This window comes from Petromyzon marinus, chromosome 33 (assembly GCF_048934315.1).
Source record: "Petromyzon marinus isolate PM22_M1 ecotype Great Lakes invasive population chromosome 33, UKy_Petmar_22M1.pri1.0, whole genome shotgun sequence".
Lineage (NCBI taxonomy): Eukaryota > Metazoa > Chordata > Hyperoartia > Petromyzontiformes > Petromyzontidae > Petromyzon > Petromyzon marinus.
In genome coordinates this window covers 5,005,059-5,543,360 of record NC_133699.1, presented here as the reverse complement: position 1 = coordinate 5,543,360, position 538,302 = coordinate 5,005,059, and the positions used below count along the sequence as shown (strand labels likewise).

The 538,302-nt window shown below is 49.7% G+C and overlaps 13 protein-coding genes and 3 long non-coding RNA genes across 34 annotated transcripts; 10 read left to right on the top strand and 6 right to left on the bottom strand.

Moving 5' to 3' along the window:
- Positions 1–500: 500 nt before the first annotated feature.
- On the bottom strand, positions 501–28,836 carry LOC116948351 (potassium channel subfamily K member 13-like). Its single transcript, XM_032964953.2, has 2 exons — positions 28,161–28,836; positions 501–5,272 (listed from the first exon to the last, which is right to left on the bottom strand). The coding sequence occupies exons 1-2, from the start codon at positions 28,534–28,536 to the stop codon at positions 4,137–4,139; spliced, it is 1,512 nt and encodes a 503-aa protein (XP_032820844.2). The 5' UTR covers positions 28,537–28,836; the 3' UTR covers positions 501–4,136.
- A 36,846-nt stretch (positions 28,837–65,682) lies between these two features.
- On the bottom strand, positions 65,683–72,371 carry LOC142929720 (uncharacterized). Its single transcript, XR_012945877.1, has 3 exons — positions 72,269–72,371; positions 69,091–69,477; positions 65,683–67,358 (listed from the first exon to the last, which is right to left on the bottom strand). It is a non-coding gene; the product is annotated as an uncharacterized LOC142929720 (long non-coding RNA).
- Positions 72,372–72,572: 201 nt separating this feature from the next.
- LOC116948350 (uncharacterized) lies at positions 72,573–181,253 on the top strand. 2 transcript variants are annotated; one of them, XM_032964951.2, is made up of 17 exons: positions 72,573–72,707; positions 104,672–105,057; positions 130,485–130,585; positions 133,373–133,442; positions 134,320–134,366; positions 140,806–140,956; positions 142,538–142,669; positions 143,327–143,515; positions 143,762–143,851; positions 144,506–144,592; positions 147,010–147,043; positions 162,474–162,499; positions 165,103–165,405; positions 170,322–170,450; positions 171,144–173,432; positions 176,810–176,945; positions 177,506–181,253. In XM_032964951.2, the coding sequence occupies exons 2-17, from the start codon at positions 104,704–104,706 to the stop codon at positions 178,432–178,434; spliced, it is 5,067 nt and encodes a 1,688-aa protein (XP_032820842.2). In that variant the 5' UTR covers positions 72,573–72,707; positions 104,672–104,703; the 3' UTR covers positions 178,435–181,253. The 2 variants fall into 2 exon arrangements, with proteins under 2 accessions (XP_032820842.2, XP_032820843.2); XM_032964952.2 differs by lacking the exon at positions 72,573–72,707 and adding an exon at positions 100,579–101,322.
- Positions 181,254–186,104: 4,851 nt separating this feature from the next.
- Positions 186,105–249,664, top strand: LOC116948349 (neuroglobin-like). 2 transcript variants are annotated; one of them, XM_076071473.1, is made up of 6 exons: positions 186,105–186,199; positions 187,874–189,060; positions 212,079–212,186; positions 229,546–229,666; positions 234,337–234,417; positions 242,350–249,664. In XM_076071473.1, the coding sequence occupies exons 2-6, from the start codon at positions 188,795–188,797 to the stop codon at positions 242,533–242,535; spliced, it is 762 nt and encodes a 253-aa protein (XP_075927588.1). In that variant the 5' UTR covers positions 186,105–186,199; positions 187,874–188,794; the 3' UTR covers positions 242,536–249,664. The 2 variants fall into 2 exon arrangements, with proteins under 2 accessions (XP_075927588.1, XP_032820839.2); XM_032964948.2 differs by lacking the exon at positions 186,105–186,199 and adding an exon at positions 186,815–186,936.
- An 86-nt stretch (positions 249,665–249,750) lies between these two features.
- On the bottom strand, positions 249,751–257,012 carry TMEM160 (transmembrane protein 160). Of its 2 annotated transcripts, XM_032964942.2 has the most exons (5): positions 256,612–257,012; positions 256,082–256,290; positions 254,430–254,454; positions 254,010–254,102; positions 249,751–252,235 (listed from the first exon to the last, which is right to left on the bottom strand). In XM_032964942.2, the coding sequence occupies exons 1-5, from the start codon at positions 256,739–256,741 to the stop codon at positions 251,952–251,954; spliced, it is 741 nt and encodes a 246-aa protein (XP_032820833.1). In that variant the 5' UTR covers positions 256,742–257,012; the 3' UTR covers positions 249,751–251,951. The 2 variants fall into 2 exon arrangements, with proteins under 2 accessions (XP_032820833.1, XP_032820832.1); XM_032964941.2 differs by having other exon boundaries at positions 256,082–256,983.
- Positions 257,013–257,951: 939 nt separating this feature from the next.
- PYGL (glycogen phosphorylase L) lies at positions 257,952–309,332 on the top strand. Of its 5 annotated transcripts, none has more exons than XM_032964928.2 (22): positions 258,001–258,058; positions 258,395–258,518; positions 260,527–260,811; positions 269,696–269,797; positions 271,322–271,400; positions 274,036–274,139; positions 274,691–274,822; positions 286,934–287,045; positions 292,398–292,480; positions 293,619–293,750; positions 294,763–294,855; positions 296,427–296,573; positions 297,011–297,174; positions 297,638–297,752; positions 298,822–298,923; positions 299,233–299,380; positions 301,803–301,861; positions 303,100–303,241; positions 304,082–304,289; positions 305,415–305,549; positions 306,364–306,430; positions 307,352–309,332. In XM_032964928.2, exons 3-22 carry the CDS (start codon positions 260,569–260,571, stop codon positions 307,517–307,519), a joined length of 2,535 nt encoding a protein of 844 aa, XP_032820819.2. In that variant the 5' UTR covers positions 258,001–258,058; positions 258,395–258,518; positions 260,527–260,568; the 3' UTR covers positions 307,520–309,332. The 5 variants fall into 5 exon arrangements, with proteins under 5 accessions (XP_032820816.2, XP_032820817.2, XP_032820819.2 ...); XM_032964927.2 differs by having other exon boundaries at positions 258,395–258,523; XM_032964925.2 differs by lacking the exon at positions 258,395–258,518 and having other exon boundaries at positions 257,952–258,058.
- A 666-nt stretch (positions 309,333–309,998) lies between these two features.
- Positions 309,999–321,265, bottom strand: DMAC2L (distal membrane arm assembly component 2 like). Of its 5 annotated transcripts, none has more exons than XM_076071472.1 (5): positions 321,163–321,265; positions 314,637–314,834; positions 312,176–312,384; positions 311,440–311,611; positions 309,999–310,695 (listed from the first exon to the last, which is right to left on the bottom strand). In XM_076071472.1, exons 2-5 carry the CDS (start codon positions 314,669–314,671, stop codon positions 310,581–310,583), a joined length of 531 nt encoding a protein of 176 aa, XP_075927587.1. In that variant the 5' UTR covers positions 314,672–314,834; positions 321,163–321,265; the 3' UTR covers positions 309,999–310,580. The 5 variants fall into 5 exon arrangements, with proteins under 5 accessions (XP_075927587.1, XP_032820834.2, XP_032820835.2 ...); XM_032964943.2 differs by having other exon boundaries at positions 314,700–314,834; XM_032964944.2 differs by having other exon boundaries at positions 314,700–314,834; positions 320,806–321,224.
- LOC142929753 (uncharacterized) lies at positions 314,841–320,733 on the bottom strand. Its single transcript, XM_076071584.1, has 3 exons — positions 320,724–320,733; positions 318,255–318,796; positions 314,841–317,837 (listed from the first exon to the last, which is right to left on the bottom strand). Exons 1-3 carry the CDS (start codon positions 320,731–320,733, stop codon positions 315,543–315,545), a joined length of 2,847 nt encoding a protein of 948 aa, XP_075927699.1. The 3' UTR covers positions 314,841–315,542.
- A 165-nt stretch (positions 321,266–321,430) lies between the features above and the next one.
- On the top strand, positions 321,431–338,245 carry L2HGDH (L-2-hydroxyglutarate dehydrogenase). 6 transcript variants are annotated; one of them, XM_032964933.2, is made up of 11 exons: positions 321,470–321,578; positions 322,964–323,098; positions 325,913–326,067; positions 327,022–327,173; positions 329,808–329,939; positions 330,583–330,745; positions 331,480–331,514; positions 331,919–332,086; positions 332,870–333,027; positions 333,714–333,845; positions 335,194–338,245. In XM_032964933.2, the coding sequence occupies exons 2-11, from the start codon at positions 323,007–323,009 to the stop codon at positions 335,387–335,389; spliced, it is 1,383 nt and encodes a 460-aa protein (XP_032820824.2). In that variant the 5' UTR covers positions 321,470–321,578; positions 322,964–323,006; the 3' UTR covers positions 335,390–338,245. The 6 variants fall into 6 exon arrangements, with proteins under 6 accessions (XP_075927585.1, XP_075927586.1, XP_032820824.2 ...); XM_076071469.1 differs by having other exon boundaries at positions 321,510–321,590; XM_076071467.1 differs by having other exon boundaries at positions 321,529–321,625.
- Positions 338,246–353,172: 14,927 nt separating this feature from the next.
- LOC116948343 (SERTA domain-containing protein 2-like) lies at positions 353,173–374,804 on the top strand. 2 transcript variants are annotated; one of them, XR_012945876.1, is made up of 2 exons: positions 353,173–354,127; positions 358,633–359,059. XR_012945876.1 is itself a non-coding variant. In XM_032964924.2 (2 exons), the coding sequence occupies exon 2, from the start codon at positions 368,403–368,405 to the stop codon at positions 369,456–369,458; it is 1,056 nt and encodes a 351-aa protein (XP_032820815.2). In that variant the 5' UTR covers positions 353,173–354,127; positions 368,378–368,402; the 3' UTR covers positions 369,459–374,804. The 2 variants fall into 2 exon arrangements, 1 of the variants encoding a protein (XP_032820815.2); XM_032964924.2 differs by lacking the exon at positions 358,633–359,059 and adding an exon at positions 368,378–374,804.
- A 3,112-nt stretch (positions 374,805–377,916) lies between these two features.
- LOC142929719 (uncharacterized) lies at positions 377,917–413,189 on the top strand. Its single transcript, XR_012945875.1, has 2 exons — positions 377,917–378,271; positions 410,465–413,189. It is a non-coding gene; the product is annotated as an uncharacterized LOC142929719 (long non-coding RNA).
- A 27,142-nt stretch (positions 413,190–440,331) lies between these two features.
- Positions 440,332–452,043, bottom strand: LOC116948250 (uncharacterized). Its single transcript, XM_076071466.1, has 5 exons — positions 450,982–452,043; positions 447,309–447,517; positions 445,704–445,836; positions 444,585–444,716; positions 440,332–442,925 (listed from the first exon to the last, which is right to left on the bottom strand). Exons 1-5 carry the CDS (start codon positions 452,041–452,043, stop codon positions 442,821–442,823), a joined length of 1,641 nt encoding a protein of 546 aa, XP_075927581.1. The 3' UTR covers positions 440,332–442,820.
- LOC142929718 (uncharacterized) lies at positions 451,176–460,805 on the top strand. The gene is made up of 2 exons (XR_012945874.1): positions 451,176–451,274; positions 451,627–460,805. It is a non-coding gene; the product is annotated as an uncharacterized LOC142929718 (long non-coding RNA).
- Positions 460,806–463,998: 3,193 nt separating this feature from the next.
- Positions 463,999–469,769, top strand: LOC116948342 (galectin-3-like). Its single transcript, XM_032964923.2, has 4 exons — positions 463,999–464,129; positions 466,796–466,884; positions 468,503–468,674; positions 469,052–469,769. The coding sequence occupies exons 1-4, from the start codon at positions 464,118–464,120 to the stop codon at positions 469,199–469,201; spliced, it is 423 nt and encodes a 140-aa protein (XP_032820814.1). The 5' UTR covers positions 463,999–464,117; the 3' UTR covers positions 469,202–469,769.
- Positions 469,770–472,470: 2,701 nt separating this feature from the next.
- On the top strand, positions 472,471–475,565 carry C33H1orf56 (chromosome 33 C1orf56 homolog). Its single transcript, XM_032964922.2, has 3 exons — positions 472,471–472,514; positions 473,381–473,483; positions 474,417–475,565. Exon 3 carries the CDS (start codon positions 474,438–474,440, stop codon positions 474,975–474,977), a length of 540 nt encoding a protein of 179 aa, XP_032820813.2. The 5' UTR covers positions 472,471–472,514; positions 473,381–473,483; positions 474,417–474,437; the 3' UTR covers positions 474,978–475,565.
- Positions 475,566–482,614: 7,049 nt separating this feature from the next.
- Positions 482,615–513,911, top strand: VPS54 (VPS54 subunit of GARP complex). 2 transcript variants are annotated; one of them, XM_076071465.1, is made up of 24 exons: positions 482,615–482,722; positions 488,645–488,884; positions 489,849–490,090; positions 490,739–490,826; positions 491,174–491,208; positions 492,348–492,500; positions 493,215–493,600; positions 494,756–494,882; positions 496,273–496,380; positions 497,136–497,191; positions 497,320–497,416; positions 498,135–498,332; positions 498,609–498,739; positions 499,552–499,681; positions 500,525–500,706; positions 501,103–501,215; positions 501,421–501,484; positions 502,147–502,252; positions 502,776–502,863; positions 503,934–504,055; positions 504,924–505,004; positions 505,779–505,886; positions 506,291–506,385; positions 507,835–513,911. In XM_076071465.1, the coding sequence occupies exons 2-24, from the start codon at positions 488,689–488,691 to the stop codon at positions 507,938–507,940; spliced, it is 3,012 nt and encodes a 1,003-aa protein (XP_075927580.1). In that variant the 5' UTR covers positions 482,615–482,722; positions 488,645–488,688; the 3' UTR covers positions 507,941–513,911. The 2 variants fall into 2 exon arrangements, with proteins under 2 accessions (XP_075927580.1, XP_075927579.1); XM_076071464.1 differs by having other exon boundaries at positions 500,522–500,706.
- The last annotated feature ends 24,391 nt before the right edge of the window (positions 513,912–538,302 follow it).

The following is a 538,302-nucleotide window of genomic DNA, read 5'->3' as shown; positions in this document are numbered from 1 at the left end:
GGTTGTTTGACCATACTTCACCATGCCGGGTCAACGCGTGTTGCCGAAGAAGGGGATGGCGAAGACCAATTTTGACATCACCCGCCACTGATTTCAGCCATGGCATGGAATTCAACATGCCAACGACTGCACCACCGCTCTCTACATCACCGTCATATGATACCAATCCATTGAAATTAGTTCGATTAATGCTAAATAAAGTATTTGTTTACTTGTAAAACTTGCACGCGGCGGCACTCGGAGGGGAGGAGGGTGTAGATGGAGCAACGGCTGTGATTAAAAAACGATGTAAATCCACGTCCTCTATTTATAAACGCCCCCTAATCTCAACGCGGAACGTTCGCGACCCCACCCGATTGAGAGCACACCGTTTTGCCCCTTAGCCAGCGACGTTGGGAGCGGGGCGAAGCTGCGATTGGCGTAGGCGTGCTCGCCTACGTCAATCGCCCAGCGCGATTGCATATTCACGTACGTGAAATAAAGAACTTGGAGTAAAAAAATGTGAGTGCTTCTTTTTTTATTTTGCTGCAGTACACCATGTGCCACGAAGTGCAAGTGAAACGTGCTTCCGTGCGTACGTGTGCCACAGACACGTTGATTTTTTAAAATATATATATAACCGGCTCGCGACACCAGCTGCTACTTTGAGCAATGAAACTTTTTTTTTAAATTGGCTTCTCTTCCGGCCACGCGAGCGAGCGAGAGTGGCCCTGAAAAGAATTCATGAATTTCACAGCGACCGTGCGACTACGCTCGCGTCGCGTCTTGGATATCTTGTTCCCCCGTGTCGCGCGCGTAGGTCTCGTTCTTAAGCAGCCGGCTGATTTCGTTATTATGTCTTCTAAGGTTTTTTTCTTCCTCGCCGATATCATTACGAATATATAAATAAACCCATCTGTAGATGTGTCTCTAAGCTCCGACAGCATGGGCAGTAGCAGACCGCACTTGTTTTCCAACATCTTTTCCCATTATTCTGTTCCTGTCATTGGACTCCCAATTGTGAATTTGGCCAGCCACAGTGGGTGGGACGCTGGTAATTAATCATCCGCTCTTAAGAGCTACTGTACCTTGATATGACTTCAGTAAGTGATTTACCATTGACATTTGGGTTCAGTAATATCATTAGTGAGTTCATCCATTGCGTGGTCTTACCCAAAATCAAGTATGGCTGCGGAAACCTACGGTTGAATTGGCTTCGGTTGTCCATGCATGTGCTCATTCTCGGAATTGTCCAAACGTGGAGACATGAAGCTGAAGTTGCTTACTCATGCCAATGCTGGCGGGAGACGCTGTAGAGAGACTCTCTAGCAGGGCATTTTGGCCTCCTCTTCGATGCTGACCAGACTTTTTGGAAGAGGTGGAAGCATCCACGCGTTATCCCACCGCACGCGACCTGCCGATCAAATAACTGTGATCAACCCATTTACACTGCTGGGTGGTCAGAGACGTTGTGGGGGGGAAACTTGCACCATCGTTTCAACTACCGTACCGGAAGATGATGAAATGAAACCGGCGACCTCTGGGTTGCAAGACCGGTGCGCTGCATAACCACCGCTGTGGCAGCATCCGTGGAGTTCATGAGACGGGGTTAAACCATGGGCTCTGTGACATGACCCCAGCCCTGCCGCGTTCAAGGCCTTACCAATTTTCTCGGGGAAAATGCGACGATTTGAGAAAACTGTAAGGCAGTGTGCGAGGTCACTCCGCGGCCTATTTCCTTTGACCCTGTTTTTGAATGTATTCATAAAATTTTTTTGCCAAAATAAACAGTTGTGTAGCAAGAAAGTCGATAAATATGCATCTCAGTGGAAAAATATAACTAACCATCACACGGACTCTCCGGAGGGTGGTTGTTAGTCAAGCGTCACGTGAATATTTTAGGTTGCTACCTGTTCTGGTTTTCCCAGGATGTCCTCTTTTTTGAGGTGTAACCGTCCTGGGAATTTTGCTCAAGCTTTTTCGGGTCATCAAATACTCCCAGTGTTGTCAGTAGTGTCATTAATACACCACTCAGTAAAATGACCCTGTTCTTACCGTTTCGTAGAATATTCTTCCCATGATTCAACCCAGTTTTCGTTGCGCCACAAAGGTGGTGACACACCCAGAAAGTGCTCCATTATTATTTACCCTTCTCAACGACGGCACTTGGCAATTTACATGCGCCTGCTCCTTTGTGCTTATCATTACATGCTGTCTATGGCTTCATTTTCTACAATTATATTCTGTCCTACACGTTTCTTTTTTCGTATAAAAACGGTGACTTCTTATCGCCGCAACATCCTGAGTGATTTGCCTGCCTGTGGATTTGTTCAAATTCCACTTGCCTCTCGAACGCGGATAACAGGCACATTGCCTGGCAGATCCTCCTGAACGGCTAAAAAAAAAAGCCACTACCTTGGCTCCGCTTAATCTCAACACAATGTGCCAAGCGTCAGCGCAGCTCTCCCGGGCTGTCATGCGATCTTCGCGATTTAGCCCGGAATCGAAATCAAAAGCAGTGAGAGACGCATCCGACAGCTGTATTCCCGTCATGTTATTTGCACCATGATCTCTCTCGCTATTGGAACGCATCAAATGGTTTCTGTGTGCTGCTGCTGCTGCTGCACTGTGGTAAGCGGAGGGGGATGCGAGGGGCGGGGAGAGGGGGGGATGAGGGAACTGCAGAAATTTACAGCGTTCAGTTAAGTAGGCGTGCGTTAATGTGCAGGCTGAGACAAAGACAATATCCGATAAGGTGCGAGCGTAATTTAAATGCATTAACACCCTAAATAGGCCGTGCAGGATAAATGTTCTTAATTTTTGTACCACAAAGCACGGCAAAAACACACGTACATTGCATTCGTCTCTTTGTGATTGGCGAGTGGATTGTGGGTAGCACCCAGATTATTTCGAGGCCGAGGCCCCCTGCTTAGCGGAAGAGACGACGGAAAATTACTGCACCACGAAAAAAACATTCCTATTTTCAATTTCACCCACGTTATGGTCCCTTTTTCAACTTCTTTACAACTCTGATTCTGCAATTTCGTTTGCGAAATCTTTTGCGTTTAGTCCAAAGCAGAGCGTGTTAAAAAAATGTACAAATAAGCCTGCGGTGTCGATCATTATTTGAATGGAATATGAATCAGAAATGATGCCAAAAGTGTGCTTCCGGTCCGCACGAATGGCGCTTTAGTGGCCACCTGTACAATTTATGAATACGCGCTTTTATGGCCGCATATAATTGCAGCTTCGCACCGCGTGGCTTAGCTCATGCGCCACTTACCCGCGAGTCTCGCGACGAGACCAGACAAAGCACCGCGCAGGAGTGTCTCAAGAACGCGAGCGTACAAGCAGCGCTCCAAATGGCCTCGCTTCTTTCACCATAACTCTATTTTTGCCAAAGTGCCGCAAACTTCCCTGCGCTCGTGAAAATGTTGTTTGTCAGCAGTTGCCTTCCATGTCCCTGCCGGCATACCATCACGGCATGAAGGATAGTCTGCATCGCGTAACCACTGTGAACAGCAGTACACTTTTCAAAATTGCAGCTCACTTGGGCTACGCTTTAAAGCACTCAATGGATGCAAGTGAGAGGGTGCCGCATCTCGCCTTGTGCTGTAGTTAGATGGGGCAGCAAAGTCCATTCAAACTATTCAATGGCCTGTGATGTTCTCGTGCATGGTCTGGCATTGCCTTATCGACGGATGACTTCTGCCATCTAACGAACGTTCATGCCCTTTTTGATGGACCTATAAAGGAATGAAATTGTCACATTTTTAAAAAAATATATTCAGGTTCAATCATGAAAAAAACTTATGATCGAAAGAAAAAAGGTTATTTCTTTCGTGGTTCAACTCGTAGTGCAAACTCCGTGACCTTTACGCCGGTGGTCGTACTCCTTCGTTCGAAGCCGTGCACACACATTGCGTTTTTTTCGACGACGTGAGCCACCGCTCGCAAATCCTACCGCTCGTGTGCACCTTTGGCATCTCTCCGGCGAGACAGAATAGGAGGGTGGTCACGCAAACCTCTGCAAAAAAAGACACGCCCGTGCCTTTTCTCGCTTGGGGAGGGGGGGTGTTCATAAATCGGTCCTGCGCGAACCAAAGCGACCAAATGTGCCGCTAGACAACAACAAAAAAAGATTCAGCGGGGCTCCTTCAGTTCACGACGCTCGTCTCGGCCAAGCGATTGTTCATGATGGCCAGCGAGCCCACTCCGTACGAAAACCCGTTGTCCACTTTGACGGCGGCGGCGGGCGCGCTCGACGCCGACGCTGCCGTCATACCGTTGGCCGCTTCCGACAGCTGCTTCTGCATGATGGCCAGCGACACCTTGTTGGAGGCGAGGAAATCCTGCATCGAGATCATCTCCCCCGACATGCGGCGCCCGCCGTCCGTCTCGCTGTCCACGCCCAGGTCCGTCTCGATGGAGATGGTGCGCATCTTCTGGTGCTGCTGCTGCTGCTGTTGCTGCCTCCTCTGCCAATGCCGCTGATGCTGCTGACTGTGCTGTTGTTGCTGCTGCTGCTGTGTCCGAGGCTGCTGACGACCGTGCTGCTGCTGCTGCTGATGTTGCTGATGATGATTGTGCTCATGGTGCTGGTGAACGTTGCTGGGAACGACCGCGTTGTGTCCCCTCGGCCGAAACCCGCGCTGCCACAGGTATCGCCGCGCCTGCTCCACCTTCTTGAGCGTCCAGTTGAGCAGCTGCTTGATGACTATGGAGATGACGTTGAAGAGCGAGTAGATGCAACACACGCCCAGCAGGATGAAGGCGAAGTTGACGAAGCGGTAGGCGCTCTGGTCGACGTCCTTCGCCACGGCCGCCTGGCCGCTCACCAGGTCGCCGAAGCCGATGGTGCTGAACGCCACGAAGCAGAAGTAGAGCGAGTCCACGTAGCTCCAGTCCTCGACTGCGGAGTAAAGCGCCGACGCAGAGCACGCGATGGCGATGGCTGCAGCTCCCAGGATCAGCATGACGTGGTAGACCGACGGCTTCCACGCCTCGCGGGCCCCGCCGTCGTGCCGCGTTCCGCCGGGGCACGGGGCGGCCGCCGCGGCCGCGGCCGCCGCCGGCGCCGAGGGCCCTGCCTCTGAGACCCACGCGGCCGCCACCTGCCGGCCCTTACGCCAGAAGCGGCGCTGGCGGCAGGAGCGCATGACGCAGGCGAGCAGCGTGATGAGGCGCTCGAGGAAGAGGTTGAAGAAGAGGATGGTGGCCGAGCAGCCGAGCATGCCGTAGAAGATGAGGAACACCTTGCCCGGCACGGTCGCCGGCGTCGTCATCCCGAAGCCTGGCGACGACAGCGAGGGGGCCCGGGTGGCGGGGGGGGGATGGGAACAGCCCCCACCCCCCACACACAAGTCACTGATTTGCCCCGGTCACAAGGCAGTCAAGTCACCTCCGCGTCGCTCTCCTTTCGCTACTACCGTGGTTGCTGTTCCCACGAACCTCACCCGCTGATTCCTTCCACCGACAGTGGCGTGACCAGCGTGGGGGCAGGGGAGTGCCTTGGCCCCTCCTGGTGGGCAAAGCTACGAGTTGGGGCCCCCTTGACAACCACCATGAGATGTGTTTTCAACAACAGTGTAATAGAACAAACTTATTTGGTGAAGACGGAGCGCCCCTTACAGCGTTAAATGTTCGATACCGTGAGCGTAATTATGTGATATATAGCCTCGGTGCAACCGTGCGAGACAGATCAAATCCAATATTGGGGCCCCACTTGACGGAGTGCCGCACCAGCTGAGCTGATAATGTAGTTACGCCACTGTCCACCGATGTCGAGGACTCGGTCTGCCAGGACTGACCGTGTCGTCTCATCCACATTGTGTTCAACCGCCGCAATGCGGGAGTCCACAACAACGCTTCTCTTTCTGCTTCGTCCCTCGCACCGTGCCACTTTGGAATCCCATCGCATCGCGTTATATTCAAAGTTCTCATAACTTCGCTCAGTTACCATTTTTTTTTTAATTGAATCTTCACCACTACACATTTAAAATTGCCATTTGTTGTTGATGGTTTTGGTGTTTTTGGGCCTTTGCTTTGGAACTGGTTTTAAAGGAAAAGAAAAGCCATGGCCAGTCCACTGCTGGATAAAGGCCTCAGCAAACTGTCGCTAGTCCTCGTGATTCTACAATGTAACATTCCACCTGGCCCCTGCACACGATGCAATTTCTAGACAGCTGCGTTTTACAAAACAAAGATGAACCACTAACCTCCTCTATTGATACATGACAATCTTGCTGAGTCTTACGACTCTCTTTTTTCGGGAGAGTCCTGCATTGGGCTGCTTAACAAGTTCCACGAATGAGTGCTTGGCGTCACGCTGGATCAGACTGCCGTACCCAGGAGCGTTTCCCCTCCTTCGGCTGCCACGCCGTCGTTAGTCTCGACCACCGGCCACATCGCTCCTCTCTATGGGCGTGTTTCCGCCCAAGGGCACTTTTAGCGTTCTCCACCGTCAATAACGGTGCCGTTGACTCGCTCGCGCCTTCTCCGGCCATCGCGTTGCTGCTTGTGTGCACAACCTGCTGTGACATGAGCCAGAAACACGGCCATTGCTAACGAACGTGCGACAAAAGCTGAAAAGTGCACGTTCACTCTCGTGCCATTCAGCAATAATTATTGCACACAGTCAGGGTTGGCTTAGTTGGCAGACTATCAACTGCATAGCTCAAACCCCCCCCCCCCCAAACCACTGGCGGCGCGGCACCGCGCACTCACAGCAAACGCAGAGTCCCGACACCAGCAGAGACCCCCGGAGGACCCAAGTTCGGGAAAAAAAAAAAACACGTGACCGGGACAATGGATTGAAGCGCACCTTGTTATTAATGACGCGTATTTTTTTTTTACATTTTCGAAATAAAAGCTGCATGACGCCAAAGGTGTCACTCCGAGGACAGACGCTGTAGCCGGTGGGTAGTGAGTTTGGGACAAATGCAGGCGTTGTCTAGATTTTTTTTGTTTGTTTTCATTTTGCGGAGTGAATGTGTAAATGCAATTTGTGTTCAAGCCGCGCGCTGAGCGTGACGACAACTCAAGGTGGGGTGCCGACATTTGTGGTCACGTGGGCACCGAACCAATTGACCCTCAACGAGTTAGGAGCAGCCAATAACTGAACCAGCGCGCACGAGAAAATTAGTTTTTTCTTGTTTCACCCTCTCAAAAGCACGGTGAATACACGGCCCGGATAATCCGCCCATGGATAATTGAGAGGTGGATTGTGACTTCCTGCAGTTACCTTTGAATGACAAACCACACGTCACGTCTCCTGCGACGTGACCAGATATTCTCCTCGGCCATGACATTACACGAAACCAAACCAACGGTGGGGTGAGGAGGAGAAGGTGTTTATTAATAGATTTTTCTTGTCATATTTAAACAACGCCTAATTACAAAGCCAGAAAGGTCAGGTTAATCGTGGTCCCTGGCTGCCTGGAATGGGGCCACTCCGCTCTTGAATAATTAATAACAAAGAATGACAAAATAGCATTTGCATCGCTGTCAATCTAACACAGTTTTTTATTAAGCCGATCAGCAGCAGAACATTACGAAAGGGCAAGAGCCGTAAACTGACTGACGGATTACGGCAGCCTCGGCTGTGGTGGCGTCACTCGCAGGGACTTCTCGCGAGACAGCGCACGTCTGAGCCGAGTGGGGCTTCTAAAAAGTTATTGTTATTGTTGTGACGCTCGTTTTACCCACGAAAACTTCACGGAGTCTCAAGACTATCTTTTTAGGAGGGCCCTGCCAAGTTTTCGCAGTAGAAGGGCGATGTTGCTGTGTGTGTCGCGTCCCATTTTGATAATTTGCACGTAAATATTGTCGCCTTGGGATTGTTTTGGCCAATAGCTGTTACATTGTGCGTGGTTTTTATTTAGACATGGGAGGAAACCAAAGTACTTGAAGGGAACTCATGCAAAATAGGGGAATACAAAGTCCACACAGAGAGGTGTCTGAGTTGGGAATTGGAACCCAGACCTTCCTTGCTGTGAGACACAAGTGTTGCCACTCACATGGTGGGCGGGTGGCTGATTGGTCAATGCCACCTGTATTTGTGTATGGGTGTAGAGTTGGTCACCAACCTCGACATATGTTCAAGTCGAAGTTGGTAAGCCAGCAAAAAGCCCTGGTGAATATCTGCAATTCTTCCGGCGAATGATCTAAGTGGGTTACTGTAGCATGAGGTACAGACTAAAATGAAAATGCATTGACTTACACAGAGAGACCCACAGTCTTGCAGGAACACCGACAGACTCGCATTGAGGTCAACAGACTTAAGCAGACATTTGTTCTTTTATAAATGTGAATATCGATGTAGGCGCGTGAGCCAGTGGTTGGCTTCAGGCGTAGCCTGGTGAATATCTGAAATACCCGCACTGATATTGGGCGATCAAAGCTGTCAGTGGCGTTACTATGCGGGGTCAAAGGCCCCAAGTCGACACCACCGAGATCAAATGCAGGTTTCCGCCGCTCGTAGGGTTGCCACGTGTCCTGGTTTGTCCAGTGGTTGGCCTCTTTTTAAAGTTGCCATGCCCGGGGATTTTGTAAGTCTTCTCAGGACATCTGAAGGCCTGGGTTTTGTCAGTTGTGCCATAAGCACAAGTAGGTATCACCTAGAATTGAAGCTTTCGTGACTGCAGGAATTACTAAACTCATTGGTTATTTCGGTAAAGTCACGTATGTAGAAATTAAATTAAATTTAAATAAATCACAAAAAAAATAAAAAAAATAAATGACGATGCATCGCATTATGTTCATACGGTTTGTTGAATTTAGATTTAAAGCTTTCGTGACTGCAGGGATTCATATTCTTAGTTATTTCGGTAAAGTCACGTAGAAGGGAAACAATAAAATAATAAAAATATAAAACAATAAAATTCTCACGACGTTTCGACTGCAACACAAGCAATCATCATGGTTTTCACAGCTGTGGTTTTCACACCTGATGATTGCTTGTGTTGCAGTCGAAACGTCGTGAGAATATTATTGTTTTATATATTGTTTAATTATTTTATTGTATCCCTTCTACGTGACTTTACCGAAAGCACCAAGAATATAAGGTTTGTTGAATTCGCGTCTCCCATTTTCTTGCTGTATTTGCCTCCGTGCAGTTTGCCGTTCGTTCTCTGTGTGCCCTGTGTATGTGATGTCCCTCTGTGTGTTCCCTCGCTATGTGTTTTGCCCGATTTCCACCTGATGATGAACGCTTGTGTTGCGCTCGAAACGTCGTGATTTATTTTAATTGTTTTTTTTATTTGTGATTTATTTAAATTTCATTTTATTTCTACATACGTGACTTTACCGAAAGAACCAATGAGTAAAGTTATCGTCTCTTCTGGAATTGTGAAATATTCTTCTTTCCATGATATGTCTCGGTTTTTGCACCTCAGACGTGGCAACTCGAGCCACTCATACTCCGTCGGGTGCTCAGCTGTAGTGAGTTCACGGTCCTCAGTCCAGTCGCCAATGACTGCTCGAAAAAAATCACGCTAAGTTATCTTCACCTCTTCTCGTTTTTGCTATCATAGATCAATAATCCAAATCACTCTATTACTCTTTACTGCTATGTTTATTTCCCAGGTAAGGCCCACTGAGCTTTAGAGCTCTTTTTGAGAAGCGACCTGGCCACAAATGATAGCTCAACGAAGTGGCTCATCGCGTGGAAATGTAGACCAGACAAATACTTTAAACGCGCTTTTCTAAATGTGGAGGGAAAAACCGGCGCATCCCGAGCAAACTCCACATATACAGGCGTCAGGGTCGGGATCAAACCTGCAACCTCCTTTCTAGATTTTTTGTCAAGGCACCTTGTTTCCTCGCACACAGCTTAAAGGTCGCGGTCTGAGCTTGGCTGTGTTTCACTCCAGCGCTGTCCTCGAGACAGTCTGGTCCCTTCACCTGATGAAGGCCGCTTGTGTTGTGGCCGAAACGTCGTGATTTTTGTTGTTTTATTTTTTTACCTACGTGACTTTACCGAATAGAACCAAAGAGTCTGCAACCTCCTGTATACCAGGCGAGGTCGTTAACATCTCGCCACCGTGTCGCCCCAAACTCAACCACTTGATATAATTATTTCCTAAGAACAAACTCTTTCCCTCCCCTTGCAGAATATGGATGTGACTTGCGCAGCAACTAGAAGTCGATCTCCAAGTCGGAACCCCTGCTGCTGCTGCTGCCGCTGCTGCTGGCTTCAAGAGGACGGTGAGCGGATTCCGCCCTCGCCCTCGTCGAACGCCCACAGCAGACACGGACTCGGGATGTCCTCCACCGCTGGCCGAGGGATCGATCGAGGGACGAAGAAAAGTGCCCCCCCCCCTACGTAAGCGCGTCCACGTGGTCACGTGGTGACGTGGAAAAGCGACGCACGGGGTTTCCTTCGCCCGACGTCACGAATGGGGTGGGTGTTGGGGGGAGAGGGGGTGGGGTACTGTGACGTCTCTAGGGGGGTACGGGTGGTGCGGACCACACCGGGTGACACCATCAGAGTGAGGTGACACCAAAATGACTGTCTATACAATTTTTGTGCCGTGTTTCAGCAAAAAAAGTATTCTTTTTCATAAAAAAATACCCCTGTAGTTAGTTATAACAGCAAAAACATTTTTCGTAAGTCCCGCTTACATGTGCAGTATCAATATACCTACAAGGCTAAAACTCTATGCTAATTTACTTTTTGAACCTTCTAATGGTGCTCCGGTCTGAGCTGTCATTGTTACCCAACTGCAGTGACGCTTCGAGTCACGTGGTTTCGTCTGCACGCGCTACGAGCACGCGCTGTTGTGTGCGTCGCTGCTCAAATTTTCTGGTGTTTTAGCTACAACATTGTGGTAATTAGTATTTGTTAACCCCTATCAATAACTTTTTGGATGATTAAGCAATAATTAAAGGAAATATTTTAATTTAAAGGTGTAATTTAAATGTTGCCAGTTGTTTTATGTCACTACTATTGCCATTACATTCAGTGATGTACGGGAATTACGATTTACGAGTAACATTAGTACAAAAAAGCATTACTAAGGATTCTCTATGGTCTGGTACGGGCGGAGGTCCATGAGGGGCGACACCACGATCTCCCGCACTGGGTGACAGCAACCCTAGTGCCGCAACTGGTGGGGTAAATTATTTAGTTTCGACATTCAAATCTCAAATCTGAGCAACCAATCTAGGGCGAGTCGCAGCGAGTCTCGCGGTGCTTAATTATAATTAATAACCATTATTAAACGGCCTGCCTTCGAACGCAACGGCGGCGAGCAGGCACGGGGACTCTCTGCTTGCGACCCGGGGCTTGTGCCGTAGTGTTCCGACTGCTGCTGCTGCTGCTGCAGCAGCCACTTCTACCAGTGCCCCTGTGCCCGCTGCCCTGACTATCACCGCCGCTGCCGTAGCTTTCTTCAACAACAACCGCTCCTGCTGCTGCTACTTGCCCTGATGATGATGCTGCTGCAGCTGCTTGCCCTGATGCTGCTGCAGCTGCTACTTGCCCTGATGCTGCTGCTCCTGCTACAGCTGCTACTTGCCCTGATGCTGCTCCTGCTGCTGCTGCAGCTGCTACTTGCCCTGCTGCTGCTGCTACAGCTGCTACTTGCCCTGATGCTGCTACTGTTGCTGCTGCAGCTGCTACTTTCCCTGATGCTGCTGCAGCTGCTACTTGCCCTGCTGCTGCTCCTGTTGCTGCTGCAGCTGCTACTTTCCCTGATGCTGCTACAGCTGCTACTTGCCCTGATGCTGCTCCTGTTGCTGCTGCAGCTGCTACTTTCCCTGATGCTGCTGCAGCTGCTACTTGCCCTGATGCTGCTGCTCCTGCTGCTGCTACTTGCCCTGATGATGCTCCTGCTGCTGCTACTTGCCCTGGTGATGCTGTTGCTACTTGCCCTGATGCTGCTACTGCTGCAGCTGCTACTTGCCCTGATGATGCTACTGCTGCAGCTGCTACTTGCCCTGATGATGCTGCTGCAGCTGCTACTTGCCCTGATGCTGCTCCTGCTGCTGCTACAGCTGCTACTTGCCCTGCTGCTGCTGCAGCTGCTACTTGCCCTGATGCTGCTCCTGCTGCTTCTACAGCTGCTACTTGCCCTGATGCTGCTGCTCCTGCTGCTGCTACTTGCCCTGATGCTGCTGCAGCTGCTACTTGCCCTGATGCTGCTGCTCCTGCTGCTGCTACTTGCCCTGCTGCTGCTGCTACTGCTGCAGCTGCTACTTGCCCTGCTGCTGCTCCTGCTGCTGCAGCTGCTACTTGCCCTGCTGCCCGTCCTGCTGCTGCTACAGCTGCTACTTGCCCTGATGCTGCTGCTCCTGCTGCTGCTACTTGCCCTGATGCTGCTGCAGCTGCTGCTGCAGCTGCTACTTGCCCTGCTGCTGCTCCTGCTGCTGCTACAGCTGCTACTTGCCCTGCTGCTGTTGCTGCTGCTGCTACAGCTGCTACTTGCCCTGCTGCTCCTGCTGCTGATGCCGCGACCTGCACGGCGGTTGCCGGGCGACGCGGGGAGGAGGGTTTGGCTTCGTGCGTTCGGCCTCGTGCGGAGGGGTCGCCGCTCCAACGGGGCGCCGCCACTCCAGAGGCGCGTTAAGTACCCACCCGCCCATGATGCAGCTAATAAGGCGGCACAGCTGCCCTCTACAACGCCAGAGTGTTTGTTTGTTGTTTTGCCACGGTTCACCATAGTTCACTCAGCCCAGGGGGGCAGCACAGGGGGGGGCAGCACAGGGGGGCAGCCCAGGGGGGGGGGGCAGTCCAGGGGGGCAGCCCAGGGGGCAGCCCAGGGGGGCAGCCCAGGGGGGCAGCCCAGGGGGGGGGCAGCCCAGGGGGGCAGCCCAGGGGGGCAGCCCAGGGGGGCAGCCCAGGGGGGCAGCCCAGGGGGCAGCACAGGGGGGCAGTCCAGGGGGGCAGTCCAGGGGGGCAGCCCAGGGGGGCAGTCCAGGGGGGCAGCCCAGGGGGGCAGCCCAGGGGGCAGTCCAGGGGGCAGCCCAGGGGGGCAGCACAGGGGGGCAGCCCAGGGGGGCAGTCCAGGGGGGCAGCCAGGACTTCACGCACAGCACGATTGGATTCACAGAACGGTCCGATCACGCTGGACGCATCGTCTCAGAGTGGCGGCGGCGTGCGCGTAACTGCGTGGCGACGAGGAGGAGGAGGTGGTGTTGTCGTAACCGTCGTTAGGAGGCTGTGGTCTATTCACTGCTGGATGAAGGGCTCGTTTCGCGCAGTGTCTGTCAACTCAGCCCGGGCAGGGGCTTCAGAATACCATTTGAATGCAACTGCTTATGAAGACGCTGTGCAAATGTTGCGGGCGTGTGCGTCACTGGGTAACAAGGAGGCGTGTATTGTCATAATCGTTATAAGCCATTGTCTATCGACTGCTGGATGAAGGGCGCTACCAACATCATGTTAGCCAGCAGCGTTATATTTCACCACGTGGGTCATTGCGGATTGCTGAATAGAGTGGCCCGGATATCACTCGCCGTTGTCAGGACTCGAACTCTGGTGCCAGGTTCTTGCGATGCCACAATCCCTCTCCTCCTGTACGTGGATCCGGCCTCGTCGCTCCGTCTCCACGGTTCTCGTTCTCGCGGGCGTGACACTCGGTTCTCGACCACCGGACCATCAGCCCCTTCGCGCGTCGCGTTTTGCCCACGTCGGCGTGTATTTTTTTTTATTTCACAGTTAATATGCAGTCTCAAATTGCCATATATTTCCCGATCCATGTGTTCCGCTCTCTGTCTCTCAGCATGAATGCAAACGTCCATCACCCATTTCTTTCAAAAAAATATTTTTTGGGGGGTTTAGTTTGTTGTCCTTGAACCTCCACACCTCCGATGAGCACAGTTGGCCACGTAACGGTGCGAAAGAAGTTCAACATACGCGCATGGAACTTTTTTTTCTTATTGTCCCATTACGCGTGTCAATGTCCATTGGGTGGCACTCGGCAAAAGCAATCTCAGAAAATAGCGAAAGCCACAAATTGCTTGAGATGCCCTCGTTTTGTGAAAAACGACCAGGGAAGAACCAATTATCAACTCGAATTCAAATCGTAATCAGCATCGAAACGCGAATATTTGTCTCGTGTCCACATCTCTCTGATTTCAATGCGTCTGTCTTATATGTACCTCGCTTATCTTTAATCTCGCTGAATGCCCGTACAGTTTCTCTATCTGCTTGGCATCTCGTTGTGATTTTATAAATTTAATGTGGGGGGGGGGGGACGTAATTTCTGCCTTGAGCCCCCAATGGACCAGCACCCCCACTGTGCGCCTGTCCGTTTGTGGGCGAGCGGCGGCGTAGCGGTTAGCGCACTGCGCTACGTACGGACCCGGCGACCCGAGTTCCATTTCCCGGCCACGACCGATAGCTGTGACACCGTGGTCGACTCAGCCTTAAATGAGTACTTGGTGCGGTGTTTTAGACATCAGCACTGGGGGAGACAAAGGCTGCCGGGCGAGGTGCTGGACACCCATCGCCACCAACCCCCCTTTGTGTGCCGTCCTGACCTTCATCGGCGATGCCACTCGCTAACAGCACTTGCCCCCAACATTCGGTTAAGGGCGCTACACGGGGCATCTTTGTCTTTGTGTGAGCGGGCACGTGTTTGCTTGCCGCCAGCGTGTCATTACAGCCAATGTTGTCATTAGAGCGGAGCGGCTCCCAATCGGGACGTGGCCGTGGGTTCATATCTGCCTGTCGGACATCAGGCTTAGTCCGGTCTCTGTCTTTGCCTGCGGTCGATAATGTTATCGCCACACGGTGGGAAAGGGATGTTGAGGTCATTCTGTAGACGGATATCGCTGAGATTCATCGCCTCGGTTTCAACTTGCGTCCAACGGTTAGCACCTTCACCGCAGGTGATGCGAAGCCATCACCTTTGGTTCCTCGCGCGACTCGAATAGCGTAAAAAAGCGTACACTCGCTGTTCCATGCACCTATATAAGGTAAAGTCACGTAGGTAAAATAAAATAAAAGAAACAATTAAATCACGACGTTTCGGAGGCAACACAAGCTTCCGTCTTCAGGTGGAATAGTCACAGTAGAAAAGCTCTAACAGATAGGTGAAAGTCCTCCCCGTAGAGGTTATTAATTCTAGATTTGAAGCTTTCGTGACTGCAAGGATTCATAATCCTTGCAGTCACGAAAGCTTCAAATCTAGAACACCTATATAAGGTTTGAGATGAAAACGTTAGATGTGGGGCGACGATTGTGCTGGTATGTAAACGAATGATATTAATCAATGAGTCAACGACACGTCCTACCCCGATCATACACCATCCCAAGCAGGAGGCTCAGTGAGAGTTTCCCCTTGAATAAATAGTGACCATTAACGATTCCTTATTTGTTTTAGTTAGAGATTATGCGGGCTCCGGAAAGTAAGACACACCCCGCATTTACACCCGGTGTCCATAAAGTTATACAAATCTGATATCACACACGCACACTACACATCTACCAGATGGTAAGACGCACGGCGGGGGCGGCGGGGGTTGGTTGGGGGGGGGATGTGTGCGTCTTATGATCGAGAGAATTGCGGTCATTTATAAGTTAAGGGGTGCAGCAGCGGTGCAGTGGATCACACACGGTGCGCCACGTGTGTGATCCACTGCAGCAGCGGTGCAGTGGTTAACACACGATGCGCCATGTGTGTGATCCACTGCAGCAGCGGTGCAGTGGTTCACACACGGTGCGCCACGTGTGTGATCCACTGCAGCAGCAGTGCAGTGGATCACACACACGGTGCACCACGTGTGTGATCCACTGCAGCAGCAGTGCAGTGGATCACACACACGGTGCACCACGTGTGTGATCCACTGCAGCAGCAGTGCAGTGGATCACACACATGGTGCGCCACGTGTGTGAACCACTTCAACAGCAGTGGTTCACACACATGGTGCGCCACGTGTGTGAACCACTGCAGCAGCGGTGCAGTGGTTCACACACACGGTGCGCCACGTGTGTGAACCACTGCAGCAGCAGTGGATCACACACGATGCGCCACGTGTGTGAACCACTTCAGCAGCAGTGGTTCACACACATGGTGCGCCACGTGTGTGAACCACTTCAGCAGCAGTGGTTCACACACACGGTGCGCCACGTGTGTGAACCACTTCAGCAGCAGTGGTTCACACACATGGTGCGCCACGTGTGTGGACCACTGCAGCAGCGGTGCAGTGGTTCACACACACGGTGCGCCACGTGTGTGAACCACTGCAGCAGCAGTGCAGTGGTTCAGTGGTTCACACATGGTGCGCCACGTGTGTGAACCCAGAGCGCATTATTCCAACGACTCGAAAATGTCCCCGGTTACAATTTTGATGCTAAACAGCCGATTATTTATGCTAACTACACTTGCAATTGCGTTTCCCATCGTATGTTCTTGTCTGATGACAGAGTGCATAAATCACCGTCTGTCTGTTGAATGTTTCTGTAACTTAATTTTTGTAATTGTGCAATTATCAGTTAAAAAAAAAATAACCTGACAGAGCCAACTTCGGTTACTAGGGATTTTTTTCATTTTATTTCATTTTACATTGATGTTTTGTGCAATTCTTGCTCACGTAACGCCGTTTTGGTTATAATTTTTGTATTTTCTCCATCATCGCACTTTTTTGTATTTTTTGCTTTTATCATTTTGGTGACTCCGGTTAAATGCAAAATTCGACTCTATCATTGTCTCTCGAGTATCTCGCCTCGTTAAACAAAATAAACCTTGAAACTTGAACCCAGCCATCAGAGTTCTATTCCTGTCCACGGCTGACATCAGCAGCCAGCGATATCTGAACCGGTCCTGGGCTCCGCCCTTCACCAACCCGAACTGACCGGCATGGTGAAGTATGGTCAACAACCCCTAAAACCAACACGGCGTGGGGCGGTTTTCATACTGCAATGTATTGACAGGGGTCTTTGAATCATTATTATTGTTATGAATGCGACTGCATTTATTCTCTCCGAAACGCGACTCACAACCTCGTCTCTCCACCAAGGAAGCCCGCACCGTGGTCAATGCCGGACATAGTTTCGCCGCAGCAGCCCACGCCGTCTGGAACGCGGCCACCACCACCACAATAATCCTCCTCGTCCACACTGCTGCTGTACTTTCAAGGCAGCTGCAGGGGTTCAATTAACGCCGACGGTTTAAGAAGAGAACGATTAAAAGTCCCCACATATTCGCGCGGCCTTTGACCGCCTACGTGCCCCAGAGGGACGGTCAATTATGTCCGTGAAATATTGCACGTGATATACATTTATTCCGTTTTATTTATCAAGGCTTTGTTAATGACTGGGGTGGTTATATTTATTTATTTAAATCGCTGTGAAGCCTTGTGTGAATGGCGCCTCATAAAATAAAAGTTTGAGTTTGTAGTAGTAGTATTATTATGATGATGAACACCAACGGCGGACATACTTATGTTGTAGTCAAAGAGACCATCACAGATGATGCCTCTGAAGTCATCATTGTAATTATCATCGAACACATCCATCTATCAGAAATGAGTGGGGATAGGTACATCCATAGCCAGGATTTATAGGTACGAAATGCAAAACAAAACCCACGTTAAGCTTCCACCTGTCAGATGACTTATTTGGAATTAAACATAGTACTCAAGAATTGGGATCACAGAGCCGGTTTTTATTATTGTTAAGACGCTGCTGCACTAAATTGTTGCGTAAGCTTGAGGTTTAACCACAGCATCAAGGTATTATTCAGGCTCGATTCCATTTATTATATTTCATACACATTCCCCTATCCCTCCCCAATCACCCCAATCATCAAATTTTGACTCATCCAAACCAATCGAAATTCCATCACTTTCTCAGGGACACAAAAGAGATGAGCAGGATTACACTGAGCATGACAACTCGGTGACTCTGAAGGTATGTATGTTGAACTTCTTTCTCACCGTACGTAACCAACCGTGATAATCGGAGGTGCGGGGGAAGGACAACAAACTAAACACAAAAAAAAAACACTTCTAAAAAAATAAGCTTTCAATCTGAATGATTTAAAAGTGCATAGCTCCAGTGGCTTCCCAATATCGCAAGGAAGAGCGTTCCAGACGGCCGCAAAAGCGCATCTGAGAGCGCCCGTTGTGCAGTGACCGCTTCAATGCTGCACATGGTCAAAGAGTGATGGTAAAAGCGCAGCCCTGAAATTGCTTGACCATCCACTGCCGGCAGCAGGACGCCCACTCGAGAGGGCTTTTAGAGAGCCCATCTCGAGGATATACCTTGCCTACTTTTCCATGCCGGTCAGACGTCTTAGAAGAGATGAATGGAAGCACCCACACTTTACCCCGTCGCAAGCGGCCTGTCGATTTGACGAGCTACGGTGTACCCATTTTTACCGCTGGGCGGATAGAGGCAGGCAGGGAGGGATCACGGTAGAAGCCTACGCAGCGTCACTCAAAATCTGCTTCGGACACCGTGGTCTCGAACTGTCACAGACTCACGTCGGTTCGCTGCTGTCGCCCGATCGGCGTGAAACTCTATCCCTTTGCACATCCGCAACATCAAATGCACTTCTGACTTGTGAGAAACATCTAAAGGCCTCTCTATATCTGTGTCTGGCACAGGGCTTTCCAGCAGCCCTGAACTTTGTCTCCGCGTCTCTGAGTTGTTGACGTGTCTGCAAAAATCTGGCGCGTTATAAATATCTTTATTATATATATAAAAAAAAAACTTGCACGATTATTTCAACTTCCAAGCCTGTGGATTGAACCAGTCCAGTGTGCCAATCATTAACCACCATGGCAGCGTATCATGAAGGGCGTTGTGTATGATCCAATCATTCATCATTCCATGCTTGTTTATGCACTTTTTCAGTTGGGTTTTCCATTTTTTAATTGACCGTGTTTGTAAGCCGTGCCATAGAGGGTAGTATGCATTGATTGAAAACAACAAGGATCGGAGAACATACACAAGTTAGTGACATAAAACTGTGAAGAAGAGGGACCATCGAATGATGATGATGGCCGATGGTCAAAAATAATGACGGAGTGGAAGCCAAGGAATGAAACGCACCCAATAGGTCCAGCCACTGAGGAGATGGAGCAACGAAAAGGGCTCACGTGCAGACCGCTAAGCGGAATCGCTCCATCGTGGAACCACGAGAGAAGACTACAGCTTGGGGAGACCTTCGTCCAGCTGTGGATTGATCATGGCCGATGATGATGATGCATTGGATGTGCCTTGGCAGATGAATTCAAATGTTGCTGATATTTGTTTCCATGTGGATCGCTAATTTTTTTGTTGGGTCATTTAAATCGTGTTCTATTGTCCGTGACGTATAAGTGCCTCGCGGGAGAATACTTGGTAGAGTGAGAGTTAAATTAGATTTTTCGGGGAAAAAAACATCTAATTGACAAAACTGAGAAAATAAAATTATGCAATCCTGAGTAAAAATTGTGGAAATATATTTGAATAAAAACAAATATTTGCAGTGTACACACAAGACCATTTATTTTGATTGGGCGGTTCCTTAAATCACCACAATATTTGTTGAATTAGGAACCCGTACAATCCCAACTCCTATAATCCCCGAGTCCTCGCGCTCTCCTTCAGTGCAATCAAACCGGTTCAGTCAATGTCATGATCCCTTTTGTGATAGGGACCCACGGTGCCATCGTAGTTACACAGGTCACATCATTTTGGTTCACTGTTTCAGGGTATGGCGTTGGTTCACGATGGTCTACACGTCAAGACCCTCAATGGAGCCGCTAACGCCTACTGCCACCCTCTTGTCTCCCAAGGTTCTCGCCCACGCAGCTCTCTGCTTCCGGTCAACTATTGCGCAAAGGTAGGTCGCTCCTTCTCATATGCTGCCCCCACTGTCTGGACCCACCCCCTCCACCCTCCCAGACATCCGTGCTGTTGTTTCCCTGCTCCTGTACGAGACCAGGCTCTAAATCTCAACCTTTCTCTTCTTCCATGCCTGTGACTGACTGCTTCTTCTGTAAAAAAACAAAGTAACATATCTAGGCCTAGTTTCGACATAATATGCGCCATCCTCGTGTGCCCGGCGTCTTGAGATACGGTTGGCTTTCGCCATCATCATCATCATCATCTGCCACGATCTATTCACTGCTGGATGATGCCTCCCCATGCCGTCGCCATCTCTCACAACAACCTGCAGTGGAACAGTCCACCGAGCCACACAGAGGCGAGGCAGATTCGTCGCTTCAACGCCTCCCCTGTGTACATCCCCACAAAGGCATTCCGTTCCGTTGCTCGGGCTGGTGCTCTGGCTGAACAAATGGCTGTGTTCTTTTGTACGAAAAACTAATTTCTTCAGATTGAAAACTCGTTTCTTCAGATTGAAAACTCCTTTTTTAAGATTGAAAACGTATTACTTCGGATTGAAAACTAATTTCTTCAGATTGACAACTAATTTCTTCAGATTGAAAACTAATTTCTTCAGATTGAAAACAAATATTTTTCGGGAAAACTCATTTCTTTAGAACTGCTTGCTGTTGTGTTTAGCATTTGTTTAGAACGTGTTTTTGTGTTTAGTTTCTTGGCCTTTCCCTCGCACCTCCGATTAGCACGGTTAGCTATGTACCGTGCGAAAGAAGTTCACATACATATAATTTTTTTGCATCTTATTTTAAAACGACCAAACTTTTCAAATTTCACCGGTGCACCCTTTGCCGCTGCTGCTGCTGAGCAGCGTTTGATTTGATGAAAAAGAGGAATAGCGTTTACCCTGTCTGGCAATAAAATAGGTGTTGAAATGTTCAAACACAAACTACTGCATATACCTTTTGCAAGGCATCATGTCTGCATGGACCACACATACTTGTGACGAAACATGCAAACAGACGTGTCAGCAAGGGTCCTGGCAATAAGGTATCCAAAATATAAACAGTGTCTCATTTGTTGATGCCTTCACGATTTTCACCCTTCTTTCCCCGACTTGTCCCCCCCCATCCATACGCCAAAAAATATTTCTTCCCCTCGTCCATATCTCTTTCTTATTATCGCCTTTCCTTTATAATCATTCTCCGCTGTTTCGCTTTTCAGCGCTGCGGAGGGGGGGGGGGGGTACTGCCTACTCTGGCCATGATTATTTACGCCGATCATCGAGACTCCCAGAGGTTGCATAACCTGATGCCTTGCTATGGTTCTCCGTTGTTGTCGTTGAACAGAGAGAGAGAGAGAAAAAGCCAATTTGGAAAATCTGCTGGACACTGCGATGAATTTGTATTCTTAGTGGGAGACCAGTATCGTGATTCATGATTTAAAATTCGTAACAAGCCTGCACCCGTTGATAATGAGTAAGCACACATCGGAATGGAACTGCACCAGTTGGTAGTTTTGTCACGTGATCTTCCGCTTAAATGTGACGTGTGCTGACAGTGTGCACTAATTTCCAGGAGGTGATGTGCGGTGTGAACGCGCAGATGATGCATGTCTCGGGAATGAGGACATTTGGGTGCCACGGTGAAGAGGAGACGTTAACTACCTCGCCTGGTACACAGGAGGCCGTGGGTTCGATCCCAACCCTGGCGCCTGCTGCTGCTGGTGTATATTTGGAGTTTGCGTCTCTCTCTCTCTCCCCGTGGTGGCATGGATTTTTCTCCGGGTCCTCCGGTTTTCACGTCCATATTTAGAAAAAAGCGTTTAGAGCATTTGGCTGGTGTACATTTCCACATTGATAAGCCACTTCGTTGTGCTATCATTTGTGGCCAGGTCGTTTCTGGAAAAAGAGCTCTATATAGCTGTGAGTAGTAATAAATTGTCCAAACTGTCTTGCGTGGGAAGAAAATGACATCCACTAAGCATGGAAAGTGGATTCGGGGGAAAATGCTGACATGTTGAGCACATCCATAATAGAGGCTTTTTTGCGATTAGATTGCGTAAATAGATGAATGTGTCGTTAAAACCAGCCACCACCCGACACAGCCAACTAGTAAGGGTTGTCAAGTAAACAGGACGTGCCAATTCGTCACTAGTACAGCACACCGGTGTGTTGGATAGCAAAGCCACAACATTTACAATCTGAGCACGACGTTTCGCCAGTAATTACAACTAGCTTCATCAGGCAGCAGCCAGATATGTTGAGCACAAGTTAGCAACACACATTTTTGTTTTTGTACAGACAGCTGGGTGAAGTCTCTCCCCATGCCGCGTGTGTCACGGAGGTGAACTTCACTGCACTGGTCAAGTGCGGGCTGGTCAAGTAGGTGGGGAGGGGGGAGGGCAGGGCCCAGGACCAGTTCAGACTTCACTCGCCACTGACGGGTTAGTCCTTGGCCAGGAATCCAAGTCCGTGCAACGGGGCTCGGAAGCGCAGTGCGCCGACGGCTGTGCTACCGCTCCCCCCGAGTGAGCCACCTGGAGCCTTGCTGTTGCGATCAGGTGTGTGTTTCTGAAGGTGCAAACAGCACGTGCACCTCATTGTTTACAATCGTGGTGTATCCAGCCTCAAACGAGCGAGTATGTCCACGGCAATAAGCACTGCTTGGGTTGACCCCACCCACCCGCCCTCCCCCCCCCCCCCCCGCTTGTAGTATGACCTTTGCAACCTCACAACTGTCACTCATGCACTCTAAACCACGGGGTCATCCGACCAGACACCTCCAAAACAATCTCGGCACCGGGAAGGCTTCCTTCTGGCAAATGAGGCCCCCCGTATTGTCAGTCACGGCTCGGCTCAGGCTTGGCTCCGCCACCGAAAATGTTCTTTGAAAGGTGAAGCGAAGAACGAAACGGGAGGCGGATTCCTCCACAAATCTGGCTGTCGCCTCACGATGCTGATTGTAATTACTGGCGAAACGTCAGTGAAGGCAAATTTAAAGAAGTGAGTTTTCAGGACAGACTTAAATAGCCCCTAAACAACTCCGATTGCCTTATTGCCAATAGCGCAGCCTCCTGTCGTCTGGGAGCTGCACCGGCAAAGGGACTCATCAAACCGGAAGCACAGCCATGATCTCAGAGTAATAATAGGGGTTTTCCCCCTTTTTATGGCAACAGAACTGAAACCTTTTTACAAGGATTCATGACTGCATTAACCACAATACCTGCAGTCAAAATGCAAACAAAACACATACTATGATAATATATGCATTGTCCTTGAAACTGATTGGTCCACACCAAGGGACGGCTTTCTTGGTGTGTACCAATCAGTTTCAAGGACAATGCATATATTATCATAGTATCTGTGTCTTTTGTAGACCTGGGCAGGACGCGTCGCTCGAAAGGGGGTGACGGCCGCTGGTCGAGACTCATGAAGGAGTGGCAGCCAAAGGACGGAACGCACCGGGAAGGATGTCTCAATGTTCGGCTCGCGTGCAGGAGTATCGTCGCGGCATGGAATCGGGAGGAGGGGGGGGAGGCCTTCATCCAGCAGTGGATAGATCCTGGCTGCTGATGATGATCTCGTATGAGCAATTCATTTTCAGAGTGAACTACACACATTTTAGTTGAAGGCTTCATTTGGGTTGCTAGGGACTTTAATTGCCTACATGATATTGACACAGTGCTTAAATAATAGTAATAACGATGATGTATTTCATTGTGGCAGCGTATGATAACATTATTTTGGTTGGTTTATACTTAGACGGGTAGAGGACATTGTGAACAGACAAATGTTCTACTTGTGTTGTGTTTTTTTTTCCATCATGCAGCACATTTTGTCCCAAGTTAATATTGTGCGAGTGCAATGGACTCGCACAATGTAACCGAATTAGCAGAAGCGCGTGTTGCTAAAATGTTGTCGAACCCGAGTAACCTATGTTCACTTTGCAGCCACGGGCACGGCAGCAGCACGTTAGCTCGGTTTGCCTTGTGGGTCAGTCAGTGATGTCACGATGGACCAATTAGCAGCCAAGCAAGCCGTGTGAAGCCATCTCACTCGGGCGCATTGCTGCGTTGCTTATTGTTATCGAATCCAATAATTGTTTGCCGGCGGTGCTGCTGCTGTTGCTGCTGCTGGACTGGCAGTTGAGCAAAAGCAAAGAAACACGATAAAAACTCAACACTTTCGTCAATAACACTGTGGCATTCAAATGGGAATATATATATATATAAATAGGTGACATTGCACTTTTGAGTTGTTTTATTTTTTATTTTCAAATTCAGTTTTCCTAAAGCATTGCCTCCTTGCTTGTCTTGATAGCGGTCGACTTTCAGTAACTGCCCGTACTCTACACCCACGTGTTTAGCAGTTATGTCCCTCTGACAGACATTGCAGTTGATATATCATGGCTGCTGCTGCTGCTGTTGTTGCTGATGACGACGACAACGACGATGATGATGATGAAGTCATTGAAAGGAACTTCACAAATGTTCTGACTGTGCGGAGCATCAATTGCTAGCTGAAGGTCAAGGTCAAAAGACCATCACGGAAAATGATGTCGATTCCAAAACGGCGTGCCACGGCTTCATTCCTTCTTACCAGGTTTAAATTGGCAGCGATTATAAGCAACGTTGATCGTACGATAATGCACATTACAAGCATAATTTAATTAACGCCATGTTCTTAATATTTGTATGTATATATATTAAAAAAAAAACGGCTTCCTTTCGACAATGCTCGGTCAATGCATTCAGTACGACGTCACTCGCTCCGGAACATAAAATCCCGGCAGGAAATCACTGGGCAGCTTTAGTGACTTTTAAATCCCAGTGGGGATCGTGTTAAACACTTAACGGTGCACGCATGTCATTCGTGCACGTGCCTTTATTCTAATATACTCCATATGTGTCGCTCTGTGCATGTGTGAAACATGCCCGTGGAGTGTGTGTGTGTGGCTAATGGAAGCAGAGAGCATGGCGAAGAGGATAACCCCTTACGGAGACGGGGCAACAAGATCAGTTGGCGTGCGTGAGCGGGATGGATGTTTTCATCGCAGGACCATGAGGATTGTCGACGGCAAAGGGGAGCAGGCATTCATTCAGCGGTGGATAGACCAGGGATAATGATGATTGGAGATGTATTTTATCAAATACCACTGTGTTTTCAAATACATATCTCATAGAGATGCTTTCCCACCTGATGACGGACGCTTGTGTTGCGCCCGAAACGTCGTTGAATTATTTTATTTTATACCAACGTGACTTTACCGAAAGAACCAAAGAGTATGGATTCCTGCAGTCACGAAAGCTTCAAATCAAGATTCAAGTCAATATTATCCCAAATCGATGAAAACCCTAAATTGAGAAGGGAGAAGAAAAACGTGTGTTCAGGATGAAACAATATTAAATGTCACACGCCAAAAATGTATATTTTTACACTCAATCAGGTTGATTTTCAAAGCTGAGACAATAGGCTGAGCTGTGACGCAGTGGTTCGCACACTGCACAATCAACCTGGCCACTTGGAGTTCAATTCCCGGCCAAGGCTAACATCCGTGGGGCGAGCGATGATCCCACGTGGTTCCTGGACTCCCTGTTCTCTTAACCAAGCCGCGCTGGCCAAGCGTGGTGAAACAGGATTTAAGCAACTCTCACGAACGACACGGCATGACGTTGTTTGACCATACTTCACCACCAAAAATTGCGTGTGGAGAGGCCGTTATTCAGCAGTGGATTGGCATGGGGCTTCAAATTATACATCAATGATCAGTTTATTATGTATACATCAATTATGTTCATAATGTGGTTTCTCACCCAAGACTTCTCCCCAGCATCTCTTACAAGTGGAACCTGCTTAATAATAAATGAACGCATTTACTTACATGAATCGGTGCCATATTTAGAAAATGTAAAAAAAAACATGTTTTTAATGTGTGTCTACGCTCGTGTCCGGTTTTAATTCGGCCTTAACCGTGCCTCTAACACTTTATACGTAAGGTCGCCACCTGTTCAGGATTTACCTGGGACAGTCTGGGAATTGGAATCTGTGTTCGGGTGGCAGAAATTGATTCGCACTGAGATCTGGTCCGGGTTTTGTTGAACTAATATCACAGCATACTGCACAACTTTTTTTCAGACCCTGGCTGACTGAGAAATATGTGCGGGTTCGCTCTATGGAAAAGGTGGCAATCGTATGCATGTATGACAAATACGAATAGGTTTTACCCCTTAGATGTAACCATATTTACACTGCGTGCATAACCGGTGGGAGGCTTGACCCACTCTCCGTCGGCTTTAGCGTCTCACGCTCCACGGGAAGCGAATTACTCGGTTCACTGACAACGGGGATTTATTTAAGTGATAAGCACGAAAACTAAGGCAACGTAAAACTTTAGGCTGACCCTGCCATTTAAGTATAAAACAAAAAAACACAATAAGCCTTCAGAATATTCAGAGATTTACTTGTCTTGAACCAACGCTGCTGACGTGATGGCCTCCCAGAAGGCCGTGCAGCTGATGGGATGCGTAAGAAATGATTTTCTTATTTATTAACAAAGACGCGAAAGTTGATTCGGGGTCGACGTTTGGCGGACACAAAGTCGTAACATGTCGCGTGTCAGATGTTTATTCTGCACTTATAAAAGCACAGAACGTATGTGCGTTCCAAAGTTCAGCTTCTTGCGCTGGAACATCACGACAGTTTAAACTCACCCGGTTCACTGAGTCACGCCAACATGAATTAGCTACAAATTTAGGGCCCGTAACCCAAGATGAACCCAGTATGCGCCCAATCGCGTCACTATTCGGAAGCTAAGCAGGGCTCAGCCTGGATAAGTGCCTGGATGGGCGACCACCCCTCCAGTAAACGCGCCTTTATCGGTTGCTGCTGATGCTGGGCTACGTTATCAGCAAAGGGCAGTGCAGCAAAACCATTGTATTGCACTCATGCTCCCAACGTCTATGCTCCCCGCTTTCAACCCGCACTACTTTTACTGACCACCGTGGAGAAGATGACCACGTGAACCCCAACCCGCCGTGACCGATACCTCTTTGGGTAACTGTCTTTGTCCGGCCGTGTCTTTGTCCGGCAGTGTCTTTGTCTGGCCGTGTCTTTGTCCGGTCGTGTCTTTGTATGGCCGTGTCTTTGTCCGGCAGTGTCTTTGTCTGGCCGTGTCTTTGTCTGGCCGTGTTTTTGTCCGGCCGTGTCTTTGTCTGGCCGTGTCTTTGTCCGGCCGTGTCTTTGTCTGGCCGTGTTTTTGTCCGGCCGTGTTTTTGTCCGGCCGTGTCTTTGTCTGGCCGTGTCTTTGTCTGGCCGTGTCTTTGTCCGGCCGTGTCTTTGTCTGGCCGTGTCTTTGTCTGGCCGTGTCTTTGTCCGGCCGTGTCTTTGTCCGGCCGTGTCTTTGTCTGGCCGTGTCTTTGTCCGGCCGTGTCTTTGTCCGGCCGTGTCTTTGTACGGCAGTGTCTTTGTCTGGCCGTGTCTTTGTCTGGCCGTGTCTTTGTCTGGCCGTGTCTTTGTCTGGCCGTGTCTTTGTCTGGCCGTGTCTTTGTCCGGCCGTGTCTTTGTCTGGCCGTGTCTTTGTCCGGCCGTGTCTTTGTCTGGCCGTGTCTTTTTCTCGTTTCCCCCTCGCCCAGTGCCCACGGGTGGTCTCACGCCTCCACGAGGCAATCTCACGGCACGCGCTGGCCAGCAGCCAAACCCTAACTCCGTGGTTCCTTCACCTTGACTGCAGCCTTACTTGCAGCCCCTTTGTTTCTCAATAGTCACACATGAATAATGTGTAACTAATAGAACCAAAGAGTATGAATAATGTTCTTACATACATGGGTTTTATGAAACAAAGTATTTGTGACTACCTGCCCGTGCTTAGTTTGTGTGTGTCGATCATTTACCTTCTAAACAAAATAATAATCTGGCCACCCCCCAGGTCAAGAATCACCGCTCTAGCGTCTGACTCCTGACACTGACGGAGGAAATCGAACGCAAGGCTTACACGTGCACACAGCAGGACGTTGTCCAGATGCACGCTTGGAATTACGCGCGGATCAGGGAGAGACCAAACTCAAATCGGAGACATCCACATTTGGCGATCGTGACGCCTAACTGGGCTTTTTGTCTCCTCAATATGTTTCTGGAAGATCCCCGCTACGCTTGCTTGGAACCTGAATTATTGTCGTAAGGCGCTACCACTCGGACACAATGTACACGTATCCATAATAATCCTGTTGCTAGTATTGTGTCATATCTTCCTATTTAAGGTTTATCCAAAGTACGTGGCCAAAAATAGGACGAGATGGATGCGGCGTTGCAACCCTAACCATGCCGTGCCGCTCGTCCCGAACCGTCGGGCGCTGCAAACCGAATCGCCGCAAGACACCGCCGCGTGTAACATGGAGCGCAGCTCACCGATGGTGGACACCACGGTGCCTACAAAGTAGAAGGCTCCCGAAAAATCCCAGCGGGGCTTCAGCTCGTCGGCACCGACCGCGGCTTGCAGGCTGGCCGCCTCGTAGTCCCGGAGCAGCTCTTCCATGGCAACTGTGCTCACGCCGTGAGTCCTGGTGAAGTTGCTCAGCCTGCTGCACCAGCGTCGTCGAGCCTCCTCCTCGGCGGGTCGCTCCAGAGCCGAGAAGACCGCGGCTCCGAAGAGCATGTAGCACACGATGAGCAGCGCAAGGAGAGCGAAGCGTGCGTTGTCTTCACACACGGGGCTCCCACCACCACCTCCAGCGCAATCGCCTCCTCCACCACCTCCTCCTCCTCCGCCGCCGTGGGCGGGCATGTTACGTTGGACCCCGGCGAGCAGGCAACGTTCATGAGGATGAGGAGTCGGCAGGCTCGCTCACTATTGCTATCTCGCGGGTGCTCTCTCGCTCTCCCCCCGCGGGACACCTCTCCCAGCACGGTTGAGAGAGTGTGTATTATTAAGGGGGAGGCGCGCGAATGATACTGTCGAGCGACAACAGAGACTGGCAGTGAGACAGACAGGCAGAGAGGCTGCGCGCCCCCTCTCCACCCCCCCCCCCGACACACACTATTGTGGAAGTGCCCTGGGTGTAGTGCCGACAGACGATGCAGCCCTTCCCCCTCCCCACCCCACCGATGCAACAGGCGAGTACCGTACTGCGCGTGTGCCGTCGCCGCCACCGCCGCCGCCGCCGCTGCTGCTGCTGCTGTTGAAGCACGATGTCTACCCGTCGCCTTCAATCTCCACGGCCGCGGGTCTCTTTACAGGGAGCGCGCTGCGAGCCTCCATGATCCGGGGCGGCCGCGCTTGCTGCGATCTCTGAGTGTGGCCGGCCGTGGGCTGCGCTCATCGCACGCGGTGGGAGCCGAGGCGCTGTCCACTGCCGCGGTGGTGCTGAAAGTTGCTGCGCCTGTCAATCCACCACTCCCACCACTCCTCCTTCTCCCGCCCCATCACCACCACCACCACCGCCGCCGCCGCTCCAGACCACCACAGCCTTAGGGACGCCATCACCCCCCATCACTGACACGACCCCCACCACTACCAGGAGCAGCAGCAGCAGCTTATTTCGGCGGTGCCCACATATCTGACCTCACACGCGCTGTTTTGCTCGCGTGGTGCGGAGCTGCCGAATAGTCATGCTGTACTTATTTACTTACGTAGCAGGGGTTGGAATTAGCCTTTGCAAATGATGCTGGGGCTGGTCCTTCGCTATTCTCGAACCTGTACACAGACACCTAAGCACATACCCCTAACTTTAAAAAATGTACCCGACCCCACCAATGCAAAGTCTACCCCTGATCTTTACACCGACCGAACAGAGCGCCGTCCCCATTCCGCGATGTTAACGCGCAGCGACGTTCTTTTTCGAATGCTTTTGTCTATTAAGCAGTTTGAAGCAACTGAACGCACCGTTTACTGCTCGAAGGAGCTTTGATTGACCGCGAGGAGGTAACGCGGGTTCGTGAATGAGTGCAATCACACTGCCGCACGTGCGCCGTCACGTTCGGCCGTGGAATGGGTTAACTCGTGGATAGCGAATGAATAGCCTCCGTGTGTGTGCACGGCGCGCGATCACGCGAAGACAAAGGCCTCCCGTATAGCCTGTAACAGACTGTTGGGGCAAGTGCTGTTAGCGAACACCTATGAAGGCCAGAACGGCACACGAGGGGGTGGGTGGCCAGCACCACGCCCAGCCGCCTTTGTCTCCCCTGTCTTTATAGCCCCAATAGTCTGTTAAAGGCTATACGGCGTATCTCTGTCTTTGTGCGCGTCCACACACATGCACGCGCAGAAGTGAAACGTAATTTTAACATGCATCTGCAGTTTAGGGGCTGACAAGACATTGCATGGCTCGGTGGCCATCCATGCCTCTCCTGCGTGTTATCCAGTTACGTTGAATAAAATCTAAAACCCCTACCAAACTGACGGACTCCATCTCCATCGCTGCCATTTATTGAAGCCTATTATTGCCAATTTACGTCTTATTTGTGATAATCAAGGGCGTGTTAAAATATACTTGGAGTCCTTGGAGGAGTATAAAGTAATTCAATCTCCACATCAAGCAATGGCTCTTCACAATTCACTCTAATTTCTTTGGCTTTGTGTGCACGTACCTAAAGGGTTCATTGCATCGCTGATGAACCACCAAAGGCACGACTGATGTTCCCTAATCACATGCATTCACATTGCCGCCTGTCCTGTACATCAGCTGTTATTTGGCCAATGAACGCATCCTTAAATCCATACAAAACTTAGCCATAATTGATATTTGTTTTCAGGAAAAAAAATCGGTTGACGATTTATCCAATTAAAATTGCAATTTAAAACAACTCTTACCGTACGATTGCCAATGTTTTTTGGAAGGTCACTGTATACCGCGGGTGCATCAATGAAATGTCTGACATCATTGGTTGAGACTATGACAACCCACGCTCTCTGCATCAGAACAATTACGCTGACAATTGAATTTCATTTTGTATACATATTGCCAAAGCTGGATGGGTTTCAGAAGGCATTGTGTACTACGAACAAGGGACATGTGAGGAATCATTTGTAAGGTTAAGGGTGCACACGGTGCTGTGCATGACTGCACGCTGCTGTTGTTCATTAAATTCAGCATTCATTTTTCGTGGCTTTCGATACAGTGGTCATGAGCATTTAAAAACAAACAGAATCTCTAATTGTGGTCCAGGAATTAGCACTTGATAGCAATTGGCAAATGTGAATGTAATGCGTTGGTAACATCGCTTGCACGCTGCAGATACCTTGTTCACGGCTATAATCCTGCGCTGTTGAGGCCAGGGTTGGTGGATCACACAAATGTTGTGAAACTCCTTTCCCGTGGACATCGACGAGGTACAATATCTCGGCTCGGTGGGAGAAGACTGTACAGCAAGTGGAGCAATGACCATCCGTATCGAACTCTACTGGGATAGAGTGTTGCTCTCGTGCGTGTGTGGGTTTTCTATGGGTGCTCCGAGTTTCACCAGCACGTATGAAATGGTTTTAAAACAGCTTAAGATAAAATAAATAAACCTAATGCAGGACCCTCTTGAAAAATAGTCCTGCGAATCGGTGTGGTTCTCCTCGACAAATAAGAGAATTGCAACAATTACAAATGGAAAGTCAAAGCGCATGCCACAGCGTGAACGTGGTGAACAACTTTGAACAATGGGACTGCTCGTGAACCATGGGATTGCTCGTGAACCATGGGACTGCTCGTGAACCATGTGACTGCTCGTGAACCATGGGACTGCTCGTGAACCAAGGGACTGCTCGTGAACCATGGGACTGCTCGTGAACCATGTGACTGCTCGTGAACCATGGGACTGCTCGTGAACCATGGGACTGCTCGTGAACCATGTGACTGCTCGTGAACCATGGGACTGCTCGTGAACCATGTGACTGCTCGTGAACCATGTGACTACTCGTGAACCATGTGACTGCTCGTGAACCATGTGACTGCTCGTGAACCATGGGACTGCTCGTGAACCATGGGACTGCTCGTGAACCATGGGACTGCTCGTGAACCATGTGACTGCTCGTGAACCATGGGACTACTCGTGAACCATGGGACTGCTCGTGAACTATGGGACTGCTCGTGAACCATGTGACTGCTCGTGAACCATGTGACTACTCGTGAACCATGGGACTGCTCGTGAACCATGGGACTGCTCGTGAACCATGGGACTGCTCGTGAACCATGTGACTGCTCGTGAACCATGTGACTGCTCGTGAACCATGGGACTGCTCGTGAACCATGTGACTGCTCGTGAACCATGGGACTGCTTGTGAACCATGGGACTGCTCGTGAACCATGTGACTGCTCGTGAACCATGGGACTGCTCGTGAACCATGGGACTGCTCGTGAACCATGGGACTGCTCGTGAACCATGTGACTGCTCGTGAACCATGGGACTGCTCGTGAACCATGGGACTGCTCGTGAACCATGGGACTGCTCGTGAACCATGGGACTGCTCGTGAACCATGGGACTGCTCGTGAACCATGGGACTGCTCGTGAACCATGTGACTGCTCGTGAACCATGTGACTGTTCGTGAACCATGTGACTGCTCGTGAACCATGGGACTGCTCGTGAACCATGGGACTGCTCGTGAACCATGGGACTGCTCGTGAACCATGGGACTGCTCGTGAACTATGGGACTGCTCGTGAACCATGTGACTGTTCGTGAACCATGGGACTGCTCGTGAACCATGTGACTGCTCGTGAACCATGTGACTGCTCGTGAACCATGTGACTGCTCGTGAACCATGTGACTGCTCGTGAACCATGTGACTGCTCGTGAACCATGGGACTGCTCGTGAACCATGTGACTGCTCGTGAACCATGGGACTGCTCGTGAACCATGGGACTGCTCGTGAACCATGTGACTGCTCGTGAACCATGGGACTGCTCGTGAACCATGTGACTGCTCGTGAACCATGGGACTGCTCGTGAACCATGTGACTGCTCGTGAACCATGGGACTGCTCGTGACCCATGGGACTGCTCGTGAACCATGGGACTGCTCGTGAACCATGGGATTGCTCGTGAACCATGGGACTGCTCGTGAACCATGTGACTGCTCGTGAACCATGTGACTGCTCGTGAACCATGTGACTGCTCGTGAACCATGGGACTGCTCGTGAACCATGGGACTGCTCGTGAACCATGTGACTGCTCGTGAACCATGTGACTGCTCGTGAACCATGTGATTGCTCGTGAACCATGTGACTGCTCGTGAACCATGTGACTGCTCGTGAACCATGTGACTGCTCGTGAAGCATGTGACTGCTCGTGAACCATGTGACTGCTCGTGAACCATGTGACTGCTCGTGAACCATGGGACTGCTCGTGAACCATGTGACTGCTCGTGAACCATGGGACTGCTCGTGAACCATGTGACTGCTCGTGAACCAAGGGACTGCTCGTGAACCATGTGACTGCTTGTGAACCATGTGACTGCTCGTGAACCATGTGACTGCTCGTGAACCATGGGACTGCTCGTGAACCATGTGACTGCTTGTGAACCATGTGACTGCTCGTGAACCATGGGACTGCTCGTGAACCATGGGACTGCTCGTGAACCATGTGACTGCTTGTGAACTCTCCGCTGTTAGCAATCCCCCCATCCCCCACCGCCCCAGCAAGCGTCGTGTTCCAATGTCATACCACCTCGCCCTTATTAATGTAAAACAAGTCATGCGTGGATAAACTTCCAATTCCCGTGGCTGTCTAGAGGGACATTGGTGGAATGCAGGCTCTCAGAATTACACAATGGGCTGCGCACACGAGTGTCCACGGCCTTCCACCACCCCGCCTCATTTCAATCTTACCACCTTAAGCCGAGTGCGATTGTGGGGGAGAGGCAACAAACAAACATGTCACGTGGGATGACGGCTATAATCTCCTTGCTCGAGTTTAAAACATCTCGCCAAATCATTGGGGGTGTTTTTATTTAAAGGCCAGAGTGCGTGCGTGTGCGTGAGTGCCCTCAGCTTGTTGCCATGGGCATTCGTGGTCAACGCTAACGCGTGGAATTTGAGCGGCGCGAATGCCCCCTCCCACCCACCACCCTGCCCCCCTGACCCCCGGTGGCATCGTCGTCCAAGTCCTACGGACCGAGCAGATTCTTCATCGAGTTCACGGCGGAGAAGTTTCCGCGAACGAACCGTGGAGGCCGCTCGGCGGCTTGCGCCGGCCGCGCGTTTCCTTGGGATGCGGGCACCGGCAAAGCGCGGGCCGCACACCCGCGCCGTCAAAGCGCTCCTTGCACCCGCCGCCTCCGACGCGAGCGAGGAGCATTGACGGCGTGGATCTGCGGCCTCGCCGCGTCAATTTTATCCGCGGCCGGCTCGCCGTCGTTGCAGCAACAAGCCCACGCGGCCGTAGCGCGCGTGCGTCGGCACCGCGAGGCCGGGACAACGCGCGCACATCACCAAAGGCTGCGCGAGTGCTCGTCGCTGATTGCTGTACGCACTGGCGGAGCCAGTGGAGGGGGTGCGGTGGCACGTGCCCCCCAAATTTTCCGATGATAATCCCGAATTTAGATCGGATCATTGGGGTTTATTAGTAATAAATCGGCATTTTGCGACCCCAACTGCCACTGTGTAGCATATTATTACGTGCCACGGACTGTTTGAGATGATAGGACAATAGTCTAAATCCATAATTAGCAATAACGGCAAAGCAGTTATAAGTGACTCACATAATTGTGCGCAGTTGCGTATACAGTACACGACTTTCCTGAAGGCATCAACACCTTCAGCGAGCGCGATGCCGATCACACAACGCGGTTCGAATTCGACCCTCGTCGAATAAAAAGCAAGGGACAAGTCCTTACTTACTAACAACTCCTTACTTACTAACAAGTCCTTACTTACTAACAACTCCTCTATCATTTTTCATTGCTGGAGGGGTTGCCCCCCTACCTGAAAATCCTGGCTCCGCCATTGGCTGTAAGTACAACTTTTATTTTGCTTGTCATCACGTGCGAGTTGTTTTTTTTTCGGGATGACACAATAGGGTTGAACGCTTCGACGCTGTCGCTCGTAAAATTCCGCATTGGGAAAAGGCAGCGGGATTCGTTGCCGATGAGACCCGGAAGGTTGAAACCCGTGCAGAGATTTAGGGTGCTGAAAGTAATTCCGAGAGAAAGTAGTGGATCCACGACGCCCATTGGTTGATGGACAAATTTAATTTCAATTGTACGCGGCGGAACAAACGCTCACAGCGGAGGATGAGTAAAATCGATGGAGCAAAAGCTGGTTCAGAACTTTAACGTGGATTCTGAAAAGTGTTTTGCTGACCTTAAGGCGGCTGAAAAGAATGACGAATGACAAACGTATTTCAAGGAGTGGAAGAGCAAAATCGTCAACTTCATAAAGGTCGAAGCCACGAACAAGGGAACATTTTCTTTGGTTCTTTCGGTAAAGTCACGTAGAATGAGAATAAAATAATAAATTGATAAAATAAAATAACACAATAATATTCTCACGACGTTTCGGCCACAACACAAGCGGCCTTCATGCTTGTGTTGTGGCCGATACGTCGTGAGAATATTATTGTGTTATTTTATTTATTATTTATTATAATTTTATTCTCATTCTACGTGACTTTACCGAAAGAACCAAAGAAGATGAATCATTGCAGTCACGAAAGCTTTAAATCGAAAAGGGAACATTTTTTGGAACACGCAGTGAGACAAGAGGGTTTGGCGAGATTCCGTGCGACGCTCGTGAGATTGATTGAGGGCAAGAGACCAAAAGTGAGACGAAGGAGCGAAGGACTGATCAGCGAATTGGACGTGGTTTTGGTTTACAAGGTCATGCACAATGCAACCTGTTACAGGAGACCGGGGGGGGGGGCATAAATAGTTGCAGACGCAAGGCCGTCGAGCCCTGGATTTGGGATGACAGACGAGGATTACTCACGGTCATCCTGACTCACAGTCATCCTCGGAGGCGCATTGTGGGAGTCTCGTACTTTGTTGCTGCTTTGCAGTCGAATACGTCCCGCGGTGTGAGTCGAGGTCTCTCGGCATGGTGTCAAACAGGCCAGACACTGGCGAAAATTTTCTGATGGACTAAAATGTACGATTCTATATAACACCCGGGTCAATGGATTAAGGATGTATTCGGTTGCCTTTTATAACCGATGCCCTCATTGTGTGCGCGAACGTAGGAGCCAGGAAGACAGATGGCATTGTATTGGCGATGCGGAGAAGCTTTTCTGTGTAAACAAATGACCGTTTTAGAATAATCCCATAAATACAATCATTTGTCGATACTGCATTCACAACATGGCACAATCACGAATAATAGATACAGTATAAGAAAGACTCAACACATTCGTCAATAACACTGCCTTAAAACGAAAATGTATATAACAGGCGACGTTTCGCGCAATGGCCCTTCTTCAAAACACAACATGAGTCCAGAGAGGTATAGTCAATTAAGAATAGGTTGGTATATGATATCATCATCATCATCGTCACCGTGTACTGCTGCCTGAAGGCCTTCCCATGCCGTCGCCGTTCGTTACAGCCTTAGGACGCCGCGACCCACCTCGCCCCTGCTCGTGAGCTGATCTCATCGCTCCATCTCCACGGCGCACGTCCTTTACGCCGCGTTTTTTCGTGCCTCCTTTGGCTGCCATTCCGTCACCAGTCTCGTCCATCAGCCATCAATGCCTCGTAGCGACATGTTGTGTCCATGCCCCGCTTACTATTCTTAAACACTCGATGTAGGTGTCTGTGGTGTAGTATTCGTTCCCGAACCCATGTGTGCTCCTCTTGCTGTCTCAGTAAAACATTTTCAAGTGTGCACCTTTTTCCGGGCTTCTTTGCGCACCTTTCAGCTTTTGCCCACGTTTAATTTTTGCATAGCTGTGACGTGCATCGTGTACAGGGTGCTTCACAAATGTTTCAACACTTACATGGGACTATCGTTTTGAATGGAAAGGGCGGATAATAGACTGTAACGTGATAGCGAATGTAATGTTAATAGCTTCAAAAAGTCAAAGAGTCTCCCACTTGTTCGCTATCGATGTCGACGCGTGGTCTGGAATCTTCTCCAGGTGGTCTCCAGAGCCCGGAGGCAGCAGCAGCAGCACATGTCACGTGGTATTGTTGCAAATTCTCAGATGTGTTAAACATTTTGTTTGTTTTTAAGCACCCTGTGTATATACACCAAAAAATTGGTCTCAAGGGCTCTCACCGGCAGGGATTAATTTCGGCGTTGGTCTCTCTGGGTCGGCGATCCGGAAAAATGTCCACACCACACACACCACATCCAGTATAACTCCCGTTACGTCTGTGGTTACTACGATTCAACAGTCTCAGCCAGCGACCCAGAATGTAATCCGTGAGAAGTGAAGCCCTGCTCACAGGCTTATAAATAAATGACCGTTTGAATGGAAACGCTACGCGCAATATAATAACGAAGGTGGAGCCCAAAAGCGGCTAACGATTTAACCCCGTGTGCGCGTGTGCAGCGGCTGAATGTCAAATGTCAAAGGTGCGGCCCTGCAATTGCTTACTCACAGCAACTGCTGGCATAAGGGGAAAGCCTCTGCAGAGCCCCGTCTAGACAGCATTTGGTCTACTCTTACACGCTGGCCAAAGGTATCGGAGAGGTGCATTGTCCACATTTTACCAGCGTGATAATAACCGCGACACCGCGGTGTCCTGCCGCAGCGGCTTCGAGAGTTAACACGTGGGGGGAGAGAGCGCGAGCGTGGCTTCATAGCGCAGCGTTGTGTTTGTAGCCAGCGGCCCCTGGGATCCGTGCTCGGCGTGAATGATGATTTGATCCACGAGCTCAGAGCTGTACCGGTGCAGCTGAAGAGCGTTTGCAGCTCCACGGGATAATGCGATATTTTTTTTTTTGTAGCGGCATAACCGCACAGAGCAACCCTCTGGTGGCATCGCTCATCCCACTGAGTTGGGGTGTTCCGGCGAGCCTTGCTGCGCGGTTCTGCGATGTGCTTTCGGAGGTTGGAGAGCGTATCGAGTAGCGAATGTCCGACGTTTCGCCGCACGTGCTGTGGGAGCTTTTTTTTCTTTTTCTCGCGAACAGTTCTGGGAACAGAAGCTCCTCCGGGCACGTGTGGCGAAACGTCGGGGCGTCGTGCCGAGCAATACACGTGGCACGATCTGGAGACACGATCAGAGAGCTGAATTTCCAACACACCCTTCGGTGTAGTTTTTCTCACCCCAAGCAATGTGTGAGCGTGTTTTTTGACATTTGGTAAACGTAGGTTTAAAAAAAAAGATTTTAATGCTGTTGTAATTTGAAAATAAACTATATCCCGCTGCCTTATTTGTTTCAGCCAATAAGTCATGCTCACAGATAGCTACGTTGGTGTGTGTATAGATATGGACAAATGCATTTATTCAGCTTCTCCCGAGGTTGTGGTTTTGGCTCTCAGATCTGGACATGGAGCGATGGGGCCCTATTCAGAAGCCACTCGCGAGAGGGATAACAGATTATGCGAGCTAACGATAACACTACCGTTACATATAATAACAATGGTTTCCCACTTCATTGAGCTGTTTACAGCGCTGAGCCACGGGTGGAAATTCCACAATCCCATGGCGATACCAGTCTTTCCAAAGGACAACTGCTGTCAATTTAAATTGACTGGTGGTAGGCTGGGTCGTCCCGAGCCCTGGATGTGGAATGCCACCAGCTGCTGACTGTGTTTTATCTAAAAGTATTCAAGAGTGAACAAAAAACACAAATTTTCAAGAAGAAGAAAAAAACTTCGCGGTAATTTCATTTATTTTCCATTTGTTGCTTTCCCTCTCTTGTGCTTTTATATCCTGCATTAGGTGAAAAGCTCGGGGAGATTTCTGTCACAAAAGGTGCTTTGTTATGAGTTACATGTCGCCACTTTCTGATTGCGTGCCACGCTTTTCCAGGCTACCTGCTGTTATACTCCACCGATTCAATTAACTTCTTTAAAATGTTGACAATCTATTTTTCTCTCTCTCTCTCTGTAAACATTATATTTAAAGGGTCGTAATAAAAAAAAACCTGACAAGCTATAAAATAAAGTGCACCAAACACAAAAAAAGTTAGACTTTTAATTATCATCACTGTGTACTTTTAATGGGACATGCTTTCATTGCAGCGCTGCAGGGCATGGAATTGGTTAATGTAGAGCCGTAATAACTGTGAATTTGCACGCATAACCTACTATTTTGACTTCTCTCGTACCGTGCAAGCATTTTGACGGCTAGATATATAGCTTATAGTACAGAGTACATAATTTAGAAATTACCAGGAATAATCCCCTTCCCTATCTCACTGCCCTCTATAATATTATTACCCCCGAAGCCAGAACAGTCTCTCTGTGTGTCTCGAGACAGACCCGCTTTGAGAATGCTTCTACATTGGGGAGCGTGGCAAATTTGAATCCACGAGCGCTTGGCAAATGGGAAGGATAACTGATTCCCTGGAGAGAAATCAACGCACGTTTGGGAAAATAACGCAGGAAGCTCTGCACGGGCAGGGTTACATCTCTCTATTTATCCCTCTATTTAAGAAGGAAACAGGAGTATTTCTCCACAAATCTGGCGAAACGTCGTACTCGAATTGTAAATGTTGTGGGTTCACTCTCCAACACACCGGTGTGCTGTACTAGTAATGCATTGCCATGTTTTGTTTACGTGACAAACCTTACTCATTGGCTGTATCGGGTTGTGGCGGTTTTAACGACACATTTATATTGACGCGATCTAAACTACACAAACCGGCGATTATTAGGGTTACATCTATTGCAGTACTGCCATCTCGTGGCCACCTCCTCGCAGTCCAAGCCCACAACACCTCATTCCCTGGCAGTCTGCTGTGCAAAGTATTCACCAAGCGCCATCCTGTTCAGCTTCTGAGATCTGTATGTATGTTGAACTTCTTTCGCACCGTACGTAACCAACAGTGCTAATCGGAGGTGCGAACGGGGAGGGGGCGGACAACAAGCTAAACACAAAAAAGCAGTTCTAAAGGAATGAGATGTGACAAGATTAAGCTATTGATGGCACTATTTCCTTGCTGTCGTGGAAATATCTCACCTCATTAAATAAAAATAAAACATCTGCCGGACATAAACTTGTTGCAAATGAGCATTCACGTCCCAAGCTGCCTTCACAAATTCACATGCACGTGCTAATTACGAACATTCAACTTACGAACTTTCAGAGAGACGAGCAAACCAGTTGCCTGTTCGCACCGAGATTCGTAAGTTCAACTGCGGCACAATAGCTGGCGGTGGTGGCATCTACATCTGCAGAACGTGAAGAACCAGTGGCATCTACATCTACAGGAGGATATACAACTTTTAAAGTCATTCCCAGTGTTTAATGTACACGCCGTACAACGTGTTCGGAATAGACGGGAGTAAAGTTGGACTTACGAACATATCGACTTACGAACAGACCTCTGGAACCTAACTCGTCCGTGTATTCGCTTGGAACTTGCAGTGGACTTTCGATCGGCTTCATCGTCACACCCTTCAAATAAGCAACTTAATGGACGGAGTTATTCGAGCACTCTTCAGAACCTTTGACTTACAGACCTTTGTAGGCCTGAGCTCCTAAACACAAAAACGTTTCAAAAATGTTCAAAAATGTTCTCAACAATTGTTACGGGGTTCCACAAAAATAATGTTATGTTCACAGCATTAAATCTGATGATATATTTACATTGTGAAGGGCCCAAATTCAAAATGTTTGGTTTTCACTTTTTTCTAAGTATGAGCATACTGTACATTCAACCCATTTTGAGCAGAATATAAATATAAAATTGCCCCTTCTTATGAATCAATTTAGAATGTACGTAAAACTGGCTCATTCCACTCACTCACAAACATCCAGACGTATGACCTCATTGGACTGTTTAAACATCTGTCCTTGTGCCACCAGGAGTGGGTGGCGCGTGCATGATCACGCGCCTCGCGCGGGTGCTGTCCAAGGCTGTGAGCTCGCATGGGCGCTGAATGAGAGGCAGTGGACGCACAGATCGCGAATGGAAGCACGTGACTCAGTGCAGCTAATGCAATCGCCCACGCCAAGTCATGTCCACGTCGTACCACAGATGCATATCATATATTTTTTTAGTAGGGAACTGGATAATTTGTGTGCAGCGTTGCGGGATGCAATTGCATGAATTACTCTATATAAAATATTTTTTTTATTATTATATCGCTGGCTCAAGGGGCCTCTTCCTCGGTTATCCGCGTATCCATCCAACTCCATATCTGTGTTTCTATCCGGATGTCCATGTCTCAAGATGCGTGTCATTCCCATCAACCTATCTGTGAATACGATTCATTGTTTGCCGCTGCTGCTGCTGCTGTTGCTGCGTGGGCAGTGGTGCACAAGAGAAAAAACCAACAACAATAAAGCAACACATTTTTCAACAACAGCGCATCGTCTTAAAATAATATCTATCCGGAGACGTTTCCGGCAATGGGTCTTCTCCATGGCGCAAACACAGAGAGGCCAGAGCGATAGAGATGATGATAAGAGTTGGAGACTGAACTTTACACCGCTTTGACAATACAATAATATTAATTATCATTCACAGTACCCTGTGAATCTACTGCTGGATGAAGGCATCACCATACATTTCAACGATAGGGGTTGGGTGACCATATTTCACCATGCCGATCAGTGTGGTCTAGTGAAGGCGGGGTCCGGGGGCAGCACTTGTTCAGATTTCACTCGCCACTGATGTTAGCCATTCTTCGGGAATCAAACTCAGTTCACTTGGCTCAGAGTGCGCGAGTGTCCTAACCACTGCAGACCGTGACTCCATCGCAAGTAAATTATCATAAAACTCATAGCAAAAGGACAATAACATTCGGCGCTATGTTCTTAGAAATAAATTAATTGACAATAATGACTCTTGTCTTAAAGCTTTCGTGACTGCGGGAATTCACATTCGTGGGTCTTTTGGTAAAGTCACGTAGATCGGTTCAAATAAAATAACGAAATAACAAAAAAAACTACGACGTTTCGATCGCAACACAAGCAATCGTCATCAGCAGAAAAAATAGTGGTAAAGCTGCTGAGGCAGGCTGTTTTTAAATGTTTGAAATGGGTGTAGCCCAAGGGTCATGAACGAAGTGGGCGGGGCTTGTTATGTTAATGTGAGAAATTTGCATGTCAATGCAAGGTCGGAGAGCTACCTCCATGACGAAGGCATGGAGGTGGCCATTGTATTGTGAGAGATTATCATGTCAATGTAAGATCGCAGAGCCACCGCCACATCGAGGACACAAGCGACGGTGGCTGTGTTAGTGGGAGACATTTAACCTATTAACGTAAAACCAGAGAGTCGAAAATAACTACGAACATCGGAAGGTTGGATGGAAATATCACAGCCAGTTATGACTTAAACTGGTTAATCACATCCTTCCAGTGATTGCTCAGTTTGTACCCATCTTCTCGGTTGAAATTGTGTCTGTGTCTATATATATGGATGGCTTCATGAACGAATCTTTGTTGATAGCCAGTGGGCTTGCAAAGTACCTTTGTCTTAGAGAAATCAATTTCGTGTGAGTCCACCACATTAACACAATGATCAGCCACAGCTGAGGTATTGATCCTACCGTGTTTCAGATCTGCCTTATGTTCACGTACACGGTCCGAGACATATCGCTTAGTTTCCCCAATGAAACTACTGCCACAGACACAGCTAAGTTTGTAGACGCCGGGGTATTGCATGTCAGGGATCACATCCTTCACAGATGGGATCAGATCACGAATTTTGCGTACAGTATCCCAACGTTGTGGGATGTACAGTACAGTACGTAAAACTCGTGATCTGATCCCATCTGTGAAGTTAAACATTTTCGCGCACGATGTATTTATGCGGTCATCTCGCGATTGCCCAATCCGTTTGAACGCCGCGATGCGGAAAAGTGGCGAAAAATGTTTCGGGGCTGACAGCTGTAGCTTCCAAATGCGCAAATCGGCCGATTAATGCGGGCAACAAAAAAAAAACTAAAAATCTGCCTGCCCAAAACCTGCACAAAACCAGGGGATCGGCAATAACAAAATGACAGGATGAGGCTTTTAATTCGAATTCGGTAAAAAACAACAACAACAACAACAACTCAACATTTCAAGAGCCGCAATGCACTGCGTTGGTGAATACGAGACGGTGGTGGTCCTGAATAAACAGCGGTCACGAAGCGGTCGCTTAAAGAGCCGCACGCGGCTCCGGAGCCGTAGGCTGCCGACCCCCGCCCATGTCGGATGATGATGATGATTATGATGACGACGATTCGGAACAATCACAAACAATTCCTTTCGGAAGCTCAGCTCGATAGATAATACGCCATTGCTCATTAAAAAAAGAGGGTGACTCGAAATAGAATAGCATAGGAGGTCTCGTACTGTTGTACACAGCTAAACAAAATAGCAACACTCGTAATAATAATATTTTTTTAAAAACACAATGCTTCATATCGGTGTTGGCAAATTAAGCGTTGCATTTACGAAACATCCACGCAGCCTACTGCACGCACTTTCGTTCTTTCACACAGAGGCAACTTCCCTCCTCTTGAGCGCTGGGGCAAACTTCGTTCACGGACAACTCCACCGGATATCTCCCAGCTGCCGCCCACATCGGGCCCTCGTGTGTCAGAGTGACCGCGGCGCCCGACTCCCAACCGCGGGTCACCACCGTGGGGATGTCGCCTGCAACGGCGTCCAGACTCGAGAATTCCCCTGCCCTTGGACGTTCAGAATTTGGAGCCCAATCGAATTGTATTATTATTATTTACTGCGTACGTTTAACTTCTCTGGCACCGTACGTAGCTCGATTCCATTAAGTACATTTCATACAAATTCCCCTACCCCTCCCCAATCACCTCCATCATCACATTTTGACTCATCCAAACAAATCGGTTGTTTGTATTTAATGGGAAATTCCATCACTTTCTCAGGGCCAACATTCAGTGATTCTGAATGGATGTATGTTGAACTTCTTTTGCACCACACGTAGCCAACCGCGCTAATCGGAGGTGCGGCGGAAGGACAACAGACATCACAACAACAAGCAGTTCTAAAGAAATTAGTTTTCAATCGAGATTATTTAAAAGTACATAGCTCCCAGTAGCTTCTTAATATCGGAATTTAGGGCGTTCCGGACGGTTGCAGAAGGGCATCTGAAAGCACGCGATGCGGCGACGTTCGCCACGCACCCCTGTTCATAATAGAGGGTGACCCATTGATAGATAATACATGGTGACCCATTGATAGATAATACATGGTGACCCATTGATAGATAATACATGGTGACCCATTGATAGATAATACATGGTGACCCATTGATAGATAATACATGGTGACCCATTGATAGATAATACATGGTGACCCATTGATAGATAATACATGGTGACCCATTGATAGATAATACATGGTGACCCATTGATAGATAATACATGGTGACCCATTGATAGATAATACATGGTGACCCATTGATAGATAATACATGGTGACCCATTGATAGATAATACATGGTGACCCATTGATAGATAATACATGATGACCCATTGATAGATAATACATGATGACCCAATGATATATGATACATGGTGACCCAATGATAGATAAAACATGGTCACCCATTGATAGATAATACATGGTGACCCATTGATAGATAATAAATGGTGACCCATTGATAGATAATACATGGTGACCCATTGATAAATAATACATGGTGACTCATTGAGAGATAATACATGATGACCCATTGATAGATAATACATGGTGACCCATTGATAGATAATACATGATGACCCATTGATAGATAATACATGGTGACCCATTGATAGATAATACATGGTGACCCATTGATAGATAATACATGGTGACCCATTGATAGATAATACATGGTGACCCATTGATAGATAATACATGGTGACCCATTGATAGATAATACATGGTGACCCATTGATAGATAATACATGGTGACCCATTGATAGATAATACATGATGACCCATTGATAGATAATACATGATGACCCAATGATATATGATACATGGTGACCCAATGATAGATAAAACATGGTCACCCATTGATAGATAATACATGGTGACCCATTGATAGATAATAAATGGTGACCCATTGATAGATAATACATGGTGACCCATTGATAAATAATACATGGTGACTCATTGAGAGATAATACATGATGACCCATTGATAGATAATACATGGTGACCCATTGATAGATAATACATGATGACCCATTGATAGATAATACATGTTCACTATTTATTGGTGGTGATGTTACCGCTGCTGCCGCTGCTGCGTTGGCGGTGGTGCACAAATAACGACAAAAACGTAACGCATTCGACAAGAACACTGCGTAGCCTGAGAAGTAAAAATATATATAACAGCCTACGTTTCGGTCAATAGTCCCTATTCATTGCACATAAGTCATTTAGACTTGTTTTGAGATGTGTTAAGGCCCGTTGAGCTGAGCAGATTTTTATCATAGCACATACACCACTTGTGCTATAAAAAGGCCCGTTTCCTGGAATATCGCCGATGATATATTTCTTGCTTTCAAGGCCACGGTATTCTTGACAAATGCGTTGAATTTTTTCTTGTCATTCACAGCTACCTCCACCCACATAATAGGGATACATTTGTACATGTGTAAATTCTGATTGAAAGCTGCTTAGCGTGGCAACTCGCACATGCAACACATGCTCTGTTATCACAGTTGTTTTCTCTCCGTCTTTATTTCACGTGCGTCACGGGATTTGTGGTATAATTTGTAAATCGTTCTCCTACGTGGTGGCCCACACACAAGTGCCTCGTGGAATAGACAAGCTGTCCGTGTACGCGTGAGAGAGCGGTGGGTGTAAGCCGGTTATAGCGCCGTTGCGCGACGAACCTGGCCCTCCCGAGGTCGATTCCGGCTCACGGCCAACACCAGTGGCGATTATCTGAACCGGTTCTGGGCATCCCCCTAGGTCGACTCGGCCTTAAATAGGTACTGTACCTGGTGTGATGCACAAACACCGCCACTAGGTAGACAAAGGCGGTCTGGCGTGAGGATGGCCATTCACCCCCATCATGCGCCGTGCCGGCCTTCATAGGTGCTCGCTAACAGCACTTGCGCTAACATTAGGTTAAGGCTACACGAGGGATCTTTATTTTGTGTGTGAACAACATAGCTCAGGGAATCTTCATCTGTGCTAGCTATCACCTTCCTTCTCTGCTCTTGTGCGTGAGATACGAAGCCACAACTTACACACTCTTCAATCGTCTGTTGAGATCAAAGTAGGATAGTTATTATAAATCAGTGGGGTATTAATAAGTAAACCAAGCTTTTGATCTGCCTAAAGTGCACACCCGAATGATGGTTTATTGTGAGGTTTTTTGTGGGGGGGGGGTAGGATTTAAAATGTTAAATATTTCAGCGAGGCATTGTGTTAATATATTTTGTTATTTTGTATTTGAGTTTCCAACAGAGCTCATTTTAATTTCAGGACAATCAAACAAGGCACAAAATGTGAACATGAAACTGAAAAAAAATGTTAGTAAAAATGTAAATAATCGCAAACGATTTTAGCATCGTGCATTTGTCAGAAAAAAACAATTCACACGCAAACTGCTGTTTGTGTTACGGATTACGCAGCTGCACATTGAGCAAGGCGAGTGTAAAAAAAACATGTTGGGTGCCCACATGTAACAAACACGATTTAAATTCACGAAGCACATGGCAGTATAAGTTGAATTAACTTTGTGCGTGTGGATTTTGAAAAGTCACTGCGTTTAAGGTCTAAAGTGGGCCCTCTGCGTATGCTTGGGAAGTTATTTTTGCTCCTGGTGCAGTGATGCAAATTCAGCATTGCAAGGACCAATCTCTCCTACGGACAACAGCGCATGACTTCCCATTGATTGGTGCAGTTCAGAAGGAGGCGACTCTTTAATTAACCACAGTGGAATGAAGATGATCAGGATGATATGATGATTGGGTCAGTGTCAACCCTGGTTGGAATTTCAACTCAATATCTACCCATGATCAAATCGCCAGGAATGATCCGATATCATCAGATCTCCGATCTCACGCGTTGGCATTGCTTGCGTTGGCGACCACCGAACACAAACATTCTGCCGTATTATGGCTTACTAACCATTGGAAAGATGTTTTAAACCATTTCCGTTCTTAATTAATTGTATTTTACGATAACCTTCAGACCGCAGCTCTTTCGCTGGCATTGCCTCTTAATACCTCTCACACCACGGTTAATGGTATGGTTTACAACATGGAGTATAACAGCGCCTCGCAGCTGTCTCTCTCCCCCTCCTCTGTTCCGACCATGGATGAACTCGTCCGTCTGAACGTGGCCCGTAGCTATCCGTGTTGCTAAAGTTGAGGGTAAGAATCCACCCATTTTTTTCGCCATATAGCATTGTGATATATAACGACTTATTGTTTGTAGCTTAGCTGATTGGAGAATATATAGAGTCTATTGATAACATTGAGGTAATTTATATTTTAGTTTTTTATTGGTTCACTATGTAGTATTCATTATATATTGTAGTGTATACCCAGTTACTGTGAATAGCTCAGATGTGTAGGCGTTGACTTCAACATAGCCATTTCTGTGACCAGTCACAAGCTAATCACTCAGTTATTTCAATGCTAAATTCGCCTAGTTATTTCAATGCTAAATTCTCCTGTTTGATTTGTACTAGGTGCCTCTGTGAATGTGTATGCTCTGACTTTAACATAGCTATTTCTGTGACCAGTTACAAGCTAATCACTCAGCTATTTCAATGCTAAATTCTATGCTAATTCCTTTGTCAAGGGGTGCCTCTGCGGATGTGTATGATTTAACTTAGCTATTTCAATGCTAAATTCTATGCTAATTCCTTTGTAAAGGGGTGCCTCTGCGGATGTGTATGCTTTAACTTTAACATAGGCATTTCTGTGACCAGTCACAAGCTAATCACTCAGCCATTTCAATGCTAAATTCTATGCTAATTCCTTTGTCAAGGCGCTTTGTTTCTTCTCACACAGCTTAAAGGTCGCGATCTGAGCATGGCTTTTTCACTCCAGCGCTGTCCTCCAGACAGTCTCGTCCCTTCACCTGGTGAAGGCCGCTTGTGTTGTGGCCGAAACGTCGTGAGAATATTATTGTGTTATTTTATTTTATCAATTTATTATTTTATTCTCATTCTACGCGACTTTACCGAAAGAACCAAAGAAGATTCTGCCGTAGTTCTTGTTCTTGCGGGGCTTTGTAAGCCCCATATACTGTGCACAACATTACATCCTACGTCGCATAATTCAAGAAACACATTAACTCTTATCTATTACACATACAAGAGCGATGTGTTTTGCTGGCGGCTCGATGATTTTGGGATTTTTTAGGCTGTATTCAGTAACCGTGATTTAAAAATAATTTTTGCGGTGAACAGCAGAATGCAGTGCAGTAAAATCCATGGTCATGACAAAAAGTCAATCCGAATTAATCGTTGTTTTTGTATAGAAAAACAATAACAATACAGTTCCATACCTTTGTTGGATAAACTAGTGATCTTTAAAAACACAGATTCGGCTTATTTGCTACAGTAACCAGGGCGTTTGCTGTTCGGGGAATTAACCAAATTCTATGCTCCAACATGTACACTCCCCGCCTCCACCAACCCGCAGTGATGAGTGCGGGGCGACCTGTGTCCGAACGGCCCCTCCGCACGATCCGCACGGCGTTTTGCGGGGAGAGGCTCCCATCCAGCAGTGGATCGTGACGAGGAAGGGGCTGTGGAAGCGACACGCGCAACTCCAGGCGCGCGCGCGTTGCGTCGTTATTACTTTGCGTGGCCCCCATAAGGTCACCCGCACCTCCCTACCGCAAGCTGAAGGTGCGGGCGAGGCGAGACAGGGGGAGGGGGGATGGGGGAAACTCTTAAGCTGCCAAAAGAAAGTCATCAATATACTCCGCCAAACGGAGGCAGACGAAATTAAAGGCGATCGATCAACGCGCATCGAGCGGCTGTAGGGGCGCGGGAGCAACTCAGTGGGGGGGTGGGGGGCGGGGTGGATTGAATCCATGCGCACGTCGCCTCCCTGCTCTGCGCGTGCGTGGGGGGTCTATTACTGGGGAGCGGTTGTGTAGCAGTCAGCGCGCTGCCCTACGAACCCGGCGACCAGAGTTCGATTCCCGCTCACAGCCAACACCCATTGGCGATTATTCGAAACGGGTCCGGACCTCCCCTAGGTCGACTCAGCCTCAAATTAGGTGTTTTTAAAACATCACCACTGGGGCGCGATGCTGGCCACCCGTGTATCGTGCCGGCCTTTATAGGTGCTCGCTAACAGCACTTGCCCCAAAAGTCTATGAAGGCTCTACGGGAGATCTTTGTCTTTGTGGTCTATTACGAGGGACTCGTTACTGCAAGCATGCACGACAGCAATTGCGCGTGGCAACGTTATTTAGTAAGACCTATGAGCATATCGCCAGATTTGGGATACTACGTGGGTTTGAGCCTGGTAAGTTCATGCATGCATGCTTTAAGAATACCAGCGTACTATTACGATAACCGGTACAAATTTCACTCACCACTGATGGTTCGAAAAGCAAACCCACCAATGCCTGGGATTTCAAACCGCAGCGTGCAAGCGCGAATCGCTGTGCCACCATTCAATCCCAGTGTGGTGTTAATTCAATAATCAGGACGCATTCACTTCACTCAAAACCCACGCACGCACGAGCGCGCACGCGAAGTCGTGTGCCGTGCCGGCTCCCGTTGACGGCGTCTGCGATGGCAACGCGAAGGGAATGGCACTGCGTCGGTTTAACGTTGCCACGTGGTGCTCCACCGTGTCGTCCCCAACAAGCCCCTAAAAGGTGGAGCTGTTCTACCCATTAAAAAAAGAACTGTCCGCGGATCCTCTTATCAGACGGCGAGAAAGAGGGGAGGTTTGTTGGTGGCAGATGAGCGAGAGGCCCATTTAGAATCCGAACACGGATGAGTGCGGTGGTAATTTTGTTAATTCACAGAATAACAAAGCCCTAGTTATTGTAGTGGTTAATTTGTGTTTTTTTTAAAGATCACTAGTTTATCCAACAAGCTATGAAACTGTATTGTCATTTTATTTTAAAGCTTTCGTGACTGCAGGGATTCATATTCTTGGTTCTTTCGGTAAAGTCACTTAGAAGGGAAACAATAAAATAATAATTGGTGCTAGACCAGTTGACGCCAAAAGGCGTTCAGCTCAAAGACTATCAAAGTAATGAGGGCTCGGGGTAAGCATCTACATCATTGGACCTCCTTTGCCAGTACCAAAATATAATACGAGGATTTTTCCCCTCTTTTCTGGCAACAAAGCTGAAACCTTTTTTTAACAACGATTCATGTCTGCATTAACCACAATACTTGCAGTCAAAATGCAAACAAAAAACACACTCTTTGAGCTGAACGCTTTTTGGCGTCATCTGGTCTAACACCAATTGAGACCAGGCTCTAAAGAAAGCTGTCTCTGGTGTGGACCAATCAGTTTCAAGGACAATGCCGCATATATTATCAGAGTGTGTTTTTTGTTTGCATTTTGACTGCAAGTATTCTGGTTAATGCAGACATGAATCCTCGTAAAAAAAGGTTTCAGTTTTGTTGCCATAAAAGAGGGGAAAACCCTTCGTATTAAGATTCTATGATTCAATAATTCCATGGCGATTATCGAGATTTATTTAAAACAATACAAATAATAATAATTCCTTTTCCACGCAGTCTCCAGCCGTTGTCACACATTTGCCCTGGCCGTCGATGAGATTCCTGATGCTATCGGCATCGACCTCGTGTTTTTCGACCGTGACATCAAGACTTAGCCACACAGCAATGGCCTCATCACATCCACATATCTTTCCACGGAGATGGGGCTTCAAAGCGTCATCAGCCATCATCTATTCAATGCTGGACGAAGGCCGGGCCGTGGTGGCTATCCTGCACGTGGCTTGTAATCCAGCGCTCTGGACGCAGCAAGGGTTGGTGGATCGCACCGATGTAGTGAAACTCCCTTCCGGCGGGCGCCAGGGACGTTGCTATACCCTGGCTCACGAGGAGACGGTCGTAAATAGGGACGCCACCTCTTCCATCTGTACGGGAGAGAGTATTTCCACCACCCCCTCGCACACGCGGGGTTTTCTCCAGGTGCGCCTGTTCCCCCCCCCCCACATGTAATTTGATGAAAAGATCTTCATATATAGAGGACTGCAGAGCTCGGGCAATTGTTGGCGCCTGCTCTTCATTCCTCACCGCTGCCCTTGCTGCTTGTTTGTTGTTTCATCGTCCCTCGGAGTCATTCTCTCTCGTCGAGAGTGAGGGCGAATACCGTGTGAAGAGTTACAAGTTGTAATCATTATTAAACTATTATTGTTGTTGTTGGTATCACAAGGCCTTCCCAAGCTGACGCCGTCCGTCATGGCCTCGCGAAAATCTGGCCACTGTTCGCGAGGCGATATCATCGCTCCATCTCCGGGGGCGTGACATTTCCCCCCAGGCTTGGTTGCGCCTTTGGCTGCCACTCCGTCGATAACGCGGCACTTGTCGAATGCATTTTGAGCAAAGCGTTGGTGATATTGACGCAAACTTCCAATGCGATGCCCTTTTCCAAAAATATATATTTTTTTTAAATCTCTGCGTCATCCGGTGATTCACACGTTAATAGTCTGGCGGTCAGCGTGCTCGGCGCAGGGCTCAGGTTGGATAGCCGGAGTCGATGGATCTAGTTGCGCCGCAGACAACCGATACGTTACGCAGCGTCACCTGCAACGCGGACGTTGCAGACCGTACGACATCGTCACTTTGAAGTCGCATGGCATCCTGAGTCGCTGTGTCGTGACCTTTCATCACGAACATGAAAAATGAGCGTCGCTGCACGGTGGTTGCTGAACTTTGGCCCAAAAGCCCAACGCGCTTAGCGGCCAGCAAGAAAGGGCACCACCGACAATGTTAACGTTCTTTCATCAATCGACTTCCGGTTGAAGGCCTGCAAACACCGTAACGGTCATGGAGTTTGTGTGTCCATACTTCACCACACCGGTTAGTGTAGGTTGTTGAAAGGGGTGGAGTGTAGGACTGGCTCTGTTACAATTTGCCACTGATGTTAGCCCTGGTCGGGGAATCAGTGCATGCTGGTGAAGAGGGGCAAGCCCTTCGGACTCGTTAAACTATCACTCACCAATGCATGTATGTATGGTGAACTTCTTTCACGCCGTACGTAGCCAACCGTGCTAATCGGAGGTGTGACCTGTGATTGGGTATTGAACTCGGGTCACGGGGCTGATAGCACTGTGTGCAAAACCACTGCACCACCATCACCACCACCACCATCACCACCACCATCACCACCACCACCACAGCACCGGTCAGTGTGTTCGATGAAGGCAATAGAGAGCAACCCATGATCGGTTCAGATATCAGCTTGTACTATTAATCACGGTAAAATTAATCACAACAATGACAATTTAAATTTCGATTTAAAGCTTTCGTGACTGCAATGATTCATCTTCTTTGGTTCTTTCGGTAAAGTCACGTAGAATGAGAATAAAATAATAAATAGATAAAATAAAATAACACAATAATATTCTCACGACGTTTCGGCCACAACACAAGCGGCCTTCATCAGGTGAAGGGGCGAGACTGTCTGGTAGGACAGCGCTGGAGTGAAAGAGCCACGTTCAGATCACGGCCTTTAAGCTGTGTGAGAGGAACAAAGCGCCTTGACAAAGGAATTAGCATAGAATTTAGCATTGAAATGGCTGAGTGATTAGCTTGTGACTGGTCACAGAAATGGCTATGTTAAAAGTTAAAGCATACACATCCGCAGAGGCACCCATTGTTAAAGGAATTATATATCACAATGCTATATGGCGAAAAAATGGGTGGATTCTTACCACCCATTTTTTCGCCATATAGCATTGTGATATATAACGACTTATTGTTGGTAGCTTAGCTGATTGGAGAATATAGAGTTTATTGATAACATGAAGGTAATTTATATTTTAGTTTTTATTGGTTCACTATATAGTACTGTGAATAGCTCAGATGTGTAGTCATTTCTGTGACCAGTCACTAGCTAATCACTCAGTTATTTCAATGCTAAATTCGCCTAGTTATTTCAATGCTAAATTCTCCTGTTTGATTTGTACTAAGTGCCTCGGTGAATGCGTATGCTCTGACTTTAACGTAGCTATTTCTGTAGCAGTTACAAGCTAATCACTCAGCTATTTCAATGCTAAATTCTATGCTAATTCCATTGTCAAGGGGTGCCTCTGCGGATGTGTATGCCTTAACTTAGCTATTTCAATGCTAAATTCTATGCTAATTCCTTTAACAATGGGTGCCTCTGCGGATGTGTATGCTTTAACTTTTAACATAGCTATTTCTGTGACCAGTCACAAGCTAATCATTCAGCCATTTCAATGCTAAATTATATGCTAATTCCTTTGTCATGGCGCTTTGTTCCTCTCACACAGCTTAAAGGCCGTGATCTGAACGTGGCTCTTTCACTCCAGCGCTGTCCTACCAGACAGTCTCGCCCCTTCACCTGATGAAGGCCGCTTGTGTTGTGGCCGAAACGTCGTGAGAATATTATTGTGTTATTTTATTTTATCAATTTATTATTTTATTCTCATTCTACGTGACTTTACCGAAAGAACCAAAGAAAATGACAATTTAACCAACAACAACAACAAAAAACACTCGATCCCATTTTGGCATCAAACAAAATGAGGCTAAGCGGGGGTCAACGATTCTCTGTTGCGTGTCCATCACGTAACGGCGGTCACAACCCACCGCAGAAGCTAATGCCGCAATAAGAAGTAGGCGGAATTTCCCCAAATTATTCATGAATGTGACTCGCCGGCGACGCTCAAATGCCAAGGGCGGGCTGGTCGACCAGCAAACGTTGCGACGGTGGAACGCGCAGCGAACCGCATCCCCACGGCCAGCGCGCTCTACCGGCCCTGAGCTCCTCGCCGATCCACCTTCAATCGCGACTCTGCTCGGAGTCGTGACGAGTCGTCGTCTTGCGGCGACATCGCCTTCGGCCGCTGCGCGAATAACCGCGCCGCCGATGCGAGGGGAGTTGCAGGGCGAGAGCGCTTGAAGGTTGTGCGGTGATTGTCTCGCTCGTGCACACGGCCGCAGCGCCGTCCTTCGACGTTAAGTCCCGCCGATCTCAATCCAGCAACGGGCGGAACCACGTACGTAAATATAACACGAACTAAGAGTAATTGTTTAGATGTGAGTGTGCCAGTCCACTGCTACGTTGGGAACTCCCCACCATACTTCATCAACGCTGGTCAGGGCGGGTTGATGAGAGAGAGGGAGAGGCTAGGACCGGCTCTGATGTCATTTGCCACCGATGTCAGCCGTGGTGGGGAATCACCCGGTTCACAGAGCAGTGCGGCAACCGCTCTACCACCACTCAATTGCAACCCCCCTCCCCAAATAACGCACCCGCCTATAATTCAATGATGCCGATTATTCGATTATTTATCCAGCAAAGCCTCAATGAGCCTTGAGACTCTTCTCATTCGGAGGGTGCTGCTACACCGGGATGTTCGGTCCATTTTATCACCAACATTTTGGCTTTGTGTGGGAGGAGATCAGAGCACCCTGAGACAAAGCCACTTCGTGCGCATGAAGAGAAAACACCGAGAGCACCACACAGACAGATCCCCTCCAGAGACTCCGGCCACTGAGTATACCAAACACATCTGTCGACCGCACGCACCCTCTCCTGCCAATCTCTTGGCCACTTGGCAGCCCTCGCAAGCCCCATGCCTACAACACCTGGCAGGGCCGGTGGTCGCCCATCCAAGCGCTAACCAGGCTCAGCTGCTTAGCTTCCGAGATCCCATGAGATCGGGCGCATTCGGGGTGTGCAGGGATTGTTCGTGCTGAGAAATGCATTGCAGGTTCCCGCACCTAAGTGTTATGCATTCTTATGTTGGTTATAGAAAAGAAATGCCAATTGGGAAATGGATCGATAGCCAAAGCAATGTTCCAGCCACCAAGTCAAACACTGCAGCGAAGCGATATTTTGTCGGATTAATTCCCCCATTGGTGAACGAATGCTGGGATGTGTGAAATGGAAATAATGCCGGCATGAATGAATTAAGTCAAAAATTTATGCATCTCAGCATTAATTCACCAACGGAACATTAATCTCGCACCTCCGATTAGCACGGTTGGCTACGTACGGTGCGAAAGAAGTTCAACATACATACATCAGACGTGACGTATCAAAGCGTTCCTCGTCCGCCCGAGTGATTGGTCGGTATCAAACATCTCCGCTGGTGCTAGGGAGCCGGTGATGGAAACCTGACTCAGCACCAGTCGGTTGTGTTTTGATAAGTCATGCAACTTCTCACCGAACGGATAAATAACCGCGCGGCAGCACGCCACGGGGAGTTGAAGCGGAGCGTTCGTTCAAAACCGCCGCTGCGTGGTGATTGGGGCAGTGCTGACCTCCAGGTCACACAACGACCGGCCGGACCTGTCGGGGTTCAAATCCAATTGGATTTTTGCCATGGTCGCACGGGAATTAGAGATGCCGTGACATCACTATCAGCAGCAGTAGGCCACGGCATTTTCCAGTGTCACACTCAACGTGGGACTGGTACAAGACAAATAATGTTTTCCAATATTCCTATGGGAATAGAGAGAAGACAAATGAGATATTATTGTATGCATGCAGCCCCCTTTTGTCAATAATCCACTGCTGGATGAGAGTCTTCCCACGCCCGTGTGGGTCGCCGGTGGTTAATTGACCGCACTTCACCACGCTGGTCACTGAGGGTTGATGAAAGGCTGAGAAAGCGTAGAGCAGTGGTTCTTAACCTGGGGGCACACGCATCCTCTCGGGGTGCGAGATGCCCTTCCTGGGAGGTGCGAGACATGGGCAGATTTTCATTTTTAGAAGGTAAATCATCGAAAGACAAATTAAGCACGGGCACGTAAGTAAGAACTATGCATTTATTGACATTATAGAATGTTTTGATTTGAAGCTTTCGTGACTGCAGGGATTCATGTTCTTGGTTCTTTCGGTAAAGTCACGTAAGAAAGGGAAACATTAAAATAATAAAATATAAAACAATACAATTCTCACGACGTTTCGACTGCAACACAAGCAATCATCATCAGGTGTGAAAACCACAGCAAGAAGATTTTCAAATTTGCATAGCAAGAAAATGTTCAAATTTGCAATTTTTCACAGCAAGAAAACTTTCAAATGTTCTTGCTGTGGTTTTCACACCTGATAATGATTGCTTGTGTTGCAGTCGAAACGTCGTGAGAATTGTATTGTTTTATATTTTTATTATTTTATTGTTTCCCTTCTTACGTGACTTTACCGAAAGAACCAAAAATATTAAATAATGTTTACGGATTGCGAACCAAAGGGCTGCAGGGCGTAGATGGGGTGGTAGAAACGTCGTCGTGGGTACGACAATTGACAGCGCTGCACCGTCTCCATCACATCCGCCACCGTGGAGCGTCGTGGGCGTTCGCCCCTGACGCCCGCTTGGCACGGCGGGTACGAGCATCCCAGACACCTTCCACAGAGCTCTCGAAACCGCCGTGCCAAGCCGCCGAGATCTCGCGAGACGTGGGCACACTCCCAAGAGATTTTGTCGATAACTCATACAGCCGCGGCAGTCGTCGTCGTCGTCGTCATAATAATAACTCATTACTAATCATAACCATTGACTGATTACCAATCGATTATATAATTACAATACCCCCCCCCCCCCCCCCGCCTCAAATCACTGCATCTGAATGAGTTCAATTATTACGTCGCCCTGCTGCTCTATTTAATACCGGGAGTAAGTGAGGGCTTTACCATTCTGGCGAATTGCCCGATGATGCTGGATGTAATTACCAGCGAAACGTCGTACTACTTAAAAACTGTAAATGTTGTGGATTCACTCTTCAACACACCGGTGGGCTAAAGTAGTGAACTAATTTGTCTTTTGTCAACGTGACACTTTTTTGCTGATTTGGCCGTGTCGGGTGGTGGAGGGTTACGACACATTTATAAATAACGCGATCTAACCCAAAAACGTTCATTATAAATAACAATGAAGTTGAAGGCGTTCAAGCCATAATGACCGAGAGGAGGCGCAACTATGCAGACGTGTAGAGGGAAACTCGCACTGATTGCTGGAGGTGCCAATTATCGAGTCTCCGTACGTGATGCCAATTAGACTTTTTTTTTGTAAAATGCGTGCAGTCAAACGGGTTTCTATCATTATGATTAGTATTGTCGTCAGGGCACTGCATGTAATTAAATTAATTGTTAATTATTCATGCAATTCCCTTCCCCCCCCCCCCTCCAGAGCTATGTGTTCTTTAGGCTGTTTAATTTAACAAGTGAACGCGGAGATTTGTGAAATACCTTTGCACGAGGAACATTATTTAACAATTAGTTTCAAAATGATTAGTAATAAATAAATAAATAAAAATTACGCTCTGCGCTGTGAACCCAGCGACCCGGATTCCATTCCCGTTTGACGGTGAGCATTCGTGGCGGGCGATGTCAAAAATGTGGTCCTGAGTTGCGCCCTTCTCACCAAACAAGCGTGATGAAGTATGGTCAATAAACAATGTTGAAATTATAATTAGGCCCCATCAACGCAATGCCAGGGGGGGGGGGGTGTGCCGATTTTGCCCTTGCGACAACTAAACTTAACACAACGCATTGCCGCTGGCAACATTTAACGTTTTTACTTTGAATATAAGTTCGTTTATTTCGTGATACCTTTTTAATCGAAGGATTTGTCTGCTACTCAATAGCTACTTTTCGGCCACTATGTGTATGTGGATTTAAAATTTTGTGATCAGAAAACATTTATAAAATGTAATTCTCCTCAGGCCCAATGATGTTTAGTGCAGTTTCTAAACATTGTTAACCACATCTCTCTGGCTTCTCTGTGTTATGAAGAAGGTACATTGTCTGAAACGTCGCCGATTAGGGTTTATTTTATTTTATGTCAGTTTTGTTGAAAAAGTTTGATTTTTTTCCCCTATGATTGAAATGTGTGGGCAAGCCTTCATTCAATAGATGATTGTGAAAAGGCTTAAAATTATAATTTACTACCATATTTGCACGGCTATATCAGCAGTCTTTAAATAACATCGTAATTGAATTCGGTTTCTCTTTATGCTAGTGGGTGTAGATATAACTACTAAAATGTTGCATTCTCTAATTCTGACCATTCATCTATTTTATTCGGCCATGTGATCTGATTCAAGTGTGCGTGAGCGTCGCATTTTCTTTGGGGCCCATGAATTTTTATCAATTTATTTTAACTAAAATGTTTCCGTAAAGGATGCAACGGAGCACGCTTTTTTGTGTGTTTTCCCACTTGCCTTTCAATTCATTGTATTCACTCATCCGCTCAAAAATTATATATGAAATAAATGAAACAAATCACGCGGCAAAAGAAGAGCTTTGGCGACACAATGCAGGTAAACCTACGCATACGGCGAACACACTAATCCCCGTATCTTCAAAGGAGCTTTGGGGTTGTGGGGGATTCACTGAAGCTGGCCCAGTATTGTGTGTACCACGTGCTTGCTGTCCTTTGGTGGGCACATGGTGAGGGAGACAGAGAAACATTAAAAAACACCCTGATCCCGTGCTTTTACAAGTCTCGTGCGATGGAAATCAATATTGCCATTTGGCGGTGCGGAGGACACTGCCATAGCAATGCCTCTGTGATCCAGCGCGTGTGGACGCGAGGAAGGGTTGGTGGATGATACGCGTCGAGACTTGTGATGCTCGCCGTGCCGTAAAGTCAACAGGAGAAGGCAGTGCAGCAAGTGGATTTGAATGTATCCTTGGTGGAGCTTTCAAGTTGATAAACCGGGTGAGAACTCAGGAGACCGGAGTGCGTCTTAATTGCAAAATTGACTTGGGCCACGCAGACAAAAAAAAGACAAAAATGAAGCAAACGCAACAATCGGTGCAAAAACAACCTCATAGAAATCGGATTTAAAAAAAAAAATTTACAGTTATATTTCACACTGCATAATTAATACAAATGCATCTTGAAACGTTGTATGATATGTAAGCAAATTATGGCAATTAAGCAACGGCGTTTCGGGTGAAATCGAAAACAGTGCACACACATGAATCGCCAACAAAGACAATAAATGTAATTAATAATTCATTGTGACACATTTTCTTCCACATATTTCTGTTCGGACTGTGTCCGTGCACTGCGGCTTATTTTCTCGCCCCACTCATTGAAAAAAAATCGGCCAAGTAAAAGCCAACGCAGGCAGGGTAAGACTGAGTTATTCCTGCTTGCATAAAGGGCATCATTATTATGACTACTTTATATAATCGCATTAATGGCGAGAGCCATGTTAGTGCCCCCCCCCCCACCACCACCACCGAGTGTGAATTACTATCCAAGTTTCTTGTCGTTTGAGTTACCATGGAGGGATGATGACTAGCTATGGTCACTGTGACATTTGAATATGTAATTCCTTGGGCCCATTTTTGAATATTTAATGGCTTTGGCCCAATTTGACAACGGCCATGCCGTAATTCAGCAGCGTGGCAGTGTCGTCGGTAGGTCGTATACAGATAGGGCCATCGTGTTCGGGAGACATCGATCTGCATGGACAAAAAGGTAGTACAGCAAGTAGGCTGCAGAGCTATATAAGTGAAGTATCCTCCAGCACTTGAAATGGAATTGGAAACACGACATCCCAAGCAGGGATGTGGCGCAAACACAGTATTGAGACTCGGCGAGGATTTTCAGGATAAATGAACTTGACACGCTTGTTATTATAATTATAATTGCATTATTAAAATGCTTAATGAGGGACTGGTCAAACCGTTTCAGGCAAGTACATCCTCAAAACTCAGAGGCTTTACTGGTTTCATTATGCGGTTGTGCTGTATAAGCTTTCGAGACCAATATCATCCATAATACAGGTTTTTTTGGGGGGTTATATCGCGTAAATATATAAATGCTCTCCAACACACCCGTTTGCTGTACGAGCAACGACCTGGCATGTTCTGTTTACGTGACAAACCTTACTCATTGGCTGTGTCTGGTGGTGACGGGTTTGACGACACATTTATATATTTACGCGATGAAATCGGAGAAACCCTCATAGATGTATTTTGTCCTTCCCCCCCCCTCGGGCTTTTGTAGACATGGCCTTGGTCGCAGCGTTGTCATCTCTCGTCACAACGATCCCCGCGGGTCACATAAGAGAGGATGCGCGCCCCGCGCCAAGTAACCCGTTTAACCTTTGTATTTGACATGAGCGCGGCACTCAAGGGCCCATTTAGAGGGTACATCACATTAACGTGGGCTTCGTTTGATGCCACATAAATCGCGACCGGAGTGCAGCGAGGTGGGTTTTTTTAGCCGACGAACAAAGGCAAATATTATTACTACTATTTTTCAAAGCACTCAAGGCTTACGAAGAACGCGAAATATTAATTTAAAAAAATACAATAATGGCGAATATATATATGCATTCAGAACATGGCTCAAATTTTGATTTTATTTTTTTGCGCATGAAAATGCCTATTGCTTCTTGCAAACGCACTCTGAACAAAAAAATAAACCTTTGGCATCATCTGTCTCGTATATCTGTGCAGCTATGCGCTTGACTGTACCCTCATTTATGTCAGAGCATACACACACGTGCTAGGATCTAATCTTCATTAATGACCGAGATAGGCATAACGGCAACACAATCAGAAATTATTTTATATACATGAATTAACTGCCAGGACGCTACGTATGGGTCAAACCAATTTGCAACTGCAAAGTGATTTAGCGAATTGTTCCTAGGAGTGGAAGCGGCTATTCAGGAGCCCATTAGCGTGCCCTATTTTCGTGGCTGTAAAAAGCCGAAATTGCTTATCAACCACTTTGTGGAAATAATTTTGTCTCCCAATTCCTTCGACATCTTCAGCTCGCAAGATTTGTCCTCCGCTGAAATGCATTCGATGAACACAGAGAGAACTGCACGTCTGTATTTCTACCGGAACAGCTTTGGTGTATGTATTAATTATATTGTACGTATACGTTTTTAACATTTTATTACCATCAGCCGGAACATTTTCAACCGTGCAGAGCTCTGCGCTTCGGAGCCGCGGTGGGATTTCTGGAGATCTCCTCGTAAATCCACCCGCTTTAGCCTGGGCCTGTGAGGGATACCCGTCACTTGCAAGGTGTATGCCGTGATATGGGTGGTGTGGTGACCGGGATGCTGTCCCTCTGCCGCGGCGTGATGATCAAGAGCACGCTGGCTTCGCAATCCAGACGTCGTCGGTTCGATCCCACCTCCCGACGCAGCAGTTGAAACAATAGGGGCCATACTCTTTGGTTCTTTCGGTAAAGTCACGTAGGTATAAAATAAAATAAATCACGACGTTTCGGGCGCAACACAAGCGTCCATCATCAGGTGGGAAAAGCATGGTTTGCTGCTGAGGCAGACTGTTTTAAAAGAACCAAAGAGTATGGATTCCTGCAGTCACGAAAGCTTCAAATATGGGCCAGTTTCTTAGCTGCCCACTCCCCCCACCCGCCTCTTTCCCACCAAGCGGTTTAAATACAAAAATATAGATACGTAAATAGATCAATAATATTATCGTTTAATAGTTTAGTCGACTGTGGAGGGTTTAATAGTGGGTACTACCCAGCATGGAAGGGGAGGCCCAAATACCCTTCAGAGGGGACCTCCAATAGAGCTCGCTCCATTGGAGGGTCTTCAACCAGCAGTTGTGTGGCCGCGCACTTGCAGTGCCGCACCTTTACCTTTCTGTGGGTGGCGTGTTGTTGATTTTTTTTGGGGGGGGGGGGGTAATGGCCCAAAAGAACAAGATGACATTCGGCCAAATCGACCCTGAATTTGTGAATACGAATGGGAGATATGCCAACTCAAGACACCGGAACCACCATGTTATCTAATTGCAAATTCACGTAAAAATTTAGCATTAAATCAAAGAGCCAATAAGATGCATAATTTGCATTCAAACGATCCATGTATATTAAGTATTAAACACAGACATCTTTTATAAGCATGTGTTCATTCATTTTGAAATGAAAGGATATTTCCATATCCGCCATTCACGACGACGCGCCATCTGTCGGCTATACCCACACGTTAATAATTATTTATCCAATTAAATATTAACGAATGCGAGCATTGGAAGAGGCAGCCCTGGCCCCGTTAAAGGTCCCCTGCTTTCCTTGGACGAACCTTGACAAAGCCCCCCCCCCCTAATTACGCACCAAACGCACAGGTGGCATGCGACGGGAGGCCTTCAACACCGACCACATCCGTGGTCTGAATAGGCCCAATCAGGCTCGTGCCACTTAGTCACCCCGACAATCAGCAGCGGTGCGACCCGTGAATCTCTTCCAATCAACACTCCACCCCTGCTTTACTGTCTGCGTCGCCCGCACCCCCCCCCCCCCCCCACCGCCATAGAAACAAAATGTAGCGGCCCGAATTTCTGACATCACATGCGCGTGTGACGTGCTCGGCTCCCTCTTGAAGGGGGCATTCCATTGCCTATTGGGGCGGGAGAAGGGTCTGACTAGGGGGGGGGGGTGATGAGGGGTTGTTGTGTGCCCCCCAGTAGTTACAAACCTATGGGGAAAGCCCCCTACCCCCCCCCCCCCCCGCCTCGTTCTCCTCCTTGGGTGTTGGCAGGATTCTCGTGGCGCTCCGCAAAAGCTGAGATTACGGGGTCCAGACCCAGCGGCAGTGTTCCGTGGGCCGGGCGCCACGGTGGCTAGGAGATGTTAACTACCTCGCCTGATATACAGGAGGCCGTGGTCCTCCGGGTTTTCCCTCCATATTTAGAAACATGCATTTAGAGAATTTGGCTGCTATACATTTCCACGTGAAAAGCCACTTCATTAGGCTATCATTTGTGGCAAGGTCGCTTCTGAAAAAGAGCTATATAGCTCAGTAGCCATTACCTTTTTAGTTTATATAAAATAAAGGTTCAGAGGGTACAACATTGTTTCCGCCGTCATAACGTCACACAATTGAAAGAAAACGCAATTGATTGCATACGCCCGAAGTTTGCATTGCATGCTATTAAACGCAGTACATCTCAGCTAAAAGATGCACCAACACGTGGTCATTATTTCTAATGTTACCCTCGTGAAACATCTCACCAATGGTCTGTGATCCACAACTGCCATCTAAACATTTTGGGGAGGGGAGTAAATCCCGCCCCCCCCCCCCAATTACCCACCCCTGACACCCCCCTTCCCCAGGCATCTCTGGCCAGAGTGCGTCAGCACTTCAAGCCCCCCTCCCGCGCCTCTCCCCCTCCCCACTCCACCACCCCCCCCCCTGCCCCCCCCGTGATGATCCAACCTCCAATCAGAGGCATAATCATAAATACATCCTGCCACGTTAATGACTCATTCATCCTCTCTCTCGTGTAGAGGGGGCCTGCCGAGATGTTGAGAGGGAGCGGTGAGAGGTCCTCAAGTCCAGAAAAAAAAGCCCGCTGTCAGCCACTGGTGCTGTCCGCGGCGTTCCGTGGCGTATTCAGTGCAATCTCAGCAGGGTCAGCCCCGTCCTTGCAGCTTTGCTCAAGCCTCGCGGTGACTTTGCAAGCGCGCACGTCGGAGTTTTTGGAACGAGAGGCACGCATTTCCCCTAACTCCTCGTTTTGTTGTTGTTGTTGTTGCAAAATTTGCGGTGGCATCGTTGAAATGTATGGTTGTTTCTCCAACTCCCTTTGTCTCACCCCCTTAGAGATGAATGTACATTTCCACATTGTGGTGCGAAACATATAACTGCATCTAACAGCTACATCGGACAATTTATATTCGAGTGCCAAATATCGATGCGCAAATTTGCAAAGGGATGGAGCAGTGGATATTATCATCCTTCGGTAAGCCAGTAACCTCGGTTCGATTCCCAGCCATGGCTAATATCAGTGACAGGTAATATTTGAATTGTTCTTGGACTCATAGTCCTTTCACCAACCTGAACTGACCAGCGTGGTGAAGTATAGTAAACATAATAATCTACGACTAACACAAGCGGCTTCATGTAACATGGAATGGACAATGTTGTGCAACTTCTTGCAACCGCATTGCACAGATGCTTTGTGACGACATTATCATAGCTGGATGTATTTTGTAACTGTTGATGCTTGAGAGCAGGCCGAATACATTTCATCGTAAGTGACGTAACTTGGAGGGACAGATAGGTCGTGGGAGGTGATGTGAATGGTGTTTGACAGTCACTGGTCTGAAATGTTTTTTTTTATTGCTCCTCAATGTCAATATAAATCGATAATTTATGAACTACGCGAGACACTGGATAAGTGAGTCAACCAGCGGCCGCGCGCAGCAACAGATGGAAGATGTTGTACTGCATCCGCTATGGGCCACATGACCCAATGTGTATTCTACAGCACTTACTGCGTGTCTCATATGTATTGCTGTGGGGGGGGGGGGGGGGGGTAGAATACACATCATGCGAACCTGTCATGCCAATGATAATTGCATTGTTACAGTCATATTGAGCTTAAACTCAATCCTTGACCTAAATCACCGTAGTGTCCTGTTAATGTATTCGCTGAACGCCATCGAGACCTGCAGGGAAGGTGCCTGGCGTGACCTTATCACTCTCTCGCTTGCTTAATGACTCTGATTGTCATTTACAGATCCAGGCGTGCCAGCGTCGCCGGATGAAGGCCCTGTCAGGTACGCTGGCCAGTGTGGGTTGGCAGCATAGTACCGTACAACAATTCATTTGGTGCAACTGCCCTCCGTTAACGATTTATATCTATTATTTAGCCAGCAAAGCCTCACTAAGTCTCCAGACTTTTTTTTAGAAGGCTCCTGCCAGATTTTGGAGTAGCGGGTGATCTCTCAATTAATTTGCAGGTCACTTTTCAGAACTGGGAATTTTTTGGTCAATACCAGTTGCATTGCATGTTTCATTGTTTTTTTTAGCTATGGGGGGGGGGGGGACCCCCAGAAAAAAGCCGGAGGAACCCGATGCAAAACAGAGGGAGAGAATATACAAACTCCACACAGAAAGGTGTCTAAGGCAGGAATCGAACTCATGGTCATCTTGGCTGCGAGGCACGAGTGGTGTCAATCCTCCACCACCGTGCCGCCCAACATAGCCCTGCGGCAGACTGTAGACACATTTTGTATGCATGGCGGTCTCCCTACTGAGCACTAGGCAGGCTCAAGCCTGACGAGCCGATGAATCAGTCCTGAACACAGGTTCCCTTCATTCAGCATGGGCCAACTTTCCCATGGGCAGACACGGCGTTGGGATAGGCCTTGACACGTGAAGTAAATGATTCTTATTATTCACTTGAGCTGTGGGGAGCAGCAACTGAGCAGTCAAATTCAACACAAACCAACAATGCCTCCTTGGGACATCGGTTCAGATGTTAAGGTAGATGGGTTCGATGCCTGTCTCTTTGAGGCTCTGCTTAGAGACGTGCGGGTTTGAGGCTCGGATGAACCCACAGGTTGCAGTGAGTCTGTTCCATACCTGTCAACCCCTTATCAGTGCCCTATCTTATTACAGACCAATTCAGATCGTATTGGTCGCCCCGTGCTCTTATAAATGTAAACGTTCATACTACAAAGTCCCATCGCGAGGGGAAAACACAAACAAATAGACAACAAACACATTTCTTTGCCCGTATTGAAACGGCTGTACTCCGTATTGACCTGGAAACTCAATTTCCCTTTACAAGAATACGGGGTAAACCGTACGAGTTGACAGGTATGCTGTCCTGTGGTGCTTTGGACGAAAGTGAGAGGGCTTTCCTCGACCATCAGTGTTCCACTGTTACCATCTGCTGGTGTAATTGGGCACAGCAATGTTAACGCGACGCGGATGGAGTCGTTTCAAGAACACTCGGGCGGAGGCTCCGAATTGATGAAGGTAAAACAAACTCACCACATTCACAATTAACAATGCCTTGTAACAGGAGAAAAATATCGATAACAGACTGCCATTCGGGCAAATCATAGCAGAAAATTGTTCCTGGATATTTACATCAACGCGATGAAGGGTTTGTTGTGTTGTGTTGTTGTGTTGTTGTCACAAGCTGCGTGCATAGCCACCGGCAAAAACCTCCGTATGTTTATTCCGTTTGTTGTTGTTGTTGTTTATCGCCAAAATCAAATGTTCAGAATTATTTGTAAAAAAAATATATTCTCGAGACTTATTGAGATATTCCTTGACAAATGATGACGTTATAATGATCAACATCATCATCATCATCGATATACTGCATTGCTTAGAGTAAGCAATTCTGGCTTCATTGCGTGTGACAAACACGTTCAGCTGGAAAACACGCGAGACAATGAATCGGAAAATTGGGTGTTGCCTTGAAATTGCCCGTCTCTTCTAACCATTATCTGAAACGCGTTTGGTATAAAAATAAAAAAAAATCACTCCTACAGCAAAACACACGACCCACAAGCGAAGTCTGTTAGCCACACAGATAACAAGACAATTGGGTTGATTGTTCCTCGCTACAACATCGTGGACCTGATGGCGTGTGTTGACTACCACGTACATTTCAACGTGGAACCATCTCCCAGACGAGACGCAATAACACGTGCCACTATTACGATATTTAGTTGAAAACACACACGCACGACGCGCAACATGCGCGTCTGTTGCTGCTCAGCTACGTTCGCGGTGGCGAGATGTCTCCCTTACGGAGTGGGCTCGTGGGTTCGATCCCTGATCCCTGAACCCTGACGATGCCTGTAATTGTATATTTGGAGTTCACGCGTTTCTCTCTCTCTCTCTCTCACTCTCCCCGGTGGCCGCGTGGAATTGTGCTCCTGTTCCTCCAGGGTTTGCCCTCCACATTTAGATATAAAGCCACTTCAATCATCTATCGTGTGTGTGCGCAGGTTGCCTCTGAACCTTAGCTATCGGCTCAGTTGGCTTAATCTGGTAAATCAAATAGTTGACTTTAGTAAAAAAGTAACCAGTGGTAAGCAAAATTTAATTATTCTGCGTGTCATGCACACGGTATAAATGCACACTGTGTAAGTAATGGATGCTGCATGTACGTGCACCGGGATGCACTTGCTGGGTGTCAATCGACACCCTTACAAATAGAGGCGTTCCACCTCCATGGATTTTCCAGGTGAAATATTTTAATAAGAAACGATTCGTGTAATGTAGATCTCGTGTGTTGTTTTTTTTTCTTCTTCTGATTTATATGTTCTTAATTTCTGTACTTAAAGTTCTTCGTTTTTGCCTTTGTCAGGTTGATGACCCAGGTCACGCTTGCAAATGAGACACATTCCTCGTCTCTCGAGTCCTCACCACCTGGCGAGATGTTAACTACCTCGCCTGTATGGAGGAGGTTGTGGGTTCGATCCAGACCCTGACGCCTGCTGTTTATTTGGAGTTTGCGTGTTCTCTCTCCTCGTGGTCGCGTGGATTTTTCTCCGGGTCCTCCGGTTTTTCCCTCCACATTTAGACTCAACATCACGTGTTTAGAGTGTTTTGCTGCCACTTTACTGGGCTATCATTTGTGGCCAAGCCGCTTCTGAAAAAGAGCAATATAGCTCAGTGGGCATTACCTGGTAAAACAAAAAAAATAGTTTAGTTTACAAACAAAAAAACTTCCGAAATTAACTCTTCCAAGACGTCTGGTCAGTGCGGAAGAGTAGGCGAAAATAGCCTCAGGGGGGCGATCCATCGAGGTCTCACACAAGCAGAGGCACTTCTGGCAACAGTGGCATGAACAGGTAATTGCAGGGCCGCACCTATGGTCCATGGGCTGGATATGGCCCGCGAGCTTCTTTCGTGCGGCCAACGGCCGCTTTGAAAACGGAGTGAAAACGGCGTTGACCTGCCTGTCACCGCGAGCATCTTTGCCGGCACCACGTCACTTCTGTCACTACGAGGGTCCCTCTGCCAGAGTGACGGAAGTGACTCAGGTGCGTGTGTGTGCTCATTAGTTGGTTTCCTGCCAAAAGGGCTTTGTGAAAGACCTATTCGGCCCTCAGTTAAGAAAATAACGAGTACCACCCCCAGTAACTAAAATGAATAACTGTACCACTTTGCAGGGAAGCCAACGATGGTTGTCCTTTTAACACGCAGTAGGCTTTCGCGACCCATATTAGTCACTATAAAGGTTTTTTTTCAAAACTAGATCGGAACTATGTACTCGAATTGTAAATGTTGGGGGGTTACTCTCCAACACACCAGTGTGCTGAAGTAGTAATTGGCACGTTTTGTAATTGGCACGTTTTGTTTACGTGGTAAACCTTACTAATTGGCTGTGTCGGGTGGTGGTGAGTTAACGACACATTGATATTTACGCGACCTACCCCAAAACCCCTTTATTGTGAAAGGTCGTCCTCTATGATCTCCCCCCGCCATAGGAATGTGGAATTCCCATCACTGGCTCAGGGCTGTAAATTGGAGGTGAGCACTATCGCAATGTTCACTTGAGTTGGAAATCACTTTGGCTTGGGTCAGAAAAAAGGATTCCAAGACATGGATATCCTAGACTGGACTAGAATGGAACAGAAGCTCAGCTGATCAGCGGATCTAAGTGAAGAACTCGAGCCAGCAGGTGTCAGTAGAGACTCAGGTACAATCCTTGTCTCCCAATGAAAGCGTGCATCTCTTCTTGTCGAATACAAGCCGATCCATTGGCTTGAAGCTGTGAACGATTAACGTCGACTATTTAACTCACGGTGCATGGCATGAATCAGCGTGCACGTGAGCGTGCGTAAGAATCGAGGCTTTCTATTCGTTGATAGTAATAGCTCTTCAATCGAATCGTTAACCAACAACGCTTACGGTGGATGGGCGAAAATGACCCACGGGCCCTCCGCTAGAAAGAGCTCGTGTGGTAGGAGGTCCTTCCGCCAGCGGTGGCGTGAACAAACATTTGCAGGGTTGCGCCTTTACCTCTGCATGGCACGTGGACACAGTATACTGGTCCCAGCTAACTCGACTGGGGAACTCGTTCCGAGTCTGTTCCGTGTGGATGCAGCAGTGGTTTCCCGGCTCGAATCTATTTGAGTACCGCAGCCAGCATCATCATCGTCATCATAATACCAATTTGGTTTCCTTCCACAGAGCAAACATTCACGTATCTTAATAATGACAATACTCTCGTGTAATGTGTCTAGGAAAGTCGCACGGGAGTCGCAAGGCTATTGTAGGAGGGCCCTGCTACACGGGGATGTTTGTTCCAATTGCAGTTAAATTCGTGATTTTGCTTCGTGCGGGGGGGGGGGGGGGGAAATCGACCCGGAGAAACCCCCACCACGCAAACGTAACGGAATGGATACAAACCTCAAATCCCGCACACGCGTTTCGACGATGCCCCCTGGCCGTCCCGCCGTCTGCCCGCCGCACAGGCCAACGGGCTTTGACGTGCCGCACACATCTCTGCGTGATCCACCAACCCTTGCCTCCAAAGTTCTGCAACACAGGCGTGCAATGCGTGCCTCCACGCCCGACAACACGTAACGTCGTTTGTCAATGCACTGCTGGACGAGGTGGTGGGCGGGCGGTGTTGTTTGACCATACTTCACCACGTTGGTCCAGCACGGCTCGGCGAAGGCGGGGGGGAGCACTGCATGCGGGAGCGTGGTGCAGCACAAGCAATGGATGATGTCGCTGAGCCACTGCATGTTGACGCTTGCCCAAAGTCGAAAAAGGGCCCATCGACTCGGTGGCCTCCGGTAGAGGCAGTTGAAAGGAAAAACAAAGAAAACGGTTAAAGGTGCAGCCCTGCAATTTCTTGCTCGCGTAACTGCTAAATGGAGCTCCACGAACCACCACCCCCACCGGCCCGACCTTTTCCAGAAGCATTTATAAATGTCAGGAGCAGAATATTGATCTGTACTGGAGGAATCCGAAGAGCTATGCAGCTCTTTTTCACACACGTCCAGTAGGGGCGGGTGGTCAGAAAGTTACAACCACACAATGCTGTACGGTGGTGAAAGTTACAACAACACAATGGTGTAGGGTGGTGAAAGTTACAACAACACAATGGTGTAGGGTGGTGAAAGTTACAACAACACAATGGTGTAGGGTGGTGAAAGTTACAATAACACAATGGTGTATGATGGTGAAAGTTACAACAACACAATGGTGTAGGGTGGTGAAAGTTACAACAACATAATGGTGTAGGGTGGTGAAAGTTACAACAACACAATGGTGTAGGGTGGTGAAAGTTACAACAACACAATGGTGTGGGATGGTGAAAGTTACAACAACACATTGGTGTAGGGTGGTGAAAGTTACAATAACACAATGGTGTAGGGTGGTGAAAGTTACAATAACACAATGCTGTAGCATAGTGAAAGTTACAACAACACAATGGTGTAGGGTGGTGAAAGTTACAACCACACAATCCTGTAGGATGGTGAAAGTTACAAGAACACAATGTTGTAGGGTGGTGAAAGGACGTCTTGGGAGAGGCGTTAGCAACAACGGCACTGTAAATGAACGATAAGTAAAGACTGCTTAGCACGTATATGTTCAACAACCCCCCAATTACCGTATTTACCTCCCCCCCATTACCGTATATACCTCCCCCATTACCGTATATACCTCCCCCATTACCGTATATACCTCCCCCCCATTACCGTATTTACCTCCCCCCCATTACCGTATATACCTCCCCCCCCATTACCGTATATACCTCCCCCCCATTACCGTATTTACCTCCCCCCCCATTACCGTATATACCTCCCGCCCATTACCGTATTTACCTCCCCCCCATTACCGTATTTACCTCCCCCCCATTACCGTATATACCTCCCGCCCATTACCGTATTTACCTCCCCCCCATTACCGTATTTACCTCCCCCCCATTACCGTATATACCTCCCCCCATTACCGTATATACCTCCCCCCCATTACCGTATATACCTCCCCGCACTCCGTCCCCCCGGGGCTGCTGATGATGCGTGTGCGGGCACGACGATTGGTCCGGCCCCAACAAAGATGAATGAAGCTCGTTTCTGTCTGGCTGCGTCTGGCTCACTCCTCCTCCGGCTCACTCTCAGCTGTGTCTCTTTGTTTGCTCTCTCTCTTCCAGTGTCTACGGGTTTAGCAGTAGCAGCGGCAGCGACTACGAAGTTATCATTTTAACACGACTATCGAGCAGCAACGGGAGTAGGAAGCCAAGCACAAACTTATCGTTTTCGCAGTATCAGCAGTAACAGCAACACGTGCGCAAACAACAGAGATCCCCCGAATAGCCGAACACAGCCACATGGGGCAAGTACCGTGCTGCTTTACTTAGGTAGACGCTCGCAAACAGCACGCACGCTGGCTCTCACACACACTGACCCTTATACACACACACACACTGACCCTTACACACACACACTGACTCTCTCACACACACACACTGACCCTTACACACACACTGACCCTTACACACACACACTGACCCTTACACACACACACTGACTCTCTCACACACACACTGACCCTTACACACACACACACACTGACCCTCTCACACACACACTGACCCTTACACACACACTGACACTCTCACACACACTGACCCTCTCACACACACACTGACCCTTACACACACACACTGACTCTCTCACACACACACACTGACCCTTACACACACTGACTCTCACACACACACTGACACTCACACACACTGACTCTCACACACTTACACTCACACACACACTGACGCTCACACACACACTGACCCTCGCACACACACACGGACTCACACACACACACACTGACCCTCAAACACACACTGACTCTCACACACACACTGACCCTCACACACACACACCGACTCACACACACTCTCTCACACACACACTGACCCTCACGCACACACACCGACTCACACACACACACTGACTCACACACACACGCTGACCCTCACACACACACGCTGACCCTCACACACACACGCTGACTCTCACACACACACACTGACCCTCACACACACACACTGACCCTCACACACACACTGACACTCACACACGCTGACTCTCACACACGCTGACTCTCACACACACACACTGACACTCACACACACACACTGACTCTCACACGCACACACTGACCCTCACACACACGCTGACCCTCACACACACACACTGACTCACACACACACACTGACTCACACACACTGACTCACACACACTGACCCTCACACACACACTGACCCTCACACACACACTGACTCACACACACTGACACACACACACCGACTCACACACACACACGCCGACTCACACACACACGCACTGACCCTCACACACATACACCGACTCACATACACACACACACTGACTCACACATACACACAATGACCCTCACACACACACACTGACTCACACACACCGACTCACACACACACACACACTGACTCTCACACACACACACTGACTCACACACACACACCGACTCACACACACACACACACTGGCTCTCACACACACTGACACACACACACGCACGCTGACTCTCTTACAGGGGCTTCTTATCTGCGTCTTGGAGCGCGTGTGGCTCGTGCCGTCGTTTGAAATGAGAAGACCAACCCCACGTCGTCTCGCGATGTCCACCACTTCTGCTCCGTGGTGAAGATGCAAGTTTCACTCGAGGTGAGGTTGGTGGTGATGTAAGAGCGTTGTTGGGGTTGTTGGTGGTGGGGAGCGGTAGTGTAGCGGTTAACGCGCTGCGCTACGAACCCGGATTCACGAGGTTCCACTCCCGCTCACCGCTTCTCTGAACCGGTCCTGGGCCCGTCCCTTAGGTCGACGCAGCCTCAAGCGAGTACCTGGCGCATTCGGGCAACGTTGCCACTTCGGAGACAAAGGCGGCCGGGCGTGGTGCTGGCCACGCGCCGTAACCGGCCTTCAAGGGCGCTACTCGCGAACGGCAATCACTTGCCCCACTCCCAAAGCAGCCTGGTAAGTCTGTTGATTTGTTGCGGGTTGCACGCACGCACGGGCGGGCGGGCGGGGTGGACATGGAGTCGCGTTGTGGGCTTCGTCTTGCCAGACGTTCTGCGTCTTCCCTATCTCGGTTTTCCGTGAGCGACGATCGATCATCCCAGTTGCTCCGTCTCCACTCGGCCGCGCGTGTTAGTTAGGTCTCTTGTTGGGGGGGGGGGTGCAGGAGGAGTGCAGGGGGTGTGCTCAAGAAGAAGCACATTAAGGTCCTGGAGTGGCCTAGCCAGTCTCCAGACCTTAATCCCATAGAAAATCTGTGGAGGGAGCTGAAGGTTCGAGTTGCCAAACGTCAGCCTCGAAACCTTAATGACTTGGAGAAGATCTGCAAAGAGGAGTGGGACAAAATCCCTCCTGAGATGTGTGCAAACCTGGTGGTCAACTACAAGAAACGTCTGACCTCTGTGATTGCCAACAAGGGTTTTGCCACCAAGTACTAAGTCATGTTTTGCAGAGGGGTCAAATACTTATTTACCTCATTAAAATGAAAATCAATTTTGACATGCGTTTTTCTGGGTTTTGTTGTTGTTATTCGGTCTCTCACTGTTCAAATAAACCTACCATTAAAATTATAGACTGATCATTTCTTTGTCAGTGGGCAAACGTACAAAATCAGCAGGGGATCAAATCCTTTTTTCCCTCACTGTATGAAGGCCGGAACGGCACACGAGGTGGTGGATGGCCAGCACCACGCCCGACCGCCTTTGTCTCACTAGTGGCGTTGTTTACACTACTCATTTGAGGCTGAGTCGACCTAGGGGAGGCCCAGGACCGGTATCAGATTATCGTCACTGGTGTTGGCCGTGAGCGGGAATCGAACCCGTGTGGCCGGGTTCATAGCGCATCGCGCTAACCGCTACACCACCGCTCCCCACCCACACCACCGCTCCCCACCCACACAAGCAAACCGACACACCCCCCCCCGAACGAGCACATTCAGGATCTATTTACGTCTGCTGTAATGTTTTCCTTGGAACACGGCTCTGCGCTAAATGCGCCAGCGTCTGGCACAGAGCGAATTCCCAAAGAGCGAGGCAACACTTGCGGAGTTCATTAGGCCGACGTGATGATTTATTTCGCAATTGTAGTCATTTGTTGTTTAGTCGTGACCCCCGTGTTGTACGTTTGTCCCATTTCATTTCCCTTATTTGTGTAGTACGCTAGCGCGTTGCAAAAAACCGTCAGCGGTGCGGCGACGTTTTAATCCAGCAGTGGATTGATCACCAGCCAGAATCAATCCATTGGTGGATGAAGGCTTCCCCAGGTCGTTAAAGCTGACGGATAGCTCACTCCAGCTGATGTTGCCATGATCAATGCACGACTAAACCGGCAGAGAAGCTATCCATCAGCTTTTGTGTCACTTTACAGAAGAGGCAAATTACGTGGTTTTTTTCTCTCGTCTGATGGCCTCTTCTCACAAAGTTCCTCTGCCCAAGGGCCAGGTCAATGGCTCAAGTTCCCCCTCCGTCCAATGTGACTCGGAAAAGCTTGAGTTTGAATGCAGGTCATCGTCCAAAACGATCAACGGACACCAGCCCTCTGTACAATGACTAGTTGAGTGTTGCCTGCTCGACGTGCCACCATGTGCAAATGTGACTGCGCACTAGTTAGTGAAGAGTATTATTGGGCCCTGCGATGGCAATGTGCCATTTACACCACTCACCCCAAATATCCATTGGAGGCGAGTACTGCTAAATGTATGAAGTATCTTTAGCGAGAGTCGTATCATGGCAATTATCAGTGGTCAAAATGAAAATGATGGAGTCCAGCTGGGAAACCTAAACTAAACTTTCTATTTTACTACTGAACTATATAGCTCCTTTTCAGAAGCGACCTGGCCACAGATGAAAGCTCAACCAAGTGGCTTATCATCACGTGGAAATATAGAGCAGCCAAATACTCTAAATGCATGTTTCTACATGCGGAGGGAAACCCCAGAGGACCTGGAGAAAAATCCACGTGATCGTAGGAAAAGAGACATGCAAACTTCAAATATGAAGGCGTCAGGGTCGGGATCAAACCCACGACCTCCTGCATACCCGGCGAGATAGTTAACATTTCGCCACCACGGTACCCCCTGATCATGCAGCAGCCGCTCACGTTCACTCCCGTCGCTTCCCCTCTGCGTAAACATCGTAGCATAGGAATAGAAACCTCTCGGAACAGTGCACATGTTTGGTAATGTGGCATTTACACCACTCACAGAATATGGTTTACCGTTGTATTCCACCACTGAGAATGATTATAATGATGCCCTTCACAGTATAGTAATTACCCAGGAAAGCCATCACTGATTCTCAAAACTTGTTCAGGAGGGCCCTGAGTGAGGATGTTTTGGCCCATTCCATTCGTGACTTTAAACTACTAATAAACGTTTATTTTTATTTTACCAGTTAAGGCCCACTGAAGCGACCTGGCCACAAATGATAGCTCAAGGACGTGGCTTATCATGTGAACATTTATAGCAGTCAAATACTCTAAGCGCATGTTCCTAAATGTAGAGGGGGGAAAAACGACTTTGAACTGTGGGAGGAAACCAAAGTGCCCGGAGAAAATCCGCACATACGAGGAGACAACGCTCAAAGCTCAGACAGATCAAAGATTCATTTGCTGTGCTGCCATCTACTGGCATCCTCCACACCTACAACACCTGGCATTCCAAGGCAAGCTCCTTTCCAAGCAGGAACCAGGCTCAGCCTTGCTTATCTTCTGAGCGCCATCAAAGTCAGGGTGAACAGACAACTAACTCTATACACGCGTATATGTAACACAGACGGCACACTTCACGCGAGACAATAGACAGCCGTGATGTGGAGTCTACCTGCATGGGTGGCCTCTATGCAGCACTGAGGTGTCTTTAGAAAATTCCTTGGGCGTGTGATTTGACGCCAGAGATAGCCGGCGCTGATAAGGCTGAACAGCTGGCTTTGCAGTCGCGAAACTCGTTGTAACATCATGTCCCTTGATCTTGTTACAGTTGTATTTCAATGGGGCCGTTCCGAGTCAGAGCCGGCAGACTAAGCGCACCAGCATGGGAATCGTTGATAAGATTTTAAGTTTAAATATAATATTTCAGTTCTTCTCATTAATTGTATGTTTGATATTTCGTTTTGCTTTAACTTGCGCGTTCTTAAGTATATTTCATTGTCGTTATAGCGATAAGTCAAGAAACGTCTTGAGTCTGTGCTCTTCTTCTTAGGTTGCCCGGGTCGAAAGTTGGTCGATGTCCTTACCCAGTTCTGGCCGAGCCAGCTCAGAAACAAACAACAAACGAGGGGGGGCGCGGCCATCTGTACAACCTTTAAATTACGAGCGAACTCAGTCGTAACAACACACCGCATGCCTGCCATTGACAGGTCACGTGCTCGCAACCACGTCTCTCATCTTCCACACCCATCTTGCTCGTCCGTCCATTCCCATCGTCGTCGCGCGTTACTTTTGGCTGTCCGTCGAACGAAGACGGTCACCGCATCGCGCGCGACTTCATGATGCGCTTCTGCGGCCGTCTGGAACGCTCTTCCGATATTGGGAAGCCACTGGAGCTTTGCACGTTTAAATCTAGTTTGAAAACGCGTTTCTTTTAGAACGTCTTTTTGTGTTGAGTTTATTGTCCCTCGCCAGCACCCCCGATTAGCACGCTTGGTTATGTACGATGTGAAAGAAGTTCAACATACGTACGTACTGCACCGTTCGTCGCCAGTGGGTTTTCAGTGGTTGAGGCAACGTGTCTTGACGGTTCTCGATCCGCCCAGCTCGCATTGTTTTGCGTGAAATTTTTCGCAATCATGGATTTACGTCTGAAATGTGACTGACAGTTCAATTCCTGGTTGCTGTTTTACTCTGGTTGCTGTTTTACTCTGCTCCCATCGTTCTTGCGGGGAAAATAAAATGACTGCCGCTTTGTGGAAAGTTAACAGTAGCTGGTTGCAGTGGTGATGGGATAATGGGGGTAGAGAATACGTTGAATATTTGTGTTGTTATTGGACCGCCTTGTTGTATTTTTAAAAGCTTGAAATTTTGGGACCCCCTCCCTTACGATCTATAAACTAAACTAAAAATATGTTTTATTGTACTAGGTAAGGCCCACTGAGCGATATATCTCTTTTTTTCAGAAGCGACCTGGCCACAAACGATAGCTCAACGAAGTAGTTTCTCATTGCAGTCACGTCCTTTTAAACGCATGTTGCTAAATGTGGAGGAAAAAAAGCGGACGACCAGGAGAAAAATCCAAATGACCAACCCGGAGAGAAAACATGCAAACTCCAAATATATAGGCGTCGGGGTTGCTATTGAACCCACGACCTCCCGTACAGCAAGTGAGGTAGTTAACATCTCGTCACCGTAGCGTCCCTTTACGTTTGACCCCTTCCATAAGAATTTTGGAATTTGTCAACATGAGCTTTGGAGGTGACCCTTGCAAAGTGCCAGTGTGCGTTTAGCACATTTTGGATGTGGGGTTTTGTTTTACTTTGCTCCATAGATCAGTGCATTTGTACTAGACTGTTTAGCAAACACTGCCAGCTTGTGTGGAACATTACCTTCGTTTGCAATTGAAAGGTACAGTACCAGACTGCTAAGTTAGTTCAATAAAACCTGCGGTTTTTTGAGGTTGTAGGCCAATCGGAAAGCCTGTCTGGTGTAGGCCAATCAGCTTCAAGGACGGGGCATACATTTTTCAAAGCATGTTTGCATGTTTTATCGCAAATGTGTGGTTAATACAGACGTGATTCCTTGTAATAGGTGTCTATTTGGTGTTTGAATATCTTGACACCTCCTGTATATAATTAGGCATCGTCATTACTAATATAATAAGCCAAGAATGTGTGTGTGTGTCCCGCGCGAAACGTCACTCCACATGCCGCACCCCTCATTAATAATCATGAGCGGGTGACGTCACTCCACATGGGGCAACCACCCCCCTAATTAATAATGAGCGGATGACGTCACTGCACATGGAGCTCCCCCCCCCTCATCAATAATCATGAGCTGATGACGTCACTCATGTGGACCCCGCCCGCACCCCCTCATTAATAATCATGAGCGGGTCATTATTTTCGATTGAATATTTCAGAAAAACTCCGATATCCACGCGTCGTTGGGCGGGCTATAGGCGAGTTGGGCAATGATAAGCCGGGCATGTGATTAAGCATCATGGTTAAGCAAATTGACACGGTGGGTATACAATTATGCAATTACGTGATCGGGCTTATGACATATACTGGCACACGATTAGGCATAAGGGACCGTCCATAAATGACGTCACGCACCTAAGGGGGGTGGGTCAGACATTTGTGACGATGTGTGAAAAGGGGGGGGGGGCGTTGAGACATGTGACGTCACATCACAATGCGCAACTTTAAATAAATATAGTCAACACGTTCTACTTAATTAAATAGAATTTTTAATAAAAAAAATATCCAACAACATCAGACTGCAGCGACACATTAAATACGCACTACAATGACAATAGTTTAAAGCGATTTGAAGCAAGTAAAAAAAATTGGGTGGGGCATAGCTTTGTGACGTCATATTTGAGGGGGGGGGTCTGACTTTTTGTGACGCCGTGTGACGAGGGTGGGTCAAAAATCGTCCAAAATCGCGTGACGTCATTTATGGACGGCCCCTTATCCGTTACGATGAGGCACGTGATCCGTTTCCACGTTCAGCCCGGGCTCCACCTTAACCGCACATCCAGTTAGGGGGGGTGGGGAGGGGAGCGATAATCTCTCTGTCAAGCCTGGCGTAGGGCCGAACGGGCTTTGTTGCCTTGCCAACAGCATGGGCTGCAGCATGACTTCATGCGTGTTTGGGTTTTATGGCCAATGTTTTGTGTGGCTCCCAAGTCATCCGGACCGGGGGGGTCCCGTGTTTGATCAGTGGGTTGTTTACTGCTGTTTAATCAGCCTCCAGGTTGTTTGTTGTGTGACTCGACTCGCGATAAGAACGAGGGAATTACCGTAAATCCTGACTGCCTCCGAACGTTTCACAGATTCAGTACTTGAGTTCTCATGAGCGAAGAACGGTGGTCGAAAGGAGTCATTTGAATTATGGGCTGGAAAATGTTTGATGTACGTGATGTTTACGTATAATTGAGGAGACACTCAAATACATACAGTGAGGGAGAAAAGTATTTGATCCCCTGCTGATTTTGTACGTTTGCCCACTGACAAATAAATGATCAGTCTATAATTTTAATGGTAGGGTTATTTGAACAGTGAGAGACAGAATAACAACAACAAAATCCAGAAAAACGCATGTCAAAATTGTTATAAATTGATTTGCATTTTAATGAGGGAAATAAGTATTTGACCCCTCTGCAAAACATGACTTAGTACTTGGTGGCAAAACCCTTGTTGGCAATCACAGAGGTCAGACGTTTCTTGTAGTTGGCCACCAGGTTTGCACACATCTCAGGAGGGATTTTGTCCCACTGATCTTTGCAGATCTTCTCCAAGTCATTAAGGTTTCGAGGCTGATGTTTGGCAACTCGAACCTTCAGCTCCCTCCACAGATTTTCTATGGGATTAAGGTCTGGAGACTGGCTAGGCCACTCCAGGACCTTAATGTGCTTCTTCTTGAGCCACTCCTTTGTTGCTTTGGCCGTGTGTTTTGGGTCATTGTCATGCTGGAATACCCATCCACGACCCATTTTCAATGCCCTGGCTGAGGGAAGGAGGTTCTCACCCAAGATTTGACGGTACATGGCCCCGTCCATCGTCCCTTTGATGCGGTGAAATTGTCCTGTCCCCTTAGCAGAAAAACACCCCCAAAGCATAATGTTTCCACCTCCATGTTTGACGGTGGGGATGGTGTTCTTGGGGTCATAGGCAGTATTCCTCCTCCTCCAAACACGGCGAGTTGAGTTGATGCCAAAGAGCTCCATTTTGGTCTCATCTGACCACAACACTTTCACCCAGTTGTCCTCTGAATCATTCAGATGTTCATTGGCAAACTTCAGACGGGCATGTATATGTGCTTTCTTGAGCTGGGGCACCTTGCGGGCGCTGCAGGATTTCAGTCCTTCACGGCGTAGTGTTACCAATTTTTTCTTGGTGACTATGGTCCCAGCTGCCTTGAGATCATTGACAAGATCCTCCGGTGTAGTTCTGGGCTGATTCCTCACCGTTCTCATGATCATTGCAACTCTACGAGGTGAGATTTCGCATGGAGCCCCAGGCCCGAGGGAGATTGACAGTTCTTTTGTGTTTCTTTCATTTGCGAATAATCGCACCAACTGTTGTCACCTTCTCACCAAGCTGCTTGGCAATGGTCTTGTAGCCCATTCCAGCCTTGTGTAGGTCTACACTCTTGTCCCTGACATCCTTGGAGAGCTCTTTGGTCTTGGCCATGGTGGAGAGTTTGGAATCTGATTGATTGATTGCTTCTGTGGACAGGTGTCTTTTATACAAGTAACAAGCTGAGATTAGGAGCACTCCCTTTAAGAGTGTGCTCCTAATCTCAGCTCGTTACCTGTATAAAAGACACCTGGGAGCCAGAAATCTTCCTGATTGAGAGGGGGTCAAATACTTCTTTCCCTCATTAAAATGCAAATCAATTTATAACATTTTTGACATGCGTTTTTCTGGATTTTTGTTGTTGTTATTCTGTCTCTCACTGTTCAAATAAACCTACCATTAAAATTATAGACTGATCATTTCTTTGTCAGTGGGCAAACGTACAAAATCAGCAGGGGATCAAATACTTCTTCCCTCACTGTATATCACCAGCAGTAGCAATTGTCAACCCATTGCCTGATGAAAACCACCCCAAGCCGTCACCATCTCTCGTGCTCCTACTATGTAATAATCCACTTAGCTCCTCCACGCGAGCTGATTTCATCACTCCGTCTCCCTGCCGGTCGTGCTCCCAGATGCGTCACCTTCCTTGGCCGCCGCTATTCTTGATCTATCACTATTCTTGATCACGGGCCATTATCCCTTCCAGCAACATGTCCTGCCCGAGCCCATTTGATTTGCCGAACAGTTCGAATGATTTCATTGACCTCTGCATGTTCTCCACACCCTGCGTGAGCCCCATCCCATCGATGTGTATTGTTTTGCCGTAACATGGTCGCGTGGTACCAAAACAAATTGAAAGAGAGGCGAGGGGGGGGGGTCGTGTCGCCGCACAGGACAAGAGATTACTCCGCCACTCAGGGTAGCGACGGCTGGAAATGTAACTCGGGTCATCGGTTCATATTCCGACGTGGGGAAGACCGCGACGCCTCCCCCACACCCCGCACATTGCTTTCAGAGCACCAAGCCAAATATGTGGTAAAGGCACAGCCGTGCAAATTGCTCGCTCACACCACTGCCGGCAGATGAGCTCCATTTGTTTTCTACTGCCGGCGGTCTCTGGATTGCGAATCTTTCTGCCAGCCCCGTGGGGCAGCTCCACACCGCCCCCCCGTGCGTAATACGAATTAATTTTATCCATTTGTAAATAAGATCTGCGTAATCGCCTACATTTCTCTGAGCGTATTTAAATTCTGTCTGCAACTCTGCTATGTTTGCTATGCGTTCATATGTGCTGTCGCGCTCCATACACAAGGTGGCCCAAAAGTCAGGGCACGTAGGGTTGTTTAATTTGTTTTAACGCTGGGATTGTTTATTCATCAGGTTAATATTTTATCTATTATCATTAATATCTATTTTTCTCGTCTTCCCGTGGGGGTCACCTCAAATCCGTCGTTTAAAACTCGACCAAGAACCGTGAATGAATTAAGGTAAAATGTAAGATAATTCATGCATTAATGTGAATGGAAGTCGGTTCGAACATTTTCCAAAATGTATAAAATAACCCTATGTGATTTGTTCAAATAAATATATTAAATCTTGACTTAAAGCTTTCGTGACTGCAGGAATTCATATTTTTTGGGGGGTCTTTCGGTAAAGTCACGTAGATAGGTTCAAAGAAATATACCAAAAAAACTACGACGTTTCGATCGCAACACGAGCAGTCGTCCTGACATTTGGGCCGCCCTGTATTTTAATGCACAAAACCTGGACTCTTCTCATCAGCCAGAGTCCTAGGCCTCCATTACGTTTGAATTTACAGGTGGACATTTATGGCTCGATCCTCTCTCCTCGTTTGACCGTGTGACGATGGCTCCGCTCAGACGTGGCGCGTAGGCCTCGGCAAGGTAAGGTAATTTACCTTTTTTACCGGGTAAAAGGGTAAAGGTAAAAGGTAAAGGTGTCGACATGCCAAGGGGTAAGGTAAAGGGTAGGGTAAAGGTAGCTCGAAGTATTACCCGGTAAATACGGTGCCTTGTTTACCGCTAAAAGCTCCGTGGCGCAGTCCGTGGCCTACCATTTAATAAGTACTATTTTAAACAAAACTGTTTAAAAAACACGCTTTAATGAAATGTACCCTACTAGTAATGGCAGAACTCCACGAGTCCACGACTCCAGGAAGTGGCCCCGAAGCTTGCCATAACGTAAAGGGACCGTGGTCAATTAAGCCAACATCAGTTGACAGTGGACAATTAGACCCAAGCCGAAACATAACATGTAAAATAATGTTTAAAAATATTTTTTTCTTTTATTTTTAATGATAGAATATAGTATTGTCATCAGTATGACATAAGTATACCAAGTTTGCAGTCGAAACCACTTTGGGAAGTGGCTTAAAATTGAGTTACAAGATTTGAGGATACAACAACAACGACAACAACAGACAGAGTGAGTTAAAAGAAAGCGTGTAAAATTGGAATCATTGAGAGTATTCTATATGAATAAAGCGCTCTACCTAGCATTTATCTGTTATAAACCTTTTTCATGTGTAGTACCCCAGTAATTACCCTGTAATTTGTATGGGGTAAGGGTAAAAGGTAGGGTAAAGGTAGGCTCGTTGCTTTGAACCTTTTACCTTACCTGCTGAAGGGTAAAAGGTTGGGTAGAGTGATTGTACTGTGGTAATGCAAAAGGTAGGGTAAAGGTAGGCTCGTTGTTTTTACCTTTTACCTTGCCGAGGCCTCGTGGTGCGCTCGGCGGTAGCGCAAGGCGCAAGGCGCCCCCTCTGGAGGGAGTGGAGAATAATTTATCGTGGCTTTGTCGTTAACTTTCCACGCCACCTGAGACCCAGCACGTGCTAATTTGAAACGACAACCCGCCGGAATAATGTAACAGCGGCAACAGCCGATGTTGACTCTGCTGCATTCCACACGTGGACACACGGGGGACTTTGAAAAAAAGACCAAAGGTGGATTAATTTGTTTCCTGCCTGCTGCCTCCTCTTCGCAATCCTTCCAGACTGTCCAAAAGCTTCTTCTCCCCCTCCGCCTCCTCCTTGTCCTCCTCCTCTCATCTCCCCCACCACCCACCATTCCCCCCCACCACCACCGCCCCCCCTGCTTCTGTCTCCTGCCTGCAGGGCCATTTCCAGTTCAAGACGTAGGATGTAGTTTCCTGTGAAAGTCGCATGCACTGCGGTTTTGGGCTCATCGTAGCGGCGGCGGCGGCTCCGCTTATTCTGCCCAGATCTGCTCCTGTTTACCGAGCGATCGGTTGATGGTGGTGGCGAACGGGTTTTTGCAGACCTCTGTTTAAAGCAAAGGTGGCAACCCCGCGGTTTCTCATGCCGCTGCTGGGGGGATGGCCTCCGCTAGAGGGAGCTCTGGAGGGCCCCGCTAGTCCAGCAGTTGCCAACTTTTCCCAACTTTATAACCGTTAATAAAGAATTAAAGCTTTCGTGACTGCATAAATTACTCATTGTTTTTTTCGGTAAAGTCACGTATGTAGAAATACCCTAGAATTATATTAAAATAAATCAATCACGACGTTTCGACCGCAACACAAGCGATCTTCATCAGGTGTAAAAAACAAATAGCGAGGGAACACATAGGGCGACACCAACGCAACACATAGAGAGTGTTAGACTTACACGGAGGTAAATACAACACGAAGATGAGAGACGAGAATTCAACAAACCTAAGAAAAAATTACGTGATGCAAAACGAGTCAGGCCAACAACACAGTTAGACACTTGCCTGGCGGACCACGAATTTCAGAAGAGTGCTAAATTTCGTGTTCATCCTCTGGATTGAACATACCAGCATAGACAGAGTGAACATATACGAGGTACACTGGTTATGCTGGTATGTTCAATCTAGAGGATGAACACGAAATTTAACACTCTTCTGAAATTCGTGGTCCGCCAGGTAAGTGTCTAACTGTGTTGTTGGCCTGACTGGTTTTGCATCACGTAATTTTTTCTTAGGTTTGTTGAATTCTCGTCTCTTATCTTCTTGTTGTATTTACCTCCGTGCAGTTTGGCGCTCTCTATGTGTTGCGTTGGTGTCGCCCTATATGCTCCCTCGCTGTTTGTTTTTTACACCTGATGAAGATCGCTTGTGTTGCGGTCGAAACGTCGTGATTGATTTATTTTAATATAATTTTATGGTATTTCTACATACGTTACTTTACCGAAAAAACCAATGAGTAACGTATGACCGTTGTCAACGCAAAAACTAAATGCTGACTGCCATGCAGTGACATAAAGGTGTTTTAGATTGCGTCGTTCGTGCAAATTGCATCTCACCACAGACAAGCTGGCGGATGGCTAGGTGGTGAGCCGGTGACAACAATTGCCCAAGCTCTGTGGTTCTCTATAGATTAAGATGCTCTAAGCTTATTCGTCAGTGTTTATACATGCGAGAGGAAACTGAAGTAGCTCGGAGAAAACCCACACATGCGAGGGGACAACACTATCCCATACAGAGGAGGCAGATGATATCAGTCCACACTCTGCTGTACCACCTCGGGAGCTAGGGTATGGCACCTCATTGACGCCCACGGGAAGGGAGTTGCACATCCATGTGATCCACCAACCCTGCATCACAGGCGTGCGCCACCACCGCCCAGAAACAAAAATTGTGAAATAAATCTTATCGGCAATAGTTCCACGGACTACCGGTGCCCATTCGACCACGGGTTGGGAACCGCTGCTCTAGAGGGCAATTGGCCTCCTCTTCCACGAAGGCCAGGCGTCTCTTGTAAGCGGTTGGAGTACCCCACAATTTGCCCGACCTCACGTAAACTGCCCTGCCGATGGACGAACTGTGGTGTACCCGTTTATACTGCTTGGATGGACAGCGAATGGGGGTGGCCGGGGGGGGAGATTTTTTGAATTTTGCCCCCCCCCCTCGTTTCAACTGCCACGCCCGGAGATAGAATCGAACCGTCGACCTCCGGATTGTAAGTCCGGCGCTCCCGCGCCATTGCAGCCATGTCAGCAGCAGCAACAACAGCGTCGTTGCGGGTTCCAAGGAGTGAAAAGTAATTTCGAGCCCCGTCGTTCGGCTGATGGATTTGAAAAACACAGCACGGGAAGACTGAAGGGGAGGAGAACGGCTCTCTTGCGTTGCTAGTAAATACGCACAAAAATGCACACAGCACACTCGGGCGAATGTTGAAAGCAAACACGCTTTGTTTGAACCAGGTTTTTCTCGCTGCTAGAAGCACTGTACGGCTGCTGTGCAAAGTGTGGCTTTTCTTTTTTAGTTTATAGTTTGGGGGGGTGGGGGGGCGAATGAAGATTGCGTTTCAAGCACTGTGCGGGCAAAAATGGTCCTCCTCTGAAATTGATTCTGCTGCATTTGATTAGTCGCGGGGGCCCTAGATTTAGAACCGGTCGAGTTGAAGCTGTGCTTACATTTACGTAGTGTAAAAAAGAGAGACCGAGTTAAATAAATAAAGTCAGCCGATTCATTGGCTTGCCGCTCGGCACAAATTACTCGTTTTGGACACACGCGCCATTGTTGGAAGGGTTTTTTTTTATTTTTTTAACGCCGCGCTTTAATGTGGAGGAATGGGCCGGAGAGTTTTTCACTTTTTCAGAGAAAATAAGCCAGGCCCTTCGGGGCTTCTTGCGTGACATTGGCAGGGCTTCGTCTCACTGAATATTATTCCGGTTGCTGCTGGTGGACTGGAGCATGTGGCGCGTGACTAGTATCCATAGCCATAACGAGAAGTGTCCTGGATGTGGTGTGCCGGGCACAAACACGTTTTCTGCTTCGATGACCCAGACAGACCCAGCTGAAATGATGCCCTAAACATTGGCATGGAGAAGCCAGGCTATTGTAAAGTGGAGGAGCTCAGATGAAATTGTTTTAGGGTAATCATAGTGGCATGGTAAGTCAGAGTACATGGTGCCAAGGCAGCAAAGTTGAGACCCAGGATTATGAGTCTGGGTTCTATTCCCCCTGTGATTAAACCGGATTCTCAATTGCGGCAAATTGATGGCCAATAACAGTCACGAAATCCCCCCCCCCCCCTCCACAAAAAATGGGTTTGCGTTTAATTCAGCATATTCCAGCTCAAATAATTATACATATCGTTTTGAAGGTCATTTGATAGACAATCTCATAGGAGAGTGTGGGAAAGTGTTGGCCCTACTGTACAAAGGATACACATTGGCATTTGAGAGATTTATCTGAAGTGTTGAGAGGATGTCGTCTGCCGGCCCGTTCTCCGACACACACGGGGAGCACACTCTGCTGCAAGATTTCCAAATGAATGATTTTGCCTAATGACACCGCGTTGATAGCACTATTTGAACAAATATGTATTTAACGTTTCTATGAAATATTTGACCCCCCCCCCACCCCCCTTGAGATGAACACATCTCATTTGCAAAGTCGTCCGGGGTGCCAGTTGACACACAGCTAACACGTCATGACACGTATGCACACACGCACAATTTAATCATTGATGCAGTACACGTTCACGTTCCATCAAGATCCTTTTTTTCACTTCGGTCGGCGTCGACCGCAGTCATAACATTTACACGATGAATATCGCATCCAGTGAGTAAAATAAAATACACTTTTAAAAAAAAAAAAACTTGGCGCAGTGTGTCGGCACGACGGTTCAAACAACTGCTCAGAAAGTGGGGCCACGCTCTTGGATCGCCGCTCCGGTTAAGTCATTACCCCCATCCCCCCGTGTGCGGGATTCTGTCTGGAACCTGCGACCCCGATGGGGAGTGGGGGGGGTGACCTTGTAGCCGAGGTCGCCGGCCTCGCAAATAACCGCACGGGTTTAGTTTCATTTGCGCCGCCCGACGTTTGTTGATGTGTTCATGCACTGACTCGTAAGGGTGCTCATACTGGCAGCACAGGATATACAGTGAGATAAAGCCAATCGCGCGCTACACACAAAGACAAAGATCCCTTGTATAGCCTTCACAGGCTTTTGGAAGAGGGTGGGGAGCGCCGTTGGCGGGCAACTACGAAGGTCGACGCTTACGCACGAGGGGGTGTGTGGGCCAGCACCATGCCCGGCCGCCTTTGTCTCCCCGGCGCCAACGATCGGCATGCCCTCAACGGGTAGGGGCTGTTCGGGTAATCGCCACTGATGTGCGCCCGGCCGGGAATTGAACTCGGGCGGCCGGGTTCGTAGGGCAGCGCGCTAACCGCTGTCACCGCTCCCCGCCAACGATCGCGCACCACGCGTTCAAACCCTCGGCGCTGCCCGCCTACTGCTGCCTTCGGGACAGATGGAGCACGCAAGCGCAGCACGCCGGCACCGCAGTACGCGCGCGCGCGCGCGCGACCGCTCCGCCACGAGCGGTGGTGTGCAGCGGAGGGGGCGGGGGAGGTGCTCGGAGCGGCACAGGTCTCGGCAAGCCGGAGCACTCGCTCCTCGGAATGACCCAGAAAGGAACAGAAACTGGATTTCCTTACAGTCATCCCGCCCCACCTCCTCTCCCGCCCAAGGGAGACGAGGGAGAGGATTTGGGAATTTAAACGGCGCTCGCTCGCTCTTGGGGAGGGGGGTGGGTGGAAGGAAGCGGTGACACGGTGCGGTATTGTCAAACAAAAAAAAACATTGAAGCAACTTTGTTTAAATAACTCTCGGGGTGATGCAACGAACTCGCCTACCCCCCCCTCCTCATTCGCCTCCCGTGGGACGTTGCTCCCCCAGTCGCTGGACTCTTGCGTGCTCTCCTGCCAAAGCGTGAATCATCAACGTGGGGGGGGGGGGAATATATACCAGAAACCACATTACGAAAAATTATAAACCCGTCGCGAATACTTATCCATGGATTTTTTTTTCCACAGAGGTGTAACGGTTATGCCACTGGGCTTGCAATCCAGAGGTCGTCGGTTCGATCCTATCTCCTGGCGTGGCAGCTGAAACAATGGTCCAAGTTTCTTAAAAGCCACCTCGCCTCAATCCACCCGGCAGTTTAAATGGGCACAAGTGCAGTTGATCGACAGGTCGTCATGCATTGGGGTATCGTGTGGGTACTCCCACCTATTCCTAGATGGAAGAGTAGGCCAAATACCTAGAGTAGTAGGCGGGGGGGGGGGGGGCTGGCGTATTGCCAGCACTGGTGTGAATAAGCAGTTGCGGGGCTGCGCCTTTACCTCGGTCTCCATTGCGTCCGAGCTCATGAATCTCAATGGGTTCTCTCTCCTGATCAAATAAAGGACGCTCCAATTGATTTGTTTAATTCCGTAGGGGGGGGGGGGGGACTGGATGGTCTGTGAGCAGCAGCGTTCCCTCACCTCTGTCAGGCTCGGGTTGAACTTTGCCCCTCCCTGGCTGCCTTTCTTTTCTTTCGCAAGACTCTCATAATCATCGAGCCGGCCACTTGTGTCAGTTTCAGCATTCCCGGCGGGGAGGAGAGAGAGAGAGACACACACACACGGAGAGAGACCAATTCACCGCTGGCAAGTTCAAGCCTCAGACTTTGAAATAAAACCCCGGGAGACTGGAAAATATCGAGCAAGATGCCACTGTTCTGCCCCCGGCTCCCTCACCAAAAATATACAAAAGATCCCCCTGTAGCCTGAAAAAGACTTAAAAATATACATGCGTGTGCACGCACACACGCACGCACACACGCGCACGCACGCGCACCGCTGTGAACAAGGTGACTTTGAAGCCGCCGGGTTTTTTTTTGTATTTATTAGCGAGGACTTGAACTCTTTTGCGAACGCGCTTGGATTTTTTTTCTTGCTTTTTTGCAGTCGCCGCGCGCGCGCGAGCAGTTCTCTCGTGATGCGCGGAGGCTGATTTCGTTCTCGAGGTCGTCCGGAAAGAACCAGCCGGCAATCCGAACGCTCCGTGCGTGCACACAACACGTGCTGGTAGCGACCTGCCCAGTGGCGTAGCGTGTTTGGCATGCGCCCTGGCGCAGGTAATGAAATGATGCTCCCCCCCCGCCCCCCTATTCCACCCCACCCCACTCCCGCTGCCCCGTCAATTTTCCCTATTACGTTGCCTGGCGTTTGAGCCCATTCGGCCCGTGTGCCCCGTTGCAGTTGCACCGCCTGCGCACTTTGATAGCCGAGCCCACGGGAGCATGCCCAGCAACACTACAAAGCTTTGGACTTGTTGGAGGGCACGAAGGGAGCGAAAAGTCGGGAAGGAGGTAGGCGAACAGAGGGGTGGAAGAGCGAAGGCCGGAGGGAGTAAAGAGTAGCGGAAGAGACGAGAGGGAGGTCGCCTCACCTGGGGAAGGAAGACACAACGGACAGGTAGACAGACAGACAGACAGAGCGGGGAGGCGGGCAGCTGAGGGTGGGAGACGGAATGACCGATAGATAAGGAAGGGATGTTGGCGGAGTGGCGGCACTCGCGGGTAGATTCAGGTTCCCTGCGAGATTAGATTCTCAGCGCCGGCGGCGTGGACGTGCGTGCTCGCCCATCCCCGGCGCGCGTCGCACATTCCGCAAGGCCGGTGGCAGCGTGTGCGGGTCTGGGCCCCCCCCCGACGTGTCTGGGCCCTCTCTGCCGTTGCTGGGTTACCCCCTGCTCCCCGTGGGCTCCGTTTGCGCGATTTCGCGCTGTGCGTATATTTTCTACCCAAGACTCTCTTATTTATTCTTTGAATTCACTCTACATGCGGCCATGCGGTCGGCCGTTGGACAAAGTTTGTTTGTGTGTGCCGCGTGCGCTGCTCGGCAGGCGGCTGTCTGCCTCCCCGCGCGATCGTGGAGAATGATTATGGATTTAATAAACGTAGTTGGCCGCACTAATCGGGTACCAGAGGGCAGCGTATCCGACATTGGCAAGCACTGCGTGTCTAACGCGAGCGCTGTCGGTCATCTCAAGAGTCTCCCTAGCTGTGAAGGAAGTGACCGTGCGTCTGTTGATGTGTCGCCCGCCGCCAAAAAGGGACTTTGAAAGTCAAATTCATCCCTGAGAGGCGATGGGGCCCGAGCAGAAATTGGTACTGTAACCACCCAAGGTTATCAGAACATTCCTCTTTTACGTGGGTAAAAAACGAGTTAATTATTCGATAACTCACTAAATTTTTAAAACGACCGTCACCGAAGGATATTGGAACCACTGAAGTTATGTCACCTCAGGGGGTACCGATAGTTGAAAATATCTGGTCTGAACTCGTGGTCTATTAGTAGGGGAAAAGGTTCCACACCCCCTGTTTTAATAGGTGTCGGGGTCACAGGGGTTGAGCGTGAATTATGGGATGATGGTGGATGTAAGGGCACCCGAGTGTTGGCTGGGAATGCGTAGGGAGCCCCCAATTCGGGGAGGGGAGGGTGGTCACGTGTGCGGCCAGCCCTAATTTTAGTGGGGGCATAACCTCGCACCATCTCGAACAATAAACACTCGTCCCAGCATCGGTGGTGGCAGAGTGGTTAGAGAGAGAGTGGGGGGCGGTGGGTGGGGGGTGTTTTTTCAGCAGGGGTGAGGTAGTTTCTCCCCTCCTCCCTGCTTTCACAAAAAAACAGAGAACGCATCTGGGGCGATGACATCTGTGTAGCTTTGCAGTGCCGCGGGCCAGGTGAACGATGGTGACGACGACGACGACGACGCTCGCGATGATGTCGACGACGTTGACCGTGATTACGATGAGTTGAATTTATTGTGTGGATGAGCTCCGTGATTTTTGTTTTCGTCTCTCGGTCGCCGTCGATGGGTAAAGGAGACGGGAAGGAAGCCAACGCCAAGTGGCCGTTGGGGAGTGGACATGTACAAACGAGGAGGTGAAAACGCAAGCTCAAAACAAATCTCGTTTTTTTCTCTTCTTCTCCTAATCATCGTTGCGATTCCCACACCGTGGCAATTACGGAGTGATCAAATCACAGAAGTAATATGCCGTAAAAAATCATTACATGCTAGCGGGTAGCCGTGGGGGGCTTATACATCGTAGCTTAGGTGGCCAATGAGTGATTTCAATTTCCAGTTTTAGGGGCGACAGTATATTGCTTGCTCCCCCCCTCCCCCCCTATTAATGTATCCCCTATGGATGGTCCGACATGGCTACCCTCGCGATGCTGTGCGTGTGGTGGGTTTTATGCGCCATGAAGAAATGGGCCCATTGGCCGAAACGTCACCTTGCTATAACATTTGTTTTACATTCGAGGCCACAACAGTGCTGTGGATGCGGAACGTGTCGAGTTGTTTTTGTTGTCTGTGCTGGTGCATCAACGCCAACCCACCAGCAGCACCATCGAGAATTAATTACTGTGAAGGGGGAGATCGCATTACACGGTCTGGGCTGACTTTCGTTTCTCTCCCTTTGTTGGAGCTGCGCGCTCCCCGAGACACCCGCGAATTCATACGGGGGCTTACTTTCATTCGTCAAGTTAATTTTATTATTTGCTTAAATGCGTGACGCCTCTCTGGCACTGCCACTCAAAGCGCCATCGCATTCGTACTCAAAAACATAGACGTAGAAAATTTGACAGGACGAGAAAAAATTTAACTATATATTGTCTATAGTTGCTTTCAGAATAAGAATGTTTGTTTGGACTTGAGGATTCCGACAAGCTTTGAAGCTAATTTACACAGATGTCTAGTATTATTATTATTATATATTACAAAACAAATCCTTATTCAAATGACATTGGAAGGAATTCCCAGTGAAATTGTGAAGGGGCGCATCAAGCAATCGGCTCTGTTAATGTGACTGTGCAACATCCGCCATGTAGCCTTCAACAGACTCTGAGGGCAAGTGGTTTTAGCGATCCCCTACGAAGGCCGGCACGGTATACGAGGGGGTGGGTGTCCAGCACCATGCCCGACCACCTTCATCTCCCCAGTGGCTATGTTTTTTTACATACCGCACCAGGTACTCATTTGAGGCCGAGTCGACCTCGAGGAGGCCCAGCACTGCTTCCGATAATCGTCACTGTCGTTTTCCGTGAGCGGGAATCAAACCTGAGCCCACTGGGGTTCGTAGCGTGGCACAACGCCGCCACACCGCCGCAACCACCGCCGCAACCGCTGCCGCCATCGCCACTATCGCCGCCACCACCACCACCACCACCGCTGCCGCCACCACCACCACCACCACCGCCACCACCACCACCACCACCGCCACCGCCACCACCACCACCGCCACCGCCACCACCGCCACCACCACCACCACCGCTGCCGCCACCACCACCACCACCGCCACCACCACCACCACCGCCACCACCACCACCACCGCCACCACCACCGCCGCAACCTGGAGTAATGATTCTGCTTGAGGGCGACCTCAGCAAAGGCATTCATAAGGCGTGAGCAGTCGCTCCCTAAAGAAACATCGCTCCGCAAACCCAGGGATGGAAATGAAACGGCACCGCGAGGCAGCCTAGGCTGCTTGGGGAGGAGAGGACGTTACAGATGAGTTTAAGGAAACCGCGATTCGTCTTGGGAAAGGCGTTTAAGGCGAGCCATGGCTTCGTTTCAACTTCACGTCGGAGTGGAGCGGTGGCACTGAGGTTGGCGGGCTCTGCTGTAAACCTGGTGACCTGAGTTTGATTCCCGACCACTGCTAACGTGGTCATTGGCGAGCGAAGGCTACTAAACCAGTTTTGAGTGGCAGCGCCAACCCCCACTACCACCACCACTCCTCGCCTTAACCGGGACTCACCAGGATGGTGAAGTATGGTCAAAAACCTCCCCATAACCGGCATGACATCAGGAGACCTTCATCCAGCAGTTGTTCGACAGAGGGCTGTCAATGGATATCAAAGTAACTTATTCGACTTCACGTGGCCGATGCCGCTGGGTTAGGGTGATATTCCTTGACGTCAATGGCCTTTGTGGTGAGGGTTCCTTAGGCAGCGGTTGGGCAGCAGTAGGGAGCCGTTACCCACGCACCGGACAAAATTCCACTGCGCAATCCGGCCGAAGCCTCTCGCTTCATTTGGACGGGGAACAAAAAAAAAGGTGATGCCCCACCAACTATCAACTCACATTAGGACCGCTGCCCTCTCCATGGCGAGTCCCCCCCCCCACCACACAAAGTTACAATTGCTCAGAATTGCCGCTCGTTGGTGGCGGTGATGCAGTCGGCCTGGCTGCTGCTGCTGCTGCACGCGTCTGGAATGTCGGTATGACGAGTCCTCCGAGTGTTATTATCAGCCTGTGCTGTAATTGGAAAATAATATGCCCCCCCCCAACCCCGGCCCCGAACAACGGCCCGGGCCGGCTTAGTGGGAATCTCGACCGGTGGTGTATGGAGGTCGTTGCGTAATGCTTATGCACGCAGAACGAACCAGGCCCGGCGCACCCCCCTTGGGCACACGCAACGTGCAAATTGACGCACGCACGCGCACACCGGCACCGCGATCATGCACCTTGCCCTGCACCCGAATGCACAGATGAACTAGTAAAACTGAACTTTATTTTATTTTACCAGGTAAGGCCCACTGAGCCATGCAGCTTTTTTTCAGAAGCGATCTGGCCACAAATGATAGCTCAACGAAAGTGGCTTATCGTGTGGAAATTTACTAGAGCGAAATACACCGATCGCATATTTCTAAACGCAGAGGGAAAAAACAAGAGGACCCGGGGGAAAATTCACGCGACCGCGGGGAGAGAGAGAGAGAGACATGCAAACTCCAAATAGCAGGCGTCAGCGTCGGGGTGGAACCCACAACCGCCTGTATACCAGGCGAGGTAGTTAACATCTCGCCACCGCGGCGCCCCAAACGAAATGCATTGCGAGGGTAGAGTTGAACGCTCCTTGCTTGCTGTGAGCAGCTTCACCTCTGCCGCTCTACTTCCGCCGTAGATTTGGCAAGCTGCGGCAAAGCGGTCCCGTCGCTGTCGCAGAGGCGACGCGTGTGTGTGCAGCTCGGAGGGCACGGCGAGGCCGTGGCGTTGGGGCCGTTGCGTGTTCTCGTGCCACATGCGCATCCAGCACTGCCCGCGGTTGTGTGAGAGGGCCCCAGAGTGGGCCCCCCCTTGTCAGGGTGAGAAGGAGACGCCTTCGCGGGTGCCTGGTTTCACGGCGGCAGATTTTGACGGGCGCCAAAAAGTCGTTTGTGCGAAAACGAACTCCAAACAGTACCGAGCGTTTGTAACCGCCAGAATTAATCGTCAATACTTAATGATACTAATTAATGAAGTACGTGTGGAATTTGTTCCATGCTTGCTCTTGCAGCGCGAGGCTGTCACGAAGGTAGGTGGTGCTGTTATCTCTCGCGGACGCAGTCTGCAGTAGTTCCAGAGTAGGGGGGGGGGGCGCATTGTTGCCGTGTATATAATCCCAACCGAGTAATATGTATTATGTACGTAATATGAAATGTACGTTGGTCGTCGTCTTCTTCCACGCGTTTGTCCCACTCTTGCGGGGTCCGCTGTCCTTGCCGACCTTCTCCACGCTGCCCTGTCCTGCGCCATCTCTCTTTCCGCTCCTCGGCCCACCGCGGTCCGATCGCACCACAGGGCCCCAAATATTACCAACGTAATATGTACGGCAAGGCCGTAATTATAATATATATTGGAGGGGACGCATCCCCCTCCAATATATCCCCCCCAATATTAAAATATGCTCAAAATGTCCCCTCTAATATATTGCTATAAAATACATTTCTGTTTATATGATTGTGGTTATGGTTGTACTTTATTAATCCCTAATCTCTGCCGTTACTTGCAATGAAACAAGAACAGGTAAAAAAATGAAACCAGAGCAATGTAATACAATACACTATTAGACATTATTGTAAAAACTAAATAAAAACTCCATCCTATGTGTTAGTGAATTTTTTTTTTATATTTTAGGCAGGAAATTAGTTTTCAAAATTTTTTTCTGGGGGGGGGGGGGGTGGGGGGAGGACCCCCAGACACCCTGGAAGATTTGGTCCCCCCAATGTTGACTCCATGGATACGGCCTTGATGTACGGTGGTAATATTTCAAATTTGACGACTGTGACACCAGCTATTCACTAATTTGTTATTTTGTGATCGCAATGTATAGAGTACATTTCTTTATATAGCCGTGCAAATGGAAGAACTGTGTCCAAACATTTACTCGAATGATATATATTCCGGCATTTACCGCTTTGTTCTTTGTGGACCTCATTGGTTAATGTTTCTGCGTGGAGCTTTGATTGAAAGTGAATAGCTGAACAAATAAAAAAATATATTCCTCGCGTTTTAAAAATCGCTTGCGTCAGTCTATTTTTGGGGTCGAGCAATTTAAAAGTAGCTTTCTCTTTTGTCACGATCACGTAAATTGTTTATAGCTGGTCGAATGAAAGAGTCGTCTGCTGACACGTGGCCCCAAATTAGTCTCGCTGCAACATTTACCGCTCTGTTCATCGTGCACGCGATTCTGCTGGTCGCAGGTTTTAATTGGCCCCTAAAGTGCTTTTGTGTGGAAACGAATTAAAGAAAAAAAATCCGATCATTTGCAAAATGGCTCGTCTCGGCGTTTTGAAGGTCAAGCGAGACGCTAATTAAAATGTAGTTCTTATATCACGTTATCTACTTTTTAAACCCTCGCTAATGAAAGATCAATCTGTGCACGCATTTACTCAAATTAGATATGCCCACATTTGCCGCTTTGTTCAATAATTCAGCGCATTTTTACCCTCCCACCCTCCCCGTGAATTAACGCTGCGTGCTCTTTGGTCTAAATTAATGGCCAGGTTTGAAATAATTGTAATACACTTAAGCACACTTTGGATAATGCCCCGTGCGTTCCAGCCAGAGCCACCTCGTGAAAGGGCCCCCAGGCCCTTGAAGAGCCGTTAAGATTCGCGCTGTCATTATTGCCAATTGCTTAAGTGGCCGCGCGTGAGCGAGTGCACCGCGAGGCCTCGTACGCGTGCGACAAACATTCTGCTGGAACGAGCGGTCATTGGGCTCGATCGGGTGTCCGCCCAGAATTATAAAGAGGCGCGCAGCTTACTTGAGGATGGATGGGTGGTGTGAGGGAGGGGGGGGGGATCCCAAGTGATCGATGTGGATGAAACGTGTTTTACTTGGGACAAGTTACCGCCCCCCCCCCTCCTTGAATGTATAATTGTTACAGCCCTTTGCCAATCCGCTGCCGGGTTGAAGGCTTCCCCACACAGCGTCGGTTCACGTGGGTTGCTTGACCATGCTTCACCGAGCTGCTCGTTTGCAGGTTGGTAAAGAAGGGGGGGTGGTAAAGAAGGGGGGGTGGTAAAGAAGGGGGGGGGTGGTAAAGAAGGGGGGGGGTGGTAAAGAAGGGGGGGGGTGGTAAAGAAGGGGGGGGTGGTAAAGAAGGGGGGCGGTGGTAAAGAAGGGGGGCGGTGGTAAAGAAGGGGGGGGGGGGTGGTAAAGAAGGGGGGGCTGGTAAAGAAGGGGGGGCTGGTAAAGAAGGGGGGGCTGGTAAAGAAGGGGGGTGGTAAAGAAGGGGGGGGTGGTAAAGAAGGGGGGGGGGTGGTAAAGAAGGGGGAGTAGTAAAGAAGGGGGGGTGGTAAAGAAGGGGGGGTGGTAAAGAAGGGGGGGTGGTAAAGGAGGGGGGGGTGGTAAAGGAGGGGGGGGTTGGTAAAGAAGGGGGGGGTGGTAAAGAAGGGGGCGGGGTTGGTAAAGAAAGGGGGGGGGGACCAGAACCGATTGAGATATCAACTCGGCACCGATCTTGGCTCTGGTCGGGAATCGAACCTCGCCCGTGAGGCTCGGAGCGCGGTCCGCTCACTGCCGCTTCACCGGTGCCCCCCCCCCCCTCCACTCCAGCCACACACGACGGTCGGCAGTTTTTGTTGGCTTACTGTAACTGGCAAAACAAAGCGTTAACAAACACAGCGTACGCTTTAGACCCGGAGCGTTGGGTTTTGCGTAAAGACGACAAACCAGCGAACTCGACGTGCACGCGCTCCTGCGTCAGCTGCAAGAGCGTTCAGACCGCTCGTCACACGCAGACGATGCCACCGCCGTCCCCGCCGTCCCCGCCGGCCCTGCGTAGAGGCAGTGTGTGTTCATTTAGCCGATGGCGCGGCGCTGGCTCCTTTTCGGAAGCAGACAAATTTCGTCTGGAGATGTAATTCGAGATGCACGTCTTTCGCACAGTACGTAGGCAACCGTGCTAATAAGAGGTGGGGGGGGGGGGGGGGGGAGTGGCGGTGGAAGGACAGCAAACTAAACACAAAAAGCAGTTCGGAAGAAATTCGTTTTCGATCGACGTTTAAAAGTGCATAGCTCCCAGTGGCTTCCTAATATCGGTTGGGAAGAACGTTCCAGACGGCCGCAGAAGCGCATCTGGAAAGCCCGCGATGCGGTGACCGTCTTTGTTCGACGGTTCGCCGAAAGCCGCTGCAAGTGAGGATGGCCTGCGTTCGCGTGATGGTGGTTTATGCTAATTGACGAGATCGGCAAGGTATTGTGGTTCATTTGTGGCAAGCACTTTCGTGCGCGATGAGCGCGCAAACCGTATGCTGCTCAGCCACATGCCTGCTGCAGGCGCAGTCCACCCGTGTTCTCTTACACGGAGCTTTGCCCGCTCTCCGACGCGGCTTTTGGATTGTGCCGTGTGCTGTTCAGCACCGTGTCCGACGTTTTTGCGGGGTGCTTCTTCTTCAGCAACCGCAGTTGGAGGGCGACGTCGCTATGTGTGATCCCAATTGCACTTGGCGACATCGAACCGAGCTTCTGCAGGATCTGAGGCACCCAGCACATGGCGCAAACCGTCGGACGTCGTGCCAAACGATGCGCAGTTCAACGGAGAGCCGTACAGCGGCACCATCGTGAAGGCCAATGCACACTGCTCTCACTGTTTGCTTATTTGCACCTTTGTTAATTATACTTTTATTACCCACCATAATGAATCATTTGTTAGATGTATCTTTATTTGTCTAAACTAATGAGGTCATCTGTCCACGAAAGGACTATTGATTTTGGGTGTTTGGTTAACGTTTTGGAGAGGCGTCTTCCCCCCCTCCTCGCCATCAGTTTAGATTCAAAGCTTGTTTTACAACTTAGAACTATTCAAGCTTTCAAGGATGAGAGGGACCCGGGTTATTTAGCACAAGGCACCTCCCTCTTTCTCTCTCGCAGGAGGGCGTGACCTGCGGTCACAGGCAAGCTGCTAGAGAGTCGGGAGGGGGGATGTATTCACGGCACACGCAGGACCCTTCGGCCGCTCCGAACCTACGCAGCGCAAGAAAGATTCAGCACATCCGTCAACCACACTGTGGCCTTAACCCCCCTTTTCCCATTCCGATGATGTACGTCATCAAATAAAATTACTTTATTGGTAGCGAGGCTCCCCCAAGGCCATGCGGGAGGTGGCTCCGGCTGGAACGCACAGGGCATTACAGTTTGGCGCCAGCTATCGTAGAGTGTGGTCGTGCCGTTAGAGTTCTCTGCGGTGAATACGATGTGTTTACAAACGACGGCTCTACGCCCCTCTAAATACAATTAAACGCAAACCGCTTGCGCGTTCCGAGATGCAGCAGTGAACGGGACCCTGAAGCTGGCAGACGTCTCGAAACGGAAAAGTTTTAAAATGAAAAAAAAGTATAATCGGTGATGTTTTGGGCAATGACCCTTCGTAATGACACATCTATTTATTGATACGCCACTCGAATAATGGCGAGAAATAATGGGCCATGCCGACGGCAAGCTAAATCAAGGCGTCCGCGTGCCTTTCCCGCCAGTTTCAATCGCGCCCGTTAAAATATACTTTCACATTTTCCTTCGCTAAGATGCGTAATCAATCTCGCTTCGGCAACGAAGCGAGAGGGTCGTGAAAAACCAGTGAGGTATCCATAAATGGATCACCCTTGTATTATACAGTATACGCAAACGTCCTCCTACGTGCAAACACCGCTCGCCAACGCAACCTTCCCAAGCGTTTCTTTCATGTCTCGCATCCGCAGTTGTCCCCTCCCCCCGTTGAGCCCAGCCGTGCCTGACCTTCGAAGCCGGGGAGGAGTGCACGCCTGGCCAGCGTCTGCCATCGCCAGCTGCCACGAACGAGCACGTCGTCGCTTGCTCGCGAAGGCTAAAACTGACTCGTGCCAGACGTCTGGCCGGCGTGGGAGGCTCGGCCAAATACCCGTCGGGGAGGAGGGCTCTGTGAAGCGCCCCTACAAGTGGGAGAGACCCTTCCGCCCGCAGTGGCTCGAGCCAGCAATTGCAGGGCTGCACCTTTACCGCAACACACTCCTCTCTGGATGTATGCTGCGTAGCCAACCGTGCTAATCAGAGGTGCGGGATATTTAGAGCTGGAATTATTGCTTGATTAAGTTGATAGAAAAATCGGTTAAGACATTTTAGTAGACTTTACTCGGCCCCTTGAAAATTGATGGCCGACCCCACATTTTTCCTCCTGAAGGTGGGACCCGCCCCACGCCACCCCCCCCCCCCCCCACAAACCACGGCCAGCGTCACGCGCCTGATAATGTCGATGATGCCAAAGCCCCATCCATCACCTCCCGTCCAGCGGCACGTGTGAACAGAGGTGGAACTTTTTTTTTCTTCCAACTATAGCATATTCTTCTCCTCCTTAACCGGGGCTCTATTTGTCCAATTGTTTTAGCAATCAAACCGATAATCGACAGGGCCACGGATTACCTAAATAATTGGACAGCGTAGCTCTGCAGATATGACGCACGAACCCTTTTGGCCCAGGCATTCACATGCGTGTGACCATTTTGCTCGGAGACGAGGGGTGGAGGTCTATGGCGTTTGGCGACCTCAGTTAAAATTGGCCCTCGTCAATCGGTGAGCTCCGCATGGGCAGTTCCACAAGTTGGGCAACGGTCACGGATGCAATTTTTTTTAAATCGCCTTAAATAGGAATTATGGTTTTAGCGAACGTTGCGTATTCACGGGCGAAGTTGGTGGTTTCGACACGCGCGGTGCCGAATATGCACCATCGCCAGCCCAGCTTGGAAGAATGAGTCGGGTTCGTCGGAATGCATCCGGCATGACGGTGGTGCTTTGCGAGCTGTGTTCCGGTTCTAATCGGTTGCCAGACTGCGCCCAAGTAAACATCCACTTCACGATTGAAAGCGGACGAATGCTCTCGTCTTCAAAGCGTTCAAAACCGTGGAGCTAATTGTATGTAATAGACTGCATCGTAGTTGCATGTGGACAATACAAGAAGCAGATAAGGTCCAAAAATCACCAACATGCTGCCAAATTGTATTCACCCACTCATTGGCCCCTGAGTCAGCAGTGTTCAGCTTGATAAGATCTCCGGGGAATCCGAGCGTGCAAAGAGCCGACATCCGTCCAGCATGCGTGCACACTTCTCCACATCTAAGGGGCCGTCCATAAATGACGTCACGCGATTTTGGACGATTTTTGACCCCCCCCCCCACCTAGTCACACGGCGTCACAAAAAGTCAGACCCCCCCCCCTCAAATATGACGTCACAAAGCTCTGCCCCCCCCCTCCAAAAAATAAAACATGCTTCAATTCGCTTTAAACTATTGTCTTTGTAGTGCGTATTTAATGTGGCGCTGCACTCTGATGTTGTAGGAGAAAATATTTATTAAAAAGTCTATTTAATTAAGTAGAATGTGTTGTCTGTATTTATTTAAAGTTGCGCATTTTGATGTGACGTCACATTTCTCACCCCCCCCCCTTCTTCACACATCGTCACAAATGTCTGACCCCCCCCCCCCCAGGTGCGTGACGTCATTTATGGACGGCCCCTAAACTTAAAACGAATCTATATTTTATTTCACCAGGTGAGGCCAACTGAGCTATATAGCTGTTTTTCAGAAGCGACCTGGTTGCAAATGATAATTCGACGAAGTGGCTTATCGCGTGGAAGTTGATAGCAGGCTCCAAAGCACTCTAAAGCACATGCTGAGTCTAAATGTGGAGTGAAAAACCCGGAGGACTCGGAGAAAAAAAAAAATCCACGCCACCACGGGAGAGAGAGGAGAGAGAGAGAGCCACGCAAACTCCAAATATACAACAGGATCAAACCCACGACCTCCAGCATACCCGGCGAGGCAGCTAACATCTCGCCACCGCGGCCAACCGTTGACTTTAGCCGGCCGCAGAGAGGCGGTGCTGCACCTGGAGCATGACGCACGCTCGCCCAGCCACCCCTGCCCCACATCGCCCAGCCGCTCGCCACGCAACCCTCCGCCCTCTCCAGTGCACTTTAGTCACTTGCCGGATGCATGGATCGTGGCGTGGCGGCGTGGCGGGGGGGGGTTTTCCTGTGTTTTGTCACTGCTGGTTTCGCCGTGACGCGCCGAAGTTGAGAGACCCCCCCCACCACCACCACCCCCCCTGACCGTCACGGGACCCTCCGCCGTTTTAAACCGGAGAGCAGCGTTGTGCGTGCGCGCGCGCGCGCGAGACCGCCGCCGCGTTCGTGAAGCTGGAGTCGATCGCGCGCGGTGCCGATGTTTAGCGGATTTACTCGGGCGAGCGCTGCGCAGCAGGTAACGCGCCGCTCTCTCATCCGTCGTCTTTCCATTAGTTTGCCGCCGCCGCCGCCGCTGCCGCTGTGTAGATGCCTTTTTAAATTTGTCGCGGCTCTCGTCGTCTGTGGTCTGCAGTTGAGTTTTTGAGGTTTTTTTTTATCCCCCCCTCTTCTTCCGCTTGTTGTTATCCCCGCGTGCGGCACGGAGAAAAGTGAGCGGTTTGTTTCGCGGTGCCACGGAGCGATCGATCCATCTTGTGCCCCCTTGAGTTTGTCCTCCGCTTAGAAAACAAACCAACGAACGTTGTCGTTTAAAACAGGGCCGGGGCAATTATACGAGAGAGCAGTGGGGGGGTAGGGGGTTCGTTTCCACGTCCTGTTTATTTCTTTATTTTGATTTCTCCCTACGGATTTGGTCGTTTGGAGAATGCCGTGGCGGCGATTTTCGTCGCCACGGCGCTCGGGTCGCCTGGGAATTAATCGCTTCAGTTATTGCATGGCCACAGCGTGAGATTTGTATTCACCCGATTGTAGGTTTTTTTTAATGTTCGGATTCTGTGGACGTGAGCAGCTGGGAAAAGTGTGTGGGGGTGGGGGGGTTGCTGAGTTTGGGTGTTAGGGGGGTCGGATGCAATAATTCGGAGCGTGAAATGTCACGCCGCTGATTTTCAATGACACGTTGAAAGGGAGTTCATGCCTGTTCGAGTGCAGTTTGTTATCATCTGCTTGTTTGTAATTTAATACAAATTCCTCTTCAACTGGCTCTAGATCGACCTGTTTCCGCTATTTGTTTTTAGTGCCTTGAGATGCGCTTGTGAAGCACAAATTGTCGTGTTTCACGAGTGCAGTTGTTTTTTTTTTACGAAATAAAACTGTAGAGACACGCGACATCTGTGTTCGGGGACCGCGGCTGCCGATTTGCATGCGGGGTTATTAAAAGGACTGGGCAGGGTTTGGCTTCCGTGTTGGGCTCCCAGTGGCTCCTTGCCCTGCAACATTTTTTTCCTCGCTCACGAATGCTGCGAGTTAATATTTTGTCTCGAGAGCCAATCAGATTTTTTGCTTTTATGTGCATTTTATTTTTAATTTTATTTTCTTATTTTTATTTTCTATCTACGTGACTTTACCGAAAGAACCAAGAATATGTTATATATGATTTTACCCATGATGCTCCACAACATTGCGTCATGAGTTTTGTATACAACTGTCGTTTAGATGGGAGTGCTCGTATCAATAACGTCCAGTGACCCCACAGAAGGTCGAAACGAGGCCACAGGTTGTTTGCTTAAACAAATGGGGCTCAATAAGATTTTGGTCTGGAAAGCCAATTGGCTGATGGGCCTAAAACATATATCTATATATGTGGAGTTCTGCTCCACGATAAAACATCGTGAGTTGCCCACCAAACACCGACTGTACTATTCCACCCTTTTCGCCACTGCAACCAAACTTTATTTTTTTAAATTCATAACTATTGTTGTGCTTTTAATTTACTCTCGAACAGCGTGATCTATGGCCAAGTAAACGGTCATTGAAAACAGCACGCGACCCTGTGAAAGTGTGTGATAAAAAATAATAATAAAAGCACAAACATGTTACCAAGTGGCTTGAAATGCACTTGATCTCATTGTATCTCGGAAGATAAGGAAGAGCTGAGCATACCCAGATGCTTGAACGGCGGTGGCGAGATGTTACCTACCTCGCCTGGTACATAGCAGGTTCGTGGGTTCGATCCTGAACCCTGACATCTGCTGCTGTATATTTGGATTTTTCGTGTCTCTCTCCCCATGGTCGAGTGTGTTTTTCTCCGGGTCCTGCGGTTTTTCCTCCACATTTAAAATCAATGTGCCTTTCGGCTATTTGGCTGCTATAAATTTCAATGCGATCGTTTGTGGCCAGGTCATGAAAAAGAGCTATATCGCTCTGGGCCTTACCTGGTCAAATAAAAATTGTTTAGAAGTTTAGTTTTCATGGGTAACAACCGTGCTTAACAGGTGCTACATTGGGTGCAGCACAGCAACATAAATTGATGTACTCTACTCATATACCACCCACATGTATTGCTTCCCCCAATCACCAACCCGCACTGACCGGCGTGGCGAAGTATGGTCAAACGATCCCCGACGAGCAGACACGGCATGGGGGAGGGAGGCGATCATCCAGCAGTGGATTCACAAAAGGGCTGTGCGTGTAAAAACAATATATATAAAAAAAGCTTTGGTAAATTGGACTTCTTCAAAGCCCATGAGTGTAAGGGGCAAACACTGGGTGCTATGGGCACTTAACACCACCACACTGTAAACAGCGCGTGAATGACCACGTGATGCCTGTGACTGACACTGGGACTGGGTTGATGTTTAACATTCGGAAAACCAACTGAATTTCACAATCGCAGCGGTTAACCTCCAAAAGTACTAATTATTACTATTACAACTGCCCCTTTTCCCACCACTGTGGCACTGACTAAAGCCGGTGGCAGTTGTTGCGATGGTGGAGGTGGCGATTATGAGGATGTCTATGAGGATGTTGCAGACCGAAAGGTGACCCTTGACACCTGCGTCTGCCCTTTGACCTCCAGTCAGCCGGAATTTCACCACTCTGCATGGCGACAACGTGCAACATAGTCTGGCACATGCACCGCCATCGACACAGTGGCGGACGGCAGCCGGTGCTGCTTATGATGAAGGTCGTTGCATTTGGGTGGTGGTCATGTCAGAATCATGGTCGTGGAATTGCAGGTTATGGTGGCAGTGAATATGGTGATGGTGGTGGCGATGTTCATCATAGTGGTGGTGGTGGTGGTGACGGTGGCCACGTTCATTGACTCCAATGGTGGTGATCACGGTGAATATAGTTAAAGAATGTGCACGTGCAGCCCTTTTGTCAATCCACTGCTGGATGAGGGCTTCCCCATGTGGGTCCTAAGGGTTACTTGACGCTACTTCTCGCTGGTCTGGTCCGAGTGGGTTAGCAACTACCGGAAGCATAGAACTGGACCACGGCACAATCCAGGCTCAGATCTGCTTGGTGAATGGTAATTGCAGTAAATATGGCTGTCCCGGTTGTGAACACGTGACAATGGCGGTTGCGTGACGGCAGCGATAGCAATTGTCCCAATGCCGCCGGTGGTGTTGATTATGGCGATTGTGGCGGTGGTGCTTACGGTGGCGATAAGAAAATGATGACAAGCGGACGATAGTGGTCACGTGACGGTGGTGGTCACGCGATGCTACTGGCGGCGGTGGCGGCGATGGCGACGATTATCGTGACTTGGTGGTGGTGTGAAGATGGTGGTGGCTTCACCGCGTTGGCGACGATTGTGCTGATACCCCACCGCTGGTTGGCGGTTGCGATGTTTCCCGCCGTAGGATCTTCCACCGGCACGTTGACATCGCCTCCCATGACCATGATCCACCAGACGGAGGAGAGGGGGCCCGCCGTGGCTTTGCCCGTTTCCCCGTCGCTGAGGAACGGCGACCTGCCCTCCGCCAAGAAGCGCAGCCGGAGAAAGGTGATCATGAACCGACTGCAGGCGAAGGGCTCTAAAAGGCCCGGGTGTCCTGAGAGCATCGAGATCCAGCCGGTGAGAGATCGTGGCGGCGGCAGGAGGTCGAGCCTCGGGGGCGGAGGGACCGCCGCGTCCGCTGGGAGGGCAGCACCAATGTCTGCCAAGGAGCTGTACGTGAAGCACGTGGTGGACGAGTTGGTGGAGACGGAGAAGACCTACGTGGCCAACCTGCGCTCCATCATCGAGGTGCGTGTGTGTGTTGTGCGCGCCGCAGAGCGTGTGGAAGCTGCCTGCCCTACCGCTCCATACCAAGCTCCAGGTCTTCTCGGTCACAGTTATGCCCTCCTACAGGAACACGTGCGCCGGTTTGAAAAGTGAAGGCTGGCCAGCCTATGATACATCCTGGGTTAAACCGATTTTCTGGACACAGTCCTATCGGGGAGCTTCTCTGGCAAGCAAGGCTGCGTTGGTTGGGTTATGTAGGCCTCATGGCCAGCCACCGTTTGCCCAATCATCTTCTGTTTGGCACGGCACGGAATACAGAAGGGATGGGCTGATGCGGTGCAGGATGACTTGGAGCTGAACGGACTTTGGCCTCGATGGAGGAGGCTCGTGACGGACGAGTCTGGGCAGTTGGAGGCAGTCGCCCTCCAACAACAACATCGGATGGTACAAATCAATTTCTGTCGCCCAAACACAGGTGTCGATTCCCGGACTGTCCCGGGTCAAACCCGGACAGGAGTTAAACACGAATCCGTGGCAACCCAAGTAGCAGGGGACAATGCGTGACCCACTCGCACTCCAGCCATGCTCGCCTTAATAGGTGCTTGCCGACTGCGAACGCTCCCGGGCTGTGTAGTCAGATTGAAAACAAGGCCTCTGGGGGGTAGTTTGCGTGTGGGCAAGGTGCGGCGGCATTGTTCAGTAACCACACTTTATTGGAATCCAAGTTTGGTGGGCCAACTTCCTCTATTGCAGCCCCCCTCCCCCCACCGTCTGCCCCATAGCACAGCGATTAGAGCGGAGTGATCGTTCTGTGTTTACAAAGCACGATACAAATAGAGGCCCCCCCCCCACCCCAAGGGAGTGAGTCGATGAATTGTGGTGAATTCGGGTTCTTCATTGCGACCCACAAATGGATTGTTTACCTTTTCCACTCTCTTTAGTTGCACTTTTCTTCTCGCCATTGTTGTTTTGGTCAAGCCGTATTTTTGTGGTCAGGTCGGAATTTATTTCTGGTTGACACGTGGCCCCTTTCTGGCACAAATGGGCCACCCAGGAAGCGCCATAGGTCGAAACGTATCGTGAGTATATAAATCGAAATCAGAATCATGACCATACCCCGGCATGGGTTGTCGATGATGGGGAGCCGTGTACTTTGGAGCGTAGAAGTACAGTACAAGGATGGAATAGTTTAACACGTAGGCTTTCGCGACCAATATCATCCATAATACAGGTAGGTGTATTGGGTTCGATCGCGTAAATATATAAATGTGTTGTTAAACCCACCACCACCCGACACAGCCAACTAGTAAGGATTGTCAAGTAAACAGAACATGCCAATTCGTCACTAGTACAGCACACCGGTGTGTTGGAGAGCCAAGCCACAACAATTACAATCTGAGCACGACGTTTCGCCAGTAATACAACTAGCTTCACCAGGCGGCAGCCAGATCGATGGACTAGCTCGTAACAAAATTTGCAATAATCGCAAAATAATGGATTCTTGCAAACGACAATTCTGCCTGTGTGCGTCTCGAGCATAGGAATCGATGTCCCTCGCCGAATAGACGCTTGGTTACATATCGCCAATGCTGCTCACCGCGGCGGGCAGCGGCGGTGGCGACACAAAACAGCCGAACGGTGCTGAACGACAGATGCATTGTGCCATTCTCAGTTCCAGCGGGACAGGTGTATCCCATGGTTGTAAATAACAAGAGACGGGCCCACAGGGATGTATTTTGTGATGATTGCCAATTACGTGAGAAAAGGCGTGTCGTGCGGTGTGGTTTTCGGTTAGAGTATAAAGGCAGATGTGTCTTGCGACCGTCACCGTATTTTGTAGAACGTCATTCACAATAGAATGACAGATATATGTTGCAGTTGTCAGTGATGATAGATATAAGAATGTTGTGGCTATCATTTGCAACAAAAGTACACAGAATAACAGTAATAACCGGCACTAGTGCCATGCTAGGTGTACGGACAAAGACAAAGATCCCCCATATAGCCTTTAACAGACTCTTAGGGCAAGTGCTGTTAGCGAGCACCTACGTACAAAGGCCGGCATGGTGCATGAGGGGGTTGGTGGCCAGCACCACGCCCGACCACCTTTGTCTCCCCAGTGGCAATGTTTGTTCACACTGCTGAGTCGACCTAGAGGAGGCCCAGGACCAATTAAGATAACAGTCGCTGGTGTTGGCCACGAGCGGGAATCGAACTCGGGACGCAGGAGTTCTTAGCGCAGCGTAGCGGTCACCGCCGTACCTACGGACGCACGCTCGCTCGCACGCACAACTCAACGCAAAAACCTCGGGCAGCTGCGCAGCTCTCTGGTGTAGGCCGGGATTGGCTCCGTGGTGTGTGTTGGCCCGTCTTCGTTTTCGGGGTTTTTTTCCTTCCTCCATTTTTCCCGGAGGATTTCCACCGGGCGAGCGCTCTCCGAGGGTGCGGGTTTCTTCACGCTCGCCACGCTCCTTAGCCAGCAGCAGCAGTAGCTGCTGCGCTCGCGACGCAGATGTCGATTTATTGCTGCTGCTCAACCCGTAGCCATGCAAAAGAGAGAGAGAGAGAAAGAGACGCCAGAAACTCTTTTGTGAAAGGTGGCAGAGGAGCTGCCACCTGACGCGATGTGGAACATCGGCAGCTGCCCCTTCGTCATTCAGGTGCGGTGCGAAGGATTACATCGAGCGGTTGTTTTATTATTTCATTTTATTTCAAACATTTTTTTGAACCCGGATCATCCCTCGAGGTGGAAACAATCCCGGTTGCCCTGGGTGTCAAGTGACACACGCACGGCATGACATATATACACACGCACACACAAACATCTTTAACAATCTACAGCGTGTGCAGTATGTTCTTGGAACGAAATAATAACAAATATCATTATGGAACCTCAACAACGGGAACGTGAAGCTGTTGGGGCAAGTGCTGTTGGTAAGCACCTATGAAGGCCGGCAAGGCACACACGTGGGTGGGTGGCCAGCATCACGCCTGGCCGCCTTTGTCTCCTTAGTGGTGATGCTTACTTACGGCACTAGGTACTCATTTGAGGCTGAGTCGACCTAGGGGAGGCCCAGGACCGCTTCAGATAATCGTCACTGTTGTTGGCCATGAGCGGGGATCAAACTCGGGTTGCCTGGTTCGTAGCGCAGTGCGCTAACCACTACACCACCACTTCCTACGAAGTCAAACACACACACACCCACGTAGTGCACACCCCCATTGTGTTTTAATGATGATTGAAATTATTTGAAACAGCCGGCACATTTTTCTGTTTCTCGGCGGCGATTTTGATTGCGGAAATTCTGCGGTCATCCCGAGCCCCCCCCCCCTCTCTCAAATCATCAGTCAGTCTCCTCTCTATGGAAGATTGCTCATTCTCTGCTGCAGCGCGCCCCTGTCTGAACGTGACTGCGGCCCCGCTGTTCAGTAACAGCGGGGCATATTTATTTAATGGAGACTGAGAGAGGCAGAGGCAGACTTGTACATATATGTGTGTGTATGATTGAACTTCTTTCGCACCGTATGTAGCCAACCGTGCTAATCGGAGACTTGCGTCATCGGCAGAGGAAGGTTGCGAGTGAACCTGGTGCTGAGCAGAGGCCAGGGAGTCAAGAGCACGGACGGCTGGGGGAAGGGAATCTCAGACTACGACGGACGCTTACGTACACGGCACGATGCACGCGTCGCGAGCGCAAGAAGCTTATTCAAATGGACCAATCGGCGAATCGTTACGCGCCTTACTTTTGAAGTTGCCGCGCAACTTCAAAAATCATTCTCGCAGACACCTGACCCGGCGCGCCAATTGAGATCCAATTGAGTCTCATTTCTCTGGGGGCGCGCGGTGGGGGGTGGGGGGTACTCTCAAGGAGCACGACCCCCAGGACGAGTGCAGCAGCAGCAGCTGCAGCAGCAGCCTCGCTACACCCGCTGTGTCTCGCGGGCGCTGGGGACACCGATCCGTGACCCCGGCTCTCGCCGCGCAAAGTGGCTCATCGCCAGCTCTTGAGCGCGAGAGCTTTGAAACCGGCGTCTGGAAGCGGTGGCCCGTGCCAGCCTTTTGCAGGCACGGGCAAGCAGCTGGCCGATTTCGGCGCGGTGGGGGTGGTGTGCCCGTAACTCACCTGCCAGATGGTGTCTTCTTACACCGGCTATTGGTCGCGGCCGCGGCACGGCGCATCTTATTTGCTCTTCGCGGTTGTTGTTGTCGTCGTAGTTATTTTGTTTTGAAGTCTGCGTTCGAGGCAAAGAGCGATGCGGCGTGGGGGAGGCTTTTATCCACAAGCGGATTGACCAAGGGCTTAGTAATTCACTGCCAATATTGTTCACTCCAGTTTATGTCGATGGCTCTCGCTCCGGTTTTGTTCGGCGCTTCATTTCAGCCAGAGCCGCCGCCCGGAACGGAAATTATTCTGAAATGCCACTTTCATGTGGCCTGTGTTTAACGAATGCATTTATAGGATTATCGGCATAATATCAGGTGACGCAACATCGGGTAATACAATAATGTGGGGTAAAATAATCTATGAAACATTACGGGTAGGCATGTGCCTTATGCTCTGGTGGTTGTGTCTTATTGCCTTTTATGGCGAGCGTTCTGGAAAATATCGAGTGAGAAAATAAGCCCCTGCTGCTTATATTCCCTAACGTCACCGCCGCTGTTTGTGGCGAGAGCTTGCGCGGGATCTGTTGCACTGGCAGCATCCGTTACCACCCTCTCAAAAAAATACCTTTCCTCCTCTCCCTCCATCACCAGCTGGCTGACTGGAAATTTTCACGGCAACCTTATCCACTGCGAGAAAAGCGAAGCCGGATAACCTGCGCGGTCAAATTCGTTTTTTAGGCCGTGCTCATTTCTCTTTGGCGGTCTCCCCAAAAGCTGTTTTCATTTTTATTTTCAGGAGATGTTTGGCTCGAGATGCCTGGCCAGTCGCCAAGAATTTTAGGGCGGTGGATAAAATGTACGCGCAGATCGCACCCGATTATGTGACCTATCCAGTGGTCGCCGGATTCACCTCCCCACCACCACGGGAATTGAAAGATGGGCAAGTGTGTGAAATTCTCCCGCCTCTGTCCACTCAGCGGTAATAAACGGCTTCACCTCGGTCAGCCGATCGGAAGGTCGCGTGTGTGGTGGGGTAAGGTGTGGGCCACTCCCGCCTCTTTAACGACGTTATGGCTGCCTCTAGTGGAGGCTCCTTCTGGCAGCAGTGGGGTGAGCAAGCACTTGCAGGGCTTCCCCCCTTACCTCCTCCTTCACCTGGGTGGCCATTAAGGTTCACAAGTTCAGCTGTAAATCGTAAAGGGAAAGACGGGTCACTTCTGGGACCTTGTCGTGGGGGGCGCTGGCTCGTTGCGCTGGCGGCGGCCAGGGGCTGTGGAGGGGGGGGGGTCCCTGTTTGTGCGGTGGATATTCTCGTGAAAGAAAATTGTCAAAGAATCCGAAGCCTACAGAGTGTTGGCGCTGTACAGTTCGGGTGATGCGCGTCTCTTACAACTGAAGTCTGCTAGGGTGGCACAAAGGTGGGGGGGGCCCAAGGGTCCGTCTCGTTCGCTTAACTTCACCTGAACATTTTCTAAGACTAACCTTGGATTGCCCTCATGATTTAATTTAAACGAGGAAGTAAAAATCGTGCACACGCGCGGGTTCTGGAACGCTCCCCCCCCGCCATGCGTTTTTGCCCTCGCAGCGAGGTGAAGTCACTTCGAGGCGTCATCGCGAGGCAATGTTTAATTTACCTCTGGGTTTTCGATATCTAAACAACGATGGGTAAGGAGAGACCGTAGTAATCTCATTAGCTCCGCCCCCGGACGTTTTGACAGCCAATCACGAGACGTTTTCATCGCTGTCATTCCACGTGCCAGGGTGAACTGGTGACGCGGTCCCAGTGATGCACATGCGGTCCTATTCTGCAGTATAAACCAGTCCAGTTGCCACTGACCTTTGCACAAGGGTTAAAACCCCTCCACCCTCGGGCAACCCTTTTGTCAAGAGATCCAGTTTTCCACAGCGCAAGTCACAAAGATCATTGCAGCATTGTACAAAAATGAAATGTATTTTGGACCGTCTTTACAAGCGTTATCGTGACCCCCATGTTATAGACACACAGACTGACAGATGGACGGGGGGGACCAACGGAGCTTTTATGCATTAACGCTTTCACCCTTGATTGGAAAGTGCTACATTAAAATAAAAACACCCACATGGCCTTCAGGGGACGGAAATAAAACAAACTCACTTTACCCTCATTTACATGACGTGAAGGTGCCATTCAGAATGCGTTCCAGTCATAAATAATGCATCCAAAGTTCACGCGGAATAAATCTGCGGCGGAGCAGCCGGGACGCGGAGCGGTCCCCGGGGGCGCACACAACTGCGCGTACACGTACGCACGCACACAACTGCGCGTACACGTACGCACGCACACAACTGCGCGTACACATACACACGCACGCGACTGCGTGTACGTGCACGCACGCCCGGCGCTGTGAATTTAATTCTATCCTATTTGCACGACCGACACTCCCCCCCCTCCCCACGCTGCCGCCCAGTTGCTGCAGGCAGTCACATGGTAAGGGTTTGCCGTTTGAGCCTAGTGGGCTGCCCTGATTAATACTTTGTGAGTGTGGAATGGGATCTTAACAACGACGGTGGTGAGGGTGGTGAACGGTCGGGAGAGGGAGGTGCAGAGACCTCATGTCTGAACTAAACTTTTTTTTTACGTTTTATTTTAGCAGGTAAGGTCCGCTGAGCTACGTAGCTCTTTTTTCGAAGCGATCGGGCCACAATTGATAGCTGAATGGAGTAGCTTATCATGTGGAAATTTATATAAGTCAAATACTCTTAAACGGATGCTTATAAATATGGAGGGAAAACCCGGAGAACTTGGAGAAAAATCCACGCGACCACCGGTAGAGAGACACGCAAACTCGATCCCGACCCTGACGCCTGTTGTATATTTGGAGTTTGCGTGTGTCTCTCTCCGTGGTCGCGTGGATTTTTCTCCGGGTCCTCCGGTTTTCCCCTCCACATTTAGAATCCACTTGCGTTTAGAGTATTTGGTCGCTATACATTTTTTATACTCTTTGGTTCTATTCAGAATCGCTATACATTTTTTAAGTGATAAGCCACTTCGTTGAGCTATCATTTGTGGCCAGGTCGCTTTTGAAAGAGAGCTACATAGCTCAGTGGGCCTTACCTGTTAAAATAAAAAGCAGTTTATATTTTTGTAGTTTATAGATGTCCGATGTTTCTCTCTCTCTCTCCCTCGACCGTGCAGCGTTGCCCGCCACTGTTCGTGTTGCCAATTCTCGACGCTGCAGCTGCAAATTCTAAAGTAACCATCGAGTGATCCACTCGAATCGATTCCCGAAGAAGCTCCCGGCACGTGGTTGGCGAAACGTCGGGCATCGTGCCGAACGGCACGCGGTGCCGCGCGGGGACCGCGCCGGGAGCACTGCAGCGTGACGTCTTTATTGGCAACTGCGCATTTCCCGGATGAGACCTTCGGAGGCCAAAGTGCAGAATAAAGAAAATAACAAGCAAGCGCGCGTCCGTACGTAAGCAAACGTTCGCCAATTTGCTCGAGTGCTCCAGGCGCCGAGCAGCTACGATCGCAAACAACGGGAGCAACAACAACAAAACAGCAGCAGCTACAACGCACGTGTAGGTCAAGCGGTCGGTACTATATTAAATTTAAAGGCCATTTTGTACGCATACCCGCATGCGTTTGGCAAGACCTCAATATTTGCCTTTAACAAATGCTCTCGACAATCACAACATCAGCCGCCGTCTGAATTGAAAATGGGAGCTTGAAGTTGTTACAGCATATCTGGCCTGTCTTTCTCCACAATGTGGCGTTCTGGCGGGGACATGGGGGCGGTGGGGTGGGGCGGGCGGGTGGGCACGGACGAGGGGGGAGGGGAAGGAGAGACACTTCCCAACTCCGTTCTTTCTGCCCTTTTGTCTCCTTGTCAAAACAATGACGAAACCGTTTGCTGGCCGCGATAGCGGACCCTCGCGAACAGCGCCAGCCAACAAAGGACAGAACGGGCTGCCTGCAATACCACCCAGCTCACCGATGGTAACGCAGGCACCCACCGTCGTGACAATAGCAATTTGGTCCCCATACCCATGCCGTTCTTACCGCAGGGTTATCGCGGAGGCACCGTGATTCAAGGGATAGGTGCAGTCCGTCGATTTTACCACGTGGCTTTTACAAAAAAAACAAGCAGTCTGGTAAACAAACAATATTGTAACCGCGTGACGCTGGCATACGTGGCAAACCCTTTTGCGAATAACCTCAACGGAATGTTCAAGTCTGCCGCGAAGGGGGCGGCGCACGATTGCGATCAATCTCGGCCATCACCGTCGTCGGGTAAGCAGCATCGTGCGCGTTTATGCAGGAGCTGCGGGGGGCCACGGCGGCGAGGCGTTAACTACCTCGCCTGGTGTGCGGGAGGTCGTGGGTTCGATCCCGACCCTGACGCGTATACACTTGGGAGTTTGCTCGTGTGTGTCTCTCTCTCTCTCTCCCCTGTGTCGCGTGGACCTTTCTCAGCGTCCCCTGCAGGAGAATTATAACGGCGCGCAGGGTCGCACTTCACAGCCGGGCAATGTTTTCCATCGCGTTTGATTTCATGCAGGGATGAAAGAAACATCCTCGCCACAAATCGCACGGTGCTGAGACGATGTAAACCACCACCGCTGATTTACACGAAATAAATAATAAAGTGGGGACGTCTTTGATTTCAAGTGGAATATGACAGCAGTAATAATAAACAATCAAATATAAACCATAATAAACGTTTTTGGGTTAGATCGCGTTTTTGTAAATGTGTCGTAACCCTCCACCAGCCGACACAGCCAATCAGCAAAAAGTGTCACGTTGACAAAAGACAAATAGTTCACTACTTTAGCCCACCGGTGTGTTGAAGAGTGAATCCACAACATGTACAGTTTTTGAGTACGACGTTTCGCTGGTAATTACATCCAGCATCATCGGGCAATTCGCCAGAATGATGAAGCCCTCTCCACTTGCTCCCGCTCTCAAACAGAGCAGCAGCAGGGTGACGTCATCATTGAACTCATTCAGGTGCAGTGATTTGAGGCAGAGGGGGGCGGGTATTTTAATTATATAATAGATTGGTAATCAGTCAATTGTTACGATTAGTAATGAGTTGTAGATTAGTAATTAGTTGTAATTTGTGTTATTGTAATTATATGCTACGTTAGTAATCAGTTAATTAGTATTTGTTTCCCCTATAAAGGAATGGTAACATGTATTATTAATTATTTACGTGAGTAAATGCCTCGTGCGAGTTGTCATTCCAGGGAACGCGGTTTGTTGTTGAAACTTAAAACATTTATTCTAGATTTGAGTGTTTTCGTGACTGCAAGAATCCATACTCTTTGGTTTTATTCGGTAAAGTCACGTAGTTATAAAATAAAATAAAAAAACTAAATTAAATCACGACGTTTCGGAAGCAACACAAGCTTCCGTCGTCAGGCGTGATTTAATTTAGTTGTTTTTTTCATTTTTATTTCATTAAATTTTTTTACCTACGTGAGTTTATCGAATAAAACCAAAGAGTACTTAAACCATTTGTAGTGAATACTTTTCAGGAGCCCGGCGGCCGCCGAGCGGCGTGTTTTTTCTCGCGTCCATAAAATATTCACGATGCCGTTTGAGGTCCGGGGAAATATTCCAGTTAAGAGTGATGGCGGGAGCTGAGGGTCAACAGCGGTAGGCATAGGACAGGCGGTGGGTGGGAGAGGGAGCAGTGGTGTCGCCGCGCGCTGTGAACAACCGACATCACCGCGGCGTGCTGTGAAACCGGCGAACCGAGTTCGATTCCGGGCCACAGCTAGCATCGGTGATAGCTGAACCCGTCCTAGGCCTCACCCCCCTCCCAATACCTAACACCCACGCCTGGACCAGCATGGTGATGTATGGTCAAACAATTCTCATAACTGGTACGGCTTTGGGAGGCCTTTATCCGACGGTGAATTTTACTGTAAATTTTTATTTAAACTTGCGTGTATTCAGAGAAAATCAGGGTGGAACAATTCAGAATTTTTTTAAAAATATATATTTTTTAAATATAAGCACCTCTAGTGGCTGCAGGGGTAAACCCATTTCCACAACAACAAATGCTAATTGACAAACGTGGTTGTAAACAGTGGCGGACAATCGAACTTGGGTGGCCGGGCTCACAGTGCAGCGTGCTAACCATTGTGCCACCCCTCCTCCACCCCACGCGAGCCCCCATGGTCGACCAAACAAAACCTGCAGATTTTTGTTTTTTGTCCGTTCCTCTTTTGTTTCTGTTCACCGCACACTGGCCAGTTCGCCATACGGAGGCTTGCGTGAGACACTGGTGTACAAACTCCGTGTTCACATCTGCTCTCATCCACTAAGCCGCCGCTCGTCATTAATCACGACCGCGGCGCATGTGGAGAGGAGTCTTCGTGTGCGCGGGGGGCGGTAGGTGCGGCGGGGGGCGCGGGGGGGTTGTCTCTACGTGTGCGAAGTTGTGGCCGTTTTGTTAAGCGCCGCCGTGAGCTCCGAGTGTGTGCCCCCCCCCCCCCTCCCAAGCCATGAATAGCTCTGACTGCGTTGCCCCCTATTGCCGAATAATCTTTTGCCGAGTCTGACAGGAGCGTCGCTCGCGCTTCTGTGCACCGTGCGGCGCGCACTTGCACCGGCTTCGCTGCTGAAGAGCGGTCGCCTGCCCACGTGTTGCGCCGTACTCCGACGTTTCGTTGACCCCATGCACCATTGCACCCTTGCACCACCCCCCCCCCCCCCCCGAGGACCTGGGGACCTGGGTTCGATTGTGGGCAGCTGCGGACAGTATAGCAGCTTCAAAAACACACTGAAAATGAACTGCAATTTGGTTAATTTCTATTGTGGCTGCAGAAGGATGTACAGTGCTAGTCTCCCACACAGAGAGGGTCAAGTGCACGGCTACTACATTGTAACAGAAGCAGTGCATTGTGCTCCACACCGCGTGTTCTGCTGATGTACAAACAATAACGATGCGTTATTGAGCAGCACAATGGGAATAAAAGCTCTGTCGGGCATCATCAGCAAACAGTGATGCGCTGACGATGAACATGGTGATCTGTTCTCATGTTTGAATAACAAGCGTTGCATCCATCTATGGCTTTGATCTTTTTCGTCTTCTTCCGTACGGCTGATGTGGATGCAGAGCATCAACGACGATGTCACATTCAGCTGGTCAAGCCCAGACAACCGCGTCTGGAGCATGTGGACCGTATCATCGCTGCGACGTCTCGTTCGTGTTTGTGGATCGGGGCGTTGCGTGGTTATACGCTGTGTACGGTCTGTTCTGGATGACCACAGTCGCACACTGCTGGAGAGTTTTTAATTTTATTTTTAAATTTGTGCATCAGCTATCCCCCATCTGCTGCCATGGTTTGTGCACTGGATGCGGTTTAGGGTGGACCATGAGCTTCGTGGAAGGATCTTCTGCATTGGGCCTTTCACAACAAGGTGTTCGTTTGCGAGTTCTTTTGAACTCCATTCAGCTCTCAGAGTTTCATCGGGGTTGTGCTCGCATTGTTTAAGGTTAAGTGCATGGGTCCAAAAGGGCTTGGCGTCACTTCAAAACGATCACAAGGAATGTTAGTGAGGTCCTGATGAATGGCAAAATGGCTGTTTTCCTCGATTAGGTGCTATGTCAGCCTATGGGTCCCCTATGCTAGTCTATAGGTTATATGTTAGTCTATGGATTCTGTGCTAGTCTATAGGTTATATGTCAGCCTATGGGTCTCCCATTCTAGTCTATAGGTTATATGTTAGTCTATGGGTTCTGTGCTAGTCTATAGGTTCTATGTCAGCCTATGGGTCTCCTATTCTAGTCTATAGGTTATATGTTAGTCTATAGGTTCCGTGCTAGTCTATAAGTTCTATGTCAGCCTATGGGTCTCCTATTCTAGTCTATAGGTTATATGTTAGTCTATGGGTTCTGTGCTAGTCTATAGGTTCTATGTCAGCCTATGGGCCCTATGCCAGTCTGCCATTCTACGAGTCCTGCGCCACTCTATGGATCTAGGCGGTGTAGCATCTTCATAGCACGCTGCCCGGGCCCCAACTCCCCGTGTATCCTGGTGCAGCCTGCACATCAGATAGCGACGGCGCTGACGTCAGATTTTTTGCGACGATTCGGCTGCCAATTCGGTGCGTCGGTGCCGCGCATCTACGAGTGGCGCTGCGCCACGGGAGGCTTTGTCGGTTGAACACGTGGCAGGCTTTCGCGACCAAATATTATTCACAATAACGGTTTTTGTGTTAGATCGCGCACGTGTAAATGTGTCGTAACCCTCCACCACCCGACACAGCCAGTAAGGGATTTGTCACGTAAACAAAACGCGACAATTAGTTACTACTTCAGCCCACCGGTGTGTTAGAGAGTAAATCCACAGCATTTACATCCAGCATCATCGGGCGATTTTGGCAGAATAGTGGTCCGCGCGGCGGCTGCGGCGGCGGCGGCAGCGGCGCCGCGTGCCGCTCTGTGCCGAGACGAAATGAGGGACGCAGGGATTTGAGTGCCCCTCGGCGTGCGTTTGCCTGACGTGTGATGCAGGTTGCGTTGCACGTGGGTGGGTGGAGGGGGGGGAGTTTGATGTAGGATCGGTACCTCATTTTATGAACGTGGTTTTTTTTTCGAGTTCGTTCAAACGTATCTCCGAGGACGAGTGCAACTTTGCAGAGAGTCCACAGTGGGCATCTTATGGATAGACTGGTCCCTGTCATGGTGTCGTCGAATTTCCACCATTGGCTCTGAACCATCAATAAGTGCTCCATCACACTTTTGACTTTGAATTGACTTGCAGAATATTATTTTCCTTCTGATTAATAATAATAAATGTACATGTAATAAACTATTTCCGCATCCTTTCTAATCATTTTTAGATGTACATTTTTTTTATGAACTTGGCCTTCCCCATCGAACACACCGTATCCCAAATGCGCTCCCGGGCATCCCTTGCCACGAGACTAGAATCCATTCGTGAGCATCGCAGGGCGTCTGCAGCAGTGCTCGCGTTTTCCGATGAGCGTCCAAAAAAAAAAACAACCTTCCAATCGGCCTGTTTATCCTTCGCGCAGCGACGTCCACACTTTCCCACACGGCTCTCCGCTGTGCAACTGTTTCCCTCACGACAGTCAAAGGGATTTTTGTTTAAATTCTCAGATCTGGAATTGGGCCAAAGTCGAAAGCAAACCGAATTTAACGCGATGGATTTTTTTTTTCTTCCCGTGCGTGGCACGGCCGGGGCTGATCACCATCAACTCGATGCACTTTATATATAACCTGGTTTAAACATGGGTGACGGAAATCCGGATGCCAACCCATGACCTTGGTCGTGCTGACTCAGCACCCTGATCCCGTGCTTCCCGGCCACCTCTGCACAAATGGTCCTGTTTATAACATGAAGCCACAGTAACCATGCCCAGCAATCATGCGCCCCCCCCCTCCTTCCCGGCTACTCAACATGGCCTACTATGGCTACTTCCTTCCCCCGCCACCTTCCCAATCTTAGGGGCTTGGGTAGGGCACCGCGGCATGATGACTGATGGTTCAGAAGGGCAATGGAGCGGTAAGCCAATGAACGGACCGCACCCGAGCGGACGTCGAACGTGGGAGATGGAGCGATGAAACTGGCTCGTGCGTGGGTCCTTGCTGAATTGTTACACGCCGCAACACCACATGCGCACCTTGTTCGTGTGCAGTTTGAAATCCCAACAGGCGCCACCGCCATCATCATCGCCATCATCGCCATCATCATCACTCTCGCGCCTATTTATATGGCATGCATGCTTGGCGGTCAGCCAAACATCCACAGTTGTCTGCGGGCACAGTATTCTCACGTCTCGAAAGCCCTCGAAAATAATCGGCGGACGCGCGCTCGAGCCCCGGCGTTATCGAGAGCAACTGCAGGAACGCTCCCACGCGAGGTACGGCGCGAGGCACGCGGCAGCGTGCCAGCGAGAGCGCGAGCGTGCCGCAACACGGCGACTCACGGCTCGGGGAGCAAGCGGGCCCCGAGCTTTAGCCAAGGTGCAGCCCCCGGTGCCCCCGCCAATCCTCCCACGCCCTCCCTCGCTCGCGATCCCTGCTATCGTTATGTATTTATTTATTTTCATTCATTCCTGGAATCTGGCCCAGGCTTTTACAAAGGTAGAAAAAAAAAAATTGGACGCGATGGGGTTCGCCGTCGGACCTCCCCCTTGTCCACCGCGACCCTGGACGAGGTCACAGGTGCCGACCAGCCTGCCCCTCCCACTGACCCCGGGGGTTAATTTCACCCCGGTGTCGTCTGGGGCGGTGGCCGAGCAGTCAGCACAGCATTATTCTCCACTTGTTGAAGAGGTTCACGGTTCGAGCCCAGCGGTAGCCCTGGTTAATGCTAAATCTGCATCCCCGGCTTCAACGGTGGAACGTTTAAAAAGACCCCGTGGTGTTATTCGGAGGAGGGTGGGTAGGTAGGTCACATGTATTGCCGGCGTCACGGTCCAAGGTTGCCAAGATTGAAAAATGTACTCGGAATTTTTTTTGTATTTTCGTAAAATCACACCGCGGCATCGCCCCCCACTGGCAGAGACTGCACTTGTCGGTGAACCGTCGCCCGTCTTCCTGACGGACTTGCGCCCGTAGAATGGCCCGGATACCAAACGGACCAAAATATTCTTGTTTCCTCACCCAGCACACGACAACCAATATGCCGGTCGCTATTGCTGTGGCTACGAAATCGTGTGCCTACTCCTACAGTCTGAAGGGTGTGTGGCTGGCTGATGGTCGTATGTCGCTGATGGTCGTGTGTGTTGGTGGTGGTCGTGTGTGTGACTGGTGGTCGTGTGTGGCCGGTGGTCGTGTGTGTGTGTGGCTGGCTGGTGGTCGTGTGTGTGGTTGGCTGGTGGTCGTGTGTGTGTGTGTGGCTGGCTGGTGGTTGTGTGCGCGTGTATTTAACCGGCAGGATGTGAAGGCAGCCGACGTGCCAATGTAAATGTCACGATAATGCGCTTCACCCTGACGGAACCTATGTAATCTGAGTCCATCTCGTTCATCGCAAGGATCTGGTGACTAAAACGAACGCTGGCCTTCCCTCAAGGCTCCCATTCACGACAGAGCTTTGCTCCGTGGTGTTTTAATCAATCCCACCGGGTGTGGTTCGAGGGAGAGAGGAGGGGGAGGGTGGCTTCGTTTCTTTACATCAGAATTTAGCCGCATTTATTTATTTATCTAACGCGCATTTGTATTTAAAAAAATCGGGAGATTAACGTCTTGTACGCAAATCCGTTAAGACGCTTACCTTTGTGTGACGTGCTTTTGGGGTCAGCAAAAAAAATAACAAAAAGAGACATTTGTTTCGAATTCGGTGAAGAACTCGACATTTTAAGAACCGCAATGCACTGCATGGTGAATACCAGACGGCGGTCCTTAATAAACAACGTCACACAGCGGTCCCTAAAGAGCAACGGATTACCCGACCCCTGGTCGAACCGATGACTGAAACTATTTGGGAGGGAAGTGAATGGGTTTATGGCCGGGGGCGCGAAACGCCGCTCGCCTAAGTTTGAAAAATATATATATTTAAATATATCTTTTAAAAAAAAATTGGGCATCAAACTGCAGAGGACGAGAGAGAATTAATAATTACGCTTGGGCGTCTCCTTGATGCTCGTTTCATTCCACTCCCACAGAGCCATCTTTCACGTCTGTTCTGAGAAAACAAGAAAAGAAAGGGATTACGCAGCGGAGAGAGATTCGTCACGCAGCCAATTTAGATTTCTTCACTAAAAGCTGCCACGAAGGGATTTTATATATATAAATAAACAACAGTGGAGCTCGAGCGATGAACCGCCTGCGGGTCTGTGGTCGAGGAGCGGTGATGTGTGCACCTGTTTGGGCAAACCCGACGGCCTCTTCCTCCTCCTCCTCTGCGTCGTTTTTCACGAGATCGTTTTGGCCTCCCTTCCAAACACGACGATAAACCGTCCGGCAGCGTGTAACACGTTTGAAAGAACGCCAAACCTTCCGTGCCACGTACGTACGTTGAGCTTCTTCCGCCACTGTACGTAGCCAATCGCGCTAATCGGAGGTGCAGGGGGGGGGAAGGACAACAAACTAAGCACAAAAAACAGCTCTAAAGATATGCGTTTTCAATCGAGATTTAAAAGTGCATCCATACAGCCCCAGTGGCTTCCTAAAATCGGAAATAAGAGCGTTCCAGACGGCCGCAGAAGGGCATCTGAAAGTGCGCGATGCAACGACCGTCTGTGTTCAATGGCTCGCCAAGAGCCGCGTGCCCGGTAAGGTAGCGGCGCAGCCCCGCAATATCTGGTGCACGTCGCCGCCGCTGGCAGAATGTCCCCCGCTAGCACGGACTGTCGAGAGCTTCTCTAAGACGGCTATTTGGCCCGCTCTTCTCCCACGCTGGCCACACATCTTAGAAGAGGTGGGAGTAACCACCCCCCCCCCCCACCCCCCCCGCTAATTTACCCCACCCGGACGCACGCGACCTGCCGATCGACTAAATGTGGACGAACCCATTTATGATCCTGGGTGGACAGAGGCTGCGGGCTGGGGAGGTCGAAGGAACCTCCACCGTTATTTAAAGTTCCGCGCCGAGAGATCGAATCTGGATGGCAAGTCCAGTGTGCCAACCATCGGACAACTTTGTTTGATTGGCATTATAAACGGCGTCCCGTGCGCGTTATCCGAGGGGGTTATTATTCGCCTCCCGGGCGATTCAATGAGTATCTCGTCAGCCGTATCCCTCGGGGCACCCTCCCTCTCGCACGTTTCCCACTTTGCCAGCCTCCATCCCAATCGTGAACCCAACTTGCTCCCAAGTTAACCCTGGCTGTTGCCTCAGGCTCTTCTTTCACGTCTGATTACGTTTAGCATTAGGGTTGGGGAGCACGGGGGTGGGGGTCTCTGAGACCACGTGGGCGCAGTGTGTCAGGCTGCCACTCGACCTGTCGGGCCCGTTGAGTTTTCGCGCTACTTATATTTGCTTGCGTCTAATGTTCATATTCATCGCGATCGTACAATCCATATTTGTTGTTGGGTTAGGGTACGTGCTGGTAGTTTCATGCCAAAATTATTTAGCAGCCACGGTTACAAATATATTATTTATACGTGCCGATGTATTGATCTTGTCACCGGTGACTCAAGATGCTTTATTGCAATTAGTAGCCCTTTGTCAATTCGCTGCTGCTGAATTAAAACTTCACCATGATGTGTTAATCATCGCAGTTATTTTGACCGTGCTTCACCGTGCTGGTCAGCGTGAGTTGGTGAAGGGTGTGGTTGGTTAGTCCAGAACTGTTTCAGATATCACTCGCCACTGACATTCGCTTTGATCGTGAATCTGACTCGCCTCGCCAGGTTCATAACTTAGTGCGCTAATCACTGTGCCACCAATCCCCCCCTCCACTCTGTGGGTATGTCGTTTATATTTGTTTATATTTATTGATATTCATGCACTTGCTTTGTACGGAAATGTTCAAGTGACCTGGGGCTTTTGTGTGCCAGTTGGAGGTGAAGATTCCTGCTGTGTTTCATCCCAGTCGAGTCATTCGCAGGTAAATTGGACCCTTGGGAATTGCCGGACATCTGTGGAAAAGGGCCTTGATAGCTCATCAGACTCCTCCAGTATAAATAAATATTCAGAATCTGACTTCAAGGGATTTTTAACGTCCGCTGTGAAACAGACAGGACCGTGTTGTGTCATTATCGTTGTCATTACGTTTACTCCACACCGCACGATTAACCAGGGCGGCCGCTGGATTCGAACCGTGGTTCTACCACCGGGGCCGCAGCGTAGCCGCCCGGTGCGTCGCGGGATGTGCTCCCATATTTTGGCTCATTAATCCAACATCGCTTGTTATTTCTAATTATTCAAGGTCCATGTTTGGATTTAAGAATGAATGAAAACCAATTTTGGTTGCATATTTTCCATCCCATTAACCTCAGGGGTTGTACGGACGTACGATTTGCATACGCGCAAGTAAGCCGTGAATAATTGATTCCCGCGGCCGCACGATTCCGATGCGCGCATCGTGCCCGTAGAGGATTGTTTTTTAATCGCAGAATCACTCCCGCAACCACCCCGCGGAGATGGAGTGACGAGGTTAGTTCACGCGAAGGAGAGCGCCATGCATTGTAAACATCTCGGTGCCATGGGTGATGGGTCCCAGCTTTGGGAGACCTTCATCTAGCAGTAGATAGGCAGTATCTCACGGTGGTGATGATGATGATGATGATTCCAGGCATTCTGTGGAAACTTCTCCGCCATTCATTCTCCACCTCCCCAAGTCCTTGACTGGATTTCGAGACTTAACATCGAAAACATAATAATAATGATGATTATACCCAGTAAGGCCACACTGAGTACAAAATACTTGTTCGGGAGCATCCTGCATTGGAAAGTCTGGCCAACCCCGATTACAATAACTTTAAACGTAGGTTTTCATAGACAACACAACATCTATTTTAGGTTTTTATTCATGTTGGGTTCCATGAATCCGCAAACAGCAGAGGTGTCCTATTTTGTTACCGAACCCACAAACAAATATGGACCAATACCATTGTGTGTTTTTAACCAATGGGAGGAAACCGGAGAACCCGGAGGGAGCGCGTACAAACAGAGGGGATGCACGTACATACGGAGACGGAGTAGTACATATGGAGGGGGGAGCGCGTACATACGGAGACGGAGTAGTACATATGGAGGGGGGGGGGGAGCGCGTACATACGGATAGGGGAGCACGTACGTACGGAGGCAGAGTAGTACATACGGAGGGGGGGGCACGTACATACGGATAGGGGAGCACTACATACGGAGGCAGAGTAGTACATACGGAGGGGGGGCACGTACATACGGAGTGGGGGGCACGTACATACGGATAGGGGGGCACGTACATACGGAGGGGGGGGGGCACGTACACACTCCACGCAGAAAGGCGCCCGAGTCAGGAATCCAACCCAGGTGCTTCTTTGCCGTGAGGCCCGAGTATTACCACCATGGTAAAAATGTTACTTATTCGTCTATTCGGACATCATCGTCGTCATCGCTCTTTACGCGTTCTCTATATTCACGCCATCCAACCCAAAATAACCTTTACTATGAATGATATTGCTCGCGAAAGCCCACGTGTTAAATTAAATGGCACGGCCACGGGCGTTAACCAGCGGCCGGCTGGGTTTTACATTCGGCGTGGTGCTGGCCACCCACCCCCTCATTTTGCCGTGGTGGCCTTCATAGGTGCTCGCTAACAGCACTTGCTGCTACAGTCTGTTAAAGTTGTACGGGAAAATCTTGTTTTTGTTGTTATATTCTTCTGGAATGTTCCTTCTCCCTCCTCGGTTTAGTAAAAAGGTAAAGTTGCAGTCCTGCAATTTCTTGCTCGCATCGCTGCTAGTGGACAGGACTCCACTAGCAGTGATGCGAGCAGACCCCCTCTTGAGGGTATTTGGCCTACTCCTCCACACTGGCCAGACATAATGCAAGAGGCTGGAGTGCCCACACTTTACCGCACCACACGTGACGTGCCCGATCGCCTTACCGCGGTTGTTCCTATTTATACCGCTGGGTCGATGGGAGGTGGGTCGCTAGGAAGCTTGTGCCGGAATAGAGAACCAGCAACGTCTGGATTGTAAGTCTGGTCCGTCGCAACCCTCCACCCATCCACCCCTCCGCCCCCCTCTAGAGTTAATATTTTAAAAGAATAATAATAATAATCTCTGCTGCGAGTCGTGGCAACAGGAAGCGGCGCTGACCCGGCGCTGACCCCCGACGCAGGTGCTCGGAATGGGAGCCAAGGTGCACGGCACACTTGAGTCGCCCACAATGAGGGGCCGGCCGGCTGGCCTTGTGCTATTCCCGATTGTGTTGTCGCAGAGGAAGTGGCCACTCGGTTGCTGCTGCTGCTGCTGCTGCGACGACTGTGCGAGAATTCCCCTTCTGGCTTTCTTGACAATCGTATTATTATATTATTATTCACCGCAGCGCTTTTTTCGTTGACGCCATCTGCGTCACGTGGGGGGGGGGGGGTGAGGTGACGCGGTGGTTGGTGGCGCGTTGCTGGAACATGGCAGACGTCGACTTTGTTTGATTCTTTCCGAACCACCTCCCCGCCCGGCCCGTGGCTAACGTCGGTGGCGAGCGATGTTTGAATCGGTCCCAGGCCACTGCACCGCACTGCCCCCGCATCCACGATATTCACTGGCCCGCGGTGGATTGACCAGCGAGGTGCGTTATGGGCAAACAGCCCCAACGGCCAACTCCACGTGGGGACACCTTCATCCAGAAATGTATGGACCAAGGGCTGTAAATGATTGTTTTTGTGATTATGTTAACTCTATATATATTTTATAACGTCGGGGTGTAAAGTGCGTGCTTTGTGTCAACCATCTTGACGCTCATTTGTTTAGAACTGCTTTTTGTGTTTAGTTTGTTGTCCTTCCCCCTTAACTCTGATCAGCACAGTTGGTTATGTACGGTGCAAAAAAAGTACCACATACATACAGAAAGGAGGTTTCAAAGTTATTTCCTGTGCAATTGAGCATCCAGACGGTGCTAATTTCCCCTTTACAGCCCTGAGCCAGTGGGGTAATTCCACATTTCTATGGCGGAGTCGAGTCTATTCAACATGACAATCACTTTTTACTTCACCGCAAATTAGTATTCAATTATATCCGTAATTATTTTTTTTTCTGTTGGATTAGATCGTGTTTGTGTACCATGCCAACGTTTAATAATAAACCTTCCACCGGCCGACACAACCAATCAAATCAAGTTGTCACATGGGCAACTGCGCCAGTTGATGTGGTTTTACTTTGGAGCAAACCGGAGTCGAAATGATGTTGAAAAGCAACCGAAATTTAGTCAACAAAAATTTTCCAACGTTTCTCTGGGAGATGAATTACATCCAGCGTCGTCTCTCTCTCTCTCGCGCGCGGGAGAGAGAGACGTACCGGAGGCGTTGCGGATCGCGGCATGGACCTGGGAAATTGGGAACACGCCACCGGACAAAGCGAGGGTCGCTGAGGCTGCGTTCCTTCACGTTGATGTTTGGTGAGGGGGGAGGGCGGGGCCCGATCGCTGCTTTTGGAGACTTACGTCAGCCTGGCCCGGGGCTGCGCAGCTCGTGACCGTTGGGATTCAGTGGCGGGGGTGTGGAAGAGGTGAGAGGGGGGAGAGGCCGGCGCTGAGTGAGTGTGGGGCTGATTGATGAGCGTGGCCTCGTTAAGGAGAGATCCCTTTTGTGCCATGTACCCTTGGTCAGCGTCTCCCTGCGGAACCCTGAAGCCCCAAACAAGCAGCACCGAACCCGCATCCCCCGCCCCCTCCCGACCAGCCTCCGCTTCCTGCATCGCCGTTTCACCTCCCGCTAGGATGAACCAAACTCGGCCGGGATTTCAGGAAGCGTTATAAATAAATAAATAGATGCGCGCGGGACTGTTCTTTTGTCAATCTACTGCTGGATGGCGACTTCCCCCCGTGACCGTGCAGGGTCAGTTGACCAAACTTCAACCGCCGCCGGTCAATGCGTGAACGGTGGGCGGGAGGAGGGAGGGAGCGGTGGCGGTGGTGGTGCCCACGACTGGTTCACTCGCGTTGGCCGTGCCGGCCGGGAATTGAACTTGGGTTGATCCACTGATGGGTCGAGGGCTATCCCCGTGCCATGTGAGTTGTGGGGGGGGGGGGGGAGCGGGGGTTCAGTTGACAACGCTGGTGGTCAGTGCGGGGTTGGTGAATGCATTGCATTGTAACGTAAATAGTCGTTTAAGGAACGCACAATCATGCGGATAGCATCTCTAGTTACGCATTTGCCGTGTCGTCACGCGCGGTCTCCGTGCGTCTTTAGGCCAGCTTCGTGTGACGACGACGACGATGACGAAATCACCGTGAGCAGCAGCAGCAGTAGCAGCAGACCTGAGGTGTCGTCGTTCCCGATGGCAAGGAGCGCTCACGTGGGAGCGTAGAATCGCAGGGCGACATTGTCGCCCACAACGTAGCAGCGCCCTCGCAGCCACCTCTGGCCCCCTGTTAGTGCGGTAACACACGCAGGCGCCATCCAGATTCCGAGATGCGACGAGTTCAGGCACAATCCACACTTTTCGTCTGCTTGAATAAATACATATATGACTAGGCAAGGATTTTAACAGCAGCACATATATATTTTTTATATAAAATCCTTGCGCTAAATTAGGCTGCACGAAATCAGGAAGGTGGGAGAGGAGCGTGGTGGTGGTGGGGGTGGTGGTGGTTGGGGTGAAGGGGGCCGGAGGGTGCAGAGCAATGTGTGGTGGTGGTGGATGGAGTGGTGGGGGTGGTGGGGGTGGTGGTGGTGGTGGTTTGGAGGTTGGGGGGCGGCACCAGATTGTGGATGGTCGTGTGCGATGTCGTTTGCCTCTTCCGGGAAGTGATCCAACCTCCGTTAAAGCTGAGCAGCGGGATCCGGCAGGATGTGCAGAGCCACACGTGCGTCCGCGCGTCCGTGTGCCCGCGTGCAAGGGGGGGGGGGGCGTTCCGACACGGCTGTGTGAGCGGTGCTGGCCCTGCACGCGTTGTACCTGTGGCGTGCGTGCGCACGATTGAGTGGTTGAATGCGCGAGTGGGCGCAGGAGTGTTTTTTTTGCGAGGAGCGGCGGTGCAACGGTTTGCGCGCCGGGCCACTACCCCAAGGAGCCACGCGTCTCGCCGGCCGCATCGCCCCCTCTTGCGCCGTGTCCAACCCAAACGAGAACCGAACTCAACGAATGCGTTCTCCTGCGGTCTCGCGGTTGTCTCTGCTTTTCCCATTGCTTCGTTGCCGCTACGGCACTGAAACGTTTCTCCTCCTCGCGTCACTCTTGCGAGCGAGACGGCTCCGGACGCTCGATTCCTCACGTGGTTGAACAAATGCACTTGACTTCACGTGACCCCCTTGTCGATGAATACCCCTCCTTGCGAGACCCCCCTCCCCCCCCCCCCCGGGCTTTCCCACACGAGTTCCGATCCGAGCGTCGTTGAAGAGAGAATTGAATTACAAATAATGGTTCGGCAACTCTCTCCTCGTGTGCTTCAGTAACAGCGTGAATGCCTTTTTCCACGGTTGTTTGTCATCCCAGAGAATGAATGGTTTTAATGTTCACTGTAATTTCGTCCGCAAACAAGATTCATGTTTTTAATTTCAATAAACTATGATCCGTCTGCTTGTTTATGCTGTAACTGATGTTACACGTTCGTGGGTTTAACCGTAAATAAACAGTGGGCACTACTTCCCCGCAATCCATCCTGCAATGTAAATGTATACATGCAATCAATTGTTTGTTTATCATTTACTTAATCGTTTTTGGTGATGTATTTGCTTCAGGCTTTCACCCCACGGTAAGGCGTTCACTAAATGATTCACTGCTAGCAGGCTCTATTCACTATCGTTGTTGTTCCTGAGCCTATTAAAATTCCATATTCCTAAGACAGGTCCACACAACAAGGCCTCTGATTGCATGGACGCCGCACTCGGTGGTTCAGCCTCGCAAGGCAGTGCTTATTTTATCCACCCTGAAGGGGATCATGGGCTTAGTCAGATCTTCGCTGGATTTGAACCCACGGCCTCACTGGTTGAGCCTACTGCTTTACTCACCGACATACCCCTGCCTCTGTACCGCAGGAACAACAATGCATGTTTTTTTATTTCGTCACTTGTATGTATTTATCGAGGAGATGCCACGCTTGAGTCGAACGTCTCTGCATTGTTTTCACATCTATTGTAAGATGTTTTCAGACAATCAGTGGGTCTTTATTATAACGATTATTATAATACACGCGGAAAAACCGTGCAGTTCGAAACAGATCGCGACGGCTCAGCTCGCTGCGGCGCCTGCTCCTGGCGAGCCCAGAGGTACGGCAAACTTCCACGACGCCCGCGGGAAAGGGAGTTCCACCACAACTGTGCGGTGATCCACCGGCGGCCCCTCGTGTCAAATTGAACATATGGACCGACGTGCACTCCATGCCAGCGGGTGTGCTCGCAAAATGACGACGTTGCTGTTAATTCTCATTGGGTTTTTTTTCTTCACCCTGGTTAGAATGAGCACTTCTTTGATCATTGACGGCAGTGTTTTCTTTCCTCCTCCGCAACGTTTGTCGCGATTCAAACGTAACCACTTTTTCTTTTTTTAATACGTAAATGACAGATTTTCAAATTTTTAACGAAGTTACTCGTTAAAGCAACTCGCGCGGCAGTATTAATGCAAGTGCTCATTAGAGCGGCGCTACGGTTTACGGTTGCCGAACGAATACATTACAAGGTCGCGCTCATTACACACAAAGTGCTTGCGCACAAATGAACCGCCAGTACCTTGCTGATCTCGTCAAGGAGCATAAACCATGATCACGTGAACTCCGGTAATCCTGGCAGCAGCGCTCTTTGTTCTAGCCATCGAACAAAGACGACGGTCACCGCATCGCGCACATTCAGCTGCGCTTCGGCGGCCGTCTGGAATGCTCTTCCTTTCCGATATCAGACTTTACCGAAAGAACCAAAGAGTATGGATTCCTGCAGTCACGAAAGCTTCAAATCAACGCTGGGACTTAGTTTGTTGTCTTTCCACCGCACCTCCGAATAACACGGTTGGCTACGTACCGTGCGAAATTAATTTAGCATGCAACAAAGATAAAGACAAAGATCCCCTGTATAGCCTTAACAGACTGTAGGAGGCAAGTGCTGTTAGCGAGCACCTATGAAGGCCGGTAACGGTACACGAGGGGGTGGGTGGCCAGCCACCACGTCCGACCGCCTTTGTCTCCCCAGTGGCGATGTTTACACACTGCACCAGATACTCATTTGAGGCTGAGTCGACCTAGGGGAGGCCCGGGACCGGTTAAGATAATCGTCACTGGTGTTGGCCGTGAGCGGGAATCGAACCCAGGTCGCCGGGGTTCATAGCGCACACACACACACACGCGCGCGCGCACTTTCCCCAGTGGGGTGCTTGAGGAGGGGCCCTGGTGCGGGGAATGGGTGCGGTCCAATTTCCTCGCCTCTCCATAGGCCGGCGGCCAGGGCCCATTGCGGTTCGTAAGGCCCACAGTGCTAATGCGCCTCCTTCGCACTCGATAGCTACGTCGCTGACTTTTCTGCACAAGTGCTCGACGCGCGAATGGTCGGGGGAATGTTCGTCCCCGAGGAGAAACAACATGATTGGTTGATGGCAATACAGCAAAAGTATCGATTTTTGAAAAGGTGATAAAAAAATGGCATTGATTTTGTTCATTTTGACAATGATTTTTGTACAACTCTCTGAACCGTGTGGACCTCTCACCCCTCCCGCCTCCCCCTTTCTCTCCCTCTCTCCCTTCCCTCCCTGCCTGCCCTGCGCTGCCCGCCTGTTGCTGCCCTCCCGCCTGCCCCTTCTCATAGGACTACCTGTCAGTGATCATCGACAGGAAGGCACTCCCACTCACGCGCGGCCAAGTCTACACACTCTTTGGCAACATCGAATACATCTACCCCTTCAACAGGTGACCCATTCTCACATCATTTCTCCGCTGCCCCTATAAAAAGAAGAAGAAGAAGAACAAGTCACGATAGCTCACAGCCCCAAGTCGATCCGCACTTGTAATCCTTTCGGTCGCGCGAGGATTTGCTTGTTCGCACTCCGCTAGGCCGGTCAGTGCCGGTTGGCGAAGGTGGCGAGCCCAGCACCGATTCGGATGTCACTCGCCACCGATTGTTCAGCCGTGCCTGGGAATCGAACTCGACGGGTTCTGAGCGCAGCGTGCTCACCATTGTGCCACCGCTCCACCCCATTTACCGCCAGTATAGAATATACGTGGCGGAGTGGTTAGCGGACCGCACTATGAACCTGGTTACACCCCCGAGGCCAGTTGCCGGCCATGGGTAACCTCAGTGACGTACCGATCCTGGGCACTCCTTTACCAACCTGCACTGACCGACGCGGTGAAGTACGGTCAAACGACTCCCACAGCTAACGCAGCGTAGGGAGGCCTTCACCCAGCAGCGGGATCGACGGAAGGCTTTAAATTATCATTATGTTCTATGGCTGTCTACGTGAACGCCTTGCGCGCGCGGGTGCTTTTACAAATGAATGTCACTGCCGGCGCGCGGGATCCGTCGTGCGCGTCACGTGATGCTCGGTGGCGCCGCGGCCCCGGAACGCGGCTCACACCTCGGACCTTGCGCGATGAGCCGTGAGGATTTTTCGCGGCAACATTTTTCCCACGCACATGCGCACACACCTTCTAAAGCCCACTCAGGAACGGCCTCTCCGTGGCGTCGTGGCTTGAGATTATGCCCCTCCTCCCCCCCCCCCCCGTTTTTTTTCCCCCTGAATAAATCCCATCGTGAGAATCTTCCAACGCCTGCTGCAAATTGGGGGATAGCGGCAGTGGTGCTTGGGCACTCGGGCGCGGCGACGGATTTTACCCTCCGCCAGATTTGATCTTCGCCCGGGGCAGGCGCTCTCGGTTTTGCGGAAAGAGACCACGCTGGCACGCAGCCCTCCGCCAGACAAAAAAAAATAAAAACCCGTCACGTCATCCTACTGTCGTTGGGACGTCGCTCGTTACCTGCCACTTGCTGCCCGCCCCCACCGCCCTTTTATAATTCAATACGGTGCTGATCTACATCGAGCATTGCATGTTTGAACGTCTTTCGCACCGTACGTAGCCATGCCGCGCATACCGGAGGTGCGACCGCATCTCAAGGCAACGTGCAGACACGGTTGGCGTACTCTTACAGGGTTTTTTTGAGTGAGGCAGAGGGGGGGGGGAGAGTGGAGAAAAAGGGGAAAAGGTTTTGAGCCTCGACTTAAACAGGGGTGGGGAACCAGCAGCACGGACGGCTGGGGGAAAGGATTTCCAGACCCATGGGGAGGAGGAGCGGAGGAGGAGAATTAGCGCAGCCACCCACTGAGTGGAGGTGAACTTGAGGGATTTCTTGTCTGGAATTCTCCTGAGCGGAGGTGAACTTGAGGGATTTCTTGTCTGGAATTCTCCTGAGCGGAGGTGAACTTGAGGGATTCCTTGTCTGGAATTCTCCTGAGCGGAGGTGAACTTGAGGGATTTCTTGTCTGGAATTCTCCTGAGCGGAGGTGAACTTGAGGGATTTCTTGTCTGGAATTCTCCTGAGTGGAGGTGAACTTGAGGGATTCCTTGTCTGGAATTCTCCTGAGCGGAGGTGAACTTGAGGGATTTCTTGTCTGGAATTCTCCTGAGCGGAGGTGAACTTGAGGGATTTCTTGTCTGGAATTCTCCTGAGCGGAGGTGAACTTGAGGGATTTCTTTTCTGGAATTCTCCTGAGCGGAGGTGAACTTGAGGGATTTCTTGTCTGGAATTCTGCTGAGCGGAGGTGAACTTGAGGGATTTCTTGTCTGGAATTCTCCTGAGCGGAGGTGAACTTGAGGGATTTCTTGTTTGGAATTCTCCTGGACCTCTCTGCACTGTTGAGATCCCAGCCACTGCTCAAGTCCAGGCTTAAGTCTTCCCTCTTCTCTATTGACTAAGACTGAGACTCATCTCTCCTCCTCAAATAAAATTGTCTGTTACCCTCTTGGCCATAATTCAATTTCTGGCCTCTAGCATGCTACTCATCAATAGCATTGTTCCTCTCCTGGACAAATGCGAAAAATAGCTTTATAGCTCACTGGATTCCTCTATTATGAACATATATTCCGATTATGATATCCCATGCTCCCAGTGAAGCGTCAAGCTCTATAAGTGCGGTGACATTTAAAGCCGTTTACCAGTTTAAAACTCTGATTGTTATATTATAAGAATTAGCAAATATTACTCGCCGTGCCAGCTCAAGTTAGCCCTGGAGCGAATCCTCATCCTGGTGGGGATCAGCTGCAACGCGTTGAGATGCGATCGTATTGAGAGATATTTGTAACTCTGTAAACGACAGTCACTCGGAATTCGCTCGATCTCATCAGATCTTGCATGCTAAGCAGGCGTTGAGCCTGGATAACGGTGCTTGAACGGGCGACCGCCGCGCTTAACAGGTGTTCTATAGGTTACGGGGCTTTCTAACGAGCAGCAGAGGGCAGTGCGGCAAAATCCGTTGTTGTACTGCCCTTCTATGATCCCACATTTACGTTTCCGCCGCTTTCACCGAACCAAGGGCGGTGAAGTATCGTCTCGAATAATCTTGCACGACCCGGGCAGTGCGGGGGAGAGAAGGCCTCGTCCAGCAGCAGAGTGACACATGGTTTTATATGTACGTACGCGAATTGTGTTTGATGTAAAACATATTGCGAGCGATGCGTTCTGTGATCTCCGTGCGTCAGTGATCTGTTACAGAGCCTGGAGGCCTGCGCTGGAGATGTTGTGGCCATCGCCAATTGCTTTGTGCTCAAGGTACGCAACAACAACAATTATAATAATAGTAACCTGCAACAATTACAATAACTACAATAATAATGATAATGTTAACCATAGTGTAGCAATAACAGAGAGTTCGTCGGTTCGATCCGGTTTGACCTCCAGGAGCGACAGTTGAAACGACGGATTCTTAAATCCCTTCCGCCCCTTGTCCACCCAGTAATTAAAATGCAGTTAGTCGATTGGCAGGATGCATGTGCGGTGAGGTAAAGTGTGGGTCCTCTCACCGCCTCCACTACAGTTTGGCTGGCGTGGAAGAGTAGGCCAAATACCCTCTAGAGGGTGGCCGGGGGGAGGGGGGGGCTCTCTAGATGTCCCTCCGAGTGGAGGACCTTTGTATGTATGTTGAACTTCGTTCGCACTGTACGTGGCCAATGATGCTAATCGGAGGTGCAGCAACGGCGTGGGTGAGAAATCGCAGGACTGCGCCTCTATCTGTACAAAACCAGCATTGGCACAGCTTTGGAGTCATCTTCTTGGTTCTTTCGGTAAAGCCACGTAGAGTGGAAATAAAATAATAAAAATAAAGCTTTGGAGTCGCGTAGGCGTCAGAATTGTCGTGCTCCAGCGTGTGGGACATTAGTGCACTCATTTAGCATCGGTGTCTAATTTACCGGACAATAGCCCTGTACAAGTAGTCCATTATGCATAAGTGAATGAATGCGACGCTGGTGATTTGGGAAATAAAATCGACCAAATGTTTTTTTCATCTCTGCTTTCAACAATGGGCCGTGATTATATCTCGGTTGCTTGACGTGCTTGACGTGGCCGGCGATCCGAGTAATGTAATGAAGCCCGCGCCACTAAGTGCCACTCATCTTAATTACTGCAATTATGATCGTTTCGTTTATAGAGCGAAGACTTCAAGATCTACACTCAATACTGCACTAATTATCCCAGGTACGTATTGTTACGTTAAGGGGAACAATTAGACGATTCCCAGGAAGAGTTCCTGGCTTTAACGTCTGTTTTGTTTTCGTAAAAATAATAACAAGCTCATTATAACAATGATTGAAAATTAGATTTCGGTTTTTTTTACGATTTACCGCATTTTCCAAATCGTCTCGGTGCCGACGGCGCCAATTGTTGTCACGTTCTGACCTGCCGCCCCGACTGGACACTTGTGAATGAGAGCTTTATAGCTCATCGGATTCCTCTGGTTACAAATAAATATTCAGATTTTGATAGCTGATGGCCGGCACCAGCCTTAGCCGATCTCCCTCACCAAAGCCACGTTTCACAGTCACGGCCCCTCACCCCACCCCCCCGGGGTAGAACTCACGGGCAAAGGAATACGGCAGGCAGCAACGGCGTTATCGATTCATGTACAGCGTCGACAGGCAATCGCGTCTCAAGACGCCTTACGAACACGAAAACTGCATTAGGGGGGAAGTATGGTATCAGAGGGGGTGGCAGCGGGGGTGGCGGCGGTCAGGGTTAGGGGCACACGCGAGTACAGCCCAGCATGAAGCAACCGAACGAACCGGTGCCCAGCACCAACAACGAACTCAAGGAACAGCCAGAGCAGCTGGGACAGTCGGGACAGTCGGGGCAGCCGGAGAAACCATGGAAGCCAAGACATCCGCGGCAGTCGGGGCAGCCAGGCAAGCTAGGGCAGATGGGGCAGTCGGGGCAGCGAGGCCAGCCAGGGTAGCAGGGACAGCCAGGACAGCCAGGGCAGCCATGGAAGCCGGGGTGGCCTGGGCAGCACTAATTCCCAGGGCATCCTCGGGGGACCCAGCCAGGAAAGGGAGAGTGGTTATGCACACAACTATCTCGTTCTACATCTAAAACTTTAGAAGCTTTCGTCGTGTTTTGCTTTCACCAACCGAAACCTCCAATTGAAGATTGCTTTGCTCAGCTTTAATTAAAATGATGCTGGGGGTCTCTGAGTGAGCAGCAGAGGGCAGATGTGAACGTAGATTTCCCCTTTAATGAGACAAGAATCTAGATTTCTTTTTATTTTGGTTCGGTGAAACGCTTCGGGAAGATAGCGGCGGCTGGCGGGTATAATCATTTCCGCGACGGCGCTGTTTAAAATCGCTTGTGCGGAGAGAAGAAACATCTGGCCCAGGATTCGGCTGCACCGCGGAATGGAGTGCCGTTGGCTGTGCGCGTTGTTCGAGCGCCACGGTGGCGAGATGTTAACTCCCTCGCCTGGTATGCAAGAGGTTGTGTGTATTTTCCATGCTCTCCCCGTGGTAGCGTGGCTTTTTCTTTGGGTCCTCCAGTTTTTTCCCCTCCACATTTATAAACACGCGCTTCTAGTATTTGGCTGCTATACATTTCCACATGATAACCCACTTTGTTGAGCTATCATTTGTGGCAAGGTCCTTTTTTGAAAAAGAGCTTTATAGCTCAGTGGGCCTTACCTGGTAAAATAACAAAAAATAGAGTTGAGTTTTTTTGCTTTAGATGTCACCAGTGTTGTTAGCTCAGATATATATGTTAGATTTGAAATTCCATCCTCGCATTCGATTGGCAGCCCACGGGCTAATGGCAGTGGCGAGCCGTACCTTATCCCCCCTCCACCTTCGCCACAACCCGCATTCGTGAGTGTGATGAAGTATAGCCAAACAGCTCCCATGATCGACACCGATTGTTAAAAGCCGCGTGACTGGGGAGGCATTCATTCAGCAGTGACTTGACAAAGCGATGTTTGTGAGTAAGGAGAACGATTTTTTTTTTAAATCAAATCATCAGGTGGCATTGCTTGACCACGCGCAGTGTTACGCGGCACCTTGCTCAAGCCACGAAACACCCAAGCAAGCCTCCGCGATGAGCGCAATGGAAAAAAAACCCACTTTTACTGACGTCAATAAATCATTCTCTCGGGTGTGTGCGTCTTGCCGTTGCCTCTGAACTTTGGCAAGCGGGTGAATACGAAAAGGGCCTTAACCGGCGGTCATTCACACTTGGATTATTGTCCCCTCACCACCCCCGTCAGCGAGACAGGTTGACAGAAATATCCCCCTGGGCCCGTCTCCCCTCGCCTTGTTTTTACTTCTCTATTTCAGTTCAGAGTTGTTGTTTTGGCACCGAGGGGCACCGGTGCAAAAATGCGACCGTTAATCCTTTAGTGGGGGCGGTGGTGGGGGGGGGTGGGATCGGCAGCCGCGTCAGCCCAACCGTACAAGGAGGCCGCGCACGGCCAAAACAAGCCGGACGACCACCGAGCGCGCCGTTTACTCTGCGATGGGGGCCGCAGCTCAGTGGGTGGGGCAGCGCGTGGGAGTGTATTTACGCTTATTCAAATTGTGTACGTGTTTAAACTTGGAGGGCCCCCTTGAGGGCATTCTCATCATGACCATCATGGTCATGAGGCGTGAGCTAGCCACTGCTGGATGAAAGCCGCCGCCGCCGCCGCCATCTGTTAGTGGTTATTTGATGCGGTGGTCCTATGTGGTAGCAATCCGTCTAGCACCTACATGAGCTAATTTCGTCACTCCGTCTCCACGATGGATGTTCCATCGGATGCGTTCCTTCCTTTAGCTACCGCTTCTTCTCCCCAAACCCTGATTAATATCCTCAAGTAGCCCCACCCTACATTTCCACATTTATTGTCTGTCCGTCCATCCATATGTCTGTCTGTCCTCAAGCAGCCACACCGATCATGAGATCAGAGAAGAGAAGCAGGAAGTGCATTGCGGGCATTATGTTCCCGCTTTAAAAAAATCGAGATAAAAATATTACTTTTTCCTCCGGCCAGAGTAACGTAATGATTTCTCCAAGCTCCATCCTATTTTGGTCACGGCCAGATTTTCACCACCTCTAGTGTTTGCGTAGCCCCTGGCATTCCATTAAATTTTGCTGTGCTGAAGTCTGTCGCTCGTAATCATCGGAGCGGTTGGGTGAGTGGGTGCATGCGTGAGTGAGTGGGCACACCCGGGAGAAAGACGGAGCCGAGGGGACGCCCGTCACCACAAGGGAGCCGTGTGCAAGCTTTTATAACCCTTACACCACCTGATATACACACTCACCCCTGGGGGTTAAGGTCTCCGTTTGCAAGGTTCCAAAGTGTGTTTTTTTTAAGCGCATCTATTTTTTTCTGCCAGAAATTAGGTAGTCTATCCGCAATCTGTCTCTCTGTAAAGTTCAACCGTGCCCTTGAGCAGATAGAGGGAAAGCCACGGAGTTGGATGTCTGGACTGTTTTCAATTTTCATTTAAAATAAATAACGATAATTTATGGCCCTTTGCGGATCCCCTACTACATTTTGGTCACGGTGGTTTGTTTGACCATACTTCACGTGCTAATCAGTGCGGGTTGGTGAACGGGCGGTACTTTTGACCGGATTGGATATCACTCGTAACTGATGTTAGCCGCGGCCGGGAACAAAACTCGGGGGGTCGCCGGGTTCACAGCACAGCGTGAGCCTGCTAACCGCTGTACCACCACTTCCAAAATGGGCTTGGGGAGTCCTTAATCCCAGTGGTGGAATTCTGAAATGTTTGTTACTTTTATTTTAGTTTTACCTCTCTGCTAAGGACCCACAACTGGGCACTCTCCGTTAGTACCCAAAACATCGCGGCTCGCTGGTAAAATGATTAAGCCATGGGAACGGACGTCCTGGAATGGTGTGATTTATTGGAGCGTGCTCATGCAATTTATGTACCCAACGCATGCCTCCACGTTGACACGGACGGCTCCGCTAATCCAGACGCAGCCGGTTCGCGATGCTGGGCACCCCCCCCCCCCACTCGAAGCCGTCCGGCCGTGCAGAGTGTGAACACGGCGGGAAAGTTATACCACAGCGCACTTTTCGGCGACCGTCTTTGTCCGTGGTTGGCAGCTGTGGCTAGCTGTGAGGTCTGTTCCCGCATCTTCAAAGATGCCTGGCGGGACAACCGGGTGTGAATTACTTCGGCAGAGTTGGGGACGATTGATCGATTACGCCGATCGATGAATGGACATTTCTCATCGGCTGCTTTTTTGTGTGGTCGATTTCATACCTGTCAATGCCTCCTCAATGCCCTACCTTATTACAGACCAATTACAACCTTATTGGTCACCCCGTGCCCTTATAAATCTCAACGTTCACCTTACAAAGTCCCATCACAATGGAGAAACATAAACAAATACACGTTTTTTTGCTTTTTTATGCCCGTATTGAAACGGCTGTACGCCGTATGGACCTGAAAACTTAATTTCCCTGTACAGGAATACGGCTCAACTGTACGGGTTGTCCGGGATGCGATGACTCGGACCCCTTTTAAAAATGGCGGATTCTGCCTCCCGAAGGCAGGAAACCCCCCTACAAGTTACTCCCGGCGTGTCATGGCCGATGGCGCCGATGATGTCGTCGATGTTGGCATGCGTCACCCGTTACCTCCCTCCAGCGGCACGTAAAGGTGAAATGCGCAAGACATTTACCTTCGACCGTTTTCACTTTGTGCGATTAGTCGAGCATTCAAAGCACTTATCGGTTAGAATGGACGATTACTTGAATGATCAGATAGCCCAGTTTGTAACCTCGTGGAACAAGGTGAACTTATCCAGCAGAGAATGGGGATACAATGAGGACGCATCTGAGTTGGGGGGGGGGGGGGGGAGTTGGAACCTGCGAACTTTAATCAGGGGCGAGGTTGTCGCCACCCTGCTGCCCCATACATTCCAGAGATGTCTGATGGCTTTTTGTGACGATAGGGAAATCGTGCCTCATGACTTCACGTAGCTATAACCAAGGTCAAGAGGTCACCTTGGCCAAGGTTGATGGCACTCCACCCCTCGCAGCAATTCAACGGATTGCCGCATTTCTGAGCAGCGGTTATGGCGTTTAACTTGAATGTGGTGGCCTCTGGGGACCGAAGGGGTGACGCAAGCCCGTTACATACAGTCTTTACAAATAAAAAAGAAACATAAATTCTGACGTGCTTTCATGTGTGTGTGTGTGTGTATATATAGGAAGCAAAATGTGGGGAGCGGTAGTGTAGCGGTTAGCGCTACGCTGCACTACGAACCTGGCGACACGGGTTCGATTTCCGCTCAAGGACAACACCAGTGACGATTATCTGAACCGGTCCTGGGCCTCCTCTAGGTCGACTCAGCCTCAAATGAGTACCTGGTGCGATGTGTAAACATCGCCACTGGGGAGACAAAGGCGGTCGGGCGTGGTGCTGGCTACCCACCCCCTCGTGTACCGTTCCGGCCTTCATAGGTGCTCGCTAACAGCACTTGCTCCGACAGTCTGTTCAGGCTATACGGGGGGATCTTTGTCTTTTTTTATATAGGAAGCAAAAATACAAATTTGAATTGACGAGTGGCTGATTTCAACTTGCCCTCCTCCACCATGCACTCGAGCCTAAAACATCCCTTTCCAATTGCACCTGCAACACTTTCTTGCCACGTCCCTTTCAAAACTTCCATTTTGTTAACGCTTATCGTTTCGAGCACCTGATGAAGTACATCGGTGCCAGGCCATTTGCATTCCAACGGTCAAGTCATTATATATACGTTTACTTTAAAAAATGTAAGCTCGGCAGATCACCGTGACTTTCACAATAATGTCGACAAGCAACACTCACAGACCGCTCATCCTCCCCAATGGAGAATTCATCATCGGTGTGAGAGGAGCTTTTGAATTTCCCAGGGCTCTTGTCAACTGCCAGCCTGATCAGTCCACCTCGGTGAAAAGAGGAATGGTGGGGGGGAGAAGGGCGTGAGGGATGGCGGGGGGGGGGTGACATTTTTGTCTTCCCTGTGAATGCTGCTGAATATTCGTTGTGTGCCATTGATGAATAAAACCATGGGATTCTTGCTGGTTAACTTGGCCAGAAATTAGTACTTTATCCCCTCTGAATATGTGTCGACAACACACGCAAATGCGAGGGACAGATGAAGGCGGCCGCCCGTTGCACTTACCGCATTGCCTGCTGGTATTGCTGTGTCAAGCCAATAAATAGGCACTCGCTCACACCGACATTTTAATACAGCTTGAATAATTTAAAAAAAAAACCCTCTTTGCGTGTGCACATCAGTGTATGCGCATGTGTGTGTGTGTGCGGTGGCACGGTGGTTAGTGCACCGCCCTACAAATCCGAGTTTGGATTCCCAGCCACGGCTGACGTCAACAGCGAAGCGAGCGACATCTAAAGCGGGTGCTGTGCCTCGCTCCCGTTCGACCACAACCTCCAATGTGGCACCCGACGCGGCGTGTAAATGTCAGTACCAGGAAGATCAAAAAGCGGCCGCGCCGGCCGCGCCGGCCACGCCACCCTCCTTGTGGTGGCACGTCGGCCTCAATTGGTGCTCGCGATAACAACGCCTGCCCCAGCCGACGGTGTTGGTGGTGGGTGGGGGTATCTTTGTGTAATCGTGCGTATGTGTGGTGTCCGCGTAGCTCGATGGCCATCCTGAGCGACTGCATGAAGAACAAGACTTTGGTGGCGTTCTTCCGCGAGAGGCAGACGGCTCTCCGGCATTCGCTGCCGCTCGGCTCGTACCTGCTGAAGCCCGTGCAGCGAATCCTCAAGTACCACCTCTTCCTGAAGGTGGCCCACGCGCCCTCCTCTCCCGCACGCGATGTTTCATTGTCTCACGTTGCGAAAGGTGCGTTTTTGCCGATTGCATCCCTGATAAGTGCCAGCGACGTGGTGGTAAAGTGGGATGAATGAACTTTCGCTCGGGACGCTCACAGCGAGCGGTGCATCACCCTGTGTCGAAGACTGGCCCTGGATGGAAGTTGACATCACGGAACTAATTCTGAAGCCGCTTCAATCGAGCTATTTGTCTACAATGGTGACCACACCTTTGATGTGTCCTGGAAAGAATGGTCTACGCAAGCCCATAAAACCTGTATATATATTTTTTTTAATTCTCAGAAATGTTTCCAAGTTAAAAAAAAAAAACTAATTCAATATGACATTGGTAATTTGTGAACGGGCTGAGGCCATCGACTCACTACCCTTGAGAACCCGGTTTAATTGCAGGTGGCTGAATCCCAGATTCGAATCCAGGGTCTCAGCAGTTAATTGCTCAGTGCCTCTGACCCCTGTACCACCTGGCCACTGAATGGATAATGCGTCTCATAATAATAATGATAATAGTTTATTTTTAATCATAATTCATGCTAATTGCATCTCACGACGCTGTACAATAATTACATGCATAATCACATGAAGGGATACATTCTATTTATGTAGCAATTATTAGGTAAATAACTTCCTCAGACATTTTCTAATGAATTCACTCATCAAGAAATGGTATAAAAACAAAAGGCATATAAAACAAAATCTATCACAACAGAGGTACAGAAAATGACATCTTAAATATTGAACATTAATGGTTTAGATCTGCTCATCTCTGAACAAGCTCTCGGTGATTTCCATTTTATTAATGAAATGATAACAGTTATTTTCCCTTTTTTTAATGCGTTTATTTTACTGTTCGAAGTCGGCCGATAGAAAACAGTCATCTGCTCGCATCTCAATCCAATATCGTTCCTCCATCCAGCCGTCGTCTTCAGCACTCGCAATGTTTCCAAGGCACCGCGTTATAAAGTGTCATCTCAACTATAAAGCGAGTCAATGTTTGTGTCGCCGTTAAACCGGGGTCATTTTCATGAATGTTTGCCTACCCTCTGTTTATCTGCTACAAGGCAGTGCTTAGAGATGACGTCTTTGTTTGTCCTCAGTCATCCAGCGATGGATTTCCGTCAGGGATCCTGTACATGTAAGATAATGTGCCAGCCCTGCAATTGCTTTCTCGCGCTTCCGAGAGTGCCCTGGAGAGCCCCGCTTCTCGATTATTTTGGCCTACTCTTCCATACTGACCAGGTGGAAGTATCCACGCTGTACCCCACTACACGCGACCTGCCGATCGGCTTTCCGCGGTGAATCCACTCGTGCCGCTCGGTGGCCAAGGTGGGGGGGGGTCGACGATTTAAGAAAGCGCTCGCGCCGTCGTTTCAACCGCCGCGCCGGGCGATCCAAACGAACCGGCTGACCCCTCTCCGTCGCGAGTCCAGTGCGCCCACCGTCATAACCGGGGCGCACAAACGCGACGACGATGGAGCTTGGCCGCGAGTCAACCGCCGTAACCCCGCGGTGCCGCCTGCCGTCCGTCCGTCGCAGGACATCGCGAGCCGGCTGGACAATGGTGCGGAGGGTCGCGACGTGGTCAACAGGGCCCTGGCGGCGATGCACGGCGTGGCGCGGTCCATTAACGAGATGAAGCGCAAGCACGAACACGCCATACGCGCGCAGGTGGGCGCGACGGTAACACCACCCCCCCCCCCTTCCCGGCCTTTTTCTGCCTTAGAGAGGAGCAGCGGCCGATCTTGCCCGCCGGTTCACCGATCTCACCCGCCGGAGGCGCAACAGTCACTTGCTGGGCCAAACCCCTTCTGTACTGCCACCGGCGAATTTGTTTTCGATATAGGCTCCCTGCCGAGGGCTGCCACCTCTGAGATACAAAAATGTGGATGTCTCGCAACGCCATTAAACCGTACGTAGCCAACCTTGCGAATCGAAGGTGCGGGGAAAGAACAGCAAACTAGACACAAAAATCAGTTCTAGAGTAATGAGTTTTGAATCTAGATTTAAAAGTGGCTTTATAATATCAGAAGGAAGTGCATGTCAGACGGCCGCAGAAGCGCATCTGAAAGTGCGCGATGTGGTGACCGTCTGTGTTCGATGGCCAGCCTAAAGCCGCCACTAGATGACTGGTGATCCTGTGATACTCCCTGACGAGAGAAGCAAGGTATTTCGGTTCATTCGTAGCAAGCACTTTGTGTGTAATGAACGCGACCTTGTAATGCATTCCTTCGGCAACCGTAAGCTAATGCAGCTCACCTACAGAAATTTTGCTCAATAGCGGTTGTAGGGCTCGCACCAAACGCCGTTGTCGTGCGCGCGCCGCAGGAGATCCAGGGCCTGCTGGTGTGCGGCAAGGCTCGGCTGAACCTGGACGAGCTGGGCGAGCTGGTGCAGGAGGGGACCTTCCAGGTGAAGCACGGGCGCAAGGAGCGCACGCTGTTCCTCTTCGCCAAGGCGCTGCTCGTCACCAAGCGGCGTGAAGACGGCACCTTCACGCACAAGTCCTGCATCAACGTGAGTGTGGGAGGCGCGAGCGGGAGAACGGGCGGGCCGGCGCGGTGCTCGCCAAATGAGCGTGCGGGAGCTGGCGGGTGGGTGTGGGCGGCGCGGGCGAATGGGTTTTGGATAGAGCCAGCGATTGAGTGTCACGTGATTACGGGAGGCTCGAGCTGATTCAGATATACACGGATTATGATGATTCGCGTGTGTTTGTGTTTTGATTGCTTGCGGGCGCCGCTGTTTTGTGTTTGTGCTGCCCAGTGCGATAACCTGATGATGTCGGAGAATACCAAGGAGCGGACGTTCAGCGTGTGGAACCAGCGGGACCCAAAGACTCGTATCACCTTCCAGGTTTAGCATAATAATTACTTCAGTTTATTATTTTAAACGTTTGTAGTTTTTCCCCGGATTTGCTTTTTTCCCTCATTGTGCTCATTGACATCGACGTCACGAGACAATTTACCCCATTCGCAACGCTCGCACAGAAGTTGCAACCCTCCATGTTTAGAGAATGGCCCTCGGAAATGAATATCACAGAGCTACCGCTGAGGTCATCCTTCAAGTCACCTGTGGTCCACGCAGTAGGAGGCCTCACTTTCCGACCCGTTCTGCCGTGTGTGAATGTTGCATTTGTTGCATGACAGCTAAACTAATAATTTTAGATATCAGGGCTGGAATTTAGCCATATTAACTGAAGAACTAAATTCATTGTGATGATTTGCGACCAGGCTGAGGCAATGATGACCAAGCTGATACCATCAAAACACTACGCTTAAGAACCCATTTTAATAATTATACACATAATTCTGTCATCGTTATGATTTCTATCACACTTCCTAACATTGTTCTTATAACTGTTATCACCATTGCCGTCATTGCACTGATTATTTTTGTTCTAATTACTGTTAGAATTTTAAAAAATCAGTGTGGCCCCCTTTCCTGCCCTCCCATGAGCCTGCCCCCCATCTTCCTTGACATTGCCCTCCCCCGCCCCTGCCGCTTCAGACCAAATCACTGAATGAGCAGAGGCTGTGGACTTTACATCTGAAGAAGCTCATCCTGAAGAGTCACCCGACGGTCGTGCCAGAGCGGGTGCGTGTGTCCCTCGGTGTTGCGCCTCACCGGACCTACCTATCCCACACACACCGGGCCTACCTACCCCACACACACCAGGCCTACCCCACACACACCGGGCCTACCTACCCCACACACACCGGGCCTGCCTACTCCACACACACCGGGCCTGCCTACCCCACACACACCGGGCCTACCCCTCACACACCGGGCCTACCCCACACACACCGTGCCTACCCCACACACACCGGGCCTACCCCACACACACCGGGCCTACCCCACACACACCGGGCCTTCCCCACACACACCGGGCCTGCCTACTCCACACACACCGGGCCTGCCTACTCCACACACACCGGGCCTACCTACCCAATACACACCGGGCCTACCCCACACACACCGGGGCCTACCCCACACACACCGGGCCTACCCCTCACACACCGGGCCTACCTATCCCACACCCTCCGGGCCTACCCCACACACACCGGGGCCTACCCCACACACACCGGGCCTACCCCTCACACACCGGGCCTACCTATCCCACACACACCAGGCCTATCCCACACACACCGGGCCTATCCCACACACACCGGGCCTATCCCACACACACCGGGCCTACTCCACACACACCGGGCCTATCCCACACACACCGGGCCTACCCCACACACATCGGGGCCTACACCACACACACCGGGCCTACCCAACACACACCGGGGCCTACCCCACACACACCGAGCTATCACCTGTGGCCAGGTCGCCTCAGAAAAAGATCTCGTAGCTCAGCGGGTTTTACCTCGGGTCGTGAGGGAAGGGGCAGTGAATTGTTACTTTCCAAAATAAAAAGATACCATGATGCGCATGCGATTGAGTATTATCCACGGCTAAATTAGAAAGGAAAATGAATGCAAGTCCCTCGAGGAATTGATTGCGTGCGTAATTCACAAATGCAAAAAACCCACTAATCTCATTGGGTTTTCACTTTGTACAATAAATTAGATTGAAATCCACTAATCTCCTTTAACAAAACAATACTTTTGGTCTTCCGCATGGTTTTAAATAAAGGTCATCCGTCCATGACTTCCCATGAGTAATTTAGTTTGTTTTGATCAAATTTACTAAATTATTTTCAGGGACTGCATTCACCAGCCATTTAAAATAAAGACCGTGGCTTCTTTGTTCATTTGTATCTTTGGACCCTTTCCCACCGCGAGCACGCGTGCGATGCTACAGACGCGATTAGATAAATCCTCAAAGCGCTCCTTCCCTTCCAAATGCATTTCGCCTTGCGGACGTGAGGACGGAGTTAAAAAAAGAAGACGTTGATAACAACAAAAATACACCCGGCACAATGAATACAGCGAAGGCGGAGAAGAGAAACACATGTAGCCACCTCTGCCACCTGCTTGTGACAAATTGGGAGCAAAATCTTCCTTTTTAAACACAGACACCGTTCATCATCTGCAGCGTGTCACACCGGCGGGCCTAGCAATTAATCACAGTATCAACCAACCATCTTTTTTTTTCTTCCCCTCCCACCGTGGATTATATGGCCGGAACGTTTCGAAACGTAATTTTTTCTATATATAATATTTCCTCGTAGTTAATACCGTTGCAGCACATTACGGCTTTAATCGGTCAACTTGCACGGAATAAAGTTGGGGGGGTTGGGGAGTGTCTGCAGCTGGACGGCATCATTCCGACAGCTAAGAACTGAACTGCGGGCTTGGGGCAGTGTGACGTCTCCAGGAGGGATGACGGTGGCCAATGGCCTAGAAATATGACGCCTCCGAGAGGACGTCCGTCGAGGAGACGGATCGATGAAATGCCGTTCGTGCGCCGGGCGCTGGGCGGATTGTTGCGTCGCAGGTTCGTGGGAGATTGCCTTTTCGGAGGCCTTCATCCAGCAGTGGATTGATCTTGGCTGATGATGATGACGACGGCGGTGGGGTGTGGTGGGTCTTCTCCATTTACGTGGCCGAATCATGTCGTGAAAGACGCTGGATTTTGTTTAACATTCTTTGAGAGATCGGTTCTTGATATTTTTTGCCTCCTAGGTCAGTCACTCTTGCAAATGAGACTCATCCTGAACTCTCGTTCTCACCACCTGGTTAAAAAAAAACTTGACACTACCCAAATGTTGCTTACTTGAAATGAAGACTCGCACACATGCATCGTATAAAGACTTGCACACATGCGAGTCTTCATGCAAGCATAGTATGCATGTGGTTGCAACAGGTGTTGTGTGCTCTTTGGATCTCTGGACTGTTTTATGCTGTCCAGTGCCCTGCTGTTATGTGTACTGACTCTGTGCTTAATTTTGTAACCGGAAAACCATAATATAGTTTTGTATCACTTATATAACAATGATAATGATCGTATTAATGATAATGTTTATGGTGATGGTAATGGGTGTGTTTTTGTTGTTATTCTTGCAGGCAATGCAAGTTATTTTGGATGTGAACCTATTGGGTAAGTGCCCTCTCTCGATATTCCTGCAACTGTTCAAATGTTGTAGCTTCCGGGGAAAAGATGTATTCACCTTGTGCAATCCACGCGATGCTGCCAGGGTCGTGTTAATCTTTAGCACCACTGACTGGACTTGCAATCCAGAGGTAGCTGGTTCAATTCATTCTCCCGGTGTGGCAATCAAACCAACGGAGCTGCTTTATTAAATTCCTCACCACCTCTGTCCGCCCTATCAGTATAAATGGGTGTGCGCCGCAGTTAGTTATTCGGCAGGTCCGTGTGTGGTGGGGTAAAGTGTGGGTATTCCCTCCTCTTCCGAGACGTCTAGCCCGGCATGCAGGAGAGTACGGTAAGTGCTCGCTTCACGTGTTTTCACACGTCGCGTTTTCGCTACAACACAGTTCTTCTGTTGGGGAATGCGCTCCGTTATAGCGCGGTTTGTGAGCGGTCGATGGCGAACTACATTCTTGAGCTGCGCGGGCTGAGCGGTGTGGGAATTCTGGGTATACGCACAAGTACGATACGTCGCGTTACCCTGTCACACCTCCGATCAGCACGGTTGGCTACGTGCAGTGCGAAAGAAGTTCAACATACGTACGTACTTGTCAGTTCTTTATCCCGCCGCCTTAATGTGTGTGCGTACATCATACCTCGCAACCCCCACCTTTTTACGGGGGAAATTGTTGCTACCACCACGTTAAACGAGAAATTGCTACTCTCGACCAACTGTCCTCGATCAGGGGGCTCTCCAGAGCTCCATCCAGTGGAATGGAAGCGCTCTCATCAGCCGCGGCGTGAGCGAGCAGTCGCAGGGCAGCGCTTTTCCCCTTTGCGGTGCACGCATCCGAAGGATGGCAGGTGGGAAGAAATCACGAGCGTTCCGTACGATTGATCTCATTGGCATTTTGTACCCTTTAGATTGACAAGAGAGCCGACTGAACGGTAGAAGAACAAATGGCTGAAGCATATCTTTTAAAGAATACGTTTTTTTTTTACACGCATACGTGAAAAATAACATTTCCATCGCGGCTGGGAAGGAGCGTGATTGCGAGCGGCTTTATGAATCATCGTAGTCCCCGGGCTCTGTGGAGATAAACCTGAATTCATTCGTGCGTCTGTTTGCGTTTCACAGCGCGATTTGCTCGCAGTTTAATTTTCTTTGCCGTGCGGCTTGGCGGTTCATGGGCGTAGGCACTCTCCGAGAAACTCACGCCCGAGTCTAAGGACCTTTGTTAATCCACTGCTGGATGAAGGTCTCCCCACCCCCCCGTAATCGCCCAGGAGAGCTGTTTGACCATACTTCACCAGGCTTATCAGTATGGGTTGTTGAAGAGGGTGGGGGGGGGGGGGCGGTTGTTACTTGCCACTGATGTTAGCCGTGGCCAGAAGTCGAACTCAGATGGTCGACGTTGTAAGCGTAGTGCGCCAACTGCTGTGCCACCGCGATAGGAAGTGATTGAAGAGGTTATCAAAAGGAAGGCAGCAAAGTGGGGCCAAAGATAAATAGGATCAGCTGTGGTGGTGGTGGCGGCGGCATCTATAACACTTTAACTTTAATATCATCGAAGGACTCCCTTGCAGCAAGAAGACACTCGGTCTCATTGTGATGTCGCCTGGTTAAAAAAAAGTTATTGATTCATTCGTTGGGCCGGTTTTTTGGCCCGAGGCTATTTGGGAGCGACGCCATGCGCGGTATCGCAACGTTCGCCGATGCCGGGCAGAAACAGAGCACTCGATCTGCCATGTTGGCTTTTGAAACCGAAAGGGAAAAAAAACACCTCCATTATTATAATATATTTATTGACATTGTTATTTTGCACAATGTACTCAAGCAAATGCATGATTTAATTACCCCCTGCTATTAGATAATTGGGAACATTGATGTCACCAAACCTAACATTGTTTAAATAAAGCGAGAGACGGAGGGAAAAAGAAGTGCGATTAACATGACAAATGTCCGCCTCCGATTCACGTGTGTGGCCAGGTGGCCCAAGGTCTGATTGAGCTGCGGGGGCCGCAAACATGCGTTGGAGGTAAAGAGTGGCATTGCACGTCGAGTGGTTCGGGCACGAATGTAGAAACACGTGGTTCGACATGGGCAAAAATGTCACCGTTGTAATCTACTGACCGGTCTTCTAGCTACCGAGAGGTTATTTCGAGGGAGATGGCTGTCACTTTGTGGACGCGTGCCGCCCCGTCTTGATACGGAAAAACTCCAGCAAATTGCACTCGATACACCGGCGTATGGCAGCGCGAGCAGTTTGTGCGATTGCTGGCGCAACGGTCCTTCGCTGACTGTGCGTGATGAACGAATGAATGGAGAAACACGCGTGCACACAACAACAGCAGTAGCAGCAACTGCCGTTCGCCACCAAGTGGCGGCGACGTCACCACGTCGCCTGTGCCAGGCCACGGGACAGACCCAGGTGGCCTGGGTTGACTGACTAAGATGACTGGCAGATGCACCACCTGTGCGCTCACCAACTGTGCCGATCCGCTGCGCTTTAGCCGCCCCAGCGCTGCGCGCGGACACGCGGATCCACGCGTAGGCCGGCACGCACGCACGCACGCGAGTGCGGTGGTGAAAATATGCGCCGCCGCCGCCACTGCGGCTGCTACCGCTGTGAAATGATTTAATTTCTGAATGTTTTTTTAATCGCACATTTTCTTCTTCTAAGAAAATGCTCGATGGGGGGGGGGGGGGTATTTTACATCTCCGTCCAGACGTGGAGTCATTAACTCCGCGACGTGTTTCAATGGAGAAGCGTTCCCTTCGGGTGATTTTGTTGTAATTTTCCAGTTTGTTATACCGCTGCTTGGGCTTTGCGCGGTTGCTCTGCCGCGCGGCCCTCCGACGTGTTTTTTCAGGTTGTTCGGCAACGATGTCCGACGCTTCGCCCCACGTGCCGGGGAGCTGCTTCAGGAACTCAAATCAGTTCGTGAAGAAGCTCCCGGAACGCGGGACGAAACGTCGGACATCGGCCCGAACGCCACGGCGAACAAACCTGAAGGGCAATGCTGCATCAGGACTTTTGTCAAGCACCGAAGCAAATAGGCGTTTCACAATTCGCCAAGATGACGATACTTGCGTCAAATCACGCGTGCAAGGATCGGATATGATTTATGCTCATCGCGTGCTAATGTCAGCCCTGAGCTAATGGAACGAATGAGGCAGAACACACACAGATCAGAATGCAAATGAGGCAGGACATACATGACGAGCGATGCAAAAGAGGCAGTACAAACAAGATGGGGGACCGTACAAGACGGACGATACAAACGAGGCAACGTTAAGGAGGAAGAACGTGAGATGGAAGATACAAAATTGGGTGCATTGCAAACGAGAGACGCTCGGAGTAGGATAACAACAAAAAATACAATCGATTCTTAAATCGAGTCGTGACCCAGAATCGTCACAATTCATCCAATCACAGAGGGGGGGGGGGGATTACGAACCGTCATTTCTCCCTTGAGCAATAACTACTTCATTATGCACACCATTTATGAATGTTGCTTTTCATCACGGTAAATGGAACGGAATTGGGGCTTAAAGACGCATTATCCCTTGGCTTACACTTTGGCCCATCAAGATCTTTTTCCTGATGAGACGTAAAATTGGACAACACCGAGACATCAAAGCTGAGAACATTAAGTACGACCTCTTGACCTCTCGGACCTCCCCGAGGTCGCGCAGCGGCGGAAGCCCCCCCCCCCCCACCCCCTCCGCGTAATCTCGGCGTGTCCTCGTTTCTCGTTCCTGCTCGCTGCGTCGACCCCCCCCCCCCAAAGTCGGAGGTTATTGTTTCGTGTTTTTTTTATATCAAGAATCAATACGTCGGCCCTCATTTGCGTAATTATTGGGCCGGGGTTCAGGTTCGCCGTAGCCCGCACACGCTGCATGTTAATTCGGCCCCCGGCTTAGCGCCGTCCCGGGAGACCCGGGGGGACTGGACCTTGTGCGGTGGAATGCCTCCCCTCCCCCCGCTCCACCCACCCCCCCTGCTCCACCCCCCCGCCCCTCCCCCCCGCTCCACCCCCCCTCCCCCCCGCTCCACCCCCCGCTCCACCCCCCGCTCCACCCCCCTTCCCCCCCGCTCCACCCCCCGCCCCTCCCCCCCGCTCCACCCACTCGATCAGAGTGTTTCTCACCGCCGTAAAGGGCCCCCCCGGCTGGTGGGAGCTCAAGTGAGCAACCCCCTGTAGGCATGTTTATTCTACCGTTCCATGATGACCCACCAGACGCCTTGGAAGAGGCTTGAGGTACCCACACTTTACTCCACCGCGTGCGTGCGGCTTTCCAATTGGGCGTAAGATGGAGTTGAACCGGCAACCTCCGGACTGCAAGTCCCGTGTGATAACCCGGTACACCAGTGCAACATCCCTAGCAGGATCAGGTGCTCGCGGTTCCTAGGGCAGAGACTTGGACACTGAGCTCCGCATTGCAGATCCAACTTAAGTCCTTTGTTAATCGGTCTCAACCTGTAGCTTAGCATAGGGAACCATAGGATTCCATTGGACCCAGAGAATTACATGAGACCCATAAACCTCTGTATGACCAATGTACTTAATGAAGACCCGTAGAATAACACAATGCGCACAGGGTAAATATGCCCCTTGGGCTTACATAGGATGCATTAACTTGCATAGGCTCTATAGTGATACATATGTAGGTGTGTTGAACTTCTTTCGCACCGTATGTAGCCAACCGTGCTAATTGGAGGTGTGTGGGAAGAACAAACTAAACACAAAAAGCAGTCCTAATGAAATGAGTTTTTAATCTACATGTTGATTCAAAAATGCACAGCTCCCAGTAGCTTCCTATATTCGGAAGAAAAGAGCATTCCAGACGGCTGCAGAAGTGCGTCTGAATGCGCGTGATGTGATGACCGCCTTTGTTCAATGGCTAGCCCAAAACCGCTGCTGCGAGGATGACGGGAGACTTATATAGTGCCTTGAGAATTACACGGAATGACCTGGATGTGGTGAAGGCCTGTCTGGCTGCATCGTCAGGCCCGACGGCTGCTGTCGGGAGTTGAGAAGTGGGCCAAGGGAGCTCGCTTAGGGCCATCTTGGCTTGTCACTGCAGACGGGAAGGCATAGTTTGTAAACGATCGGCCTATGTTTGATCGGCAGCCCATGTAACTGCTCTCTTGTCGATGTCCTGTGCAATCCAAATTCACTGCTGCAGATGCTCCATCCGTTTTCACCGTTTGGTTCCAGCCAGAGCTTAATTTCTTCGAGACAAATTTCCATGGTCGACTGGCAGACGGGAGTAGGTGGCACGTGACCTTTGGCCACAGCCAAAGCAAGAGCCGTACTGGATGTGGTGTGCTGGTTGTGGAAATATTTTCTGCATTATATTTACTATGTTTTGTTTCTCATTCATTTGTACTTGATGATGGTTGCTTGTGTTGCAATCATAACGTCGTATTCTATTATTTAATTTAAGTTTTTTTCAACGTGACTTTACCGAAAGAACCAAAGAGTAATATTTTCTGGGTCATTGACCTAGACAGACCCGGACACAACCCGGCTGAAATTAATCTCTGGTTAGAGACCTTCAGTGATCAACCTTGTCTTTGTTTACCCATTTCATGGGACCGACATGAAGCCCTGCATCCAGCAGTGTATTGACACAAGGGCTGTACATGCAGTATAAAGCCCTGCTGTGGCCCCTTCCCTCCGATGCCCTTCCGTACGCGTGGCCCAGCCGGTTCAGTCGGCATCCTTTGATGACCGATCGCCACTGCCGTACTCTCCGGATTACAAGATGCACTTTTTCTCCCCCTGCATTTTCAAGAAAAAAAATTGGGGACTGCTTCCCACAACCCTTGTGCGTGACCTGATTTGTATAACTAGATTGACATCGGACACACGCTTTGGGGGGGGGGGGGCTGTGTGTTAATCACCGGAGCAACTTATCATCCAGAGAATACGGTCATATCAATCTTCATAGTCGCCATGATAATGATAATAATTATGGGGCTGTCTCTGCGCGCCCGGTCTGCCCCTCTCGCGTCCCAGTCCCACCGAGGCCTCAGTGCAGCCCTCGCAAAGGGGAGAGGGACGGCTCCGTCCAAGGCGGCGGTGGCGGCGGTGGCGGCGGCGGGATCGATGGCAGTGAGTTAGCGCCGATCCGTGCCCTCCTGTCCTCACCTCCCGTCGCGCGCCGTCGCGCACGTTAAACGGCTGTCTCCCCTGCCCTCGTGTCGACGCCTCGAGGAAAGCCTTAATCATTGTAATCATCCGTCATCACCCACCGGCCGTGATCAATCGGCGGAGTGACGTCGTCGCCGCCATCGTCGTCATCTTCGGCCATCCGTCACGGCGCGATAGTGCCGCGCTGACGGGCAAGGTCGGCGGTTGTTTGACCCCGGGTCAATGAGCAGCGACGCCTGCCGAGAGTTGGGCTATTCGTTGCTGTTGCGAGGCCTCGTCCTTGCGGCCCGACGCTCCATGCTCAAACGTATCTTGCCGTTAATAACACCTGACTTATTTTCGGACCTTCCCCAAAATTTTATCCCAGATAGTTCCATCAATGTCACGTTGTGATGAGACAAAGTATCGGTCTGGATCTCTCACTGCGCAGTGCCACCCTTCGTGCTAGAAAACGGCCCGCAGAAGCAGATATCGCAGAACTACTTCTGAGATGCCTTCAAGTGACCTCTCTTTCACAGAGTAGTAGTACTATTACGCTTGTTTACCCAGGAAAGCCTCACCGAGTCTCAAGTCTCTCTTCGGAAGGTCCTGAAAAGAGGCTGAGTTGACTCGGCCAAGCCCGATACCAGTCCAGATCCCTCGGCACTGATGTTAGCCATGGCCGTAAATCTAACGGAGGGCTTCAAGGTCATAACTCAGGACACTACGCTCTATGCCACCACTCCAAACGCAAAGATCCCCCTTGTAGCCTTAGCAGCCTTTTGGGGCAAGTGCTGTTCGCGAGCGCCTGTGAAGACCGGCACGGCACACGAGGGGGTGAGTGGCCAGCACCACGCCCAGCCGCCTTTGTCTCCACCGTGGCGTAGTTTACACACCACACCAGGTAATGGTTTGAGGCCGATTTGACCTCGGGGAGTTTTGGCCGTGAGCAGGAATTGAACAGCCGCAAATTCGCCACAGAGTGGCGGCGACGTCACCATGTTGCTTGTGGCAGGTTATATATGTTGAACTTCTTTCGCACCGTACATAGCCACCTGTGCTAATCGATTCCCGAGGTGCGGTTAGCTGCACTCTGAGGCCACGTGAAGGAGGTCACAGGAGACACACCCAGGTGCCATAGGGCGGTCCACTGCACACACATTCACCCACGTGAGCCGATCACCAGGGTGATTTAACTCTTGGGCGCGTTGCTTCCTTCATCTGCCATTCTGTCACCAATCTCATCCATCGACGACTGTCATCCCTTGCGGCGCTGCTCCGCTCAAGCCCCCTTACGTTCCTGAGCAGCCAATGTGACGTCTCTAATTGGTGTGTGTTCCCATATCCATGAGCTGCTATTTCTATCATCGCATAATTGTTGCCATTGTCAACAAGTTAAATGGCTGTAATTGAGGGGGGAAAGGACATCTCTGCAAATTATTTTAATTCGATTCATGTGTGCAATAATGAAAGGTTTATTCGTGAAACAAACAGGATAAATTTGCTCCGCATTTTTTGTCTTACAAATACAAATGAGCGCCGTGTTTATTTACCCTTTCTTATTCACTGCGGCCTAAATGTGTTTGTTCGGAGAGAGAGAGAGGAAAAAAAAGTGGTCGTGTAAATATTTGTCATGGTGCCGAGAACCGTGCCTTTTTTCACAAAGGAAGTAGAGTCATAATAAATATATTTTTATCCATCAGTTCTATTTTTCATGAACCCCTATTGACGCAAATGCACAGAACTTATTTGACAGTCGTGACAAAACGTTGCGGCTCACCGGCCGAGGTTTGAATAATTTGAGATGTTTCGACGGCAGTATAGAGAATGTGTGTACGTACGTTGAACTTCTTTCGCGCCGTACGTAGCCAACCGTGCATCAGCGCCCTCTGAGACGACACGTCGGCTTCCCAGTAGCGGGGTGCAACTTCCGCGCTCGGCATTCGTAACGTCCGCGCTCGGCGCGACCGCGACCGGACATTTGAGAACCTCCTCCACCCCCCCCAACCCTTCCGCGCCCCACGGGGTAGCCCCGCTCGTCTTAATTGGCTGCTTTGGCCGCATTGGATTACGCGTCCAGTTCAATTACGCCCACGCACGGAGGATCATTACGGCTCACCTGGCACACCACGCATCCCCGCGCGGCCCGGAGGCTCCAGATAAACTGCCCGTAACTCATGCGGCCTTTTAAACAAAACAGCCGATTGAAACGATCGCTGTCCCCCTCCCCCACATACTGTATATTAAAAATGTAATTAACTTTGCTGGCAGGGTGGCGCAGCGGTAACGCTTCGTGCCGTGCAGCAGGAAGAGCCTGGATTCGATACCCGACCCGGGCGCCTATCTGTGTGGAGTTTGTACGTTCTCACCCAGTTCTGCGTGGGTTTCCTCCGGGTTCTCGGCTTTCTTCCCGCATCTCGACGGACGCACATGGCCAAACCCCACATCCCAATGCCGGAAAAGTGACCCGCAAATTACTCTCTTCAATTCGATCAGAATCAGATACTTTACTCAGACTAGAGGAACCCGATGAGCTATGAAGCTCTTTTGTCACAGATGTTCAGCAGGGGCGATGTTGGCGCACAGCGGGGATCCCCTTGAGAAGCAAATCTAGAGACTCAGTGAGACTTTCCTGGGCGAAAACCCCCCCCCACCCTCACGAAATTCCATATCGTGCGGTGCAATTCACCCGGCCAATTACGACGGTCGCCATCGCAGCTCCGATGCCGTCACTCCACGGCTCCGCGAGCCCTCCGGGTGCGGGAGGTGTGCGGCTCGTTGCCAGGTGCCCGGTTCTTATTCACACGCGTGCGCCTCTGTGTGTCTACTGCGTGCACTCGTTAGCGTGCGCCTCTGGGTGTTTTTATGTTCGCTCGTGCGCGCGCTTTTATATACGCGTAGTTTTACGTGCATCTGTGCGCATGTTCGTGCGTTTACGTGCATCTGTGTTAATGCGCATTCGTACGTGTACCGCAAAGTCTGAGCGAGCGAACGATCGTCACACCGGGAAGGTCACATCCCCAGTAAGCGTGCCCAACGTTGGGCCGACGTTGGCGCGACATTGGGCCGACGTCGGGGCCCGACGTCGGCCCGACGTCGGGCCCCGGCGGCTCCGCATTTACTGGGTCGCAGGTCCGTGGCCTCGTTCGGTCGCCGCCTCTAACGGCGGCGGCGGCGGCGACGTTGTGCAGCGCGCGGTGGGAACGGCGCTCTTCGCGTGCGTCACGTGCCGGCCTCCGCTGCGTGGGCGCTCGAACACGAATCCCGCGGGAGCCCCGGGCCGTCGTGTTCCCCCGCGGCACGGCGCCCAAACGTGACTGGAAAATTGCCGTTAATTGTCGCCAAGTTTGACGGGCCGTGGGCGGCCGCATCCATCTACTTGCAAATCACAAAATAGTCAAGCGGGTAATGTTTCCTTCGCGCGTAATCTGTCTCTCAACGTAAACAAATGAATGCGTTTCTTTGCATTCCCCCGTCGGCCCTAACGGCCTTCTGGGAATGCATCATTTCTGCGGCGTTGATTGGGTACGAGCAAAACTGGAAAGGTTTTTGACATAAAGAGTTACACGGGCTTACTTGAATCAATGCTGGTGAACTGCCAGGTGTTATAGGCGAGGACCCCTCTCTTTGAGATAGGGGCCTAGTTCGATGCAAAATTCTATAATATGCAGCACATTAAATCATTAGCTTCAACGCTAATGATTTAATTTGCGTGGCGCAAATGAGATGAGTTGTGGCGTCATTGAGCTCCCTGCATAATGAATGAACGGATCATGTTGAGCTTGTTGTTGTGTGAAGACCGCGAGCATATTGGTTAGGAAATGACACTGCAATCCTGGGAATTAATTCCCGGTCACGTTAATCATCAACGGCAAGTGGGAATCCAAAATCCGCCTCGGACCTCCGCAAGGTGAACTCAGCGTTCATTGAGTCCCAACAGGTGCTGTGTGGCATTGACCACACTCCGTTCATCGTGTGCCACGCTGACATTCGGGGGTTGCTCGCCACGTGCACTTGCCCCATCGGTCTGCATGGCCGTACGTGGCGGTGTGGAGGAAACCTTTGTCTTTGTGTGAGCAGTGCGTTCGTGTTGGGGCAAGTGCTGTTAACGAGCACCTATGAAGGCCAGAATGGCGCACGAGGGGGTTGGTGGCCAGCACCACGCCCGACCGCCTTTGTGTCCCCAGTGGCGTTATTTTTACACACCGCACCAGGTACTCATTTGAGACTGAGTCAAACTAGGGGAGGCCCGGGACTGTTTCAGATAACCATCACTGGTCTTGGCCGTGAGCGGAAAATGAACCCGGATCACCAGGTTCGTAGCGCAGCGAGCTAACCACTACACTACCGCTTCCCACACGCAACACGCATACACACGTACGCACGCACACACACACACACACACACGTATATGCACGTACACGCATGTACACACGCACACACGTACACACTCTGCCCAGTCGTGCTACTCACGGACCTGCGGCTCCGTGGTGTAAGGTCGTGCGTCGGCGCTGCAATAACCGGATTGGACGGCAATTAGACAGGACGGCAGGGTTCATGCGCCGTCCCGCTGATGGACAGAAGATGACTTATTTGATTGGGGGACGTGGCAGATCGATATTTTTTTTTTTTGGCGGGGGCGTGTGCAACAACCCTCTTCTTATCCAGGGCAGGTCATTCAATCTTCCTGCTAAATTACCTCGCCCAATGCGATAAGGAACTGTGTTTCATGTGTGTAAACACACGTGTGTGCACACACACGTGTGGGGAGCGGTAGCGTCGTGGTTAATGCGCGCTGCGCTCCGAACCCGGCGACCCAAGTTCGATTCCCGCTCACGTCCAATGCCAGTGACGATTTTCTTGTTGGTGTCCTTCCCCCGCACCTTTCATTAGCAAGTTGGCTACGTACGGTGCGAAAGAAGTTCAACGTACACACGTACATCTGAATGAAGTGGGAGACTGGTACTGACCAGGACTGGTTCACATGTCATTCACGACTTCATGACGTTAGCCTTGGCTGGGATTCGAATTCGGGTCGCCCGGTTCGTAGTGCGGTTTGCCGAAGAGTGAGCCGCCACTTCAACGCGTTAACAAGGAGGATAAGGATTTGCATGCTATTAAGCGCTTAATTGCCGCAACAGCATCTCGAGCACTCTGCAACGCAAATCGGAGATGGAAAAACAAACCCCGGGACACGGGGAAACATTTCGAGAAGGATAGACAAAGAGCAACTAATCAAAGAGCGTTTTGCCAACGGAGCCGCGATGAAACCGCGCACGCACGCTACGTGCACAGCGTGCACACGGCCAATCTTGCAACAGGCAAAGCTGCATCCCTGCAATTGCTGGCTCACGCCAACGCTGACGGAAGGGCGTCCACTAGGGGCAGCCCCCCCCCCCCGACAAACTCCCTCTGTCCAGATGGTGTATTTGGACTACTCTTCCACGCTGACCAGCTCGTATTGGAAAAGGTGGGAGTACCCACGCTTTACGCCACCACGACACGCGACTATTCCGGTAGACTCGCTGTGATGTCGTTCATTTTCACACTGCTGGGTGGACAGGGGCCAACCGGGTTTTAATAAACTTGCACCGGCGTCTCACCTGCTGCGCCGGGAGATCCAACCGGTGGCCTCTGCATTGCCAGTCCACGCTCTGCCATCTCCATAAGTTCACTCCACACGACCCGATTGAAACGGCCGCAGACTTTTTCCGAATTTTTTAAGATGCTTTTGCGATGGCGGGCGGAGGAGTAATGCGAGCGGCGAGCGGGGATCCATCGCTAAACCCCGCATTGACCGGATACGCAATCCCACCCCGCCCCCCCCCCCACTCACCAGCAACGGAGCGTGCATGTGTGCCACTCTCAGCCGATAAGGCAGCCAGCGGGGACCCCGCTCCCACCGTGCCCCCCCCCCGATCCATCCTCACGCTCCCCTCTACCCCCCCCTGCCGCCCATCCCAACCGGTCCCCCACACAACCTTCCCTACAATCAGCACCCCCCCCCCCGCATCAATTCAACAGCCACCTGCCCTCTCCAACCCCTGCCACAGCCTCCACTCTACCCCCCCCCCCCCCCCCTGGGCTTTCATTGACCGGCTATTGTGTCAAGGCTGACCTTTCGGCAAACGTGCAAATCCGAGTGGGGGGGTGGGGGGGGTTGGAAGCCTGCAAAAGGGGACGGCTAATCAACGTGCTCCCCCCACCCGTCCCATTACACGATGTCCGCTCGGCGTCGCGAGCGCAAGGCGTGGTTAATTCACGCTGCCACGGATTCATACACGAGCGTGTTTGTGCGTGGGTGGGTAGGTGCGTGCGTGCGTGCGCGTTTGTATGAGGTCGCAGGGCAGCGGTGCTGGTGTCTGGTGGCCTCGCACCGCAGCACCGGACTGCTGGCTCATCGCGATTCAATCCTCGGTCGCGATGCCGCGACGGGCTGGTGGTGTGTGTTGTTTTTTTTCTGTGCCGTATTCTGGGTTTCCCATGAGTTTCTTGTTTGTTTGTTTGTTTTTCTTGCCTTGGATTGGATATTTGGGGTTTATTTATTTGAGTAGAGGGTGTTTAAGAAATCAGCGCGCCTTATAAAAAATGTATAATCGTAAACATTATACTTGCCTTTTTTTAAAAAAAATTCCACTCAAGACCAAAAGCACCCTCTATTTTATTATAATAACGGGCGGTGGTGGCTATGCACCCGCCCATAATCCGGCGCTGTGAAGGCGAGGGTTGGTGGATCGCAAGACTGTGGGCACAACTCCCTTCCTGTAGGGCTTCCAGGAGGTGCCGTACCCTGGCTCGCCAGGCGAAGGCGGTGCAGCAAATCGCGGACGAATATCATCTCCCCCTTCTGTAAGGTGGAGAGCATTGCTCCCTGCCCCACCCCCCGCCATTCACACGCAAAGGTTTCCCTCCGGGCGCTCCGGTTTCCTCCCAACGTGTAAACACTCATCAATTGGCTGAAAACATCTTAGCACATATGTGGAGGACTGTAGAGCTTGGGCACTGATTAGGAACTGGTCGCCGCCTGGCTGCCTCTCAGCGTGTCCGTTGCTTCCTCAGCGATTGCGAGATGCAATCTTATGAACGGCGCCACGATGTGAAAACACGGGCAACCCGCAGCCACGCGCAATCCTGGCCCCCTCACCCCCCCCTAACCCCTCCCCCCACGCCCCCCTACCCCCCTACCCCCTCCCCCCGGCGCGTGTGTCGTGCCAGTCTTGATAGACGCTCGCTGGCAGCAACTCTCCCCGGCAGTCTGCAAAGCTAAATGGGAGTGCCTGTGTGTGTGTGTGTTGAGTGTGGGGAGAGGTAGCGCAGCTGTTAGCGCGTTTTGCTCGACGAACCCGGCCACCCGAGTTTTTCGATTACCAACTCACGGCCAACGCCTGTGACGATTATCTGAACTGGTCCTGGGCCTCCCCTAGGTCGACTCGGCCCCCTGGTGAGATGTGTAAATATCGCCGCTTGGGAGACTCAGGCGGCCGGGTGTGGTGCTGGCCACCCATCCCCTCGCGTGCCTTGCTGGCCTTCATTGGTGCTCGCTAACAGCACTTGCCCCAACATTCTGTTGAGGCTGTGTGTTGAGTGTCACCTTTGCTACTGCGTCTGTTGTGGTTCTTGAGTGGCGGGAACAGGAGATGGCAATTTGTTTTACCGTGAGAACCACTGCATGACCGAGTCTCAGGCAATGATAAAAAAACCTCTCCATCCACAAAGATAGATGAGTGTCAGGGGGGGTAGGATGAGTGAAAGGTGTGCGACGGTGGCAAGATGTCAACTGCCTCTCCTGGTATGCAGGAGGGAGCGTGGGTTCGACCCCGACCATGACGCCTGCATATTTGGGGTGTCTCTTTCCCCGTGGTCGCGTGGATTTCTCTCCAGGTCCTCCGGTTTTTCCCTCCACATTTAGAAACGTGCGTGCGGAGTATTTAGCCGCTATAAATTTCCACGCTATGAGCCACTTCGTTGGGCTGTCATTTGTGGGCAGGTCGCTTCTGAAAAAGAGCTATATAGCTCAACGGGCCTTACCTGCTAAAATAAAATATAGTTTGGCTAAGTTTTAGAATCTCAGCTTCTCGGGTTCTGCCAGGAGGAATCTTTTGACTTGGTGCAACAGACGTAATGAATGAAGAGAAACACGCACGTGAGAAAGGTATAAGTAAAGGCGCTGTCCTGCAATTGCTTGCTCATGCCACTGCTGGCGGAAGGGCCTCCGCGCAAGGGAGCTCACGGGGTAACACCTCTCGATGATGCCGCGGACAACCCTGATCTCGTCAAGGTACATAAACCATCATCACGCAAACTCCGGTGGTCATCCCCGCTAGCTGTGGCTTTTGGCTAACAGTCGAACAGAGATGATCACCGCATCGCGTGGCCGTCTGGAATGCTCTTCCTTCCGATATTAGGATGCCACTGGAGCTACGGCACTTTTAAATCATCATGTAGATTGAAAACGTATTTCTTTAGAACTGATTTTTGTGTTGAGTTTGTTGTCCTTCCCCCGCACCACCCGATTAGTACGGTTGGCTACGTACGGGGCGACAAACGTTCTCTGTTCATACGTACAGAGCATTGATTCCTTGCAATAGGTTTATATTTGGTGTTTCAACATCTTACCACCTGATTTATTGGCAAAACGGGTAAAACCTCTTAATATTTTTTCATACTTTGATACTGGCAAAAGAAATCTCAAAAATGTAAAGTACACCCTGTTCAGACGTCTTGAAAATGGGCAGTAGCCACACTTTTACCCCACCACAGGCGATCTGCTGATCGGCTAACAGCAGTGTGCGCGCGTTTACACTGCCGGGTGGACAGGGGTGGGGGGGGGGGTGGCGATTGAAGAAACCTGCATCGTCGTTTAACCGGGCGACCATCGGGATGATCGCAGGTCCAGTGCACCGAGCGTTCACGCGACGACCGAGCGTTCCTCGTGTGTGCGCGTATAAATGTGCACGCGTGTAATGTATACAAGCAATGTTTCATTGTTTCCTAAAAATCATCCACAGGTATGGCATTTTGATTTCCCCCAATCAATCGCGACGTGGCATCTGCTCATTGCAATCGATAGGGCGCAGGGAATGAATAGGGAATAGTGGTGCTATGATATATTTTTTATCAGTTTGTACGAAGATTGACACTCGTGTACTACAGCCACTCCTCGATGACTCCGCGTGAATAATCGATGGCGTAAGACGGAGAGCGTTTCTCATTTCGTCGCATTGCCGCTGTGATTTAGACCTAACATGCTCTCTCCTTCTCTCCCTCCTTCCCTCCCTGTGTTTCTCGTCCGCAGCTGATCAGAATACACCCGAAGGCAAGGTACGGTTTGCGTCTCTTGTTTGTGCTTTTTTATTTCACTTAGGCTTTTCGGTAATTAAACGAGCGAATGGCCAGCAGAATACGGCGATGTTCCGCTGAGTGACAGAGGGGCGTGACAATATATGGGAACGAAATGGGCGCGCAAAAGCTAAGCAAGAGCAGGGGGGTGAAGAGGGGAATAGGATTGCGATGCGAAAAATGAATAGGAGCGTTCTCGCTCATTTTTAATCACACGGCAGTTTTGCTTTTCGTTATTAAAAATAAGATCGTGATTCGTTTCTTTTTTTCTTTATTTTTTTTTGCGGCATCTGGAATATGCGGGGGGGGAAAAAAAATCTGCATTTAGATGAAGCTCTTAATTAAACGCGCAGATGTTCGGCTGCGGTATGACATTATTTTTTGTGTTTCTTATTTATTTCTCGTTTGGTACATTATTTACGACCCGCCGGTTCTCTCCAGACTAGCGGCGAAGTGGTCTGCTCACTTCGAAACCGATCGTGCGTGGAGGCAAAGCAAAAAAAAAAGTAAAATTCACACAGCACCGTGGCCAGGCCCCATGTGGAATCATTCCCATGGCGATCCGTCCGCTGTCAAAAGTGCATTAAACACCCCCGTGACAGTCGTTGCAGGCTGCCACGAATTCCAAAATAAAAAAAAATTATTCCGCAACTACTTTGGGTTTTTCTAGAATTGGATTGAGACGTTATTCTGGCTCTTGTTGAATTTTTTTTATGTTTAACACGTGTGGGCTTTCACAACTAATGTTCGTGATTGATTTTTGGGGTCAGATCACCGTTAAAGGGGAAATGGTAAAAACCCTCCTCCACCCGACACGGCCAATGAATAAAGTTGTCGCGTGATGAACAAACGTGCCAATTTATTACCGCTTCAGTAGCACCCACCGGCATTGTCGGAGAGCAATCCACGCACGTTTGACAATTGGTTCCAATTTTTTGCCGATAGTTATACAACCAGCATCATCAGGCAGTTGCCAAACATCAATAAACTTTTGCATCTGATGAGAATACCCACACGCGCCTTATTCTCCGGATTCATTATAAGATGTACGGGAAATATTCGGTAAAGTGACGTAGGTAAAAAATAAAACAACACAATGATGAAGGCCACTTGTGTTGTGGCCGAAACGTCGTGATTTTTGTTGTTTCATTTTTTACCTACGTGACTTTACCGAATAGAACCAAAGAGTATGGATCCTTGCAGTCACGAAAGCTTCAAATCTAGAATGGAATGTACGGGAAAGTTAGACACATGCCATCCCCCTGAAAAGCTTGTGCCCAGTGTACCAATACAGTTGTCGACCTGGGCTGACTGATTATCCCACAAATGAAGCGTCAAAACATTATCCTGAGGGGGACGAACAACACAAGTGAATTATGAATGTCTCTGGTCCCGATTTAAATATTAATGAAATATGAAAGGTTATACGAAAATAAACGCACGTCAAAATATTGACATCGGCTCTACTTCCCCCCCCCCCACGTAACGTCCAAGCCAAGTTAAACGGTGACATTTTGACCGCTTGATCCGGGCCGTGAACGCATTCGCGGTCGAGAGCACGGCGGCATTCGTCTGAAACGTGAAACGCATCGACCGAGTGATGTTAATTGTGCGCATAATGAGGTCTTGATTTTGCACGGAATGTTTTCCCGGGGCTCTCCAACCATTCCAGACCCCACCATCCCCCACCGCCCCCCTCCCCCCTACACCCCACAGCCACCGCCACACCTTTTCCCACGACAGCAGTAGGAGGGAGGGTAAATATTTTCTTGAGCTCAGCCCAGGACAGCTCCGGCTGTAATTTAGCCCGGTATGTAACGACTCGCCTACCCCCCCCACCACTCCCCAGCTACATGATGATCCCGATTTGATTCAAGAACCCTCTTCCTCTCGTTTTAACTGTCTCGTTTTGTATTGTTTCTCCTTTCTTGCATCTCATTTGTATTGTTTTGTTCGCTCCTACAGCCTAAATGCCCCCATTGGCGCATCGTTTAATGTTAATATTTTGTAAACGTTCTATTCTCGCATGCATGATCCCACTGCATGTATTGAGTAATAACAAATTAAACTACCAAGGGATAATAATCTACAACCCTTCATCAGTCCACTGCTGGATGGAGGCCTGCCCACAGCTTTCGATAGTGGGGGTTGTTTGACCATACTTCACCACGATGCTCAGTGCAGCTTTGTGAAGGGGGGGCAAGGGGGGCACCCTGGTCCGGTACAGATTTCGATCATCAATGGTGGATAGCCATGGCCGAGAATTCAACTTAGATCCATCGCGCAGTGCGCTAGTCACTACACCACCGTTCCAACCCCATGCATTGATGTGACCCTTATATAATATAACGTGCAATACTTACACAAATTTAAGCCAATCGAACGATTCAAAGTGACCCGTGCGACGGAGGGAACTTCATTTTCATTCGCACGACAAAAGCTGTACCACTCAGATTTTTGTCCGCTCTGAATTGACGATGGGGCTGAATAGGATCTCCTGATTCCTGCGATTTCCGATCGCGGGTCAATCGCTCTGACGGCAGCGGGCGCCGATGTTCCCTCTCGTCCCGTGAATCCGTGCGCAGCCCGAGGCGACCACGCGTAGGCCCAGCGGGAACACGACCTCCGATTCTCCGTCGCCGCCTCTGCCACCGCACGATCTGTTGCGTCCGGCTCACTGGCCGTCCCGGGAATCTCCCCGGTGGGACATCGTCCGCCGGCCGTCCCGCGACTCGGCCGATCCGGGGAGTCCGTGGTCTCCGGGCGGCCACGGGGGACAGGGCGCACCGGCCGGCACCACGCCCCCCTCGCTGCGGCGCGACGCTGGGGGCCGGGGGTCGGCCTCGGCGTCGCTTCGCGATCGCGGGCGGAGCAGCGGAGAGGGCTCGGTGAGTGTGCCGGGCCCTGCGGCCGCGTTGCCACGCGCGTTGCCTAGCGTCGTTGTGGTGCGTAAACTGGTGGGGAAGCGGCGGTGGGGCGGTTGGTGTGCTGCACAACGAACCCGGCGACCCAAGTTCAGTTCAATGCTGGCCAGAGACGATTATCTGAACCGGTCTATAAGGCTTCCCCTGGGTCAACTCAGCCTTGAATGAGTACCTGGTGCGATGTGCAAACGTCACCACAATGGAGATAAAGGTGGCCGGGCGTGGTGCCGGCCTTCATAGGTGCTCGCTAACAGCACTTACCCCAAAAGCACATTCTGGCTATATGAGGGATCGTTGTTTTTGTTTTGTCTGAGGGCTTTGCACTGCTGCCCACCCACATTTGATTGTCAGTCATGGACAAAACCAGGCGTGAGTGGTATATGAAACCTCTTTTGATCCTCATCTAGGTCAAAGAAGTTCAACATACGTACATGCAACTCATCCTTAAACGAGTTACTGGTAATGGTGTGCAGGCATCAGCGGTGGCGGAGGCGAAGGGTGTCGGGTGCAGCACTGGCAACACCGAGCCTCTCATTTGCCATGCGCTCACTAACAACACTTGCCCCAGTAGTCCCTATTAGGGGGGGGGGTGTGGTCCGCGTGGGTTGATTTACATTCACGTGTAACCTTTATGCGCAACCAGGTGAGATCCCGTTGAGAGAACATTGCTTATTGTCCGGGGAGACCCATGAGGTGTGAGGAATACAAAAATGGAGCACACACCGAAACGAGAATCAAATCACGAGCGTGTAGGCGCAGTTCGTATCCGGACTTGATTCGGGATTTTGCGCGTGAGAGGGTGAGTGTGTGAGAGTGAGCGTGAGAGCGGTGGTGTGGCGGTTAGCGCTTTGCGCTGCGTACCTGGAGATCCGGGTTCGAGTCCCGCTCGTGGCCAGCACCAGTGATGATTATTTGAACCAGTACTTGGCCTCCCCGAGTTCGACTCGGTCTGGTGCGATGTGTATAAACATCGCCACTCGGGAAACAAAGGTGACCGGGCGTGGTGCTGGCCACCCACCCCCTCTTGTGCCGTGTTGACCTTCATAGGTGCTCTCTAACAGCACTCACCCCAACAGTCTGTTAAGGCTATACGGGGAATCTTTGTGAGTTTGACTGCGAGCGTTTGACTGCAAGCGTGACATCATCGGCAATTGTTGGGGTATCTCTAAATGAAGCATCCAGAGGTGGTGGTGGTGATGATGATGACGATGATGATTGTCATGTGAAGGATGTGCTTAATGGTGTTGATGATGATCATGGAGTTGATGGATCTAGTGATGACGATGGAAACTATGCCAGTGATATCGATGGAAATCAGGATGCGATGGGTGTGGCGATGGTGATGATGTGGTGTTGATGATGGAAACAATGGCAATGATGGGGCTGATTTGACCCCGGCGAGGGGGATTCTAGATTCGGGAGCCACGACGCTCTACCCCCCCACCGTTCCCTGGCGAGTGAGAGACCAAAGGAGGACGCAGGACTGCGTCGAATAGGGGTTCATAAACACGAACAATTTGAGGAAGGGGAGTGGGGGGAAAAAAATCTATTTAAAGATGGAGTGGTTTATGGCTTTCTCAAGGGCATGAATAAAATGCCGCCGTGTACTGGAAATGGTGCGTCAGCCGCGTGACGTGAAGGAGGGGACGCGGAGAAATACAATCGTGTTCCGGTAAATTGCTTACATATCTGGAAGTCTGTTTGGAAATATGGAATTTGGTCACACAAAATTAATATCATTTGCGGAGGGGGTGGGGGGGGAGGGGAGGGGCACCTGTGCCACCGGCACAGCGCGCCGCGCGTGGAATTTTAACGCTTTCCAACTTGGGTTCTACTGAGTGTTTGACCCATTAGTGCATTGACTCCCGTCTATCTGTCGTTGGTCTGTAACTATTGGCGGGGGGGGGTGGGGGTGGGGGCACAGTAACTCCGGGAATATAAATATGCGTATTCTTTGGCTCTTTCGGTAAAGTCACGTAGATAGGTTCCAAAAAAATACGAAGAAACTATGACGTTTCGATCGCAACACAAGCGGTCGTCATCAGGTGGAGAAAAAAGGAGGGGTTAGCCTCTAAGTCAGAATGGAGTGGGCGGTGCACAATATAAATATAGGTTGCTTTTAGCGACTCGCCAGATCGAAGACGAGCGAGATTGATCAAAGGATTGTGAAAAGTGAGGAACAAAAAACACGGCGCTCAAGGCATGCACCTCTCGGGTCAAGGTGCACGCACGCACGCGACTTCCCTCCCCTTCTCGGTGACGTCATTGCGCGCGACGTCATTTCGCAACATCTAGCGCGCGGCGCGACGTCACCTTGGCCTGAATCGTTATGTTCGCATCGCCAATTATATGTACCTTGGAGGACAAACCCATATGCACGTGCACGAGTTTTCTTCCTTGTTTTATCTCCTTCCTGGACCTGTCCCCGCAAACATTTGACACTTAAGCCTTTCCTGTTTGGAGACGTCTGCAAGTTGCAAGGTGGGGGTTCCGTTCGCCGCTGAATCTCGGAACGCGCAAGGGTTTCGCAGCATTAGTAGCGTCATTGTTTTTAAAGACATTGTACTCCCCGCAGAGAACCATAGCGACACGACCGCACTCTATGATAGCTGGCGCCCAACTGTGCCACACGCCCTCACGCATGGCCTTGTGGGAGCCTCGCTGCGTCTTCCGACGTGAAGACGTAACGATGACGTACGTGTATGCCATGAACGTCATCGGAACGGAATCGGAAGAAAAACTGATGACGTACGCGGACGTACATGTACGTCATCGGAATGGGAAAGGGTTAAACGTGTCAATACTGAATTAATTGGGCAAGAACACCTCAATGGCTTCATATATAAAGGACCACGGAACTTGGGGGTGGTAGAATATGACGGCTCTCGTCTGTGGTTCCTCCTCGCGCCTCTGAGTCGTTCTCTCGCGGCAGCGGCATTCCGAGTTGACGTCATCATTAGCATCTTCAAACCGCGAATGAAATTAAGGATAAAGATTTGTATTTACATGGCACTTTCTTAAATGCCTCAACAACACAAAGCAACTTTGGTCACACCTGATGTCAACCGTTTCAATTACCCCTGCTGCGCCCTGAACCCAGGAGATCCCAGTGGCAGCTGTCCCTGTGCAGAACAATGCGTGTGCTCCGCCAGTCTGCAGTTCACCTGTAGGCTGCAGCTTGCGATCTCGTGTTGCGTGTTTGATGCGAGCTTTGGATTAATTGAAGCTGGCATCGGTCGGTTTCTTATTTCACCCGGTAATTGTGCAGGGAGTTGACAGAGCTTGCCTTCTGTTGTGACAATAACAATAATGATAATTACTTATTTACCTAGACTGCCGCACGAAGGCCCGAAGGCCTTTAGAACGTGCAACCGCCAGGCAAAAAAGGCACCCGAGTCAGGGACCAAACCCAGGTCCTTCTGGCTGCGAGGAGCAAGCGTGTTACCGCTGCGCGAAAAGTGGACGTTAAAAGGTCAGTGGCATCGTTGCCACGCAAGTCAACATTTGCTCAGTGGGAGGTCGCTCATTCTCCTCTTGCCCCCCAAGGTCTCGAACTCCCTGCCCTGCCACCAGTGCCATTGGCTCCTACTTGCCCTCTCCGTTCAAATCCACGCTCATGACTAAATCCACGCTCATGACTAATTTTTTTATCCTCCCGATAATTGACCACCTTTGTCTTGAGAAAATAACATAGGCCCATTGTTTATGTACGCCGTCCATGCAGTGCGGTTGCATTTGGAGGCTATTTAAATCCACACCGCAATGACGTGGGGTATCATTAGCACGGCTCTCAACCCACTGCGTGTGCCAAACTCACAGCTCGGATGAGAAAATTACCCACTAACCAAATTGGAAAAGAAATTAATTACCGGTACCTACACAGCTGCAGTTAAACATGCCTCCTTTGTGCAAGTGAGATAACAAGCTCTCCTTTGGTTAAATAAAAGGGCATTGTAGATGCATCGGCGCACTCCGAGGCTTGTGTGCTAACACCCACTATAAAAAGAGGGGGGAGGGAGGGAGTGATGTGTGGTTACAGACGGTTCCACAAATTAGACAATCTCAGTCAACATTGTAATATCATCCTTATACAACACACGTGGTGCAATTGTGAAGGTAAATATGTCTTTTTTACATTTATTTTTGATTATGGAGTAAATCTGTGGTTTGACACACACCGACAAATATTCCCCCCCTCCCAGCCCCCCAATAAGCCTTGTATGTTGAACTTTTTTCGCACCATACGTAGCCAACCGTGCTTTAACAGACTGCTGAGGCAAGTGCTGTCAGCGAGCACCTACCAAGGTCGCCAAGGCAACAATTACTCATTGAAGGCTGAGTCAACCTAAAGGGAGGTCCAGCACACGATTTAGATATTTGTCACTCATTAGTTAGTCATGAGTGAGAATGGAACCAATTTTAGGCTGTCATTGGTGTTGGCCATGCACGAACTCGTGTTCCCGGGTTCGTAGCGCGGCGCGCTAACCACTGCGTCACCGCTCCCCACACGCGTACGTGGACGCACGCAAACACACCAAAGTGCACGCGTGTCAAAATCCCACCGTGGAGAAGTCGTTTGTCTCGGCACGTCCCCACACAGCGGTATGTTACGAAGCACGTCTCACTTATAAAGAAAGGTGGACAAATTATTATTACGTCTGTCTGTGTTACAGTCCTAATTGGTTAATGTACTATACCCAGCTAAAGGCCACTCTACGATCACACTAATAATAAACCCACTCCTGTTAAGTGTCTGAAATGTTACTGTCTTTAATAAAAACGTTTTTTTTTTGCTAACGGTGCCTGTCCCCTGTGGTTCCCAGGCCAACCCCCGGCAGGAATCGCCGCGGTAAAACATTTTTTGTTTACGTTTGTTTCAGAGCGAGGAAACAGCGGCGGCAGCGGCAGGGGTGACCCCCGCGATGACCCCTCGTGCTGATGAGGTTGCCTCCCGGGCCCCACTGGGCCCCATCGATGTCGGACACAGTCAGGGTTTCACGACAGCGCAGGTATCCCTCCCCCACTGCCCCTTCCCCCCCCCCCCCACCACTGTCCCCCATCTCCGCATCGTCCGGGGACATTCGCGACGTTCGAGCGTCGTCGTGACAAGTAAATGGGTTCACGGTCTCGGATCACGAACGACGCCTGCTGTGAGGGTGGAATGCGAGGGTGAGGGCGGGCGGAGTGAGATGGTTAGAGCGATGATTTATGTTCTGTTTATTAAATGTGTGAATAATGGGTCTTCCGTCAAATAGAATTAAAAGTTAAAGGACCGTGTTGGCAGTCGGGCACAAGTACGAATTAAAACGCCGCTCGCCCCATTCATCATTGACACCGCCTCCCAACGGAAAACGTAAATAGAAGGGGTGGACATTTTGGCACGGGAGTGGCCTGGTGGCGCGGTTAGGGCACTGTGCTCTGAAACCGTCCACCTTAATTTTCGATTCCCATCCACGAGTGACGTCGGTGGCGAGTAATGTCTGAAACCAGTCCTTGGGCCTCTTTTCGCCGACCTGCAGAGCGATGGATAGCCTCTTAGTTGGCGACAAAAGGTTCCCGTTGTGAGTTCTTCAGGATACTGGGCTATTTTAAGAAAGATTTCTAATAGGACATGTGGACTACGAAACAAACTGGTTTAATGTCAAAATGCAATGCCTAATATGCTTTGAAAATGTTGTTGTGGTGTATCTGTTGTTTTTTAGTGTCCGGCTGAGCCCACTGTTCCCTCCCCGGCGAGAGAGATGCCGCTTCTGAAAGATGACACCGAGGGCCTGCGAGAGATTCTGGGTTTGAACCACGGCAATGTGGCAGCCAGCCCGTTGCCCACACTGAGGCCTCTCTTAAGTCCCAGGTGCCGCCAGTCTCTGAGTCTGGCATACAACAACAAAGGCACTGACTCGGATCAGGTCGCCATCACAGAGTCGTCGGGGGAAGATCTCGAGGACGACGACGACGACGATGATGATGATGACGACAACGACGACGGCGACGATGAAGAATTCGGAGGCGGAGTGGAAATGGCTGCTGTTGATTGGCCGGATCGGTATCCTACTGCGGACGTTTCCGCGCGTGAACTGAGCGAGGCGCGTGATGTCTCGACGCTTGGCTCGCCGAGCTCTCGCCGAGAGGGTGATGGTACCAGAGTGGAGGACGGCGGAGGCGACGCTGGCAAACGCGGCCGGGATTCCGCACCGCCCCTTAATACGCTGCCCGGCGAGCGAGCCAGCACCGCCACCACTGCCGCGACAGCGGAAGGGAAGGAGGCGCTCGCGACGCCGACCTCGACCAACCCGAGCAGCGCCAGCAGCCGACGGAGCAGCACCGAGGAGGGGGAGGAGACGGTGGCGGAGCAGCGCCGCTTGCCACTCTCGCCGCGCTCGCCCGCCAAAGTCCTGGCCAACGCCGCCGGACGGCCGAAACGCGGGGCCCGCGCCGATGACGCCGACGATCGAGTCTCTTGGAGCCTCCCCGACGCGACGGAACTCAACGGGTTTCCCTGCCCTCTCCCCGCGCCCATGGATCGCCCGAGTGAACCCTTCGGTTCTCACGCCAACGGCTATGGCATCATCGAGGAGGAAGTCGAAGAGTTTTTGGAGGGCTGCGGCGGCGACGACAGTTTTGCCGAGGAGTTTGACGTGAAACAGGCTTGCGGCGAACCTCGGCCGCTTCCGCCGCACCTCCTGAACCAAAACGGTGGCGGGAACGGGGTGACTTCGACCGAATCGGAATGGTGGCACGATTTCAACGGCGGCGTTGGCAACGGCAACGGCGTCAGCGACGGCGGCACGCTCGCGAGAGCGACTTCCCGCGGGCAGACGCTGCAACTGAGCCGAGCCTCTTCGCTCTCCAAGAAGGACAGGCAGCTGATCGAGAAGATCAAGAACTACTACGACCGGGAGGGCTGCGAGGACGCGCAGGGGGGGGCCGCCCCGGTCAAGCGGCGAGAGAGCCTCGCGCACATCCCCCAGGGGAAGGTCCGGAATTCCATCTTCGTGCGGGCCCAGCAGCTGCAGAAAATCAAACGGGGCGAGGAGAACGGCGCCGAGCCGGCACCGGCACCGGCGGGATTGTTCGGCTTCCCCGCCGACGTTCCGGACGAGGGCTCGGGCGCGGCGCCGGGAGGCGCTCGCGCAGCGGGGAAGACTCCGTCGCCGAGCCGCCCCGGGGCGGAGGCGTTCGACGTGTCGGACGTCCAGGCGGTGTACGACAACTGGGTCTGGCCGCCGGGCGGCGTCTACGACAACCTGCTCTGCCTGGGCTCGTCCAGCGCCCTGCCGCCGCTGCCCACCCTGCAGGAGAAGCCCTCCGAGGGGGAGGAAGAGAATGTCTACGGGGAGGTGGACCTGGACGCTGCCTTTCCTCCCGACGCCGCGCAGCACAACGGCGACGCGGCGAGCCCCCGGCGGCGGCCGGCGGCGATAAATCAAGGCGGCGGCGCGCTCCCTCCGTGCGACGGGCACGGGGCCCAGCCGGCCGACTGCAGCAAGAACCTGCATGACCTGTGCGACGACCTGGAGAGCTACTACCGGGACCACGGCAAGGTCGCCTCGGGCCTGGCCGCCTTCCCCGTGGCGGAGCTGGACCTGGAGAGCCCCCCGCGGAGCCTCAGCGCGGGCGACGTCGGCGCGTCGCTCGCGGAGTTGCCGGCCGCCGCCCGCGAGGCGGACGGCGGGGGCGGCGCGTCGTTCGCCAGGCTGTGGCGCAAGAAGCTGGGCCGGTTGAGCGGCTCAGGGGGCGGCGGATCCGGGAAGGGAGCGGCGGGGGAGGCCGGCGGGGGGGCCTCGCGGGGGCCGCTGGGCCGCTCGCTCTGCTCCAGCGAGGAGGCGATCTCCGCGGAGGGGGAGCGGCGGCGCAGCGGCGGGGCCGGCTCGCCGGCGCGGCGTGCGCGCTCCATGTACGACGTGGACAGTCCGCCGACGACGCCGACGACGCCGACGGCGGCGACGGCGGCGACGGCGGCGAGGTTCCCCGCCGACAAAAGCAAGAGCAGGGTGCGTGGCTCGGCGCGATGCGTACCCCCCTGCCCCCCTCCCCCCGCTCCCCCTCTCCCCCACTTTGCCCCCCCCCCCCCCACAGTGTAACCCGCAGCTCACCCACACTCAGGGGCAGAGTCGACATCTTCGCTGTTCTCCTGCCCCCAGGCCCCCCAGGTGTGTCCTTTGCAAAAGGACACACCTGGGGGGCAGCCCCTGCAATTGCTTTTTCCACGCCACTGCTGGCGGAAGAGCCTCCACTCAGGAAAGTTATCGAGACCCCCCCCCCCCACCGAGAGGATATTTTTACTTCCCTTTCCACGGTAGTCGGACATCTCCGAAGGGGTGCGATTACCCACACTTTACCCCCACCACGTGCAATCTGCAGATTGATTAACCGTGCTGCGGCCATTTATAAGCGCTGGGTGGACAGAGAGGCATGAGGCAATGGGGGGGGGGGGGGGGTGGGGGTGATTTTGTTCTTTGTTTGTTTCAATTTCCGCGCCGGGAGATGGAACCGATCCGGCAACCTCTCACCGGTTCTGTTGCAAGTCCGGAGCGCCAAACCTTTACATTGTCTCGCGCCAAATTTGCCATGATGTACCGAAATAATGAATAAATAAATCACGTGCGCGGTTGTTCGCCTTACGGAGAAAAGGGGCGTTTTAGCGTTGATTGCGTGAAGTTGTGTGGGGAGGGGGGGGTGGTGGTGGTGGTGGGGGGGGGGGGCGATTGTGGGCGTGCCGCTTCCACCACGATGCTTCGCTCATTTTCGTCTCTCTGCAGTCGCCGAAGCTGCCTCTGTCAGAGGCCCCCCCCCGCCAACTCCCGGCCCTCCACCCGGCTCGCAATACAAAAAAAACACACGACTGTTGGCCACACCGCAGCCAACCTAAACGTCCGTCCGTGGAGACAGTTTGACGCCGTAATGAGTCGCAGGTGACCGGCGGCTGCCGTGCGATCGGATTGCAAAGCGGACTGCGGAGAAGGCTCCGTGCTCATGATATCAACAAATTATTAGAATTTACTCCGCTCGTGGGGTGCGGAGAGCCGCGACCGCATTCGCCTCGCGCGGCGCAGCCGACGGCTCGGATGCGAACGGCGAGGAGGAAGCCGTCTCGTTCGACGCACCGCGGGGGTGGACGTACCGAGCAAGCGAAACACAGCGAAACACAGCGAAACACAGCGGGAACTAATTTGGCCCCCGGCTTCCGTGGATTTAAAATTGAATCTCGCTCGACCAACGCCCCCTCCGGGGGGGGGTGGCTGTCCGCGCGTGTCCGTGGCTCGGCCGCCCGTGTCCGACCGCGCTCCCCTGCGTGGCCGTCTATCTCCGCCGCTGTTTGGCGGCACGTGTCACCGCTTGTCGCTTCTCCCCTGGCGCGAGCGCCTTTCTCTAATGCGGAAGCCGCCGTCTTCCCCGGTCCGCGTCCACGCGTGTTCCCTACGTGGACCGCGTGTGCGTGATTCTCTTGGCTCCCCCCGTGTGTTCGACACAAGCGAGCGAGTACGTGCGTGCGTGCGTGCGCGCGCTCGCTTAACAGCACTCGCCCCAACAGTCTGTTAAAGGCTATACGGGGGATCTTTGTCTTTGTGTGCGCGCACGTGTGGTGGACGGTAAGTGAGGTGGTTCGCGCGCCGCTGCGCTACGAACACCGCTGACCCGAGTTTGACTCCCGCTCGCAGCAAACATTGGTGACGAGTATATCTGAATCGGTCCTGGGCCCTCCCGTAGCTTTGCTCAGCCGTAAATGAGCACCTGGTGCAGTGTGAAACATCGGTACTGGGATGACAAAGGCAGCCGGACGTGGTGTTGGACACCAGCCCCCTCGTATGCTCTGCCGGCCTTCATAGGTGCTCGCTAACAGCACTTGCCCCAAAAGTCTGTTAAGGCTATACGGGGGATCTTTGTTGTTTGTGTTCATATATACACACGGGGGTCATAGTGCACCGTGTGCAGTGCACTATGACCCCTGGATGCCGGAATTAAAATCTCGACCATGGTTAACATCGCATTTTAATTGGACAGTATGTGTCTATACGTATATATAATACTGCAGAGGAGTGGCGGTGCAGTGGTTAGAGCACTGCACTATGAACCCAATGATCCGAGGGTGATTGCCGGCCAGGGCTGACATCAGTGGCGAGTGACATCCTAACCGATCCTGGGCTCCCGCTCCCCTCCCCATCACCAACCCACGCTTGGCCAGAGTGGTGTGAGGTATGATCAGACAGCCCCGATGACGGACACAGTGTGGTTGATACCTTAATCATCCAGTAGTGGATTGAGAATGGGCTGTACGTTATTAACATTATTATGTTCACGTGCAATACTGTTCGCGCCCCGGTATGCCTCGCCGTGCGTGCCCACATGTGCTGCGTCCGTGCCCGTGCGTGCCCGGGCGCGCGCGTGTGGTGGAGGTGCCAACAATTTATTCTCCCCCCAATTCCCATCCTCAACCCCAGCGACCCGATGCATTGTCACGTTCCAAGGTCACGGGTTCGATTCAAGAATCGATTGGTTATTTCCCATTGCCGTCAATGGTAGCAGCGACTCGTGGGGCTCCGTGCACGTTGAACTTCTCTCGCACCGCACGGAGCCAATCGTGCGAATCGGAGGTGAGCCCATAGCCCGTTACAAACCACGTGGATCCTGCTTACTGAAACGACTCGATGCGTGCGCCGTGAGCGGGAGTAGCGGTTTTTTGTTTCTTTTCGAAGCATTGTTACACTCCGAATCTGTGTCCATGTCCGCTGTGCCGTCATTTTGCGGTGATGATATTGAAATCCTTCCAGGAAACGTTTGAACGTCAAAATAAGTTTTTCAGCCGCGCTGTTGACCAATTCCAGTTTTTTTTTTTTAAGTCGTGCGAGAAACGAGAGCGCGGGGGGGGGGGGGGGGAGGGGGGTTGGGGAGAAACCGCACCGATGCATACTCCGAGGAGGTAACGTCCACGCAGGTCCACACAGATGGGAGGCACGGACCCATCGTCCGTGCCTCCCATCTCCGGGGTCACACCTCGTAGCCCACCGAAGCCCGAGCCTCCGAGGTGCTGGCCAGATGGGGGGAGGGTGGACGAGTGGGGGGGGGGGGTGGCGGAGGAGGGGGGGGGAGCGGTCGTGGGCGGGGAAGAAAGTTCCGTGAAGTGGGTACAAATGTACCTGGGGGGGGTGCCCATAAATATGACACTGTATTATTATTATTATTTACTTGGGAAGGCACGGGGGGGACGGAGCCCACAGCCAACTTCTCTCGTCGGGTGTGCCCCGTGCGTGCGTCCCCCTGCTTGCCCGCACGCATTAACGCTCGCTCCTACCCCGTGGGTGCGTGCGTGCCCCCCTCCCCCCCCTCCCCCGCCGCCCCCCCCCCACCACCTCCACCGCCCCCCGCACAGGTGTACACGCTGGCGCGCGAGTACAGCATGAGGATCAAGCGGACTCGGCCGGTGACGGGCGCCAGGGAGGGCAGCGCCGAGGTGGCCCCGCTGCCCGCCGTGCTCGAGATGAACGCGCACAACAGCGGCACCATAGGCAAGCTCTCGCCGAGGCGATGACGTCGCCGGGCGTTCGTTCGTCGTCGCAATGTGGCTGTCCGTCATCGTTGTCGTCATCCGTCCGTCCGTCCGTCGTCGCAAAGCAATTGTAATCAAAACGGTAGCAATTGTCGTAATCAACAGCGATGGTAATCATCGTCGTCATCACAGAACAATCGTCACCGTTGTCGTAATAATACAGCTATCGCAGCTACCGTCATTGTAATATTCGTTACGTGTCGATCGTCGTCACCGTTATCATAAGCGGATTACGGCAACTGTCATCATTACAGTAAATGTCACTCATTATCACACAGTCATCATCACCATCATCAATACCATCATCATTTTCACTGTCCGTATAACACAGTCATCATAATTAGCATGATTGTCATGTTAATGTTAATAAGCATAACACCATCTTTGCGAGAATTTTTTTTTTAATAATCATTATCATAGTTGTCATCGTCGTCGTAACAAATAACCATCAGCGTAACGATACTGTGATCACATTTATTTTCAGTTTTTGCCTTGCGTCTCGTTTTTCCCCAACGGCAGGCGCCAGGATGGCCGAGCACATGCACACGTACGGCCAGATCATCATCCGCGAGGGCAACGCGCCGCCCATGCCGGCAGACCTCGACCCCCAGCCGCCCACCGCCGCGAGCGGGCGGCGTCGCCTGCCCGGCACGCCCCCCCCAACATCTCCCGCCCGCTCCCCGCTCGGCCGCCCCGACTCGTCTCCCGACCCCAGCGTCTCGTCGCGCGCCGGCTCCCGTTCCCCCTCGTCGGCAACGCCGCCGGGTTCCCCCTCGCGCGGCGCCCGCCCCGGGCTCCCGGCTGACGCGCCGTGCTGGCCCGTCGTGCGGGGCCTGCGCCTGCGCTACCAGGGTGGCGCCGGCGGCAGCGGCGGCGACAGCGATCGAACCCGGGTGGTGTCGCCGGCCAAGTCGACGGGAAACTTGGCGACGGCGCGCGTGAGGTGGCGCGGGGACGCCGGGGGCTCTCCGGCGCCGGAGGGGCACGGACCTTCGGCCGCCCCCCTCCAGAAGCCGCGGATCTGGTCGTGGAACGGCCCCGACGCGGATTGGCTGGCGCCTCCCGGCGACGGCGGCGCGCGGCGGTCGGGTCGGGCGGCGACGGCGGCGTTCGACCGCCGTGCCGCGGCGCCGCTGGGGCCACGCAGGGCCAAGGAGAACTACCATCGCAACTTCGTCGACAATGACGACGACGGCGAGGACTACGTGGAGATCCGATCGCCCGATCTATCGGGGCCCCAGGCCGTCGGCACGGCAGCAGAGACCCCGCGGGCCGCCGAGACCGGCGGGGGGGACGATCGGACACGGAGCGAGGGGCGGAGCGCGGGAGATGGCGGGAGAGGGGCGCCGGCCGTGCCGGGACACAGGGCCCAGGGCTCCTCGGAGCGGAGCCTGGTGCGGAAGCTGAAGGAGAGGTTTCAGCCGCTGAGCTATCAGAGCCACGCGTAACTGGGCACAGATCGGCGCGCGAGCGACGATGTTCGTGCACGCGGGGGGGACGAGCTCGCGGCTGAACGGAGGCGGCAGGAACAAACAGTGTGCGCGCGCGCGTTGTTGTTGTTGTCGCTGTAATTTAATTAACTTACAAATGCAACGGGTGCACGCAGTCTTAAAGGGTAAGGGAAATGAAAGCAAATGTCTTAATAAACGTTATAACACCCGTACAAACGCCGGATGCTTTTTGACCTCACGCTAACGGGCGTGGCATTTGGTGAAAGTGTCAAGACGCCGTCGCACAAAATTGAGCCGCCTGGCAAGGTCGCGCGGTTGCCACGAGCGAAGCATGCCATGTGAAGACGAACGAGGGTTACACGTTGGCGGGACCTTGCATTGTAAACGTGCGGTTCTCTGTCCCCGTGAACCCGTCGGCGCTTTTGGTTTGTTTTTTTCCACACGGAGTGGCTTCGCAAAGTTTTCCATCGCAGCGTAGCGGGCTACGGGGAAGGACTCTGCAGACCTCCGTTGAGCACCGGCACTCGCATGAAATCTGGGTTCTCGAAAATGAGCCAATTTAAAATTCATCATCTCAGCTGGCAGACGGGAAATTAATTTCTAACAGTCTTTGTAATGTTGTTGAATTATGCAATAGTGTACACAAAGGAAAAGAGTTCAATTACCAATTGAGAATGTACTGTGTTGTTCCCATTTTTGAAGAGCAATTTTTACGTTGCTGTTATAGCATAATTTGCCTGTGCCTTAATTGAATGCCAAATGCACTTGTGTATGCACGTTAAGTGTACGTGTGTGTGCGCGCGCGAAGAAAACAATATCAGCATGTACGCACACCACACATACACACGCGTAGGAGGAGGAGGAGGAGGAGGGAATTGCATGTTTTCATATCCGATTACCGATTGCGCAGGGCCACGTGAATTAACATCGTCTGCGCCATGAACCCTCGATGTACGTGGGCTGATCACACGCGGCGGGGCGGGAGGGGTACAGGAAAGGTTTTGGGGGGGGGAGGGGGGGTGGTGATCCGCTAACTCTTGCCTGCCGTTGTTCTCTGTGTCGTCTGTGCACGAACTCTCCGCGTGGGCGGCGCGTCGTTTACCCTCGTAAGTGTGCGGGGCACGAAGCCACGACTTCTGCTTCACCACCCACCCCTGCGCCCACCTGTGTGAGAGTGGTGTGTGTCTGTGTGTGTGTCTGTGTGTGTGTCGGTGTGTGCGAGTGTGTGTGTCTGCGCAGGAGTGATAGGGCAGCAGTTAGCGTGCCGCGCTACAAACCCGGCAAGCCGAGTTCGATTCCTTGCACGTGGCCAACACAAAGTGACCCAGTTTCTGAACTGGTCCCGGACCTCCCATAGGTTGACACAGCCTTAAATGAGCACGTGGCACGGTGTGTAAACATCGCCACTCGGGAGGCAGGCGTCCGGGCGTGGTGATGCTGGCCACCCACCCCCTCGCGTACCGTGCCGGCTTGCCTAGGTGCTCGCTAACAGCACTTGCCCCTAGAGTCTGTTAAGGCTCTACGGGGGTACTTTGTTTTTGTGCATCCCTGTGCTACCGTTGGGCGAACGACGCAAATGTGACACAGCTTAACACGACGCGCGGGGAATCCCAGACTGAATCGGAATCTTTATTTATACTGGAGGAACCCGATGAGCTATGAAGCTATTTTTCACAGATGCAAAGTTGCAGACACCGTTGTTCAAATATTGTCCCGTGATGCGGCAAGTGGCATCAGAACCTGGCCTGGGCCTCCCCTATTTTATAATAAAATAATCAACTACTTCCAGCCCTTGTTCAGTCCTTGCTTCATGAATAGATCTTTAGTGTGTGTGCGTGTGTTGGGCCACGTACTGGATTTCGACCAAATTTGCGTCGTGAAAACCCTCCACCGAGCGGACGCAGCCGGACAAAAGTGAGATCGCGTCGCGCGGTGTCGCGAGCGTTTTTTTGTTGTTGTTTGCCAACGTGCCCCCCAGCCCGTTTACACTCATCGCCTCGCGGGCAAGTCGAGGAAACGCTTCTTCTCACCCCCGTGTTGGTGGCTGTTTCACCGTACCTGGTCAACCACGACGGTGTCTGTGTGGGGTTGGAGAGAAGTCGGGGCCGGGGGGGGGGGGCAGGGCCGGCGGGTGGTGGTGGTGGTGGGCAGCGCCGGTTTCGATGTCGGTCGTGGCTTGGGATCGAACTCGGCTTCAGCCGGGTTCGGAGTTGCAGTGCGCTAAGCCGCTGCGTCCAATCCCCTCCCAAAGCCGTCATCTGCACGACAACGAGAGGCCTGGTGGTAGTTTGTTAATGTCGCCACTGGTGAGGAAAAGATGGCACTCTGTTTCTCCTGGTCGATCTGCCTTCCTGGCCCACCCCACCCTGCTAACAGCATTTATTCCACAATTGTTATACGTGGCTGACCTGGGTGTCTGTATAAGTTTATATCTGCGTACGTGTGATGCTCGCTAACGGCACTTGCCCCGACAGTCCAAGTGCAGGCTTACAGGTGGATCTATTTGTCTGTGTGTACCTGTACGTGTGTGTGTGCGCACGTGTGTGTGTGAGAGTGTGTATGTGAGAGCTCGTGTTATTTTCTGAATGCACTTTTCAAACCGGGTAGCTAGCATTTGTAAAAAATAGAATTCTACGGTGTTTTTTTTGGCAAAATGAAGTTGTTGTATTTCACGCTGATGAGCATCAATTCCAAGTCGACCATTCCTTTATTTTTTTATTTTCTAAACAACATTCATTTGCCCGAGGCTGTGCTTTTTTGTTGTTGCTGCTGCTGCTTCTTTCGTGACTGTAAATAATAAACAATGCACAATTCAAGCGAGTGATTGTGTTGATGCGTTTAGGGGGGTTTTTTGGGTATTTTTTTTTCAAATCGGTTCATTGGCATTGGCTACGAACACCAACGTTTTAACTTCACAATGAGTCGGTGTACAAAATTGCTGTTTGTGTTGAACCAGGGGTCCCATAGCCTAAATGGGAGCACTCTTGCCAAGTACATCTGGTCACGTAGCAGCATTTGTTTAACAAATCTGGCTGCTGATGAGACCCAGAAAGTCAAAACTGGCCCACAGTTTGCTAAGCCAGTATATGCTGTGGACTAAAACACAGAGTTAAATGTGGAGGCACTGATTGAAGTTATTTCACAATTCACCCGCGGGTCGTTTGGCATTTCTGAATATTAATTTGTGTCGCGCTTATGATCCTTGCTGTGCCTGCCCTTCGAGCAGATATTTTTTTCAAACTGCTGGTGGGATGAGAAGGGGTGGAGCGGTTGGTTCGATTGGGTTCACCGTCACCCATCGCTCAGCGATAATAGCCGTGGAAATTTGAGAGAGAGAGAAAAAAAAGAAAGACGAAAATCGGGGAAAGGGGAAAAACCCACCTGGTTTGTGGTGTATCACTGACCGCCTACGTGCAGGTGCGCGTGCCCATTATGGGAGTCGCGTGAAACACGGAGGCATCAGGTCAGCCTCGGAACTTTAATTTAATTTATTTTTCCGCAAAAATGTCAGAGTTGTCACCGCAAAGTAAGGTTATATAACTACATGCATAAAGGTTCCGTTTGAGGTTAGACGCATGCCGCCCCCAAACCCCCCACAGGCACCCGACGGTTTTTTTTTCCATTTCGCGAACAGAATTTAATGTTTGTTCTGCCGAGATGATCAGTGCCCCTGACTCCGTCGCTCGGAACTATGTGTGCGCGTAACTCTATATATGTACGGTGTATGAAATTACATGGCTCTGGCTTGATGTTTATATCGCAAAGAGGGCAACGAAATATTTAACATTATTATGATTCCATAAGGCGGGTGGGTCGTGGGGTTCATATCGCGGCTGTGCCCAGACAAGCTATTCATCCTTCGGATCTCATAAAGATGACCCGGTTACCACCGTCGCGCGTTAAGTCAACATTTGGCCGAGCTTTGGGATCTAGTGGCACTTGTCTCGTGAAAGAGTGAAATTCTCACCGATGGCTCGACAGTCGGCAATTGTAAATTTAGTTGATTCTTAACAGTTGTTCGAGAGTGAGGGGGGCTCGTTACTATAATTCTCACGACCGTATTCGCGGGTGTATATCACGCGTTCTCTCCGACTACTTTTAATCTAATAACGTCAGGAGTGTGACTTCTAATGTGCGTGACCACGTTTGTATGAATCGCTTCTTTTTAATGGGACACAAGGAATGGGATGCGACTTTTACTTTCCGGAGAGTCTCATAATCCGGAGACTGCGGGTAAAATTTTAAACCGCGGTTGAAAGCCCACTTTACAATTATTGTAAAATGTTGCGAACGCACCATTTACGCAAATAATGTTTCCTACACGTGTGCGTGGATCGGTGTTGTGTCACCGCTGTGTAATCTAATGAATAGAGATGAGCACGACTGAATGAATGATGTATATTCTAATGATGTTCTTCTTTAATGGCTGCAGAGCTGACATTTGGCACAGACATCGTCAAGCCGATGCTTTTTAACCGGAGCAACAAAAACAACAACAAATCTGAAATGCACCATTTTCGAATTTGGGCACCAACCAAAATCTACGGCCCCTGAACGCCATAGCGAGGCCCTCAATCCTGCGGTCCTGTTTTTAATGGGGTTAATAAGACCCCCGCCCCACACACCACCCGGCCACTAGAGGCCGCTAGATTCACCATAATGTAAACATATAATGGCATCGCGAACTGGAATTGCGGTAATTCTAATGAACCGTCAAGGACATTCATTGTTACACCCCTTACAACTGATATCGCAGCAGCAGTGGACGTTCACTGGGCCCCATACTATGAACCGCCGCCAACCCGAGTTTGATTCCAGGCCCACGGTATTGAGGCCCCCACCACGACTCCTCCACCTCGCCACCACTTCGCCAACCCGCACTGAACCGGCGGCGAAGTACGGTCAAACAAACCCAGCACGATCCACCCGCAAACGACATTACGTTATGTAAATGTATGGCCGTATTTATAGTGGCCATTAATGCAATTCGGTTGTTCGCACAAATTGTGCGGCGCAGACGGAGTGCGACTGGGACGCTAATTAAATCCACGTGTGCCATAAAAAAAAACCCGCGTGCGCAGCCCATCACAGTAACCAACACCCCCGTCTCTAAGTCCACGTGGCATTCATTTCACCTCCTCCCCTCGCCCAGCTTCTCCCCCCCCACCCCCGCCGCGAAGTTAAATTCGTGCTCACCGAAACCCACGATGCCGGTGCTTCTCCTTAACCTGGGGTGCACGCGAACCCTTTGGGAGTGCGGCACGTGGCCAGATTTCTTTAGAAGGTAAATCGACGAAACGACAAATGGAAGCACACGGGCACGTAAGCACAAACTAACTTTGTTTCATCAAACCCAATGTGTGCATTAACACTGCACACGTTTTAACGATTGGAAACCCAAGGGGTGCAAGGCTGCAAGTAAAAGGTTCAGAACCACCGGCTTGTGCGATGAATTTCATCGTTCAGACCTCGGAAGCTCACAGCGGGATTTTGAGCCTGGCCAAAAGTTTGGATGGGTGACCATCGCCACGGGTCAACGCCAGAGGCGCCATAGACGACGGAAACGGGAGAGGACGGTGCACGAAAAAAACAATTGTTCTGCATCCGTCCTCCTCTTCCTGCCCCCCCCCCCAGAACCTACCTTTATCAACCAGCGCTGACAAGCGGGTGGTGAAGTATGGGCAAATTGCCCCCACGAACCACGCGGTGTGTGCGGAGGTCCTCATCCAGCAGTCCACTAACAAAAGGGAATGTCTGTCCATGTTCTCATTCGGCATACTGCACAAAGAACACCCACAATCAAGGTGTACCACGTGCCTGTAATTCGTGGTATCGCCATCAGTCATGGTCTGTCCACCGCTGGATGAAGGCCCTTCCCCCCCCCCAAACCCCCCCCCCAAAAAAAAGTTTCCATCTCTCACGATCCTGCGATGCAACGATGCACACATCATCACGTGCACGCGACGTCGCGGCATTGCCCCATCTCCTCGGTGGCCGTTGCCTCGGACGCGTTTAATCCCTCGGATGACACTCCGTCACTGTTCTCATCCCACGGCCCATCAATCATCCCGTCATGCGGTATGACCTGGGTAGTAATGGAGGGGTTTTTTTTTTGGGGGGGGGGGGGGTTAGATCGCGTAAATGTATAAATGTGTCGTTAAACCCGCCAACCACCCGACACAGCCAATTATTAGTAAGGTTTGTCACGTGCACAGAACGTGCCAATTCGTTACTAGTACAGCACATCGGTGTGTTGGAGAGTAAGCCCACAACATTTACACAACATATACACTTTGAAGATGTAGATGTTGTGGGTTTACTCTCCAACACACCCCAAAAAAACCTCTATTATGGACAATATCGGTCTCGAAAGTCTATGTGTTAAACTGACCTGGGTAGTGATAGCAGTTAGTGGCAGCTGTATTCAGTGCCATGCGGGGGGGAGGTGCGAGCCCCTGGGAAAATCACGTGTGCCCCCCACCCCACCGACACCTTCAACCTAAACCAGAAATATGACATCTGACACCGTGACGTGGAATCGCGGGGCCTCCCAAAGCGCGGAGCCCGGGGCGGTCCATCCGATTTTGTCGTACCCTCTTGATGGCCTTGGCTGTATTTACTTCACCCCTCCACCCACCCCCCCAGCCTCACCCCGTAACCCTTCACCAACTCACGCAGCTCAGCAGCAGCGTGGATGAAGTGAGATGTCAACAAACATCCACTGCCAACGCGGCGTGGAGAGCGGATTGAGACATGGATGCATCTCATATGACGTATTCGCTATGAAGAAGGGTCATTGCCCGAAACGTCACCGGTTACATCTGTTTATTCCCCCCCCCCCCCCCCCGCCTTTAAAGCCACCACAAGTGTTGATGACGCACGTGTTGGGTTTGTTTTATTTTCGTTGTCCTGTGAATTTTGCACCGCCGCCAACTCAGCAGCAGCAGCAGTAACCAAAGGTAATGCAAAGGCACGCTAGAGCGTACGTCTAAGAAGAGGAACAGGAGCTGATTGTATGTTGTGTTTCACTTAGGGGGCGTCCATAAATTACGTCACGCGATTTTGGACGATTTTTGACCCCCCCCCCCCCCCCTTCGTCACACGGCGTCACAAAAAGTCAGACCCCCCCCCCTCAAATATGACGTCACAAAGCTCTGCCCCCCCTCCCCCCCCCAAAAAAAAAAACATGCTTCAAATTGCTTTAAACTATTGTCATTGAAGTGCGTATTTAATGTGGCGCTGCACTCTGATGTTGTAGTAGAAAACATTTATGAAAAAGTCAATTGAATTAAGTAGAACGTGTTGTCTATAATGATTTAAAGTTGCGCATTTTTGATGTGACGTCACATTTCTCAACCCCCCCCCCTCCCCTCGTCACACATCGTCACAAATGTCTGACCCCCCCCGCCCGCCCCCCCCCCCCCCAGGTGCGTGACGTCATTTATGGACGGCCCCTTTCCCGCACTGACCAAAGTGGGGAAGTATGCTTAAAATAACGGTCGCAATGGTGCAGTGGAAACATTTGCCGTTGCGCGTTCCCCAACGTCGTTGGCGTACGCTGAAGGTCAAATGTATCCTGCAGTGCACTTCGATTAATTAGTGCGATAGGGCCAACGGAGGGGCGCCTACGAAGAGATGGAGCGACGAATGTCATCTCTCGTGCAGATGCTGGTGGACAGCTTAAGGAGGCATTCGTCCAGCAGTGGATTCGCCGTGGCTGATGGCGAACACCGCGGCTGACTCGCACGTGAACGCGGCGCGTGTACGTGTATAGTAAATCGCATTGGGGAGCGGTGGTGCAGCGGTTAGCGCGCGCGCTGCGCTACGAACCAGGCAACGCGAGTTCGATTCCCGCGCGCGGACAACACCAACGCCAATTATCTGAAACGCTATTGGGCCTCCCGTAGGTCGGCTCAGCCTTAAATGGGTACCTGGTGCGGTGTGTAATCATCGCTATTGGAGAGACCACCCACCACCTCGTGTACCGTTTCGGCCTTCATCGGTGCTCGCTAACAGCACTTGCCCCTACAGTCTGTTAAATGCTATAGGGGGGTCTTTGTCTTATAGTCAAGTGCACGCCACTCCATGGATGTATTCATTATGCATGCTCTCGTCCGCTGAATAAATAATTGAGCGTGCGTATTGGGGCACTATCTAAACGCATGTCAATTCATATAGTTTAGGACAATGTGATGAAATTCGTCTTATCTGATGTTTGGCTCGAGGGGACAATAGCCATCGTTTAGGCTCCACCCAGCCTCTCTCCCGCCACCTCCCATCCTCCTGCCATCCTCCTGCTCCTCCCCACCACCACCTCTGAGAATCCACTCCCTCTGATCCCCCACCCCTCCTCCCACCTCCCTGCTCCCCCAGCGCCTCCCCCCACCACCATCATCCTGCCAATCCTGGGGGCTGCATGAAACAAACTCTGGGAGCCCGCATCGCTCGCGCGCATTTGGGGATGGAGTTTGGTTGTCGGAGCCGTCACGGTGTGTCCAGGTCTCTAGCGCAACCAGCGCCGATAACCCCACACGCGCACACGGGCGCTAGCGCCGCACGCTTCGATCAGCGAACGCCACCGGTTAAATATTCTACGACGAATTCGGCGATAATTGAGATACGGGTGCGTGCGATTATATCATTTGTACGGGACGGAGGCTAAACGCAGTTCTGCGCTGGCGCGTAAGAGACGGCGAGACGGATGAGAGAACCTCGCCTAAGAATCGGCATTGTGAGCCAAATCGCGGGTCGTGATTAATGACGATTGGTAGCAAATACAACAATCGTGGGGTCATGTGAGCGGGCTGCAACGTTGGCTGGCTTGGCTGGGCTGTCGATCGCATCGCCAATCAGTCGGGACGGACACGGCGCGCTCTCTGGCCGTTGTGATATCGAACAGAAGCAGATTTCCCAACTTGGCCTCCAAGCGTTAATTAGCAGGTTATTTATCGTCGCAATTTTGTGCGCGCGCGCGTGTGTGTGTGCGCGCGCGTGCGTTTATGTGCGTGTGTATCTTTGCTGTGTATGCGAGTGGGGAGCGGTAGCGTAGAGGTTCGCGCGCGCACTGCGCTGTGAACCCGGCGATTCAGCCTTAAATGGGTACCTGACGCGGTGTGTAGACATCGCCACTGGGGAGACAAAGGCGGCCGGGCGTGGTGCTGTCCACACCCCCACCCCTTGTGTGCCATGTCGGCCTTCATAGGTGCTCGCTAACAGCACTTGCCCAACAGTCCGTCAAAGCTAAACGGGTGATCTTTGTCTATTCGTGTGTGCATGTGTTGCGTGCGTGTTGTGTGTTATCCGTTGTGCGTGTGTGTTGTGTGTATCTGCTGTGTGTGTATCTGCTGTGTATCTGCTGTGTGTGTATCTGCTGTGTATCTGCTGTGTGTGTATCTGCTGTGTATCTGCTGTGTGTGTGCGTGTGTACCATTCGCAGCTCTCAATTCGTGGCCTCCGACAACGCCGTAACGGTTCGAGTGCAGTCAAGGGATCGTCCGCATCTCGCGAGGGTCGAGTTTGAGTGAAGCCATCATCATAATCATCACCATCAGCGTCATAATCATCACCATCATCATCGTAAAGGGCAGCTTCTGACGTCGATCTCTACACGCGGGCATTTAAACGTGGACCGCTGCTCACAGACACGTGACTAAACTTAATCTCTTACCTTTATCGGTTTGTCTTCTAAGCTAAAAGAACCAGATATTATTTGAAGCCAGGTATTGTTTGACACAGACACACGTATAGAAAATACGTGCAACAAAACTGGGCTTGGGATAATCAGGGATATATGTGTGTGTGTGTGTACTGTGTGGCTGGATAACTGCGGGGAGAGACACTCGAGAGAATTTGCGTTAAATCTGAGCACGGTTATTATTTAAGCCGAGAGCTTTCGCGCGTGGCGTACACACACACACACGCCGCTACACAACACTGCCACGCAGACAAAGACACCGACAACACAGCCTCGACACACCGCGACCGACACGCTATCTAGTGAGACAGGAGAGAGAGAGACAGAGAGAGACGGCTAAGAGAGGGAGAGATTGAGAGAGGGAGGGAGGTGGAGAGAGAGAGAGACGGACAGAGAAGGAACCTCCATCGCCACCACAAGCCTCGCGGCGCGCTTCTCGTTCACACGTACCGCGCACAGCGCACACGAGCACAGTCTATCGTAGCGAGGTAGGAGGGGAGAGTGCGAGAGAGAGGGGGGAGCTAAGAGAGCTGAGAGAGAGGAGAGAGAGGGAGGGAGGGTAGGAGAAAGGCACCAACAGCGACAGCAGCAGCAGCAGCAGCTCGCGCGCGTGCGCATCCCCATTCACTCCGCTCGCACCGCGCCACGCACAACACCCCGACAATGAACTTCTTCCGTCTCTTCGAGAGGAAGAAAATGAGCTGCCCGGTGGCGACGCCTGCCAAGGGCAAAGCGACGGCCAAGGGAGGAGCCCCCAAGGCCCCCGAGCCGCGGAACAAGGAGCCGGTCAAGGAGACGGCGCTTTCGCTCCCGACGCCTCCTCCACCACCGCCGCGCAGGCTGAGCGAGGACGAGCGACGTATCGTGTGCGAGTCGTGGAGAGCCTTGCAAGACGACATCACTCGGGTCGGGGTCATCCTGTTCGTAAGGTGCGAGTCGCGGCGAGAACTCTCCTCCCTCGTTCGCAAATCCCCGTGCTGCCAGACCGAATGCTTTGCGCAGTCGTGACCCGACTCCGTTTTTGCCCACCCTCCCCAACCCTCACACCTCTAACCCCAGGTCGACTCAGCCTCAAATGAGTACCTGGTGCGGTGTGAAGGAGACAAAGGCGGCCGGGCGTGGTTGTTGCCCACCCCCCCCCCCCCCCACCATGTGCCGATCCGGTTTTCAGAGGTGCTCGTTAACAGCACTTGCCCCAACACGTCTGTTGAGGCTACACGGGGGATCTTTATCTTTATATAAATAGCTCTCCCATGTGTTGTTATCGGTCGTTACCGTGTCTCGTTCGGCGTGATGTCAATCGCACGCGCACAGCAGCGGGGAACAAAGATAAGTGACAGATACGAGAGGGATGATGAAGGAGGTGGGACAGCTCCCTCCGATACGTTCACGGGTCATGCAGCGTGGCTGTTCGCAGTAAACGGTCCGACGTTTCGCTCCACGCGCTGAACAACAACAATTAATTGAGTTTCGTGAAAGAAGCTGCTCGGCACGTGGCGCGAAACGTCGGACATCGGCAAAGACAAGGAACCGAACTGAGTCGCCGAAGAAGCTCACGTCCAGCGCGCGGAGCGAAACGTCGGACAACACGCTGAGAATCAACAACAACGGAGAAGTCTCCCCGTAACTCATATCTCTTATCTCCATCTTCCTTATCTACGCTTCCTCTGCACGCGCGCGTGCGTGTGTGTGTATCTGTGTGTGTGTCTGTGTGTGTGTTTTTGTGTGTGTCTGTGTGTGTGTATTTATAGTGTGGGGAGCGGTAGTGTAGCGCTTAGCGCTACGTTGCGCTACGAACCTGGCGACCCGGGTTCGAATCCTGCTCACGGCCAACACAAAGTGACGATTATCTGAACCGGTCCCTGGGCCTCCCCTAGGTCGACTCAGCCTCAAATCAATACCTGGTGCCGTGTGTAAACATCGCCACTGGGGAGACAAAAGCGGCCGGGCGTGGTGATGTCCATCCACCTTCTTGTGTGCCGTGCCGGCCTTCATAGGTGCTCGCTAACAGCACTTGCCCCAACAGTCTGTTACAGGTTATACGGGGGATCTTTTTTCTCTTTTGTTTTTGTTGTGTTAGGGGGGGTGAAGGGGGGGGATAGAGCTGTGACGCACTGCGTGACGAGGTCAGCCGCGTGGGTTCAATTCTCAACTCCGGGGCATCTCGTGAATTTGAACCTATTTTGTCTGGGTCACCTGTAGGTCGACTCAGCTTTAAATAAACGCCTGGCCACGCCGTGCATGAACATCGACATCGATTCTTGGTTCTTTCGGTAAAGTCACGTAGAAGGGAATAATAAAATAATAACAAATATTGTTTCCCTTCTACGTGACTTACCGAAAAACCAAGAATATGAATCCCTGCAGTCACGAAAGCTTTAAATCAAAATCGACATCGATATTGGGAAGGACCCATTTCGGCCGACGAGTGTCGCTGGCTTACACACCCACGCTACGAACGTAGGCCTACTCTTCCGACCTTAATAGATGCTCGCTAACAACAACAACACGAGCCCCCAGACAGCCCGTATGGTCGTTGGAGTTGTCTCGGTTTGCTTTTTTTGGCAGCTGCACGTCGTTAATAGACGCGCGCTGGCTTACAGCGCGAAAACCTCCCAAGGGTATCCAAGACGCTCGGCTAGGAGGGGGACGAATGGTTTTTTTTGTGACTTTGCGTGCGCGCGTCTTCTCCCTGATCTCTGCAGGGAGCCCAGGCAGCGTGGGTGGTTTAGCAGCCGATTGGGGCTGACGAGGGCCGGCAGACCTAAGTTCGATTCGCGGTCAACGGTTTTTTCAATTGGCAACCGGTGGCGATGCTAATTTCACCCCGCGCACCCCGATCACGAGCCTCGCCTTTTAACGAGTTGGTTGGTGCCTGTTGCTGCAGTGTGTTAACGCCAGCGCTGGGGGGGGGGGGGGGGGGGGCGGAAGACAAAGGCGGCCGGGCGTGGCAATAACCGCGCAAATCCACCCAGCAACCCGCCTTATGCGGCCGTGCCGGCCTTCATAGGTGCTCGCTACTAACAGCACTTGCCCCAACAGTCTGTTCAGGCTATACGGGGGGGGGGGGGGGGACCTTGTCTTTGTGTCTAAGCCACTCACTCAAACCGCACCTCCGCGATGAGCACGGTTGGCAACGTACGGTGCGAAAAAAGTTCAACCTACACAAATAAATACAAACCCAGGCACGACAGCAAATATCCTTGAACCCATCTGTAAGGCGCGAGTCTCCTTACACGCAGCTTGTTTTGTCAATCCACTGCTGGATGAGGCCCTCCCCCACGCCTTGTGGGCCGCGAGAGATGTTTATTTTATGTATTTATCTATCATACTTCACCACGCTGGTCAGTGCAGGTCGAGGCCTTTATCCAGCAGCGGAGAGATCATGGCTGATGATGAACGGATGACACAGCAGGGCACGTTTGAATGCGGTATACTTGCAGTATCTGCTGTGCTTAATTAAGTACCGAACGTGTACAACCCCTGCTCAATCCACTGCTGGATGAAGGCCAAGCCGTGCGCTTAAAGAGGAGGAGGAGGGGGGGGGTCATTTGACCATACTTCACCCCCCAACCCAAGGCTTTTGTTTTACCGCAACGTAGCGCTGACGTTCGCCGTCTCACATTCGTAACAACAACAAAAACAACCCTTTCCTGCACGGTGTCCAGGCCGAAGCAGAGCCTGCTTTTTGGACCTCACGTGCTTTGTGCGTGAACTCGACTCGGGGAGTTCACGCGCCTCCTCCTCTCTCTCTCTGTGTTGCATACGGACCACGTTCTTGATTGTCTCCAATAGGAGGGGGGAGTCGTTCAGCCAGATTGAATCAAAGTGCTAATTTGCACTCTCCACGTCGGCGGTGACGTCGCCCTCTTTATCAGCACGAGACGGAGTCACGGCGTTTGTAGGAGCCGCACTGCGCGGGATTTTATCTTGTGAGTGCATCGGATAGGAAGGCGAAAGAGAGCGGTCAATTTAAACCTCATTGTCATAAATGTGGGTGTTTGGGCGCGCGCGTGCGCGCGCGCAAGACCAAGACAAGACAAAGATCCCCCGTATAGCCGACAAGGGGATGTTGGGCAAGTGCTGTTGGTGGCCTCCTCTGTCTCCACGGTGCCGATGTTTACACTTTGTACCGCCTTTCCATTTTTAAGTCTGAGTCGACCTAGGGGAGGCCCACGTATGAAGGGCTAGCACGGAAAACGAGGATTTAGGGGGGCAGCACCACGCCTCGCCGCCACTGTCTCCGTCGTGGAGATGTGTACACATCGCATGAGGTACTCACCTTAAGGCTGAGTCGACCTAGGGGAAGCCCAAGACTGGTTCAGGTAATCGTCAGTGGGGTTGGTGGCCTTGAACGGGAATCGAACTCGGGTCGCCGAGTTCGTAGCACAGTGCGTTATCGACCGCACAAACAACTGGCACGCGTGAACACAGCAGATACGTGACATGCGCTTGCACACAGCACCCACACGCACACAAAGATCCCCCCGTATAGCCTTTAATAGACTGTTGGGGCAAGTGCTGTTGGCGAGCGCCTAATGAGGCCAGAACGGCACACGAGGGGGCTGGTGGTGGCCAGCGCCGCGCGCGCCAACACGCGCACCGTGACGATGGATGAAAGGTGAAGGCGCATCCCTGCAATTGCCCACTCGCGTCACTGCCGGCGGACGGACCTCCGCTAGAGAGAGCTCGGTAGCGCTCGAGTCGTGACAGCTCCCCCAAGGGCAGGGGTTGGTAACCTGCGGCGCCGAAGCCGCGCGCGGCTCTTGAAGGACTCGCTGACTTCGTGACGATGTTCATCAAGCACCACGCCCCTCCTCGTGCTCACGTTGCATTGCGGCTCTTGTAATACGGAATCTTTTCATTGTACCGAATTCGAAAAAACAATGTCTCTCTTTGTTGCTTGCCGAGCCTTGCCCTGGTGGGGGGGGGAGGGCGGGGGGGTTATATCATCCGACTCTTCCGCACAGGAAGAGACGCCGTCTTATTTGCAAGCACAATTTAACTAAGAACAAAAAAAACCCAATGCAGTCGTCAATAATACTGTGGCCTTACAAGGGAAAAATATAATCGACGACTTTTCATTGATTTGCCGTTTAGAAGAGTCATTGCCCGAAACGTCGCCTGTTTTATATGTTTTTTTTCTTCTCAAGGCCGCAGTGGTAGCCAACCGATTGGCACGGTTTGGTGCGAAATATGCATCAACATCCATACAAGAGGTGGACTCGTTCACCTCAGACCCGCCGCTCGATTAAGCGTGGCGTGAAAACCCCGTGGGTGAACATTGAGCGCGTGTGGAACCCTTTTCGCTTACCGAGGGTCGTGTATGGGAACTTACAAACACCTTCGGTGGGGGGGGGAGGGAACATCGCACGTGGACACTCTCACGCTCGGTAACGTTGCGGCAACGTTGGGTGTCCATCAATGTGAATGGTGCCCCACCTACCCCCCCCCCCCTTTTATTGTCGTGGCAGAAAGTGGCTAAGCGAGATTTAAAAACAAAATTGAGACGCGGAATTTGTTGCCGGGGCGAATAATAGCCCCCCTCCCCCTCCCCGCGGGCCCCCCGATTAGTGTGGCTCACGATGATAGCAGTGGCGGAGCCGTTTACGAAGTGGCAGGGGCCTCGCGTGTCACCGCCCCGTGGCTTCCCCGTCTAAATATAGCTCCAGTTACCACTTCCCAAGTGATTGCCGTTTTTACGGCACATTTCCTAAGTGACGGTGATTTCGGCGACCGTTTTGGTAATAGCGGCCGTGGTGGTGGTGGTGCTGTTTATGGTGATAACTGTAGTGTTGGTGATGGTTTCATTACTGATGATTGTGGCGTTCATAATAGTGGTGATGGTTGTGATTTTACGAGTGATGATGCTGCTGCTGCTGGTAATGTTACGAAGTTAATTTGTTCACCCGAGTGAGATAGGACTCTAGAGACCAGGGTATAGTCTCATTTTCGAGAGGGGCCTGGATAGTTAGTGGTGGTGATGGCGTTGATGTTACTGAATTTACCCATGACGATCACGATGCCGCTGTTGATGATGTGGGCAGTCTTGATAATTACCATGGCGATTCCTTTAACTCATAAGATGATGATGATTATAGTAGCGATGATGATCGTGCTATTATTCCCGATGACGCCGAGCGCTGCTGCTGCTGCTGATTGTGATCGCGCTGTTTCTGGGGGGTAGCGCTCAGCGTTCCGGCGCCGCCCCTGGTGTGGCTCGCGTTAGATTTAGCTTGGGACTTCCCGCGACCGCTCTCTAAAATCGTTGGTATTTTTTTTCCGTCGCTCCTGGTCGGTGTGGCAGAGAACACGAAGGGTCGACGGCTGATCAATTTTTCGCACTCCGCAAACTCTGGCGTTATTGCTCTCTTCCCCCGTGTGTGTCTTTGTCCTTTCATCTCTCGTTCCCCAGCTCGCCTCGACTATCTCCATCCTCTCGCACATATCTCTATCTCTCTCTCTCTCTTTGGCTGTGTATGTGTCTGTTTGTTTTGTATGACCTTGCATTGTGGGGGGGGGGGGGGGGGGAGTTTCTCTCTCCAAGCACTCGTATCCTTCCATTGCCATCGCGTGAGAGCGATCCGATCAGCGCTGCCTCCAGAAGAGGAGGCACATGCGTAGCATTGATTTGTCCTTTATTTAGCCATGCGGGAGCCCTATTTTGAGATTGAGTAGCTGTTAAAGAGGCAGGCATCCTGCAACTCTCCTCCTTACGATATTCGGAGGCCACTGGAGCTGTGCACTTTGAAAACAAATCGAGATTGAAAAATCATTTCTGTTGAACTGTTTTGTAGTTTAGTTTGTTGTCTTTCCCCCATACCTCAGATTAGCACGTGCGGTGTAAAAAAGTTCAACTTTCATACATCCTCTTATTAGTGTATCCCGGTTAGGACTCGTTGAGATTTGTTACCTCTTAACTGATTGACGACGTCACTGTATCTAACCAGGCGATGGCCAGGTTCAGATTTGTTGCCTCTCAAATGGCTGTTGTCCTTTATTTAACCAAGTGAGGGGGCCCCATCGAGATATTTTGCATCACCTCCTTGAATGATTCATGTCCTGTATTTGACCAGGTTAAGGGTCAATTAAGCTTTCTATACCTTCGCTCTCCCCTCCCCCACCCCCGTACTTTCTCCATCGAGGCTATTTATTTATTTTATTTAAGCTGGTAAAAGCCGACTGAAATGCATCGTCTTCGAAGATATATGCGTGTACTTTTCTTGAAGACAAGGGCCCTATTGGAATGAAACGTTTATTTGTTTAGAACGTCATTTCATTCGCCGAACAAGCGTCCCATTGAGATTCATTTTCTCCAACTATTAGGCGTCTTTTATTTCACCAGGTGAGGGCACCCCTCCCATTGAAGCGAATTACCTCTCAAATGATTGGCATCCTAATAATTAACCACAGGCCCGCCCATTGATATAACCTGTTTTTACAAAACTAGAGACGACCGCCCCCTGTCACAGAGGCACCGTTATTATTATCATTTCACTGGAATTTCGCAATTTGAGCCATGGCACCAAGTAAATAACAGCCTTGAGTAAAATTCTTCACACACGTGCACACAATATTCGTGCTCAAACAAGCCTCAGAAAAGCTCGTCTCCACTGGCAGCTCTAATCCTGCAGCGGTGATTCCACATTCCTTTGGCGGGGACCAGTATATCCATAAAATAGCCACTATTGGCTGCTGGCCACATGGTGCGAACTGACGTTGCGCTCATTCTCTATCAAACCCAGAAAAGAAGAGTCTCGTTCATGAACATCATCATCAGCAGCCTTGGCCAATCCACTGCTGGATTAATTCCTGCTCTTCTCAAGTCTCATTAAACCCAATCATTTTGCCCGCAGCCACATCACCCGAAACGCGTCCAATCTCGTCAGATCTCAGAAGCTAAGCAAATTTAGAGTCCGATCAGTACTCGGATCGTTGACAACCAACCAGGGCTCTCCAGGTGTTGTAGGCATTGGCTCTGCGAGGCGTGGCCAGGAGATGGTATTTCTCCGTGTTCTCCGGTGTCCTCCCACACAGAGCTGCTTACACTTTATTGGCATTGCCAAACGTACGGATGTATCAGGAGCCCTGTGATAAAGAGCCTTGAGGCATGGACAAGGCCCCGCTGGATAAATAAAAAGCATTATTATTATTATAAACACCACTTAAAGCTGGACATGAAGAAAGCGATGTTCACATTTTGGATTTCACGAAACGAAAGTGTGCATTGGGCCAAGCTAACAGAACTTGCCACAGTCTGTTAAAGGCTGTACGGGGGAAGTTTGTCTTCACCTTTGTTTCGTGTGTAAAAATGAGACCAGTCGTGTTGCTGGCCACCCACACTCTCATCGTGTACCGTGCCAGTCTTCATAGATTCTCACGAACAGCACTTGCCCCAACAGGCCGTCGGAGGCTCTACGAGGGGATCTTTGCCCTCCCGACTCAGTTCAAATCAAACTCTCTACAGTATTTTCATTTATTACAAAATTGTAACACAATTTTTGTTCCTGAGTAGTAAGTGTTATTTCGTAATTGCTAATGCCTAAAAAGTATAGGAAATGGCTATCATTCCCCACAAACTTTGTTTTTGGGACCAGGACAGTGATATTTTGAAATGTACCTATTTTCAATGAGAAAACGGGAGAATTTGTGTCTTTTCGTTCACATAAAGTCAGAAAAAAACATATTAATCAAAATTATCTTGTATTTATACTAAAGTAATACAAAATTGACTACAAAAGATTTAAAAGTGAGTAGTTTTTATAGATTTACGTAAATCTGTAAATCACTTTCACGAATCAGCCCCCAAATGTAGTCTCCCATCATGTTCGCGTTATACTGTCCTTGGTAGCAGCGTTTAAAGTCCAGTATATCCTGGTGGAAGCGCTCGCCTTGCTCCTCCGAGTACGCTCCCCTGTTCTCCTTGAATTTATCAAGATGAGAATCAAGGATATGGACTTTGAGGGACATCCTACAGCCCATTGTGCCGTAGTTCTTCACCAGAGTCTCAAACAGCTCCATATAGTTTTGGACCTTGTGATTGCCCAGGAAGCCACGAACCACTGCGACAAAGCTGTTCCAAGCCACGTTCTCTTTACTAGTGAGCTTCTTAGGGAATTAATTGCACTCCAGGATCTTCTTTATCTGTGGTCCGATGAAGACACCGGCTTTGACCATTGCCTCAGACAGCTTAAGGAAGAAGTCTTGAAGGTGCTTGAAGGCTGCCGACTCCTTATCTACAGCTCTGACAAATGTTTTCATAAGGCCAAATTTGATGTGCAGTGGTGGCATCAGCACCTTCCGGGGGTCCACCAGTGGCTCCCACTTGACGTTGTTCCTCCGCACAGAGTACTCGGTCCACTGTGGCCAGTCCTGCCTGTGGTAGTGCGCCTTGATGTCCCTGCTGACCCAAGGGCAAAGATAGCAGGGAATATCATCTCTCAGGTCGATGTAGCCCTCAATGGCATAGGACACATCCAAGCAGAGGTTGCAAGAGCTGAAATAGCCACTATTCTTAAGAATGCTAAGAAACCCATTAGCAACATTAGCAAAAACGAACGCTCTGAACTCGCGAATTTTAAAAAGAGGGATGATATAGTCATCCTCTCGGCTGACAAGGGCAATGCCACTGTCATTATGGATACAAACTCATACAACAACAAAATCCAGGACCTACTCAATGATGGGAGTTACTCAAAAATTAAAAGTGATCCTACTAACAGCCTAATGATAAAAACCAACAAGATCATCACTAGTTAGACTTCCCTAATCGAAACAACTAAACGTCCCTCCCTAAAACCCACGGCTGCAAGACCTCCCAGATTCTATGGTCTTCCCAAGATCCATAAAGAAGGTACCCCACTACGACCCATCGTGTCCACGATCAACTCCCCTACCTACAAACTAGCCCGCTTTTTATCGGATGCTCTGCTTCCCTTTACTGGCAAGACCACCTCAGCGGTACTTAACTCAACCCAATTGGTTTCTACGGTCAAGGACATTGTTACTATCTCCTGACGATATCCTCGTCAGCTTTGATGTGGTCTCGCTGTTCACCAAGGTCCCAGTGCCTGACACCATAACAATAATTGAAGATTTGGTCCAACATGGACTGAACCCTGATGTACCTACGCTGGTTAGGCACTGCCTCACCAACACTTACTTTACCTGGAATGGTACCTTCAACAAAGAAAATGAGGGTACCCCTATGGGTTCTCCCTTGTCACCAGTGATAGCCAATGTTTTCATGGAAAAATTGGAATCAGACGCCATCCAGACATCCACCCTTCGCCCTTCCCTGTGGAAGAGATATGTGGATGACACTTTCGTCATTTGGCCACATGGCCTCCCAGCTTTGAACCATTTCCTAGACCACATAAATTCCAGACACCCATCCATCAAATTCACCATGGAAGTGGAGAAAGATGGCAAGATGTTCTGTTTGAGAGGAGGACGGATGGCTCTTTAGGACATTCTGTTTACAGAAAGTCCACCCACACAGATTCATACTTGAAGCCTGATTCCCACCACCACCCGGCTCAAAAGAACTCTCTCATCAAAACATTATACCATAGGGCTCATTGCATTTCTGACCAACACCACCTGGCCAGTGAATTAAAACATGTACATCTGGCCCTCAAGAGGAACGGATACTCTGACCGTACCATCCGCCAAGCTGTTTCTCCCACCATACAAAAACAACCACCTGATACTCCAATCAAAACCATCACATTGCCATACATAGCAGGCGTTACCAAAAAGATTTCCAAAATTCGAAACAAACACAAGATCCAGGTCCGGTTCAATACAGTACACAAAATCCGGGATCTGATCCCATCCGTAAAGGATGTCATTCCTGACTTACAGTACCCCGGTGTTTACAAATTGAGTTGTACCTGTGGTGACTGCTATATCAGGAGACGAAACGACATATTTCTGACCGAATTCGCGAGCACAAATCAGATTTGAAACACGACAGAACGAATTATTCGGCCGTGGCTGATCATTGTTTCAACACAACGGGTTCTCATGACATTATTTTCTCCGATACCAAAGTACTATGCAAACCTCCCGGTTATTACCAAAGAATTGTCCATGAAGCCATCCAGATATACAAACACAGACACAACTTCAACTGAGAGGATGGTTTCAAATTGAGCAACTTTTGGAAAGATGTCATCAACCAAGTCAAACGTTAGCTGGCTGATAATTGTACAGCCGTTTCCGTTTCTACCAGGATGGTGCTTGCTCCCGTGCAGCACGCCATCGCTCCCCCCGAACCCCCTGCAGCATAACAAAAGGCGGCTTAACTTAGCCCCTCCCTCCCCACCCACGTCCCTTCCTGGCTCCTCCCTCCCCCCTTAACTTAGCCCTCCCCACCCCACCCACGTCCCTTCCTGGTTCCTCCCCCCCCCCCCCCCTTAACCTGTATATAAGCTCTGGTGTCCCAGAGTTGTTCACTTGATACAGCGAACTTTGTTGTGTCTGTTCCACCTGAAGACTGAAGCTTGTGTTGCCTCCGAAACGTCGTGATTTAATTTAGTTGTTTTCTTTTATTTTATTTTACATACGTGACTTTACCGAAAAACCAAAGAGTATAGCCGGGAAACTTGGTAAAACCGCCTTGAAGACCCATCAGGAATGCCACCATTTAGAAATATCCGATGACCTCCAGCCGTGCTCATCATACTTCAAGACGTCTAGCAAGATCTTGATGCTGTTGTAATCCTCTTTGAGGTGCACCGAGTGAGCCAGGGGAAGAGACGGGTACTTGTTACCATTATGGAGCAGCACGGCTTGAAGCTCCTGGATGAGCTATCAATGAAGAGACGCCACTCATTCTGGTTACAGGCGATTCCGATTGCCTCAAACAAACTGGTCGCATTGTGGCAGAAGCAGAGCCCATCTTGACGGGTGAAAAAGCTGCAAAAAGGTTGGTGACGCTTCCTCCGATCTGCGACTTGCACACTTTCATCCAACAAGTTCCACTGCTTGAGCCTAGACGTCAAAAGCTCGGCATTGGACTTGATGAGACCAATATCTCTGATCAAGTCGTTGAGGTCTTATTGGTTGGGGTAGTATGGGTTTCTCTCCTCAGCTCCACCTCTGGAATTGTCATCTGGATCTACAACGTCTTCCTCGCTCTCTGACTTGCTGCTCACTTCTAAAGACGGCAGCTTTCTCTCCGGAGGAGTGGGTACGGGGAGCTCATGGCAGTGTGGCACCGGGGCGATGGATGAAGGGAGGTCCGGATACGTGATAGCAGGAGCATTCTTGCCAGTCCGACGTTTGGAAGGGTCCACCATGCAGAAGTAGCAGTTGCTTGAGTGGTCAGTGGGTTCCCGCCAAATTCTTGGGATAGCGAACTTCATGACTCTCTTTTCCTCTCTGTACCATCCTACAAAAAAAAAATTGTAAAACATTAAAAAAAATTAAAAACTTTTTCCATTTTATTTATTTTTACAAATTTTATAACATAAAATTCTGAGCAACAATTGTACATCATACCTTCCAGAGTTTTTTTTGCATTGCTCGCAGGTGAAATGAGGTGCCCAGGGGTTGTCTTGATGTCTGACAAACATGCCGAAATATGCCTTGTAGGCTTGTAGGCCTCACACATCTTAGCAGATGCTTCCACAGAGTACTTTTTCGCTCTTGTCTTGATAAATTATCCGCAGACATAGCAAAATGCGTCTGCCGGATGCTTGCAGCCTCTAGATGCCATCTCAGAAAAATGCAGATATGTATCCACTTAGGCAGCTGGAACTAAACTTAACTGGTGGGCTTAAGGCCCCTGTATTTATACTACTGTTTATATTACTGGAAAGTTCTAGAATGTTCTCGAAGTTACTCCAAGTTTACTCAGCACTGAATCTATCTGGAATGTTCTGGAAAATAGGTAAATTTCAATATATCATTGTCCTAGTCACAAAAGCAAAGTTTGTGGGGAATAATAGCAATTTTATGTACTTTTGAGACATATGCAATTAGGAAATAACACTTGCTACCCAGGAACACAAAAATCTGCTACAGTGTGTTATCCATTAACAGTAGAAAGCATTAAAAACGAATCACACCATAGAATTTGACACAACACCTGTGATCGCTGTGAACACCATATCTGCAGTGAAATTTCCCCCTGTGCTCACACCGATTCCCATCATAAACTAAGAAATTGGGGAGGACTTTTTTATCACTTCAGATGTTTATTTTACGTGAGCAACCGATCACTTGGGTCTCTCCGCTCAAATATCAATGCCAGGATGGGTGTCACCAATGCCATGTGCAGGCCAAGTGAAAATAAATCTATAGAAGAAGACACCCGAATAGTTTAAGGACCTATCCCCAAGCCCCCGTCCTTTTTATACTTGTTTAACGATGGTAGATGATGATGATGATACATTTATGGGCAACACAGTGCATCTCGCTCGATATGCGGCCGAAGTTATCTCCCGCGGATGTAACCCCACAGTGGTCTCAGGGGACTCATGGGCGGGGGAGTTATAATCATCTGCATGGTTTACTCGTAACGCCGTGCACGCTTGAGCTGTCGGCTATGCACAAACCCAGCGGCGCGTGTGTGTGCGTGTGCGCGTGTGTGTGCGTGTGTGCGTGGTGGGAGCGGTGTCACGGTGGACGCGCTGCGCTATCATCACAGACGGCGCCACCGTGGGAGGCGGCGAGGGGCGAGCTGGGGGGGTTGGCAGGGTGGGCTATTAACCCCTCCCATTCCCACCCCCTTACGTTTGGCAGAAAGGGTGGGGGGTTGGGGGTGGGTGGGCAAAACATTTATTTGAGTTACCACGTTCCCACGTTAAAATATTTGGGACACATGGGAGGTAAGAGCCAATCTGGTGGTGCCATCGCTTTCGAGTGTGCAGGCGGTGCAACTGCACTTGGGGCCCACGGGACCGCAGTAGCCCAGGCACCGGGCTTTCAGGAGGGTGGGCTTGGTGGGGGGGGGGGGGCACTAGCATGGTCTTCAGCATGGACTTGAGCAGAGGGACGCGGGTCGACAGTGGGAGCGAGTTCCAGACTATTAGAGCAGCAGAATTGGCGCTGCTAGGATAGCAGGGCTGGTATAGCCGTTGTGTGGGCCACCTTAGCAGTAACATATACCGAGCCGTAATAGATTTCTGTGGTGAGGCCCCATAACGATGTGACCAAATCTATGTTGTAAAGAACCCACCACCATCCGACCACGGCCAAACAAATTCATTGTCACGTGGCGGTGTTCAAGGATTTATCACGCCGATTATCGCTGCTTCTGCTCGCTCAACGTTGAGGTGAAGGACAATCTTCACAACTAAGTTCAGCAACTTCACCTCGCGATTCCCTTGCAAATGCGTCAAGCATCATCAGGGCAAGACCCCAGGAAGTTAGAGTAACTGCGTGGGCTCATCCAGCTTCCTTAAATAGGTGTCATGGCCTCACAGGAAGTAACCGATTGGATGATAAACCGCTTCGAGAAGGAGAACTTGGGTTGGCCCAAAGGGAAATTTGGTGATGATGGACTCACTCCAGTAACCTACTTGAGCCGGCCCTACTAGACATCTGTGAAAAAGAGCTGTATAGCTCATCGGATTCCTTCTGTATAAATAAATATTCGAACAACACACACGTTTCGAACAACACACAAAAAACGTGTTAAAAGAATACAGCCATTGTGCATATATATAGAGAGCCATCGTGATTTCCTGAAGATGTGCATTGTGGTCTTCTTGTCTTAGGTCACCATCAAAAGCGATTTGAGCAAATGTGACCGAATAACTGACGGCAGCCAGCAGCAGTGATGCGGTTTTACAGCCTGCACTATTAATCTGTTACGACGGAGTTTTCTCATCAATCATTGATTTTCATCTGACGAGAAGGTCAGGATAGGGGGGAAAGATGCGACCTCCAAAGAGCGGCCTTCAGATACTTTTGGAAGTGAACCTGATTGAGATGTCCACTTAAATTGTGGCGACTCGTTGCAGGAGAGAAATACACTTTTTTTATTTTACCAGCTAAGGCCCACTGAGCAGTTACGTAGTTATTTTACAGAAGCGACTTGGCCACACGTGATAGCTCAATGAAGTGGCTTATCATCACGTGGACATTTATAGCAGTCAAATACTATAAATGTGTGACGGTGATTCTAAATGTGTATGGGGGGGGGGGGGGGGAGTGGACCGAAAGACCCGGAGAAAATCCATGCGATCACGGGGAGAACATGAATACACTCCAAATATACAGGCGTCAGGGTCGGGATCGAACCAACCACCTCCTGCATGGCGGCCAATGTAGATTGTGAAAGCTTTAACTCTTATCCCCATTACCAACCTCCGTTGAACTACACAATTATGTTCACCATTAATGCGCAGGTCCTGGGACATATGCAAAAAAAAATTGTTCAAATTTGTATTGAGAGACGAAGACATTTCAAATGTATTGACATAGTGAAGAGCAGACGGACCCTTTTAAAGGCCAAACTTGTAAATGTATAGGCGGCTTACATTGCCTTAAAAGGAAAATGATCAAAAGTGACTCAAGAAATCCATTGTGGGGAGATCAGCAATGCCACCGCGTTAGTCCATTAGCCCAGACCGGATAGGTTTAACTTGTCAGCACCACCTTGAGGTCGCAAAACCACAGCGGTTCCAATAACTGTGAATGATGTGATAGCCATTGGAAATGAGCGAGTTACGAAACAATTCGCTCTCGTTATCAGTGTAAATATTATCGGTACTGTTAAACATTTGTTATTCTTGGCGCCGATATCTGACCTGGCCCGTGCAATGCATGGCCCATGCAATATATTTTCTGCGTCGCCACTCTTGAGTCGCGTGTGATAATGTTAACGTTCTAATTTAAATCGCTTCACACGCACACTTTTTTTTGGCTATTTAAGGGACGCTCTGCTCTGTAGTCTCCGCTGTTTATAAATGTACTTCAACGCGGAATTGTTTTCGTCAAAATGTTCCAGCTTTCACAGGGCACCGGGGTGTAAAGCGCAATTTCAAAATAATGACGCACTCACTCGCCCTCTCTCTCTCTCGTATTTTCTGCGAACACGAGCCAAGTATTGCCTTGCACCTCATGTCTCGATGTCGTGGGAAGGCGGGGGGGGGGGGGGTGGCGAGGTGGAAGGGGGGGGGGGTTTCTGGCATCCTTCCCTGGCGCTGGCTCAGGAAGGGACGGTCTGATGATGCTGTAATTGTGGGTAATTTTACCAAAATTGGCCTTATAACTGCAGCAGAACTGCGAACTCGCGAATCCCTAGACAGCGTGTCTTCAGTTGGTAAATACGTCAGGATAAAAAAAGAAAAGAAATACTTAATAAACTCCTGCCTTCGTCCCTGCAGGCGATCCCTCTTAATATGTCTGACTAAATCTCTGCTTTGTCAGATCTCGGAAGCTTTAGCTGGATTGATAATCGCCACAATTTGTATAGGGAGCCAGTTGTAATAGTAATATTAAGGGTTTTTTTAATATATATAGCTCTCTGATGCGTTATCGGGTTATATCGCGTGTCGTTCGTCACGATGTCCGACGTTTCGCTTCACGCGCCAGGGAGCCTCTCCTGGAAATGCATATACGTATTTTTTGTCAGTTCCTGAAGAAGCTTCTGGCGCATGGAGCGAAGCGTCGGACATCGTGCCGGACAGTGCGCGGCGCAACTCGAAAGCGCGCCGGAGAACTCCGCGAAAGAGTATTCGCACAACGGCGAAACGCTGTCACCGCAACAAGCCGAAATATATATATACCTATAAACCCACAATGCATTCGGTTACGGTTTTAGCCACTGAACAGGGCGCACGCTAATCTGTGAAAATAAATCCCCAAGCCTGGCCAAATTTGTTACCACCCAGCTCATAGTTAAACCTGCCAAGGTATTGAACGCCCTGTCCAGCGGGCTGAGCTATTATTTCCCATTAAGTTGTTACGTGCCCCGCTAAGCCAACGTTGTGAAATTGACACGTAAATAATGCACAATGGCACTTCCAAGTTTTACCTCCCGTAACTGCTTCCATTTGCTTCGCAAACAAATATTAAATGCTCCTCTCATTGTCGTATTAGGCTCGTGTCTGCGTGTGGGTGCACGCATCTATTGATTACCGCGGTCGCCTGGTGGTATTCGCGCTGTCCAATAAAGCTGGCAACCCGAATTCGATTCCCACTCGCGGTCAACAACTGCGACGAATATCTGAAATTGGTCCTGGACCTCCCCTAGGTCGACTCAGCCGAAAACAAGTGCCTCTGTGCGGTGTGTAAACGTCAGCTGGGCGTCGGCGCCAGTGAGCCAGACGCACTTTATCTTGCCGCCTTTCATAGGCGCTCGAGTTGGTCTTGTTTGGCCCAGGTGAGAACCCAAGAGACCAGGATGGGAGTCGCGGTTTTGATTTATGTTTTTTTGCTTTTTGCTTGTTGCGCGAGAGTGACCTGCGACAGCGATCTTTTGTTTATTACCGCACGGCCGTCATCGTTTGTCGCAAGAAAAAAAAATTATGCTGAGGAGGGGAGCAGGGGGGGGGGCGAAATTCTTAGACGCCAAAACGACGTTCGCTTCCGATTCGCGTCGACCTCTCCCCCGGTTGGGCACTCGGCATGCACACGGTGACGGGAGTGGAGGAGAGCGAATGATGATGGGGGGGGGGGTCAGCGTCGTCCGTTGATTGTTTTGAATACTCGATAATATCCCTTAAGCGCCGTGGCATGGCTTAATTAGCACGCCTCTGCATCGACGGGGGGGGGGTAGGGGGGAAGAGGGCATTAAGCAATTTGAGCTCCACTAAGCGTCTTCGGTAACCTGGGATTTGGTGCGGGTCATTAAAGAGGCGATGCGTGGCATGCGGAGTGGATGGGACGCATTTGTTATACAAAACGGGTGCACTTGATGCATACAGAGCAGAGAGATGTGGTTTGCTATATATATGCTTATATTTTATTTCACTTAAGGGGCGGGAGATGAGTGGCGCTGTGCGTATCACCCCGCGCTGTGAACCGGAGTGATCCGAGTTGGATTGCCGGTCACGGCTAACATCAGTGGCGAGTGATAATAGAATTGGTGCCAGAGCCCCCTTCCTCGCTTCCCCAACCTCCATTGACCAGCGTGGTGAAGTATAGTCAGGCAAAACTCTATTGCTGAGACGGCGTGGGAATGCCTTCATCCAGCAGTGGATTGACATAGGCTGCAAAAATGTGAAGTCATTTGACTGCAACCCTCTATTGTGGGCACGGTAAGAATCCCACTGAGACAACAACAAAAGTATCTCTGCCAAGGATACAAGTTGACATTCTTCTAATCTTGATTTAAAGCTTTCCTGGCTGTTTAAATTCAGTAGGCTCACATGACATTGACTTCTCCAAGACAGAGGTTCTTTGCAAGCCATCTGGCTACCATGAGAGATTCGTTCATGAGGCTATCCACATATACAAACACAGAGACATTTCAACTGAGAAGATGGATTCTGGCTTAGCAATCATTGGAAGGATTTGATAAACCATTTCGGGTCTTTTTTATTGTTCGCGCTTACAGTGCCTTTCAGACCGCATCCATTGTTTTCGTCTCCCCCCTCCTCTTTTCCGAACATAGATGGACTCGTCCACCTGAATAACTGCCAAATCGCTCTCCTTGGTGCTAACGTTAAAAAAACGCCACTTTTTTAAAATGTTCTTGCTGTGGTTTTCACACCTGATAGTGATTGCTTGTGTTGCAGTCGAAACGTCGTGAGAATTGTATTGTTTTATATTATTTTTATTTTATTGTTTCCCTTCTACGTGACTTCACCGAAAGAACCAAGAATATTCTTCTAATCATTAATGTGTTAGTTGGTGTTGCTGTCGTACTGCAGAAAATTCCCTTTTAAGAAACAGTGCTCCGTGTGCCTCCGTTGGAAGGTGTTCATTCCTTCACAGGCTCTGGCGTCGTCACAGACAACGTGCGGCATCACAACAACGTGCGGCATTGCAACACAGGCACCAGAACACGTGGCAACGCAACAGCACGTGGCATCACAACAACACGTGGCATCGCAACAACACGTGGCATCGCAACAACACGTTGCAGCAGCCGTTAAACTCGGGGGGTCTCATTCGCACGCAACTCCTCGTGTGAGCCATGGGTACGATGCGAGCCTCTCGGCGCCTGGGAACGCGCGGTCCGACGGAAATCTCCGCCCAACCCCTTCCCTAATCCCCCTCCGAGCCCCGAGTTTCCTCCTCCCCACCCCAATCCCCGTTCCCCCGTGCCTGTCCATTTGTTTTGCTTTGTTCCCCCCCCCCCCCCCCGGCCGCTATCCCCGATGGGGAGATTGTGACCCATTACCGAATGCCATGTGCGCAACCCTGCCCACGTGCGTGCGACAGAGTGGGGGGGCGGGGGGGGGGGAGCGGTCGTGTGGCAGTTAGTGCGCCGCGCTGAGAATCGACTTTTGATTCCATGGTCAATAGCTGTGACGACTGTCTGAGCCGCTTCTGGATCTTCCCTGGGTCGACTCGGCCTTTAAATGAGTCCCTGGTGCGATGTGTAAACATCGCCGCTCGGGAGACAAAGGCGGTCGGGCGTGGTGCTGGCCACCCACCTCCCTCGTGTGCCGTGCCGACATTCATTGGTGCTCGCTAACAGCACTTGCCCCAACAGCCTGTTAAGGCTATACGGGGGATCTTTGTCTTTGTGTTATCGCGCCAGAACCAGGAATGTTTATGTCCAGGACGGCGACCTCGACAAAGAGGACACTGCTGGGAAAGCCGGGAACAGGTGGCAACAGGTGGCAACAGGGTTCCTTGGCAGTCAAGCCAGTCTCTTGTTAAGTGGCCATGGTGGCTCGCTTTAAAAAGCCCCCCCTCCGCCCCCCGAGGTGACATCCGCGCCCCACCTGGAACGGTGCTGACGGTGGTCACCGTGGAAAGCGGTGGCGGCAAGGAGGGGGGTGGGAGGAGGAGGGGTGTCGGGAAGCTTATCGGAGTTGTGGACACTTGGCACGTGCCGCTGGAACCAACCCGGCCGCGCTGCGCTCCCGCCTCGTGTGATGCCGCCGCGCGCAATGCGGCCCCTACAGGGCGATCGATTTTGTAGATACCCCACTGATATCTAAAGGACCCTATTATTTTCTTCCCAACGGGGCGATTGAATATTCCGAAAGGCGATGGCTCCGTATATGGGCAGAGTGTACCGGGAGGGTTTTGAAATATTTAATGAGCGTACGGTATTCAGATTGATGCGAGACACGTCGAGGCTTTGAAGTTAAATGTTAAATCTTGACTTAAAGCTTTCGTGACTGCAGGAATTCATATTCTTTGGGTCTTTCGGTAAAGTCACGTAGATAGGTTCAAATAAAATCTATCTACGTGACTTTACCGAAAGACCCAAAGAATAAGTTAAACGTTGTTTTCTAGATTAGGGTATTATAATTATAATATGCTTATTTACCCGGGAAAGCCTCGATGAATCTCAAGACTCGTTTTAAGAAGGGTCCTGCTCAGTTTTTGGCAGTCGAGGGCAATGCTGCTGCTGCGTACGTGGAGCGGTGGTGCAGCGGTTAGCGCGCTGCGCTACGAAACCGGCGTCCTAGTTTGATTCCCGCTCACGGCTAAGACCAGTGACGATGATCTCAACGGCTTTGGGCCTCCCCTATGTTTATTCAGCCTCGAATGAGTATCTGGAGTGGTGTGTAAAAACATCGCCACAGGGGAGACAAAGGCGGTCGGGCGTGGTGCTGGGCACCCACCCCCTCGTGTGCCGTGCCGGCCTTCATAAGTGCTCGCTAACAGCACTTGCCCCCACACTCTGTTAAGGATAAACGGGGGATTTTTGTCTTGGTTTGTTTTTTGTGATCCCAGTTGAGTAATGTGCAGGTAACTCCTCGGCATTGGGATGTTTGGCCAACCCCGTTTACGCTGTGCTATGGGAAGAAACAAGAGAAGCCAGAGACTACAAACTCCACGGAGAGAGGCGCCCGAGTCGGTAATATAAAAGACGCTACGAATCTTAGCAGCGTTCATTGAAGCTCTGTCGTCCCGACAGTTCTGTTCCTTCACCTGAAGAAGGCTACTTGTGTTGTGGACGAAACGTCGTCATTTTTGTTGTTTTATTTTTTACCTACGTGACTTTACCGAATAGAACCAAAGAGTATGGATCCTTGCAGTCACGAAAGCTTCAAATCTAGAATCTAAATCCCCCAGGGGCTTCTTGCTGTGAGGCGTGATCATCATCATCATCACCAACGCCGCCACCACCTTTGCCGCCCCGTCGCCTCGAAGTGCACCTAACCTGGCACCGGCGTTGCGGTGACGTCACATCCACTTTAAGTGGTGAACGGCGGCTGTGTGAGTCAGTGTTGCTCTTGTTTGTTCATGTGTTCTTACTGCAAGAGTGTGATTTTTGGCCGAAGGCTGTGCATCTGAAGTATGCAGTATTTTTTTTATTTTCCTCCAGCGCAAGAGCAAACAGATTCCCTGTTTCAAATGAACATTTCTTTAGGGAATCTGTGCATTATCATTTAATTGAAAACGATGTTAATTGTGTGTGCAGTGCAATGCATTTCCAGGTGCAAGCATTGTGTGCACACGGCACGAGAGATGACGCCAACGCGTCGAATCGCCCTGGCAAGTTGCCCTGTCGTTATACGCAGTGAAGTTTATTGTGGTTTAATCAGGCGGCAAGAAATCACGGGACCAGGATGAGTCTCATTTTGCAAGAGTTACCTGGGGCATTGGGCTGCCAGTAGGGAAACACGATTGCTGCTCTGCGTGTTTCTGTGTAATCCCAATGAGGGCATTTGCAGTGCAATTTTCGAATTTGCCAAATCTGGACCCTGACGCTAGCACACAATTGCCTAACTCTTGCGGATATCGGTCAGGGATCTTTTTTTTGGCTGTGAATCAGGCTGGCACGTATGATTATTATTATTACGGTTATTACACACCGCAGTATTTACCAGGATAGGCCGCTGGATTCGAACAGTGAACCTCTGCAAAGAGCGGCGAATGCTCTATCTGCTCGGCTGCATCGCAATTCTTGGAGATATTTTGTCTTCTATTTGCAAAAAAAAAGGACATTCTTCAACCACTTGAATCAGGCCCATGGAATATTATGTAAGATGCGTATGTTGTTTATATTTGCGTGCGTGTTTGCTTTCTTAGGTTTTTTTTATTGTAAATGTTACTAATATAATTGAAAAATAATTACTCCACCCGTGATTTAATCCAAGCGTGCGCATCAGTGCAAGATTCACATCGGACAACGGGCCCCCTGTGGTCTGGGGTTTTGTTTATTGGGGTGGCGGTGTAAGTGGGGATGGGTGGTGGGGGGGTTGCAGGGAGGGGGCCGATGTCCTTCCCTGACAAACCCCGCTCCCCATCATCCCTCCTCATTCTCCCGCACCACGATCACGGCGGCGGCGTCGGCGGTGATGCCCAGAATCGCAATCAACACCCACGGAAGCGTCCCAAAAGAGACGCCTCCGCCTTCCCGCTGTCAAATTAAAAAAAACCATCTCACCCCTGGCGCATTTGAATATGAGGGTCGCCACGCTCACGCCAGCGATTTATGAATGCAGAACGAGGAGTGGGGCGGGGGGGTGTGGGAGGGGGATCGGGGGGGGGGGTGTATGATGGACGCGTTTCGTTCGTGGGGTTGTTTTGGCCCCCGGGGGCATTTGGAATATCGAGGTGGTGTCCGGATTATATTCACTCGTCGCGCACGGCTCACGCTGTCGCGTTCACGCGCACTGCACGCGACGGCGCTGGGCGTTACTTGCTCAAACTCGCGCGCGTGCGTGCGTGTTCTGTGAACATCTTTCGCGCCGTACGTAGCCAACCGTGCCACTCGCGTGCGGAAAAATGCACCGCGTGGTGTTGACATCGGTGGTGTCATGAACGTGCGACTACTCTGTTCTTGGTATTATTATTTTTTAGTACACACACCTACTATATGCTTTTGTTTCATGTGTGTGTGTGCTCGATTTCGTTGTTATTATTATTAACTCGTCTTCTCTTTTTTTTTGGTGTGTCGAGACGCATGGGAGTGGTGCCGGACGTGTAATTTGGGGGGGGGGGGGTTTCTTGGTAAAGCCATGAAATAAACGGGGGAGCGAGCGCTGATGGAACGGAGAGGGGGTGGGGGGGGCGTCAGGGTGGGGGTGCTGTGGTGTGTAGTGGTGAGCGCTAAGCTGCGCTACGAACCTGGCCACCCGGGTTCTATTCCCGCTCACGGCCAACACCCAGTGGCGATTATCTGAATCGGTCCTGGGCCTCCCCTTGGCCACCCACCCCCTCGTGTGCCGTGCCTGCCTTTATAGCTGCTCGCAAACTGCACTGGCCCCAACAGTCTGTTAATGCTATACGGGGGATCTTTGACTTTGCTGTGGTGTGTGAGCCCCGCCTCCTATCCCCGCCGCAGTGTGGATTGCCACAAATTGAACCGCCCACGAAATCCCACCAGATTTTATGTTTTTTTAGGGACAAGCCACGAGATAGACGGGCGAGCGAGTGCCGACGGAGTTAGGGGGTTGGGGGGCTTTTATGGTGGCGGGGGGGGGGTGTGTGCCCCCTCCCCAACGCTGTCCCCTGGCGACCGCGCCGTCTCGCCCCGTGTAATGTGGAGCTCGCCCATGTTGCGCCAGGAAACATCACAAAGTGAACTTCCCGCCTCTCCAATTTGCGGGGTGGGAGCGCTCCGATGCCGGGCGAAGGCAGTAAATACGATAATTACTCAAAACAACCGGCCGTTACGGTGCACGCGCGCGCGCGTGCGTGTGTGTGCGCGCGCGTGAGTGTACACGTGTGTGCGTAATGCACTTTAAGTACGGAAGATGGACTCCTGACCTTACTGGCGTACGTGCCGGGTGCTCCGCGAGTGGTTAATGGCCGTGTTGTTTGTTTTGTTTTTTTTGCCTTCCACCCCCCACCCCCCGTGTCTCTGTGTGTGCGTGCGTTGTTGCGCGCGATTTGTTTGCGATGCTCGCAGGCTGTTCGAGACGCACCCCGAGTGCAAGGATTCCTTCTTCCAGTTCCGCGACATCGAGGATGTGCAGCGGCTTCGGCTGAGCAAACAGCTGCGCTCCCACGGGCTCAGGCAAGGGGCTCAGCCGCGAAAGCGTTCACGGATTCCACCTCCTCTCCTCTCCCTTCCCTCTCCTCCACCTTCTCTCCTCCCCAACCTCCTTTCTCCTACCCCTCCACCTTCTCGCACTGCTCTCCTTACCCCTTCCCTTTCTCTCTACCCCCCTCTCTGCCCCCCTCTCTCTCTCTACCCCCTCTCTTCCTACTCCATGTCGCTCTCTCTTTTTTTAACTACGACAAGTGCTGCATCTGCACGCAGCCCTCCTCACAGTCAAACGGCCTCCCCAACCTCCTTACCCCTCCACCTTCTCTCCTCTCCACCTTCTTTCCTCTCCACCTTCTCTTCTTTCCACCGCCCGCTCCGATCAGACACGACGCGATACGATCCCAACGCAAACCCGCTCCGTGCCCGCTCTCTTTTTTTACGATCAGAGTAAACAAGAAGATGCTTGGTGTAGTCGGCACTTTGCTCCGTTTATCATTTCGGTTTTTTAATGCTTTGCTTTATGTAAACCCCCCCACCCCTTTAAATGAAAGACACAACAAAATATTTTTTTTCTGCTCTCCTTACCCCTTCCCTCTCTCTCTACCCCCCTCTCTGCCCCTTCTCTCTCGCTACCCCCCTCTCTGCCCCCCCTCTCTCTCTCTGCCCCCGTGTCCGTTCTCTCCCCCTCTCTCTCTCCCCCCTCTCTCGCCCTCCCTCCCTCTCGCAAACACGCTTCCCCATCGCCACCATCGCTATCGCCGGCCACGAGCAAAGTCATTGACGTTCGAATGAAATGCGATGTGTTGTTTTGTTGTTGTTGTTGTGGTCTTTTCACCTGGCAAGGTGACATTAGCGACGAGACACGCGTGTGGATTTTCGAGGTTTCTGAAGCCATTTCGGTAGCCACTGTGCAGGCTTGCCGGGTGTCTGTCTGTGATGCAGGACCCCCGAGAATCGACGTTTGCAGGGGGCAGTACTGGATCACGTGATCCACGGTCTGTGAATCGGCGGTGCAGGAGGCAATGTGGGATCACGTGATCTACGGTTTGTGAATCGGAAATGCAGGAGGCAATGTGGGATCACGTGATCCACGGTTTATGAATCGGCAGTGCAGGGGGCAATGTGGGATCACGTGATTCACGGTTTAGGAATCGGCGGCACAGGGGACAGTGCTGGATCACGTGATCAACGGTCTGAATCGGCGGTGCAGGTGGGATCACGTGATCAGCGGTCTAGCCATGGTGGCCGCAGTCACATTGCAAACTCTCTTCGTTTTCCATAGAATTGGCACGTGACGATTCACTCATTCATCAGCCTACGAATCAGTGTCGCAATTCAGGACCCAGATTTAATTGAAGAATCGATTGTTGTTGTCTTTTGTCGTTGGGAGTCTCTCGTTTGTGCTGACTGTAAAGCACGTTCCGTCTTCATCATTCATTCCATTCATCGTCGTCAGCCGTGATCAATCCACTGCTACACGAAGGGATCCCTGAGCCGTCGCCATCTCTCGCGGTTCGACAACACAAGAAGCCACCCAGCACCCGCACGCGAGCTGATTTAGTTTTCCGCGAGCTGGATAAATCCTCGCTGAATGGATGGCCTCTGTTTTGGGTTCCACTCACCTCTAACGTAGCCTTGCCGCAGCATTCACACGCCGCGTATCACGATTGGCCCATTCATGGCTTTACACACACCGCTCTTACACTAACGATGCACGCGTGTGTGATCATCGATTTTGTTACGCAAATCATCATCATCATCAGACATCATACTCATAACTGAGGGTCATGGGTCCATCTGAATGACCCATCCTATCCACTATTCATGATCTCTGACGTCTCTCAGTGCGTCCTCCAGTCCAGCTGCTCACGTACCCCGCAGTTGATTTCCTTTCTTTCTCCCCCGCTTCTCCTCGGATGTTTACTCGCGGAATCCACGTCATCACTTCTCGAGCTGAACCTCCGACGATGTGGACCAGCGGGAGGCTACCCCGGCGTTTCGTTCGACTCGCGAGTCATTCCCCGCCGCTCGCATCCATTCTCAAATTGGCGCCTATCCGGTTGTCTTCTTTGTCTCGCGAGCTCGGTCTCAGCACTCCCTCCCCACCCTTCCGTCGCGCCACGTCAGCCGAGGCGTTCGGCCCTCTCTTCTCGTCCTTCCTGAGCAAATACAATCGTCTAAGATGAGACGTGGGAGAGGGAGAAATGACGCGACGGTAAAATGAGACCACAACAATGATCGATTCTCAAATCAAATCCCGACTCCCCCCCGCCCGCCCCCAGAATTATGGCAATTTACTGAATTGCTGTGGGGAAGGGTCTCGTCTGCCGGCGTCGTTATCACGATCGTCGTTGGCCATTCTCAGTCGATAGCTTTAGTGATGGCGTCTTTGTGCCGATGCCAGCACATTTCATCGATCCTCTGCTGCTGCCTCTGCTGCTGCTGATGCTGCGATCCATTTGTGGGCTCCGCGCAATGCGTCGCTGTTGACCCTGTGGACGATGCGTTGGATTCTGCATCCCCCCCCCCCCCACACTTCTCCACAAGCAGACTCCCGACGCAAATTTCCAGACAGTTACCGAAAACGTTTGTGAGTTGTAAGTAAGTGACCGCTGCACCCTTCCCCACAGATTTGCGTCTTTCTTTTTTTTTTCCTGCGATCGTGAGCACATTTTTCATCCAATTACAGATTTTCATTGAGTTTCCTCCCCCCCCCCCCCCCCCCCTTAGCCTTTAGCGGACCTTTCCAATTCCCGCTTCGTTAGCTTTCAGTCGATGTAATACGAAGGGACGCCACTTATTTAGGGTCCGTGTAGGGTTAGGGGGTCAGGGTTTATGGTTACGGTTAAGGGGTTCAGCAGTGGTAGTGCCCAAGGCCACTTTTCATGCCCAGATTCCGTTGCGGGGACTGTGGTCTCAGCTAAGAGGTTTGTGAATTTTGCTGACCTAAAAAACGAAACTGGATGCAAATCACGGTACAAATTCAACCTCCATTTCTCGTTGAGAGTCACATCACGAAGCTTCTTATGAAGTTGCTGCTCCAGTGAACGTGTGCATTACTTAATAGATTAATTAGAGATAGCGTATTGCTCTTTTGTTCCTCCTGTCAGATGGAAAAGGTGGCCTCTCGATATTTTGGCAGTCTGGTTTCTTGATTAATTTTCTAATCGTGTCAAATTTGCCTGATCTCACCCAATCTCAGTAGCTCGGCAGGTTCAGGGCTGGCTACTACTTTGGTAATTGACCACCATCAAAGTACTAATGGGAATATGAGTGGTGGCACAGTGGGTACACACACTACGCTGTGAACCCAGCAAACCTCAGTTCAATTCCTGGCCATGGCTAACATCAGTAGTCAGTGAAATCTGAACCGATCCTGGGCCTCCCCTTTTCACCAACCTGCCCTGATCAGTGTGGTGAAGTAAACTCAAACTACCCGCACGGTACGGGGAGAACTTCATCCAGCAGTGGATTACCAATAAGCCGTGAACAATAATTATTCCTTTAATTATTACTAACATGCTTGTCGCTGAATTGCATTTGCTCCGATGAATCGGATGGAGATGATTTAAGTAGGCGACTAATTGCGTGCCTATATGAAACCTGGGCCTTTCAAGCCCTGCGTAAATACCCACGGATGAAGTCGCGCGCGGATTCCATCGTTTAGTAAACCACAACACTTGAATGTAAATGCGAGACTGCTCTCTTTTATTAAAATATTCGCCGGTCCCCCTCCCGTACTCTATGGTTGTATTCATTAGGGCCCTATCTCAGCACTGGACTAAACCACGTACACGCGGGGTCCATTCCTAAACCTTAGACCGGTCTTACATACCTGAGCCCAGGATGGCAATGACCTGGCCAAATGAAATCCCCACCGCCTGCTCTGATGAGTCTGGTGTGCCTGATACCGTCGATGCGACTGGCAATGCCGTCCAGAATGTCAGGATGTCGCAATGTGATGATGTGAGGGAGGATGTGGAATTTTAAAAAAATTCCGCTGGCACCTGGTTGGCAAGCGCAGCGGCGAGCAACCGAGAAAATGAAATCACACGGCGTTTGTTTTACCGAATCAAAATTCAATTTGTACGAGACTCCACGAGAGCAAACAAACAAGAAAGGGCTTTGCAATTAGGCGGAATAATAACAACAGGGGGTGCGTTCCGAACGCCCCTGAAATTGGTAACGAATATCGGCAGCAGCGACTCCAATCCCACCCCCCGGCTTCTAAACATTGCACGCGAATGAATGGGCATTGGACCACGGAAGGTTGAATTTCGCTGTTTGTAAAAAACACAGAGAGGCGCTTCCTTTTAATAACCCTACAAATAATCTGCTTAATTGAGCAATGTAAGAACAATATAGTCAACCCCCCCCCACCACCAATAAAATGAAATAACTGAACCGAAATTAAGCGGCCGCTTAATTTAACCACGATAACTGCCGTTGGGGGTTTGGGCCGCGTTAACTTTTGCTGGCACGCAAGTTCACCGCTGTCGCCGCGACTGCTACCGCTACCGCTGCTGCTGCTGCTTGCGCACCGTCGCGGCTTCGCCTCGGCTTCAATTGGCCACTGCCAGAGGTGCCGGGGGTGGCGGGTGGGCGGGGGGTTCACGGACGGGACGTGGCGACACTAAACGGGACATCACCCCGCGCGCGCTCCTCCAAACGATATTGGGGGCTCGCAATCCACCCCCCGCATCCACGCGCACCCCGCCGTGTTGAACGCCGAGAGTCAACTGAGAGTCAAGGGGGGAGGGGTGTGCACAGGGCAAACGGGCGCAACCACAGACGCAAATGAATTGCCACCCGAAACCGACGTCGCCATTTCCACCTTTACCTTATTAGCTTATCTGTCGGTGGGTTTTTTTCCCTTCCGCCCCGAACGCCCCCCCCCCCCACCAAAGCACTTACATTGCAGGATTTTGCTGAGTTGTCACGCATTCACGATTGCATTAGACTGAGTAACGATACACGTGCCAGCTCCATCCATTCATCCATTGTTGTTGTTGTTGTCGTTGCTGTTCCAATACTTCGACCTGTGCTAATGGAGGCCGCGGTGTAGCAGGTGTGACGCGCTCGCAATCCGTTCAGTCAAAACAGCGGGAGCAGGTTTCTTAAATCCCCCCCCCCCACACCGCCTTACACACACCACCTCTGTCTACTCAACCCGCAGTACAAATGGGTACGGCGCAGTCAAGGTCTTGTGCGGTGTGGTAACGTGTGGGTGCTCCCACCCTCTCCCAAAGACATCTGCCCCGACATGATAGGACAGGCGAAATGCCCTCTCACAGGGGCTCTCTTGAGCTCTCCCCATTCGAGGCTCTTCCATCAGCGGTGGAGTGAGCGAGCACTTGTAGGGCTGCGCCTTTTGCCTCTTGACACCTCCGTGCGGTTTAATCTGTCTGGATTTGACCCCCCCCCCCTCCCTTCTCCACGCCCCGACCCAACCGTGCTCGGGATGCACGGTAGAGAATTGTTTCGCATCTGCCGTGCCACCCGTTAGGGAAACGGCATACACACACACACACAAGAGTAATGCATCTGCGCTTAAGAACCTTAAATAATTCATGCCCGGCTCATTGGAAAAGAGCGGAGGGGAGGGGGGGGAGAAATATGCTCACCGCAACTTCGTGGTGTACAACGCTGCGCTCCGAATTGACTCGAACGTGCGTGTGTGTTTGTGTGTCCTAGTTGGAATAATGAAGGTGACGTTAAGGTGGCATCATACTCGTACACTCATTCTGCCAATATCTACCATAGGGTCGAGCGTGGTTAGTGCACACCAAGTGTTGTAGGCTCATCGCTGCACAGGCCTTAGACCAATGAGTGTGTTCCACACACACACAGATTTAGTCCATTCACCGGATTGAGTCAGTGGCTTGAATCCATCCGTGCAGAACCGTGAGTGCTATTCCTTCGCACGTGTGTTTTTTTTTTTGCTATGGGGTGCTCTGAATTCCTCCCAAAAATTCCATGGCAGGACCCTCCTGTAAAAGAGTCTTGAGAGTCAGTGGGGCTATTCTTGTTAAATCATCGTTGGCATTATTATTTGTTTTCTGTGTTAAGGTGGAGAGAGTTTGATTCAGTGAGTGGGCGAGCGAGCGGGCGAGGCCGGCGGCCATGCATCACCATTTTCCAATCGAGGTTACGTCCCAGCTTCACGATTTACAACTTCCTTCTTGCTCTTTGATTAACGAAGAGCGACACAGACCTTTGGCTCTGAGACCTGCAAAACTTTTCCCGACACACAAAGCAAAAGTTCCTCTTCGCTTTGCACATTCGTGGCACGCCGTTTCTTGGCGACTCCGTAATGAAGCCGGAATTAAATGCAGGGCTCCCCGCATCTCCCCCTTCACCACCAAAGAACCGCCGATGAATATTTCACATTCTCTTGCCAGTTACGCCGCATTCTCCGGCCACGCGAGCACAGACGCCGGGGCGAGAAATCAGCCTGCCCCCCTCCCCCCATCCCCGCATGTATATTTATATACGCCGACATCTGGACGCGATGTGCTCTGATTAAACGTGCATTTGTTTTGGCAATTTGGGGGGGGGGGGGGGGAGGCGACTCGAACGCCCGTGGCCGCCGTGGGAGATGAGAGCTGATGGCTGCCCACGGCACGGATGAAATACGATCATTTACTTTTTGGGAGGGGGTATTGTCGCATATTTTTTAAGTGTAGGTTACAATTCCGTCTGTTTTCATCCCCCCCCCCCCCACAGTCGCCTGGCTCGACCCCCCCCCAACCACCCCGCCCCCCAAATAGAAATGCGCAGTCACTTCGGTTTCAATGCCAGGACGCGCGTGTTTTGTGGCTAAATTGGAGAAATGAAGGCGTTGTTTGGCAGCTAATGCGATCAGTGGTCGCTTGTAATGCTACATATCATTACCCTGTCAATTACACCCATTAGTCACACCTGTTAGGAGAGCCGTGCAAATCCACGGGATAATAATAATATCCCTTGCATTTTAGTCGCACAGCGTCCGTGGCTTCTCGAGCCTTTCCGTGAATTAAATCAAACGAGACTTGCTGCTGCAGAGAATAAACAACAATAACAACAACAGGCGGAAACAAACTGCTGGATGATCAAGAGGGCAGCAGCGGCAACAACAATAACTTGGGGGTGCGTTTGCGAAAAATGCCTCGGGCAAAATAATGCTTCGACAATTGACTTTCGCAGCCCTACAAGTTCGCGGGAGTGTACTGCGCAATTGGTCGTCTTCTCTTTGAATAGAAAGAGCGACGTCTGCACAGGTGGAACTCGAGTTTTGATGTGGAGTCAAAGACGCGTCGTAGGGATGCGGGGATGGGGGGTAAAGGTTTATCGCCTCCCCCTCTCCGGGAAGTGACTCTTCGCGATTCGTTCCCATGCCTTGAAGTCTCCCCGCGCAATTGCAACGGACGTCCTCTTTTTTATAATCGCCACGGAAATTCAACGACAAACTCATAGATACGTAAAACAAATAAATATATTTTAAAAACAACAGGATTTCTTTCCTATTTGTTTTCTTTCGGCACGGAGTGGAGAAGGTCCGGAGTGATCGGCCACGTGACTTTAATCGTGATTATTATTATTATTCCATCGGCTGAAATATATAAACAAATATTATTTGTTTCTAGGCAGTGGGGAAAAAAAAATAACATTCTCTATTTGTTTACGTGACTGGTTAAAATTTTTATACGAGATTTTTGAAGCAGCAATAACACTGAATTCAATTATTTGAAGTGCATTCGTGTTGTTAGGCCAGGCAATGACTTTCAAAATAATCACGTGCGCCGTTCCGCGTGTTATTTCTAAAGGTTCTCCGTGTCAGTGCGTCTGCAGTTGCTCGCGCATGTAATTTACAGAATACGCTTTGGAATTTGTGGAGCGGCGAGTTGTGACCGCGACTCGTGGAAACTTTACAGAATATGGGGGGATGGAGAGAATACTGTCAATGTATACCGCTGTGCATATAAAATTATAACTATGATCGGCATTTTTTTTATTTAAAGCTTTCGTGACTGCAGGGATTCATATTCTTGGTTCTTTCGGTAAAGTCACGTAGAAGGGAAACAATAAAATAATAAAAATATACAACAATAAAATTCTCTTGAGAAAATTTTCTTGCTGTGGTTTTCACACCTGATGATGATTGCTTGTGTTGCAGTCGAAACGTCGTGAGAATTTTATTGTTTTATATTTTTATTATTTTATTGTTTCCCTTCTACGTGACTTTACCGAAAGAACCAAGAATATAATCGGCATGTCTGCTATGAAGAAGAGCTATTGCCTGAAATATCGCCTGCTATTTATAATTTGACCTCTCTATGGCAGTGTTACTGGCTAAAGTTTTTTTGTGTTACTTGTGCTTGCGCACCTCTGCCAAGCGAAGTATTCACTCGAGTGTGTACGTGTGTACATGTGTGTGTATGTGTGTACATGTGTGTGTATGTGTGTATGTGTGTGTATGTGTGTACATGTGTGTGTATGTGTGTACATGTGTTTGTATGTGTGTATGTGTGTGTGTATGTGTGTACATGTGTGTGTATGTGTGTACATGTGTGTGTATGTGTGTACATGTGTTTGTATGTGTGTATATGTGTGTATGTGTGTACATGTGTGTGTATGTGTGTGCATGTGTGTGTATGTGTGTATATGTGTGTGTATGTGTGTACATGTGTGTGTATGTGTGTACATGTGTGTGTGTATGTGTGTATATGTGTGTGTATGTGTGTACATGTGTGTGTATGTGTGTACATGTGTGTGTATGTGTGTACATGTGTGTGTGTGTATGTGTGTATATGTGTGTGTATGTGTGTACATGTGTGTGTATCAGTTTATTATGAATGTGTGTGTATGTGTGTACATGTGTGTGTGTGTATGTGTGTACATGTGTGTGGAGAGCGGTAGTGTCGCGGTTAGCACGCTGCCCTGCGAACCTGGCGCACCTGGTTCAACTCCTGCTCACGGCCAACACCAGTGACGATCATATTATCTGAACCAGTCTTGGGCCTCCGCTCGGTCGACTCAGCCTCAAATGAGTACCTGATGCGGTGTGTAAACATCGCCACTAGGGAGACAAAGGCGGCCGGGCGTGGTGTTGGCCACCCTTTCCCTCGTCTGCCATGCCGGCCTTCATAGGTGCTCGCTAACAGCACTTGTCCCAACAGTCTGTTAAGGCTGTACGGGGGATCTTTGTCTTTGCATCAGGGTAACTGGCGATGGAGAAGCATCATGTATTCAGTGCGGATTTCAGAACCACCCATAGGTCTGTGGCATCATAATTCAAACTTGTAAAAAAATGTGCCTTCTTTCATATCCACAACAATCAATCTGGGATACGCAATCAACATTTTATAATTGCCTGCTTTTGAGCATAACACAGGCAAATGTCGAAATTTCCATAAATAACGCCCACAAGTATCACAATGATGCTGTCAGACTCCTCACTCATCAACTATTCCGCACATCACCCCGCTCCTGCGATCCCTCCACTGGCTCCCAATCCAGTTGCAGGTCGACCACAAACATTGCACTCCCTGTCCTCGCCTTGCTCCATAGACTCACCCCCTCCAACCTCTCCACCCTCTCGTCTTGCTCTACTTCCCCCCAACACACTCTCCTCTCTCTCCCCTCTCCTCTCACTCCACGACATTTCATATCCCTCTACTCCCACACACACACTCTCTTACCTCTCATCTCGCTCTATTCCCCTGCACATTTTCCTACATCTGCCCTGTCATATCACTCTACTCCCCCCCCCCCAACACACTCTCATACCTCTCCCCTCTACTCTACTCTACGCACACACACACGCACACTCTCCACTCCAGCAACCAAGTATTTCTGTCGAAGTCTTCACGGTCAGCCGTTGTAACGTAGGAGGTCGCACCATCTCTTCTGCTGCCCCGCAATGTCTGAAACTTCCCCCCCCCCCCCCCTCCACCGCGCTCCATGCTCTGAACGCTCTGCTGTTGTCAACGTCCACAATCAGACTTTGCTTTCCTCCTCTCTGCCGATGACTGACGGCCTCTCTCCGTTAAATAAATACGTCCTCTTGTTTCTGTACAGCATCTTGAGATGTGGTCACATTCAAGACGCTCTGTAAATCCACATGGTGCTGTATTGTGCATTGTAAATTGTATTCGCGAGACTCGAGAAATGTATACAGGAACCATTCAGGAAGTAAACACGTTGGGTATAACTATTGCGTTGGCAGGAGGCCAAGTTCTGCCAATATTTTGTGGGAAAATGGTCAAAATGCCATGTTTTTTCACTGATTTAACAGGGTTTTTTTTAATAACTATACTTGGCACAAAACGACTGCGAACCAATGAAGAAAGAGGCCCTCGTGGCCTCACAGTGGTGCACATTTTTGTGACAATAAGTTACTCTTTTGATTTAAAGCTTTCGTGACTGCAGGGATTCATATTCTTTGTTCTTTCGGTGAAGTCACCACGTAGAAGGGAAACAATAAAATAACATATTTTTATTATTTTATTGTTTCCATTATACGCGACTTGACCGAAAGAACCAAGAATAATAAGTTACTCGTTTGTTGGTGAAATGCAGTGTCACTTCAGGAAGCGATGGCCAGGTGGCTCTGAGGGCAGAGCTCGGAGGTAAGACCGCTGAGGTGCTGGGTTCGAATCCAGGCAGCCGCTGCATGCAATTAAACCGAGTTCTCAAGTGTAGCGAGTTGGTGCTTCAAAAATGACTTTACCTGATTAGTGTTTGGCACACGTCGGCTCTCTCATTCTGCCACGAAGTGGTTTTTTTTCTTCCTTTAACACATTTGCTTTCTCTTCATTCGTGGTGCCTTGAGACAGCGTGCAAATAATAACTCTCATTATTATCTCATTATTACAGTCGCAAATCCATTCGCCGATGACCGCACACAAACACACGCGCACAAATAACCATCACATAAAATTGTATTCTGTACTTAATTTGGCTGAATCCCAGCTGTCGGGAATATATCACACTTACTGTCATGCGATGAATATTATTATCCGTGGCAGCGCAAGTGAGAAAGTGCTGTCCCCCACATTGTGGAATAGACACCATTAAAGCTGACCTCGGAGGTAGCTCTGTCAAATCCACTTCCACGAGCTATTGACCAACACAGAGGGCTGAACTGCTCCACAAGAGCTCTGAATGGATGCTTCATCTTGTGACACAACACCGGAAGCACAATCAAAATAAATGTGGATCAGAAGATTGAAAAAAAAAGCTAACTTTCAAGTTTCACATGTTAGAACACAATCGCGTCGTCAGAAGGGACCTCGGATAGTGTCTCCATTTGGCCCAAAATTCCGAATTGTATTCATCCATCTGAAAACGTTGATATTTGAAATATTTTTTTATCCGCAGAATAAATTACCACGCGCTCATTAGACAGTTAAACACCGGCGTGGCACGCAAGAGAGAGAGGTGAAAATCCGTTACCCACCGGGATATTTCTGTGCGGATCACGAACTATTAATGAGCGTGGAGCGCCCCCCCCCCCACCCTCCCCACAACCCCCCCCCACCACCCTACCTCCCCCCCCCACCACCCTCCCCACCACCCCCCCACCACCCGTCCCCACCACCCCCACCACCCCGCCCACCACCCTTCCCCCCCCCCACCCTCCCCACCACCCCCACCAAAACGCAGGGCGGTGGTGGCAGCGTAATTAACTTCCAATTTATTGGCGGCAGAACTGTCAGAGGAGTGGGACTGGGGTAGGCGAATGGCTCGAGAAATGTCTTCGAAAGGATGTGAAGATTGATCTCACCGCTGGACAATACATCCACAGGCAGTGCCACGGCACTTACGCTTCTATATGATTTGTGTGTATGGGTGCGAATTTAATTTAAGTAGGTGGCGGGAGGGGTAGAGGGGTAGGGGGTGGGAACGATGTATTTATTGATTATTTTAATATAATTTTTTCTCTTTGCTTCTTAATGTTTTAGGTACTTTATGTATTAATTTACAACAACAACGTGCAGAAACGGACGGAAATCTGTAATGCGCATTCGCCGGTGGCGATGATCGTAGCGAGCGCGTGCGCGCGGCACCACCTGTAAATCGCAGCGTTCTCCAGCTCGCGATCGAGGAAAATTGGAGGAGGCAGGCAAGAGGAATCTTTTAATTGAGGGAACTTTGGCGGGGTGACCAAACGGAGGAGAATGGCGGAGGTGGAGGAGGAGAATGGAAGATTAAAAGCTAAAGGGAGGGACACTAAAGGGGTGCGGCAGCAGGATGAGACTGTGTCATGAGAGAAGAGTCGGATCAAGAGCGAATGTTTCTCTCGATTGAAATAGGTTTTTTTTTCGTATTCTTTTTCTCCCAGGTATTGTCCCAGGCACAATAAGGGAGCAAGTGCACTTGACGGCATACCTTGCTTGAACGATTGCCGGCGTGACAATCAAATAGATGTTTTCATTCTTAGAGCTGGAATTCAGCCAATGTAATTGAAAATTTCAGATTTTTTTTAATGCGATTGATGTTTTTTTTTTGGTGTATGTAGGCAGTCATTAGTGATCGGGGTAAGACCTTGAACCGACCGCTGCACTTTGAGAAACCAGTTGAATCGCAGACGACTGAAAACGGGATTCAAACCCAGGAACCCAGTTAATGCTGGCTCTGTCTCCAACCACATATTATGGTGACATGTTTAATTGGCTCGCAAAGATTTCACTCACGTCGCGGTTCGATGATTTGTAATCGAGATTAAATTCAGCCATCAATCAGTGGTAATTTGTCATCCTTACTGTCCGTCGGGTTTCTTCTGTCTTGTTTGCTTTGTCTCGTTCGTTCAATTCATCATCTTTATCAGCCGTGATCAATCCACTGCTGTATGGATGCTGGCTCCAAGTTTTGGCCATCAATTGCATGCCCGTGATACAACAATCCATAGAGCTCTTGCACAAGATCAGATTTCATCGCTCCATTAGCCTAAAGATAATATGAGCACATACCTTACATGCATCATAAATAATCAATGCACACATGCACAGTTTAATGCAATTATGCCCACTGTATGAATTGATTCTAAGTGCGAGAGTCGATGAATTGTAACGTACCCAATTTTTGTTTATTGATTGTTTTAAACGTTTGGATTACAACATTATGTACATACCAAAAACAACAAATGTCTGTGCTTGGGTATTTGCCAAATAACACTGCACACGTGCCACATATTTGAACTCTGCGCACGTCCATATCAGTGTATGTGTCGGTGCGTGCTGTGTACGTGTACGGGGAGTGGTAGTGCAGTGATTAGCGCAATGCGCTACGAACCTGGCGACCCCTCTGTTCGATTTTCGCTCGCAGCCCACATCAGTCAGCAGATATCCGTACGAACCACTCCCGGGCTCTCCCCTGGGTCAACGTAGCCCTGTATTCGTACCTGGCGTGTTGTGTAAACCATCAACACCGCAGGGGCAAACTGCAGGGACAAACGTAGTCGGACGTGGTGGTAGTGGTGGTGACACCAGAAAATTTGAAAAAAGTGGCGGTTATTTTTAACGTTAGCACCACGGAGAGCGATTTGTGTTGCAGTCGAAACGTCGTGAGAATTGTATTGTTTTATATTTGTATCATTTTATTGTTTCCCTTCTACGTGACTTTACCGAAAGAACCAAGAATATGAATCCCTGCAGTCGCGAAAGCTTTAAATCAAAAAGTAATAATAACGTTCAGTCCTTTGTGAAGTCACTGCTGAATGAAGGCCTCTCGACGGAGTGTTGGTCACGGGGGTTGTTTGACCATACTTCGCCACCCTGGTAAGCGTGTGTCGGTTAAGTGGGGGAGCCCAGGTCCGGTTAAGATATCGCTCGCAAACCGATGTTGGCCCCGCAGTGAAGCGGGTGGCGCAGTGGCTCGCAGTTGCACAAGCCCCCGCGCTGCGGTTGCACTGCAGCTGTGATTTGGTTAAACGTTGAGGACGCAAGTTAAAGCATAGGTAGATTGGAATGTCTAAATAATATTTAGTATCATGTTTGTACGAGAGAGATGGCCAAATTGAAGGCAGATTTAGAAAGAAAAAAATTAAGCACGTACGATGGAGAAGAGACAGGGTTTGTTCGTGCGGGTAGATGAGAGCGTGGCAGAGCTTTAGACCGTAAGAGCAGCGTAGCAAAATAGCAACCTCCCACACTGAGACCGACGGAAGGCTGAGAGAGGGCAAACGCCAATTGTGGGCTGCGCGGGTCACGTTTGTGCCACGCGCGAAATCCGGGAGCTTGACAGATTCCGCCGTCTTCTCACATTCCGCCCGTGCGATTTCACTTAAACGTAACCGCACCAATTTACAGTAACCCATCGCCCGTAAAAGATTGACAGGTCGCCAGCGAGCACGCGCAGCGGCACCGAGAGATTGCGCCGTGGAATGCGACGACTCAATAAACACGCGCGTCGGGACGACCGTGGCCATTAACCCAAATATGAGAAGGCGTAAATATTTATCAAAAAATCCATAACGCCAAAGCCACGATGGTCGCATTTACGCGCGGCGACGTCACGGCGGTGAGTGATGCGCCGCTCGCGCGCCCGGGACTCTTTGGGTTTTTAATGCGCTCGTGGTAAAACGCGAAGCCCGCATGACAACACGCGTGCGCTTCATTCAGACGTAGCGTCGTAGATGAGCGTGGAGAAAAAAAATAATCCGAAGTTTTTGGTCCTTTTATCACGTGGGGCGGGGGGGGGTTGGTTACCCGTCCCCTCCCAAAGTTCGCGCAATCTGTGCAGACTCTCGGGACGGCGGCACGCGGCTCGCGAGCTGCGTTGGTTTTAAAACCGACGCGGTGGAGTGGGCATGCTGATGTCGATGTGCCGCGTACTCAGCTACTCGTTGTCGGGCGAGTCATCTGAGGAGACACCTCCGATTAGCACGGTTGGCTACGTACGGTGCGATGAAAGTTCTTACGTACAAAACTGAACTCATTCGTCAATAGCACTGTCTTAAAATAACAAAAAATAGGCGACGTTACAGGCAATGGCCCTTCTTCAAAGCACATATAAAGAAGGGCTATTGCCCAAAATGTCACATATTAAGTACTTGTCATTTTTATTTTTTTCTTTGAAGGCAGGGGTATTGACAAATATGTCGAGTTGTTTTGTTGGTCGTGCGTGAGCACCTCTGCCAACGCAGCAGCAGAGCCGAATAATGTTTTTAGCCTAGGAGGTACCTGGCTATGGTAACACCGTGGGCGAGCCATTATGACAACTTTACGGGGAAACGCGCGGGAAACTAACGTGCACAGGTGTGTGTGTGCGTGTGCGTAACGTGGACCCCCCTAATGGAGCATCTTCACCGGTTAGAAATATTTAGGCTCTCCTGCCTACGATCCATCCTGGGTTTAATCAGGCTGGATTGTGTGAGAAGCTCACAAATCATTGAAAGATCTGGGCAAAGTCCCATCGGAGAGCTCCTCCGGCAGGCAAGGCTCCGTTGGCTGGGTCATGTGGCCCGCATGCCCAGCCACCGCATGCCTAAACAGCTTTTGTTCGGCCGGATCGAGGGGGCTAAACGGGCGCAGCACGGGCTAGAGAAGAGATAGAGTGATGTGGTACAGGAGGACGTGGAGCTGAGTGGACTTGCCGATGGCTGGTACCAGCGGTGTCAAGATCGGCCTCTGTGGAGGAGGCTCGTGAAGGGCGCTACTGGGCAGTCGGAGGCTTGTCGCCCTCCCACAACAACGGAGGGCGGAGGAGCAACGCTCACAACAACGAGCAGAGCGCCGGGTGGCTAAAGCACAGCAAGTTGGCACAGTAGGGGGCACAGGTGGTGCATCAGCCAGTCATCTCAGTCATCTCAGTCAGTCGACCCGTGGCACCTGGGTCTGCCCCGTAACCTCCTGCCAGCGGGCGTTCGACACTTCACGTGGCCTCAAGGTGCACATGGCCTGGCAAAAGCGTCGCGGTGACGTCACAGCCACTTAGTGGCGAATGGCGGTTGTTGTTGTTGCATGTGGGGAGCGGAAGTGTAGCGGTTAGCGCGCTGCGCTACGAACCCTGACCTCCTTTGTCTCCCACCGGGGAGACAAAAGCGGTCGGGCGTGGTGCTGGCCACTCACCTCCTCGTGTGCCGTGCCGGCCTTCATAGGTGCTCGCTAACAGCACTTGCCCCGACAGTCTTTTAAGGCTATACGGGGGATCTTTGTCTTTGTCTCGAGCGATTCCTTGAGGAATACGTAAACACGTTTAATGCATTCTCCGTGAATCTTATAAATAATAACAACCTGAGAGGTGCGTTTAATTCCGAATGGATTTTAATATCTCGGGATGTCTCCGTGGACGTTTGTGTAAAAAAAAAAAAATCCTTTATTTGTATACTCGGCATTTGCAATGAAATGTTGGACGCACTTGCCCTTGCAAGTGCTCGGCATGTACATCGTTGCCGGGCGGCTTTCACCGTCAAATTAAATTTTTGGGGATTGTCTTTCACAGCGAACTCGGTTCACCGGGCTGAAATTACTTGGCGTCCTGTCGTCCATGGGCGCGCCGGAAAAAAAAAACGATGACACGTTTGGTACAACGACGCTCGGGCGTGCTTTCATAATTTGCCAGTCGGTTGAAATTCCGACTCGAGTTAGGCTCGGCGTGAGATGGCACCGAATCCACGCTGGCAGTGCTTCGCAACTCTCGTCGCTGTTGCATTCCGCAAGTCCGGCTCTTTGTAATGACCAAACCGTGTTGTGTTGTAGCCGGCGGTGGAAATGGGCCAGAATGACCTGGAACGCCCATTGTGGTGGAAGTGAAAATTTTAAACCCCGACTGGCTGCGTGTTCTGGAAGGAACCAGGGACAAGTTTAATAGCGGCGGGTGGTCTCTTTATGTCTATAAATATACGTCTATATATAATGTCTTTATGTATTTATGGCTTTATATATTTTACCCGCAATTGTTCATCCATCATGCTATGCATTTCCCAAATGGTATGTGGAGGGAAAACAAGCAAGGTCTGAGAATATACAGAACAGATACATATATATATTTTTAAAAACTCCATCACTTCACTTTGTTAAATGAATGCACTGAGATTGGCAAAAAAAGTGAATCTATTTCGTCAACGCTCCCCAAAAACGCATCGAAACGTCTACAAACCACAACCGCGAAAACCTACGCGGTGATCTTAGAGGTGTTTGTGCCAGTGAAGCCACTGCACACTACACGCACCTGATGGTTGGTAATCATGGAAAGCTGAACCATGGGGTTGGAGGTTGTCACAAGGACTGTAGTTGGGGGAGGGGCGGGGGGGGGGGACAATCACACAGGTGACCCCCATTAGTGGCACACGCAGCTAAACATTTCCGAGGAAGCAAATTGTCTTCCTGCCCAGAGTGTGTTCATGCATTGACCCATACCGCGTTGTGCTCATTCGACCTCGCGCGCCTTTCTTCTCCCCCAGAGTGATGTCCCTCATCGAGAAGACCGTGGCCAGGTTGGATCAAGACGCCGTTCTGGAGCAGCTGATATTCGAGCTGGGCCGCAAGCACTACAAGTACAACGCTCCTCCCAAGTACTACGAGGTGAGGTGGCAGTGGGGACGGGGGGACGCGGGGGCTGGTGTCCGGACACCTCCCCCACCCCCCCCCCCCCAACGATGCCTACGACCTCCAACAGCGGCCTTGCCTCGAAGGTAGTTGGGGGGGGGGGGGCAGGGCGGGGTTGGCCACAATCGTTGAAGGCAAGGGTCGGATTAGCGCCGTTATTTCCTTGGAAGGTTTCGCTTTCAGGGCACGAGAAGCTGCGACCGCGCGGGTGATAGATGGGGCGGGGGGGGGGGGCGAGCGAGCGAGGCGGTGGGGGGGGGGCTGGTCTTGCGGTGCCGTTGAGACAATGTCACCGACCCGCGGCCCCTGTTGTCTGTGCTGGCGACACTTTTTTTTTCATTGTTTTCCTTTCCGCAGACAGCCGGCGACAAATATTCCCGCTGATAGCGGGGAAGCACGGCGCGTCTGATCCGGCGCGGTTACACAAAGCCGATTTTATTGTACATATATACAGGGTGGCCAATAAGTCAGGACACATAGCGTTATTGAATTTATTTTAACAAATGTCCTAACTGACCGCCATTAATATTACTGCATGGTGCATGCATTCTCTTTTGAAATTAATTCAGGCGTTTTTTTTTAAAGATTCCAGCTGCCTTCTGTGGCATACATGAACACGAAGTGAACTGGATCGTCATCGGAATATTTTTGTATTTCCATTTTTCAACGTCATCTGAAAGGGAAGAATAAAAGTAGATGGTAATCATGATAATCGATACGATATTAACTTAAAGAATGAACAATTGCAATGTATAATGCGAGTGTTAAAATAAAGGAAGAAAATAAAACATATTTGCCCTGACTTTTGGTCAACCCTGTAAAACACAAACAAAATATTTTTTATAGCCTCAGAATACCCCCACGGTGCTATTTTTCCTGAGATCCTGCGAAGGGGAAAGGGGAAATGTACAGCCGTGTAAACAAGGCTGGCATGTAAACAAATGTGCAGAGGCGGAGAGAACAGGACATTGCCATCATTGATTGTATTCAGGAGAGAAAAGGTCAGCGATTCGTCCAGATTTAAGCGCAGTGAAAATACAGTGTTGTAGAACGGGGGCCAAGGCTATTCTTGACATCAGGTGCAGCCGTAGTTTTTGCGTTGTTGTCAGCCGGTAACTGCCCACTGATAGGCAAAGGCTTCTCCAATGTTCTTACCGTTTCATTCCTCTCCTGCCCGCCAAGCGGACTCCAAACTCTGAGATGTCACCTCGCCGTCTCTTCCAGCTGTCACCCCCCCCCCCCACCGCATCCTTTTGCCTTCTCTCCACGGTGTCCATACAGTCCGTTGTTACTTTTGCCTCATCGCTCGAGCGCAGCGGGGGGAGAAATAAGGGGAGGGAGCTGCCCCCACCGTTCGACGGAAGGTTGTGAGCGGAGCGACGGACACGTTCGGAGGAACGTGATGGTTTTTTCACGCTTGTTTCAAACGAGCGTTGGGGTGGGCAACTTTCGTTTGGCAAGTCTTGCAACGTGTTATTTTTCTCATCCGTCAAAACCTTGCCGTCCTTCTCCACCGTGCCCTGTAATTTATTTGGCAAGGCACGTCTACCACAAAACCCTGGGAAGGACGTCGTGATCATTTGAGCAATCATCATCATCATCATCGCCCGCAGTTAAAATGTTCTCAAAATCAAAATGTGCAAAGCCCAACTGGCAAATAACAGGCGTGGAGCCTAAATGAATTGATACGAATGTATCCATGCCCCGCCACGTGGTTAAATAGCTGCACATTAAGTACGCCTAAAAAAATGAGATGCAACGGAGCGCGTGCGTTGCTGATCGATGGGCACGTGAAGACGAATACAAAGATCCACTGCGTAGCCTACGAAGGCTGCGGGGCAGGTGCCGGTAGCGCCTGTGAAAAAAGAGCTTCATAGCTCATCGGATTTCTCCGGGATAAATAAGTATTCTGATTCTGAATGTAATTCCCTCCCAACGTCTCCTTTCTTATAACGTTCCTCTTTTCAAGAAATACATTCACATTCAGTCTTGTCTATTATCCGTTCAATCGCGCTGTATATTACAGCCCCTAATTCGGGCCTGCGCTCAGCAACTTTGATTTAAAAAAAAATTAGTGCCTATGCAGGCCGGAACAGTGCTACAACGGGGCTCGGGGTGGCCAAGGACCATGGCCGACAGCGTCTTTCGTCTTCCCAGCAGTGATGTTCGCACACCGCGCCAGGAACTCATTTGAGGCTGAGTCGACTTTAGGGGAAGAGCCTCGTGAGATTAAAACATCATTCCGCCATTGACCGGGATACGAATTCAGGTCGCCGGGGTTCGTAGCGCAGTGCGCTAACCGCTGCGCCACCGCTCCTTTGTAACTGACGGCGCGTGCGTTATTTGGTGTGACGTGTTGTAAAAGTTACAATTGTTGGAAGAGCTGTTGCAGGCTTGCGCCAAATGAAATGCAGTTGAAGAACTTTTAATTTATCTTTATTTGTAATAGAAGCACAGCCAAGAACAGATGTTAAAAGAGTGAAAACCATTTAATTAATAATAGTAACTTAGTACATGATAGTATTTTTTCTATTCTTAAAGTGCAAGGTTATCACAAAGGTGCAATGATTCACACACACAGTCTGTGCAGTTTCACAGTAGGGGCAATGCTGCTATGTAAACCGTAAACCGCATTTATTTTAAATGTAATATCACCTCCACTCAAGGAGGGTATCAAAACAGTGTACACTCCAAATAAAATACAAAGACAATAAAATAACGTTGAAGTAAAAGCCATGATAAAATAGTCAGTCTTACACTCGCTCCTAAAGCACACGGAGGCTCGTAGCTTGCCCGATCCCCCCCCAGCGTCGAGCGCTAGAGCCGAGCCTGAGAGAGTAGTCGTAGGGTGCCGCTCTGAAGAGCGTGGTGCATGAACCCCCAGTCGTATGACAGATCGGTCTGGCCCGCATGTACATTGGGCTTTATAGACCAGAATGATTTATAATTTGCGGTATAATTTTTTTGCACATTTGGACTGTGACGCTGGCGCACAATGGCATCGTTTTTTTTTAAATGACGACGCAGGATCTTGAACATAGGCAGTGTTTACCAGGGTGGCCTGCCGGATTCAAACCGCGAACCTCTGCAAACAGCGGTCGAACGCGCTGACGCCGGGCCACGTCACCGCCCACGTTTTTACGGGATAATCTTCATGCCGTGACGATTAATATCGTATTGTGGCTTAACATGAACAAAAATAATTAAATCGCATCAGCCCCCCTCGCGTGGACACGGACGCAGGGGCAGGCATTCCAAGCATCGCCTCGCGAGCGAGCGAACTAAAATAGCTCCGCGCGCATTGTCTTTCGTGAATTCGTACAGTGTTGGGGTTATGTTTCTGTTCTGTATGAAGTCCAAGCCCTTTCGGTTCATGCAATATCGGAGGCGAATTGTCTCGGGCAATGTCAGGGAGAGGAAATATTTACCGTAAATCGATGTCCGTGGTCGCAGGGGACAGCATTAATTCACCCCCGGCTGTAGCCGATGCCAACTCTTGCCAGGGTTTCGGCTCCATAAATTGACCGCGTAGCTGGCATTGGCAGCGGTGATAAGTGGTATCTTGAGCTGCCCTTGTGCTTATCGTCTGCGCTTGTCGAATGCATGGTGGGTATTTCTGTAATTATTACCGTTACTGTGTGTGTCACGTGCGTACGTCCGTGTGCATAAGCTGTGGTTAAAAAAAAAATGTTCATTAATGAAACGTGTGTCTGCATGTGTGCATATATCTCTGTGGGGGGAATGGTCGCATAGCGGTTAGCACGCTGCGCTACGAACCTGGCGTACCAAGTTCGATTTCCGCTCACGGCCAACACCAGTGACGATTATGTGAACCGGTGCTGGGCCTCCCCTAGGTCGACTCAGCCTCAAATAAGTGCCTAGTGCGATGTGTAAACATCGCCACTAGGGAGACAAAGTCGCGCGGGAGTGATGCTGGCCACCCAGCCCTTCGTGTGCCGTTCCGGCTTTCATTGGTGCGCGCTAACAGCGCTTGCCCCAACAGTCTGTTACAGGCTATAAGGGGGATCTCTGTCTTTGTATACATCTCTGTGTGCATCTGTTGGTGTGCATCTGTTGGTGCGCATGATTGTCTTCGTCTCATTGTGTATAAGTGTTTGTGTGTATCCATGCATGTGCCTGTGTCCATGTGTCTTTGTGTGTATACATGGGTCTCTCTGTGTCTGTGCATATCTATGTATGTACGTGAATGTGGGTCTGGGTTTTTCCATGTGCACCTATTTGTGTTTAAAACGTTGCTCTGCTTGCTGCTGTATGCACACGTGTATGTCTCTGTGTGTGTGTGTGTAGTGGGGAGCGGTAGTGTAGTTGGTTAGCGTGCTGTGTTCCGAACCCGGCGACGCAAGTTCGATTCCCCGCTCAATGCGAACACCAGTTACGATTATTTGAATCGGTCCTGGGCCTCCCCGAGATCGACTCAGTCTCAAATAAGTGCCTGCTGTGGTGTGTAAACATTGCCACTGGGAAGACAAAGACGGCCGGGCGTGTTACTGACCATCCACCCCCTCGTGTGACGTGCCGGCCTTCATAGGTGGTCGACAACAGCATGTGGCCCAAACGTCTGTTAGAGGCTACACGGCGGGGGTCTTCATCCTTGTCTTCCTGCGTGATGTCTTGTGCCCTCTCAGTTCGTGGGGGCTGAGTTCATATCGGCCGTGAAACCTGTGCTGGGAGATCGGTGGACTCAGGACGTGGATGACGCATGGCAGGCACGTACGCACACGCACATACACACACACATACACATGCACATACACACACACATACACATGCACATACACACACACATACACATGCACATACACACACACATACACATGCACATACACACACACATACACACACACATACACACGCACATACACACGCACATACACACACATACACATACACACGCACATACACACGCACATACACACGCACATACACATACACACGCACACGCACATACACACGCACACGCACATACACACGCACACGCACATACACACGCACATGCACATACACACGCACATGCACATACACACGCACATGCACATACACACGCACACACACATACACACGCACATGCACACACGCACATACACACGCACACGCACATACACACGCACATGCACATACACACGCACATGCACATACACACGCACATGCACATACACACGCACATGCACATACACACGCACATGCACATACACACGCACACACACATACACACGCACATGCACATACACACACACATACACACGCACATACACACGCACATGCACATACACACGCACATACACATACACACGCACATACACACGCACATACACACGCACACGCACATACACACGCACATACACATACACACGCACATACACACGCACATACACACGCACATACACACGCACACGCACATACACACGCACATACACATACACACGCACATACACACGCACATACACATACACACGCACATACACACGCGCATGCACATACACACGCACATACACACGCACACGCACATACACACGCACATACACACGCACACGCACATACACACGCACATACACACGCACATACACATACACACGCACATACACACGCGCATGCACATACACACGCACATACACACGCACACGCACATACACACGCACATACACACGCACACGCACATACACACGCACATGCACATACACACGCACATACACACGCGCATGCACATACACACGCACATACACACGCACATGCACATACACACGCACATACACACGCACATGCACATACACACGCACATGCACATGCACATACACACGCACATACACACGCACATGCACATACACACGCACATACACACGCGCATGCACATACACACGCACATACACATGCACATACACACGCACATACACACGCACATACACACGCGCATGCACATACACACGCACATACACACGCACATACACACGCACATGCACACTTCCTCGTTCCCTACGCTACGCTGCGCTCTCTCTCACAGCCAGCGGCAAATTGTGGAATTTTGCGATGGCAACACCATGAAGGAGAGAGAGAGAGAGAAAACGTACATCATCTCTTTCAGCTCATATTCATCATTACTCACATATTCATCATCTTTATAGTCAGCCATGATCTGTCCACTGTTGGATGAGCAATAGCCGGCAGCAGCAAAAATACAAATTGCATTTCATTTATGATGATGTCATCATCGTCATTATTTGCCACGATCTATTCAATGGTGGATGAAGGCTACCCCCAAAGCTGTTTCCATCTTTCACGAATAGACCGTAGCAAGTAATAAATATATTTATTTTCGTTATTGAGTTGAGTTTTGGGCAGTTTCGGCAACCACGAACAGCAAGACGACTTGGAGAATGCCAGGGCAAACGAGACAGGCACTGGAAGGATACCCAGAGGTTGGAGAGCAATCGGAAGACTTTAAGATAGTTCTTGAAGGACCTGTCACTGTGTACCAAGGCGAGCTGCTGAAGCCAGGCAAAGGTGATCGAATTTCCCGAACAGACCTAAGAGGTCCGGTAGAAGGAAGCGATGGCAGATGCAGAAGAGAAGGAAGCAAATGTGGTGGCGTCAACGCCATTCACTGTGCGTGACCTCTTGACCTTGACCTTTGATTAAAAAATATATGAACCGTATTTCCTGAGATACAATCATCCACGTCTCATAAAGGACAATGCATCGCAGAGGGCCTTTACCTGCTTATTAAGGTACATCAATCATTCCGGTAGAACATTCGTTTTTATTTCGTAAGTTTCGCTTCAGAAGAACATACATTTTCTTTTGTCAGCCGCTTTAATGTAAAGTTACAGTGTAAAGCGTAGTTTTATTCGGCGGTCTGCATTCCAGTCCATGAAATGAAAATACCGGGGCTTGTCAAACGCTGTTGTCGCATCTGAATCTTTGGTTGACGGCGCGAGTTAAAGCTTAGGGCCCCAAATCAACTCAAGTGGCCCTGAATTTCATGAAAAAGAGGGGTACATGAAATACCAGCTCATGTTCAAATCCAACTAAATGTAACAAACTAATTAACACAAACATCCAATTATTGTCTCTCATCTCTATCTTGTCAGCATCTGATCTCTCCTCTCATCTCACGAAATCTCTCTCTCGTGTCTGCATCTCTCTAATTTCACCATATTTCTGTCTCATCTGTATCTCTCTTCTCTCATCTCACTACGCCTGCCATTGATCCGCATCTCTCTTCTAACTACATCTACTGTATATATTACGATAATGTTATACATTTTATAAATTGTGAAGTGGGGGGGGGGGGTATGTGTATAGGGAGGCCGAACAATAATTTCTGTTGTCGACTCTCAATGGGGAGCTAGCACTACCACTAAATCATCATCATTAGCGGCAACTGAGCCATAATTTATTTAAACGATCGTACATAACATTTTTGCAGTTTTATGCGTTTCGGTTGTTGGGTACCAGCTGTTTTTAAGAATCTCACAACTCCCGCTGTTTTTTTTGCTAAATTACAATCGTTAGCTCTGCCAACTCCCCGCGCCTGCGGGGAAAAAAAAAACATTTGTTTGCATTTAATTTTCTTTGGCGATGTTTTCCACCCCCTGTGGCTCTGAGTACACCTCACGTGACTCTGAGTACACCGCACGTGGCTCTGAGTACACCGCACGTGACTCTGAGTACACCACACGTGGCTCTGCACCGCACGTGGCTCTGAGTACACCACACGTGACTGTGTACACCACACGTGACTCTGAGTACACCTCACGTGACTCTGAGTACACCTCACATGACTCTGAGTACACCGCACGTGACTCTGAGTATACCTCACGTGGCTCTGTGTACACCACACGTGACTCTGAGTACACCTCACGTGACTCTGAGTACACCTCACGTGACTCTGAGTACACCACACATGACTCTGAGTACGCCTCACGTGGCTCTGAGTACACCTCACGTGACTCTGAGTACACCTCACGTGGCTCTGAGTACACCACACATGACTCTGAGTACGCCTCACGTGGCTCTGAGTATACCTCACGTGGCTCTGAGTACACCTCACGTGACTCTGAGTACACCTCACGTGACTGAGTACACCTCACGTGGCTCTATAATCCTCACGTGACTCTGAGTACACCTCACGTGGCTCTATAATCCTCACGTGACTCTGAGTACACCTCACGTGACTCTGAGTACACCGCACGTGACTGAGTACACCGCACGTGACTCTGAGTACACCTCACGTGACTCTGAGTACACCTCACGTGACTCTGAGTACACCGCACGTGACTGAGTACACCGCACGTGGCTCTGAGTACACCTCACGTGACTCTGAGTACACCGCACGTGACTCTGAGTACACCTCACATGACTCTGAGTACACCTCACGTGACTCTGAGTACACCTCACGTGGCTCTGTGTACACCTCACGTGACTCTGAGTACACCGCACGTGACTCTGAGTACACCGCACGTGACTCTGAGTACACCTCACGTGACTCTGAGTACACCTCACGTGACTCTGAGTACACCTCACGTGACTCTGAGTACACCTCACGTGACTCTATAATCCTCACGTGACTCTGAGTACACCTCACGTGACTATAATCCTCACCCGTACACCTGGGAGGCGCGCGCCACAGGCCACGTGGCCCCTCTGTTTTTTTCTACGAGGCTGCTGAAATATAAAAAAAAGATTCCCCGCTGAATGATTACAGTCGAGCGGAATAATCAAAGGCGTTTCGAGGTAATCGTGCGAAACGCACGGCTACCGAATGAAAATTCTGCGAGCGAAACACAAAAACGAACGTGGGTGAATCTACGCTCATTTACGGGCGGTTGAACTCTATTTTTGCTTTTTTTTTAAATTGATGCGAACAGTAAACCGTGCAGCGAGGCTTGAGGCTCATGAAATCGTAACCAGCCATGCCGTTGCTCTGCAAACGTTAACGTTAACATTGCTCTTTTGTTCCGTTCTGCTTATTCAAGTGTTTTGTAGAAAAAGTTCGTGCTTTGCTATTTTGAAAATGCACGAACCATCTGCCAGGGCAAGCGCAGTCATCGTGCAATGGACGCAATGTTATTCATTCGTGTCGATTTTTTCGCTTTTATTTATTTCATCTGCTCGCCGGGCTCTTTCAGAGAATAGCTCATTCTGCAGTACGTGCTTGGTTTTTGCAAATAACCAAAAACTGTTTGTGTTACATTAGCTCCTGTGTGTTGATGTAGACGGGCCTGCGACGAGGAGACTCAAGATATTCTCAGGAGGGTCCTTCTCGGGGATGTATGGGCCATTTTATATATATATATAATATTTTTCAGCGTGGGAGGAAACTTGAGAGCCTGGAGAAAAGCATCTACAAACGAGGGCAGAACCACCACACATCCCGTGCCAGAGACGTTCTGCCCCACGTTAGCTCTTCGTATACAGCCCTTGTAAAATCCACTGCTGGATGAAGGCCCCCTTCACGCTGTGTCATAGTGGTTGTTTGACTATACTTCACACATTATGGTCGGTGCAGGTTTGGTGAATGAGGGTGCACAGGGCCGAATATGATATCACTCGCCATTATTGGTGTTGACCTTGACGGGGAATCGAACTTAAAATCATCAAGATTCTCTTTTTTTTGCCCATGCAAAAATACTTTATTTACCAGGTAAAGACCACTGAGTTATTCATTATTTTTGCCGAAGTGACCTGGCCACACAGGATAGCTCATCGAAGTGGCTTATATCATCATCATCACAAGCAGGAATGTATAGTCGCAGCCAAATAATATCTCTAAATGTGGAGGGTCAAACTGGAGGAACCCGGAGCAAAATCCACGCGACCACCACGGGGATCGAACAAGCGACCTCTTGTGCACCAGGCGATGGCGATAACATCTCCTTGCCATCACGCCGCCGCCATAACTCAGTGCGTTAACCGCTGCACCACCGATCCTTCCCAATTAGCCCTTACCTTGGCTATAATCGAAGCTGACAAAGGTTGGAGTGTACATGCAAAACAGTTACCACTGAAAAGTCCTTCACAAGACTGACCTGTAGGTTTGTGGTGCGTGCAATGCACATCCGAAACAATGCTTGTTTTTTCTTCCTTGCCTTGAATTACATGTTTTTGTTTGCATAATAAGCAATTCAGGTCAACGCCTCCGTCGCTTATTAAATATCTGTCGCTCTTGAATTAGTTTCCAGAGACTCCCATCGACTCCCCCAGGTTAAGTCATTGAGACATGACGGACGTGGTACACATGGAAAATTGAATGCCACAATACGGTGACATGAGGCAGCCAGAAATCCGGTTATCGGGCGATCTTCATCTCCCGTTACTGTTTACGGGGGAGAGCGGTGAGCAATGATGGCAATTCCACATTCCTATGACGGACACCAGTCCATCCTACCGAGTGGTGCAGCCTCTCCAGAAGATGAGGTTTTTAGAATGCCTGTAGTGGCAATGAGTTGAGTCAGCCCTGACGGGCCTTTGAACTCGACACAGCATTTCCCCATTCGTGTTCCAATGTGAAAAAAACAAATGTCCCCCTGTTGCCTACAAAGGCTGCTGGAGTAAGTGCTTGTTAGTGAGCACCTATGCCAGCGCAATGCACGATGGGGTAGTGTGGCTCATGGCACCCGGCTGCCTTTGTCTCCCCAGTGCTGATGTTTACGCGCCACATCAGGTACTCATTCATGGCTGAGTCCACCTAGGGGTAGCCCAGGACCGGTTCAGATATTCGCCCACCGAAGTTGGCCGGGGACCCGCAATTGAACGCGGGTGGCCTAGGTTTGCAGCACAGTGCGCTTACCTCTGCGCCACCGTTCCACCGCCCGCTCACACAACAGAGACAAAGACGCACAGATGCACTCCATGAGTAACAGTAACGAGTGATGTACCCCCACAGAGGCGACACAGACGATGGAGGCAATAAAAAGGGCTTCGTTGAAAGACAGAAGAAATAACGAGACAATGTTCTGACCAAATGGGGTTTATTTTTCATTTTAGGCCGAACAAAAGATGTTTGGCCGATATTTGTTTTTCTAGGTTTTTTTCTTGTTTAGTGATGTTTACTCACTTGTATCTCTGCGCTGAAATGATTTGAGTTAAAGTCAACAAACCGTGGCATTTGAACGGTTTCCTGAAACCACATCCCCTGACACGAGTGCTCACTCTGCGCTAAGTCTGGCTTAGCGAGCAGGGCATCGCGTTGTGCCGATGCACCGGTTAAATGCACGTGTTTCGTATAGTGTACAGTTTAACAAAAAAATTATTGCTACCTCTGGCTCACGGTAAATTGGCACCGACACCGCAGTTATCACACTCTGCAATGTCGATTGATAAATGTCAGGAGACCCGTATGATCTGATTTATTTCAGTGCATCTTTTGAACTCGTTCATTTCACATCTTCGGCTATGACGCGTGGAACGGAAATGTGAGCAACTGAGAGAAAATATCGGGTAAAAAACACAACAACAACAACTAACGTACGTATGTTGAGCTTGTTCTATGTAGGTTGAACTTCTTTCGCACCGTACGTAGCCAACCGTGCTCATCGGAGGTGCATGGGAAGGACAGCAAACGAAACGCGCGCACACACGACAAACATTTGATAACTCCATGGAGAGAATTACACTGCCGCAGAACGGAGAGAGGAAGCCTTGGGCGAGGGACGATACACAAGCTCGAGATCACACACTGAGCAGGGGACATTGCTGGAAGGGATGCATGGTCGAGACTCCACGGAGGGGGTGGCAGACCATGATGACCTCATCGTATGTTTCCACTGTGATCGTTGCCGTTTGAATTCGCGTACTTAACGTCCGCATTTAGATGGCCTCGTCAACTCGGGTGGCACAATTCCGCCACATCTCACCTCGCGACATTCGGAGGGCACCCTCCAGTGGCAGGCTGTCCCTTTGCGGCACAAGGTGACGACTGCACCGAATTGCTAAGCGGGCATTCGTCTGCCACCAGTGGGTGGAGGGTGCCCTCCTAAAGAGCCACCTGGACAATTCGCGGCGTCACAATTTCAAGCACGGTTGGCTACGTACGGTGCGAATGAAGTCCAACGTACACTTACGTACGTTGCTGCTTGCCAGCTAGTAACTTAATGCAGTTGCTGCTGCTGCTCACATTTTCATACACTGCCATCGTTTTACCATCCTCACATATCTGTCAACCCAGACGGTTTAGCCGTATTCTTGTCGAGGGAAATTGAGTTTTCAGATCCATACGACATACAGCCGTTTCAATAAAAAAGTGTCTATTTCTTTTTGGTTCTTTCGGTAAAGTCACGTAGGTATAAAATAAAATAACTCACGACGTTTCGGGCTCAACACAAGCGTCCTGTCATCAGGTGATTGTGATGACGGACGCTTTTGTTGCACCCAAAATGTCGTGAGTTATTTTATTTTATACCTACGTGACTTTACCGAAAGAACCAAAGAGGATGGATCCCTGCAGTCACGAAAGTTTCAAATCAAGAAGTGTCTATTTGTTTGTGTTTCTCCCTTGTGATGGGACTTTGTAAGATGAACTTTGAGTTGTATAAGGACACGGGGTGACCAATGAGGTCCGAATTGGTCGGGCACTGATAAGGGGTTGACAGGTAAGTGACTCATCATCGTCGTCGTTAACGTGTCGGCAATACGTTCTTCGGCAGGCCCTCTTCAAGTACATCACGACGAACATGGAGCGCGGCTTCAGGGAGGAGGAGTCCGGCTTCGTGCTGGGCAAGGTCGCCGGCGGTGACAGCGTCGGCAACAAGCACGGCAGCGCCGTGGACGAGGCGGCCCACGCAGCGGCCAAGATCAACGCCGACGCCGACGCTCAAGATACGGCGAACTGAGCCGAGGCCCCCCCGCAAAAACCACCAACACCCCCCCCCACCACCACCACCCCACCATCACCCCACCACCACCACCATCCTCCCGACCACCCCCACACCCCCCACCACCACCCCAACGCCAACCCTGACACCGCGCCGGTATTCGGTCCCACGCAGTTTTACGAGTGCCGGTAACGACTTAGGGCTTGAATATCTGACCGAACTTTGTTGTTGTTTGTCGTCGTCGTCTTTAACCGTGTCTCTGCCGTGTGACCGGAGCGAGTCGGCACGCGACGAGTGGCCGCGGCCACAGCAGAAGGTTTACTGGACGCGGTGTCCCGGCGGGCATAACTGTTGTTCGTGTCGCTGACCCTTGCTGGCATGAAGGACGGGGATGTGTGGCCGTGGGGGTGGGGGGCCCGCGTATTCAGGGATTGCGGATTGAGTGGACCCGGAGGGGTTGGCATTGTTGGACCTCGAGGGGGGCAGGGAGGGAGAAGTACAGAGCGTGGGGGGGGGGGGGGGAAATCGTCGATAAGTTGTTCGAGCAAAACAATAAAAACACAGCCCAGCACCTCGCGCACGCAACCTGACCGGGACAACATCGTCAGGGGCTGCAGCCATAGCGTCGTGGTCCTACTGTTGACCCTTTTTTTTTAACATCGGCAACCATCATGCAAATTGTGGGCACGTGCGCACCTACGAGGGTGAGTCGGAAAATGTTTCCCCTGACCCCGCGACACAATGTCGTTGGCACAGGGCCCTGGTACAAGGGATTGATGAGGCCCTCCTCGCTGTCAAATGACCCCTCCTTCTTCTTAGCCCGGTACCTGGGCACCCTCCAGCCAGCCCATTCGCCGTGTTGCAGTTACACAGCCTGCACACCCGATATTCTGTGCCACGATCATCGGCATAAAACAGTGGCGCTGTGCCAGTGAAACTCGGCACAGATGTTGCACGGGAGCCCTGTTCTATGTCAACCCTCGCTCAATGGGAGGTCGCTCCTGCTCCTCTGCTGCCCCCAAAGTCTGGACTTCCTGCTCCCACTCCCTATCATCCGTGTTGCGGACTCCCTGCCACTGTTCCACTCCCAAGGCTCAAGACATTCCTTTTTACCTCTGCCTATGATTCACTTCCTCACTCTACTAAAGAAAGATGACGACTGTTTCTGTAGATTGTCCTGAGATTCGGTCATGTTTAGATGATATAATTGTCCACGTTGTGATATATGTAGGTTCTAGGCCGTGCCATCCATTTTTCCCCCAGAAATGGGAGAGTTTCCTGATGACATTTGAATCAAATAGTAGCCATGTGCCTGGCTCTTTGGCCAGGTTGTGGCCCAGTAATAGAGCCCAACTGCACACCAATTATTGCAACTCCTGTAAGAGATAGTCTCGGATAGATATACACTTTGAAATGCCCCCGTCCCCAACCACCCAAATACTTAATGAAAAACTATGTGCCACATGTTTACCAAGTTTCACTGTCACTCAATGAATGATCGGAGGCGGGGGGGTTCGAAACATTTGACCTCCTCGTAACTCCACTTTAGATGATCGTCAAAACCAGGGACGGAGCACCCGGCAAGTCGGATATTCTTCCAGTTCTTGTTGTAATCGGGCACCCCTGTACAGAATAACACACCTGGGGAGTACAGCTGGCTTTAATGAGCACAGCCAAATGTAGCCAGCACATGGCTGGCATGACGACGCGTTGCTGTGCTTTAGCCAGGTGCTATGCATTTATTTTTGGAGGATCCAACAATCGGGTCCACAAAACCTGAATCATTAGTTGCGTGCAACCCGGTTGCACGCTTGGATGCGGAACAGATGTCTCTGCAATCAGTTCCAAGCAGTTTGCTCAAGCGGTTGAGCAACAGTAATGACATGCTCGCCTTTCAAGCATCTGCCCAGCGATTTGTAGTCGCAAATTTAAACCGCGTGCTTGCACGTTTGCGACTCGTGAATGGTTGTTACTGCGATCCTGAATGACATGCCACGGTGCTTTCATGGTTGGCCAAACTACTCGCTCGGCGTGTGGACAAAGCCGTGGCAGGCGACGATTTAATTTTGAGCGATTTCGAGAGATTTATTCGCGCGACTGCTGATCGCCCGTGTGTGTGTGTGTGGACCTGGCTTCGTGGCGATTTTCGCACACACACCTTCAACCCCAAACACCCCCGGGCGAGTGAGAATCTCTCACGGGCCGAACGTGCCCTGGCAGGCGCAGGCGTCTCCCCACGTTTTAGCGGTCGCCGTTCATGTCTGCGCACTTGCACACAGAGACAAAGACAAAGATCCCCCATATAGCCTTAACAGACTGTAGGGGCAAGTGCTGTTAGCGAGCATCTATGAAGGCCGGAACGGTACACGAGGGGGTGGGTGGCCAGCACCACGCCCGGCCGCCTTTGTCTCCCCAGTGGCGATGTTTACACACCGCACCAGGTACTCATTTGAGGCTGAGTCGACCTAAGCGAGGCCCAGGACCCGTTCAGATAATCGTCACTGGTGTTGGCCGTGAGCAGGAATCGAACCCGGGTGGCCGGGTTCGCAGCGCAGTGCGCTAACCGCTACACACACACACTCACCGCGCTGTCTATTCCACACCTGTGGTTTTCAGACACGCACGCACGCACTCTGGGTGCAACTGGTCTTTCTCCTACCCTATGCATTGGGCTGAGAATTATTGGGGAAATTTGGTGATGGCTCGGCAAATAAAAAATAAGCCATGTTGTAAAGTTCGTAATTTGACCCACGTTAATGGGTTCGGTTTTTCTCTCCTTGACTTTCTTACTTTCGTCAACGCTTGTAGGCATTCCACCTCCTGAGGAATAAGAAAGCGGGGCATATACGAATAAGAATGTCTCACTATAGCGGGATTGGGTAACACTGCGTGTGAATGCGGTTGCCGTCAGTGGTGTACTTCCATAACGCAACTGACAAAAAAACCGAGGTCAATAATGCCCCCTGGGACGACTTGGAGATTTCCCAGGACAGCAGCGGCAGCCTGAAAATATAGGGCCTCGTGGGAAAGCCCAGGACAAGGTGTGGCAGGCCCCCCCCCCCCCCCCCCCCCCCGTGGGTACGTCTGTCGCTCGCAAGCGGTAACTAAGCTGACCGTTCGCGAAGGCAATCAATTCCCAGGGGCTCGTCAGGGGGGGCGGGGGGGGGAAGTTCACTCCGCGCCTCGCCGCATTCATTCCACCGGATTATTTCCAGCGCCAGGCAAGAAGGTCGAGGAAGGGCAGGTCCGCTCCGCGCCTCAAGACACCGCCGCCGCCTTATTGAAACTTTCACTCGAGCACCTGCGCTGCGGATACAATTGAAGGGGCCGTTGTGAGCAGCCGGAGTAGTGGGGGGATAGGTGGTGGTGGACGGGGGGGGCAGGGAGCAAGCGAGGGATTTACTGAGGCTGTTGTTCAGTCCCTCACAGCCCCGAGGAGTAGGCGTAAGCTATTGGAACGTCAACGGTGTAGAAGGACGCTTAAAAATGAAATAACGGTTCACGATCACCATATAAGCAAACACTTTAGAATTGGCAGTATTTGGCTTTTTTTCTGTTAAATGCGCAGCGACGAAAGGCGTAACATTATAATGTGTTTGAGCAGCAATATTGCATATTTTTTATATTCGCATTAAGGACCTTAATGGGAACACTGTCTTGGTTTAGAATTTGTGAATTATGTTGTATACATATTTTTTTCACATCGTTCTTGAAATGTAACGTTTTACACAGATTAATGTTGCCTATAAGTTGAAAGCTCTCAATATAAAATTTAACAAAAACTATAGCATGCTTTTATAAATGAAAATTAATTTCATCGAGTTTTTGGCTCACAAAAAATAATTAGCGTTTTCTTTTTTTTTAAAATCGAAGAGAAATTCCGTGGAATTCCTTTGTAAGATTGAGCTGTTGAGTGATTTACAGACTGTTGCTTGTGTGGCCGTGTAAGCCTTCAGCAGGATTTAGAGAAATCGTAACATATATCAGATACATCATACTGACTCGCATCAGATTTCATTACGGACATTTGCAAGAGGAATACAGTACCATAAGCATGGTGAATCGTCACGTTAAGGAAAATTAATTTAAGGAATCAGCCAGAGTTTCAGTTAATAGATTTTCTATGTTGATATACAGACACGTTATTAGCTGAGGCGGCTTTCATTAGCAAACGCACGGGGCCGTTTAAATGACGTTTCATCTGTCAATTACTCCGAGCCGTATATGACAGTAAATCAAGCGTGCGTTGGAGGCGGCTGGCTACTGAAGCTGCATTAATTGAACAAAGGCAATCGGATGGACGTCAAACGAGCTGAAAAGTAAATGTGGTCAGCCCCGACAGTCCATCACTCTCGACCAGGTTGTCCATTAAACAAGACACGTCGTCAGACAAGTTCCACTCCACCAGAAGACGGGCGGTTGGGGTTTTTGTTGTTGTTGTGGCAGCGTTGTTGTTGTTGGCTGCCCGCTCGCTATATTACTGATCTTCCTCAGGGGGTGGCATACAAGCGCAGATGCCTCGGCCAATCAAAGAAATTGGCCATTCAAGCGACGTGTGCCTGTGTCGTCTGCGTGTGACCCCTTGTCCATCAGTGGCCGGTCCTGGTCCGCTTTGCCTCGCTCTGTGCACCACACCCGTGTGTGTGTGTGTGCTGTCTTCTTATTCTTCTTTTCGGTTCCACGTATCCATAGCTGTCAACCCATACGGTTTACCAGTGCCGGATTAAGCTAGTGCGGGACCTGTAGCATATGTTATAAAGGGGCCCTAAATTAAATAAAAGCACGTAAATATTCAAACACACATTTTTTACTTGCATCGTAAAGTAATTGTATTTTTTCATTTGCTATACAGCAAGATAATACGACAAATCACTAACCTTAAACACCCAGTCTTTCAGACAAATTGAAGGCAGTATAGTACTATAGTAACAGAGCAAGTGCAGAATCACTTAACCGGAATTGATAGCTTGAAAGCATTTAGCGCGAGGCCCTTGAAAGTGCGGGGCCCGTAGCATTTGCTACTTTTGCTACGAGGATAATCCGGCACTGCAGTTTACCCGTATTCCTGTACATGGAAATTGAGTTGTTTTTTTCCGGTCCGTACGGCGGTACGTACAGCGGGGAAAGAAAAAAAGTGTCTGTCTGTTTTGTGTTTCTCCACCTGTGATGGGACTTTGTGGGATGAACGTTGAAGGTTCATAAGGGGGCCACGGGGTGACCAATAAGGTCTGAGAATCGGTCTGTAATGAGGCAGGGCACCGATAAGGGGTTGACAGGTATGGCTGATCCCGGCGGCGGCGGCGAGCGGCGCAGCCAAATCGGCGTCAGCGAGTTTATCCCTCCGCGCTCGACAACCGCTCTTTGGTCGAATCGTGCCTTCTTTTGCAAAAACAAATGGACAACGGTGCCCGCTTTCCGTGCGCAACTCAGTTCATTGAAAACGTTTAGCATAGAGGAGAGGAAGACTAAAACACCGCTGTGGGATTTATAGCCCGTGGATTCATACCCGTTAGCTCTAGGATAATGAGCTTAGTTCGTCCAAATATTTAAAGTCTGTACTCTGTGTCTACGTATCATGCAAATGTAACAAGCAGTACTGTGTCACTGTAATGTATATATTATATATAATGTAGTATTTCAACGGTGGTTTTAAATGTATCGTAGCTTGCCGCCGAAAAGCAAACGTGATCTATTACATCCCTCTGCCGCGCTTGTTCGTCACGAGTCCTTTATGTTGTGGCGGTGTGTAGTGGCAAAAAGGCGAAATGTGGGGGGAGGGGGGGGGGTTCAGTCTCTCCGCGGCCATTCCGACCGAAGCACGTTTTTACATTTCACTGCGCGATATTCGAGGTGCGATCCAATTTGGCAGCCCGTGTAAAAAAAAAACAGCGTTTCGGTAAACCCGAGCGTAACCTGCTGGGCCCCCGTTCTGTTCTGACAGCTGCATCGCACAGAAGAGGGTCAGGCAGACAGAGTTTATTCCTCGGTGGGGTCGATAACAGTCCTCGCATTTAATCACGTCCTGCAGCTAAAATGTCCTTAATTGGCTGAATTGCTTAAAATAAAAATTTAATTCAAGAAAAAATAATACGACCCGGTATAGATTTTTCCTTCCCTTTTATCCGACTGCAATCAGCCCCGAATGTTGCTCGAGGAATGAACAAGAGGGTCTATTGTTCATCAGCAAATTAGCACATTCCCATGTTTGCATCGGCTGTGGCCAGTCGGGTTATGTACAATGAAATAAATAACCCCAGTGTTATACGTCCATCCGTGGGTAGCAAAGCAGTGCAGTTGTACTGTGCTTCTATGCTCCCATATGTGCCGTGCCTTCACCAACCCGCACTGACCAGCGCGTGGGTGAAGTGTGGCCAGTAACCCCCACGACCCTCAATGGCATGGGGTATGACCTCAATCCAGCAGTGGATTAACAGGACTATTCGTGTACGTAAAAGGAAAAAAAATGCACACGTTGGACAAATTAATTACGGACAAGGTGGGAAACTTTTAAGCAGGCGAGAAATTGGGCCACTAAGTAATTACATGTACGCAGTTCATTGGTTATTTAGTTATGGTGTATTGCGGTAGAAGGTTTGGTGACCGGTAAACGTATTTTTTTTTATTAATTGTGCAACTGCTTGGATAACCTTGCGTTTTAACGTGTTAATGACAGACTGCTTACTGTGCGTCAATATAAACACGGTGCTATGCTGCTCTATAGTGGACGAAGAACTGATGGCAGTGCCAAGGCATCCCGACAAATGGCTGTGTGCATTTTCAAAAGCAATAAAGCACATTTCAACGGGCATGACGGTAATCGGGGTTACTCGCCACGAGTAATGTTGCTCAGTTTAAACAATTCCAACTCTGAAACACAATGAAGTTTCTCGCTTCAGGAGGTTGGCACTGCCCAAGGTTTCCAATGGCCATGCAGTAATTAAAATGCAATGAGTTGGGTGCCCTCTACTGCATAAGCTGTGGCAGCACCGTAAATCTAAATTGGAAGGTCAAACTTTATCCCATTTATTCACTTATAACACCCTGGCTCTTTCTTCCACATAGATCAGTCAATCTTAACCACGTCTGCAGAAAGCCATATGCATTCTGTAAATGAGCATAACTCAATAAAACAAAAGTTGCAGTTTTATTGGCGTGTATTATTCTTTTGATATGCGATGTTGGTATTCGTTCAGATGTTTTCTTTGCTACCACAGAGGGCCAAACAAAAATGAATCCCGTTTTTTTTAAATAAAAAATATTTATTGATTGGTATATCTGCAACAGGCTTACACCACACACCACATTAGTAGTAATGTCCACCATACCATAAATAAGTACTGTATATACCAACACTCAATATTTATCCAGTGCAAGATCATAGCATTTGGGTAAAATCTCTCTTTTGAAGGCTTTACATGTGCGTGTTTGTCTCTCAAGTTTAATATTTGCATTTTGTAATGCCAGGTGAGTGCTGTTCTATATTTTACACTTGTTAAATGCTCTACAGTAATTTTAATGGCAACTTAATCTGTGGAGCTTTTATATAATGCAATTAAATTCACCAAGACAAACATTGGTTTAAAAAAAAAAATACTGTTTCATATCATACTGTCGGCGCTGGTTCATAAGCAAATGCTCTTCTCTTCTAAACGCACCTGCTGATATTAAACTCACTGGGGAAGCCTTGCAGCTATATTTGTTCTAGCAATTCCATATTGAGACCACTTGTAAAAAAATATATTGTCAGTTAGCACATGCAATGTTTTTATTTCACACTTCACTAGTCTTCAGCATCATTTGTATTACATATCTACCCAACTCCGCAATATTACTCTGCGTTCTGCTATTGTTCGAGCTAAACTCACCTCAACATTATCCCAAGTTTTCAAGCCTCTTCTAGAAGGTCATCAACGGTTTCCAAAAATGTAAGTCTGGCCCTAGAAGGAGCGCCAAGACGGGTTGAGTATGAGTGTACAGACTTATAATTAACGTTGATGTGGTGGTGGTGTTAATTGGGGGTCACTGGGTTGTGGAAAGATGAAGGCGGCTGCTCGAAAAGTAATTCTGGGGTTCAGGTCTCATAAAGTGCCACAGAGGACATCGTCCAATAACACGAAGTCCCATGGAAAGATTCCAGCATTGGGTGATGACATTGCTTCAGCTCTTTCATCAGTGTCAAGGCCACGTTTCTCCACACTCGCCGATAACAGAAATGAGTTATTTAAATATGTTCCAACTAGCTTTTTTGCCTGTCGAAGGACGGGTGTATATTGCAGTAAATCTGAAATATTCAAGATAAAAATTGTTCAGCTCAAGATTATCAATGAGGGGGGGGGTTGCCCCATGTGGAGTGGCGTCACCCACTAATGGTTATTGGGGAGGGATGCGGCATGTGGAGTGACGTCACCCCTTCATGATTATTAATGAGGGGAGGGGTGCAGTATGTGGAGCGCGCGACCTTGTGCGTTAGTGTAAATTTCCACGCATGCATGAATATGAAGGGGGGGGGGCTCTTTTGCAGTGACATCGCGCACGGATGTAGCACTATGCTGCATAGATTTATTTTTTAGCGTCACTTTCTATAAAGAAACGTCATATTTAAAGCGACTTTGCGTAATCAATTATTTAATTCAGCTCGACCTTCCTCTGGGTTGTGAAAATCCACCCACTCATAAATACTAATGAGGGGGGTGGGCCTCATGTGGAGTGACGTCACGCATAGGACGGACAGACATTTCTGGGTGATTATAGTAGGTAATTGCACAGATGGGCAAAATTAACCACACATATTTTAAACATCAAACCAATGAATTTTGAAACAAATCAGGAAATGTCGCCTTTGGTTGCGGTACGGATGTGTTGTGAAAATAAAAAAAGTTGCAGATATTTGAAAAATCACCCTTCATTCTAAATTCAGTTTTTGGGAAATTTAAGGAAACAAAATATGAGAGATTATAAAATTATATGACAGTTCTGGCACGTTCTTAGACTGCATACAAAAGTTTCCACTGGTGGTGAAAACAGGTCTAAAATAAAATAAATTTACCATTGTGAAATATTTATATTCCGAACGTACAATATTCAAATATTAAAAAGTGGTATAAAAAAAAGTGTTTCTTTTAGACCTGTTTTAACCACCCGTGAATATACTTTTGCATGAAAGGTGTAAGAACACATCAGAAACTCACATAATAGTCGAGCCTCTCAATTTTTGTTATGACAAACGTACAATATTAAACAATAAAAAAATATGCACAAAATAAAAGTGTTAGTAATTTTTTTTTTTAAAGTTAACATTTCCAAAAGAAAACCAACATTAAGAACGATACTGTCGCTGATAACCCACATGCTTATATATTTATTTCCATTATGGAACTCAACTTCGCAAATCATGCAAAGCCACTGGGGCCCCCTTTCGATCACCGCCATCCCCTTCACTTGTCAGCCCTGCCTTTGCCCTCCTCTTCGCCCTCGTGGCCTCGGCAGTGCTCGCAGCCTTCATCCCACTCTCCGCCGTTGTCCCTCACGATCTCCACCTCGAGGCGGCCCACGTACAGCGTCACAGCCGTGAGCCACAAGACGGCCAGCATGAGGACCCCGACCGTGTTGAGCACCACGGCCGACGTCGACAGCATCATCGCGCGCCGCAGCACCGCTATGTTGGCCATGTGCGAGGCAGTGCCGTACGAGATGCAGAGCCCGCCCAGGATAAAAAACCCTGTGGAGGATGAAAACGCACTTCACATCTACGTCCGTGACAATTCACCGAGTGTTGACGGCCTGAAGATAATTTAAGTGAACCAGAAAACTTTTTGTGAAATGTCACCGTTTTCAAGTCTACCGAAAGACACCACAATCTTCCACACTTGTGCGCACACATTCGCCTAAATATACTCAGATGCACGCACTGACAAGTAAGCTCACTTACACTCACGTATATTTACGTACAGTAAATATACGTGAGTACATACATATACACATACCCATGGACAAATGCTTAAATATTAGGGGTGTAACAATAAATCGCTTCATCAATTAAAAGCAGTTTTTGTGCTCAAACTGCACGGATCGAATTGCATGTGTAAGGATCAACATTTTTTTAATACGTTCTACGTAATGGCTTCACATTACCCTTCATCCACTCGAGGCTAAAATGTAAAAATAATAGTTTTTATTATTCAAATCAACTGAAAATCATGAAATGCATCAACTTGCAAGAGGGGTGGGGGGTCGGGGGTAACGATTACAGGACAAATATATACAACTTGGGCGTACAGATGCTTAAATTATATATATATCTATACAGGACTTATACTATAGACCAGCCATATGAAGTGAGTAGGTGCCTTTTTCATGCATCAAATAAAGGCATCTGCATGGACATCTAATTCATAGCAAAAAGTAAAATATTTCATTAAGTCTGGCTCAAATCCATGTCCATTTCATATGCAGTGATGTCTCTTCTTACATTATTGGTGTCCTGCCAAACCAGGTGATGACTATAACCTAGCCAAATAACACAAAGTGCTTCGTTTGTCTCCCTCAAGTGCCAATGAGTGGTTATCGGTGTTATCTACTGCCCTCTCTTCTGTTTCCATGAAGTTACCGGTCTTCCATACATAACCCACTTTCCTGGTTGTTTAATAATGTTACATTTTGATGGAGTGTAATTTAAACAACAGCATTGCACAAAGCTGCAACATCTGTAAATACACAGGCACAGAGATTAAAAAAAAATTCTGCTAATAGATGAGTGTTTCTACATGTGGTTCAAAACTGGAGAACATGGTGAAAATCCACGCATGCAAAGGGGGGCAACATTCCATCCTGGGTGGATAGGGCAGATTATATCAGTCCACACTTTGCTGGACTGCTTTCTCCTGGAAAACCAGGGAATAGCACCCCGACACCCACGGGAAGGGAATTTCGTAACATGTGTGCAATCCACGTACCCTCGCCTTTATAGTGCTGGATTATAGGTGTTGCACCACCACCATGCCTAATGACTAACACGAAGTATTGCTGAGGTGGCGGGGTAGCTGTGCGAGCACCAATAAATACTTGGGTCAGAATCCAGGCACCCATCAGTAACTAAACTGGACTCTCAAGTTTAGTTGATGTTCTCAGCCAGGTCAACATGCCGGCACAAAAACACTTTCACGTAAAATTTAGTTCTGCACATAATTTGTGCACATTTTTTAGCTCTGAGAATAAAAAAAATATCAGTTTCACTCAACGATGAATGGATGAAAAAGTGTTGCCCCATAGTGTGCAGACCAGTGGTCACCTAAAAAGGGATTTCATAGATAGTTCTATGGCATTAAATTATGGAGAATTTTCTAAAATGGTAGTGTTGCACTGCTCTGCAAGATATCCAATTGAATACTAAGTTTCGTGATATAATGCGATAGTTTAATCGTAATAAAAATGGGGAGAAATACTGAAATATCAAAGGAGAGAATGCATTGCTGGAACTGGCGAAGAACACTTACCATAGGCAGCCTCCCTCCCCATGTCGCTTTGCACAAAAGCGATTATTCCAATGCCAGTGGCTAAAAGACCATTCCTCAGCCAAGACAGGTACCCTGATAGGAAAGGTATAAAGTTAACATACAAAAATTTCAAACAATAATGGTGTAAAGTAATCTACTGTAGTAGCAATGAAATACATTATAATGTACATAAACTCGTGACTCACATCAATATCAGTAAAACTAATCAAATAAATGTAGGGAAAAAGTTAAAATTATTTTCCAGGTGTGTCTTTTATTAACATTGGCTTTTGTTTTTTCGTATGTTACTTGGTTTGCCAACAACACGTAAAAAATATAAAGTAGCACAGTATCTGATGCATTACACATTCAACAATATATACTTTTAAGTCATATAATGAGTAAGCTTAAGAGCCTTACCAGTTTCCTGTGCTTTCCTCATCATCTGCAAGACATTAGATGTTTCGGAATGTGTAAATGTAATGATATGTGGAGTTTCAGTGCAATTACATCCATATTCAGCATGTGCCTCATCATAAAAATTCTGACTTTAATTTAATGCAGGATTAATCCGTTAAATGACGCAATCTGTATTTTTCCACTTGTGTAACATTGAATTATGCATTTTATAAATCACATTTGTGGTTCATCTGGAATGCACTTTATCTTATTTTGGGCACATACAATAAAGGCCAGTGGATTCCCACTCAAACGAACAGTGCTCACTTTTTTCCCCATTTACAGCCCTAAGCCAGTGGTTGACATTTAAAAATCCTATGGCAGGGGTAGATTGATCCATAAGGTAACCACCGATGACTTCTCACACAGTGCTACTCATTTTAAAGTATTGCCCCGAGGTGTCGAGTTCAAGTTCCACGCGGAGATTAATGCAGAACGTCATTCTTTCAAAGTCGATCAAATAAGTGTAGCACATTGAGGGAAGTCAACAGTTGTTCAACACATTTCCTGCTCTGTATTCAACATGGGCTGTAACCCACCATATTTGAGATTTCTTTTTTTAAAAACAACAATGTATCATAAACGCACAAGAACAAGTGAAATAACTCACCAGTTCGTCATTCACACTGCTTTATAAAATAAACACTGTGTCCTTAAACAGGCTGACGTTTTAGGCAATGACTCTTTTTCAGAGCAGAAACAATTGGTGATGCCATTTAACATAGTGGTGCCCTGAGAACACTAGGAGATTGTTATAAAGTTTAAAATTTACACTTTGAATTTACTTTGAAGAGCTTTCTTTACTTTATGCCAGAACCCATAGCACACATTGTTGAAACTACCTATGAAATTGTTGATAAAGGCTCTGACCGTGCTTTCACATTAATCATCCAACACTGACGAGTCTCTCGCCCAAATGATGATTCCACCAGAGCATGACACAAATATATTTTACCCCAACACCACTGAGCATGAATTCAGGAGCTAACCATGCCCTTGTGAATCCAGAGCATCAATCATGCTCTCCCAATCTTCAACGACCACTCCTCACCAGTCTCTCATGGACACAAATGACGGCGAGCCACTCGACCATTAAACAATTAAAAGCCCCGCTAATCGACAGACATGATCGATCTATATTCCTAGCTCTTTCGGTAAAGTCACGTTGAAGGGAAACAATAAAATAATAGAATATATATAAAAAACAATAAAAATTCTCACGACACCTGATGATGACCGTTTGCGTTATGGTCGAAACGTCGTGAGAATTAATTGTTTTTATAAATATATTTTATTATTTTATTGTTTCCCTTCAACGTGACTTTACCGAAAGAGCTAAGAATATTAACTACTGCAGTCACGAAAGCTTTAAATCAAAATTTATGATCGATCTACTCGATCATGCCGTTCCATATCTTCAACCAACACTGTCTCAGTCTCTCACTCAGAACGGCAAAGCTGCTTCTGCTGCTGATGATGATACTAGACCATGACGAAAAAGACCCCAACACCAAAAAATATATACACAAAGCGGAAAAGAGAAAGCAAAGATATTCATACATTTATTTCAACAAAGATATGGAGCTCAAAATCCACCCCACACCACCTCTTACCCATGCGTCTGCCCGGTCCAGCTCGCTGCTGCCCCGCGCCTCTGTCCTCTGCCCGGGGCTGGCTCCCTGCTGTCCGGGTCCATCCCCTTGCCCCTGCAGGGTTCGCCTGGCCCCGTAGTGCATCCCCGTGTGGAGCCCCCGGCTCTCCCTGCGGGGTCCGACCGCCGGTAGCGCCACCATGGCTTGGATAGGGTCACCCCGAACAGGGCCTGCGGTGAAGCCGACGTACGGGCCGAGTCCGCCCCGGCCTTGCCTAGGAACCCTACCGAGATCGGGCCACCGTACCCGGCAGGAAACCCTTACAGACGCAAGGTGGCCACGGACGCCGGGCTCCCGGTCTTGTCTAGACACCCTTCCGAGGACGCTCAACAACCATCCCCGGCATGACTCTGTAGCGGATAACGGCCTCGTACCTAGAGTGAACCCCCCGCCTTGCCTGTAAATCCCAGCGAGGACGGGCAGCCAAGACGTGCTATGTGCGCCAGTTTCAACACCCATCCCGGTCCCCCTTTCTTGCATAGAAACCCTACCGAGGACGGGCCACCATCCCGGGCAGATCTCCCCGGCAGGACGGGGTGGTCCGGGTCCGCCGCCCCGCGTCCCGGCGATCACGCGTCTCAAGGCCGCGGGGAGACGCGGCATTGCCAGCCTCGTGGACATCTCTTTATGTCCCTCTCTCTCTGTCCCACTGGCTATGTGTCCTTCTGTCGGTATGTGTGTATGTTTGTGTCTCCGTCAGTCTCTCTGTCTGTGTGTTGCGTCTGTTTGCCTGGCCACAGTGTGGCGATATTTATCGCAGCGAAGACCTTTCACCGTTGTGTTTTGACCCGGGTTTTCCGGCGGGTTCTGACGTCTCCAAATCTATTCATTTTTTATATTTCCACGACTCGTAACGTCTCTTCTTCCCTCCAGCCAGCAAAACTTTAAAATAGATATAACGTGCAAAATTCCAGCAAAATTTTAAAATATATAACGTGCAAAATTCCTATCGTCGTTCACATGCGGAGTCTCAAAGCTGTCCCCCTCCCCCCCCCAGAATACATTCGTATGTTTGACTAATTATTTCCATGGATTCTTGCCACGGAAAGTTTTAATATTATCTTTGCAGCAGCTTTTTTATTTTTCAAGTTATATGGGGTGTTTTTGGTTTGTAATTATTTATGTAGTGTCATTTGTTCATATTATTCCTTCAATTTCTTTTCGTGCAAGTAATTGCCAGTCTTTCTGGTGGACTTTTAAACATTAATTCACTTCACTTTCAAATGCGTCATTTTGTCATCATCCAGCAGTGGATTGAAAAGGGGCGCCACGTAATTATCATGGTTATTTAATAAATTACTCCCGTGCAGAATTCTAAACATCACAGTGTTACACGGTTGCGGTTTAATTTCGTTGAAGAGTTCATTCTTAAAACTTATTTGGCTGGGCCATCCCTTTTGACGCAGCGGTCGATGCGCAATTAACGGGGAGCCCCTGAATTCTTGCAGCGTGGCAATTTGCGACATTAACAAAGCGTTTTCGGTCACCGTGTACATTATCCTCGTCTGTTCACAAACTCGACAACACCGTGGGGCTGCTGCTGGTGGTTGGTGGTGGTAGTTGGTGGTGGTAGGTAGTGGTGGGGGTCACGACGTATTCATTGCGCACAGACACAGGACATTTCGCACGCGGACACCACATGTCTTGCTCTTAACGCATTTTAATTATATCGACCCGGCAGCGGGAGCTTCGTCGCAAAGCCGCAACTCCCACACGAGGTCACCCAAACACGCCCCTACGAGTTGCAGTCCCAACCCCGTCTCACTAACACGGCCAATCAAAACGATCGTCCTCGCTGGTGTGGGAGGAGTTTGGTGGTGAGGGGGGGAAGTAGGCGAGGTGGGGTGGGGGGGGCTAGGGGACATTTAACTTTTTTGAATTACAGCCCTGGCACATTGAACAAATACGCAACGCACGTTTCACACGTGTCCCAGGCAGGTAAGCGAGTGTGCTTGTAACATTGTGGATTAGCTTACACGCGTCCGAGTTATTGTGTGTGTCTTAGTTTTGAACTCGGTGCGACTTGCAACGGCGCTTTCAGAAGTTAAAACATTTGCGACGGGGTTTAACGTTCATAGTTCATGGTTCATTTATTTGGTATAGCCCCCGTGAGCCATTCGGCTCTTGAATCGGGTGCAACCGCAACAAACAAAAAAACACGAACAAGTACAAAAACATGAGGAAGTAAGCATTGTTATACCGTATTGTAATCGACAGTGACTGCTGGCACCTTCAAAGAAAGCCATGTGTATTGCGTATATAACGTGATAACAGTGGTGGAATGCTGCAACTTGCGCTGTGAACTCGGCTACCCTGCATCCGATCGTCGCCTACGGCTGTAACATCGGTGGCGAGTGATGTCGGATCTTGCCCTCGCTTCCCACCTCTGACGAAAGTGGTGAAGTATGGTCACGCTACGCCAATAACCACATCGACGTAGAGCCTACCTCGTGTGCTGGGATAAAAACAAAAAGATTTAGCACTTCATTCGGAACTAGTTCATTATAAAGGACCACACTTGTGGCCTCATACTTTTTGCTAGATACATTATAATATATATTGACTATGTGTATATACTGTAGCACCAGTTGGTAACTGATGTGCCTAAATCGGACTGGTATATTTGTGTTCTATATTGGTATTTTAATGCTATTATGTGTTTATACCGTGCTGCAATAAGTATCACGTTAGTATTGCAGTATAGTCCGCATGCTGACACTTTACAATTGCGAATTGTATCCGTTAATTGTTTTGGTCATGTTAAAAAAAAATCACCAGCTTGTTTAGACTCCCAAACGCCGCTTTGTTGCGAGACAGATCGGCAAACGACAAGTGGGTTCGTGAACCCATCTGTGCGGAAACTTTCATTGTCATCATCGCCTTGTTGTGTGCGTGGTGGTTTTTTTATGCGGGTACCCCGGTTTTGCTCTCACACGAAGCCAAATACTAATTAAAACATGACATCGGCCAAACATCCCAACAACCGTAAAGCAGCATCCCAACGTTGGCATGACGTTGGAGGCGTTGTTGCTACCACCAACTTTAACTCGACAATGGCCCAACTTCTCCGTGTTTGTTAAGAGTGGGAGACTCCTGGGAAAAGTGTTGAGACTCGGTTGAGGCTTTCCTCGATCATTATTTGAAATGCACAACTGCCCCCAAAGTTGTGCAGACCTGTTTTGCAGCCACTAAAAATTTAACTTATTAAAACAAAGTCATGCACGCAACTGTTGGTCAAACATTGCATTGACCCGTACACCTTTTACTCTATTCTGGTACAGTACTGAATAGTGCACCGTTGCTGCTGATTGATATTTTTAGGCATAGTGACAATATACAGGTAATATTTGCAAATATACTAACTTCAGATCTTTGGCAATCCACTGCTGGATGAAGGCCTTGTCACGCTGTGCTGGTTGTGGGAGATTGTCACCATATTTCACTGACACTGGGCACATTAATTGATTAAAATATGCTGAAGTGGTATCTTCAGGATACATTTCAGAGGCACCTTGCTAAATGCTCTTTAGTCTGTTGAATTACACATCTGAAGTGGTATCGTCCCTTGCCGCAGTCGTCATATGTAAAATTAAACCACTTAATGCGCTTTATGCAACAAGATGCTGAATTCCATTCGGTCTAAATAGCAAGACATCCGCTTCCAGTCTAAATGTATGAAGATATTTTTATTTTTCTCACGCAAGTGTTCTATCTACAGGAATATAATGTATTCACTTCCCCCAGTGATTGCGTGAATTATCACAATTTTGGGGTCACGATTCGAAGGATTGGTTGATTGTATTCTCGTTTTGGCCAGCTTGTTTGTAATGTTTCTTGATTCTCCCCCAATCTTGTTTGGACCAATTTATATTGCTCCATTTGCCGCAATGTAACATTTGCAAATGGTTTGCATAAATCATTATCAATTGACACGTTGTAATGCATGTATTTCAAGTGTAAATGTAATATATGCATTATTGCATGTTAGGCTTTACTGTAATATTGCATCACTTTGATACCAAGGAAATTCCACAACATTTGAAAATCATCCCACAAATACGCAATGTGTGTTATTTTGAGAGTAATTATAGTTTTAGAAAACATGGATTTTAAGGAATAATGCAATAGTGTGACGCATACATGGAACTGAATGCACCATCTCAGCGTGGATGAAAAAGTGTCCGTCTGAGTATCTCTGACACAATTGGATTTATGATTACAGTACTGTATATTATTTCTCCCTTGTAAAAAAAACGCGGGCACATATCTATCTCAATTACAATCCCAATTCATCGGCATACTAATTCCCGAGCTAAAAAAACAAGCTTCAAATATTACTTACGATAACCCCATATCTTTATAGCGTCTGAAATCTACATCCAAAAATTCCTGCGATTCTCCTCCAGTGATTGAGGAGGCCCGTGAAGGAGGACCCTGGAGCAGAGACGATGGCCACCCCACTCACAGACCAGGAGCGACGCAAGCAGATCAGCGTGCGGGGGATCGTGGAGGTGGAGAACGTAGGGGAGGTGAAGCGGAATTTCAACCGCCACCTGCACTTCACGCTGGTGAAGGATCGCAACGTTGCCACCCCCAGGGACTACTACTTTGCCCTCGCCCACTCCGTGCGGGACCTGCTGGTCGGGCGATGGATCCGCACGCAGCAGTACTACCACGAGAAGGACCCCAAGGTGAGGCAAGGAGGACGCAACAGCCATTCATTCATTCGGTCGCTCGCTCGTTCAGTCACCCGTTTTCTCAGATGTGAGAATGACATCAAGGGACGGGAAGAGTCGTGGGGTAGAAATCACAACCTATGTATTCATTCATCATTTACACAATTGACCATTTGGTTTGGTAGAGTTTAATGGAATCTCCTACTACAACAATTACACCAAGGTGAGAGAAGAGTGACGTATGATTGTAGAATGCACAAACATGCATTTCACTAGTTCATTCGTGTAAAACCGTTCATTTGTACATGTGATTTGACAATAAGGTCTGGGAAGAGATGTGATGCAAGATGCACATAAATTACAAGATGCACATGATGGACGTGGTGCAAGATGGACACCCATTAATACTTTTAATCATTCATTTATTTGATAAAATCTCATTTAATAGCTTATCTATAGAATGGCACCAAGGTAAGTAGAATATATGTGGGACAAGGTGGATACTTATTCATTAATTCACTCATTCATTTGTTCAAGTCATATTTATCCTTTTCATTATGAAAATTACACCAAGGCAAGGAAAGGGAAACCTGGTGTGTGAGGGATGCGCACCTGTTCATTAACAATTTGATGTGATATTTTATTATGAAAGGTGAAAATGCATGGGCCAGATGCACTCTTCATTCAGTTGTCCGTATTTTAAGTCTGTTTGAAAAATACTTCAAAGACCTTGAGGTAGGAGAGGAAGCATCGTACAGAATACACACTCATCCGATTGTTCATTCATCTTTTATTTCATTTCTCTACATCACTCATGTGTCCTTGAACATAACATCCCTTTTTTTTTCTTGGCCTCCCTTGCAAAATAAGGCAAGTTCTCTCAAGGGGCCCTTACCTGCAACCGGACAAATCTGTTCTTCCGACAGGACAAAGGCTCTGCTCGCTCTCGAGATGTATGGTTGTGTTAGGCTACATTAAGCAGACCTGAGTTACTGAACAATAGTCCATTGTGAATTGCAAATGAAATAAAAGTCACCGTGACAAATGCCAGCGGTACAGCGAAATGAAACGCTGAAAAAAAGGGGGCTGTCACCCGAAAAGTTCGCCACATCAATTCTGCCCGCAGTTTAATTGATGAGCTTATTTGCTCCTGCAGTTTACTAATTGACGTCGGAGGCACGTGTGCTTGGGCACGCCTGTCGTATTTTATCACAGCGCTCACACCTTTGTCGCGAAGTCGCTTTCCTAAAAGGTAAGGCACATTTTTATCAATCAAGGGTTTGCACTTCATTGTGTTTTACAATATATGGCACATAGAGCATCTGCTTATTTATTCTCCCACGAATACTGAAATAAAAACCTCCGTTCGTCCATAACACCGTGACTTTAAAATGAAAAATATACATGTTGTGACGCTTCAAAGTGGCCCTTCTTCATAGGACATTGAAGAAGGGTTGTAGGCTGAAGTGTCGCCTATAATATATAGTATTTCCTTTTTAAGGCCGTGTTATTGATGGACTTGAGTTCTCGATTGTTATTTGCACTTGTGCACCACTATCAAATTGGCAGCAGAAGCATCGCCAAATAAATCGTTTAAGACTGAAATAATAGCAGTGCAGTTACTTCTTGCGTTCAGCCAGTTGCACTTTGTCATCAAGTGTGTAGCCTACAGGTGTATAGAAGTGCCCTGGCATGGACACCACCACCACTCACACATTGGACGTTTATTTTAAGGCAGTATTTTTCATAATACCACATGTACAAAGTTTAATCGTTATTCACAAAGTAAAACACATTAACTTGGAATAAATAAAAATATCTCCCGTTTATATTCAAATAAACTGAATAACCGACATTATCCCAAAACTGAATCGCACCTTTCTTCACACTGGCGTCGTGTATGATGATGAATGCATTTCTTTTTATCCAATCCATCAAGTGTATCTTTATTCCAACTTTAAAATTATCCCCTGCATATTAGATGCAATTTCTGTGTTCGACAAAACGTTAAAAGGAATAGACGTGTACATGTGTATCCTGCTTTTGGAAGGTCGTGTACATTTTTATCTGTCCTATCAATGTTCCGAATAACTTTCTTATTTAATTCGCATTAATGGCACGTACTTTAATTAAAAAGTGAATTGCAAAACCCTGCGGTAATTGCATAGAAAAATAAATAAATCCTAAATCATATATCCACGGCTTTTACACCCACAGTATTAGCTACTGTGAATACTCACGATGCATTACATGTGTTTACTATCCTGCACATCAGATGGCAACATGCAGATTACAAACATGTTTTTAGGGCAATAAATACCAGTGTAGTATTCATGTACAGATTCAACGTGTTGTTGGCTTTTTGTATTCCAATGATTTCAGTGAGCTGCAGACCCAGACATTGTTAAAGCCATTAGCCATATGGAATGTTTCGGGTGAGTTCTGTGAGCATGATTTTAAATCAAATCATTGGGAGACTGGTGGAGGGGGGTGGAGGGAGGAGGTGGTGTGCATATTTTTTAGTGGCTGAAAACCCAAAGTCAAAACTACTGTACCCCCATCCATTGCAGGATTTTTTTTCTGCAAGGTGTGGCCCTGGTGGTGGGGGATGTGATGAAACACTTTACTCTCAATTGACGTGCGTATGAAAATGCAGTTCCGTTCATCGCTCTCGTGCATCGAGCCTACATTCTCTTTAAAGAAATGTTCTGCCTTTGAATGGATACAAAGAAACAAAAATATTTGAATGCCCGTGCAGATGCCTCGAATGTGCGTTCGCTCAAGAAGCCAATCGTGGCGGAGTACCGTAAAGATTCATCATTCTCTCTGATGTTGAAATACGGTACTCTTTGAGTGTGCCCTCCCATCGTCCAGCCTTTGTTTTGACTGTAAACAACTAAACAATCAATCCCATTCACGATTCACGAGTGCGTGGAGCGGACTCCCAAATTATCTTCGAATATGAAACTCGAGGCAATGAATGGACGCCCAGTGTCCTCGTTTTTTTTCGCGCAATCAGTCCAATTAACACTCGCCTCGCTGCTACTCAGGGGGTGGGGTGGGAACATAACCGCGAGAGACGGCGAAGTTCGCGCTTGGCTGAGTGACCTTGAATGTAATTTATCCTGGGCGGTAAGGTCAAAGGTTACACAATAGGCATGTGCGCTGTGTGCAAAATAGCTTAAGGGGGAACCGGGGAGGGGAGGGGACAAGGTTGTCCCAAAGTTGCATTTGAATGTGTTCATTAAACACAACGGAAGCTTGCGACGCACGCTTCCCAATATTTCACTGCCAATAATTATTTAGGTGGCTGTCATTTTTGATGAAAATTCTTCCCTTGTCATATTCCGAATAATCCCTGTATTTACAAGCCAAGTTGGAGAACCAACTGAAGCTGTATGGTAAATCTGTTTTGTGTGGGAAGATCTGGATGGAGAAAAAAACTAATTTGATTACATTTTACAAATTCAATGTGTGGAATATCCATGCACCATTTCAACACGCACATTCCATGGACCTCCATTGCAATTTATATAACTTTTTTTCTCACACATGCAAAATTATTTTGTATTTGCACCGCATACGATGTATATATAGACATCAATACGCAATGCAGTCTTCCCACTGAAGATTGTATTGTATCTGTGGATATGGATAATGGTCTTCGTACAGTACTTTAATTCGCTTTCATAGCTCAACATCTTATCGTGTACAACGTCATCGTTATCAGCCGTGATTTATCCATTGCCGGACAGAGAGCCTCCCCAAAGCCTTCGCCATCCCTCTGGGTCTCCCGATGGGCACAATCCATAGATCTCCTGCCCGTGAGCTTATTTCCCTGATGAAATCAGAGTACCAGGCGACTGAGAAGCGTTGAGGAAAATAGATGTGACCATACTTCACCACGCTTGTCAGTGGGTGGCTGGGTGAACCTGCTTCCCCAATATGGGTGTGCACTACTCATACCCACGTGACCTCCAACTTCTGGTTGGTGGGAGGGTCAATATGAAGTTAGTTTGCATCTTATGTTTACTGCAGTGATTCTAAACCATTTTAGTCTGGCTTGTCCCTGCGCTCTTACTAAGTCTCCAGTACGCAGAGAGATTACATATTCACACACCTCGTTATCACCATTAACTCGGAGCGTTAGTAAGGCACTTCTCCTGCACGGTCTACAGGCCTGGAGCCTGCACTCCCCACTGAAAGGCTTTCGCCCTCCCCCCACCCATCCAGTCCCACCGTCAGGGTGACGCGCGGGACACTGCTTACCTTCTGTGTACAGATAGCAAATGAGGGATGCTGTGTGAACAACTGAAAGTGTCCTTTATTTGACTCATTTGTTGAAAAAGCGATCACTTGGCCACTCACTAGAGTTGTGCAATGGTAATTGGCTTCATGGGTAGGTTACCACAACTGCACCTTCACCACTGCCAAACGCAGGGTGTGGCAGCAGGCACCCCTGGTCGTGTGTCAGCGTGTTCACATTTTTTTGTCTCTCTGTTCTCCCCCCTGAAGTAATAAACTATAGAGCAGAGGTGCAGCGATGCATTAAGACATAAATTGTTTTTAAGGCCACAATACATGCAATCGAATCGCAATGTGTTAGGATCGACATTACGTTTTTTTTGTTACTTTGTTTACATTATATTCAATAGGTAAAAAAACGAAAACTGTTTTTATTTTAAAAAGCAAACTTTTATTTTACCAGCTAAAGCCCACTGAGCTCTATGCCTCTTTTTCAGAAGCGACCGGGCCAGACATTATAGCGAAGTGGCTTAACAAATGGAAATTTATAACAGCCAAATACTCAAAGCGCGTGTGTCTAATGTGGAGGGAAAAACCAGAGGACCCGGAGAAAAATCCACGCGACCATGGGGAAAACACGCAAACTCCAAATATCCAGGCGTCAGGATCTGGATCGAACCCACGACCTCCTGATACCAGGCGAGGTAGTTAACATCTCACCGCCGCTGCAGCCACCAAAGGCAGTGTTCAATAAAAATCAAACCTTGACACTCGGTTGAGGAATGCATGAGGACACCTCTCATTGGTGCGACCACTATTGCCAAGGGGCTCATCACACCACATATCACGCTCGGAGTTCGTGGACTCTCCTGCAGCCGCGGAGTTAAATATCTCGTCGTTGAATGATTATTGACAAAATATAATGGTGCTCTAAGAAGAGCAAAAGGAAGGGGGAAATAAATAGGGTGGTATAAAACCAGTGAGGCGCAGCGTCCGTGGGGAGCTGGCAGCTGAGTGTTGCAATTGATTGACACGTTTCCGTCCTGTACGTCAATAAAACTTTAGTCTTTTTTTTATTTTAGCGATGGACGTGTTGAATTTTTACAGCCGTCTCTCTTTCCGCTGCATGAATATAAATCTCGAAAATTACAGTCCCGTATGTATGAGTAAAAGCCAGGCGTATTGTAAGTATGGTTCGCCTGTTGAATTGCTACCTTTAAAACGCTTCACAGTTCTGAATTGCGTCGGTTAATCGTTTTGGCAGTACGATCCAGACCATTGCAGCAAAAGAGTTGGTGGATCATGCAGAGATTTGCGAAACTCCCAAATCTCATGGGTTGCAAGGCGGCTTGGAGAAGGCAGTGCAGAACACGTGTTGTGAGCCCATCTGTGGAGGTTATTTCGAGTGTTTAGCCCCCTTCTATCGGTTTTTTGTTAGCTACTCCGGTTTCCTCCTGAACATTAAAAACACTCGCAAATGGAATTGTGCAAAGAATTCCGATGGAGTACCCTCCCAAAAAAAGGCCGAGCGCAACATGCTGTCCACTGCATCATTGCCTCCCCCCTCCACTAAATACTTACTCTTCTGCAATTAGCATACATAGCATGGTACTGTATTTGTATGTCGTAAGGTAAACTTTAACCAAGTGAAAGTGTGTTGAGAAATGCACGTTTCTTTTGCTAGAGAGAGCCGGGGTGAGCGATTTAAAGGAAGACTACAGATGCGAAGAGCAGCACTGCTGTCCCACTTTACACTTCGAGGCAAACGATGCCGTAACAGTGCAGCGTGGATTTGCGTCGCGTTAAAATGCCAGCGCAGTCTCAAGGACCCATACAAAAAAGCGGGGCGTGCACGTTAGAGGGGACGACAGGCGATTTACATTTTTTAAAGCAAGGTGCCGTGGCGTGGAGGAGCAGGCGCGTGCATGCGTACGTGCGTGCGTGCGCGACTACGCTTGCGCTGCAGGACTAGCGGGTGTCATCTCTGCAGGTACACCTCTCCCCCTTGTTTTTATTCAGCGGTCGCGTTTGGTTACCGCCGCGGACCGACAAGCGCGATGACCCGCCCCTTGCCTCCGAGGAGAGGCTTTCGGATGTTCCGCGCACGTGACCATGCTGCTCGAGTGCCCTCTGCGCGACATTGCGCAAAGCCACTGAAAATTCGCACGTGGTCGTCGTCGTAAAGTCACCCTCCTCATGACGACAGCGCGGTTGACCCGACCTCGTTAATCAGCGACATTTCGGGCACTTGGCCTGCTATGAATGCGGTTGCACACGGGAACATTGCGTTCCTTCCCGACCGAATGGACTACAGAACGGCCTCGATGCATATTAATTCGCGGTAATATATTTTTTTCTCTAATTGTACCAAGCTCCCGCGATACCGTAATATGCCCCCATCGGATCGTTAACAGAAAATTTAGAAACGAACGTGTGATACCTTGTTTTTTTTTAATGCCGTAATGGATTATGTCATAGCACCGGGTATCAATCATAACACCAGGCAGTTAGGGAGGAGTTTTATGAAAGGGTCCCCGCTCTCTGGTTATCAACGACACAGAGACCTTGTCTTCTGCATTTGCGGGGCAAATGTGCGCGCCCATCCAATGCATTTGGAGTGAAGGATGAACACCCCCCCCCCCCATAAGAAAAAACAGACGAATCATGGCTCGTAAATTAAGTACACGTGTCAACAATGCTCATGTTTCCAGGCCGCGTTGGTAAATCTAATCCCACTCAAATGCACACCCGTATCTTGTGTGGGTTTTTGTTGTTGTAATATACCCTTTTGAGCGGGAGGGCGGCCCTGGGTTCATGGCTGGTTTTCATTTTGAAAAGGTGCAATGTTACTCGGGAAAACCCCGCACCACTCTGAAAGACGTTGCAAGCAAAATGTGACTTTCTTATTAACGTACGCGTGCATGCATGTTGAACTTCTTTTTCACCGTACATAGCCAACCGTGCTAATCAGAGGAGCGGGAGAAGGATAAGAAACTAAATTAAAAAAAGCAGTTCTTAAGAAATTAGTTTTCAACTTAGAAACATTTGAACGCATAAATGCAAATCTCATCTCCAGATGTTGCTTTGTTGTCGCCAGTTAAAATGACAGCTTAGCATTTTAATATGTTAATCTTTAATATTTTATTATCGTCATACACGTTCTGTTCACTGCTGATTGTCGTTCCTGCCCGAGCAATCGCCACTTCTCTCATGGTGTTGTGACGCAGCAATCTAACTAGCTCCTGCACAGGGGCCAATTTTTTTGCTCCATCTCCACAGAAGGCGTGTCCTGTCCTTTGGCTGCCACTCCATTGTTAGTCTCGACCACAGGCCATCGTCGCTTCTAAAAATGTGACCTACCCAAGCCCACTTATCATTGTCATCACTGTGATATTCTAACCTGCATTTGTTCTGTGATCCATTGCAAAACCATGACAGTTGGTGATGGCTTAGGGAGGCCTTCATCCAACAGTGGATTTGATGATGATGAAAATATCTCCAATCAGCTTTGTTTTCTGCTCACAACAAACATCAGTTGTTTCATCTGATATCCAGCACTTCTTACCACGTAGGCTCTCAAGGTTGTGCTGCCGCACATTTCTCCGATGCATTTTTCCCGGTCGTACCTCGTGTTGTTTGGCACGATGTCCGACGTTTCGCTACACGCGCCGGGACCTTCGATTCCTCCCGGCGCGTGGTAGTGACAAACGCATCGAAGGGTTGTTGTTGTTTTTTTTACCTCTTTCTGTTTCCGCACGTGATGTACTGCTGCACGTGGCCAACTGGGAACGCCGAGCAACGTGCGCCGTAAACTCTGACGCCAAATGGTTCGTTTTTAATGTGTGGCCCATTACCGGAAGAGTTCAACAGTCTTTCACGTACGGTTTAAAATTGGCCTTCCAAATTGATCTGCTCGTTAGGGGCCACTGGACATCGTTGTGCCACGATGGCAAATCAAGCGTGCTTAAATCTGACATTAGCAGGAGCCTAATTTGCAAATTGTCCTGATCCAAAACTTGCTCGCATGGATGTAAAATAACCGATCAAATGTAATGACAGTAGTAATAACAAGGGTATGTATTTATCTGGGAAAGCCTCACAAGATCTTTTCAGAAAGGTCCTGCTTCAGCATTATTTTGCCATGATGGTGGTTTTAAAATTGGCAATTTGCACATGGGAAGAAATATATGCATGTGTGTATGTTGAACTTCTTTCGCACCGTATATAGCCAACCGTGGTCATCGGAGGTGCGGGGGAAGGACAATGAAACTAAACACAAAAAAAACTGTTCCAAAGAAATGAGCTTTCAATTTAGCTAAATGAGTTTTTAACTTAGAATCGGACGGATGAAGGAAAATCCATCACGCATTCAATGGGATAGCATCAAAATATCCACACGCACAGGTCTACAAACTCTGTTTTGGTACTGCCATCACCTGGTTAGAACACGCTGGGTTTTGGAGTTTCACAAACCTCCATGTGACCCACCAACCCTTGCCTCCTTAAACTGTTGGGTTGCAAGCGCGGCGTACGACCGTGACCACGCGCGTCGCAATCAAAACGGTCGATCGTTCGGACGACGACGGGGAAAGGCCATCGCTGGCGGTGACGTGCTCGTTGATGGACCGCTGCTCTCTCCTCCCCCCGCACGCAGCGCGTCTATTACCTGTCGCTGGAGTTCTACATGGGCCGCGCTCTGCAGAACACCATGGTGAACCTGGGCCTGGAGAACACGTGCGACGAGGCCATGTACCAGGTGCGGTGCACGACACGGGAGTTGAGGGAAGGAGGGAGTTGAGGGAGGGAGTTGAAGGAGGGAGTTGAGGGAAGGAGGGAGTTGAAGGAGGGAGTTGAGGGAAGGAGGGAGTTGAGGGAGGGAGTTGAAGGAGGGAGTTGAGGGAAGGAGGGAGTTGAAGGAGGGAGTTGAAGGAGGGAGTTGAGGGAGGGAGTTGAGGGAGGGAGTTGAGGGAGGGAGGGAGTGAGTTGGGGAGAGTGAGTTGGGGAGAGTGAGTTGGGGGAGGGAGGGAGTAAGTTGAGGGAGGGAATGTCGGCGGTGCACATTAGTCGGGTCATCGCGAGCAACGGAGGCTATTTTCTGCCTACGTCCTCGCCACATCCACTCCGATGAAATCTGTAAATGACGAGACAATCCCCTCAAAACAGAAACTTCACCAGTCAGCCACGGGTTATTCGTTTTGCTGCTTCGCTCCGAGTGCAACTGTGAGACCATTGTTGAGATGGACAATGCCGTGGTATTTCAGGTATTCACTTGTTGTGTAACTGTTGATAGATTTTGTGTGAGGGTATGGACACGTACGGCCCCATTTTTTGTCAGTCCACTGCTGGATGAGGGCCTCCTCGTGTCGTGTGTGCTATTTGTGACCATACGGTCGGTCAGTGAGGGTTGGCCAAGGTGGAGAGCATAGACGTGGGAGCGTAGTTGTACGATACAACAGTGGAATTTTCTGCATCGCCCTCTGCTGCCGACAACGTAGCCTCAGACCTCTGACAACCTGTTTTAGCAGTTGCCCAACCAAGCCTTATCCAATCTCAAACCTGCTTAGCTTGCAAGATCCAATGAGATCGGGCTCCATCCCAATGATTTGGCCACAAGCATTAGAATATATCCAGTGATTATTTTATTCCTAGTTTTAAATAACCTCAGATTTGTTTATTAGTGTATTGATGTTTACGCTATAATGTAAATGAAATTGAAATGATTTTCATTTTTAAAATCTACCATCTTTGTTCACATTCGTTATTACAAATATTTGTATGTGTTCATCATTTTTTATGTACTTTGATGACACTTTTGATTTGGGGTGATGTGAGGAGCCTCCTTAATTGAGCGGTGTGTGTGTAAGTGACTGATATATGTGGGGTGTGTGTTGGGGGCAAGTGGTCAAGTGGTGCTTGCGGGCTCCTATCATTGCCTTTGCCTTAAATGTGTTGTGAAAGTTGTGTGGGAAGTTCTGGTGCATCGCTTCACCCATTGCTTCACCAATTGTGCTGTAAACCCGGTTATCTTGGTTTGATTACTCGCCACGGTTAACATCCCAATAGATTCAGAAACTCACGCTGGGTAAACATCAGCACTGGGGAGACAAAAGTGGCCGGGCGTGGTGCTAACCACACCCACTCCCTTGTTGCACCCTGCCAACCTTCATGGTGCTTGCTAGCAGCACTTGCCCCAACATCCTATGTAGGCAACACGGGGGATCTTTGTCATTTACTTTGCGGGTGTGACCGGTGTCCCTGGTTCTTGTGTCTCTTTGTTCAGCTTGGCCTGGACATTGAGGAGCTGGAGGACTTGGAGGAGGATGCCGGGCTCGGAAATGGAGGTCTTGGTCGCCTTGCTGGTATGACTGTCTCCCAGTTTCCCTGTTGTGTTTTTAGAATAATGATACTGTCAACTTGTAACGTGCTGCCGCCACACAGTATTCGTTCGCTGTTGAAGAGAGAGAATGACTCGGAGGTGCGAGGAACCAGAGACAAGCTCCAACAATGGGCCCAAGCTCTGCAATCCTCTGTATGTTAAGGTGCTCTCAGCCAATTAATGAGAGTTTACATGTTGGAGGAAACCCAGAGCACCAGGAGATAACACACTCGTGCGAGGGGACAACGCTGTACTGCCCTATCCAGGGTACAGGAGTTTCACAACATTGGTGCGATCCACCAGCGCTGGATCATAGGCCTAAATTTTTTTTTATATGACCATTGTGCTTTCTTTGTCATGTCTTGAGATTTCCATTCAGAACGCTCGCAACTAGCAGTGCATGACCCTGTGTCAGAGAATGTCCCCCTGAAGATGACATCACGGAACTATATTCTTAGCTCTTTCGGTAAAGTCACGTCGAAGGGAAACAATATAATAATAAAATAATACAATATATATAAAACAATAAAAATTCTCACGACGTTTCGACCTTAACACAAACGGTCATCATCACGGAACTACTTCTTAAGTCCTTTCAAGAGGTCTCTATACCCGCACTTAGGGGCTCGCTCACCTTCATGTACTCCACAAAGAATGCCGTGTGTCAATCAAACCAAAATTGTTCAGTCTCAGAGCCGGAATAAACCCAAATTAAGTGCAAAACAAATTGAGTACGATGGGAATTTTTTGTTGTTGTGTGTGCAGTTATTAGTGACCAAGCTGACCAGTATAACCTCGATCCTCTTGAGAACCCAGTTCTTGTCACAGGTGGCTAATACCCGCAGCTAACCACTCCACCACCGTTTCCCACAAGTGCTGTTAGCGAGCACCTTTAAAGACCTGCACGACACAAGAGGGGGTGGCTGGCCAGCACCACGCCCAGCCGCATTTTTCTCCCAAGTGGCAATGTTTGCACACCGCAAACCTGGTACTCATTTTAGGCTGAGTCGACCTTGGGAAGCCCCAGGACCAGTTCAGATCATTGTCACTGGTGTTGGCCAGCAGCACGCTAACCACTGCACCACTATTCCTCACAACACAAAGACACACGTACGCACGTAAAATTAATTATTGTAGCACACTACGTGCAATGTTGCACATTGCATGAGAAACCATCAGTCATTTAATTAACTCCGATTGATACAAACCCATGTGAGCATATTGGGAGAACAACAAAACGCAGCTCATTACTATCACATTAATTGATCCTTGCCGTGTGAGATTGGAGTAGGGGGGGAAAGGCGAGCTGGACAGAGCTTGGCTGAGAATGAATGAAAGTGATTGCAAAAGAATTGTCCATGTTAGCCCATGCTTGCTTTGTGCATGCCTGTGGCCACAAGGAGTTAATCTGGTGCGAGCGAGCGAGTGACGCGCGCCTGTGTGTGTGTGTGTGCGCGGGTGCGTGAATAAGTTATGTCATGCCTGATACCATCATGTGGGTGCTTTCATGCAGCGGGCTGTCATTTATTTTGACGTAACAGCCTCATGAATAAGGCTTGCAAAAAAAAATTCCCATTCTAAAAAAAACAATATGCAAATAACTAGACATTTCTTACAAAGTCAAAAACAAAATTAACAGAAGAGAATGTTTTTTTTTATGCTGAACAACAATGCTGCAACGTTGAGTTTACTAGACCTGCAATGCTGAGGTCGCAGGTTAAGTCTTCCGGCGCAGCAGTTGCAACGACGGTGCACGTTTCTTAAATTCCCCTGCCTCACTTGTGTTGGGGTAAAATGTGGGGACTGCCACCTCTCCCGAGGCATTTGGCCACCGTGGAAGAAGAGGCCAAATACCCTCCTAGAAGGGGGCCCCCTTCTCTCGCGCTCCCTCTAGAGGACGCTCTTCCGCCAGCAGTGGCGTGAGTGAGCAATCGCAGGGATGCGCCTTCATCCTTTATTATTATTATGCTAATCCACCTGAAATATATTATAATTGGGGTGACCACACACAGTGCATACCACATACAGCAGAACGTCACGGTTTTAATAATGCATCGATTATTAAATTTAGTATCGGTTCTCTTAAGCTCACGATACCTCCCTCAGATAGCATATACAACAATGAAATGTGTTTTTAATTGGTCTGACTTGTATGCACTGAGTTGATCTGATCTCTGCAGTCACCAGAGGCCTGCTATATTCACTCTTTTATATATATAAATAAAGTGCCCGATTCACAGCAATTCACCAGATCACATGGTGGGTAACAGTTAATCGTTAAACCACCACCATTCATGGAGCTCTGATTATTCCTCCCCCCCCCACCCCATCTTGCAACCTGGATGAGGGAGCAGCAACCGAAAGGAGGGAAAGACGGTTGAAGAGGCCATACCACTTGCGGAGATGGAGCAACGAGAGCAGTAGCTCACGTGTGTGAGAGCGAGGCGGATGGGGAGAGGCGACATCATGGGGGCGTCTTCATCTTGCAGTGGATAGACCACAGGGCTGCTGCTGCTGCTGATAATGACGACGATGACGACGATGACGACAATGATATTTACAATCGCATGTTCACGTCTGCTCCCCCCCCACTCCCCATTTGTGGCATTCCTCCGCAGCTTGCTTTTTGGACTCCATGGCCACCCTTGGTCTGGCAGCGTATGGGTATGGAATTCGCTACGAGTATGGCATCTTCAACCAGCGCATCAAGAACGGCTGGCAGGTCATTAATTAATGAATTCATTCATTAATATTCTATTCCTCGTGATGATGTGGACAGCCCCGAGGTGTCTGCCTGGCTCTGAGATCAGAACACCGAGCGGGCAAATGCTGTTTGAATTCAGGCTGCAGCCGCCCTGCTATTAAACCGGAATGAGTTGATGGGCTCAGCCCGGACGCCAAGCATGATTTTTTTTTATTTAAAATTGGTTTTGCACCGAATTTGCCTAAATCCCAAATGAGAATTTAAAAATACCGGTGTGACTGGCATGCGACGGACGTCACCCCCGACGAGATAACCCTCGAGATTCACGGATGGGTTCAGTCCACAGATGGATTCAATCCAGCGAGTGGACCAAAATCTATCCGTGGACCCCCCCCCGCCACGATCCACTTCTTGTACTGCCATCATCATTGTAAATCATTTTATTTGTTTGCGCTTTCGTCATTTTTTAGTGGCCCACGTCGCTCTTGCAAATGAGACCCATCCTGGTTTTGCGTCGAATCCTCGCCCGGCTGAAGGCAGGGTGAACTTTGACTTTTCTCTGCGACCAGGTGGAGGAGGCTGACGATTGGCTGCGCTTTGGGAACCCCTGGGAGAAGGCCCGGCCCGAGTACATGCTGCCCATCCACTTCTACGGCCGCGTGGTGCGCACCCCCGACGGGCCCAAGTGGGTGGACACGCAGGTACCGTGCTCGCACATTTGTGCGTGTGTATATATATGCGTATATATTGCGGGGAGTGGTGGTGTAGCGGTTGGTGCGCTGCACTACGAACCCGGCGACCCGAGTTCGATTCCCGCTCAAGGCCAACACCAGTGACGATTATCTGAACTGGTCCTGGGCCTCCCCTAGGTCGACTCAGCCTAAAATGAGTACCTGGTGTGGTGTGTAAAACATCACCACTGGGGAGACAAAGGCGGCCAGGAGTGGCGTTGGCCACCCACCCCCTCTTGTGCCGTTCTGGCCTTCATAGGTACTCGCTAACAGCACTTGCCCAAACAGTTTGTTACAGGTTATATGGGGGATCTTTCTCTTTGTATGTGTGTACATATATATAGTGGGGAGCGGTAGTCGTAGCGGTTAGCGCGCGCTGCATTATGAACTCGTCGACCCGAGTTCGTTTCCTGCTCACGGTTCTGGCCTTCGCCTCGGGCGAGTCGGCCTCAACAGGATCTCTCTGGGCAGAGCAAGGTGTTATGGGTTAACTGAGATGACTGGCAGATGCACCACCTGTGCCCCCCCCCCCACTGTGTCAACTGACATGTAAGCACATGCTACGGGCATGCTCACACGAACATATACGTACATATGTAGTGGATTAACACGCGCATACAGGGGGGAATGGTAAAAGACGTTATGGACAGTGGGGTTACGTCGGGCCGGCCAGGTGTGGCGGCGGTAAACTGTGCGGTAATGACGGGCCAATTGGAGAGCGATGCACGGCTGTGATTGGCTGGGGTTGTTGTCAAGGGCGGAGTGGCGCCTGAATGTCTGGGGATAGAGGGGGGCAAGTAACAGGTGCAGGGCCTAATTAATTGGTTGGTAATGAGAACGAGGATATATTCTGGAGATGGGAAGAACGAGTTGAGTTGTCGCTGGGACTGGAACGAAGCAGGTGGGGGAGAACCGGAGCGAAGATATAGGAGACAGAACAGGCTAGCAGTAGAGCAGAGACAAGCAGAGAGAGACAGAGACAAGCAGGGACAAGCAGAGAGAAGCAGAGAGAGACACAGACAGCCGAGACAAGCAGAGAGAGACAGAGAGAAGCAGAGAGAAGCAGAGACAAGCAGAGAGAGACAGAGATACAGCGTGAGACAGAGACAGAGAGGGACAGAGACAACGGGAGAGAGAGATACAGCGAGAGACAGAGACAGCGGGAGAGAGAGAGAGATACAACGTGGGATAGAGAGAGACAGAGACAGCGGGAGAGAGACGGAGATACAGCGTGAGAAAGAGACAGAGAGAGACAGAAACAGCGGGAGAGAGACAGGAATACAGCGTGAGACAGATACGGAGAGAGACAGAGACAGCGGGAGAGAGAGAAAGAGAGATACAGCGTGGGACAGGGAGAGACAGAGACAGCGGGAGAGAGACGGAGACACAGCGAGAGACAGAGACAGCGAGCGACGGAGAGAAACAGAGACAGCGAGCGACGAAGAGAGACAGGGACGACGCAGAGGGACGGTGAGGGATAGGGGAGGAAGCAGAGTGAGCGAGACAGGCGGAGCGCGGCGAGCAAGCTGCGGCTAAGCGGAATGACGGAGTCACAGACGTAATGTGAAGAGTTGTAATAAAAGTGGTGTCGGAGAAAACAAGAAAGTTGTCCGCGTCAAGCCGACCACTACACATACATACGAAGACAAAACAAAGATCTACCATATAGCCTAAACGGACTGTTGGGGTAAGTGCTCTTTGTGAGCAGGTATGAAGGCCGGCATTGCACACGAGGGGCTCGGTGGTCAGCACCACGCCTGGTCACCTTTGCCTCCCTAATAGCGATCTTCACATATCGCACCTAATTTTCTCATTTGAGGCTGACTCGATCGAGGCGAAGCCCAGGACCAGTTCAAATATTTGCCACTTGTTAATGATCGTGAGCGGGAATCGAACTCGGGTCGTCGGGTTTGTCGTGCGGCGCATTAAACGCTGCGCCACCACTACAACAAAGATAAACAAAGATCCCCCATATAGCCTTAACAGACTGTAGGGGCAAGTGCTGTTAGCGAGCACCTATGAAGGCCGGAACGGTACACGAGGGGGTGGGTGGCCAGCACCACGCCCGACCGCCTTTGTCTCCCTAGTGGCAATGTTTACACACCGCACCAGGTACTCATTTGAGGCTGAGTCGACCTAGGGGAGGCCCGGGACCGGTTCAGATAATCGTCACTGGTGTTGGCCGTGAGCGGGAATCGAACCCGGGTCGCCAGGTTCATAGCGCAGCGCGCTAACCGCTACACTATCGCTCCCCACTACACACACGTGCACACACACATAGATGTATGTATGTATGCACACACATTGCGATAGATTTGAAGCGAACACCATTGATTGGGATCCTTGCATACAAATCCGTTTTTTTAGCCACCTGCAGTATTTTGGTTTTTTTTAAGGGTTTAGCTGTAATGCAGTAGCTACTAATAGGCAACCATTCACGTGCCAATTTATAATAACCGTTCATCAATAAACATGTTTTAAATTACAATTCTTATCAGGCCCCATGGTATAAAGTGCGGTCTTTAACTCATCCATTCCATCTCTCTGACCTTTCTATGCTCGCTATGAAAAGAATGCCCATTGCCTGATACGTCACCAATGATTTATTTTCCCTTTAAGGCCAAGATTTTAATGACGACAGTGAGTTTTTTTTAATTTGTGCAATTATCCCAGGTTTGTCTTCACTATCATCACCTGGTCTCACCCTCATCGCCTATGACTGCACAAAGACTCTCGCATTAAATTATGTTTTTCAATTAAAATTGGGAATTTTATACTTTGTAGGTTTGAAGATATGAGTTTGATTGGCGTGTAATTACCTGTTCATGGTGAATGAATGAACCGTGTCTAGTGTTGGGTGAAAGAGGCCTTTTGAAGTGACTCCAGAAATAGTGCAGTGACATTATCTGCTGTGGCCACTTCCCAGCATCAGGTGACAGAGCGTTGGCTCTCCTGTAAAGAGTTCTGGATGATAAATGATTAATCTCAGGCAAGACACCAATTGGCATCATCATCAGCCACAATGAATCCGCTGCTGGATGAGGGCCTTCCCAAGCTGTGTCTGTCATGGAAGTTGTTTGACCATACTTCACCACCACGCTGGTCCGAGTAGATTAGTGAAGGAGGGCGGCACTCAGATCGGTTGAATATCACTCGCCACTTATGTTAGCCATGGCCGGGAATCGAATGTGGATGGAATTCATAATCATTATGAAAATAACCTTGTTCATTACCGTATTCTGTGGATTATATTATAAGACACTATCTCCCACTTTCCCGCGATACAACACCGAGGACCACTAGCCCAATTATAATATTGCTGGGAGGTAAAAAAAACCGTGAGAGGTGTTAGGTGAATTGTAATCAGAGGCGTCTCGGAGCCTGGCATTACTTTTTGAAGAACTGGTAGGGTGTTTTAGATGTTAAAGAATATCCTAGGTATCTGTAGAGTTAATTTCTAGAGGCCCATTAAAAAAACAAAAATCCATAGCCCATTTAAAATGTTCTGCTGCAGGTAGTACTATGTATATAATAGCCAAAATGGATATGCCACACTGAAGTTTGCTATGTTAAAGTGTGGCTACTCGCACTTTTTCAAAGATGTCGGGCCATCATGGAAGAGTAGGCCAACTAACCTCAAGAGGGGCTCTCTCAGAGCCGCCTCTCGCGGTGGCCCGACCACCATCAGTGGGGTGAGCAAGAGGTTTAGGGCTCCACCTTTACCTTTCCATATGTAATTTTATGTGCGCAGTATCCTTACCATCTTCATGCGCACATTGTCGCGTGGATAGAGGGTTCATATCAAACGGAAGCTCCGTATGTCGCAGAAATTCAAATCTATTGCTTGTGCGGTATCTATCATTTCGTCATTTAGATAATCCCCCTGGAGAGACAGGAGCAAAACAGAAGAGACTCTCCCGCTTTGACACCAAAAAATAAAAATGTTTGTAGGTTGGGCCCACTGAGCTGTATAGCTCTTAGAAGTTACCTGACCGCAAATGATAGCTCAACGAAATGGCTCATGTAGAAATTAAATAGCAGCCAAATAATCTAAGCGCACGTTGATTCTGAAAGTGGAGGGGAAAAACTGGAGGACCTGGGAAAAAAATCCACACGACCACAGGGAGAGAGACACTCACACTCCAAATACACAGTAACATAGACGACCTATCATGTTTAATGTTTCTGTAGCTAAAGTGTTTGTATTTTTTTCTGCGGAGGTAAATCTGCCCAAGCCAATTTGCGACGCAGGGAATTTAATATTTAGCTTTCATTTGACGTTGATTTGACGTTTCTGCTATATTTTCGATTTCTCGTGTAATGCACTTGTTTTTGTGTGATCTCTATTCACTTAATTGCTATACTTTTTCGATTTAAAGCTTTCGTGACTGCAGGGATTCATATTCTTGGTTCTTTCGGTAAAGTCCCGTAGGAGGGAAATAATAAAAGGATAAAAATAAAACAATAAAATTCTCACGACGTTCCGATTGCAACATAACCAATCGAAAAAAATTCTTGCTGTGGTTTTCACACCTGATGATGATTGCTTGTGTTGCAATCGAAACGTCGTGAGAATTTTATTGTTTTATTTTTATTGTTTTATTATTTCCCTTCGACGTGACTTTACCGAAAGAACCAAGAATATACTTTATATTATTTGTTTATGTTTTGTCATATTGGAAACCCAGCTCACTCGTGCAAATGAGAATCGAAGTTTAAGAACACAACTTGAAGCAAAAGAGATTAATTCAGAACCAGTTCATTTAAACGTGTTGCGTCGCTGCAAGTAGCCTGCGTCACATCAGACCACGTTGAAGACTCTTACAATTTTGAGGTGTAAATTTCCAAAGGCTCCAACAACCGAGCTAAAGAGACTTATCGAAGATCCTAAGAGTAGCAGGAGAAAACATCCAAAGCCCCCTCTGCATGGCTGCCCAGATGTCTGAGATGGATTATACGAATTGTGTGGCGAGGCAGGATAAGGCATGCAGTGGTCCAGAAAAGACCATGGCAGGTGGGTGTTGTAGATATGCTTGGGTAAGCAACAACAACAAAAAGGTTATGCTGGGTAGGACGTGTGTGGGATCGGACGATAGCCGATTGCCAATAACAGGCATTGGAGTGGTCTCTAGGAGTCCCTGTGGAGCAAAGAGGGGGAAGGCTTGAGAGCCGACGGTGGGTGAGATCCTTTCAGGGAAAATCTTGGAAGTTTGTGTGGCTCCTGTGCAGCAGCTGCGGCAACTGGCGGAGGCTAGAGAGCGTTGGTAGCAGGGGGTGCAGTGGTGGTGGCATCGGCGGCTTTGGCCACGATGACAACTTGATCTTGAATTTCTGGGGGGGGGGTTTCCCTAGAGGACGCTTTGGACTTCAACCTCTTGTGCATGCTCATGACCCACCAGCCGACTCGCCTCCAGTCCGCTGAGACAGCCAGGGCCCCGTAACAACTCATCAATATAAGTGGCCCCTCACCTCACCTTGCAGCTGACCTGCACAGACGCACACTTAGCCACGTAACCTCGCGCATATCAATTGTCCAGTCAAGTTGCGAGATGCAAAACGCCGCGATGTTAGAGGTGACGCGTGAAGATGCGCGCGTCAGTCTGGAGAAAACGAAACCGAGTTTGCTCCTTGATTTAATAACCACGTGGCACTGCTGTCATGGCCACCGCTCATGTATTTGGCCGACTCTGTGTCGGGTTTGAAAAGCTCCTTGTATGCGGACGCGAGATGGGTATACACATACGAAGACAAAGGTCCCTCTTATAGCTGCCGCACTCACGAATCCAGGCACCTGAGTTCGATTCCAGCTTACAGCTCGCGTCCGTGGTCAGTATCTGAACTAGTTATGGGTCTCCCCTAAGTCGATTCAGCTTTAAATGAGTGCGTAAACACCAACACTGGGCGGACAAAGGCGGTGAGAATGGTGTTGGCTATGGCACCGCCTGGTGCTGGCTTTCATAGGTGCTTGCTAACAGCACTTGCCCCATTAGCCTGTGTGGCTGTACGGGGAGCTTTGTCATCGTCGCATTACACACTCAGATATACAAGCAAAGATCCCCCATGTAGCCTTAACAGACAGTTGGGGCAAGTCCTGTGAGTGAGCAACTATGAAGGCCAGCGTGGTACAAGAGGGGGTGTGGGTGGTCACCATGCCCGGCCACCTTTGTCTGCCCAGTGCTGATGTTTACACACTGCACTGGGTACGCATTGAAGGCCGAGTTGACCTTGGAGAGGCACACAGCCCATTCAATTATTCGCCACTGTTATTAGTCGTGAGCAGGAATGAAACTCGGGTCACCGGGTTCGCAGCGCAGCGCGCCAACCCTTGCGATCCCGCTCCCCACACACACAAACAACACAAAGACACGCACACAGACACGTGTGCGTGCACGTGCATCCACAAGCTAACGAGCAGCAGGGCGCGGCGGTGATGGATGCATGCTCGTCTGGTCTCCCGCTGGGAGCAGGGCTTGCGTGACGCGTCGTGAGGGATTACTGCGTCTTCCACGTGCCAAACTGGCCGCCCCCCAGTGCTGGCCTACTGGGGGTCCTGAGCAGGAATAAGAGTTGAGTGCGTCATTTGAGGCCGAGTCTGCCGAGGGGAGGCCCAGGACCGGTTCAGATAATCGTCGCTGATATTCGCCGCTGCCCCCTATGCTGGATAGCTACCCGAGGTTTACAGCAAGGTAGCGAGTGCTCCGTTGAAGGAGGGCATTGGGGTACGACGAACATTATATGACGGACGAGCTACATAGCTTAATTACATCACAGCTAGGTGAAATAATGAATTGCTAACGACAAATATTGTTGATGGCGTTATTTAAACGATGAGCTGGTTTTTTTTTCTCTCCATAAGGGTCTGAGTTCGAGCTGATATCTGATGGTGCACCCCTGTTATTTATTTTTTTATTTCTCACAACTCCGGGATCCCCTTGGACTATCTTGGGGACCCTTGGCGTTTGCTTAGCGCCACCGCTGCGTGTCGTAACAGCCGCCGCAGCCGCAGGTGACAGCCTGCGTGGGTGCCATGTGTGCGTGTGATTCACGAGGGGGGGTGCAATTTACTGTCTCTGCCAAGAGTTGCCTTAATCCCCTTTTTTTTCTCGCGACCCGTTTAGATTTTTACCGTCCGCTTCAATTGGAACGTTTTGTGGCAATTTGGGAATAATGGCATCTGACTCTGGGGGGGGGGGGGGGGGCGGGAAAGAGCAGTGGCACAGGTTTGTGCACTGGGAGGTGACCCATTGACCTTGACTTCGATTCCCGGGCCGCCGCGAACATCAGCAGTGAGTGATATCTGAACCGGTCTCCGGGCTGCACACTTTGCCAGTCTGCGTTGGACAAGCAAGGTGAGGTATGGTCAAGTGACCACCAGGGCTGACAGTGTGGTGAGGCTTTTATTCCAGCAGTCGATTGAAAAAGGGCTGCAGAATTATTAGTGTTTTATCATTTCTTGGCCAAAACCGTGGAAATACAGAGAAATAGCTCGTGTAGATACAATAAGGTTTGTCCAATGAAAATCTAGTTTTACTCAAATGGAAATCGGACGAACTAAGTTACTGAATTATTGATAAAACAGTCAATGCTCTGTTGTACCCATGAACTGTAACTATTAAGAATAATTTACAACTGATGTATGTAGACATGCAATAGTGCATTGATTCCTTGATTTAGATTGATCGTTTCGCTCGCCATACATGCTAGAATCAATTATATCAGCTTGATTGATACGTCAATGTTACAATTAGCCATATAGGCTAATATAGTCAAGCAAAGCTGTACCAACCAGACATAGCACGTGAGAATTAACAGAAATGAGACAGCAAAAGTAGGAAAAAAATAATAAAAGGAATGACTTCCTTAATCAATCGTGACCCTTGAACTGTGCCTTGTCACCGAATCCCTGGTGACAGATGTGAATTATTGCACACCGATTGTACAGGAATCCGTAATGTGGCAGTGATGGCTTGTGTGTGACCTGCGGGTTGTGGAAGCTACACAACCGCTGGCAAGGCAGTTCTGAAACATTGGAGCAAGTTTCTTAAATTCGCCCCCGCCACTCCACCACCACCGCCGCCACCTCCGTCCACCCAACGGTATAAATCGGTTAAACACCGCAGCGGAGACAATCAGTAGGTCACGCGCATGGTGAGGTAAAGTGTGGGTGCTCCCACCTCTTCCCAAGTGGCATGAGCAATGAATTTTATGGGGCTGCACCTTTTACCTTTTTGGGCACACCATATAAAGTAATTCCATTCATAGTGACGGACGCTCACCCCTGGGCGTTCATTTCGACTTGATAAACCCAACATGAATTTTGCACGTGGCCAGCAGCGTTCATGTTAAAGGATGTGTAATGAGATGTCACGGGCAAGGGCTCTTTTATCGCTTGATTCGATCACGGGGCCAAAGCTGCCGTGACCATTCTCACAAAAGCCCTGTTTGGCCATTCGGTGCCATAATGTTTGGCCAATTGCACTCATTAATGGAATTAACCAAACGTCCCGTTAAATAATTTTTTGTGTCGGTTTCAAATTATTGTTTTTCTTAGAATAAATGCTTTCCTTTTTTGCATCAACATATTTTGGAACATCTGTCAGGCTGACATACAGTATGTTGCTTCCAAAAAATTATATTTGCATTTATATATGGCACTTGCATGTCTCAGCAACTCAAAGCACCTTGAAGCGGACCCCCCACCCCAGTGGCAGCTGTCCCTGTGCAGCACAAGATGATTCGGCACCGGCCTGTGCATTAATCTGCCAGTCGGGAGCGGAAATTGCCATGCCTTTCCCAATTAAGTCATTTTGTGAGTAATTCTCCAAATTCGGCTCATTTCGACTGTGACACCGGTACACAACGGCGTGCTCTTTTCGAATGAAGTCCGAGGATCTTTAACATACTCAGTGAAGCCGATTGCACTTAGTATTTTATGGTTAATACCACATCAGAGTAACAACCAGGGGCAGCCTGCAGGGTTCAAAGCGCGAGCCTCCGTAACAGGCGTCAAATGCGCTACCGCTCGGCCTTGTCCAGGACATACGTGCAGTGGACCCCTACTCGGTCCCTGCGATGCACTTGACTCGCTGTGTTTTTTTGTGCAGCACCTTGAGATGGGGTTGAATGCAGATGCTCTATAAATCCAAATTTTAACTGTGCTGTGTGAAGAAAATTGTCAATTACATTGCGAATTTTGTACAAAAAACGTGCATTTCTCACGCAGTTGAACGCTTTTGAACGCAATGTAAGCTGCGCATGATGGATTCCATCCAATCAAAGACAGTTATAACCAATGTTCTCCTGTAAAACAAAGCATTAATCACTTATATACAATGCCGGTGGTGGCTCCGAAAAAAAAGCAACACAATCGGTATTGAAAAATGGTCGACAACTGACTTTGATTTGAATAAGCCAAGCTATTTCTCTCTACTACTCAGTGGAAACGCTTGAGTGAGGCTTTCCTAGTATTATTATTGTAGAATAGTGTCCGGAAGCCGCAGCAGTCATTATCAAATGCTCGGTGTAATTGGCAATTTTCTCCCACAAAATGTGAAGGACAGTTACAATTTTGGATTTATAGTGTGGCTGCATGCTCAAGAGGCTGCTCAATGCCATGGGATGTTTGCATGATGGGGGAGGAAATAGAGTAGATGCAGGTTTGTTTGGGTGTTTGTAATACGAGAGACAATCCTAGGGAGAAGGAGACCACACTCTTTGGTTCTTTCGGTAAAGTCACGTAGGTAAAAAATAAAGTTAATCAAATCACGACGTTTCGGAGGCGACACAAGCTTCCGTCATCAGCAAAATTACTGATGACGGAAGCTTGTGTTGCCTCCGAAACGTCGTGATTTGATTGACTTAATTTCTTACCTACGTGACATTACCGAAAGAACCAAAGAGTATGGATCATTGCAGTCACGAAAACTTCAAATCTAGAAGGAGGCCACGTGGATGGTGGATCTGCTTGCGCCTTATTTATATTTGGTAATTGTAAATGCGTATACGGTGTGCATCACGGATGACCAAATCAACCGAAATGAGCCCATGCTCAACAGATCTTGGAAGCTTAAGCGTGGTTAAGCCGAGTTCGTCCTTGAACGGGTGACCACCGTGCATTAGACAAACAAAAAAAGCTGGTGTTTTAGGTTGCTGCAGTGCCGCGTTGTCAACCCTGTTATTCTGTACCATGCTCCTAGCCTATCCCCCCACTGACCAGGGCCGTGCATTCTTCGTCATTATCACCCGGCATGGTCAATCCACTGCTGGATGAGGCCTCTCGAAGGCCGCTGCCACGTCTCGCGGAGTTCATTGCTCCATCTCCTTGGTGGACGTATTTAATTCCCGTAACAGTTACCAATATTTAAACTAAAAACACGTAATTTGGATGCGTATTCTTCGCCCGCCGACTGACGCCAGCATGCTTCCTCATGTGCCCAGAAATCCACGAAGGCCCACTTTCAGTTCAACGCGCGTGCAGATTTCTCACCCACTCGCACGGTAACTTGCGGCGTTTCCGCTGAGTTGTGCTTCCGCAATAGCAGGAAGAGGCACGCAAACAAGTCGGCACGTGACGCGGCGCAGCGGCAACGCGTTTGCCGGTTCGAATCCGGCAGGCTGCCCTGGTTAAAACTGATTGTTAATAATGAAGATTTTTTGCCGTGCCCCTCCACCACCCAACACAGCCAGTAAGGTTTGTCACGTAAACAACGCGCCAATTAGTTACTACTTCAGCCCACCGGTGTGCTGGAGAGTAAATCGTCAATATTTACAATTTGAATGCCATATTTCGCTGGTAATTACATCCAGCATCATCGGGCGATTTGCTCGATGATGCTGGATGTAATTGGGCATTTATACTGACGCGATCTAACCCAAAACCTCTATTATGAATAATATTGGTCGCAAAAGCCTACGACGTGTTAAACTGAAAGTTAAATAACCGTAATAATTTCCAGTGCCGTCTGCTTCACAGTGGATGCTAAATATCCAATGAATGTCATTTGCAAGTATAGGCTATTGCGTTGCAGGCTTCACGGTCCGAGTTTTCCAAAAAATGTAATAATCGCACCTCCATTTTACTCAATTGAGATTAGAGTACACATAGCCATCATCGCCCAATTTTGCTGCGTTAACTTGGCAGGACCCTCTTGGTTGCAAGATGGCAAGATGTTAACTACCTCGCCTGGTATACAGGAGGTTGTGGGTTCGTTCTTGACCCCGATGCCTGAATATTTGAGGTTTGCTTGTCCCCGTGGTCGTGTGGATTTTTCTCCGGGTCCTCCGGTTTTTCCCCCTTACATATAGAAACCTGTCTTTAGAGTATTTGGCTGCTATAAATCTCCACATGATACGCCACTTCGTTGAGCTGTCATTTGTGGGCCTTACCTGGTAAAATAAAAATAGTTTAATGATCCGTTGTAATGCTATTTGGAGTTATACAGTGCCTAAATGCCACTGCATCTCGAGAAGTATTTTTACACAGAGAGAGAGCAGAGGCAGTCAGTCATGGGTCGAGGGAAAAAAAGGAAGGTAAATAATGGTTTTAAAAAGGTATTTTCCTGGAACCCGTGCAGGGCCTGCTTCCAATGAAGTATTTTTCTGATGAATTGAAACCCGACAAACAAAGTTTGTGAGAAGCCCAACGACAATGGCAGTCAACGTTGTTGTTGTCCAGTCCTCCGCGATGCATTCCGTATTCTCTCGTAAACTCTGGTCCTCTATCTGATGTGAGTCGTTCAATCTTTGTTCACGTGAGTGAACTCGTCCTTTTGCTCTGTGTATGAAGAGCAACTGCACAAGTTTGTTTAATTTTGCAATCGTATAGCAGATATCGATTCGATACATCAATGGAAATGGTCATCGTCGACAGTAGTTTAGTGGGAATGCCGTGTGTGTGTGTGTGCGTGGACGTGCGTGCGCACGAGTGCGTATATGAATCCTCTTTATTCATTTCCCTTTTCATGTTTGCCCGTCCTTCCGTCCGCCAATCCGTTTGTCGATCCACCCATCCATCCATACGGTCGTCCGTCAGTCTCATTGATTTCCAACCTCCCACCTTACCCGCCCGCCCCCCCCCCGCAGGTCGTCCTTGCCATGCCCTATGACACACCGGTGCCGGGCTACGGCAACAACACGGTAAACACCATGCGCCTGTGGTCGTCGCGAGCTCCCAACGACTTCAACCTGCAGGACTGTGAGTGGGACGCTGTCACCTCCTCCACCCACCCACCCACTCGCTCGCTCGGACACACCGTCTTCCTGTTCTCGTTTCTTTCCGTGCCGCATTGTCACACCACCTGTGCTTTCTAGGCATCAATTGATTGCCCCTCCCTCCCTCCGCCCCCTTGCGATCTCTTTCACGGTCACGATTTGACTCGGAGGGCAATGCAGAAAAATCAATCCATTGTTGTGCTGTGGCTTCGATGATCCAATGTCCATGCTCCCCCACCTTCACCAACTCGCATTGACCAGCGTGGTGAAGTATGGTCGGATAACTGCCATGATCCACATGGCCTGGCGGATTCACCAAAATGTCTGAAGCGTACATGATTCAGTTAAATAATTGAGTCTTGTTTTATTACCATTGCAGTGAATAGATCATCTCTAGCAGTGGCAGGGATTATGTAAAGCGATTACATGTAGCATATAAAATAATAATTAACTATTTGGATCTCCGTAGTGTCTAGATGCAACCACATCTCAATACGCTGTACAGAGTAATGTAATGTTACATTTACATTTTTCTTCACCAGGTGAGAACTTAAGAGGCCAAGATGGCTCTGGTTTACAAAATAACAACAGGAAAAACAAACAATAACATGCAGCAATGAAGTAAACAGAAAACGGCAAACGGGACGAAAACAAAAACGGTGCACCACACGAGGAGCCGAACGCATTGCCCAAACATAAATCAACGGTAAATGAAAACTAAAAATGTAAATCCCTGCGGCTCAAATCGCCTCTGGCAGATAAACATCCAGTTCGATCACAGAACACATTCACAAACGAAGCTACAGGCACATCCAACATTAATCACATTTTTGTCAGCCTTCTGCTTTGATGGCCACCTCTACCTACGCCAGGTGGATAATGGGAATTGTTTGACCATACTTCCCCATTATCGTCAGTGCGGGCGGCTTAATGGGGAGCCCCCGGACCAGTTTGGGCATCGGCCTCTGATTTTGGCCGTGGTTGGGAATCGAATCCAGGCTGCCAGGTTCATCGCGCAGTTCGCAAAATCACCCTTGCCACACCGCTGTAGCTGGCATACAGATAAGATGCACGGGTCGTGAGCGCAGGAATCCGTTTTTGAATCGATGCATCGTCACTCAACACCGTGAGTTCCATTCTCTTCAGCTTTTCCGGTGACACACTTCTTTATCTTCCGATATTCTTATTTATTCTTCCTTCCCTCTCTCCGTCGGTCTGTCCCTGTTAATCCCCTTCTTTTGTTCTCTCTCTCTCTCCCACCGTTGTCTCTTTTGTAATCACCGCCACTTCCTTTGTCTCGCAGCGCCTCAACTTTTTTTCTTCACATTTCTGCCTGTTTTTGTGCTTCTCTTCCGTCTGCCACCCTCCAGCTGGGCCTGACAGCTCTGCCCCGCTTCCTTGCCCATCTGCCTGCCATCCATCCATGCTCGTCTGACTCTATATTTGTCATTATCTTTGCTTCTGGCTGCCTATCTGCCTGTCTCTCTGTCCATTCATCAGTCCTGCCTGCCTTCCTGTTGATCTGTTTACAAATCCCTCTGTCCTGTCTGCCTTCCTGTTTCTGTCTGTCTGCCTGCTTGCTTGTCTGTTGATTTGTCAGTCTCTCTGTCTCTCCATTTGTCAATCTATCTGCATATTGGCCTGCCTGTCTGTGTCTCCGTCCATCCATATGTCAATTTCTCCGTCTGTCCATTCATCATGCCTGCCTTGCCTGCCCTGCTTGTCTGCTTGGATGTCTGCTCTCCCTTTCTTCTGAATTCATTTTCCCAGTCATATCACTCCCCTTGTGATCCCCTGCACATTTTCTTCTACTCAACAAATTCCCCTCTCTCCTTGCCCCGCTGCCCCATGCTCATCCACCTTCCACGGCCCATCATCACAATTCTCCCGCACAAGCAACCCCGCTTTGCTTTGCCGTGATGCAATGTTTGCACAACGTTGTTGATATCAAGGATCCCCAAGCCCGCTCCCACCCCCGCCTCCTCTTCCTCCCCACGCGTTGCCGCTCCGCGTCGTGCACACATTTCCCCATTGACTTGCGTCGAATCTGCTGCGATCCCATTACCAGCAGGAAATGTAATAAGGCCTTAAATGCCTCCAGATTGCTAAAAACGCCCCGCAACAGTTTGTTCCATTGAGCCCAAAATAGAAGCAAATAAAAACATCTCCGACGCAATAGCTGTAAGCGAAAACGATACTCGATGTGGATTTTGCGTTGCCATCCAAAGCTGCACGGGAATTCTTCATGCGTGTGTACACAGTCCCCTTTTTGTCAATCCGTCGCTGGAGTCGTGTGGGTCAAACCTTGCTTGGCTTGCGAGATCTGATGCGATTGGGAACATTTTGGTTTATTGGGTACTAGACCGTAATATATAAATTATTATCGAATTAATTAAATGCGATTATTTTTTTGTGCGGTAACTTCAAAATAAGGCACACGTAGATGAATGCCCTGCGGCAGTTTGGCCCTGGAAGGACAGCCTCCAGTCCCGGCAAGCATTAGGGAATGGAGCGGCTAAATATTTTCATTTATTCATCGCATCGTGTGCAGCAATTACCTAAGCAGTGCTGCAGCCAAGCAAAGTTCACAAATAAAAAATAAAATAAACGTGCGATACCAATAGCAGGGGTATTAAAAATGCAGCACAGGGTGCCATTTCTGACGGCGAGCCGGACAAAGCAGCACAAGAGCCGATTAACCTTTCATTTTTTTTATCTCCCAAGGCTCGCAGTTTTGTTCCGCAAGGACGATTGACAAGGCCAAGGGATAAACTTGTCACTGGCTGTAATTTTGCCGGGAAATAGAAGCGAGGCACCGCTAAAGGTCGGAGGTCGTCGGGGGGCGGGGGATGGGGGTGGGGGGGGACGAGGGGTCATTGGTGCGGTTGGATCGGGGGGCCGGGGGGTAAAAAGTGATGGGGCCCGGGTCAGCATCAGAGGCAGTGATTGGCTTCTGTCCGGTATGTTGCAGGGTTTGGCGCGGGTCGGAGGTCAACAAGGGTCGTTCCGCATTACCTCTTGCTCCACTGCCCTGCCCCTTATTGGAGCTATTAAACTTGTTTACGTCGACGTTTAGCCGCGTGGTGTGTCAGGCTTCTGCTCTCTATCCGTAGCCGTTACGTTGTGGGCAGCAGAGTCGGCACAAACAAAGTCCATCGTTGTGCGATATGTTTTTGGTCCTGCATCTGTGCTCCCTGCCCGTTTTGGCGTCGGAGCGTGAGCTCAGGATTATGGGTGCTAGGTACCACCTTTGGCAACCAGCGCTCGCCAGAGTGGTGAAGCGTGCTGAGATAATCACCACGGCCCACACGGCGTGGGGAGGCCCTCATCAAGCAGTGGATTGACAATAGGATTAGGGTTGATACTTGTAAGTTAGATAGCCGTGACGTGACGGCGTAGTCTTTCCCGATGTCTTCTTGCAGCGGAGATATTTTGATTGGATGCTTTTTATTCGGTGGCAAATTGAATTACCGTAATCGCATTGGTCACTTGGAAGAGGCTGCTTAGTCGGGCAACGGGATCAGCAAGTTACGCCTAAATGTCCTTCCTGCCAAGGGCACTGACTGCAGGACATCTTTAGTGGAATGATCACCAGCCTGGTGATGGGCAAATATTCCGTCTGTCCAGCCCTTAGACCTGACAACTCCTTGAATCATCTGGCCTTTTCAGCGGTGATTTTTGGCTCATTTGGAATACAAATTCGGAATACAAATGAGCCCTGGCACTTTCACCAAAGGGCCCTCCTTGGTTGTGGCCGGATTTCAATATTTAACGGCAAATGTCACACGCAAGATTTATTTAAAAGTCAGAGTTTTCCCGTGCTCAAGTGAACGCTGCGCTGGTGCTTACCCCTGTTTCTGTTCCAGAGGAAGTGGTGGAAATTCCACATTTTTATGGCTGGGACTGGTCTCTCCATAGAGTAACTATTGACTTTTCACCAGGTGGTATTAATTTTTCTGACTGCTGGAAGATAACGACAATGATGATTATGATTTGATAATTATAATTTGCTTTGCCAACGAAAGTATGTTACAACATAAAATTCATCACCGTCGACTTTAGCCAGAAACAATCTGCTGCAAGATGAATGCCACTACAAAAATATGATTCTGAGACGTCTGTTCTCTTTTGCATATTCACGCCACGGATTCAAAAGAACACACGGCCCATAAATGAAACACCTCTTGCAAATGCACATCTCAGCTGTATGTGTCTTGTGTTTACCTAACAAGCATTTCATGAAAGATTTAATAACGAAACATTTTTTTCAACTTATTTTCAAGGGCAGTTTAGCGATATATATATTTTTTTGTACTGCGGTGTAACTGCCGTACTTGACGCAGAAATGGCATCACTTGGTGATGGCTGTAAGTCGCAAAAAATATAATCACTAAGATAAGCTTGTCTTTTTTTATTGTCGTGAAAAAAAGTTCTAAACTGATGCCCAACAGTTTGGAACACACCGCCTCGGTACATATGCTCAAGACAAGCGTAGCGATGCTTGTCTAACTGTGAAATAGAACTCTCCTTCCCCCCCCAACCTTTCTTTCCCCCCCCCCCCCATTTGTTAATAGTAATTTAGTGTTTAGTTTGTCGTCTTTCCCCCGCACCTCCGATAAGCACGGTTGGCTACGTACGGTGCGAAAGAAGTTTTACACACATACAACATACATACGGTTTCTATACCACACCTCCCATAGAGTACTTGAGGCACCAGAGGAAGTGATTGCAAACCCAAATACGATGTTCAGAAACAAAGGATAGAATAAATAAAATAAATTCATACCATGATTGAGACTACTCTCTTAATAGTATTTCTAGGTAAGCTGTTCCACAACTCTGTTGTCAAGAAAGACCAAAAGTCCCGTTCACTAATTCTCAATTAGGCCCCCACACTTCTTGTAATTAAAAGAAAAACAAAAAAGTTGACTACTTCACTCGGGCTTTTTAATTATGGTTTGGAACATAATCATTGCACTCACTATGCCAAATAAAGTGCCCCGGAAGCTGTGGAGCAGGTGCAAAGCTATTTTCAATTTGTTTTGTGATTTTTACACGAACGTGCTGCCCAGCTCTGCGAGTGCGCGCCCGCCCGTCACTTCAAATCATACCGGCCGCGTTGTCCAGCGTACCCATTGTGCCTTTCCCAGAAATGTATGTATGCTGAGTTTCTTTCGCACCGTACGTAGCCAACCGTGCATAAATCGGAGGTGCGGGGTGGGGAGGGAAGGACAACCAAACTAAACACAAACTAAACACAAACTAAACACAAACTAAACACAAACTGACCGACCGAGCTGCCTGCTGCCCTCTCGTTTCTCTCGCCGCACCGCAGTCAACGTCGGGGACTACATCCAGGCCGTGCTCGACCGTAATCTCGCTGAGAACATCTCCCGCGTGCTCTACCCCAACGACAACGTACGTATGGAGGCCTCCTCGCAGAGGCCCACGGTGTCAACCTTCGTGAGAGGCCGCTCCTTCTCCAGGGGTGCTGCAAGTGGCGAGATGTTATCGCCCTCGCCTGGTATGCAGGAGGTCGTGGGTTCGATCCCGACCCTGGCGCCTGCTGCAGTATATTTAGAATTTGCGTGTCTCTCTCTCTCATCATAATCATGGTGGCTAGGAGATGTTAACTACCTCGCCTGGTATGCAGGAGGTCGTGGGTTCGATCCCGACCCTGGCGCCTGCTGCAGTATATTTAGAATTTGCGTGCGTCTTTTCCCGTGGTCGCGTGGAATTTTCTCTGGGTCCTCCGGGTGTACTCTCCACATTTAGAAATGTGCGTTTAGAGTACATGGCTGCTATACATTTCCACGTGATAATCCACTTTGTTGAGCTGTCATTTGTGGCCAGATCGCTTCTGAAAAGAAAAAAACACCGCTTAGAGCGGGCCGCCTTAACTGGTTAAATAAAAAAAGTAGTTTTATCAGTTTAGTTTCGTTTCTCGGCTTCTGCTCCTGATGTCTGTGTGGTTGAGACGCTGCTGCTGCTGCTGCTCTTGTTGGAGTCAACACTTAAGACCCCCCCCCCCATTTGTGTTTACGTGACGTAGAGCACATTTCGTCCCGCCCCCCCCCCCACTCTGAAGCATCTGGATATACGGTTGCATCTAGATGCCGCTATAAACACGTAAATTGAATTGTATTGCAACATCTCAAAATTACAATAATAATAGAGGTCAAATTTAAAAGTCAAAGTGATTTCCCGCTCAAATGAAGGCGGCTGACCTACGACTCTTTCACGCTGGCCAAACGTCTCTGAAGAGGTTGGTGTGTCCCACAATTTACCCCAACCGCACGTGGACCTGCCGCTCAATCGACCAACCGTGCCCCGACCCGTTTTACCTCTGCTGGCGGTTGGATAGAGACGCTGGGGGGAGGAGGGATTTTCAGAACCTCGCTCCCCATTGTTTCAAGTGCCACGCCGCCTGGCAGAGGCGACCAATTCGTGGTGGCACTCTGGATCGCAAGTCCATTGCTTGTGAAAGCCTTAACGGTAAAGGGACAAAAGCGTTGATTTAAAATCGCTCCATTTTTTTATCTTCCCCCGACCGCAGTTCTTCGAGGGCAAGGAGCTGCGGCTGAAGCAGGAGTACTTTGTGGTGGCAGCGACGCTACAGGACATCATCCGCCGCTACAAGGCGTGCAAATCCGGAACCAGGACGACGTTCGACGCCTTCCCAGACAAGGCAATCGCCACTGCGTGGCCTGACCCCCACACCCCCCCCCCCCACCCCCCACCGCGTGCTGAACTTGCGACTTTGCATTGCATGCAGAGGAAGGGCCCTGTGCTCTTCAACCCCATTTGAACCATACACACATTGTGTGTTTGTCTGTTAAACTTATTTCGCACCATACGTAAAGAAAACGGCGCTAATCAGAGCTGCGGGGGAAGGACGACAAATTAAACGCACGAAGTGGTTGTCCACGGAATTAGTTTTCAATCTAGACGATGATTTAACAGTGCATCGCTCCCAGTGGCTTCCTAATATCGGAAGGAAGAGCGTTCCAGACGGACGCAGAAGTGCGTCCGAAAGCGCCGCGCGATGCGGTGACCGTTATTTGTTCGATGGCTAGACCTACAGGACGCAGCTGCATCATCGCGTCGGAACCTTGCTGCGTGCATCACAGTGGCCGGAGCGTCGTTGGCTAGGGGCCTGGTACAAGGAATGACATGGGCCCCCCCTGTCTGATATGACCCCCCTGACTCTTCATAGCCTGGCGCCTCTAACACCTTCTGGCCGATGAGCACCCAGTGCAGTTTCAACCGTCTGTACACTCGATCGTTAAGCCACTAGGTCCGATGTCAGTCTATGGGTCAGATGTTAGTCTTTAGGTTCTATGTTAGCCTGTGAAAGTCTACGGGCCTCTGTGAGTCTATGTAGCGTGGTTGGCGTTGGAGCCCTGGGTTGTTTGGCCAACCCCACGAATCGGTGTTTATAGATGTGGAGGGAAACCGGAGCACCCGGAGAAAACGCATGCGAGCGTGGGGGAGCGACTCTCAATCCTTGTACAGATGGAAATTAATCAACTTGCTCTGCTCCTTATCATACCTTGACCATAAGCCAGGAGATGGTGACCTCGACACCCACAGGTAGGGAGGGAATATCGCGAATGTGTGTGCGTGATTCACCAACCCGGACGATCGAGACTCGACCGTGTTCTGACTCTCGCCGAAAAATGTTTCCACGTGTACCGCAGGTCGCCATCCAGCTGAACGACACGCACCCGTCGCTGGTCATCCCGGAGTTGATGCGAGTGTTTTTGGATGTGGAGAAGCTGGACTGGGATAAGGCGAGGAGGCCCCCCCACCCCGCATTTCTATTTCGCCCACGGTCGCCCTCGCCAACACCAACACTCGTTTGCCCGTGAAACAAACATCCATCATCATGAGTCTGTATCAGCTACCCGCCATCATAGTCATCATCAGCCATGATCGATCCACTGCTTGATGTTGGCCTTGCCCAGGCCCATCACTGTAACAATCCGCAAAGTGCCTGCTGACAAGCAGATGTCGTCTCAAGCACCTCTCCTGCAGCTACCACTCTGGTTATTTGTCTCGGCCACTGGCCAAACACCACCTATTGAATAATCTTGAGTATTCGTCGTCCGTAGTTTAAAGGGACAGCCGAGAACCTGGGTTAAAATCTCGGTAGCCGTTTGTGATTTAAGCCAAGTGGAGTGAATTTTATGGTGTCAGCCCAGTCACCAGTGACTGCACAGTCAACCATGACCTTCGTATCGATATTGGTTCTGTAACCTGATTTGACTAAACTCCTGCCTTTTGAGAATGTATCAGTTTGAATGTCACGCTACCAACGGTGCTGTGTAGCATGGTGGGTGGGAAGGTGCTGCCCTCTGGAGTTATTTTCTTGTTTGTTTGTGGAGTCATTGGGTGACCGAGCTGACACCATTAACTGACCACATGTAAACGAACCTAGTTTATATATTTGGCGAATCGAAACGCTCGGGACGCAGTGAATGAGTTTTAAGTAAAAATGTAGCTGCACGTGATCGATTCCGTCCAATCGCAAACAGTTAAACTCGGGATGCTGAGAATCCCTTCAAAGTGACCTCAAATTATTTGGTGGTGCTGCGTTATCAGCGGTGCACCGAGCACGAATAACAACCATTACTCAACACATTCGTCAATAGCGCTGCCTCGTATACACTTTTCTCTTCAAGGCAGCACTCTTGACAGATGTGTCGAGGGTTTTTATTTTTCTAATCGCGGGGCAGTGCTCGCCTCAGGTTCTAACCCAGCATCTCAGCGGTGCCTGCTCAGGGCTCTGACCTGTAATCCACCGAGGCCCACGCCCAAATGCCAATCATGCGCGTGTGTGCGAGCCTGTGAGTGTGTGTGTGTGGGGTGCCAAGGTTAGATTTTTTTTTCCCACGTAGTGGTCCTTAGGTTGAGGGTGGAGGGGTTACCAGCCCCCCGCACCCGTCCTGAGCACACACTTCACGTGGCCTTATCGTGGCATTAAAGTGGACGTAGCCTGGCACAAGCACCGTGGTGAAGTCCCCGCCACCTAGTGGTGAATGGCGGTTGTTGTTAGTGCCACGGTGGAGAGATGTATGCAGGAGGTCGTGGGTTCGATCCAGACCCTGACGCCTGTACATTTTGAGTTTTCCCCATGGACGCGTGGAATTTTCTCCGGGTCCTCCGGTTTTTCCCTCCACATTTATCATCACCATTCATTTAGACTATTTGGCTGCTTTTAAATGTCCACGCGATAAGCCACTTAATTTAGCTATCATTTGTAGCCAGGTCGCTTCTGAAAAACGGCTATACAGCTCAATGGGCCCTACGTGTTTAAAAAAAAAAAATGTTATTGCCACCTTCGCGGTGTGCGCCCTAGCAGGCGTGGGACATCACGGTGCGCACGTGCGCGTACACCAACCACACGGTGCTTCCCGAGGCGCTCGAGCGCTGGCCCGTCCATCTCATGGAGAACCTCCTGCCGCGGCATCTCGAAATCATCTATGAGATCAACATGAAGCACCTGGAGGTACTGCGCTCGGAGCCGCCAACACCCGTCTTGAAAGCGACTCCCGCTTCGTGTTCCTCTGTCCCCCAGTGACCCCGAGTCACCATCGCCCCCGTGTGTCTGTGACTGTGTATGCCACTGTCTGTATCCCGAAGACTCTGCATCCCTGCATCCTCCTATTATCGTGTCCTCGTATCTTCATGTCTCCCGTGTTCCCATGTAATCTCATATCCGCCTCTCCCCGTGTCCCGTATCCCTGTGCATCCATGTCTGCATGTCGTGATGGCCCCCGTGTGCCCACGTCCTGATGTCTCTGTGTATCCCCGTGTCCCCCGTGTCCCCCGTGTCCCCGTGTTCCCGCGTCCTCGCGTCCCGTGTCCCCGTGCGCACGCGTCCCCATTACCGACGCGTCCGCCCGTGTCCCCCACCCTCCCCGTGTCTCCCCGACGTGGCCGCAGAGGGTGTGCGCGCTCTACCCTGGCGACATGGAGCGCATGGGCCGCATGTCGCTCATCGAGGAGAGCGGCGAGAAGCGCGTCAACATGGCGCACCTGTGCATCGTGGGCTCGCACGCCGTCAACGGCGTCGCTCGCATCCACTCCGACATCATAAAGCAGTCCATGTGAGCGTCGCACGCTCGCCCGCTCGCTCGCGCGACGACGACGGCAGCGGCCGCCGCTGAGCGCCGGAGACTTCGCCACCGCGCTTGTGCCAGGCCAGGTGCACTCGCGACGCTTTCGCATGGAAGTGTCGCAAGGCTCGCTGTGGCAGGTGATGAGACAGACCCAGGTGCTGTGGGTTAACTCAATGAGGTGCCTGGCTGATGCACCGCCTGCGCTGTCCACTGTACCAACTGGATGCTTCGTTAGCCGCCCAGTGCTCTGCTCGTTGTTGCGAGCGTCGCTCCTCCACCCTTAACCGTTGCTGGAGGGCGACTGCCTCCAACTTGTCATCCTGCCTCCTACACCACACGCACATACACACAAGCTCGCGTGTGGTCTAGAGACTCGACGATTCTTCTCTGGTAAAAGAAAAAAAGTCAACGCGTTCATACTCGTATGGCCGGTGGTGTTGAAAATGTCCAGATTTAAGGATTTCTACGAGATGGAGCCGGACAAGTTCCAGAACAAAACGAACGGGATCACTCCGCGGCGCTGGCTCGTCATGTGCAACCCCAGCCTCGCCGACGCCATCGCAGAGGTGAGCGTCTCGGTCTCCGCCCCGTCTTCCCGTCCCCACAGATCCACGCCCGGCCTCTTCACGGCGGCTCCTTTCTTTCTCTCACTCGCTCTTTCTCTCTCTCTCTCAGCCTGTTTCTTCTACTTTATTTCCAGTCTCTCCCATTTCTCACCTCTATTTGTGGCAGGGTAGCGCAGTGGGGTGACACTCACGCCTCACAGCAATGAAAGGGGCCTGTGTTCGATTCCCGACTTGGGTGCCTTTTTGTATGTGGAGTTTGTATGTTCTCCCGAATTTTCTGCGTGGGTTCCCTCCGGGTTCTTCGGTGTCCTCCCAAAGCTAAGAGAGCACTCAATGCAACTGCTCTTCGCCATACATCCCAATGCTGAAAAAATCCCTGCAAATTACTCAATCGGGATTGCACACAGCAGCAACGTCCCCCCCCCCCCCTCCTCCCCACTACGATGGCTTGGCAGGATTTTCCTAAAAGAGTCTTGGGACTTGGATGAGGATTTCCTGGGAAAAGAGCGCGATAATAAAAATCATGAATATGAATGACCTGTCTTTAGGCAAGTGATGATGCACAAACTGTTTTGCTTGCGACGCTTGCCTAGAATTGCTCATTTAAGCATCGACCGCGGTGGCGAGGTGTTAACTCCCTCGCCTGATATGCAGGAGCTCATGGGTTCGATCCCGACTCTTGTATATTTGGGGTTTGCATGTGCCTCTCCCTGTGGTCACTTTATTTTTTCTCTGGGTCCTCCGATTTTACCCTCCACATTTAGAATTAAAATGCGTTTAGAGTAATGTATTTGGAAACTATCAATTTCCACGTGATAAGCCACTTCGTTGAGCTTATCATTTGTGGCCAGGTCGCTTCTGAAAAAGAGCTATACAGCTTTTACCTGGTAGTGAGTCTTACCTGGTAAAATTAAAATAGTTTAGACCGTTTTAGAATGCAAATTAGACGGCGATTATATGCTAATGTTCCTTGGTGGTGGAACGTTGGTTTGAGATGGCAGTTGTGTGACTGGAAGCTCGCTCGGTGGACTTGCGATGGAATGTTTTGTCATTTGTATTTTTTCATCAGCGCATTGGCGAAGACTTCATCAAGGACCTCGGACAGTTGAGAAATCTGGAGGCGTTTGTCAATGACCCCCGGCTCATCCGGGATATCCTTCAGGTTAAGCAGGTGAGATGATTTGAAAGGAGAAAAAAATTATAGTAGGCGACATTTCTAGCTATGTCCCTTCTAAATGGCACTTGTGCTATGCGGCATTGACGGAATGTATCCGTTTTTTTTGGTTGATATTTGCATTTGTCCACCACTTTGATCGCAGGGTGACCGAAAAATGTGCTCAATGTTAAAGCTGTTGCTGTCGTCGCTATCCCGACGAGCGTCACTGCCATATCCTAAACTATTCCACTCCTCGTTCGCTCGGCGATTCCTTCCCACCTCCCGTCCCCCGTCATGCCCCCCACCCCACCCACCGCGTTTCAGGAGAACAAGGTGAAGTTCGCGGCGTACCTGGAGGCTAATCACGGCGTGCACATTAACACGGACTCGATCTTCGACGTCCACGTCAAGAGGATCCACGAGTACAAGCGGCAGCTGCTCAACTGCCTGCACGTCATCGCTCTCTACAACCGTGAGACTTCGGGCCGTCCGCGGCACGCCGCTCGATGGGGAGGGCGCGACGCGACGGAGAGGGTGCGAGCGCACGCGATGGTGGGACGACGCCGTTGACGATGCCGTTGACGACGCCGTTGACGACGCCGATGACGACGCCGATGACGACGCCATTGACGACGCCGATGACGACAGTGCCCTCCGCGGAGGGGAGACGCGTCCCGGCGGCGAACGCTTGTTGCGGACGATCGCAGTTAATGTTGCGGGTTCCGTTAACCCGTAAAGAAAAATGCTACGTGCGCCATCTTCTGCGCGTAGCGGCCGTTCGTGGCCTCGTGACGTCTTTCGCAAGAGCGGGGCTTTGTGCGCCGGCGTCCAAATTAGCCACATTTGATCGATTGAAGCAATTGGCGGGACCCCGGGGTCCCATCACTGCCCCGGGGTGGGAAAAACCACGTAGCGACACGAGTCTTGCCTTACCGACAACAAAACTAGCGGTCAATAGATTGGCCTCGTCGAGAGCTACTCGGAGCACTAAGTTTCGTAAAAAGTTGAAACATTACATAAACACGTTCAATTCACTGCCTGGGGGGCGGCGGGCTCGCCTTGGCAAAGAAGCTGAGGATCGACGGCTGACCGGAGGGCGTCGTCGCCGCGCGTGACTGCGGCGGACGCCCCCCGGGGCTTGCGTTTGGCCGGTGGGGTGGCGCCCATCGTGTTGATCGCCGCCTGCTGCTGCTGCTGCTGGCGCTTGTTGGCAAGAGTCTGGGCGGGCGGCGCGTTGCTGTCGGGATCACGAGTGGGGCGGACTGAAAAATAATAATTATTGACCTGATTTTTGCGGGACCCCGGGGTCCCGCCAAATGATTCCATTGCCAGCGAATTAGTCAATTTGGGATCACGCACGGGGAGCGATTGTTGCCCCCCCCACCAACTGCGAAAACTTGGTAGCGCCCTCGTGCAAAATTGCCACGAGACTCGGTGAAGCTTTCCTGGGTAAACAAATGTAATAATAACTTGACATCACTCCTCACCACCATCATCGTCATCAGCAGCCATGGACAAATCAACTGCCAGATGAAGGCCTCCCCAAGCTGCCCCTGTCCTCTCACTATCCTGCGATGTAATAATCCACCTCGTGCCTATGTACAAGTTGAGAGCTTATTGCTCCATCTCCTCTATGGATGTGCTCTTCGGCGTGTTCCATTCCTTGGCTGCCACTCGGTCATCATCCTCAAAACAATCATCCCTTCTTGCAACGTGTCCTGTCCAAGTGCATAGTTAGAATGATGGAATTCACCTGGTGTATGTTTCTGTAATCCTTGCGCGCTTTCTTCCTTCTCTCCATGTAATTCAAAGCACGCATCTTTCTTGGGCTTCTTTACACACTTTCGGGTTTTTGGTCAATATTTTTCATGAATGCCCATGATTCGGATCCATGTGTCGTAGCAGGAAATGTACACCGATTAACAACTTTCTGCTCTCAGACACATTGGTTTGTTGCTTTCATTCAAAATCAGTCCAACCTGCTACTCTTATCCATCTCTTTGGAATAATTTTGCCTCCAGTCCGCTGGAAGCAACAGCTGCCCTAGGTATACACAATCTGTCCCGTGTGTCTGTGTTTATATGCGCCATTAGCCTACATGTAACAAGAGCATATCATCGGCATGTAATTTGCACAAATTGTACGCAGTCAATTCTCACCCGCACCATTTGTATCACGAGCACGAAAATAAATTTGAATTGATGCGAACCGACGCATCGTTTTCATGCCCAGCGCTTACGATAACAGGCGGCGTTTGAAATAATTTTCGTGTGTAGCACTGGCAACAGATGTCGAACATCTGGCCCGATGGTATCTGGTGACCAATAAGCTCCAGCTTATGTTTGGTGCGTGTGTGCTTGTGCGTTGTGGAAATGGTGGCACAGCGCTGGGCTTGCTGTGCTAACAACCCGGTGACCCGAGTTTGCTTCGCCGCTCATGGCCAATACCAGTGGCAATTCTTTGCACCGATTCTGGGCCTCCTCTAGGTCAACTCGGCCTCAAATGAGTAACTGGTGCGGTGTGTAAATACATCGCCACTAGGGACGCAAAGGTGGTGGCCGGGCGTGGTGCTGGCCTTCTACCCACCTCGTGTGCCGTGTCAGCCTTCATAGGTTGCTTACTGTCAGCACCTGCCCCAACAGTCCGTTAAGAGCTACACGAGGGATCTTTGTCTCCTTCCTGTGTAACTGATGGTTACAATTACGAAGCCACTGGCGCTACATGCACCCTTAATACTTGATTTCAAATTAATTTCTTTCGAGCTGCTTTTTGTGTTTAGTTAGTCCTCCCCCCGCACCTCCGATTAGCACGGTTGGCTATGTACGGTGCGAAAGCAGTTTAACATACGTACATGGTGAAACGTGTGGTGCGTTGCGCGCCCTCTTTGTGTCCAGGGATTAAAAATGCACCGAGCAAATCCATCGTCCCAAGAACCATCATCATCGGTGGGAAGGTACGTCTGCGCGTGGTGGTCCTCGACTGTCAGTCCAGTGTTTGTGGAGGCGAGGATCACGCACGCACACACGCACGCACGCGCGCGTGTGAAACTCCCACACCCACCGGGGGCAGTGTTGTACGCAGCCAGAAAGACAGCGTTGCGGAAAGTTGGTTTTGTGAGCTGCGAACCCACTCTGTGTGTTGTGAACCTTTGGAGTGGTTGAACGCTCATCTTATATACGTGGGGGTTTCGCTGGGCACTCTGGCTTCCTCACAAACACACAAATGTTATTGAAATGGAGTTGGTCCAAGCATCCAAATTTCTGCTGGACCCTCCCGAGAAAATGTCTTGAGCCCCATTGAGGGGCTACTTCAGGTGAACAAATGCAGAAGAGAAGCCGTGTTAGCGTCACGTAACCTAATCGCTGCAACGTAATAAAAATGTATTGTGCTATTCTCATATTGCTATTATTGTTCTTTGAAACAACTTCCCGTGACAACTGAAAGATGTATCGGTTCACTTATGCACTTCTTAAATGAGTCAATTTTAATGTACAGCCCCGTATCAATCCACAGCTGGATTATGGCCTCCCCCTACACATTGCCGGGCATGAGGGTGGTTTGACCACACTTCACCATGCTGCTGGTCAATATGGGTTCGTGAAAGGGGGTGTCCAGGACTGGTTAAGTTATTGCCCAGTGCTGATGTCAGCAGTGGCTGGGAATCGAACTGGGCTTTCCCAATTGATAGTGTAGCACGCTAACTCACTGCGTCACTGCATCTCCAGCTTTCAGTCATCGTTGACGAATTGTCATTCTGGTGTAAACGTTGATGAGGGGTATGTTTCTGAAGATTTCGATTTTGGTGACAGGTTTTTTTTTGCTCACCTGCCAGCATATGGAAAACAGCTCCAGGCAGCCTTAGCGCCGATGATACTGCGCACATATTCTTGGGGTCTTTCGATAAAGTCACATAGGTTAAAAGAAAATTACCAAAAACTACGATGTTTTGATCGCAACACAAGCGGTCGTCATCAGGAGAAGGGGGGACCGCTTGTGTTGCGATCGAAACGTAGTTTTTTGTTATTTTCTTTGAACCTATCTACGTGACTTTACCAAAAGATCCAAAGAATGAGTTCCTGCAGTCACGAAAGCTTTATGTCAAGATGCTGCGCACCTCGATCAAAGCTGACTTTGTACACACACACATCGCTCTCCCTCACGTTGTTTCCAACCAACCTGCCCCGTCAACAGGCGGCTCCAGGATACCACATGGCCAAGATGATCATAAAACTCTTCACCGCAGTCGGGGACATCGTAAACAACGATGCGGTTGTGGGGGACAGGCTGAAGGTTATTTTCCTGGAGAACTACCGGGTGTCCCTGGCAGAGAAAGGTGAGCAAGGGCCAGCGCTCTCCGCTGGACCAGCTGGCAGAACACGTGACGTCCTCGTTGAGATTCATTTCAACGTATCCACGCGTCACAGGCCGCCCCCACACAAGTGCACGCGTGCATTTTGCGCGCCTGCGTTTGGTGTGTGTGTGCGTGCGTGCGTGGGTCTGTCCCGTGACCTGTCAGCGAGCCTTCGACACTTCACGTGGCCTCAAAATAGCACCTGGCCTCAAAATAGCACCTGGCCTCAAAATAGCACCTGGCCTGGCACAGCCGCCATGGTGACGTCCACTGTCACAAAGCTGCGAATGGTGGGTATTGGTATTTGTGTTTCAACTCTGGTGCGCTATGAACCCGGCAGACCGGTTTGATTGCCAGCCATGGCAAACATCAGCGGCAATTATCTGAATCAGCTTTGGGCCTGGCCTCGTTCGACTGTGCCTAAAATGAGTGCCTGGTACGAATGTGTAAACATCGGCGTTGGGAAGGCAAATGCAGACGGGCGTGGTGCTGGCCAGCCACCCTCTCGTGTGCCGTGCCGGCCTCCGTAGGTGCTCGCTAACATCACTTGCCCCAACAATCTTGTTAGGCTATCCGGGGGGGGGGGGGATCTCTGTATTTCCTGTCTCTGGATACCTATTATAGCGCGTGCGTCTTGCCTGCAATCATTGCCCTGTCGTGCCCTTTCGACACAACCAGCAGTGACTACAATACATTGTCTGTGATGGTGTTACAACCCTTTTATGAATTCACTACCCATGTAGACCTCCGACACAACAGGCTGTCAACGGCTGTATGGGGTGGGGAATCTTTGCCTGCGTGTCTGTGTTTGTGTGCGCGCAGTGATCCCGGCGTCGGACCTCTCGGAGCAGATCTCCACGGCCGGCACGGAGGCGTCTGGCACGGGCAACATGAAGTTCATGCTGAACGGAGCGCTCACCATCGGCACCATGGACGGCGCCAACGTGGAGATGGCGGAGGAGGCGGGCGAGGAGAACCTCTTCATCTTCGGCTTGCGCGTCGACGAGGTGGAAGCGCTCAGCGTGAAGGGGTGAGGGGGGGCGGGGTCACAAGTGACCGACGGCACCGGGAGGGGATACCGTCGCCGCCGTTCTGTAGTTTTCGTTTGACGAACCCCCCCACGGTGGCGAGATGTTACCTGCCTCGCCTGGTATCCAGGTCGTGGGTTCAATGGCCAACCCCCATCGCCTGTATATTTGCAGTTTGCGTGTCTCTCTCTCTCTCCATGGGTGCGTGGAATTTTTCTCCGGGTCCTCCGGTTTTTTCCCTCGCACCTTTTAGAATCAACGTGCTTTTAGAGTATTTGGCTGCCAAACATTTCCAAGCGATACGCCACTTTTGTTGAGTTATCGTTTGTGGCCAGGTGGCTTCTCAAAAAAAACTGTGGGCCTTACCTTGTAAAATTAAAATAGTTTAGTTTAACCCCGGTCATACCTTATTTCCATTAATACATCTGAGCCATGCCGAGCCATGACGAGCCAGTTCAGGAGGTACCGGGTCGGCTTTCCTCGGTCGCAGCCTGAGCCTTGCCGCCGATGTCACGCGCACTCTGGGCGTTCGACAACGGCCGGCGGAAGGGGACATCGCAGAACTACTTCCGAGATCCCTTCCAGTGACAATTTTTCACCACAAGCTCACTGAGTGGGCAGCACTTTTCCAAATCCTCTGCTAACGGGCAGTAATATTTGTTGCAAAACGACAAATTTAATGCGGTCGGTTTTGTGCATCTTAGAAGTCAATGGTAAGCTGTAGCTGGTTATGCGACTCAGACTTTATTTCAGCCGGCAAGGTCCATTGAGCCAACGCAGCTCTGTTACCAGGACAACAACAGCCAAAGGCTTGTCAGTGGCGGTAGTTACAGGAAGACATTGGAGGGTGGGAATGTGCCAATGAACAAGTGTGCCCTAATGAAGGTTATTTCGATGAGGATGCAATTGCATAACCACTTACAGCTCAAAGTTGTGGACAACTTGACATTCGAGATTTTACCTTGAGGGGGTAATGATATATTTCCGACAATGTATCCCCCTCCATCAAACTGGAGGCTTCATGGCGCCTCCTATAACCATTGGCCATAGAACCAGGTCGTCGGATTTACCTAAATTGTGTCGTCCCCCGCCCCTGCCCCACGCTCCACCCTCTCCGCCCCACTCAGCTACAACGCTCAGGAGTACTACGACAAGATCCCCGAGCTTAGAGTCGTCATGGATCAGATCAGCAGCGGATTCTTCTCCCCGAAGCAGCCGGACCTTTTCAAGGACATCGTCAACATGCTCATGCACCACGACAGGTGCTGCCCTTGGCAACTTCTGCACGGCATCAGGACGACGCGGGTTTCGAGAGTCCACTCGCGATTTAAGAGCCACGTTTCACCCGTTTGCCGAAGTAATCGTTTGCCGTACAAAACGTCGGGTTCGATTGCTCGACTAATCGGAAGGAATCGTGAAAATTATTGGGTGGTAAAAAAAAAAAGGAAAATAAATCTCGCTTCCTTGTTTTTGCATGTGCCACTGGAATGGAGGCGGTGGGCGGATTTTGGTGACGACATTGTCGGTCGCGTCGTGCTGAGCGTGGCTTGTGGGGGGGGGGGGGGTTTCCCACTTTCGGGAGGAAGGATGTGGTGGTGGCGGGAGGGTGGGCGCCATTTTTAAATGGATCCGAGTAATTGACGAAAAAAAAGTAGTCCGTTTTAAATCGGCTGCTCGTCCCAACCCTCGATGTATCCAGAGTAATAGACGGAGCGGTGGCCCGGATAAAACAAAAAAAGGATAATGCAGAACAAATGTAAAGTGTGCTCTTAAAAACCAGGCCATGTGCACTGGACAGAGCACAGTAGGCTCTTGGTGTCTAAAGATCTGAGCTGGCACTTGACTGCAATTGGCACCTTGTAGTTTTCGAAACGATGAATACTGGACACCATCTAATCTAATATTAATTAAGATTTTAAAAACATTTACTGCCGGACATAGTTTTGAATGGGAGCGACTGTTAACAACAATTAAGCAAACAAATAATACTGTGCGCCGTGATGAAGCCTGCGCGTCGGCAGGATTCAAGCGTAGATCTTTCGAGGTTTCCTCAACGCTGTTTGTGAATCGCGCTAGGTTCAAGGTGTTCGCGGACTACGAGGATTATGCGAAGTGCCAGGAGAAGGTCAGCGAGCTCTACAGGGTGAGTGCTCGCACGGCTCTGAATTTCAAACAAGAGAATAACAAAAAAAACGTGTGTAAGAAGCACAAATAAGCATTTGCTCCTTATTGCAACAAAACATAATTTCCTAAAGAAGTGCACCGTGGTCCTCTTGTCTTAGGTCACCGTCAAAATTTATGTGAGGAAATGTGACGGGCTGACAGGCAGCGGTAATGAAGTGATAGAGAACTGTGGTGAGACAACTCCACGATTGTTCTGTTCATGATGGATTTTTTTCTGGTTATTGTTGGATTGTTTTTCCAAAGTTACAAACAAGCTGACACACCAGTACCTGGAGGGATTCCCCCATGCCAATGTATTTGAGACTCATGATGCCCTCGGAGATCGGAGCGCAGAGCCGACACCACCGATATCCTTGGTTCGAACATTTTGCTCGTTTCATCGCCCGTGGTTAAAATTGATACTCGGCCCGATTAACTGCGTCCACACTCATCATAAACTCATCGCCTAAAATGTTATTGCGCACTCAATTCGGCTTAATTATAGCTCGAGACTCAAAACGCATCAGTGCCAGTGGGGAAAATAGTGCCCCCTGCTGTGTCGAGCAGAGGTCGCTGGAAGGAATTTTAGGTAGTTCTGTGGTTATGTGGGATGTTCTATACCCCCACCACACTCAGATCACGTGGTGGGGTAAAGTGTGGCTACTCCCACCTCTTCCAAGTTGTCTGGCCAGCATAGAAGAGTAGACCTCGAGCTCTCTCTTGTGGAGGAACCTTCCACCACCAACAGTGACTCGAGCAAGCACTTGCAGGCCTGCACCTTTTTTTACTTATTTAATGCAATAAAGTGCCCCTCTCGGGGGGGGGGGGGGGAGGGCATGAGGGGGGGGGGGTACTCGTACTAAGCGCCCGCTGTTCTTGTGCCCACGCCGTGCCCGCTCAGAATCCCGTGGAGTGGGCCAAGAAGGTGATCCTGAACATCGCCGCCTCGGGCAAGTTCTCGAGCGACCGCACCATCACCGACTACGCGCACGACATCTGGGGCGTGAAGCCGTCCCACGTGAAGATGCCGGCCCCCAGCGAGCCGCCCACGCACAATGCCGGCCCGTGAACGAGCGGGGGGGGTTTGGGGGGGGGTGGAGCCCCTCTACCCTCCGGCAGCTGGTGCCCCCCACCACCCCCTTCCCCACCCAAACTCTCATCGCCAACGCTTTCCTGTCCCTCGCTGTTGCGCGAGGCTGTAAACCTAGGGGAGCGGGAAGGGTGGCCACCTGGTGGGAACACATTCGGTGCCCACTCGAAGGAAAAGCGAGATCGCCCTTAGATGCAAGCGTAGTGTAGCGATGATAAGAGATGCAACAAACCCAATGGCTGACGTTCTTGTGGATACGGACCTATGCTGCGTGTCCCGGGCTGTGTGTTTCAAGCTTGAAGTTTCATTGATGAGAAAAGAAAAACACTTTAAAGTGACGTTTTGGAACACCGTTTAAGCTTTCTAAATTTACCACTGCAGTGAGACTGCCGTACCTTTTAAATGTCACTATCGTGACATTAATGATATTATGGCTTAGGTGCACCCCCTGACCAAATCACCCGGAATGCTCCCGATGTCATCGGACAGCTAACCGGAGTTGATGTCGGACCGTGCTTTGGATGGGTAACCGCCATGCATGTCAGGTGTTGTAGGCTGCTGCGGGGCTACGTTTTGAACATCGAGAGGGAAGAATGACAGAATGCATTGTTACTGCTCTTAAGATGGTCCGCGCCTCCACCAACCCGCACTCCCTGGCACGGTGATGTACGATCAAATAACTGGCACGGCCCCCTACGGCATAGGGAGCCCCTCATCCAGCAGTAGATTGTACCAAAAGGCACTTAAGTCTTGTATTTCTATCACTCACAATTATCTTACCTTCAACCTCGTGTAGGAGAGCCCGGGACCACACTGCCTAGGTGTGTCGACCAGAGTTGTTTTGTCCGCTTTGGGTTGAAGTCCTCCTTTCGTAGGAGTTACCGAGACGGATTTATGGGTGAGCGTGCTGCGCCTTTTACAAAGGCGCAGCACACGTGTGTCACACGTGTGCCGCGCACATTTCGCTCTGCAGCACGAGCGTAGGCACGTGTGTTTTTGGCCTAACTTGAATTTCCGCAGCGTGCTGCTCACCCACCCCCCCATCGTCGCTCTCACCCAGATAACCGAGACACGAGTTCGAGTTCCCTTCCCATTTGGAGACGCACACGCACACGCACAGGAGCATTGCAACAGCGAACAGTTGCAACACAGCGGCTGCTATTGGGAATTGGATAGATGGGTCTTTTTTTTACTGCTGCAAGTTTGAGCTTCGTTTTTTTTGTTCTTGCAGGTCGCCAGTCGTTGCCCATCAGCAGCCGTCGCAATTAGAAAGCGAGATGCGACGCTGCATCGTCTCATTTAGATCCACGTGAAGAGTGTTCTCGGCGGCTTCTACACGCGGTAGTTTCTGTGCAATAACCGTATCAATTCAGTCGTGCCGCCCGCTAAATTGACAACAGCTCGGGGTTTTACCCGTGATTGCAAATCCCGGTTCACGCATTACGAAAACGCCGCGGCAGACGTCATAAATCATCCGCGCAGTGCCTCATTAAGCGGCAGTCTCTTAGCTTTAGCTAGATTGGTGAACAAAAGCCGATGCTTTTTTTTTTATGCAACAAACGTGGTGGATTGTTACAAGATCAACGGTGATGTTTAGTGGGGCAAGAGTCGAAGCATTTGCTACGCAATTACGCAGCTACACTCTCGCATTTCACTTCATTTAAAAGCTCCAGATGTAGAATTCCCCCCCCCCCCCATGCCCAATTTAAAGCAATTATCGTTGATTAGATCGTGAGACAATCACATTGTATGCTTAGGAAAGCAACTGCAATAAAAGTCAAGTTTAACATCATGTACTTATGTTGAGTCTCACTTCTTTAAAATTGTTTTTTTATCATACATTTTTGTTATTCGGTATCCACAAATGGACAGGTCAACTGTGAAGCAGATGTCGAGCTACTAGTTCATGGATGCCAGAAGACGATATTCCTCTGTCGATATCTCCTCTTCTCTTCCGTCTCCACGTGGCAGCTGGCGATGAGGCTGGATGAATTTCTTCAGCTTCTTCCGATATTTTTTGTCACAGGCCATCACTTCCGGTAGACAGGTTTTTTTCCGCAGTTAAGTCCTCCGTCACACCGTCAGTCCTCCGCTTGCGTGGACAGACCTCTGCTTACTGCTCCTTTCACATGGCAGAGCAAGGCCACTGATGGTAATTTGTTCGACTCTCATTATTTTTGTCGGAATCAGGTCTGCATTTAATATATCTTTTGTATCAATGTCTCCTGCTGGCCTAGCTTATTTTATATTGTCTCTTTTTCAAAAATCTATAACGCTGTGAGTTTTAAAATGTTTTCAACCGGCACTGCCAAAGCTTCAACTCAAAAGTAACTTGCAATATGGATGGGCCTAAATGGAACCAGTGCAGTGGCGTAAGCTCCCAAGGTTAACTTGTACCCCAAAAAATCAATGCAGTTTATGACAGTGCTGACACAAATGACTTGGACGCACCCGTCTATTTGTGTAAAACACGCCCTGCACATTAATTTACTTCCAATGCTTCTAAACACACACTGCGCGTTTCACAACCTTAGCTCATTTTATCTCCAGCTGCGCCCATACATTTTCCACACAAACAGATCGCACCGGGTGATCAACCAAAACTCATGAGAGCATTGCAAGTTTACGTCGCTGACGGATTTATGAATAATGCGAACTGGAGCGTGTAAAGTGACGATAGTAGAAGAGCCAGGGTCCGACCGTTTAATCAGTCGGGTATAAAGTGCAGATAATTCTTAGTCGACCACATGTCCAGCTAAGCAATCCCTGTACCAGCTAATCCATGCTGCTGCTCTTTTACCATATAAGCTCCACATTTCTCAATCGTTTTGCTGCACACCTCATTTGTAATTCTCAACGTCTCGACATGCAAAAGGAACACGGTTTTCGATCAACTACTGCTGCCAAGTCATGAGCCCCTAACCTCCCCATCACCCACCGTACCTTGCCACGGTTCTGGCACGCTCCTCTGTCTTGCTTGAGAAGCGGCTGTTGGGCGACCCCTAACGATGGCTAATCCAAACAACGCTTAAAAGGAGAGTCAGGGCAGGTCGACGGTGATGACGCAGGCTGGCAGGGACTTTTGCAGTGTCTCCAGGGTGCTGTCTTTGTTTTTCACAGCAGGGAGGTCTCTCAGCAGCAGGGTCTGCAGGTTCCTGGTGCACGAAATAAAGAGGCACTGTTTTCTTCCCTTTCGCTGAACATTCAATACGTGCATAAATGCATGACCTTTATACTTAACTATTTGAGAGCCCGATGAGACAAAGGTCTCTTTGCAAGGGAGTCCGAGAGAGAGAGAGTAGTATGGTACGAAATATCCTCGTGCAGAAAAAGCAATACTCGGTCCTCAAACGTGCACACCTCATACGCATGTGTCATCGTTCATACAACACAACCACGTGAATGGTAACACCATCGCAACTGTACCATGATGCCCTACTCTAGGAGTGGAGTCATCCACCACCTTTTCAATTCAACTGTCACAAATCAGGGTCACAATTTCACTAAAAATATATATTTTTTTAAGTGTTATGACGAATAGTAGCACCTCTAGTGGTGACAGGAACCAACAGAATCTATTACAACCCAATGAATATGAATAAAAATACACATTCACACACGTAAAAACATGAACAAATTAAATGTTAGGTTTGCAAGAAGGGTAAGGGATGGTTGGGACATGGAAACAAATGGCGGGCCCAGTACCAACAACGAGCACCACGGACAGCCAGAGGAGCACCAAAAAAGCCCCAGGGCATCAACATGGGGGCCAGGGCCCATTTCACCAAAGAACCCCAGGGCATCCACCTATCCAAGCGACCAGCACAGCCTGGCTAATAAAGAATTGCGACCGGCGCGGGAGTGCGAGCATCTCCCCCCTCCCGTGTGAGCACGCTCACCGGAGCCCCTGCAGGGAGATGACCCCGAGGTCTGAGACGTTCCCGCACGACACGACCCGCAGGTCGTGCAGGGAGGCCACCAGGCTGTCGGTGCGGCTCAGGCGTTCCAGCGTCGAGTCGCCGATGTAGACGCAGCGCTCCAGGTGGATTTGCTGCACGTGCTGCAGGCCGTCTGCGCGAGCAAAGAGGGCACGCGACGCTGCAAACTTTTGACGGTGCTCGCAGTTATCGGTAATAGTTGAGTTTCGATTCGTCGATTTGGAACGTATTTGTATGGACCCGATACGTGGAGGGAATTGACTGTTTAGAATGTGTGATTTGCAATGCGTTAACAATTATTATTTTTTCCCTCTTGAGAATAATGGATGGAATGAATGGGACAGAACTGTACAGACAAGACAGACGGTACAAATAATATACAGACAACTCGGGTCACCAATGACTTCACAAAAAACATAATTCTGGCTAAATTCCAGCTCTGGGGCAGAACTCTTGTGAAGTGTTGCCCCCTATTGTGTGAACTAGGGGTCACATGACGGGAATTCGGAGGTAGTGCTGTGATACCTGCTTCTATGGGCCATTCTTTAGTTAAAGTATTGCATTGCCCTGCGAGACTTCTCAATAGATATTTTGTCTCAACAAGATGCTGATAGCAAAGGTTAAAATTGTGGTAAAAAAAGACCAAATATATTTTAAAACAATGTTGAGCCATATTCGAAGCAGAGGCAGCACGCACCCAGGTAGTCGAAGCCAGTCTCCATGATGCAGGAGTCGGTGGCGTTGATGGCTTCGATGCGGTACCGGTCACGCGTTCCCGTTGGAAGCCCGTTGTAGTCCTGCTGCCAGCGATCCGAGTCGCGGTAGCGCACGTGAGCGCCACACCGCAGGAGCCACTCGGAGGCGGCGCGGTCGGGACCCGCCTCCAGGATTCGCTCATGATCCACCCTGACCCAAGAAAACAAATGAACAAGAAGAAGACAAGTCATGCATACGGCATGGATTCTTGAATGACATTGTGAGATGACGTTCAGTGTATTGATATCATGGGGAAGTAAGTGACCGCATCGCTTTGGGCGAAAAGTTCTGAGCAACCCTTTTATCAATTAGGTCGGTCTTCGAGAGTAAGTCCCTAACAGCAAAACAGCTTCATGCTGAACCGTCACACATTTTGGATCATCCTTACGAGAGTTATATTGACCTCCCACTACAGAGAACGACGGACGGACAAAGCCAATCAATGCGTTAACGCTTTCAACCCGAGTTGGACAGCATTAAAAACGTCCTGTGATTTTCCATTCACTTTCAAGGAAATGTCAAAGTTAAAGTGTGTCTCTGATCAAACTGGGATTGGGTGGCGTTCATCTCCAAAGGCGGCCCGAAGCAAGTGGTGGAAACTACACCTTTCTCTGGTGGGGGTCAGTCTATCCGTAGGAACACCACTGTTGACTTCCCCCGCAAAACGTCAGAGGTGTCAGAATAAGTCTATCTTCAACTCGGATTTCAATTTGCAACCAACCAAGTGAAGCCTTACCACAGATGGATGATGGTGATGTGGGATAGGAAGATTGTCCATAATAAAGGTGTTTTGGGTTAGATCGCGTTATTTATAAATGTATCGTAACTCTCCATCACCCGACACGGCCAATCAGCAAAAAAGTGTCACGTTGACAAAGGACAAATAGTTCACTACTTTAGCCCACCGGTGTGTTGAAGAGTGAATCCACAACATTTACAGTTTGAGTAAGACATTTCGCTGGTAATTACATCCAGCATTATCGGGCAATTAGCCAGAATGGTAAAGCCCTCGCTTGCTCCCGGTCTTAAATAGAGCAGCAGGGTGACGTCATCATTTGTCTCGGAATATAAAAAAACTAAATATCTGGAGCTGCCTCTCTCTTGCCTAAATAAAAACAATTCTGTTTACCCAGGAAATCCTCACTGAAACTCAGACTCTCCAGGAGAGTCTTGCATTGGGATAATTGACGATACTATTCATAAGTGTTTATTAAGTAGGCGGCAACTGAGGTACCTTGAGAAAACGCACGCTTGCTCAAGAATAACACTCCAATGTCAGCACAGGTAACCTCAAGAAGCCATTGCCTTACTTCTGCCTCCCAGGAACCTCCACCTTTTTGACAATTTTACAATCACGACTTGGGTAAATGTTAAATTACAGTTATGGTCATGTCACGATTAGGTCCAAGATCAGGGTCAATGCTAGGTCGTGGTTATGCAGCGTTTTGCGTCACATTGAGAGACACAAAGAGGAGCACGTGAATCGGAGAACAAATGCAAGGTGATGCCCATTATGAAACGTGGGACTGGACAGGGCACATCATGGCTGGAAAGGATTATGGCCGATGTTTAACAACAAATGACCGAGTGGCAGCCAAGGAATGAAACGCGTCTGGGAGGATGTCCACTGTGAAGAAACGGAACAAAATAAATGTTTACTTTAAACTTTCGTGACTGCAGGAACACTGGTGGAGCCAGTGGGGGGGGGGGGGGGGGGGTAGCACGTGCCCCCCCAATGATCTGATCGAAATCCCTCATTTCGATCGGATCATTGGGGTGTATTAGTAATAAATTGGTATTTTGCGACCCCCACTGCCACTGTGTAGCATATTATTATGTGCCAGGGACTCTATGAGATGATAGGACAATAGTCTAGAGTCAATAATTGGCAATAAGTAACGGGAAAGCAGTTTATAAGTGACTCACAGAATTGTGCGCAGTTGCGTAAACAGTGCACGACTTCCCTGAAGGCATCAACACCTTCAGCGAGCGCGATGCCGATCACACAACGCGGTTCGAATTCGACCCTCGATCGATGGCTGCGCCATCACCGCACACGCGTCGAATAAAAAGCAAGGGACAAGTCCTCACTTACTAACAACTCCTATCATTTTTCATTGCTGGAGGGGTTGCCCCCTCTACCTGAAAATCCTGGCTCTACCAATTGTGCAGGAATTCATATTCTTTGGTTCTTTCGGTAAAGTAACGTTGATGGAAAATAAAAAAAATAATTACTTCTTTTTTTTATAAAAAACAAAAACTCACTTTATTATTTCCATTATTATTATTTCCCATCGACATGACTTTACCGAAAGAACCAAAGAATAGGAACAAAATAAGCTCGTGTGCAGGTACTACTCGGATTACATCGCAGAATCATGAGATGGGGGCAGTGGATTGACCAGGGCTGGTGATGGAAGTCATCGACTTGGGTCATAGTTGCAGGAGGAAGGTGCCACTCTCACTTGTTGAACACCGCGTTCAGCCAGGCCCAGAGGTGACGGCGGCCAGGGAGGGGGGCCAGGGGGTGGCGCAGTCGAGCTCCAGCCGCATGCAGACCCCAGCCCAATCTCTGTGCAATCGCGTTCATACCAGCAGCCCTGAGGGTGGCAATATAGAATTCAACACAAGTTGCATTTAACTGTATGCATCATTCCCATCGTCTATTTCCCACAAGTAATTAACAGGTCCCTGCAGGGTGGGCTGGTAGGAACATTGGAATTTTTGAAAGGGGACGGACGTACGGACACATTAATCTATTGCAGGCTGGTACACTCAGTTTACAACTTCGTTCCTACCAGTATAAAATTGCACCATTCAATATACCTATTAACTGTTATTAAAGATTGGCTGTTGGTGCACTCGGCCCATCGTTCATCTGGGGCCGATAAAAACGAGCACCACTTTGTGGAGAAGTAAACAAATGGTAGCAGTCCTTTGGAAACTCATCCGTGCCAAAGGATTGAGGAATTTCTACCGCTGGTTCAGGGCTGTACAAAGATTAGTACCGCTTCAATGCTCATTTGAGCAGGATATCACTAACACATTTAATAGTGCTGATTGTTCTTGGCCGCTTGGGAGTTTTAGACGTTTGGCCCTGTGCTCCGCTACCGTGATCAAAATGTAAATGCGACTGCATTTGTAAAATGCTGTACAGACACAAGGGGAGGAGGGCGCTTATTTTTAAACAAGACAAACCCATGATTCTTTTAAATATATGGCCATGGGTATACGTAGTGTGCGGCAGAGGGCAGCAACTTGAACCGCTGTACTGCTATGCTCCCAAATTCCATCCTCCCCGCCCGCCTTCACCAACCAACGTGGCGAAGTATGGGGCGTCGCGGTGGCGAGATGTTAACTACCTCGCCTGATACACAGGAGATGTTAACTACCTCGCCTGATACACAGGAGATGTTAACTACCTCGCCTGGTATACAGGAGATGTTAACTACCTCGCCTGGTACACAGGAGATGTTAACTACCTCGCCTGGTACACAGGAGATGTTAACTACCTCGCCTGGTACACAGGAGATGTTAACTACCTCGCCTGGTACACAGGAGATGTTAACTACCTCGCCTGGTGTACAGGAGATGTTAACTACCTCGCCTGGTACACAGGAGATGTTAACTACCTCGCCTGGTACACAGGAGATGTTAACTACCTCGCCTGGTACACAGGAGATGTTAACTACCTCGCCTGGTGTACAGGAGATGTTAACTACCTCGCCTGGTACACAGATGTTAACTACCTCGCCTGGTACACAGGAGATGTTAACTACCTCGCCTGGTATACAGGAGATGTTAACTACCTCGCCTGGTACACAGGAGATGTTAACTACCTCGCCTGGTACACAGGAGATGTTAACTACCTCGCCTGGTACACAGGAGATGTTAACTACCTCGCCTGGTACACAGGAGATGTTAACTACCTCGCCTGGTGTACAGGAGATGTTAACTACCTCGCCTGGTACACAGATGTTAACTACCTCGCCTGGTACACAGGAGATGTTAACTACCTCGCCGGGTATACAGGAGATGTTAACTACCTCGCCTGGTACACAGGAGATGTTAACTACCTCGCCTGGTACACAGGAGATGTTAACTACCTCGCCTGGTACACAGGAGATGTTAACTACCTCGCCCGGTACACAGGAGATGTTAACTACCTCGCCTCGTGTACAGAAGATGTTAACTACCTCGCCTGGTACACAGGAGATGTTAACTACCTCGCCTGGTACACAGGAGATGTTAACTACCTCGCCTGGTACACAGGAGATGTTAACTACCTCGCCTCGTGTACAGGAGATGTTAACTACCTCGCCTGGTACACAGGATATGTTAACTACCTCGCCTGGTACACAGGAGATGTTAACTACCTCGCCTGGTACACAGGAGATGTTAACTACCTCGCCTGGTGTACAGGAGATGTTAACTACCTCGCCTGGTGTAAAGGAGATGTTAACTACCTCGCCTGGTGTACAGGAGATGTTAACTACCTCGCCTGGTACACAGGAGATGTTAACTACCTCGCCTGGTGTACAGGAGATGTTAACTACCTCGCCTGGCACACAGGAGATGTTAACTACCTCGCCTGGTGTAAAGGAGATGTTAACTACCTCGCCTGGTGCACAAGAGATGTTAACTACCTCGCCTGGTGTAAAGGAGATGTTAACTACCTCGCCTGGTATACAGGAGATGTTAACTACCTCGCCTGGTACACAGGAGATGTTAACTACCTCGCCTGGTATACAGGAGATGTTAACTACCTCGCCTGGTACACAGGAGATGTTAACTACCTCGCCTGGTGTACAGGAGATGTTAACTACCTCGCCTGGCACACAGGAGATGTTAACTACCTCGCCTGGTGTAAAGGAGATGTTAACTACCTCGCCTGGTGCACAAGAGATGTTAACTACCTCGCCTGGTGTAAAGGAGATGTTAACTACCTCGCCTGGTATACAGGAGATGTTAACTACCTCGCCTGGTACACAGGAGATGTTAACTACCTCGCCTGGTATACAGGAGATGTTAACTACCTCGCCTGGTACGCAGGAGATGTTAACTACCTCGCCTGGTATACAGGAGATGTTAACTACCTCGCCTGGTATACAGGAGATGTTAACTACCTCGCCTGGTACACAGGAGATGTTAACTACCTCGCCTGGTGTACAGGAGATGTTAACTACCTCGCCTGGCACACAGGAGATGTTAACTACCTCGCCTGGTGTAAAGGAGATGTTAACTACCTCGCCTGGTGCACAAGAGATGTTAACTACCTCGCCTGGTGTAAAGGAGATGTTAACTACCTCGACTGGTATACAGGAGATGTTAACTACCTCGCCTGGTACACAGGAGATGTTAACTACCTCGCCTGGTATACAGGAGATGTTAACTACCTCGTCTGGTACACAGGAGATGTTAACTACCTCGCCTGGTACACAGGAGATGTTAACTACCTCGCCTGGTACACAGGAGATGTTAACTACCTCGCCTGGTATACAGGAGATGTTAAGTACCTCGCCTGGTACGCAGGAGATGTTAACTACCTCGCCTGGTATACAGATGTTAACTACCTCGCCTGGTATACAGGAGATGTTAACTACCTCGCCTGGTGTACAGGAGATGTTAACTACCTCGCCTGGGGTGCAGGAGATGTTAACTACCTCGCCTGGCACACAGGAGATGTTAACTACCTCGCCTGGTACACAGGAGATGTTAACTACCTCGCCTGGTGTAAAGGAGATGTTAACTACCTCGCCTGGCACACAGGAGATGTTAACTACCTCGCCTGGTGTAAAGGAGATGTTAACTACCTCGCCTGGTGTACAAGAGATGTTAACTACCTCACCTGGTGTACAGGAGATGTCAACTACCTCGCCTGGTGTACAAGAGATGTTACCTACCTCGCCTGGTGTAAAGGAGATGTTAACTACCTCGCCTGGAGTACAGATGTTAACTACCTCGCCTGGTATACAGGAGATGTTAACTACCTCGCCTGGTACACAGGAGATGTTAACTACCTCGCCTGGTACACAGATGTTAACTACCTCGCCTGGTACACAGGAGATGTTAACTACCTCGCCTGGTGTACAGGAGATGTTAACTACCTCGCCTGGTGTAAAGGAGATGTTAACTACCTCGCCTGGCAGACAGGAGATGTTAACTACCTCGCCTGGTACACAGGAGATGTTAACTACCTCGCCTGGTATACAGGAGATGTTAACTACCTCGCCTGGTATACAGGAGATGTTAACTACCTCGCCTGGTGTACAGGATATGTTAACTACCTCGCCTGGTACACAGGAGATGTTAACTACCTCGCCTGGTGTACAGGAGCTGTTAACTACCTCGCCTGATACACAGGAGATGTTAACTACCTCGCCTGGCGTACAGGAGATGTTAACTACCTCGCCTGGTGTACAGGAGATGTTAACTACCTCGCCTGGTGTACAGGAGATGTTAACTACATCGCCTGGTACACAGGAGATGTTAACTACCTCGCCTGGTGTACAGGAGCTGTTAACTACCTCGCCTGATACACAGGAGATGTTAACTACCTCGCCTGGCACACAGGAGATGTTAACTACCTCGCCTGGTGTACAGGAGATGTTAACTACCTCGCCTGGTGTACAGGAGATGTTAACTACCTCGCCTGGTATACAGGAGATGTTAACTACCTCGCCTGGTACACAGGAGATGTTAACTACCTCGCCTGGTACACAGGAGGTGTTAACTACCTCGCCTTGTATACAGGAGATGTTAACTACCTCGCCTGATACACAGGAGATGTTAACTACCTCGCCTGGTATACAGGATATGTTAACTACCTCGCCTGGTACAAAGGAGATGTTAACTACCTCGCCTGGTATACAGGAGATGTTAACTACCTCGCCTGATGTACAGGAGATGTTAACTACCTCGCCTGGCACACAGGAGACGTTAACTACCTCGCCTGGCACACAGGAGATGTTAACTACCTCGCCTGGTACACAGGAGATGTTAACTACCTCGCCTGATGTGCAGGAGATGTTAACTACCTCGCCTGGCACACAGGAGATGTTAACTACCTCGCCTGGTATACAGGAGATGTTAACTACCTCGCCTGGTACACAGGAGATGTTAACTACCTCGCCTGGTACACAGGAGATGTTAACTACCTCGCCTGTGACACAGGAGATGTTAACTACCTCGCCTGTGACACAGGAGATGTTAACTACCTCGCCTGGTACACAGGAGATGTTAACTACCTCGCCTGGTACACAGGAGATGTTAACTACCTCGCCTGGCACACAGGAGATGTTAACTACCTCGCCTGGCACACAGGAGATGTTAACTACTTCGCCTGGTACACAGGAGATGTTAACTACCTCGCCTGGTGTACAGGAGATGTTAACTACCTCGCCTGGTGTACAGGAGATGTTAACTACCTCGCCTGATGTACAGATGTTAACTACCTCGCCTGGCACACAGGAGATGTTAACTACCTCGCCTGGCACACAGGAGATGTTAACTACCTCGCCTGGCACACAGGAGATGTTAACTACCTCGCCTGATGTACAGGAGATGTTAACTACCTCGCCTGGCACACAGGAGATGTTAACTACCTCGCCTGGCACACAGGAGATGTTAACTACCTCGCCTGGCACACAGGAGATGTTAACTACCTCGCCTGGCACACAGGAGATGTTAACTACCTCCCCTGGTACACAGGAGATGTTAACTACCTCGCCTGATGTACAGGAGATGTTAACTACCTCGCCTGGCACACAGGAGATGTTAACTACCTCGCCTGGCACACAGGAGATGTTAACTACCTCGCCTGGTACACAGGAGATGTTAACTACCTCGCCTGATGTACAGGAGATGTTAACTACCTTGCCTGGCACACAGGAGATGTTAACTACCTCGCCTGGCACACAGGAGATGTTAACTACCTCACCTGGTACACAGGAGATGTTAACTACCTCGCCTGGCACACAGGAGATGTTAACTACCTAGCCTGGTACACAGGAGATGTTAACTACCTCGCCTGGCACACAGGAGATGTTAACTACCTCGCCTGGCACACAGGAGATGTTAACTACCTCGCCTGGCACACAGGAGATGTTAACTACCTCGCCTGGCACACAGGAGATGTTAACTACCTCGCCTGCTCCGGGTCCTCCGGTTTTTTCCCCTCCGCATTCAGAAACGCGCCTTTCAAATATGTGGCTGCCGTAAGTGCCCACCACACACGATAAGCCACTCCGTTGAGCGATCATTTGTGGCCAGGTCGCTTGTAGATTTAAAAAGAGAGCTACGTAGCTCAGTGGGCCTTACCATGGTAAAAAACAATAAAGTACGCACTAGTTTCGTTTGGTTTAAACCCACACGATCCGCACACAGACGGTGCGCGATGCCCTCGTCCAGCCAGTGGGCTTGACGGAAACGGGTTACCCCCACTCAAAACGTGTGGTGGCGAGCGTCTCTGTCGATACGGCGGAAATTACACATTCCCATGGCGGAAGCCAGTCCATCCGCAGCACATATCAACCGTGTGCGTGCAAATCTCGCGTCGCGATGTTGGATTACCACCAAGACATCCATCCGATGGGAATGTTTTGTTCCCGTCAAACACCCTGGACGAGAGATCACGAACGACGCTCGTAGCGCCGAAAGGGGAAGAAAGGGCATGTCGCCCGAAACGTCGCCTATCATTACATACAGGACCGCACGGGATGGTTTTGACTTTGCAATTTGTGTTCGCTCGCCTCACGAGCAGCGTCACAACGCCTCGCGGAGTTCAGCGTTTACAAAAGCAAAGTTAAAATGTACGCACCCCAAACAAAAAAAGACACATCACCGTATTATCAAGTAAAGCTTATAGTCAGTCGAACACATCTGTCAAATTATTAACAACAGCACGTTCGTTCAACCAAAACAAACTACCGCGAATACGCAGCTCCCAAATCGCTCAATGTTTCTCGGTACTGGCGCATCGCGTTACGACCGAGTCGACATTCGCGTTTATGAGATGCCCTCAGAACCGCCCAGGGTGCGACGTTCGCCTGCCGACGCAATGGCATTGACGCCCCGGAGGCGCTTCTCACTTCGAAATTTTAGAGCGCAACGTAGGAGGCGTGACCCAATTTTAGCGACGTCACGAATTTTTTTCCCAGTCCGAATAAGCAACGGGGGCGGTTAATTGGTCGAGGCGCGCGCGACGGGGCGGTGTCGGCCAATCGCGCGCGGGAGGGAGCGCCCCGCGCGGCGCATGCGGTCTACGGAATGTGAGCGCGCGTGGTTTGCGCGCTGGCTCGGTGGTCGGAGGGCGTCTCGCAGAGAGACCGACCACGAGTTCACCCGTGAGTTCACCCGTGAGTTCGTCCACTCAACACCCGTGAGTTCACCCGTGAGTTCGTCCACGCAACACCCGTGAGTTCACCCGTGAGTTCGTCCACTCAGCACCCGTGAGTTCGTCCACTCACCACCCGTGAGTTCAACCGTGAGTTCGTTCACTCACCACCCGTGAGTTCACCCGTGAGTTCACCCGTGAGTTCGTCCACTCACCACCACCCGTGAGTTCACCAGTGAGCTCTCGTCCGTGAGTTCACCCGTGAGTTCGTCCACTCACCACCCGTGAGTTCACCCGTGAGTTCGTCCACTCACCACCACCCGTGAGTTCACCAGTGAGCTCTCGTCTGTGAGTTCACCCGTGAGTTCGTCCACTCACCACCCGTGAGTTCACCCGTGAGCTCTCGTCCGTGAGTTCGTCCACTCACCACCCGTGAGTTCACCCGTGAGTTCGTCCACTCATCCGTGAGTTCGTCCACTCATCCGTGAGTTCACCCGTGAGTTCACCCGTGAGTTCACCCGCTTGCCCGCAGTATATAATCTCATTCGTGAGCTCACCTGCGAGTTCACCTACTCGTCTGCAAACTCGCTCGCTCGCACGTGAGAAGACCTCTCACCGAGTCTACTCACCTCTCCTGGTCTCTCTGCTCACCTGTGATGTCACCTGCGAGCTCACCTGTGATGTCATCTGCGAGCTCACCTGTGATGTCACCGACTTACCTGTGATGTCACCGGCGAGCTCACCTGTGATGTCACCTGCGAGCTCACCTGTGATGTCACCGACTTACCTGTGATGTCACCTGCGAGCTCACCTGTGATGTCACCTGCGAGCTCACCTGTGATGTCACCGACTCACCTGTGATGTCACCTGCAAGCTCACCTGTGATGTCACCTGCAAGCTCACCTGTGATGTCGCCTGCGAGCTCACCTGCTCACATGTGAGCTTATTAGACTCGCCGATCCGTTAATTTGCTCACCTCTCAACTCACTGGTCTTCTCACCTGTGCGCTCATCAATAGCCTCACCTCGCCACTGACCTACCCACTCACCTGTCCACCCATTCGCTCGAGAATCCGTACAGACGCTCTTTCACCTGGGGGTGGGGGTGGTCCGCACTCACGACCATTCCGTGAAAGAGTTGGTGTCTCACCTCTCCACTCACCTGTGACTGAGCTCATCAGTCTTCTCATCCTATGCACTCACCCAGGTGCCTTCACCTCTCCGTTCACGTGCTCACCACCTCACCTGTTCACCAGCCTCATTCTCATCACCTGTCCACGCATTTGCCACACGAGTTAGCGAAGCAGTCTTCTCATCCACCCACGTCGCTGGTGACCTCTACCTGTCTGCCTCGACCTGTCCGTTCCTCACCCCGCGTGTGATGTCCCCACGCTAGGATCCGAAGCCCTGCCGCTTTGCCCCTCGCCTCGTGCCGGTGGATGATGGCGTCGGCGCTGCGACTCCTGCGGCTGTCCGGGCCCGCACGGGTGCCCCGGGGGTGGCCGACGGTGAAATCCAGGGCCCGGCACAGGTGCAGCGAAGCACTCTCTCCGCGGTGTTGTCGATTATGAGAGCCGTTTGACCACACTTGACCACGTTGGCGAGGGTGCAGTGGAAGTGCGGGACTGGTTCAGATATGAATCGCTAATGATGTTCGTGAGCCGTGGCCTGGAATTTGAACGCAGGTTGGCCGGACTCGTAGTGGAGCGGTGGCGCAGCGGTGAGCGCACTGCATCACATTACAACCAGGTATCCTGAATTTGGATTCTCCAGATCACAGGCTAACATCGGTGGCGAGTCATATCTCAACCGGTCCCGTAATCACCCAACCCTCCCATCGTCCTACCAGCCTGCAGTGAGCTGAACACGACGTGAAGTAGGCCTTCATCCAGCAGTGGATAGACGAGGAGCCGTTAATTATATCTCTCTGCTTAAAAATCGCATATATTTCAGGACATTCGGTTCAGTGGCGAAACATTGCTGAAAGTATGAGAGTCATATCTTTTTTTTTGCTGAATCGCAATTGCTCCCTGTGAGAGAAAGTTGGTCTCGGATAAAGAGTACAGTGCAGTACTCCTTTATATTCAACGTAATGGCATGAATATAAATGTGACCGGAGTAGGACTTTCGACAGAGCTTGTTTGTGCTGTGGATGGATTTGGTTTCTGCCATTGGAATGTGGAATTTCCACCATTGACTCGAGGACGCCAACAAAGATCATTATTGCTGCAATCAATGTCTAGGTCCAAAATCCCGCTGAGCTTCCCATATCTATTGACGTTAGGTGTAATCCAGATGATTTGGTCAAAGGTTGTTGGCGTTATAAGTTTACAAGGTAAAATTCAGCCCTGCAATTGCTTGCTCACGCCTCAAAGCATCGAGCGAGCTACTAGGTGGTATTTGGTCTACTCTTCCACCCTGGCCAGACGTCTTGGAAGACGATGGAATCGCCACACTTTATTCCCACCAAACGCGATCTGCTGATGGACTTACAGTGGCGTACATATTTGTACTGCTGGGTGATGTAAAAAAAAACTGTACAGTAATTGTACATTTCTAATAGACGCAGTTCGCATAGCTCATCTGCGTTTAAAACTTTATTGGAACATTTATTATCATATTATTTTTGTGCGGCTTGTTTGAATGTGCCAAGCCAGTGTGTGTTCTCGCCTGGGCAAGACCGCCCTGGCAAACAGGTCGAGACAGAAATCCACAGTTGGGGCGTCCAGTTAAGACTCGCTGCACCAGTCAGGCAGACTTTCATGCGAACCTTGGTTTAGACCGGTCTCATGGACACATGCGAAGCAGCCTTAAGCCGGCTCCACCACGTCATCAACAACACTGCCTTGAAGGAAGAAACAATTATTTGCAATTGGTGACTTTTAGGGCAATGGCCCTTGTTTATAGCACACTAGCTGTACTACCCGGCTTCGCCCGGGACTTGGATCCACCACGCCCGGCCGCCTTTGTCTCCCCAGTGGCGATGTTCACACACCACACCAGTTACTCGTTTGAGGCTGAGTCACCGGTGGTGGCCGTGAGCAGGAATCGAACTCGGGTCGCCGGGTTCGTAGCGCAGCGCGCTAACCTCTACACTACAATGCGTTACGCTTTCACGTGCGAGGGCCACGTGACAGATTTGACGTCACAGCTCACTTGCCGTGCAAAACATCAATGCATTATTGAGCTCCCCCCCCCAAAAAAAAACAAAAGTGTATTTTTATAATTTTTGCACAGTGTACAAATCTGGAAAGTACCCACATGGCAAATTTCAAGTTTGTTGCATGTCGGGAAGTATGCTAAACATTTTGAACAGACACACATATTCACAACTTTGCATTTTATATATATGGAGATTAACAAGCGATCGGTTGCTTGCGGTTGCGTGAAACTTGTTTGCTGAAGTCAAGGGACCTCTTGGTTTTGATGTACAGAACAAGCATGAACCACTGCGTTCGCGCACATGTACAACGCTTTTGGAAGTCCACTGCTGGATGAGGGCTTCTTCCACCCCGTGCAGGTTGTGTGGGTTAATTGACCATACTTCACCACGTTGGTCAGTTCCGATTGGTGAATAGCAGAGAGCGTAGATGAGGGGGCATAAAGGTACGGCGCAAAAATGGAATTTGGCTGCACTGCTCTCGATGTAGCTTTGCAGCCTATGACACCTGTTATGCATTGTGGTTGCCCATCCAAGCATTATCCAGGCTAAACCCTGCCTAGCTACCGAGTTCTGATGAGATTTGGCGCATTCTGGGTGATTTGGTCACAAGCTCCACTGGGCTCATGTATAAACATATGTATGCTGTGTTATTTTCAGCTTTTGTGCTGTCCTATATATATATTTTAAAGTTATTTAATATGTAATGGGTGGGGTGGGAGGGGCTGTTGTGCAATGGTTTGCGCACTGCATTAAATTCCCAGCCATGGATAACATAAGTGGTTTTTGATAATATCTCAACCGGTCCGGGCCTTCCCTCCCCTAGATCAACTCCACCTTAAATATGTACCTGGCACGGGTGTAACCATCAGCGTTTGGGTAGACATAAACAGCCGGGCGTGGTGCTGACCACACCACTGCCTCGTGTGCCGTGCCAGACTCAATAGCTGCTCGCTCAACAGCACTAACCCCGACAGCAATGCTGGCACCACTTCTGGCAGAAGTTCCTGCACTCGACGGAGCCCTAGAGAGCCCCTTTGTACGTCGGCCTACTTTTCCACGGTGGCCAGGCGTCTTAAGCCAGAGGTTGGGTGTACCCACGCATCGCCCCACCGCTGGCGACCTGCCGATCGACTCGCCCGCACGACCCACTCCTCTGCCTTTGTCTTCGCGTGGGGGCGGCAGCGGTGGCGCGGATGCATCGTGCGCGACGGCCACGCCGGCGTCGTACGACGTGGCGGTTGTCGGCGGTGGCATCGTGGGGCTGGCGTCGGCGCGGGAGCTGCTCCTGCGCCACCCGAGCCTCTCCTTCGTCATCCTGGAGAAGGAGAGAGCTATCGGTGAGCCGCAGGGCCATCCGGCCCCGGCCGCGGCCGCGACCGAGTGTGTGCGCTGCGATACCAGCCCGAGGTTGCCGCTCACGGCCAACACCAGTGACGATTGTCTCAACCGGTCCCGGGCCACCCACAAGTTGGCTTGGCCTGAAACGAGTACCACCATCGCTGGCGGTGGCGGTGTGTAAACATCGCCACTCAGTCGAGAAAGGTGGCCCGGCGTGGTGCTGACCACCCACCTTGTGTACCGTGCCGACCTTAATAGCTGCTCGAGAACAGCACTCGCCCCAAAAGTCTGCTAAGGTTATACGAGAGATCTTTGTCTTTTGTGTGTGTGTGGTACATGGGAAGTGGTAGTATAGTGGTTAATGCGCAGTGCTACAAACCTGCCGACCCCGAGTTCAATTCCCACTCGAGATCAATAACAGTGCCGGATATCTCACTGGGTCTTGGGACCCCCTAGATCGACCCAGCCTTAAATTAGTACCTGGTGCAGTGTTGTAAACATCAGCACTGGGGAGACAAAGGTGGTCGGGCATGGTGCTGGCCACATCCGAATCAGAATATTCATATTGGAGGAATCCGATGAGCTATAAAGCTCTTTTTCACATGTCCAGTATGGACGTGTACGAACGTTAAAACAACAAACAATACACAAACACGATAGGAATGCAAAGGATAGGAAAGGGATATAAATGACTTAAAAATGTACAAATAAAATCAACTTAATTTTTATTTCACCATGTGAAGCCCACTGAGGTATTAACTTATATCTGAACAAAGTGCCTAATCACGTGGAAATTTATAGCAGCAAAAAAATCTAAATCATCTCAATGCCTCCTTAAAAGCACCATGCCGGCCTCAATAGGTGCCCGCTAACAGAGGGGGAGATCCTCGTCCGCTCTTGTACCTGTCTGTGCGCTCAGCCTCGTCCGCTCTTGTACGTGTCTGTGCGCTCAGCCAGCCACCAGAGCGGCCACAACAGCGGAGTGATCCACAGCGGCATCTACTACAAGCCGGGCTCTCTGAAGGCGAAGCTGTGCGTGCAGGGCGCGGACCTTGCCTACGAGTACTGTGACAAGAAGGGCATCCCCTACAAGCGCTGTGGAAAGGTCAGGAGAAGGCTGCGCATCCGGAGGTGGGGGGGGGGTGGTCACCGATCTGATCCCCAGATCACGTGACGCGTGGCAACGCGCCGCGACGCGTTGATCTCTTCCGATGGAAAGTCGGTTGACAAATGGATTGACAAATGGGCTGTACGTGTGTATCTATACCACAAAGATACAAAGATTCCCCCGTACAGCCTCAGCAGACTGTTGGGGCAAGTGTTGCTAGCGAGCAGCGATGAAAGCCGGCGCGGCCCGCGAGGGGGTGGGTGGCCAGCACCACGCCCGGCCACCTTTGTCTCCCTCGTGAAATGATGACACATCGTAGCAGTTACTCATTTGAGGCTTAGTCGACCTAAGGGAGGCTCAGGACTGGTTCAGATAGTCGTAACTGGCGTTGTCTGTGAGCGGGAATCATACTCGGGTTGCCGGGTTCGTAGCGCAGCGCGCTAACCACTGCTCCACTACTCCCCACTTATATATATCCACACACACAGTGTTACCTTGTTGTAACGAACCACTTCCGGATCCGGAAAAAAAGTTCACTCTTATCAGGGTGTTTTAATGACGATGTTAACAAGGCCTTTATAGAAGCACATGAGCACAATGATGCATCGCTCCGTACGTGCGGATACCGTATGCGTTTGCACAGGTCTCCTGGTCAAATGCAAAATTAAATCATTTTGCACAGGTGTTGGGGTGTTACACCATTCACTTGTGGAGCACAGTGTATGCTGTAAAGAAACGAACGATGATAGGATATGTGGCAGTGCGTGCGATCGTTATACGCCGGCTCACGGACGTAACGCGTTCGCTGTACGGAGCTTTAAAAATCCACACAAGATGACGCGTGCCCGCAGCTACGCTCATTACAAAGGTGGAATCGCTATGAGCACAGCTTGGTAAGTCTGTTGTTGATGTAGAGCAACAACCATTATTCTATATTGAGGCGGTGGCGCCGGATAACTGCGTGGGGAATAGCGGAGTGCGCGGTTGTGATGATGCCCACCTTCGCACTGTTGAATCGGGCATTACCGCGGCAATAACGAGTTATTACTGTACGTGCAGTGAGACAACACGGCAGTTAAACGACTAAGAGTGGGCGGCTTGGGTTTCGGCCTAGCGCTTGGCAGTGCAAGTCTGGAGCCAGCGGCGTCAGCTGGGATGTGCCCGCACATGCTGGGCTGCAGAGTAACTTTCATTCCATTGTGATTTAATGACCGGGGTAGATGTAATTAAATAGTACAGCTCCACTGACGTTGCACTAAGAGAATATCAGCGTGCGCATTTGCAGTGGAGTCCGTCGACTTTAAAAGACGTTCCTAAAGTTGACCTGGAGAAATGAACGGGGAAAATATTAATCGTGTCACCTTTTGTTGATGACGTAGCAATTATAATAGCTATGAAGAAGGGCCATCGCCCGAAACGTCGCCTGTTATACAAGGGTAAGTGGGCGATGCTCCTTCTCTAACCCCGCTCACTTACCCGTGGGCTGCACCCATCTCAGGCCTATATAACACGCTGCTGCTTCAGCAGCACCTGAGGACGATTGCTTGTGTTGCGATCGAAAACGTCGTGATTTTTTTTATTAGTATTCTATCTACGTGACTTTACCGAAAGTCCCAAAGAGTGTATATCTTCTGTTAGGGCAAGGAATATTGATGAGCATTTTTTAAGTTTTTTTGTTAAAATTCACATGGGAATGAACTGAAAAAAAATGTGAGAAGAACTTTAACAAAGGAGGCTGCCACGTCGGGCTCGAGATAAATTTGAGCAACACAGGAGTCGTGCATAAGTGCGCAAAACAATGTGATTCGTCCGTCAGAGGGAGACAGCTGGATCTGAATATCTCGAACTCGATTCAAGATATGTGTCGGAGGGACACAGCTGGATCGAAGGTAGACCGATTTTGGAAAACAGAAATGAGTAAAGTGAAAAGCAATGTGTATCAATTTGCTCAAAGATTAAAAAAATATATATTATCAGTGCCTATCACCTGGTGTGACACGTGGATCTGAAACACAGACATTGACAAAGGAAATGGAACAAAAGCTGAAAAGTACCTCCGCTCCCTTCCTTCACTTACCCCACACTGACCAGCGTGGTGACGTCAAATAACCCCCATGCTGCAGAAGTGGATTGACAAAAGGGGCTGTACGTGTAAAGGTTCGGCCCTGCACCGTCTTGCTCACACCACTGCTGACAGACGGCGCCTCCACTAGAGGGGGCTCTAGAGAGCCCTGCTGGAAGGCATTCGGGCCTCGTTTCCATGTCGACCGTATGTCTTGGAAGAGGCGAGAGTACCCCACCCCTTACCCTGTTACATGCTACCTGCTGACCGACTAAACCAGGGCTCGGCATCAGCTGGGGGATGTGCCCGCGCGTGCCAGGCTGCAGAGAAACACACGGTGTGCCTTTCATTCGGTTGCGATTTAATACCGGAACTGCGGAGCCGCACGCGGCACTTGTAAGCGCCGCTTCGTGATGTTATTCACATGCATTGCGGCTCTCCGAACGTCGATCTGCGTATTTATTTATCCCTTGCCGATTTCGTGGAAAAAAATGGATCCTATCATTGCCGACCCCTCGACTAAAAACGATACGCGTTCTGACCGCGGCGGCACGCTGGTTTGTTCTCAGCTGATCGTCGCGGTCGATCGGGAGGAGCTGCCCCGCCTGGATGACCTCTACGCGCGGGGGCTGCAGAACAACGTGCGCGACCTGCGCTTGGTCGGCGAGCAGGAGATCCGGGAGAGGGAGCCCCACTGCAAGGTAGGGGGGAGCCCGCCCCCTGGGTCACACTCCCTGGGTCAGTTTCAAATGCATATCCGTCGCTGCGTTCCCGCGACAGCTGGGCTACGATGCCTTCGCTGGCCCGTGCCGCGTGCCTCCAGGCTCTTGCAGCAAGGCCCCGATTCAAATAATTTAATCGGCACGTTTTGTACTCGCGCCATACGTTACCATAGCGCTAAGGCTTATCGCAGAGGCGCTACGTTTCACAGGCACGGCCTGCGGTAGTTTGTCAGTATCGGGGGGCGATGTTGCTGTGTGCGTGCACCCAGTGATGTAATTTGCGGGTAGTTATTTAAAATCAGGGAAATTCCGGTGTCACCACGCACGGCCCCGACCCCCTTTCGATCAACATCACGGGATCTTTAACGTTCACCGTGAATCAGACCGCGGGGCGGTATTTGTGGAGAATACACCCGCGGTAATAACCGCTGGACTCGAACCCCCAAACCCGCTGGAACGAGCGGCAAACGTGCCACCGCTGCGCGACGTCCAAGCATCTTTCCTCGTCCCGGCACGAAACCCGGGCCGACCTGCGAAGTTACCCACACGGGGTTCAGCGTCGAGGTTCGATTCCGGGGCTCGGAGTCATTCGCCCGTGACCGCGCGGTTTTTATCGGCTCAGGGAATCAAAGCCCTGGACTCGCCCTACACCGGGATCGTCGACTGGGCCGAGGTCGCCCGCAGCTACGGCCGCGACTTCGTGGAGATGGGCGGGGAGATCCACATGGGCTTCTGCGTGTCCGGGTTTCGCGAGACGGCCGAGGGAGCCGCGGGCGGCGCGGAGGGTACGAGAGTTGTTCGTTGTGCTTTTTAAATCGCTCGAAGTTATCGTCGTCGTCGTCGTCGGCAGCAGTATCGACATCAGCCCTGACCGATCCACCGCTGGATGAAGGCCTCCCCAAGCCCGTCGCCATCCGTCGCAGTGATGCGGTGTGAATATGCGGCGAGCGCCCGCGAATGAGCCGATGCCATCGGATCGGTAGTTTAGCGCTCCCAAGTTCTGCGGCACGGCATTTGACCGCTATATTCGAGCCTTGTGTCATTCCACTGCTGGACGAAGGCCTTCCCTACACCGTGCAGGTCGTGGGGGTTGTTTTAACATACATGACCACAATGGTCACGTACGTGACCACACTGATCATCTATGTCATATGTTATTTGGTTGCATGTATGTAATTGTATATCGCCACTTGTGTTAGAAGTGTAAAGCTTCAAACGCCCCCACCCCTCGTAGTGATTCAATGAATTTTATCCATTGAGGGTCAAGGTTCATTTCCAGAAGTATTTCTTTTTTTACATTGCACTAATTGTAGCGGCCGCTCGTGGCTGCAAGGGTCGCATTCACCCATTCGTGTCAACCTATGCCAATCGTAAATCAGCGATTCTTACATATGAAATTCGATGCAACAATTCGATGCACGTATCTTCAGAATAGATTTTAATCGGTGCATTTGTTGCGTTGTATTTTGACAGCCAGTTCCGTTGATGCGAAACGTTATATTTTGTTTGTTTTCTGCAGGAATGGAATACCCAATCACGGTGACTGGAAAAAAGGTCAGAGTTCATTCTAACATTGATACCATCAACTTAATGTGTAGCTTTTCGCCGCACAATATTGGGATTCATAATAGATTTTCGGCTTAGGCCACTTACGTAACGATCAGACCAAATTTGTGACGTTAGGAAACCTCCACCACATGACGCAGCCAAGGTTGACTCGGCCTGAAATGAGTACCTGGTGCGGTGTGTAAACATCGCCACTGGGGAGACAAAGACGGCCGGGCGTGGTGCTTATCCACCCACCCCCTCGTGTGCCGTGCCGGTCTTCATAAGTGCTCGAGAACAGAACATGCCCCGTATGTGTGTTGAACTTATTTCGCACCGTACCTAGCCAGCGGTCCGTTAAGGCTATACAGGGGGTCTTTGTGCGTGCGTTCTTGCTTGCGCGTGTGCAACAGGGGGAGGAAGTGCGCTGCCGGTTCGTGCTGACGTGCGGCGGCCTCTACTCCGACCGTCTGTCGCGCCTCTCCGGCTGCAGCTCGGAGCCTCGCATCGTGCCGTTCCGCGGGGACTACCTGGTGCTGAAACCCAACAAGACCTACCTCGTCAAGGGCAACATCTACCCCGTGAGCCACGCACCCCCCCCTGCTAACACATGGGCAGCTGCCACTGGGGGTGCCCTTTCTATTTCTTTGGATGAGATGCGTTGTAAGCCGCTCATCGCGTGTAAAGCGCTACGACACAGCACAACTTGGATTTATTAAACGCGTAAATTGGCATTGCTCAACTCCGCTTTTCATTACCAATATTTTATTTTCATGCGGATTCGAAGCCATTGCACGTTGCGGGCACCTGGTGGTTTGACAATCATGTAAAGATGAACTGTGGAGTTGATCAACTCTGCTTTATAGAAACACATGAATGGGCGTAGAATTCCGCAGGCGGGAGAGGAAATTCAGATGACGTTACAAAAATGAATGAAGATTCTTAATCGCGGGAGAGCGCAAGAGAAGTATACCAAACCTTGTAACTAACAACAGTCTCTCTTACCCCTTTTCCTCTGTTTCCTCTGGCTTAACCGAGCAAGGAGGAAACCCTCTGATGCTACAAGTGGTTTTCCGTCGGATATTTCCCATGCCGAGCCAAAACCAAACCGTGCTACGCTGACCTCACGAATCTGGCTCGGGGCCAAGTCGGGCCAGGGGCATGGCTAATGACGCATTCATTCTGTTGCACATTCACAATCACCTTTTCGGAGATTGTGGCTCTCTCCCTGTACCAGTGCCATATCCTCCCTATTAGAACGCACAACGCGAAATGACCCCCAAAAGTTTTGAGGTTGCGTTCTTACTCTCTGGAGTATCTCGTGACCCGGAGGGCACCACTACCCCTGCATTGCGGCCGTGCAGGTCCCCGACCCCAGGTTCCCCTTCCTGGGCGTGCACTTCACCCCGAGGATGGACGGCACCATCTGGCTGGGCCCCAACGCCGTGCTGGCATTCAAGCGCGAGGGCTACCGCCTCCTCGACTTCAGCGCCCGCGACTTCCTCGACGCCATCTTATTTAGGTGCCGTCCCCCTCCCACATCCATGGGCACGGCTTCGTCCCAGCATGGTCCGTCCGAGTGGACGACCCGGAAAAATGTTTGTCGCGTCCGGCGCGTCACGTTTCGTATTCACCTCGCGATGGATGTGGCTGCTCTGCGGGCCTGTCACAAGAACTGCTCCAGTCTTACCAGCGACCCGAAATATATTGCCTTCACCAACCCCGCGCTAACTGGCGCGGTAAAGTATGGTCAGCTAACCCCCACGACCCGCACCGCTTTGGTGAGCCCACATCCGGCGGTGGATTTCCAATAGCGTTGCACATGTATCTGTGCTTTGACTGAAACAGTAATGTCTATAAGGTAGTGACATGAATGTCTGGAAAGCAGTGGAATGAGAGTGTGGGTGGAGCGGTGGCGGAGTGGTTAGCACGCTGCGCTTTGAGTGCGGCGACCTGTATGGGCTTCGTGGTGAAGTGTGGTCAAACAACCCACATGAATTGACAAAGGGTCATTAAGAATCAACGACTGCCAAAAATGCACCATAGATTGGGTCGATTTTCTTGATTCGCCAAGAATGAAAGTGCAGCAGCCGACACTGAAACACTTGAATTGCCTGTGAGGTGGTTTTGGATCTATCCGTTTGGCAGTTATGCTTAAGCAGTAGATGAGAAGTCACGGGCGCTGGCCGCGTCCCACGTGTGTTACAGGGGACTGCAGAAGCTGGTTCTGCGTAACATCTCGAAGGGGATGAGCGAGATGTATCGGAGCATCTTCATCGGATCGCAGGTGAAGCTGCTGCAGAGATACATCCCCGAGATAACGCTCGCCGACGTAACACGGTGAGTGTCTCCGACTCGCACAAGTGCGTACACATGGACACCTGTGAAAAAGAGCTTTGAAGCTCATCGGATTCCTCCAGTATAAATACATATTCTGATTCTGACATGCGTCCGTACGTACGCTGCAAAAATATATTTATTCTGTAAACTTGTCATACAATTTTATCCTGATCGTGCCATCGGTGTCTCATCACCGATGGCACGATCCTCTGATTAGCACCCCGCACCTCCGATTTATGCACAGTTGGCTACGTACGGTGCGAAACAAGTTCAACATACATACATACATACGTGTGACCGAGTATCCATCCGGATCCCTCGCAGAGCATTGCGAGCCCTCGCTCAACAAAGCGGATTTCAAAGAACTGCTCCTGAGATCCCTTTCAGCCACCTGTGGTACACAGCAGATGGCAGCACATGCGGGCTGCATGACCCAGCCAACGCAGCCTCGCTAACCGCAGCATCACCACTCCAACCCAGAATTCATCTCGGTTTTCGACCAATACGAGGAAGGCGTCACGGCTGACTTCACTGACCCACTGCTCTGACCCACTCGGTTGGAACTTTGACTCACTCGGTTAGAACATTGACCCGAGTGAGTGGATTGACACTTATTCACAAGACAAGCTGTTTTTGTCGTTGTTAACCATTAAGAATTGCCGATGCATAACTTTTTGTGTATTTTCCTGCATCCACTCTTCGCTTTCTGAATTTGTAAATTTTTTCTTTGCAATTACAGCTGTTGAATGTCAAGGTTATAGCAAATATGTGCCAGCGTCGTGACCTAGTTTTTCGCCAATGAACCTCAATTACCCAGCCGTATTCGACACGATTGCCCCATCTGCTTTTTCTATATTCCCCGGATTGTGAGACACTCCAACCAGCGCTCAGCAGCAACGAGTTAAGCATGGTCGAAAAACCCCCCCGCGACTCACACGGCGTAGAGAGGCCCTCATGCAGCTGTGGATTGACAAAATGGCATTCTTGTGATGACGAAGATGACTATGGTGATTGAGATGACGGAGATGTAATTCAGCTGACCTGCCCCGACTGTAAATCCGTGACGAAAGAGCTTCGGAGCTCGTCAGATTCCTCCAAGACAAACAAAGATTCTGATGATTCAAATTAAGACGACTCAGATTGTAATGATGATGACATTTGGTGGTAATAATGATGATGGTAATGATTACAATGAATGACTACCACGGCGATAATTAAAACGACGAATATAATGCTGATAATAAATGAAGACAGTGACGAGATGGCGGGAATGACGGTGACGACGGTGACGACGGTGATGACGATTCAGGTGACGGCACGATGGCTAACCGTCGCTTCTTCCCCGCAGGGGCCCGTCGGGGGTGCGCGCCCAGGCGCTGGACCGCGACGGCAACCTGGTGGACGACTTCGTGTTCGACGGGGGTCAGGGGTCGCTGGGCAGCCGCGTGATGCACGTTCGCAACGCCCCCTCCCCCGCCGCCACCTCCTCGCTGTCCATCGCCCGCATGATCGCCGACGAGGTCAAGCAGCGCTTCCAGCTTTGACGTCGTCACCGCCGCCACCGCCAGCGACGGTGGTCCCGTCGATCGTCGCGCGCCGAGTTTGTCATCGGAAGTCTCGAGACGTCTCCACCATCGCGATGGGATTAAGTAGGCAAGGGCTAATCCAAGGGAGTGCAGAGGAAACAGCGTTCTGTGCCTACTTAAGCCTGTTGTGGCTGTGGGGGTGGAAATTTCCAGACTATTAATCTCCTTTGCCGTAGTTGAAATCGTCTCGCTTGGTAATGATGGTGTTCAATCAAATCTGTAAACGATGAGAACAGGAAAAAAACCATCGGCACAGAAAAATGGCTGTGTGATGCTGGCGTGCCCCGTATTTGTTTAACGTGTGTCATCGTTACTTGAATGTCCTGTCACCTCCCTCCCACATCCATATTTGTCATCTGCTCCATTATCTCCGAGTAGGCTGGGAGTAGCCGGGCCCTCTGGCGGCAGGGAAGGAGGGCGGCGTCGGGTCCACACCTGCAGCGATAAATTTTGCGCAACTTGCTTGGAGGCAATTTTAATTTCTGGTATGTGGACGTCTCGGCAACCAGTAGCGAGCAGTTGCACAACCGGTTGCTCATAGAAACGATGGACTCTCAGGCATTGATTGACTCAGTGATTTGTTGCGAGATATTTCACGTGACACATTTGGTGTTTACTGTCCAGCTTCATTTTGTTGTTGCGCAACTCCTTGCTCAGATGTGGACAAAGCAGTTGGAGACTTAATTTAGTTTTGCGATTTCGAGAGGAATTCGATCGGACAGATGTGGGACCGCGGCTTTAGGCCCACGTGTAACCTCAACGCCACTTGCTCTACCAGTGCTTCTGAATTTAGCTTTTTGGTTTTTATTCCATAGTCTTCCGCTCTGGGTTTTGTTCTAAGCGTTTTAAACACGGATGCAGTCCTGGTGGACTTTTACCTATCTCAGGAAGTTGACAGGTTCTTTAAGTGCGCTCTTAGCTGGGGGATGGTGGCTATGCAAACCTGCAATCCAGCACTGTGCAGGCGAGGGTTGGTGGCTCGCACAAATGGTTGTGAAACTCCCTTCACATGGGCACCGCGGAGGAGACATATCCTGGCTCGTCAGGAGAAGGCGATACAGCAAATATGGAATCGAAATGTTCCATCTGTATGGGATATAGTGTTGCCCCGTTCGCTCCTTCACATGTATACATGTATGTTGAACTTCTTCCGCACCGTACGTATGTAGCCAGAAATACATTTTCAAACTAGATCATTTACAAGTGCATAGCTCCAGTGGCTTCCTAATATTGCAAGGAAGAGCGTTCCAGACGGCCGCAGAAGCGCATCTGCAAGCGCGGGATCCTGTGACCGTCTTTGTTCGGTGGTTAGCCAAAATCCGCTGTGCGGATGACCAGAGTCCTTGTGATGGGTTATGCTCCTTGACCAGATCGGCAAGGTGTCGTGGTTCATTGCTGACAAGCACTTTGTGTGTCATGACGTATTGAGGACCGGTAGAGCTTGGGGGAAATTTTGCACCGGCTCACTGCATCGGCTGCATTTCTCGCTTGTCTGTGGTTCAGAGTTGTCCTCGGGCTTTGATAGCGAGCGAAGCTGGTGCAGTGCATTGCAAGTTAAAATTATTGTGATGTTGTTTGCACAAACCTGGGCTACTACTGAGCGAATGTTTAAAATGTGGAGGGCCTTTGGTTCAGCTCAAATGCACAGAAAAGCTATAGAGCTAATGATTTAAGGACTGCAGATTTTACAAATGTTGAATGTAAATGAATTTGTATGCAATGAGCAGGTTACCTGCCGATGTATAATGTAAATTCGGGTGATTTTTCTTTCAAGAAAATGCCATTTTAAATGCTGTATTTGTTTACCTGTAGCTCGATGTAATAGTTAATGTACACTCATTCCAGATAAAGCAGAATGTGCGGGTTAACTTATTTGTCATACAGTATTACTATCAATTGTAAGACGTCTGTCTAGCGTGAAATTGTAGGCCATACATTCTCGCTAGATGCTCTTATAAATCTCTTCAGCGGAGGTCCTTCCACCTCAGTGAGGCGAGCAAGCAATTTCAGGGCTGCTACTTTATCTTTTACCAGCAATATCCCTCAAACTTTACAAGACTCTTTATTTTGACCTAGGAACAGGCAAGTTTCACTCCACATAGATTAAATGAAATGATCAGTACAGATCAACAGAACGTAGCAACATCCCCGCAACTGACAATGTTGTGTGGTCGTGTGACCCCCATGGTCAGGGCTCATTGAGGTGGCTCCTCCAAATTGAGTGAACGCACACAGCAGAAAAACATCCAGACTGCAGTTTTGCAGTGTGAGTCATCAGGTGGCGCTATGGCCCCATACATTGGAACCCGTTCGACCGTGCAGTCACCAATATAGTCGGCCAGATCTTCCCGTCGTCATTCTCATAAACTCAAAAATATTTCGTCGATAAAACTGCCCTAAAATTATATATATATACATACACATATAACAGGTGACGTATTTCCTATGAAGAAAGGCCATTGCCTAAAACGTCGCTTGTTACAGCATTTTCCTTCAGGTTTTTAAGGAATGTTGAGGGGGTTTTTTGTGCTTATGCACTGCTGCCAACACACTCTCACATTATTATTATTTTCTTCATAATCAGATGAGGTCTCTTTGACCTCATCTATTTAAATCATCTCTGAACAGAGACGTGGGAACTTGGGATTTTGCTATGCCATGGGTGTTACCAAATGAACATTTGCACACACAAAATACACTAATACAAAGAGATGTTGTTTATTGGATCTACCAATGACTTTGCCATATACGTTCAATTTTGTCTGCTTGATTTTTGAGGTAGCTTTCCCCGGTACATTAAAAGTCCTGGATTTGTTTTATGTCCGGTTTTTTTCATTGCAATACACAGTACTGTGATTTACCGCTCACGTCAACGCATGCACGTGCAGCCCCTCGCTCTCCTGCTATTGTGTGATACAGTATTCTTTGTCCCGGGATACCTCGCGGATTATTTGAATCTCAAGAGGTAGCAACCCCAATGCATTCACTTTACACCGATAAACGTGCGTTGTACCACCACTAAATTAATTAACTACCAGGGCAGGCATGAGTGAGTGTCTTTATTCTGTACCGCGCCATGCCTATAAGGCAACGTGGGGTTGCTCTGCATACCGTCTGTGAGTCTCCCGTGGGTGGACTCGGCCCAAAATGTAATCACCAAAATCCCCGTGTACCATCAGCACTCGGGGAAGATGAAGGCGGCTAAGGCGCATGCGAAATTCTTACCGCGCCGCTCGCAGACATCGGTGCTACCACTTGCGCTCGCACTAACAGTATAGGTGACGTCTTTGTTTCTGCACAGCACCCAAAATATATATCAGGGTGGAGCGGTGGCGCAGTGGTTTAGCGCACCGCGCTGTGAACACGTCTCGTTAGTAGTCAACGATTCGCGGAAAAGATCAGTGGCGAAGTGGTCTGAACCGATCCTGGGTTCGCACGCCCCCCCCCTCCCCCTTCTTAAACCCGCATTGACCAGCGCGGTGAAGTATGACCACAACTCTCGTGACCGACACGGGGTGGGGTAAAATGCCTTCGTCCAGCTGTAACGACTGACGCGGCTGTAAATGTATATATATGCGAGCCACGATCAATCCACTGCCGGATGAAGGAACCCTTCACCCACGTGTTGTCGCCTTCTCTCTACGATGTTCACAGTCCACCTCGCGCCCGTACAACGAGTCGATGTCACCACAAAGGTGCCCCGGTGTCGCCTTGACATACTTTTGGGGCAAGCGCTGCGAGCGAGTAGCGCCAATGAAGACACCGGACGCGGCGCACGGAGCGGGAGAGGTGGCCAGCAATCGCGCCCGGACCGCCTTTGTCTCCCCAGTGGCGATGCGTTCACACACCGCACCAGATACGTGCTCGTTTGAGGTCGCGTCGCCTTAGAGGGGTGGGGGATGGGGGGGGAGCCCCAGGACCGGTTCAGACGATCGTCGCTGATGTTGGCCGTGAGCGCGAATCGAATTCGGGCGGCCGGGTTCGTAGCGCTGCGCACACACAAATCTGCATAACCAGGTGAGAGCTACATTCAGGCTAAATATCGCTCTCTCTCTTGCAAGGGAGGCCTGGGGATTCCGCAATCACGCACCACAGCAGCAATGCAGACTCGTGTTGGCACGCTGCGTGTGCCCGGGATGGCCGCGTGTCCACGGCCATCACTGGTGTCCCCCTCCCCTCCCCGCTTCGCCTCCACGCATTCGCGTGCCCTCCAAGTGACCTCCCCATACACACGGACTTCGCGTTCCTGCTGGGCTCTCTTTTCTCTCTCTCTCTCTCCACCAACCCAACCCCCACCACTCGCATGTCTCTCCACGCTCGCCCTCCCCCCCTTGCCCCTCTCTCCTCTCTCTCTCCTCTCTCTCCCCTACCTCGCTTTCCTCTGCATATTTCCCTCCCCCTCTCTCTCTCCCGCTTCTCTTCTCTCTCCCCTTGCCTCCTTACATCTCCCCTCATTTTCCTTCTCTCTGCCCTGCCTCTCGTTCTCCCCCCCCCCCCGCTGGTCTCCCCGTCCTCTCCTCTCTCCCTGCCTCGCTCCTCTCTCCTTCCCCTTGCTCACTCTCTTTTTGAGAAGATACAAATAAACGTGCCTGTCGTAAGTTGGGCCACGCGTGACCTGATGATGATGTTGGTGATGATGAGGATGATGATACAACTGGGATCCTCTTGGAAATGTCGTGCGGTTCGAGCGCAATAATTATCTGTGTGGTGGTGGTGTCTTCTGGACAGACCTGTTTCTTCACCTGAAGAAGGCTAACTTGTGTTGTGGCCGAAACGTCGTGAGAATTTTATTTTATTGTTTCATTTTTATTATTTTATTTCCACTCGACGTGACTTTACCGAAAGAACCAAGAAGATGAATCCCTGCAGTCACGAAAGCTTTACATCGAAAATTTGTGCGGTGATGGGTTTGAGTCCTGCGTACAAAGATTCCCCCCATTAGCCTTCCACATGATGTTGGGCGCAACGACGAGCAACCGCACCTCCACAGCACGGTTTGGCTGCGTAGGGTGCAAAAGAAGTTCATACGAACGGACCCGCTTGTGGCCAGCACCACACACGCGGACACCGAACGAGAAACTATTTTTTTTAAAGGCTGAGTCGACCGAGATTGGGCAATTCAAGCCGGCACCCGGTCCTGATATCACTCGGAACTCGGGAGCACGGTGCGCTAACCACTGCGCCACCGCTCCGTGCGCATGTGCGTGGATGTCGCCAGTGATGCGTAATGGGGATGCGGGGGCGTAGTGGTCAGCGCACTGGCGCTTCGAAGCCTGGCTCACCCGGGGCCACCGTCATCGGGACGACGTTTACACGTCGCACCAGGTACTCGTTTGAGGCTGAGTCGACCCAGGGGAGAGACCCAGGACCGGTTAAAAAAATAATCGTCGCTTGGTGTTGTCCGTGAGCGAGAATCTTGACTCGGGTCGCCGGGTCGCGTAGCGCAGCGCGCTAACCGCCACACCACCGCTCCCCGGTACACGAATACACACAAAGACAAAGACTACACATGCACGTGTAGCCTTTAACAGACTGCTCGGGCAAGTGCTGTTTAGCGAGCACGATGGAGTGAATGGCCAACACCACGCCCGGCCGCCTTTGTCTCCCCAGTGGCGACGTTTACACACCAGGTACTCATTCGAGGCTGAGTCGACCTAAGGGGGGGGGGGGAGTGGGGGTGGACCCACGCACACATAGAAAACACGACTGTGCAGGACTCATGCCGATGGCATCATACGCCGACACACATTGCCCCCTTCGCGGCTGTTTGTGCCGCGAAGGACTGGGTGCAGGAGGAAGAAGGAGGTGGTGATGGGGGGGGGTGATTGTGACGTCTCGACACGGACGTGACTCGGCAGGGTGTCGTCGACAAGACTGCCTTGCGCTCACTCTGGAAGTTACATACAGTGCAGGAACTGCGTTGGTTCAGCAGCCTCGCGCGCTGCTCCGACTTTGCCTTGTGTCGAAGGATAAGGAGGAGGTGGTGGTGGTGAGGTCCCTTTTTGAAAGAAAAAAAAACTACGTGTGCGGTCGTAAAGACAACTCAAGACTGTGTGCCCTTAGAATTATATACGGTATATAAACGGGCGACGTTTTGGGCAATGGCCTTTCATAACACAGGGTCATTGCCCGAAACGTAGGCTGTTTTATATTTTTTTGGGCCACTGTTATTGACCAATGTGTTGATTTTTCTTGTTAATGTTGCTTTCTGCACTGCTGCCAACGCAACAGCAGCAATCACCAAATAATTCGTAGTACAGTCGCAGAATTTTAGATCAGTTACCGTAATGCAATACAGCACTGCTTGTTTTGTGATATTGTGTGTATATGGTTGTGTATATGCCATCGTGTATGGCTACATGTGAAAAAGAATCGCAAACCCATCAATCCACTGCTGGATGAAGGGCTCCCCATGCCACATCAAGTCAGGGGGGAGTTGTTTGATGAGACTTCCCCGCACGGGTCAGTGCAGGCTTGTGAAAGTAGGGTCCCCCAGGACCAATTCAGATAGGACTTGCCACTGATGTTATCCGTGGTCGGGAATCGAACTCATGCCGCGCTCCAACCATGACTTCATGCATGTCATTACATATGACTGCATTCACATCACGTTGCATGGCATCATTGGCAGCCATGATCTGTCTGCTGCTGGGTGAAGACTTCCACATGCCTCCACCATCTTCTTTCTCATCAGCAATCCGACAAAGTCCTGCACACGAATGTATCTCTTTTCTCCCTGTCCATGGGGCCCTGTTCTCAGGTGCACATCCTTCTTGTCGACTACGACTCCATCATTACCCTCGACCGCCCGCCGGCATCCCTTCTATGAACGTATCCTGACCGATACCACTTACTGTTCTTAACAGTCAATGTGAAGTCTTTAACGTGTGATGGTTGACTAATCCATGTGTTGCTCTTTTTGTCTCTCAGTATAACTCCAAGCTTGCACCTCCTCCATGCATTGTGCACTTTTTTTTATATTGTTCCATTATTTTGGCAGTGTCCATGATTCTGATCCGTATGCCATAGCAGATAATACACACTTGTGAATGCGTTCTCATGCAGCTCCATTGGTATATTTCATGGCTGGGACAACAGCACACTGTGTTATGAACCAGGTGACCTCAATTCGATTCCTGGCCACATCCGTCGCGAGTGATATCCGAACGAATCATAGGTGCCCATAATAAGAGGGTTTTTTTGGGTTAGATTGGATAAATGTGTCGTTAAACCCACCACCACTCGACACAGCCAATTAGTAAGGTTTGTCACGCAAACAAAACATGCCAATTAGTTACTCGTTCAGCACACCGCTGGTGTGTTGGAGAGTAAACCCACAACATTTACAATCCGAGTACGACGTTTTGCCGGTAATTACAACCAGCATCATCAGGCGACAGCCAGAGTTGTGCAGAAATCCTCCTGTTTCGGTCTTAAATCCATTTATATTTACGCGATCAAACCCCCAAACAAACCTATACAGTAAAACCTTGGATTGTGATATATTATGGATATTGGTATCCTAGGTGCCCCCCCAGTTTCCCGAACCACACACTGATAAGTGCGATTAAGTATAAAATGGGACCTTTTTTCCAGTATAAAAGTATGAAAACATATGAATAGGTTTCGCCCTTCCTAGCAATAAAACAAGTGGTAAGATGTTCAAACACCAAATAGAAACGTTTTGCAAGGAATAATGTCTGCAATAACCACACGTACTTGTGGTGAACATGCAAACATGCTCCGAAAATATATGCATTTTTTTTTCATACTGCGATTAAGTATGTCGAAACAATCCCCTTCCCTGGCATGGCGTGGGGAGGTCTTCAGCCAGCTGTGGATCGACAAAGCGACTGAAATCGTCATTGTATATGGTTGCACGTACTGAATGTGTATATATGTCTACCCTTATGTAATTGTATATGTATATAAGTTTGCGTGTAGCCTTCATGAGAATGCATTAAGACAATGAACACAGTTCAGTGATGTGTTCACATTGACATTTTAGTGCCCTATAGTCATTCTTTACACATAGGGTATACACACATATGTTAAAATCAGAACCCACGCACACACAATTACAAATATTCCTCAGTTGCCATAGACGACAGGGGCAAATTTAGTTAGCGAAGACCTGTTAAGGCCAGTATGGCACAGACTGAATGGGCACCATCCTCGTGGGTGGAGTGGCCTGTGAAATGCCCAGCCACCTTTGCCTCCACAATGCTAATGCCAATGCACCCTGGCCAGGGAGGTATTGAATTTAAGGCTGAGCCGACCTAGGGAAGGTCCAGTGCATTTTTAGATAACATTGCCCACCGTTATCGCCAGGAATCATTATTAATGCACGAGCACTGTCCAGTGATGGTTAAGTGGCCCAAATGCAAATCTGGGACATCATATTCCAAGGCCATGCCCTGTGACATGACGTGATGTTTAGGTGACTGGACTATGCTGTTATTTCCCTGTCGTAATCGATGAGGACCAAGACATCGGATCAGGTTTAGGGGTTGGCTGCGGTGAGTAGATATGGCTGATGAATCCAATCCCGACTGCACATCGTACTAGGCTATAGTCTTGTCCCCGTTATCTCCACAGTGAAGTTTCTCCACTGCTGGATGAAAGCCTCCTCACATTGTCACCATCCCTGATACAGTGAGGGAAAAAAGTATTTGATCCCCTGCTGATTTTGTACGTTTGCCCACTGACAAAGAAATGATCAGTCTATAATTTTAATGGTAGGTTTATTTGAACAGTGAGAGACAGAATAACAACAACAAAAATCCAGAAAAACGCATGTCAAAAATGTTATAAATTGATTTGCATTTTAATGAGGGAAATAAGTATTTGACCCCTCTGCAAAACATGACTTAGTACTTGGTGGCAAAATCCTTGTTGGCAATCACAGAGGTCAGACGTTTCTTGTAGTTGGCCACCAGGTTTGCACACATCTCAGGAGGGATTTTGTCCCACTCCTCTTTGCAGATCTTCTCCAAGTCATTAAGGTTTCGAGGCTGACGTTTGGCAAATCGAACCTTCAGCTCCCTCCACAGATTTTCTATGGGATTAAGGTCTGGAGACTGGCTAGGCCACTCCAGGACCTTAACGTGCTTCTTTTTGAGCCACTCCTTTGTTGCCTTGGCCGTGTGTTTTGGGTCATTGCCATGCTGGAATAACCATCCACGACCCATTTTCAATGCCCTGGCTGAGGGAAGGAGGTTCTCACCCAAGATTTGACGGTACATGGCCCCGTCCATCGTCCCTTTGATGCGGTGAAGTTGTCCTGTCCCCTTAGCAGAAAAACACCCCCAAAGCATAATGTTTCCACATCCATGTTTGACGGTGGGGATGGTGTTCTTGGGGTCATAGGCAGCATTCCTCCTCCAAACACGGCGAGTTGAGTTGATGCCAAAGAGCTCCATTTTGGTCTCATCTGACCACAACACTTTCACCCAGTTGTCCTCTAAATCATTCAGATATTCATTAGCAAACTTCAGACGGGCATGTATATGTGCTTTCTTGAGCAGGGGGACCTTGCGGGCGCTGCAGGATTTCAGTCCTTCACGGCGTAGTGTGTGACCATTTTTTTCTTGGTGACTATGGTCCCAGCTGCCTTGAGATAATTGACAAGATCGTCCCGTGTAGTTCTGGGCTGATTCCTCACCGTTCTCATGATCATTGCAACTCCACGAGGTGAGATCTTGCATGGAGCCCCAGGCCGAGGGAGATTGACAGTTCTTTTGTGTTTCTTCCATTTGCGAATAATCGCACCAACTGTTGTCACCTTCTCACCAAGCTGCTTGGCAATGGTCTTGTAGCCCATTCCAGCCTTGTGTAGGTCTACAATCTTGTCCCTGACATCCTTGGAGAGCTCTTTGGTCTTGGCCATGGTGGAGAGTTTGGAATCTGATTGATTGATTGCTTACATGGAGTGCTCCTAATCTCAGCTCGTTACCTGTATAAAAGACACCTGGGAGCCATAAATCTTTCTGATTGAGAGGGGGTCAAATACTTATTTCCCTCATTAAAATGGAAAACAATTTATAACATTTTTGACATGCGTTTTTCTGGATTTTTTTGTTGTTATTCTGTCTCTCACTGTTCAAATAAACCTACCATTAAAATTATAGACTGATCATTTCTTTGTCAGTGGGCAAACGTACAAAATCAGCAGGGGATCAAATACTTTTTTTCCCTCACTGTAGTAAAGTGCTGCTACCATCGGTCGATCATGAACTGATCTCGTCTCCTTAATGATAGCCCTCCCGGGCGCATTCTCTCTTTTGGGGGGTGCCTTTCCATAACCAGTCTCGCCCATTGCACATCATCCCATCGAGCTAACGATATGTGCTGCCCGAACTCGTTTGCTGTTTTTTTAATTGCCAATATGATGCCTCTTGATTTGTGTTTGTTTAAATTTTGACTTAAAACTTTCGTGACTGCAGGAATTCATATTCTTGGTTCTTTCGGTAAAGTCACGTAGATAGAAAACAAAAAATAATACAATTTAAAATAGTACAAATATAAATTGAAAATAATAAAAGCAAAAAAAACACAACAAAAATAGTAAAATAAAATAAATTGAAAATAATAAAAAGCTTTTATTTTCAGTTTGTATTTCATTTTACTATATTTTTTTAATATTCTTTTGGTCTTTTTTTCGATCGCAACACAAGCAATCGTCATCAGGTGAAAAAATATAGCGGGAGAGCTACTGAAGCAAGAAGAAATATAGCGGAAGAGCTGCTGAGGCAGGATGTTATAAAAGTTTGAAATGCGTTTAGCCCAAGGGTCATAAGCGAAGTGGACGGGGCTAGTGATGAAATGTTGCATGTAAATGTAAGATCGGAGAGCTGAGCTACCTTCACGACGACGAAGCTGCGGAGGTGGCCATTGTATTGTGAAAGATTAGCATGTCAATGTAAAAAAAACGAGAGCCACCGCCACATCGAGGAAAACAAGCAACGGTGACTGTGTTAGTGAGAGATTTAGCCTGTTAATGTAAAGACATTTAACCTGGTAATGTAACTCAGAGAGTCGAAAATAACTGCCAACGTCGGCAGGTAGGATGGAAACATCACAGCTAGTTATGACTTAACCTGGTTAATAACGTCCTTACAATGATTGCTCAGTTTTTACCCATCTCCTCGGATGAAATTGTGTCTGTGTTTATATATCTGGATGGTTTCATGAACGAATCTTTGCTGATAGCCAGTGGGTTTTTGCTTCTATTATTTTCAATTTATTTTTCTTTATTTTATTATTAATAAAAAATTATATCTACGTGACTTTACCGAAATAACCAAGAATTTGTGTTTCCTGACTCACGTGGTTCCTTTTTCCGTTTGTCAGTGCGATTCTAAGCGTGCGTCTGCCCATGCTTCTGTTCGCACTTTCCAGATTTTCTTCCATTTTATTTGTCGGTGTCCATAATTGGGGATCCTTGTCGTAGCTTGCAGTATGCACTGCTCGGCAAAAAAAAAGACATTCAAAGATGATTTTGTTAGTATTCTTATTATTTGGGCTTCCGTTTAAATAAATCGAGCCACCCTTGCTGAATTTAATCTCAAGACTAAAAATTATAAATTTGTGTGCACGTTCAAGAAACGTCCATCGCGTGGGTCAATTAATGCGACGGAAATTGAACGCCACATTTAAAGAAAACGGCATCGACAGTGAAAAGCGTATGCTTCTCTTCGGGCCAATATTTCTGCGCTTAATTATACGGGCGATTCTGCGAGACGCGCGGGAATTATGTCGTAAATTTTACGGGGCACAGTCAATGCATGCGGGATGCGTTCACGGAGCAGAGGTGGAAAGGACGGGCCGTGCGGCTCGCTCGCTTGCTCCCTCGCTCACTGTGCCCCTCCATCACCGCCGTGGGCGAGCAGACGGATAAACCTCCCCGCCGATTCCTTGCGCACTTTCAAGCTTTTGTTCCATATTCGTCTTCTTCATCGGTGGCCGTCCTTCTGATCCGTGTCGCCAAACAAATAAATTCGCGTCCACAATCGAAAACCTGATGTTGAGACAGTGTGAAGCCACCGTGAGAAGATGCTTACCTGAATGATCAAAACATTAATTGATGGTGCGTGTTACGTGAACGCCAGCCGAAAAAAAAACATTTTCGGTTGTCAACATCGTCGGCCATGATCGATCCACTGCTGGATAGAGACTGCAAATGAGCCACTCGCATTGGTGTCGTGATTATTATTGTAACTGTGACCAGTTACAAGCTAATCACTCAGCTATTTCAATGCTAAATTCGATGCTAATTCCTTTGTCAAGAGGTGCCTCTGCGGATGTGTATACTTTAACTTAGCTATTTCAATGCTACATTCTATGCTAATTCCCTTGTCAAGGGGTGCCTTTGCGGATGTGTATGCTTTAACTTTAACATAGCCATTTCTGTGACCAGTCACAAGCTAATCACTCAGCCATTTCAATGCTAAATTATATGCTAATTCCTTTGTCAAGGCGCTTTGTTTCTTCTCACACAGCTTAAATGTCGTGATCTGAGCGTGGCTTTTTTCACTCCAGCGCTGTTCTCCAGACAGTCTCGTCCCTTCACCTCATGAAGGCCGCTTGTGTTGTGGCCGAAACGTCGTGATTTTTGTTATTTTATTTTTTACCTACGTGACTTTACCCAATAGAACCAGAGAGTATTGTGGGGGGTGCCTTTGTGCACGTTCCCTCTAGCTGCCACTCAGTTATTTCGCCCATTGACCATCAACCCTACTAATAACGGCCTGTTCTACCCAAGCGCATTTCGTTTTAGTCAAAATGATATCTCGAACTTGTGTATGTTCCCAAATCCATGTGCTGCTGTCTGTTATTATCCCCAGCTTGCCTTTCGCCATGCTTCTTTGTACACTTTTGTGCTTTTGTTCCGCCTACTTCTTCACCAAGTGAACATTTGTCTGATCCACGTCATATCAGATAATGTGCATTTATAAAAACGTAGTATTGAGGTGGCCAGGGTTTAATAATGGGGTTTAATCGAAATCATATACAAGCGTGAAGCCAACCTTCAGAGGTTTACCCGAATAAATCAACACATGATAGCGTTGTTTATGCGAACGCCAATGCAAACATTACTTTATTGTTGAGATCATCAGCCATGATCAATTTACTGCTGGATGAAGGCCACCCCAAGCCATCGCCATCCCCTACAGCACAATGCTAATTGGCCAAGGTCTCCGTGGTGTCATTCCTACATCCTAACCCTATTAATTACCCTATTATTTATCATATTATTTATCCCCCAACTTTACATATGCCATTAATACTCATGTCGCCAAAAACAGTAAACCGTAAGCCAAACACTTACCCTATTACGAACACGACTGCTAAACCTTAACACCATAACACATACTATTTTTTATTTAAAGCTTTCGTGACTGCAGGGATTCATATTCTTGGTTCTTTCGGTAAAGTCACATAGAAGGGAAACAATAAAATAAAAATATAAAACAAAAAATTATCACGACGTTTCGACTGCAATACAAGCAATCATCATCATAATACTATTATCACACTACTCCCTATTCCTAATATTAAGGCTATATGACTTCTAACCCTATTCCTTACTCATAAGGTTTAACATTAACCCTAAACATACCACTCACACTAACCCTATCACTTAAACCAGTCACACTAACCTGTCGTGCCACTATCACTAACCGCATTCTCACCTTCTCACTAAGCCTAAACGGCGTTCTTAAAATCAACCCTCACAGTCCAGAACGCTGTTCTAGGATTTATATTGGCATGCCACATCCATCTCGCCTTATTCTGTCCTCGTGATACTGCGATGGCGTGCAAAACACGCAAGCGAATAACGCTAAGGGCTACCAGATGCACTCTCGTGGTAGTGCCGTACGCCGAAAATCCATTCTTTCCTGAAGCTATCGAGTGGGAAATGAAGGGTCTATCTAAACCAAGGGTTAGCAACCTGCGGCTTCAGAACCGCAAGTGGCTCTTTAAGGGAATGGCTCCCATTCTGGTTGCCGAGCCCTGGTATAAACGTTGCCTTAATGATATCACTGACCCTTGTCCCTAATTTCAGACAAGAGTGGTGGGGAGGAGATTCGTCCAGCAACGGACTGGCAAAGGGGCTTTGAGTGAAGTCATTCGTGGCTTTTAGAGGCTGGAAGGATGCACAACGATGCATCGCCGATGATTCGGATACCTTAACTCGCGATGTGCGAATTAAATCGCACAGACACGGGGTAAAAAAAATGCAATCTTTTTAAAGATGCGTGCACATGCGTTTGTCCGGTTCAGGATACCCCTGCATCCACTAGAGGCCGCTATAGTCACCGCCGGTTGCTTTGTGAGTCAGAGGGCAACGCGAGACTCGCAATGGTTGTGTGGCCAGTACAATGGCACGGGTATCGTGTACAACTGTTATATAACGGCAGTATAGAGTACTGTGTCTAATACAGTACGCAATAAATGTGTTTCACGGCAGTATTCGCTAGTATATTTTGTGAACACGTTCGTACATCGGTATACCGAGTAGTATGTATTGTATGCATTGTATAGTGTTTTTTAGCATGATCTTTGTAACGATGTGAACACATTCATAACTAAGATGACAGGGTATGTATATCAGGTCAATGGTCATGACCAGTCACGATATTACTTGGTTCACCGATTGTGGATTTGTGGTACGTAGTGCTTGGCACAAGACTTAAGACAATGTGGGACTTTATAGGCTTATACCCTGTCCGATGAGGGAAAGCACTCGTTTGAGATGTAACTTTTGGGAGACTCAAAGTTGAGAATGTTGGTTCTCCAGATTTTTCTGCTTATAATCATACAGACTCGACTTCTTTTTTTATTCTTTGCACATTCGGGGTCTCTCTGGCACCTTTTACATCAGTCACCATCTCGCACTGACCAGAATAACCCACACTTACAAACCCGCACAAGCGTGAGGAGGCCCTCATCCAGCGGTGGATTGACAAAATTACGGCACAAGCACATGTACATCGTCTTTGTTTCTGGCTGATTTGGCCGTTACTTTGTGTTCCGTATTATGCCCGTGCATAACTTCACTGCGCTGGTCCAATGCGGGTCGTTGTAAGCGTGGAAAGGGGGGGGGGGGGGTCCATAACGTAGTACAATACAACGGGGCTTTTTTTATGAACTGCCCTCTGCTGACAACATCGACCCCACAGCAGCCTACACACAACACGCGTTGCACGGAGTATAGTTGTTTGCCCGTTCGAAAAAAACTCTCCAGGATTCCCAAACAAAAAAATGCCTTGCTGAGCATGCGAGATCTGACGAGGTAGGGCTCATTTCGTTCCCTCGATTGCCACACATCAAACAAAATCTCACGGGGAAATCTAAAACTACCAAGTTTTTTTTTCGAAATTCTCAACCCATACGGTTTAGCCGTATTATTGTGCAGGGAAATTGAGTTTTCAAATCCATACGGCGTACAGCCGTTTCAATACAGGCACACAAAAAAATGTCTATTTGTTTGTGTATCTCCCTTATGATGGGACTTTGTAGGATGAACGTTGAGATGTGTAAGGGCACGGGGTGACAAATAAGGTCCGAATTGGTCTGTAATAAGTTAGGGCACTGATAAGGGGTTGACAGGTGTGGAATCATGATGTTCGCGTGTGTGACTCGACACGTTTTCACATCCACCTTCTGAAAAAGTGCGAGAGAGCAGGGCCATGGTAGTTGTCGATTGTGTATATGTTTCAAAAGTACTGTATATAATGATAACGTGGCCCCCAGTAGAGGCAGTAAGGGAAGTGAAACATTCAAGCAAACAACCACGAACGGTGTAGGAACGATAACGATACACTGCCGTAAACATCGGCGAAAATGTGTCACAATTGGGGATTGCGAATCGATTAAAGAATCAATTCATGGGGGGTGTATTTTTTTTCTCGTTGGCAGTTTGTCGGATTTGTGCTGACTTGCATACGCCATGTCTCGTTAACTTTGCCTCTCCAGCGCTGTTTGAATATTGCCTGTCATGTTTGTACTCGTGTGTACCAGTCGTCGAGTTTGTACTGTCATTTTCTGTCCAGTTACTATCCGTCTCGTCTCATTTGTACCGTCCGTCCCGTACGTTCCACTTGTCTCTGCTGTTTGTAATGTCTGTCTTTCTTCTCTAACGTTTGCTTAAAACTACATTCGTAGCCGAATCGCTTGGAATTATAAACGCGCGATTATATGCACGCACCGCGTGCGTTAAGAACAATTAAATCCATGCATTGTTTCACGCCGTACGAATGCTGTGAGCGGCCGTTGTCACAAATCGCGGACATCGGTGATGACTAACGATGGCTTGCGACAGCGATAATTGAGATGACAAACCAAGTGACACATTCACGGAGACGCCACCGATCGTCATATTCATGGCAGTGATGGATGGGCCACGGTTAATGACGGTTCTCAAGACAGTGGCGAGATAGATGATGGGTCGTGACGGGAGAGAACCGGGGATGATCATTCACACGCTACTCGTTCACGAATCCACCGCGAAACCGTGATAATCCTCACAGTGATGGATGATGGCAGTGGAGATGGCTCGTGGCAGAATCGATATGAGATTTCAAGGGACACATTCGAAGCGGGGGGGGGGAGAGAGAGCAACGCCGTGGACATCATCACAACCGTGACGGTACCTATGTATATTTGGAGTTTTTGGACTTCTTTTGCGCTGTACCGTGACCAACCGCGCTAATCGGAGTTGCGGGATGTCTGCATCGACGCATCCCGACAGTGGAAAAACCGAGCTGACGACAACTCGCGTGAACCACGGTTCACTTGAAGCCACCGGCCAATGCACAACCACTGCGGTCACGCCTGTGGTTGTTGTATTGCGCCGACGATGGTGACTTGTAACCGAGACGATAAGTCGAGTGACGGCTTGCTCAAGTCCACCATAGACGCGGTGGTCAATCGCGGCAGCGTTTGGACGCCGACGACGAGAGGGACGAGAGAGACGGTGGCTCGTGACAGATTCGACGTCAAAAGCGAGAAGACATTGGCGAGAAGACGTTGACGTCACACCGCGACCGGCGAAGAATGACGGCGATTGACGCCTCGTGGCGGTGAGGATTTTTTAGAGGAGTGCATTCGCAACATTCACAGTGTCGCCACGGAACCATTTTAGTACGTCCGCAAAAATCTGTCAAAACTTGACCCCCCCCCCCCCTGTACGCAACGCGGACTTTTTACACAACGCCCCCCTCCCGAATCCTATAGAACGGTCGATGTTTAATCCACGCAGAAACGACCAAGGATTAATAATAGTAACGTGTTAAAGCCAATAGATAGTCCGACGCCGGACTATCCAACTCATTTGAAGGCCAATGTAGACAACTTATTATCGAGACTTCTCCTCCCCCCCCTCCCCGTTCCCTTTGCGTACTGAAAATTGTCAGTAGACCCCCCCCCCCCCACACGTACTAAATGTATGGCCCCCAACCACAGCATGATACTTGTAGTACTACTACCGCCGTATCGCTACGAGCGTTATCACGGGTCTTGTTGTCGTGGAGTTGTTACCGCGTTTGGACCATGCCGCTGGAGGAGGGGGCTCGAGAATTGGCAATTCAACCGAGGCACCCTTATAACAATAATAATACAAAATAATAATAAACTGTCGATGGCGGATCAATCGAACAGTACACGACGAAAAGTAGCCGTGGCTGACACCGGCAGTCAACAATCGACGCGAATATCACAAACGGCGGCGGCGGCGGCGACCATAGCAGCCCTGAACCGGTGATCGCCACGGTGACGCGCACGATCATTTTGTTTTAATGTTTGTTCTTTTCTGCCAGCGTGCGGCGGCGGCGGTGGTGGCAGGGGGGAGGGGGGGGAGTGCTTCCATGAAACTCAACAGCCTACGTGAGGCCAGTTGTTGTTAGCGAGCAGCAGCAGCAGCATCATCGGCAAGCGGTAGTATGAGCATGATATACAGTGCGGCTCCCTCCCCCCCACCACGTGTATGGCGGCACGGGTCTCCCACCCTCATCCACCACCACCATCACCACCCCCATCCACCAGCACCACCCCCACGCCTTCCTCCATCCCGGCACCGCTCCCCCGCCCCGCGCTCTCCTCGCTCCGAGTGTCCGACTCGGGGAGCGGCGGCGCCGGCGTCGTCGTCGTCGGCGATGATGGTGGTGGTGGTGATGGGAGGGGGGGGAGGAGGGAATGGGGGCGGAGCCTCGCCAACGAAACAGCCCCGGCCCAATGGCAGCGACGGGAGAGGAATAATTAACGCGGTTGCCCCTGGCTACGGGGGAGACGTCAGCACTGGGGCTGCCAATCAAAGAAATGACTTCACAAGTTCCCCACCCACCCCCCAGCAGTTTCGTGGCTTCGCGTGCCCCGGGTGGCCGTGGACGAAGCCCGCACAGACAACGACGACTCGGCCGTGGTGGTGGTCGTGGTGGTCGTGGGGCTTAGGGCGAAGTGGTCGGGAGAGTATTTTTAAGTAAATTTTTAACCAAATCCCCCTTCCACCTCTCAAAGAAAACAATATTTTTTTTGTACACGTATGTAAAGTTGATTCTTGTTTTGAGTTTTTTATTAAGCGGGTGAGGAGGGTGAAAGAGATTTGTGGTGCTTGGGGGGGGGGGGGTTTGGTTTTAGTTTAAAAAAATATATAAAACCAAGAAGACAAAGTCCGGAGTTTGGTCGTCACACGAGGTGAGTGGAGTGTGGGTATTTAAATCCCCCCCACACACACACACAGCAAAGTGGCCACTTTGAACAACAACAACAGAAAATATCAAGACAGAGATTGTGCTTAAAGTGGGGACGCGTTCGTGGTGGGTTTCATGAGACTTGAGTATCTGGGCATTGTTTAAATTGAGGATACCTTGGTTGTACTGTACTTCTGTGCCTCTCCTGACCCCCATCCCCCCCCTCTTTTTTCGAACTTGCACTGACCAGCGTGGTGAAGTATGGTCAAATGAACCCCAGCAATGATTGACAAAAGAGGGCTTTGTTTCGCGAATGTTGAAAGACTTTTGAATGAACTGTCACGATTCCGGGAGTCGTGGTCGGATTTAGAAATGGATCGGGTGTTTGTGTCTCGTGTATTTTTTTGTCTTTCCTCTCCCCCACACACACACACACCCCGTCTCGTTTGTAATGTTTTATATCGTGTCTCTTATTGCTGTTTCAGCGTTTGCACAGTTTCTGTTCGACCCATTCGCCGAGCTAATGCGCGCTCGCAAATCCATTGGCGTGTAGTAGTAATAACGTGTAAACACCGTTTATAGTCGATTTCTCTGGGGCACGATTCTGCACAAGGAGCGTGAGCCACAGAAGAGATCTTCAAATCGATTAATCGTTAAACGACAACACGTTTGCGTAACTCTTTAGTGCGGCGTTGATGAACGCGTTGGAGTGTAATCGGTTATCCAAGTGCAAGCGGTGAGAATGTATGGTATAGCACTACTATAGCTGGACTGCAGTGCATTAATCGTGCAATGCATAGAGCACAGCTGATTTTTATGCAATTGTGTAGGGCTGTGTGTCTATGTTGTGTGTGTGTCTGTGTTGTCTCTCTGCCTGTGTGTCTCCGTGTCTGTGTTTTGTCTCTCAAATTTAGTTCTACCTGATGACGGTTGCTTGTGTTGCAATCGAAACGTCGTACTCTATTATTTAATTTATTTTCTTTCTACGTGACTTTACTGAAAGAACCAAAGAGTAATGAATTCCTGCAGTCTACAAAGCTTCAAATCAAATTGTTGTATGTGTTTTAACGGCCGATGTTTAAAAAACAAAAAAGTTACAAACGTGCTTGTGTATTCCCACTATCTCCAATTGCTCCTCTCTTAAAGGGACGCCTACAACAACATACTGCTGCTGATCCTCTTCAATTACGATAGATTAAATGTCTTGCATTCAAAGATCGACTTCTGCTTAGCGTTATAATCCATTGCATGAACAGTAATCATTAACAGTCCCCTTGAAGGGTGGTGCACGTGGGTAGGTAGGTAGTGTGTTGTACAATGTAATTTTTTTTTCTTCCGGACAGGCTTTTAAAAGTAATGCGCATAAAAGCAATTGTCCCTTTATTAACCCGGGGTAGCCTCGCTGAGTCTCCACACCCATGTGCTCAGGAGGGTCCTGGTCCATTGGTCGGGGATGTTTGGCCTTGAATGACATTGTTCGTGAGACTTTGGCTTCACGCACACACGCACACACGACACTCGGAAAACCTCCGCACAGATTGGTGCAAGGATCCAAGTTAGAATTGGCGTGCGTTGAATCCACCGCTGTTGCTGTAAAGCCCACCGTGAAATCGCCGCGTATCAACAACAGTCCCCGTGAGTAGGTGGAGCAAAAAAAATAAATCCATCGGTTAATCGATCTATATCGACGTGGTGAGTCGAGATGCGTGTTTTGGGATCTCGTGCATCGCCATCTATGACCGTTGTGTTGGTCGCACGTAAATTGCTTCACTTTGATGCCCCTTCAGCCACTGGAGGCGCTGCATCCGCGATGTTAAAAGTATCGATTAACGGATGGGATCGATTCATTAGGGGCTGGACGTGAAGTCACCTCGAGTGTCGCAGAGAGGCGATTTCGCCATGAAATTATATTATTATTGGTTGATCAGTCGAATACATTAGATGCGTATGCTCACGTTACACGCGTAAAATTGTGCTCGTGAGAAATCGTAACTTGGCGAGTTACGAAGTTTTTATGCCGATGTTACATTTCAATTAAGGGAGCGAACCGAAACTCGACAAACGAGACAGAAAATAGACTTAATGCAGGTGAGACGGCGTCATTTGGAATAAAAGTCTACTGTTAAATCGAATCGTGACTTCCTCATGTGACGAGAGAGGTGAATCTCCACGGTTTACAGAGTGCAGTTTCCAACTCTTATAATCCCACTCTGGCCTCTCTTGATCTCATATGAAGAAGGAGCTGTTGCCCGAAATGTTGCCTATTGTATGTTTTCCTTTTAAGGTCGCAGTTATTGACGGATGTGTTGAGCGTATATGTCAGGAGGTGGTCAAATCGTGGGCTAACGATCCGTAAGGTCTTAACAAACAGGATGGGTCGGATGGGACAAACTCATGTACGTGACCCCCACAGCCACTAGAGGCGCTAGCATTCCCAACAATCTTAGTTTTATCTTTAAGGTCAATTAATCGAGAAATTGAATTTCCACTGGTCATCGATGGTTGGAATCGTTAACGTGTGTATCGGCTGTCTAAAAGTCAACAATTTGACTTAGTCGAAGTTAAATTGTGGGCCACATAAATTTGACATGCGCTCAAATTAAGAGGGTGGGACTGCCGATCAATTAATTGATTTAATTAGATTCCAACTTTTACGTAACGTATATGGTGAATCCGTGCATGGGAGTATCGATTATATACTATTCCCACATACTGTATATACTGTACTTTTAACGTGGATTGAATCGAATCGATTAATCCACGTGGATTTGGAATCATTGCATGCTTGTTGAGGTAGTCTGCCATATATAAACATTATTTGTGTTTTTTTATCATTTGGTGACCCGTGTGAGTCAATCAAATAAAGAGACGTAAGTTCTCACCTGGTTACACACACAAAAAACTACTTTCAACTTGCAAATCAAATCCGTTGTTGAATACATTCTTAAAGTAAACTTGAGTTATACAGTAATTATGGGGCTTTCATTTAACATTTTTATTGTACCAGGTAAGGCCCACTGGGCTATCCATCTCTTTTTCAGAAGCGACCTGTCCACAAACGATAGCCCAATTAAGTGGCTTATCATGTGGAAATCTATAGCAGCTGAACCCAGCCCCCCCCCCCCTCCAAAAAAACGCCAAGCGGCCAGCAATAAACAGCGTCCAAATTGTATTCATGGAGATAAGAGTGAACGCGTTTCTCAAATTTAACAAGGCTCTTAAGAACGTGGGGATGGAGACGATGGGAGGAGGGGAATTCCAAAGTGGAGCAGAGAGGTAAGAAGTCAAAAAGAAGTGAGGTGAGCGGCAGTATATGGTGAGCGGGTGAGTCACTAGGTGGGTGGTGAGTTAGTGTTGTGTTGCTATGTGGTGGTTGAACACTATGGATGAGACGACACTGGCATACATTCCTCAACAACGATGGAATGGTGTAACAATAGTCGGAATATTTGCGATTTATGTCCACTTATTTTGCATTTCACATTAACCGGCGTGTGACTTGAACTGTTGATTAAAACAATTAAGTAGTCGTTTCTTCAATCGAATTGTGAGCATGGAATCGTTGAGCGGGATTGATGTCCATCCACTGCTAGATGAATGTCTCCACGCCGTGTCGATCATTGAGTTTTCTTGATCTTAACTTCACTACGCTGGTCAGTGTGAGTAGAAGGGTGTGGGGGGGGTGGGAGCTCGAAGTGCGGTTCTGATATCACACGCCACTGATGTTATCCGTCGCCGGGAATCAGTCGAACGTGGCCGATTATTCGTAGCCATTAATTATATAAAAAGTGTTTCTAAGTTTGAGAATACATAATTTCCAAGATGTTTTCATCTTTATTACGCACGATCCTCCCCGAGACAAGTCGTCGTCGTGGTTAATGTAAGAAATGCAAAGTAACAAGCTAGTAGACGCACGCATTATCTAGCAGAAGAAATGTTATCTCGTTCATAATTTTTTCTTCCAAAAGACATCTTCTGCCCATCTTTAAGAAGCAGCAGCGTGTTCAGAATCATCTTCTGGCAGGCACAGTTACCGTATTCTCCCCATTAGAAGCCCCACACGCAATTTGTTTAAATACCCCAAGACGTTCGGGGAGGTGCGTCTTATTTTCCGGTGCGTCGTTAAGTCGGGTACATACGGTAATTGAAAACGGCTCGTTCGCTCGTAGGCAGTCGTTCATAACTGAATTAAAATACAATACTATTAATCTAGTTATATTTAAAATGCAATAATCGGAACCCCTATGGTGTATCGTGAAGTCTCCAACTCTCGTTGGCCACTTGTGTACAGTATTCGCTGGTGAAAGAATGTGGCCATTTTTTCCCCCCCAAGCGTCGTCTTAGTTTCCGTGTTAAGGCCACGCATAAGTGCTGTTGTCGAATGTTGAGTTTTGCCGCTGCTGTTGTTAATTGCGCTTTGTGCACCGCTGCTGCCGATGCAGTGTCGCCAAGATAAGTCGATAAAATAAGAGAGGCGGCGCGACGTTTCGCTGTGTACGTGACGCGCAGTGGGAGCCGCGATGGCGCTTTACGTAACGTGGCGGCTCGCAAGATCCGGCAACTGGAACCACCGCCAAGTGGACCGGAGTCAAGATTTTATTTATTTCTCTCGCATTTGCTGCATTCCACTTCTTTTTTTTCTCCCCCTCCTTTTCCGTCGAATGGTATTCGTGAAGTGTTTTTATTTTGACGGTTTTATTTTATTGTTTAGCTGCCTTTATTCAGGATACCCAAGCATCTGTTTGATCCCATCTTTTGTGCATTTTTCTCACGTTTAACCTTCGTGACGGAATTTACAAACAGAAACAAGAGAGACACCAAAAAAAAAAACGCAGTCACTTTTAAACACGACACCAGACTCGGTTTGTCGCCTTTGATTCAATAAACATCGTAAGATTTAAAATACCGCACAGGGCAAATGAAACGCCGTGCGTTATTTGGTCTCTACTCCGTTTGCTCCATTCCGCATTTTGTCTTGCACAGCGTGGCGAGTCAGAGTGACGCCGCTTTCATGGAATGGATGGGGGTGGGGTAGTTGATGGTGGTTGTTGCTGGTTAGTTGATGATGGTTGGCTTGGTGATTTTGTGGTGACGGTAGTGATGTTGATGATTTCGGTGGTGGTGGTGGTGGTAGTGGCTGTGGTGGTGATTTTGGTAGTGGTGGTGGTTATGATGAGCTGATGATGGCGGTGGCTTTGTTGGTCATAGTGAAGTGATGGCTGGGTTATGTGATAATAATTGTGGTGGTGGTGTTGATGGTCGTGAGACAGTCGTTGGCCCTGTTTAACAAGCCAGTTGGGGTGATATAGCCAGATGTTCAATCCCATCTCTGAACTCATGGGTGACTAAACGTCTCTCAATTCGCCAAACAAGCTGGAATACGGTATAGTAGGGGCAAGATGGCTTGCCACGAAAAATTTTCGTTTTATGTAAGAAATGGCAAGAAACTCTGGGCAGGAAAAAAGTCGGTCACTGCATTCAAAAAACAAATCTAGTCCCATGAACCTTCTAGACCATAGTTTCATAACGACGTCTGTTTAAGCAGGCGAAACGCTTTAACTGGTTTCTACTTTTTATGTCCTCATCAGCAGGGTTAGGCTCTGTTCAATCCATTTTTTTATGTCAGAAGCTGTAGGAAGAAGACATCCGTTTAGAGTTTTATCTTTCGACAAGATATACATTCAATGTTAACATTCCACAATTGCGCATGCATTCACATGAATACCAGCTTGGCCCAGGTGGATTATGAAATTTCCAGTTACAAAACTTGAGAAAGTACTTCTATATATATTTTACTAGCTCATCGAATATCTTTCTCTCGATTGGTTTGGGTATTCGATCGAATTCCTTAGCAATTTACTGCGATGCAAGTTTTGTACGGAAAGTATGTAGGCCAAATCTCTGCAGTCGGTTGCGTTATATAATGATGACGCTTCTCCGTTAAAACACGGGCAGATGTCGTATATCCCGTTTTAGTCGGGGTTTTTTTTGTTTGTTTGTTAGCGAGCACCTATAATTATCAGCTTAGCCGTCAATTTAAACGTTAGGGCTGTGTAAGCGCGCCTGGATGATTCGGACTCATTCTATTCTTAAGAGTTGAGATTCGCGGCGATGCATAGAATCGCGTGTGCACGTGTTTGTGTGTGGGGGGTTTGTCGAAGTATGTATATGATATGCGAATGTTGCACGTCGAGTTAAAAAAAAAGCAGGGTGCAAACGAGACGCGAGCAAGGAAAAACAAACATCGAGAAGTGTTACAAATGATGAGTGAGTGCGGAGAGAATAATCGAGTCTTGAAGTCGAATCGCAGCAGCCCGAATCTCCGGGTGAATATTTCTCACCCGCTGAATGTTCACTCGCACAGCACGTGGAGGCAACGCCACCCTCACCACCGCTCAACTCACCACCCCTCCACTCACCAGCCCGTCACTATAGACGCCGTCCTCCCTCGACTACACAACCTCTCTCTTATCTCACCGCCTCCTTCCTCTACTCACCACTTTCTCTACTCACCATCTCACCCTCTTCTCACCGCCTCCTTCCTCTCCCGCAGCGCCCCCCACCCTCCCTTTACTCACCACCCACACCATTATCTCACTACCAACACCCTCACTGCCTGCATCCACCCTACAACTCGCTCCTTTACACGCCTTCACGCTCCACCCCACCCCTCACCCTCTACTCACCACCCCACCCCTCACCCCCAACTCACCACCCCTCACCCCCAACTCACCACCCCACCCCTCACCTCACCACCCCTCACCATCTCTCCCCTTCCCACCCACCCCACCCCCACCCCCGCCCTGTTTGTTTGTGCGTGGTGGGGCACGTGGAGGCTGTCGCGGTGGGTACGGCCTGTCCTCGCTTGGGGAGAGAAAATAGCCTCGCCTGGCAGTGCCGAGGGAGACCCAGGGGGTGAAGTATGGCCCACGGAACACGTGAGCAGTACGGGGGTGGGGGTGGTGGTGGTTGTTGTTCGTCGCTCGCGGCGGTGAGAAGCCGCGAGCGACGGAAGCGCTCACCTCTTCCCCACCTCGTCAGCGCTCACCACTTCCTCACCTCGTCAGCGCTCACCACTTCCTCACCTCGTCAGCGCTCACCACTTCCTCACCTCGTCTGCGCTCACCTCTTCCTCACCTCGTCAGCGCTCACCACTTCCTCACCTCGTCAGCGCTCACCTCTTCCTCACCTCGTCAGCGCTCACCACTTCCTCACCTCGTCTGCGCTCACCTCTTCCTCACCTCGTCTGCGCTCACCACTTCCTCACCTCGTCTGCGCTCACCACTTCCTCACCTCGTCTGCGCTCACCACTTCCTCACCTCGTCTACGCTCACCAACGTCCTCACCTCTTCAGCGTTCACCTCTTCCTCACGTCGTCTGCGCTCGCCACTTCGTCACCTCGTCAGCGCTCACCACGTCCTCACCTCGTCAGCGCTCACCACTTCCTCACCTCGTCAGCGCTCGCCTCTTCACCTCGTCAGCGCTCACCACTTCCTCACCTCGTCTGCGCTGGCCTCTTCCTCACCTCGTCAGCGCTCACCACTTCCTCACCTCGTCTGTGCTCGCCTTTTCCTCACCTCGTCGGCGCTCACCACTTCCTCACCTCGTCTGTGCTCGCCTCTTCCTCACCTCGTCGGCGCTCACCACTTCCTCACCTCGTCTGTGCTCGCCTCTTCCTCACCTCGTCGGCGCTCACCTCTTCCTCACCTCGTCTGCGCTCACCTCTTCCTCACCTCGTCTGCGCTCACCACTTCCTCACCTCGTCGGCGCTCTCCACTTCCTCACCTCGTCTGCGCTCACCACTTCCTCACCTCGTCGGCGCTCTCCACTTCCTCACCTCGTCTGCGTTCGCCACTTCCTCACCTCGTCTTCGTTCGCCACTTCCTCACCTCGTCTGCGCTCGCCTCTTCCTCACCTCGTCGGTGCTCACCTCTTCCTCACCTCGTCGGCGCTCACCACTTCCTCACCTCGTCGGCGCTCACCTCTTCCTCACCTCGTCAGAGCTCACCTCTTCCTCACCTCGTCTGCGTTCACCACGTCTGCGCTCATCTCTTCCTCACCTCGTCTGCGAGCAACTGCCCCGCGTTGCTGTGCGAAGTGGTAACGCGGTATTTAAACCTTCTGGCAGTACCCCGGGGTATCGTGGTACACCGCGGCTCTCGCACAATGTCCGTGATGCAGTCATCTTTAGTCTCTGTTGATGTTCGGCCATCGACTCATCTCGACGAGCTGTGCTCACGATGCACCACCGCTACGGTGCGTGCCGCTAGCGCTCAGGATTTCGGCGCAATCGCCCTCGCTGCGTTTCTACTCCGTCGCGGAGTAGCACCAACGATTTCGGATTGATCGGTCACCCCAGTCGCCGGGTGAAGTACAACCACTGGGGGAAAAAAAAAAGTGTCCCAGAAATTAAATATTTAGTTGCCTCGGCCGTTTTGTATTATTTGGAACCCCGGGGTACCGCCATGAGGATCGATTGATCAAGGGGCAAAATTTCGGATTAAAAAGCGCCCAGCACTTAACCACTGCTAACCTGCACTCCAAACACGAAACATCAGCCGTGATCAATCCACTGCTGGATGAACGTCACCTCAACGCTGGCGTTGTCATGTACCTGTGGTGTAATAACCCACCTAGGGACAATTCGCACGAGCTGGTCTCATCACTCCATCTCCTCGGCCGGTGTCCCTCCTGAAATGATCCTGTGACCCGGTGAAGCTTTACTCGTGGTGATGTCACCGCATCATGAGCCAGGGTCTATCCACTGCTGGATGAAGAGCACAGCTACTGAGCCACAGCCCATACCGGCCCTGCACATGCATTTACATCGCTCCTTAATGCAGCAAAGCCACAGAATCGCAAGACTTTCCCAGGAGAGATGTTTGGCCAAATTATTTGAATGTTTTTTTTGACTGGAGTACCCAGCGAAAACGCATCACACACAGACACAAACGCGTTAACCATCAGAGCTCCGCACAGATGTATTTGTGAATTCATTGTACTGTCACTTTGCGACTGGGTCAGCATCTCAACGGTAGTGCTGCTCTAAGGGATGTTATCTCTCCATCCTTTCGGCTGCCATTCCATTGCCAGTCTTCGTCAACAACGCCTCTTTGCACGTGAACAGCCAGTAACGGTGTTTTGGTGGAAACAGAAGATGAAAAGTGCACACACGGAAGCGTCCGGAGAGAGGCGTACGCAGGAGAAAGAGGAATCACGTGGATTAGAGGACATTGGCAGGCTTTTGGGGACATCCCGTTGACTTGTGTGGTGTTGGGTAGGGCACGCCGCTATCGGAGTGGATGGCGGTCGACACTAACGACGGGCGTGAGTGGCGGCCAAAGGACGCGCACCACGGAGATGGAGTGATGAAATCGGCTCGGTGGATCGGCTCCATCGTGGGACCGTGAGAGGGTGGCCGCTGGGTGCGGGGAGGCGTCAAAAAAGCACCACGACCGCAGTGCTAACCCGCGCCGCAAACACCCATCAACAGCCATGAGCAATCCACTGCTGGATGACGGCCCATCGATCATCATCCCTTCATCATCCTCAATTAAAACAACGCTTTACGTAATCGTGTATACGGCACTGATTCATCACAAAATGCGCCAGTGGGATTGAGAAATTAGCGCCCGATATTTATTTTAAAACGCAAGCCCTGCTTTAAAGGCAATCGATGACCAGTGGGGGTTGGGTTGGTGCAGCAGTGCCTATGTGTGTGTGTATGTGCTCGCTAACAGCACTTGCCCCTAGAGCCTGTTAAGGCTATACAGGGGATATTTATCTGTGGGGAGCGGCAGCGCAGTGGCCAGCGCGCTGCGCTACGAACCCGGCGACTCGAGTTCGATTCCCGCTTACGGCCAACACCACTGGGGAGACAAAGGCGGCCGGGCGTGGTGCTTGGTGACCCTTGTGTGTCGTGACGACATTCATAGGCGTTTGCGAACAGCACTTGAGCCAACAGTCTGTTAAGGCTATAACGGGCGGTCTTTGTCTTTGTGCAGTCTGTGTGTCTTTGTCCGAGCAGCCTTAAATTAGTACTTGGTGCGATGGTACTGGGGGGGGAGACAAAGGCGGCCCGGAGTGGTGCTGGATGCAACACCCCTTTTTGGTGTTGAATCCAGCCATTGTTAGGGGCTTATTAACAGCACATGCCCACAAACAGCCTGTTCAGTCTACACGGGGTATCTTTGTGTGTGCAATGAGTTATTTATTGCGTGTGGGTCCCATCATCCAGTGGCGACTGAAAGCTGTGCTGTTTTTGTGCAAGCTGCAGTCTGCGTCGTGTTTTTGTGAAATTTGTTTTGAACCTCAGAGGGGGAGTGATGATGATGGTATCAGCTCGTGCTGATATGCGTGCCGAGTGGATGGTTGCATCGTCGGACCCCTAGAGACGGCGATGTAACTTGCACACCCACACACCCACACAAAGAGGCTTGGGGAGGCCTTCATCCAGCAGTGGATTGATATTGGCCGATGAATGCAATTTATGTTTTGTTATCTTTTAACTTGGCCAAAAAAAACAAATAGCTCGTCACAATTTGTGTTTCGTTTGACAAACATCTATCTTTTTAAACATTTTGCTGATTTCACTCTTTTACTGATTTCATTTTTTGTTGATTTGGTTGTATTGCGCCACCGCCCCGCATCATCGGTTGTTGAGCATGGAGCAGATTATTCCACCACTGCCTCTTGCATTTCTGTCGCGTCACAGAAATGTATATATTTTAAAAGACGCACAAGCATTTTCCCTACCGTATTTAATTAACGCACTTCATTCATTTCTCTGGAGAGGCAATGCCGGGGTATTTGTTGTTATTTTGCACAGAAGGGAGGAGTGGGGGGGGGAGTACCTGCTGAGAGAGAGGCTCTTCGCTAACGGGCACGGCTCACGCGTGTAATATCGCAAACGGTGTGAAACCCGTCGTCCTGAGTAATGAATTCCTGAAATATGACTTGGGCCAATCTGCCCGGCTTGCCCCCCCCCCACCTACCCCCATCCCCGTGAGTCGATAGCCCACTACTCAACGTGGGCTGCAACTCCGTTCTGCGCGCGCGCATCCGTCACGGGGAGGAGGAGGAGGAGGAGGTGCATCGCCCGTTGCGCATTTCGCCGCGCGCCAGGGGCTGGGTTTTTTTTCGGTCCTGCTGCTGCTCCTGCTGCTCTTGCTGCTGCTCTTGCTGCTCTTGCTGCTGCTGCTGCGATGGGGAGCGCAAGGTGCGCGGTTCGTGGATCGCTAACGTCCGTCTCGTTTTTTGTGAGAAATTGTTTTAACGGGAAAGCGTTAAAACAACCGCGCCTTGCGGTGCGCACTGAATCTTGGGATCGGGAGGGAGGCAAGGAGCTGGGTGGTTGGGGGGGGGAGCGGTGGGTTGGAGGGGGGGCGTATTACACATTAGGGGGTTAACGTCCAAATGAAAAACTCGGCCAACCCATAAACCCGATACAGTAGCGTCAACCGCACGCTCGCTGGTAATAACGCCGTCCGCCACGATCGCTGCAGCAACCCCCGCGGCACGGCCATCGATCACGGGGCCCATCGTTTTCTGGAGCGCGGGCGAACCCTCCCCCCCTCACCCCCCGCGCTGCCCATCGGCCCTAGCTCCTCGCTCCGCAGTGATCGCAACGCTCCACCGTGTTGCAAAGCACCGCCTTCGATGATAAGTCGCGATCCCGATACTTGCGTCCCTCCTGCTTTTTCTCTCTCATCCCGCACCTCTGATTAATTAGCACGGTATGTAGGTGCTAAAGAAGTTCAACGTACATACTAAAAAAAACTAAACTATTTTACCAGGTTGGCCCACTTAACTATATAGCCCATTTTTCAGAAGCGACCTGGCCACAAAATGATAGGTCAACGAAGTGGCTTATCACGTGGAAATTTATAGCAGCAGCCAAATACTCTGAACGCACATTTCTAAATGTGGAGGGAAAAACTTGAGGACCCGGAAAAAAAAACACGCTACCACGGTGAGAGAGACACCCACACAGGCGTCAGGGTTGGGATTGAACCCATGACCTCCTGCATACCAGGCGAGCCATGCAACATCTCGGCACCGCGCCGTACGTCCTATGCTCGTGCCCTGAAGAAGGGAAATGTTAAGATCGGTGTGTGTGTCATATCCAGGGCTGGATTGGCCAGCATACACCGACGAGTTGTTGGAGATCTCGCAGTACAGCGGGCGACTTGCTTAGCTTTAACGGCTGCGTTTTTTCGGAACGTGCCGTGCATGGTTCGGCACGACGTCCGACGTTTCGCTCCGCGCGCCGGGAGCTCGTCCACGAACCGAACCCACGAATCTCCTCTGAAGTGGGGCGATACGCCCGGGCGCCTGCGTCGCGATCGGAAAGCTACGCAAACAACAAACAACAACATTGTCATGCCAGCAATGTGCTCTGCAAAAAAAATAATAAACATTGCCCAGAACGTCGGCCTGTTATGAGCGCGGCTCTCGACGCCGGCGCAGCCAACGCGATGTCGCCGACTCCGCGGAGGCTGCGGCACGTACGAGACGGCGCGCGTCGGGCGAGGTGGCGGCAATGACAGACGTTCGCTCAGTCGGGAGGAATGAATGGAATTGCATGTGACGGCGGCTGCTGCTGCCCGCGCTGTATACGTTCAAGTTAAACCCCCAACGCGCTATTCGGCGGGCCGTGTTAACGATGGCGTGCGGCGCGCGCGAACATCAATCGATCACGGGGGGGTGGGGGGGGTGGTCACCATTCGTGCAAATACGTCCGCAGAAATGAGCGCATCTGCCGACGTTTCGTTGAGGCTCGTAGAGCGAACACAAAACTCGATACGAAAAACACAAAAGGAAAAAAATGGGATTGCGACCTTGGATCGTGACGATTCATAGAATCGCTGGGGAAGTGGGCGCACGAATGCCTCGTCTCCTCGTGCCTCGACCTTGTGGGCCGTTCGGGCACGCCCAGTTTCCTTCACCGGGTATCTCCTTGCAGTGCTCTCTCTGTCCGCTTCTGTATGTTGTATGTATGTTGAACTTCTTTCGCACCGTACGTAGCCAACCGTGCTAACCGGAGGCGCTCTCTCTCTCTGTCCGCCGCCGCCGCCGCGTCTTTTTCGAAGAGGGATCGCCATTAATCTGTGTGCGCCGGTCCCCCCCTGGGTTTGGCCGCGCTCGCACCGTAGCTTGAGACACAGCGAGGGTTGTCGTTTGACAAAGCCTCAGCGGGGCGGGCCTCAGGACGGGCCAGTTGGCTGCGATGCAACACGCTCTTCTCCTCCTCCTCCGCCCTGCACTCGCCAGTGCCTTTCGGCCCCGCCTGCTCGACACGTTGCATAAACAGCTTTAGCGATTTATTTCAATATTTTTTTTCTTTTCTCTCCCTCCTCCTCCTCCTCCCCGCTATCGATGGGAGAGGTGGACGCGTGCAATAAGCCACCGACACCAGGCGTGTTTACGGGGGTGGGTGGGTGGGGAGGGAGCCGGGCTTGATTTATTGAATTTTGTTTCGTGCGTACGAGGCGGGTTTATTAAGATGCATTACGGGGCGTTTACGAGGTGGCTCGCCCTCGTGATGCCACGTGGTGTGCACGGCACCGCGTGCCAAGCGGCGGCGTGGCTGGCGTGGCTGGCGCGGCTGGCGCACACGCGAGTCGCTTTTATTTCAATCGTCAAAAAGCCACGATGTGCGAGGGGTGGGGGTTGCTGGGTTTGCTCAGGAGGACGGAGTGGGACTCGGAGCCAGCACGGCTGAAAACCCCGGGGGTTCGAATTTGTGTTCGGTGGCCTTGGTTATTAAAACCGGGTTCTCTCAAGCGCGGCGAGTTGATCGCCTCGACCAAATCACCGATGGCTGCACACACGCACACCTATAAAATATAACCGTGAAATGTGGTTGTGCACTTAATTGGGTTAAATTCCAGCTCGGAGCATTCCAAAAACATAATCGGTTTGTCCGTCGTGCGATAAAATATTTCCGCCGTGCGCGAAAGTCCAACTCCCCAAGTCTGCACCCTAATAAACGTAACCTGGAGGAGTCTCTGGTCGGTTATCTAACACGGAGGATGCGATGCTCTATGACGTATTTGAATATATCCTCCGTCCCGCGAAACGACGCTGATATGCCAATCTCAATGAAACAAAAGACAAAGATAGCCTACACAGGCTGTTGGGGAAAGTGCTCTTAGCAAGCATCTATGAAGGCCTGAACGGTATACGATAAAAACACACGCACGCACGTACACGCAAACAATGGCCAACCAACACGAATCTGTTTCCGTTGCAGCTGCGGCGGCCTGCAGCAAGACACCATGGGTAAAGGAGTGAAGCGGAAGCTGAGCGCCGACGAGGACGGCTTCCCGGGCGTTGCCGGAGGCGAAGACGGCGACGCCGCCACCGAGCGGCTGTGCCCGGGCGGCGGCGCCGGCGGCGGCGGCGCCGGCGGCGTCGTCGACGGCAGCCGCCGCGGCGGCCCGGGCTACGCGCAGCGCCGGCAGCGCGTGCTCGACGCGTCGCTCCGCAAGATGCACGCCGGGCAGGCCCTCCGCGACCCCAGCCTGCGCCGCTCCGTCCTCGTCGCCAACACCGTGCGGCGCATCCAGACCGAGATGTGCGGCGAGGAGGAACGCGCCGCTGCCGCCGCGGCGGCCGCGGCCGCGGCGGCGGCCGTGGCCGCGGCGTTCGCGTGCCCCGGGGACGTCGACCGCGAGCCGGCGCCCGCCCCGGGCTGCGCCGTCTGCTACGACTACGGCGGGTCGGAGGGCGGCCCGGACTCCGAGCGGCTCGCCAAGCTCGGCGCCGTCGAGCAGCGGCTGCTGCAGGGCGGCCTCGAGAGCATCTCGTGCGCGCTCACGTCGGCGCTGAAGGACCTCGTGTTCGGCGACGGCGACGGGATGAGCGGCGGAGGAGGTCCCGTCGGCGTGGGGCTGACGGCGGCGGCGGCGGCGGCGGGCGTCTGCGTAGGCGGCAACGGCGGCGTCCCGCGGGGCTGGCCGGCGACGGCCGGGTGCGACTGGCACGAGCTGGACTCGGTGTTCAGCGGGCTGGAGATCGCGGTGGGCCCCACGGCGCGCCTGCTCGCCGACCTGGAGGTGGAGCTCGACGATCACTTTGCGGACATCGACACGTCGATGTACGACGACTCGGACGCGGCCGACCCGTGGCCGCCGGGCCTCTCCGTGTCCCTCCTGGTGGCGCCCGGGAAGGTGCCGCCGGGCTCGCTGTCGGAAGACCTGCTCAGGAACTTGTCGCCCTGCGGCGGCAGCGCCGTTGGTGGCAGCGTTGGTGGCAGCGGTGGCGCGCAGCCGCTCAGAAGCTCGGACTTCAGCGAACTCGATCAAATCATGGAGGTTCTGGTGGGGTCATGATAACGACGGAAAGCCCCGGCACCACCCCTGAAGTTTTATTAAACGTTATTTTGTGTTTTGACTGCGCCGTGCGAATGCACGCTTTACATGACACTAAACTGAACTGCCTCACTCCTCCCGTTTTTTTAAATTAAGGCCGATTTTGTGCCTTGGCCAACTCGGTCATGAATGTTGGAAATGGATTTTTCTTTTTATATTTATAGTATTTATTGAAATCAAGCACAAACTTCGACATCAAGCAAAGATAATTCTGAAATAAATAACGGTTTTCCATTGCAGGTATTTCCACAGGACGTTGCGTTATCCGTATTTTCCGATGTGCCTAACAGCAAGATGAACTGCAATAGACTGGCTTCTCGAAACAGGACAAGACTGTCGAGCAAAACAGATGTTTTATCCCAAAAAAAAAAGTCTACTTTTTGTAAACTTCGGACGTTCAAACGTGAGTCCGTCTCCCTCCCCCCACGCGGGGGGGTGGGAAAATAGAAAATGACAACTTTTGCTTAAATGCACGGAAAACAGTACTTCCATTTTTATCGAACTATCGTGTCGTTCTGTAGTTTTTTGAAACTTGTTGTTTGTGACGTGCAGTTAGCAGCACTGAGTCGTACGTTTGCCATAACCTTTTTGCAGTGTCTCTGATTCAATGTTTTCTGAAGATGATTTCCCCCCGCCCCTTTAACATCTTTATCAATAAGCAAAACCTTGTGGTGTGTGTTAGCATTAAGACATTACGTACATGTGAGCCCAAGAAGAGTAATGAACTCTGGTGGGTTTTTTTTTTATTCTCGGGGCGAACGTGTCGATCTTATGATGATTATTATTTTAAATGTGTATAATTTAGTCCACGTGAAAGAGCGAGGCGTGTAAGAATTGAAAGTCGATTGCAGGCTCGTGGGTATGATTGCTGGTGTGAAATTAATTGTACATTTTATACAAAATTTGCACAGGAATTCTATACTTTTTCTAAAAAAATATTCTAAAGATGACTTTTATATTTGGAATGCATGCTTTATTTTAAGAGAGATATTGTATTTATGTGTCTGTGGTGCGGCCCACACGAAGGCAGAGTCGTCGTGAAGTCGTGAACTCTGCGGATGAAGCCCTCCGATGGCAAACTTGCCTCAGCGCACGCTGAATACATTGTGCATCTGCACAGGCAATTTGCATTGCAATGTAATGCATCGTCCCAGTGATCTGATCCTGCCCCTAGCTCCCAATCCAATCACGGATTACTTTCAAAATCACACTCACTCCCTTTAAGATCCTCCATGGACTCACCCCTGCCTATTATCCCCTCTCATCTCACTCTACTCCCCTCCACGCACTCTCATACCTCTCCCCTCTCATCTCACTCCACTCCCCTCCACGCACTCTCCTACCTCCCCCCCCCTCATCTCTACTCCCCTCCACACACTCTCCTACCTCTCCCCTTTTATTTCACTCTACTCCATGCACTCTTCTCTCCAGAAAAATAATTTTGTGTCGATTCCCCTTTGCTCAGCGAGAGGTCACCTCTTCTCATCTGCTGCACCCTGCGGCTGGAACTCCTTCCCCCCCCCCCCAGCCATCCGTGCTATCGACTCCCCCCTGCCGCTGTTCAAGTCCAGGCTAAACAAAAAAAAAGTCTTCCTATTCTCCTCTGCCTATTACTGAGGACTGCCTCTAGTCAGAAAATACAACAGCCCCACTCTTCCTGTGCAGCATCACGGAGATGAATCCAAATTGCGTTGCGCTCATCTCCAGGGAACGCCGCCGAGTTCACGGAGACGCGATGGCCTTGTTCGCATAGCTCGCACCTTCCATGTGACGACGTCGCCACCGCCCGACGTTCTGTCGTTCAGTGTTTGCAAGAGAAAGCCGAGGCCGCAACACTCGTCAGCCGTGCACATGTTCGGTCACTTTGTGCTACGTGGGGGGAGAGGGGGGGGGGCATTAAATCTGGGAAGGACAATTTGAAAGAGCTGCGTTAAGAAAGTGGATTGCTTCCCCGCCCCCCTCCCCCCCCCCCCCCCTTTGTCAAATGTAACAATTCGGCAGGCGAATCGTTACATCGCTTAGGGGCTTAAGTTCTCACCGAATATATTCCCCGGATCACTGTATTCCAGGAGATGGCACGTGACTACTAGTAGCCGCGAACCCCACAGCGAGGGAATCTGAATAAAAAGGTATACTGGATGCGGTGTGCCGGGTTTGCTTGGGGAAAAAACTGTTTAGGGCACACCGACCCAGATGGACCTGGCTGAAATTAAACTCTGAGTATCGCTCAAACCTCCCTCCCTCGTGTTTGTGGCGTCTCGTCGAGCGCTGTGGCCCCCCCCCGACCCCCCCCCCCCACGTTTTGTCTGTGCCCGTGTAACTTATTGGTAATTTATTGAAAACGATCAGTTCGATGTCTCTGAAAACAGGATCGCGCCGCGCACTGTTGTGTTTGAAATTAAGAACACGTTCGATTTTTTCTTGTTGTTTTTCCTCCCCCCTCGTCTTTTGCCCGAACTCCCGTCATCGAGTTCCCCTCCCCAAGTCCCCAGTCTGTTCAACGTTCTTGTCGCAATCCCTGGAGGCTATAACGCAGAACCTGTTACAGCGCCGTAGCAGCGTCGCGAGTTCGGTTTGCGATGGATCTTTCTTCGCTTCCGAGTAAAGACGAGAGGGGGTTACGACGCTGGTTCGCGCGCGTTCGGAGGAGGGAAGTTACGGGAAAACGCTCGAGTCCTCGTACTACAAGCGCAGCGTTGCCGGATTGACGAGAAAGCCGAAAAAGCATTGTCTGCATTCAGCCCCCCCCCCCCCCCCCCCATGGCTTATCAACTGCCCTTGGTGGTCGTCCCATCGGAGTGGGTTCCACACGGGACTTGATTTCTCACGGAGTATTTATCCCCGAGTCGACCATGGAGACTTGAGTAGGTTGGCGCGCGACCAGTGTCCACGGGCCATCGCAGGATGGTGTGTACTGGATGTGGTGTGCCGGAGTGCAAACATGTGTTTTGCGTCGCTAGCTCGGACGCAAAAACATTAAACCCTGGATCTACACTGCTTCGAAATTCGGTTGGGGGAGGGGGGGCTGTTGCTTTAAAGGCTGTCTTGTTATTCGGGGGCACAGCCAGGAGTCAGAATCATTTATTTATACTGGAGGAATCCCTTGAGCTATGAAGTGCTTTTTCACAGATTTCCAGTATAGGGGAGGGGGGTGCATCTTGAACAATCACTTGTCAAATGTATCCCAAATGCGTGCACAATATTAATTGGAGGTTTCACGTTGACTTTAAAATCAGTCGACTCGGATTCGGTATCCGGGAATATAGTTTACAGTGAAAAAGCCATCAAGATTCTCCAACCAGTGTTCTCGTAATAATCTCATGGTTGGCTCAACTGGTTGACCGTAACGATCAACTCGTCAAGACAATACAATGATCTGTCGTCAGTCGGGGGTCGCGATTCGATTCGAGAATCGATCATCGTCTCAACGTCCGGGTGAACCTGGCGGCTACGAGCGACCGTGCGAGGCACGGCGGGGAGAGTCACGTGACCCCCATTACGTGCGTCGCGATCGACAAACGTCGCCTTTTCAATTGGGTGCATCGGGAGCTGCAGAATCGATGTCCATCGATGACTTGAAGCATCCATTTTCGACTCTTGTTTTCCAATTCTGCGGCATTTTCTCTTTCACGTGTATAACGTTACAAACCTGAAAGAGCAATAGTTCCCAGACACCAATGTGAACACCTTACAATTCCTGGCTGTGCCTCCAACTTAACTTTCCTTTCGCAAAACAACAACAGCAACAACCAAGAACCATCCACGGTTCACGGGCCGAGACCGGACGTTTCACTTTGTCATGACCGCCCCAAGGGCGACGACACTTGGGCGGCACCAATTTCTTTATTTGCTCAATAAAAGCGATTTGTGACACAACCTTTCCGAATGAATTGGTTATTTTTTTAACCACTTTTATCGATCGTACAAAAGAAATCATTACGAGCAAAGTTTTTTGGCGTTCTCGTGCGGTCCCTAACCTTCGCCGTGGTCCGCGGGCGATCGTTGAAAATGTGGGCCACTTTAATTTTTGTTATGGCCACAAATCTCTCGTTGAAGAAAACCTCCCTTATCCGTTGGACCCTACTACCTACGACTCCTATGATCCGCGGGTCTTCATCGGGAAATTCCACCATGATTCTTACGCTCGAATGTTTCCGCAGATAGCCAATCGGCAAAGTAGTCGCCATTATTTTGAGATTATTCGCAAATTTTGCCCGACAGATAGGTGGAGTAACTTCCCAGATAACCAAGCGGATAACGACATTAGATTTGCTATGTTTGTCCCCCACATCACCACAGATAGGAGTTCTGCATGAAGCTGGGTCACACGCTCTTGCGACTATGTAGAAAATTAAACTCAAACCGAATAGAACTCTGGGTCAGAGGTCAGAGAGTGGAGCTGCCACCACTGATATACTGAATTAAGTATCTAGACTTAGACCGCTTTTCGTTCAAACGTGGTCCTCACGTGTAGCGAGATGGTCTCGGCCCAGTCTCCAAATGACTGCGAAAAAATATCACGTTACATTTGTGCGGTTTCACTTAATTTTAAAATCTTGTTTTTGCCCGTCACGCGACAAACACCAATGTCCTGGCAAAGTGTGTGCGAGAAAGCTCCGCCCCATGTTGCTTACAGGTTTAAAAGATGCCACTTGAAAGGGTATTTCAGAAGAAGTTCTGTAAACATCTCTTGCGTGGCCGTTATCGGACACACGGTGTGTGGGGTGGTGGTGGTGTTCACATAGCTCGGTGAGATTTCCGAATGGATTCCTTCCGGTAGCGAAACGGCAATTTCGACTCGTGAGACTGAAACGTAACTTCACCCTGAGCCCTGACGGCGCTCCCGACAGCGACTCGAGTTTCAAATCGGCAGCCTCGACACCGGCAACAGTTCGCGACCGGGAAAATCGCACCCAGCTCTTGTTCCCCGGGCGACTCGTTGCAGCGACTCGTTTGTCGGCGACTCGTCGCTTGCAACTACCGCGTTGGTAAAACAGCTCGCGACGAATCAGCGGTCGGGCGATTTTGTGGAAGCGCGCGCGCGTGCGACCCAGCGGGGTACTACGTGGTGCGCGGTTGATGTGCAACGCTTTGGTCGCAGGCAAACAGTTGAAATGTGTGTTGCAGGCATCCAAAGCGTCGTCGCCACCGCCACGTTTCCCCAAAAACGTACCCTGCGGCCCTGTAGTTCAAACGTGTGGAATTGTTGCAATGTGACGCTTTCGATGGGGTGACGTTTGGAAGAATGTCAGTTTTAATTGTAGATGTTGCTATTGTAAGTTAAGATTCCAAAAAAAAATAAGAAAACATATACCGGTCAATCTATGCATTTGCTATGAGTAATTATTTTAAATCATTGCGTTATTTATATAATTTGTTGTAATAAACTGTTCAATTAAAAAAATACTCTTACAGGTGCATCGTTTTTTTTATATATCCGCCAGTGTCATGACATCACGTGGGATGGTGACATTGCAACTGCTGACGATTGTTCATCGTGACTGAAGCCATGCGCACCTGAGGCTATTGACATATAAACAACTGTGTGAGGTGGTGCAGTGGTTAGCAACACAGCACCGTGAACTCGAATTCGACTCCTGGCCACGGCTAGCATCAGTGGCGAGTGATTTCTCAACCGATCCTGGGCTTTCCCGACCACTACGGCGCCACGGTGGCTAGGAGATGTTAACTACCTCGCCTGGTATACAGGAGGTCGTGGGCTCGATCCCGAACCTGACGACTGCGGTTTCTTCGGAGTTGACGTGTCTCTCTTCCCGTGGTCACGTGGATTTTTCTCCGGGTCCTACGGATTTTCCCTCCACGTTTAGAAATATGCGTTTAGGGTATTTGGCTGCTATGCATTTCTACATGATAAGCCACTTCGTTGAGCTATCACTAGCAGCCAGGCCGTTTCTAAAAAGAGCTACATAGCTCAGTGGGCCTTACCTGGTAAAATAAAAGTTTATAGTTTTACCAAATGACACTGAACCAGCGTGCTGAAATGTGGTCAAACGATCTGATGATCCTCGTGAACCATTGCGTAGGGAGGCCTTTATCCAGCAGTGGATTGACAAAGGGTTTTACATTATCATCTCTCAACTCGTACTTCTGTTCGCACACTCGCTGTTAAGGATTACACGACAAGCCCTCCCTTAACGCGTGGTCTTCACACTACAACGCGTTTTCGCGATCACGCGGGTCTTCCATTTGGGAACACTTCACATGAGGTGTAACGCGCACCGTTATAACGCAAAACGGGCCCCATTATAACGTGCACCATTACAACGTGGAACGCGCCCCATTATAACGTGAAATGGGCCCCGTTATAACGCGGAACGCGCCCCAATATAATGCAAAATGGGCACCATTACAACTTTTTGGAGCTGCACGTCTGAGCGGTTCCGTGATACAGTACGCAGGCTGAAACAGCAACGCGGTGGCGGTGCACCCTCGGTTATTTGTGCCATCTCACTGCGTGTGCGTAGTAACACATCGTCATCTCGCCAAACTTCATCGTTACGTTATTTACGGGGGGGCGTGGGGTTGGGGAGGGGGGTTGGTTGTTTTTTTGCTCAATGCGTTTTTCGCTTAACGCGAATTTTTTTTAGGAACGCATCTACTACTACTACACCACCACCGTCGCGTTAAACGAGGACTTACCCCCTATAGCGACGCCCTCCGACACGAGACGCGTAGGAGCGTGGAGTCGCTCTCCCCCCGCCCCCCCCCCCGGATTGTTGTTCACCCCCCACGCGGGACATCCACCACCACCACGCGCGTGAACCATTTAACGAAACGTGCGCAACTTTTAAGTGCACAAAATAGTGCCAATTAGAAGACGAGCGACGCCCAGACGACTGATAATTTCATGTCGAGCGACATCGCTGCGGCGTGACGCTAATTGCAAGTGATCCCCAATATAGCTTTGGTGGTAACTTAGCACGTGTAAGAAGCAACGTGGACACGTGTATCTGTTCAAGAGCTCACCACCACTTAGTATTACAGACTACAGGCACACCTCGCTTTGCGCGCCCCCCTTCCCATCCCTCCCTGCCCGCATGTTGAGCGTTAAGCGAGGTCTGCCTGTAATACGGTGCCGCTGGAGCTAACTGCTTGCCGCGTGGTTGCAGGAGGAGAGCTCACAAACAAAATCAACACATTCGTCAAGATCGCCGTGGTGTGGCCGTAACAGAGAACGCGCAATGTCATAGGGGACATTTATGGCAATGGATGTCTGGACATGAAGAGCTTCATAGCTCATCGGATCCCTCCAGTCTAAATAACACATTCTGATAAAGATAACAGACTCGATGGCCCTTCGTCGGTGTTACGAAGGGCCACGGCCCGAAACGTCGGCAGTGTTATGGACCAATGTGTTGAGTTTATTCATCTTACAGACTTAAGTGCTGCGAGCGAACACATTTCAAGGCAGCCACGACGCACAGACAAAGATCCCCCGTATAGCCTTCGCAGAATTTTGGGGGCAAGTGCTGTTAGCGAGCATCTATGGTAGGCTGCCAGGGCATTATGAAGGGGGAGAGAAGTGTGGCTGTGGTGTTTGTCTCCCCGGTGTGTGATGTGTTTACACACCGGAACAGGTACACATTTTAAGGCTGAGTCGACCTAGGGTCACGCACAACACACTCGTGCACAAAAGAAGACGTAAAGCACTCAAGGACAAACACACTAAGACACGTGTGCTCACACGTACAAGAAAGGCAAAGATCCCCAGTTTTTTTTTACTTAAAGCTTTCGTGACTGCAGGAATTCATATTCTTGGGTCTTTCGGTAAAATTACGTTGATAGGTTCAAAGAAAATAACAAAAATAACAAAAAACTACGACGATCGAAACGTCGTAGTTTTTTTGTTATTTTCTTTGAACCTATCGACGTGACTTTAACGAAAGACCTCAAGAATATGAATCCACAGTTTTGCCTTTTAGACGACAAATACAAAGATCCCCGGTATATCCTAAACAGACTGTTGGGACAAGTGCTGTCCGCGAGTAGCACCTATGAGGACCGGCACGGCACACGAGGGGGTGGGTGGCCGACACCACGCCCGGCCGCCTTTGTCTCCCCAGCGGTGACTAACACACCCCACCGGGTACTCATTTGAGGCTGAGTCGACCTAGGTGCGGCCCAGAACCGGTTCAAGGTAATCGTCACTTGGTGTTGGCCGTGAGCGGGAATCGAACTCGGGTCGCCGGGTTCGCAGCGCGCTAACCACTGCGCCACCGCTCCCCGCACGCACCCAGACAACAACAGCCGCCACTGAGAGAGCGGAGCGAGGTGGGGGTGACGTCCCCTCCAATGCCCTAGTGCCAGGCTAGGTGCACGCGAAGTGCTCGATCGCTGGTAGGTTCATGGCACGGCACCAAAAACACAAAACCACACAGAGATTAAGATGCCCCCCCCCCAACTTGTTTGGGGGGCAAAGTGCTTTTAGCGAGCAACGAAGACCGGGAGGAGGAGGACCCGTCCGCCTTTGTCTCCCCCAATGCTGCGTTGACCTAAGCGAGGCTCTGGCTAGGATCTCGCTATCACCACTCGCCACTGACGTCAGCCGTGGCCGGCTTCGTAGCGCAGGCAGTGCGCTAACCGCTGCGCCACCGCTCCCCCCCCACCCACAACCACGCGCGCGTGCACAAAGACATCGACCACGCGCACCACACAAAGAACAAGATCCCCCGTATAGCCTTCGAGACCTGCTGGGGCAAAGTGCTGCTCGCGACACCGCGCCAGGGCCGCATTTGTCTTCCCCCAGCCACCAGGTACTTTAAACTCATTTAAGGCCACTGATGTTAGCCGCGCGACGGGAACAAGAAGAGGTGATGACATCGCCGGGGTTCGCTGCGCAGTGCGCTAACCACTGCGCCACCGCTCCTCTCCCCGCAGCAACAACAACAACAAACAACCGCTCGGTGGCGGTGACGATCCCTTCGCGGAGCTCGTGCCAGGCTAGGTGCACGACGACACACAACCAACACGCGTGCTCTTACACACACGGAACAAAGACGAAGATCCCCTGCTCCCTCCATAGCCCTTTGTGTTTTGTGAACAAAGTGCCGTTAGCGAGCACCAATGAAGGGCGGGACGTGGCACACGAGGCCGCCTTTGTCTCCCTCGTGGCGATGATTCGACGCCGCATCGAGCTACTCGGTAGTCGACCTCGGGGAGGCCCCGGACCGGTTCAGATAATCGTCACTGGGTGCTGGTGGCCGTGAGCGGGAATCGAACTCGGGGCGCCGGGATCGCAGCGCAGCGTAGCGCGCTAACCACTACGCCACCGCTCCTCCACACACAGAGAGACACGGGCACACGCGCTCACACACACACAAGCTGACACACACAAACACACGCGCTGACACACACACAGACACACGCGCTGACACACACAGACACATGTGCTGACACACACAGACACATGCGCTAACACACACAGACACACGCGCTCACACACACACAGACACACGCGTCAACACACACACAGACACACGTGCCGACACACACAGACACACGCGCTGACACACACAGACACACGTGCTGACACACACAGACACACGTGCTGACACACAGACACACGCGCTGACACACACAGACACACGCGCTCACAGACACACGTGCTGACACACACAGACACACGCGCTGATACACACAGACACACGCGCTGACACACACAGACACACGTGCCGACACACACAGACACACGTGCTCACACACACAGACTCACGTGCTCACACACACAGACACACACGCTGACACACACAGACACACGTGCTGACACACACACAGACACACGTGCCGACACACACAGACACACGCGCTCACACACAGACACACGCGCTCACACACACACACAGACACGCGCTCACACACACACAGACACACGCGCTCACACACACACACAGACACGCGCTCACACACACACAGACACACGTACCGACACACACAGACACACGCGCTGACACACACAGACACACGCGCTCACACACACAGACACACGCGTCAACACACACACAGACACACGCGCTGACACACACAGACACACGCGCTCACACACACAGACACACGCGTCAACACACACACAGACACACGCGCTGACACACACAGACACACACGCTCACACACACACGCTCACACACACACAGACACACGTGCCGACACACACAGACACACGCGCTGACACACACAGACACACGCGCTCACACACACAGACACACGCGTCAACACACACACAGACACACGCGCTCACACACACAGACACACGCGTCAACACACACACAGACAAACGCGCTGACACACACAGACACACACGCTCACACACACACGCTCACACACACACAGACACACGTGCCGACACACACAGACACACGCGCTGACACACACAGACACACGTGCTGACACACAGACACACGCGCTGACACACACAGACACACGCGCTCACAGACACACGTGCTGACACACACAGACACACGCGCTGACACACACAGACACACGCGCTGACACACACAGACACACGTGCCGACACACACAGACACACGTGCTCACACACACAGACTCACGTGCTCACACACACACAGACACACACGCTGACACACACAGACACACGTGCTGACACACACACAGACACACGTGCCGACACACACAGACACACGCGCTCACACACAGACACACGCGCTCACACACACACAGACACGCGCTCACACACACACACAGACACACGTGCCGACACACACAGACACACGCGCTGACACACACAGACACACGCGCTCACACACACAGACACACGCGTCAACACACACACAGACACACGCGCTGACACACACAGACACACGCGCTCACACACACAGACACACGCGTCAACACACACACAGACACACGCGCTGACACACACAGACACACACGCTCACACACACACGCTCACACACACACAGACACACGTGCCGACACACACAGACACACGCGCTGACACACACAGACACACGCGCTCACACACACAGACACACGCGTCAACACACACACAGACACACGCGCTGACACACACAGACACACGCGCTCACACACACAGACACACGCGTCAACAAACACACAGACACACGCGCTGACACACACAGACACACACGCTCACACACACACGCTCACACACACACAGACACACGTGCCGACACACACAGACACACGCGCTGACACACAGACACACGCGCTGACACACACAGACACGCGCTCACACACACACAGACACACGCGCTGACACAGACACACGCGCTGACACAGACAGACACACGCGCTCACACACACACAGACACACGCGCTGACACACACAGACACATTCGCTGACACACACAGACACACGCGCTGACACACACAGACACACGCGCTCACACACACACACAGACACACGCGCTGACACACACAGACACACGCGCTGACACAGACAGACACACGTGCTCACACACACAGACACACGCGCTCACACACACACAGACACACGCGCTGACACAGACAGACACACGTGCTCACACACACAGACACACGCGCTCACACAGAGACACACGCGCTGACACACGCGCTGACGCACGCGCTCACACACACAGACACACGTGCCGACACACACAGACACACGCGCTGACACACACACAGACACACGCAGAGACACACACAGACACACGCAGAGACACACACAGACACACGCAGAGGCACACACACAGACACACGCAGAGACACACACACAGACACACGCGCTCACACACACAGGAACACGTGCCGACACACACAGACACACGCAGAGACACACACAAACACACGCAGAGACACACAGACACACGCAGAGACACACACAGACACACGCAGAGACACACACAGACACACGCAGAGGCACACACAGACACACGCAGAGACACACACAGACACACGCAGAGACACACAGACACACGCAGAGACACACACACAGACACACACACAGACACACGCAGAGACACACACAGACACACGCAGAGACACACACAGACACACGCAGAGACACACACACACACACGCAGAGACACACACACAGACACACGCAGAGACACACACACACGACGGGTGATTTTTTAAATTTAAAAACAGCTGCTGCACTCAGAGCCGGCCGAACCGGTTGGGCGACAGCTGAGCCGAGCGGGGGGGAGGGAGGGATCGGGGGGGGGGGGAGATTGGTGGCTCAATAGCTTCAAAAACATGGGGGAGGGGATTCCAATCTCCCTCCCCCCATCTCCTCCTCCCCATCTCTCTCCTGCGTCCCCCACTCCTCCTCTTCCCTCCTCCTCCTCCTCTGTCACACGGAAATTCCTCGCTTTAGGGGGTAAAAAAAAACACATTCTGCCGTCCATTTTCCAAGCAAGAGAAAACTAAACGCGCAGCCGTTCACGAGCGCTCGAAATGCACCTAGCCTGGCACAGGCGCTGGTGGTGACGTCTCCGTCACGTGGTGGCGAACGTTGGCTGTTGTCGAGCGAGTGCTTTCTGCGTGAGTGGCGTGGTGTGTGTTGTGTTTGTGTGATTGTTGGTGTGGTGTGTGTCTGTGATTGTGTGATTGTTGGTGTGGTGTGTTTCTGTGATTGTTGGCGTGGTGTGTGTGTTGTGTTTCTGTGATTGTTGGCGTGGGGTGTGTGTTGTGTTTCTGTGATTGTTGGTGTGGTGTGTGTTGTGTTTCTGTGATTGTTGGTGTGGTGTGTGTTGTGTTTCTGTGATTGTTGGTGTGATGTGTGTTGTGTGTCTGTGATTGTTGGTGTGGTGTGTGTGTTGTGTTTCTGTGATTGTTGGCGTGGTGTGTTGTGTTTCTGTGATTGTTGGTGTGGTGTGTGTTGTGTTTGTGTGATTGTTGGTGTGGTGAGTGTTGTGTTTCTGTGATTGTTGGTGTGGTGTGTGTGTGTTGTGTTTCTGTGATTGTTGGTGTGGTGTGTGTTGTGTTTCTGTGATTGTTGGTGTGGTGTGTGTGTGTGTTGTGTTTCTGTGATTGTTGGCGTGGTGTGTGTTGTGTTTCTGTGATTGTTGGTGTGGTGTGTGTTGTGTTTCTGTGATTGTTGGTGTGGTGTGTGTTGCATTTCTATGATTGTTGGTGTGGTGTCTGTTGTGTGGCTGTGATTGTTGGTGTGGTGTGTGTGTTGTGTTTCTGTGATTGTTGGTGTGGTGTGTGTTGTGTTTGTGTGATTGTTGGTGTGGTGTGTTTCTGTGATTGTTGGTGTGGTGTGTGTTGTGTTTCTGTGATTGTTGGTGTGTTGTGTTTCTGTGATTGTTGATGTGGTGTGTGTTGTGTTTCTGTGATTGTTGGTGTGGTGTGTGTTGTGTGTCTGTGATTGTTGGTGTGGTGTGTGTGTTGTGTTTCTGTGATTGTTCGTGTGGTGTGTTTGTGTGATTGTTGGTGTGGTGTGTTTCTGTGATTGTTGGTGTGGTGTGTGTGTGTTGTGTTTCTGTGATTGTTGTCGTGGTGTGTGTTGTGTTTCTGTGATTGTTGGTGTGGTGTGTGTTGTGTGTCTGTGATTGTTGATGTGGTGTGTGTTGTGTTTCTGTGATTGTTGGTGTGGTGTGTGTTGTGTGTCTGTGATTGTTGGTGTGGTGTGTGTGTTGTGTTTCTGTGATTGTTCGTGTGGTGTGTTTGTGTGATTGTTGGTGTGGTGTGTTTCTGTGATTGTTGGTGTGGTGTGTGTGTGTTGTGTTTCTGTGATTGTTGTCGTGGTGTGTGTTGTGTTTCTGTGATTGTTGGTGTGGTGTGTGTTGTGTGTCTGTGATTGTTGGTGTGGTGTGTGTTGTGTTTGTGTGATTGTTGGTGTGGTGTGTGTTGTGTGTCTGTGATTGTTGGTGTGGTGTGTGTGTTGTGTTTCTGTGTTTGTTGGCGTGGTGTGTTGTGTTTCTGTGTTTGTTGGCGTGGTGTGTTGTTTTTCTGTGATTGTTGGTGTGGTGTGTGTGTTGTGTTTCTGTGATTGTTGGTGTGGTGTGTGTGTTGTGTTTCTGTGATTGTTGGTGTGGTGTGTGTTGTGGTTCTGTGATTGTTGGTGTGTGTTGTGTTTCTGTGATTGTTGGTGTGGTGTGTGTTGTGTTTGTGTGATTGTTGGTGTGGTGTGTGTTGTGTTTCTGTGATTGTTGGTGTGGTGTGTGTGTTGTGTTTCTGTGATTGTTGGCGTGGTGTGTGTTGTGTTTCTGTGATTGTTGGTGTGGTGTGTGTTGTGTGTCTGTGATTGTTGGTGTGGTGTGTGTTGTGTTTCTGTGATTGTTCGTGTGGTGTGTTTGTGTGATTGTTGGTGTGGTGTGTTTCTGTGATTGTTGGTGTGGTGTGTGTGTGTTGTGTTTCTGTGATTGTTGTCGTGGTGTGTGTTGTGTTTCTGTGATTGTTGGTGTGGTGTGTGTTGTGTGTCTGTGATTGTTGGTGTGGTGTGTGTTGTGTTTGTGTGATTGTTGGTGTGGTGTGTGTTGTGTGTCTGTGATTGTTGGTGTGGTGTGTGTGTTGTGTTTCTGTGTTTGTTGGCGTGGTGTGTTGTTTTTCTGTGATTGTTGGTGTGGTGTGTGTGTTGTGTTTCTGTGATTGTTGGTGTGGTGTGTGTGTTGTGTTTCTGTGATTGTTGGTGTGGTGTGTGTTGTGGTTCTGTGATTGTTGGTGTGTGTTGTGTTTCTGTGATTGTTGGTGTGGTGTGTGTTGTGTTTCTGTGATTGTTGGTGTGGTGTGTGTTGTGTTTCTGTGATTGTTGATGTGGTGTGTGTTGTGTTTCTGTGATTGTTGGTGTGGTGTGTGTTGTGTGTCTGTGATTGTTGGTGTGGTGTGTGTGTTGTGTTTCTGTGATTGTTCGTGTGGTGTGTTTGTGTGATTGTTGGTGTGGTGTGTTTCTGTGATTGTTGGTGTGGTGTGTGTGTGTTGTGTTTCTGTGATTGTTGTCGTGGTGTGTGTTGTGTTTCTGTGATTGTTGGTGTGGTGTGTGTTGTGTGTCTGTGATTGTTGGTGTGGTGTGTGTTGTGTTTGTGTGATTGTTGGTGTGGTGTGTGTTGTGTGTCTGTGATTGTTGGTGTGGTGTGTGTGTTGTGTTTCTGTGTTTGTTGGCGTGGTGTGTTGTTTTTCTGTGATTGTTGGTGTGGTGTGTGTGTTGTGTTTCTGTGATTGTTGGTGTGGTGTGTGTGTTGTGTTTCTGTGATTGTTGGTGTGGTGTGTGTTGTGGTTCTGTGATTGTTGGTGTGTGTTGTGTTTCTGTGATTGTTGGTGTGGTGTGTGTTGTGTTTCTGTGATTGTTGATGTGGTGTGTGTTGTGTTTCTGTGATTGTTGGTGTGGTGTGTGTGTTGTGTGTCTGTGATTGTTGGCGTGGTGTGTGTTGTGTTTCTGTGATTGTTGGTGTGGTGTGTGTTGTGTTTCTGTGATTGTTGGTGTGGTGTGTGTTGTGTGTCTGTGATTGTTGGTGTGGTGTGTGTGTTGTGTGTCTGTGATTGTTGGTGTGGTGTGTGTTGTGTTTGTGTGATTGTTGGTGTGGTTTGTGGTGTGTTTCTGTGATTGTTGGCGTGGTGAGTGTTGTGTTTCTGTGATTGTTGGTGTGGTGTGTGTTGTGTTTCTGTGATTGTTGGTGTGGTGTGTGTTGTGTTTCTGTGATTGTTGGTGTGTGTTGTGTTTCTGTGATTGTTGGCGTGCTGTGTGTTGTGTTTCTGTGATTGTTGGTGTGGTGTGTGTGTTGTGTTTCTGTGATTGTTGGTGTGGTGTGTGTTGTGTTTCTGTGACTGTTGGTGTGGTGTGTGTTGTGTTTCTGTGATTGTTGGTGTGGTGTGTGTGTTGTGTTTCTGTGATTGTTGGTGTGGTGTGTTGTGTTTCTGTGATTGTTGGTGTGGTGTGTGTTGTGTTTCTGTGATTGTTGGTGTGGTGTGTGTTGTGTTTCTGTGACTGTTGGTGTGGTGTGTGTTGTGTTTCTGTGATTGTTGGTGTGGTGTGTGTTGTGTTTCTGTGATTGTTGGTGTGGGGTGTGTTGTGTTTCTGTGATTGTTGGTGTGGTGTGTGTTGTGTTTCTGTGATTGTTGGTGTGGTGTGTGTGTTGTGTTTCTGTGATTGTTCGTGTGGTGTGTTTGTGTGATTGTTGGTGTGGTGTGTTTCTGTGATTGTTGGTGTGGTGTGTGTGTGTTGTGTTTCTGTGATTGTTGTCGTGGTGTGTGTTGTGTTTCTGTGATTGTTGGTGTGGTGTGTGTTGTGTGTCTGTGATTGTTGGTGTGGTGTGTGTTGTGTTTGTGTGATTGTTGGTGTGGTGTGTGTTGTGTGTCTGTGATTGTTGGTGTGGTGTGTGTGTTGTGTTTCTGTGTTTGTTGGCGTGGTGTGTTGTTTTTCTGTGATTGTTGGTGTGGTGTGTGTGTTGTGTTTCTGTGATTGTTGGTGTGGTGTGTGTGTTGTGTTTCTGTGATTGTTGGTGTGGTGTGTGTTGTGGTTCTGTGATTGTTGGTGTGGTGTGTGTGTTGTGTGTCTGTGATTGTTGGCGTGGTGTGTGTTGTGTTTCTGTGATTGTTGGTGTGGTGTGTGTTGTGTTTCTGTGATTGTTGGTGTGGTGTGTGTTGTGTGTCTGTGATTGTTGGTGTGGTGTGTGTGTTGTGTGTCTGTGATTGTTGGTGTGGTGTGTGTTGTGTTTGTGTGATTGTTGGTGTGGTTTGTGGTGTGTTTCTGTGATTGTTGGCGTGGTGAGTGTTGTGTTTCTGTGATTGTTGGTGTGGTGTGTGTTGTGTTTCTGTGATTGTTGGTGTGGTGTGTGTTGTGTTTCTGTGATTGTTGGTGTGTGTTGTGTTTCTGTGATTGTTGGCGTGCTGTGTGTTGTGTTTCTGTGATTGTTGGTGTGGTGTGTGTGTTGTGTTTCTGTGATTGTTGGTGTGGTGTGTGTTGTGTTTCTGTGACTGTTGGTGTGGTGTGTGTTGTGTTTCTGTGATTGTTGGTGTGGTGTGTGTGTTGTGTTTCTGTGATTGTTGGTGTGGTGTGTTGTGTTTCTGTGATTGTTGGTGTGGTGTGTGTTGTGTTTCTGTGATTGTTGGTGTGGTGTGTGTTGTGTTTCTGTGACTGTTGGTGTGGTGTGTGTTGTGTTTCTGTGATTGTTGGTGTGGTGTGTGTTGTGTTTCTGTGATTGTTGGTGTGGGGTGTGTTGTGTTTCTGTGATTGTTGGTGTGGTGTGTGTTGTGTTTCTGTGATTGTTGGTGTGGTGTGTGTGTTGTGTTTCTGTGATTGTTCGTGTGGTGTGTTTGTGTGATTGTTGGTGTGGTGTGTTTCTGTGATTGTTGGTGTGGTGTGTGTGTGTTGTGTTTCTGTGATTGTTGTCGTGGTGTGTGTTGTGTTTCTGTGATTGTTGGTGTGGTGTGTGTTGTGTGTCTGTGATTGTTGGTGTGGTGTGTGTTGTGTTTGTGTGATTGTTGGTGTGGTGTGTGTTGTGTGTCTGTGATTGTTGGTGTGGTGTGTGTGTTGTGTTTCTGTGTTTGTTGGCGTGGTGTGTTGTTTTTCTGTGATTGTTGGTGTGGTGTGTGTGTTGTGTTTCTGTGATTGTTGGTGTGGTGTGTGTGTTGTGTTTCTGTGATTGTTGGTGTGGTGTGTGTTGTGGTTCTGTGATTGTTGGTGTGTGTTGTGTTTCTGTGATTGTTGGTGTGGTGTGTGTTGTGTTTCTGTGATTGTTGGCGTGGTGTGTGTTGTGTTTCCGTGATTGTTGGTGTGGTGTGTGTTGTGTTTCTGTGATTGTTGGTGTGGTGTGTGTTGTGTTTGTGTGATTGTTGGTGTGGTGTGTGTTGTGTTTCTATGATTGTTGGTGTGGTGTGTGTTATGTGTCTGTGATTGTTGGTGTGGTGTGTGTTGTGTTTCAGTGATTGTTGTGGGGTGGTGTGTGTTGTGTTTCTGTGATTGTTGGTGTGGTGTGTGTGTTGTGTTTCTGTGATTGTTGGTGTGGTGTGTGTTGTGTTTCTGTAATTGTTGGTGTGGTGTGTGTTGTGTTTATGTGATTGTTGGTGTGGTGTGTGTTGTGTTTCTGGGATTGTTGGTGTGGTGTGTGTTGTGTGTCTGTGATTGTTGGTGTGGTGTGTGTGTTGTGTTTCTGTGATTGTTGGTGTGGTGTGTGTTGTGTTTCTGTGATTGTTGGTGTGGTGTGTGTTGTGTTTCTGTGATTGTTGGTGTGGTGTGTGTTGTGTGTCTGTGATTGTTGGTGTGGTGTGTGTTGTGTGTCTGTGATTGTTGGTGTGGTGTGTGTTGTGTTTCTGTGATTGTTGGCGTGGTGTGTGTTGTGTTTCCGTGATTGTTGGTGTGGTGTGTGTTGTGTGTCTGTGATTGTTGGTGTGGTGTGTGTGTTGTGTTTCTGTGATTGTTGGTGTGGTGTGTGTTGTGTTTGTGTGATTGTTGGTGTGGTGTGTGTGTTGTGTTTCTGTGATTGTTGGTGTGGTGTGTGTTGTGTTTCTGTGATTGTTGGTGTGGTGTGTGTTGTGTTTCTGTGACTGTTGGTGTGGTGTGTGTTGTGTTTCTGTGATTGTTGGTGTGGTGAGTGTGTTGTGTTTCTGTGATTGTTGGTGTGGTGTGTGTTGTGTTTCTGTGATTGTTGGTGTGGTGTGTGTTGTGTTTCTGTGACTGTTGGTGTGGTGTGTGTTGTGTTTCTGTGATTGTTGGTGTGGTGAGTGTGTTGTGTTTCTGTGATTGTTGGTGTGGTGTGTGTTGTGTTTCTGTAATTGTTGGTGTGGTGTGTGTTGTGTTTCTGTGATTGTTGGTGTGGTGTGTGTTGTGTTTCTGTGATTGTTGGTGTGGTGTGTGTTGTGTGTCTGTGATTGTTGGTGTGGTGTGTGTTGTGTTTGTGTGATTGTTGGTGTGATGTGTGTTGTGTGTCTGTGATTGTTGGTGTGGTGTGTGTGTTGTATTTCTGTGATTGTTGGTGTGGTGTGTGTTGTGTTTCTGTGATTGTTGGTGTGGTGTGTGTTGTGCTTCTGTGATTGTTGGTGTGGTGTGTATGTTGTGTTTCTATGATTGTTGGTGTGGTGTGTGTTGTGTTTCTGTGATTGTTGGCGTGGTGTGTGTTGTGTGTCTGTGATTGTTGGTGTGGTGTGTGTTGTGTTTCTGTGATTGTTGGCGTGGTGTGTGTTGTATTTCTGTAATTGTTGGTGTGCTGTGTGTTGTGTGTCTGTGATTGTTGGTGTGGTGTGTGTTGTGTTTCTGTGATTGTTGGCGTGGTATGTGTTGTATTTCTGTAATTGTTGGTGTGGTGTGTGTTGTGTGTCTGTGATTGTTGGTGTGGTGTGTGTTGTCTTTCTGTGATTGTTGGTGTGGTGTGTGTTGTCTTTCTGTGATTGTTGGTGTGGTGTGTGTTGTTTTTCTGTGATTGTTCGCGTGGTGTGTGTTGTGTTTCTGTGATTGTTGGTGTGGTGTGTGTTGTGTTTCTTTGATTGTTGGTGTGGTGTGTGTTGTGTTTCTGTGATTGTTGGTGTGGTGTGTGTTGTGTTTCTGTGATTGTTGGAGTGGTGTGTGTTGTGTGTCTGTGATTGTTGGTGTGTGTTGTGTGTCTGTGATTGTTGGTGTGGCGTGTGTTGTGTTTCTGTGATTGTTGGTGTGGTGTGTGTTGTGTTTCTGTGATTGTTGGTGTGGTGTGTGTTGTGTTTCTGTGATTGTTGGTGTGGTGTGTGTGTTGTGTTTCTGTGATTGTTGGTGTGGTGTGTGTTGTGGTTCTGTGATTGTTGGTGTGTGTTGTGTTTCTGTGATTGTTGGTGTGGTGTGTGTTGTGTTTGTGTGATTGTTGGTGTGGTGTGTGTTGTGTTTCTGTGATTGTTGGTGTGGTGTGTGTGTTGTGTTTGTGTGATTGTTGGCGTGGTGTGTGTTGTGTTTCTGTGATTGTTGGTGTGGTGTGTGTTGTGTGTCTGTGATTGTTGGTGTGGTGTGTGTTGTGTTTCTGTGATTGTTGGTGTGGTGTGTGTTGTGTGTCTGTGATTGTTGGTGTGGTGTGTGTTGTGTTTGTGTGATTGTTGGTGTGGTGTGTGTTGTGTTTCTGTGATTGTTGGTGTGATGTGTGTTGTGTTTCTGTGATTGTTGGTGTGGTGTGTGTTGTGTTTCTGTGATTGTTGGTGTGGTGTGTGTGTTGTGTTTCTGTGATTGTTGGCGTGGTGTGTTGTGTTTCTGTGATTGTTGGTGTGGTGTGTGTTGTGTTTCTGTGATTGTTGGTGTGGTGTGTGTTGCATTTCTATGATTGTTGGTGTGGTGTCTGTTGTGTGGCTGTGATTGTTGGTGTGGTGTGTGTGTTGTGTTTCTGTGATTGTTGGTGTGGTGTGTGTTGTGTTTGTGTGATTGTTGGTGTGGTGTGTTTCTGTGATTGTTGGTGTGGTGTATGTTGTGTTTCTGTGATTGTTGGTGTGGTGTGTGTTGTGTTTCTGTGATTGTTGATGTGGTGTGTGTTGTGTTTCTGTGATTGTTGGTGTGGTGTGTGTTGTGTGTCTGTGATTGTTGGTGTGGTGTGTGTGTTGTGTTTCTGTGATTGTTCGTGTGGTGTGTTTGTGTGATTGTTGGTGTGGTGTGTTTCTGTGATTGTTGGTGTGGTGTGTGTGTTGTGTTTCTGTGATTGTTGTCGTGGTGTGTGTTGTGTTTCTGTGATTGTTGGTGTGGTGTGTGTTGTGTGTCTGTGATTGTTGGTGTGGTGTGTGTTGTGTTTGTGTGATTGTTGGTGTGGTGTGTGTTGTGTTTGTGTGATTGTTGGTGTGGTGTGTGTTGTGTTTCTGTGATTGTTGGTGTGGTGTGTGTGTTGTGTTTCTGTGATTGTTGGCGTGGTGTGTGTTGTGTTTCTGTGATTGTTGGTGTGGTGTGTGTTGTGTTTCTATGATTGTTGGTGTGGTGTGTGTTATGTGTCTGTGATTGTTGGTGTGGTGTGTGTTGTGTTTAAGTGATTGTTGTGGGGTGGTGTGTGTTGTGTTTCTGTGATTGTTGGTGTGGTGTGTGTGTTGTGTTTCTGTGATTGTTGGTGTGGTGTGTGTTGTGTTTCTGTAATTGTTGGTGTGGTGTGTGTTGTGTTTATGTGATTGTTGGTGTGGTGTGTGTTGTGTTTCTGGGATTGTTGGTGTGGTGTGTGTTGTGTGTCTGTGATTGTTGGTGTGGTGTGTGTGTTGTGTTTCTGTGATTGTTGGTGTGGTGTGTGTTGTGTTTCTGTGATTGTTGGTGTGGTGTGTGTTGTGTTTCTGTGATTGTTGGTGTGGTGTGTGTTGTGCGTCTGTGATTGTTGGTGTGGTGTGTGTTGTGTGTCTGTGATTGTTGGTGTGGTGTGTGTTGTGCGTCTGTGATTGTTGGTGTGGTGTGTGTTGTGTGTCTGTGATTGTTGGTGTGGTGTGTGTTGTGTTTCTGTGATTGTTGGTGTGGTGTGTGTTGTGTTTCTTTGATTGTTGGTGTGGTGTGTGTTGTGTTTCTGTGATTGTTGGTGTGGTGTGTGTTGTGTTTCTGTGATTGTTGGAGTGGTGTGTGTTGTGTGTCTGTGATTGTTGGTGTGTGTTGTGTGTCTGTGATTGTTGGTGTGGCGTGTGTTGTGTTTCTGTGATTGTTGGTGTGGTGTGTGTTGTGTTTCTGTGATTGTTGGTGTGGTGTGTGTTGTGTTTCTGTGATTGTTGGTGTGGTGTGTGTGTTGTGTTTCTGTGATTGTTGGTGTGGTGTGTGTTGTGGTTCTGTGATTGTTGGTGTGTGTTGTGTTTCTGTGATTGTTGGTGTGGTGTGTGTTGTGTTTGTGTGATTGTTGGTGTGGTGTGTGTTGTGTTTCTGTGATTGTTGGTGTGGTGTGTGTTGTGTTTCTTTGATTGTTGGTGTGGTGTGTGTTGTGTTTCTGTGATTGTTGGTGTGGTGTGTGTTGTGTTTCTGTGATTGTTGGAGTGGTGTGTGTTGTGTGTCTGTGATTGTTGGTGTGTGTTGTGTGTCTGTGATTGTTGGTGTGGCGTGTGTTGTGTTTCTGTGATTGTTGGTGTGGTGTGTGTTGTGTTTCTGTGATTGTTGGTGTGGTGTGTGTTGTGTTTCTGTGATTGTTGGTGTGGTGTGTGTGTTGTGTTTCTGTGATTGTTGGTGTGGTGTGTGTTGTGGTTCTGTGATTGTTGGTGTGTGTTGTGTTTCTGTGATTGTTGGTGTGGTGTGTGTTGTGTTTGTGTGATTGTTGGTGTGGTGTGTGTTGTGTTTCTGTGATTGTTGGTGTGGTGTGTGTGTTGTGTTTCTGTGATTGTTGGCGTGGTGTGTGTTGTGTTTCTGTGATTGTTGGTGTGGTGTGTGTTGTGTGTCTGTGATTGTTGGTGTGGTGTGTGTTGTGTTTCTGTGATTGTTGGTGTGGTGTGTGTTGTGTGTCTATGATTGTTGGTGTGGTGTGTGTTGTGTTTGTGTGATTGTTGGTGTGGTGTGTGTTGTGTTTCTGTGATTGTTGGTGTGATGTGTGTTGTGTTTCTGTGATTGTTGGTGTGGTGTGTGTTGTGTTTCTGTGATTGTTGGTGTGGTGTGTGTGTTGTGTTTCTGTGATTGTTGGCGTGGTGTGTTGTGTTTCTGTGATTGTTGGTGTGGTGTGTGTTGTGTTTCTGTGATTGTTGGTGTGGTGTGTGTTGCATTTCTATGATTGTTGGTGTGGTGTCTGTTGTGTGGCTGTGATTGTTGGTGTGGTGTGTGTGTTGTGTTTCTGTGATTGTTGGTGTGGTGTGTGTTGTGTTTGTGTGATTGTTGGTGTGGTGTGTTTCTGTGATTGTTGGTGTGGTGTGTGTTGTGTTTCTGTGATTGTTGGTGTGGTGTGTGTTGTGTTTCTGTGATTGTTGATGTGGTGTGTGTTGTGTTTCTGTGATTGTTGGTGTGGTGTGTGTTGTGTGTCTGTGATTGTTGGTGTGGTGTGTGTTGTGTTTCTGTGATTGTTGGTGTGGTGTGTGTTGTGTGTCTGTGATTGTTGGTGTGGTGTGTGTGTTGTGTGTCTGTGATTGTTGGTGTGGTGTGTGTTGTGTTTGTGTGATTGTTGGTGTGGTTTGTGGTGTGTTTCTGTGATTGTTGGCGTGGTGAGTGTTGTGTTTCTGTGATTGTTGGTGTGGTGTGTGTTGTGTTTCTGTGATTGTTGGTGTGGTGTGTGTTGTGTTTCTGTGATTGTTGGTGTGTGTTGTGTTTCTGTGATTGTTGGCGTGCTGTGTGTTGTGTTTCTGTGATTGTTGGTGTGGTGTGTGTGTTGTGTTTCTGTGATTGTTGGTGTGGTGTGTGTTGTGTTTCTGTGACTGTTGGTGTGGTGTGTGTTGTGTTTCTGTGATTGTTGGTGTGGTGTGTGTGTTGTGTTTCTGTGATTGTTGGTGTGGTGTGTTGTGTTTCTGTGATTGTTGGTGTGGTGTGTGTTGTGTTTCTGTGATTGTTGGTGTGGTGTGTGTTGTGTTTCTGTGACTGTTGGTGTGGTGTGTGTTGTGTTTCTGTGATTGTTGGTGTGGTGTGTGTTGTGTTTCTGTGATTGTTGGTGTGGGGTGTGTTGTGTTTCTGTGATTGTTGGTGTGGTGTGTGTTGTGTTTCTGTGATTGTTGGTGTGGTGTGTGTTGTGTGTCTGTGATTGTTGGTGTGGTGTGTGTGTTATGTTTCTGTGATTGTTGGTGTGGTGTGTGTTGTGTTTGTGTGATTGTTGGTGTGGTGTGTGTTGTGTTTCTGTGATTGTTGGTGTGGTGTGTGTGTTGTGTTTCTGTGATTGTTGGCGTGGTGTGTGTTGTGTTTCTGTGACTGTTGGTGTGGTGTGTGTTGTGTTTCTGTGATTGTTGGTGTGGTGTGTGTGTTGTGTTTCTGTGATTGTTGGTGTGGTGTGTTGTGTTTCTGTGATTGTTGGTGTGGTGTGTGTTGTGTTTCTGTGATTGTTGGTGTGGTGTGTGTTGTGTTTCTGTGACTGTTGGTGTGGTGTGTGTTGTGTTTCTGTGATTGTTGGTGTGGTGTGTGTTGTGTTTCTGTGATTGTTGGTGTGGGGTGTGTTGTGTTTCTGTGATTGTTGGTGTGGTGTGTGTTGTGTTTCTGTGATTGTTGGTGTGGTGTGTGTTGTGTGTCTGTGATTGTTGGTGTGGTGTGTGTGTTATGTTTCTGTGATTGTTGGTGTGGTGTGTGTTGTGTTTGTGTGATTGTTGGTGTGGTGTGTGTTGTGTTTCTGTGATTGTTGGTGTGGTGTGTGTGTTGTGTTTCTGTGATTGTTGGCGTGGTGTGTGTTGTGTTTCTGTGATTGTTGGTGTGGTGTGTGTTGTGTGTCTGTGATTGTTGGTGTGGTGTGTGTTGTGTTTCTGTGATTGTTGGTGTGGTGTGTGTTGTGTTTCTGTGATTGTTGGTGTGGTGTGTGTTGTGTGTCTGTGATTGTTGGTGTGGTGTGTGTTGTGTGTCTGTGATTGTTGGTGTGGTGTGTGTTGTGTTTCTGTGATTGTTGGCGTGGTGTGTGTTGTGTTTCCGTGATTGTTGGTGTGGTGTGTGTTGTGTTTCTGTGATTGTTGGTGTGGTGTGTGTTGTGTTTGTGTGATTGTTGGTGTGGTGTGTGTTGTGTTTCTATGATTGTTGGTGTGGTTTGTGTTATGTGTCTGTGATTGTTGGTGTGGTGTGTGTTGTGTTTCAGTGATTGTTGTGGGGTGGTGTGTGTTGTGTTTCTGTGATTGTTGGTGTGGTGTGTGTGTTGTGTTTCTGTGATTGTTGGTGTGGTGTGTGTTGTGTTTCTGTAATTGTTGGTGTGGTGTGTGTTGTGTTTATGTGATTGTTGGTGTGGTGTGTGTTGTGTTTCTGGGATTGTTGGTGTGGTGTGTGTTGTGTGTCTGTGATTGTTGGTGTGGTGTGTGTGTTGTGTTTCTGTGATTGTTGGTGTGGTGTGTGTTGTGTTTCTGTGATTGTTGGTGTGGTGTGTGTTGTGTTTCTGTGATTGTTGGTGTGGTGTGTGTTGTGCGTCTGTGATTGTTGGTGTGGTGTGTGTTGTGTGTCTGTGATTGTTGGTGTGGTGTGTGTTGTGTTTCTGTGATTGTTGGTGTGGTGTGTGTTGTGTTTCTGTGATTGTTGGTGTGGTGTGTGTTGTGTGTCTGTGATTGTTGGTGTGGTGTGTGTTGTGTGTCTGTGATTGTTGGTGTGGTGTGTGTTGTGTTTCTGTGATTGTTGGCGTGGTGTGTGTTGTGTTTCCGTGATTGTTGGTGTGGTGTGTGTTGTGTTTCTGTGATTGTTGGTGTGGTGTGTGTTGTGTTTGTGTGATTGTTGGTGTGGTGTGTGTTGTGTTTCTATGATTGTTGGTGTGGTTTGTGTTATGTGTCTGTGATTGTTGGTGTGGTGTGTGTTGTGTTTCAGTGATTGTTGTGGGGTGGTGTGTGTTGTGTTTCTGTGATTGTTGGTGTGGTGTGTGTGTTGTGTTTCTGTGATTGTTGGTGTGGTGTGTGTTGTGTTTCTGTAATTGTTGGTGTGGTGTGTGTTGTGTTTATGTGATTGTTGGTGTGGTGTGTGTTGTGTTTCTGGGATTGTTGGTGTGGTGTGTGTTGTGTGTCTGTGATTGTTGGTGTGGTGTGTGTGTTGTGTTTCTGTGATTGTTGGTGTGGTGTGTGTTGTGTTTCTGTGATTGTTGGTGTGGTGTGTGTTGTGTTTCTGTGATTGTTGGTGTGGTGTGTGTTGTGCGTCTGTGATTGTTGGTGTGGTGTGTGTTGTGTGTCTGTGATTGTTGGTGTGGTGTGTGTTGTGTTTCTGTGATTGTTGGCGTGGTGTGTGTTGTGTTTCCGTGATTGTTGGTGTGGTGTGTGTTGTGTGTCTGTGATTGTTGGTGTGGTGTGTGTGTTGTGTTTCTGTGATTGTTGGTGTGGTGTGTGTTGTGTTTGTGTGATTGTTGGTGTGGTGTGTGTGTGTTGTGTTTCTGTGATTGTTGGTGTGGTGTGTGTTGTGTTTCTGTGATTGTTGGTGTGGTGTGTGTTGTGTTTCTGTGACTGTTGGTGTGGTGTGTGTTGTGTTTCTGTGATTGTTGGTGTGGTGAGTGTGTTGTGTTTCTGTGATTGTTGGTGTGGTGTGTGTTGTGTTTCTGTGATTGTTGGTGTGGTGTGTGTTGTGTTTCTGTGACTGTTGGTGTGGTGTGTGTTGTGTTTCTGTGATTGTTGGTGTGGTGAGTGTGTTGTGTTTCTGTGATTGTTGGTGTGGTGTGTGTTGTGTTTCTGTAATTGTTGGTGTGGTGTGTGTTGTGTTTCTGTGATTGTTGGTGTGGTGTGTGTTGTGTTTCTGTGATTGTTGGTGTGGTGTGTGTTGTGTGTCTGTGATTGTTGGTGTGGTGTGTGTTGTGTTTGTGTGATTGTTGGTGTGATGTGTGTTGTGTGTCTGTGATTGTTGGTGTGGTGTGTGTGTTGTATTTCTGTGATTGTTGGTGTGGTGTGTGTTGTGTTTCTGTGATTGTTGGTGTGGTGTGTGTTGTGCTTCTGTGATTGTTGGTGTGGTGTGTATGTTGTGTTTCTATGATTGTTGGTGTGGTGTGTGTGTTGTGTTTCTGTGATTGTTGGCGTGGTGTGTGTTGTGTGTCTGTGATTGTTGGTGTGGTGTGTGTTGTGTTTCTGTGATTGTTGGCGTGGTGTGTGTTGTATTTCTGTAATTGTTGGTGTGCTGTGTGTTGTGTGTCTGTGATTGTTGGTGTGGTGTGTGTTGTGTTTCTGTGATTGTTGGCGTGGTATGTGTTGTATTTCTGTAATTGTTGGTGTGGTGTGTGTTGTGTGTCTGTGATTGTTGGTGTGGTGTGTGTTGTCTTTCTGTGATTGTTGGTGTGGTGTGTGTTGTCTTTCTGTGATTGTTGGTGTGGTGTGTGTTGTTTTTCTGTGATTGTTCGCGTGGTGTGTGTTGTGTTTCTGTGATTGTTGGTGTGGTGTGTGTTGTGTTTCTTTGATTGTTGGTGTGGTGTGTGTTGTGTTTCTGTGATTGTTGGTGTGGTGTGTGTTGTGTTTCTGTGATTGTTGGAGTGGTGTGTGTTGTGTGTCTGTGATTGTTGGTGTGTGTTGTGTGTCTGTGACTGTTGGTGTGGAGTGTGTTGTGTTTCTGTGATTGTTGGTGTGGTGTGTGTTGTGTTTCTGTGATTGTTGGTGTGGTGTGTGTTGTATGGGTGGGGAGGCGGTAGTGTAGTGGTTAGCGCGCTGCGCAAACGAACCCGGCGACCCGAGTTCGATTCCCGCTCAGGGCCAACACGAGTGACGATTATTTGAACCGGCCCTGGGCCTCCCCTAGGTCGACTCGATGCGTAAACATCGCCAATGGGGAGACAAAGGCGGCCAGGCGTGGTTTCTGGCCACCCACTTTCTCGTGCGCCGTGCCGGCCTTCATAGGCGCTGCTCGCTCACAGCGCTTGTCCCAGCAGTCTGTGCAAGCTGTACGGGGTGGTGGATCTTTTCTTTGTTACATGGGACACGGGAGTCGTCATGGGTCGTTTGTATTAAGGTTATTGAGCGCACACGTGTACACGACAAGCCCCGTTGGCAAACTCTGCGCGGGTCCCGTGATTGGGCGATTTGACCATACTTCACCACGCTGGTAATTGCGGGTGTGGGAGGCATAGGCGCATGAGAACAGAAGTGCAGTGCATCAGTGGATCTTGTCTGCGCTGATCACCACGCGGGCCCCATGTCCTGTAACACGCATGGTGGTGGTCGCCCATCCAAGCACAGCCTCAAGCTGGCTTAGCTCAGAGCGCCGTGATGTTAATTCCTTCGCCTGGTATGCAGGAGGTCGTCGGTTCGATCCCGACCCTGACACCTCTATACACTATTTGGGGTTTGCGTGTCCCTCTCCGCGTGGTCGTGTGGGTTATCTTTTCCGGGTCCTCCCGTTTCCCTCTCCACATTTAGAATTTAGAAGTAAACATGCGTTTACGTTTACGCAAACAATTATTTGGTTACTCTTTGGTTCTTTCGGTAAAGTCACGGAGAAAGAAAATAAAATAAATTGGTTGCTATAAATGTCCACACGATGAGTAACTTCGTTGAGCTATCATTTGTGGCCACGTCGCTTCTGAAAAGGAGGAACATAGCTCAGTGGGCCTTGCCTGATAAAATAAAATAAAAACTAGTTTTAGTTTAGATTCACAGCTCTGACGAGATTTGACCGCATTCTCGATGGTTTTGGTGAGAGGCTAACATTTTTAGTTTCGGTACACAAACATTAATTTTTTTAAGGTCACACCCTGCTGATGAGACCCTGAAAGTCTCAACCGGTCATGACTTCGCCCGCTCAAACAAAATGCTGATGAATGTTTTTTTTACGGATGTAACTACTGTAGTACTGCATTTGTACTGAGTGGAACGGACCAATTCATGACCAGGTGGCCAATATATGCACTTAAAGCACACGGATTATTGTATCCATCTGTGCTTCGCGTTGATGGCTACACGGTACAGCGTGGTGGGTTTTCTCCGGGTACGCCAGTGGCCTCCCACACGAAGCCAAAAACAAGACATGGAATCGGCCAACCATTCCAATGTAGCAGGACCCTCTCCGAAAAACGGTCTGGAGACTCGAGGCTTTGCTGAGCAAAAACGGCGCTCAATGTTAAGAAGTATTTGCATGCTTTGTGTGGGAATGCACCCAAAGACCGATGATGATCATCATCATCATCACATATAACGCATGGTACACACTGTATGAAGGGCTTCCCCAAACTGCGTGGGGGTTATTTAACCCTACTTCACGCTGGGAATGACAAGGGGACTGTGTATATCAAATAAAGCCATGACGCTTGTGATAGTGGTGGTGGTGGCGGAGGTGATGTTGACGTTTGTACACGCGAGTGTCAATACGATTTTAAGGAATTGCAGTTTTGCTTGTGAGGTGGTGGTCACCATACAAAGAGATTCAGGATCTGGTGGACAGGGAAGGGTTGTGTGGATGAGGGGGGGGGGGTGAGTGGTTGGATGGGCGGAGTTAGTGATGGGGAGGGGCGAGAGGGAGTGAGGGTGAGGAGTGGGGTGAGTGGGGGTGAGGGGCGGGGTGAGGGGTGGGGTGAGTGGGGAGAAGGGGCGGGGTGACTGCGAAGGGAGGGGAGGGGATTGCAGACCAGAGGCTCATCTCTGGCTTCACAGCTCAAGTGGTTGGTGGTGACACTGAGATGGTGGTTGTTGTCTTGCACCGCCCATCTTACCGGGCCAAACCAAGCGGCTTAGATATGGGTAGAATAGTAAACACTATATATACGCACACGCACAGATTAAAAACAGACCGTGCGTGTTATTTTTAGCACGTTTATTTTAAGTGGAGATCGTCTGCCACGCAATTTGTTGGCCATGAGCATAATCATTCGTTGACTATTTAGAACAATAATAATAATTAAAAGGGCAAAGCGGCGACGGCGCAGTGGTTCGCAAGCATTTGGCCGAATTAACGATGTCCGTGAATGATACGTTCACCGAACGAATCAAAGATGGAATGAATTCGTTCACCGAATGCCCCGTGACAACAATGAACCGTCTCGTTCAATCATTACATTTCGTGACGATACGTGCAGGTATCGGCCGCATTCATCGAATGAATCGCGACACGAAATAAAAAAAAACACACGTGCCATTAATTAACTCATTCAAACGCATCGATGAACGAAAGCACGTGTAAATTCGACGGCCGCATTCATTGAAAAAGTTAATTGTCAATGATTCATCCGGAATCATTAGGAAATTAATAAAACGATATTATGTATTGTTACAACCAACGAATTATAATTAATTCAGTGAATTAAATGTGCTGCGATTGAACCGTCTCACTCATTAATTGAACGAATGAATGACGATTAATAACCATAACGATGCATTCATTAAACTTAATCGCCAATGTAAGCGATTAAGTTTGTGTAAGCATCCACTTATTGAATTCACGTAAATGTAAATGCAATGAATGAATGAACCGGACATACGAATGAATGGCCACGTTTCAGTCATTCGTGGAATGAATAACGGATTGTAAATGCAGCAAGCACATTCGCTTTGTGCTTGGAGCGGCCATCAGGGATGGAGGGGCACGGACTCCGCAGGAAGGAACAAAGACAAAGATCCCCCGTACAGGCTTAACGATCAGTTGGGGAAAGTGCTGTCAGCGAGCACCTATGAAGGCCAGAACGGTACAGGAAGCGATGGGTGGTCAGACCCACGCGCAGCCGCCTTTGTCTTTCCATTCCTGATGAGTACACACCACACCAGATACTCATTTGCGGCTGAGTCGTCCTAGGGGAGGCCTGGTTGTTGGCAGGTTAGCGGGAATCGACCTCGGGTCGCCGGGTTCGTAGCGCAGAGCGCTAACCGCTACACCACCGCTCCCAACGAGACGTGCACACTGACACACAAGGACAAAGATCCCCCGTGTAGCCTCAACAGACGGTTGGGACAAGTGCCGTTAGCCAGAACCTGTGAAGGCCAGCACGTCACACGAGGGGGTGGGTGGCCGACACCACGCCAGGCCGCCTTTGTCTCGCTAGTGGCGATGTTTACACACCGCACCAGGTACTCATTTGAGGCTGAGTAGACCTAGGGGGAGGCCCGGGACCGGTTCAGATAATCGTCACTGGTGTTGGCCGTGAGCGGGAATCGAACCCGGGTCGCCAGGTTCATAGCGCAGCGCGCTAACACTACACTACCGCTCCCCACATGCAACAACAACAACCGCCATTCGTCACTAAGTGGCGGTGACGTCACCACGACGCTTGTGCCAGGCTATGTGCACGTTGAGGCCACGTAAAGTGTCGAATGCCCGCTGGCATGAGGTCACGGGGCAGACCCAGGTGCCACGGGTCGACTGACTGAGATGACCGAGATGACTGGCTGATGCACCACCTGTGCCCCCTACTGTGCCAACTTGCTGTGCTTTAGCCACCCGGCGCTCCGCTCGATGTTGTGAGGGTCGCTCCTCCGCCCTCTGTTGTTGTTGGAAGGCGACTGCCTCCAACTGCCCAGTGGCGTCCTTCATGAGCCTCCTCCACAGAGGCCGATCTTGACACCGCTGGTACCGGTCATCGGCAAGTCCACTCAGCTCCACATCCTCCTGTACCACATCACTCCATCTCTTCTCTAGCCCGTGCCACGCCCGCTTAGCCCCCTCGATCTGGCCAAACAAAAGCTATTTGGACATGCGGTGATTGGGCATGCGGGCTACATGACCCAGCAGCCTTGCCTGCCAGAGGTGCTCACCGATGGCACTTTGTCCAGATCTTTCGAGGAATTTGTGAGCTCCTCACACAATCCAGCCTGGTTAAACCCAGGATGGATCGCAGGCAGGCCAGCCTAAATGTTTCTAACCGGCGAAGATGTTCCATTAGGGGGGTCCACGTTTCACAAGCGTAGAGAAGGGAGGGAATGACTTAGCCTAGAAGACCTGAAGCTTCGTGCGGAGCGACAGACCAGGTAGCTTCCACACAGCGTTACGCAACCAATGAAAAGATAATGCTGCTCGACTGATTTGGAGTGAGACCTCTGCTGTTAAACTGGAGTCGGTCATAAGCACACTACCCAGGTATGGGAAACTCTCCACTCTCTCCACAACTGCCCCATCACCGATTGGGAGTTGTGGGGGTGGAGTGCCCGATTGTACAAAATACCCAGGCAGGTGCTTCGTTTTGGTGGGGCTGATGGTAAGCCCCACCTATTAGTGGCACACTCAAGTTTCAGCCGCAGCGCCTCCAACTGCCCAGTTTCAGCTGCAGCGCCTCCAACTCCTCCTCTGAGTGAGCTGCAATTACCAGGTCGTCGGCATACATAAAGTGATTGACCAATAGGGAGCTATCCCTTAACCGCAACCGGGCATCGATCAGCCTCCCATTGTATCTGTACCAAATGGGAATTCCTCTGGTACAGCTACTGAAGGCTTCAGAGGACATCCCTGTCGCACCCCAAGGTGTACGGGGAATGGCTCTGACTCCCGGCCACGTAGTTTTACCCGGGCCTGCTCACCATCATGAAGGTCCTTAATGAACATGAGCAGAGGGTCAGGAACTCCGAAAGCACGAAGAACAACCCAGAGCGCAGGCCTACTGATGGTACCATAGGCCTTGACCAGGTCAATGAAGCAGAGATGTAGGTCTTGTTGGAATTCCCTACACCTCTGCTGTAGCAGACGGACAGAAAATATAGCAATTGTGCAGGACCGCCCTTTCTTGAAACCGCATTGGAGCTCCGCAAGCCTCTCCTCAACGTGCCTAGCAAGGCGATGTTGAATAATCCTTGCCAGGACCTTTCCCGGCATACTGAGAGATGCCTCTGTAGTTGTTACAGTCTGTGTGGTCCCCCTTCTTAAAGAGGGGGACCACCAGGGCATCCTTCCAATCCTGCGGAACCCATCCAGTGACCCAGACTGTTATGATGTCATGTAGGGCAGTCTGCACACAAACGCCACCCTCCCTCAGCATTTCGCTTGGGTGATCATCTCTGCCCACTGCCTTTCCTGGTCTCAGACTCTCGATCGCCTTCAGTACTTCCTCAACAGATGGCACCTCAGCCAGCCACTCACAGGGTGTGACGTCCAATATTTTAGGCACCGCAGCCTCATCAGGGTTATCCCCACTTTGTCCCACGATGTTTTCCAGGCTGAGGGATTCCCCCTCCCCCAGGATCTCACAGAAATGCACAGCAAATCTGCAAACCTGTTCCTGGGGGTTGGAGATTGGATCACAATTCTTTCCCCTAATTATGGTAATAGGTGTGGTGCTGCAGGTTACTTTTTTGATGGAGTTAAATAGGGATTTGTGATCGCGGGCCATTGAGGCAGACTCCATCTCCTCAGCAACCCGCGACCACCACCCATCCTTGCAGCGCCTCACGGCTCTCCGAACCTCCGAGCGAAGGCTTCGGTAAGCCTCCTCATTCTCTGACGTGGGGTGCTGTAGCCGATGAGAGTGGGCCTGTCGCTTTTTCTCAGCCAGCCTGAACACCTACCATATAACAGCCAGGGTCTCTGGGGAGGTCTGGACCATGTACCCAAAGCATCCATTGCAGCTACATGAGCCACAGTCCTAAACCTCGCCCATTTCCCCTCGACATCAGGAGGAGTGGGGGATGATGCCAACCCCAGCCGCAAGCGATGATGAAATTCTCGCTTGCTGAGACCATGCCACTATGGGGTTGAATGGGGCCCTGGGTGTACATCCACCACCGGAGTGGAAGAATGGCAGGCGCATCTTACAGATGACAAGTCGATGGTGAGTGGGCAGATCAGCTACATGGTAGGTCCTGGTATCAAGGACATGGGCCCGCATCCGTTGTTCCTTCACTATGTAGTCCAGCAGATGTTCTTGCTTGGACCCGGAATGCATCCATGCTGTTGTGTGGATGCGCCGATGCCGGAACAGCGTGTTGGTAATTACAAGCCCATGAGCTGCACAAAAATGTTGCAGCCTCCTGCCGTTGTTATTGAGCTGATCTGGCCCATGCCTTCCAATCACTCCAGACCAGGTGCGAGCATCATGACCAACTCGGGCATTGAAGTCACCCAACAAGATGACTCTATCCCGAGGGGCCACTTTAGCTAGCACCTGTGACAGGAGGTCATAGAAGGCATCTGACTCATCGGCCTTGCCTACATCCCTCCATGGATGTTCGTCTTCGGTGGGGGCATAAGTAACCACGACCACCACTCCTCGCCTCTGGTTGATGGGAAGATGAGCCCCAAGTAGCCTGGGGCTTACAGCTTCCCACACCTCACCGCCATGGTCCCACACCCCCTTCATTCTTTTATTCAAAAGAAGACCCACACCCTGTTGTTTGATAGTCTGCTGCCTCGAGTACAGGACTGTCCACCCCTCATGGTGGCTGGAGCCAGAGCCGGTCCACCGGACCTCCTGAATACCACAGATATCCAGGCGGTACCGGTCCAGCTCCCGACAGAGGAGTGGCAGCCTCTCCTCCGCAGTGAGCATTCGAACATTCCACGTGGCCACCCGTAGTGGCTTTTTGTTGTTTCTGGAGGAGCCCCGAGGGTAAGGATTCAGTCTCCTGGCTCCGCCAAATGGGGTTTGGCCAGGAGTCATCATAGACGCCTGTCCCCCCAGGGCCTCCGGCACAAGCTTAATAAAAAAATTAAATCGTGGTTTGGTGGTAATTAATTGAAGGTGGAGGGGTTACCAGCCCCTCGCACCCATCCAGAGCCCCCATTTGGCCGCTGTGGTGGGTACAAATGCCATGAGGGGAATGGCCAATCTAAATTGGCCCTCCCCTCATGGCATTGCCCACATCAGCGTTTCCGTCCGGCACCAACGAGGAGGTAGGGGGTTGTTTTTGCCGGACTACAAACACACACACGCAGACATACAGACACACACACAGACACACACACACGCAGACATACACACACACAAAACAAAGACAAAGATCCCCCGTATAGCCTGAACATACTGTAGGGGCAAGTGCTGTTAGTGAGCATCTATGAAGACCGGCACGGCACACGAGAGGGGGTGGGTGGCCAACACCACGCCCGGCCGCCTTTGTCTCCCCAGTGGCGATGTTTACACATTGCACCAGGTACTCATTTGAGACTGAGTCGACCTAGGGGAGGCCCAGGACCAGTTCAGATAATCGTCACTGATGTTGGCCGTGAGCAGGAATCGAACCCGGGTCGCCAGGTTTGTAACGCCGCGCGCTAACTGCTACACCACCGCTCCCCCATACACACAGATACACACAGACACACACGTACACACACAGGCACACACACAGGCACACACACAGACAGATACGCACAGAGAGACACAGACAAAGACATACACAGACACACAGACATACAGACATACACACATACACACACATACACACAGACAGACACACGGAGACACACACAGACACACGGAGACAGATACACACGGAGACACACATACACACGGAGACACACATACACACACACAGACACACACATACACACACAGACAGATACACACAGAGAGACACAGACAAAGACATACACAGACACACAGACATACACACATACACACACAGATACACACAGACACACACATACACACAGACAGACACACGGAGACACACACAGACACACGGAGACACACATACACACGGAGACACACATACACACACAGATACACACGGAGACACATACACACACACACAGACACACACACATACACACAGACAGATACACACAGAGAGACACAGACAAAGACATACACAGACACACAGACATACACACATACACACACATACACACAGACAGACACACGGAGACACACACAGACACACGGAGACACACATACACACGGAGACACACATACACACAGACAGATACACACAGAGAGACACAGACGAAGACATACACAGACACACACACAGACAGACACACATACATACAGACAGACACACACGCGCGCGCGCCTCGAAGGACGTGGACCCATTTAACTCGTCGCCCTGCTGTCGTGCCCCATGTTCGTTCCTCACCGCTCGCGACCAGCCTGAGCCACTGTCGTCGTGAGCGGTTCGACACGGCAACAGACACGTCAGATTAACATCACAATACTATATTGATCACATTCATATAACCGTATTCTCCCCCTCCTCTGTGTTTTAAAGGAAAAGGGGGCTTCGGGGATGCGTCTTACTTTCCGGAGTGTCTTATGACTTAAAACGTTCGTGACCGCAGGGATTCATATTCTTGGTTCTTTCGGTAAAGTCACGGAGGTAGAAAATTAAAACAAAAATAAAAAATCAGGCGGAGGTGAAGGCCGCTTGTGTTGCGATCGCAAACGTGACTTTACCGAAAGACACAAAGAATATGAATCCCAGACCATTGTGAACCCCCCTGGCTAGATGGACGCAGACCTCCCGATTTCCATATCGGTCATGGAGGTTATTTTGACCAAACTTCTCCTCGCAGGCTCAGATATCACCAAAGATGTGCTTTTGTTTGTTTAGCAATAGCATGGACTCGAACTCAGGTTGACCGGGTTCACAGCGTGGTGTGCTCACAACGTGTCCGTGTCAACAGCGCGTCGTCTCCGTCTCACAAAGAAGTGTGTCATCACAATGTCAGTGACCAACTTGCCCGATCTCGTCTGATATCTCCAAAGCTCAGCAGGTGTTGAACCTGAATAGCGATGGAACGGGTGGCCTGGGTGTTATGGGCCGCTGCGAGGCCACGTTATGGGCAGCAGATGTCGCGTGCATCTGAATCCATTGTTGTACCGTATGTATATGCTCCCCCTGGCCGGCTGTCCCCAACTCGACGCATGTGACCAGCGTGGTGAAGTATGGTCATTTAACCGCCGCGATCCGCACGCCTGAATCCAGAAAGCGGAATGACGACATGGCTGTCTGAGTATGCACGCATACGTACAATACTTGAAATAATAAATATTTAAACGTGAATATAGAAACCACGTAACTTCCTCGTGTGAGTAGAAAACAGCTTGGGCTTTGGACACAAATTAACCCGATGGGGTTTCAGCTTCTTGGTTATTTCGGTAAAGTCACGTAGAATGAGAATAAAACAAAATCAGACAATAAAATTCTCACGACGTTTCGGCCACAACACAAGTAGCATTCTTCAGGTGAAGGAACAGAACTGTCGGGACGACAGAACCAAGAAGATGAATCCTTGCAGTCACGAAAGCTTTAAACCGATGGTGTTTGTGAACTCAGCTGGCGTTCAAAGTGTGGGTGGGGGGGTTTCTTTTGTCAGATTTCAGACATGATGTGATCATGTGTGGGAGACGCAGTGAAGCACGTGTGTGCGTGTGACGTGGAGAGATGTGTGTGTGACCTGGGTTGTGTGTGCGTGTGACATGGAGAGTTGTGTGTGTGTGGGACATGGAGAGATGTGTGTGTGTGTGACCTGGGTTGTGTGTGGGACAGGGAGAGTTGTGTGTGTATGGGAGATGGAGAGTTGTGTGTGTGTGGGACATGGAGAGTTGTGTGTGACATGGAGAGATGTGTGTGTGGGACATGGAGAGTTGTGTGTGTGTGTGTGTGACCTGGGTTGTGTGTGTGTGTGGGACAGGGAGAGTTGTGTGTGTATGGGAGATGGAGAGTTGTGTGTGTGTGGGACATGGAGAGTTGTGTGTGACATGGAGAGATGTGTGTGTGGGACATGGAGAGTTGTGTGTGTGTGTGACATGGAGAGATGTGTGTGTGTGACCTGGGTTGTTGTATGCGTGTGACATGGAGAGTTGTGTGTGTGTGTGACATGGAGAGTTATGTGTGTGTGACCTAGGTTGTTGTGTGCATGTGACATGGAGAGTTGTGTGTGTGTGACATGGAGAGATGTGTGTGTGTGTGTGTGACCTGGGTTGTTGTGTGCGTGTGACATGGAGAGTTGTGTGTGTGTGGGACATGGAGATGTGTGTGTGACCTGGGTTGTGTGTGTGACATGGAGAGTTGTGTGTGTGTGACATGGATAGTTGTGTGTGTGTGGGACATGGGGTGTTGTGTGCGTGTGACATGGAGAGTTGTGTGTGTGTGGGGCATGGAGAGTTGTGTGTGTGACATGGAGAGATGTGTGTGTGTGTGACCTGGGTTTTTGTGTGCGTGTGACATGGAGATATGTGTGTGTGACATGGAGAGAGTTGTATGTGTGTGTGACCTGGGTTGTTGTGTGCGTGTGACATGGAGAGTTGTGTGTGTGTGGGACATGGAGAGATGTGTGTGTGTGGGACGTGGAGAGTTGTGTGTGTGTGGGACATGGAGAGTTGTGTGTGTGTGTGACATGGAGAGTTGTGTGTGTGTATGGGAGATGGAGAGTTGTGTGTGTGTGACATGGAGAGATGTGTGTGTGTGTGTGATATGGAGAGTTGTGTGTGTGGGACATGGAGAGATGTGTGTGTGTGGGACATGGAGAGTTGTGTGTGTGTGTGGGACATAGAGAGTTGTGTGTGTGTGGGACATGTAGATGTGTGTGTGTGTGGGACATGGATATGTGTGTGTGTGGGAGATGGAGAGTTGTGTGTGTGTGTGACATGGAGAGTTGTGTGTGTGTGTGGGACATGGGGTGTTGTGTGTGTGTGTGACATGGAGAGTTGTGTGTGTGTGGGACATGGATATGTGTGTGTGTGTGGGACATGGATATGTGTGTGTGTGGGAGATGGAGAGTTGTGTGTGTGACATGGAGAGTTGTGTGTGTGTGTGGGACATGGGGTGTTGTGTGTGTGTGTGACATGGAGAGATGTGTGTGTGTGGGACATGGGGTGTTGTGTGTGTGTGTGTGACATGGAGAGATGTGTGTGTGTGGGACATGTAGGTGTGTGTGTGTGGGACATGGATATGTGTGTGTGTGGGAGATGGAGAGTTGTGTGTGTGACATGGAGAGTTGTGTGTGTGTGTGGGACATGGGGTGTTGTGTGTGTGTGTGACATGGAGAGATGTGCGTGTGTGGGACATGGGGTGTTGTGTGTGTGTGTGTGACATGGAGAGATGTGTGTGTGTGGGACATGTAGATGTGTGTGTGTGTGTGGGACATGGATATGTGTGTGTGTGGGAGATGGAGAGTTGTGTGTGTGACATGGAGAGTTGTGTGTGTGTGTGGGACATGGGGTGTTGTGTGTGTGTGTGTGACATGGAGAGTTGTGTGTGTGTGGGACATGGGTATGTGTGTGTGTGGGAGATGGAGAGTTGTGTGTGTGTGTGACATGGAGAGTTGTGTGTGTGTGTGGGACATGGATATGTGTGTGTGTGTGTGGGAGATGGATATGTGTGTGTGTGGGACATGGATATGTGTGTGTGTGGGACATGGAGAGTTGTGTGTGTGGCACATGGAGTTATGTGTGTGTGTGGGACATGGATATGTGTGTGTGTGTGGGACATGGATATGTGTGTGTGTGTGGGACATGGGGTGTTGTGTGCGTGTGACATGGAGAGTTGTGTGTGTGTGGGGCATGGAGAGTTGTGTGTGTGACATGGAGAGATGTGTGTGTGTGTGACCTGGGTTTTTGTGTGCGTGTGACATGGAGATATGTGTGTGTGACATGGAGAGAGTTGTATGTGTGTGTGACCTGGGTTGTTGTGTGCGTGTGACATGGAGAGTTGTGTGTGTGTGGGACATGGAGAGATGTGTGTGTGTGGGACGTGGAGAGTTGTGTGTGTGTGGGACATGGAGAGTTGTGTGTGTGTGTGACATGGAGAGTTGTGTGTGTGTATGGGAGATGGAGAGTTGTGTGTGTGTGACATGGAGAGATGTGTGTGTGTGTGATATGGAGAGTTGTGTGTGTGGGACATGGAGAGATGTGTGTGTGTGGGACATGGAGAGTTGTGTGTGTGTGTGGGACATAGAGAGTTGTGTGTGTGTGGGACATGTAGATGTGTGTGTGTGTGGGACATGGATATGTGTGTGTGTGGGAGATGGAGAGTTGTGTGTGTGTGTGACATGGAGAGTTGTGTGTGTGTGTGGGACATGGGGTGTTGTGTGTGTGTGTGACATGGAGAGTTGTGTGTGTGTGGGACATGGATATGTGTGTGTGTGTGGGACATGGATATGTGTGTGTGTGGGAGATGGAGAGTTGTGTGTGTGACATGGAGAGTTGTGTGTGTGTGTGGGACATGGGGTGTTGTGTGTGTGTGTGACATGGAGAGATGTGTGTGTGTGGGACATGGGGTGTTGTGTGTGTGTGTGTGACATGGAGAGATGTGTGTGTGTGGGACATGTAGGTGTGTGTGTGTGGGACATGGATATGTGTGTGTGTGGGAGATGGAGAGTTGTGTGTGTGACATGGAGAGTTGTGTGTGTGTGTGGGACATGGGGTGTTGTGTGTGTGTGTGACATGGAGAGATGTGCGTGTGTGGGACATGGGGTGTTGTGTGTGTGTGTGTGACATGGAGAGATGTGTGTGTGTGGGACATGTAGATGTGTGTGTGTGTGTGGGACATGGATATGTGTGTGTGTGGGAGATGGAGAGTTGTGTGTGTGACATGGAGAGTTGTGTGTGTGTGTGGGACATGGGGTGTTGTGTGTGTGTGTGTGACATGGAGAGTTGTGTGTGTGTGGGACATGGGTATGTGTGTGTGTGGGAGATGGAGAGTTGTGTGTGTGTGTGACATGGAGAGTTGTGTGTGTGTGTGGGACATGGATATGTGTGTGTGTGTGTGGGAGATGGATATGTGTGTGTGTGGGACATGGATATGTGTGTGTGTGGGACATGGAGAGTTGTGTGTGTGGCACATGGAGTTATGTGTGTGTGTGGGACATGGATATGTGTGTGTGTGTGGGACATGGATATGTGTGTGTGTGTGGGACATGGAGAGTTGTGTGTGTGGCACATGGAGTTATGTGTGTGTGTGGGACATGGATATGTGTGTGTGTGTGGGACATGGATATGTGTGTGTGTGTGGGACATGGAGAGTTGTGAGTGTGTGTGTGGGACATGGAGAGATGTGTGTGTGGGACATGGAGAGTTGTGTGTGGGACATGGAGAGATGTGTGTGTGGGACATGGAGAGTTGTGTGTGGGACATGGAGAGTTGTGAGTGTGTGTGGGACATGGATGTGTGTGTGTGTGGGACGTGGAGAGTTGTGAGTGTGTGTGGGACATGGGATGCTTGGTGTGTAGTGCAGCCGTTAGCGCGCTGCGCTATGAACCCGGCCGGCCGACCTTGATTCCCGCTCACGTCCAACACCAGTTACGATTCATCTGAACCGGTCCTGGGCCTCCCCGAGGTGGACTCAGCCTCAAGTGAGTACCGGGTGCCGTGTGTAAACATCGCCACTGGAGGGACAAAGGCGGCCGGGCGTGGTGCTGGCCACCCACCCCCTCGTGTGCCACCGTTCCGGCCCTCGTAGGCCCTCGCTAACAAGAACTTGCCCCGACAGTCTGTCAAGGCTATACGAGGCGAGGTCTTTATCTTTGGAAACCGGAGCACCCGGAGAAAACCCACGTCTGTGTGTGTGTGTGAGAAGGGGGTGGTGGTGGTAGTAGCTCAATCCCATGCAGATGGAACAGATGTTGCGGGGGGGGGGGTCCACATTTGCTGTACCGCCCTCTCCTGGTGACCCTGGGCATAATCTCGTCACCTCGACGCCTCACAGGGGGTGGTGGTAATGGAAGTTTTCGCGACATTTGTGTACCACGCGTGAACCCTTCGCTGTCTTCGCAGCGCTCCATCGCAGGTGCCACGTGCATGGCCACCGCCGTCGCCCGTTGTGAGCCGGGGGGGGTGTGGGGGGGGCGGCCACTGACGGGAGGAGTCTCGGCAACACGGCGGAGTGGCGTGGCCCCGGGGGGAGGAGAACGGGAGGCATTTATGTTGAGGCCAAGTCTACCTAGGGGAGACCCAGGCCACGTAAAGGTACAAACTTAGCGTTGGCACCGGTGTTGAGCGTGACCAGGAATCCAACTTTGGTGTGGTCTAATCGCCACATCCATCAGTTAATTGTGTAGGAATTCGCACACACACACGTACACACACACACGTGCATAGAGCGCACAAATACGCGTGCGATTTACACGCCACCCACCCACGCACACACAATGGCATCCATAACAAACGTGACCGGGTCATCAGGCAAACTTAATTAACGCGTAATTAACCTCGGAGCCGAGCGCGTTAGTTAAGTATAGACCATTTAGGTCAATTACCCGCGCCTTGATTCATTATTAAAGGCATCGGTGTGTGTGTGTGGGGTGCTCGGTAGCATCTCGTCTGCTCGGTAATACTGATCTAAGTGACCATGAGACCAGGGTTTATAGACGTGGGATATTCGATTCGTATAAGTAATCGATGACTGTTTATTTTCCTCCACGCTGTGTTCAACCACTGAAGGTTGTAACAGGACACTCACCCACTCGTACATCCACCTACTGACTCACCCACTCACAGACCTGCCCAGACTCTCTCACCTACTCACCACACTGCATGTCACAACAGCGCACTCACCCACTCGTACACCCATCCACTCACTCACTCACCTACTGACTCACCCACTCACTTGCCCACACACGCTCACCACACTGTGGATCACAAAAGCACACTCACCCACTCGTACACCCACTCACTCACCTACTTATTCAACCACTCACACACTTACACACTCATACACTCGTACACCGACCCACTCACTCACATACTGACTCAACCACTCACTCACCTACACACTCACACTCGTACACCCACTCACTCACCTACTGACTCAACCACTCACACACTGACACACTCACACACTCGTACACCCACTCACTCACCTACTGACTCAACTACTCACACACTTACACACTCACCCACTTGTACACCCACCCACTCACTCACCTACTGACTCAACCACTCACACACACACACCTGCACACACTCGTACACCCACTCACTCACCTACTGATTCAACCACTCACACACTTACACACTCAGACACTCACACACCCACCCACTCACTCACCTACTGACTCAACCACTCACACACTTACACACTCACACACCCACTCACTCACCTACTGACTCAACCACTCACACACACACACCTGCACACACTCGTACACCCACTCACTCACCTACTGACTCAACCACTCACACACTGACACACTCACACACCCACCCACTCACTCACCTACTGACTCAACCACTCACACACTTACACACACACACTCGTACACCCACCCACTCACTCACCTACTGACTCAACCACTCACACACTTACACACTCACCCACTTGTACACCCACCCACTCACTCACCTACTGACTTAACCACTCACACACTTACACACTCACCCACTTGTACACCCACCCACTCACTCACCTACTGACTCAACCACTCACACACTGACACACTCACTCACTCACACACCCACCCACTCACTCACCTACTGACTCAACCACTCACACACTGACACACACACCTACTCACTCCACTAGGTCACATCATTCCTCAGGTTCGTCTCATCTTGCTCAAATGAAACATAATCGACAGTATTATAATTTTCAAAGTGCTGTTTGTTACTGGCCGCTTCACCTTTTAGACCTGCAGTCAGCAAACGCGTAAAAAAACTATCGATTAATTATAATCGGTAGAATAATCAGAAAATACGAACGTTCTAAAGCATAGCACATATAAGGCATGTGCTATGAAGGTGGGCCACTGCCCGAAACGTCGCCTATTATATATTTCCTTTTAAGACCACAGTGTTTTTGACTACTAAACCTTTTGCCCGTCCAAGGACGGGTGTATTGCAGTAAATGTGAAACTTGCAAGCGAAAAGCAGACCGCGACGTGATAGTCATTGCATCAATTCGCGTGTAATTTGTAAGGGCGCGGTTACACAGACCTATTTAATTTAAAGGTTTATAATCCCTTGTTCATCATGACGTCCTTTTTACTTCGATGTCTCAACAGCGTTACGGAGATCACGTGACGTGAGGGTTCTGCCTTTGTAGTGAGGGTTGTGAGTTGACGCTGAGGAGGGGGGAGGAGGCGCCTCGCCCCCCCCCCCCCCATGTGGAGTGACGTCACCCGCTCATGATTATTAATGAGGGGGGGGGTTCAGTTCAGTTTATTTTGGTATAGCACTGTGAGCCATTCGGCTCTTGAATCGGGTGCAACCACAACAAACAAAAAAACACGAACAAGAAAAACATCTTAAAGTGACTATGTGACTGTGCAAACAGAAAATCCATGGAAAAAAACCCAGCAAAAATATTCCTGAAAAAAAATCACCGTACACCAACAACGCTATGTGCAAAAAAATCCCAGTGGGATGCAAGTCAAACAACAACAACCACAAGAAAACTTAGATTAAGGCCATCAGTCTAACTCCGTACTACAACAAAACAAACATGTCCAAACCAAAAAACTTTTCCAAATCACCAAAAAATAAAGCCATAATTGCAACGTAACAGTGCTCACAAGGACTGTGACCGATTTTTTTTTACAATAAACTACATAAATAACATGTAACACCAAATCTTAGAGCCATAGCTGGCTGCATGTGTTACTCCACAACAACAGAAGCATCGGGCGGAGTATCAAAATTTTCAATGCACCTTTAAGATCAGCACGCTAAATCAAAATACAGATAATACTTTGCAGCGTCATCCGGGTCCATTTGGAGGACGTCACCTGCTCATGAATATTAATGAGGGGGCTGTTCGTTGTGGAGTAATGTCACTTGCTCATGATTATTCATGCGTGGGGGAGTACTCCAATTTGAGTGACGTCACCCGCTCATGATTATGAATGAGGAGGGGTGGGGGGTGTCCATTTGGAGGACGTCACCTGCTCATGAATATTAATGAGGGGTGGCTGTTCGTTGTGGAGTTATGTCACTGATGTCACTTGTTCATGATTATTAGTGAGGGTGGGGGGGGAGTACTCCATCTTGAGTGACGTCACCCGCTCATGATTATGAATGAGGAGGGGTGAGGGGGGGGGTCCATTTGGAGGACGTCACCTGCTCATGAATATTAATGAGGGGTGGCTGGTCGACGTGGAGTGACGTAACGAGCGTTAAGGACAGATTCCTGGGTGATTATAGTAGGTACTGTATGAGGTTTTTTGGGGGTCATCGGTGCTTCTGCACCACTGTCAATGCTGTAACGACGAACAATTTACATCAAAACTCAACATCATTATTATTATTATTCTCGTCGCCCCAGCTCTCTAGGGGAATTCGTTGTGAGAACATTCTCGTTGTGCCTCCATTATCGCGCTGTGCGCTGACCAAAGACCGATAACAAAGATCCCCCGTGTGGCTTTAGCAGACGTTTGGGGGGCAAGTGCTGTCACCTATGAAAGCCGGCAATTGGTGGCACACGAGCGAGGTGGGTGGCCAGCGGCACGCCCGGCCGCCTTTGTCTCCCCAGTGGCGATGTTTACTACACACCGCTACACCAGGTACTCATTTGAGGCCGAGTCGACCCAGGGGAGGACCAGGAGCGGTTCAGATAAACGTCACTGACGTTGGCCGGGTTCGCAGCGCAGCGTAGCGCTAACCGCTCCACCACCGCTCCCCCACGTGTGTGCGTGTGGGCATAGGTGCTGCTCGCTAACAGCACTTGCCCCTGCAGGCTGTTAAGGCTACACGGGGGACCTTTGGTGCGTGTGGGTAGACACACAAAGACAAATATCCCCCACCCCCCGTATAGCCTGAGCAGACTGTTGGGGCAAGTGCTGTTAGCGAGCACCTATGAAGGCCGGCACGGCACACGAGGGGGTGGGTGGGTGAGTGGACAGCACCACCCCCGACAGACAACAACAACACAACAACAACCATTCGTCACTAAGTGGTGATGACGTCATAACGGCGCTTGTGCCAGGCTAGGTGCACGTCGAGGCCACGTGAAGCGTCGAACGCCCGCCGGCAGGAGGTCACGGGGCAGACCCAGCGGGTGCCAGGGGTCGACTGACTGAGACGAGTGTCCCGATGCGCCACCTGTGCCCCCTGACTGCCGACCTGACACGCACAGAGACACAGACGCACGCGGCCACCCTTCGCCGCACGACTGTAAGGAGAGGGCTCCCCTCCCACTAAACATTCGCTGGCAATTCGCCAGCGAATGTTCGAAGCAAGGCTGGCTGTTGGCAAAGGCACCACTGTACGGCCCGAAGTTTACGAGCGACGCTTCGTCTTTTTTTTGCGAGGCCCAACGCGGCCGAAATGACGCACTCCCATTAAGCCCGTGCCGCTGTGTGATGTGATGTTGTGCACAGCAACAAGTGTTGGGGCGGCGGATGTTGAGGCAGACATGGATGGAGGAGGAGGAGGGTGGGCTGGGGGTTACATCGGAAAGCTCGTTCATACATCCTGTCGACGTGCACGCGCGCTGCGCTGCGTCGCTTCTTGACGCACCAGGTCCGGGCCCCCCCCGGCCCCCCCCCGTTGCTTGGCAAGGTCCTCCGACGAGGGAACGAATTTCAATTCAACGAAGAACTTCGGAGAAAACCGAGCCGCGACAAAGGCGACACATCAGCCAATGCAGTGACGTTTTGTTGTTGTTTTTACTGGATGCAGAACAATACCCACGTATTCACACGCCAGAGTCCACCACCCCCACCCACCCCCCCGTCTTTGTCGAGAGGCAAATGATAACACTGCAACACATTTTTTTTTGTTTCTGGATAATAAGTGTTATTTCCTAATTGCTTATGCCTCAAAAGTACACAAAATGGATATTATTCCCCACAAACTTTGCTTTTGTGACCAGGACAGTGATATTTTGAAATGTACCTATTTTCCAGAACATTCCAGATAGATTCAGTGCTGAGTAAACTTGGAGTAACTTCTAAACCATTCTATAACTTTCCAGTAATATAAATAGTAGTATAAATACAGGGGCCTTAAGTCCACCAGTTCAGTTTAGTTCCAGCTGCCTAAGTGGATACATATCTGCATTTTTCTGAGATGGCATCAAGAGGCTGCAAGCATCCGGCAGACACATTTTGTTATGTCTGCGGCCAATTTATCAAGACAAGAGCGAAAAAGTATTCTGTGGAAGCATCTGCTAAGATGGGTGAGGCCTACAAGGCATATTTCGGCATGCCTGTCGGGGATCAAGATAAACCCTGGTCACCTGATTTCACCTGCCAGCAATGCAAAAATAACTCTGGAAGGTAAGATGTACAATTGTTGCTCGGAATTTGATGTTATAAAATTTGTAAAAATAAATCAAATTGAAAAAGTTTTTAATTAAAAAAAGTTTTACACTTTTCAATGTTATTTAAAAAATGTATATGAAAAATTTAGCGAGAATCTCTTACACATTAGTCATGGATGAAATAAATTTAGTTTTGTAGGATGGTACAGAGGGGAAAAGAGGGCCATGAAGTTCGCTATCCCAAGAATTTGGTGGGAACCCACTGACCACTCAAGCAACTGCTATTTCTGCATGGTGGACCCTTCCAAAGCGGCTGAAATGACGCACTCCCGTGAAAGCCCGACCTTCCTTCATCCATTGCCCCGGTGCCACACTGCCATGAGCTCCCCGTACCCACTCCTCCGGAGAGACAGCAGCCGTCTTTAGAAGAGAGCAGCAAGTCAGAGAGCGAGGAAGACGTTGTAGATCCAGATGACAATTTTAGAGGTGGAGCTGAGGAGAGAAACCCATACTCCACCCAAAAAGACCTCAACGACTTGATCAGAGATCTTGGTCTCACCAAGTCCAATGCCGAGCTTTTGACGTCTAGGCTCAAGCAGTGGAACTTGTTGGATGAAAGTGTGCAAGTCGCAGATCGGAGGAAGCATCACCAACCTTTTTGCAGCTTCTTCACCCGTCAAGATGGGCTCTGCTTCTGCCACAATGCGACCAGTTTGTTTGAGGCAATCGGAATCGCCTGTAACCAGAATGAGTGGCGTCTCTTCATTGACAGCTCATCCAGGAGCTTCAAAGCCGTGCTGCTCCATAATGGTAACAAGTACCCATCTCTTGCCCTGGCTCACTCGGTGCACCTCAAAGAGGATTACAACAGCATCAAGACCTTGCTGGATGCTTTGAAGTATGATGAGTACGCCTGGGAGGTCATCGGAGACTTCAAAATGGTGGCATTCCTGATGGGTCTCCAAGGTGGTTTTACCAAGTTTCCCTGCTATCTTTGCCTTTGGGACAACAGGAACACCAAGGCGCACTACCACAGGCGGGACTGGCCACAGCGGACCGAGTTCTCTGTGGGGAGGAACAACGTCAAGTGGGAGCCACTGGTGGAAGGTGCTGATGCCACCACTGCACGTCAAATTGGGCCTCATGAAAAATTTGTCAGAGCTGTAGATAAGGAGTCAGCAGCCTTCAAGTACCTTCAAGACTTCTTCCCTAAGCTGTCTGAGGCAAAGGTCAAAGCCGGTGTCTTCGTCGGACCACAGATAAAGAAGATCCTGGAGTGCAATTAATTCCATAAGAAGCTCACTAGTAAAGAGAACGTGGCTTGGAACAGCTTTGTCACAGTGGTTCGTGGCTTCCTGGGCAATCACAAGGTCCAAAACTATGTGGAGCTGGTTAAGACTCTGGTGAAGAACTACGGCACAATGGGCTGTAGGATGTCCCTCAAAGTCCATATCCTTGATTCTCATCTTGATAATTTCACGGAGAACATGGGAGCGTACTCGGAAGAGCAAGGCAAGCGCTCCCACCAGGATATACTGGACTTTGAACGCCGCTACCGAGGACAGTATAACGAGAACATGATGGGGGACGACATTTGGGGGCTGATTCGTGAAAGTAATTTACAGTATAATCGTACATCTCGAAAAACTACTCACTTCTAAATCTTCTGTCGTCATTTTTGTATTACGTTAGTATAAATACAAGTTAATTTTGATTCATATGTTTTTTTCTGACTTTATGTGAACGAAAAGACACAAAATCGCCCGTTTTCTCATTGAAAATAGGTAAATTTCAAAATATCACTGTCCTGGTCACAAAAGCAAAGTTTGTGGGGAATAATAGCCATTTTTATATACTTTTTAGGCATAAGCAATTACGACATGACACTTACTACCCAGGAACAAAAATTGTGTTACACAGTGTAATCATTATTACGATTATACCCCACTATCGCTGTTCCTCACCACCTTCAACCGCAACTATAATGATCATTATTATCCGTATAAAATTATCCTCGTTAATTATTGGCGCCGGGCCTCTCTGTGGGGCAAACGGGGGGCCGCGAGTTTTCTCTTCACACTTGAGGAGCGGGGTGGGGGGCCCACACACACAATGGCTTCCACTGGCCAGCTTTCTCGCTTTATCAGCGAGGCACGAGGCCCACGGACGGTGGCCCGGTTTTCTCTCCGTCTCTCCGTCTCTCAGTCTGTCTGTCCTCTCGCTCCGGGAATACAACTCCCCCTCATATCTCTCTAACCCCCTTTCTGCCTTCTCTTATACCCCCCTCTCTAGAGCATAGCCCCCCCCATCCACCCATCGTTCCCCTCTTTCTCGCCTCTATCCCCATCCTCTCGCGTATTCTCTCTCTCCCCTCTCTCTCCTCCGCCTCCTTCAATTCCCCACTCTCTCCGCCTCTCTACTATATCACCTTCTCCTTCCTCTCTCTCTCCCCTCTCTTTGTCCCCTCTCTCTGGCCTCTCTCCCACTCTCTCCTCTATCTCTAATCTCTCTCCCCCTCATCTCCCCTCGTTCTCTCCCCCCCCTCTCTCGCTCACCGCTTCTCCCCCCGCACCCCCCAACTGCCCTCTGCCGACCTCGGCGCCACCACCCCCACCCTCGCCCCCGCCCTCTCCCTCCCACCCCAACTCGCTTCACCACTCCCTCCCTCCACCCCCAGCCTCACCACCTCCACAGCCGCCTACCGCTTCTGGACTCACCAAACCTCACCCCTCCCCCTGTCCTCACCACTCCCCCTGTCCTCGCCCCCACCCTTCTACCCATTCTGACCTTACCCCCCCACCCTCCTCGGCATCACAACCCCACCCCTCCCATCCATCGACCCCCTCTACCCCACCCCCATTCCCCCTCCCTCCCTGGCCTCTACCCCCCTTCTTCCTCTGGCCTCACCACCCCCACTACCCCCCCCCATAGCCTCACCACCCCCACTACCCCCATAGCCTCACCACCCCCACTACCCCCCCCATAGCCTCACCACCCCCACTACCCCCCCCTCCCCATAGCCTCACCACCCCCACTACCCCCATAGCCTCACCACGCCCACTACCCCCCCCCCATAGCCTCACCACCCCCACTACCCCCATAGCCTCACCACCCCCACTACCCCCCCCCCCCATAGCCTCACCACCCCCACTACCCCCCCCCCATAGCCTCACCACCCCCACTACCCCCATAGCCTCACCACCCCCACTACCCCCCCCATAGCCTCACCACCCCCACTACCCCCCCCATAGCCTCACCACCCCCACTACCCCCCCCATAGCCTCACCACCCCCACTACCCCCCCCCCCATAGCCTCACCACCCCCACTACCCCCCCCCCATAGCCTCACCACCCCCACTACCCCCATAGCCTCACCACGCCCACTACCCCCCCCCCATAGCCTCACCACCCCCACTACCCCCATAGCCTCACCACCCCCACTACCCCCCCCATAGCCTCACCACCCCCACTACCCCCCCCATAGCCTCACCACCCCCACTACCCCCCCCCCCCATAGCCTCACCACCCCCACTACCCCCCCCCCATAGCCTCACCACCCCCACTACCCCCCCCCCCCATAGCCTCACCACCCCCACTACCCCCATAGCCTCACCACCCCCACTACCCCCCCCCCATAGCCTCACCACCCCCACTACCCCCCCCCCATAGCCTCACCACGCCCACTACCCCCCCCCCCATAGCCTCACCACCCCCACTACCCCCCCCCCCATAGCCTCACCACCCCCACTACCCCCCCCCCATAGCCTCACCACCCCCACTACCCCCATAGCCTCACCACGCCCACTACCCCCCCCATAGCCTCACCACCCCCACTACCCCCCCCATAGCCTCACCACCCCCACTACCCCCATAGCCTCACCACGCCCACTACCCCCCCCATAGCCTCACCACCCCCACTACCCCCCCCCATAGCCTCACCACCCCCACTACCCCCATAGCCTCACCACCCCCACTACCCCCCCATAGCCTCACCACCCCCACTACCCCCCCCATAGCCTCACCACCCCCACTACCCCCCCCCCATAGCCTCACCACCCCCACTACCCCCATAGCCTCACCACCCCTACTACCCCCCCCCCCCCCATAGCCTCACTTCCCCCACTACCCCCATAGCCTCACCACCCCCACTACCCCCATAGCCTCACCACCCCCACTACCCCCCCCATAGCCTCACCACCCCCACTACCCCCATAGCCTCACCACCCCCACTACCCCCCCATAGCCTCACCACCCCCACTACCCCCCCCATAGCCTCACCACCCCCACTACCCCCCCCCCCATAGCCTCACCACCCCCACTACCCCCATAGCCTCACCACCCCTACTACCCCCCCCCCCCCCCATAGCCTCACTTCCCCCACTACCCCCATAGCCTCACCACCCCCACTACCCCCATAGCCTCACCACCCCCACTACCCCCCCCATAGCCTCACCACCCCCACTACCCCCCCCCCCCCCATAGCCTCACCACCCCCACTACCCCCCCCCCATAGCCTCACCACGCCCACCCCCCCCCATAGCCTCACCACCCCTCCCCCGTCCGGTTGACACTTGAGCCGCAGCAGAGGGCTGGGTGTGGTCCCCCGGACCCCTCACCACCCCCCCCCCCCCTTTCTGTATTTGTAACTGGGTAGAAACGATGGCAGAGGGAGGGCATCAGACGTGCCATGATGAATCGATTATAATTAGATAAGTAGACAACACGAATAAAAGCAAAATCGAATCGAACCGAGAGGTGCTTGCCCACCCCCCTTAGGAGGTTCACCGTGCGGTGCGCTAACCACTGGCGCCACCACTCCGCCCACTGTGGACCCTTTCGTCACGAACGTCATCACCATCAGCAGCAGGAGCCTTGATCAATCCACTGCTGGATGAAGGCATCTCCATCCCCGTTGCCACCCCCCCCCACCTTCCCCGCACCTCCGATGGAGCACGGTTGGCTTACGTGCGGTGCGTAAGAAGTTCAACATCCAATGCACCCTACGATTCCACGGTGCGACAGATCCGTCCAGCGCGAGCACTGGAGCGCACCCTCTTTGCGCAGTCACCTGGGGGCTCCGTGTCTCCCCCCCCCAACCCCATTTGACGGCCCCGTCGGATTGTCTCGAGGCGGAGCGAGACTGATGTCCCGGCGTCGATAGCAAAGCACCGCAGGACACCCGCCACAGCGGCGCGAGAGGATAGCCGGAGACAGATTCACTGCTGCTCCGAACGACGCCGTTGCAGCCAATTTGGAATCCTGACCCTTGTCTCTCGACCCAGGGGATTCCAACCGCTGTGCACCCACGGACCCACCGTCGACCGACCCTCAGCAATATTTCACGGACCACAATGCACCAATGACGTTGGCAAAGAATAAGATAAAAACGTTGCTCGGGCCTAGTTATCCGCAGCTGTTCCGCGGGGGAACGACCACGGTTTTTAAATCACTGCCCCAACTCAAACCCCGTCCTGCAGTGTCCTCTTCACCATGTTGAGCACTGGCACAAACATTAACACGCCCAATACCACACTCCCAAGAGCAATTCTCATTGGTCGGAGGAGCGTTTCGTATGTATGGTGAACTTATTTCGCACCGTACGTAGCCAACCGTGCTAATTGGAATTTCAACACGATGTGAAACATTTACAGTTCATTCTTAGCTACTCGTCGGCGAGCATATAAAATTTGGATCTAGCTGTGGTTGCGAAGAAATAAAATCGCTAAAACAAACAAGTTTATACGCACGCGCTGGTTATATCAGCTACTCATCACTCGTCGAGAGCCAGTGACTCAAATATCCCACGTGATCGCATTTGGCAGGTAAACCGGTCACAATTCAAAAAATACACGTGACAAACTCTAGGTCCTAACGCACATTCTACGCAGGCAAACAATAATTATGGCTTTTATAAGCCGAAATTGACGCGTGTTTTGTATGATGTGTTGTCGTTTTATTCAGCCCCCCCCCCGTATGATAAAGAGTTGACGATACACCTGACAATTGGTCAATCCATACGGACCCCTATATAATACCAGCAATCGGTAGCAGCCTTCTGTTGGATACACTTCGAGGACAGCGAATCACGTGGTGCACTGGTGATGAGGATATCGTAGTAATCGTACGGTTTAAGTGTTCAGCACCACAGACTGCGCTGTGGTTTGTGAGCGGGAATCCCGGTGAAACCAATCAATTTCCATGCCGTAATTTTTCGCGGCCCAAATTTAGAAAGATATAAACTTAGCTGGACCGAGTTTGTGCCAAATATCAGCATTCTAAGCCTTCTATAACATCACTGTAATCCACATCGGTCGCTCCGGCATAATTGTCTATTTATGCAGTAAATGCTTGGCTGCATGGTAGATTGTGGGGTGCCGCGGTGGCTAGGAGATGTTAACTACCTCGCTTGGTATGAAGGAGGTCGTGGGTTCGATCCCGACCCCAACGCCTTTATATTTTGAGTTTGCGTGTCTCTCTTCCCGTGGTCGCGCAGATTTTTCCCCGGGTCCTCCCGGCTTTCCCCTCCACGTTTAGAATAAAAATGCGCTTAGAGTATTTGGCTGCGATGCATCTCCACGTGATGAGCCACTTTGTTGAGCTACATCATTTGTGGCCAGCTCGCTCATGAAAAAGAGCTGCAGTTTCGAGCTCGGTAATTAGCATCTCGCCAACGTGGCGCCACGCTCGTATCAAGCCCTCGCCCACGTGTAACACACAGAGTAAGTTTCCCCATTTAGTCTTGAGCAGACTGTTGGGGCAAGTGCTGTTAGCGAGCACCTATTGAAGGTCGACACGCCACACGAGGGGGTGGGTGGCCAGAACCACGCCCGATCGCCTTTGTCTCTCCAGCGGCGATGTTGTTTTGTTTCAATAGAAACACACACACACGGAGAGACATACCACACTTATAACTGCGGTGCTAAAAACGCTGCCCGATCTTAATTTTTTTTTGTGCTGCGCAATTTTTGTTCCGTTGTCCGAGCAAAGTGACCAAGCGAGCAATCTCCCACGCACTGTCCGGTCCGGATGGACTGGCCGTCATTCAGGGGCAGTGAGCCAGGGTACAGTGCGACCTTGTAGTCCAGCAGTGAGAGAGAGAGAGGAGGGAGAGGAGGAGGAGGGAGGGAGGGAGGCAGGGGTGGTGGGCGGGCGGGTGTGGTGGGGTAAGAGGGCTTTGGCCAGAGGCCAGCGATGGGTGGAGTAGCGGGGTGGAGGGGAGTGCGTTGGACGTCCCTGTTGGCACGTTATCATTCAACTCCCCCCCCACCCCCCCGACCGCCCCACTCAACGATTCAGTGGATTGTCACTGGTGGCCCCAGCAGCGGAGGTTTCGCGGTTCGATCCGCGGCGGCCGCCCTGGTTAGCACAGCGGTGTGTCTATTAACCGTTTGCAGTCTACAATATGAAAAAAAAAATACAATTAACCGTTTAGAGTATTTGTCGGCTATACATTTCCACGTGATAAGCCACTTCGTTCAGCTATCATTTGTGGCCAAGTCCCTTCTGAAAAAAGAGCTATCCGGCTCAGTGGGCTTTACATGCTAAAATAATCGTTTAGTTTACAATATTTACGTATGACGTCAGCTTACAGGTCGCCCTGACGTCATTCGAAACGAGTGGGTCGCTTTTTTGCGTCGGAATCGCGGTCCATATTTGGCCAGATTCGAAAAATGACCCCGAAAATGCTCAACTAGGTTTACACATAGCAGCAATCGTCGCCGCTTGCTGGAAGACTAATAGTACCATTACGGAGCCACCTTTTGCCACACAATGACAGCTGCCACTGGGGGTGCCCTCTCAAATGTGTTGAGGTGACATGTAAAGCGCTATCACATGTCTCGGCTTATACAAGGGCGCTCTATCATAAACAAATCATTATTACGCAGGATGTAGATTCAAATAATAATTTTTTTGCGTGTCGTTTTGAACAAAAAATTAGGGTGGTTAATATATAATGAATGAAAGGTGGCAATCGTGGAAACTATTACAGAAGTCCATCATGAAAGTCATCATCATCATCACACCTTCACTCACATCGTGCATCTCCGTCCCGTGGTTAGCAATTCCGTCGCCTGCATATCTCTTTCCATCATCTCACGTCGACGTTCTAGCCACCTCTGCCTCCTGGCTAGTGAGTCAGTTTACAGTGAATCCAAGCGGCGTGTGCCAAAGAAGTTGGGGAGGGAAAAACGGAGAGGCCGTAACATCAACAACAAAACTGAGCAGGTAAAGGCACAAAGAGCAGCACCAGGAGCATGGGGGAGAGGATGGGATATTTTAACGCTCCCATAGGTCGCGTTTTGACTGATTTTAGTCCCGTTGGTTTCAGAAAGAGTGCCCCTTTGTCCGAATATTATCTAGCCTAGTGCTCGACTCACTGTAGCGGGTCATAGCACTGAACTACCTGAATAGTGGGCAGGGCAACTTTGGCAATGGGCGGGGCTATCTGAGCAGCGGGCGGTGCCTGGGGAGTAGTGGGCGGGGTCAACGTCAGAGCGGAGCGAGGCCATTCGCTGCGAGCGGAGATAGTGGTTGAGTGGGCGTGACTGTGTAAAAGTGGGTGGCGGCGAGGAAGGAGGAGCCGCCAGCTCGCCATGTATCCGTGTTGAGCCTCACAGAAACGTTGGTGGTGGCCTTGGCACGGCCTATAACCAGACCCCCCTCTCACAAGTAGAGGCCGACCGAAATTCGGTTTCGGCGCCTAAAGTTTGCAAATGGCCACTTTAGGCATAGTTCCGGTTTCGGCCGAAAGTATTTTTTTACTTTCGGTCTGGTTTCGGTTTCGGCCAAAACTGATATTGACTTTCGGTCGTCAACCGAAGATCTTTCGATTTAAAGCTAACGTGACTGCAAGGATTCATCTTCTTTGGTTCTTTTGGTAAGGTCACGTAGAATGAGAATAAAATAATAAAATAACACAATAAAATTCTCACGACGTTTCGGCCACAACGCAAGCGGCCCTCTTCAGGTGAAAGGTACAGACCTGTCGGGACGACAGAGCTTCATTGTGGCGAATGAGACAGAGCTTCATTGAAGCTCTGTCTCATTGAAGCTCTGTCGTCCCGACAGGTCTGTACCTTTCACCTGAAGACGGCCGCTTGCGTTGTGGCCGAAACGTCGTGAGAATTTTATTGTGTTATTTTATTATTTTATTATCATTCTACGTGACCTTACCGAAAGAACCTAAGAAGATGAACCGAAGATCTATTTTTAGAATGTAACGCTAGTGCTAAGTCTATCAGCCGGTCAGTCGGCGCTCGGCAATCCTATGCGCTAGGCTGCATACACACACACACACACGTACACATATAAACACACACATACACAACAACAATCGCCATTCGCCACTAAGTGGCGGTGACGTCACCACAAAGCTTGTGCCAGGCCATGTGCACCTTGAGGCCACGTGAAGTGTCGAACGCCCGCTGGGAGGAGGTTACGGGGCAGACCCAAGTGCCACGGGTCGCCTAAGATGACTGAGATGACTGGCTGATGTACCACCTGTGCCCCCTACTGTGCCAACCTGCTGTGCTTTAGCCTACCGGCGCTCCGTTCGTTGTTGTGAGCGTCGCTCTTCCGCCCTCCATTGTTGTTGGAGGGCGACTGCCTCCAACTGCCCAGTAGCGTCCTTCATGAGCCTCCTCCACAGAGGCTGATCTTGACACCGCTGGTACCAGTCATCGGCAAGTCCACTCAGCTCCACGTCCTCCTGTACCATGTCACTCCATCTCTTCTCTAGCCCGTGCCGCACCCGTTTAGCCCCCTCGATCCGGCCGAACAAAAGCTGTTTCGGCATGCGGTGGCTGGGGATGCGGGCTACATGACCCAGCCATCGCAGCCTTCCCCGCCGGAGGAGTTCACCGATGGGACCTTGCCCAGATCTTTCAAGGCTTTGTGAGCTCCTTACACAATCCAGCCTGGTGAAACCCAGGATGAAACGTAGGCAGGCTAGCCTAAATGTTTCTAACCGGCGAAGATGTTCCATTAGGGGGGTCCATGTTTCGCAAGCATAGAGAAGGGGGGAAATGACCGTGGCCGAGAAGACCTGAAGCTTAGTGCGGAGCGACAGACCAGGTAGCTTCCACACAGCGTTATGCAACCGATGAAAATATATTGCCGCTCGACTGATTCGGAGACCTCTGCTGTTAAACTGGAGCCGGTCATAAGCACACTGCCCAGGTATGGGAAACTCTCCACTCTCTCCATAACTGCCCCATCACCGATTGGGAGTTGTGGGGGTGGAGTGTCCGATGGTACAAAATACCCAGGCAGGTGCTTAGTTTTGGTGGGGCTGATGGTAAGGCCCCATCTCTTAGTGGCACGCTCCAGTCTCAGCAGCAGCGTCTCCAACTCTTCCTCTGAATGAGCAGCTATTACCAAATCATCGGCATACATAACGTGGTTGAGCAATACACACACACGTACACACACACACGTCAGCAGCAGCTTGCGGGCGAGGTTACAGCCACAACCGTGGTCTGGGGCAGCGACTTCGTAGCGATTCGCGCGCTGCGCTATGAACCCGGCGACCCGAGTTCGATTCCTGCTACGGCCGGTGAAGATTATTTGAACCGGTCCTGGGCCTCCCCTAGGTCGACTCAGCGTCAAACGAGTAAGTGGTGTGGTATGTCAACATCGCCACTGGGGAGACAAAGGAGGCCAGCCGTGGTGAATCCAAGTCCCGGGCGAAGCCGGGTAGTAAAGCTAGTACAGTATTTCATAAATCTTGTGGTCGGTAACTTCGGTTAAATACCTTTTCTGTTTCGGTCTTGGTCGAAAGTGAAGTTAAACTTTCGGTTTCGGTTTCGGCCGAAACCAGAAATTCAGTTTCCGTCGGCCTCTACTCACAAGCTTAGTGTACGGTGCAATTTGGATTTTTTTTCTCGTATCTGAATGCGGCTGCAGCTCAAGAGGCTTGTACAAAAGGTGTGACATGCATCGCTAGTGACCACGTAAAACAGGGCTGTGAAATCCATCGCTTTCCAGCTCAGGTTGAAGGCGCCTTATGCATTAACTCAGTCTGGGGGGAAAGGTGGTGGCAACGGTAACGCTTAAAAAAAAAGGATCAAATTTTAACGAAACTTATAAAAGTCGCGTTGCTATTCGGGACGTACCCGATAAAAAAAAAACGGCCACATTAATAAAAGGGGTTCCCCCCCCCCCCCCCCAAAAAAAAAATCTTGGATCTCCAAACCGTTGAACAAACAGGGGGCGCGCGTGGGGGAGTTGGACCACGACTACGGAACAGGCGCTGGTTGCGCGAGTGGCGTTTCACCGCAAAGTCCTCCCCACCGCGGCCGCCGCCGCCACCGGCACCGCCCCCGTAGCCGGACGGTGGCGGCAAAGTAAAAAAACGCCACCGGGTTACCCGGGCCAAGCCCCTCGCTCCGGCAGGGGAGGAAAAAAAAGGGGCGCGGCTGCGGCTTAAATGACGAATCCCACAAAAGACGAGGGCCTGCTACACCCCCCTCCCACTGGCGGATGGATGAGTGCCTTTTATATTCCACGCGGCTCGTGAGCACACAAAGACAAAAGTCCCCCCCCCCACACGTGTAGCCTTTAACAGACTGTTGGGGGAAGTGCTGGTTAGCGAGCACCTCTTAGGCCCGCACGGGGCACACCACACGAGGCGGTGGGTGGCCAAACACCACGCCCGGTCGCCTTTGTCTCCCCAGGGATGGCGCTTGCACACCGCGCCAGGGACTCGTTTAAGGCGGAGTCGACGTAGATGCTTCACATTCATGCGCCTTGTGGCAGCATTGCACCTACGATCGATCCAGGCGGAGAGGGCCGTTCGACGCGAGCCTCTTCATCAACAATGCAAGCTGCGAGTGACGCTAAAGCCAATAAAAAGCAGGCAGGGCCAGTCGTAGTGCATTACCATAAACGGGCAGCCCATGCGCCTCCTGCACACATCCGTCAAAGTCTGGGCTGGTCTCAACATTCGAGTATCTCATCAGCAGTTTGCTTGTATTGCACCAATCGTACTGTAATTATGCACGCCCAGAAGGCTGTATGACTGACAGGGTGTGTAAAACATTCTGTACATTCATTTATGTATATCGGCCGCTTATTCTGTTACTTACGTTCTCCACAACGACGCTATTAATGTATTTCTTCGTTACGAGTTTGGTCTGTATAGATCATTGTGAATGGGAGTAAAATGTTCAATATTTCGTGTATTGAAATTGTGCATTAAGTTTCGCGATAGGCTGAGCTACACGGCCACATGGCTCGGTGGTAGAGCGGAGTGGCTCGCAGTCGGAACTGTACGAGTTCAAATCGTGGCTGGGGTGGATGACTCAGCCCATCATCCCTCCGGGGGGGGGGGGGAGGTCGATAAAGTGAGCACCAATTTGTAGGGAAGTCTACATCGGTCTTCCTAGAGAGAATATCAATGGTAACACTTTGAACGCCGTGCGTGAGTTCATCTCGCGAGTGTCACGCGCAATGTTATTTTGAATTCCTGACAATACGTTTAATTGTACAGCACGGAAGCTCTGGTTATTTGTTGTTCATGTTATTATTATTGGTCGTATTTATAAAATGTCCTTGCTTTTGTTGTATGCAACCGCTTCTGATGCAACATGCTGCCGACGCCTTGGTCGGGTCAACGTGGAAAAATATCCTCTAAGCTCAATGGGCCTCGTTCAAAACAAACGGACTGATAGAGGCGCCGGCCACTGCCAAGGGAACGTGGAATTTCCACCAATGGCTCGAGCATGACCGCATGACTCGTTTGAGCAGAGAGATACTTAGACTTGGGCAGCAGGGTGGCGCAGTGCCTCGCAGTAAGAAGGCCCCGAGTTCGACTCCTGGCTCTGGCGCTTTTCTGCGTGCAGTTCGTACCTTCTACCCCAGTTGTGCGTTGGTCTTTCTCCAGGATCTACAATTTCCTCCCATAGCAAAATAAACCAAGCACGTGCAAGATACTTGGTTCGTGTCATACGTAGGCTTTTACAAGCAATATTATGGATCAATGTATCGGGGTGCCACGGTGGCGAGATGTTAGCTCCCTCGCCTGGTATGCAGAAGAACGTGGGTTCGATCCCGACCCTGTGCATGTTCCTTTCCCACGTTGTCATGTGGAGTTTTTCTCCAGGTCCTCCGGGTTTTCCCTCCACGTTTATAAACACGCGTTTAGAGTATTTGGCTGCTGTACATTTCCACGTGATAAGCCACTTCGTTGAGCTATCACTAGCAGCCAGGCCGTTTCTAAAAAGAGCTACATAGCTCAGTGTGCCTTCGCTGGTAAAATAAAAACAAAATAGCATTGAGCAAACATCCCAATTGCTGAAAGATTACCTGCATATGACTCAATTGCGATTCCACGAAGTTAACGTTGGACCCCTATTGCCAACACATTGCAGGACCCTTACGTAGAAAAAAATAATCTTGGGCCAATTTTTTTGTAAGCAACCAAAGTAAACAAGAGCCATTTTTTCGAAATCGGTAAAAAAATACTTCTCTATTTCAATAAGGGCCGCAATGCACTGTGGTGGTGGTGAATACGAGACCGGTGGTGGGTCTTTAATAAATAATGGTCACGAACCAGTCACTTAAAGAGTGGCACGCGGATCCGGGGTCGCAGGTTGCCGACCCCCTATGACTAGACTTCGTGAGCTTTCGCTGGGTTCACAAACATACTCATACAGTATTTATAATAAAATATTGCGATACGTCGCAAGCATGGTAGGCTTTAGATTGTGTGTGGGGGGGGTTGGGGGAGGGGTATACATTTGAGAAGTCAGAGAAATAACTCGGCCTGTTGGAATCGAAATGTTTTGTTTACAAGTTGAGTAACTGGCCGTTTTCAAAGACCAAATAGTTTATCTGTAACGGCTACGACTGGCGCCGCCTGTGCTGTGATTTACGAGTTGATTTCACGGCAGCGTTCGCCCACCTTGGCGATTGGACGGAATCTGCCACGCGTGGCTCACTTCAACTTAAATCTAATTCACTTTCGGCCTTAAACGCACGTTCGTACGTCAAACTTTGGCAGGAAGCCTTGCGACATTCGCGAGCCGTTCGCGCGGGTAGGATAGGTTTGAAACCCAGTCGGGTACATATATTAGATCAATGTTATTGCGCTCAATTTTAATGTCACGTCTAGATCTCCGAACCCAAAAAAAAGCATTTTAATTTCCCTTTCCCAGTGAAGCGCGTCACGTGACCAATGGCCGCGTTCGCGTGGTTCGAGTTGTAACAAACAAAAAAACTACCGTTGTGAAAAACAGCGCCGTTGTGCAAGAGGAATGCGACACAGGCGCTCGGCTCGTCGACCGAGTCGATTGTTTTAATTTGTGCCTGGCTGGCTCCGGGATCGTGGGCCGCGTTCGTGCGCCTGGTTGAGAGGGGGCGACATGGCGTTCGAAAATGTCACCCTTCCAAATTCAAACCCTAAAACTCCATCGTAAGTATATATTCCTGATCCCTAAACAAAACCCTAAAGCCATATTTATAAATCCTAACCCAGCGCTAAGCCATAATTTCCAGCCCATAATCATTACCTTAAACCATACCCAATAACCCTATCTGCCCTCGTAAACATATCCCAGAAACCCTGAACCAAAACGCCAAACGAAACCTCTAACGGTCTAACCCTACCGCCAATTTAGTTTTACCCCTAAGCCATAACCCCTAACCCTAAACTATGTTATATTTTGATCAGGTAAGGCTCACTAAGCTGTTTCGCCCTTTTTTTCAGAAGCGACCTGGCCACAAATTTATATCAGCCAAATACTCGAAATCCACGTTTCTTAATGTGGAGGGGAAACCCAGAGGATCCGGAGAAAAATCCACACAACCACGGGGAGAGAGAACGTGCAAACTCCAAATACAGTGAGGGAAAAAAGTATTTGATCCCCTGCTGATTTTGTACGTTTGCCCACTGACAAAGAAATTATCAATTCTAGATTTGAAGCGTTCGTGACTGCAAGGATCCATACTCTTTGGTTCTATTCGGTAAAGTCACGTAGGAAAAAAATAAAATAATAAAAATCACGACGTTTCGGCCACAACACAAGTGGCCTTCATCAGGTGAAGGCCTTCATCAGGTGAAGGCCACTTGTGGCTGAAACGTCGTGAAGGCCACTTGTGTTGTGGCCTAAACGTGATTTTTGTTATTTTATTTTTTTACCTACGTGACTTTACCGAATAGAACCAAAGAGTAAAGAAATGATCAGTCTATAATTGTAATGGTAGGTTTATTTGAACAGTGAGAGACCGAATAACAACAACAAAATCCAGAAAAACGCATGTCAAAAATGTTATAAATTGATTTGCATTTGAATGAGGGAAGTATTTAACCCCCTCTCAATCAGAAAGATTTCTGGCTCCCAGGTGTCTTTTATACAGGTAATGAGCTGAGATTAGGAGCACACTCTTAAAGGGAGTGCTCCTAATCTCAGCTTGTTACCTGTATAAAAGACACCTGTCCACAGAAGCAATAAATCAATCAGATTCAAAACTCTCCACCATGGCCAAGACCAAAGAGCTCTCCAAGGATGTCAGGGACAAGATTGTAGACCTACACAAGGCTGGAATGGGCTACAAGACCATTGCTAAGCAGCTTGGTGAGGTGACAACAGTTGGTGCGATTATTCGCAAATGGAAGAAACACAAAAGAACTGTCAATCTCCATCGGCCTGGGGCTCCATGCAAGATCTCACCTCGTGGAGTTGCAATGATCATGAGAACGGTGAGGAATCAGCCCAGAACTACACGGGAGGATCTTGTCAATGATATCAAGGCAGCTGGGGCCATAGTCACCAAGAAAACAATTGATAACACACTACGCCGTGAAGGACTGAAATCCTGTAGCGCCCGCAAGGTCCCCCTGCTCAAGAAAGCACATATACATGCCCGTCTGGAGTTTGCCAATGAACATCTGAATGATTCAGAGGACAACTGGGTGAAAGTGTTGTGGTCAGATGAGACCAAAATGGAGCTCTTTGGCATCAACTCAACTCGCCGTGTTTGGAGGAGGAGAAATGCTGCCTATGACCCCAAGAACACCATCCCCACCGTCAAACATGGAGGTGGAAACATTATGCTTTGGGGGTATTTTTCTGCTAAGGGGACAGGACAACTTCACCGCATCAAAGGGACGACGGACGGGGCCATGTACCGTCAAATCTTGGGTGAGAACCTCCTTCCCTCAGCCAGGGCATTGAAAATGGGTCGTGGATGGGTATTCCAGCATGACAATGACCCAAAACACACGGCCAAGGCAACAAAGGAGTGGCTCAAGAAGAAGCACATTAAGGTCCTGGAGTGGCCTAGCCAGTCTCCAGACCTTAATCCCATAGAAAATCTGTGGAGGGAGCTGAAGGTTCGAGTTGCCAAACGTCAGCCTCGAAACCTTAATGACTTGGAGAAGATCTGCAAAAAGGAGTGGGACAATATCCCTCCTGAGATGTGTGCAAACCTGGTGGCCAACTACAAGAAACGTCTGACCTCTGTGATTGCCAACAAGGGTTTTGCCACAAAGTACTAAGTCATGTTTTGTAGAGGAGTCAAATACTTATTTCCCTCATTAAAATGCAAATCAATTTATAACATTTTTGACATGCGTTTTTCTGGATTTTGTTGTTGTTATTCTGTCTCTCACTGTTCAAATAAACCTACCATTAAAATTATAGACTGATAATTTCTTTGCCAGTGGGCAAACGTACAAAATCAGCAGGGGATCAAATACTTTTTTCCCTCACTGTATACAGGCGTCAAGGTTTGGGATCGATAAACCTTAGCCTTTAACCCCAACTCCTATCCCAAACCCAAAATTCTAACCCAAACTGCTTAACCCGACACGAAAACTAAGGAAGTTGGCAATCCTTCGTCACGTTCAATCAACCGAAGCCCAAGTGAGGCCTGTGATTGGCCGAAAATCTCGCCGGTGATTGGATAAGAATCTTCGGGGGACAGTAGGGACTTCCAAGGTTAGATTGCGCAACTTTCCTGCCCGTATACTTGTTGCATTCTTCAACTGTTGCGCAACATCCTGTGTTAAAACACTGTACCTTAGCTACTTCTGTTTTGCGACGCAAGTTGCACATTCACCCTAGGTGACGGACAAAAAAATAACATTCTTCTGTGAGGGTCAAGTCATATATATGTACACCACGTGCTCTCCTGGTGGTGGTGGTGATGATGATCTTGGTTCCTGTCCCTTCGAGTCCAGCTTCGAGAGGATTTCACTGAACCAGGAGGCTGTTCTTCTTTGGTTCTTTCGGTAAAGTCACGTAGAATGAGAATAAAATAATAAATTGATAGAACATTAATGTGTTATTTTATTTTATCAATTTATTATTTTATTCTCATTCTACGTGACTTTACCGAAAGAACCAAAGAAGATGAATCCTTGCTGTCACGAAAGCTTTAAATCGAAATTCAGGAGGCTGTTGTTGAACGCCCGGTTTTGTGTGGCGTTCTTCTCGAAGCCCCGTCAGCGTTAGCCACCAACATTTGTGCCACAATTCGAACATGTGCACCGCAAATTAGTCAAATGGAATTATACACACAGCAGCAGCGGCAGTAGCAAACATCGCCCCCCTCCACCACCGCCTACTGGCAGACTGGTGCCCCCACAGGTCAAATGAGACTCACCCTGGGTCTCTTGACATTCTCACCAGGCGGTGAGAGAAAATACCTCGGCACTGACACCACGGCACCGTGGCGTACACCTCAATCAAAGAGGCCCGTGTCTATTCGGGATGAGTTTCAAGAGCGTGTTCCTCTGCGACTTCCTGTCCTCGTGCTTGCAATCTTTACCATACCCCCCTTCCTAACCCCGACCTCTCCCTATCATCACCCTCCATTACCATCCTCCCCCCGTCACCATCCTCACCTCAACCCCGCTCCCTCTCACTATCACCACCCTTCCTTGCCATCCCTACCCAACGCTCAAACCCCATCCCCATTCCCCCACCCCCATCAGCCAATACCAATGTACAATGTATAATAATTCTTCGATTTAAAGCTTTCGTGACTGCAAGGATTCATCTTCTTTGGTTCTTTCGGTAAAGTCACGTAGAATGAGAATATTTATTATTTTATTCTCATTCTACGTGACTTTACCGAAAGAACCGAAGAAGATAATAATTCTTGTCGAAGCGCTCGATACAATCCGAGATAACAACAACAAAAAGTAATGGTTATTTTCGCATCGCTTAGATGATGTACAGTGAGGCACGCATACAGTGTGCTCGAACTTCTTTCGCACCGTGCGTGGGCCAACCGTGCTCACCTGAGGGCTGCCCTTGTTGCTCTCACAGCCCACGTGACCTCGTGCGAACAAAAGTGACGTCACAACGGTGCTACTTGGGCGGGGGGGGGGCGGGGCGGGAGGGGGTCACCCGCCCCCAGGTTGCCCTTGCAAGAAGAGGCGGCGATGCCGATTCATCCGTCTCCATGGAGGAGGAGGGGGGGGGGTCTTATTTTGCTTCATCTGCCGGTTAATTAGTTCAATAACGCGATATGACGAGTTGTTTTGTTTGTTGTTGTTACGGACAAAAAGTGAGAATGTCACATCTTTTGCCTGTGACATCATGCGTTTACACACCTAACACACAACACCAACATGATGAGAACCTTCATATCTAGGGCCCAAAGTTTAGTTTTTTTCTCTTCCGGAAATTATCTGAAAATTGGGAAGGCATCCCTCGTGTCGATGTACTGCGTGGTAGCTGTCTAGACCACGGGCCGCTCACCGTGGGCCCGTGGTAACTGGGTAGACCACGGGCCGCTCACCGTGGGCCCGTGGTAACTGGGTAGACCACGGGCCGCTCACCGTGGGCCCGTGGTAACTGTCTAGACCACGGGCCGCTCACCGTGGGCCCGTGGTAACTGTCTAGACCACGGGCCGCTCACCGTGGGCCTGTGGTAACTGTCTAGACCACGGGCCGCTCACCGTGGGCCTGTGGTAACTGTCTAGACCACGGGCCGCTCACCGTGGGCCTGTGGTAACTGTCTAGACCACGGGCCGCTCACCGTGGGCCCGTGGTAACTGTGTAGACCACGGGCCGTTCACCGTGGGCCTGTGATAACTGTGTAGACCACGGCCCGCTCACCGTGGGCCCGTGATAACTGTGTAGACCAGGGCCGCTCACCGTGGGCCCGTGATAACTGCGTAGACCAGGGCCGGTCACCGTGGGCCCGTGGTAACTGTGTAGACCAGGGCCGCTCACCGTGGGCCCGTGGTAACTCTGTAGACCAGTGCCGCTCACCATGGGCCCGTGGTAACTGGGTAGACCACGGGCCGCTCACCGTGGGCCTGTGGCTCTTCATATCGGCGACCTGAGTGCGACAGAATGCAATGTCGGCGCTCAACAGTCAATTCGCCCCGGGAAATGTACACAAGTGGAGCGTTTACTGCTCGGTTGGAGAAGTCAACCGACCAAAAAAACGGTGGTTATCTTGACTGACGGAGGATGGACTGGTCCCCGGCATAGGAACGTGCGGGCCTTAACCCACGACGGACCAACGCCTCCATCATAAGCAAAGGACGCTACGTGCTACGTGGGTGGGCAGTAATTGCTGTGCAACGGGGGGGAGGACAGCGAAGCAAAATCCGCAAAACGAGTACTTGTGATCGCGAACAATTCGACGTGAACGCTAGCGACCTCGTGGAAAATAACAACAACAACAACATCCCCTTGGATGGGCGAACAACCGAAAGGTTTTGCGAGATTGTCACCGTACGACCGCGGGTCGAGAACCTGAGAGGGCTTTTGCAATCGGCGGCGTGGTCAAAGATAACCGCATCGACCCTTAGATGGGGCTGGGTGTGTTGGGGCTTCGGGGGGAGACACTCATCCAGCAGTGGATTGACTCATCCAGCAGTGGACTGTTGCCCTTACATGTGCATCAGCATCGGTAGCAGCGGCGGCATCAGCAGCCATGGTCAATCAACCGCTGGATGGAGCCCCCCCCCCCTCCCCCTCAACACGCGCACGGTTCATATACACACAAAGACAAATATCCCAGCAGTCTAGCCTCGAACAGACTGTTGGGGCAAGTGAAGGGTGGGGGTAAGGTACCACGCCCGGCCTCCTTTGTCTCCCCCACGTTGGCGATGTTAACACACTATTTTGAGGCCGAGTCGACCTAGAGGGGGGGAGGCCCGGGACCGGTTCAAGTCACCGGTGCTGACGAGCGGACATCGTCGTCGATGTGAACGGTAGCTCGGCTCGGGCGCATTCGGCTCATTGCAAGGGAGGCTGTTTACCGACGTCAAAGCACATTCCCCTTCGTGTTTAAACAGCCAGGGAGGGCGAGGGACGAGGAGGGCGAGGGGTGGGGGAGGAGGAGGAGGGGAGGAGGGTGGCGCTAATGGAGCTGTGGCTCTGAGTCACTCCGCGGACCCCCCCCGCGCGCCACGGACGGAGGCGTGGGGTGGTGGTGGGGGTCGGTTCCGTGGCTGCGCAAGCCGCTGTCGCTCTCTGCTGGCCACTCCTCGTGCCGTCCTGTGGCATGCACCTCCCCATCTGTCTCTCCCCCCTCTCTGTCTCTCCCTCCCTCTGTCTCTCCCTCCCCATCTGTCTCTCCCTCCCCTTTCTGTGTCTCCCTCTCTTTTTTTTTCCACTCGTGCAAAATTGTTTATTGTTTGAATACATCGAGTTTGAAATGTTTCGATCTTACAAAAACCACAATCTGCATCCCTTTCACCTGCCACTCCTCTATCTGCTGGTACAAGCTAAGTGCAGACTTAAATATGAATCATTTACGATAAGATCCAAGTTAGAGAGGCCACAACTTTCAGAATACCTTTAAGGGAATAAAACTTAAGTCATGGGAGGCAGGCGAAAGCAGTTTTAACGATTTGTTCAAAGCTTGCGTGGAGATAATTCCAGAGGGGGTCACGTTGAAGCCGTGGCCTGCACAGGCCGCACCGATGGCTCCTTGGTTGACGCGGCCGGAGATCCGAACCTCTGCTGCAGGGAATTGGCGATGTAGCCCTCCTCTCTGTCCCTCCCCCGTCTCTTTTTTTACGATCAGAGGAAACAAGAAGATGCTCGGTGTAGTCGACACTTTGCTTCGTTCATCATTTTGTTTTTTTCAATGCTTTGATTTATGTGCCCCCCCCCCCCCCCGTTTAAATGACCCCTTCCCTCTCTCTCTCTCTACCCCTCTCTCTACCCCTCCACTCTCTCTACCCCCTCTCTCCCTACTCTAGGTCTATGTTCCCCCTGTTTTCTAAGTACATATTTTTTACTACGACAAGTGCTGCATCTGCATCCAGCCCTCCTCGCAGTCCTACGGCCTCCGACGGGCAGCTCATATATCCATGCAGAGCTCTCCGTCTTCTGCCACCGAGCACACGGCCTCCTCCAGCGCCCATTGCTCCATGAAGGCCGGCACGGCGTGGGTCAGCCGCGCATGGCGGAACTCCAGCCACACCCTGGCTCCGACCAGAGCACGGAAGATGCCCAGGCTGCTGGCCGGACGTTTCCCCTCCACAGGCACCTTCCTCGCCCTGTACATGGCGAGCTTGGAGTAGCCAACGAGTACGTTGACCAGCCTCTGAAGATGTTGGGGTCCGTCACCCTTCGGGTATCCAAAGATGAGGACCGTCGAGGAGAAGTGGAGGCTGAACCTTAGGAGGATGTTTCTAAGGACCTTGAACAGCGAGTCCAGGCTCTTGCACTCCATGTATTGGTGCGCCACCGTCTCCATTTTACCGCAGAACCGGCACTCCAGGGACGTGTCGGTGAAGCGCACCAGTGAGACGTTGGTGGTGACGGTGCCGTGGGCGATGCTCCAGCTGAGGTCGCCGATGCGGTTGTATGTCAGGCTGGAGTAGAGTTGCCTCCAGAGAGGCCTCTCCGGAGAGATGCAGGGCAGGGCCTTCCTGCAGGCGTGGTTCTTGTGGCTCCTCGGGGTGTCCTGTTAGTGAAACCGGACCATGTAGGAGTAGAGCACCTTCCTCTTTACATTTGTGAAGGCCACCTCCGGTAGGTCTTCCAGCCGGCACAGGTTGTGATCTGCCTTCGTTTTTCGGCATTGGCGATGCAGTGGCACGATGGAGAGCTCCGATGGAGGGGGACCGAGAGGGGCCTCGTCATCCCCAACGCCGATGGGGGGCGTTCTCCCCGCTGCCGCTGAGAAGGCCCCCTTGGCTTTGGCCAGATCCGGGCAGCCATCCGGAGCGACTGCAGCCCCCCTGTCTTTGCGGCCATGTCTGCTGGTCCGAGCCACCGGCCCCGTGTTCCAGGCTCCACCAGATCTCCCATCCTGGTGAGCCGCGCGTTGGCGAGGCGCCTCTCCATGCCGGGGGTGGTGGTGGTGGATGGCAGCTTTGTCTGTGGGTTACTGAGGATCGGTTCGAAGACCAAATCCTCGGCCGATCGCGGCTGGTTCAGCCTCCTGACGGCGAGGGCGCTCCATATCTGCAGGACGCTCCTGTAGAAGGGTGGCAGCTGTCCCAGTGGGAGGCCCTACAGGTCCATGTAGAATAGTTGTTTGGAGCACTGCAGACCCGACCAGCTGTTTCAGGGGGAAGGAGGCCGTGACACTCCAGGCCGGTGCAGGGGCGGCATCCCTCTCTGTCTCTCCCTCCCCCTCTGTCTCTCTTTCCCTCTCTCTCTCCCTCTCTGTCACTCACTTCCTCTCCTCTTCGCTTCCTCGCTCACGAGACGATTCCATCGCTCCGTCTCCGCAGTGGATGTGCGGCCTCCCCTTCTTCGGTCGAGTTCCTTCTCGGTCATCAGCCGTCATCATCGCCGTCCCTTCTGGCCAAGGCCCACTTACTTAAGTTGCGAGGTGTTAACTACCTCGCCTGGTATACAGGAGGTCGTGGGTGCGATCCCGACCCTGACGACTGCTGTATATTCGGACTTTGCGTGTCCCTCTCATGTTGCTGTGGATTTTTCTCAGAGTCTTCCGGATTTTTCCCCTCCACATTTAGAAACAACAACACCACGTGTTTCGAGTCTTTGGCTGCTGCACATTTCAACGCGGCAAGCCACTTTCGTTGAGCTTTCATTTGTGGCCAGGTCGCTTCTGAAAAGAGAGCTACTACATGCGGCCTTACCTGGTAAAATAAAAAAAATACAGTAGTTTACTGAACAGTCACGCTGGTGGTTTACTTCAATATCCTGTACTTTACATGTTTTCTAATCCATGGTTCCCCCCCCCCCCCCCCGTATCACGCTTCAATCCCAAATAATCGTGCATCATTCCGCGCTACGAGAGTTTAATCTCTCACGCTGAACCCATAGCGGTATAGCGCAATAATTAGCATTGGGGGTGTCTTTAACGATACTTCAGCGTGCCGGTCCGGTGCGTGTTTGTAAAGGCGGGGGATGCATAGAAGTAGAGTACAACATTCAATTAGCCCGCACAGCCACGGCCAAATTGTCCCCTTGTGCATATGAGCGTTGGCCGTCATGACGCCCGTGATGGAAAGTCCACGTTCCTATGGCAAGACCAATCCAACCGTAGGATAACCACTGTTGGCTTTCCACAACATGGTACAGTATATGGTGGCAAAACTGACGGTTAGTTTGGTTTATTTACGTCGTTAAAATGTTCAGAGGCGAAATGTTTATCAATATATTTATGTATTAATAAGGTGTGGAGGATAGGACTTAGGACTGGATGTAGATATCACTCGCCGCTCGTGCCAACCGCGGGTGGAAATGGAACTCAGGACGCCGGGTTCAGAGCCGCAGCGTCGCTAATCACCGCTTCGCCACAGGGGCACTGGGAACAAATAAATAAAGCGGGCTGGTGCCCAAGCGTTAAAAAAGGAAAAACACCCACAGCACTCACCAAGTTCACCAATAACGCCGCCTCCTATCAGCAGCCGTGCATTGGCTGGAACCTCGGCCACCTCAGTTCGATTCCCAGCCGAGGTACACTGCAAGTGGTGGGGAGTGACAACTGGATCCGTTCTGGTCACCCACCCCCTCAGAGCCTTCACTAACTCGCTGTGACCTGCGTGGTGAAGTATACTCCAGCAACTCCAAAGACCGGCACGGCTTTGGAGGGCGGGAAGGCATTTATCTTCAGCAGTTGATTTACGAAGGGCTGTCAATGATTCTCATGAATTTGCATGAGTGGTAAGCAATCTATTCCTGCAAGATGGGATGCGTGCTCCTTATGAACGTACGGATCACTTTGATTCGATGAATACCTGCAACGTTGGGGTATTATTTTCAACCCGCTCCCCCCCCCCACCACCTCATGAATTGGCTGAAAACATCTTAATATATAGAGGACTGCAGAGCGTGGTCAATTGTTGGTAGTGTCGCGGCTCACCACCGGGCTGGCTGCTACCTTCCAGCTTCGTCTGTTGCTCCTTGGTGATTGTGAGATGCAATTGGCATGAACGACGCGATATAAAACTAAACACATTATTATTATTATACGGTGGGACGACATCACAGTCTGTACAATTCAGCAGCAGCAGACACACAAGGTTATGAACAAACGGAACCAATCGTTTATTCGGATTTATTTTATTTACAGAATTGAGCCATAAGGCAGTCATCGCTGCATTGTGGTTCACAAATTGCAATTACAAATGAAATCGATCAAACAGACAGCAACATTTGCCGAATTGTAAGCTGCTCTATATAAATCTCTGGTTGTGCATCGCAAAAAGTGCATTCATTAAGGAACTACCACCGTATGTATTATGAATTAACTGGGGGGAGGGGGGTAGAGTGGTGGGGCAACGGTTAGCGCATTGCGCTTTGAACCCAGTAACCTGAGTTTAATTCTGGCCGTGGCTAACATCGGTGGAGAACGGTATGCTCCAGCTGGTGCCTGGGCCACCCCGTTCACCAACCCGCACTGACCGGTGTGGTGAAGTATGGTCAAAAGACCTTCACGACTGACAAGGCGCGGGGAGATGTTCATACTGCAGTGGATTAACAAAGACCTGATTATAATTATAATAATGATTATGACTACGTGATTAGCTACCCATATATTGGCGTTCGCTAAATTTTCCGCAGATAGAATGCAAATTTTACCACGATGTAAACTTCGCATAGCGCAGCGCAACGTCGCATATCCACCATGATTGATCACCCACCGACATTCAGAGCGAGATTTGTGCTTGCCGGCGTTACTTGTTATTTTCTATCGATGTTCACATCCACATACCCACCTCTACCCCAGTCCTTGTCATCAATCTGAATATGCCAAGTGTATTTTCCTTCGCCCATGTGTGATTAGGATAATCTCTTGCCGCTATTTCTACGAACGCGATATCTAAGAGCCCCCCCCTGTCTGTGGACAGGATTATGTGGCCCTGCTTCCGATCTGCATTTAAGCACCGTTTATTGTTTATCCTGGGAAATGTTTACATAACAACTTAAAATAAAATATTGTGGGTTTACTCTCCAACACACCAGAGTGCTGAACTAGTAACTAAATTGGCACATTTTGTTTACGCGAAAACCCTTACTAATTGGCTGCGTCGGGCAGTGGCGGGTTGAACGACACATTCATATTTACGCGATCTGACCCAACCCCTCCCCCCCCCTTTATTATGGATCGTTTATCCTGTTTTTGGTAAGTTTCTGGCGTGGGCAAAACATTCCTCGTTGTTGTTGCTGCTGCTGTTGTTTTTCTGCTCCTTGTCGAGTTGGCACATTCCCACCCAGCGATGCTCTGCAACTGCGGCCACTGCCCTCCTGCCTCGGTCCGTAGGGTCGTCCTGGCAACGGAGCTGCGCGGCTCATCGGGGGACCTCAGTCAGCGGCCGATACCCGAGTCGGATACGCGACGTTGCGCGGCCGAATGGATCATTTCTCCGGCGGCTCGCGCGGCGGATCGAGCGCGTGCGGGAAGCTCGCTTGCGTCGGCACGGCGCGGAGCATCTGCCCTTCAATTTATCGTCCATCCGAATTAGAATGGCTCCTATGAATAGCCGTGTGTGATTCAAGTACTCGCTGTACGTACACTGTTAAGAGGAACAAAAAGGCACGAGTGTCAGGTTGTAGTCAGTGCAAATAGACGCGCTTACGAGTCATCAGCGTTCGTTTCTCTACGATATCAAAATACATATACTGTAATTGAGCTGCCAACAATATTTGCTGCCAACACATTTCACTCAAGTGTACATGGAAGTGGTTACGAGTCGGGGTTGTAGCGGGGGCTGTGTACCTGAGGGTTCAGGTTGAGGCTGTGTGCGAGTCACCGTGGCCGAGTTCAGGATTCGGGTCAGGGTTAGAATTAGGACCACGCAAGTATTCGAGGTGGCACCATACCCAGGGTAAGTGTGAAGTTTAGGGCTATAGTCAGGGATTAGGGATAATGTTCGACCCATAAATACAGGGTGCTTCAAAAAAATGTGAACACTTCAGAGGCTTTGCAACACCACGTGACATGTGCTGCAGCCTCTGGGCTCTGGAGACCGCCTGGAGACGATTCCAGGCCACGTGTTGACATCGATGGCGAACAAGTGGGAGACTATTTGACTTTTTGAAGCTCTTAACATTACATTCGTCATCATGCTTACGGTGTATTAAAAACGATAGTCCCATGTATGCGTTACCATTTTTTTGAAGCACCCAGTACATATGTCGCCATGTCTGACTTCAGGGTTAAGGGCGAGGGCCGCGTGTGTCGCTGCACACTGCTGTTAGGTTCCAGAATTAGGGCTTGCGGCTCGGCCAGTGGATCTGTGTGCGCCCCTGCCCCTGGAGTTTTACTGCAATGAATTAGCGTCCGGTGTTAGAATCAGGGGTTCGGGTTGAGACCGTGTGCGCGCGCGTGTGTGTGCGCCACTGTGCACAACTGTGCGTAATCAAGGTCAGGGTTCAGGGTTAGATTCGGTGGGTTTGCGTTAAGACCGTGCGCGGGTGTCCCGCTGTGCCTGGGCTTCGTCTCTGGGTGCGTGGTCCGGATGAGCCGCTAGCGCCAGGAGCGTCCCGGCGGTTGGCTGAGCCCCACGGCGCTGCCGCCGCCGCTCCGCTCGGATCAGCTCGGTCCGGGCCGCACGAACCCGAAGACGGTGCGGACGGGGGCGCGCGCCAGGGTGACGACCCCGTCAGCGGCACGAGGGCGGTAGCGCCCGGCCGTGACCTGCTCGCCACGTGAGCGCACGCAGGCGTGCCGTGGCGGCGTCTCAAAGTCCACGCCGCTCCCGGGTTCAATCGTCTTGACGGCGTGCTGCCACCGAGATTGTGCACGCGGAGGCGCGAATGAGCGCGCGTGTGGTGTGTTTGCGACGTCGTGTGTGTGTGTGCGTGGTGCCGGCCAGCCACCCCATCGTGTACCGCGCCGGCCTGCGTGGTGCCACTCGCGAACAGCACTTGCCCAAAAAGTCTGTTCAGGCGATATGGGGGATCTTTTTTTTCGTTGCGTGCGTGTGTGGCCACCCGAGGTCGATGCGGCCTTAAGCGAGTACTTGGTGCGATGTGGGAAGACAAAGGCGGTCGGGCGTGGTGCTGGCCACCCACCCCCTCGTGAGCCGTGCCAGCCTTCAGAGGTGCTACTCGCTTAACAGCACTTGCCCCAAGAGTCTGCTAAAGGCTTACACGGGGGGATATTTGTCCTTGTGTTCTCCTGCGCTATAGGACTCGCTGTACACAGGCGCAGTGTGAGATTGAGCTCTCCGCCGGTGAGTGTTTCCGGGTTGGATCCCGCGTCGTTTGGCACGACACCCCATCGTTCCCGCTCCATATGCTGGGAGTGTCGTCGGGAACTGAACTGTTCCTGGGCCGTTTTTTGCCTGAACAGTTTGTTCGTGAATTGTCTGTTCGGGAACAAGATCCCGGACACGTGGAGAGAAACGTTGGACACGATCTCGAACAGCGTGCGCTGCGGTCCGAAAAACACCCCGGCGCTAAAGTAACCGCGAAACCAAACCCCGGTGAAAACATAAACGTTTCAATAAATAGGTACGTGAAGAGCCCACAGGTCAATCCACTGCTGGATGAGGGCCGTCCCACGCTGTGCGGGTCGTGCAGGGTTCTTTGACCATTCTTCACCACGCTTGTGAGTGCGGGTTGAAGGCGTTGGGGAGCGTGGACGTGGTGGAATAGAAGTGCAGCACAGCAATGGATTTTGCTGGACTGCCACCTGTTGACCGCCACCTAGCACAGGCCCGAGGCTGCTTACAGCAATAACCAGGCTCAACTCTGCTTAGCTTCCAAGAGCTGATGAGATCGGGCACATTCATGGTGATTTGCTAATCGATTTTACGTGATTAAAATATTTGTTTATGCTTTAATGTTCATTTCTATTTGGCTGGACTGAGAGTAATATATTCTCGCATTTCATTTGTTGGTACGATTTACACTGGGAAATGTTGGCCAACTGGCCTCTTAAAAAATAATTATCAATCACGATGCAGTGTAACGCAGCTAGGAGATAGCAGTGTAGCGATGGATTCTTGAGATATTCTGTGTGGTGCTTTGCGTGTTATCTCATATATTTGTCATTTGTCTCGGTATTCCACTTTCCTCCCACATCTGACTTCCTAACTCACCCTCTCGCTCACACACTCGCTCAGTCACTCAATCGCTCACCCACTCACTCATTCGCTCACTCACTCATTCATTAATCCACTCACTCGCTCGATCACCCACTCATTCACTCGCCCTCTCACTCACAAGATCCTGTGCGGCGTGACATCCTGCGAGCGTAACTTAAGATGGCAGAGTTGAATGAGAGCGGTGAGTGGGCTACACTGCTTCATTGCCCCCGCACCACAGACCCCCCCACCTCCCCAATGCGTACCCTCGTGTGAATCACCGGCTCTTGCATCGTCTCCTTCTTCACCGCCAAGTCCCAGGGCTTCGTCGGACGTGCCGCCGTCTCCTCTCCCTCCTCCGAGCAGTCGGGAATTCTCTCCTCCTCGTCCGCCGACAGCTGAGCGAGGCGGCAGGGCAAGTGGGGGCAGCTGAACAACCGTGGACCGGTGTGCGGTCAGGTGCAACCCGCGTGTTGGGGTGGTGACGCGCGCGTGTGCTGTGTCGGTGTGTGTGGTGGGCGTGGTGCTGGCCACCCACCCCCTCGTGTGCCGAACCGACCCTGATAGGTGCTCGCGAACAGCACTTGCCCCAACAGTCTGCTAAGGCTATACGGGGGGATCTTTGTCTTTGGGGAGCGGTAGCGTAGCGGTCAGCGCACTGCGCTACGAACCCGGCGACCCGAGTTCGATTACCGCTCACGGTCACCAACAACCAGTGACAATTATCTGAATCAGTCCTGGGCCTATCCTGGGTCGACTCGGCATCAAATGAGTACGAGGTGTAGCGTGTAAATGTCGCCACTAGGGAGACAAAAGCGGCCGGGCGTGGTCCTGGCCACCCACCCCCTCGTGTGCTGCTCCGGCGTTCATAGGTGCTCACTAACAGTGCTTGCCCCAACAGTCTGCTAAGGCTATACGGGAGATCTTTGTCTCTGTCTTGTGTCTGCGTGTACGTGCATGCGTGTCAAAGTAGGGGGCACAGGTGGTGCATGGGCCAGTCATCTCAGTCAGTCAACTCGTGGCACCTGGGTCTGCATCGTGATCTCCTGCCAGCAGAGGAGCCTTCGACATTCCACGTGGTCTCAAAGTGCACATAGCCTGGCACAAGCGCCGCGGTGACATCACCGCCACTTAGTGGCGAATGGCGGTTATTGTTGTTGTCGTGCATGCGTGTACACGCGCGTGTACACATGCATGTACACGCGCGTGTGCACGTGCGTGCTCACGGGCGTGTGTGCACGTGCGTGCTCACGGGCGTGTACACATGCGTGTACACATGCACGTACACACGCATGTCACATGCGTGTACACGCGCGTGTACACATGCACGTACACGCGTGTGTGCACGTGCGTGCTCACGGGCGTGTGTGCACGTGCGTGCTCACGTGCGTGTGTGCACGCGCGGCTGCGAGGGCGCGGCGCAGCAGGCGGCAGGCGTGTGACGCGGCCCAGGGCAGCCTCCGGGTCTCCCCGTCCTCCACAGTCCGCAGCTTGGGCCACACGCTTCTCGGCAGGGGCCTGGGCCGGTGAAACGCGGGCGCCGGGACGGCAGCGGCAGCGGCCAAACGACGGCAACATAGATGATATTAAAAAAAAAACACACAGGGCCGCTAACTGCAGGTGCCCCAGCTCAGAAATTCGGACACCAAAGGCCTGGCTCATTCCCCCGTTTTTGCCGTGCCTCCGGCACGTGCCCGGCAACTCCACCGCGCCCTCGGAGCGTGGCTCTTGGTGTCTGAAGGTCTGAGCTGGGGCACTTCACCGCTGCGGTTAGCCCCCCCGTGGTTGTTGAAACGCCGGATATTGTTCCGCGTTTCCTGCGCCTGTTTAATAACACGAATTATTTGAACAAATAATCTACGATGAAGACAACAAATTACTCCAACAACAACAGCAACGATCGCAACAACAAGAACCGTGGTGTTAGCTTGACATTTAGCTTGACATATGGCCATGGTACAACAACGAGATTAACCGTTGTGTTTGCGTGACATGGTAGCGAGGACCTGAGGGCCGGTTCGATGATCACCATTGTGCCTTGCGCTGTCCACAAATCATCGCCTCTTCACGCGCAGCATCATCGCTCTTGCTCGTGTGCGGCCGACACACACTTTCCTGTCCGTTCATTTACAGAGAGGGCTAGGGGCGGCTTAAGGAGGTCGTGGTTTTAAACGCTACTTCCGCTGCTGCTGTTGCCAGGGTGGCAGCCGCAGCGTCTCGACACGCGGCCCCAACAGCAACGACGGAAGTTACAATCGCAGCTGCAACCGTGGTCACACCACTGATAATTTTGCCTCCGCGACCATTGATTCAACTACAGCCACAGTTTTCTACGCTGACCTTCGTGAGCGCTGCTGCAACCACAGCCACCGCGCAACGGCACAACGGCCGTGTCGGCTGAAGCTACATTACAGGACCTCTACCCTTGTCCATGGTTTCCACTGCCAAGTGTCCCACTTCCCTCTCGTCTCGTCTCCAGCTGTCTTCCGTTGTGGGTGTCACGGTGGCTAGGAGATGTTGACTACCTCGCCTGGTATACAGGAGGTCGTGGAGTTCGATCCTGACCCTGACGCATGTTTGCGTATTTGGAGTTTGCGTGTTCTCTCACCACGTGGTCGTGTGGATTTTTCGTCGGGTCCTCCGGTTTTCCCCTCCACATTTAGAATCAATGTGCGTTTAGAGCAGTGGTTCTTCTTAACATGGGGTGCACGCACCCCCTAGGGGTGCAAGATGCCCTTTCTGGGGGGTGCGGGACATGGCCAGATTTCTTTAGAAGGTAAATCATCGAAAACACAAATTAAGCACGGGCACGTTACTACAACTACTTTGTTTCATCAAACCCAATTAATTTATTAACACAAATTTGTTTACGATTGGCCACCTCTTTGGGCTACGAGGTCGCTTTGGAAAAAGAGCAATGCAGCTCAGTGCGCCTTGCACTGATAAAATAAAAAAATGAAATAATTCGCAGCGGTCTCTTTTCCATTTACCCGTTGTCGCCGACTCTGTCTCCGGCGGGCGTCTCCCCGAGGAGGTGCCACGTGAGCGGAGCCACCGTCTCGTCCGCGGCGGGACGGCTGTCCGCGTCGCCGTGCTCCGCGCATCTCCCCGTCGACGCCGGCTCCGGCGAGAAGCACTCCTCGAGGGCTCGACGCAGCGCGGCGGCGGCGGCGGCGTCGCCGTCGTCGCGGGAGCCCGACTGCGGGTTCAACGCAAGACCGCGCCGCAGAGAAACGTGCACAGAATTACATACAGATCCACAGGCTTACATACAGTGAGGGAAAAGCGTATTTGATCCCCTGCTGATTTTGTACGCTTGCCCACTGACGAAGAAATGATCAGTCTATAATATTAATGGTAGGTTTGTTTGAACAGTGAGAGACAGAATAACAACAACAAAAATCCAGAAAAACGCATGTCAAAAATGTTATAAATTGATTTGCATTTTAATGAGGGAAATAAGTATTTGACCCCTCTGCAAAACATGACTTAGTACTTGGTGGCAAAACCCTTGTTGGCAATCACAGAGGTCAGACGTTTCTTGTAGTTGGCCACCAGGTTTGCACACATCTCAGGAGGGATTTTGTCCCACTCCTCTTTGCAGATCTTCTCCAAGTCATTAAGGTTTTGAGGCTGACGTTTGGCAACTCGAACCTTCAGCTCCCTCCACAGATGTTCTATGGGATAAAGGTCTGGAGACTGGCTAGGCCACTCCAGGACCTTAATGTGCTTCTTCTTGAGCCACTCCTTTGTTGCCTTGGCCGTGTGTTCTGGGTCATTGTCATGCTGGAATACCCATCTACGACCCATTTTCAATGCCCTGGCTGAGGGAAGGAGGTTCTCATCCAAAAATTGACGGTACATGGCCCCGTCCATCGTCCCTTTGATGCGGTGAAGTTGTCCTGTCCCCTTAGCAGAAAAACACCCCCAAAGCATAATGTTTCCACCTCCATGTTTGACGGTGGGGATGGTGTTCTTGGGGTCATTGGCAGCATTCCTCCTCCTCCAAACACGGCGAGTTGAGTTGATGCCAAAGAGCTCCATTTTGGTCTCATCTGACCACAACACTTTCACCCAGTTGTCCTCTGAATCATTCAGATGTTCATTGGCAAACTTCAGACGGGCATGTATATGTGCTTTCTTGAGCAGGAGGACCTAACGGGCGCTGCAGGATTTCAGTCCTTCACGGCGTAGTGTGTTACCAATTGTTTTCTTGGTGACTATGGTCCCAGCTGCCTTGAGATCATTGACAAGATCCTCCCGTGTAGTTCTGGGCTGATTCCTCACCATTCTCATGATCATTGCAACTCCACGAGGTGAGATCTTGCATGGAGCCCCAGGCCGAGGGAGATTGACAGTTCTTTTGTGTTTCTTCCATTTGCGGATAATCGCACCAACTGTTGTCACCTTCTCACCAAACTCCCTTTAAGAGTGTGCTCCTAATCTCAGCTCGTTACTGGTATAAAAGACACCTGGGAGCCAGAATTTTTTCTGATTGAGAGGGGGTCAAATTCTTATTTCCCTCATTAAAATGCAAATCAATTTATAACATTTTTGACATGCGTTTTTCTGGATTTTGTTGTTGTTATTCAGTCTCTCACCGTTCAAATAAACAAATGAACCTACCATTAAAATTATAGACTGATCATTTCTTTGTCAGTGGGCAAACGTACAAAATCAGCAGGGGATCAAATACTTTTTCCCCTCACTGTATAGACTTTCATCGAGACCCACAGACTTACATACACACCCTAAGACTTAAAGACCCACAGACTTACATACAGATCCACAGACTTACATATAGACCTAGAGACTTACATAGAGACCCACAGACTAAGATAGAGACCCATAGACTTACCCAGTTAACCAGACTTACATAGAGACTCATAGACTTAAATAGAGACCCACATACTTACATAGAGACCCACATACTTACATATAGACCTACAGACTTACATAGAGGTCACGGGACAGACCCAGCAGGTGCTATGGGTTGATTGACTGGCAGATGCACCAACTGTGCGCCACACTGTGCGCCACACTGTGCCAACTATTAACAAAGACAAAGATCCCCCGGATAGCCTTAACAGACTGTAGGGGCAAGTGCTGTTAGCGAGCACCTGTGAAGGCCGGAACGGTACACGAGGGGGTGGGTGGCTAGCACCACGCTCGACCGCCTTTGTCTTCCCAGTAGCGATGTTTACACACCGCACCGGGTACTAATTTGAGGCTGAGTCAACCTAGGGGAGACCCAGGACCGGTTCAGATAATCGCCACCGGGTGTTGGCCGTGAGCGGGAATCGATCCCGGGTCGCCGGTTTCACAGCGCAGTGCGCTCACCGCTACGCCACCACCGCCATCAACACCAACCACCATCACCATCGCACCGGACGTTATTTCCTCAGAGGCACCAGCAGGAAGTCGTGTGATTTGTAATATTTCTTGCGGTTTCTCACAGCGCTCGCCCGCTCGCTGTGCGTGCGAGGCGGCGATTGTGTCACCATTGCGGCTGCTTACGAGCTGTGGCCTAATAACCTTCGTCGCGGGGGCTATGCCGCTTTGCTTTGTCGCTGGGGTCAAGATGATCACTTGCGTTTCGCCACGAGAACGGTGCTGCAAAATCCGTTGCTGTCCTGAGCTTTAATGTTCCCACGGCTGTGCCCCCTCCGTAGCCCCACCACCACACACACACACACACACCGCGATGCGCACGGTGCGAGGATGGTGGCCCTCATCCAGCAGTGGATGGACACAACATGGAAAGTGCTTTACAGCTTCAAGTCCTCGTTTTTTTACACGCAGGCGGCCGCCGATGAGTTCCTGACGATTGTCCCCGCGATGCTCCCCACCAGTAACGTGGCGGTGACGTTTGGCGAGATGACGACGCGGCACTGCGCCCCCACGGCGGGATGGCGGCACAATGCTGCGGCACCGCTACGCGGACTGCACCACTGTGCCGCTCAGCCACGCAGCTCAGGAACCGCGTTGTAGAAGGGTGCGTTCCGCGTTATAACGGCACGCGCGTTCGGCGTTATACTGGAGCTCGTTCTGCGTTATAATGGGGTGCGTTCTGCGTTATAATGGGGGTGCGTTCTCCGTTATAATGGGGTGCGTTCTGCGTTATACTGGAGTGCTCGTTCTGCGTTATAATGGGGGTGCGTTCTGCGTTATACTGGAGCTGGTTCTGCGTTATAATGGGGGTGCGTTCTGCGTTATAATGGGGCGCGTTTTGCGTTACAATGGGGTGCGTTCTGCGTTATAATGGGGTGCGTTCTGCGTTATACTGGAGCTGGTTCTGCGTTATAATGGGGTGGCCCTGGACCGGTTCAGATAATCGCCACTGGTGTTGGCCGTGAGCGAGAATTGAACTCGGTTCGCCATTTCTTTGAGCTATCATTTGTGGCCAGGTCGCTTCTGAAAAAGATGGTAATAGCTCAGTGAGCTTTACCTGCGGTAAGATAACAAAACATAGACAGTTTCGTTTTATTTGTATTTATTTGAAAAGTTATTTTCTTGCCTGTCCCCTACTTTGCACTCCTATCGCGTTTGTTGTTGTAACGTTCTGACCCCGTGCCCCTGCCGGAACATCTGCGAAAAACGAGCTTTCATTGCCCATCGGATTCCGATTGTGGATGAAGAGCGTCACCGCCAACCCACACTTACGACGAACGCCGTGACAGCTCCGCGCGACGCGGCGTCGCTTCCACAGCTCTGCGCCAACTCCCGCGCCGGGCCTCCAACGGGCCCCGGGGGCCACTCCGTGACGCCGCGAGAGTGTGGGGACCCCCCCCGGGCCTTGCCGGGCGGGAGCCCCCGGGCCTCGTGCCAACCCAGAGCTGTCTGGGACGGCGCTGCCTCGAACTCGCCGAAGTCATCGTCGCCGTCGTCGCTGAACGCGGAGACAGCGGTGGTGGAAACCGGGCCCCGTGTGTCATCTGCTGCTGATGATGATGAAGGTGATGATGAAGGTGATGATGAAGGGGTTGTGGGTGTTGATGTACGTGGTGGTGGTGGTGAAGATGATAGCGGTGAAGTTGATGGCTGTGGTGGCGATGATGAAGGTGATGGGGTTGCTGATGAACGTGGTGATGGTGGTGGTGATAGCGGTAAAGTTGAAAGTTGTGGTGGTGGTGGTGGTGATGATGGTAGTGTTAAGGAAGATGATGGTGGTGGGGATGATGGATGTGGTGGTGTTGATGATGGTGGCAATGCTGATGAAACTGGTGTTGGTGTCGATAAGAGCGCTGCGATAGCTGATGATGATCGTGCTGCTGATTCTGCCGTTGCTGATGATTGTACTGGTGGCAGACGTATTGGTGATGCCACTACTGCTGCTGATGATGACCGCTGTCCTGTCGACACCGCTGACGATTCGACGTCTCCTCTCGCCGACGTCATCTCCTCCGATGCAGAATCTGCGCCGTGCCCTGTCCCACCGTCATCGCCATCACCACGATCACCACCAACGATCTCATCCGTGTCATCCGCGTCCCCACGCGCCTCTGGATGAACGCCTCCGTTCACGCGTCCCTCCTCCTGCCACCGAGTCGTCCCTCTCGCCTCCTCGCCTGCACCGCGCAGGTCCCCAGAGACGCTCACGCCGCCGCCGCCGCCGCAGGCAGGCGCCACCATCTCTCGACTCAACGTGGAACACTTCCTCTGCGCCTGCTTCCTCGGTGTCTTACCGAGGCCGCCGTGATTAACGTCCATGGCAACGGGCAGCATTGTCGGAGGTCACGGACGGCGCGGGACTACGGCGGTGGAGTTGATTTTCCATTTGGCGACTCGGGCACGCGTGCGACCTCGTCCGCGTCCCCCCCCCCCCCCCACGATGTCCCCTCTCACCGCGTGGCTGATCGTGCTGGGGGCACCATCAAGTACACCGGCATCGCGCGTGGGGAGCGTTGTCACCATCGGCGATGATGGCTTGGTGGCCCTGCCTCGCCTGTCACACGCACACACACACAGAGACGGTGGTCACACGCACTTCGGCACGCTCTCTCGTCAAACCTCAACATCGACAGGGTCTTCCTCTGTCGGTTTAAAAGCCGTGACTAACAATTACCATCCACCTACCAAACGTCGGGGTAAATTGATGTGCGTGCTGTGCGTGAGTCAAAGCGAAAGAACACACGCGCGCGCACGCACACACGAAGAAACAGGGAAATGAGCAGTACCGTAGGTTATGTTTCGTCTTACTGTAGGCGGTAGGATAAATAATGAATAAGCAATATCCCTCCTCCTACTTTCGACGCGGCGTGACAGGTACGGGTGGGGGGGGCAGCGCCCGGGCTGATTGGGTACAGGTAGAGCGAGCGGGGCTCTGACGCAGTGAGCGTCAGAGGCGAGGCCTCACGTCACACGGGTATGGAGACGACGACGCGAAGTATGGGGCCGTCCATAAATGACGTCACAAGATTGTGGACGATTTTTGACCCCCCCCTCCCTCGTCACACATCGTCACACATCGTCACCAATGTCTGACCCCCCCCCCACCCCCAGGTGCGTGACGTCATTTATGGACGGCCCCTATGAAAACAAATATAAGGATATGCTTGGCCCTTGCTGGCAATAAAACAAGAGGTGTTAAGATGTGCAAGCACCAAATAGGGACCTGTTTGCAGGGAATCGAGTTCGCGTTAACCACACACGGGTACTTTGTGGTGAACACGCAAACAAACATGCTCTGATGGGTCCTTGCCTACGTAAAATATGTGTATCATGGGACCTTGTTTTTCCAGTTTAAAAGGACGAAATATAGGAATGTTTTACCCATTCTGGCAATAAAACAAGAGGTGTTGAGATGTTCAAACACGAAATAGAAACCTTTTACAAGACATCAAGTCTGCACTAACCACCGGTACTTGTGGTGAACATGCAAACAAAACATGCTCCGATAATACATGCGCATTGTCTTTGAAACTGATTGGGCTACACCAGAGACAGCCTTCTTTAGAGCCCAGTCTCACCAGTGTCAGACCAGAAAACGCCAAAAGGTGAACAGCACAAAGACAATGCCACGATCAGGCCACTTACAGCTCGGGGTGAGCAGCTACAAAATGGGACCTTATTGCCAGAGCGTGTGTGTTTGCATGTTTATCACAAGTACGTGCGGTGGTTAATGCGAACTTGATTCCTTGCAACAAAAAAAAAGGTTTCAGTTTGGTGTTTGAACATCTTAACGTTAACCTGCTTTATTGGCAGAAAGGGTACACTTATTCTTATATTTTTTCATACTCTAATACTGGCAAAAAGGTCCCATCACGTGAAGTATTTACCTGTATGTTGAACTTCTTTCCCCACCGTACGTAGCCAACCAACCGCGCTAATCGGAGGTGCTTGCAACCACTCGCGTGGTGGTATTGCAGCTCTCGCTGCATATGGCCCTGTTGCATGGAACCTCGGTGAATTTGTCGGTGGGAAACAACTCTCTGCCTATTTGATTATTATTTGTGGATAAAAAAATGTTAAATTTAAAATGTTTTTTTTTTAATGCTCCAATGTACCAGCGGATCGGTCTGGAGTGGGTTTTCAGTGGGGCCTTTATTGTCTTGAAGAATATTTATAGAAAAATATATTTTTTTCAACCATTCTTTTAAGAATTACAATGGTAAAATAAATAAATGTAAGCAATTCAACTTTACGAATCTGACAGTATCCTCACTGCGCAACTCCTGGATGGGTTCCGTACTTGTTAATTTTATTTTTGTGCGAACGCCAAAGCTTAAATTCACTAAAACAACGAAAACCGGTGACACTGCGTTGGCAGCGGAGCACAAGCACACATTACAAACGAACACAAAACTCAACGCTTACCGTAAACGAACCTTCAGTCCACATTATCTGGAGTGAGTGTTACGCCGACAGCCCCTCGTCAAGGCGATGGCCCTTCTCCGGGTTCTCCGGTTTCCCACCACACAACGCATAACCCTCCGCAATAAACAACGGTTGGCCTGTGGCCGCACCTGCGGTACTAAATAAGCGATGCTGCCCGCTGCCCGTGTTTGATTCCACACTTCTGTGACCTCAAATCGAGGGAAGTTCAACCCCTCCTCTCATCACCTGCCTCTTTCTATTTAGGCCCCGCCTCATTCCTACTTATACCCCGCCCCATCCCCCGTTTCGTGTCTGCGCCTTTCCTTTTTAGGATCCGCCCCCTTCCTCTTTAGGCCCCGCCTCTTTCTACTTAAGCACCGCCCCCTTCACACCACCCCAGGCAAGGAGTTGTGGGCAGGTTTCAGTTAGTGGTGGGGGTTGTGGCAGGGGCTGGGGTGTCCGTAAGCTCTGTAGTGGTTGTAGATGGGACAGGTGAGGGTAGGGCGGCTTCGAAACACAATAAGTAATATTTAAAAAAAAACTTTTTTTACAAACACGCTTTAATGAAATGTAGCGTACTAGTAATGGAAGAACTCCACGACTCCAGGAAGTGGCCCCGAAGCTTGCCACAACGTAAGGGGACCGTGGTGGTTTACAGCCAACGTCAGTTGAGCGTGGACAATTAGACGCAAGCCGAAACACAACATATAAAAAAGATGGTTACAAATTTTTTATTTTTATTTTTAATGATAGAATATAGTATTGTCATCAGTATGACATAAGTATACTAAGTTTGCAGTCGATACCACATTGGGAAGTGGCTTAAAATTGAGTTACAAGATTTGAGGATACGACAACAACAACAGACAGAGTTAAATAAAAGCGTGTAAAAACTAAATATATATTTTTAATTGTACCCAGGTAAGGCCCACTGAGCTAAGTAGCTCTTTTTCAGAAGCGACCTGGCCATCACAAATTATAGCTCAAGCAAGTGGCTTCTCGTGCGGAAATTTATAGCAGCACAAATACTCTAAACGCGTGATGTTGATTCTAAAAATGTGGAGGGAAAAACCGGAGGACTCGGAGAAAAATCCACGCGACCACGGGCAGAGAGACATGCAAACTCCAAATATACAGGCGTCAGGATCGGGATTGAACCCAGGACATCCTGTATATCAGGCGAGGTAGTTAACATCTCGCCACTGTGGCGTCCCGCCATCCTTGCAACGGAGGACCCTCCTAAAAAGTCTTAAAACTCAGTGAGGGGTTTTCTGGGTAAACAAATTACTGATCACTTAAGTAATTTGTCACATTGTCGAACAATTATTCCAAGAACACCGTAGAAGGGAAGACCACAGCAAGAAATATTCAAATGTTTCCTGCTGTGGTTTTCACACCTGATGATAATTGCTTGTGTTGCAGTCGAAACGTCGTGAGAATTTAATTGTTTTATATTTTTAGTATTTTATTGTTTCCCTTCTACGTGGTGACTTTACCGAAAGAACCAAGAATATGAATCCCTGCAGTCACGAAAGCTTTAAATCAAAATTATTCCAAGGTTAATTGGTTTACTGTCTGCATGTTGTGCAATGTAATAACACGACTGTGTCGTGGCGTGAACCCGGCTGCCTGGCTTCAATTCCCGGACCATGCATAATTCTACATTCTCCGGGTTATAAGACGCGCGTTTCCCCTCTGTATTCCAAAGTGATAGCTGGGGGTGCATCTTATAATCTGACAGGTGTGTGTGTGTGATATATATTTTTTTGACACCGGGCACACGTCTTTGGGTGCGTCTTATTTTCCGGAGCGTCTTATAATCTGAAATTTAAAAAAAACAGGCTACGTGTCTCAGTATTATATTCGTGGTGCAATTTGGTTTAAAACGACGTTAAACTTATTGCAATTTCTATATTCTTGGTTCTTTCGGTAAAGAAATGTTTCTTGCCGTTGGGTTTCACACCTGATGATGACTGTTTGTGTTACAGTCGAAACGTCGTGAGAATTTTATTGTTTTTATATATATTTTATTATTTTATTGTTTCCCTTCAACGTGACTTTACCGAAAGAACCAAGAATATGACTGCAGTCACGAAAGCTTTAAATCAAAATTTATTGCAATTTTCTTCACACAACCGACACGTGACCTAAATTGTAATTTACAGTCCCATTATCAATCAACCGCCAGATGAATGCCTCCCCACGCATGGGGTTGTTTAAACCATACTTCACCACGCTGGCATTGAGATATATGATGTATAAAAGTACAGGTGCAGCAGCACAAATGACTGCTCGTGCTGCTGCTGGCAGGATGGCCTACAATCGAGGGAGGTCTAGAGAGTTCCTCTAGACTGTATTTGGCCTACTCTTCCACGCAGGCAAGCAGTTTTAGAAGAGGTAGCAGTGTGCGTGTACGTTGAACGTCTTTCACACTGTATGTAGCCAACCGTGCTAGTCAGAGGTGCGGTGCCGAAGGACAACTGACTAAACACAAAAACACATTTCTAAAGAAATGAGTGTTCAATCTTTATTTAAAAGTACGTAGCTCCAGTGGCTTCCGAGTAGAGAGGATGCACAAATATAAACACACATTTTTAACCAGCGGGGCCAGTCGTGTGTGCGTTTTTGTTTGTGGCACAGTGCAGCGTGCTAACCACTGCGCCACTGCTCCACCCGGTGATGGATAGAAAATAATAAGGAATCAACGTTACTAAATTGGCGTAATCGCTGTGGAAATCGTGGACAGGCTGGTCCTCGTCGCGCTGACAGCGGTGAAACAACTGAAATTCAGGTCCGTTTGGCCCATTCCCAAAGTTATTAGATTCAAGACATTTGTCAATAACAATGCCTTCAGAGAAACAACGTTATAATCGGCGTCGTTTTGGGAAATGATCCTTCCCCGTAGCAGATACAATATTTATTTTTACGTGCCATAATATGAAGAAGGGCCCCTTCCCGAAATGTCTCCTATTACATTTTATATTCGTTTCAAATATATTCTGCATATCCTGCACGTATACTTGTCCTTCACGAATGTTGATTTTTGTTGTTGTTATTGTGCTTTTAAACCGCTGCCAACGCAGCAGCAGCAGCAGCATCACCACCAGTATGGTTGTTTGCAGGAGGAGATCTTATTGCTGGATACAACCACACTTGTAGGATGAGATCTTATTGCTGGGTACAACCACACTTGTAGGTGGGGAGCTTATTGCTGGATACAACCACACTTGTAGGTGGAGAGCTTATTGCTGGATACAACCACACTTGTAGGATGAGATCTTATTGCTGGATACAACCACACTTGTAGGTGGGGAGCTTATTGCTGGATACAACCACACTTGTAGGTGGAGAGCTTATTGCTGGATACAACCACACTTGTAGGAGGAGATCTTGTTGCTGGATACAACCACACCTGTAGGTGGAGAGCTTATTGCTGGATACAACCACACTTGTAGGAGGATATCTTATTGCTGGATACAACCACACGTGTAGGAGGAGATCTTATTGCTGGATACAACCACACTTGTAGGAGGAGATCTTATTGCTGGATACAACCACACTTGTAGGAGGAGATCTTATTGCTGGATACAACCACACTTGTAGGTGGAGATCTTATTGCTGGATACAACCACACTTGTAGGTGGAGAGCTTATTGCTGGATACAACCACACGTGTAGGTGGAGAGCTTATTGCTGGATACAACCACACTTGTAGGAGGAGATCTTATTGCTGGATACAACCACACCTGTAGGAGGAGATCTTGTTGCTGGATACAACCACACTTGTAGGAGGAGATCTTATTGCTGGATACAACCACACCTGTAGGTGGAGAGCTTATTGCTGGATACAACCACACTTGTAGGAGGATATCTTATTGCTGGATACAACCACACGTGTAGGAGGAGATCTTATTGCTGGATACAACCACACTTGTAGGAGGAGATCTTATTGCTGGATACAACCACACTTGTAGGAGGAGATCTTATTGCTGGATACAACCACACTTGTAGGTGGAGATCTTATTGCTGGATACAACCACACTTGTAGGTGGAGAGCTTATTGCTGGATACAACCACACGTGTAGGTGGAGAGCTTATTGCTGGATACAACCACACTTGTAGGAGGAGATCTTATTGCTGGATACAACCACACCTGTAGGAGGAGATCTTGTTGCTGGATACAACCACACTTGTAGGAGGAGATCTTATTGCTGGATACAACCACACCTGTAGGAGGAGAGCTTATTGCTGGGTACAACCACACTTGTAGGAGGAGATCTTATTGCTGGATACAACCACACCTGTAGGAGGAGAGCTTATTGCTGGATACAACCACACTTGTAGGAGGAGAGCTTATTGCTGGATACAACCACACTTGTAGGAGGATATCTTATTGCTGGATACAACCACACTTGTAGGAGGAGATCTTATTGCTGGATACAACCACACTTGTAGGTGGAGATCTTATTGCTGGATACAACCACACTTGTAGGTGGAGAGCTTATTGCTGGATACAACCACACGTGTAGGTGGAGAGCTTATTGCTGGATACAACCACACTTGTAGGAGGAGATCTTATTGCTGGATACAACCACACCTGTAGGAGGAGATCTTGTTGCTGGATACAACCACACTTGTAGGAGGAGATCTTATTGCTGGATACAACCACACCTGTAGGTGGAGAGCTTATTGCTGGATACAACCACACTTGTAGGAGGATATCTTATTGCTGGATACAACCACACGTGTAGGAGGAGATCTTATTGCTGGATACAACCACACTTGTAGGAGGAGATCTTATTGCTGGATACAACCACACTTGTAGGAGGAGATCTTATTGCTGGATACAACCACACTTGTAGGTGGAGATCTTATTGCTGGATACAACCACACTTGTAGGTGGAGAGCTTATTGCTGGATACAACCACACGTGTAGGTGGAGAGCTTATTGCTGGATACAACCACACTTGTAGGAGGAGATCTTATTGCTGGATACAACCACACCTGTAGGAGGAGATCTTGTTGCTGGATACAACCACACTTGTAGGAGGAGATCTTATTGCTGGATACAACCACACCTGTAGGAGGAGAGCTTATTGCTGGGTACAACCACACTTGTAGGAGGAGATCTTATTGCTGGATACAACCACACCTGTAGGAGGAGAGCTTATTGCTGGATACAACCACACTTGTAGGAGGAGAGCTTATTGCTGGATACAACCACACTTGTAGGAGGATATCTTATTGCTGGATACAACCACACTTGTAGGAGGAGATCTTATTGCTGGATACAACCACACTTGTAGGAGGAGATCTTATTGCTGGATACAACCACACTTGTAGGAGGAGAGGTTATTGCTGGATACAACCACACTTGTAGGAGGAGAGGTTATTGCTGGGTACAACCACACTTGTAGGAGGAGAGCTTAATGCTGGATACAACCTGGATACAACTTGCACGCGCGATTCGTAACTTTGATCGTTCGCCGTGTAGCGAGAGTCCAACTTTAGAGTACCACTTTATTGAGGGACTACTGCCGTGCCGGTCTTGGTGTAGTCTGGGACTGTTTTTTTATTATTATTGTCGCGTTGCTGCCCTGCGCCAAGCTTGCATTTGGTGTTGAAAAACCGGACTAGCATACTTTCGTGTTTATTTCTTTATATTTCGTGACCTGCTTACGACCCTTCTTCCCAATGTTGCACTACCGTCGTTTCGTTAGCCCCCAATGCGGTTGTAACTTTCTGACTCGCCCACCAGCACCCCCGCACCCCTAAACGGACATCTGTAAAAGACAAAGAGCTTCATAGCTCATCGGATTCCTCCTGCGGTCCCAATCAAGGTTCTGATTCTGAAACTATTCGGGTGGGCGGGCGGATGATGAGAGGCATACAGTGCTGGTCGTCTTGATCCGAGACAATGAACCACGTGGAGAGGTTGCCCTCTGATGGACAGGGATAGAATTTGTCGATGAATCGACACCCCCTGAGTGACCTTCCCCATATGGTTGCCGCCTTGCGACAAAATTCAACTGGACACCTGTATTAATTTATTTTCAGTAGTTTTGCAATTCAGATTTTAAAAAGAAAAAAACACACATTAATTATATGCACCCGTCATCCCTTACGTGAGGGCCAAAATGAACCCCCATGCCCAACCCCGAACCCCGAACGTACAAGTAATTCCATCGGCTCCAAGCAAAACCTGCGACCATCTGCTTTCTGAGGTTGCGTCGATGACCAAAATCATCTGCAGCGTCGCTCGCCGAGCTCGCCAGATCTCGGAAGCTCAGCGGGCGGCTTGGAACTGGCGAGGAATCGACAGAGGCTTGCGGTGCCCGGCGTGTGCGGTCTGGAGTGCCGCTAAAAGCTGGCGACCCGAGTTGGATTCCTCCCGCTCACGGCCAACGTCAAGTGACGATTATCTGAACATCGTCCTGCGCCTCTCCCTCCGTCGAGTCGGCCTCGAAATGAGTCGTGTGACGTGTTGCGATTTGTATGTCAGCATCGCCGCGAGGGAGACAAAGGCGGTAGCGCTGTAATATCACAGTATAGCAATGGTGCGATGATCCCCTTTTAGCGCTCATTCGATGGGTACTTGCATCTCCAGGAACGCATCTTGAGCGCTAAGTGAGGTCTTCCTGTATGTCAAATGAAAGCGTGATTTAACCTCGACCTCAGTGTGTCAATTGTGTTGCCCGTTTATCATATACCTTTCATGTAATATATGAAAACAGATGACAACAATGCCTGACCCTAGATGGCTTGCGTTCAGGTTAAAACACACAATGCGTCCTGAAACGGTACGCAGACCGCACACGTGACGCTTCCCAGCAACACGTGTGCAGTCTTGGAACCGAAAGTTGCGTTCCACGTAGAAGGTTTTGGGGATTGTCACCGGTTCAGTCCCCAAGCGCGCTTGGGAAAAATGTGTTGGCAAGCTGGACTCCGTGCGCACGCCCTCCTGGAATCCGAGCCCTCTGGCTTTCGCGAATAAAACACAAAAACGCCGATTGTTCCCGTCCGACAACGCGGACACGAAAAATAATAACAAGAACAACAATAGTAACAATACGAGTAACAACAATAACAACAGCTACAATAGCAATAAGAATAACAATAGTAACGATAATAACAGCAACTGTAACAATAACAACAATAACAATAAGAATAGTAACGATAATAACAACAATAATAACAGCAACTATAGCAATAACAACAATAACAACTACAATAACAACAAGAATAGCAATAATAACAACAATAACAATAATAAAAACAATAACACCAATTACAACAATAACAAATACAATAACAAGAATAACAACAATATTAACTTTCAATTTAAAGCTTTCGTGACTGCAAGGATTCATCTTCTTTGGTTCTTTCGGTAAAGTCACGTAAAATGAGAATAAAATAATAAATTGATAAAATAACACAATAATATTCTCACGACGTTTCGGCCACAACACAAGCGGCCTTCATCAGTCTCGTCCCTTCACCTGATGAAGGCCGCTTGTGTTGTGGCCGAAACGTCGTGAGAATATTATTGTGTTATTTTATTTTATCAATTCATTATTTTATTCTCATTCTACGTGACTTTACCGAAAGAACCAAAGAAGAACAATATTAACAACAACAATACACGGGGGACGAGTTCGCACTTGCGCTGTTCTTGAGCGCAAGCAGTGGACGCACTGCGCGAATGTGCGAACGAACGCGACCGCTGCCGTCAAAGAAGCACGCCGAGGCACGGATTGAACGACTTTGAAATGAAAAGACTCGGGCGGATGGATATGACTGCGTACGTAGCGTGGACCGAGAAAAAAAACACGTGGATGGGTTCTGGGGAAAGCTGGTGTTGAATGAAAACTGTTAAGAGGTGATGCAATGAAGAACGCTTAGTCTACTTATGGTCATGTCATGAGAAAAAAAAATGGAACTTGTTTGGAAAAGAGAATTATGCAAGGCACAATTGCGCTGTTCACGTGCGCGAGGAAGACCCAAGGATGACATCAACGGCGTGGACGAGGCTCACGCTGGAACAGACAAATGAGGATAGCAGAAGACAGGAGTCAGTGGGGAAGCATTCCCCGTGGTCCGGCCGACCCTCGGAGCGAGGATGTCTCAAGACAAGACCACATGGGGTTTATTTCACTGAAGGTGTGAAGAAAGAGTGGATATTCAAGGCGTTCGTCAAACAGCACCGTCGCTTTTTTTTAAAAAAAGGACTAGATTTTTCGTGGTGACGTTTCGGGCAACAGCCCATTTTGATAGCGCATAAGCACCACATGATTACCACTGGCCTAAAACTTTGCCTTTTATGTATTTTTTTCTTCTTCATTTTAAGGCCACAGTGTTATTGACGAGTGCGTTGAGTGTTGTTGTTAATTGCCATTGCGCACCACTGCCAACGCAACAGCAGCATCACCATGAATGGCATTACGACTTGTACCTTTAATTTACTTCTTGCCCATAACCACGGGTTCACAAACTCTACCACTGTACTCACAACCCACGGCATCGCCTCTCATTAATATTCACCAGCCGCCTAAGTCTTAGCACAAGGTGCGTCGGGCGTACAATGTACTCGCATGATGTTTGCTACACTCATCAGAACCTGACGGAGGAGAGCGCTTACCATGATCTGCATTACGAGGGATTGTATTTACACACACACACACAATATCGGTCTTAGTTGAATCAACGTTTCTCACATCACGTATGGCAAAACGAGAAAGATCCTCCTGTATACTGTACACTTTAACCGAATTGGGGCAAGTGCTGTCAGCGAGTAGTACCTAATGGAGGCCAGCACGGCATACGAGGGAGTTGGTGACCAGCAACCACACACGGCCGCCTTTGTCTCCCCAGTGCAGATGTTTACACACATTTCACAGCTACTAATTTCAGGCTGAGTGGACCGAGGTGAGGTCCAGGACCGGTTCAAATATTCGCCATTGTTATTGGTCGTGAGCTGGAATAGAACTCGGGGTCGACCGGGTTCGTAGCACGGTTCGCTAACCACTGCGCCACCGCTCCCCACTAGGCAAAGATCCCCCGTATAGCCTTGACATGTTGGGGCAAGTGCTGTTAGTGAGCACCTTTGAATGTCGACACCACGCCCCACTACACACACAATACAGGGTGGTTAAAAAAATGTTAAGACTTCTGATAATTTGCAACAACACTTTAAGAAATGTACTGCCTCCGGGTTCTGGATGCCACCTGGTGAAGATTCCAGGCATGTGTTGACAATGATGGCGAACAAGTGGAGACTCTTTGACTTTTTGAAGCTATTACCATTACAATTATTATCATGTTACAGTGCATTAACCGTTATTTTCCATTAAAAACGATAGTCCCATATAAGTGTTACAATATTTTTAAGCACCTTGTATTTATACGGTATCTTAACATTATAAACGAGTATAAATCATTAGCGTCGTTTCAAAAAAATATATGAGCATCGAAATATACGTATTCATGTATTAATGACTTCATTCGTGACTTAACTTTAACCATTTCTACTTCTACGCGCCACGGCGTGCAGCGTGTTTACCAACTATCAGGCGCGTGCAGCGTGTAAACGACCTAACTTGTATGCCTGTGAACGGGGGAGGTTGGGCACAATTGAAGCCGATGGCCATCACGTTTGGTGGGTCAAAGATGCCTGGAATTTTGAACAGCAACAAAATAAATCCTGCCCCAACCAGTATTTCAAACCTCCAGCCACATGGGAACGGGGCGTTCTGGAAGAACTGGCCCCTGCTTCTACCTATCGCTCATCACGCCCACGGCCACCCCGTTTAAAATCCCACCGTGCGCCGGCCTAACACGCCCACTTGGGGGTCCAGTATAAAAGCAAAGCGACCGTCAGGTCCACCACACCCACCTTTCTTATATTCGTCAGCAGCGAGGGCCGAATCATCATCATCATCATCATCGACTACTACTACCACTACAACCACCACCACCACCATTATCATGGGATCGTTGGTAAGTTTCAGCGGCTGTTGTGAACGGTTCTAAAATTGAGTGCAGATCTCGTAAGCTAAGTGGAAATTCATCCTGGTGGGTACAATATATATTTTGAATGGTTAAGCTGCCTGGGAGTAACAATGTGTGGTTGGGTGAGCATTGGGGGGCTGTGGGTTTGAATGGCCAATACTGGGTCATTAGTGTAGTGTGCGTTGTTGGCCTTCTGTTTAAAAATAACATTTGGGTGCAATTCTCGAAAGCTAAGCTAAGGCCGAGCCTGGTTAACGCTATGCTAAAATGTGAATTGCAGGGTGTGGTGAGCTTAGGGCTGTGGGGTGGCCATTCCAGCAATGAGTCCACAGATAATTATTCGGTGTGTAGAGGAGCTCTTAGGCTAAGCCACTCCACTCACTCTCGTGATGGGTTTTCTCCGGGTACTGCAATTCTCACGCGAATCCAAACGCCCATGAATGATCATGGCCCAACATCGCAATGTGGTAGAAACTTGAATGTTAATTGAAATTGAGACAATACTATGTATTAATAATTAAAACAATGAATAGTAAAACAATGAATGTAAGTCATTTATCGATCAACTTGTGGATGAAGGCCTCTGAAAGCCTTTTGGTTGTTTAACTTTTTTTGTTGTCATATTTCACCACACTAGTCTGCAGGTTTGTAAAGGGTGAGTTTCAGGACCGGTTCAGTTGTGCATTCACCACTCATATTGGCCGGAGCTAGGAGTCTGTCTGGATTGTCACGGGTTCACTATGCAGTGTTAACCACTGCGCTACCGCTCCTTCCATCAATACGCATTTTGTTGCCTAGACTTGTACATTATTGTAAGATTGACTTTTTTGTCTTAGCTCAATTAGCCGTGGCCGGGATTCGAACTCTGGTCACCGAGTTCACAGTAGAGCGCGCTCACTGCTGCACAACACCGCTGCCTATCGCTTGCAAGGCATTTGCATAAAAAGTTAAGAGCAAATCCCCTACGCGCTTCACTTCTGTCGGAATTCGTCATTGAAACACCGCGGATTTAATGGCACAAAACGTGCAGTCAACCGATTAGAAATTGCTCTCGATGGTTCCGCGGAACGCGATGCCGTTCCTGCCGGACATGCTGTCTGTCGTGCGACCTCTGTTCGATCATTCTAATCCAGTCGCAGGACCAGCCCGGGGGATACTTACACGGTAACGATGAGCACAGTTGACTTTAAATCCGGATGTAACCGGTTCGATCTCACGGTTACGACAGTTGAAACCTCTGCCTCCTAACTACCCTTCACCCATCCTCATCCATGCCCATTTTGCCACTTCACGCATGTGCCCCATACCCCGCTGCCTCTCATCCACATTGCCCCCATCGGACACCCCCTCACTCGCCATCACATTCCACCTTATTCCACCTTTCTTACCCCAGCAACATCGGCTCTATTCCCAGCCCCGTCCCTCACTCCATTCCATCACCTCCCTCGCTGACCGCCGTCTTGCATTTTAAAGCGCCCTGGAAAGGACGCTACACACCCGAAATAGAATAAAAACAATGTGCAAAATCATGAAATTCCCTCTTCCCACCTCATTTGTCGACCCAGCAGAATAATAAATGGGTACACCACAGGCAATAATCGCCGATGGCGAGTGGTGGGGTAAAGTGTGGGCGCTCCCACCTCCTTCCAAGACGTCTGGCTAGTGTGAACGAGTAAGCCAAATTACCTCCTTAGGGGGAGAACCTTCCGCCAGCAGCGTGAGCGAAAGATGCTGAGGCTCCACCTTTACCTTTGCCGGCCAAGAGCGGTCGGAGCCGTGAAACTGGAGAATCTCTAAACGCGTTATCGTGATCATGAGGCTTGCGCGTACAGTGCTGTTGTATAGGCGACCTGTTCATGCTGAACAAAGTTTAAGGGTGTGGGAATTAAAAGGCCTTTTTTTAAGTTGGTCACTGGCCAAACTTACAAATGTGGAGTTCGGCAGACAAACGTGAAATTCAAATACGGGTGTAATTTTAAAGTTGTTTTGTCTATAGTAACCCCCCCCACCTCCACTGGCTGTATAGAATGCGTCAGTGGTTCGACACGGCCACCAAGGGGACTATCGCCATGCCAGCAAGGAGGAAAACATCAGTTTGAGCAAGTCTGACCCCCTTACAATCCTCCGTGTGCAATGAAGAAAGGCCATTCCCCGAAACGTCGCCTGTTTATAAGTTGCCTATTAAGGCCACACAGTTATTGACGAATGCGAGTTTGTCGTTGTACTGCGCTTGCACGCAATTGACTCGGAAGAATCGCCAAACGCATGTTTTTTTAAGTTGCTACTTTTATTATCCCTTTTTCGATTTAAAGCTTTCGTGACTGCAGGGATTCGTATTCTTGGTTCTTTCGGTAAAGTCACGTAGAAGGGAAATAAAAATAAATAAATAAAATTCTCACGCCGCTACGATTGCAACACAAGCAATCATCATCAGGTTTTCACACCCCGACTAAGTGACTTGACCGAAAGAACCAAGAATATGAATACCTTTTTTTGTTCCCTCCCCACTAGAATGGTGGAAACGCCATTCCATTCCCAGCTGGTTGACAGAATTCCGAAACGCTTCTGATCCGGCTGGCCGAAGGGAGAGGGCAGAGATTCCTGAAATCCCAACCCGTGGCTGCGTTGTCCATCATCCTCCTCCTCTCTCGCAGGAGGTGCCCTATGAGCTGCCGGTGGCTGATGGAGTGAACTTCGGGTGGTGCCTGACGGTGCGTGGAGCCATCCTGGACAACCCAACTGGGTACCACGACCTGCCCCACCAACATTCCCCCAAGCTTGCTTAACACAATCGCACAGTTTGTGTTACAGATCCTATTGCGCTACAAAGACGAAGGTGCCCCCGTGTAGCCTCGACATAAATGCTGGGGCAAGTGCTGTTGGCGAGCACCGAACGAAAGCCGACACTGCGCACGCAAGGCCAGCACCACGCCCGGCCGCCTTTGTCTCTCCATTGCTGGTGTTTGTTCACACCGCACCGGTGTGCTCATTTGAGGCCGAGTCGACCTAGGGGGAGGCCCAGGAACCGGTTCTGATAACCGTCACCGGTGTTGGCCGCGAGCTGGAATCGAACTCGGGTTTATCAGGTTCACAGCGCGGCGTGCCAAACGCTACACTACCGCTCCCAACATGCCCTATATTGCGCTAGACGCATGCACACACACACACTGTATTTACCGTACACAATGTCCTATTGCGAGGGGCGTGATGCAGACATAATAGCAACGTCCCGAGGTGGTTAGGGTGGGAGGGATGGCTCGGGGGAAGCGGGGGGTGCTACCACCCACCCACCCACCTACCCTCCCCCTCCTTTGGATCCACGCCTGACATGTAGCTCGAGTAATGAAAACCATTTCTTGAACTCGCGTTACGCTCGTTCGGTCCTCCTCGTCATCAAGAGTTTGTTGTTTGCCTTAACGCAGGTCCTGTGCCGTGCGGAAGGAGCCGAGTCCCGAAACGCCGACGGAATTGATAACCGCCACTTTGAATTGAGCATTGGCGCACGGGAAATTAAAGACTGGCCGAACGTCTTTGGTACAACAGCGATCTGAACCCAAAAGCTGTATTATGAATAATATTGGTCGCGAAAGCCTAGGTGTTAAACTGAGCATCTGATCAACTTAACGCACAGACCAATTCGCGCATCGTATGCCTGTATGTATGATGAACTTCTTTGGCACCGTACGTAGTCAACCGTGCCGATCGGAGGTGCGGGATAAGGGCAACGAGCTAAACCCAAAACAGTTCTACAGAAATGAGTTTTTCAATTTGGATTGAAAAGTGCATAGCTCCAGTGGCACTGTGGTGCTATTGCAAGCTTAAGGTGACACGGAGCATTCTACAAGATTTGGAATCTGTTGGGATTCGGTCTCTTATATTTCGATACATATCCACTGGAAATAATTATATGGTGTGTGAAAAGCATCTCCCCAATGTCATCCGAAGGAAAAAAAATCTGCATGTATTGAAAATAAACAATTCTCATGCACACGATTCGACCAATTTTAACAGGATTTTAATCAGGAGTAAGGAATCTGTTTTGATTGCATAATCCGGGGCTTCATTTCTCACCAGATCTATTCCGGATCGCCGATAGTGAAGCGAGTAGTTGGCAGATGATTAGCAAAAGGCCCAGTAAAGGTGTAACGTTGTGCTAAGGGTTTCCAACCACATCCCAGCGTAGGCCCAAACCTTGGACGTTTTACTTTGTGTATGCAGGATGCGGGGTGCCAGATTCGAAAATATTTTCCAGGTCACGGATCCAGCTGAAATGACCCAGGCTAATTGTTGAAACTATCTTTTTAACGTATTTAAAAAAATATATTTTATTGTTGACAACGACCGTCTGTCGCCGTCGTCAGATTCACGCTGAACCTGCGCACCGCCGACGGGAATATTGCGCTCCACTTGAACCCGCGCTTCCAGGACGGTGACGCTGGCCGTGTCGTCGTCCTCAACTCGCTGCTCGGCGACAGCTGGGGCTCCGAGGAGCGGCCCGGAGAGTTCCCGTTCGCTGCGGGGGAGCCGTTCGAGGTGAGCTCTCAACGGTAACGCGTTCACAAGTTGATTAAGGTGCGCGTGCATGCGTGCGCGCGTGTTGGCATGTACGTCTTATCAACCGCGGGGAGCGGTGGTGTAGCGGCGAGTACGCCGTGCTACGGACCCGGTGACTCGAGTTCGATTCCCGCTCACGGCCAACATGAGTGACTTATCTGAACCGGTCCTGGACCTCCCCGAGGTCGACTCGGCCTCGGCTCAATACCTGGTGCAATGTGTAAACGTCAGCACTCGGGGACGAAGGGGGCTGGGCGTGGTTGCTGGCCACCCACCCCCTCGTGTGCCATGGCAACTTTTGTAGGTGCCACGACTCGCTAACAGCGGCACACTCGCCCGCAACGCTGTCTTTGTAGGTGAGGCTGCGGTGCTGCGAGGATGTGTTCCGCGTGGAGGTGAACGACGTGATCCCGCTGTGCGACTTCCGCCACCGCGCCGAGGCCTCCAGCATCACCAGCGTCCACATCTCCGGCGACGTCTCCCTCTCCGCCGTCGAGACTTCCTAGGGCCCCCAGGGTGGGGAGGCGGCAGCGCTCGCGTGACGCTCCTGCGTCCACGCACGCGCCGTCCAGTGCTCTCATCGCTGTCATTTTCTGTTACTTTTTGGGCCCGATCTTTAGTGGGTTTGTAGAAAGGCGGTTGAGTTGGTGGGCCCCCTTTTTGTTAAAGCCCTTTTTTGGTGATCTCCACCAAAAGTTTAGCAAGATTTAGTTTCCACTGCAATATGAAGCAGCATCCGATTTGTTTGCTTTTTGCTTGTATCGGGTAACTTCGTTGAGCTGGAACAAAGCAAATTTTTCGATGTAATCTCTCTGCTTGCTTCACCTGCCTCGTTGTCACCGCTGGCATTGCCAGCATCGCAGGAGGGAGTGAGCACGTGGGGTCGTTCGCAATGCCCTTCTGAAGTAACGTGAGTAGATGAACGTTCCACCCCCCCCCCCCCCGCTAGTGACACTACAGTACCAACACATTGATAATTGCGGAGGAAGGTTGAAGGACTCGAGATGTTTGCCGCTGACGAGTGAATACATTTTTTTGCCGTTGCTTGGCAAAGGAAATAAATTCGCCAACTGCTCCGAATGTGCAGCGTGGTCATTGTGACGTGTGCTATTTTATTTTCAAGTCTCCTCCGGTGCTTCGTCTGCCCGAGATTGCTCCGTCGCGTCTGCTTGCTCCTCGTCCGGTGTTATTCGTCTCCTTTCCCCCGATTTGCTTAGACCGTTTAGCCCAAGGGAAATATTGGTAACATTTATCAAAAAGCAAGAGTGGAGTTTTGCATCCACGCTTGAGCATTCGAGAACCTCCTGAAGCTATCGTTCTCCTCGTGAAGCTCCATCTCTTATCTTGCCCCATAGACTCAAAACCGCCCATATATATTCAGCAGTCTCCCTCAATCCCCTTTCGCGCCTGTTAAAGCCTTGCTTTTTCGCTATTGCCCATTCTTTTCTCTCCCCTCACCCCGCCACTCCTGCCCTGTTGTGACCCCCACGTGCCCTCTCTTACGGTCACTCATTCATTGGCCCTTGCACTGCCCCTGCCATCTAAATCAATATTGTGTTGCCGAATTTTGAAACCTGTTTCAAGTGACTTGAGGTAAGGCGCTCTATAAATATTATATAGTCAGATTCTGATTATTTGAATCTCGGACTATTGTTTCACGCCTGCTGTTAGGCAACAGAGGAGGCTCGCCATTGCCTTGCAGGTACACTGTACCGATGATTTACTGACCGAACGAGTTTCCATCTATGTTGCGCAATGCGGAAACAAGGGCCATTTAAGATATTTTTTAAAATGTACTTCGTTTAAAAGGGACTGCATTAAACGTGGCACGGGAGCACGCATAAAAAACCCACACATCGACAATGGCTTTATAACAGAACACGCGTAGAGTAGGCTGACATTTCGAGCAAAGGTCTTTTTCGTGACCAATAATGCGGACATTTATTTATTTCAATCCTAATCTCCAGTTCCTTGCATTGTACACGTCAGCCATGATCAATCCACTGCTGACTGAAGGCCCTCCCCAAGGTATTGCTCATGGTTCTGCGATGGAATAATGCAACCAAGAGCAGAGCTCCCCACGTGATTGTGCAGATGTCCCTTTGGATGTGCTATTAATATAGCAATTAACAATAGGACAAAACATTCGTAAACACTATGGCCTTGAAAGGAAAAATGCTAGAGGCGATGTGTTGGGCAGTTGCCCTTAATCCGATTCTAAGGAGATGAGGTGGGACCCGATGAGAATAAGATTTTTGTAATGACGCCAGTTTTAAAATTGGCAGGATTATTTACCCGATATTAGCGCTTGCATAATGCACAAACCCTTCAAGTAAAGTGTTACGATATAAGCTGCTCGGTATTAAAAGTAACATGATTAAATGTTGCCGGCACATTTCATTGAGGACAAGGCACAATGCACTTGGCAATGTATTCCTGGGCCCCAATAATTTCAATGAAATGATAACTGCGATGTAATTCACGAGGCGGAGGAATCTGAGAAACGAAACGAGGCACGCGAATATGAATCCGAAAATAAAGTGACGCTAAAAGGGATGAGTCAATAAAACCATTAGCGTCGTTGCTTATAGATTCTCACATCGATCAGCAGACAGTCTCCTTGTCATATCCGTACCTCCACACATTAAATAAAGTATCTTGCGCTCGCCAACACACCGGCGTGCTGTACTAGTGACGAATTTGCATGTTCTGTTTATGCGACAACCCTTACGAGTTGGCTGTGTCGGGTAGTGGCGGGTTTAACGACACATTATTTACGCGATCTAACCCCAAAAACTTGCTATGGGTATTGGTGGCGAAAGCCTACGTGTTAAACTTGTGCAACCCGTATGCCCCACGGCAATCTGGGGGTGGGGGGCATCATTTCACCAGCATCGGTTCAACACGAACAAGCTCTGGACCCGTCTCGACATTGAGTGTCTCACCACCCGTATCGTGAAGTGAGGTGGGCCTTTGCCTGTACGATGGGCAGTTCACCAGCATTGATTCAAGTAAGGCTGACTGCTAATGAGACACTGTCACCACCACCATCACGCATCCACCATCGGCTGCCACCACCACGGGTGCCTGCGTTGTGTGGATAGGGGCCGCCCATAAATGACGTCACGCACCCGGGGGGGGGTGGGGGCGGTGGTCAGACATTTGTGACGATGTGTGACGAAAAGGGGGGGGGGGGGTTGAGAAATGTGACGGCACATGGGAAAATGCGCAACTTTAAATAAATATATAATTGCTATAACAACACTCCTACAACATCAGAGTGCAGCGCCACATTAAATACGCACTACGACAATCGTTTAAAGCGATTTGAAGCATGTTTTATTTTCAAAATGGAAATATGTTTTTTTTTTGGGGGGGGCAGAGCTTTGTGACGTCATTTGAGGGGGAGTCTGACTTTTCGTGACGCCGTTTGACGAGGGGGGGGGGGGCAAAAATCGTCCAAAATCGCGTGACGTCATTTATGGACGTCCCCTTACTATAAAAAATACAAACCACGTGGCTTTTTGCGTCTCAATATGGTGAGTTGTAGTAAGATGATGTCACCGCTGCCCTCCCTCGTGCTGTTAAAACGCGATGACGTCGTTGCAAATGGGAGCACCGCTCAACGGTGGAAGCGCGCGCCTTTGACAACGGTCGCCACGGGAGACGGTTGCTAGGAGACGGGAGGACGCGCTCCCCTGGACCAAACGCACGTGCTCGCCTCAACGGGTTAACGGGCGAGTGACGTCAGCGCTGCCAACGACTTTAACGGCCGCATTCGGTGCATGGATGCACACTGCAACGACGCTGCAAGCTCTCGTACGTAAACTTGACGATTATTTTGTTTAATGTAACGTTGAATTTCGCTTTGGAGGTCGATCAAGAAGTTAATGTTGACATTGGCGATAGTTTATATCGGGCCGTGAAGTGGTGACGGCCAAAGTAAATGTTGAGTATCGTACGAGCCATGGGCAGGAGTCATTTCACTTGCGCTACAAACTCCGTAATCTGAGTTCGTTTCGTGTCCATGGCTAATGTCAATGTCCCCATCACCAACCCGCATTGACCAGCGTGGTCAAGTATGGTCAAACAACCCCCATATTGGTGCGGGGGAATGCCTTCAATCAGCAGTGGATTGCCATTTGGCCCTAAAGTATTTAATTGAATTATGTTGTTGATCGTGATTTCAGTAATGAGTGAATTCGCGTGTATGATGAGACTATGGCTGATGATGATGAATTAGCAAATATATACTTAGAAGTGTTGAAGGACTTACCCTGTCCTCTATGGATGCAACTGTCAACTTCCACAAGGCAAGACGTCAATTGTAAAAAATATATATTTAGTGATGTACAAGCACTATTAACAAACAAAAAAACTCACATTCCTCAATATCACTGGCCTTATGTGGGAAAATATATAATAGGAGACGTTTCGGTCAATAGCCCTACTTCATGGGAAAACAAGCATATAATTTAAAGTTACTACGAGCGGTACAACGGATTATAATTGGTAAATAACGACATTGACGATGATGATTAAAGACGACGGGCTATTGACGACGACGACGATAATTACGATGGGGATGATCGAAGTGATGTATAATTAATGGTTACAGTCACGATGGCGAGTAGTCGCGTGTGAAACGGCGTAATGTGAATGAATTAGCACCGTCCAACCGGCAGAAGCGCGCGCCTTGGCAACGGTCGCCAGGGGAGACGGTTGCTAGGAGACGGGAGGACGCGCTCTCCTGGACCACACGCAAACGGCAACGTCGCCATTGCTCCGGTATGTAAACTTTGAGATTATTGAGGTTTCATTTCCGTGTTAAATTTCGCTTTCGAGGTCAATGAAGGAGCGATTTTGAACATTGGTGATGTTTGATTTCATCTGATGCGGTCCCAGCTCCTTGGACGACCCGCCCTGACCGGCGCGGTGAAGTATGGTCAAACAACCCCCACGACCAACACCAGGGGGTCGGCCACCTGCGTCTCTTTAAGGATCACTTCGTGGACCGTTCTTTAAGGGCCGCCTCTTATACACATGCATTGCGCCTCTTGAAATGTTGAGAGGTTTTTTTTTTCTGCAGAAATCGAAAAAAAGTGTCTCTTCTTGTTATTTTGGTTACCGATCCCTGACCAACACGGTGCAGGGAGGCCCTCTGATCAGTGGATTGGCAAAGGGCTGTACATTGTTGTTGTATATTTAAATAATCTCGGCTGCAGTAATTGAGCTAATTGTAGTGTACGTGTGCCTAATGAAACGTTGGCTGATTATGATGGATTACGGTGTGAAGTATTATGGTAAAATGTGTGCGTTCCTCTGTGGAGTAAACTGCCAGCTGTTCCAAGGCATGACAATGTTTTTTGGAAATTATGATTGATTAGATTGATTATTGCAGTAAATATTAATTACTTATACCGTGGTGAGCAGTGCAGCAAATGACGATGATGATGATGGCTGGTGAATAGATGTCGAATTGTATTATTTACAATTACGATGCTAGCAGCATTGTACACGGATTAATGTCGACGGTTATGATGATTGAACGATAATGACGACGACGATGTTATCATGGTGAGCAGGACAGAAAAGTATGATGATTATGTATGTATGTTGAACTTCTTTCGCACCGCACGCAGCCAACCGTGCTAATCGGAGGTGCGGGCGACGATGGCTGATTGATTGATGATGATTGACGATAATTCAATTTATTTTCAGGACAAAGTTGGCGAAGGAGCCATGCACCGACCGAAGCAGACCCTCACCAGCAGCACCATGCTTCGCTGGTGCTGCTGCTGCTGCTGCTCGCTGCTGCCACTGCTTTTGCTGACCACCAAAACCATCACCGCCGCCGCCACCACCACCACCGATAGCACCTCCACCGCCTCCAGCGACGACGAGAGCAGCTCCCTCCAATCGGGGCCCTGGGGCCCGTGGAACTGCAACTGCGCCGCGGGGTCCATGAGCCGAGCTCGGCTCGTCGCCGTGGCCCCGGGGAGCGAGAGGCCTTCGGAGGATGTCCTGGGCCTGGCAGGCTACCAGCGAGTGCCCTGCAACGCCCACGAGTGCAGATGCAGCAACGGCGAGGGCGACTGCGCGGCGATGCGAGAGTGCAAGTTGGGCACTGCCTGGAAGTGCGCGCGAGACGAGGTGAAGACTGCAGGCGCAGCACGAGGCGGGGCAGGAGGGGCAGCAGCAGGAGCAGGAAGGAACGCAGTGGCTGGATTCTTCGGGAAAGTGGCGGGTTTCTTCCACAGGCCGAAAGGGAAGCAAGGGTGAAGGAGCAGCAGCAGCAGCACGGCTTCACTTCAGCGAGCCCGAGCTGTCCGGAGCTGGGCTCTGGAATTGTAGTTACGTTGCCCTCCACCTGGAAAGATATCCACTTGCCTACCCCCTGTATTTGAATTGACGTTGTCGTTTTTTTTCATTTACCGAAAGTCCGGGTTTTGTTCTCTATCTCTCTACAATGCACGCACACATATATCCACCACGCTTGTCTATTTTAGTTTTGTTTTACTGGAACCTGGGTTTAATGAAGAAACTAAAAAAAATTATTTCGATGCCAGCACCGAATTGGCACGGTGGCAATTTTGACGCGTTCCGAAGACAAGGACGGAACGCGTCTTGTGCGTTCGCGATTAACTCGAGGTGGATCGATGCGATTGGATTGTCGAGATTCGATTCAACAATGGGATTACTTAAACATAGCGAAGGACCGGCAGCTCAATGCGGTAGCTCCACCAGGTAACGTGAGCCATATTACACGAACATTGATATTTACGCACGCGACCCCCATGCATGTATCGTGAACTTAAGAGTTGATGTCAAGTGGACTCAATCTAATACACGTTTCCACACTTAACAAAATGATTGCACATTTGTCATTCTTCTCGGTGGCGACCAACCATAGGGTGATCTGTGTGCGTTGGAAAAGGGCCATTGCCCGAAACGTCGCCTATTACATTTAGTTTTCCCTGTTAGGGGATTGTTATGGAAAAATCGACCACTGCACTGCTGCCAATGCAGTATCACAATAGGGTGTTAGTATAGTTGGCTATGTACGGTGGGAAAGAAGTTGAACGTGCGCGTGTCCCAGCGCTCTAAAAATTACCTGCAAATTACAGAGCGGAACTTCACTGCGATTCCACGTTGTAGCAACGTCGCCCCCTACTGCACAAACAAGGGTCGGAGACTCGATTTCTGCCGCACTGTGGACAGTCGTGTATGTCAGTGAACTCATGCAAAGCCTACTGGTGTTCTTTAAAGGCTGCATGGTTAGAACACCGAACTTGCAACCCACAGGTCACCGGTGCTATATCCCACAGTGGCATTTGAGAGAAACAGCGTGGATCTTACAGCTACACCCACAAAGTTGAAATGGGGTTACAACCCCACAGTAGACCCGCAGGTCATGCGCGTGGTGGGGTTAAGTGAAGGTACTCCCACCGCTTTCCCCCCGCAAAACGTTTGGCGGAAGAGTCGGCCAAATAATATCTAGACTCTAGAGCAGCGGTCGGCAACCAAAAGAACTAGACATTTGTTATTATATCAAGAGCCGCAATGCCAGTTGTTAATACGAGACTGGTGGCCCTTAACGTGACGAAGAGGTCCTCAAAGAGCCGCATGCGGCTCCGGAGCCAGAGGTTTGCCGACTCCTGCTCTTAAGAGGAAGCTCTCTCCCTGTCGAGGGAGCTCCCTCGACTCCCTCTCGAGTCGAGGGAGGGAGCTCCCTCGACTCGAGGGAGGGAGCTCCCTCGACTCGAGAGGGAGCGCTCTCTAAGGGGAGCTCTCTCTAGGAGGAGCTCTCTAACGAGTGGGAGCTCTAACGAGAGAGCTCTCACGCTAGAGAGAGCTCTCAAGCTAGAGGGAGATCTCTCGCTAGAAGAGGGAGTTCTCAAGCTAGAGGGAGCTCTCAAGCTAGAAGAGGGCGCTCTCACGCTAGAGGGAGCTCTCACGCTAGAAGAGGGCGCTCTCACGCTAGAGGGAGCTCTCACGCTAGAGGGAGCTCTCACGCTAGAGAGAGCTCTCAAGCTAGAAGAAGGAGTTCTCAAGCTAGAGGGAGTTTCAAGCTAGAGGGAGCTCTCACACTAGAGGGAGTTCTCAAGCTAGAAGAGGGAGTTCTCAAGCTAGAGGGAGTTTCAAGCTAGAGGGAGCTCTCACACTAGAGGGAGTTCTCAAGCTAGAAGAGGGAGCTCCCTCGCTAGAGAGAGTTCTCAAGCTAGAGGGAGCTCTCACGCTAGAGGGAGCTCTCAAGCTAGAAGAGGGAGCTCTCACGCTAGAGGGAGCTCTCACGTTAGAGGGAGCTCTCACGCTAGAGGAAGCTCTCACGCTAGAAGAGGGAGCTCTCACGCTAAAGGGAGCTCTCAAGCTAGAGGGAGCTCTCACGCTAGAAGAGGGAGCTCTCACGCTAGAGGGAGCTCTCAAGCTAGAAGAGGGAGCTCTCACGCTAGAGGGAGCTCTCACGTTAGAGGGAGCTCTCACGCTAGAGGAAGCTCTCACGCTAGAAGAGGGAGCTCTCACGCTAAAGGGAGCTCTCAAGCTAGAGGGAGCTCTCACGCTAGAAGAGGGAGCTCTCAAGCTAGAAGAGGGAGTTCTCAAGCTAGAGGGAGCTCTGAAGCTAGAGGGCGCTCTCACGCTATTGGGAGCTCTCACGCTAGAAGAGGGAGCTCTCACGCTAGAGGGAGTTCTCACGCTAGAGGGAGCTCTCAAGCGAGAGGGCGCTCTCACGCTAGAGGGAGCTCTCACGCTAGAAGAGGGGGCTATCACGCTATTGGGAGCTCTCACGCTAGAAGAGGGAGTTCTCAAGCTAGAGGGAGCTCTGAAGCTAGAAGAGGGAGCTCTCACGCTATTGGGAGCTCTCACGCTAGAAGAGGGAGCTCTCACGCTAGAGGGAGCTCTCACGCTAGAGAGAGCTCTCAAGCTAGAGGGAGCTCTCACGCTAGAAGAGGGAGCTCTCACGCTAGAGGGAGCTCTCACGCTAGAGGGAGCTCTAACGAGAGCTGTCAAGCTAGAGGGAGCTCTCAAGCTAGAAGAGGGAGCTCTAACAAGAGGGAAATCTCACGCTAGAGGGAGGTCTCATGCTAGAGGGAGCTCTAACGAGAGAGGGAGCTCTCACGCTAGAGGAAACTCTCTCGCTAGAGGAAGCTCATACTAGAGGGAGGTCTCTCACGCTAGAGGGAGCTCTCACGCTAGAAGAGGGAGCTCTCACGCAAAAGGGAGTTCTCAAGCTAGAAGAGGGAGTTCTCACGCTAGAGGGCGCGCTCACGCTAGAGGAAGCTCTCATGCTCGAGGGAGGTCTCTCACGCTAGAGGGAGCTCTAACGAGAGAGGGAGCTCTCACGCTAGAGGAAACTCTCACGCTAGAGGAAACTCTCACGCTAGAGGAAACTCTCACGCTAGAGGAAGCTCTCATGCTCGAGAGAGGTCTCTCACGTTAGAGGGAGCTCTCACGAGAGAGGGAGTTCTCTCCCAAGATGGAGCTCTCTCACTCGAGGGAGCGCCATCTCGAGCTCCCTTCCAGAGGCCCTTCCACCAGCAGTAGTTGTGAGCAAGCAATTGCAGAGCTGCATCTTTATCTTCTAGTAGGGCAAACAAAAACACGTTCAAAGGTGCTTAGTCTCATGCGACATATTAATATAAACATTCACCCATAATAGAGGTCTTTTAGTTAGCGTAAATAGTAAGGGTTGTCACGTAAACAGAATATGTCAATTCGTCACTAGTACAGCACACCGGTGTGTTGGAGAGCCAAGCCACAACATTTACAATCTGAGTACGACGTTTCGCCAGTAATTACAACTAGCTTCATCAGGCGACAGCCAGATTTGTTGAGAAGTCCACCTGTTTCGTTCCTTATATAGAGGAGGCGTAGATGTGGTGACCACGCTTCTGCGCTCTTGCGTAAGGTGGGGTGGGGAGGGATTAATGAGCCAACGTACATTATGCATGCGCATTGTGTGAGCCGTTTGATCTTGTCTATTAAGGATGATATTAGTCGCGAAAGCCAACGTGTTAAATAAACATTCACATTTATCAATCATCAGCCAGTATTAATACACTGCTGGATGAGGGACTCAAGCCATTGTCATCCACCTCTTACAGCTGCCTGAAATAAGCCATCTCCAGTACAATAATTCCCCGCTTAATGGGGTAGATGCGTTCCTGAAAAGTGTCGTGTTAAGCGAAAAACTCGTTTAGCAAGATACGATGTCCACACACAGATGGCCGGACAAATAAATTTGAGTATGTCGCCGCGCAGCTCAAGAAAGTAGTTCGCTGTCGACCGCTCAGACACCACGTCATAACGGGGTGCGCGTTCCGTGTTGTGCGGTAAGTGTTCCCGAACGGGAACACTTATCGTGAATGGGAACACTTATCGTGAGGCCATTTAAAGGTGAGGCATTGTAAGCCGAGGCCATTTAAAGGTGAGGTATTGGAAGGTGAGGCCATTTAAAGGTGACGAATTGTGAGGGGAGGCCATTTAAAGGTGAGGAATTGGAAGGTGAGGCCATTTAAAGTTGAGGCATTGTAAGGTGAGGTCATTTAAAGGTGAGGAATTGTTAGGTGAGGTCATTTAAAGTTAATGTTTTGTAAGGTGAGGCCATTTAAAGGTGAGGAATTATTAGGTGAGGTCATTTAAAGGTGAGGCATTGTAAGGTGAGGCCATTTAAAGGTGAGGAATTGTTAGGTGAGGTCATTTAAAGGTGAGGCATTGTAAGGTGAGGTCATTTAAAGGTGAGGAATTGTAAGGCGAGGCCATTTAAAGGTGAGGTGTTGGAAGGTGAGGCCATTTAAAGGTGAGGTGTTGGAAGGTGTGGAATTTTACTCCGTGGCCTCTGGTTTTTCCCTCCATATTTACAAACACGCGTTTAGAGTATTTGGCTGCTGCCTCAAATTTCCACGTGATAAGCCACTTCGTTGCGCTATCATTTGTGGCTATGTTGCTTATGAAAAAGAGCTGTATACCTCAGTGGGCCTTAACTGGTAAAAGTAAAATAGTTTTTAAAATAAATAATATTTGGCATCATGTGTAAGGATACTAGAGTATACCCGGAGAAAGCCAACCATGCATACGAAGGGATAGAACTGAAAGCTGCGTACAGAAGGATTCAACACATTTGCTATCGTCTAATCTCCTGGTCACCTCAGGCCAGCGGGTTTGGCAGTTTCACAAATCTCTGCGAGACCCATCCACTGGCGGGGCCAGTGGGGGGTGGCACGTGCCCCCCCCCCCCCAATAATCCGATCGAAATCCCTTATTTCGATCGGATCATTGGGGTTTATTAGTAATACATCGGAATTTTGCGACCCCCACTGACACTGTCGCATATTATTACGTGCCATGGACTCTTTGAGATGATAGGACAATAGTCTGAGTTCATAATTGGCAATAAGTAACGGAAAAGCAGTTATAAGTGACTCACATAATTGTGCGCAGTTGCGTATACAGTACACGACTTTCCTGAAGGCATCAACACCTTCAGCGAGCGTGATGCCGATCACACAACGCGGTTCGAATTCGACCCTCGATCGATGGCTGCGCCATCGCCGCACACGCGTCGAATAAAAAGCAAGGGATAAGTCCTTACTTACTAACAACTCCTCTATAATTTTTCATTGCTGGAGGGGTTGCCCCCCCTACCTGAAAATCCTGGCTCCGCCATTGGATCCATCAACCCTCCGTTCGAAAGCTTCGGATCACAGACGTGGAGGACAATGTTGATAGTTCGCCCAACCGATGATGAACGACGTGAACCCATTTCCAGACGCAGTAAATCCATATGCGCTCACAACACCGGATAAATAAAACACGCTGCTGCTAATAGGCAACGACCGCTCTGGCTCTTGCCATTACAGCAGCTCCGCTCTATAGCCTTAATGTCATCAATGTCAGTCTGTGCTCACGTGCACCCTTGGCGTTTTTCCTCGTGACCATCCATGCCCTTGGTTCATCGCTGCCCCCGTCTGCGTGACCATGCCTCCCATGCCCTCTCCACTGGGTCGTGTCTCAATGCCCCGTCCAGAACGCCGTTTTCTTCCGAACCCCAATGCACTTTCCTCACCTCGTGGCCATGTTCCTGTCGCTCCTAAGGCCCGACCGACCACGTCACAATGCCCAGGTAACACCATGCCCCCCATACACGCGGTCATGCCCAGGGTCTCAATGCCCCATTCCAAACGACCACACCTCTGTTGGTCCCATGCCCCTCCAGCGCCCCTTCTCATTGTCTGGATCTCCCTTCGCCCAACCATCCGTACTGTCGACTCCATACCCTCCCTGTTCAATTCCAATATCTGCACCTAGGGTAGTGTGTCCCCCCCCCCCCATGCTTATGCCATACTGCCGAGCGCTCAAGACAAAATCACTGGATCGCGCCGGAGCTCGCTCGATCTCGGAAGTGAAGCAGGGTTAAACTTGGAAGGCTGCTTGATTGCTTTTCCATCAGTGCACAGATCAAGTGCTGTAGTCTGCTCCGTGGTTACATTGTGGGCAGCACCATGCTGTTGTACTGCACTTCAAAGCTCCCACGTCTATGCTTCCTGTATATGACTTCTCTTTACTGATTTTGACTCCCTGTCGCCACCAATCCGCACAGGCCAGCGTAGTTAAATATATATTGTTATCATGGTTACGGAGCATAGATCCAAATACACAACGTAGGCAGAAACACAGAGCAAACACGATTAAATTTGTAAAAGAGCTAATACGTTTATTAAATTGAGCTGTACGTCTTTTGGCGTCATCTGGTCGAGCACCAATTGGGTCGGGGCTCAAAAGAAAGCCGTCCCTTGGTGTGGACCAATCAGTTTCAAGGACAATGCATCATATATTATCATAGTATGTTTTTTGTTTGCATTTTGACTGCAGGTATTGTGGTTAATGCAGACATGAATCTTTGCAAAAAGGTTTCAGTTTTGTTGCCAGAAAAAAGGGGAGAAACCCTATTCTTAACGTTATAAGAATTTGGAAATAACTTATGCGACATCCACCGGTATGTGTGTGTGGGGATAATCCACCAGTGGACTAACATACACCTTATGCACTGTACAGTACTGTATGATTGTGCTATGAAGGTGCCATTGCCTGAAGCTTCGCCTATTTGATAACTTTATTTTTTGTAAGGCCATAGACTTATTGGCGAACACGGTGTTGGTTTGCGTACAGGGTAAACCAGGTGCCGTGTGACCCCCATTTAATTATCTAAAACTTTATAGTAATAAAAAAAGTTATGTTTATTTAAAAAAATAAATGAAATATGGAAAGGGAAAAACAAAAGCATGTTAGGGGGTCATTTAATTGTGGCGGTCACACGACATCTGGACCACCACTCTGTACGTTTGTAATTCAGTAGTTCTTAACCAGGGGTGCACGCACTCCTTAGGGGTGAAAGGTGCCCTTTCTGGGGGTGCGAGACATGGCCAGATTCTTTTTGAAGATAAATAATAGAAAATCCAAATTAAGCATGGGCACGTAAGTTACAACTATGCATGTATTAACATGATGCATTTTTAACGATTGCGAAACACAGTGGTGCAAGGCTGCAGGCAAGGTTAAGAACCACTGGCATAATTGGTGCGCGTTGGCCATACAAGTCCACTCCACGTGTCTGTGGCTCCACGTGGAACCGAGGGGAGGGGGAGAGGGGGAGAGGAGGGGCGGGGCTGGGGGGGCTAGAGAGGGGGGGGGAGAGAAGGGGGGGGTGGGAGGGTCGAGAGGGAGGGGGAAGGGAAGAGAGGGGGGGAAGAGAGGGAGGGGGGAAGGGAGGGGGGAAGGGAGGGGGCAGCGACGGGGGGGGGGAGATTGCGGGGGGTGGGAAGAGAGTGGGGGGTCAAGAGAGTGGGGAAGGGAGATAGTGGGGGGAGGGGATAGAGCGGGGAGGGGACAGAAGGGGGAGGGGATAGAGGGGGGAGGGGACAGAGGGGGCAGAGACGTCACGCGCTCGCGCTAGGGACGCCGGGAAGAAACCCGTCAACACCAACATGGCCGCCGCCGACTTGCGGCTGTGAGCGAAGCTGCGAAACCAGGTAAAAGGGCGACAATTACACAGACGATTAAGCTGCTCATTAAACGCGTTGCGCTTAGTGAAACTACGGCGGTGACGGCGGGGATTAAACGCGGCGCACGGGTGTCGTCGCTAAGGCGGTGGACGCACCTGAAGGTGTGGGGAGTGTGTTGTGTCTGCGGGACCGGCCCAGGCCGCCCGTGTTAATTGAGCTCGGTTTTAATTGCTAATTGCTGCTAATTGCTTGCTGTTTTGATTGGGTTTCGTGTCGTGCTCGCTTTGTGTCGCTGTGGAACAGGTGACAGCCTAAGTGCGCGTTCGTACGGTCCTCTAACTTGGCTCGAGTTCCATGGTTTGAATCCATCTGTGCGGAGTTTTTAGTGTTATTCCACCCCCCCCCCCCCCCTCCCAAGCTTTCATGTGTGATGTGTTTTCTCCCTGTTCTTATATTTTACTCACACACTAAGTCAAACTCATTCACGGAATTGGCCAAACGTTCCACTTGAGCAGGACCCTCTTTTTAAAGATTATTGGGACTCTTTATAGCTTTCCTCTGTAAATTGTAGGTTTCGTTTGGATGTACTGTCCCCCGCCATCGTGATGTGGAATTGCCACCACGAAACAGGAGAATGAGTGCTGCTCTCCGCTCGTTTTGATTAAGAACCCACGTTGGATCATCTCAATGAATTCAATGATGAAGAATTGAATCCAGTTGGGTGCGATACGATTTGAATGTTTAAAACCAAGTTCTCTTTAAAATTACAGTTCGCTTTTTAGCTGTTATCGCCACTCAGGCCTGTTTAGTTCAGTTGTGTGAAGAGCGTCACGAACACTTCACTGGACCAATCCGTAGCGATTCGCTTTTGACCACAAATGGGAAATGCTCAACAGATGCTCAAGAATAAAAAAAAAACTTTTCTCGCCACAAAGTATCGGTGACTGTCCCCCACGGCGCTTGTGCCAGGCTAGGTGCACTTCGAGCCCACGTGAAGTGTCGAAGGCTCCTCTGCTGGCATGAGATCACGGTACAGACCCTGGTGCCATTGGGTGACCGACCGATATGACTCAGATACTCTCACATACGCGTACAATATGTATAGTCGATTAACCTTTCCTATGTACAATGCTCTCGAGCGCTTATACTGTATACACATATGCTCATGTATTCATATACACCTTTCCATAATCTACGTACGCGCGCACACGTATACATTCTTTTGCTCTGTTGGTGACCGCTTGGCATTTTGAGCCTGTGCTTCTCAACCGTGATAAAATATATAAAACAATGTTTACATAGCAGTGAATTGACAACGGGCTGTGCATGCATCGATCCGGGTTCTATTCTTATTAGATGGCTCATTGGCAGAACGAACGGCCCGCAATCGGACGGTTCCCATTTCAATTCCTTGCTGGGTTAGTTGACTCAGCCCATCATTTTGTTGGGGTCGATTGTTTATGCCCCACTTTGTGTGTGTGGGGGTGGGGTAGTCATCAGTTGCTGTCCTGTGAATAGATTCTCCCCAGCATAGGATGGTGGAATTGTCACCACTGGCTCAGGGACTGTAAACAAGGGGATGTGAACATCGCCTTAATGAGCACAATGAGCAGAAAACAATTAGGACGCTTTCAGACGCTACGCTGGCTTTATTCACAATTGAAGGGATATAGTGCCTACGCAGGGAAACGATCTAGTTGCAGGCGAAATCCTTATTTGAAACTAATAAACAGGGTAAGTCACCGTGTCTCTCGAGTACTGGCACTGTACACGAATTTAACCGTGCCACTGATGGGGGTGGAGTGTGCTAGTTCAGTCTAGGAAGTGTTGCCTGCATTCGTGCTGACAAAACCTGAGCGCTTTTAGTGTTTGTTTTGGCTGGATATCCCAGGGGCCACATCCTTGTGTGTGTGTATCGCACGCGCATCTCGGTGATTCAATATTTTTTTTGCGGAGTATTTGCCGCGGTACACTGAGTGGCAGCGTGTGTTGTAAAACAAATCAGTACGGTTGTGGACACTCGCCAGTACAAGGAAACCTGCACGACACGTGGCGATGCGAGGACAATATAAACGTGGGGGCATCTCGGGGCAATCTGCCTTATACGGAGAGGAGGCCAGCCATATGAACACCCTCTTTTTGTACGCGTACACGCATGTCCCTTTGTAAATCCACTGCTGGATGATGACCTCCCCACACCAGGGCTACGTGGTGGGTGGGAGATGGCAGTGTGGCAATATCCCTTGCTTGACTTTACTTCTAACTGCATGTGCCCTCCGAAAGTTCCCCCAGAGATCTCTGCTGACCATAACAGTTGAGGCAAAATTCGATGATTGGGCAATAATAATATTCAGATTTACGATTAGATAAAGACTTAGCCTAGCAATGGTATTACATATCTGTATTTCATAGTACTTGTTACATTATATTTGTGTTTTATAGTTGTCCATCATATTAATTTGTTGGCCTGGCTTGTTTATAAATTACTGGATTCATCAATATAATAATGGCATTTGGATTAATATCGAGTCTAAATGTCATCTGATTATCTCAAGGCACTGTGTACACGTTTAGGGGATGTGGCCTGGCATTGCATCAAATCAGATTCCACGTGGCTTTTCCGTAAGGTCGCTATTTGTCACCAATTCAGTGCGTTTTTGTTTTACATGTATCGCAACTTCTGCTTCATTCCCATACAGAGGTATTCTCCACATTGAGAGACTTCTGTATGTCAAAGCAAATGTTGGGCTTGCATCTTATAATCCGTCAAGTGTGACCGGGTTTTTACAACTGATTTGAAATGGTTACAAATGTGGGGCGCGTCTTACTTTCTGGAGAATTGTACAATTTGGAGGTTATTGTAATATGCATTGCTCCAGATAAAGTTCGTTGATTCTTTGATTCATTTACCCTCCAGTTTTTTAAACTATGTGAGTAAGATATATTTTCAGGGAATAAAATGCATCTGTGTTTTTAAGTTTAACCTGCAATGTTGCTTATTTTGACTTAAAGCTATCGTCACTGCAGGAATTCATATTCTATGGTTCTTTCGGTAAAGTCACGTAGATAGAAACAAACATAATAAAGTGAATACAAATTATAAAAAAACAATAATAATAAAAACATTAATGTAGACTGTAGCCTGGTTCTTAATCAAAGTGAGTGTACTGGCAGTATATAATAGACTGTAGCCTGGTTCTTAATCAAAGTGAGTGCACTGGCAGTATATAATAGACTGTAGCCTGGTTTTTAAGCTTGGTGAGCGTATTGGCATTCTATCATGTAGACTGTTTTTTATTTTTGTTATCTTTATTTTTTAATTTTAATTTTCTTTTTTATTACTGAAAGCACCAAGAATACGTCTATATTATAGACTGCCAGTACGCTCACTCAGGTTAAGAACCAGGCTGCAGTCGACATTACAGAATGCCAATACGCTCACCAAGCTTGAAAACCAGGCTACAGTCTACATTATAGACTGCCAGTACAGTCACTCCAATTAATAACCAGGCTACAGTTTACATGAATGATTTTTCGTTTATTATTTTCATTAAGTTTTTATCATTTTTATTCACTTTATTTTTATTATTTTTCTATCTACGTGACTTTACCGAAAGAACCTAAGAAAATGTTACTTGTTACATGAACTTGGTACATACTCCTGTGGAAAACTTGGTCTTACAAACCGGAGAGTTTCTCAATGACAATCTTTCAAATACCTTTTATTCCTTCACAATTGTGTTCTACTTCAAAATAAACCAAAATTATTGTAGTTTTTCGGTACAAATGACAAAAGTCTCCATCGTAGGACCCACAGACCACATTGATGACTGCGCTTTTATCTTGCTTGCATCAGTTTTTTTTCTTTCATGTAGACTTAAGCCACACAGAAACATTTCAATGAGTATTATTACACATTAAACTTAAATGGCACGTGTAATTAACATTGTTATGATGTGTAAATTGCATGCACGAATGCATTTTGTAATTAGATGCCCTCAATTTTTATGCGGGGTAGAGTGGTGGAACTTGGCAACCTGAGTTTCGTTGCCAGCCGCGGCTAATGTCATTAGTATATGAACCAGTTCTGGGCCTGCCGCCTCCTTCACCAACACGCACAGACTAGTATGGTCACGGGCTAGTCATTGAACAAAGACGGCCACTGCGTATCACGGTTTCAGAGCCGCTGCTGCGGCTGTCTGGAACACTCTTCCTTGCGCTATTTTTCAATCTAGTTTGAAAACTCATTTCTTTAGAACTGCTTTTTTGTGTTTAGTTTGTTGTCCTTCCCCTGCACCTCCGTTTAGCGCGGTTGGCTACGTACGGTGCAAAGGAAGTCCACCATACACATGTGACTGAAAGGCATGGACAGGCCATTGTCCAACAGTTGATTGATGGAGGGCTATACATTTTAAAAATTAATGTTCATGTGTCAGACTGGATCAGATCGCTCATGGTAGATATTTTGGTGCAGTAGAAATGGATACAAAAAAAATGCTTTACTTTAAATGAGTTTGTTTTAACTTAGTTGATTTGTTATCTGCCTTGATTGGTTTATTTTCAATATTGAGTGCTGATGCAGTGCAAATCTGTTGTACAAAATTCACTGTTAATTTGATGGCAGTGTTGCACACTTCAGTATTTGTCATGAATACTCCCACAATGAAACCTGTTTTCCAGCACAACACCACTAGTGCAGTCAGCTCTTTCATGGTCCATGATCATTGGGGCTTGTGCAACTGTGTGTGTGTTACATTATAAACGGCACGTTTGTATAGCTGCTGATGCTGCTCACTGAACTTTGGCACAGCACTTTGATTTTTAAGCCTTGCAGATGTGTTAAAAGCCAAGTTCCATTGTGATGGGCAGTTTAGACTACGCTACTTGTTAAGGACTAGTACTTGCCACGATATTTTGGCCTCTGTTTCACAACAAATTTAAAGGGTTGCACTCTCTTAACGCCTCTTGACCACATTCTGTTGGCGACCACCGCAAATAAAAACGCATGTGGTCTCCAGCTTCGGGACTACGATGTCGGCAGAGGACAGAATGGTAAAAACCATGATTGTATGGTACTATGCTCCAACGTCCGTGCTACCCGCATTCACAAACTCGCATGAACCAGTGTGGTGAAGTATGGTCAAATAACGCCTATTGCCCGCACGGTGCGGGGAGACTGTCTTTTAGGGGTAAATTGGGGGGGGGGGTGTGTGGGTTAAATGTCGTTAAGTTAACTGCGTGTTCTGTGCATACCGACATACATAATTAAAACGTATTATACCGGTGCATGTCAAATCAATGAGTATCAATGTTTGAAAAAAAAAATGCTGAGTGCATTTATATGATCATTATTTAATAAAGAAACACTATGAATGTACGTTACTGCAGTGTATACATTACAGAATATACCTTTTACATTTATTACAATAAAATTTACATGGGTACAGTATATGTACTGAGACAGAAAAAATTATACTTTTGATGTATACATGACGTAGCGTATGAAACCTACCAAATGTGTGTAGAGCATCCACCACTGGCTGAGGGTTGTAAATAGGAAATTAATACTGCTTCAGCCTCGCACTGAACAGGGACAGTACTTTGACAGTTGGCTTTTGTGTACGGCTTGAAACATTACTCCACAATATCAATACACAGTACATGTTTAAATAATAAAGCACAGCAGCAGCCGCTACTGGTTAATATTGCAACACGTGACCGGCATGCTCTGCGATGTGTTTTCGGGTTTGCACCTCATGTTGTTTGGCGTGATGTCTGACGTTTCGTTGCACATGGCTGGAGGCTTCTTCAGGAAAACCGGCGTCAAAGAGCTTTACAGCACAACGGCGCGAAAAACCTACGCGGCAGAATTCTATTCGACTCCGCGCGCGGCCCGTCCGTGTCGGCCAACGTTTCGTTTCTTGTCTCCAAACCGCTCTGCATGCGCAGGCCGAGCAGCAGCGGCGGTGGCGGGCGGGGGGCGGGATCAAGTCATGGCCAGCGGCAGGCAAGGCCACCCGTCGACAGCTCCAGCGGCGTCGGCGGCGGCGTTGGCGCGCGGCAGGGCCACCGAGGAGCTTGGCAAGGGCGGCGTCGTCGCTGCAGCAGCGGCCCGCGCCAAGGCACTCCACCCGAGCCGCTCGCTTCCGGATGTGTGCCCCAACGACTCTTCGGTGCCACGTGGGCAAGGTGGCTCACGGCGATGTCTCGCGGCACGGAAGCGATCCGTTTGTAAACCCATCGCCAGCAATAGAGGGGCAGCACAAGTAACACCATCGCGTGAATGCGAGTCGCTAGGTTCCGTGATATTAGGCGCACGTGTGAATGCTAAAGCAATTGAGGATGCTGTAGTTATGGGAAGGCTGGCGAAGCCCACTACTGGTTCCTGGTATGCCTATACTGTTGCTGCTGCTGTCTGTTGGCTGAGTTACCCTTGAAAAAAAGGTTTATAGATCACTGGGTTATGCTTGAGTCATAAACTTGTGAAATGTATTAACTTCTGTACATGCCACTTCATATTATACCTGTCACTATGGACTTTGCATGCACATTGGAAAACTAAAATATTTATTTGCAAACTCAATCGTGAACCTAAATTGTGAAATTTCATAGTTGAGCGAAAATTATGAAGGCGGTTAAGCATATGTTTGAGCAATTATTTATCTTCACCGTAATTTTATCCAAATATTATCATCTCATGAGACTGTCACGTAGCGTGAGCATTGCTACCTTTCCTGTTAGAGAATTGTCCACACGCAGTTATCACAGAGCTACCTCTGCTACCTCTGATCCTTTCGAGTGATTATTGAGTCACGCAACAGTGGGCAAAACTTTCTCACCCGGTCTGTCCTGAGAGTAATTTCCATTTCGCAGAAGTAAAACAAGACGTTTTATATTCTTGAGCAGAAATTCAGCCAAATGTAGTGGAGAACCAAATTCAACCTGATGTTTCTCTGTGTGCGGTCATCAACGGTGATCAGGCCAAGACCATCGGCTGTTTTACATTTAATTGAGGGCAACTGAAACCTAGATTTGAACGCAGATTCTCAGCGGTGCCAACTCTGCTCTCTCTGATCTCTGAGCCACCGGGGGCGACCACCTCCATCCTCCCCTCCACCGCTCATTGCTTAATTTGTTTCGCCAACGCCGCCAGATGGGTTGCGGGAGGCCCGGGATGGGCCGAGTGTGGTGACGGACCAGCACAAGTGGACGGTGTACCACTCGAAGGTGAACCTACCGGCGGCGCTCAACGACCCGCGGAGGGCCAAGCGCGAGTCCGACTTCTTCACCAAGACGTGGGGCCTCGAGTTCACCGAGGTGCCCGTCCAGCCATCGCCCCACCTGCCGGAGGTGACGCGCGAGGACTTTGAGAAGTACCTGAGCAGCACCAGCAAGGTGGGCAAAGCGATGCCCACGGGTCACCACTTATGCATTATATAATTGGAAAATATACCCTACCTTTGTGAATATTTAAATGTTTTTTTTTCCAAATATTGTGTTCTTGATTTGTTCTCGATGTAACCCCCCAGGTCTTTAATAATCAAGAGGCATTGCCTTCTCACATGTCTCCAGTGGGTTTATTTTTAATCTCCCGCTTGTATTAAGGATACGAACCAAACTAACCTCTTTTGTCCAGCTGCACAAAACCACAAGAGACTTGAATTTACGGCACATTGTGATGGAGATGGAAGGGTTGAAACATTGTCTGATGTTTTGCAGGAGATAACTTGTACAGTGTGAACATTTACAGGGAAGACCGAACAGCGAGAATCTGAATTCTTGTCTATGACCGAACCACCAGAAATGCGCCCGATCTCATCATGTCTCGGAATTTTAATCAGGAGGGAGCCTGGGTTGTGCTTGACATATGCAGGAATTAAGAATGTAACCTTTACTATGCTTGCATTTTGTCTCCAAAAAGTATTATTTCTATTAATAGCCTTCTGCATGATCACAGGTTAAATTAAGTTTTAATGAGTGGCTTCTTGTGCCCTAAATCTCAGGGCCCAGCGCGGTTAACCGTGTGTGTCTGTTCACTCGCAGTGTTACGCAGTCCACCAGAAGTGCCAGGCTACCTGTCCGCAGAAGGACGAAGTGGATAGGGTCCTTGATGCTGTCAGTTGCACGCACGGTGAGTGGGTACTTAAAGGTCGTTTACACATTTATTCTGTGCTTTCGGTTTAATGTCCTTCCATTCGAGTTTTCGAGCAGTGCTGTGTGCAACCCTTTGTGTTGGAGAAAAGCCCTCGTATCTAGTTTGTATTGTATTGTCTTTAGTTGATCATTTACTCAAGTTTTGAACCCCCACTTTATTGCTGAAACTGAAACAAGATTGTTCGGAACATTTTATTTGGTTGTGGCTGTATTGGTTTTTAAAATTACATACGTTAACTTGACTTTATAGAAACGAGTGTTCCTGAATTTTTTTTATACAATCCCAAGTGAATCATTAAGCCTTTCTTATTGTATCTTCAACAGGTAAACAGCAAAGTGATCTGGAACAAGTGCCTAAAGTAAGTTAAACAATAATCGCCATAAACTCAACGGCGCATTACACATTGATAGTATAGGTGAAGGGTGGCCAACCTGAAACAGACCAAGAGCCAAAAAGTACCGAGGAGTTCTGCAAAGAGCCAAGTGTCTATATATGTAGACACTTTTCAGCACAGCACGAGAGACATTCGTTATTCTTTGCTACGACTACGATGGTGCATTCTACGTTACGCCCCTTTGATCGAGCCACATGTGGTGTATTAACGAGCCGCATCCGGCTCGGAAGACGCCAGTTGGCCTCCGCTGGTATTATAGGTCATGCGACACCACAACATCCATCAGATTTCATGGTTTAATTTATATTCTTAAATTATATGCATATTATTCTGTAAAGGAGTAGACAGAAATGATCGAACACATGAATATAAGTAGAACAGTTAGAGACGAAGGTGCCTATAGAAAGCTGTCATCTAGCATGAAGTTGACAAAGGGCTGTGCATGTGCATAAATAGACCGAAGATGCTTTAGAAGATAACACATACACGTGAAACGTGTGTGTTTCACGTGTGATTATTTAAACCTTATGACATTTGAATATGAATAAACTGAGTTTATTACCAACTGTTGAGTTTGGAAAGCCATTCCATGGCATTTAGGGTCACCAGGTAGATTTCATTTGTACCTTCTGCAAAAGTGTGTGTTGGACAATTATCAGTGATGGATTACACTTCACTCGCACATAGACCCACATGCTCATAAATAGCCATGCTGCGCGACACAATGTTACGTGAGTGATGGATTGCACTTATCCACGGACACATTTAGGTGACTCATTAATTCTCCGCTTATGAAGGAGGCGGTCGTACCACCCATGTGTCGTTTTAACCCGGTTATGTGAGGTCCAGGTGCTTGCGAGACAGAGAAACCAGGTAGTTCCTCCCTTGTATCTTTAATTTGTGTCCTGTTCGGGACATCGCAGGCAGACCACATAGCTCACCACCGGACTATCAGTGGCTCTCACGTCCGACTCAGGCATCTTGACATGGGTCCCCGTGATACAAGGCAATTTATACTTGTACTTGTTGTATATGGGGGGTGGAGGTCAACGTTCAAAGGTGCATCCTTGTACAATGCGGACGTTGGTGTTCTCGTCCTTCAGATGTTTCTGAAGCCAGACTTTGCCCTGGAGGATCCGGCCACGTTCAACACGGTGCTGCCCTGGTCACAGTTTGGCGGCGCGCAGCAACGCGTGGGCGCCAGAAACGCTCCGGCGGTGCCCGACGGATTCTCTTCGCGCCTCCTGCAGGAGAAGGTGCGCGCCGCCACGAATTAATCCCTCGCGCCACAACGGAGAGTTGCGGGTCGATCGCAGTATGCGAGGTGTCTGTGAAAAGTATCGTCCGTCATTGAGGATTGTAATTTAAACAGTTTTCGCCTTTGATCAAGTCACCCATAATCTGCCCAGTCTTGTCAGACCTTAGAAGATAAGCAAGTTTGAACCTGGATTGTGTCTGGATGGATAACCGCCGTGGATAGGCAAGCCATTATAGGCTGCTGCGGGGCATTGATTAACCATATTAATCAATGTGTTTATAATGTTAGTATCTTAATGTATTTATATCCATTGTTAAAATATTATAAAGTACTTCTTTGGGTGTAAAAGGGTAACTTTCGATGCTATCGGAACGAATTAAGCCTTTAACATGCATTTCATATACTCGCTTAATGACTAAATAAATTAGTGACCGATTTCGTGGAACCAGTTTACCGTCGTTAAGAGGGGCTCTACTGTACTTTACTCTGCTGCAATGTCTGTGTTCTCTGCCTTCACCTATCCGCACTAACCAGCATGGTGAAGTACGGTTAAATAACTCGCACGACTCGCTCGGCATGGAGAGGTCCTCACCCGGCAGCGGGTTATGGCCTCGCCAAATGAAACCCAATTGTGAAACGTGACATTGATTTGTCCGTGACTCCCGCTCACCTCTCACACCTCCGCCCCCGCCCACTCCCCGCTCCAACGCAGCTGAGCCACTACCTGGACGTGGTGGAGGTGAACCTGGCGCGGCAGATCTCGCTTCGCTCCGACGCCTTCTTCCAGGCGATGGAGTCCCAGCGCGACGTGCAGGAGCACCTGCGGCGAGCGGCGCTCACGGTGCGCTCGCTGCGCTCCCTCGTGGGGCGCGTGGACACGGTGCTGGCGAGCGGCTCGCTGCGGGTGCTGCGCCTCGCGACTGCGCGACGCAACGCCGCGTCGCTGCACGGCAAGCTGAAGCTGATGGCGGCCGTGCAGCAGACGCAGCCGACCGTGCAGCTGCTGCTGTCCACGGCCGAGTACAGCGGCGCCCTCGACCTCATCGCCACCACGCAGGAGGTGCTGCAGCAGGAGCTGCAGGGGGTGCACAGCTTCCGGTGAGACAGACCCGCGTGTGCGCACGCAGGCAGCGTCCTTACACAGTAACTCCTGTATGAGGACGCTGCCTTACGGACGAGTTGGGTCCCCAGAGGTCTGTTCGTAAGTCCAACTTTACTGCTGTCGATTCCAAACATGTTGTACGGCATTGTACACTAAACACAGGGGATGGCTTTAAAGGTTGTATAGAGTAATTCTATATGGATGTAGATGCCACTGGTTCTTCATGTTCTGCAGGTGTAGATGCCACTACCGCCATCTATTGCGTGGCGGTTGAACTTATGACTCTTGGTCCGAATAGGCAACTGGACATACGGACAAGTTTGTTCATATATCTCTGAAAGTTCGTAAGTCGAATATTCGTAAGTAGAAGAGTCCCTGTAGCAAAATGGGCTTCTACTCGAGTGATAAACTTTTAAAACATCACAACTTCTGTAAATCCTACTTTATATTATCAACTATTAACTATTTATTATTTCACCAGGTAAGGCACACTGAGCTATATAGCTCTTTTTCAGAAGAGACCTGGCCACAAACGATAGCCCAATACAGTGGCTTATCATGCGAGAATGTTATGGCAGCCATATACTCTTAAACGGATGTTTTTAAATGTAGAGGAAAAAATCGGAGGACCCAGAGAAAAATCCACACTACCACGAAGAGAGAGAGACATGCAAATTTAAAATATACAGCACGTGTCAGGATCGAACCCACAACCTCCTGTATACCCGGCGAGGGAGTTAACATTTCGCCACCACCGTGTCCCTTGACCTGCCACTTTGGACTTTGTGTGCACCACATTGCGATGCTCAAATATTTATTTTTCATGAATCTGAATTGTGAAAGTTCATAAATTTTGCAAAAGGAATCAACGGTCGGGTAAGTATTTATTTAATCAATGATGAATATTCTCCAAATATTATCCAAATATTGCCATGTCATGAGTGTGTCAGGTAGAGGTGAGCATTGCAACCCTTTCCGTTCAAGAATTGTCCACACACGCACAGCTATCACAGAGCCATTCGGAATGAAGGCCTTCCTGCACAAATTCTATTCTCTCTGCAGTGTGCTACGCTCTCTCTGTGTACATTTTTTGAGCGCGATCGGCCATGCAGACCCGAGTGCCGAATGCTACCAATGACGTGCGTACGCAGGCACCTCGGCTCCCAGCTGTGCGAGCTGGAAAAGCTCATCGACAAGATGATGGTGGAGGAGATCTGCAGGTACGCCGAGGTGGACCTCAACAGGACCCTGCAGGAAGGGGAGGCCGTGCTGGAGGAGGTGTGTTTTCCCTTTTCGCCCTGGTGATTGATCATCGCTCTCTTATTGTTCCCATCGGGGGGGGGGGGGGGGGGGGTGTGCGTGGCGCGGAGGAGGGGAAGTATCTTGACGTGTCGCACGGATAATTTACTTTTTGGAGCTCTCGCTGGTGTTAGTACACAGCCGTGTGTGTCGGTGAAAAGCCTAGAGAGCAGACGTATGTACGTATGTATGTTTAACTTCTTTCGCACTGTACGTAGGCAACGGTCCTTGCTACTGATGTAGTCCTAGCTACTTCAACAACCTGCACTGACCAGCTTGGTGAAGTATGGTCAAAACACGTCCACGACTAACACGATTTAGGGATTGAGCAGTGGATTGGCAAAGGGCTGTAAATTATTACTCTATTGAAATTATCTCGACTTCAGTAATGAAATTAATTATAGTGCACGTGTGTCTAATTGAACGTTGGCTGATTTTGATGGATTAGGGTGTGAAGTATTATTGTAAAATGTGTGCGTTCCTCTGTGGAGTAAACTGCCAGCTGTTCCAAGGCATGACAATGTTTTTGGAAATGATGATTGATTAGATTGATTATTGCAGTAAATATTAATTACTTATACCGTGGTGAGCAGTGCAGCAAATGACGATGATGGCTGGTGAATAGATGTTGAATTTTCTTATTTACATTTATGATGTTGGCAGTATTGTACATGGATTAATGACGACGGCGATGATGATTGAACGATAATACGACGATGATTTTATCGTGGTGAGCAGAATGGAGAAATATGATGATATATGTATGTTGAACATCTTTCGCATGTATGTAGCCAACCGTGCTAATCGGAGGTGCGAGACATATATACTATGTCCTGCAAGGAGCATTCGTTGCATGACAAGTTAACATACATTTTAGATTTTCAGAGGCAATATGCATCATTAAGTGGAAAACTCAAGTTTTTGGCAGTGGCCGTTAAAAGCAGAGAGAGAACATTGGAAATTTAGATCTGTGCTTGTTCACTGTCATTGCAGTTCATATTTTAAATTGGAATATAGAAACTAAACATTTGTATACAAGCACTGTAATTATGTTTCCACTTGCATGAAATGCTATTTTAACGAATGCTATCAAATGTGCACGGAATTATTCCAAATTGGCAACTTTTTTGCACCATAACCCCCGGCACACACACCAGCCTCTACCCCGTTTTCGAATAAGAAGTCGGCACGCAATTTTGCGATTTAATACGCCTCCAGTATTGTACCAGGGCTGACTGCCCGGGTCTTAACCGTAAAACCTCTGATACGAGCGGCGAATGCGCTGCCGCTCGAGGCACGTGCGCTCGCTCTCTCTCTCTCTCTCTCTCGCGCGTGTTCCAAAATGCACGGCGTGTGGTCCTGTGTACAGGAGCGGCTGGTGTCCCTGGTGTTTGGGTTGCTGCGCCAGCGGAGGTTGGACTTCCTGGACATGTACAATGACCGCATCGTCATGGCCGTGAGGAACATCGTCAAGCAGGTGCGTGGCGTGGCGTGGCGTCACGCTATCGTCGGCACGCTGTGATTCACCCCAGCTATTCAATGAACTGTCACGATTCAGGGGCTTTCCCAAGGGATTTTTGATGCTACGTCAGCAGTGTGGCAATACTTTAATATGATTTGTATTTTCTTCCCTGCTGTTTATAAATCCACGCGGTGCTTGTATTTTGTCTAGTTTTTTACCGTAATTGTTTAAAAAAATGTCTTGCGTGTTTTTGTTTAGGGTATTCACAGTTTTGTCCATTACAGTAACATCGCGCAACAGATAATGAATTGAATATCTTGGAAATAATTATAGATGATCGATTCTTGCACAACATTCGATGCGTATATATTGTGGGCATCATAAACCATTTTTAGTCGATGAAACGACGCGGTATTACATCCTGATCGGCGCTGTGTTATATAACATTTACCAAATGCCTCTGCTTAGTTTGGAAAATGGATATATTTCATGCGCCTATTAGGTGGAGTAACATACATATTGTTGTCGTCTACATTTCAAAGGAGAGGCAATATCTTGTTGAAATAAGCAGCGCTTGTAATGATATATGGAACTTAATTTTGCTCGAATATGCGGTTACATTCCACTACTTTTCCACATGGTGGCGACAGCTCTCTGTCTGGCCGCCGAACCAGCTGCTTCACATGAGCAGCGTGAAGGCATGATTAATTTCAGAAAAAAGGTATGTACAAGGTCAAATTGAAAATAACGATCTTTCTTGTCCTGCACAGACTGTGATGGAAGCAGTTTCTCAAGTTGATGAAATTGACACCGAAATCGTAACAAAGTAAGGACATTTCATCTGCGCCTTCTTGGTACTTACATTACGAACTCAATGCCTTATTAAACGCAGTCGTGATTGATGTTTTAATGTTAACCCTGTCGTCTGTTAATCCCATTGTTGTTTGACTTTAGGCTGGCAGATCAAATAAGGTTGATGATCTTTCCTCTTTGGCTCGACCTCCTCCAGAAGGTCTTCTCGAACCTTCTCGTATTTCTACGTCGGGTGAAGGTACGTCTTGCGACATGATTATAATCGGCGCTTTATCTAATCCCAACTTCTTGGGAGTAAGACCAGCTGTCCATATGTAAGAAGTGTGTTTTTTTCAGAAGTTACTCTGTGTCGCCCCCAGTTAGTGTAATGTAAGAATGTGTTACTTATATTAGAGCTGACTGGAAGAATTTACTCAAGCGATTAGAACCAATATTATTTATTTCAAGGCAACCATGGTGGTGTGATGTTATCTTCCTTGCCTGGTATGCAGGAAGTTGGGGGTTCTATCCCAACCCTGAAGCCTGTATATTTGTATTTTGTGTGTCCCTCTTCCTCGTAGTCATTGTGGATTTTTTCATGGTTTTTCCCTCCACATGTAGAAACATGCATTTAGATTATTTTGCTACTGTAAATCTCGCATGATCATCCACTTTATTGAGCTAATAGCTCAGTGGGCTTTACCTGGTAAGATCAAAATAGTTTCGTTTTTTTTGTATATTGTTTAAAGTGATTTGCTTACCTTTCCTATGCTTTGAACTCCTATCGTGTTTTTGTATTGTCTTGTAACGTTCTGGCCCGACCCGTACTGGACATCTACGAAAAAGAGCTTTATAGCTCATCTGGATTCCTCCTGTATAAATAAACATTCTGATTCTGATTGATTACGCGAACGTGCCTTCTCGATGGAAATAAAATGTTCGTTTTGGCGCGCGGGCGCGTGCTGTCGCGCCCGCAGGCCACGCTGAACGTGATGCGGGACGTGGTGCACATGGCGCTGGAGCGCGCTTACGAGAGGGCCCGCGAGCTGGAAGAGAGGACGCGGCCTCCTTCCCGCGGTCCATCGCAGCGCAGCCACAACTCCGCGGAACGCTCGGACCTCCCCGTGCTGGAATGCAGGCCGGGCGGCGAGCTCCCCCATGTCGGCCAGCAGGAGGTTCGGACACGTTAAAATAAAAAAAAAATGCATAAATATTTTGTCTCCCCGCTCCCTCCTGGCCTTGCCCCCCCCCCACCCCACTGCTGCCTTCGCTCGGCCTAAAATTAGTGCCTAACGTTGCATGTCATCTGCAGCAGTGGGGGTGGTAAAGGCTGGCAAGGTTTGCTGCCAGCTTCACTGCTTGCCCCCTCTCGCATGCAAGGGGAGGACCATAATAATAATAAGGGCGAGTGCTCTCAATGCCAATCTGGCTTTGTCTCGGTCGTGCGTCAGGACGCTGCTGGCGGAGGTGACACGCCGTCGAGTGGCTCTGCGTCCGACACCGACCAGACGACGGACTCCTCGGCCAGCTGTGACCAGGCCTTGGCTTCCTCGAAGGCTCACGAGGGCCTTCAGCTGCAGCTGTAAGCTTCGGACACAGCTGCACGCTTCGCGACCGCCCCTAATGCGCTCGTGCCAGTGTTGTGATTGTTCGGCTCTCTGCGTGTGAGTGTGTCTGGATACGTGTCGTATGTTTTCTACCCCCCGTATGAGTTTTACGCTTTTTTTTTAAAGACTTAACGTGTGCATTTTAATCAACTCATCACCTAACGCGTGCATCTAAATAGTATGTGGGCTCAGTGTGGGTGGTCGCTCGATATTCTCTGCTGCCCCAAAGTTGGGAGCTGCATTTCCTTTTTACCTCTGTCTGTGTCCGAATGCCTCTGTTAAAAAAATTATACGACCACTGTTTTCCTTCGCTGCATATTGCCGGCTGTTACATGAATCGGAAAACAGTGGACAACTGCCAAAGAAAATGCAGTTCAAGCTAAAAATTTTGTCCAGACAATCACGTAGAGACGCGCGCTTGGATATAAAGACCAAGAAAAAGAGAGAGGAACGCGTTTCGCGTTCTGACGGCGCACGTTCCACCTTGTGCGAAAAGTGCTCCCGAGTGGAAGAACCGCGTTTTAGCGAATAAACGCGTTGCAGTGTGAACACCACGCGTTAAGCCAGGTCTCGGCGTACCTTTATACCGCCAAGTCTGCGCTCTTTCCCTTCACCAACCATTGCCCCGTGTGCCGCACGGCCTGGGGTTGTCCTCAACTGGCAGTGTATTGACACACGGGCTGTAACGTATGTGTACGACGTGTCGACTGGAGACGCGCGTGGTAATGTGCTGTTTTTACGGTGTACGTTCGTGCTTGGCGCTCGACTCTCGTGCATTCGCTCCCAGGTTGGGGGAGGAGCTGCGACTCAGTGTGCTAGAGCTGGAGCGAGTGTCCAGCAGCGTCCAGGAGTTGCTGCACAGCACCTCAGACTGCTGCCACGACCGCTGCGTCAAGTTCATCATGGCCAGGGCACGCGTAAGTGGAGCTTCATTTTGCGAGAATAAATGGCGAAAAAAACGCGTTCAGCCGTTTTTTTTCCTGCACATATAGACGAGTCTTGTAACAATGATGTATTTTTACGATTTTCAGAATCTTTATTTAGACTGGGGGGAGGAATCCAATGAGGTATGAAGCTCTTTTTCACAGATGTCCAGAATTGGTGGGTCAGCAAGTTACAACAACAAACAATAAAAAAACGATAGTGCAAAATAGAGACAATGGTAAGCAAGTAACAATAAATAAATACGTGTTTTATTTAAGTCCGAATTATCAAGCCAGGCAAGCAAAAACAACAGAACAGTCCCAGACCACACCAAGATAACACCACACAGCAGTAGTCCCTCACTAAAATGTCACATTAACATTGAACTATCGATACACAGGTAGTGATCAAAGTCACAAATCACATTTGGAAACGCGACTGCTGCATCCAGCACTAACCGAGCGTCGATGGGAGCTGCTGCAGTGTGTAACGGTTAGCACAGCGGACTTGCAGAATCAGGGGCCGCTGGTTCAATTCAATCTCCTGGAGCAGCAGTTGAAGCAATGGGCCTAGTTGTTAAATTCCACCCCCCCCTCCCTGTCCGCCCAGCAGTATAGATGGCTACACCATGGTTAGTTAATCGGCAGATCGCCTGCATCTCGCCTCTCCACGACACCATTGCACGCCACGTAATTTTATTGTCCAGCTTTAAACCGTGCACCGTCACGAATCAAATCCTTTTGACGGCAAATAGCGCGTTGGAAAATCCACGAGTTACGCTTCGATTATTCCTCCTCGATTTTAATGCCGTGGTTTGTGGTGGTGGTTGTCAGCAGGACGGATCGCTCGAGAGGCTGAGCCCCGCGGAGTTCGTGGCCCTCTCGCAGGCCGTGGAGGGGTTCGTGGCCGCATCGGAGGAGATCTCGGGCCGCAAGAGCACCTCACTGCGGGGGGCGCTGCAGAGCCAGGCGAGCCGCTTCGTGCAGCGATTCCACGAGGAGCGGAGAACAAAATTGAGGTGCGCGCACACCTTGAGCGTGGCTGGTTCACTGTCGCCACCACCGCCACCACCACCACCACCACGACCACTGATTTGACCAGCACCACCAGGAACGATATCACCAGTACCAGCAACTCGAGTATCAGCGACATTACCATCATCGCCTTGATCATCACGCGCGCTACCAGCACCATCATATCCTACAGCATCTATCTACTCCAAACAATTTTTTTGGAGCCTCAAAGATGTGAAATGTCTCATCCACCAACCAGGCCTCAGGCATGAACTATCATGCCCATCAACAACAACAACAACGAAAAAAAGTTTTGTTTGTAAAATAAACATTTCTAAGGTGGTGCGTCGATGTCCATCTGTGAGTGATTTTAATCCGCCTGCCATTGTCGCACGGAGCAGCCTGCTGCTCGATAACGAGCGATGGAAGCAGGCGGACGTCCCCGCGGAGTTTCAGCAGCTCGTTGACTCGATGGCCGGAGGAGTGATCGCGCTGTCGGAGAGAAAGCCCGCAGGTACCCAAGGCCGGTCTTTGACACGGCCCAAAACCTACGCGGCCTTCACTGGTCACCAGGGTATTCCAGACTAAGAAAATATGTATTAATTTTAAGGCAGAAGTGTTATTGACGGCTGGTGATTTTTGTTGTTATGTTTGTGTACCACTGCCAACACAACATCAGCGTATAATTTATATGGAACGCATTTTTCTTCACGTGACAGCATCACAAGACAAGAAGCTGGCTGACTACCTCTTTGTGGACGGGCAGAAGTACACGGTGGTGAGGTGAGTGCTCCCCACACACTTTGTTCTGCGTGGCTGGATTCTGTAGTTTAACAAATAATAATAGGAGTCCACTCTCGACGCTTGCATGCCCTTCTGCTGTGGGAGTTATTCCATCTAACGTTTTTATTATTGCCATGTCGTCAGTCACCACTGTCGTATTAATAATTAACTAATCATTTTGTACATTTGCTAATCATGCCGTTCTTATAGCGCAAGGCCATCACTAAGGCAATACGTGTGGCACAGACGTAGTCTGCAGTTGTTTAACAGCAAGGGTGGTGATGCTGCTGTGAGTAATCACAATTGACTACTGTGCAGGTGATTTTTCAAATTTGGAAAATTTGGACCCTCATGCCAGCAATAAATGCCGCCTCATGTCAGATGAATTCAGGAGATCTTTAACGTTTTCAAAGCAAAACAGACAGTGCGTTTTTCACAGTTAATGCACCCCCAGTAATAACCAGCGTCGTCTGCCGGACGCAAACTGCGAACATCCAAAACGAGCTGCGAACGCGCTAGCGCTGGCCCGCGCCATAAGTCTTTATGCAATCCGTCACTAAGGCCCAATGCCCCTGGATTGTGGTGTTTGCGCAGGATATTGTCTCTGTGTGCGCTTGCACGCATAACGCGATCGCGCGTGTGTTGCGATTGCGTGGATGCAGCACCGTGCTGCTGTTGATCCGCATGGTGCTGGAGTACTGCCAGTGTGTGGAGGATATCCCGTCCGTCACCACGGACATGCTGCCCAGGCTCACAGACCTCCTGAAGGTGTGAGGCAGTTGCGTCGGGCACTGTTGACGACGCTCCGTTGTAATTTTTTGCTCTTTTTTTTTTTGTCACCCGCCGCTACGCAGCATCTCGGGATCTCATCGCATTAGTTTAGTCATTCGTTTATTTAATTTAATCGGGTGTGAGAGCCCAGGACAGTGCAAATTCATCTAATATTTGACGTTAGTTTGTAGCCATAATAATCATCATCATCATCATCGCCGTTGGCAAACACTCCTGATGGGTGTCGTCAAATAAACTGTTGCAAAAGACAACCGGAAGCCATCTCTGGTATCCTCGCCTTTTTATGGCCTCAAGAACTCTGGTATGCAGTGGGAGTTGTGAGATGTAAAAGGATGCTGTGGGATGGGATGGAGAGTGCTGAGTCGGGCGATCTGCCTTCGGGCAACTCGGGACAGAAAACTCAAAGGAAAATCGTGGTGTAGGATGACGTATCTGTCTGTGTTTCTGAAAGCCTTGATGACCAATGTCTATTGCTTATTCCCTTTGTCGGCATATGAAGCACTTCAACTCTCGCAGCTGTCAGCTCGTGCTGGGTGCTGGGGCCTTGCAGGTGGTCGGCTTGAAGACCATCACCACCAAAAACCTCGGTGAGAGTTCCCAGTTCGCGGCTCCGAGTTGTGCTCAGTACGGCACTGAATTTGAGTAAATGCTGAAGGTAATACTGGACGATTACCATGATTCTTCATAATTGCTGTGAAATCCTTTGGATTGATTAATGTTTGTAAAAGGGTTGTTGGATAGTTGTTATTGTGCAATTTTGTAGTATATTGTATGTGGGACTGCTAAAGTCTGCCACCTGTTCACGGACCCTGGAGTCGTGAATAGAATGATATTCATTTGAACGGAGATCCAGAATTTCATAGAATCCCACATTTCCATTGCATTTTCTGGACCACCATGCAAATGAATGGGAATGTAGCAGCGATTCCGAAGATGGCTCTTAGATGGCAGGCTATGCCTGCTAGAACCACATTGGAGCAAATGTAGGTTAAACATGGGCACCGCAGTAATGATCGTGATTCCTGTAAGATTGCCCATGGATGAAGGTTCAAGTACGATTCCTATTCCCCCTCTTCTCCCTTTTCTCCCTTCCCTCCTCCCCCCTATCCTTGGTCTTCCCTTAGTATCGATAATTTGAGATTTTTCGGGTGATATCGCGTAAATATAAATGTGTCGTTAAAACCCCCCGCCACCCGACACAGCCAAATTAGTAAGGCTTGTCACGTAAACAAAACGTGCCAATGCATCGCTAATTCACCACACCGGTGTGTTGGAGAGTAAGCCCAGAACACAAAACATTTACCTGCGAAAGCCTACGTGTTAAACATTCCCTTGGTATGTTGGCTATTTCTCCCTCCCCCTCTTCCCCCCATATAGATTTCCACCCCCCCCTCTACATGGGGTCCCTACTTGGTTGGTGCAGTGGACCCAGTCAGGGCCCTCTCCCCCCCCCCCCCACCTATGATCCTCGTCGTGCCAAATGAGAATTTTCGCGGATTTTCCGTTCTCCCCTTCCTTATGGTCACCGGCGCGTTGTGCCGCGCGAGCGTTTTGTTGCAGTAACATAAATAAAAAAAGTACGATTCCTCTAGGGGGATCGCCCATCACTAGCTGCTGTGCTCCTCACCGCCTGCGTCTTCTCTTGCCTTGTGCCCAGCGCTGGCATCGCGCTGCCTGCAGCTGATCCTGCAGTACATCCCGCTCATCCGCGCACACTTCGAGGCCCGCCTCCAGCCCAAGCAGTACAACATGCTGCGCCACTTTGACCACATGACCAAGGTAAGTGAGGGGGGTGGGGGGCGATGTTTTGAGCACTGAGACCCAAGTCACGATATGCACATCTTCCGTCAATAGGTTGCGCGCGTCGCCGAAAATTTGACAGCACACGCAAAAATTGCGGCCGTTGGGTTGTCGCCTTCCGCTTGACGTCACTACGTCCAGCAAGATGTCCGCTGTCCATAGATTACCGTTTGACAACTTGGCAGTTGATGTATGTTTAATTTCTTTTGCACCATACGTAACCAACCGTAAACATCTGGAGGTGTTTCACGTAGGGTTACTTTGCGTTTTTAGAACCTGAATGTGCTCTCGATATTACTTCGTTGCCTCCTTGCCCAGATACAACTGTCATTGTGTGCTTTAGCTATGCCTGTATTTTTTTTATAATTTCAACTTCATTTTGGTCTCATTTACAAACCTTCAAACTCTTCGATTTAAAGCTTTCGTGACTGCAATGATTCATCTTCTTTGGTTCTTTCGGTAAAGTCACGTAGAATGAGAATAAAATAATAAATTGATAAAATAAAATAACACAATAATAATATTATTGTGTTATTTTATTTTATCAATTTATTATATAATATTATTATTGTGTTATTTTATTTTATCAATTTATTATAATATTATTATTGTGTTATTTTATTTTATCAATTTATTATTTTATTCTCATTCTACGTGACTTTACCGAAAGAACCAAAGAAGACTTCAAACTCTTGTTGAGACAGCCCATGAGACACAAGGTACTATCTATTTGTTATTTGGGTTGTGCAGTCCTTGAGGACGACTTTTGTGTGCTAGATGCAAGCACAATGCCACACACCACTGACTACGCACTCTTTATTCCCATGTGCCATTGCTTTTGCCACAGGATTACAGTGACCACATAGGGGAGATTTCCGCCAAGTTGGTCGCGATAATGGACAGCATGTGCGAGAAGCTGCTATTCAGAGTGAGTTTTGTTTTAATTCACAGACATGCATCCGTCAAACTCAGTAAATCAATTTTCTTGTCTTCTTTGTCCAAAGAGTCATCTTCCAACTGCACTCGAATAAGCCAATATGTTAACAGCGCCACGTGGATGCCAATACATTGCAGGTTCTGTTGAGCAGCAGATGAAAGTGCGCTGAATTCCAACGTGGCCCGTTTTTTAATGAAAATATATGTTCAAGTAGATATTATCAACTCGGTTGCCTTTACAGAATGAGCTTCAGTTCTTCCCGTGCTGTGGAGTACATCGAATGACAGTGTTTCCACATTTTCCAGTCTTCAATCAGCTGAGCCGCCTTGTCCAATGTTATTAAAAATGACCTTTCAATAGTTAATTATCGTCTCTCCAGTTGTTGGCCTTCCTCTTTTTTAAAATATGTTTTTTTTTCTTTTCTTTACGATGAACCTGGGCACTGTTATTGTTCGAACAAACATGTGAAAGGATCCATTGCAGGGTGCTGACGTAGCCACCAGTTTAGCCACGCAACTCGCGCTTGTACAATGAACGGTTTCTGCTCTGCCCAGAGTAGCGGATTAAACGTTAAGCACCCTTGGCTCGAAACACAATAATTCACCTGGCGAAGGAGTATCGCATAAGTGAATTATTTACTTGTTATCTAGGCGACCCGCGCGGCTTTTTGACGAGCGTTGGGAACCGCACGGCGCTTCACGCGTCACTGATTGGGCCCCACCGTGCCCCGTCGGTTTTTCCCCCCCCGCTTGCGTGCGTGCGCAGTACGAGGTGAAGGCGCCCGTGCCGTCGGCATGCTTCCGCAACGTGAGCAAGCAGATGGCCAAGATGCACGAGGCCGTGTGTGAGCTGCTGCCAAACGAGCAGGTGCAGGTGAGTCGTGGGCACCGCTGTTGCCGTCAGTGTCTCTGCGCGGGTCGCCAAAAAAGTGTCCGCGGGTGGCTTGTTAGGATTTTCCCAGTGGCACTATCTTTGAATATAATTTGGGAGGAAAAGGTCCCATCGATTGTTTGGAACATGTATGTTTGTATATTGAACCTCTTTTGCACCATACGTAGGCAACTTCGGAGGTGCGGGGTAAGGGCAACAGACCAAACACAAAAAGCAGCTCAAAGGAAATGAGTTTACAATCTCGATTTAAAAACATAAGCACTGCGCGCGTTGTGCGTTGTCTCCGAGCTGATTATTTATCGCACGCATAGCTGTCCAGCTCCCGTACAGTTTGAACGGCCCTCCTGTTTTCTCTCGGCCCCTGTCCTGTTCCCGACCGCAACCAGTTGCTCTTCCTGCGGATCAACGCCTGCTTCAAACAGCACCTCAAGGGGCAGCTGTCCCGTCTCGGCGTCGTGAGCGACGGGGGACCGCAGCACGGGTGGGTTCCCGCGCGTGTGCAGAATCGAAATCGACAGTCAACGAGTCGATGATTGTATGGCGAAGCTCCGTTGGCAGCCGGTGCACAAAGCACAAATGACAAACGCTCGACACGCTCGTCAACAACACTGCCTTTAAACGGAAAGGAAACGTTGCAGGCAATGTCCCCATCTTCATAGCACTTATATAACCATGTGTGCTAGATAATCGAATTTGCTGTGAAGAATGGCCTGCACTGTCACCATCACCGATTATGTATTTTTGCCTTTGAAGGCAATGTTGTTGAATTCAAGCCTCCATTCAGGAATTCTGGCATCGATTGATCTCTTGTCAAGATTGGCAACACTGCAACGCTCACTGTTATGGGCATGTTTATTTTGTAGAGAGAGGCAGTAATCCATGGGCAGAGGGAAAATAAGGAAGGTCTTGACCTTTGATTTGAACAGGGTTAGGGAGTCGACAGCACGGATGGCCGGGGGAAGTGAGTTCCAGACTGTGAGAACAGCAGAGGAGAATGAGTGACCACCGACTGAGCGAAGGACGACTGGAGGCTTTGACAGAAAGCCTTGATTGCTCAATCTGAGAGTGGTTGGAGAGCATTGAGTGAGACTCGAGGGGGAGTGGTAGGATGGAGAAGAGTCCAAGTATTAAGATGATCTGTTTCCCCTTGTGCTCAATCCACCCTGTGATGCCTATGCAGGTATATGTATCATTTCAGAATGTCTTGTTATGAGAGGGTAACATACTTGATGGTTAACATCTCGCCTTTCACCATGGTCATGTGGATTTTTATCCTGGCCTTCCAGTTTTTCCCTCCAAATTTAGAAACATGCGTTTAGAGTATTTGGCTGCTATAAATGTCCACGTGTTAAGCCACTTTGTTGAGCTGTCATTTGTGGCCAGGTCGCCTCTGAACAAGAGCTATATGGCTCAGTGGGCCTTGCCTGGTAAAATTAAAAGTTTAAAAGTTTTATATTCATCTGTGTGAACAGCATTATTCTTTCTGATGGAATTACACCAAGAGTAGTGAAAGAGAAACATGTGGAGTAGAGATATGCGTACGTTCGAGACACGACATTGACTGTTGAGAAAAGTAAGTGGGCTTGGGCTGGACGGGTCGCTGGAGGGGATGATGGCCGAGACGAACAACGGAGTGGCAGCCAAAGGAGGGAAACGCGGCCCAGAGTAAGACCACCGTCGGGATTGAGCGATGAAAGTGGGCACCAGATATTCTCACATCACAGAACCGTGAGAGACGCCGACGGTTCGGGGTGAGGCCTTCGTCATGCAGTGGATACGAATGTTGAATTTCTTTTGTGCCGTACGTAAGCCAACCGTGCTAAGCGGAGGTGCGATAGATCACAGCTGACGACGACGATGATGACGATGATGACGACGACGATGAAGACGACGATGCGTACGAGCTATAACGCATTGTGCTTCGTGCCAGGCTGGTGACATCCGACCTGGCGTTCTACGTGGGGAATCTGCGTGGGCTGAAAGGCCTGGAGCAGCTGGACCTCAATCTGACTGAGATCTGGGAGCAGAAGAGGTGATATCTACTACCCCTCCCCCAAGAGGAGAATGCTCCTGTCCCCCACCGCAGCCACCGCCACCGCCACCCCGCTCCTCCCGCCCCAACCACGTGCGGAGCCGGCGTTTTGCCAAAATATCCAGCATCGGTGGCCGCGCGTTACCGTGACCGCTCATCCATCGGCGACAACTCAGCAACGGGCAACTGAGAACTCCCCCCCCACCCCCCCACCCACCCCCAACGGCTGTTGCAGAAGTGGGGTGCCGCGGAGCGAACAATGGTGACCGTCGGAAGACTTCAACTCGACGACGATTGTGACTCCTGTTGAGGCTGAAGGTGAATTGCGAAGGCATTGAGGAAAGCCGTCGCCTTGGGGGGGGGGGGGGGGGGCGCACTTTGCCTCGTCGACACAAACCGTGTAAGAGCTACGCTCAGAATGCTGTAAGGGGGAATACTGTTGTCTTATTTCTCTTGATTCGTTTTTTTTAATACATATATGTAAAAATGTGCAATTTGAACCCCCCCTCCCCCCCCGCCCCGTGACAGACTGGGAATAAAAAAAATAAGGGAGTGAATGGAACGGGGGTACAAAGTTTGGTGCAATTAACGGTCGGCCGACCTGTGCCGAGGTCCACAGGGGTGCCGTCTCTCTGCAGGGCACGATGCGATCGTGCTGTTGCTTCCAAGTGGCGAGTCTTGTTTTAGATACTCGTGGCTTGCAATCGCCAAATTTGCAAACCTGCCCCGATGATTTGGGTCCCTCAATACGGTAGCCGCGTACCGACTGACCACCACGGCATTTCGATGAATTACAGTTTGCACGTTTGTACACGTAACATTTACAGCCCCTTGTGTGAATCTGCGGCCTCCCCCCGCCGTGCGGGTTGTGTGGGTTTCTTGACCATACTTCACCGTGCCGGTCAGTACGAGTTTGGCCTTAGGCAGGGGAACAGACACGCGGGCGTAGAAGTGCTATGAAGTACAACGAACGTCGCTGCACTGCCCTTTGCTGACCATCGCATAGCCCTTGAGCCGCCTACGAAAACCTGGCACGCATGGTGGTCACCCATACAAGCGGTATCCAGGCTCAAGTCTGCTTAGCATCTTTAGTTGTGGCAAGATCGAGTGCATTCCGGGTGATTTGGTCATACTATTCGTTCGGTCACATTCTGCTCGCGGAAATTTACTAAGCACGTCATTTGCACCAGCTTTAAACGATCGATTCCGAAGGCGCAGAATCCGATGGGTTCGTCTCGAGGGAGCGTAAGAATAGCGTTTCAAATCTACGTACTGATAACTAGTTTCACGCCTACCACGTTGGCTCGGCGTGGATGGACGTGCTCACTGGGATCTCCATTTCAAGGGGGGGGCCCAGGACTTATCGCTAGCTTTGAGAGTAACGCGGGAAGGGCGGGCGTTTTGTACGGAGGGGGCCCCCATGACAGCTCGCAACTCTCGGCTGCCGTTGTTTACATAGCATGGATGTGCACGCGGCGCGGCGTGGTCGTGGCATTGGGGGAGGGTGGGGGGCGCTATTTTTCCGGTGTTTCACTTAAAGGGTATGTGGCTGTTATAATTTCCCACGTGTTAATCCACTGCATTGAGAGCTACCATTTGTGGCCGGGCCGCTTCCTTAAAAAAAGAGCCGTTTCGCTCCGAGGGCCTTACCTGGTAGAATAACAAAAGTTGTTTAATAGTTTTAGTTTCAACTTGGCCCTGGCGTGGCCGTGTAATACCGCGGGGTTTTGCAGTGGTGGAAAACGTGACATCGCGCACGTCACACACCACTGCCTCCCCCCCACCCCCCTCCTGGTGGTTTCTCAGGCTACCGTTTGTCTTTAAGAATGTGTGCCGAGGGGATCAGTGCGATTAGACCAGGGTCTATTATGTGTACATAAATGTATAGGTATAAAATATATCTGAATAAATAAACCGAGTCGAGCCACTGTCTAGTACTACCTGAATTAACGCGTGTCTTGGTACCTGCTCCTCAGCAGGTTGTAAATTATAATGGTAAATTAACTGCAGTGACAATGCAAATTTACTTACAAATTACATGTAAATTACGCAAGATGCTGTGGTATTAACGATATAGGCATTACAAGGCATGACTTTGACAAACTCTTTTTTTTAAATCATACTTTCCATGGCGACACACTTATGTATAGTTTTGCATAACGAGTTACGTACTTCCGTCCAAGTTCAGCGTTCGTAAATATGTTGTCCAAGAGCTGGACGCAGACGGCAGGCCTGTACTGGGTTGCGTTTAAAATTTGTTTTATTTGATAGGCCTTGGGATTTTCGTATTCTTACCTGGAAGATGTAAAGTTTTCATTGTTTTTCTCTAACGTAAATGGTTGTATGGTGTATGCACTTTAGTGGAGGGGTGTCACTTCGGACAGTCACCTTGACAATAAAGAGTCGGCGGTCGAATTATCCACGTGTGTGTGGATCACGGTGGCAATGCGCAGGCTGTAAAGCCGTGTGTAGGTGGCGGTAGTACACGCGGACGGTTGCCTGCCTGCACGATCTGTGGCATTTGCGTGTTCTATTTCTGCTGCCTGCGTGTGGGTTTGCTCCGAGATACTCTGGTTTCCTCTCGCATGCACATCCACTCGACAGAAGGGATTGGCGGGAAATGTTCCATTGCAGGACTCCCTTGATGGGAAAAAAAAAACCAGACATTTATTTTTGTTTAGAAGGTCGTTGAGGTTCTTCCCGGCGCAAACAAATACAATTTCTGAACCCCCCCCCCCCCATGCAAAAATTATACGTGCCTCGTGTGAAATATTTGTACAAAATTGTCGTGGGTGCCAACACGTGACTTGCAACGTGCCATCTGGTTTCTCACGCTTTGGTTTCTGTTGTGGTGGCGGTGTTGATGAAGCTGTACGACCAAGGAAGTTGAGACTGCTCGCGAAGCAGAATATACGCTCATCGCGTCTACCAAACGTTTTGTATCACAAAGGCACAGTGCTTTGAGCGTTGCTTGTATCAGCATTGAGGCTTTCAGCATTGAGTGCATGTCTCCTGGTTTACAACCTTGCAGAGGCAGTGGTGTAAAATCCACATTCCTACAGTGACGTGAGCGAGTCTCCTATAGGACAACCACCTTTGACTTCCACCGCACAGTGGTACTAGTTTTATGGACCCTGTTGAGATGATGGGCTGAGAGTGTCACGAAGCAATGTGTGTTAACTGATGCATTGTGGGAAGATTATCATTGTACACGCATCAATTTTGAGTAATTTAATTTATCGTTTATCGCCGTGTGCAAAATGCATTTTTATCAGATCTATTGGCACCCAGCAAATAAGTTAACGTTTGTAATATTTTAAATACGTCCACTATAAATTTGTCAGTGGATAATTGTACTTAAGAGTCATATGTTTGATTTTAGTTGTATTTCTAAGAAATTAAACTATAGCATTCTTAATTGTCTAGGGTGACCACAATGACTTTTACCTGGCCAGATGTCTTTTTAAACTACACGCCTCATGCTCGGAGAGTAATTTCCCGAATCATGAAGGCATTAAAGAGCATTCTTTCGTCATCCTTAGCACAGCGTTGATAGCCTCATTCTGTCTCATTCTAATGATCTGTTTAAGCTGTCTGCAACATTCACAAAAGAGAATACCTCTGTCGATTTGGCAAGTCCGAGTTGCCATGCTTGATGTTTCCATGCTTGAACCTTCCATGGTGTCTTTCACTTGATCTAAACAAAACCAAACACTGTTTTACATCTGTCAGTTTACGGCTGCGTGATGTAAAAAGCTTTGGAAGAGAGGAAGGAAAAAAAAACTATATTGTTTCGATCCAAATTTTATTTTATTTAAAGGTGCGAGCTTTTTCCCTTTATTTTTTGCTATAGCTACGGCGCTGTGTGCGCTTAATAACTCGAGCCGGCGAGGGCAGCTTAAGGCTTCATCAACAAAACGCAGGTGATCGTCGCATGTTTGGGTTACCATGCTTTCCATACCGGAGAGGCCTTCTTGATGAAATCAGCTGCCAGGTTCTCGGCGAACGACCGCGTGTTTAGACAGCCATCATCTCATCAACCTGCCCATGAAGATCTGTTTCCGGAGTTATTTAAGTTCTCCACTTGGCATCTCAGGATGCCACTGTGGAGTGGATAGCTCAATTAGACGTTCCATTATAAGTGCCCCCCCCCCCCTCCATACGAAATAACGTGATCGCAACCAATTAACTAGCGCGTAATAGCTCGTTACATAAAGTGGTGCAAGTGCCTGAGATGGGGACTGATGGAACGCATTGTGGCGTTGTCGGCATATCGGTGGGAAAAACCATGGGCGTGCGCTTCATGCTTGGATTCTGGCGAAGCAATGGCTGTGTTTTAAGCGACAATTTGGACTTTTGTTTTTAGCAGCGAGGCTGTCACTTGTGCTGTTGAGAACTTAATCCAGTGGGAGATAATACTACTGATAAAAACACGTGGCATTAAGGTTTTCTCCACGATCTCAAAGAAGGTCACTTAATCGTGGTCAAAACCCAAAGCCGTGGAGTATTCTCAGTTCTGTATTAGTTAGACGTTGTGGTACTAAGTTGGTAGTGGCGCACAGGTGGAAATAGTAAAAACACGATCGACAATAATAATGCCCTCAACGGGAAAAAACTACAATAGGCGACGTTTTGGGCAATGACCCTTCTCCATCTGCTCTACAGAAATACCGTTTCCCACTGTGTCACCTCTCGTATGATGTTACCTCTCTCGGGCAGTGGATATCGACGAACTTTTTAAGTAGCGTCATTTTTAACTGTGAAAACCCACACGTTTGTCACCGTTAATTGAAAAGCAAGTTGGGAGGCCGGGCGGGTGCCTGGAGGGGGGGGGGGTTGGAGTATGGAGGGGGGGGGGCATGGTTGTTTGCCGCACTGAAAGCCACCCTTGAAGCTCTTGCGTTGATTCCGAACGGCGTCACTGGGGACGATGGCTGGCCGACCTTGTCGCGAGAACGTGAGCCGCGCGCGCCCTGTGAGTGGCAGGTTGTGTAAATAATGTAACGGGCCCTCGCGACGTCACGCTCGGCGCGCGCGTGAGCACGCACGTCGGGTGAATTGGAGGCGCAGCGTCTACACTAACGCACTTGTGCACGTACACAAGAAGACGCTTTGTATAGCCCCCCCACTCCACTCCAAGCACCCCCCCCCCTCCCTCCCGCATCGTTAGTAACGTTGATCCCCATCGGCTTTAATCGCATTTGAGCGCGTGCTTCGGAACAACGGCACGCGCGACACGGGTCAATCCGGGTAAAATAATCGCGTGCGGTAGAATTAACCCGTCGCACGGATGGGCGAATGGTTCCCCGCGGCTCTTGTGAGCGGTCTCGGGCTGTATGCAGGTGCCCCGCGAGAAGTGGGGGGGGGGGGGGCTTAGATGTGAGGTGGAGGAGAGAAGTCTTAATTTACTCCGCCGGACGCAAGCAGGCATTTTGAAGGACGGGCGATCTTGATGTCACAACTGCCGCGCAAAAAATGCACACGCGGAGTCTTAGGACGGAGGGCTTTGTGAGTTTGGTTGATGTACGTGTGTAGGTGCGTTGCCGCTTTCGGTTACTGTCGGTGTGACGACCGTCAGTGCATTGTAGGTTCACGGCCACATTTTTTGGGGGAGATCGGATCACGTCAAACACTTACGCTCGGTGAACTTACCGCGCTTAGGTTCGCAATGATGAGCGTGTGTGATTCGACGTGTAATGTCGCGGTCGCTGGAGTGGTTTTGACATTGATCTGAACCAGGTTAACGTAAACGATTCAAATCTTAGATGAACAAAAACTTTTTCACTTCACATTTTGCCGCGCTGGTATTTTTTTCTTCCACGTGGGCAGGTTAAATGATTTCCGCCTCTGGTTTAATGTTTTACTCCTAAGGTGACGCGTGGCCCTCTATCTTAATACGCTTCACTGCTTCAGAAAGCGTAATTGGCGGTGTGTGTGTGTGTAATTAAGTGTAATTAAAATATTTTGCAACAAGATGCAATCGCTGTAGTTTTTTTGTGTTTTTCTTCTCCAGCTGAACGCAAGCTCCGGCATTGGACAGTAATGGGCACGCCTGGTGTGTTATTTCACCATGAATGGGAAGTGGAAACACGCAAATTAAAGTTCCGTCACGAACCTTAATCCTCACACCCGTGCTGCTGCCTGAACCGTGTATCGTAAGTCCAGTTGAGACCCAAGTACTATTTCGCTTACGACGATTCACGCGGAGAGTTCCCTGCCGCGTACTCCAGAGTTTGTCCGCATGATAAACGAAAGACGGTCACCGCATCGTGCACTTTCAGGTGCGCTTCTGCGGACGTCTGGAAACGCTCCTCTCGATATTAGGAAGCCACCGGGACTATGCACTTTTAATTCTCGATTGAAATCTCATCTCGTTCGAGCTGCATTTTGTGTTTAGTTTTTTTGTATTTCCCCCCCCCTGTACCTCCGATTAGCGCTGTTGTCTGCGTACGGTACGAAATAAGTTCAAAATACTACGTGTGAATACGAGACGGACAGCGAACCGACAGGCTGAGATCCTGGGCAAGGGAGAGGGAAGTGCTCGTGAAGAGGAGATGGGAGCGATGTAATCAAAGACGCTTGTGGCAGTTTGACGGACACCGACTGCACACTCGATTGTGGGCTGTGGCACAGGAAAAGGCATTTGAAACTTCGAGGGGGGTTTCATAATGGTGTGCGGAAGTTTATGCACGCATGCTCGCATAAAAAAAAAATGAAAATGATATCCCATCCATTTTTGAAGAATGCGTCATTGGGTTTATATTTTAGGATTTTTTTATTGACATAACTTTTTCCGTTTTTTTTTCATTAGAACAGGTTTTTATTTGAATAACAATATAACTTAATTAAAATATATGACATGCTTTGCTATTTTTTTGTCCAGCACTTTTGTTGCGCACAAATAGGCCACGTCATCTCTAAGTATTTGTACATTTACGTCGAGGTCACCGCATTTGGTTAGCCTGCAGCGTGAACTTCAGGAAAAAAAATATATCCAGAGCACAACTCTTAAAAAAAACCCCTTTTTCTTGGCCAATTTCTTGCCTGGAGGAGGGAGGAGAAGTATGATACGCGCTAGACTAGAGACGGAGTGACGGAAATCTGCCACGCTTTTGGCACATCCGCTGGTTGACGGCTCACGACCTTCCAACGGAGCGTGCAGAATTTGTTTTCCAAGCGGTGACGCAATCGTGGAAAATTTAAAAGCCAAGCGTGGCCATGGACCACGCTTGGCTTTAAAGGCCCTCATGAAAAATGCATGGGCCAACGGTTAAAAGTTTAACGTGCCTCGCAATCGATACATCTCCACCCTTCTCCCCACCCACGATGTGCCCGAGACACTCCTCTTGGGACTAAACCTCAAGACGACCTCCGTAGGCTGAGGACGACTGTCAAAAGCGGCGTTCTTCATTGCAAGGCCCCCGCATGCCACTGGCGGCCCCTGGTGGCCTTTAGTGCGGCCTCTGACGTGCGGGCCCCGACAAAACACAAATGGTGAAAACACCCCCCATCATCATCGTGGTTCTGCTGTCAGACCCCCAATGGTGTCAAATGTGTGGCGGCCCCTCAAACTGATGATGTCTTATCGGGGAAAGTGCCCCCCCCCCGCCCCTCTGAAAATTCGTGAAGAACACTGGTCTAAAGTCTTTCGAACGTGTCCGCTAGAGCTGGGCTCTATCCCATTATTAATCTGTTAAAGTAATTGCTCTTTATTTGAATTGATTGCTACAACGGTTATCGGTTTGATTACTCCACTCATTGAACAACACAAAAACACCTGACCAAAGGTTTCACTCCACGCTTTATCCACGTCACGGTTGCCACCTCTCCAGGTTGTCTCAGGATCGTCGTGGTTGTCAGTTCCATGTTTTTTTCGTACCGCTGACGTGGCGACCCAATTTCATGTGTGATGGCATCAGCATGAGTAGCCTTGTCACGATGGGCGTGGCTTGTAGGGGGGTTTCCCAGCTTCCGAGTAATTGACAAGCAGTGGATTACAATTTTAAATCGATTATTAGTGTTTGTCTACTCATCGCCCCAGCTCCAATTTCCACGAACATTGACTCATCAGTCTTTTTAGTTTGGCCAGTGGACGAAAAATGGCGATACAACGGTCCGTTAATTTGATAATTTAAAATAATAATGTGTAGGCCTTTGTAAATCCAATGGTGAATGAAGGTGGCCTCCCCATGCCGTGTCAGTCATGGGGGGTTTGTTTGATCATTGGGGTTTTTTTTAAATAAATACTTCACCAGGCAGGTTGATGTGGATTTGTGAAATGAGGGTTCAAGGGTTGAGGGTTCAGAACGGATGTCAAGTCAAGTTGACCGGCTTTAGAGCACACATCGCTCCGTCTCCATTACACCACCGACTGCCCATTGCTTATTTTCTTTGAATTAGTAACTAGCGATGCATGTGGCTTTAACGCATTAATAGATATTAACAGAGCTATTATTTATCTTTATCTGTGCCGCGTTCTTTCTTATAACGTCAGCGGTCATGGCCTTCAATTCGTGTAGCTCTGTCCCATTTTATTCACTCGATAAATTTGGAATCAGATTCTCCCAGTGGCATCCGTTTGTTTTAAATTGATCGTACAACTTCATTTGCTCTCTTCCTCGGCTTCTTGTGCGGACGATTTTCCCAGTCAAAGCCACGTTTATATTCAATCCCTTGTTTTCTCCTTGCGTGTCCAACAAATCTACAAGTTGTCTACCTCTAGTTATTCTTATTAATTTAGTAGTATACCCTGCCATTCTTTATTACATTTACCTACCTCAAGGCCCCCCCCCCCTTTAGCCTTGACTTCAACAAAACAAAACAGGGTAATTTATTATTTTATTGTTTCCCTTCAACGTGACTTTACCGAAAGAGCTAAGAATATGAATTACTGCAGTCACGAAAGCTTTAAATCAAAATTTAAACAGGGTAACTTTTGTTTTACATTAATAAGAGTCCAAGGACATGTTATGTTTTTTTTTAATGTATTGTAAATGTTTAAAATATATTTTAAAAAATAATAATTTCCGAACACTTGTACGCAACTCCCTCCCCCTCCTCTTCCTCCGTTTGCTTTTGTCGCGTTTACGATTTTTTTTTGTACATCCACAACTGAGCACCATTTAGGCTGCGTTTGTGACACAACCCTGCGGAACGGGGATTTGCGACCGCAGCGGTTTTTTTGGCCGGCGGCGGTGGCGGGAGGGGGGGTGTTGGTCCCCCCCCCCACTCCCCGTCACCAAATGCCCCCTCCCTCCTCCCAGCTCGCGTGGATGTTTAAATGGCACTGAATGGGTCCCTGTCTTTGAGCACGTAGACCAAGCACTTGAGCCCGCAACGTCCCCTTTTTTCTATATATGTACACATACGTGTGTGATATGTATTCTATTGCCAGCTGTTGTGTAAACAAGGCTGGCTCTCAATTGTTCGTGTTAATCGACACGACACAGTTCGCCACTAATACGACGGTGCGATGTTTAAAAAAAAAATGGGCCCAGCCGACTTTTTCGTTTTCTGTTTAACACGTAGGCTTTCGCGACCAATATTATTCACAATAAAGGTTTTTGGGTTAGATAGCGTTATTTATGAATGTGTCGTAACCCTCCACCACTCGACACGGCCAAACAGTAAAAAATGTGTCACGTTTACAAAGGACAAATAGTTCACTACTTTAGCCCACCGATGTGTTGAAGAGTGAATCAACATCATTTAAAATTTGAGTGCAACGTTTCGCTGGTAATTACATCCGGCATCAGTTTTTATCACGGCAACAGCTCAGACAGCTCGCGGTTTTGCCTCCGACCGAGCTGTATCCGTTTCATCCAATCTATCGATCTAACAACCGTGCAGTTGCCGTATTATCTTGTGTCCGGTGTCAATAAAGTGATTGGAATTTTGGTTACACGCCTACCAGATTAACAAGCAGTAGGGCTTTCACGACCAGTTTGATCCATAATAGAGGGTTTTTTGGGGTGAGATCGTGTAAATATGAATGCGTCAATTAGTAAAGTTGTTCACATAAACAAAACACACTACGAATTGGCATGTTTTGTTTACATGACAAACCTTACTAATTGGCTGTGTCGGGTGGTGGTCGGTTAAACGACACATTTATATTTACGCGATCTAGCCCAAAATAAAACCTCTCTTATGTACCTACCAGATTATAACACTTATCCCCAACGTTCACTTCACATACTCTGGGCGTTGGTGGTGAACGGACGGAGGTCGTGCGCGTTATAATTTGGAGAATACGGGTTGTTTGTTTTGTTGTCCCCCCCACTTTCTCCTAAGTGTAGTTATTAACGAGTATCTCTGCTAAGCTCCCACTCAGAATGTCACTGCCCTGCAGGCTCGGCGGGAGGAGAGGAGCGGGGGTAGGAGGAGGGGGTGATTGGAGGAGGGGCACGTGGGGGGTGGGCAGATTGCTCTGTTGACTTCGCTGACTCTCAGCACGCGGGGCGAGAGAGGCCGTTCATCATCGTACATCGCTCGGCGGTGGTGGGGCGGCAGAAGTTAACCCTTTCCCGTTCCGAGACGTCTGCCAATTGCCGGGTGGGCGTCCTGTTCGCCGCCGAATCTCGGAACGGGCAAGCGAATCAGCGTTCATTTAATTGTTTTTAAAGACATTGTACTCACCGCAGAGGACTGTAGCGACACGACTGCAGTCTATGATAGCTGGCGCCAAACTGTGCCACACGCCCTCCCGCATGGCCTTCTACGTCATCGGAACGGAATCGGAAGAAAAACTGATGCTGTACAAGTACGTCATCGGACCTCCTGTTTACCAGGCGAGGTAGTTAACATATCGCCACCGCTGCACCCTCACCAGCGACCCGGCGAACATTCAGTGAGACATTCATCTCTGCCCGTAGAGGTTGAGACGCGGACTCGGTGAGACGGTGGCACGGCTGTCACACCCCGCCCCCCCCCCCCATCCCATATGCCTCCCCCCCCAACTCTTCTTCTATCCTCATATTGTGCACCGGGTAATTACAAATATTCATGAGGCTTATGAGTAAATATCAAGCACGCCGAGGGCCACCTGAAATATTTAATAATGTCACCGACCCCGAACCCAATTGCGCAATCCGCGCCACGGATTGCGCAATTGGGCGCCGCGCCCGCCGAGCCGAGGGGACGGCGGGCGACGGAGCCTCCCCGGGTACGGCGACGAACTGCGGGACAATTTTTATTTAAAGATTTCGTGACTGCAGGGATTCATATTCTTGGTTCTTTCGGTAAAGTCACCATGTTAGAAGGGAAACAATAAAATAATAAAAAATATAAAACAATAAAATATAAAACAATAAAATTTGTTTTTTTTTTTATTGTTTTATATTTTGATTATTTTATTGTTTTCCTTCCACATGACTTTACCGAAAGAACCAAGAATATGAACCGCGGGACGTACAAATGCAAAAAAATAAATCCGTAATGTGGGCGACGTTCCGGGGGCAATGGCCCTTCTTCAGCAGCACATCGGTAGGTACTCGAGAGGCCAGAGAGGCAGAGTGATTCCAACAAAATCATCGCTCTGGGCTGAGCGATATTGTATGTCTACGTTCGTGATGTATGTTGAACTTCTTTCGCAACCATACGTAGACAGCCGTGCTCATCGGAGGTTACGGGGGGAAGGTCACCACATCACGTGTCGTGAACTGCAACAGTGGTCCTACTTCGACGAACGCGTGAAGCCTTTGAATGAGTTAAAAAAAATGTTATTTTGAAGGAAGGTCTTGCTTTGGATGATCAGTTGTTTGCTAACAATCGTAACCATTTAATTTATCCAGGAAATTATAATTATCCCGCGAACATGAAACTCACTTCCCGTGGGCGTCGAGGAGGTGCCCTGGTTCTGGCTCGCCAGGAGAAGTCGGTACAGCCAGTGGACTGACGCCCTCTGTTTCGGGATTGAGTGTTGCCCCCTTGCACGCGTGGGTTTTCTCAGGGTGCTCCGGTTTCCTACCACAAGTATAATAAACGCTCACATATTTTCGGGAAATACCTTGACATGAAAACTCAACGCCTTACGCCAAATATTGTGAATTTCCAAGAGAAGTTAACTCGAGCTGAAATTATTGATCGACTCCTCCTCTTGTGGTCGATTATTTGGGCCCCTTTAAACATTGGCGGTCACTCCTGACACCCTATCCCTCCCGAAGGCGGGAAACCCCCGACAAGTCTCTCCCCCCACAAGTGCGACGCTGCTGGTGACGCCGATGATGCCACCAAGATCCGCCCATCGCCTCCCGTCCAGCCATGCTCCGTGTTGTCCGATCAGTTGAGTAATCGAACCGATTATGACTATTATTGTCAGTAAGGTAACTAATTACCTGCCTAGCTCTAAAACGAACTCTGAGCTTGAACCCAACTGGCTGACCAAGCAGGACATACGAGCCATTGCTCGGCAACACACGCAGACAAATTAATAAAAGTCGCGCAGGCGATTGACATTTAGTAGGTCACAGTCCATCATGTGATCCCAGAGGCGGATCTAGAAACTTCCCATGGGGGGGGGGGGATGATAGGGCGGCGGGGGAGGGGGGGACGCGACATTTCAAGCTTTTGAAATAAAGCCCTACGTTATTGTCGCTGTTTTTGCGCGTCCTGAACACAATTGACCTTGACCTAAAAAGGGGCAGCACTTGCCGCTTCATTAAATAATTGGGTCATTTCCTGCCACCCCCTCCCAGATGTCTGAGAATTTCATGCAGCAACAAAAACAAACTGAACGCATTCGTCAACAACACATTGCAGCCTTAATAAGTAAATATAGAAGAGGCGACGTTTCGGGGAATGGCCCTTCTTCATATCCATAGAGAGGGCTGAGTGATGGAGTGGAAAGGGTTGGAGGTTGCACCTTGCACCATGGGGCTTGATAATTATAATTCAATTGTAACAAATGTTTACCGGTGAACAATTTTAAATTTGAATATGAATCGTTAGCCATTCGTAGCTATTGAATAACAAGACATATCTTCCGATCAGAAAAAGTGTCCTCGTAAATAAACTAATTTGTTTTAAAAGTTAAATAATAAAATGTTGCTGGCACATTGCATTATGGGTAACCCTGTTGCAATGAGGTCAACAAAACCGGCATTAGTATAATCCACTTAGTGATGCATTAGTGTGCCCAATAATCATTACAATATGATTAGAGAGGCTCCAAATACATGTTAGGATCAAAGGAACGCTAAAAGGTAATTATTTTCCTGAGAATATGGTAATTGTTTCAGCACAAGATGTCATCCATATCTAAAATAACACACCATGTAACTGGCATTGGCCAATTCTATTATCCCAACGTTGACATTTTACCTGCAACATTTTCTTGATTGGGATCACACGCAGTGGCAGCTTCGTCCTCGACTGCGACAAACCTGGCAGGACCCTCCTGAAAATGAGTCTTGCGGCTCCAGTGAGGCTTTCCTGAGCGATCAAACAGAACAATAATTACCCTCCCATTGCATAGAGGCAGCAGGGGCATCTGCAATCTTCTTTCGTACGGCTGGTGTCAATGCAGAGCAACAGCTACAATGGTCACAATTCAGGTGGTTAAGCCCAGATAACCGCATCAGCAGCAGCGGAGTGTGGCATCGCTGCGATGTCTCCTTCGTATTTATGCATCGGGCTTTGCGCCGTTATACGCTGTGTACGGTCTGTTCTGGATGACCACAGTCGCACACTGCTGGAGAGTTTTTAATTTTATTTTTCAATTTGTGCATCAGCTATCCCCATCTGCTGCCATGGTTTGTGCACTGGATGCGGTTTAGGGTGGACCATGAGCTTCGTGGAAGGACCTTCTGCGTTGGGTCTTTCAACAACAAGGTGTTCGTTTGTGAGTTCTTTTGAACTCCATTCAGCTCTCGAAGCTTCGCCGGGGATTCACATTCTCATTGATTAAGGTTAAGCGCATTGGTCCAAAAAGGACTTCCGTGACCTGGCATTTGCAATTAGCATGCGGCAATAGATCTCTTCCATTGGGGGGCAGCAGAGCACCTGGCCGTTTGGACATCGCCCGCCGTCGACGGAGCGATGCGAACAAGGAGGATTGTCTGTTATGTTATTTTGTCATTGGTATTATCCACGGCGACGCCGAGGATTAGTTAGCGTTGTGTGTCGAACCCACATCGAGCAGAGAAGGCCCTTGCCTTTAACATCTAGCAGTTTGACCACAATTGGGTTTAAGCAAGTCGATGTCGAAACCGGTTCAGGGATCTGGTGAGGAGGCGTACTGCACGCTCCATGTGTTTTATTACAAAATGTAAGCACGTTACAGGGATGTGTTCTCACACACATCGGCTTTTACGCTCACAATACAATGAGATCACGCGTTCCACGTCTCTGGCCAATGCGTAATCAACATAGTGGCGCATTCCTGGCATTTGTTTCGTGTTTGTGCATCAGTGTGGTTGGTGTTAGTAAGGCATGCGTTTCGTATTGTGTATTAGCGTATTGGTGTTTGTGGCGAAGTTGTCAGCGCGCCGCGCTATGCACCCCACAACCCGGGTTCGATTCCCGCTCTTCTATAGCAATGAGATCCAAATGAGAACCCAGTGACCCAGGTTCGATGCACAACCACACACAACACCAGTGGTGTCTTGCGTCGGCCTCCCCTAGGTCAACTCAACCTAAAATGAGTACCGGGTGTGGTGTGGCCATGAACATCAGCAATGGGTAAAGAAGACAGACTGCTCTGGTGCCAGTTACATCACCCCCCTTGTCTGCCATTCCAACCTTAATAGGCACTCGCTCACAGACTATCCATAATTCCACAGTGGAAAATATGTCCTTTGATGTGTTGAGTGCAGGTGTTTTTGAAAGGGCGTTATGTTTTAGAACACCTACACACACACATACTTGAGAGATCTGGACGCAGACCCATCGGTGAGCTCCGACAGGCGAGGCTGCGTTGGCTGGGTCACGTAGCCCGCATGCCCAGCCACCACATGCTCATGCAGCTTCTGTTTGGCCGGATAGTGGGAAAACGAAATGGTCACAGCACAGGCTAGGGGATTGATGTGCTGATGTGGTATGGGAGGATTTAGAGCTCATTGGATGACTGGTACCAGCGGTGTCAAGATTGGCCTCTGTGGAGGTGGGCCGTGAAGGACGCTACTGGGCAAATGGTAACAACCAACCTTCAGCGATAACGGGGGGTGGGGGGGGGCAACGCTCACAACAACGAGCATAGAAGCCGGTGGATAAAACAGCCAATTGGCACATCGCGGCGCACAGGTGGTGCATTTGCCAGTCATCCGGGCTAGTTAACCTGGAACACCACCTGGACATATGGGGCCGTCCATAAATGACGTCACGCGATTTTGGACGATTTTTGACTCCCCCCCCCCCTCGTCGGAGAGTGGTAATGTAGCGGTTAGCACGCGTATTGTTCTTCTGTGTGTATGTGGAGAGTGGTAGAATAGCGGTTAGCACGTGTGTGTTCTTCTGTGTGTATGTGGAGAGTGGTAGTATAGCGGTTAGCACGTGTGTGTTCTTCTGTGTGTATGTGGAGAGTGGTAGTATAGCGGTTAGCACGTGTGTGTTCTTCTGTGTGTATGTGGAGAGTGGTAGTGTAGCGGTTAGCACGTGTGTGTTCTTCTGTGTGTATGTGGAGAGTGGTAGAATAGCGGTTACCACGTGTGTGTTCTTCTGTGTGTATGTGGTGAGTGGTAATGTAGCGGTTAGCACGTGTGTGTTCTTCTGTGTGTATGTGGAGAGTGGTAGTATAGCGGTTAGCACGTGTGTGTTCTTCTGTGTGTATGTGGAGAGTGGTAGTATAGCGGTTAGCACGTGTGTGTTCTTCTGTGTGTATGTGGAGAGTGGTAGTATAGCGGTTAGCACGTGTGTGTTCTTCTGTGTGTATGTGGAGAGTGGTAGTATAGCGGTTAGCACGTGTGTGTTCTTCTGTGTGTATGTGGAGAGTGGTAGTATAGCGGTTAGCACGTGTGTTCTTCTGTGTGTATGTGGAGAGTAGTAATGTGGCGGTTAGCACGCGTGTGTTCTTCTGTGTGTATGTGGAGAGTGGTAGTATAGCGGTTAGCACGTGTGTGTTCTTCTGTGTGTATGTGGTGAGTGGTAATGTAGCGGTTAGCACACTGCGCTACGAACCCGGCGTCCCAAGTTCGACTCCCGCTAACGGATAACATCAGTGGCAAGGATGTGAACCCATTTTTTTCACATCGTCTTGGACCGCTGAGCCTTAAAGGCGTAACCTGGTGCGGTGTGTTTGTGTGTGCCAACATCAGCACTTGAGAGACAAAGGCGACGGGGTGTAGTGCTGGATGACACGTTACTCATTTTGTGCGCCGTGCCAGCCATCATATAGGTACGAAGACGGCTCAGATGCGCTTCTGCGGCCGTCTGGAACGCTCTTCCGTCCGATATTCGGAAGGCACTGGTGAGCTATGCACTTTTAAATCAACTAGATTGTAAACGAATTTCTTTCGCACTGCTTTTTGTGTTTAGTTTGTTGTCCTTCCCCCGTACCACCGACAAGCACGGTTGGCTACGTACGGTGCGAAAGAAGTTCAACATAGATACATTGCCCGGCAAGCTTGTGTCGGCTACTATAGGGGGTGGGGGGAATCTGTGTCTTTGGCTCATTCGTGTTCACACACAGGCTGGTACTTTCTGCTCGCAGGCTTTGCAACAACAACACCACCACCAACACCACCAACAACAACACCAACAACACCACCACCAACACCACCAACAACAACACCACCACCAACAACAACACCAACAACACCAACAACACCAACACCCTCAACAACACCACCACCAACAACAACACCAACAACACCAACAACAACCCCAACAACACCACCAACAACACCAACAACAACACCAACAACAACACCACCAACAACAACACCACCAACACCACCAACAACACCAACAACACCAACAACAACCCCAACAACACCAACACCCTCAACAACCCCAACAACACCAACACCCTCAACAACACCAACAACACCAACAACAACCCCAACAACACCACCAACAACACCAACACCAACAACAACACCAACAACACCAACAACACCACCAACAACAACACCAACAACACCAACACCCTCAACAACACCACCAACAACAACACCACCACCAACAACAACACCAACACCCTCAACAACACCACCAACAACAACACCACCACCAACAACAACAACAACACCAACAACACCAACAACAACACCAACAACAACCCCAACAACACCACCAACAACACCAACACCAACAACACCACCAACACCAACAACACCAACACCATCAACAACACCACCAACAACAACAACACCACCACCAACACCACCACCAACAACACCAACAACACCAACAACAACACCAACAACAACCCCAACAACACCACTAACACCACCAACAACAACACCAACAACAACACCAACAACACCACCAACAACAACAACACCAACAACACCAACACCCTCAACAACACCACCAACAACAACACCACCAATAACAACAACACCAACAACATCAACAACACCAACACCCTCAACAACACCACCAACAACAACACCACCAACACCACCAACACCAACAACACCAACAGCAACAACACCACCAAGAACAACACCAACACCCTCAACAACACCACCAACAACAACACCAACAACACCACCAACAACAACACCACCACCAACAACAACACCGCAAGGAAGCAGGAAACACGTCAGCTGCACGGAGACGGTCGGGTTGGCCTTGTTGTGCCAGCGGTTTACATGGAAAAAGGCCACCACCGTCTCCCGTGGGCTAACATCAATAAACTGCAAATAGATCTCCTTACGGGGGTAACTTCATCCCTGAATGGAAATAGTTGCGGCGGGGGGGGGGGTACGGATCGATTGTCTCCACGCTATTGGCTCTCCAGATCAATGTTTTTCTTAGCAGCGGCAATCGTTGTTATAAAGGCTCTCGTGCTTTGTTCCAGAGGGTCCGATTAAAAAAAAACACAGACACAACCCACAACTCCAAAACATTCGTCAACAGCGCTGTGTGTGCGTGTGGCCTTAACCAGAAAAAAATGTGTAATTATCTATAATAGGTGACATTTAGGGGAATGGCCCTTCTTTACACACGAAACAAAGACAAAGATCCCCCGTATAGCCTTGCGCAGAATTTTTTTCCCCAAATGTTGTGAGCGAGTAGCACCTATGAATGCCAGCACGGCGCACGAGGGGGGGGGGGGGGTGGGTGACCAGCACCACACGCGACCGCCTTTGTCTCCCCAGTGGCGATGTTTACGCGCCGCAACCACGCGCGCATTTTGAGGCCGAGTCGACCTAGTGCAAGGCACAGGACCGGTTCAGATGATCGTCACCGGTTCAGAGAATCGTCACCGGTTCAGAGAATCGTCACCGGTGGAATCGAACACGGCTTGACGGGTGTCCGTGGCGCAGCGCGGCGGCGCGTTGACCGCCACAGCACACACGTTCAAAATATTACATAGAAAACAGGGGGAACATAGACATAGAGTAGGGAGAGAGAGGGGGTAGAGAGAGAGGGGGTACAGAGAGAGGGAAGGGGTAAGAAGGAGGAGAGCAGAGCGTGAAATCTTTCACTTAAAAAGGGAGGGCGGGGTTGGGCACATAAAGAAAAGCATTGAAAAAACCCCTCAAAAAACGAAATGATGAACGAAGCAAAGTGCCGACTACACCGAGCATCTTGTTTCCTCTCATCGTAAGAGAGAGAGGAGAGAGAGGAGAGAGCGATAGGGGCCCTCGTGAGCGACACGTGCCGTGGCTGAAGCGTGCACGTGGCGCTTGCGTTGTAATGATACAGCACACGGCGACGAAGGAGATGACGATGATGATGATGAACAGGTCCTTGGGAAAAAAAAGAACGGCGTGGAAACGATTTGAGTGCAAAAATAACTTCAAGAGACCGTCAACAGCAGAGAGAATTTACTGTTACGGGTTATTTACAACTTTGTTATCTACATTATTTTGTAGGGGCAGTTTTTAACTTCATGCGGTGCTGCTTTTTGACGGGGGGGGGGGGGGGAGCTGGAAAATCTCGATGCGGGATCGGCAGCTAACGAGGTCTGAGCTTCTGTGTCTCGCTGTCTGCTTTTGTGTTTCTGTGTCTCTCTCTATGTCTCTGTCTCTGTGTCTCTGTGCCTCACTATGTCTCTCAGTCTCTCTCTGTCTCTCGCACTGTCTCTTGCTCTGTCCCCTCTCACTCTGTCTCTCACTCTCTCACTCTGTCTCTCACTTTGTCTCTCTGTGTCTATTTCTGTCCTTCTATCTCTCTCTGTGCCTGTGTGTGTCTCTCTCTCTCTCTGTCTCTGTCTGTCGTCTCTCTGTCTCTGTGTGTGTGTTAACGTCATTCATCATTTAACGAACGGTAGGCAGCAGCAGCAACGACAACAACTCCCCCCCCCCACGCACCATTTGAAAGGAGACTGATTTCACGTGACGATCCTCTCTCTCATCGTGTCTCTCTCCTCATTGTCGCGGTCCGTGCGCCCGCCCGCACGCCCGCCCGCCTGACATTTCGGCTGCTTCTGAACAGAGAACGGGGAGACGGATGAATAATTATTGAGATAAAAGTTCAAACCAAGCAAATGCCAAGGGAGGCAGGAAGGAAGCCCCCCCCCCCCGCTTGTTATTATTTGGACACACGGACATAGTCTCGGCGGAGGGGGGGGGACACGGGGGGGGTGTCGGTAGGGGATGCGGAGGGGGGGGGGACACACGGGGGAGTGGGGGGGATACAATTACCAAAGCAGCTTGTAATGTGTCTAGGCGCATAAAGGTGGCCAGCAGAGCCGCAAGCTTGCTAAGCCAAAGGGGTAAGACAATACAAGAAAATGCCCTTAACTGTAACAGACAGACAGCCGGAATGTTAAAGGGATATATCCGTCTGTGTTGTGCAATGTTTTGATATATTTAACAATGGTTTCATGCGTTGATTACATAACTGACAATAATGACAATAATTGTACATACAAATTAAAATATAATCACAAACAGGAATAACCGATGCATTGATAACAGCAAAGTGGATCGATAGGGGTTAGGGTACACAGATTCAGAACCGCAGGGCAGGGGCAGGCCAGGGGCAGTTTCAACAACAAACCCCAACAGAGCCCCACGTGCTCCTGGATTTGTTTGGTTTCCTTCGAATCCGGCGGTCAGCATTTAATGCACTCACTGCCAGATGGAAGAGAGAGAGGATGCGGAGAGACGGAACGCCTCGTGCTGGATATAAATAGACTGCAGGATAGGACGGTGGGGGCCAGCGAAAGCAATCGGCAGCATTTTCCCGCGCACCGATTTACGAATACCCGCTCCGTTCGCCTCGAGCACAGCAGTCAGCAGCGCCGGGCGACGAGCTGCTGTACAATCGCTCGTTCAATTTTTATTTTGATTTAACCGTCAGGACTTTTTTATGTTTTACACCGTGTACCCTACTGGGCAAGCAAGTGGTTCAAACCAGACCAAAAGCGTGAGCGCGCGCGCGGTATCTGCCAAAGAGGCGACGAACGGACGGGGGCTGATCGACAGTGACATCGTGCATAGCCATCGTCAACATCGCCAACATCATCATCGGCAGCAGCAGTCAATACTCAATCCACTGCTGGATGAAGGTCCCTCCAAGCTGCTGCCACCTCTCGCGACCACGTGGTTTGCGCGTTGAGATGTTACAATTTGGGCCACCTGCGTGGGTTTAACCGCCGGTCACGGCTAAGGTCAGTGGCGAGTCCACGTCGGGACCGGTCCTACCAAGTGACGGACTGGGACTAAAAATGGGTCCAGGGATTTGTAGGCACAGCGGGGCTCAAATTTACCGTGCGATCTCACATGGCCCCATTTGGGGCTGGGTCCCGTAAAAAAACAAATGGGGCTGGTGAGGGATAATCTTTGGGGCTGCCGAATATGGAAACAATGTCTAACTAAGAGCTTAAATAAGCAATGAAGCGTACACATTAGAGATCATAACATTATATATATATATTTTATTACTCTGATCACATTTGCAATTTCCCCACACCGACCGGCCCACGGCCCTCGTAATAGACCGGCCCAACGCGCATTTACCCAGAGTGGTCGTAGGGCCTACCTGCCCCCACCCACTCCCCTCTCACTCGCCCCCACCACCACCACCACCACCTTGAACCAATCTTAACTGACCAGCACGGTGAAGCATGATCGCACAATCCACACGACGGACATGGCACGGGGAGGCCTTCATCCAGCAGTGGATTGACAAAAGGGTGAGAGCAAGAACGATTTCTTGAGTTTGTGAAATCACTTTTTGGTTCTTTCGGTAAAATCACAAGCAATCATCATCATCATCAGGTACAAATGAATGAGAAAACAAACCCAGTAAACTTAGAAATATAATGCAATACAACACAGAGATCCGGCTAACATAACAGTCAACACCCCACCTGGTTGATTAACGTTCTTCCAAAGAGTGCTACATTTGAGAGAAAGAGACAAAACACAGACATGGAGACACAGACAGACACATAAGCAGAGAGAGACAACACAGAGACACAGGGAGAGCGAGAGAAATATTAAATGTGCGTCCGTGTCAAGTGGTGGTGTCGGTGGTGTGGGGAGTCTTCGTGCAGCGGCGTGCACGCTGCGCTATCTGAGTTCGACTCCCGTTCACGGTCAATGCCAGTGGCGATTATCTGAATCGCACCTGGCCATCGGTCGACTCAGCCTCAAATGAGTATCTGGTGCGGTGCGTAAACTTCGCCGCGAGGGAGACAAAGGCGGCCGGACGTTCTGCTGCCCACCCACCCCCCTCGTGAGCCGTGCCGGCCTTCATAGGTGCTCGCTAACAGCACTTGCCCCAACAGTCTGGTAAGGCTATACGGGGGATCTTTGTCTCTATGGTAGAGGTGGTGGTAGTAGGGGATGGAGAGTTGCAGGGGGGGGGGGGTGAGAGATATAGATATTACACTGAACGCATTCCAGGCAAAAGTGAATCAATTTGTCACCACGGCAACCAATGGGCATCTCTCTCTAATGAGCGTCGCGCGCTCACCGCACGGTCACGTGGCGCGGGTTCACGCGCGCCCCGGCCTGTGAGACCCGACCCGGCCAATCAACGTCGCGTTTTGTGTGCGAGTGTGGTACTTCAAAGAGCGGATGAGAGGCAATTTTCAGGTGAAATATTTCCTTTCTCTGTTCCAGCATCAATTACAGCTGGGGGGGGGGGGGGGGCGAGTAGCAGGGGGATGGATATGAGGCAGCGTCATGGGCTACTGACGTATGCATGTGTGTGTACGTTAGACTTTTTTCGCACCGTACGTAGCCAATCGGAGGTGCCGTGGTGGAGGTGTAAGTATTCACCTCGAATCCACCCGCACTCCCGGCGATTCGACGACGAATTGTAATCGCTCCAGGCCGTGGTTGGTTTTAACCGAGATATATTTATATTTTTACGAGGAGTTGAAGCTTCTGGTGAAATGGAGCGGCCGCTAGAGTCTGCAGAGGTCACATGAACTCAATTGCACCTTTTTTTTCAGTGCTGTACAGGGTGGTCCAGATGGTCTTCATTTTGTTTTAAGTTAGATTTATTTAAAAGAGCAATGAATATGCAAAGGGTATAAAAAAAAATGTTAGTGGTTCATTATTTCGGGGTCACAAGACATCCGGGCCAACCCGTACACTAAACCCAAATATATGTCTCAATCAGCACTTGGTCAAGCAGTTATATCTATGGGACCCTTTTTCCCAGTATCAATATATTGAAAAGTGAAAAGGCAACGATACAGGAGGTGTTAAGATGTTCAAAAGCCAAATAGATACCTATTACAAGTCTACATGAACCGTACGAACTTGTTGTAACACATGCAAACAAATATGCCCGGTTAATGGATGCATTATCCTTGAAACTGATTGGCCTGCACCAGAGACAGCCTCCTCTATGGCCTTGTTTCAGCAGTGCTCTAGGCCAAAATTTCGCTAAAAGGCGAACAGTACAAGGACAATGCAAACGCCCAAGCATGATTAACTCTGCTTATGCAATTGATATCCATGGGACACTTTTTTTTTACCAGTATCAAGATGAACATCTTAACATCAACACCTCGATTATTTTCAGCAGAGAAGCCTATAATTATAACACTGTGCAGTTCACTGCCAAAAATAAATAAAAAATAAAATGTTAAACAAAATCCCACCACCACCACCACCACAATGACATCTCGGTGCGACTCAATTCCGTCAGCCACCAGAACGCAGACCCCAATCCGCGGACCGTGCGGGTCAAACGCGGACAGGGAGTCAGTCTGGGACACGGGGTCCAACCCTAATGAGCGGCCAGTCATAATCGTTTCAATGCGACAGCAAAGAATACGCGCGCAGCGTGTCTTTCACTTGGAACCCTTGAAATCTGGCCAATGCCAGCTCGTAGCACACTAAATAAAAAATGTTTTACCGGGGTAAAACCCACTGACCTGCGTAGTTTATTGGTCTGAAGCGACCTGCCTATCACAAATGATAGCTCAAAGAAGTGGGCTTATCACGGGGACATTCATGGCAGCCAAATACTCTCAACGAGTGATGTTGATTCTACATGTGGAGGTAAAAAAAAATAAACCGGAGGAACCCGCGGAGAAAAATTCACGCGACCACGGGGAGAGAGAGAGAGAGAGAAAAGGGACACGCAAACTCCAAATATACAACAGGCGTCAGGATCGAACCCACGACCTCCTGTCTACCGGGCGAGGTGGATAACATCTCGGTAATGAATGGAAACGCGCCGGCTGAGTTCGTTACACCCCCCCCCCCTTTCTCGTGCGTTTTACGAGCTCAGTCGCGGATGCGGCCAAGAGGAGGGAAGGCGTGCAGCAAGTTAAAGACGCGTGGGCCATCAATCACCGGGGGCGGCTTTGCTATAAATGGAAGAAGGCTGCGAACCGTCTCAGTCGATGTAACAACGCAGCCATTCCGCCGGCCGGCCGGCGTGTAATGTGGCCAGGATTTAATAGCCACGGCGGTAACAATAGTAGTAAAAGAGTACGATTATTATTATTATTAGCACGTTAAGAGAGAGAGAGGCCAGAAGCGAGATAGAGTGGATGATAAATGAAAGTTGGAGACTGAACGATAACACCTTGGGGCCCGATGAGAATTGCATTTTTCTCGACGAACGCTGCTTCAAATGGCGCATGGATAGTTACCTATAAGGAGCTCACGAGTCACAGGCATGACCCTTCAATAATCAATAAGGACACAAACCGTGTAATACATTGGTCAAAATAATCCTCGGCGCCGTTGTGGAGAATATCTTTCGTCGAACTAGGAACGATAGCTTACTGAGGGGGATGGGTCCTTGCCTACGTAAAGTATTTATCATGGGACCTTTTTTGCCAGTATAAAAGTACAAAATATAGGAATGTTTTACCCTTTCTGGCAATAAAACAGGAGGTGTTAAGATGTTCAAACACGAAATGGAAACCTTTTACAGGAAATCAAGTGCTGCATTAACCACGTGTACTGATGGTGAACATGCAAACAAACATTCTCCGATAATATGGGCATTGTCTTTGAAACTGATTGGCCTACACCAGAGACAGCCTTCTTTAGGGCACAGTTCTCACCAGTGTCAGACCAGAGAACGCCACAAGGCGAACAGCACAAAGACAATGCCACGATCAGGGGCATTTACAGCTCGGGGTGAGCAGCTACATCATGGGACCTTGCAAGCATCAAATAGATACTGTACTTATTTCAAGAAGGACTAAAACCTATTATTTTTCATAAACAACAAATTTGCTGGTTCACCAGCATTGGTTTAAAGCAAACCTGACTCCGCTGATGAGACGACGAATGCCAACACCGGTCCAGAGTTTGCTTGTGTTGAACCAATGCTGCTGAAGGCTGTGTGGCCAATGACGTAATTATGTAAAGATAACACGCGTTTTTGTTTTATCGAGGGCAGGGGTCGGGAAACTGAAATAACGAGAGGAGTCATTTTTGTTCGAATTCTGTAAAAAAAAAAAAACCTTCAAAAATTCCAAAGCCGCAATGCACTTCGTGGTGAGTACGAGACGGTGGTGGCGGAAGCAGTCCTCAAAGAGCCGCATGCGGCTCCGGATCAGTGTCGGATTATCCTCGTAGCAAAAGTAGCTACATATGCTACGCACCCCGCACTTTCAAGGGCCCCGCGCTAAATTATTTCAAGCTATATTCTTAGCTCTTTCGGTAAAGTCACGTTGAAGGGAAACAATAAAATATATAAAACAATAAAAATTATCACGACGTTTCGACCATAACACAAACGGTCATCATCAGGTGTGAAAACCGTTTGTGTTATGGTCGAAACGTCGTGAGAATTTTTCTTGTTTTATATATATTTTATTATTTTATTGTTTCCCTTCAACGTGACTTTACCGAAAGAGCTAAGAATATGAATTACTGCAGTTACGAAAGCTTTAAATCAAAATTTATTTCAAGCTATCAATTCCGGTTCAGTGATTCTGCACTTGCTCTATTACTATAGTACTATACCGCCTTCAACTTTTACGAACGACTGGTTGTTTAAGGTTAGCGATTTGTCATATTATCTGGCAGTATAGCAAATTAAAAAAATACAATTACTTTAGTATGTAAGTAAAAAATTAACGTGTTTTAATATTTACGTTTTTTAAAAATGTAGGGCCCCTTTATAATAATTTAATAGCTTGTTTGCTTGTCCTAGGATGGAAGCTGTAATAGTTACGAAAAAAATTAGCAGAGTATAGTTGTATCTTGTGTACATTTAATGGCAGTGAATCTTGCACTAAAGTATGTCATCAAACACTTCACTGCAGTTCACTGTAGCACTTTTAATGGCAGTGATTCTTGCACAAACCTGTCATAAAACACTTCACTTGATGTCACTGTAGCACTGTATATAACTGACCTTCAATTTGTACAAATTCACTGCTCTGATACTTTATTCTCTTCTGCTTTCGGTCGCTGGGGTTGAAATAAACTTGAATTCGAGACAATATCTGGAAAATCACCGAGAAATGTCTATTTTACCATAATGTAGAAGCATACATTAGACTTACCTTTTGTCTCAAGTGCTGAAGAAATAAAGACACCAAATCCACTTTGTTGCTGCGTATAATTATTTATTAGATTCACTTTCAATAAAGAAACGTCAAACTTAAAGCGAATTTGCGAAAAAAATTTTTTATTTCCGCTCCGCCTGCTGAGTGTAAAAATCCACTCGCTCATGAATATTAATGACGGGGGGGTGGGTGGGGGGGGTGCGACATGTGGAGTGACGTCACGCGCGTTACACACAGACAGATATTCTTGGCTCATTATAGTCGTAATGCTACAGGCCCCGCACGAGCTTCACCCGGCACTGCTCGGGAGCCGCAGGTTTGCCGACCCCTGCTCTTGAGAGACCGATGTCATCGCTGATGATGATGATTATATCTCTCGTAACGAGTTCGCTCGTTATGCACGGCCGGTGCTGCCGGTTAAGATCCATTAAATGCGAAAACGTCCTCGACGCCTTTGTGTACAACATTGAAGAATCGATCGTTTAACGTTGTGGTGGGTGTAAGCGCCTCTCGTCGCTGCGGGGGTCACATGACCGACACAGCACGAGGGAGGGAGGGGGGGCGTCATCCAGTAGTGGATCAGGAAATTGTTGCAAATTGCGAATAATTCGTTGTTATATCAATTTTAAATAATACATCGCTGATTAGCATAAACCGTTTGTTTTTATTTATCTACATTATTCTAACGGCCAGTTTTGACCTATCGTGATAATCGTAATAATCTATTTCAATCGATGCATATCGATACGTATCGATTGCGTCGTTACACCTGCAAAGAGCGATATCGTATTTGACGATGATTATGGTGACGACGATGATGATGATGACGGTGACGACGACGATGATATTTGTGATGCAACCCTGGTCACCTGAAATTCCTTGCCTGCCATCTATCGATTGCAAAACACACACTCACCCGTCAAATATAAATCATCATTGAACCGTGCAGACGCTCGTGCATGACCGAGCGAGCGAGCGAGCGACTGACGTTAATATTCAAACGCTGTCGCAGAAGGGCTAGATGTGTTAACGTTTGGCACGTACGTGAGTAAGTGAGTACATTCGTGAAGGCCCAACTCTGGTAACCCAGGTTGTATTCGAGTTCGCAGTGTTTACACTTTGTAAGATCGATTCAAGAGTTCTGCCTCGCACGTTCTACTGAACTGGTTAAAACGTCTGTGAAGAGTCGAGAGCATCACGCAGCGGCTGTGAGTTCGAGGCCACGCTCATCTGAAGCGACCTTGGTTACAAATGATAGCCTAACGAGGTGGCTTATCACGTGGAAACGTATTGTGGCCAAGATTCTATAAAAAGCATGTCTATTCTAAATGCGGAGGGAAAAACCGGAGAACCCGGAAAAAAAATCCACGCCACCACGGGGAAAAGATGGAAACTCCAAATATATACAGGCGTCAGGGTCGGGATCGAACCCACAATTTCCTGCGCACCAGTCGACCTCGGGGAGGCCCAGGATTGGTTCAGATAATCGTCCCTCGTGTCGGTGGCCATGGGCGGGGATTGAACCTGGGTCGCCGGGTTCGTAGCGCCGACGCGTTAACCGCTTTCCACTACCGCTCCCCACAGAGTTAATCCCCCACACACACACACGCGCGCACACACACGCGCACTCCTGCTGGCAAAGCTAACGAGGAAATCTAAATTTACACGCAGACAGCGAATTCACGTCAAGCACGCTCCGCCAAACAGGGGCAGCTCAAGGGAGGGCTGCGACCTCCCTTAATGTACAGCATCGCCTCCCACCCCCACCGCATTGTGAGCCCCCCATTCCCGAGGCAGCTCCTCTCGGGGGGGGGGGGGTAGTCATGTTCATGAATTCAAGCTAGCGGGCTCATCATGGACAATGCCACTGGTGGCTGGTGGCATGTATGGGTGCACGTCCGTTGGACTTCTTTCGCACCGTACGGAGCCCACCGCGCTCATCGGAGGTGCGGCATCGCATCTGGTCATCGCTTCCTTCCTTCTGCCAGACTCCGCAGCGTGTCCCTCCTTCCGATGGTGCTCAGATATCGCAGAAGCTGGACAGCACAGCTGCGGTAACCTACGCAGTGGGGTTCCACTGCAGTTGTCCTTCCGTCCAGCACCTCCGATTAGCGCGGTCGCCTGCGAGCGGTGCGAACGAAGTTCGTGCATGCACACGGTGGCAACGTCAGCGTCAACGGCTAAAGTTACGAATAATTATCTTCTCTCCGCAGTGATGATGGCAGCATCGCGGTTTAGGAGCTAAACGCCATTGTAGAAGTCTGCTGCTGACCACGCAGAGAGGGCTTCAGGAGGGAGAGAGAGTTCGTGTCGTTTTGCTCTTACTCCTCCGCTGAAGGAATGCAGACTACGTACAATTCGTTTATTTGTACGGTCCATAGTTTGGGTTGCATGGCCGCAGTCGCACTCCTGTGGCTCGTGTAATTAATTTACAATTGTTGCAGGAGGTGTGCGCATCGGCCTGGTGATGATGTTCTGATGCGGTTGATGGTTACACCAGTGGTGAGTGGGTGGGTGGGTGAGTTGATGGTTAAACCAGTGGTGAATGGGTGAGTCGGTGAGTGAGCGAGTTTATGGTTATACCAGTGGTGAGTGGGTGGGTGACTGGGTGAGTGAGTGAGTGAGTTGATGGTTAAACCAGTGGTGAGTGGGTGGTTGGGTGACTGGGTGAGTGAGCGAGTTGATGGTTAAACCAGTGGTGAGTGAGTTGATGGTTGGGTGAGTGGGTGGGTGACTGGGTGAGTGAGTGAGTTGATGGTAGGGTGAGTGGGTGACTGGGTGAGTGAGTTGATGGTTAAACCAGTGGTGAGTGGATGGGTGACTGGGTGAGTGAGTGAGTTGATGGTTAAACCAGTGGTGAGTGGGTGGGTGAGTGGGTGAGTTGATGGTTGGGTGAGTGGGTGACTGGGTGAGTGAGTTGATGGTTGGGTGAGTGGGTGACTGGGTGAGTGAGTTGATGGTTAAACCAGTGGTGAGTGGATGGGTGGGTGACTGGGTGAGTGAGTTGATGGTTACTTCAGTATCTTCGAAGAGGAATGTCAAAGCCGGAAGGTGCGATGTGTGTGTGTATACAATGTCCGGAGCGGTGGCGTCTTGGTTAGCGCGCTGCGCTACGAACCCGTCCACCCGAGCTCGATTCCCGCTCACCGCTAAAACCAATGACGATTACGTCAAGTGATCCTGGGCCTCCCCTAGGTCGACTCGGCCTCAAATGGGTACCTGATGCGGAGTGCGAACAAACATCGCCGCTGGGAAGACAAAGACGGCCTGGCGTGGTTGCTGGCCACACCCCCCCCCCCCCCCCCTTGTGTGCCGTTCCGGCCTTTATCGGCGCTCACTAACAGCACTTGCCCCAACAACCTGTCGAAGGCTATACGGGGGATCTGCATCTTTGTGTGTATGCAAAGGCGGCCGGGCGTGGTGCTGGTCGCCCTCCCGCCCGCGAGTCTCTCGCGCCCTCCTCCTCCTCCGTCGTTGTTGTTGTTGTCGTTGTTGTTGTCGTTGTTGTTGCCGTTGTTGTCGTTGTTGTTGTCGTTGTTGTTGTTGTTGTCGTTGTTGTCGTTGTTGTTGCTGCTATCAAACAGCACTTGCCCCCACCACCCCCGCAGCCCCAACGAGTCTCTTTCAAATCCACAGGCTACCTGGGGGATCAGTTTAACACGTGGCAGGCTGTCGCGACCAATATTATTCATAATAAAGGTTTGTTGGGTAAGATCGCGTCAGTATAAATGTGTCGTAACCCTCCACCACCCGACGCAGCCACTTAGGGATTTGTCACGTGAACAAGACCGGGAGCAGGTGGATGGCTTCACTATTCTGGCAAATCGCCCGATGATGCTGGATGTAATTACCAGCGAAACGTCACGGCACTACTCAATTTGTAAATGTTGTGGATTTACTCTCCAACACACCGGTGGGCTGAAGTAGTAACTAATTGTTTCGTTTACGTGACAAATGCCTTACTGATTGGCTGTGTCGGGTGGCGGAAGGTTAACGCGCACATCTATACTGCCGCGATCGAACCCAGCACGCCTTTTTATCGTGAACACCCCCGGGGGAACTGGGTGGTGGGGGGGGGGTGAATCTTTCGCCTCCATCTGCACCGTCGCAGCCTCCCTCCGCACGGCTCGGCACGATTAAGAACATCTGACATCAACCGTGGCAGCTCAGCATGCGTGGCACACAGCCTCCACTCACCACCCCCCCCGAGACAACACCGCATTCGACTCCCCAACCCCGCCCCAACTCTCACTCTCACAATTCTCAGAGCGGGTATTGTTTAGATGATTCGCTGCTACTGTTATTTCAGC

What these genes read in the sequence shown, in the direction of transcription:
- LOC116948351 (XM_032964953.2), bottom strand. Translation starts at nt 28,536, where the DNA reads ATGCCCGCCCACGGCGGCGGAGGAGGAGGAGGTGGTGGAGGAGGCGAT. An exon ending in CACCGTGGTGTCCACCATCG is followed by an intron (nt 5,273 to 28,160) that starts GTGAGCTGCGCT and finishes TGTCGTCGCCAG; the next exon opens with GCTTCGGGATGACGACGCCG.
- LOC116948350 (XM_032964951.2), top strand. Translation starts at nt 104,704, where the DNA reads ATGACCATGATCCACCAGACGGAGGAGAGGGGGCCCGCCGTGGCTTTG. An exon ending in TTTGGATGTGAACCTATTGG is followed by an intron (nt 147,044 to 162,473) that starts GTAAGTGCCCTC and finishes TCTCGTCCGCAG; the next exon opens with CTGATCAGAATACACCCGAA. An exon ending in GCACAACAGCGGCACCATAG is followed by an intron (nt 176,946 to 177,505) that starts GCAAGCTCTCGC and finishes CCCCAACGGCAG; the next exon opens with GCGCCAGGATGGCCGAGCAC.
- LOC116948349 (XM_076071473.1), top strand. Translation starts at nt 188,795, where the DNA reads ATGAACTTCTTCCGTCTCTTCGAGAGGAAGAAAATGAGCTGCCCGGTG. An exon ending in GGGGTCATCCTGTTCGTAAG is followed by an intron (nt 189,061 to 212,078) that starts GTGCGAGTCGCG and finishes CGATGCTCGCAG; the next exon opens with GCTGTTCGAGACGCACCCCG. An exon ending in CTGCGCTCCCACGGGCTCAG is followed by an intron (nt 212,187 to 229,545) that starts GCAAGGGGCTCA and finishes CTTCTCCCCCAG; the next exon opens with AGTGATGTCCCTCATCGAGA.
- TMEM160 (XM_032964941.2), bottom strand. Translation starts at nt 256,741, where the DNA reads ATGTCCACGAGGCTGGCAATGCCGCGTCTCCCCGCGGCCTTGAGACGC. An exon ending in TGGACCGGGCAGACGCATGG is followed by an intron (nt 254,455 to 256,081) that starts GTAAGAGGTGGT and finishes AATGTCTTGCAG; the next exon opens with ATGATGAGGAAAGCACAGGA. An exon ending in GGGGAGGGAGGCTGCCTATG is followed by an intron (nt 252,236 to 254,009) that starts GTAAGTGTTCTT and finishes CATCCTCCACAG; the next exon opens with GGTTTTTTATCCTGGGCGGG.
- PYGL (XM_032964925.2), top strand. Translation starts at nt 260,569, where the DNA reads ATGGCCACCCCACTCACAGACCAGGAGCGACGCAAGCAGATCAGCGTG. An exon ending in CGTCATCGCTCTCTACAACC is followed by an intron (nt 299,381 to 301,802) that starts GTGAGACTTCGG and finishes CTTTGTGTCCAG; the next exon opens with GGATTAAAAATGCACCGAGC. An exon ending in AGGTCAGCGAGCTCTACAGG is followed by an intron (nt 306,431 to 307,351) that starts GTGAGTGCTCGC and finishes GTGCCCGCTCAG; the next exon opens with AATCCCGTGGAGTGGGCCAA.
- LOC142929753 (XM_076071584.1), bottom strand. An exon ending in ACATCTGTGTACCAGGCGAG is followed by an intron (nt 317,838 to 318,254) that starts GTAGTTAACATC and finishes ACACCAGGCGAG; the next exon opens with GTAGTTAACATCTCCTGTAT.
- DMAC2L (XM_032964943.2), bottom strand. Translation starts at nt 321,212, where the DNA reads ATGCGCCAGTACCGAGAAACATTGAGCGATTTGGGAGCTGCGTATTCG. An exon ending in CTGAACGCGGTGTTCAACAA is followed by an intron (nt 312,385 to 314,699) that starts GTGAGAGTGGCA and finishes TTCTTGGGTCAG; the next exon opens with GGTGGATCATGAGCGAATCC. An exon ending in GACTGGCTTCGACTACCTGG is followed by an intron (nt 311,612 to 312,175) that starts GTGCGTGCTGCC and finishes TTGCTCGCGCAG; the next exon opens with ACGGCCTGCAGCACGTGCAG.
- L2HGDH (XM_032964933.2), top strand. Translation starts at nt 323,007, where the DNA reads ATGATGGCGTCGGCGCTGCGACTCCTGCGGCTGTCCGGGCCCGCACGG. An exon ending in TCACGGTGACTGGAAAAAAG is followed by an intron (nt 331,515 to 331,918) that starts GTCAGAGTTCAT and finishes CGTGTGCAACAG; the next exon opens with GGGGAGGAAGTGCGCTGCCG. An exon ending in CTCGACGCCATCTTATTTAG is followed by an intron (nt 333,028 to 333,713) that starts GTGCCGTCCCCC and finishes CGTGTGTTACAG; the next exon opens with GGGACTGCAGAAGCTGGTTC.
- LOC116948343 (XM_032964924.2), top strand. Translation starts at nt 368,403, where the DNA reads ATGGGTAAAGGAGTGAAGCGGAAGCTGAGCGCCGACGAGGACGGCTTC.
- LOC116948250 (XM_076071466.1), bottom strand. Translation starts at nt 452,043, where the DNA reads ATGCTGCCCGTTGCCATGGACGTTAATCACGGCGGCCTCGGTAAGACA. An exon ending in GACAGAGTCGGCGACAACGG is followed by an intron (nt 445,837 to 447,308) that starts GTAAATGGAAAA and finishes TCACCGGCCCAG; the next exon opens with GCCCCTGCCGAGAAGCGTGT. An exon ending in AGCCGGTGATTCACACGAGG is followed by an intron (nt 442,926 to 444,584) that starts GTACGCATTGGG and finishes CGTGGCGAGCAG; the next exon opens with GTCACGGCCGGGCGCTACCG.
- LOC116948342 (XM_032964923.2), top strand. An exon ending in ATCCTGGACAACCCAACTGG is followed by an intron (nt 466,885 to 468,502) that starts GTACCACGACCT and finishes CGCCGTCGTCAG; the next exon opens with ATTCACGCTGAACCTGCGCA. An exon ending in CTGCGGGGGAGCCGTTCGAG is followed by an intron (nt 468,675 to 469,051) that starts GTGAGCTCTCAA and finishes CTGTCTTTGTAG; the next exon opens with GTGAGGCTGCGGTGCTGCGA.
- C33H1orf56 (XM_032964922.2), top strand. Translation starts at nt 474,438, where the DNA reads ATGCACCGACCGAAGCAGACCCTCACCAGCAGCACCATGCTTCGCTGG.
- VPS54 (XM_076071464.1), top strand. Translation starts at nt 488,689, where the DNA reads ATGGCCAGCGGCAGGCAAGGCCACCCGTCGACAGCTCCAGCGGCGTCG. An exon ending in CAGGGGGTGCACAGCTTCCG is followed by an intron (nt 493,601 to 494,755) that starts GTGAGACAGACC and finishes GTGCGTACGCAG; the next exon opens with GCACCTCGGCTCCCAGCTGT. An exon ending in CATCACCACCAAAAACCTCG is followed by an intron (nt 502,864 to 503,933) that starts GTGAGAGTTCCC and finishes CCTTGTGCCCAG; the next exon opens with CGCTGGCATCGCGCTGCCTG.